The following is a 545,841-nucleotide window of genomic DNA, read 5'->3' on the forward strand; positions in this document are numbered from 1 at the left end:
GATACATTCTCGAAACAATTCTAGTACAATTTTAGTATTGCATCCTCAAAGGAATTTAAAATAGGATTTGTGCCTGGAAATGATCGGAAATTAATTGTTCAATTAATTGAATTTCCATGTATTCACTTTGATACAGCAATCGTAACTTCAAAGTGTCGCTTCATTGAATATGTAAGTGTTGGTTAATTAGGTGTCGGCGCCAGTTCGCGAACTACGGCGCGGTGTGTTCTCGTGAAAATACCAAATAATTCGTTTTCTTTGATGCCAAGCACTAACACACGTACCTAATTAGAATAGTGTTTGCCTTGCGTTTGAACGTGTTCCCCAGTTTGTAATTAGCACCTCACAAAGGCAAATTTAGTTATTTTAAAATTGATACGTACAGTTTATATTAGCCACAGCGAGAACGTCTATAAGTATAGAAAATATGTCGAAAATGCTAACTGATTTTATTTGTTTTTTTTTTATTTTGTTTTTTTTTTACTAGTTCTACTGAAGTTCGATCTATTACAACTTAACCAGCTGTCACACAGTCCTGTTTTTTTTTAAACTAGGTAACCCAATTTACTTTTGATCACTCCAAGAAGACGTGTACAAAGTTTCACGATGATCGGTTAAGTATTTTTCGCGTGGAAGCAACACAAGCAAACTTACATTCACATGGACATTAGTAGGGATTATCGTAATTGAAATATCATTCCTATCTTTGATGTTTCTGCCATGTCTTATTTACTACTATCACTGAATCTATTCCAGCGATTTAACTCTAAAATAACGATAATGTAACCATAGTTTAGTGAAGCTCATCAAATATTATGGTTCAAGAGTACATCAAGACTTGGTATGCGTACATATTATCTAGTTAATGGAAAACTAAATAACAGAATATAGTATATTTTCTGTCAATACTAATTTCGGGCACAGTTCTTCAATTAGAATTGTTTTTGTGACTTGTTTTATGTCTTTGGATAGAATCGGTTTGTTTTCAGTACGCAGTACTTATTTCGTTCAAAAACACAGCGTAGAATATTTCAGTAGATCAAAAATTTTAAAAGGCAATATAAAATGCAAAAATTTACAACCAATATAGAAAAGTAAGCTTTGAATTCTACTGCATTAGGCATATTTTAAATGGAATAAGTTTGAATACGTGTTATAAAATACATTACAAATATTTACATAAAATTGTTCAAAATAGAAGCTTTTAACTCTACAGCTCTCGGCTTGAATTGCCGGTAGGATGCAAAATGTTTGATTAAGCGCGATCGTTTAGTGAGACATGTTACGTAGCGTATCATGTTGCGGCATGAGGCAGACACGATACAACGCAACGTGCGGTATGGGTCATGGGGCGATGTGCGACAATGTGCCGAACTGATGTGCTCTTTGTACAGGCCAAATCAACAACCTATTTTGTACTTTGCCTCTTTCGTTTTACAATATTTTTTCCTTATTTTGATAGCGATCTTTTACTAAATATGATTTTTAACAAGAAATTGAGAACGATGCTCTATTGTTCCACTAAACTCTTCTCCGTCTATCTTCGTCTACAATAAATGTATTTTGCGACGAATATACTTATTTGATTCTAAAAAATGTTGTTCTAACTAAATTGACTTTCTATTGGCAAGTAGCTAAATAGCAAATTGGAGTGACAGGAGCGAGTGGATAAAAGGTTTGACATGGGATAATTGTATTAACTCTTTACCAAGCAATAATGTTTAATACATTGTTTGCGCACCCTCCTAAGGCATGAATTTTTATAACGTATGATTATTTATGAAATGCTTATTTTTTTTTTGTAAATACTAAGTGTCCTTACGAGGGTAGCCCAGTAAAGCGTTAAATATGTGTGAAGGATGACGGATGATGACCTGGCTGTGGGTGTTGTCGGCTAGTCTAACCTGATAGTCAGACGTCAGTCTCAATAGCCTCTGCGGCGTGCAGGTTGTTGACGCGCACGGTGCAGGTGGCGCGGCGGCGCGCGGTGGTCTCGCGGCGACCGTGCGCCGGCCCGCCCGCCTGCGCCAGCGACTCGCCTGCCGCGCTCGCCTGCGCGCGCAACAGCCGCTGCGCCAGCGCCGCCTGCTGCTTCTGCAGCTCAGCCTGCTGCAGCTGGAGCCGTACGCAATACACGTCATATCTTGGACTACTCAGTTTATTTATTAGTTTTATTTTGCAAAATTAATTCAGTGTTTGTTTTGTGTCTTCACAAATATAATTGTAAGTCAGATGCTGCTTCAATCATCATGATATATGTGAATAAACGAATGTATGTAGCACTGTTTACTTTTTAACAATGTTGTAAGTCTAAACTATTCTTTTACCAACATAAATGGAGTACCTACATTTATCGCGGATTTAACAGGACAAGGGAAATTTGAATACTTGTAAAGAAAAGCTGACGACGCTACTCTTTAAGCTTCTTGAGATCCACTTATATAGGAGAGCTCTTTCAGAGTACTTTGAAGTGAACAGTACTCCAACCTTCTTTGACATGGATGGGCTAAAGGGTGAAATTAAACGTACCTGTATTATATAATAAGGAAATTGTAACTTTTCGAAAACGAGGCAGCTTTAAACGATAACTTCTTCGGAACTCGAAACAATGACGTGTCATTGTTTGAATAAATGATGAACATGAAACGCATGTTGTATACTTGACTGAATAATGAAATTTGTTTTGACAGTTGTCAATACAACCTTTGATCTCGTCAAAGTTGAAACAAAAAAATCTTGAAACTTATCTGATTGTTGCAATAAAGAAGAGAAACAGATTGACGTGTTATTTCATTTAGGAGAGTAGTGTGTGTCACCAGAAATTACAAATTTCGTGTATAAATGGTTACACCTTTTTATGAAAATAATTACATTTTCAATTTCCAAATCGAAATTAACCGAGGAATATTTGACGTGTAAATAGTTAGTTGATACGTACGTGATTCAGACGGAGCGCGTCTTGGTGCTCGAGCGCGGCGATGTCGTCCACCGCGCCGGCCTCCATGACGGCTTGCTGCTCCAGCAGCAGGCGCTCCTCCTCCTGCAGGCGCCGCAGGTTCTGCTCCAGGTGAGGGTCTGCCACCAGCGCGCCCTCGTCCAGCTCCATCATCTCTGATGACGAGTCGTCGCTCACCGACGATTTCTTTTGAATAGGCCCTGAAACTGTCCTCGCGATTCGTATATGCTTTCAATGATACAAACAACCTCAGAGAGACTTCTCTTTTTCTGATGATTTGATCTATTTGAGCTCTAGATTAAAGCTTGGTTATGTGTGGTCACAGCAGAAGGGCGGACAAACCGATGAAACTATAGAAGTCTGTAATCTAATCTTATGATACCTACAGCAGTTGATGAATCCAGTGTTGTTACTAAGAAGGGGTTCATTAGCTCGTTCTATTTAGCTACGTTGAATCGAAAGTTAATATCTCTCTACTACAGAAAACAAGGCATACCTATATTCTGAATCCATATTATGTTAGCAGACAGATTTAAAAGTTTTATGCACTATTCAATCGCTTTCATTTAATTGTGGTAAGAAAACATTGGTTCTAGCCAATACTATAAACACAAACAAAATATCGAAGTACATTGAGCGTAGAGTCTGGCGACCTGCCATAGCACGCGACTTCGGCCGGCAATGATTTACAACTTAATTGTAACCAACGTTACGCTTTTTACATACGCCCGTCCAACGCAGCGTTCCAATAACGAGACGTATTCGTAATTCGAATTTTAGTGCCCGCCATGATTTTATTGCACGGTTTTTTATGTTAAAACCTTTTTATTTATTTGTATCATTGTAACTGCCAGTTGCGTCAGTATTGAATTGGTCTTTGGAACAATTTGAAAGTAGGTAAACGACTAGTTTATTGTGTTACTAGTAGTTTACTTATGGTTTCGTTACTTCAAATGTGTTGTAAAAATTAGGTGGTTTAAATTTACATTACCCCTAAATTTACAATTTGTTTCACTCACGTTAACGAATATTTGAGTAGCAGTCAAATCTTTTTAATATTTCTTTAAAAATGTTTGAAATGTTAAAGTATCGACATTCGTGGCAACAGAACTGGCTAACAACTCTGAACCTACCATTTGCCACGGAATTTACATTCGTAATATGTGATTTCAGTATTTTTATGTAACTATGTAAATTGTGGTCAAAGCATAACTCAGATGTATTCGACTATAAGTTATTAGCTTCCATTACAATGTAAACAGGGGTGTAATGTTTTAGATGACAAATGATAATTGCGCTAGAAAAAGTAAACCAAACTGATGTACACAAATAAATATCCTGAAATACAAAACAGGGCTTGAAAACGACGTCACTTATGCACTGGTACAAAATAAACAAACGAAAATAAAAAAGAAAACAATACTTACATTTAAAAAGCGAACGTAGTCTCATGTAGATAGAGAAAGAAAAAAAAGTCTGCCAGTTATTTCGGTGCGTGTGTTTAGATAATGACAAGGCCCAATCACATACCACGCCGGCCGATTGAATGGACGATTTTGAATGTGATGGCCAAGTAACTAAAATAGGGAGTTCATGTGATACCTATTCTAGACATCGATGTGACGGGCTAACACTATTTGCTTATCACACTCGAATGTTTTGTATCTAAGAATATAAGGATCAGCTGATTGTTTGAGTCACTGAGAGAATTAAGCGTGGCACTTAGTGATTCACGCAGATAAGAATTAAAAAAATGAAGAGTTGTGCAGATAAGTAGGAACCGCGTGAATTTTACTTTTTAGTTTTATTATATTCTTTGTTTTCAATATTTGAAATATAAAGCTCCACTGGTTTGGTTAACTCTTCGCTGTAAAAGTAATCGTAAATTACACGGCTATCATTGGATCAACCGAGATCCTGAGTGATTTATGTGACAGCTACTGATGCCACGTATTCTATAATAACTCATCTCACGAAAACATATGGATCTACTCAGCTCGAGACAAAGTACAAATAATATAAACCGAACAAACTCAAACATAACTATAAAGAAAATAAATAACATTTTTTTATTTCATTATTTTAACATCTCTTACTAACTAAAAATATTTACACCAAAACAAAAAAAAAAAACAGTGCACTCGCTCGTCCCTTATGCGGTAATATCACGAATATCGTCTCTGGCGATTATTTTAGTCCTCAATAAAAATAATATAAACAACAACACTGTCATACAGTCATTGATCACTGCAAACTTCGTCCTTTTCATCGTCCTTCCCACCTGAAATTTTCGAAAATCAACATAAAAGAAACTAATAAAAATAATAAAATAAAGTAAAACTCAAATCATGCAGTTTGAAATCCAAATTGAAAAGCTACACATGCCGTGAATAAAAAAAAAGTAAAAGGACGAATCACAATAAATTGAACACGATTCATTGTTACATCTAAAAGTTAGAAATTAAATATTACATTTGTCAACATTCGCTTGAGAAGCCAACAATGCCAGCGCACAAGAATGTTGAAAAGTGTAACGGCCTACATCTAATGGCGGTGTTGATGAACATGGACTTACTTAGATAGGGCTCGCCCATAGTGCCGGGCAGGTAAGGGCAGCTGGTGACGTGGTTGAAGTTCTGCGACTGCATCTCTTCTTGATCAGTCTCGCGATGGTAGAAGTAGTTGAAGTTTGACACGATGACGGGAACCGGCAATGCGATGGTGAGCACACCGGCGATAGCGCAGAGCGAGCCAACGATCTTGCCCCACACTCCCACCGGCCTATACCATAAAAACAGATCATCAAAATACTGCACCACGCGCCGCCTCCGTTAAAAACCAAACAAACAGATGATCCAACTAAATAATATTTGGTTAATAAACATAAACGCGACTGATGATGTTCATGCGTTAATATGTTCAATACGTACCGTCGGAGATATACTTAATATGAATATTGAATTATCTATATTCTACTAAAATAATAAGAATTAAGTGAAGAAACAAAATCAACAAGGAATATCTGGCAGTATGGTTAAACATGTTTATTTTGTCGAGACCATTCGCTGAGCATAATTAAGGGCGCAAGCAATACAATTTCATCCTTCACCGTCCACGCTCGCCAGCGTGTTACATCATCTGTGTAACCTTGATATGTTTATTGCAATGCAGTTTGTTTAACGCTAGCGTTGACGTCCAAATAGAAAACCAAAACGTCGATTTCAAAAAAGCACTTAGAATTCAATTTATTTCTAGGTAATTGTTTTTTTTAGAAATAAATCAATTCCCAGGTCATTTCTAATCTACGGCTTGGTTTTCAAAGAACTTTTTGTGTAAATTAAAATAAATTGGTGAAAACATAAAAATAATAGAATAGAACCTAGGAGGACACACACTATAACATATAACTACGAGCACGGACATGGTATCAAACCTACATTAACGACTTCACAGTCATGCAAACGATATTATCACGGCTAAACTTAAACATATATGTATCTATATCGAAAATGGTGTATAAAAAGCTAATGATTTGAAGCCAACGACATTAACAAGCAATGAATCAATCTGAACATCAATTTTACATAGTAGCATTCAAGTGTAGATTTTACCACTGGGAGAGCTTTGCAGAACATTCCAACACTTAGAGAGAGATAGTTGCGATGATGTTTGAACACTGGGTGCACAAGCAATACAGATCTAATGTACACTATGAAGAAGAAAATCCACTCGGTCACATCACGTGTGCATCTGACATGGATCACCATTTTCGATAAGCTAACGTCTGTAACATAGTTTGTAATAGCCACAACACCGAAACAGGTAACATCGGACAGGATACATAAGAACGTTCAGCGGAAGCGATACAGAGGAGCAACATTCGACAGTGGACAAGTGGTCGGGATACAACGAGACACTTCAAGTGGAGGTCGTGCAGCCGAGCCTGCGCCGCGGCGCCGCGCGGCCGCACGCCGCCTCACTTCAAGTGCACACATAAAGCAGTTCTCTCTCTTATTATAGAATACGCTTTGGGAGGGGCGATAGTCACACCGACGACAGGACTTGTGGTACTTGTGTACGTGTCTTGGCAATGGAAAATATTACAACTAAGCTTCTATGTAAAATTGTAAAAGTTCAGAAAAATTAACATGACACGAAGACTGTTTAAAATAATAACAAGACAAAAAGGAACGTTTCCGAACGTGCAAAAGTCTCAGTAAAAAGGTGAATAAAACGTGTGATCGGTTTAGTTCTAAGCGAACCGACGATAAAATCAAACTGAAGCATATGTAGTTACATGATGTGACAAAAGGAATCACAATTGTGTTAAATATGCCAATGTAAGGTTGTAGGAAAAATGAAATGACGAGATGGCAAAGATGAAACTTGGGTGAAGTCGCTGTATCATACGTCATGTCTCCGTATCCTACGGTCGTCATTGTCACGACCGCCCACCAAAACGCATCTGGTATGGATTTGAAGAAACTGTTCTCACTTCCCGCCTCAGCGAAGTACACCGCGGATGAAAACAGCACCACACCTTGAAGAACAAGCACACACCAACGGAGAATACAGTGCGACATACATTGGCGGGGAGCGCTTGCGAGCGGCGAGGGCGGGGTGGACAGGGCGGGGTAGCGGCGCGACACGGGTTACCTCATGTCTCCATATCCGACCGTAGTCATCGTAATAACTGCCCACCAGAAGGCGTCTGGGATCGAATCAAAATTCGTGTCGTGCCTGTCTTTATCGGCAAAAAAAACAGCGCTCGAAAACACGACGACGCCTGCGAACACAAAGTGTATTGTGCACCAGCGACCGTAATGTCTCGGGCGCTGTCTGCGCCATGGTACACGCCGCCCGGCCAGGCTCGCTCTGCTGCTTAACAACGCGCATCCTAACATCTTTCTTGCCGTCAGTGAGATACTTAACCATTTACAAATTTATTAATTCGAGTTAATAAATTAATTCCGATGGAATTCTTTACCTTCTCCATGGGAATGGATTGGGGGAAGTTAGTAGACTGCTTGTTAAAGGATTCCAATAAATCGAATTTCTTGACTTTGAACAAGATTGATAAGGTTAGTGGGATTGATAACTAGACTACTTATGTTAAAATAATTGTTTTTAATTAAGGTGTTGGTTTTTGTCGTTTGCTTGTTAATTATTGGTTTTAAAATATTCGTGATGTAGTTAAAGTCGGTTAGAGTAACAAATGCAACGTGGAACTTACCGATAAACAAGAAAAATATTAATAAGCCGAGTTCCCTCATCGAAGCCTTCAGTGTGCGCCCCAGGATCTGCAAGCCCTTTGAGTGCCGAGATAACTTGAATATACGGAACACACGCACGAGACGTATAACACGTAGTATTGCAAGACTCATGGCTTGGTTAGTGGACTTGTCTTGTGGAGATACTGGCGCGCGGGGCAAGTTCAGAGTGTCCTCCTCCTCGGCAACCACGGTCGCCAAGGTGATGAAGTAGGGGATGATGGCTATTATGTCTATAATATTCATCACGTCTCTAAAGAAATTGAACTTGTTCGGACACGCCAGAAACCGCACTATCAATTCGAATGTAAACCAGATGATACACAGCGTTTCGATCAAGAAGAACGGGTCGGTGATGTCGGGGACTTCGTCTTCCTCGATCTTAGTGCCGTTGGTGGTGGTGTTGAAGACTTTGTAGTGTTTGAACTCCGGAAGGGTCTCCAGGCAGAAGATGACGATGGACAGCAGGATTACGAACACGGAGATGATAGCCACGACGCGGGCGGCCTGGGAGCTCTCGGGGTATTCGAAGAGCAGCCAGATCTTGCGCTGGCGCTCGTTGGAGGGGAGGGGTTTCTCCTCCTCCTTGATGAAGCCCTCATCCTCACTGTAAAGGGTTTTAATAGGTTACTACTAGGTAGTGCATTATATGAAGCAGACGTGGTGCAGGGAGCAGTACTCACCGGAATTTGTTGGTGGCCTGTTCTCCGAGTTCGTAGAACTTAATCTCCTCGGAGAAGACATCTAAAGGTACATTTACTGGGCGCCGCAGGCGGCCGCCGCTTTGGTAGTAATACAGGATTGCGTCGAATGAAGGGCGGTTCCGGTCGAAAAAGTATTCGTTCCTGTTAACAGACATAAAGAGATTCTTAATATATTAAACTGAAACTGCCCAAGTAAAGGCCATAAATTAATTCAGGCATTTTATCAAAATTCTATTCTAGTTTCCCAAAAATGATTTACAATTCAATTAATTCACAAAGTATGTAGTATAACAATATTAGTCTAACTTGCTTAATTTATAACTATATTCAGAACAATGAAATAAGGTGATACTGACCTCAAGGGATCGAAGTAGCGTATTCTCCGAGATGGGTCCCCCAGAAGGGTTTCCGGGAATTGGTTGAGAGTTCGCAGCTGAGTCTCGAACTTCAGCCCGCTCACCTACGAAGAAATAGACATTATTAGACATGTTTACTTGGTATCTATATTTTGAGTCATCCTAGCGAAACTACGTCGGAGACTTTTTTATAGTGAACATCAATTATACTAGTATGTGTAAATCTAACCCCTCTTTACGAATATCAACGTTGTTTGAATAGCCCTTAATTAAAAAATATAATCTCAAACCCGAGACACATGTGTATAGAATCCGTCGACTAACCATAAACAAAGTGCCGCCGGCGGCCAACATGTCAAAACTCATTACATTCCCGAAGCGCGTTCAAACATCGAAACTTACGCAACATTAGGAGCGTTCATGCTAAAATTGTAACACCCTTGAACTTTTTATTTGTGTCTACCACGTGTGAAGAGAAGCCGGCAGCCCTGGAAGTGTCGCCCTCCCGAGAAGCGGACTTGGCAGCCCACATGTGCTAGCAAGGCAGACAACCTAACGTAATAAACTAGATACGTATCGCCCGCGGTTGTGTTCGTGCTACATTAACTGCACACTTACTTATTTCTAATGCAGTGAGCGAATTTCAGTGAACCTAAAATATTATTCGCATTGATATTGAAAATATAGAATTTTACTAAATGTCGGACTAGGTTCGAAGTACCAATAGAACGTACTGCATATTTCCGAACTTTCTTTCTATCTTTCTAGCTTGTTGACTGTTTCTATACTGTAACAGCTAGGCAAAGATTCTTTAACAAAATTACATTTAAAATTCTAATTTAGTATCAAATTTTCTTCAACTGAAGCCAATAAATAGTCCATTTACAATCGAGATCAACAAACGCCGATCGCAAATTAGATGAGCCATCGAATATTCAATTTCGCGACATTCAACGTGAATACATTTGACCTAGAAGTGCCACTACTTTAGTGCATTCTCTTGTAACGTCTGATATAGTCGCACTCCATTAGTTCGTATAAATTCGTTTTAGTTTCACGGTCAAGTTCCTTCGGTGTAAAGGTCAGAATGTCACCTAATTTGGAAATAGTCTTTCATATCTGCAATATTTTCCTTTCTTTTCTATCTTTATTTTTGTAGTGCAGCTTCTGAGTGACTGTTTATAATTGAAGAAAATCATAAAAAAGTTTTTAGTTAAAAGGTCTTCTACTTTTCATTCTGACTGTAACTGAACCTTAACACACATATATTTTGATCGGAGACAGATTGAGGGCGGTATCTGAAGTGCATTAAGCAGTCATCTGTTTTTAGAAATTCATTTGTCTATGAAATTCGAACACATAAATATTGTTACATGACGGGCTGTCAGTGCCGTCTTAAGTGCGTTACAAGACATTTGTAGTGTCATTTTGATGTGTACGTACGGCCGTAGATTGCAAAGAAAACCTTGATCGTGAAATCGATAGTGTACTTAAATAGGTTTTAAGTAGGTGCGGCTGTTTCGTAGACTGATTTGTAAAAGAAAGTAAAGCGTTAATTTTGTAGTTGATCGTAGTTGTAGATTTTTTTTAATGTAAATTCTTCATTAGACGCTTTCGAGCGTTAAACAAAGCAAGCTTGTATAAGCAAAGATCATGCTCATCGCACAAACATTTGTCCCGGGGTTGAACGGGAATCCACGACCACCGCCACCGCCACTGGCGGTCAAGACCCCCAACCATTAGACCAGCAGGCCGAATGTGGCCAAATGGTTCAAATGTTTTATGTATTTTGCCTTATTAAATGATAGTTATTAATAGTAAACGCTTTATTATTCTGGAATTCTTTTTTTCTCAAGTAAATCATTGTTTTTCATTTTAATTTAAATCATTGTTAAGACCACAATTAATTAGCCTATTTACAATATTGATAAGCACATTTGAAGTATATAATCTAATATATGAGATCAACAACTCACTTTAAGGATCTATTTTACAATACTAAAGTAGCATACATCTGCTGATGTTGGAAGCAATTCGGAGAACAAGCTTTTCAGTACGATTATGTGTCTACAAATACTCTGCAGTCAATCCTTTAATTGAAATATACGCCCACAGTGAGATGAACTGGCTCAATTGTAGTCGAAGACGGAGAAACCTTTTTTTTTAATACGTCTCAAAGGGTTATGTATGTAATCCTCGTGCCGCGAGGAGTTTTACAAATATTCAAGCCACCTGCTTAAAGATATCCAGACTCAGAAAAAGCATTCGTAGATTACATAAATGTTTGTCCTACGTGGAGATCAAAGCCGTGATACCATACGCATTGTGGATCTGGCATGGTAGACTTAAAAGACCGCGACCCTTAAGTTTGTTTCGAACTTTCTTCTTAGGGAAGATAGGAAATGTCTCACAACCTACACTAATTGTACAACAAATTATTTCATTACACCACTCGGCTATCAGTGCAGTCAACCTTTAATAAACAGTCTAACGTTTAATCTTCTCTACATACATGTGTTTATATTCAAGTTCAAGAAGTTTATCACAGTCCCGTTTTCTCCCCATTCATATTCGCCTTCATATTAATAAAGTATCGATCGCTTGATTGACAGTGTACTAGTGCATACGCGATGAACTCAACGTACAAGGTGAGGGCATTTTTCAAGGTGTATGACCGGGTAACGGAAGCCTATTGACGGCAACAGGTGGCAGTGATCGGGGAGGCTCGAAAACCACATTATTCACACATATTTCAGTCTACATATCGAGTACGGGGTAAACGTCTGTAAATGGTGCGCGAATTTGAGACGTGATCAATGACGGTATGATAGTCTCTTAATGGATATTGAGAGGGACAGAAATGAAGGTAATATTCGATACGCAACTGTTTAATATGTTTTATTTCCTTTTGTTGTCTGACGCGGTTGGTGATATTAGACCTCTTTGCCAAACGTGAAGAAAATACCATATGATTACTAAAAGAAAGAGTTATAGGAGAGAATAAATTTACAGTGACGTCACGTTGATATGAATAGTTATCAATTTGCAAAACAGAATAGAAGTAAACACAAAAGAGACGTTGGGAATTACGAAAATGTTTCCTCGCTCTGACAATGCGAATTATGTCTGTAGCGCACAAGATTGATGAACGAGCGTTTAATTTGGAATATACGTGCGTGTGGGTGTGAAGTGCGACAACCCTATTCCGGTTGGAAGCGGTTCGTACAGAGGCGTTGCGTGGCGACGCTCATTAAGAATAGCAGGACGCACCGGTGAGCGCCGATGGGAGTCGGCGATATTCATCAAATCAATATTTACAAGCTAACTAGCGTACATTCACTTTCTGTGGATCCAAAGTTTCACACAGTATTTCTTTCGGCAGCGCGGATGTAACTCCGCGGCTGGCAATGGGCGTATCCAAAAATACATTTTATTGTGTGTTCCCCAAGGGCGGAGCGAGTTGTACGTCGTACTGCAGCGAGCTTTTATGAAGAGATTTTAATTAATTTTCCGTTGTAAACGCAAACCGCGAATGGTTCCAGGTTTTAAGGTCGGATTTCTTTTTATATGCTGCGGGTGACGCGCGGTGATGTTGTTGCGCGCGCGCCCTGCCAGCGGCGCGTGCGCCTCACACGCATACCGTGCGTTCACATTATATTACACACTGCGGACTTGTGTTGTACTTTGAAATAGTTTGAACGTCTTTAACTCCTACGTTTGACACATAAATAACGAATTAACGTTTATTACATTATCAGAGTTACAATTACGAAATCCGATCAACATTCCTCCGACGACGCCGACATAGATTGCACAATCACATCACTATTCATAACAACATTTCAGATTCGCAAATGCCTCGAATCTGGATCACATTTTTTCAAATAAAAGTCATTATAGTATCGTCATCTCACTCCAAGCCTCTACAATTTAGCAACAGAGTGCACTAAACGGAAATCGGAATGTAAACGTTAAGGCAATAAGTCACGGACTGAAAATTTTCTATAAACGTTAGTGCGGCAGTAACTCCCACACGCGCAGTAATGTACAGCACTTACAGGCAATTTGTCAAAACCGTGTAATGTGACTGCCCCGCGTTTACTGTTTTAGCTCACCTCGCACGCTAATTCAAAGGACAAGGCATTTGTTAGCCTAAAATAGCAGACACCACTACCCGACATGGACCTATGTCACTAAGACCAAGACGCGGGTCTCGCGTAGAAAGAGAAAGATGGTTCGTCGGAAAGAAAACGAAAGTCAAATTATAATTGCCGATTGCATAACGGTAGCTTCAACTTTGACGTATTTCGGGAATAGTAAAATGTTAACTGCCTATTTGACGTCTACGAAACTGCGGACGTTGAGTAGTTTTCCGTTTTGAAAGAGTTACTGGAACTTCAAAGCATTATTTACTAACAAGGTAGCAAAATGGTTATATATCAACAGGTAGGCACCATAATTACGAGTCGTTGACCAACGACGAGAGACCAAATGAGTGTGGATAGACACGCGACACAACTTTGCGTAATGGAGAAAATCGATGGCAGGTGGGGTTCGAAACATAATCTTTGTGGCCACAAAAGCTTACGCCGACTCGTGACGGGGTGGACGAAAACGTGACGCTTTGTTTGGAATTCAAAACACTTCATTTGGAAAAACTCTTAAAGTTACGAAAAGTAAAAGGAATTTGTACGTTTTCAGCCAACTTGAGAACAATGTAACATTGACCCGAAATGTCACAATATGCCTACTTTTTGACTTCGTTTTTGAGGTAACGGGGTGAAATTTCGGAAAGGAGTTTCTTTTGTCAAGAAATCAACAACTTCCCGTTTCGCAACTCTGAGTAAGAACTGAACATGTGACCGTGTCGTTTGTACGAAACCGGAAAGTTCCGTTAATACAAACCGGCAGAAAAAAATATCTCGACAAAATCATTAGTTTCGAAATGGTTATTCAATTAAATATCGGTCGCATCCCTGACACACTGTAAACCATTCAATAGAGGTCCGCTTAGAAGATTAATGGATCGAACATTATTGAAGAATCCAATTAACTGCAACGTACAGTGGGGTTTAATCCTGTTTTCTTAACAAAATAGGGTTAGCTCAATCTCACCAGAACCTATTAGGGTTTATTGGAGGATGGCGGCTGAAATACGCTTATTTTGCTGGAGATGTTGGAAACGTCCCGCGACTGGGATAAAAAAATGGAGCTTTCCAGTTTAAAATTGAAAGCAATTCGACAATTAGAAGAATTGTATTATATTAACAAAAGTATTACTCGTCTGTATAGAATTACGTTAAGTGAGTTTGATAGACATATTAATGATGGCCTATTAATTTCAGCCAGTTACGAAGACAGTCCATTAATAATGCCTCCTCCATACGCGTACAGCTCCACGCACAACTCGTTAAACGTGTGTTTGGTGCTTTCCGCGGCCAGTAAACACCTCGGCTTTGATGGCCACCTGAGTGCCGGTGAACTTAACGTTTCATCGTTCTTAATTATTTATTTATTTAAACTACGTTAGTGATTATTTCCATCACCGCTTTGTTAAAACCATTGTTTAATTCGAATTTAAATGCCTGGAAGGAGTCTTGTCAAATGCTATATTATTATGCTGTTAATTATATTATTATCAACATTAACAATGCGTTGCAATCTAGTCTAATGCGTTGATGAAACACCTACATTAACACGCTGTGATAGTCTGACCTTGACACAAAAACTGCTTTCAAAGTATTTAAGTTTTCTTTTTATAAAGTAGCTTGAACTTCCGACATCCTCAACAAGCTTCTGTTAAAACGACAAACCAGTCACAAGTTAATTAACGAGTCTCGTTAAAAACTATCCCTGTGAGCCAACACGAACACGAGAAGAACAAAGCGTCAAGGAAGAGAGGACGCGAGCACCGGGGCTCGAATACCGGGGCGCAGATCCCGCCGGATAAACGTCCCGGAATCTCACAAGTACACCTGTACTGCGGAACACATAAAAGGATGTCTGCGAAACTCAAAGAAACAGCTCCGATCCAGAACTCAGCTTTAATAATGCACAAACAGAAAATACTAATGCATTTTCACCGAAGGAGATGGTCTTGGCCTTGGTATTGTAAGAAAAATGTCAAGGGTAAATCCTGGCACGAGCGGACACGGGGAAATATTTTAAAAGAAAATCCAACCAGCGCCGCTCATACCGGAGAAAGCTTTTGCAGCTGGAAGCGAGAGCCTTTTGTGAACGCCACTCGGTATGTGTATTAAATTGAAATACCCCCCCCCCCCGGCCTCTCCCTGTAGTGGAGTGCGGGGATCTACCTTTAACGTCTATGTATTCATATTCAATGTCAGGTGCAATATGTAATGACGGATCTTGCAATTCCATCGCTAATCCCTACTAAACACAAAATGATGTATAATATTTGCTAAGGAAAGTTAACAATGATTTTGGATTTCACACAGATAAGGGTTAATTAAATAAATGGGGCTTAGCGAATTACATTAGTTGAACAATAAAATGACTACACATCAAACAAGTCATGATTTTTCGGTTCAGTCAGAAAACACCACCGAGAATAATCCTGAAACTGATCTATGAGCAATATTTGCGGTTTAATAAATAATAATCTCAATGTTGTTTCCCAGTCTGAGACAAGATTTTAGAACGAATTATTGACGATGTTCTTCAGTACAAAGTTGATGGTGTTGTTCTTAGTATCTTATTTTGTTTAAAATGTATAGTATATTCTCTAAGCATGTTCCAAGAATCTCAGCAAGGGCAGGATAGTCTTAAAACGCGTTCCAGTTATTATTCCTCATATATAAACAAATGTAAGCCGTATTATGTTATGATTTAGGCAGATATAGAATCCATGTCGACAAGGCCTATCGTTCAGCGAGATAAAAATACTCAAAAGTGAAAATAAGGAAACTTGTACAATGTCACGTTAACCACGTTTGGGCGAAACCTTATACTTTTTTGTCCATAAACTGAGTCAAACTTTTTATCCATGAAAGTTACCAAAACCCAGTTTTCAAAAAATAAATGGTTCTTTCATCATAATAACAAAAGAAAACGATTGTTTGAAGTCTTTTTTTAAACATATCAACCCCCTTTTACGGCTTTCTCAAAGAGACAGTATGGAGGGAAATAACAATGTTTGCCTTGCAAGTGTGTCGGATTTTATTCCGCACTAGTGCATACATAATGTTACAAGCACACAAAGGAAACATAAATACGTAGATGTGTTCAATATTTGTTGTGCACTGTCAATAGAATAGACTGTGTCGAGCTTAGAACGCGCCGATTGAGGGATTCCGTTAAGCGGGATCCTTTTATGCTGCCGCAAAATAATACACATAATATATTGACACATGCAAAGGCTAGTTAAAAATAGAACTGAAATGGATAGACAAAAAAAGACTGTCGATAACGGTCAACGGTTAATAAAATTTCGATAAAATTGGGCATAAATCTAAAACTTCGTTTAAAAATTTACCGATCCGACACTCGGGTCATCTGTATAGATAAAAGCAAGTTAAAAATAACCTAAACAGAATGAAAAAGTCGATCGCGACGAAAAAGCCGCTAAACCAGAACAAACATCGTTTTAAGTGGTGGGAACGATATTACAAGGTTGTTTTTATTTTCATTCATGTACACGGAGACATTATAATTAGTGTTTTGACCTCGCATATAATATTCGTAGCTTCACGCTCGCATAGCTTTAAGTGTACGATGACATTGTACTAAGAAATTTTGACGGCTGAAATGTGTCTCTATTTTAGTGGTTTCGAATATATTATTATGGGTACTGGAAATATAACATTCAAATATCCGTAAATGTAACGTAAAGTAAGAACGTAAGTGGTGTGTAGTTTGCGTAATGATTCTATTTTATCCTCATCCGTAAATCAACATCTATTCGTTTACCATTATCAGTGCATATGCACTCATAAGATCGTTTACCTATTTCGTGGCACCCGAGTGCGAATAATTCGTTACAAACGAGAGCTATGCCATCCATATCATTATGCAGGACTGACAAACCGATAGCGCATTCTCATTTGAGATCTGACAGAATTATCTCACTTCTGTTCATTGCACAATTTTATTCGATAATTTTCTGCCGTAGATTCGCTTCGTTTATTTTTATCGTTACAAAATTTATGTTGTTAATATTAAAACCTTATTACTTTGGATCTCATATTAAACACGTATCTTCAGAAACAATTGAGGATGCATCAGTTCAATCTATATTTGTATGTGACTTGGTGTAGTTTGATAAATTTTGTGAAACTAAATGAAACGTGCAATACTGTCGGGCGAGTCGAAAGTGAGTTTGTGCGGAATATTCAGCTCATTTAATATTGAAGCCTAGAAATGCAAACAGGATAGTTTTGTTCAAGGGCAGGGTCTAGTGAAATGTAAATACGGCTGTTTCGGAACGAGGAATATTGGAAATGGAGCACGCGTCAACCAGTACTTGTGGCGTTTAATTTTTAATTTGCGCCGGTATGTGGAGCATGTAAAGAGTTTCCGAATATTTCTGTTGGTTTACGAGACAGGAACAGTTCAAGTGCAGCATCAAGTTCAAGTTCAAACATGTTTTATGTAAACCTACATCCATTTCAGTTCTAGGAGGAGAGCGCCCGCTCGCTGTACTACTCGTATTTTATTTTATTCGAGTTTGGATATTCGATCTGAACTTGAACCATTTTCATAAAATAGAGCATTTCTGCATAGGTCTACGGTGGTCGATACGTTTGTATGGCTTACATTTCGTTTTTACTTGATATCTGAATGAAATTCAGTGAACACTTCTTTCGTAAGTGTGCGGCGATGAATTATTTTAATTAGCTTTTTTGAAATGTAAAAATAATTTCTTTTTTATTTCTCTAAATATGATGGAGGTTTTTTCAGTTCACCTAATTTCTCCATAGCACGATATTTATATATTATGTCTTGTACTTACGTTTATCACGACGCGTTCGCAGAAGTCGTGGTCGTGTTGAATGGGCTCGAATGTGACGACACCGCCTTGGGGCGGGCGTCCAGGCTCTTCTTCTTGACTGCACAGTTTTGGCAGCGACCTGAGGAAAAAAATACTTCGTTAGAACAAATTCAAATATAGATGGGCATAAGTGGGCATGTTGAACTAAATGCAAGTCAATACATCTAGTAGAGAAAATAAATGATATGATCATTTAGAGCTTGTTTTAAAAATACGTAGAAGTATAGTTCAGAATAAATAACAATTCATACTCTCAACCAAACCATACCTGTAAGTAATATCAGGAAACAATTACTAAAATATATTTTTCAATTTCAAAATTACAGCAGAATATCGAAGAAGCTGAAAAAAACTGTTGTGTATAAGAGGTATCAGTTAGTTAGAACGGCAGGCGTGCCTTTGAAGACTCTCCTTATTGCCTACACTATGCATGATCGCCCGGCGTCGCTCGTCAAACGTGCTCAAATGTCGCTCTTGTGTGCTCTCGATACTTCAGAGCTTGGCCGTGTCGCTGGCAGCCCTAGACAATCGTAGGGCTGCCCGTTATCTCATCAATAGTATGATTGATATCAATTTTACGTTACAAGTGTAATTAAAAAAAATCGAGTTCGTCTATGTTGCGTATATGTCAATGTTAGAGCAGATTTCAGTAATGTAAACCGAGCGTATAATTAAGTTGTGTTTATAATCTAAATATATTATAAAAAAATCAGAATCCTCATCAATACATATTGTTTCAAGAAACGTATTTATATAGCGCGCATAATGACATGATACTTGACACACAGTGTTGTGTAATTATATACGCAAGTTGAACACACTAACATGCTATTAAAAACCTATTATAAAAACTTTCAAGCTTCGGTGTATAAAGTGCGGGTATAACACCCGCTCTTTACAAATTGGTTTGATTGTGTTGTTGTAATTCGGAAATTTAGTGACACAGCGATGACCCTAAATTAGAGAGGTGCTGTATAATAGTTACGTAGAGGCATCGTCAGCACTCGAGCGAGGCGGAGGCGAGACGAGGCGAGGCGGAAGAAATCCGCGTTGTTTTTCTAAAACGCTCTCCTTATCCGTCGGCCGCTCTCCACCCGCCTCGGATGCTCGACGCGATCGTCCGAGATGACTTGATGACGCTACAAATGTGCCGATTACGGCCTGCACTAACGCTGCGCCTTTTCGCTAGTCGCACCTACTTTATAACTACTCCACTTTACCCACGATTTTTCGAACCATTATACCGTCTATGATACACACACTGTCTCTGTCAGTAATTGCGGAGCTGTCACACAAAATAGCCGGTAGTTAAATCGTCTTGACTGCGATCAATTGTTTAACCCACTTATCTATTTTCTCGAACTAGTTAAGTACTCAGCCAAAAACGTCATTTTGTTCGAATGGGAATTGAATATGCAAGGAAATAGTCGTTAGTAGCATTTAGTATGCAGTAACGTATTAAGCTGTCGAACACAATTTGCAACGAGTTGATTGCCAATAAAACATTGTGGCTGCAGTTGAATAAATTAGGGGATAGAAAAGTATAATGTAAGTATCTGGGACGGGCGGAGCTCTCCGCTGCACCTGGAGACGATTAATCTATGTGGCCGAGGTGTATTACTTTAAGAAAAGGAACGAAATTAATCAAATAAAGCGGTTTTCTGTCCAAGCGCTCTCGAGATAGATTATAACGGCCATTGTTTTTAAATATTTAGAAAACTGGTTTTAAGGTAATCATTAAGACTGCGTGGAACTCGTTAATCGCGATACTTGTAAAATTCAGTAATGTTTACCGTTAGCTGTATTTAATCGACTTTGTTATAAAACAGAAGAAAATTTAAAAAAATCTTGTGATTAATTCTAAATTGTATAAGCTATAATTCTAAAAAATGGTTCATACTCGATAGCTTTACCTATTTCCTTATCTATCGGATTTCGGAAATCCCGTAGTTCCCGACAGAATTCAACTTGCACCAAACAATATGCGGAGCACCGAAATATCAATACGCCCTTAGTCCCGGCGCCAATCGACTTGTCAATTGGTGTTCGATACTGTTAATCTGGGAATATTGGCATTTATGGTCTGGTTTCCGACACAAACCTCAGTACGATACCGACGTACCTCCATTGTATCGATCACTAAATCGTATTGATCAAGAATTATTAATAACTTACTATTCTATGCATTGTATCGTTTGATTAATTAATACGAAAGCTTTACCGTTTTGAATAAACGACATCTTAACCACTGTTGTTTTTACACAAAAATCACCATCAATAAAAAAAGGAACTCTTTTATTTTTTCGCTGAGTGTTATCAATCTAATTTATTAATTAAACATCTACTTACATGTACACTGAATCGATATTATGCTTTTATTTTTAGTTGATCGATATTTGCGTTTCAAATCAGTTGTGCTATCCGACATTTAATAATCTGGTTTATAGTTATTATTATGACCTCATATCTGACAGCAGCGTAAAAACAAATGCATTTATCTGCCTCTTGTCCTTATGCACTACGAACTTAGCTGATTATTATTTCAAAACAAGCGAATGATAACACTTTTGCACTACCTTGATAGCAGTAAGTAGAAATTTCAATAACACTTTTTTGTCTTTGACAATTTATAATGATCCACAATAGATGCATCTATTAAGCAGTATTCTCAAAATACTTTATTTCTCATCCACTTTATCCTTGTTCCACAAATTATTCACAAAATATTTAATCGCTGAGGCCCAGTAAAAGTTGTATTAATAAGATATAGAATCAGTCGACATTAAATACTGGCAGGCTTCTAGAGTTTCAGCCACATTCTAATTGATTTAACACTCATATCTCAGAAAATATTTTTTAAACTCAAGATGTCCTTTAAAATATTTAGGCAAATCGCATATAAATTATTTATCGTCAAGGAAAATTTACGATAAAAGATGAATAATTGACATATTTTCACACTCAAACCGATTTGAGAACACTAAACGCAAGCCTTTCTTTTGGATCCGGACACCGAAAACTCATTAAAATGCATATCATTAACATAACAATATAATAAAATATCACCGCAATTGATAAATAGCAATAAATATTTTTTTTAATCTAAAATACGAAATTAAGTTAAAGTAAAATCTCACTTTGAACTAACTTAAAATTAAGATAACCCTTCTAAAAATTAAAATACATAAACGAAACTGAACTAGTAAATTAAAAATAAGCCCATAATTTAAAACAGCCGAATTATTAGACTCACTCTTGTTCCTCAACCCTATCGTTAGGGTCTGTACTCGGTCCTTCGACGCCGGCAACATGCGAGTAGGTTGTCATTTCCATAGTGCAGTAGGTGTTACCCTGCCGGCTGATCGCGAGGAACTAACAGCCCTACAGGCGAGAGCGATGCAACCCCGACCCCCGGCGCCGCTGACCACTCAAACTGGCTCTAGCTTGCATCCACCCTTCCCTTCCGCCGTAGCTCTACCAATACTTGCCTAACAATCACTTCCTATTTAATAATTCTAGATATCTAGAATATAGATTTTCCTTTACACAAAATAAAGCCTATTTTGTACTTTGACATTTTGATTTAAAACCTTGCACTTTGTACTTATAAGGCTATTTTAGGACTGGAAACAGACCCGTGTCCGTACTATTTTGGAACATAATTTTGTATTGATTTCCTACCCTTGCATTTTTAACTCGGTGTGGGTTTGGCATTTACGTGATCCATGACCTTTATTAGTTGTTAGTGTATATCTAGACGTGTATTTGTGACCTGAAAATATACTGCGAGATGAAATGATGCCTGTGTGCGATGCAGTGCGTATTATTCAGATTTCTGTGGCATTTTGAATGTAGACTTGATGAGGTCTACAAATTAGGTTTATTGGAGTAAACCCATTAAGGTTGCTTGTTTGTCGAAGACCTTCTCGAATTAGGATATAATTACGGGAAGGGTATCAGGTAAAGCTAATTGTAACCGTGTCGTTAATATTTATGTCTCTTTCAGTACATCCGTGCGGGATGAAGTCGTATGCGAAATTTCAGGATACACGTAATTAATTTCATGCGATTACCGTTAAAGGACGAAAGCAACTTTGAAACAGTATTTTTTCATTGTATCTTGTATTACGCTTTTGTGTAAGTCTGTTGTTAGAGTAATTAAAAAGGAAAATTAACAAGAGAACATAATTGTGCGGAGAAAAGACAGACAAAGGAAGTATAATTATGTTTTATTCAATTCTATTATAAACAACTTGACAGCCTTGATGCAGCGCGCCCCGAGGGTTAGCATAACTATTGCATTTGAAAGAAAACAATAAAATCTTTCAGACTTATTATTTTTATAATAGAAATTCATTGTGGTACCCACTGCTATAAAATTGTTTCTTATTTTCCTTTGAGAAAGACATTATTGTGTGTAATGAGGGGAAAATTATTATCAGCGTCTGTGCGAGATATTTCTTATTTATATTTAAATTAAAATGCGCTTCGTGCTTTAGCGGATGTATTCTGCAGTATAAGAGATAAATTACTTAGTAATCCTTCGTTAAAATGTACTATGGAATGAATCGATAAATAATTACTTCAGCTATTTTAAGTTCTTACGTCTTGGGCGTGATAACATTGAAAAATGTAATGAAAAATCGATGAATACACAAGGACTTGCGATTCCACCGGTAAGTCATTCGTAAGGCGTTCTATCGGTAGTTAGTACATTCGCAATTAGTCACATTTAATGTACGGTGCGTTCATTAAAATGTAAACGTTTCGGGGGCAATGAAATAGAGCATTAAATTCGCTAGCGATGTACTCGGTGTACTACACTTGTTTCATGTGCACTTCGGGACTAACGTCGATCGTGTATTGTTTCTAGTTTCGCATTTCTGAAATTTGGCGCATCACTCATTTGTTTATAGCTTGATATAAATTTCGAGAGAAATTAGGTCATCGTCAGTTTTTATTGGTTCTCTTTTGTTCTAAACTTTTAATATATTATTTTGCCAGACGTAATAAGTAAATATAATATAGAGCTTTATTTTGTTAAATACCTAATGATAGATGATCATTCGTAATTGTACTAACTACTGCAGTTATAAGCATGATGTTGTTACCGAGTAATTTGTTATTTACCTCGATTCCATAATAATATTGCCATTTCTTTATGATAAGGTTTAATTTGTTGACATGGAGCTTTGAAGGTCAGATTCGTTTCATTCGTAATATTAAGTATTTTTATTAAGCTTGCAATATGAAAACCACCTAAATTATTATAGTAGTTTTTCTCAAGGTTTTATTGGTAGTTAAAGCTTGATAATCAAATTACAAAAACTGAGATCAAGTAAACACAATATTAACGTAACCACGCGAGCTTTGTGCACTCAAGAGTATCGTATCAAAACACACGTTTAAATATACATTCCCGTTTCTAAATATAAGTATTGGAAATGCCCGCGACATTCTCTTGTATGAAGACGGGTATTGCCGCCAACAAACAGCTGACAGTCGAACAGAAATGTTAAAAGCTCCAACAATTCTACATATTCCGAAAATGTATCGTTAAATATTGTCCTATATTTTTCTTATTGTTTTGTAGAGTAATTTTAGTTTGTCACTTAGCACTTTAGAGAGCAAAATGCAGAGTATTTAACTCTTAACGACTATGTTTGTACGTTTGCGCATTAACAGTGTTTCCAGCCAGCCTCTAAAATAAAGTTGGGCTAATAATAGCCGAGTGTGGAGCGTAGCGTCGGTTTGGTAAATCATAATAAATAGAAACATGCAGTGCGTAGGCGCCGCCGCAGTGACAATATCTTCGCTGAGGTTATGACTCTATTGTGAAGAAAGTATAACAAAAAATGTTTTCATATTCCAAAGGCTCTAAAAAACTTGACCGTCGACGTGACATAATTGCTATGGTAATATTTAAAGAAACATTATTATACATTGATAAATGTAGAGTTTAACTCTAGTAAAGAGGCCACATTATATCTTCATGATTTTTTTATAAATCGGTAGTGTTTTGTTTCTTACGAGTGAAGAGCAATCGACTGCCATTGAAAAAGTCTCGAGCACCGACACAGGTCTAGAGTATGCCTCTTAAAAATCTTTGACACAGAGACCTTGTCACCATACAGTCACCCACTCAAGTGCACGTCTAATACGTAAACATCGGAACGAAATAGAATCGAAACATTAATGGAGTATAGTACGGTATTCAGTAGATGTGATGAGATAGATAAACAATATGTTGGATACAATTATACTCCCACGCGAACGAAGTAGAATAATAAACATTTATATATCAGAGGTATGATTTTTTTGAGATTTCGCCGATTGAAATACTCGGTTGAAATTGATTTTCATTTAGTGAAGCACGACAAGACGTGGTTCTGTGGTAGTTTTAAGATGGTGATTAAATGTAAGTAGGTTTGTAATTTTAAGCCACGCCTTTTGCGGTCATAATTTGTGGTTTTAATTAGCTTGTTTTTGACCATTTATTATAACACCGCATTTACCATTTTTTGTAAAGACAAATAATAATACGTATATTTGATTTGCGTTACGGCAGGACCATCTGCCATAACTCTGTAACTACAGCCAAATCATCAGATTTAGCTGTAGTTAATATCACCACTTTAACACTTTACTAAACGCTTTTTTCAATGTTACCGTAAATCAGTTTAAGTGTCTAATTATGAGACCATTTAATTAATGTAATTAGTTAAGGACTTTGTCCAATAGTGGGTCTGGGGAAAATTTTATAAAACATTGTATATAAACATTTGCCTGCCTAGTTTCTATTTTCAAATAGCCGTAGTGCAGCGACTACTTATAATTCGTGACATAGTAAAATTACACACGCTTGCATGCTTTTGTTCAATGTTGGTCGGCAACCCGGTGCGTTTTCAAGGTTTTATCAAAATCGGTCCAGTTGTCTCGGAGATTAGTGCCTAAATATAAACACACGTGTTAATTACGCCACTCGGTTCGTTGAAGGACTCTTACTGATGAATTTAGTGTTGATTTTATTGTTTTAGTCTAATGTTTTGACTGTAAGCATGTGTTTTAATGATAACTGTTTCGTAATGTTTCTTTAAAGATTGAACTATTAATATGTTGATTGTATGTGGGCGTCTTCTAAGCGATAATTTCGAATTGGTGTCATTCATTTTATGAAATCAAAATACTCATAAATACTTCTTTGTTTTTTATAATTACTGAAAACGATTGTCAAACTCTGGATCTGCCTTATGTACTTTACAAAAAATATGAATGAACAACACTGAATTTTTCTTTATAGTCGCGTCAGACTTACACATGATTTCTTTGACCTCTTGACACCACCCTGTAGACTAAATAAACTTCGATACCAACAGAAATCAGGAATGAGAACTACCAACAAATATTTTGTACCGTCGTGCATCGTCGAGGAAATAACTCAAACATATCTACAATGAATCCCATTTTCATGGAGGACGAGGAATGCTCGCAGTTCGAGATATTGAGGATTTCCTACATCAAAGCGCCGCGTTCGATCGGAAACGTATCTCCTTGTATAATGTTAGTCATAATCATGTTGTGTACATGCAACATCCATCCTCATGTTTCTGTTGCAAGTTTTACGGTGACAAAAATATATTCAGTGTGTTTTGAAAATCAATTTAAAAACTGGAGTAGACCGTTTTCAGGCAGTTTTAAAATGTAACGAAGCGTAACGTACTTGACATGAATCCAAAAAGTGTGATTAAGCATAAAGAAGAAAATAGTCTTGGAATTCATTTTGCAAACATAAAAGAGAATGCATCGATTTTTCATAATTATGTATAACCATTCCATTTTTCAAGAAAAAAACACCTATTTTATTATAAAGCAATTGGCATTTTAACAATTTAAAACGAAATTATTTCCTTTTAAATGTAAATTCAGCAAAACGGTGTATTTACGACGGAGACGGTACCCGTTGTGTAGGCTGATCGTGACAGATCGTGAGCAAGAGGTCTTAGCACTGCTAAATACTCAGTAATCCGTCAACAGGCTTAAGACGGAAATATGGTAATATACAGAGTACCGTGTGAACTGGTAATACCAGGAAACAACGATCTACTGCTAATGAGATAGAAAGCCATATACATATTTGCTCCACAAGATGTTTGTTGCTAAGCTGACAATCGAACCCTTAGCACACCTATTCATTCATAGTTAATACTAACATCGAAGTAAGACTATATTATTATAAAGTAAAAGATAATTAGCTGATTCATAGTAGAATACGTGTAAATATATTTTCTTATAATTTAAATGAGTTTCATTATTACGTAAAAGGAAAATAGGTAAAAAGATTTCAATTGGAATTCAGTTTTCGTTTAAAATTCGTAACGATTGACAAAAACTTTTTCCCCAAATATGTAAATTAGAATATATAAAAATACAACATTGAAGAATCGAGTTCATAATAACTAAAAAAATGCTTTTTTTTAAGTTCCAATATAGTGAAAAACTAAATCTTTGCCAAGGTGTATCCGAATGTCCATATGATACGGCACATACATACATACTACCTAAATCACTAATCCCCTTAATCTATTGCGACTGTATTTAAGCTTATTGTTTAAACCATCACTGCCTGTAAGGATTCTTTTTCAAATGCCGATTCATTAGAGCCATTGATTTGGCAGGACTATCATCTGTTTTATCACACTCATTTATATTATAAATAGTTCTGATTTCAGGAACTATTTTCTAATTACTTTACCTATGTGTTCAGTTCTATCTTTTGTTGTTTTATAGATTTCAGTTAATATTTTGTAAAAAAAAAAAAACAATTGTGGACTCCCATCTCAGAAGTGACGTGTGACTGTTTTTATTTGATTTAATTATTCTGCCCAAACTATCTTATTTTATCAGCCAGTATCCAGACTCAGCCGTATACAAAATTTTGCATAGAGACTACCTATCTGACCTCCAAAACCATTTTTCCAATCCATTTAGCTATCTAACACAGTATTTCATCGAACGGATGGCTGAAACTACTCGGAACTGTGTGCAAATAGAAAACAAAAAGCGATCAACGTTCGCTAGTTATTTTCCCTGGCATTGAAAAATGTGAACCGTGCTATGCGGCCGTGTTATCCCTTTTGTAAAAACATGTTGGCGTGTAGGATGACGCAAGGACAAGGGTGATCCCGACCTAATTAAACTTGACATGAATATCCCTCGCCGACGTATCAATGTCGCAACCTTATATCGTGAGTTTTTAATCTATTTATTGAGAAACTGGATGTATTGACGTTATTTGATTTCTATAATATATTTTTTATTTGCTCATTTATGTTGGAGTTATTCTCTACTAAGGCATAACTTATTATTCAACCATATGATGCGGATATAACATAAATATAAAATGTAAACGTACCATATATAAAATTATGATACCCATAGAATCTCAAAAAAAACAAAGATAAAGATAATATTATAATTAAGTTCAAAATACTGAAAGCCATCATTACTTAAACACCCAAAATAATATTCTGTCCACATTATGAAAGTTAACTGTGAGTTAACTTCACGTGACGTTTACATATTCGGGGCTCTCATGTTGTACTATAGGATTAATTGGAGGACCACGACGGGTGAGTAATCGAAAAGTCAAGCTCCCACTAGCCTCTGTGTCGCATAGACAAGTGATATATCCACTACTACTAGCGTGACGCTTTGATCGAATCTCTCAAATGTATTCAAGCCACATATCTGACCCATGTTTTCAAAACTGTTTCTAAATTTTTCGTAAAATCACGTCTTTCACAATAATTAATTTAATCTTCGCGTTGCTCGTTTCACAAACATTCAAGTCAACAAATAAACTTATATTCAGAACCAGCATGCGTATATTCACCAATGCTTTTTATGTATGGGTTTTAACCTACACCATTCGATCATTGTTTAATTGTCATGTAGACTGTGTATATTTTAAAGAACGTCACTTTGAAGAATAATTGTGAGTATAGACTATTAGACACATAACTTTCCTAAAAGTAATGTCATCATTTACTCAACCCACGGAGGTCTAAAGGTAAACGCAGCAAAAGAATTGGCTCATGAAGGCAACATGGATGTACGTTTGTATTAACCGTCCATGTTTAAGAAGTACATCTAATACACACGTCATTCATAATCCAGTCCTCGTATTGCCGTCAACGAATTCAATTTAAATCCCACTACATACTCATAATGTTCATATCAAAGCTGAGAATTTTTCAATCAGTCCGCGTTCCTGTATGATACTCGGATCGGTATTCATCGTTGCGCATTTAATCAAAACTCATTTGAAAGTTTTCGTTTGCATTCGCAGATCAGGATTTAATAACAGCACGTTGTTCATTCCACATTTAAATCATTGTCTGAACTGAAAAACTATTTTGTTTTATTTAATAATAAGAAAACTTATTTACAGCTGAATAGTACTGACAGACAACCTCAATCTCTAGTTGAATCCAAAACTCTCGTACGTAACATCGTATTGAATAAACAGACAAACTTAGTTGCGAAATCAAGTATTGAACTGGGATCCAAACCACTGCGCCTTACAGAAATGGTCGCCAAAGTAATACCATTACAAGTCCAAGTCCAAGTTATTAGCCTCTGGCTGTTCCATGAAAATGTATTTAGTCGTCCGAGCATAAATGCGGTCGTTCCAATATTCCAATTTGATATATTCCGTACTGCAATAAGGCCGTTAGTTACCATCGACTTGGTTCCCATAGCTTAGATAGAATGTTATCGCGACATTTTGCGAATATTAATTATACTTGTTAGAGTTATGGCTCGGTTGGACAGAGACTGCGCTCTAGCGGAGCATTTAATAGCCCCGCAGCGCTAAAATGTTTATTCGATACGAAGGTAGTCAAAGTTTCACCTTAGCACCATCGATTTTGGTTCTCGTGTCCCGGCCGTATATTATAAATAGACTTTATAATTCTGGTCTGATTGCAGGAGGTGAAATTGAATGCAAAGGTTATCTCTAACTTCAGGGAATAGCAAGGTGACACTGTCTTTTGTTCCTATTAGTGTCATTACACAGTAGTAATAAAACAGAATACACCAGTACCAGGTAGAAATTCACGGCCACGACACTAGTCGGTCTTATGTCCTTGGTCGTTAGGCATCTATTTCTATAATAGCAAACATTCGTCTAATTTAGCTAGCGCACTCAAATGCCTCACTTGTTGTTTTGTTAAACAAAACTCAATTGCAATCGACGGATCACTAGGACCACAAGTTTCTAGCGTTTCTACGTAGTTAGTAAACCATCCCAAGTTGTGCGCGACGCGGAGTCATAATGAACTTGTCGCTTAATTAATCGAGTTTGACTCGGCTGTATCTGCAATGCTGATCGGATGTCAAACCAGATACTAAATCAATAAAAAATTCTCTCCGACCAGGCTTTTCTCAGAAAATGCAATGACGTCACGCCTTCTTTTAATTACGAGGAAAACTGAAAATAATACAACAAAGTTTAGAGAAAAACAAACTGTGACCGCTGCCTTGATTTTAAAATTAACATTTCATAGCAAATCAGGTTAAAACCCTGTTTCCGCATTACTGCGAAATCAAACGTAAACGCGGCGCAGTGCGGAAAACGCCCAAATTGAATCAAAATCGTTGGTGGCGGTCCTTATTTATCTTGCCTCGCGCCAACGAACTACATTATTATAATTTACTCTGGCACCCACTTCCGCAGGGCGATCGCACTTTATATTAAGATCTTAATTATAATAATACCACTTTTAAACTAGGTAACATTGAATAAACTGTCCGAAGACTCATTATTTTAAAAGGTTGAAACTATGACAAATGCCAGCTTAGGTAGAGAAAACAAACTTAACGGACATCCCTTAAAAGAAAAGTTGGACAAGAAGAGCTAAGAGCAATCGCGAAGTTGGGATGAAAGTGCGATGATAAAGGATGGGCGATAAACAACGGGCTGGAACATAAAAAGTGATACATAAAGCTAAGGCGAGGTCCAGGCGTAAACCGACCTACTTTGTACCGGGTTTGCGCAGCTCAAATGCACGGCGAAATCTGAGTCGCAAACAAGTTCAGTGAAGGAGTGTTTTGTCAAATTTGCCTAAAGTGCCGTAGAGCCCACTGCGAGATACTTGCGGCTTGTTCCGCGGTGAGAGTCGCAAATCTTCAAACACTAGAAACCTTGTTCAATCTCTTTATTGAATGCTGAGCGTCGCGGAGCATCACACCGTGCTCCAGTTCAATGACAATGGTTTTGTCGCTGGCTGTTTTCAGTATTAGCTAAAATCTTATTCAACCAGAGGGACTCTTATTTTGAATAGAATCTAACAGTATAAGCTGAATTTGCAAGTGTGTTTTGTTTTTTTTATCTATGGTCACATGCAGAACTTACTTTTTTTTATTAAAAGATTTTAGTTAAAGGGATTGACTGTATGTTATTTGAAATTGCACTTATGAATCTTCTACAGTTATTTCCAGTATGTTCCGGATAGCGACGTCTAAAGTACTCTTAATGATAACAAAAGTGTAATTTTGGCTTTGTGTATTTTAGACGTCCAAATATTGGTCGGGATTTGCAACGAGGGTTATTTCGGATTTTAATAGGTCTTACATTAGGTTATTTCGAAGTATTCTGCACTAATCTTTATTGTTTTTTTTCAATTGTCTGTGCACATATTACAAAGAGTTGAAACGTAACAACGTAATGAGAAACAAAGCTGCTGTTAAAGAGCTGTGCAAGTTGTATAGTTAGCTACTAATATTTTTGGTAGTTGCCAACATACTGTAGTATTATTTGGTATGTAGGGTGCAATGGAAAGCAACGACAATTAAGTGAGGCAACAAATATTGAGTATTTTAGGGCTGTTGAGATTTTAATTTTCAAATAGGGGTCTCTACAAACCAGTTCCGATGTTACACATTATTTTTATCCCCATGAGATAGCGGGGAGATCTTGTCGTTCCAAGGACGAACTTCTTGCAAAACTCGCTCAGGATAAAAGGAAGGAAGGGAGACATTTGTCCTACAGTTGCTATGGGGCATCAATGGCTCATAATAACAGTAACAGTTCCCATGGGAGCGATGGGCAGTCTTTATACGAACATCTGCGTCTTCAAACGAGTTATGAAAAAGAAATCTGGATGGGGATAAAGATGATGGTATCTTTGTGTGACAAAACAAGTTTTCTATGGCTTGAGAAAGTGACCCCAGAACCGATCCGAGGCCAAAAGATTTCTTTGCCTATTTAGGGTATTTTCGTTACGACGTCAAAAATATATATGTGGTATCAACATCACGTTATCAACTGTTAGCATAATATGTGTTAACTCACATTATGGTTTCGTATTTGCGATATCAGATTAAATTGAAAATTACCAGTTCGTTAAAGTAATGGCTACTGATAAAATATGTTGGAATTTGTTCCATGCTCTCTTTTCTCGTAATTTTATTTGATGTCAGCGGTATATAAGTAATTTGTACTGCTGCAAAAATGTCTTCCCTAATAAGTTTTATAATGACCTAGAATTGACCGATTATCTCTAGTGTAAAACCCTGGCTCATCAGTTCGTCATGCTCATTCTTGGTAGGGATTTTTAGTTAAGTAGTTTCAAGTATTTTCTATAAGACATTGTAACTATTAGCGAGTGTACTTCATAAGCAAGTGGTAACGGATGATCAAAGAGAATAAAAACGTGCTCATATTGTGTATCTATCAACGACCTCCGAAAACATTTACATTACTCTAGATATAGCTATCGGCATCTCGTCCTTAATAGCGCAACATTATTTAAGCATCATAATAACTTCCATCAAAAACACAAAGTAACCAATATTCTTCCGAGCGTTTTAGTGTTGTGATTGAACGTCGGGAAATCGTCTCGCGTTTGCGTCGATGGAACATCAATCTTTTTCCAAAACACATGTTATCGAGGCCGTATACAACCAATATTGAAGCTGTTTGTGAAAATGTTATAATAATAAATGCAAGGACAGACGCATCGGGATGTTTAGCCACATTAGTAAGACCCATGGCGGTGAAGTCAGGTTTAAAATGGAACCGACTCAAATAGTGCACGAGGCTAGAGGAGGATCAGCGCGAAGCCGCGAGCCGCGCGCGAGCCGGTAATCCCCGGTGGCTGCAGGCGGCGCGCCGAGCCTGCCAACCGCCTGAGTTATTGCCGCTGCCGGAGATCCGACAGGTAACAAGCTTCCCTATTCGATTCCTATCCACGAACCTTTACATGTTTTACATTTACGACTATTTCAGAAACTGTATCAAATGAAGCGCTCGTAAAAAGAATATCGACATAGGATCGACATCTAAAGATTAATTGGTAAAGATTTCTTCGTGTTCACTATAAAGCAATCTACATACATACATATATCAATTTGATTGAAAAATTTATTGTCTACTAAACCTATTTTATGACCTATATTTCAACGTCTGCGTTTAGCCGTCTGTTGGAGCTTTGAGATGATTTGATCCGCAGCGAATGTAGTGGTTGCGAGTAGCCGGAGCGAGAGCGTGGCGAACCCGCGCGTGACGTCGCAGCGACATCAACAAATAATATCAGAGTAATGCATTGCGCACTAACACCATCATTTCCGATGACTGGCTCCTCGGCGCATGATACACGGCGTAGTGTTCATGACTCACCTACGTTATTATAATATCTTTATTGATCCAGATTGAGAGCTGTAATTCGAACGTAATCGCGCAGAGTGTGGCCGCCTTACAGCATCCAGAGCGTTACGTTTACGACGTCAATCATCGATATTTTTACAGCTTCAAGAGATCGTATAGTCCAGTAATTTCTGTCGTCGTTCCGTTAGACGGCCAGCGAGCAAAAAGAACAATACGATCAGCGCCTGGAATTCAATTAGGACTTGCTCGGAAACAAGAGGATGGCGAACAAAGGCTTTCTAATGCATTGCGAAGACCTATATACCGTATTTACGACAATACCGCTTTTACGAGTGTAATGAACCAGGAAAATGACTGCAATTTGATAAAGCTATAAATGAATGTTAGTGTTCAAAAATCTACAAGAATAACTATCTAATGACTCGTCTTGGAAGATTTCCTGAGATGACCTTCACCAACCTCAGCATCGTAGGAGTTAGATGTTAGTAGCAGCTTGGCAGTCCTGTCCGGCGCGCCAGGACACACTCACCAGCACATATCGAAGTAAGCCATGACACCGGAGCGGTATGCGTGCGACATGCGGCGGGCGCGTGCAGCGACGCACCGCGCGAGGACTGTGCCTGCCGCATACCGCTGGCGCAAACCACCGCACATGTATTGTGACGTCAATGGGACATGTCCTCACCGCAAACCGCTTTACGACCGCTGCATGGCTCGCTGCCGCCCCCGTTGATTCTGCCATACTCTACAGCGATGCTGCGACATTACGTCTAATGAGATACATACCTTTGGTCTCCGCCTTCCTCTGGAGCCCGGGGGCATTCCTGCCTCGGCCTGAGGACAGGCGTCAGCCCCCATTTCTCGACCAACTCTATGCGAGCAATGGTGGCTGCTCAACGTCAATGTGTCATCGGGTCGGAGCTGGTGCGGTGCAGCGGGGACGCGGCGGAGAGGCCGGCTGGCCCGCGGCGCCCCCCGGCCGGCTCGTGGCGCGCGCCGCGGCCGCCACCTTACTCGCGAGCCATGCCCGCACCGTGGTCTCGCGCTCGCGCCTCGCCGCGCTACGCCTGATCCTCGGCCGCACCGCTCCTCATACTGAGCTAGACCGGTGCGCGGGCCCGCGGACGCATCGCGCCGCCCGCCGACACTGCGGCACGCCCGTACGGCCGCGGCCGGGCCGCCTCACGCACCGCGCACTACCCGCGACCTGCGCAACTTTACCGCCGAATTTCAGCCCGCCCCGAGCGCGCGTTCGGCCGCGCGAATTTTTATCGCCGCCGATGAACGACTCGCGTTTACTAATATTACGATGATTATGTTAGAACGTTCGTTATGTAGGTATGTATATTTTAGATATGTGTAGTTAGGCGACCGCCGGTTGCGGAGCGTCGTCGGCGACGGTTCCTTACGTAATGCGTATTCCGGGCGCGTGCGGCGGCGCCTCACCGGGTGCGACGAGTCATGGTCTCGACGAAGAGCCGCGTGGCGGTCACAAGACACGAGCCAACGAGTGTGTCGCCTTGGCGCGGCGGCGGAGTACTGGAACAGGCGCGCGTGCGTGCTCCCGGCGCGCCCCGCGCTCCCGGCCCCGCGCCCGCGCCCGCGCCCCCGCGCCCCCCGCACGCGTATCGACACCGGCAGCCCAGCGCCGCAGCGGCCGGCGCGGCCCGCGCCTGCCACGCGCGCGTCACGCCGCGCCGCTGCACGCCCGCACCGCCGCACCGCCGCACCACCGCACCGCCTCACGCAACCCCCGACACACCACTTCCTAGGAAAACATTCGCTTTCCTTACCCTTATTAGTACTTCCTGGAATTTAATTCACTTTCCGATGTTTGATGAACGACGGTGTTCCGCTTTTCGTAGCATGGAAATATAGGTCGTCAACTGTATGAACGATGAATTTGATGTGGCAAGCATTAAGCGTACTAGATCTAATTGGTTACATAAGAAACATTTACATGAGCTGCGGATATTGTGGAGGAGAGCCGTATCGGGTCGGCGGCAAATGTTGGAGAGCGCGGACACAGCGCGGGCCGGCGCGGATGTGTTCGCTGCACGTATCCGCTGGTACAAGTGCCGGGGTGCATCGGAGCAGCAGAGCAGACTGCCCGACGCCGGTTCACTCACTAATCTAGATCAAAGGTTGTTGCGGCCCGTGAGTGCAACTTGAGCCAAGTAACTCGACCTTCATATACAGTGAACAAAGTTTAATCAGATCGTTATATTATAGGTACTTTTTGAATCGGCTCGTAACTTTAGTTTGTACGACCGTAGACTGCATTTCTTGTAAACAAAGTTAATAACCAGTCGGAGCCGGGTGTTTTATGATAATACAAGGTATAAATATTAACGACTCTTCGCGTTTTCACCAGCTGCATAAATGGCTCGTTAAGTCCCATCTCATGTTTTCAAGGAGGAACAAACACGTAGCTTCGTCGTCTGCTCGTTCAGATTGTCATATTAAGGTTTACATAATGTAGTTAGATAGGTCAGAAGATTCAACGTTACGTAACACGACCTCGTGAGGTCCAACCTCACTGCGCTGCATGCAATTTGGGAAATTAATCAAGCAGCTCGGCCCTCGCTAAGCGTTTGATGCATGTGCCAATATTTCATTGTAAATTGACGCAAGTTGATACAACCAGTTTTGCTCCATATGACTACAGCTAGTGCTAGATAGAAATTTTAGTTGTGACATTTTGCTGTGGACTGTCTTCCTTTTTGCTTTAATGCGCAAATAATACAAGCAACAATATTATTATTTTTACACACAATTCGAACTGAGATTTAAAAATTATAACCTCATTTGATATTGTTTTCGAGTAAGATCCTGTATTCAGTTTCCTAGCCAAAATAGTTATTTGGGTTTGTAGGTTAGAATTTTTCAGCAGCAGTACCGGGTTTGGAAATTTGCCCGATAGTATAGTACTTATATTGTCTCAAGATAAATCTCTAGCGAAGAAAATACGTACAAAAATTTTGCGTCAACATTACATAACGCATCGAGATAACGCCCAACTTACACCGCATTATACTAAACTTGATCAAAACTGAAATGAACAACTTCCTTTTTATGACACTAAATGTTTTACGTTATAAAAATGTCCGTTCTTAATTATGCACGCTGACAAAACCAATATCTTCGTTGCCTGTCATATTATTTCCGCGCTGCCAGGAACACTGGCTGACCTTGTGGGGCGGACGCAGGCCGACTCATTTAATACGGAGCCTCACTGCAAGCGAAAACCGATTGGTATTCTAGATAACGTGAGCACAGGTGTCTGCCCTCCCCCCTGCCCTATAAACATAGGACAAAATGTAAAGGTTATCCGCAAGGTTTATTATACGACTATAAGGAACCTATATTGACTGTTGCGGAATTCAAAATATTGCGCTCATACCTGCGAGTGTTCGCCATGCACAATACTGAGGTAGAACGAACGAGGAATGTAATTTCACCTCATCCTTGAACGCTTCATACAGTGCGACCAAATGTGCGTCACAGCTGTCAGGAAAAGGGATTTTCAATCTTGTCGTCTAATCGTTTAGGCTTGTTTTCCAATAACGTTCCAATGTCACTTTCTCCGATGAAAGTAAATATTGGTTATATTTTCCTGGTTTACGGGATAAGTAGGGCACTAGGTTGGGCTCGGGGTGTTAGTGTCAAGCGGGATTACGCAGGATCGTATCAATGGTTTAGGAAGGTGAAAATATTGCATTGGCTATCGTGAAAAGGGACTTTGGTTACTCATATCGTTTCATTGAGCGTTTTGGTTTATGGATAAAGAATTCGTCTTGTTTTACTCAGAAAAAGTTGGAATAATATGTTTTAAGTGGTTTTTGAGCAAAAGCGGTACCAGTGGCGTACCTAACTATCTTTAAAAAGGTTGAGAATGTCTTAAAATACTTGATAAAATATATTATTTTGTTACAAGACTGGTATAAGTTTTACAGTTCACGTCGCATAAAATATTATCAAAAAATTAAAATAAGCAAAACGAACAGAAATAGAAACATTTATATCCGACCCTACTTTTAACCCAAACATGAGTTGAGTATCTCTTCAATCAAATATAGTTCTTTACTCATATGTAGGTTCACGAACATGACAGGGCACTACAAAATATTTTTAGAACTCGTCTAGAATCCCACTCATACAGCCAACCATTCACTAATCCGAGGACAGTAATAGTACTTCATCTGTTATTTACAAAGTTATTTTTGGATCTGTTGCAGTTAGTGACTGCTTCCCGACTAAGTTAGCGAAAAAGGCAAAGAGCGTTCAGCCAGAATAAAGTAAAAATATGAGCCTCTGTACCAAAATAAAAAAAGTTCGCAAAAAGTTGGTCACTACAGGGCAATAGTATGTCTAAAAGGCATCATCAGTGAAAATTCAACGTCTCACGTTTCGTGAGACACAGCCTGATGACAGACGGCCAAAGGGGTAGACGGATAGATAGATTAAAAAGAATCGGCATCAAATGCAGCACGAAGGAATCTTTATAAAGTAAGTACTTAGTTAAAATTACATCATCGCATACATTCCCGTAATAGAAAAAAAATGAAAGACTTTTAGGGGTTGCTCTTATAGATTTCAACTAATTAAATCTGACTGAAACGTAGAAAAAATGTTGAATCCAACCTAGGGCAAAGGCTCTTTCAAGGAGCAAGCTCTCTTAATAAACACAACAACAAGCATACAATGAGAGATCTGGATCAAACAAGTTCGCATAAAGATATTAAGGTTCTATCGGTGACAAAGATACTGGGTAAGGGGTTAAGCCAGAGGTGCGATTCCAAAGAGCCTATTGCGGTTTGACCCAATCCCAACGTTTTCAAATACGTATTGATTGCAATTCAGTTTCCTTTGTTTCAAAGTGGCCAAGAATTATACAGTTTTTTTAACGTTATTTTCATTTACCTTCAAATTACAACATTTTTTATAAATAAACTCAACACGTAAGATAGTCTTTATTTAAAAATTGTAATAAAGTGATACGTGTCAAAAGATTAAATGCAACAAAGAAACAAACTAGTGCACTGTGCATTGAGAGCTCTATCGGACCCATCTGCGTCTCGTATCGGATCGTCACCCGACAGTTGAATACCCTTAGAGTCATTCAACGACAGTAGCGATGCAACATCTACCTTCTTCGAGTACAAAAACATTAAAAAATTGTCTCTACATCAAAAACCTCTAGAAACCACACTCGTTAAAGAAATATGTTTCGTAACGAGAATTCCATTGTGTGAATTGACATCAATTACTTTAATAGGGACGCCCTTTGTATGAACAGATGACGTCCGGACACAAAGCTGCTCGACGCTGAAAGCTGAAGTAGACTTGACAATGCTCGGCGGAGATTTCGACCAAAGCATGTGGATTGTGTACAGCCACGTTGTTAGACTACACAATTTCCAATTCATTGCTCTTGCGATTATGCAACTCCTTGAAATGCGAAGATTCCAAGGCTTTAGAATTTATTGAGCGCAGGTGGAAGCGCATACGTTGAACCCGGCCGCGTGTCCTACGTACGTAGGAGAAGCTTATAAGGTATGTAGATTCATCGTTTCTGCATTCTGGAGCAGTAAGAAAACGGATTCCACTTGAATAAGGAACGAAGGATATTTGATTTTATGTACTGAGATTCCGGCTACTAAGGTGATATTTGTTTGTTTGTCGATATGAAGATTTTATTTTAAAACAAGTTGTGATTTGTTTTGCATAATCAACCAATAATCTTGAGCAAAAAGCTTGCTAAAAATATCATGCTTAAACTGGTAACACGAACAAAAATAAAAAATAATTGTAGTACTCTCCAGCTACCCTACACATGCCCTACAACTTGGATTTAATCGAAGTGAAGTCTCTATTGTACGGCAACATCCAATCAACGGTCCAATTATAGAAGCATAAGCCACGCACGATGCAACAACACAGCATACAATCTGGGCGCTCAGGCCGCTCTTTGAGGCCTTTTATCGAACGAGGGAAGAGCAAACACGGGCTTTATGTCGACCGGGGTCGGGCTTCCCTCGCTTGCTATAACGTCACCGACACTATCTCAGCTATCAAAGCCATGAGAGATGCTCATTGTTGTGCGATTCGAGTGGGATCTCGAACGATGTGGGATTATCACTACCTTTTGCTCATTGATTTTATTCAGGTGTACAGCCGTAAAATAACAATGGCATTAAGGAATAGCTCGATAGGTATTGTGTATCTCGAATAGTCGTAATAAGTGGTACCTCGTCATTACGTATTATGACGGTATATCATCTTGACATAGCCTCTAAGTCACTCATGACGACACCCGTGGGAAGTGAGGGGTGACCTATTTTTTGCCGGCAACAGCATAGCTGCGCGTGTCATATTTTTTTTTCATAAAAGATTCCAATTTACAGACGCAGCGTCGCAACTTTATAAATTTAAATATACATCTTCATTTTCCGTCGCCAGAGCGAAAAAATTGGATGCTAAGCTGCCCAAGGACCAACGGCTGATAGTCTTTATTACTTTCCGCTAGAAGGCTGAGCGCGTTAAGTGCGCCTTGTACTATTTTCTCACTGCGTCACTACTATCTGATTTATGATATGATTTGTATCCCTACTCCAAGTAAATAATAACTTAAACCTATGTCATTTGGGCACCAGATAGCTACCCAAAAATAATAAGTCAAATTTTATAGAATAAAACTTGTTCCGCATTAGGATATAAATCTTATGTCGTGATGAGCATACACCAAAACGTCAAACTTTTGCGTCCACCATTATTTGTTGTGGACACAAAGCTAGTTCCACGCGAAGAATGGAGCTGAGTTTTCACGAATTATTCGATACCCCGCCTTCTATGCAGTCGAATTTTTATAGTGATTAGACTATGAAAAATGAATGTAACCCTCACAAAACGATACGATCGCCGGTTTTCCGTCCCGCCCTAGACGGCTCCCTGACTGGACAGTTTTCGCAACGACACGGGCCAATAACTTATGTCGACACGACCAAAAATGACGATGGACTTTATGTCACAAATGTTTTTTATTAGAAATTTAAATCATCGTATACGTACGTAATGCATTCCGAATGAGCCTGAACATTAACAACGGTCTGGTGTAACTGGCACATAATATCAATTACCAAAACATTAGCAATACAAAACAAATATTTGTCCATAATTTGTGTCGAATCATTAATTCAGGGGGTCCAATTGTCGCGTCGTTGGCCGTTCTGCGCTGTATTGCAGGCCGAATGACGTCATAGCGAGGGATGCCCTATTTTCGGCGGAAAAAATGGGACTTTGTCCCCGTTGTTACGGTCACCCTAGTAATGAAGGGCCAGTACGGGTCGTACTTAGCGGCTTAGTTTTTTAATGTCATTTAGAAAATGATATTTAAGGCTTGCTAACAACGACTGAGGAATATCTTTCATTGTCACAATGTAGCAGCCATATGATTAAATGCAAAATGAGACTTCATGGTTAAAAATATATGGACTAAAGGCCATTAATTTATTTTAAAAGTAGCCCAGAGGATTTATCGAGTAACTGTGGAAAATCACGTCCATTTTCCCGGGCAAAAATCATATCAAAATGGGCAGCAACAATATAGACTATTTTTAATGCTTGAAAGCGGTTTACATAAATCAAGCATTTTTATTGGATTACTTCCTCTGCCCGTAGCTTTACCCCACCTACATCCCACATTTAATGGGCAAAAATACCAGAAGATTTTTCTCCCATACTGAATTTCATGCCAATCTTTTAAATTGATCTAACTTGATAAAGTATCTTTAATTTTTTTCGTAATAAAACCCATTCAATTTTACACTGGACAGGTAGTAGTTTTTAATGAGCGTTAAAGCAGCTTCGTCTACCAGATCAAGTATACTCAAAGCGGGAAATTCTTTTTTCTCTCAATCGCATCGTTGGAGCGGTTAATGAAATTGCACTCTGGAAACTGGGAAGAAAAGTAACCTTGCCTCATCTCTGTTGAACAAGTTGTTATCTGCGCTTCCCCCGCCCTCGCGGATGCAAGCTGTGAACATAACAGCTTCCCGCCTTCCTACGCAAGTTATCGCAGGAAAAATACTTGAGAAAACAATATAACAATATTGTTCTATTTCAAAACTGCATTGTCGTATCGATAATTTTATTGTTGTACTATTTAGTTCCGAAGAAGTTATTAGGTACAATATTATAAAACTAGTTATAGAAAATGCGAAGGCTGCCAGTATCAAATGTTTTTGTTTTTCGTTGGGCGTGGATTAGATTGAAGAATAAAATAATGTGATATTTTACTATGCGGATCAAAATTGAGTAAAATATATTTTTTGTCGATTGTCAGTTTATCAGTAAATACATCTAAGTAGCTTATAAATCCTACTTGAAACTAAGATTTTTATAAAGAAAATAATGTTGCTAAAATTGTATATAATGAGAATCACAAAGTGCTTTGTTTGATCCTAAAAGCAATCTAAGCTTTATTTTTAAAAAACTATCTTACTTGTTTAACTATCAAATATAAATAATAATATTTTCTCTAGTGATAGCATTTTTTTAAACATTTCTATCAACTGTTATGTACTAACGAGTACATTAATAAGGTGTTACTAGATGGGCTCAAGTATCTCTATCCCTACATTCCGTTTTTCGTAATTCTAATGTAAATGAATACAGCCTATTATAATACCCCTAACCCAATTCCATATTCAAAGAAAACAAAATTCATCTGCATAAGTTTCTCATCATCAACAAAAGATCGTCCATTTAAATCTGAGTTGGCATTATCATCCTGCCTATAAGGACGTCCCTAGTTGCCGGAGCGAGGCTGGCGTCGACGCGTCTACCCTCTCCCCATGACCGCGTCGCACTGCTGTATCATTCCCGAAAGCGCAGGGTGGGGGCACCCCCTCCCTCCCACTTGCACCCACCACCCAACCTTGGCAAGAGGCGCCACGCCGCCTACTATTTGAGTTGAGCTCGAATTATTCTGCGCTCCGTGACGCAATTTTTTTTTGATCCTGTGCGGGATTCAATCGCTTTATGTGGTTTTAACATACCAATAATGAGCAATTCTGATAAACGTTATCGTAATTAGCCTCTATTGAGAGGTTAATATTTTTGGTAAAAAATAACAATGTTTTGTCTCTTTCGTTCTTCAAGAAAATTGTTAAGATATGAACGATGGTGTGATATTAACGGGTGTTACTTTGATTACTATAACTTTTGACGATAAATTTATTGCAGTCTTTCAAGAACAACGTCTTTTATATTTAATTGTAGAGAGTTGGCGCCCCCTAGATAAACAGATTGGTGTGGCTGCACCAATTTCTATTGATTTTTCCGAGTGTTAACGGTCCGTCTGTTTGGTTCACGAAAGTCATGTTTTCTTTAGTTTAAGGTTGGTCGAGCGAAGTTTTGCATTGATACTAAATAATGTAAGGTAACCTAACGGACCAGGGATTTTTTAAAAACGTTTCTTAATATCTCCTCTGAAGATGATAATTAATTTATGGAGCAAATTACATAAGAGTTATGTAGCAGATTCTGTACTCAAATAATATATTTGCTCTGAAAACTTATAAGGCGTGTTTTCTTTTGTGTAAATTGACAGCAAAGTGAACACTCACTGCGGTTCAACGATTTCAGAAAGTTTGACTCTTTTTTTCATCTCGGAGCATTCATAGGGCTTTCGGAAGTCGAAAACTCGAATATCTTTGGGGATGAGCATAACCGTAGTATCGTAGAATTAGCCTTTATTCTCAAAGGGTAAAACAAAAATTATGCCTTTATTATGGAATCATGTATTTTATGAAAAACTACCAAGCCTTGATTGATTTTTATGTGACCTAATGACAGCCATTTCACGATCGTCATCGTTTGCGGTTCAGCCAGTCCGAAGTCATGAGGTAACTGAATTGAAAACCTCCTCCCATTTTGAAATAAGTTGAAAAAAGTATGAGAGGTTACTTGCTTAAGCTTAAAAACATAAGGAATAGATCGAGAAGAAACATTGTCTTAAGATAATACCTAGTAGTAGGATAGAGCAAATAGTAATTATTTATTTGTACACTGGAGATAAGTCTGCTCTGCAAAAATTAAACTTGTTATTATAGTAATCCATGATCAGGATGGGATAATCGCTAATTGACGAAAAATAATTACAGTTATTACCGTTAAGTAATAATATATGAGACTCTCTCTCGTAGACTCCAACATATAAAAATAAAAATCGACTAATAAGACAAAGTATCCTCTTACCTAACGTTGCAGTAGAAATAGAACAAGAAAAAGTGTAAACTTTTTAACGGCAAAATGTTCAACTACGAAAAGTGTCAACTCTCCTTCCATTCCCGCCCGCGAGGGAAAGCGCTACGCCAACAGTATAAAACTAATGCCAATATGGAAATAGTGAGTCGGTCAACATGATTTGCGGCTTTTTGCAAGCCTACCATTTATTATGAAGATAGATTAGTTGCCTACTTTCGCAGAAGGTATATGTCAAGGTTCAATCTAGTGTGATTATTAACTGTACCGGATTGATATTAAGAGTTTTCGAACTATATGCTACGCCTATTTAAGTTTTAAAATATTTGTTAATAGATGAAGACACTGAAGAAATGCATCAACGTACTGAAAATTTTGCAGGAAAATGGCGCCTATTAGAATGATTAAATCCCTTAAAGGAGTTTACTGACTGCGTCAAAACGGTTACGTAATTTCAATGTTTTTGTGACCACTCCTGCTGAACTTCCTACAAAATTTTCTTATCATACCCGTTTAACTTACATTACAAAAACATAAACTGGTTTACAGTAACTATTCTAGTTAATTTAATTTTGATTATAGATGGACGCCTTTCGTAGGGACAGTCCATTCGTAACTCTATTACCAGCTACGAGGCTACGGCGTAGCACAACCGTAGAGCTACAATTTCCTACCCAGATGAAAGCGTAATTGTAGCAGGTGGACGACATTTCCCACGTTTGAGAACAAGTGTAATCAATTTGTCTACTTTATTGCGCCTATTAATTTATTAACGGTAGCGGCTACATGTTTCACAAGTTTTAATAGCTTTCCCTGTGGCCACGCTCGCGGAACAACTTTTTATGTAACTGGTCGGGAACTATTTGATTTATAGGGAGGTAGGGACCGTTCACTCGTTATGGGCATAAACAAAGTATTAAAGTTCGAACTTGTATCATTTTATAATGGGTTATTTAGAGCGTAACTTTGTTTTTATTCTATTTTCTGGTAAACTTCCAAGTCATTTGTTACTTGTCATGGTGAAGATAGAGATTGTGTAAAGATAGTTTTAAAATAATGATTCGCAGTCTAATGGAATAAGGCTTGCATGAGCGTGTTGCAATGTAACCTAGATTAGCATGAAGTTGCACATGTTTAGTTTGACCGCGACCTTACAGTAAGGGCATCTTAATGGAATATATGTTTCTGAAATAGGTTGTAAACCAACGTGGGACTACCACTGGCTCTTACGGTTCCTGTTGTTCTTGTGGGAACGAGACGCCACTTGCGCCTTGTATGTAAGCTATCTCGCTCCCACTACAGCAAAAGTCTTACCGTAAAAGGTGACAACTACGTCATATAGTAGAGTGGTTTCCTATATTTTAAAGTAAGTGGCATTCTCTGGAGGTCTCCTGGCCTTCCTACTCAGTTTTAATATATCGAGAAACGTTTTAAATGTCAATTGTACCGTTGATATACTTGAAAGCATTTATTCTAGTTAGAAATGAAACTTTAAGGCATTTGTTTTTTTAGTGCTTTTGTAACGTGGTGTTCATTTTAAACTCACTTCGCGCAAATTGGGAACTTTGTCATTATAAATACCTTCTTTGTGGACCTAAGGACCATATTATCGGTGCTTTTATTTTATATAGTAAAGTGCCAAAATCACATCATTTTGCCCTAAAATGTTTTCTATTTTTGTTTCTTCATAAATTTCCATAATATAATTCTGGGAAAATTCCGAGTCCTTACAAGTCTTTGTACTCTTGATAGGTGCGTACTAATTTTATCTATAGCGTGGGATCTGAACAACCACTTTGACTCTTCGATTAGATTTAAAATCTCATGGAAAGCCTTTGGCTGAATGTTTTAACGTTAGAGGTGCTTACGACGATTGCGTGGGAAGACCAAAATGAGGAATCACGGCCTACGTATCTCTTGACACAACCGTCTTCTAAAATAAGATTTTCCTCGCGATAAATTGATGGAGAGGCGCAGTGGCCACGTGTTGGGGCCTCTGCGCAAAGAGCCGCGGGTCGATTTTCGCGAGGGCCAAGTTGTATGACCTCTCGGTTGCTTCCAGTTTTCATGATTGCGCGTTTTTCTGGGTAGGTTAATTCTTGAAAGAAATATGTGAAATATACTTTCGATAAAGGAGATTCTGTGCCATAAACAGCAGTAGATACTTATTTTGCTTTACCCATTTTTATGTATCTTACCTAAGCTTTATTTTTAAACATCGTATAAGACGACGAAAACAGATCCTAGACCATTGCAATTAAAAATACAAGAAAGATTAAAAGACTTAATCATGCATCTCGTTTATGTCAGTTATCATCTGATGATGTTCCAAGGCGCATGTTTCTCAGTACTCAGGTTTAAAAGAAGCTGACATTATTCAACATTGTTCCCCGTAATAATGTTCCAGCAATTCCGAAAGAAGTGTGAAAAACACGGACCTTGACCCCTTTGTTTGTTTCAGTCAAGAAAACGGAGAACATATCTAAGCTAAAAATACGAACGAAACCAATTAGGTATCTGAAAACAGTAGCACTATTATTATTATAGATTTTTATTTTAGTTTTCATAACTTAAACCAGAACAAAAACTTTCAAAATTGTTGCGAATAGTAGTGATTCACAACTTTAACGATATTCACGTATTTGAATATCTCTCGTTACCAGGCCAATATTCGGCTTTGCCCATCTATTACTTTAATATCCAATAACACCGATCGTTTTATATAAACTAATGAAATAATTACTTAATTCCCGCGCCACTGTAGCGAAATGTGGCTCCGCCTACTGTTAGATCAATAGAATGATTGCTTAGGTAACCTAGATATTTTATTTGTTAATTTCTTTATTGCCTAAGCTAAAGTATTCTTGGGGTAACAAGACTAGGGATAGATTTTATAAAAGTAAAATTTTAAATTGGTAGAGTCTTGTTTTTCATTCGAACTTTCTAATTATCGAATATAATTGCTTAATGAGTATATCGTAAATCTGTCCCAATCTTGTTATTGAATGCAACGTTATTATTATAAATGATGAATTCGATGCATATAAAAAGAGAGTAATCCTAAAAACTACGAAGAAATCATAACATAACAACACCGAACTATTATTCTCTATAGTTTATTTAAGAAAAAAGTATGAATATAGAATTCCAAAATTCTAAGGTAACTTAGTTGTCTTTACCCAGAGCATACAGACTCTTTGAATAACACTAAGGAGGCTAATGTATAATGTACGGAAGAATACAGATACAAATGCTGTTCCTCATACGATATCATTTGAAAAGAGTTATTTTTTGTGAATCAAAGGCAAAATAAAATCAACACTGCAATCTCTAAATTATACTACTGAATTATGAACTATAAAATGTTCGTCGCAAAGAATTAACAAATTGGAATTTTGGACATACATCAACTTAACGTAACTTAACTTGCGACCTTAGTATGTCAGGAACAAGGGGTCTGAAACATCATAATACGCCTTCCGTACTGCGACGTCATAAATTCAAGTAGATCCGAGAATGCAGATACCACGCCCTCGTTTCGTTAATAATAAATGGAAAAAGTATTCCAAAGAAAGTTGGTGTACTTATTTTCTTTATTTACATAGGCATTTCATATACAGTTAAAGTCAAAAAAATATTTTTACCAGTCAGCTCGGATATCTGAGCGCCAAGATGACTATGATTTAAACTTCATGTTAGTTCGACACACCTAACGCCATCTAGTTAGGCTAGTAGAACTATTTAAAAAAAGTGCGCCATCTGTCGATAGTTAAAAGCGCTATTTCGCTCTAGTCCTCTTCCAAGAAGTTCCTAACAAAATATGTTTGGTGCTAGAGTAAAATAATATAAATAAGTAGGTTTAATATTTTATAAAACTAAAAATGTATTAGACGAGGTGGCATGAGTTAAACCAAAGACATTAATTTTTATGTCGTGTCTTGTAACTCAGCCCTCTGTCGGTGAAAAGGATGTACTACGCTAGCACTCTGGCGGTGAAACAGAAAACTATATGAGGCAGTTAGTTCTGCTATCCGCCGCTAGGTGGCGTACTTTGAAACGGTACGAACTTCAAGGACACATTTTGGTATTATTGAATAATTCAAGATTATTTGACGTGAACGTTAGTTCAACAGGGAAGTTATATGTGGCTGAAATAAGTTGTTTCGCATTGGACCTTTAAATGCTAAAATATTGGCATTTTTGTAAAAATATGAAGCCCAACGCATTATGTAACTACATATATTATTTAAAAACGAAATCTGAGTTTTTTACACATTTAGCTTAAAATAACGGTGTGATATGAATATTTCTCTGCTACTCGATACTGTTTGAAATCTCTAACGAGTTGCAAAGAACTATTTTTAAATAGACTCTATCTCAGTTTATTATTAATTTAATTTTTACCAGAAACTTTAGAAATGATTGTACAAAGAAATGCGTAGGCACAACCGAAGTACAAACTATCAATTTTCCAAAAGGCTTAGCTGATTTTTTTTTAAAACCATGTTTATATTGCACTTGTGACATTGCTGAAATCTCTTTTCGTACATCGCGTGAGTCTGGACTTCAGTAAAACGAGTGAATATTTGAGAGGTGCCGCAAATAGTGTGCAACCTCTTCGGAGGAGCATCGGCATTCAATTACCGTGCATCGAAGCATTGCTTCAATTGCGTTGCTCCGGAGCACTCTGCCTCGATTGAAATGCATTTCAATAGTGGTTTCTTAGGTTTACGCGAATGTTAGACATTGAAATGAAACTACTTTTACGGATTTTATCGCGGTTTAATTTTAGATTTTAGTTCCCGACGTTTCGAAACCTTTGCAGGTATCATGGTCACGGGCAGACTGAGATGGCGTTCGTCTTGACAGAAGATGTTGCTCGTTCTACCTTCATATTTTAATTAATTATTTGTGGTCCGACCTACGCAGTATGAGCTCACTGTGTCTTGATGTCTTGCAGCGCTGCTCTTGGGTTTGGCCTTGAGTTTATTTATTATTGGATCCCAAGTAGGTGATATCTTCCAGCCATCTTCTCTATTGAAATTAGGGTGTTTTTTAATCTCAATAGCCTCGCGAAACATCCTAGGTAGGAATTTGGATTCTTTAGCGAGGATCTGTGGTTGGTCAAATCTAATATAATGGCTGGAACCTTCAGCATGTTCGGCGACTGCAGACTTCGTTGAGCGGCGGTGTTTGACGTCAGCTATGTGTTCTTTAAAGAACACATAGCTGCAAAGGTTTCGAAACGTCGGGAACTAAAATCTAAAATTAAACCGCGATAAAATCCGTAAAAGTAGTTTCATTTCAATGCATTTCAATGTTCGTCTGTTTAGAATGTGGAACAACGTATAACGGAACGAAGTTGAAAACTATTTTTTTCCTGAATGTTGTTTTTTTAATGTAAAAATCTTCTTATCATAATGATCTTACTTACATAATATGTAACATTTTTGAAGACAACAAATTCAATTTCGATGTTTTATAAACCGATGCTGTATAATTAGACTGCTGGCACATTTCAGGAACGCGTTGCGGCTGTAACCACACGCGGTGCAATTCCACATATCTGTTACGCCTCCAACCCGCAAATTGCATGCAAGGTTTAGGTTACTATCGACGAAGGGATAATTAACCAACTACTAATGGACAGACAAAAATAGGCGACACAAAATGTCGACTCCACTTTAGACTTTAGTTCGAAAAACAAAACGCTAAAATGTGTCAGAATGAAAAATATATGTGAAAACCCTGTTAAAAATATTCATATTGACTACCTACAAGGATAGTATCTGATGTACATGGATAAGTCTCAACGTTTTAATGGTCAGAAGTCTACGGCGACACATTGTCTACGCAGCCTCGTGCGTAGGCGGTCGTAGCAATAATATGTCCACGTAGCATGGTTACGAATGTTTGCTACGAAAGTGGAACTTGGAGTATAAGTTTATTGGTTTGATATTTTTCCAAATTCAGTTAGCAGCAAGAGTTCTATTAGTTTCTAGGATGTTTCAATTTCTTTGTGTTATTATTATTCAGTAGTTTTTTTTTTAAATTGTCTTAATATTTTATAAAACTGAATTATTTTAGTAATTAACTTACAATCACGTGACAAAGAAAATAAAAAAATACATTCGCAGTAGCTCTTAAAAATAGCAATTGATATTAGATAAAAACATTCATTACATATACAAGCAAGACTCATTACAAAAAAAAATCAGAATCGAACGGAACCTTCAAGAAAATAGATTATTACTTCAAGAAATTAGAATACAGATTACTTATAATTGTAGGTACAATACACATAAGCGAGAATGAGTACAAAAGAAACTTATCCCTTAAAACACTGTGATTGGATGACACTCATTTAAAAAAACCTCTTTCCTTTAGGTGTCAGCGCTTGACTCGTTCAAACGTTTCTTGACTATCAAGAGGCCAATTCGAGGCTCTTACTTTTGTCCCGATGAACTTACAAAGACGGGATTTTTGTAGGAACAAAAATACCAATCTGATCAGCAAGTGTTACTTAATTAGTCAAGTATAATTAGATTGAACGTAGTAGAGGCTTTTAAACTTCAATTGGAGAGCCAAGTAGAGTTTAAGCAGAAGCTAGAGCACGGCAATGTTTGGAATTGTGTTTAATAAGTAAGGTAGCCAAGAACTTTGTGCTTAACAGAAGTTAAAAGTACAGCACGGAATAAATAAAATAAGTAATTCAATTTCTGTCTCTTGGTTCGCAGTAGATGAGGACAAAGGCGAGCACAATCCTGTTAGTGTTGATGCTAATTATTATTACTTAACCTTTAACTCTAAAACACGAGGAACTTTACAGGACAGAACTAGTTTATTTGACTCCACTAAGTCCTGTCCACGTTAGTTACACAAATTAAACTCGACACGACTGTCGCCGCTCTGAATAGCATCATACTAAAAGTTTTCGTAACAAGATCGAGGGTGTTAATACCCCCGTGTAATCTCGACATCTTTCGTCCGTCCTTCTCGCACTTGTTTTTATGTAACGCCCTAGAGAGAGATACGTTTTTATTGAGAATCAATTTGGTAGAAGCAGAGACGGTTACCTCTGTGACCTTGACAATTATGATCAGATGTTCCAAAGAGGTTTTAGTTGAATCGACTTTTAGAGAAGTTAGGTAATGAAATTGGGATTATGTAAGTCAGTGGTACTTCAAATAAATTAATGTAGACGTTTTTTTAATGGTGTTTTCTGAGCAGGAATTGAAACGGTATATGTACAAAAGTATGTATTTAAAGTACTTATCATATATGTAAATAAGTTTTTTTTTTCTTGATACAAGATTACAAAACTACATTATAATGGTGTTTTATTGCGCAATGCAGGTTCGATTCCAGTATTAACACGAAAATCTGTTTTCAGCTGAAAATATGATTTCAAGTCCCGATAAAATAATTTTCCAAGGGGTATTGAAAAGAAAATTTTGAAAAAGGTACATGAACACAAAAGCCTTAGGCTAAACTTGAAGATGAAAGTCACTAAACAAGCCGTCAAAACATTAAAGCGATCTGAAAGTGGCCACAAACGGCGCACTGTGTGAAGACAGGCGCGGGCCTCGCGGGGCCTGGTGGGGCCTCGTAATTGTCGGCCATCGCATTCATTACCAGCGGGGCCTTGACCTTGAGGGCTTACGTAACGCCTGCAAGCTGAGGGAAAATCTTTGTCGAGTGTGTTATTCTACTGTTCATTAAGACATCTTAGTAATAAGGTATGGAGATATGAGTTTTCCAAATTAAGTTTCTTACGACATTTTTGCTTGCTTGATTTAACCAAACTTTAGATAACAGTTAAGTGTTACATCCGAAAATAAACTTAATCTTTTATTCACGTAGCTTTCTCAGTGTTATTACGTCCTAGACGTTCGGTTGTGGTTGGTTGTCGGTGTCGAAACAAGTAACTTGGAGTGGCTATTTTTAACCACTCTCCAACTTATTGACCCGACTAAACATATCTATGGATCAGGACCACTGTTGTCTATTTATATTAAACAGAAACAAATGCTCATCTAGGTTGTAGAATAAGTGAACTGTAAAATAGCAGACCGAGATAAAAACAAGCATTTTAACCGTCTTCGAAAAAAAGGAGGTTCTCAATTCGACGGTATTTTTTTACTCCAGAACTTCGGCCTGGATGAAACAATTTTGATAATTTTTCATTTAACATGGAATAGCTGTCATTTGGTCCTACTAAAATTTCGTTATGTTAGCTTCATTAGTTTTTAGAAATATAATTAAAATTAGATAACCAACGGTCTTCGATTAAGGATAACTATCGTATCGGATATAAACTATTTAATATTAGGCGAATAGTTACGAATGCCGGATAACTTTAAGTTAAAATTAGTCTCAGTCCGCAGTAGTTAGGACGTGGAGGTCCGGCGTGTCTAGACTCACACGAATAGTTCTAATTGAAACTATTTTAGTGATTAATAACAGGAATTCCCGAACAAATGTTGTAAGAAGATATTTATTCTTAACTTGCATAATATTCCATTTTTTTTTTGTAAAAATCTCTTTAATATACAAAAAAAAAAAAATTAAATGTCATTAAAATTTAAGCGCTATAAGAATAAATCCAGTTGTTTTATTATCGCGGATATTTTAAGGAAACATACATTACATTTTTTAATAAATAATTATTATCAAAGAATAAACACCGACTTCCAGGCGAGGCGGTGCATGGCGCAGCTCTTTACGAGCGCTTTCACACGCAACGCTTCGTTTTCTTTTGTTTAGCCACATTCGCCCGGTACCGGCTAGTCGGTAACCAGAAAGTGTGAGAGCGGATTAAGACAGATATGAAATGTAACACGGTTCAATTTTTCATTTTGTATTTTTCGCTGTCTGTATTTAGTATCTTTTATATTTTTTATATCTTTTTAAGTATAGGACACTATTGATGACTGCGAATGAAATGAAAACAGGTCGTGTATTTTATCCGTCAATGTATGCTTGTTTGTTAATTTTTGTTCCTATGAGATCGGTATAAAATGACTCTGGACAGAACAATCTGGGGTCAACTGGGAGAGAACTTTGTCCAGCCTTGCGTCATAACATGGTTAGGTAAATAAAAGTAAGTTCTTAAGTGGCCAAACAACAGTCAATCTATCTACAATTACTTTCCACATCTAGTCTGGGCTCGAAACCTAAAAAGCGAAATCCAAAAAAAGTGATGAAGAAATTTATGATGAGTGATCAACGACAACCTATCAGATATAACGCATCACGTCCAAGCGTTGGTGCAAGCGATCATTTCAATTCAGTTCGTAGTTGTTAAAACTTTTCCCAATTCTGATCAACAGATGACTGCATGGAAAACAAACATGGTACCTGATGGACCGAGTAAGACTTTTTACTAAAACGAGTAAAAACTTTGTAATCTTAAACCATCAAAAACCTAAGAAACAGCATTTCGGTCCTGCCTTTTTACAAAACACCAATTTTACTTATTTATTATCAATTAGCATAAACAATTTCGTGGTACAGCTGCTCGACATGCATAACCATAGACTAGAGCGGCGCCGACAAAAACTTTCTGCTCGACTTTGTACTGAAGTCGTTTTATATTCACAAAATGCTAATCGCTTTTGTTAAGTGCTTTTTTATCTATATTCTCTTATATTTTATTTATCATAATATTAAACTATTAATGCTTGATAATTGTAAAATGTAAGCGTTCAATTACAAAATTAATACAACATTCAGCAATTTTAGATGCAACGTATTTCTTGTATTATTGTTTCTAAGCAAAATTTAGAAACAAATGTTTTTTATTCAAAATACATGATGTCTCAAGATTCCTTGAAGAATTTCTCTAAAATGTAATTTGTAGGATGGTTCTAGGCAGATAATTCGAGTAACACAATCCCGTTGAAATATTATATTATCTTAATAAGTTAAATAATTAAAACGAACAAGTAAAATGAAAAGTTGTTTGTAGCAGCCGCGGGCATTCGGAAATATTTTTCTCTATTACTTGTAGTTTCGTAATTATTTGGCCAGATAAATTTATTTATTAAGATTGTTTATTTCAATAGGTAACAAGCTAGAATTTGCTATGTACTTAGCAATTAATTATTATATGCCGTTTAAGAAAAATGATATAAAATGACTTTTAAAAAGCTAACTAATTAATAAAAGTATCAAAACTATTTTGTTTCATAAAATCTATGGCGCTTATTCTTTATTTACTCAAAACACGAAATACAAATACACTTGGTCTTTACTACGTTTTACAATAAAACGCTGCATGTGTTTCACTGTTTCACGAGAATTAAAGCCTCAGCTATCTTGTTAACCTACTAAACTAATCATATTAATTAAATTGGGTTGTTTGGACCAAGATGTTTGGATATCGTGTGTTACGGATGGCGGGATTACAATCAAATTTAGTGTATAAGCTTGTATTGTGTAACTAACAAGATAGTTACGATGAACGATATTATACTCTCATTACATCATAATATGCCGCGAGCAGTGCGGGAAGATAAAATGGTTTCTTTAACATTTTTAACAGAAATTTTGCCTTCATTTTTAGTAAAAAGGAACAGTCAGTTTTTTATTTGAAGAATAGTTGACAGTCAATTGTTTCAATATGATTTTAATTGCTGTCAAAAATAGCTTTACCACGAGGTTTTTGATAATATTATATTTATTTGGTGGTGGCCGCTATTTTCCGCAAACTGTCCGTACTTTTGCCGACACTATTATGTTAAAGGCTTACGTAATTTATGCATGATTTACATTGTATGGACATATCGATTGACCTTCGTCTGGTGTCGCCTGTCTAAATGAACGAATTTGCCGAATAAAAAGGGTTAAATATATTTGTATAAGTTATGTTATTCAGATTGTGGTTTATTTATGCTTTGATCGAAACTTGTCCTGAAAAGTTTTTATTTCATATAGACTATTTTCAAGGCAAAAAACATTTCAGAAATCGATGGCTCTACGTGCACATTTCCAAAATATCATTCCTATGTTGAAGAACCGGCGCGAAATCATAAGACACTCTTTTAAAAACAAATAATTTCAGTATAATTGAATACTTGTTAGTTAGTCAGTGGTGATGTGTGTGTACTCACGCCTCAGTGTTGTCGTCCCTGGACTCGGAGCGCTCCGCGTTGCACTGTCCGCGGCGGTGGCGCGCGCGCTGCTCGTCGCCCAGCCCGTACAGGCCGGCGACTGCCGCCATGCTGCCCACACGCTCGCTCCCGCCACACTCACATACTCAGACGCCAACACAAGGAAGTCAAACTCATCGTGAAACGTCAAAGTGTCATCACAACCGCAGTCCACTCAGCTCAGCTGGCACACACTATAACTAATTATTCTATACGAAATATTTGGACGCATAATTTGGTACAGTACATAAGTTTTTCTTCTTCTAATTTAATTTTTAATCACAATTTTAATTATTGTATCTCGTCATAAGTTGGATTTATAGCTAGGCTACATTTGATTTTGTTTTATTGTTATCGTTTCGGGCCGGCGGCGGCGTGGACACTCGGCTTTATGTGCGCGACTCTCTGCATCTGTGCACGAGGATCGGTTAGGACAAGCTCTGCTGGCGTCGCCTTGTCACCGCGAAGAGCGAGTTTGTCTCGGTCGAGGTTGTTCATTCTTATCGGATCATTGTTAATTTAAGTCACTGAAGGAATTACGAGAAGCAGGGTAGTTGCGCTAAATTCCTGTACACTCTTTACAGAGTAACGTTACAAAACGCTCTCGAGTGGTGCATTTAACGCAGCACGGCAGGTTTGTGCTTCAGTTCAGTAAAAACTAGAGGCTCGGTCAAGTGGCAATTGATAGCGGGGTTGAGAGCCATCGTCATACATATTTATGTAGGCAGTATGGACGCTGAGGGCCCTATTTAAGCCCTGAGGGCGACGGGTGATGAATTGTTTCAAAGCCGATGCGGGATGGGGAGAAATACTATTTACTTTTATGTCAGGGATATAGATACTGTCTATTGTTTCATAAAATACTAATTTAGAGCTGTAGGTGGCTTTTTATGTTAACAAAGGCTGCTGTGGGAAGCCACGTCACGATGGACCTTTATAAAAATACCCACTGATAATATTAACTTATATCAAGTCTACATGTTTTTTATAGTAGGTATATTATTTGTAAAATATTATAAGTGAGAAAAAGAAATCTCAAAGGATATTGGCGTAACGTAATTTTGGTGTAAACATACAAGTAATTTTATATTGTGTGCGACTGTTCATTAATATTTGATGATGCGACGACGTCCCTACAATATAAATGAACATTATTTAAACATTCAGTCGACATTATGTTCGAAACGTTCTTACCGGAAGAGGAAAAAATGATCACGATTATTTTGGAAAAAATATATAAATAATTCTTAAAGCCTAATACCTCTTTTTAAGAGGCAACTGTTTTTTTCTTCTTTCATATCTTGAGTGTTGGTTAAGCAATGGTTGTTAAGGTCGTAATTAAAGGGTGAGTGTGAAAAAAACTAGGAACGTTACCCAAATTTATTTGTACTCAAGTACCATCGGCAAGCTAAAACTCAGTGTCGCAGATCGACTCGCACTTGACCGGTTGTATATTTTTGTTGGAACCTTAGAGGCCGGTTGAGTAAGTTCGCCTAAGCATGCAATAAAATGTATTGATTACGATAACAAGAAAAACTTTAAAACTTTCTGGCCTAAATCACGCTTATACAAAATCTCGTCAACGGTTATGGGAAAGCAACGATGAATAACAAATAAAGGAGTTTGTGATAGTAACTGTCGTGAGAATGATTAATTATTAAATGATGTAACGGTTTACTCTCGCGTATTTATCGGGGTAGCCCGACTAGTTTCGGACCCAACCGATCGCGAGTCGAACTCATGTACATGATTAAGGACTCCGGTTGGGTCCGAAATTAGTCGGGCTACCCCGATAAATACGCGAGAGTAAACCGTTACATAATTTAATAATAAAGGAGTTTGTGTAAGCTTCATATCGAGACGCTGAAATTGATAGTAAATATGTGGAACAAGTAAAACCTCCGTGTATGTAAGAGCAGCGATTGCCGGTATTCACACGGAATATTGTACACCCGAAATAGTACAGTCGGTAGCAAAAGTCGATTATTAAAAAAGGATGCCAGCTTATAAATTTGCCGTAGCTGAGCATGGGCCCCTTTTCATATAGAAGGTTTGATGATCAGCATTGATGATCATTTTGAATATGCTTTCGTCAGTGGTATCTTAGAATAAAAGTGCATATATCTTTGAAAAAGGCACATTGGTATTCGATTACAAGGCTTTGAGCCTGCTTCCTCGTGCATACAAACAAATCCGTATATAAAATATAAAGAGACAACAACTCCAAAAGTCAATAAAAACAATAGTATAAGGTGTTTAAAAAAAGCACAATTTAAAATTAAGGGTTGCTATTTAATTTAGTCATTTAGTAACGAGGCTATGACAGAAAAATCAATTTTTTGAAATACATTTCGTATATTGTAAAATCTGTCTGTTAAATGACTTTTCTTGCCGATGGTACTTGAGTAGAGGTAATACCAAAAGGTATTTGTGTAACTGAGTAGCCTGTGACCTGGCATCTCCATGGAATGCCAAATGCCTGTCCATTCGCTCACCTAACGGCTCCGGCCGGCGTCTAATCTTAATGGCATTCCGTAAGTCAGACTGTAGAGCGATGCCGATGATAGGTGCCAAGCCAAGTCAATAGGTAACGTGGAGAAGGAAACTTTTATGAGCCGGTGTTCGATAAAATGCTTACAAGGTTATTTTTTTGAGAAATTTAAAAATAAAAAGTTGTCGACTCAGAGTTTTAGAGGTTATCAGTAAATACCAATATTAATCTAACGTTCATTTTGTTGGCAACGCCATAAAAGTTAAGGAAACAAATTTTTGTTTATTTGCTAAGCTTATTTGTTTGCAAACAAAATCACTGTTTTGAACCAAAATGAACTATTTTGGTAGATGCTGAAATTTTTGTGATAAACGATAAATATATTTTAATTCAATCAATATTCATAATACGAACGCGAATAGCAATTTAAACTCACTCGATTCACTCGTCTCAAACTCTCCGATTGCAATTCCTAATTTAAATCATTGAACTGCATTTACTGGCATGTGACGTAATAAATTTGTGCAGGTTTAAGCAATAGCCCGCGGGTTAAGATTCTACAGTTTCTATCCTTTATAAATAATTGTTCCGGTTTCATTTGTTTTACTGCTGCATCGCTTTTGCACGTTTCCTCATATTATAACTGCAAGTGTGTTTCGTAGGGATTAACAACTAGGCTTATGTCATTGTTGATGGTGTTTTGCTTTTATTCGTCTTTATGCCTAAAATATTTATTGTTCTAGAAGATATCGATAAGAATAGCTAAATATAGCATTGTAATAGATTTCTTGTTATAATACTTAGTTTTAGAGCTTTGATTCTTAAAGTTTAGTTTAGTTTTATATCTACTGTTTATACTTGTTAAAGACAAAGAAAAATGGGTTGAGTTACTTTGAGAATTTATAACGTCGAAGTAAAAAAAGAAATTTCGAAACTTAATAGCAAAAAGAATCAATTAAATCGTTCATTCTCGAATATAAAGCCATTGTTAATCAAAGACCGCGAGTTGAATTAATTTACCGTGATTGATCCCAGCTCGGTGGGATCAAATAATCGTAAACAAAATTCACGTAGCTCTAGTGAAACTAACGCCGAGCTAGCTTTAGGCAGGTTATATACGATGCAAGTTAGATTACACTTAAAAATAGCTTTTATTTTGATAATATTTAGGTATATGATTTTTGGTAATTTTTGTATTCGTAAATCGAGTTTGTGTCGAAGAAAACATCTATTTAGTCCGTTAGATAGAGTTCCAAAATATATCGAACTCGTATTTTTCTTTTATAAGCAAAACAATGAATATGATACAGTAAGCTAATATCATGCGACGTCGTCGACAAGTTATTAGGGCCCGCTTCCATATCTATTATTCCATTATTATGATCATTTATTGACGTTTTAGAAATAAATAAATACAATTCAAAATTGAAGTTAAGCAACGTTTCAAATCGTCGATAAAAAAGCTTTTCTTTAGACTAATTTTACGGAACCACGGCTGCAGTGATTCCGAGTAGCACCACCGATTTATTTCAGTATTGTGTAGCGAGCCTTAAAACCCTGCCAAACATTATCACAGCTACAAATTTATCGTCACCGTTTATGTGAACTAATGCTTTTGGAATCAGACAGATATTTCACTGAATGTCACGCGTGCTCTCATCGTAAAACGTATATCCTATCGTTACGAACATTCAAAGTCAATCGATTTCATATTAATATTCAGGGAGGAGAAAATATTTCAGTTTTTAATCAGAAAATGTAAATTTGAAATCGGAGAAATATATTACCATTTTATATTAAAATAGTTCCTAAATACACAGTTTAAATCGGTCTTGATTGACTTGATAAATTCGAGTAGTCACGATATAATTTATATTATATTAAATTTTCTCTCTGAATTGCCTAACGTAATCAAAGGTAAAATTGTTATATTTTTTTGCCAAAAAAAAAACAAAAGATGAAAGGTAGTTGCCGGCTAAAATCAACTGAATAATGTAGAAAAAATATTTTAAGGAACGTCAGAAACATACATTTTCTTGAACATTTTCCTCGGCGCGTGACTACAGCGGTTTAAGGAATTCTTGTATTTTGAAACCGCGACTCAACTAAAGAATCGTGCGCGTCAACAGACAGAATTTATAGTGTGAAGGAACTAGTCTTCATATGTGAATGTTAGAGGTAAGTTAAGTTTAATTCAGAAGAAACTTTTACTTGTATAGACACCAATATTTTATTGGAAAGACAAGGGAGTTTTATTGAAACCCACTCCCTCGGGTGAGGAAATGGATAGTGTGAGACTCTTACTGATTAAACCTGAAACGCCGTGCTACGTCATTACAGAGATTATATGGCAATGCGTTGCAATCCTGCGTACAACAAATTAGTGGACGCCTTGCTTGTAATTTGATAAATAATGAGTAAAAGGCTGTGTTTTGTGTCAACAGATACCTGCCAAAAAAAAAGATTTATATGATTTAACATACATCGCGTCCGACTCGCCAACATGCGTACTTGCATCCGATAGCATCGCAGCGTTATTCTCCCGCGGGACGATAGGTTTGTCGGCTCAGTGTGAAACATGAAAATTAATTAAAACTTACGTCGTGCTTGTGGTGGGCATTGACAAGTTGCACCGTGCTATTAGTTTGTGTACTTCACACTTTGCCCACAGTATCAGCACAGATTCAAGTTTTAAGTATCTCCGAGCTCCAAAGTTTAGTGTATAACGCGCATCGACATTTTAAGCCTCAGGTAAGTAGGAAAGTAGTGAGAGCAGTTTGTGCTGTTAATATTTTGAAAAATGATTTTTATATTAAGTGAGGCACTTGAGTTGTAAAACTGTAGCTCAAAGGTTCTGCCTTTCATCAATGATGATAAAATTTGTGTTGAATGTTAAGCTATCGTATTGGTGAACATAGACAGTCTAAGCAAAGAAATATTGAACAGAGCCCAGTATTAAATTTCGCCATTCTGATCGATTATTTCTATCGTTTTTGGTCCCGAGCAGTCGGATCGAATCGATCGTTCGAAGGCTTTGCAGGCGATTTGATTGCGGAAGCCTCGCCATGGCCGTCACTTCTGTAGGAAATGATTAGACGGAGCTCGCTCCTTTGTTGGCGATTTTTGATCGATCTACACTTGTGGTGGCTACTGCATATTTTATGTATGGATGTTTGACCGCATTTGAGAACATTATATTTGTTTATTGTAGATGGCCGTGTAGGTAGTAGTATTCGTTGATTTTTAAATTTTCATATTTTTTGTTTCAAAAAAGATCGTTAAAATAAAGTTTCAAAATGAAAGAATTGAATTCGAAACAGTTTTCTCCAATTTTGAACCAGTTTTATCCAATCGATATCCGCAGTAGTCTCGCAGGCTCGCTGCGGTTGCAAACTAAAAACACCCGGATTTCGCGTTCACTCTAATCCAAACGCATGGCTGGACTGTCCGATAGATAATAATTTATTCACTAAATTAAATGTTTACGTCCCACCAATATAGTAACAGCTGCTGTCGATGCATATTCATATTTCGAGTCGACAAACTTTATTTTTCGTCGAGATTTAACGATATTAATCTTTCAGTGGTATTAATATTTCACGTAATCGATTCCCTGTCATATGACTTACGCGAGTCAAAGCACAATGTGTTGCTATATTATTTAATGGCAATTCAATTGTTGAATAGTCGCTTAATTGATCGAATATGTAACTAGTCGCCGGGCTGGCATGTAAATTATTGATGCGTGCGCCCGAACATTAGCCGACACATCGACACTATTCCGTATTCGTCACAAATTGCTTCGTGTTCGCATCACTTGCTATATTTGGGCCTATTTGTATGCAACATGAATTGTCTAGTTTCCAGCAATTTATGTCACGATATCGATGTTATACACGGACGTTTGAGGGAAGCTACGTCAATATCTTAAGATATTTTTTTAATTTAACTCTTGCATTGCATTAAAGCTGGATACTGACAAAACGAATAATTTTAACCCGTTTAGTAGGTTATGCTATAATCCAATGGTTTAAAGACGATACCAGTCTAAGCGTCTTATATTTGACATTAACGTAGGTGAGGTGAACCTTACGAATAAATTATTTTGTACAACAGTGAGATTCTATAGTTTTACCAAGATTATATTTAGTTCTTGAAAAACGGCAAATAATACAAAACTATTCAGGCTCTACGTATGTTTGTCTTTGTTTATTATACCTTTTCTTCTGATTAGCTTTAACAATTTTTTTTCATCTTCTGTTTCAACAACCATTTAAGTCATCATGAGTCATAAGTCACAAAGACACCAGATTAGTCACACTATCTACAATAATATGCACACAGCCTCTGCAGTATCAAGCAATTATTTTATTCCTTATCCAATGTTTAAAAAGGACTGTTAGTGATGGTCTACTCGCTCATTTGATCGACGAACAAATTCATTTGTTTAATTGTTATTTTATTGTCATTTGTGCAGAACTCTCAGTGTAGGTATACTAACTCAAAAATAACGTGTTTTCAAGTACTTTATTAATAGGAATAAGAGTAGCTCGAATTCAATCGGAAGCCGTTCTTTCTATAAGTAGTACCAAGGTATGTTTACGTGCGCTTTTCTTTTCACTACTATTTTAAAAAGTACTGCATTACCTGAACTAATTCTACCGCTAATCCGTTTGTAAGGTTCCATTCAGTAACTCTAAGTTTGCGAGAAGGATTAACCTTTAGCGGGTTCAACCGAAACCTTTGAATAAATAACAAAACGAATGCGCTTTCAGAGTGTAGTTTTTTTCGTTTAACTCGCTTTTAATTTAGTTAGTAATCTGGGTAGTCGAAATGAATGGAATGGTTTCGTTTTTTTTGCTGTGTTAAGGGATGGTTACTGAATGGTTTAGGAAACTAGTTCAAATGGTGGTTGTAAGATATCTGAATTTATTTAATGAAGAGGTATTAGAGAGGGAGGGTTGTGGATGTAGAATATATTTAGAGTAGTGTCTAGAAAAGTTAATATTGTAAAGCAATATAACTACGACTCTACAACTATGTGAGATAGTTTTAAAATTTGATTTGTTACTAACTTCTATTTCCTCTTATTTTTTGTGTCTTAATAATAATAATAAAATTCCACAACTCCTTAAATTAAGTAAACATACTTAAATATTTGTAGACGCAGAACAAACGATGGTGCTCCGCACACAAAAAAGGCTTGGGTGGTGATCCAACCCACGATCATCAGTCTAGCAGTCAGAATCACTATCCACTAGACCAACATTGCAGTCAACGTCACTTCCGCAGATAAATTAAAAGGTAACTTGTAAACTTATTTAAATAAGTTAAGTCAAAAGTTCATGAGCTTTAAAGCGGTATATTGTGGACCAGTGACAAGTGAGCTATATAAAAGTAAAGTATTGAACGTTAAGACGCCAATAATGCTGCAGTACTGATAAATGGCTCCTATATATATACTGTGAAATTATATTAGTGCGGTCTAGGCGTGATTTAGGTCCTAAAGACGGGGTTTAAATAACAGACAAATAGAAGCTTTTCATTTACACTATCTTTGCTTTTTACTGGGTAGGTTGTTTTTAATTTTGAGCGTCGGTTTGTGTTGTATCGAAATCTTAATTAAAATATTTTTAGTTTCATTAGGCATTCTTGGGCACTTTCGAAATGTGTATATTAATGAATTTAGTTAAGTGGTGCCAAATGTTATTTTTATTGAAGAACCGGCAAGACATACGATATTCTGAAAAAATAAAAAAGTAGTGTTTTTTAAAAAATATATAATTGATTATGCCTAAATAGTTGCCATCGTGGAAGAAAGAAATAACATTTAAGTAAGGGCCGATTATTTTCAATCGCCAGATAACTTTTATTCGACGAATATGTTTGACGTTTTGACAGCTTTTGTATAGAAAATATGTCAAACGGCCATATTTATTCCTCAGATAAAAGTTATCAGACGATTGAAAAATCGAGCCTTAGATGTACGCTATTGACGCGTTACAAAAAATATAGCGCAAAATGGCATTTTTGAAACAAAAAAGTTTAACATACAAAAAGTATATAATTCCATCAAAACTCTAACAACTTAAAGTATTATTAAGTCTAAAATATTAATCTTACATCAAGACACGTTGAAGACTATTATAAAACTTGCAACAACTGTGCCGGTGATATTGCTGTCAACAATGCAACGTGGAAATGTAATTTTGTGACAGCAATTTTGTTGTCGGACAGCGTAAACGTTTCTGGAAATGTCACTTGTCTAAGGGAAAGACATTTTACTCTGCGGAATAAAGGCCTTGTATGTTTTGCATTATTCTGTACTAAAAGGTTAAACATGGAACTTTATAACTGTGGGCGAAATTATTTACTAAAAATAAAGATTTCTTGTTAATATCATCCATTTTTTGATCCTGAAACTAACCGATGTCTTTATGTTTAGCCTATACGCACAAAATTCATTTTTATAAAAACGTCCTAGAAAATTTCTTAGACGGTACTTTTTTTTTTAATCTACATCCAGCATCGCGTTATCCTAAGGTATTTTAATTTATTAGACTCCGTGCACTCGTGCGTAATCTGTAAGACTTTTGATAGAACTCAAGAGCAATTCTTGTCAACACCATTAAGGATATCACACGGATTATTGAGTGTGTTTTCTGTTTATATACCCGAACGGTCAAGTTCCCCGCAGTCGTCTTGCCCCAGACCTTTACGCAGAAAACATTAGATAATTGTAAATTATTTTCCTTGGTTGTTGGTTCTTGTTCAACTATTTACAGTAATTGAATAACAATTTTAATTGATCACCCTCAGACGGTTAGGTTCATGATAATGTAAATATAATTTTTGTATTCATCTCATTAAAAAAAAAACGTGCTTGTTGTTTTAAAACATTGTTTCCAGTTTATGGGACTTAAAAATTCTAAATCACGAAAATCTTTATTGGATAACTATTTAAAAAAAAAACCTGCACTATTCACGTCGCACTTGGATACATACAATATTAAAAAATGTATTTCCAGTTTATTTAATTTTAAAATTCTGAACCTGATTTTTATGTTTTCAAACATTTATTTCCAGTTTATGTGGATAAAAAATTCAGAATAGTAATAATAATTGTCGGAAGGATTAACTCAATGTTGCTTACCAACTTTAAAGCCAAACAAAAACAAAAGCACTTAATAAAAAACTGTACATTTCCCTGCGAACACTTTACGCGGTATTTCATTTATGAGTTTCGCTTTGTAACTATAAAAACAAGTTCAGCGAAACGTTACGAATTATCGTATCGATTTTAAACTTTCCGATGAAGTAAATAAGTACTGTTAAGTGAACAATTTATAAAGAAAGATACATAATAACATCTTTAAATGGTGTTGAACGTGGTTTTTTTAAAGTCTAACTACTTTTCACACTTGCATATATGTACTTAAAATTCTGCAAAACACGTTTTTGTCTAAGGATTATTTTGAATTTCAAGTTTGAATAACGTTCCCAATTACCTCACTCCGAAGTTTTCTCTTTTGAGTTCCTAATAAGACTTAAAATATGACAATCAATTTCACTTTGCCTCTTAGCCTATCACTTGCCCCGGCTCCATGCGCTCAAAATACTGCGTAATATGTTGAAAGATGTGGAGTAACTACGTGAGGGGTATAATGCAGTGTACATGCAGTTCTTGGCCTCTTAGCCCGATGGGACGGCGCTCCGACACGACCGGGGCAAGGCGAAACATTCACCGGACTTGCGTTACGTGCTCCGCAAGGCTTGGGGGAATAACATCAGCAACTTGCTACATCAGGTGCTTATTGAGTTCCTTACGGAGAAACAATGTGAGATCTATTTTGTTCTATTAGGGTATGTTTGTATTGAATTTCTGTAGTGCACATTTTTGCGTCTGCTTTCGAATTTTGTGTAACGTTAAATTGTAAGGATGTATGCGTAACTAAGACAAATCATTTTGAAAAGAATTGCTTGTTTGGATACTACCAAATACGTCTAAAACTTTTATAAATTAATAATTTATAAAATTATACGCAAGACGGTAAAACGCGCATGGCTAAACAAAGTTTCGCGGGCGAAAATCTTTAAGTAACTTTTGAAGAAAATCTCGGACTTGTGAATCGTTCTTCTGGCAACAATTTGGGGAATACTCAAACCACATTATAGCCAGTCTAGTTAACAGTTTCGGTCCCCATAACTCTGTTAGCACCGCATTGCAGGCGATGCCGCGGTGATAATCTTGTTATAGTAACTTGCTTCGCAGCTTAATAGTGGACCACTGGACACATCTGTGTGGGTGCAATACGATCTAATGCCCGCAAAGGACTTTGTGTACAATACTGTTACAAGGTTAGTCTGATCCGGAGATGTTTCTGTCTGAGATTGAAACTACCACTTGACTGAGAAGCCAGGCGTCTGATACGTGTGCCTTGCTGTAAATACTAACGCGGAGCGGGTTTAAAGTGAAGGCTAAGATTAAAATAGATGTTGCTTAGATAGGTAAATGTGTTATAGCAAATAGCATGGAGTAAGTAATAGCTAGTAATGACGCAGTAGGCACTTAAATGACGTAGTAGCATATTTTAAAAAATCTTTTCTGTGCATAACGTTCAGGAATAAAAAAATTGTCGGAAAAAGAAATCATAATAATATTATAATCTGACAGAAGTCGAAGCGTCGCCCATGGTTGGTTTTAATTTAATGCTATGATATGTAATTATGACTAGACGGTACACCAAGTTTCATAACACGTGAAGAGACTAAGAATCTATTTATAAAAGAGGGTTCTATGGGGTAGTTTAAGGTAAAATGCCAAATTTAATTAGTCCACATATATTCTTGCCGGTCACGGACTTAACCATTTGTCATTCTGTATTCAAGTTTCTTGGTATCTAAAACTAGTTGATGGTAATGCCTATTCAATTATCTTGATAATGGTTCTTGACGCAATGGTACCGAGACAATTCAGCGAATTCTAAAATTGGAATTTCCCACAAACTCGTTCACTCAGACGCGGACGAAGCAAAATAATCGAAGACAGGCACTCAATAATTCAAAAACAATTGAGAAACGATACTTTCGTTCTATTTCGAATTGCACGCAATTGTAAGACTAGAAATCTAAGTATAGATATAGACCAAGGAGGTGCCTTATAAATAACAAGCAAGTACATAAGCTGATCGCGTTAAAAGCCAATCGGAACAAAATGAATTACTTAAAGGATTACCCGTTCGCAACCGCTTCGCCGCTAGTTACGGCTGGAGCACAATAGCAGGTACAGTGGGTACACCGATACAAGCACGACTGGGAAAGGAAATATTTAATCTCAGTGATGTAAATGTTCAGCTTCCCTGCAGTTGTAATAAAATATTCTATTCGGACGGTATCGTCAATTGTCATAATGAATTAGAGTAATCGAGAATGACTTTCATATGATTGTTTTATTGTGTAAATGAATTTGTCTCTGACTCATTTAGCGATAGATTTATTTTGTGGATTAAGTACAGACCTTTATGTGTATTACAGACATTCTACCTCCCGAACGGATTGAAAGACTTAATGAGGATTGTTCTGTATTTGAATTATGTGCGAGTGTTTTTTGATATGTTTGATGAAAATCAAGATTAAAAAAAAAACTTTTTTATTATTTAACTTTGAATTTAATTCTGAAGCCACATTAAGTTTCACACAGCACTTCTATGACTTGCGGCAAATCCCCATAAATTACTTCAGCAAACAGCAAGCCTTGGAACAAACTTAGTCAGTACCAACAAATATGTATTTTGCGATTCACTACCCGCGATAATTACTGCGAAACTAGGCGCTAATCTTGACGCCAAATCTACCCAACTAAAATACAACAACAAAAAACAATGAATAATAAACGTTTTGGTAAAACAACCTTCTATTTTGGTTACCGTTGGTTTCCTTAAGACAGTTACAAAGTCCCTTTGAAATCTAATATGGGTACCGCTGTATAATTAATTTATTGCGTCGACTATTCTCAGTAACAATCAGTAGGTTGTCATGGTAACCGAGTAAGCGAGACTATAATTCATTAATGACATCCGATACTGGCTTATAAGCCGCTGAAATAATAATTATATATGTGACGATATTCAGTGTTATTGGACGGATTATGAATGGGCTTAGTGGGGAATCTATTGATGTTGGTCCGTTTTACTAAACCATTTTTTATCGAAAAATGCCTGTGTTTTAATACGACACTATTTGAACTTCCAACGGTTGTATTTATGACTGGTCTAGTGGTGAGTGGCCCTGACTGCTAGACCAGAGGGTTCGATTCACACCCAGGACAAAATGTTTGTGTGAGGAGCACGATCATTTGTTCTGCGTCTGGGTTTAATACATCTATATTATGTATGTATTTAGAAATATTGAAGTACTTTTATCAGTTATCTAGTACTCATAATACAAGCTTTGCTTAGTTTGAGACTAGACTTCGTTGTGAGAAAAATAAGTGTAGTACGTTTTTTTTTTCAAACCATCATAATCACTTATCAAAAAGTTAACCATCAATTAATTCTCACCCTTTTCACATCACCTCTGACGTCACTCATTTCACGTCGCTGACTACCTGTTCAGGACGTCACTGCAGGACTCAAATCCTCGGCTAAGCCGTCGTATCATCGTTTTCACTTTCACGAATCGCTGGAGCAGTCACGACACACTTCGGCGAACATTCGTATTTCACACTTCCACCTGCGATTCGTTTTTAGGGCTATTACTGAAGATTGGCGGGAGTTTACAGATTGTGGTATTTATGTGATATTGTTGTTGTTGTTTTTTAATCAGATATTTGTCTTAAGTTAGCGTTCCTTTAAGCGTAGTCCGTATTAGTAGATCGACGATCGACCTTCTCCAACGGCAACTTGATAGTTCATAATATTTTATTTGTAAAAATAGGTAATTCTGAGATATAATTCGGGAGTTATTTGTAAATGTTTTGTTTCAGTTTGATCAGGCATATAATTTAGGGTGATTATTTAATCATTTTGAAATTGAAAATCAAATATATTTACAGATTTGCATTTGAAGTTTAGATGGCTTACGTTTTATCTTCTTTAGCTCATCTGGTCAGCTGAATAAACTAAAAAATAAATTAAAAATAGTGTTATCGACCGTATAAATGCTAGAGCTTATAACAAATTACATCCATTACCAACTTCAATTTTACTTAATCAGAAAGGAATAACGTTCCCTCTTTTTAACTTTCAATAATTGTAAGTACCTTTAACTACTTAACTAGTGGGTGTAAATATTAAAAAAAAGTGTTCAGGGTGGTTGCTACCATCGATCAAAGTAAGCCTGGAACGCTTTATCAACTGCGATAGAGCGAGAGCGCGCACTGAATACTGTATAGCGGTGTCTCGGTCAGACACACGACTGATACGCTTGCAAAGGTGGTGGCATTACCCACGGTGTATGCTCGTGTGACGTGTCGCGGTTACTAGTGCAACGCATGTTGGGACATTCATTTCATATTCTACCCTAATGTGGTAAAAGTTTTATAAATTTAATAGCTTCACGTTAGTTCCTGAAGTTGTTTATGATGGTAGTACGGTGTTACACGTGGTTTATTTGTTTTTCTAATAAATGGTGACTCGATTGTGGCTGTAGTGTGTTAATTGTTTCGAATACTTTATTTTGTTTTTTTTAAGTGTATATAATTATTAGGAGGAATGCAAATCAATTAAATATGCTTTCGAGTAAACTCATCTGGTTTCGAAAAGATCTGTATGTTTATGTGCATTAAGATAAAAGATAAGAAAAAAAAACTAAAATACTGACAAGTGCACCTACGTATAGTTTGTTGGAGGGCAAAAGTAAACCATAATAATATTCGACAATTTCCACATGATGGAAATGATGGAATGGAAACTAAACAAAACTTGTATTATGACTAGAAGACTGATAAACATACTGAATTACACCCAGACAGAGAAAAACTGATAGCGCTTATCACAAAAACATTTGTCCTGGTTAAGTAGGAATTGAACCCTCGACATCCGATATAGCAGTCAGGGCTACTAACCATTAAACCAACAGGCCAGTCAAATTATGTAGGTATCATAATAAAACTGGTAAAATATAGTTGCTCTAGATTCTGTGTGCTGCAGTCATCCGCATTATCGAGCTGCTGTAATCGTCGTCTTGATCTATAAGCACACGCTTGGAGCACCATTTGCTCTGAACATCTCAGCTAAGAAATATGCTTGCAAGAAATTTGCCTCCGAGGAAGACTTACTTGACTATCTCCGGCTATATTGTATATGTTTGCAAATAACAATAACTCATTGACAAGTCCTCGGAAAATATGCAAGTCACTAGAGATATGCAATTCAATAAAGGTTTGTAGTCAATTCATAAGCAGGCGCGAATCAAACTATTTTTAAGATGTTTTTTCTTAATTATCCTAACAAAAATTCTTTACTTTTCTAAACTACAAAAGTTTATGTTATCTCAAGAAAAATTCTATCTCAAGTATATATTCAGTCAAGTGGTAGAGGAAGAGTAGAGTGCATATTCCAATATGGTTATCTTCAAAAATATCATTCTATGAGCTTGTAATATTCAGCTTTTGTCCAATATGGGACTGCACAGACCGTGAAATTGGGCCATAATATTTGCTGCTCAATTTTCTATAAAGATTGAAACGGCAAACGAGTTCTATCTTTTTAAAATTGCTATGGAGTTCAAGGAAACCACTTTAATGTAATTCCCGAATGCGTTTTCAAATATACCATTGGTTACCTATTGTCATTTGTCGATTACACCGTAAGCTCCTTACTGTAACTGAGGACATGGAATTTCTAGAAAATGAAATTGGACTGTTAAGAATGGAGTAGCAATTTTTCTGAATCAAGTCAGATCTATCGTTATTGGTTTTCTATATTTGTCTTTTATATCGTCTATTGTTATTTAGCTTTCTATATTTGAGCGGACTATAGATTTATTAGTATTGATTTTATTTTCCTGAAAAAGTACTTTGGATTCTTGTTTTTTAAAGTTTGTTAAAACTATTAACATCTCTGCGCGTGCCTATTAGTCTAATCACTCCTATTCTGGTAATTAATGTACCACTAGGTACTTTACCTTTCTTGGTTATTTAAGGGAATCCTCATAGTCACTCACCTCATATGGTGACGAAGTGGGTAGCCTCAGACTCTTATTGACAAACCTAAACCGGGCATCATCGTCTTCCTCATTAAGTCGCAACGCATAGCAAATCATCGCACGTAATCCCAACGGTATCCTAACAAAAAATCCTGAAGGTATTTAAAAACCCAAATCAGAAGCAACATCAATAACCGAAGCACCACATGCCCACGATCAGATCTTCGGTTAACACGCTCCGCTGAATGGTACACACGACGAACACGGTTTTATAATGCACAATTTGCGGCCCGTACAGTGAACACGCCGCCTGATGAATTTCGTATGACAGTGTTAAACGCCTCCACGTTGCATTTGAATTTAGGTGACGATACTTTTATAGGTTATCGTACTTTTTAGCTGGTTTAAAGATTTTTGTGTTGGATACTTTTAGTAATAATGTTGTAGGGATTTTGTAACTTTACGTCAACTTGTGATGTCAGTTTAAAATTACAAATTTTAGTTTCGAATTTGGTTTAGATTTGTAATTATATTTTTCGTTGACATTAATGACATTTTGATTTAGATATTCTAAGAATTATTTTGGGAAATCAAAAGGTCTACATATCTTGTAATTTTTTTTACGATCCCTGAACAATGAGCCTATTTGAAAATGTTGTATAAACTTAGTTTCTGTTAATATTGACAGTATACATTAGCTATTGTCATTACATAATACACGAATAAGTTAGTGTGAACTGCAGGAAGCAGACGTCAATGATGGATGCACACCACATGTCTCCATGATAGATACGGTATTAATCTGTTTGACGTCTTATAGCAAGACTGATGCCCGAACTTTGAATACGTATCGATATCAGCGCAAACTGTAACGATCTCTAGTTCCCAGAAGCACTTCAGTCCACATTGTGACCCAATGCTCTGTGCATTTATTTCCTTTGTTTGAAAAGTATTGGAGCGGAAAATCACAATGCGGAGTTACACATTTGATATTCAAAGCAAGACAGCTTGCTCCCGTCGCATGCAAGTACCATTACTGCCTTCCGACAGTTGACATACAATGGGTCTGGTGCCGCGTCACCCTGCATATGATATAACTTGATTGGTTTTATAAGCGAGGCGGAGCTTACGGAATGCTCACTGAATATTCAACTTGAATTGTAGGTTGGAATTTAATGTACAGACTGTCACATATTTTTTTTTAGGAAAATTTTTTTTAAGTGTTTCTACATTTTAATAATTATATATATTTCACACGTATGTATGTCTAACAAAGCGATTATAGCTATTTTACCCTGAATTATAGGCGACGAGAACACAGAACAGCAATTGAGAAAATACTTTGTCAATAAATCTAAGAAAAAATATATGAGAAAAGCCAAAAATGTTATCCATTCAAATCACTCTTATAATATTTAAATAAATCCTACGTACTTCGCCCAAAACTCTATTCCACGCTGCAAACTAAATTGACATATGTGAGAATTAACATAAAGTTTCATTTCCAGCGACACAACGCGCGCTTAGTGTGGGCTGAATTATTTTAGGTGGCATGAAAAAAAAAATGTTAAAGTAATTATTAAAAGATCTAAAAGGGAAGATCAAAAGATTAACATTTTTGTGGTGCTCAAAGTTATTACATGCGATTTATTTAAGAGTTACGGTAACAGTCAACTTTTTTTTGCACGTATATTATCTACGTAGAAGAGGTTTCCTAACATGTGTTCTTCATTGTTTTTCCCTTCCATGGCTTCTACTATATATAAATATACACCGTAAATAATTCAAAAATATTTAAACTATTTTAAACAATTCCCATTCAAAACAATATTTGAATTCGTCAAAAGTTACATCACAGCTAAAAATTCGAATTAAACTTTTTCTAACTGTTGTCACTCATAAATTGAGCGATTGTTCGTTTATTTGTGATATGTCACGAAACCCGGGTGTTTTGTGGAATATTTTTCTGCAATATTTGTGACATAAATTGGCTTAACACTAGCATACATGAATATATTCTGCTCGTATATTTTACATACTGTAGTGTCTAAAATGTAACTCATATTGATATTAGCAACTTTGCGAACTATCCAACTATATGCAGCATATTACAGCCCCTGCCACTTAAGTGAAAACATCGCGAGGATGGGGCGGCAAAATTAATTACAGCAAGGTGTGCCAATGCCGCGTCATTCTATGGCTATAAATAATTTGACCATATAAATAAGTTCAGGCTAAACTGTAATGTGTGTTAAATTAATCATGTAAAGAAAAGTCTTTGTTTTATCTTTGAGATATATAGTTTTATACTTAAACAATAACCTCATAAAATAAATAATAAATATCAAAATTACCAAATGGAAGTTCAACATTAAAAACTTACGGCGGTATTTGAATATTTTAGCCGATTTAGGTAAATGACATAATTAGCATAAGATGAATCCACATTTAAGTATCACAACTAATAAATGAGCAACCCAGTATTCCATTAAATAAACAGCAACTCTATGTATCGTATCTCATAACAAACCTGTTAACAGAACGTCAACAAAGTCCCCAACTAGTTACATTAATTCCCAAGCCATTGAAAAGTCCAAGCACGCAATACAGAATACAATTGCACTTGTGTACAGTCGGTAACTAAAGTCCAACTCAATAGTATTTTTACAAGGAAATATTTAAGCTTAAATATCAATCTTATAAAAGCTTCTTAAAGTCTAATATTTGATTTTTTTATATTTTTGTCAGTGTGACGTAATGACTTTTGTTGCTGACCATACTGGGAGACAATTACTGAGAGTTGCACGCCACTGTAGCGAAGCGCTGGTTTTTTAAATATTTTATAATGAAGTATCGTGGTGACCTGGGGATCTACCACCAAACTCGTAGTAACTGCAGCGTTATATACGGGTTATAGATTTTTTTTTGTGACAGAAAGTGTAATGACCAACTTTCAACGATCTGGTGACGTAAATGGTTAAATAAAAAAAGGATTCATTTTTAACTAAGATAACGTGATTCATGATAGGCTGAATTAATATTTATATCTCATGATAGATCCCAAACTCTTCTCAGATGAAATTGAGTAACTGTAGGATGTAACTTCTAGAGCTTTTTCTGATGTGAGAGTTTTCTCTACACAGCTCCACAAAAGTCAAGGGCTGAAATTATGATTCCATTTGACATCAAAGCAAAAGTTTGACAACTAAGTAAATAAAACCCAAACATTAAGCATTTGCAAATTTAAATGTATTTAATTTTACAAATTCGGACTTAGGTGTTTTAAAAAAGACCCCACAAAAAGGCCCGGTCACATTTATCAGCGTGAATTAACATTTTAACAAACTTACTTTGTTTTTATATAAATATTAATGCGTTAGTCAGGTCAAGAGGTATTTTGTTTATGAATTTTAATTGCAAATTTAAAAACTACAAGGCAATTAATATTGGTGTGGAATAGCGTTATGTTTAACGGTGAGAAATGTCAGAAGTTTTGCAATGTACTGCAAATTACAGTGGCGTGAGAAGCTTGAACGTTTTCTGATGTCAATCAACAGTTCTAAGTTTGACAAGTCGACTGACACCTTGTTATAGGGCGCCGAAAGTAACTTTCTTGTAGTCTCTACCAGTTTTAAAACTGTCTTTTTGCACAATTATTAAACTATGATAAGATACACGGAATTTTTAACCTAAACCTATATTATGACCTTCGTGATGATACTTACCTAAACCTAAATTATTACATCAATACCAAAACAATAATTTAATCTCTTTTTACTTATTACTCAATTATTGGAATAAAACACTCCAGCCGCCACCTGAAGTAGCATTCGCGGAATAAATGAGCTAATGAAAGCAAATACCCAATTTGGGGGTAGTTACCAAAAATTAATTCCTGTTCTTGTTTAAGACAATTGACACAAAGAGGAAATGTAATTAATGTTGAATTTGGAAGTTAAACAATAGGAAATGAAAGGAGTAATTACGACTCTTCTATTCAGAATTTGCGTACAGTAAAATGTACCTAAACTTTAACACATACATGAACACATGAGCGTCAAATTTACGTCATAATTCAGACTACACACAAAGAAAGAAGAAGTAATGTAATTTAATCCCATATAAATTCACTTACATAAATAAATCCCGGTGAATCTCAAAAGGAGAGCAGCGGATCTGCAACATGCTATCTCATTGTCAGAACAAATAACAATGTATGGAAGATGGCTACTATTTCAAAAACCTTTTAAACTGTTACGAGACACGATACTTGTTGCAGGTATTTGAAACGGAGTGGCAGTTTTGAGTGGCTGCTTCAACTCAGCTCTCATGACGTCACAACTCACAATGGATGAAACTTTTAAGATATCTCAGTCGTACAGAGAACCCTGTCGAATTATACCGAGGGAACTTGGCACGCATTTAAAGTAACTCTTGGAATATACGCTCTTGTGGATCTAGTTGAAACTAGTGCCGTACTAAACAGTTAAGTCAAAGAAGGAAAGTATGACCGCTCTTCAACTTTTGTACTTTCAAGAAAATATCTCTCTGCAGGAGGGAAGTACACGGGACTTGAAACAATAATATCTTTGGGTTTCTTGACGTAATTGACAAAAACACTTATTTAGAAAATGATGATTACTTTTATTGAACTAATTCATAATTATCAATGCTTAGCCCAGTTTTACACATGTCTAAAATCGTTGAAATCTTAAATCTAACATTCTGTACTACAACAAATATAAAATGCCCGTTGAAACGAATAGCATTTAATTTAAATCCCTCCTATATTTTATGTACAGCCTTTTGTGCACGTTACTTTGACAGCGATGTAGCTGTCAGCTGACTGTCAGGCGACGTTGTCACGTGGAATGGGAATGTTGGGCGGGAATTTTAAAATATAATATGTTTCACTACATAACCTGGTTTATCGAAAACTAGCCTTTATATTTGTTTTGCGAATAGTTGATGTACAACAAGATGTCATGCTTTAACTTTTATAGATATGTAAACTTTTTTGAAAAAACGTTTATTTTCTTTAATCACGTTGATCAGTGCAAATCACATTTGTGCGTTTTGCGTTTGCCGGAATTCAAACGTACGAGCTTTGATTTGGCAGTCGAACTTTCATGCTAGTGACCTATTAGGCACTTTTACTAAATAATCGAGTTTTACGTTTTTCACGAAACAAATGTTTTGGTAACAGGCTTACTTTAAGAGGCCTCATACAAAAATTATACGTAAATTCATGTCAACTTCTTCATAAACAGGAAAGATTACAAATTTTGGAAACCTCCAATCATGTTTTATTGTACCGAATACATATTTAAGCCGGTTTCCCTCACGTTTATCAAATTCGTCCTAAATGTGTCTCAGTTTATGACACTCGCCACTCTTAAAACCACGGAACACATAATTTATTACTGCTTCTCGTCTCAATGTATCCTTAGTTTGATCACAGTTATGTTCCCGGCGGTCTGCTACGCTATCCCACGTACGCAAGCTCATAACTTCCCGAAAGTAATAAAATAAAACTTAAACGGCAGCAAATTTACAGCAATAAATAAAAAAATATTAAGTGCTACAAGTCATACTTTTAAAGAAAATGAAACGTACCGCGTTGTGTACCCCCTGACAGGACAGCTAGTTGGCTGGCTACCAGAATATAATTGAATCTAAGACTAATGTACTGTGTGTGAAGTTAATATTAGTGGCCGGCTACACAGGGCCGGCAGTAAAAACGGTAATGGCGTCACTTGACCGCCACTCTTGTCCAATTAGCCTTTTATTGTTTTTGAATGACTGCGGTTCTGTCGGCGGTGCCGCGGTGAAGGGTATTTATGTTCCAGGAATATTTCTAGAGTTACTGGAAAGATTTCTTTGTCAGTCAAAATGTTCATTCTGTTCAAATTATACAAAACAGAAATTCCTCTGTTTGTATATTGAAACAAAACTCCGCGTTCTTCAGATAATGAAATAAATTGGACGATTTTTATAAAAACTACTAAATCAAAAACTGATGGTAGTTTGGAGTCTACTATTTCTTGTCATATCTGTAAAGTCAATATGCAAGTTGACAAATGAAATACAGCGACGTATGAAGCCGGCACGTCGCCAATTAGGTCGTCAAGTTGTGTTATGAATTAATTTAAAACTACACATCAGTAAGTTACCAAGCGATTGTTTACCACAAGGTATACAAACACGGCAGCCAGAAACTTCTAATATTGTTAACCAAGTAGACCTACATATGTTGTCAATCGGTCTGTGAAGGCAAGACCGGAAAGAAACTTGGCTGCAGAGAAAAGTAGAAAGTGATTTTGCCACAAAAAAAATTGTCAAACAAAATGATATTAAATTGACAAGAGGCTTTGTTCAGGAGAGTTATCTAGAGGTCGATAACATAGACGTATCTGCTAGACAAGGCTTTGCTTTGTGCATAATCTGGTTGAATATATCTGCATTGTTTATGTGAGCCACAGTCAGTGGAGCCGGCCTTTGCAGAGCACCTCACGATGGCTCAGGTGCTTACTCCTGGTTCCAATTCTCCGCTCTATCGAAAGATCTTAATCAAAGTCGAAACTGGCAGGGATCGATTGTACTGCGCATGTCACGAACTATATAACTTACAGTAAACAGATTTATAAAGCTACAAATATTGGTTTTAATTGAATTTCTTTTTAAACTTGCCAAGGAACTAAGCGTGTACCTCCCACGAGCATTATTCAAATTACAGCTAAAGGCAACAATAGACTATGCAACCAAACCATTCGCTGACCAAATAGAGATAGTCGCTTAAAAAGAATTTTAATTTCAACTTTAACAATATAACAATGTAAACTCAAGCAATCTGAACATAAAGCGATAAAGTAACTAAAAATAAAGGACTCGAGTCTACAGTGAGTGTGAAACAAAAAAAAAACGCAGAATGTTTGCCGAGTGTCGCCAATTCCCCAGTTTTCGCTGTTTTCGGTAATCGAGTTTCCTTTAATGTAGAAAATTTTGCTCCACGCCATCTTTATATTACGCTTAGCGTAACCTAATATTTTTTTTATCGAAGGAAATACATTGAACGATTTTATCGTGCTAGTTAATCGTAGATACAGTTGAGTTTAAAGGCGACGCGATGTCTGCGGCTCATGCATGTTTTCTTAAGTAATCAACGAACGAGTCGAGCGCCGTCGTTTCGCCGAATGACCGTTTTCATGAATGAATCATTGTCCGTGGAATGCGTTCGACTTTTAAAGTAGGTACTATATTACTCTGGTACCAGTACCGATTCTCTAGAACCGTGTTCGAATAATTAGGTACCGGAAAAAGAACCTAAACTCACCTACATTCATTTCTTCGAAAGTTAATTAATTATTGGCAATAAAAGCATCTGTCGAATATTCAAATTTATAAAGCAATAAGAAACTCGCAATAAAACTAGTAAAATGCATAAAATCGCAATTAACACACCGTAGGAATGCAATATCGCGTGATATGGTATTTGCACGATATTTAAGTTGCACCAGTTCTAATGTAATGGCCAATCATATTTACATCATACACAATCATATTTGAATTTTAACTGACATTATTTAATTTAGACAAACATAACAACATATTTTTTGTAAATCACGGTCGTGTCTGGTCAAGCAGCAGTATTTACGGGTATTATTTACCGGATTTACGTAACTTACTTATAAACTAAATAGCAAAAAAATTGTCATCGATCGATTTCAGGACCGTACTAACTATTGCTTAATCCTGATTGAAATATGGATTTGTTGTTATAGCAGTAAGAGAAATACACCAACTGGTGACTAACAAACGGACAGCGGAGCCTCAGTGAAGGGGTTCAATTTTTGCCTCTCTGCCTGCACATACTGCCATTTTAAAGGCGTCCACCACTATAAACAAGGTGGCTAGGGAGGTGCGCGACGCACTACAACTAGTCTGTGCACAACGTTATATACGTCCTTTGTTAGACTTGGTGGTTTGAAAATATGTCCTATGCCTGAAAATTTTCATGGTCGGCAAAAGTCATAGTCTGGACAGACTGGAAGAATCAAAGGGAAATGTTTGCACCTAGTAGAAGGGTAATAGCTAAAAACAACAGGTTTATAACTAACAGACACTAGACTTTTGAATTGTTTTAATAATTTTAAGATTTGTTTTACATTCTTATACAATTAGGTATAAGAATGAAGAGAAATAGGATTGAAAACTGAATGTCAATAATTTAATGAAAAAGTATATTACATTCTTTCGTTAAACAACATAAAGGGAAATATTAATTTTAATACAATTTAGTAGTACATAAAAGGGTTTTTTTAAATAACTTAAATCAAATAAGTACCTTAAATCTATATAAAATATTATAGAGAATTCATACTTTTCATTTACCTTCTTCAAATTGAAAAAAATATGAGCAAAAATTTCCCAGGCAGCTTAATGCAGTCGATTTCACTACGAAGAAATCCAGATACATTTTAGTATTCCGCACTGTATTCACAAAAATAGAACAGTAAAAGTTCGCAGTCGCCTGATGGTAGTCCACATTAATCACGCAACTTCGACTTGCTCTACCGACTTTTTATTACCGAAAACCGTACTGAAACTAACCCTTTCCGCAACAAATAAATATTCATACGTTCGTACGGTTAAACCCGTGAATATTTCAGAATCGCTGCACTGCAAATACCTATAAACATCAGTCAATCATGTTCGGGTCACAGCAAACCACGGCCGGGGAGAAAAAATCGATTTGAATAACGAAGGGGAGTGATCGGTTAGCGGTAATGTGTAGTGCCAGAACTTGGTTTAGACTGAGCGATGACGATCGAGGCCTCTAAGGTCTTTTCTTAATACACCTATTTAGAGTATGCGTAAAGTTCCAGACATTAATTTGCAGACATGACTGTTTAGAAACTGTGAACTACTTGTATTTGAGAAAAAAAAAACTTTTTTAGTCCATCAGAGAAATATCCAAATATTTTGGACACGTATTCCTACGCCGTAACGTCTATCTCGTAACCAAAAAGTAATGGTTTAGTGTGAAATACAGTATTGTGTGAAGTCACTTACTACACCTTTTACAAGCAAGCTCGCTAGGGATGTTACTTGCCCCCACTACCATACATTTCATCATCTCAAGTGCTTTAATCTTCCTAACTTATAATGATGTGATAAAACAAAGAAAAACGTGTTCATACGTATTTTCTTAGTCAAATACCCGATTATGTGTATTAGGATTATTGCTCCCCAGAGCCTAATTTAAATAAAGATTCCCATTTCATCATTCGTTTTAGAAAGTCGTTCCGAGTTCCACTTATATCAATGGAAATTGTGGGACGTCGGTTACTCAACCCCGTCGTATCGGATTAGAATGAATTATCCTGCAGAGACAGAATGTATCCTATCCTGATTGATATATTCACTTCAGGAACTTGATTAATGCTCATGTCTTCTAGACATGAGGTGATTTTGTCATAAAATATACTTTATTGCTATGAATATAAAATACATTTTGTGACAGGTACCTACTAGTATGACAAGGGAGGTTGTTGTGTAAAATGAGCTCAATTAGGATTATGGAATGATGGAGGAAGAATTTTAGAACATACCACGGTCTGTTTCAAGAATTTGAACTTAAACAACCCAAGTTCAAAGAATTTGTTATCCCAAGTGCGACCTCAGTTTCGAGGTATTTTTCTTGGACAATTAGCCGCCAAAAATACATAGTATACAATAGTCATTAACGACTGGATATTACTTCACATAATTAATTGGAAATGTAATCGCTTTCCATACGATTTGCGTCTTTATCGGTTTCGTTAAGGTATTTCGTTCGGCATTTTCCTTCGTGTATTCGTTTAGTAGAATTGGACTCAAGGGTACTGTTTACAGTTATGTATAAACGAATTTGTACGAATCGATACAGTATTTAGTTGCTATTCACCGCACTAGTTTACCTCGCTAAGTAACGTAATGGATAACTCAATACTTCGTAGCAAATTTAATGTTGCCAAGTATAGGAATAATGAAAACGGTAACTGTTACAAATCAGGGATCGTGTAAAACAGCAGTTTAGTTAAAGTTTTACACTTATTGGATCTATTGTTGAATCGTTAGCATAATTTAAGACTCTAGATTGCAATATCCATTGAAGTTAATTTGCGTTTCGCTGGGAGCGCGCACAACTGCAGGTGGGCTGAGGGCGTCCAATCCGAACTTCGCCAATACTTTATTCTTGAAACTTTGCCTTCCTGCATGCATCGATATTGAAAGCAAATAATGTAGAATGCACGATAACATAGGTCCAATCTCAAGTCGTGAAGGTTCTCTTCAAAAAGTTTCAATGTTTGCCCCCATTCAATAATGAACTTTCCAAAAAACGGGAACACGTAAACAATATTTTTCTAATGTCTATTTGTGAAGCTCAAATAATTACGTGAACATTTTCCCTGTATTGGTTATGACATAAATCTCGTCACACACGACGAAACTGAAATAATTGGCACTTGACTTTCATCCCTAAGGATTGCGGGTTAAATTTCTGTACGAGACGAATATCTTGTTTAGTCGGGGGAATTGAATGGGCATCTTCAATGTGTGTTATATTTTCAGCTTCGTAATAAATTACTGTTATATATGACTTGGAGGATCGTCTGCTCGCGCTATTCAGTTTAAGAACTGAGGCCAGTGAATAATGTATTTATAACGTCAGGTATTCCCCGAACAGGCCGTTAATGTGCTGTGTCCATCCGTAGCCGGCTCGAGCCGGCATACAGCTTCCTCTTATCCCGAGGGTGCGGTAAAGGATGACTAAGGGATTATGTTAGCCGGTAGAGCAGCTGCATCATACAGTCCTTTTATGGTCGCGCTGGCCATGCGATATACGACCTCTTATGGCGAGGGTTGGAGCTGGTTAATTAATTAAATTATTAAACTACCGAGAGGATATAAGGAGATAATATAACAATGATGAAGATTTTCATAAAGAATTTACCTGTATAGAAATACGTAAATAAGTCATAAGACGAGTCATACCGCAATGTTTTAGCAAGAATACTAAAGATCTAATATCTGATTTAAAGACATAGACATTAAAACTTATTTAGTATGAAAGTAAGTAAAACTACTCAAAACTGGTAAACGCTACTTACACTCACGTACAAAAACAAAATCGCAGATCTATACCAAACTCTTTAAATCTTAAGTAGCGCAATAAACCTTCAACCGTTCCATATTAATTACTAAAACTACTCTCGAAACGTGTTAGTTCAAAGAAAGCACGTCGGACGTGTGATAAACAAACATTCGCCTTTACAAGACTACTTCTAGTTTCCATCCGTTTAAGACATTCAATTTCCTAAAGAGCCGTGACATGCCGTTTGATTGAACAGTAAACGCTTAGCTCCCTCTGTTTAATTAAAACCGTGTAAAATAATATTAATTGGAGCTTCTCATGTCAAATTTCAGGCGGGGTGATTAAAAATAATGGCGAGCTTAGATAGCGTTCGATCGGAAAATCTTCGGGCTAAATTCATTAAGGATTTATTACCAAAACACATTTTGGTTGAATAATTAAACTGACAATTCCATTGATATCGTTTGCTGTATTGTTTCTACAGAAAAACAATAGACAGCTAAATGTAAAAGGTCGTGCAGAAGAAGTAGTTAACCGTTTAAAAGTGTTAAAAATGTATGCTTTCGTTTCCCGCTAGCGCTTTCACATTTATTCAACAAATGTGGACACCGACACCGGGACACAAGAGCGCCGAGTGATCAGTTTTGATTGCGCTGTCACCGCTCTTTGATCAAACAACTCCGGTAAAAAGTTTTAGTATCACCTTTTTAAGTTTCTTTTTACCTTGATTGGAGGGAACCTAGACGCTTTAGCTTTTATTTTCACCGGCGGGGTAGTTTGATTTTATTTTATGTTACCGATATTTTAACATCGTTATAATAGTTTGGAAACAGTTTGTGATTAATAGTAGCAAAGGGTGTACAATCTTTTTAATTTATGGGTTTCTTAATTAAAGTACCCAGCTATCAACAACGAAATATGTTTTCATTTTTTTAATTGAAAAAGAAATCGTCAATTCATTGAAATATTACAAAAGGTAAGAATAAACAAGTTCATATTCGTAGTAAACAAAAATCGATCGCCCGTAGTCGCACTCACAAAATCATCCACAGCCACATCAATGAGAGTAATAAAAGAGGATCATAATATAAATACCAATAATAAATCAATACAAACAAACAATGCTCGCGAACAATGGCTGGCATTATGTAAGTTGTAACAAAAGCCGTACATGTCACAGCATGATCTCCGGCGAGGCGGGCAGCAGGCGCCGCCGACCTTAACCCACTGCCGATAATAGATCGTTACCATACGAGCCTTTGTACAAGTTTGCATGTGAAAGTAAAGCAAGGCATCGATCTTTCAGCTAATCCCCAACTTTAAAGGCTTCCCCACCCTACAATGAAGAAATTAAATTAACCGATATAAACTCAAAGCTGTTTTGTTTTAAACATACGATTATACCTTTGAAACTTGAAAACTTGCTCAGTTGTTAAGTTTTGTGACAAATCTTTGAGATAATTGCTCGGAATTAAAAGGATTTGACGTCTACGGTTTACAGAACAATACGAATTTATAAATAGAATTCTGTAAATAGTGAAATTGTTAAATGAAGCCGTTGCTTTTTGATGCTCCAAATTATAATTCGAATTAATATTGGAGCTCTCAAAATAATTATTATTTCAATATGTTAATAAATCTCACACACCATTTATGAGATTATCGAAACTTTAATCATCCAGTATCCGAACATCGAATGCTCAGGGACTACGATAAATTGAAAATGGAACAACGAGGCTGGCTTTTTGTATTTATCACATTATTGCGATGAGTCGCAAAGCCGCGTAATTGACGATGTGGGCGCGGGTTCAGGTGAACGCGGTCAGCATACTTATTTAATTAAAAGACTGACTTAAGACTCTACTTTAATTAATAATTTAAACCAAAATAAAATATTTAAAAATCTTCAAATTAAATATAAAATTAAATACAAAAATAAATTCTAACATTTATTTTTGTAGCTAGATATCCATTCTACAAGTGCTTTGGGGAATTGTATCAAAATAAAAATGTCGCAAAGACAGAGGTGGTTCTAAGTAAGTAGTCGTAACGGCTTATAATTGATAGACTGAACCGAAGTACACTGTCCGTCTGACGTTTAAGTACCAATGATATCAGCTCTTAGAACAATAAAATTGTGTAGTTCTTGTCTTCAGCAATAACAGCAGCCTCATTTGAATAGTGTAAGGAATTTACTTTCCTGAAGAAGGTGACATTAATTTTTGGGAATTTGGTCATATTGTCATACAATCCTGTTGTAAATCTGTACAATATTACTGTCAACTTTATTCCAATAATATGACGTAATTGTCAAATAAAAAGTATCCTATAAAGCCATTCAGGATGGCATCAATTTAATCATGGATGACATATTAATACCAGTTCTACTAGACGAAGAAGTAGCGAGTGTGAAATAGACGCAAATATTCACAGTGATGTAATCAAACAACATACATCATTATCGATTAACAATTTTAAACAAACACCTGACATGTCAAAACACCGTTTCCTAACTCAGCTGTCCCATATTTTCATAAAAAGATACCTACGAGTTAAAATTGGAACGAACGCGACACTTGAATGACTAATGTTGTTTACTGACCATTAAAAATACACGATTGTGTCTTAAATAAGTAATGGCGGTTCGGCATTAATTTAAGGGGATTCTGTCGAACAATTGATATTTGTGTAGGAGTCAAGTTACAAGACATTTTCAGCTGCACTTTTGACTACGGAAATATTCTCAAAAAGGGATGCGACTGTTACATTTAAAATCATTTAAACTTGTTCCTTAGTCATTATATCAGCATCAGACTATAGCTTGCTACATATAAACATCTGTGGCACAACGCTGATTGGATTATCACATGGTTTTTTCCAAGCCACTACCCGTCATCCTAGCAAATTTAATAGCACCTGAACGTACGGCGCCCTATGATCCGTCAAACCCACGCACTTAGTCATGTTGGCTAACAGGTAGCACTAGTAAAAGAACAAAATAATAAAATGCTACCAGTGTTTTAATCCTTTAAATTTATAATATTGATTTAACTCGCCTTTTATAATACGATTTTGATTGACCTTGATTCACAAATAAATGTGATTACACAACATAAAACAAAACTATTGTTATTCAAAGTGAAAGTTTAACTAGTAGCAATGTGACCGTTATTACATTACATTTGTATTGATAATAATGAACCGAACCAAAGTGTTACTGACATCAGTATCGAATTGAATTAACAATACAAATCGATTACAATCAGAAACATTAACTCTCGATTGTAAATCGAAAACAATATTAACTCGACATTCGAATATTTCTGACAAGGGAGCAAGAATAGAAATGTTGATAGAATTTAATTTACATTGTGATATTCCTTGGTACGGTTCGAGGCGTTGCGTTCTGAAAAGTGTGGTGGAGTGTCGAGTTGGTTGCGAAGCTCGTCACCCGATCAATATTTGTTGATGCATTGCCCTACAAAGAGCAGCTGGCTTAACTAATGCTTAGCGCTTTATGACTACAAGACTTCCCACGCGTCGCTGTCGGTCGCAAACGTATTGTGCGATATTATAAAGAAATTGAGCGACTATTGCGTTGTTTTATAAAAAGTTTTTAACTAAGAATAGAACAAAGTTACAAGTTTGGTTTAATCAAAAACATGTTTATGACGCCTTTTCCACCTACACGATTTGTAATATGTAAGCGACTATATAAATTCTATGTTAAAGCGTTTTAGAAATAAATAACAAATAACACGTTTTACAATGACTCATTATCAATTCTCTTGTTTTCGTCTTCCATAAATTAATCAGTATAAATAGGGCACAACGAGAATCGATATTTATTTATTATGTTAATTAATTCGCAACATCCTCAATAAAGAATGCCGTTATGTCTTTCGTGGGACATTTAGCGTTCGCTGATGTCAATGTGACGGCAAAATGCTATTTCTATATCGTTTCATGCTAGATGAAACATTCAGCATTCATCACTATTATAACCTTTTATTTATTTTTTCCCGTTTTATTATTCACGAAGTCATCGCTGGACGCCTATGACTAACATGGTCTCATGGCCAACTTGGTTAAAGTTGTGTTATAATTTTCATCGCGTTTTATTATTGCGTAAATTGTATGCACCTAAATTGAGCATTCCTATTCAATGTTAATGTACCAATCTAATGTCAGTGCAAAAAACGACAAAAATGAAACAAAATGTGTACCACATTGTTATTCAAATATGCGTCAAATTGATATAATTTAAAATTATTTTAAATTGAGTAACGGGCCAAAAATATCTTCCCTGTGGCATTCCAAACCAAAACCAAACCTCTGCTGACTCAATATTAGTCAGAACTTTATTAGAATTACTCTGTGGACTTCTCTTTTCAGACGGCTTTACGTCGAATCGCAATGTTATACTAAAATTAGCACGTTCCTTAATTATTCAGTGCTTTACATTGTCGAAGGCTTCACAATCAGGTCGTACTATTTGAGTCCGTTTATTTTTAGGCTTTATAAGTTACAATGGGCACCAAACTAAGTTAGTATTTGCTCGTTTGTCTTGAGGGTCGTAAAGTAAACACCAAGTAGTTAAGTGTAAACGGTTGATTGAATTAATGATTAGGTTTAGTTGGACACCAACGTGTATTTTTTAACACTGTTTAATTACAGATTGGAGGCTTTGTTGTTTATAAACGAAAATAAAGGTGTGAAGCATGGTGGCATCGTATTGTATTTGACAAAACAACTACTCGTATACCCCAACCGTATTTTATATATCCGTAACCGTAGTGTTTGCAAAAAAAAAAACGTTAATGTGTGATCACGGTATGTTATTAGCAGCCTGCAGGATAATTCCAACGATCTACTTGACATAATCCCAGTGTAGCTCACCCGCGGGAGAAGAGGTGGCTATTCATACTGCAGTCACGTCAAAGCATGCACCGATGGTAATACCGAAGCTACTTTATCGCTGGAATACCGTAGCCGTGCAATAATCCGCCAACTGACAAGACTGGAACGCGTCGATGCTCCAAGATGTTTTCGCGAAATATGCTCCCAATATATCAGATTCTTTAAATTTATGAACAAATATTTCGCTTGCGTCAAATTTATTTACAAGATTATTTATCGATCAATATGTATGCGTATTATTTAAAACAAATTTATGTATAGAAATTATGTAACAATTAAGTACCTATAACATCACTTATGAATACAGACTATTAACTATTTAAAAGTAAATAAACTGAAAATAAAAGCAAGTTTAAAATGGGCAGTTTAGTATATTAATTTACCGTGTTCCTAACCAACGCAAATACGTTTAACATTCCCCCATATTTGAGTTGTAACAGTTTGCAATGTAAATCGAAACTGTACCGCAACGGAAGGCACACGTGTTAATGGTTTTACGTATTTTAAATCGTTTTCATACAATAATATTGATATATTGATGACATCGAATTGAAAAATATTGCAGGGTAACTTTAAAACGATGTGTGAAAAACTATTGTTTATCATTTATACGTTTTGCTTTGTCCTTTCCAGTAATAAACAAGTAAACAAGCACCGTATAAGAGAAAATAAATTATTTCATATGAAATCAATCAACTCGTCGACAAATAATTGGAAGCGCAGTCAACGTAAAATGCGATTGCCCTGGCAATCTGTTCTCGTACGTATAATACAATTTTATCTACTTAATTTCCATGCTCAGAATTAATAAGAAATTTCTCTCTATGCTTAGAGCTCTATGTGTAAGTGAAATATATAGATATAGGAAAAAAATACATACTTTACTCTATTTGTTGCTGATAATAATCCTACGCATACGATTCTAAAGTTTAAAACAAAGAACAGGCTTAAATAAAACATTCCAAACCATTATCAACTCTAAATGAATTTATTGTAGAGAAATGTACGCCCCGAACCAAATTAATACTAATAGTACAATCATTAACTCGATATCAAGGCCTCAAACTAAACAGTATTAAGAGATTAAGTAAAACGTGTATAAGTCTGATCGTATTAGATCAGGGCAATTCATTATCCACATGTTTACGCTCCGGTTCAATTGTAACCAGATAAAATAAAAGAAATCCCCTCAAAGCTGCCTGTTGAGAATGTTTGCGATTTTCGTTGGGCGATTTAATTTTGATGGCTCTTACGTTGAAAATACATTATCTTAAAACTCTATTATTTTAGGGATACGAACCCAAAGGGTAAAAACTGAACTTTGTGACTGAGGCTTTGCTATCTGACCGTCTCTCGTCCTTAAATAGGGTGTATCTCGTGATCCGAGAGAGCTCGACAATTGACATTTTCACAGATGCTTACTGTTGCCGCTATGTATCCAGATAAAAAATAAAGATTGTAAAGACACCTCACAGTCACGAGTCCAGCTTGCGTTTGACTGGTTTTTGTATTAATGTTAAAATCACTGTATTTGATTCTTATTCTTGTATCTTTGAGAGAAAAATGTTTTCCTCAAGTCAGTCCACCTTCGTGTTTAGAGTTGTTTCGCATTAGTATTCTCGGGCTATGGACCACGGCCGGCCAATCTGTCAAACACGGCGCGCCCAGGTTACAACGTGCCAGAAATTTCAGGACAACACGTAAGACACTCAAGTGATGTTCCAATTGAGGTAGATCTTCTTTATTATATTTTATGGCAGAAGGATTTATCAGCAAATATATCGTTGGTCAAGATAATAATCGACATCTGTATGAAATTTTCAGGTCCTGAATTTTCGGATTCGTCAGATTATGTGTAGTATGAATCTCCTTGCCTTCCAAAATTGACTAGCACCTGCACACGCGAGGAGCTTTTGCTACTGATAATTATGTCTGAACCGTTGCACACGCTCGGTTTATTGTTGTCATGGCGGGAAAAAATACATGGACAGAAATTTCAACTTTCTTGCTAATATGGTTTGACAATATAGCCTGGTGACAAGCTAACGGTGAGATAGCGGAGCTTGGAGGAATTTTAATATTTACTAGCTGCCATTAAGTAACAGTATCAACATTTGAAGTAGTATCTAATTGGATACATATTAGCTTTAGCACTCAGTCAAACGCCTTCTTCAGTTCTAAAACACAAATAGTCAAGGTGCCACCGAACACCGACGAGGTACAACTTGTTCTGGGACAAGTGAAAGCACACTTTTCCTTCTTTATTTTAGTTTGTGTTCACTGAGTGTTTGCATAGTCTAGGCGATGCTTCTTGAAACAGGACTATCGAAACATTCAAGAGTTGCTCCAATCGAAATGAAGAACATATTTCTCATATAAGAATTTCAATTAAAAAATCGCAGTGATTGAGTGGAAATGAAAGCAAAAGAGACACAGAAAACTCCATAAAACGACGTCATCATGCACAATCACTTCTGTAATTTAACATTTAATTAAAAAAGGTCAACACAATAATATTCAGCCAGCGCAAAAAAATACACGGTTTAATTTTCAACGGAAAAATTAATGAACGCATGTCTTTTGCGATAGCTTTGATATAATTACTCTTCAGAATTAACCTTTTTGTAGGTAAACATTCAGTCTGTAATGTTTTATCATTCATCCAAACAGCTGTGAATTGGTCGCGAGCTCATAATGACCGTATTACAGGTGAATGTAACAATACCTCGGCAGCAGGCAGAAATTTTGTAAAATTACTTCCACGGCTATTAAAAGCTTGAGAGCAAAACTTTCTGTATTAGGTAAGGTTTTGCTGTAAAGTAAGAAGCAAACAATATACAGAGTATTAAGTTACATCAATAGAGATTACAGCTTTGTGCTCTTCAACTTTTTTAATTGGTGTTGTTATATTTTTCTTGAAAGTTTGGGGTTAGTCTTTAAGTTTGGTAGTGACCTTTGAATGGCAAGGTTACTATTTTATCTAAAGTCTTAACAGCATGCGCAACAAACCACGGCTCTACGCTAGCATGAAGCTAGTTCTTCTGTACGTGTATAATGTGTATGTCAACTGATTTGAATGATTTTTTGTATGCCCTTTCGATGTCGCCCTAGATGGTTAAGATTCGCAAAAAAATGACAGAACGAATTTTCCCAGATCAGCTGGTTTACTAAATCACATCGATGCAAATTCTATAATATAATTAAGAACAAAAGCTTCTCAAAATATGGACGAATATATCGTCCTGCAATTGGCATGTCTATTAATAGGGCCTGTTAACAACTTGTCACATACAATAGTATGTATTATAGATAACTGCTGTATACACATACATGATGTACATTATTTGCGGTGGCCTTATCTGTCAAGTTCACTGTATCTGACAGGATAGATAGCCTATGGGCTGTAATGTGGTATTGTTAGACCGCTCTCCGAGAAGTGACGTTTATTTGTCACTGACGTTCCATATCTTGTACTGTAACTGCGTTGTTCGTACATGTACATATTAGGCTTGTTTGCACTATTGAGAGTCTTATTTGTACTATTAGTAAAGTTGCTTTTTAATTAATATTTTCATTTTTGGATATCATTGACAGGTGATATGTTAATAATATATTAATAATTATGAATTCATTTTTTAGTACTAACGTACGAAATTGAAATTGATCTGTTGCAAGTTGTAAAGCCTGCTTATATACAACCAAAACCATAAATTCACTACATCAATATTTATATCGTATCATTTCACACTTTCAAGTTTCTTACTACCGATCCTCTACTTTATGGTTCAAAGGAAAAACGAATACACTTCCTTCGCCGTATCTCTTAAACTTTACCCCAACAAAGTTTACTTTGACACCTTTTTTTAAGAATGGAAAAAGTACTTAAAGCATCGCCTGGAGATCCCAACAATAGATTCCGATAGAAAAAGATCATTAAAATTTTGTCTTGTATATTTTAGAACTATAAATATGTTAAATAAAAGTAGTTTGAAAAACCAACATTAGGCATGTGCGGTAAAAAATTAACATTTTTAACATTAAACAGAAATAATTTTAATTACGACGGGTATTTCTCAAATCGTTATCGCGCCGCGAATAACGAGAAACAAGTTCGAAAAAAAGCCTTGGGAAATGCTAACCGCGCGCCACTATAAACTTAAAATATTCGCTGAACACTTCAACGAATATCTCGAGTTTTAAAGTGTTATCCAGTTTATCCGGCTTCGGAGCCCGAGCTTTGACTGAAGCTCGATTCGCCTCTTTTACACTAACAGATATGTTTTCTTTGATACCCGTCCCACTATACACTTGCTGAGCCATCTTTTTCACGACGTGAACCACGTATTAACCTTCTTAGGGTTGAGTATAGACTTGAACATGTATTTACAACTAGCCACTCTGAAATGTTCCAGTCAATCAACCTTGTATGAACGTGCATGGACCAAACGTCGAGCGAGACCGCCGTTTTGTTACGACCAAAATGAGCGTGGTGTAACATTCCACCAGCGTCAATGCGCTGCGACAGCTAATGTTTTAACGAAAACTGACTGACTCGCTGTGAACATTACGAAAAATAGAGCTACGAGCACTGGCACAAACGTGTCATTCCTCGAAAATGCTGTAACGTATTCATCCTAAAGAAAGCGACCACAAACAGCAGCTTATCCCCAAAAGCTACAGAAAAATATCGATTTAAATATCAACAAACAGAACCGCGACTTCCCCGCAGGCTACTTTATTTTTTCTTGCGCAAATCTGTTACTGGCGATGCTAAGGTCGACTTAACTATCAAATCTTTGAAAGAGCTTAAGCGGAAAATATCACAGCGGTTTCCTATGAAAAGGAATTTGCTTTGACTGAGATGAAAATAAGACTGCGCGCAAACATTGCTTTGGTTAACGCAGATTTATGCGGAGAATATTTTATAATAAGTTATCGAGATTCTTCTCTTATTTGTTCAGTTTAGCATTATTAAATGTTAATAAATATGATTAACGGTAAATATTTTTAAACTGTGGACGTCACGATTCCATATATCAAGTAGGCATTATATATCAAATGTATCTCAAGGCGCTGGACTGGTGCCCTAAGGTCCCGCTACTGTTGGCTCGTCGCCAACGCTTAGGGTTCCACGAGAAAAATACGCCACCATCGGAAAGGAAGTACATTAAATATACGTGTTTTAATGGAGGTCACTGAATTATTATTTTATTCTGCCCGTTTTGCGGGTTCCGTAATGCCAATACGGTTCTGATATACTTAAATATTGCTACGTTGAGATGAGGAGTAAGTCCACGTTGTTCGCTTGTTTAATCATACTACTGACAGTTGAATAGTTCAAGTTTTGATAAGAGAAAAGACATTGCTTATTTCTGCAAGACTTTTTGTTAATTAATTTTCCAAATAATACACAGGTACGTACAAAGTTTGTTATTGGGAGGAGGAAAATTATGTACTAAATGTGGTTTGAGAAAAACTGTGAACTATTTTACGATGTGTGTGCGTTTTTTGAAACAACCTGTTTATTGAGTCGTCCACCATTATTAGTGTTGACTACTACTCAATGGTCGGTCAACGTTCTTACTTTTACATCTTAGTATCTAGTAGTACTTGGAAATGTGCCAGATGAATACCAAAACAGACAACATGTATTGTGATATTGGTTTTTTTCAATTCGTATGCAACAATTATTTTTCCCTCTCTGGTATGCTTCTTTTCTACCGCTACTCTAGGTTGATGATGTTCCACGATGTGATGATAAAAGTCAAAAGCCATTTGTAACCGGAGACAGTAAGAACAGTTCTGTTTTTTATGTAGTCAGAAATATCTAGTCGATTGTTTTCAGGACACTAAAATGACAACTTAAACACACCCACCGGGAAAGAAAAAAAAATATTTTAAAATTATTGTCAAATAAAACAAATGGTTGACAAAACTATAGTAGTAACATTACGCCAAACTTTCATGTACAACATACATATCGCAGTGTTCGCAGCAGCGCTGCTCTTTAGCTTGATGTGTTTGTTCAAACTGCAGCGCCCCGAGAGCATTCACACTCGTATGCATAAATAACTCACGCTGAGCGATAATGCTTCACCTGACCTTTACTTGGAGACATGGATTAAATGATACTGCAAACTTGCGAATGTGGTAATTTATTTTACAAGGAAATGTTCTATTCCCTCGGGACTGTACGAGTTGCTAAAGTCTTAAATACAATACTGAAAGCTATCGGTTTTTAAATTTAGTACTACTTGTTTCTAATTTTAATCATGCCCGTTATAATTGATAGGCATTCGATTATTAAATAAAGATTATTTATAGCTAAAAGCACGATATCCGAAGCCGTTAACCGCTGACGAAGGATTAACAAATTCAATTTACAGTTCTTGTCTTATAACAAACGATAAATAAAATATAAGGAGCCCCGTTCACGGCGGTGCGACGAGCTCCGTAATTGGAAAGTCAAGTAAAACGCGCTCCCGACCGCTTGTCATCGGGACAAAGATTCCCTCTGTGTTTTAATTCTGGAACCTTTACAAACGATTTTGCGTTGTCTTTTATTTTTTTTCGCGATTAAGATCTTTGCGGGGCTCAAGCCGCCCTTGTTTGCACACCTCGTGTTATTGGCTCCTGTTTTCATTAAGTATTTATAGAGTCTCGTTAATCGATACAAAAGTTTGTTTTGATCTTAACTTTTTCTACTTCTACAAATTTAAAATAATATGTGTTTATATTTATGAAATCTTTACAGAGGATATTGTAACTGAGATTATTTTTATCAAAAAGCTTAGTCAAGGACTTTCATTATCGGCCTAGCCTTTTCCCAACTATGTTGGGGTCGGCTACCAGTCCAACCGGATTCAGCTAAGTACCAGTGTTTTACAAGGAGCGACTGCCTATCTGACCTCCTTAACCCAGTTACCTGGGCAACACGATACCCCTTGGTTAGACTGGCTGTCAGACTTTTTCAAGCTTCTGACTACCTGTGACGACTGTCAAAGATGTAGGAATAACAGCCGGGACCCACAATTTAACGTGCCTTCCGAAACACGGAGGAACTCGTTATGAAAAAGATGGTCACCCATCTACGGACCAACCGCTTTAAGCAAAGCTTAACCTGTGATCGAATCACTTATGCGGTTATAGCTTAGCCACGAGCTCCTCTAAGTCAAGGACTTTATAAATGTATATTTTAAACAGAAGAAAATATCTTGATAGATCAAAATAAATAACGATAAAACCTATGGAGATATGACCGAGGGCAACACAATAACGGGAACAAAAATGGAAGAATAAGACATAAAGCACCAACCTCAAGCAAAATAGGATAAAAAAGTACAATACGTTTTATTAAACCAGTTGAAATATAAATAGATAAGTAAAATAAAAGACTGTGAAGCAAAACGGATTATTGCGGTGCTTGTAGGGTTAAAACTCTGCATTATTGCTTTTTTAAAGCCAACCTGTTGTTTGCGCTTAGTGGTATTAAGAATATTCCTTGGATATTCCAATTTTCTTTTATTTCATTAGGTGAAAGTTAAAACATCTTTATTGGATATCGTTGCAAACAAATTGCTGGTTTTCGGTAATGCAGCCAATAATTTAGATGCCAACTCTCGAGATTGTGTTGAGAATGAAGTTATTTCCTGCCCGGGTAGCAAGCATGTATGAATGTTACGGGAGATAACAGAACAGTTCCGAGAATCTACTATGTTATCTATATGTTGTTAAGAACTTTATTTTCTTTAATATAATTGCTTTTGTATCTTTTTCTGTTTTCCATTTTATCAAAATGAATCTGCACGTGTACTTATCGTTAAGATATATAACCCGGTTCATTTGCTATTCATCCGCGTTCGTTATTCTTGCCCCGGACACCATTCAGTTCGCTGGAACTTTTAAAACTGCGACAAAATGCTCGCTAACTACCTCAGCGATGTCGTCCTCTATTCAAAAGATTATTTCAAAACAGTTTGGGTTAATGATTTATATGTTGCGGATTTTAATTGGGCTATTCGCTGCATTTTCAATAATGAGCACACTTTCATCGCTGGCTTTGATGTTGACAGTTCTGTTTCCATATTTATGAATGTTTGAACAATTTCATAACTAACATGTTGCTAGTTTTACAATATTCACACACGATTCTGAAATGTTAGCTTTGTTGTGACAGGTAAATTAGCAAGTTTTGATAATAAATATTTACTATCTGAAAATACGTGAACATTTTCGAACAGCTCAACCTATCAAAATGTAGGTAATGCCCGACTTTCTATTACAATGGTAATAACATCAATGAGCGACACAACATATGTCCCCTCTGCTCCCGCAACTTCACACGTATGACCATAAATATGACAGATGGTGCCCAGAATAACATATCTCTCAAGTGTTCCAAAGAATTCTGCCATCGGCGTTATTACACTAAGAACTGGCCGCACAGCTGATGCACAAATCGCTTAAGTTTTCTACAGTGGAATATTATTGAAAATTCCTTGAAACGTGACTGAAGAGTAAACCTCCGTAGCAAATATGACTTAATTTCCATATACAGTATTCACACAAAAGTTATTTTTCAAGTTAAATTCATAGTAAAAATGACTCACCTTTTCCGGTTATTTCGAAAGCACACACAATTCGCAAAGCCTCAAATAAATATAATTTAGCAAAAAGTGTACAGTTGTTGGCACTCTTGGCCTTTTATAGCGGGAAGACTAGGTTAATTTGTTTTTTATTTACATTTAGTGCAGTGGGAGCCAGCATCCACATTCCCAAGCCAAGAGTACATAAGGGTAGCAAAATATTTGATCGACGACAGCTGTTGGCTTGAAATATTTTCAAATAGTTCTTTTTCTGTATTAAATTTTTTTACTGTTACCATTGTTGTTATGTAGCATAAAACTTTATTCTCAATTTTCAGTTCGCCTGTTTTTGTCACAATGACTAATTGGTATATTATTATGTTTGTAAACCTATTTGCAAAACATGACTATTATGACTAGAAAAGCCTAAAATTTTAAGTCTACAAATCATTTTGTAACACACTGTTGCAATGTTAATCCGTAAAACACACATCTGTTACAGGCTGCTGTATCAATAATTCATTAGCAAGCTAATTTTCCCTAACAATGCGTTGCACCAGAAAACCATCGCGCATTTGGCTATTCGTGACGTCACGCTCCACGCGGCTGCAACCAGGCCACTGGGTGCTGCACAATTTATAACTCAAAAGTGTCACCGTCGTCTGGCCAACTCGACTCAAATCTGTGTATTTGGCCACCTACAGGGTGTTATTGATTCGGCACCCAATGATTTAATCGGCTTAGTGATGTCGGCTGCCAGGATTACTGTGTTGGCGATGTTTCTGTTCAGAACGCTTTTTTGGCCATCGAAAACGGAGTCTAGCAATCAAAAAGTTTAATAGGTCATCGACGCAATTTTCAAAGGATTAAGATGAGCTGTCAATATGTCTGTCAAATATTTTTAAATCGATTGAGATTTTGGATAATTTATAAGGAAATTACTCAAGGCTCTTTTACTTTATAAGTTCTCTAAACCTTTTAGTCGTTGTAAAGTTTATGTAATATTTTCATCCACATCTACGCGTATATGCGATAAACATCATATATTAAGATTGTAATATCTTAACAGCAATATGTAGTGAGAGTAATACAATACATTTCTCGGCTGTCGGGACAACATGAGCTAACAAATTGTGTAGCGTAACAATCGGGCAGGAGGCTCGCGCTCTATACTATTCGTTCGCACACTGCTGAAATATTCCTAACGTATGCCTTCCTGCAGCGCGTCCGGTGTGAAATGACCGGCTCTGCGGTCAAAACCGTGGTCACTGCTGTTATTTCCCTTTTAGGGAGGTAGGCTTTCGTTCATTATACTGTTTTCTCAATAATTATTTACGGACGAATTCAGCATACTGCAAGTTTGACTAGGTGTCGCACGAAGCAAAAAATACAAACAAAAAAAGCAAATGCGTGTTGCAGAAAATTTTATACACAACATGAACTTTACTTCTAGAGCTGAACAACACAATAATAGAAACGTAAAACAAATACAAGCGTTTCTATCTCTATGAACCATAAACATTATCCAAATGTCTACATAGACCACGCTGTGACCACAAAACTGCCGTTAAAGCGACCGTAAAAATTTTGTTCCGTCAACCACACGCGACCTCATATTGACACTGTAAGTTTGTTACTGATGGCGTTATTTCACGTGCTCTGTGGCGAAAGAAATAAAAACACCCTGTATTAAACAAATACTGTCGACGATTGAAGTAACTCATTCAAGGTTCATGAAAAAAGGAATCTAGCTGTAGTTAATTAAGTTCGTTGGGATTGTCGTGGTAATGATAGTACTTTTCATCCATTTGAACTAAATATACAATTTGATAATAATATATATTTAACGAAATGGAACCGAAAATGACTTGTCAAGTAAAGAAAAAAGGTAGTTCAGGTTATTCTACGAAAATACGGTAAACTGCGAAGGAAGCATAAACTGTTGAATCAGTTAGCAATAATGACAAAAACAATGTTAAAAGTTAAAAACAATAATGTAAAATGCTGTTCAGTGTGAAATATATACAAAAAGTAAACAGTTATAAAAATGAGAAAGAAGAAGGCTTAATAAATGTGATTTTATTTCAAAAATTATTCCATTAAAACTTGCGGACATAAGGGCTTACATGCATAGCACGCGTACGTGGTAGTCGAGATTTTTGTTCAGAATGAGACTCGCGCGACAAAAGTTGCATGTCGGCTCTCCCCATTATGAAGAACTCGCTAAGACTGTAAAGTCCTCTCTCGAAAGTATTGTTACCTCTTAACGCCGTGTGACTAACAGTTTGGTTCTTTAAGCCTGTCGTAACATTTTCTCTACAATTGCCGGCAGAATGACTCGAGGTGTTTTGTTCTGCCATTTCGAATGACTGGGGTTATTAATTTAATAAGTGTTAATAAACTAGCTGGCTATCAACTGCATCTGGTAATTCTAAAAACTGTCCTTCACATTATATGTAACAAACTAGATAGACACGAAGAAACAAATAGGAGAAGAATTGAAAATATTGGCTTAAAATTTAGCCGAATAATTCGAAAAAAAAAAAAAAATGTTTAAATATCTCGAGTGTATCGTCATTTAAATACTACAAACTATGTAATTAAATTAATTGTAAATATAGGTACAGCTATAACAAGAAGAAAAACCACAGTTAAACGGCAATTGAAACATGATAATACACCGTTCCCCATCCCCACTTGTTATGTAAAATAATAAAGTCACATTGCAGCCGAGTTTTTATTTTCGGTAATTGGATATATCGATTTGGTGGATATCTCATCTAAATAAACAGATTTCATCGCGAAACAAATATAAATCGTATTTCCATTCTGATTGAAAGCAAACAAATCAGGATTTAATTTGTATGATAACTGCGTTGATTGTATTTTATGACTGTTAATAAAAATATTTGTTCATTATTTTATTTAACCTTTTGAGCTACAATTGGCTGGATAGATTGTTCAATTTGTTCGATTTTGGACTGTAGTAGTACACTTTGATGGCTGTGTTAATTTCGGATAAAATGCTACTTTAATTCAGAGGAACTTATTTATAATTATAATTAGTACACGCATTTTGAATCAAGATTAAAAACATCGTGGTATTCAGAATGGAGCCAAGAATGCAGCCTGGTAAATACCCATAGTCCACACAAGTATTTCCTTCCTACGAGAGAGCATTTAGCGTCGGGCGAAGAAAGCTGTGTTCAACCATTGTGTCCGCATGCTTGTAGACTTTTTATTGTGACGCGATAGAGTGAGTTCTTGTTCGTTATACATTTTTTTTTATTTATAACGTTACACTTAATTCTAATAGTTGGAAATTCGTTATTAATATTTTTGGTATTTCATCAGTGTTCCATTCTACCCTCTCTTGACTACACCCAAAGCTTGTATCAGCAGAGAACTGTAGCATGAATTAATATTGGCGACATCCTCTGTATTGTCATCTAAAATAATTGTTACATTCATTGCAAATTGAACTCTAAATTTAATGGCAAAAGCTCGGTTTTAGTGTTTGACAAGACTAACTGCTCATTGTTAGATTATTTGGAAGTTTCGTTGAAATTGTTCAAGCAGTTGAAAGTTCCCTGGATCCGTTGGGTATTATTGCGAACGATTCAGACGTAAATTTTTATACTACATTTAATAATGTGAAACCCTCTTAACCGATTCGGTCTATTTTTGGACTCGATTTTGGTACGGTGAATGGTTTGAGTGATTATTAATGCAAAGTCTATTTTAAGGGAGGCCAACATTGAAAAGGATCTCATTTGCGTTGACTTGACCCGTTGACGTGGTTAAGCCCGCTAATGAGTCATTTTAACTAGTTGCAGGTATATGTACTAAGCACACGCGACTTACTCGTAGTGTTTTTAAGAACTTTAGCGCTGGAGAATATTTGTAGTGAGACCGGTCGTTACGACCCCTGAATGCCAACAACTTGTGAAGGGCTTGGATAACTGAAAACGCTCTCCTTATATTAATGAACTCCCTTTTACTAAGTTTTGAAGACGACATTAAATGTTTTAATTTGTCTATAAACTTTTATTTCAGCACTTTTATCCATTTCAACTTATTTATAATTATAATTAGTACACGCATTTTGAATCAAGATTAAAAACATCGTGGTATTCAGAATGGAGCCAAGAATGCAGCCTGGTAAATACCCATAGTCCACACAAGTATTTCCTTCCTACGAGAGAGCATTTAGCGTCGGGCGAAGAAAGCTGTGTTCAACCATTGTGTCCGCATGCTTGTAGACTTTTTATTGTGACGCGATAGAGTGAGTTCTTGTTCGTTATACATTTTTTTTTATTTATAACGTTACACTTAATTCGAATAGTTGGAAATTCGTTATTTATATTTTTGGTATTTCATCAGTGTTCCATTCTACCCTTTCTTGACTACACCCAAAGCTTGTATCAGCAGAGAACTGTAGCATGAATTAATATTGGCGACATCCTCTGTATTGTCATCTAAAATAATTGTTACATTCATTGCAAATTGAACTCTAAATTTAATGGCAAAAGCTCGGTTTTAGTGTTTGACAAGACTAACTGCTCATTGTTAGATTATTTGGAAGTTTCGTTGAAATTGTTCAAGCAGTTGAAAGTTCCCTGGATCCGTTGGGTATTATTGCGAACGATTCAGACGTACATTTTTATACTACATTTAATAATGTGAAACCCTCTTAACCGATTCGGTCTATTTTTGGACTCGATTTTGGTACGGTGAATGGTTTGAGTGATTATTAATGCAAAGTCTATTTTAAGGGAGGCCAACATTGAAAAGGATCTCATTTGCGTTGACTTGACCCGTTGACGTGGTTAAGCCCGCTAATGAGTCATTTTAACTAGTTGCAGGTATGTGTACTAAGCACACGCGACTTACTCGTAGTGTTTTTAAGAACTTTAGCGCTGGAGAATATTTGTAGTGAGACCGGTCGTTACGACACCTGAATGCCAACAACTTGTGAAGGGCTTGGATAACTGAAAACGCTCTCCTTATATTAATGAACTCCCTTTTACTAAGTTTTGAAGACGACATTAAATGTTTTAATTTGTCTATAAACTTTTATTTCAGCACTTTTATCCATTTCAAAATGCAAGACAGACTACAGTTATACATTTTAAAGTTATAAACGGTTACAGCATTGTTGAACCGTATTTTACGACAAATCGCTCAAGTTGAACACGAGAACCATAACGTTAGCAATATAACACTAATTCAGCTAGTTAGTCGCTAAATAGCTTCGCATTAACTACCCCTATTATCATATCTAGATCAAGCAGCATGAACGTTGGTAGTACGTTTACATTGCCAGTGCCAATTTAAAATACAATAGCCTCTTTAAACGAGTGACATTCCTACAATTGTTGACGCTGATCAAATGGTACAATTATCTTATTTATAAATTTCTAGTGTCACAATGATAGTTACCGTAAGTACTAACGCCTCTTAACCGACTTTTATGAAATTTCTTAATTATATTTAGTAAATCTGAATTGGCTACCACCTGTTTCGCATATAATATGAGTTGTACACACTTAACATTTTTTTATTTGTGTGTAATTTTTCTACATGCAATAAGCTAGTTTTTTCGGAATTTATTTCCCTTGTTATGGTCAAATAAATTAGCTATAAGGAATGGCATGAGGCCTTCGCTTCACTGACGATGAATCGGTGCCCGGGAAATGGAACAGCCACAGATAGTGAAATCACTACATGTATGGACATGGATGCAAGAGATCAACAACAGAATATCCGCCAAGTGTAGCAACGGCCTGAAAAACTTCAAACGATTGATGTTTTCTCAGTCACCGGTGACCGTTCAGCAATATTATTGGTCGAAATGTCGGATTTGACTTCACCAACTGTCTGACAGTATCAGGATAGCTTGTAATAGAATTTGGTTCACCTATTACACTCGACACGTCGAGATTGTGAACGGGATCCAATGTGTGATCAATTACTTCACACTTTGTAGTTACCAATAGCAGCGGTGAAGTCCAGTCGATAGCACTAACTGACGCCGTCAAATATTTGTCAGAGGAAAACGGAAAATGAATATTGGCTACAAAGTTTTCAAATGTTTCATTTAAATACCAATACCAGTGCTATAGGAATGCCCATACCGTACCGAGATTCCTTCATAAGCGTACAGTATTTTATCGTTCACTTTTTTTTTGTACCTTTTAATATTCCGTGAGCGATTTGTATTCAACGATGTATTGCCTAATTGCCTGATTTAATTGTAATTAAAACAGGCAAATCTTTAAGATGTGTTTCCTTGGACTTCTTTGAATGTATTATAGTCTTACTCCGTATTTTATTGTATAAATAAAACAATAGAGATGAGACACAAATAAACAACACGCCGATATTTATTCTACTTGTTGTATATTTTGGTAAAGGTAACACGCTGACTGACCTTTCAAGACGTATTCTAGTGGACCAAACTTCGAGCAGGAGAGTACTTGAAGTAGCGATATTTGAGCTGTTGCAGCACACATGACCTCTGAGACATATACGGGGCACATCTAGGTCAAAAACACAGCGCGGGCAACTGGAAAATTTTCCTTAACATCAGAAATAAAGTCGGCTAAAATATTGTTGGGAATTTCGCTTCGATTCGCGTGTTGTCTGAACCGTAAGCAAGAATCCACTGAGATTTACCGTGGAATTATGCAGGAATATCTTTGTGAGAGCCACGTCAACTCACTTGTGAAAAATCTTATTTCGATAAACTGTAGTCACATTGTTTGTTGTACAGTCAGCGTAAAACTTGAAACACTATCAGATTTAGAAAACAACTTAGGTTTGTTTATGTGTTGGTTTTTGTTGGTGACATTAACGGTTGGCGAAAAAAATATTTTATATCACGACTGAATCTCTCAATAGTCATTGGGTTTTGATATATTTTGAATCGTATTTTATTATCTTTTATGTTGTTGACCCTTCCAACGCGTCTAAATTATGCTGTAACTTTTTTACTACAATGAGCGATTACTAAAAATTAAATAAAAACCCTGATTGATAAAATAACTTCTCTAATGATTTAATTATATTAAAATCCTCAAACATAAAATTTTTGTAAACCTTTTAATATCCGTGGCATTCATACCTTTATGAAACATAACAATGTTAGAATGTTGTTGTTACGATCGGATTTCGTTGTAAGTATGGGTCTGCGTGCGTTTTATTAAGCGACCTTAAACTGACCTTCAGTAACCTTAATATTGACCACACCGTCACCCCTTTCTTGAAACAGTGCATATTGAAAAACAAAAAGTTTGTATTCGAAATATAACTCTTTCAATGCTTAATCATACTCTCCATAAGAAGATATTTTTGATCACCAATAGGGCTCGTATTTGCTGGTGTTATCTTGTAACCCTATCAATTTTTTTGCAATGTAAAATATCCCTATTAATACCGTCTTAGTATAAATCGACCGTTCTAGACCAAAGTTTAAATTGCTGATTTGCGAGAAAACCATGTTGGAAATAAGTTTCAAATTGTTCAAATATGTAAACTTAGATGAATAGTCCGTACGAAACTGCTTGCTAGCAGGTAAATTCTGAAGAGCAAGTACTCCTGAGAAGATTAGCTACAAACGCAAGCATTAAATTCGAATTATTACACCGCAAACAGTGAATGTGTGTACCTCCCACGTTCGTTTCCTTAGACCAATGACCACTCTTCTTTATTGCTACAACATTGAAACTTATTCTGGCTTTTTAAGGAGTTTTAAGTTTACTTTGTGTGATTTTTTACGTTATTTTTCTTTCTGTTAATGGAGTGATTGAATAGATGTCCATACAGGCACAATCTACCACTGTATCAATAAACTGGTCAACTGCAAGACGGCTTCGGACACTGAGTGAATTGACAGCATTGCTTTACAATGAATAAGCAAATGAAAAAAAGGTAAATGACAAATTTGTTTTTTAGCCACTCAACAATTTTATGACCGTAATGATCGTAACGTAACGTCCATCTTTTATGTTTGGTATTTGCTATTGCAGAGGCAAATACTTCATTTGTGCAAAATGTACCTTGTCTAGCCACCGCTTTTTCTATGATACCGTCTGTGAAAAAAGGTCATACGAATAGACAGCGGTGCCTTAGAAATACGGTTCCATCATATCAAATGGGTAACCCAAAAAAAATATGTTTTTTTTTTGTAGGTTTCGTTAAACACCCTGTAATTATTCAGGCTGTACAATTTGACATACGCAGTTTCCCCTAATTCGCTTCATAAATATTTGCAACAAATAGGCTTTACATATTTTCATTATTTATATTTAAATTATAAATGTTTACCGAAAACCGGAGAGCAGGTAAACATTTCCCTAAATTTCTTTTTTGTTTTATAGGAAATGTTTACCGTTACCGTTTGTTTCAACGTTTTCAAAATGGAAACATTTTAGTGTTGAGAATATTTTATAGAATATACAAATAGGATTTACTGCTTGGTGAAGGTTCTTGGCTTACGTACTTTATAGCTATCGGAGCGACAACGGCTTTCATTGTTGTTTATCGAACCTTCAAACAAAACTCGCTAAAAGAAAAGAACATAAAAATTGAATTCGGGTAAATAGGACTTACTTTGAATTTAGAAGTCTTCTCCAGATAGTCATTTTATCACCACAAAAAGGGAATGATTAATGTTATCTACTCATGTTTTAATTAATTTTAGCGTATTTTTCATTTTGTCGTATAGAAGACCTTGTCTCAATACATTTCTGTCACGTAATAAATTTCTAACAACCGTAATCACTTGCAGTCGCTGCATACAAGCGCTGCGAGGCGACTCACGTTCCGCGCCCATTTTTCATTCGATTCATTTTATATTGCTTTAGTTTATCCTGGATCAAAGAGGTCTCGCGAAATCTATTGTAACATCAGAAGGACCGTATGAAATACTCTTGGAAAAATATAAGTAGCTGTTATCGAAATTTTTAAACATACCTATTGTATACAAGTAAATCGAACACGGCGCTAAGAATTATAAAGCAAAGAGATTTTATTCTCAGTTTAAAAAAAAAACGTACCTCTCTAGGATAACCAGCAATATTAAGTAACTCGCGGTGTTACCTAGACAAATTTCATTTTATGCTGTCAGTGCCACGTGTTAAAAATGTCTTTCTCTTGTCACTTAAAATCTTCGCTTGAGCAGAAACTGCAGCTGCATAAATTTTAAATAAAAGTTGTGGAGCTTCGTTCTTATTTTAAAACCAGTATCACAAGGATTTCAGTAAAGTTTTATTATAAAAACAAAGGAGGACTTAAGACATTCGAAATTCGAGCTAACATTGGGGAGAACAAACGTCGGATTGATTGGGGATCTGCGGTGGCGCTATAGTGCGAATGTTGCTAATCACTCACGGCCGGGTTAGCAAGCATTTACTGCGTCAAGCCCCGTGAGGGTTCGACCCCGTCCACTTCTGTGGACAACTCGAAATCCATTAATACCTTTACATTAATAATCATTCGAGTCTCCCTTGTAATCTATAGTTATACTTGCTGTTACTAATTTTGAATGATCAGAATAACTGATTTATATTTTACAACTGGCGCCGTGGTTAGATTTGGTAGCGTGCGTTTATAGCTCGATAAATTTGTGATACAAATTCAATTCAACAATCTGGTTTGACCATTTCCGTGTCGTGGCTTCCAGGTGTACGTTTAGGGCATGTTTACATGCTGACCAATTACCCGCGGCCGCAGCCGAACGCATAATAGCCCATACGTCACACACACATGGGTACTTAAGTGTAAATGCAATTAAGCACGCGCCATCTTGGGTACGGGCCATTTCCGACCCACAATGTTACCATGCCAACAAATTCAAATTTTGATTCCATTTTATTTCTATATTTTTTTTTAGTTTTGGATGGTTTTTTAATTCCATTCTAATATGTGACTACGTTTTGCGGCCAGCGAAACAAAATTTTTTACAATTCCGCAACTATAGGTTTTGGTACAATACTACGTCAAAAGCCTCTTTGGACCGAAATCTGTATAATGTAACCTGTAAAACTGTTAGTACTATCAACACTCCATTTTTTTCTACAAAAAAGAATAATACAACAAAATATCTGAATTTAGGAGATCGGCTAACTTTAACATTACAAAGCTTAAACCAAACATAAAGATTTGACTCACTCGCTTAATAGATGCTGTTAAACAAACCCGATTTTATTCGAAATGAACAATGTTTCAGTTAAAATTATCACGCTTGATTCCATATAACGCGCACGTGATTAACCTAAACTGTTTGACGTTCGTGTTTTGGTCCAGAGCTCCCTCTAATATTGTTGTGAAGAATCGTTGGTATTTGTACACAATTATTATTGAAAAATTGCATATTACTGTTAAGTGTGATTCTGACGCACTTCACTGAGGATCCCAATCAAATAGGAAAAAGAAAAACTTACCTACATAGCCTATGTATGTCTTTTTGGCCGTAGCAACTGTTGATTTTGTTAACTGCGATATAACATGTGCTTAGCTATCGCAGTTCCTCAGATCGACTGACAGACAGCACAGGCTTAGTAATAGAATGCCCATTTTAAGCCGTGGGTACGGGATCCTAAAAACCTTTCTCGGAAATTGAGTGAATATTGCCCAATAATTTCGGTTCTTAGGTGCTATAAACAGAGTTTAATTTAAATTATTACCAAAACGTAGAATATGATTAAAATGCTTTTTCAAATCAAAAAATGTACAGTAACTCTAACATTCCATGTCAATTCTTCGTAATACCTCGAAGTCTCTATTTAGATACCGACCACGGACCTGATCAGTAATTTGTTTTCCATCGCAGCAAAAACTCAGCTATCGAGATCTATTCCCAAGTGACCCCTGGTCCGGAATACAGTCTCCGCGACTTCTCAAAGACGTTTCGTATAATCCCGGACATCTGTCTGAAGCCGGATCTCATCCAAATGGAAACAAAAATTAAACGAACTGAAGCCACTTAAGGCGGATGCTTTGCGGAAAACTATACTTGATTCGACCTATTTAACCCAATTCTTTTTAGTACACAATAAAAGGTAGCGAAATTGCATATTTATTTAAAATCAGGCCGTATTTTAGTGTTGAATGTGACTGGCGATAAATTTGAATGCCTTGTAAATGTAAATTTACATTGTTAATGTTCTTTTTGACGTATGAGACTGCACTAAATGACTTTTTTATTGGTCCGTTAATTAATTACGTCTTTAACAAAACAGTAGTACTAGTAATGTCCTGATTTTAATTAGAAACCTTTTCACCTCTTTCAGTTTCAAGTTCTGTTTTATATTTACATAAACTATTACACAAATAAAAAACTCCTCAATTAAACCTACTGATGTTTTAATAAAAGTAGTCTCTCTATCTGAATAGGTGCATGTTCTGTAAGCGACCCCAGAGAGGGTTAAATAATGATGCTAATTTTTCAAAAGGAAATAAACTTGTAATTATATTACGAGATTTTCTGAGGCCACCCTCAGCGGGCGGCCTAGGGATTAAGAGGAAAATAGTTTTGATATGCAAAAGACGGAAAATCTTTTAGGTGAGCAGTTTCCAAGCGCTGTCGTATTTTTACGCGATACGAAAATTATAAGCAAAAATGTTTTGCTTTAAAATTGCGAATGTCGTTTGTAAGCGTAATATGATTTTGTGTTAGCATAGTAAATGTGACTCAACTGTAGGCAATACAGCCGTTTAGTGATTGACAATACTATACATATTGCAGCATGTACATACATAACTACGTAGTTCTTAAAGTCGGAACTGTTAAAAGATAAAAATATGGATTTCTTTTACACCAGTCAGTAATGCTCTCTGCTAGTTTACAAAGTATTGGCAAACTTTATTCGGTACTAACCAAGATATACCAGACTTTCAAGCGGTTTTATTAAGACAAAGGCTTTTAATTGAAGTGAATGATTAAACTCTTGTGAATTTCTACCCGATGAGAGGTTCTATTTACCAGCTGCTGCTCTGAAAACCAGTTCTAGATTTGGGTCATGAACGTAGCCCATCGAAACGATTACTCGATATCCAGAATGACTTCAAGAAGCAACGAGATAATGAAATTTTTGACCTAATTGTTATAATTTTTCGTATGTTGATGAATGAAAAGATATCGATTTTTTTAGGTTTCAATGGCTTTCAGATCTCAATTAGCCCCGGGTCAAAGCCTAGAGTTTCATCGAATAGTAATAACAGCGGAACCATAGATTGATGTGAGTTCGACACGCGGTTGGCCAGTTTTAAATATCTATCGCTTTCTGGCCTAATAGGTATAAGCACGCGAAAGAATATAGATATTGCTAGTGTAAGTTCGGTTGTCAATTAGAAAAATTAAAAAGAAAATGCCATTTGATAAAGTGCATGAGTGCGTGAGATTTATAAGAAAAAAAGTTTTCTTAAAATCACGTGTATTATGCAGATATATATACATACTATCCATAAAATGTATTATTCCACTCGTTTATAGGGCACATACAGGTTTCAAGTCGAAATCGTTGCGTAATGGGTAGGTATGGCGGAAGAATCATTGGCGGAGTGTTAAGAAAGACCAAAAACGTTCGCAATAAGTATGAAAAGGCCTACTATGAAGATCTAGATTTTTCCTTACAACAAAATAACCGTTGGCTTTCCAAGAGATAAACTGTAACAGGCAGGATAATTGTTAGAACCAAAAAACACAAATGGTTTTAAAATGATTTAAGTCTAGAATATTTTATGTTTGAAATTCAGAGTTGAGAAACTTCGTAAAATAGGATCCGAGGGAAGCGTGAATGAGAGTGGCAAATTTATTGTTACTGCGAGCTGAGCGGTGGGGCGGCCCCGGCGCCAGCCAAACCCAGCTGGTAACGAATATGCCGCGTCATCCGCAGCCTTCGAATGCACCCCTCCGTTAAATAGACATTGGCTTTTGAGAACAGCAATTACATTTACAAGAGAAATCCTGTCGCGTCCTTCCACTTTGTGAAGGTAAATCAAATGTCTTGGCTCCCATCGGGAATGGCCGCCAGAAGTTGAACGGCTTCTGCGGTATAGCTACATTTACAGTTCTATTTTAATCATGTTTTGGGTTTCGAGCCAGTGCCTAAACATTTTCGTAGTAGATAATTAAATAATTGTGAACTTTATAAACCCCAATGAGCAGAATATGTTAAGATAACTATGAAAATACGGCGTCGCACGGCTGTAATGAATGCTCGTATTTCTCAATTCAGCGGTGAAGGTGAGTGAGAACAATGCAACGGAAGAAAAAAAATCTTTTGCATAGAGACTCGATACTCATCAAGCCATTAGAAAAGTTGAAAACGGTTGGATGCGCTGGAAAAGGCGATTGTTTCTGGAAAAAAGGGCGCAGAGTCCGACTGAACGAGAAATGCAATCAGTGTCCAGTATTCCGATTCTTTTGTAATCTGGTTCGAAGTGGCTTGCTGTTTTAATTTGTGATCTTCGACGATTCTTCACGGACTGAGTTGTAAAATATTTTTAACTCTTTTAAAGCCGGATTTTCTATTGACTTTGCTGTCGTTTTGTTGTTTGTGGTATTTCAAGTGGGACTCAATTACTTTCTTTTCTTAAAACGTTAAAGGAAGATAAAAGTTAAATTTTTATGAAAAATAACACAAGTATAATGTAAAAAATAATATCATATGAGAAACAAAAGTAAAACATGAAACAAACTAAGTTTTAAATTCTACATTAAGCCATGAATTCGTTCCAAAAAACTTAAAGCAAATTCAGATATCTGAAGGAAGACATCCGGGCAAGCGCTTGACCTTGACCTCTACCCACTAAAATCGAGCGGTAAAAAGAGTACAAAACCACGAGCGAATCCACGAGTGACAAATAACTTAATCTGCACATTTGTCATAACGAAACGTGTCCGACCGTAATTTTTAGCTTCGTTTTAATATCGCGAGACAACTCTCTGACACAATATTTCGTCCATATATCAACTTGATCCCAGTAATTAAATAACATTTAGTCTGTTGACGCGGCAACGTAGACGGCAGCAGGAAGTCTGTAATGAATGTCATTGGTGTGAACGTATAGCAATACTCCGAGATGTGTACACCGGATCTATAATTAAGGTACAAGGTAAATATAGGAACCATTCATTTTCCCCTGAATGTCTCACTCCTCAGTCTGAACATCGTTTATTTTTCTCAAATTGTTCTATTTATATTAATTTGCGTTTCTATTTCTACGAGTCTTATGTTGACGCAGATTATCAGGTCGACCGATATATTTTGAATTATGATTTTTATTAAGACATTGAATTTTAATGCACATGTAAGCGACATCGTTACTCGCAGCGCTCGAAATATCAGTTAAATAGTTTTGGCAACGGCCAAACGCTGAATATTATAAAATGAGTTTTCGCAAGCACACCGAGCACAACAATTATAATACTAATGATTTATATGTGAAAAGTGTTCCAACAGTGTAAATTAATGACATATCCAAAATGCCGGATGGCTAATAAGTTATTTAAACGACCGTTAAAAGTTTGCCTATAAAACTCGGTTCGGTTCCATTCACGATTCCACGCAAAATCCAACGAAATCCAAATTATCGAATGAATTAAACGAATTCGTTTCTGCATTTTATATACGTTTTAAAGTTAATTGATTTCATGCGTTAAGAAATTATTAATGTGACGCTAACATTGGTAGTTAGTCAACAGATTTACGTGGATTTCGAGAAAAAAATAAATGTGGTTAGGGCATAAAATATTCAGATGGAAGCTTGCTTAAAACCGCTAGACAATGTATGTTTCTTGCAATAATTTTATAAATTAAATAGTCCTTGTTAATGCTTATGTATGATTTCATATCAGCATAATGGAGGATTGGATAGGATTCCATAACTATTACTCAAAAATAATGTTTTTTTTTTTCATTTAAAATTTTGAAATGAAAGAAGCCACAAATGCATTTTTTATATTACATAGACCAGCTTTTAAGTAAGCCATGCAAAGAGGCCTCGAAATATTTTAAAACAGTAAACTCATTTATTTTTAATGCTTACCGTCATTCGCAGTGCAGTTCCAATAAATTTTATATTTATTGCAAAAAAATCTTATTTAAAATTCTCGGTGCAAAATCTTAATGAAACGCAGACCAAAAATGTTTCTACGTCAATGCGTTATCGTAGCGCAGAAAGTATTTACTATTTATTATCTTAGAATTCCTCCTTTGTGTATTGCAATCTTTAAGTTCTACTAGTTTCATAACTGCAGAAGAAATGCTGTAGTGTTTGTTCATAGTTTGTTTCGTTGGAAAATATTTTTCTCTCACATTTTTCATTTGAGATAAAGTGAGAATTGTAAGCGACGTGGCCTGTGTTTGATTGCACACGTTTCAAAGTTGTTTTTATTAGATAAAGGTTTTGTGTATTTGGAGCTTCAGACTCATTCAGGTTTACTTCTTAGTGGGACATTATTTTTTGTGTCTCATATTCAGTTAAAACGTAAATAAATACTGGATATTATTCATATCTGGGATATACTATTTCTGATTAATAAAAAATATTAAAATTAAAATTAAAATAATATTGTAACACAACTTTAACAAAACATTATTTCAAAGTTACCTTTTTTTCGTAACACTGAATATTCCGAATAACTTTAGGAATCAATTTGAATTATAATAACATTTGGTTATGAAAACAAACGTTTATACTAAATGTTCTTGGTTTATTCTAGCTTATGAATTACGATGTCGGTTATATCGCGTTTCCAAGAGAACTCTTTAAAAGTCCGGGATAAAAACTATCCTATGTTCTTTCTCATTGTCAACTCTATCTCTCTACCAAATTGCATTAAAATCAGTGGTTTAGACGTGAAAGCGTAACAGACAGACAGACAGTTACTTTCGCATTTATAATATTAGTAGAGATGTACTACATATAGGTATCTATGTTAAAAGAGTGCTGTGTTTACTTAACCCTTGGCTTGGAACTTTCAATTGTTTTTGTGTACTGGAGCTGCGTAAATTTCCGACTTACAGTGAGTTCATATATCTGAGGAGACGTTCATTTGGAAAGGAGGTTTTATCTTTTAAAGGTAATAAGCTCTATAAGCGTATATTAGCCCAAGTTATTAGTGTACACTTGACCTTTGAAGTCGTGTGGTAACTTTTCAGTGTATCACAAACATGTTGCCAAATATCTTTATAACTAGAAATAGAGTTAAGTGTCTTTTTAATTTAATCGTATAAACTGTAGCAACAAATCGACAAGACGGATAATTAAAACAAATATTACCGTTGTTGAAACATAAAAAAATAAATAGGTTTATTTGGGTAAGGTAATATAAAGATGTATAGTTTAATGACCTCTAATTTTCTGTTATGTCAAACAAAATAATTTTTGAGTGCTTTTCGTTCATAGGCTGTGAATATGTATTTACGCTTATGTAAAATGTCTAGTGTTTGAATTTGAAAATTTTTCATTTTAAATCAGACTTGAGAACCTCATTCCCAGGTAACTCGTCATTGTTTTAAATATGTATTTAATATCTTGCCAATAACAGTAATATACAGTCACACACAAAATAAATTTAACGATTATAATATTTTACATTTAAGCGGAAACCAACAGAGTTTATTTTAAAATGTTATAGTTTAAATTATAACGTTGGGGCCTATCTTTTCTTTAATGGCACATTTAGTGACGTTAATATTTGTAGATGGTGCTTTCTACCAAAATCTTGGCGGCATTTCAAATACCCATCGCAAACTGAATTAAATATAACAAATCGGTCATATCACTTAAATTAAAGGTGTGAGTTATAGTGTCCGCTGCAGCAGCCACGACTCCAGCCCCAGGCCTAGTCGAGCATTAAGTTTTTACGCTTTAATACAAACTTTAAAACTGTCTTCGCCACAATAATCCATACCTACCTATTTCCCGTCTGCAAACAATAATATAATGTTCATGGAACATGATATTTGGAGACCATTACCATTTATATAACATCGAGGTTGAGTATTTGGCATAATAACTTTAGCGGTAACGCCAGTGGGACACAATGTTACCGATATTTTGAATTAACCGTAAGTCTTGCAGAGCTGAGACAACTCGTAAGTAAAGCTTACAGAAGGAAGGCTAGAGAGCGCAACAATGACGGCCGACTTCTTCAGTGCTTAGTCCAACGACATTTGGATTCTCCAAGAATGACTTCACTCAACCTGACCGAATTCGTACTCGCTCTTCGCGGCAACGAGAGCGATACTTTGTACGCGCTCAACTATAGTCCACATGTCAGATGTTGGCGTTCGATACGCGGGAACCACCGCCGGGAAGTTGGAACTAGCCTTCTCGGGCTCGCGGCGTTACGGGGCCGGTTCGGCGCGGCGACGGGTCCGCGCTCGCATCGGGCGGCGGCTGGACGCCGTGGTGTGGCGAGTGTGCCGAGCGGCCGCGGCGGCGCCTCCACGCTACTGCGGCACGCGCCCGCCCGCGCTGCCCCGCGCCACCGCGACGCATCCCCCGGCCGCGCCGCGCGCCCCGCGCCCCTGCCGCGCCACCGCCCGCACGCACGCCGCATTCTTGCGTTCAGCCCGCCCTCAAGCGCGGATCCGACCCGCACAAAGAGCCTAGACCGCTCTCGGGGCGTCTACGTCACATCGACTATATCCACGCTTTCTGCAGTAGGTCGCCGTCGCTCACGGGCTTCAACGCACTGCCACATGTTACATTGCAGATATCATTAACAATTAAAAAGAAAACATCGTACTTACTCGATACAGGATTCGAGAAGAATAACTTTTTTTGAAATGAGTCAATTAAAACAGCTGGATTTCACTGCAGTGCAATTAATTTGACATCGCGCGTCTCAAAGTGAATTTGTGTCGAATGGGATGCGAAGTGGCAACGATTGGAGAACCAGAACTGATTGAAAACGCAAACGTTCTGTGGCTCTTGAGGACTGAAGGCCAAGAATTAAAAAAAGGCACGATATAAACTTTCGGACATCCATGAACTTTTAGCAAAAGATCTGTTAGGGTCACAAAATTAAGTTGCCAAGCTGCGTACACCCAAAGTTAACTGTCGCAATCACAAGACATTGCAGTCTCCAATACACTGCGACGTCCAGTGCCTCTAAAGTTCGAGCACGTAGTTGTGTGGAGTTCAAACGACCTCCTTATGGAAGTATGCCGCCAATATTGAATACACTATCACAATATTGGCCTTGGGAATTTCTTAAATATTGCTTAACAGCATGTACATAATGTGCTAGCTACTGCTATTTGACTACTCGACTAGGCCTATACAGACGATTCACAACATGTAAGGAAGTAGTTCTCTGTGTAAATTGTCTTATGCGGGTTTAACGGATTGTACCAAGTCTCAATGTACACATTACTCGTCTTGATAATAAGATTTTGATGATTACAAACTAGGAAACACTTTGAAACAATTTGAAGTAGACTATTTGGATTGCTAAAGCAATCGGTAAAGCTTTGAGCAAGCAAACTCTGTAGCTCATTTACTTAGGAATTGTACTAATTGATTTGTCAATTTCTCTGACGGTATTTTTTTTAACGTGGCCAGAATTCGCTAGAGATAAATATATCCATAACGATCTCTTTGCCTGATTTTCTCAAGAGATGCTTAAAAATATTTCTTCCTTTATAATTAATTGAAACCAAACCCTAATATTACAAGTCTGCAAATCTTACGATAATTAAAAACATGGATCATCATTATTTCGGGCAAGGGCTTTATTTACTTTGCTCCTAAAGTTTAATTTTCAAAGGTAAATTCTGAGATAAACTGATACCTTTTTTTCGCCGCTAGCAATAAAATAGCAACAGGCCTTTAAGATTTGACGGCAGTTAAAACTACTAAGAAGTTTGAATTACAAAAAAGGTACTCCCCTGCGTCTGATATTTTTCCGACTTATTGTTTATATTTCTAGGAAAGAAGGTTCTGATATAGAGTTATCAAAATCTGTCTGTGGATAAATACGACTAATATTCAGTATTTCATACCAGCAATTGTATAATTAGCATTTCCAATCTACTAAACATAAGTCACAGCAATTGGCTTTTAAAAAACGGATCACAATTAAAGAAAACTGGTCAAAGTCTTGAAATGTATTTCGCAATCAAATAAGGCTGCCTGGAGTAACATTGTTCTCAGAGTGGCGCGAATAAAAGAAGTGGCCGTCAGGTCAAGCCGGCAACAGCGACGTTGTCAAGATCGCTAAACAAAAGTGGATGAGACTAGCTTAAGAACGGATAAAGTTTTGTAAAAAACGGATACTTAAATTCAACACTGGATAAACGCGGGATAAACGGATTTAACACTAGACACTTTGAACTGAATCTTTTCTGAATACTCACACAAGATTCAAATGTATGAAGAAAATTTGAGAGATCCATGACGTCTCAGCTATCAATTTAATAGATGTGTGCTGTAACAGTTGACGTTGCGTCTGCGGCGTGGGACTACACAGTGTCGACACCACTCTTTATAACAGTCCCGCTCATAAAATCGTTGTATTTCATATCATAAGGTCGCGGGCACAATGATGTTCTTGTTAAATTTACCTGAGTTTTATCATCGTTTATATTGGATGTGACTGAAAAATGGACTCGATGACGGGCTAATAGGACAGCTTGTAACCTTCAAATCTCGGACGCATAATTAGGACACGAAAAAGAAATAAAACAGAAGCTCTCCATTGAAACCAGAGTTTAAAAAAATGTACCTTGTTACAACTACGTCTATCATCTTTTATTTTGATAATTTCCCCATTTAAAGTAGTTGTTAAGTGGTCAATTAATCACAATCAATTGTCAAATGGACACGTGTGACTAATTACCGATTCAAAATTAGTGTGAATTATGCAAACGCCAGGCAATCAATAAACATCGTAAAGTGTTAATATTGCGAGTTATTTTGCACTTGTATTGAAATCTAGCCAAAATAGACACATCGCTGAAAGTATAGGACATTTTAGACTTGTGTGATTCAATTAATCTTTATTAATTCTAGTATAGTGACACCTTTCTCTTTATTAGTATGTTTTCATAGTAAAATTACTAACAGTAAGAGTGTGTTACGATGTTGATGCAAATTATTATGTAATGCTTAAAATATTTTCATTTGCAAAATAAAAAATATAAATTAAATATTGTTTAAAGTGAAAAGTCCACACATATTCAAAAATGCAAAATGGCGCATGCAAACGGCGACTGTACAATGGAGATACCCAGATAGATTGTGAAATACACTAAAGAGGCAAACAATAGTAAACTCGGAGTAAAATGACGCGATCCATTCGGTATCATTCAAAACTCCATGAATGGTGGCAGGTGTGGAGGGGGGGGGGTTACTGACCCGTTTTCTGAATTTTTGCCAAATGCTCCACTCAGCTGTAAGGGCACTAGGACATCGTTGCGTAATCACTACTATCATGTATTTTGGCTTCACATTCCAAGATTTTCCCAAAGTTTGGGAAAATGCGTGACTTGCAGTTGTGAAAACTGAAACTTTGTTGTTTGAAAATAATATCACCATGACCTTCTGAAGTAGATTAAAATACTTTTCGAGCTTCAGTAAATAACGCAACCATCTATTCCATACAACTACTTTTTTACCATCTGGTAATTGACAAAATGCACTGAAACATCCGCAAAATCTCCAAATTGTATATAGACTCTTGTAAACAGAGGATTCGAGTAACAATCGTACAGCAAACCAAACATTCAATCATCCAAACATTAGCGTCGATAATTTAATAGAAACGGAAGCTTGCCACAATAATTCGGCGTTCGATACAAAATGTCAGTCGGATTTTTGCGTTGCCCTTTGGCGATCGTGTAATCCCTCTGTATTGCGCGGCATTCACCTGTATGTTATTCTGACGTTTGGTTCTACCATTCGTGGTTAAAAAATGTATTTATTTTTAACCAACTCAATACGGAGAGGCTTTTGTTAAAATAACAATACGTTTACAATTTTATTAACTGTCATTTTACCAAAGTAATCTATACATATAATAAAATTGTAGAAAAGTGAAAACTGTACATTGAATTTTTAAAAAAAAGAATAATTGAAGGGTGGTCTACGAACGATTCCGATGCCGAAAATATGATTTTTAGAATTTTTGTCTGTTTGTCTGTTTGTCTGTTTGTCTGTATGTATGTCCGGAAAGATCTCGGAAAGTACTGGATAGATTTGATTCATATTTTCAGAGAATATCAAGAAGAGGTCCGGTCAACATACTTTTTACTTATTATCTCGCTTTTCATTACAGGGGGTGAGCAGGAGCCTTTTATATCTATACACAAATATCAAATTATCTCATAAACTTCTGAATATATTTCGTTCAAATTTTGCATGAACCTTATCGTACACATAATACAACAAATATACAAAAACCATAACGCTACAATGCAGGGGGCATGAGCAGTAAAGTTTTAAATTTTTGGACTCACCCGTAACATCGTGTAATACAATTATGAGGTGTATTTTCACCTCATTGAGTAGTAGGCAGCACGGTCATCAATTTACATAAAAAAACATCACGCTATTTATCTTAAGACTTTTGGCAGAGCAATAATATATTTTTTCGAAAGTTAATCATTTTCACAAAATCAGTCATTTTATTCTCTTTCAAGTCTAATGTAGACCTAGCGCGACAATAATTAAAATAAAAGAAAAATAATTTTGTGTTTATTTACGATAGGTGTATCTACCTACGTTTTTAGCTCGGTAATGTTGGCGATGCTACTTCAAGATAAAAGAATTCGTAGTGACACTCAACTCAAAGTTGCATGTAGTTCACATTGATCTCATCTGTAATTATGCATAACAATAAATTACTAAACGACACAGTTAATTATATTACCTTGGTTCATCTGTAACAACTAGCAACAAAAATATAAACTTTCAAACAAAAAAAAAGCCTTTCAAACAATGAAATAATGTTTTCTTAAATTTGCGTTTTACATTACATAGGCCAAAAGTATTTCGGATAGAAAAGCCCAGAAAACTTCATAATAGGTATGCAATGTGAAAGATCTATACGATCAAAGCTATCATTGAATAAGAGCGTACGCTAGAAGGTTTTTGACATTATGTATCTATTGATAGAATAATGTCTACTGATAACTGGGATTTTTCAATATTTTAACGATTTGATTGGTCTACATCCGCCATTACAGAGACCGCACACGTGGCTGTTCTAAAGATTCCTTTAACAATTTATTGTAATCTCTACTTATTTAAAATTTTCTTCTTTCGTAGCCTGGTAAAAACAGGGGAAGGAACGAGACTGAATGAGTTTCTGAGATCCCAAAGCTAAGCCGACGAGGATTAGGAACATATTTTTGGAAATTTCTCCAGTAAGGTTGATAATAGCGTGTAGCTATCAGCACTTACATCCGTCACACAATGTCTGGAAAATTCATTTTGGCTGTCGGTATCGACAGCATAACCTCATAACCAACCCCACGTAGTCTTTATTTAAGTTCCTCGGTATTTTACTTCAATGATCGTCAGGTAGGTTAACGAATAAAATACGTATTTTTCTTTGTAAATTGGTACAGTAAATAGAACTCATGCGCATGAAGTCACTTTTATGTTCATATTTTGCTTTGTCGTAACATCACAAATTACACATATCCTATACCTACTTTAGATTTTTGTCATTGTCAATTTAAAAAAAGGGGTGTCTGATATTTATTTTTTCACGCTATTTATTTATCAGCAATTTAAAGGCAAATCATGATGAAAACACCAGGGGGCCAAGATAACAGGTTTACCAACTTTTTTATTTTGGAAATATTCCAAATGTTTGTGAGGAAGATCAGTTTTAATATTAAGAGGACAATCAAACATAACGTGTTTCAGGAAAGCGTTTATCTGGGCGCAATTTTGCGAAATCTTATAACACTATGTAACATCCACAGTTACCGAGCCCGACTCTCACTTCACCAGCTCCGTCCACAAAAATAATTTGACATCTTATTTATATCGTCAGAAAACATCGTGTGTGAAAATAACAACTGTCTGGCTATCACTGTTCCTGAGAAACAGCCAGGTGACAGACAGACGAACGGATACCGGGGCCTCAGTAATATGGTTCTGGTTTACCTCTTTGTTTACAGTACAATAATAATTTTATGATACCTCATAATCACTATCATAATCCGTCTAACATTTTCAGGTGTAGGCTGGCCAAAAACAGACGTGCTCGAAAATCATAACCCACCCAATTAGAAAATGGAAACCCTCGAAAGTAAAACATTTTTAGCAGAAGTGCTAAGACTGAGTTATACCTTCTGTTATTTTTTCATACTTGCATCCCCCTCCCCATTTTTAAACGGCTCGATTTGTCAAACATGTCTTAACGAACACTCGCACATAATTCACGTTTAAATTAAAATTGTACAATTCGTTCGGAAGCTATGATGTCACAGACAGACGGGCAGGCAGGCAGATATGTCAAAGTTATAAGCCCCTCTTTTTGGGATTAAATAAGAAAAAGTCATTAAAACAGCTGTGAAATATTTGACACCAGGATAGTATCGTAAAATGAAATGTGTGATGTGATGTGATGAAATGTGTTTGATTCAAACATTTGATAGTCTTTGGGCCGCTCAAGATTCATTATAATTTAGAAAAAAAAGCAAGCTTAAAATGTAAAAAAAAGTGTTTCATTTTCAATATTGCATTACATTTTTGCGATGATCGTTATTATTAAACTTCATAGTTGTTCACATCTTGAAAATCACGCAGACAAAGTCGCGGGCAACAGCTAGTTAATAAATAATAAAGAAAATAATGTTGGTTGATTTTATGGGATCTGAACTACATAATATATGCCATGGAATGTAAGGTAAAATACAAATGCCTAATAGTTCCGTTTTAAATAAAAAATACAGAAGAAATGCACCTATAGGTTCAAGGTCCAAACCGACCTTATTGTAGAAAAAATCCAAGCATCGATCCATCTAAAAATAGGAGTCATTTTGAATAGGTAAGAACGAAGGTTTGGCTTCAATACGGCGGGGTCTCAAGAGAATACCAGAAAAGTCAAGACTTCCACACGAAGACATCCAATACTACCTACTATAATACATTGAAAGTCTTCTTAAAAAATGTATGTACATATAATCTGTAATGCGACTAATTGCAATGACCAATTAGTAGGGGCCAAATAAACCGGCACAAATGGCTGAACCAAGTTAATTCAATAATCCCCGATTGATAATATTTCAGTTCCATTGATTGACAACACATCGGAGCTGGCCGGTGCATTTGTAATAAATTTTCAACGTTATTATCTGTGTCGTGTTTGCTAATTACGGTTTACAATTTATGATTTATTTTAATGAGCATTTGTTTTAGCGGCCCAAATATCATTATTGGGATGTAGATAATTAGTATCTTTTAAATACTGTTATTAAGACAACGACACATTTTATTACGAAAATATTTTTTTCTTATATTGTAAATATAATGCATTTCTGAAGTACATTCTGACAATACATTATTAATTCATAATATTCATAATATTAGGTTTGATTTAAGCTGCTCATGTGAATCCGACTTAACCACTCGTCCCCGACCATTTTATTGACATTGACAGCGAAAATAATCCTAAAGACAATAATAAAAATAATCTAATGGCGCATATAGACGGCAGTGGGACACTCGCGCGGTGTACGCATGACAATATATTATAACAGAAATACGTAATATGTACGTTTATAATAATCTCGTTTAAGAGAATTGTCCAGAACATGCGCAGATACGACGGTCCTCACAATTTTAATGAGGAATAACGTTATCTAACGACGACGTCAATTAAAGAAATCATTCGAAAGCAAATCCTAAATCATTTTAAATTTTAACATCTCTAGATTGACAGCGTTATTTAGAAACACATAAACGATTTTCATGTATTTTATAATGTAACAGCCACTGCGGTAACATCAAAATGAATCGTACAACCTTTAAAGTTTTACGCGGTTACGATGTCATAAATGTTCAAAGATACGATCCACAAATCCATTGACGTACTCACATCTACTCAATCGCGCTATATTTAAAGTTTTTGACACATCTATTGGCACAGAAGCTTCCTCAAACGCGTAGGCATGTTTATTTATAACGTTAATATTACAAATCATGTCTTTGACAATTTTATTAATCTATGGTTCATGCGTAGTCTGGGACGCGGTCGTTTTAATGTGTAACCAGGTTTCCGTGTCTAAAGTGGACTAGACGTATTCAATTAATTTCAAAAATACATTTAATAATCTTTAGACTTTCACGTGGATTGAGATCGCGAGACGGATGTATTTATATGATGCGAGTGACAAACTAGCTGAGGGCAAGGTTCGGTTCTCACTAAAATAATGATTCATGATTTTAAATTAACTGTTTTGTTAAAAATAAAGTCATTCATATTATCTGAATAACACGCCTCTCAAGGCAAGACTCTTTAAGTCACATTTTTTTAATTGCCTTGGTAAGTAATTATAAATTCATGCACTAGTCAACTTATTTAAATGTAAAACCGCAGAACTCAGCTAGGCATCAACGGGCTCAGCTCAAAGCATTCCTCGCAATATAAATGCACTCCCTAAATCTAAAGCTGTAAGTAATAGTTCTTAAAGAAACTTCAACTAGTCTTCGGAGCAAAATAGAAAGTTTAAACGCCCATGCCTCCACGGAAGCCGCGATGAAAGTTGACTATCCCATTTTTTATGATTCAGTGAGAAATTTGAAAAAGCCGTCGCCGTTTTAAAAGCTTCGTCTATGTAAAATGAACGTGTGATTCACGTTTCAAGGTGAACGTTGGCCGTTGATATATTTGTTATCTTTCGCACGTCATCTGAAACTGCTTAAGCTGGTACAACTATGGTTGGTTTATAGTTGAGACCTTGACAACTATTGTTGAGATTCGGAGCTTTGGTTAAAACTTTTTCAAACCAAAAAGTAAGAGCCGACCCACTAAGTTATATTGAAACAATTTCTGGGTCAAAAATCTAGTATGTTTTTCCTGCCCTTTCTTACATTTAAGGAGTTAAACGTAAAACTATTTTAATCCAAAAAAACATTCAGCCATTTTTGAATAATTCTTTCCAGCGGAACTCAATCGACGAACATCTTTCATCCCTATTTCCCCTCAAATACAACCAAGGCTACCAAGGTCACGACCAAATCTCTGTCAATAAAGTAGGCGTCAAGGCTATGATCTTTCATTTTCCCATCAAGCAGCTTAGTGTGAACACATGCGTATTTACTCTCCTTATCAGCCGGTCGCACTATAAGCCTCGGAACCCCCGAAACATCACGCTTTGTAATACCACCACCAATAAGTACAGATATTTGCTTGTCTGTGTAAACGCTCGAATCAATTTTCCTATAAGGATTTGCTTGTAATGATTTTGATTTACTGATGTTTATTGAACGGATTGTTTCTTTTATTGGAATTTTGATGCTTATTATTTTACATTTTGATATCTAAGAAATTCATCATTCCCATATTTACACATATTTATCATACAAATTTACATTTACGTTACCTACTGCAAAATGGGATATGAAAGGTAAAAAACATCTCAATGAACTCATAAAGCTCTCAAATATATTGACAGCGGTTTGTTAACAAATTACTGTAGAGGCGTAGACTCAAATAGGCTGAGAAATAGGCCGTTTACTGATGTTGAAAATTCATTACGTTGCTACTGCAAATGACTTAATTAAGCGGTATCGCAACCGCTAAGTGTGCGTCACACAAAAGGCGGGCTTACTTCCTGCCTCGGGGAAAACCTCTTAGAGCTCTGATAGAAAATTAACAGCGAGGTATTTAGACCTGAGAAATGCACTCGAGAAAAAGGTTTTTTGAAATTTCTTCAACATTTTTCTGAACAGCAAGAACAGCTCACCTAACCGTAATTTCTAAGAAGACGTTGCGGGGAAAAGCTGTTGCATTATTTAGCTTGCTTGTTCAGTTGCCGAGTGGCGAGTTCTGATTTTGGTTTTGGATAAAATTATTCAAGGATTCATGAAAAAAAAATATTAGCCGGTGGTCACTTTTGTGTTTAAGATAGCCTCTCCTTTTATCTCTAAACAATGACGGTCAAAATAAATTGGCCATTCACATACCATAGTTTCTAAAACTGTAAAAGCATAAAGTCACCCAAGACCTCTGAAATTTGATCAAACGACTTTTGAAAAATATTCCCAACACACATACATATCTAACATTTTATTTAAAATTACCTCTATCAATTAAAATTTAAAAACAAATTAATTAGTCAGTTTCACAACACGGACAATATTTGCAGCCGCTAGTTCGGGTCATATTTTTAGCTTAAACAATGCAGGTTAATCTGTAGGACGGAACATTTTAAAGCGCACTCGTAAATATTACTGCCTTATCTTGTACATCTATGCAAGCAAGGCTACGGAGCTCAGTACTAATAGCTAAAAACACGAATTATGAAGCTAATGGAGTGTTTAAGCTTAATAAATACCTTGAATCAATTGGTAGGAAATTGCTATTTACCCGCAGAAAAAAATACCTAGCCTGTTTATAAAAATAATCCATTTTTTTTAAACTATACGAATTATCTACGTTTTTAGTATTACAACTAGTGAATATATTTTATTACAAAACAATACACTAGGATTCGAGGTATCACTCCATTGTTTTCATCTTCTGTGATTCGAAATTATAAACATTTCCTTAAAAATATATTTGTAATACAAGGTTTTGGATTGATAATTTACATGCAAAATTAATGTTTAAAATTGTCAAGAAGTTTTGAAGAATAATACAAAAGTATAGGTACATACATACATACGTTACATACGTGTAACATTATGTTAGTTTTATTTTCTTATTCATACTTCGACGTTTCTTTGCAACTCAGTAATAAAAAACAACGTGACAATGTAAAAGCGAGATAGCGCAGTCCCTTCCACCATCTCGCTTTAACACCAGCAACAGTGTGTAGAGCTCAAAAGCGCTGATAGCCGGTAAGCAGTTGATTGACTTTAAGTAAATCGATTTACGGAATATTCGCGCTATAAAATATTTTATGTTCGAACACTAAAGTCGGTCTTAACGTCTAACATGACGTTATGAACTTTGAATGCAGTATGGAAGAGATATTGTTTTTGAGTTGCTTTGGAAGGTGGACCTTTGTTCAAGTTTATTGTGTTAGAGGCGTGTTTTTTTTTAATAACTGTAGGATTGTCGAACGATTCGAAGATTATTATGGAATTGTCTTAGTGAATTATAGAAAGGAAGAAATGAAAGCATTTTTAGGCTTTCTAAAAAAATGTGTTTTTGATTGTTATAGGTATATTGTAGTTGGTAGGACATGCAAGAACATTCATGGATACATGATACAATAAAAAAATATGTATAAATACTTATATTTATACTTTTCTGAGGTTTACTTTTCGAAGTCCATAGTCGTGGGTTGGTGTTGGCCAAAACTTCGGGAAAACGTTTAAAAAATGTTTATAGTTTGTTAGACTAACCGTTGGTCTAGTGATCACTGGCCCTGACTGTTATTCTGAATATCGTGATTTCGATTCACACCCAGGATAAATGTTTATGCAAAAAGCACGATCCCGTCTGGATGTAATTTATCTCAGAAATACATAAGTATGTCTGTCTTATCGGTCATCTAGTACTCATAATATGCAATGCAAAATGAGGTTCGATGGTGTTTTGAGGAAAACTGTAGAATATTGTGTAGTTACCTTACTAACCCAGAAATGTATTGTACATAATCGAATAGTCGGCGCCAACAACCGAGATGCGTTTGCCAAGCAGCCGCAATTCAAACGGAGACTGCCATTTTAAATTACTAAAACCTACATAATGTTTTCATGAGATAAGTTGAAGCTGATTCAAGTCAATGGTTGTAGTTGCTGATATTCTAAATCGTGACAGTTTAAAGTAACTTTAGCAGTGACTCATTTATTTTGTAAGTGCAACGGCTTTTTATACGGAATTTCATCACCATCATCATCTCAGCCTATCGCCGTCCACTGCTGAACGTAGGCCTCCCCCAAAGACCGCCAACCATCCCGGTCTTGAGCAGCCCGCATCGCATTACGGAATTTAGTTGGTGTCAAAATAGAGGAGGTTTCTTTTAGCTTTACCTTTTGCCTTATAAGCTTCACAGGATACACTTCTTTAAATTTTGTTTTAATTTTAATATTACATTAGTAGTACTAAAGTTAACGCCTTTTACTTAATTAACTACTAAGTTTTACTAAATAAAAACTGCGGAGTCTGTTTATTTTGAAGTTTTCTGTCACACCATTCATAATTTTGAAAAAAAGAGATGATTAAAAATTATTCAACTTATATTGGCCCGTTATTGGCCATTCAATATGTGGTACGGTTTATCCGTATTATAATGGCTCACAATACGCCATTCAAGATACATTTACTTTTCCGATGGCTGAAAATTCCTTCACCAATTCAGACCTCATCCATAGAAATACAAAATATTAAAAAAAATGTTCTTTTTAGTAATAAAAAACTACAAAATGGATGCGCGATGTAAAAATAATTGGTCAATATTTTATGTAAAATTTTATAAAGTTAAAACATTTTATATTAAAAGTAGAGATTTTAATTGGGTAACATAATACAGCAAAAGAATCGTTTATTTTTTTCACAAATTTAAAGTTTCTCATCCAAACTTTTCAAGGGCATGATGATGAGGTTCATATTATAATTATTTATTTAATAACGATCTACTCGCGCGTACTTATCGGGATAGCCCAACTAGTATCAGACCCAACGGGAGTCCTTAATCATAAGCTGATACGACGATGACGTCACGAGTCAAACTGATTCGTTAAAAACAGTTCTTTTCACGTGAACCTACATATTCAATACGTTTCCTTTACCTCTATTTAAATTGAATTAAATACCTTAACAATTCAGAATATTCCCTCAAGATAAAATAAAACCTGTTTTACATTCGGAGAAGTCGGAATCAATAATTCCTTTGGGATATGAAAGAACCTCGAAATTGTACAAGCGGTACATGAGTCGAACCCAGGCCTATGGGAATAAATGTCCCAGCTCTTAACCGTTACACCGAGTATTTCATCGACTCTATTTTCACTTTGTCAGCAAGAATCTGGATCACTTTTCAAGTTACAAGAGAATATTACCATATAATACAGAGCAGCCAATAGCAGATTAGCAAGTATCATTTTTCTAATTGATTAAATAATAATTCGGAAGTAGGTATCTCTTAAGTGCCAAACTAGATTAGTTTAGGATTTTTTTTCTATTTTAATTTGAAGTATTTTTCTATGTGTAGGCACAGAAAATAAGATATTTAACTGAAGAAAATGTGGAATAGGATAAGGCTGATCATCATCTAGAAATTTTATTTGTCTGTCAGTCTATAACGCCGTCATGATCACAGGTTTGAATTGATTAAAATTTGAAAGTGGATGAACTTTTATCGTATAAAAAATCAAGATCCAGTGTAAAGATTCAAGATCAAAATATGTAAAAAAAATGTAGTTACAATCCTTCTTGCAAAAATCCTACCCAAAAGTATCAATAGATAGCGACTCGCAAGTATTCCCCTCACAGTAAAACAGTCTGATATTCATAGTAATGTCGTTACAGACGGCTGAACTTGATGCCAGTTAAAAGTTGGTCTACTTTAGCAGACCGCGCGGCGTCGCCCCGCTCTTAGTGGGGCGACGATCTGGCTATTACCACAGATATTGCAAAAATTTGGCTAAAAATGTAACGGGAAAGTATTTTATAGTCTTGATCAATATATTTTAAACATAGTGAAGGAAGTGGATTGCCTATGCGTAGGATAAGATTGTAGAACGAGTTTATATTATCTTTGGTCATCATTTTTTCGGTTTTTGTGCGTGGAAATGAATTCAAACGTCTCCCAATTATTGTTGATACAAATGTAAAAACAGTTGACGGTATCGAGTATTTTCTTGTTTTTAATCTTTACTTTATTATTAGCGGTAATAAGGATGATGACAATTTCTTTTGCAGGGTCCGTCTTGTAGTTTTTTTTATATAACAATGGATACGTATTTTTTAATTTGTCGCGCTAACATAAATTGACCAAATTACAGTGAATGAAACTTACGCGTGACGTCACGATTGAGTGTAAATTTTACCATATCGTTACGTCACAAGCCCCCTCTTCTAAACTTTAAAGCAGTTAATCTTTGTCAATTCAACAAAAAGAGTCAAGAGTCAATAAAGTCAGGAGTCAATAAAGTCAAGGAACAAATACGTGTCTCATACTTTTCAATTATCTAACTGAGGGACTAATGAGATTTTTTCCTTTTTTAATACCAAGTCATCATCCCTATTTTACCCATGTGTCAAAACGAAATATTATTACTAAGGCACAGCTATCTGCCCGTTCGATACCAGGCTATATCTGACATAAATACAAAAAAATAAAAAGAATAAAATACTCGCAAGTTTTTTTTTTATTAATGTAATTTCAATTTTGTACGGAACTGCAGAAACAGCATTAATCAAGAAACACGTCAGAGCAATATGCTGTTTGAATAAAAGGACCACAAAAATAATGAAACGAAAAGTAATTATGTAAAGTTTACTACGTATTGGTGGAACGCTATATAAAAATAAACAAGTTTATACAATCCGAAAAAGATGATACTACTATGTAATAATCACTAGCTGAAAACCGTAAAGAAACATCGTGAAAAACCAGCACGGTTAAAGTTTTGTCCAAGCTGAGTTTAAAACCACGTCAGAGGCATAAGGACTGCTTGAAAACTCCGATACCCGGTAAGTACATTTTACCAACCAACAGGCATTTCAACTGTTGCCTATCACAGTTCCCAAGATACAGCCTGGTGATAGACGCCGAAACAGGTTCCCTTGACTTAATTAAAATATTGATACTATTTAGATGTCTTGAATTTTTATCAAATAATATTAAGTTTATTTTCCGCATGTTAGTTTGGCAAAACTATAACTAATCGTTCCTACAAGAAGTTGAGCTATCAAACTTCTATAAGAACACATTATAAAGAGTTCAAAAGTTATAGTAGAGCATACTAAAGCCCTGTTACCATAAACTCGAAAAGAAGTTATTAAATTTCCATTGGAGCGGGCTGCACTACATACAGTTTTGTCCAGTTGTAAAGCACACTAAAGCGCCATTTCAATTTACCGTGTAGGTACGTCACTGTTCCATGTTTTTCAGTTTCGCTGCGGTTTCGCTCAGTTCACGAGGCTTTCCACACTCAGAACACATTTCAAGCCGAAATGCATTTCGCAGAATATTTAATTTAATTAATGAACGATACGGCACTCAGTTAATTGCTTGTAATATATGAGAAAGTGAAACGCGCGATAATGATATACTTGGCAAACAACGTAATTGGAATCCTTTTCCGAGGTGAAAATGTTTTGCAAATATTGACTGGCTGCGGTACTTATTACGTGTCTTGGGAAAGCAAGCGATAGCAAAACACTGTAAATATTGCACATTTATTGCAATCATTTTTTAGGTCTCAATACACGTTGACTAAAAGCGGGAACCTTTTACCAAGGTTCTACTGAAAATCCTAGAGAGCCTATAGAACCGCGATAAATAGTGGTATATTTTTTCGCAACATCAACACTTGTCCAAATAATCGAGGTTAAGTAATGGATGGTATGGTTCTGGACCTATTTTTCAAATTTCGTTTTGACTAGCCTATTTATACGGAACTCTCAGTGTCACGACTCCCACTTGCACCTCACCGGTTTTGATTTTGTCAACAGTTATTTTAATATAGGTAATGAATATGCTTATCTTGTACCAGATACGTAATAATGTTGCCAGTAAAACGGCCTGATAATAAATTTTAACCTTATTAAAATTGTTATTCAGTTATTTAATTCTGCGTTAAGTTCAATTTATTAATCCCGTATTTTATGTTTTTATCATCAGAGGCAAAATTTTGGTTGAAAAAGAGAAAATTTCGTTCATGTAAATTACAGATAGGCACTTTTAAAAATACGGAAAAGATTGGATTAATTCATTACCAAAATGTAATAAATCGAATGCTTCGAAGTCTTTGAAATTTACAGAATAAATAAACCTTATTAAGCTAAACTCGATCGAAGTAAGTAAACATAAAGTTTCGCTCGTCGCAACCGTCTCTTATATAGTTCCGTTAATTAGGAACTGCAAATCGAACGTGACACTGTTTGTATTGCAGTCAGGCACTCGACACTCGTGACACCCGCGACACTGCTCAGGGCCGCTAAAATTGAACTTTTGCAGAATTACCTCTTACATATAGATACATGTAATTGTTCATTTACACTGGACGGATAAATGTCTGTCACTCTTTACAACATCGATGAATATGGTGGAATATTTTGAATCAAAAAGGTTATGCCTAGAGGCATACAACTATGGCTGCACGCGATTATGACTAGAGGAGAAAAAGTAAAACTTGGAGATTATATAAAATGGTATGATTCTTCAACACCACCATTTTAAGACCCCTAAAATATCCCGTTCCTGTGTACACCAACTTTGTGAATGCACCTAGCAGTAGATAAACGCCTGATTTGAAAGCTGCTTGCATTGTGTACACGTATTAATTGGTTCCTGAGTCCCGAGTCTGCCTGATTAATGTTTGTAAATGTATCTGGCAATAGATGCGAGCGTTTGTAACCATTGAGATGTTATATATGTATTTGATGTGCTATTAGTTAAACATTCAGAGTTTGAACAGCGTTCTAAGGAAGCCAGTTTACTTATGATACAATTTGCCTGCAGAGGTTATGTTAAAGTTTAATTAAGTACCTAGATGAATTGAAATAGTTAAAACATCAAAAAAAGTTGACATTTGTTTCAAACTTTCGTAAAAATATATTCAGCTATCCCTAAACGTAGCCCACAAAACTACAATTGATAACACAAACGCATACATCTCCTCAAATACTATGTAACAATATAGTCATATGTACTCAATCAGTCAACTTTCCTACCTGACATTCTACAGAAAGTATTAGTTAGGTATTATATAGGTCAGCTTTTTTCGATACTTCATTACAGCGAAAGGTCACAACAGCCCTTCGGAACCCTCCTTCCTACACAGTCCACGACTCTACGTCAGCATTGATACATAAAAATGCAATGTCGCGCTGTCTTTCCGTTTCAAAGGTACATAAAAACTAAAATTTAGGATCCAGTTCGTAGATTCATGGAAGACAGGGGAGTAGAAAGTTTGCCCGAACTGGATCTACTCCCAGAGGACGATATAAAATCCGAGGTTTCGACAAACCCTCCGTATAAAGGTAATGCCGCCCATTTATCATTGGATACCTTCGCCTCTTAACAACCAAAATCGAATTAAAATTAATTATTTACCGAAATTCTATTATTATTTTCGAACGAAAGTTTGGATTACCAAAAGCTAAAAGTGCAGGCAGCAGTTCCAACAAATTGAACCAAAATTGGAATTTTGTGAGTTTGTTACAAAAACGGGAATGACGCAATCGGAAGCAATGGAATTTTATTCTCTCTCTATTTTTTATTCTAATACCAATTCAATTTTCCGTTCTTGTTTACCGACTTTCCAAATTAAATCATAGAGTTTACGTATTATAAATAGTATTTCTGACTGAATTCAATAACGGTTTGAGTCAAAATCCAAATCCAAGTGGTTCTCGGTAAATAGAAGTGTTTGGTAAAATCTCGTCAATATTCCCGGCACTGCTTGCCGGACTCAAGGACCCGCTTTGGCGAGACCGGCGAGTCTTTTGAATGTAATGTACGAGTCGATGTATGATCTGATATCCGAGATATTACATTTATCGGATGGAAGTAACTCTTGGAGGTACAAGAACTTCTTTGAGTAGCTGAATTTAAAAGTCCTAAAAGTAAAGTATTTCATGCATGTCTTCTACAAAAATACCATTTTTTCGGAATTACATTACAAAATTCCATAGACTGCTATAGAAATTGACCAGTTTTAATTATAGAACGTATATCGTATTCTATAAAGAGCTCAGATAAATCGCTAAAACCGCTTGAAGAAAAACACATTCTAAAATATTTCAAAAATTAACGAGCGGTAAAATTTCGCTCCATGCAATAACACAACTTGAGCCGAGTTACCGGCTTCTACCGCGACTGACCAGCAAAACTTTTACCTCCGAATGTTTACACTTGCCCAAACAACAAACATCCTATGTATAATCAACTTTTCATTTTTCTTTTGTCAATATTTTTTCATAAAGTATTTTGAGGACTTCTTCGTCGATTTCCCCTTTTCTACTAAATACCACATTTTACCCGAAGTGATTGTCTATCTGATCTCCACACCTTGAAATGGAAACATAGTAAGTATTCAAAATTAAATCTAATTGAAAAAATCTAAGGATCATGGAAATCTAAGGATATTTTGTAGGCTCAAATCTCAAAAAACGTTATAAAATTCATTCAATATTCTCGGAAATTATGCAATCCTTCCATGATGAGCCCAGTTATTCAGCAGATGCTGAGACTTGTAAGAGTAGGAAAGTAGGAAAGGCGCGAGTGAAACTGCGTGACTTGACTAGTAGCCTATCTGAAACACCTAATAATCTTCAGTCTTCGATGAAGTGCAGCAAAGCTGTTTAAAGTTTTATGAGGATTATTAGTCTGTAGCAAGCTTTGCGGGTTCAGTATATTGTTTCCGACGCTTCGATGGTTCTATTGGAAGTTCAACTGGTATTAAAAGGAATAGTTTATCGTTACTGTTATGATAAAGCTCAATTTTATCTGCCTTTGACGGTTCATTTCAGGGTCTAACCAAGGTATCATGTCTGGAATCTTTTAAAATTCCAAAATTTTCTTTCCATCCATACGTAGAGGAAAATTTCAAACTGCTCATTTATAAGAAAGTAATAATATGATGATAGTATGTAGTTACTTAAAAAGGTATAGAGCAATTCGATCTTAACTCTCCATACTTTTTGACTAATTTAAAAATGTTTGCTAGCTTTTCTTCATTGATTGTTAAAAATATTTTTATTCACGTCTTATAATAAACATTTATCCACTAGTCACAATATAGAACAATAGATCGCAATCTTTTTCGTATGGCAAATCACCAAACTACACCTTCAGTTTTGGGTTGAGCGGAACGAAGTGACAGATTTCTCTTACTAAAACCTACTTTGTGTACCGAGGCCTTGGTAACCCTTTGGGCAATTCCACTGAAATAGTTAGCTCTTTTCCTGTAGTTTTATTTGTGTTGTTTGTGTCAACAGTGCTATCCATTTTCGTTGGCGAACATCAACCCGACGCCGGCGACGTGGAAGTCTCAAGCGCTGTACCGGGAGTCTATCTCATTAAATTTACCTGCTGTAACGGTTCCTATAAAAATATGAACAAACTTGATATTCATAAACTCGCGTAATTGGATATTTTTGGAGATGATTAAACATAAAAATAAGTTTTTAGTGGGTTGAATGTGAAAATAATTTTAGCTTAGCTTGAAGATGAGTTTAAAGTAATTTTAATTAGCATGAATAAATGCTAAAAGGATATCACATTATTACCGCTGCGCAAAGGAGTCTGCATGTACCTATTTACTAAAATCTATGTTGTTTCATAATTGTTAGCTTTAGTTTATGATTTTGCTTTTGAAATGGAAATAAACATAATTTGTCAATTTGTCTTTAAAGTTCCTTGGATTTTGTAATCTTACATTGTTCTGATTATAATTAACTAATTTTGATCTTAATAATCATTGTTGACAATAAATAAAAGTTTACCGTCCAAAACAAGTAAAAAAAGTACAATACATTTCATTTCTACTTTATTTCTTAAAATATATGGATAAAGTCAAGGTATCAAATAAACTGAGTTACAAGTCGTCAACATCTTTTTGTAGTTAGGATATATTTTTAGTCCCATTATATTCCCAGCCGGTCCCGGAAAACCACGCTAGCAAAAATATTTTTCTTCTTTCCAATATAATTACCTATCTCAAACATGGTTTACTAGTATTTTTATAAATACTGTAAACATGAAATTCTTGGATAAGGTATAGAAAACTAGTGAGTTGAACGATACTTTACATTTCATAAGTCCTTGAGCCTTTAGGACTGTTTGTTTGTGTGTTAGTTTGTCCATATGCGTTTTAAGTACTTCAGTTGTGGGAAAGGACAAAAGTCATAAATGCAAGGTCAATGAAATAACTTTTCAATTTACTAAAATTGTATGAATAATATTGAATGAGAATGACTCAATATTAAAACCCCTTTTAAATATTTCACAAAATTCCAAAGAGCAAGTAATAAAAATAAAGTGTGTCCGTTATATTGATCAGCATTGCATCCGGTTGCGATGGCTTGCGATGCGGCTTTGAACGTTGCACGTATCTGACATACCTCGGCGATTCAGAGATTCTCACGAATAGCCCATGGTATGTTACCAAGCGATTTTATTTCATGTTCTTATTTAAATTGATATTGGTGAAGATTCTTCTCAGCAGAAAATGTACAAGAAAAGTAAAATGCCTTGGTATTTCTTCCATATTACAGGAATGATGGAAGGATGGACATTAGGACAAAATTTGCACTTTAGCAAATTTGACACCAAAAAGGATATTTTCAGGCAACAAATATTATTTAAAAAAAACAGCTTTATACTGATATCTCACAAAATGTTAACAACCATCCTAACACTAAATTTCTGTATGCCCCTGAATAATGGATTGTGAAGGCAATTAAATTGACATTTTATTATGTAATTATTTGACACACTTATTTCTTACTCATCATCAAAAATTGTTATACCGTGTACTGTAGAGACTTGCAATGGTTTAATTTTGGTCCAATTATAATCATTACTCTCAGCACCTCTGAACTGAAAATTTTATTCATTTAAGGAAGTGGGCATTCCGGTACATTAAATCGATATTACCACAAATGTGCTGCGTAATGTTCTTAATAAAGGCATTGTTAAAGGGAACTGCATACTGGACTAGAATTTTATGTTATAACCAATTATGGATCGAAATATTATAATTATCTTCAGTCAGATTTTTCTTAAACAATAAAAAGTATGTAAAAATACATGACATAGGTACTGATTCAATGGTAGCACTAATTTATGGTCTTGCTCGGTTTATTCTGAATCAAATTCCACGAACTTTAACCAATTTCCACATTTACCAAATAGTGGACTTACAAACGCTGCTACAATAAGAAAAAGCAAGCACGCAGAGGATCCCAGGAAAAAATATAATCGACAATTTCTACACTGCTAACTAAATTTACAGAAATTACACTTCAGTTAGCTTTAGTTGGGGTACGACACTGCCGCTTCAGAATACAGTATCTTGAGGTACGACCCGATAACTAGAAACAACGTGCAAACAATGATTCAATTTATGTAGACAGGTTGCATGTTTCGAGTCTCTGCGCGATTGGTTGTAACTTGCCACTTAGCCTTGTTAGGACCCTGAGACCGCAATTTCTGATAGCTTGGCCTCTTGCTATTATAACAATTAAGAAACTACATAGCTTTATAATTATTGAAGCGATGTGTACTTAATTGCTGCCTTCGAACGCTATCGAGCTTTAAAGGGGAATTTGTTGCGAACATGACGTTTTAGATGGGCAAATGAAATTAACTGGCGAACAAAACTTTTTCGATAAATTAAACTAATAAAATTGAGTTGTCAGGTGAGATGGAAAGAGTCCCAAATAAATGGCAAAATTGAATTTTGGGCCTATGTGAATTTTGAGCGTTTAGTAGCTTTTGCATCTTTTGTTAATGTTCCAAATGAGGCGATATAACAAATACATTTGAAGTATAATCTACTTCCTGGAAAGACATTAATTTTAGAGTTACTGCGCATTTCGTATAAGGCTACTGGAGCCACGTCATAGGTCATCGAGTTGGGAATTTATAGAATTTATAAGTGAATTGGAATTGAAGAAACTCGTATCGACCGAACCAGGCAGGTTACATTTTTGAAAAGGGTTCCCCGTCATGAGGATGTGCAATTTTATGAGAAGATTTCTGTTAAGAATAATAATGAAAGAGGGAATTTTGCCTTAAGGGTGTGAACGGGACAATTGGTTCTGAAGGCTGAGACGTAATATTGATTGACTCTGTAAATGTATAATTACTGGGGAATAAGCATAATTAAATACGGCTGTGTTACGCTATAAGCCATACGCTACGGCGTAAGGCTTTATGCAGTTTGTGGGAGCAGTGAAAAAGTAGGTTGCCTATTTTCCTAAATTATTTGATTCCTGTTTTCTTCTAAGAACAAAATGACGGATTAGAAGATAATATAATAAGATTTGAAAATGAACGCGAAATGACGTAAAAGAAATGAAAGCACGTGCTCAATAACAAAAAACTACTTATGTAACATGAATGTAATTCCTATCCATGACTCTCATATTTACTTATACCGCTGCAACACAGCAAGCCTCCAGTGATCCGTTTAGAGTACGGCGCACGTCCTCGAGACAGCCACTGCCATTCTGTAGTCTCACAATATAAAGGCTTATTCTGCCTGCAATACGTACGTGTAGCGGAAAAAGAATTCGAATGTTATTCTATTTATGGACTTTTGAAACTTTGTTTTCCATCGGTAATTTATACTGGCCGGAATCCACGCGCTGTATATAGAGGTATAATGATGAGAATACGCAACGTGTAGTGGATGCGTGGGAACTCGAGTATCGTTCCCATGGACGGATATACCAAGTTGTATCAAAGAAGCTTTACGTCTATATTCACCAACGACACTTGACTTGGGGAAGTTATGGAATGTTTGTTTCTGATGCAGTCTGACTCTTAGACTACAAAACAGAAAAAAACAGATTTTTTTGGAATATCCCACTGCTTAGTGGAAGAAGAGAAATAAATAATTTTAGAAGTTTTTTTTGTTTGCTTTTTAAATTTTTCGACGGACTGGTTCTTTTTATCGTCCACAATTTATTCCTAACTATAAAATTTCTTCTTCATTATAAAAAAAAAACTAAATAAGCCAGGCTGGCGTTTTGCGTAATGCCAAAATTGCAGCAACTAATTTGTGCATGACCAGTTTTATAAAGCATTGATCTTGGCACCGAGCCGGTGAACCAAAGGAAAGAATAAAGAATACTATATGGGGCACTCTACTGACATTATTCATTTTAAATGTTTATACGTTTTAAAATAAAGCAGTTTTGAAATAAGCTGGTTTGAATATATTTTTAGAAGAATTGTTTGCTTCAAGACCGAAATGAAATGGACGAGTTCACTTTTAATCATGGGTACAAGAGACTGCCTCTACACGTTCCTCATGGTAAAAGTGATAGCCTAGTGGTATCACCGTTAGACTTGTAAGTCAAAGGTACTAGATTCAAATCCGGCCACGCAACAATATATTTCCTAATTCACGTTCGAAATTGCGAAAGGTAGTTGGTAAAGGTTTTTGCAAAACAGCGGGATTTACTCAGGCGAATAAAAAAAAACATTAATGAAATGCCTCTAGAACTATCACGTCCTATTATAAAATCGTTTACATACAAATCTAACGTACAAAAGCGTCTCGTCAAACATCAGTTCGATATAAAAATATTGGTCCGTGCGGAAATTGAATTCAGTGCAAAAAGGCTATCCAGCAGCTATGACTCCAGTGAACCAACGGCGTCACTGAATAACTCGTTTAAACACAAACACACTTAAACCGAACACTCAAACTCGACTTAAAATATTTACTTCAATGTCCTTTTAAATATATATTGCGCTTTTATGTTTCTCTCATAGTTTTGGTGTCATTTTATTTTATGAACGCATAACAGGAACAGTAGTTTGAGATGGGGAGGAATAAGGAATAATTCGGGGTTTAATGTACGCCTCTTAATACGTTCATATCAGACAAAGAAAAAATCTTTAAACTTTAGAACTTTGCAGTAATCCATGATTATGTAGAGATTCAATGAATCTTCGTTGAAAAAAAACTTTTAGTTTTAACATGTTTCAGAACTAAAACATATAGAGACTGCGTGAGACGTACAGCTTACCAATTTTTGTAAGAAGTTTTGTCATAATTACATTTATAATATTTTAAAGCAAATGGGTGTTGATCGTGGCCAAGACTTGTCTGACTCCCGGTCTCCCGAAAATAAGATGTTCAAACTACATTAGAAAGATAGCAGCAATAGAATTTATTCCAAAGTCCAGAGGCATGAGGTGACATGGACACCTGAAAAATATGGCATACATAGGCCTGAGTTTTCAGGCCTATGTATGCCATATTTTTATCGAATATAACTCAAAGACTTATTTACTCAATATTATTATGTGTATAATTATGATATCGAACGAACTAAACACATATTTTAATTTTACACTCATACATCTTTATCATTATAAAAGACAAAATCTACCTGGTTGCTCAATACGTATCCGACTTCGAAACGTTGCAGTATTGAGCTCAAATATATCTCTTCTTCTGAATATTGGTCGAGCAATCGTGTCCAATTTCATTTGAATATTGATGAACTGTTTGCGATATTGTAATATTTAACTCCAACTGAAATCTACGCTGATCTCTTTAACTGGCACCTGATAAAGCGTGTTTTGTTGGATTTGTGAGGAACTAATTATGTATTAAGATGGTCTTTATAGACAGAGTATGTAAATGGCCTTAGTGTTTTTAATAAGTCTTAGACTTTGACTTGTGATTTCTTAACGATCGATGACGTATTTTTAAGCGCTATTGGTAGTAATTAATAAGAAATGTTATCAAGAAAGAAAGACCTTCAAACATTGTTTATTTGAAGGCATGATTACACCGATAGACGAATGGCTGAGGTCACCAAGTCAAATCCACAGTGCGCGACATGTCACGGGTTCGAGCCCCGCCTAGAACAAGCATTTGTGTAGTCCACAAATGGTTGTCCTGAGTCTGATTGTCATTTTGCATATGATTTTAATGTTTATGAAAGTCCAAGACACAAGTATTAAATTCCTTTGAGAGAAATAAGAGAAACCGTTATTGTTGCATAAGTTCTAACTTTAAACACATGAAGTTTCTCATATCTCGTATGCCAAGTTAATATATCTGAAGCCGACTAAAACAGCTGTTTACGCTTGACCACACAAGACGTACTGCCTATTAGATACTACACATTGGCACTACATTAACAATCTTAAGGTAATTTGGTAGCAGGCCAAAATATATATCGAGGTTGCTAATATATGTCACCGATAATATAATGCTATGTTCTGTATGTAGAACGTATATGTCTGTAGTTTAAGGAAAATATCAGAAATTTGATTGAAAGAGTTTATTTATTGTATAAATATCTCTTGCGATTTATTGAATAAATAATTATATAATTAGATTATATAAATGCAGAATTTTTGTGTAAAATGTCCAGAAGTCCAAAAATGTCTTTTAAAAAAATGTAGTCAAATTAAAATAATTCCGTTTTTTCTCTGTGTAAAAACCATGGCCTTAGCAACAAAATAAAGCATAGCAAAAGCAAAAAATAAAATCACAAAAAAAATACGATAGAAATAGGATGAAAACCGACAAAACATCTGCCTAAAAATATGAAAACCGAAAAAGAAAACATAAACAACAGACGTTCGAAATTAAATTTACAGAACAACTGGCTGGACAGAAATAAAACGGCAATTTTGTTCCGTTTTCAAATTATGACAAGTTCTATTTACGTAACGGATCGTGAAGTCTTGTAATTGAATGAAGCAATTTCAGATAGAATCTAACTGGTTTGAATCGCCTGCATTTACTTGGATCGCAGTAATTGTGAGCTGAGGGAAGATGCTGCTACTATCTGCTAAAGGACCCTTGAGACGATCAAACTTGTTTGTTAAAAGCGTTTGAAGCCGTTTTCAGGTCCTGTAAACTGCGTAATCTTCTGCAATGTAGTCCTTAAACAAAAAGTCCAAAATTTCATCAAACGACTTTTGTTGTTGTGAATGTTCTACTAACCTTTGAAACCGGCTTCGAAAAGCGTAAACGTTCAGACATGTTGAAGTCAAATCATTCCATTTTGTTTGTTAATCAAACATGTTTGATCGTTTCGGGGTTTCTAAGCGTCGTCTGCTTTGTACAAAGGTAAAGTCGTCTGGTTTCCGAGACAAAGGGGTTGACTGCTTTCATAGTTCAAATGGCCATAGTCAAATAGGTATTGAATAGTTTTGAATGTTTCAACCTTACGAGACGTTATTATTGTTTTTGAATGTAGGGATAATACCGAAATATTATAAATGCTGGTTGTCATGTAATTGGTGACTGATTAATGCCATGTCATACGAGTTTTACTGGCCCTAAATAATAAATCATCGTTCAGATAATAAGATAAATAATAATATGGAAGTGACGATAAAAATAGACTTTAATAATTATAACTTTTTATTTCTATATAATTTTCAATGTTTTTTTGACGTTGCTTGTTTTTGTCAGTCAATCAATTAACACTGCATCTTCCCACTAGTCACAGTAATAAATATATTAAGGAACTTATATGAAAGTATATGAGCGAGTTTGTTTATTTTTATGTTGTTAATTGCCTGATTTAATATAAATTATCAATAGCCTATTATATTGTGTCTAGTACTATTTCCTGTGCAACCAAGACTGGAACAAACAAAGACAGTACCTTTTCTTTTAAAAATTCAAACGAAAAGAAAGAAAAAAATAGTTTTCCATCTAGAATTTCTTCATTTCCGGAAAATGTCGAAGTAGATAAGGAGATAGGTATTTAAATAGATTCTTGATATAAACTCAATGATGGTTCCGATACCGCCACGTTGCACCTATAATATCGTCAAAAGGAAATGCAATAAGTTAAAGCGAGACAGCAATATCTATGATAAAGACAGACATTGATTCTGAATGGAACGCGATAAATTCAAATTTTAAAATGCAAGTCAGAATAGGAAATTATTTGTGGGAGCTTTTAAAGGACTGTAGAAATGTATTGTATTGTTTCACTTTTTTTCTTTTTAGTATGGCATTGTTAAAGAACAATATTATGTCTGAATGTATACTGTACGTTTTGCTTTTGCCAGTTTTTAGTGTTAAAATCAAAACGGTACTTTGAAAATTAAGAAGTCCATGAGACATATTAATAATTATGGAAACATTGCATCATCAAAATCATCCAGCCTTGAATAATAAACTTCTAAGTGTTATAACTGTTACCTCTCTATCCAAATGACATATGGAAGGGAGAGAAGAAAAAAGATGTCACTCTACGTCTTGAATTACGCTGTCACCCTTCCTCTACCATAATATTACTATGTACTTTATTTAAAACGTGGAGGTAAACTCTCTGTTTAAGTTGAAGCCACGTCTACTAACCCTTGCTCGAATTATAGTTGGTATTCATACTCATTTCAACCTGGCCTATTTATAACAGGTATGTTTGAATTTCGGTACCATTTATCGGTATGGCCCCTTTCTAAATTCGTTTAATTGGTTAATTACTGCTAATGAGTCGTTAGCTCCAATAGTAATTTACCTTTTACAAATTTTTATGAGCGAGTATTATCCGTGTTTTTCACCTTGTTATTTTTTGACTTGGAATATTTTTTTAAACATATTTTGCTATGGTCAGTATTAAACAATTTAGTTGGTTTTTATATTAAATAACTAGTATGAAATACTAATGACTTTATACGCGTTTTTCTTTCCTTGCTTTTCCATGAAAAAATATAGTATAATTATAGTATATCTAAACTGTTAAAGTAATGAAATTATTAAAACATAATTGAAAGGTGGTTTTGTAAATAGAGAGATTGAAAACTAACAATTAAATTGCAAAAAGGAACAATGCTGGTTGAACCTTAAATTTCCGATCCGAAACTAGTCGGGCTCTCCCCACAACTACACGCGAGTGAAACCTCGTTTAATAAATAAATTAGTACTTTAACCTAACAAATGTTATTACAGTAATCATGATAAACAGATAAACATCCTTAACTTAAAACACTGTCTCTACATTTTCCAATTCTTGTGTGTAAGTTAACCGATATACAGTTTTATAAAATAATAAGCAATTACAGTTATGAATGGTTAGTAGGAACGCTACCGTGTACCGTTGTAAAATCTATTTGTACCAATACACTATTGTAACGCTAGGTCGGAAACATACGGCTGGGAGAATGAGGAGAGCCCGCGAACTCGTTATTGTAGAGTCATTGGAAAAGAAAAAAATGAAAATCAAATTTCTTTTGTTTTCAAATTCTTTGACGAAATGTTTGCTTACATGTAAAAAAGTAAATTTTTGTTTATAGTAATGCTTTTTAAGTGATTTGATTTAATCATGTTTTGCTTTAATTATTAGGTAAATTAAAGGTTATCTTGATTCTTACTACTAGGTATATCTCATTATTTCTTAACAAGAATGCGACTCCCGTAGTGAGGGATTAAATTCTAGTGTCGCGGGGGTTTACAAATATTCAAACCACATGCACATACCATTTAATGCCAACCTCTATATCTCAAGAATCTCCTCTGACCAACGAATAGATAAGGCAATTTACCTCGAAAATTTGTAGCATAGAAAACTGCTTAGTAAATACTTAATACGTAAAATTTATTTCAACTTGTAATATAATTTTAGCTCTTTGTACCTTCGTAGCGGCCCAACACCGTCTCCTATGTTTCCACACTGAGAATGTCATGTAAGTAATCGATTTTTTTTGTGAGCACGTGCTTCGGTCAGTAGCTAACTATCGATCGCTCGACCCCACACGACGCTAATTACTTCAACATTTTTGTTAATATTATGTTTCGGCGGCCGAAACAGCACGCTATTCTGATGTCTCAGAGTTATTGTTTGACAATATTTTTCATTTGTATTAATCACATTAATACTTGTATGTATTTCTTCTATATGAGAAGAGACCTACTCTACACTGTAATAATCTACACGATAACTTAATAGGAAGGAACCTGGTATTTTTTATATTCGTGCATGGGGACAAAATACCAACATACAGAAGCCTTAATGAAAACTTTAATCTGCACTATTATTATTAAAATGTTTGTTGTGGATACGCTTTAATGATCAATTATTAACAAAAAGTTAACTAATAGGTATTCAAGCAGTCATAAACGTTATTGGTAAAATAAAGAGTTATTGAGCAACCATTACATATTTACAAACGTCACTGAATTGAAATATGCCCTTAAAACATGCTGCCTAAGCTAGTATAAAGTGCAAAGTGAAGACCAAAAAGGTATTTAAAAACATCGCAATGGAAAGTTTTATAGACCTTATTGTCCTCGTTGAAAATTTCTTCCATTATTACATACTGATCGATTTTTTATTAAACTGTAATTTGGAGGCCTTTAAGAACGTTTACCCTTCCAAATATTCCAAATATTTAAATAATCATTTGATACTGCAGTAACTACCCTATTATTGGTTTCGTTTTGAATTAGACATTATTGATAATGAAGACCATTTTGTCGTTAAAATAAACAACAGTATTGATAATTTTAATAACGGTGTTTACTGCACGACTAATTGATATTTTCGATATTAATATTGTCATTATACATACATACAAACAAAAGGCTTTATGCATTGTTAAGGAATTTATATAATGTTTATAATAAATGATCGATATCAATTCACCTACCGACGTCCTCAGGCACGTTGAAGTGATGATATGCGCAAGATGACTGCTGAATGCGAGCAGCCAAAGATAGATCTTTATCAAGCGTGTGCTTGGCTAGGCCTATGTACAGCAGTGGGCGAATATGGGTTGATGATGATCAATTCAACAAATTCATAAGTCACTATACTCGATAAAAATATTTTACTATAATCTGGTATTTGGGAAAACGTCATCAATCGAACACAATCAAATGCAAAAACAACTCACCTCGTTGCTGAGGCCTACCAAAAGCGTAAAATGAACATCGATTTACGATCGAGACGAGCTCTTCTCGTTTTTCACATGTTTCGATTATACAGTTTACATACGCTGTGTTCTCGTACGCCGAAAACTCATGAAGCAACAGCTACCCGACTAAACGTCAGCTGGAATTAGCGGGGGAACTGAATATTCTGGAGCTCTGCATACACTCACTGGCTTGCGTAAATCACTCCCGAGACTTCTAAACAGGAGGTAGTATCACGTTATTTAGTAGTTCACATGAAATAATGCATTATTCCTGTTTTTGTTAAGGAAATTAGACATGCGTTTTTTAATGTATTTTTTACAAGTATAATTTACTTTAAAATTACCATTTTTTTCTTGACAATATTCTTATTTAACTATTAGGTGTTGCTCGATGCTTTGCCCGCCTACATGTCGAATATTAATCCGAAGTGTTCGGTACCTCCTAGCCAAATTTCATCGAAATAGTTTAAGCTGTTTTAGCGTGAAAGGGTAACCAATGTACAACCGCATACAAACCCATTTATATATTTCAGATGAAATTAATTTATAATAGCGCATAACCACTCTTGGTCGTTCATTATTCAATTATATAGCCCATTATTCACAGTAATATAAAAATCTAAATAAAACTACAGAAGCAATATATCATTAAAACCAATCCCCTTGTGTTACACAAATAAACTCGTTCAAAATCAAACGGGTGTAATTATAAGGCTCTGCCATTACGTTAGCGTGCCCCGAGCGGAAGGAGTGAGGAAGTGACGTTTAGATTTGTTGAGCTATTTCCCGCTGATAATAATGGTTGGCGACAACCCGCTAATGATGTTCGAACTAAGTCATTCATTTCAGCACCAACTATGAGCCCTTCATGAGTTTTTACTTAGTCGTTCAAGTGTGGCTATGCAATGCTCGTTTTCTCTTGATGTTAAATAGGAAATTATTTTCCTTTTTTAAATATTCTTTAAATGGAATAATGAAGCATTTAGATATTATTCCCATATTTTTTTTATTAGCTTACGATAAAACTTAGATAGGGAGTTGTTGCAATTTGTTACAATGTTATTGTTTATCAAAATTAACACTTTCGTCTATCCAGTTATTCGAATTAAATTTTAAATTTTAATTATTTCCTGACAACACTCATAATAAGAAATGGACTGTTTCATTTAGTGATATTGGAAACCTTTTCATAGCTTTGAAATACACGTTATTATTGTATGGCAGAAGTTATTAAGTTTGCGACTTGAGTCGGGACCCAGCCGACTGAGGCTTATACCCCTTCACTCTAAGCATAGACGATATTAGAAATATTGTAGAGTATTTACTTCAGATAATATTAGTTGATAACAATACAATATCGTAAGAAGGTAGAACGCAGGTAGCCTTGTTATTATTAAAAATAACGTTTACAATAACCCTCTTCTTTTTAGGTTTTTTATTATAATACTGGTCTATAATAATAGGCAGAGGCCTGTGTAATGAAGGTTTGATTATTGATCACTACGGTAGCCCTGATTTAATTTTTTTGGAATCCAGGTATTCTCATGATCTCAGAATAATTAAGAAAGTAAATTCCGACTTGAAAAAGTATCATGATGCTTTGGTATTGAACCTCATGCATATAAATCCATGCCCTAAACCGTAATACCAGTAAACCAGTACCAGTACCAGTACCAGTAAACCAGTAAACCAGTAAACCAGTAAAACGACATAACTACAGCGTTATAATTAACAAGTATGTTTATATTGTGGAAGAATAATATGTAAATCTTGTCGTCTACAATCTATTATTAAAAACTTATTCGTGAAAATCGTTAAAAAGTGGAACCAATACCAATTTTGCTGAAACCGGTCAACCAGTACTGCAGATTCAATAGTAGGATATTGAATCTGCAGTACATTGTATGAAATCCAAGAAAGTTTTTAAAAAAAATACACTCCTTTCAAACTTATATACTTTAACTAGTACAAAAACGTTCAAGAAATGCTCCGAGAACCAGAAAACCAGCCACGTGACCGTTAATTCAATGGAGTTAATAATTCAAATCATCTGTGCAGTGCATAAGCTAGATAAGCTCTGAGTTATGCGTGCAGTGTCAAGTGCGTCGGCGACTTATCGCTCCACGGTCCTGTCACTTGGTCCCGCAATGTAGCTTAATCAGAATATCAATTGTATGCAGTCCATGAACTATGTTAGGTTTACGAATCATATTTACTATTGTGTGCTATAGGTAATTTGTGCTCAGAGTAAGGAAAACTTACACTTAATGTGTACGAAATTACTTGCTGATAATGATTGATTTTACTTTGAAATTAAATGGATTGTCATGAAATCGTGTCACATATGAATATTTCCCCATAAATATGTAAATGTGTTTGGGGTAAAAGTAGAGCAACTAAAGATTTTGTTTCAGATTTTTTTCGGTCCAAACAATTTAGTAAACAGTTATGGGGAGAACAGCTGTCTGAAAAAAAGCTAACCTAACTTTAAGTTTACTATTTTGTGTGTATTTCACATTGTATTTTTATTACATAGTAACATGACAAAATCCTTCATATAGAATTACGAAAGTAATTACTTAAAATTTTGTAAAAAATACATTTAAAATATATTAATTTACTTTAATGTTTCCCCAAATAAAAATAGCAAAAAGAGGCTTAAGTTATTGCTACAAAGGTCGCAAGCCTTTGGCGAGTATTTCTTTATTAAAAAAGTTTGGTCAAATGCATCTCTTGTGCGAAGTAATTAAAAATACATTAACCGCTTGTTGCTCTTTTCGCTGAAGTTTTGTTTTCGATGGAAACTCCATCCAGTTACTGGAATTTTTATTATAAAATACGTAACAATTTTTTATTGTAAAAAAATGATTTTTCTTTTAATTAAAAATGAGTTATGAGAATAAGGGTCAAATTCTCATAAATACGCAATGTCAAAGAATAAAAAATTGTAAAATTTTGGGCATAACAAATTTTATTTTTTGTATTAACGATTCAGTAAAGTCCTTACTAACCTGATGTATGAAACATTTCATACCTACCTACCAATCCACATTTAATTGTTCCTTCAAGGCATACACACACGTACGTACAGCTAACTTCAATAGTACAAAAAATCAACCATTAATTTCACCCACTTAACATCTCATTTGTCGTCATATTATCCCTTATCTCATCTAAATACAAACCATTATATCACTGTTAAACATTAACAGCGTGTATCGGAAACTCAATTCACTTGCTTGCTTCCTAAATAAGGCAGTGACGTAGAGATTGCTTCATATTCCGGGGTCATTAACGCATCAGTGAACCTTCTGATGTTCATTACTCTATGACAGCGGACAAGTAAAATGCAGAAGTACTAGTAGGCGTTAGATTAAACATTGTTGGAGTTTATACCTTGATACAGTTGTGTTTTTTTTGACTGATAACTGTACATAACTCGGAGTTCATACGTAAAAGGAGACATTTTGTTACATTTTTTATTACATTAGATAAATCTTTAATTGTATTTGTTAAAAAAAAAAACTTATTTCAAATGTTTTTTGCAACTTAATTTTAGTGACACATTTTCTTTCAAAGCCAAATAGTATGTGAACCCTTACATACATTAAAATGTAGATAATAAAAAGAAACACAAATTGAACACCTACTTGAGTACACAGCTCGGTACTGGTGAATTGTCTATTCATTAAATCAAGCAAACATTTAATCAGAAGTAGAACAGTATTAATAATTTATGAGTTTGAATTCCTTAACATACGGCGCTTTAGACTTCTGCCTTACATTTGTGGTGTAAATGTATGGAGTATTCCGCGCTAGTGCTGGTTTCTCAGTTTAATTGAATTTTCAGTGTTAAATGTTTGCGTGGTTTTAGAAATACGTATGCGACGTTACAATGCTTCCAGCTCCTGAACCAGAACAGTCTGTATTACATTCTGAGTTGACTTTAGCGTAGAGTCGAAATGTGTTCAAATCGCTTTGGCTTTTGGAAGATTTTTTCTTTATTTTTTTTTCGAGATGTAAATACTCTTCCATTACTTAACTCTCCTATTTACATTTGTAGATACAGTGTTAATTTTTCATTTTTCTGGATTTAAAATCTGAATAAATGGCTATATAATTTGTATTTACTTTGTCAGTATATAACTTAATCAGATTACTGATATTGTGAAATAATAACGGTAAAATCAAAGAGAAAAATCTCAAATATAATATCGGTTTGGTTGAGAATGTGAATTGCTACATTACCTAGAATTCGTGCTCAAAAGAAAAATATTTATCTAGAGTCATTTTATAATTCATATTACCAAGCTTACTAAGTCCAAGAATACGTGACTCGACACGTAGCAGATAATTTATTGGCTACGACAGCGTAGCCAGCGTAGCTGCGTCAGCTACGTCGTAGCGAGCGTGCCGTACATTTTATTATCAACAGGGGAAAGAAAAGAGTTGTTCATTATTTTAATTATTAATAATGACCTCATTTAATAACTACTTACAATTACGCTTACCTTTATGCAGATTCGTGTGGGGGGTTGCTGAATTTTAAATGTTGACTTACCTGAAAAAAAGAATGAGGCATTAATTTTAATCTTTCAGTTAATCCTACGTCGAGATAAAATCATAGAACTTCTTTAATGAAAATCAAGAGTGAAAGAATCTTGAAAGTACAAACTAAGTAAAGGGAAAGGCAAAAGTTGAGACTTACAAACGATTGAAGAACTAGCATTTAAGAAATTGAACTTGCTACACCAACAAGTGCCAGCACTAAACTTAGACTTCAATAAAAGGTTCTTCTCATCGGTTCTGTTTAATAGTTAGTCTTTTGATTTTAACTAACAGCGATTTTAATGTTAAAGTTTTTTACTACAAGTAGGTTTTATATTGTATGTGGAGGTTGCAGAATTTAATATAATTATGTAAAAAGCAATGAATTTTCATTCAAAAGGTTGGTTTAAAACCGACTTTCTTTTTGTGTTTAACCAGTGTTTTGACGCATTTTTAAATATTTTTTAAACTATGTATCCTCTCTATAGTAACAGTCTGGTATTCTGAACAATATACCAAAAAAGCTCTACATACATAATTTGTTATCTTTACAAGTGAACAATTGTAAGCAATGTCAGCTCGTCAATAACATTATCGTTTTAACACTGTACAGTTGAATGCTATCAATTGCGTTCATTCAATTAATTATTGCTCGCTTTATTATGACACAAGGTATTCAAATGGAAACTGTTTATTAATTGATCGATATGATCGTGTAGTTCAGGTCACAATATATTTTATTGCTCAAATGACGAAACATGTTAAAACGTTTTTGTATAACTATTTTTTAGTGTTATTAGTATGGTATAAATTTATCTCAATATTTCCTTTCTTAGTAGTAAATATAATAAATATTATTATAGAGTAGAAATAATACAGGTAGTTAGGTACAATGGTTGATGGAAAAGAGTTGGTGTGAAACTCAATTGAGTTTTGAAATAATATTTTTTTTTAAAAGGAACCTTTTGTATAACCTATTATTGATTTACCCAGTCCAATATTCTAACAAATGTAAAAACCAACGAATAGAACTCTCTCTTTCTTGAAGTCGGTTAAAAACGTCAGTAACGGTAGTTAGGTCCTTCGTATATGACATCATAACAATAGTCTCCCAGTCATAGATAAATGTCAACTAAGAAATCGGGGACGAAGGACATGGGTATCCACGAGGGTTCCGCAGAATTACAAAGAAAAAATGAATTGTTTCATAGCCACTCGTCGCGATGATTTAAGCCTTTAAAGTTTGCTTTGTGTACAGAGGGCCTCAGTGACACTTTTATTGAAATAATAAACAAGGTTACAACCTATAATATTAGTGCAGTGAATAACATCAGCGACACTGGCTAGATGCGACGATACCTCTCAAATGCGTCTAACAAGATTATAAACCGGCCACGGTTACCTTCGAAACTAGCATAGGTATTATCACACAATGTCATATTGGCTGAAGATACTTTACTAGTGATATTCTTCTGCTTAAATTTCTTACTTCAGCTTAAATAATCAATCCTCAAACAAGACTCGATCCTGCGACTCCTGGCTATACGCGTCTGCCGTCATCGTTGCCTTTGACCAGTAACATTTCCTCAATAAGAGATCTTCTCTTTAGCGCTGTCCGAGTCAAAATTTTAACATATTATCAAATGTCCAATACAATGTTATTACAATATATTTGTGCGATTCTATTACCTTTTTATTACGTACAACAATTTTAACACCGATCATTTATTATAGAACACTTAAGTAATTGTCATACGTCAAGATTTACTTGTTTACATCTATAGATAAAAAATAGCAAAGCAAACACAACACATTCAGATAATTTGGAAATATTTTATGTACAAGATAAAATTAAGTTTTGATAACCCATCACAATATACTCACATGTCAAATCATCTTAATAGGAATCACAAAGGCTGGGATATGGTAATCGATAATTAATCGGACTTGACAACCGTATTTCCATATCTCATTTTCCCACCACAGATTTTATCATCAAACGAAGCTGAGAACTCTTGATTAAGTCATAAATATTCTATTTTAGAGCACTTTCATTGAGTCCCCACTCGAGTATATTTGCAGACATATAGTTATACTTCCCTATTATAACCACTTTTAATGAAAGACTCGATTGATTTTTATGAAACACGCTTCAGAATACTAACACATAGTACACCTTTTACACAAAACAGAGTAAATTGAAATCGCTCAATCCGCTCGGTAGCTCTATTCCTAGCTATTGGACAGACACGTCAAATTTGAAACACATCTTAAAAAAATACGTTATTTACCTACCGATTACCAATACTTTACGAAAAGTAGTAAATAAGTGTATGTTTAAATGTTAAACCGCCCTTTTTATTTAAAACCTATTCAATCTGGTCACAAATAATCTGCTGTAATATCCTTTACATTCTCTCTCAACAACTACTCAACATCCATAAAAAAACGGACTGCGAAAAATAATGCATAAAACACAATTAAAATTCTGTAAAGAATAAAATAAAGAATACGGTAAAAATATCGCTGAAAATATTTATTAAATTCAACGTTCTATTGTGATAAATTACCGCAGAATAGTACTGCAGTACAGCGGCCAATGCTAGTTAGGCGAGCGGTAGCACTAAAAAACTTCTAAACGATACGCCCCAAAATATCCTCATTGGGGAAGCTAGGGTTTAATGCAGTAAACTACTGACTCTACGGTGCTCTACAAATACATTGACTAAAAATGTAGAGTCAATTATTTCATCGCCTTTTCAAAATTAAAAAATACTCTCGAATTGTTACGAGTATTAATGTTTCAATGTATAGCTAAGCAATGAACACGAAAATCATATTATACTGAAGATTAGTACAAAAAAACGTTTTGTTTCTACTTTAGTTTTTCCCTTAAGTTTTGACAAAAGGGTTAATTAAGTTTATAGGTAATTTTTCATACGCGTATTTGCGATTCTACATGAATTAGTTACATAAAATGAATGTCTGAATTTAAAAGCGTCTATACGTCCCTACCATTTAATTATCTTGTCCTCCAGTGTTTTACGTAACAGTTGCAAAGGATAACCCAAAAACTGTCCAAAACTACCGAAAACTTTAATTAAACCCCTTTTAGCATTAATATTTAATATTTGATTTTAATATTTATGGGAAAAGTCGAAGGCATCAAATCCACATCCCTTTGGTAAGACTCTTTGTGCACCGTTGACGTCATAGAAATACTTATTGCCAAGATTCGTACGAACCCGTTGGTACTCGACCAGTCGATATAAATGCTGCATACTAGCAGCGACATCCAGTGCCAAGTAGCAGAACTATAGTTACTCGTAAATCTTGGGTTGCTTTAGCAGCGGTGGTGACGATACCGAAACTGTTTCAGTTTGAGCGCCATCTAGTAATAAAGCGTGGAAGTTATCAAGCTGAAAGCTTTTGCACATAGAGCGCGCGGGTGCGGCAAAGCTGGAGAAGTTGGATTGCTCACATAGGTGGCGTTCAGCGCTAGAGTAGTTCATTCTAACTAGCATAGGTGGCGTTCAGCGCAAGGGTAGTTCAACCGGACCAGCACAGGTGGCGCTTACTCAAATCTTAGACATTGTGTCTGCTAACAAGAAAAAACCGGTAAAATTCTGTAAAAAGTTTGTAGCGCTGATTTTTCTCTACAGAGACAAAGTGGCGAATTGAAATGGTGAAGAAGGGGTAAAGAAGAGCTTCCCTTACGCTCTGTTTTTCCCCTTCATCTTTTCCGAATGGTCACTTATTCAGTTTGATTAGCTCATTTAATAGTATATTTAGGAAATAAATTATACAAACGACTTTAAGTGAAAAATTACTGACCCAAACTTGATAAATGTCAGCTAGTTTTCGTTAAATAATTCAACACAATCGATTCCCTCAGACAAAAGTTCTGAGGTGCAAACATAAAAAAATACTGACGAAGTAAGATCGTCCTCCTTTATGAAGTCGGTAATATATATATAAAAAATAATCGGTCGCGTATTGTGAAAAAATTGATAGAGTTTGATAGAAACCGTTTACAATCACCTTTTCATGTTTTTTGGTGGTATAATGGCTTTTTGGTTATCGTTTCAAAAATCATTTCTTTTTATTTCGTTTCTTTTCATCATTGTTGGACAGGTATGTAGTAATTCAGTAAATTTACATCAGTAACGGAATTTACAAAATCAATAGCTGCAGGTTTGAATGGTTCCGATGCCAATTATCGCTTACAGACGTCGTCAGCAGTAGCCACAAGGCATACTGCATGCAATATGGAGTTGGCCGAATTGCACGGTCCAGTAACTATACTGAACAGACCGAAAATCAGGCAGGCGGTATATCTGATTACGGTCCAAGGTGCTTTGTTGTGAGTCAGGTGCAGATATGGTCAGGTATATAGGTATGAGTCAAGTATAAGTAGAAAAGGGTCGTTCTTCATTTTCTCTCATTAAGTTTTTCTGTTCAAAATTTAAACGTTGGAGTTTCAGGCTTTGTATTTAAATACAAATTGGAATTTTTACTTTCAGATTAACATTTGGCTCATGAAATTATTTCAGCGATGATTAAAGGATGACAAATAAGAAAAACGCTATGTATAAGGAGATGTAGCAGAAGATGATAAAATAAACTTGGCCTCATCTTGTTCATTCTTCTTCAAAGCTTCCAGGATAGCTTCTGGAGTAGGAGGGGGGACTGGGAGGTGTTCCCCTTGAGGTCTGAAGCCACCTTCTCCTGAGGTGTATGTCACGGTGTAAGTGTTGCTATCGTCACCGGTATAGGAGAAGCCACCTTGAGCTTGATCTGTGTTGCCAGCTTCCTCTGCTCGGATGCCGTTGGAAGTCTCGTAGCCGAAGTGGTAGACTCAGACTAATAGAAATTAGTTTGCAACTATATTTATAAGTAATGTATTGACGTGCATCATAATGAAATAGCTCGGATAAAGGTTTTCACTTCGATGAGCTGGGTTGAATATGTGTGTATCTATTAATAAATAAATTCTGCACCCTCTTTTCGACTCAACGGATGGCAACGCATAGCGTGCAAATATGGATAAAAGTTATGTATTTCTACTGTCTTCGTCAATTAAATGCAATCTGCTTTTATTTATAGTACTACCAAACCCGAAGTTTGAAAAAACATGTTGTCATGCACAATATGGAAGACCGGATAAGGTAAAACCGCCATTGGAGCGGGCGAAATATTATACCATACAAAGCATGTCTGTTAGCACATCCGACCGTATCGTGGACTCGGGTTGGCAGTTAACTGCGCGATAACGTACACACTCGTGTCCGAACATTGGTTACCGCTTGGTACATACATCTGAGTGCATAGCCTTAAACGTGTTGCGGGAAACGACACTCCGTTGCCAAACTTCTTGGCAACGAGAACCAGTCAAAAGCACAAAACAACACACGAACGCCATCTGCAGCTCGCCTGCCCCTCTAATGGTACAGATATGTTTTAAATACTGCCATAAAAGCTGTTAAGTTTGCGATTTGGATGCGAATGAGTTGTAGTTTAAGTTCCATCTGCGACGAAGATGCGGGGCTGCTGTTTGATTATACGAGGATGAATCGTAGCGGTTCAATGGTCTTTTATTGTTGGATAAATTTGTTGTTGTTTGTGAGCCAATTGGCAAATTGACTGTCTATAGTAAAACACTTTAGTATTATTAATGTATCTATATAGATTTATAGTTTTCAATGCCTTCTTACGCATGTACACTATCAGAAAGCGGATTTTCCCTTTTGACACGATTCAAAATTCAATTGAATTGAAAAAAGGGAACCAAGCTTTTTAAAATTTTATCCCGTCGATCAAACAATTGAAACGTATCTTGTCACGGATCCACTTACGATTCCCTTTTGTCTCCGCCGCCGATTACCAACCGACAAACATTATCCTGGACGCATCGTGAAATTTAATTAACGCGATTCCGAATGTATCCATTGAATTGGATCACTATTGTCATCGAGCCACTGCCTGCAGAATTACTCACATATCTGTAATGATACATGGTTTGTTTTGTCCTTTTGTTTCGCATTTTAACGTTCATCATCATCCTAGGCTTTTCCCAACTATGCTGGAGTCGGGTTAAAGTCTAATTGTATGCAGCTAAGTGCCAGGGTTTTACAACTAGCGACTGCCTATCTGATTTCCTTAACCCAGTATCCTGGGCAATACGATATGCTTTAGTGACACTGGTGCTCAGATTTTATAGCTTCTAACTACCCGTGACGACTATCAAAGATGTATTAATAACAGCCGAAACCCACGATTTAACGTATCATCTGAAAAACGGTGGAACTCACCACTGGATCGTATTAAGCGTCGTTTTACCTGAGATCCATCAATTTGTGCAGTTTTTGTAGCTTAGCGACCAGCTCCTGCATATCGTATTTTAACGTTGCTGTTGTTCATTATTTTTATTCAGTATTGTTAAGTTTTTAATATTGCCTGTAGTTCAGATGCAATAAGCAGGGTTTTAAACCACTAACGTCTCTGAGGTTCGAAATTTCGAATTGAAGTTCGGGCAAACTTGTTATTGGCTTCAAAAAAATGCTGTTAACCCCGGAATTGGATTTTCCCGATAACTGACTACCGGCAATATTGGGACTTAATACTGCGGAGAGAAACGGGTGTATTGTGTGCCTACATGTTACGACTTCCGTATGATTTGTTCGACTTATATTATAAAGGAATAGCTGGTGTTAGCCACGCGAATGACCGAAGAGTATATAATTCTAATTTAAATAGATTTGATATTTTGAAGGTATTCAACTGCAGGTATTTTATAGTTGTGACAAAATATCTGAAGAAGGGGAAAAGTTGCAGATCAACTGTAAAATACCAATGTTAAGCGCATTCGCATTCAAAATAATATAAACTATAACAACAAAATTTATTCAGTTACCTTGTTCGACTCTCACTTGACCGTTTTTTATTTGACCACGCATCACATCTGATACCAACCAGAAAAAGTGCTCAATCTTAAAAGCACTGTGCTATTTTTTTGCTAACATTGCGTTTTAACTCTCGACACTAGGAAAGCCTTTAAGCCAATGTAGGTCTTACACAGCCAGAAGTAAGCCACTTTGGCACCATTTAAAGCCGCAAACTGTGGTAAGTGCTAAGTTTTTAAGTTCACAGCGTAGCAATTAGTAAATCGATGGGAACAAAAGATTTGCATACTCGTCGAAAACCTTAGGGATAAAGTTGCTACTGGTGATATTTTCCTTTAGAGCGGACTTTAAAGTAGAGCACTTAATGTTTTTAGTTTCATAAACAAAGTGTTGAATTTTGAAGTTTAAAGGCATGTGATTGTTGAGTCGTATCAGTTCTTTTGCAGAATTATTAACTTTTTATCCTCTAATAATTTTTCAGTCTCGCTCTCCAGTTCTTTTCTTAACATGTGTTATTATTTCCTCATTTATTAAATAACGATAAAATATTACGAAGAACTACATTTTAAACTACCTTATTCGTAAGCACAAATTCAAATATCAATAATCAAAATATCGACACAAAACCTGACTGATATTTTTATTTAACCTCAATCTAAATTCACAAGGGGAACCCAACATAAGAATACCTAAACGTCAGCTTCGAACAACTAGCTATAGCAGACGTTCTCCGTCCGTAGAACTTGGTCACGAACTGTCACTTGTTTTGTTACAGCAATGTGCTCTGCAGCAGGCGAGGGTAGTGCAACTTCTGAGTCAAGGCTCCGATAACGGCTAACTTGGGGAGATGACATCCCGATCTGATACGAAGACGGAAATGTAATGACGTTTTCAAGTAGCTTCGAGCTTTCGGGAATCAAGTTTGTGAAACAAGATGTTCTGTTACATAGTTTTGTTTTTGTTAAAATCCAGATATTTTGAAATAAGTAATGTCATTTTATATACGGGAAAAAATGCACGGGAAAGAGGCGAAGGGTACCTAATGTAGAATCGTAAATTACCATATTGGTAGATGGCATAAATAGCTGAAACCGTACTGGAGAACGTAAGATGTAAAAAATTAAATGTAAATAAATGACCAAAAAAAGGTTTCTAAATAAATGTGACCAACTTGCTGTTATAATTACGAAGCAATAAGAGTTTTCATTAACCGTCTAGGTCACCAACTCTATCTCTCTCATTGACAATATTACGATAGAGATAAGAGAAAAAAACGAAGTAAAAATGCAAGTGGGAAAGGATTTAAGTTCTAAAAGTACTCCACTTATCTATATTGCCGCGTAGTTTTTTGTCTAACTATATTTCAGGCCGATTGTACCAACTTAGCAGTCGAAATCAGCTTCATGCGATTTATGTACGCGGCGACAAGGGTATTGTGAAATGAAGTTAAAATAATTCGTTTAACCATCTGCTATAGACGTAAAGGTCAATAAGAACAAAGAAAACCCAAATCAGTATTTATGAATTTCAAAGTAACGTAATTTCCTTTTCTGTTCATACATTTTACGTTGTGAACGATTCTTTATGACATTTCGCCGTCAGATAATTTGAAATCCTTTTGTTTTCGTCTTGGAAAGATTATATAGAGATAATAATATAAAAGTGGTCATGTGCGAGTCAGCTAGCGAGATTGAGGGTTCCGGACAAATTACTTATGAAAAATCAACAAATAAATTTTAATGACCGTAAGAACACAGAGTACGTAACATGGATTTTGAGACACAAGCTGGTGACAGACGGACATACAGACGTGCAAATAGCGGTACCTTAGTGAGATAGACAGGGTTCTGTCTTTTCTCTTTGGCTGGTACCCTAAATGTATGTCGATCGCCTTGTTTACATTTACTTAAACATTATCGTGCAAAATAGGTACACGTTCACAAGGGTTGCGTGAACATTATTTCTAATACATATAAATTCTCTTGACAGGGTGAACAAAATTGAACACCTCCGAAACGGCTCAACCGATTCTCATGAAATTCTTTGTGCGTATTCTGTAGATCTGAGAATCGGACATCTACTTTTGATAACCACATTTTTAGTCTTTAGAACCCATTTCTGATTTAAAACAACATTTTCAGCTATGGTGTAATGTTCCTAACATCCATCGTAGAGAAGCAAAATTCTACATAGTTCAAATGAATGGAATTGTTTTCGACAATTCACGTGAATTTGGCTAATCATTTGAATAGTTCCTTGAGTGATACGAGCAGGGTTAGGGATTGTAGAAAATAATTGTTGTTTGTCAAGTTTTGTTTAATCGTAATGCATGTTTGCATCCTACTAACATTGTAAATTTGAATGAAGTTTGATTGTTACGCTTTCGATCGTCAAGAAACCTTGCATATTGTTTATCTGTGTTTGCTCTTTGGGTACGAAACCCTAAAAATATGGGTCATTAGAGATCCTGTTTACTATTCAGAACTGCTTGATTAAACTTAAGCAGTGGCTTAAAAGTATATTAAGTGGTTTTCGTTATTCTGTTTCTTATATTACCTTCAGTTTTGTTTCTTGGTAAAAAATAGCTTTTGGGACGATATTTCATATTTATATAATGCGATAGTTTAGTCACGTGAATTCATTGGAATTTCCCGACTAGTCTCTAGTTTAGCTAACTTGGCAGCTAATGCTTAAGGACTCCTGTTGGGTCACAAACTAGTCAGGCAATCCCAATAAATAGGCGTGAGGGAACTGTTGCATCTTTAGGCGGTTGTTTTTGTTCAAATATATATTTCGAGGTTACCTCCAGCACATAATAGTAACTTGCCATTACCTTTGGTTACTCAAATGTGTCCCTTTTCGTGCTAATTGTAGCCTTATGTGGCTTCTACTTAATTTAACACACTCTCTTAATAGCGCTTCACCAACTTACTTAGTACTACGATATTACGGGATAAAACCGAGCTCTGTTATAAATGGTTGTTCATAGATTATGTATCGTTGTCCGTTGATATTTGAACCCCAAGCTGTAAGGCAGGACGGTAGTTTGTGAACTTTGACCGGTGGTGGGTTAGAAGCGTGAAAATGACATTTTGTAATTAGTTACACTGGGGTTAGGGAGGTTGCTTTTTGATTTGGTGTTAATCTTATTAAAGAAATACTACGACTGGGTCCTAGTTATATACTTGCGTTAATTTCTATTTCTGTATTGCCCTCATCAGATTTCTCAAAAAAATTAGAAGTGTATTGTTTCTGAAAAAAGACTAGTGATGAGTACGACTCCCACATGAGGATTTGCACCTGCCCTGCAGAGGAAAAGATGAAAAAAGAATTGAGATGCCTTTTCCAGCAGTGGGATATCAGGGACTTATAATATATGTTTTTGTTAATAATTGCATGTCTTTGTACAATAGTCGTAGCCTCAGACATTTGGAACTACCATCAATTAAGTGTATTTCTTTAAAGCTTGTAAACTTATCTACTTGTTTAAAAGACATATATTCAATTTATACATCAGTGGTTTGGAACGTACGCAGGCGAGTGCTTGGAGCACCGCCAGCGAAATTAATTATAATTAATTATTATTTTATAAATATGGAAAATATAATTCGGGAAAATTTAAATCACATTAGTGGTATGCCAAGCCTGAGTGCCCGACGGGACAAGTTTGAGTTCCTTGTAATATTATTTATATATGGATTAATTTTGTAATTTGTTTTTTTTTTGGCAAAATAGAGCCTGATTCTAGGATCAATCATTAGGTTTTGCCATCAAAGTTAGAACAGCTTGTGCAATATTACACATTATAAAAATAGGGATATCTTTCTGAAAAGAATACATTTGAAGAGCAGGCGTAGACAAAAACGCAATATACCTATAAACATGTACTTAAACAAGATATTAGAGCAGCCAGATACTTCTCTACGCCGTATATTGAGCCGATTCTAACAACTACACCAATCTCACCTAATAAGGTGATGATAAACCTCCAAAATAGGCAGCTATGTACTCGTATACCTACTCTGTCCGCGCTAAGTTGGCCTCTTTGACAGGTTGTCAAATTGTGCTTAGAGTGACGCTACTGATTCGATTTCGTATTCAAACATTTTGTAATTAGTTAGTCACATTTTTCCTTACTCAAAAAATGTCATTTGCATTATTTTTGAATTGTTAAATTTGTCTTTGTGTCGAATAGCAGGAAAACCATATTACAGACATAAAACTGTTTCAAATAAGTTCTACGTATAGGATCTAAAAGAAGGGGAACTGACTCAATCGCAATTCATAACTGCAATTTACCTTCATGCACTGTCAATCAATTCCCATCAATAATAACTGCTCAACTACAAAGTCTTTCGAACTAACTTGAACGTTCAGAGGCCAGGCCAAGACTTATGACTTTACTTTCAAAAGTCTTTGTAATCTGTAATGACAGGGCATTTAGTGACAACTTAATTCATCGCGTGCGACTCTACTATGTCTGACAGGACGTCTACTTTGCCAGTCTGAACTGCTCCTTTCCAACAAGAATAAATTTTCAATGGAATTAAGCTGTATTTCGAATTTCATTTTACATTGCCCTATTATTCTTCTAACTCAATTTTGTAAACGTTTTCAATTTTGCAATAAAGTTATCTGACAACTAATCTACATATCTCGCAACCCGTTCCGGTTTTTTAGGAGTAGAATAACATTATATGCCTATTTTTGTTTGGTAAAAGAAAGGTGTTTTCAATTATCATCAAGCATAATTTGTTTTTTTTTGACTGCATGGATGGCTTAGTGGTAAATGTCACCACGCCGAACCCAAAACGTGCGAGCAATCGTTTCATCTTATGATCGGAGTTGTCGAAGTAATATATCGAAAAACATTTGTTTTAAGTGATTCTAGTACTTAAAACACACAACTCGCCACTCATATCTAATGGAAATGTAACCTAAAGGTTATTAACTATCTGTTAAAGGACTTTTACCTGACAATGGGAAAGTAGCAGACTGGAGTAACAGTATAAAGGATACATGTCAGTATAAAACTACCCACAATGTATTCTACAGTAAGTACAGTACCGCAGAAGTTTATAAAATACATTGTATTGTTGAGAATAAGTTTTTATTGCGCTGTTGCTGCTACCAACAGAACAATTTGCTGGTTAGTTTGGTTAGTTCACATTTGAACATATTTTTTGAATGATCAAACTTTGAAGTAATGTCTTAAAACTTTAATTCAAGTCTGAGAAAAATATTGGATTTTGTTTTCGGTTGTAGCACGAATAATCATCAGTAACACGTACTCGTACGTTATTTGGCCAAGACCGTAGTGGCGCATCTAATAAAAGCTTTAACGAGAAAGTGCTGCACAAATAAAACTTTCCACGAGGAATTGTTCCTGAAAACCGCATTAAAGTAATTTCCACTATACCTGGACACCTTGAAAAACACGTTTCGGGTTTTACAACCGAGACCACTAACGTCTGACTCACGTAACTCAACGAAATAAAATAAAACTTCAATCAAAACCTCAAACACAAGTAAAGTGAGAGGACGTGATCAATTCCTGGTTGGTAGCAGGAGATCCAATTAAGTGGGTGTTGCATGCCGGCGCCGACGGCAAACGCCGCCGCGTCGGCAACCCGCTGCCGGATACAAGAACCTGAATCTAAAATGAGATTCCCGGCACTTGGAACAGCTCAGCATACTCGGAACTACTATATTTCCCCTGTTTTATGTAAAATGTTTGACGAACAAATCTAAATTTTAAAGTCATAAATTTGGCTAGTGAGGTAAAGTCCAATTTTATTTCTACCGCAAGAATTACTTGATTTTCTTGATTGTGATTCGAATTTCCGGAATGCTGAAGTCAACGGTAATTTGAAAAATATGGTCGTTAATTATTGAAATATTTACCAGAATTTTATTTTTTTGCCTTAGTTTTTCAGGTTAGTGTTCTCAATACAAGTATTACAAAAACAAGGTGCTAGAAGTACCTCTACCTAATGCTATTGAACAATATCATAGACTCCTGCAGTAGCCACCACAAAACACGTCCAGAAGACGTTGCTAGGGCCTAGACAATTTTACATAGCATTAGACAAGAAAACTCCAAATGAATAGTAGAGGAATTACATTCCATTTTGACCAGTGATGTGACTTGTCAAATTGCTGAGACATATAACATTACACACATTTCTATAACCCAAAAAATACTTCCGTAGAAGACAAATTTCCAGAAGTAATTCAAAGCTAAATTTCCAATATCAAGTACACCAAAAAAAATACAATTTCACACTTGCAACGTTAGTAGAGACGTAAACGGTAAGCTGCTCTACATTATGGCCGCATGGGACTCTTAAGTCCCTTTTATTTGTATGTCAGAAACAATCGGATGAGTTATTTAAACTTTAGTTGTTCGTAACTTTTTCCGAGTGAGTGTCGAGAGTGGTTTTCGCGCAATTTTGGCTGATACACCGTAAACAATACAACGTTTCCAAATGTATCTGCTTGTTCTGCTTCTAAAGGAGTGCGCGGGCACGGAAGCGTTAGCGGGCGCAGTAGACGTCGCTAAGTGTTTTCCCGTTGAGCGTCAACGGGTTCCCTTAAAGTGTTTCTAGCAATAAGTTCAAATTGTTTGGTTGAGCTGTGCTGGGCAGTGAATAGGGAGTAAAATCGGGTGTTTTGAATTTTTTTTAAAAGCAGCTCCTTCACTAAGAAATTTCAATCCCGTTGCTAAAAAACTCTACCGGACTCCAAATTGTGCTGAGCTGACCTTTACCACTTCTCCTCCTCCCTTGGTAGCACATGCGAACACTGTTTCCACCGCACACTCGTTTTATGACCAAGCCACCACCACGTCCGCCACCGCACCCGCTAGTCAATGTGAACAAGCACTAAACATTCGGTTAAAAAACTTTTCGTTAGTTAAAACTTTTGGCAGGTCGAAACATTCTCGTGAATATATTTTTCAGCGCTTTATACTAGAAAATATTACTCGGAGTGTCGGGTTTAACACTTACTTTAGTTAATTGGAAAATTATTGTTTTATTTGTTTTCCTTGTTTTTACTAGTACCTAACTGACAACAAACTACTTAGCTGCATAAAATACGATTGTTTGTGTTCTTGAAGACTTTCGGGTCTTCCTTTGTTCCCATTCATATGGGGTCGCCGGTCGTCGTAAAATGTTTTCTCCTTATTGCCAAAACTTGTGATGCTATTACATATTTGTGTTATGGTAGTCACAGTAGGAAAAATCTGTTACACAAAACTTATGATTAAGACTCACCCTCCAGCCACTAGTATCATCTGCATCCTGCCGGCTTCCCTTTCGGCGTCTCCGTGAAGATAATCTCATTTCACTCAAGTCATTTTGTATAAAACTATTAACTATTCACCCATTGTATTCATTTTCTTTTGTTTATACACATTTTTACACTTATTTTCACATTTTCACCACATATTTTCACTTTTCATTTTAATGTTTTTTTTTGTAATTTTCGGAAACTGCTAAACAATTTCACAGTTATTTTGGTGATAAATAGATAGATTTTCAAAATACAATGATCTGAATATGAGTCTTCTGAGGTTATATCATTATAACAATACTTTGGCTTCGTCAGCCTTGCAATTGCAGCCCAAAATGCCCATTGTCCTTTTTACTTGAGCTTTGGTTTTCCCCATCAAATTTTATGAAAATTAGTACAGCAGATTTAAATTAAACATACCCTTTTAGTAAGTAAGTATTGAAAGTTTAACAAAAAACCTATAACATTTCTACGTTTAATATTATTTCCAAAATTAAATTCATGTCTTAATGCTTCAAATTACAAAAAAGAAAAAGTATAATATCACTAAACATGTGCGTTACCACTTCCAATAACAAGCTTATGCTCCAGACGTATAAAATTTTTCTGCTGCATTGATGCGTAATATTTCGTGTAGTTTTTCAATATTTCTGTTTATGCAGAATATACTGGGAGATGTAATCGTAAAATATGCATGTTTTATAACCAGCATCCAACTCGGTTTGATGTTCAACTCATAAAACTACGAACTCAAGCTATATAAACAAATAACTAGCTAATTTACCGTTGAAAGCAGTATACGACACAGTGTCATTAGTTGAAATACGAGTTGCCATCAAAACTTGGCACTGTGCACTATAGTGAAAACTTTTTGGGCGAACATTTCTAAAGAATACGTAGCTACCTGCTCGAGTTGTATTTCGTCTTAGTTAAACTTTGAACATGGTTTAAGTTTATTTTAACCAAATACCAAGAAGAATTTTATTTATGTATGTCAAGGTACAACCAATTTAAAAAGGAGACGCAACAGCAATAATGCTTAAACAATGATACACAAATAAAAGAACATTCGCAATGGCCAGTCAATCTACTATTTTTTTGTATCTACCTACTTCAAAATGTTTGACATTTTTATTACAAAGGTATCGAAAACATTATAATAACAGCTGTTTTAAGTAGCGCCTATCTAACTAAAAAGCCAATTCTAATTCACCACTTACTCTAAATAATTTCACTTAATTCATTTGTTTGGCATCGCAACCATCACTGTATGTCCACACTACATATGTATTAAACCGTGGAACAAAGAGAAGTAGAAGAGGTAAGGAGTGTCTCTAGGTCTAAGCTTCACTATATTGGTACTTGATGATAATCCTTGGATTATTCACCGTATGATTCTCGTCACTGTATGTCGTCTGAAAATATGTTAACTATTGAAAAGGGTGCGAAGATTTTTGAATAAGAAGAGGAAAATGTATATAAGGGTTCTACTTTCTTGACATATGTCGATCAACATCCAAATTCGTGAAGTGCATTTTTTGTAAAATCGATTGCAAAAACTATGCTTTAGCATTTTTTGTATCTATCTACTACATTAATTTGATGTATTAACGTAGAATTGATTGAAAAAGCTTTCATGATGAAACCGATGTCCATTGCAAATCAAATAAGTAACGTTTTGCCCATCACTTTATGGTCCATTTGACAAATGACGCAAAAATCAACTTACGACACTTGAAAATAGTTTTAAGTGATTTTTGCAATTTGGTTCCAGTACAACGAGTACAGGGGCACTTCTCTCTATTTGTTAATATTCCATGTTTCAAACAATGTGACTATTATTTTGCGTGACCATAAATTAAGACTAAACATGGCTGGAATTGAAGTAAGCTCCATTTGTTTAATTAAAACTGCCTTCCATTACCGTCGCCTGTAATATCAACGACCCAATGAGGTCACTAGACATATTGTGATCAATCAGAATGTATAAGTTTCTCTATTATTTGTGACCTTGGACAAATGCATTCTGTCATGGTTTAGTTTGGTCTGTATTCTCACGAGTGGACCATTCTCATGCTCATCACTCAAATTTTATGTCTTACAAAAAATGATTCATACCAAACATTCTGGTGAGGTCTTAAGGTTCCCTTTTCTGCATAACCTTTCCTACACTATCGAATGGTGTTGACTAGTTTCACCAGAGTACTTGGAGAAAGTGCGTAACTGACCTCCTCAACCCACTTCATTGGGTGACACAGTGCCCCATACTGGTTGTCAGCATTAAGAGTAAATATTTAATTAAGGAAGAGATAAGATGTCACATTAATGAAAAATTGCACTAGTGCGTAAAGCTTTATGAAATTACTGTCTAGCAAGCATTCTGGCAAGTTGCCTGCAAGACCCCGTTCACTACAGATTTGTCATACACACTAGTATCATAAATACAGTTTGTGACTTTGTTTATGTGTTAGACATTCCGAGTTTATGCGTTTATTTGCCTATTGAACACATTTCGCTATCATTTACGACCGTTTTGAAATCCGCTTCGGAAACTTTAGCTTGCATTAATAAAGGGATTCGATTATTTCAATATGGAATAGACTTGTTTGAGAAATCTTGTGAAATGAATAACTTGAGCCAATCTAGCCAGATCAATATGCATTCTCGAAGAAATCACTGTTTGCTGCCAAATGTCAAGACCATAACAAAAGTTATTTCAAATTTTGATTTGACAGAAACGGCTGACAATTCGTGATTGCTTTGAAAATGGCTTAACAAATGACGTTCACTTGGCCTGCAATGACGTAGATTCAAAGGCCAGTTCGAGTTTAGCCTGAAGCTCAACAATGGATCGTAAAATACCACAAACGTCTACCAGAAGAACTAGTGAAATAATTTGACCGCATTATACCAAGACTATAACACATCTTCTTGACGCATAGTCACTTAAGATAAGAAAATCGTCGTCCTCATTTCCCAAGATGTCGGATTACATCTGACACAATCCAAACAAAATGGCAACACACATGCTTCCAGATATGGCTATGACAGTTTCTCAACTAAACATTGGTCGTACCACCATTTTATGTGTATAGAAAGTTTGTAAACTACGCGTACCATCGATGCGGAGAATATTTTTCTGACTCATCAGATACTAAATGTATTCGGAACGTTGGGCTCCCCCTAATGTTACGAGTATCTTACATTACATATTTATGCCGTTTTTGGTATTAGTCATTCCATGAAATGGCTGCTCGAATATAATAGAATGTTCTTTTCCATATAGTAACAAAGAAATCTTATGACTCCGCCTGCGAGCCTATCGTTCGTATGGTCATAATGATAAATTGAACTTAATTATTTTGAGAACTATATTTACTTCACTTAAGGGTGTTTGAAATAATACTCAAGATCTCCAAAAAAGGACGTTCTTAACTGATTTGCAATCCTTCGCTCATTATTGTGGCATAACTCTATCTGAGTTGAGGTACCCGAACCATCAGTAGTGGTGTGTGTATATCTATAATGCTAACGATGCCCAATTCTGTGTGCTATTTGCATTTAGCTGTAAATTGCAAGGTAAGGTCTAATATCAGCCACTGGCTCGGATAGACCTTCCTTGAATCTTTCTTAAAACAGATCATTTGTTTTCTTTTTCAAACTTCATGTATACCTTTCTTGGTGACGTAATGAAAACTCTACTCCCAGACTGTGTACTACGATCCTGAGGGTGATGGAGGGGTATGATATGGATTACAACCAGCATGGTGAATCCTAGGACCAGATGGGAATACTAACTAAACTTTGGGTTAAGCTCACCTTTGTACATGAATTTTCCAAGAACATATTGTCCAAGTGTGTGTATTAATGTGCAATAAAGTATGAATAAATAAATAAAATACCGTTATATTGAGACACTTCATTCTGCGAAACCTATCCAGATGAGAGAATAAGATTACAGGCCGAAAACTGGCTGCGCTCAAATTTTGGTGTTGAACCAAAAATCATGGAGATATCTTCTGTTCTTGACGGGCTTGATCCTAAATCAAGTCTATGTCAGATTTTGGACCCACCAAATATTTTTTTCTAGCTAAACGTGTCAATCCCTAAAAATGATGGCTCGTTGGCTTTCACATCAACTACAAGCAGCATATTGACTTTGCAAAAGTTCTAACGCATCGATCTGTTATTGTATTATACAACAGCGAGCAAGGTTAAGGCGCTGCGTCAGAACTGCGTCGACGCACACCAAAACAACGGGTTTCAAAATAATACAATAGTTGCTTATGTAAATTATTAGGGTTCCGAACCCAAATTATGGTAAAACAAAACCTAATTTCTGAGGCAGGTCTATCTTATCTGTTCATTCGTCACCGGATTGCATTTCAAGAACCATGATAGCTAGATAGTTGCCATTTTCATAGATTTTGTATTTTTGTTGTTGCTTTAACGTCAATTACTAAAAATAAAGATCGGTGGTACGTAACGTTTTTTACGATCATGAATTAGTTAGGTGACAAATTTGTTGTTACCCACCCTCAAAATCATGTTACCTAATCGTTTTTTTTTCAACTGTACAGAACCCTTTTTCCTCTTTTAACCAGGTATTTTCATGTTTTCGGGTTGAATCTTTTATAGTTAAATGCAAGCGTGTACTAAGGCAATAATGCCATAAAGTTATCATTTTTTTGCCCTGAATTTTGCGTGTACAAGGTATTACACAGAATTAAAATGATTGAATGGGATGTGTTTTCAAAAACTACCTCACAAATCAATACTTTTTAATTTGTTTACATGAATACTTTTAGGTTACACTAAAACGACTTATGTTGAAACTTGGTGAGAGATAGTTACCAGCCGGTTCTAAAAGCTTCCAGGCGCCCTTATAGTCTTACTTGAAACCATGAAAACTTTCCCACGACAGTAATATATTGTACATATAATAAGTGGAGGACAAAACAGAGGCGATACAAAGAATATGTACATCCCCAGACAATTAATGGGGTCAATTGTATGTCAGTGACCCCATGCGTGACAGCTAAAGGATAATAACTACGATTGTTACCAGCACGTAGCGATAATACGCGAAATTGAATTAATATTTATCAAGATCTTACATTTCATTACTTTCTTTTAATTTATTATTGTGTTCTCTGCCAAATCGTGCCAAATATTGTCACCGGGTTTCATAGATTACGTTTTATTGTCGAGATATATACATGATTCATAATTCATAGTAGGTATATTTTTTATTGTTGTAAATAGTATTAGTATAAGTTATTATTTTCTGTAACTTGTACACAGTGTTTTGTTTTCCAAATTTGTTTCCCATTTCGTGGACCTGCAGAAACAGTTTTCCAAAAAAAAAATTAAATTATATTTTTACTTGACAATAACTTCACCCCATAGATATACTACCAATGTTTAATAACACGATTCCTCCACAATAAATAACGACGACAGTAAAAATAACAACTACAAAACACATAAACCCGTCAAACTCTGGAATAAATAGAAAAAAAAATAAACAGCGACTGCAAAGTCCACAAACGACCTTCTGTAAGGAGGAAGCTGTGTTCTGCGTGGTACGTGTTATGAGCGAGACTCAGCGGCGCCTCGGCTCGCAGACTGGGCGACGCCAGCCCTGGTTTCACGAGCATCGAGAAATAATCAATCAGTATATTTAAATTTCCCGATGATTTATTAGGGTTTTGTTATTCATTTTGTTTGTTGTGTACTATAGTCTGACCAATGGTTCCGTGTTGGTTGATGTGTATTGCACGACTTGGATCACTGGTTGTGACTGTGTTATGCTTTCATGTTTTGTTAGAAGTTAAAATTTTATTTTATATAACCATGTGTCATGAGCTCTTTTGTCAGTTGCCTAGGATGCTGTTGAAGCCGGCTTCTTAAGATTTCCAAGGCTTAGAGCAATATTTAACATCAAAATAATAAAAACTTATTGTATTTCAGAAAGGTTACCCAGAATTTTTTGTATTTTCATTGCTCAAGGGCAATATTTGGAAAAATACTTTTACCGTAATTAAGTAAGTAAGACTACAAATAAAACATTTTAAAAGCCGATGTAACTGTTTAACTATTACTCATTTAAATTTACTTGTAAATAAACAAACACTATTTGTAAGCACGAATTAAAAGATAAGCCACGTCTTGAATTCGGGACAACTAAAACTAATCACTATGTTCATCGCATTAAATTTCACTTTCGTTACACATCCCTTTTCTTTTGGCCCTCTTTTGGCACTTACATTTCCATATTTAAATTACATCCTTACAGAGGTCTGTAGTAATTGGTGTTGTAGTATTTTTTGGCGAGACCGGGCTCCTATTCGGCGAAAACATTCTTGGCATAACACTAATAGAATGACTGGCATGAATACATACATATGTCTGCTTGTTATGTTATATATTAGGGGAGTATTTTATGGATAAAAGTCATAAATAGACGACTTATGTTAGTGAAAGAAGGCATAGCTTCAACCAGAACATGAAGAGATAGTTTCATACAATTCAGCTTAATAATACAGAGATAGTGTTTTGTCAAAATGCTGTCAACGTATTTAATAACTAGCTGTTGCCCGCGACTTCGTCCGCGCGGTTAGAAGATATAAGTTAGGAATTTTTGAACGGAAGCCCTCCAAGATGAATAATTGTCCCTATTTTTCCCACATTTTCCATTGTATCTTCACTCCTATTAGTCGCAGCGTATATAGCCTAAAATCTTTCTCGGAGAATGGTCTATTTAACACAAAAATATTTTTTCAATTTGAACCAGTTCCTGAGATTAGCGCGTTTAAACAAACAAACTCTTCAGCTCTATATATTTGTAAAGATTCTACAATAACAGCTTATAATATAAGTACATAATGTTCAATTCATTTTACAACGTAGACAGTAATTTGAGCCAGTAAATCACTGGGTTATCACGCCATTCAAACTGCTGACAATTAATTCGGATTTATACTATTACGATTAAGCCTTGCACTTATGGCAAACCTACAGTTATTACGACCAATGAGTTTTTGTTTTGTTTTGCGTTGTTTTATCAAAATATTATATAGAAGTTGATACTATTTATTTCACACGTTTCTTTTGTTAATATTTGTTGTATGTATTGTCTTAGTCTATTTACTTTTTGTTTCATATCTTTCTGATGTTCTACCTCGCAATAGCTCAGTTTTATGTATACCTCACGTCAAGCAAAACAAACACGAAATGAAACAAACAACAAACTGTTTTCTCATTGAAAATAATAAAAAAAAATTGAGGGATGTTTAGAATTAAGGTTTTTCAGAAATACATACACAGTACCGTTCTATTAGAAACTTACTTCAGTTAAATTTTGCCGCCAATAAGTTGACTAAGAATAGTGTTTTTTTTTAATAAGTTCAGGCCGTACTGATTTCTGTCGTGGACAGAGATTTAAGGTCAAACCTACATATCAATGAATTCTAAAGCTGATCCGGAAAGTTAAACTCTCCGGTCTGCTTTTCCAAAAATTGGTATTTCACTGAGGCCGTATAAGCCTAAATGATGCCAAAATATTCAGCAAACCTCATTAGTGATCTGATGAATCGAGCTCGGGGTAGTCTATGTTCCGCGGAAAATCTTAACACCGCCATTCAGACGACCGGAACAACGCCATCTATCGAGCGCGCCGGAGTTAATCGACGGCCGTTAGTGTGTATACAAGACTCACACGGACGCACACAGTTGCAAAATTGTCCGGAGTGAAGTGAGATGCATACTGTACGCATCTTACATCGGGAAGTTTTGTTATTAACTTCACTACAGCATGTTATTTATTTTGTTTAATCGTATCAGCCATTTCATGGAAAGGATTGAGAACTGATACTGTTGATGATACTGTATCAAAGAAGTCAATTTGATAATTACAACTTTAATTTAACATTGTGAATGTTAAATTCATGAGCTTAATTCTGACTTTCCATAAATATTGACAAAGGTTTAATCCATACTATTACTTTATATACGAAAGTACATATCTCTGTCTGGTATTTGGTAAACTGATAGTCTAGAGCCTCGGAAGCATAATCATACGCGTTTTTGGAATGGACTATAGCTTTGAAATTTGGCTAAAATATAATTTCCAATTCCATGGCGTAGGTACAGCAAAGGTTATTCTAATCTAATCTAAACTAATTTATTCACAATAATGAAATATATTAAGAGCGGTTTTAAGATTTTTTATTGGTGGTAAAGGGGGATGCAATATTATAAACGCGGATGTTTTGTAGATATTTGAATGTTTGTTGTTTACGCAAAAACTACTGGATGGTTTTTGAGAAAACTTAGCAGCTTTTTTGGCCCCACCGTGCTGTAAACTAAAGTCGCAAACTGAGTCGCGGGCAACAGCTAGTATATATATAAGGATAAAAAGATCTTTATGTCAGTATTTTAAACTGAAGCATCATCATAATTATTGAACACATACAGAAGTTGAAAGTATGAATTAATTAATAAAACAAAATGACAACAAATTAATAACATTCAGTAATTTGCCTCAACTTTATTCAACAAATGTGTAATATTAAAACTATACTTGGAATGATAGATTAATTCGCGAAGCTCCATCCAGTTACTTTTTGTGCGGTTTCTATTTGTGTCTGACCGCGGTACGTACGAGAAAAACTTGGTGAAACACTTGCTTATCTTCCCACGCAACTTGTAAGAATTAAAGGGAATAAGAGCAATATCCGCTACAGAGCTAAGGCTTGATTGGGATTCGCATTATTTGAAGAGCTGTAGCTTATTAGAGCTGTGGTTAAACAATACGCAAACCATGTAAAAGTGACGAGTTCTGTCAGTGACAGATTACTATTATGGGGTCGATTGATTTAAATTGAGATTTGCATGTATCATGTAACCATGAGAGGTCGGCAATGTTAGAATCTGGAAAGTGGCAGTGAAAAAGAGTAACCATGAAGTTTCTTGCTCGTTCTTCTCCATGAGAATCTACCTTCCGAACGAGCGTTAGCTTCAATAGGAGACTGACTTACAGACTGACACTAGTTTTTAATATTGTTCAGATGTAAATTGTTTTGACGTTGCTGTGTTTCATACTACTTTACGTGGAAATAATAGAAACTAATGAAGCATAATCTTTTCAATACAACGTGTAAAATACAGCCCCGCAAAAATGGTTTAAAATTAGCCTTACATTCCCTTATAAACAATAGATACTATATTTCATATACTGCCGTGCTATAATTGAGGTCAACAGTCACTCTGCCATCTGTAATACATGTAAAATCGATATTTCTTCTATGCAACTTTCTATCATGAATACGAAGAAGTAATAAAATTATATGAAAATGTTGCGTGACATTTACAATGGCACTTGGGGACAAATCGATTTTATGTCTAAAGAACAGTCTGTATGTAAAATGAAGACGAAACGCCACTGATTGATAAACTTCTGTAGGATGACGTCAATAGCTGACATTCAGAGCATGGTTTAAAATATCTGGAACTCTCAAATATGGGTAAAAAGATTTTCGCTTTGCTGTTAAGCACTTTCAATCCCAGTTTGACTGCATTAAGCCAACTACCATAAAACATACATAGATATATCATATTTTACTTTTATGGTAACAGATTTTACAACAAATTGGAGACTAGGAGAGGTTTATCTCTATGTTGTTCAAGTTTTTAGAGGTAATATTCATAACCCAGGTGTATTACAATATATGTATATTTAAAGATAATAAGTAAATACTGTTAAGTTTGAAGATAGTAACTATTTACATTTAAGGATAATATGAAAGACTGTTAAGTTAATCTATGAATAGAGATGTATCTACACTATTGTATTGGGATATAATTTCTGTAATGATATTTGTAAGTATTTAAATAAATAAATAAAAATAAATACACCTAATCAGACGGTATTACAGATAAAATGCTACAAATATTTCCAAATTCAATTACACTAATCAAGAACCACATGACTAAAAAAATCTTGTCTTAAAGTAAATTAGAATCAAGATAAAATAATCTGAAAGTCCATGAAGCATGAAAACATAAAACAACACAGCCCTTCGCCATCATGTATCTAGTCTACTTTAATCTTTATACGTAGCCATTTCTAGAAGTTTCAGCCGAAACAAAGATAAGTTTAAGAGAGCAATCGTGCTTCAAAAATGCACCGATCATAGGTATCATCCAAAACTAAGACCTCTGAATGAATCGACTTTGTTTCGATTTTCGAACTCACTCCAAATCTTACCAATCAAAGGGATTTGAGCCTTCACTAACAATTAGGTATAAATGACCATAACAGTCATGGATAAAGATTTGTCTCAATATCTACTCGTTGATATAACAATATTTGAAGGCTGCATAAAGCCTGTCGACTAGACAGTGTCCTTATTAGAATCATTAAGGAGGATCAAGAATTTGATTTGACCTTTCACAATACATTTGTGCGATTCAATTAGCGTCAGCACAACGGTTTTCTAACCGATTTACGACCACATCAGGTTTCACAATGCACGGGACAAATTTAAGGTAGCTCAGAAGCGCGTGCGCAAACACAGGTGCACGCACTGTACGTTTACTCTCCCCATACAATGGGATGGCAACCCGACATAATCGGGGAGAGATCACGAGCAAAGTCACATTTTGACGAGCACCATTTGTTATTAATAGCCCTCCTCCAAATCCAAATTCTTATTTTTGTTATGCCCGACAGGGCCCACAATGCTCTAAAACTAATGTATCTTGTGTACCTACCACCTAAGTTCACATTGTGGAATACAATAAACGTATTGAGTATTGAGTATTGAAAAGACGGTCGGTCGGTCGGAATCAAACTCGGGGCCTTTGACTTAGCAGTCCTGCGGACTTAATACTGGGCTACCTCAGCTTTATAACTCAAGGCACATCACACCTCTACATCGTCATAACACGGGTAAATGGTCAAATGGTTGTCAAATTAGTGCTAAAGAGCGACGTCGTCGGCTTCGGCTCTTTAGTTCGAACTAAGTACACGTTTTATTCGACTAAGCCCTTATGTGTAAATACGACATAAAGCCAAGTTCCCCCATCATTTTAGTTGGTGGTCAGTTCGAAACTCCGAAATTCAATTAATACGCAAAATGTGAAGTAACTGCTGTTCTGTACACAAATTAATTACAAAATCGTTTAAAACTGAAAATTGTAACGAAGTTTGCATTTAATTAACTTTCGCGTCGCGATTCAGTTTTCAGTGTTTAATTGTTACCTATTTTTTACTGAAGTATCAATTGTTCTTACTATTTAAAACAATACTTGCTAAGAATATGCTATGAATGATGTTTCGATGTTTTGGATATTTTGCCACACCCATATTTTTTCTGTAAACTTTCGATTACTACTCATATGGTAGGCATCAAATAATTAAACCTGCCCTTGTTTGGTATTGAATGTACTCATGAATAACCGGTCTTGAATTGACCGTCTCCGGTCAGCAGCCTCGGAGACCGCGGTCTCTCATGCAGCCGAAGCGCAGGTAGCATGGCTGGTCATGCGAACATTTATGACATTATCCGTCAAGTTCTTGTTACAGTCGGCATACCAGTTGTATAAGAAGGTTTGGGACGCGGCTAAGGCAAAAGACCGAAAGTTGTGTCTTTGTACCTTTCTAATATTATGAGTAGGTCATAACGACCAGGCCGATCTTCTTGCAGTTTCTCATCTTTCATGCTTTCGAGCTGTGCTAGCCCTAGGTATATACTTATTTGAGCCATTCGGGGTTGAAACTTTTAATCCATGGGGCCGAGTGCTAAAACGCTTTATACAGATATGGCCAAGCGTCTTGCTGACACCTCCCCTGAAAACAAAGGCTGGCTTACCTCAAACAGAGTATTAGCATTGCCATTCAACGTGGCGGTGCCCTCAGCCTTGTATGCACGCTCCAAGCCGGCAGTGATGCGAATGAATCTTTTGATGCCTTATTTTCCGTATAGTTTTTATCTTAAGTGTACATGATAATTAAATTACTTTGTAAGTTTCTTAGCTATTTACTTAAAACATAAATGCGGACAACATCACATACATAGTTCTGAACCCAAAGTAATTTGCTAAAGCACTTGTGTTATGGAATCCAGATACAACGAAGGTGCCACAAACACCCAGACCCGAGACAATGTAAAAATGTGAATTTTTACATTGACCTGATGGGGGATCGAACCCGGGACCTCAGAGCTAGCGACACCTTGAAACCGGTGCGTACGCCACTCGACCACGGAGGTCGTTAAATCGTAAAAAGCAAAGTCTGTTTTATATTATACGTAAATCTATGAGTTGTCATCATAGTAATACTGGGAGTTTACAAATCTTGAAATGACAATTGTGTATAAAGGAGCATGCAACACCCCAAGTCATTCGCACTAGTCCTGCATACTTGCTGCCTATTGTGTAGTATTTAAGGGGGGCTAGTTAACAGCGAGACACCACCTGACATTTCTATACTGCTTTATGTAAAAAAGCAGCTGCCATAATGTTTAGCCAGTTTTGATGAATAGGCCCACTTATCCCATTGTCAATCAGTAATCTAATTATAAATAAAAGTTCTGTATCCACTTCATATTGATCTTGGCTGTTCTCCTACAAAGGAATACCGTCTTATCATATCCGTTTATCATATATTGGATTATAATAATATACAGTAAGTAAAATCTGCTCGTCATCGAAAAGAAAAAAGTTTTGTTAAAAACATTACATTTTTGAACAATAATAAAAGCTTTATTTTGAATATACAGGTTATGAATGTTCAAATGGAGTTCATTCGTCATTTGTATCATAATATATTATATGTAGATCCTATCAACCAACCACATTATTAACGAGACACTTGCATGAACAATACCAGAATCCAATAAGCTATTATTAAATACCATATCAATCTGTTGATAAACGTTGGCATTTCAGCCCGCATTGTTGGTGACCATTAATTAGAATAACTTTAACCTATTAATGAAGATTATTATTTCACACAACAATCTACCTAGTCAATCATCCGTCGATCGCAAGATATTTGTTGAAAGTCATGCAACTTTCAATAAGAAATTTGCCTCTAAAAGATGAAATATACGACTTGAAAATTATAGAAAATATTTAAATTTTTATTAGGATTTCATGGGATAGCTGTCTTTAATTAAAAGAGAAACAAACGAAAACAGACGTTCTTTTTCTTTTCACTCTTATTGACTGTTTCAATCACGCGAGTAAACAACATAATTTTATTGAAGTTAATGATGACACGGTACAATGTGTGATCCCTACTGTTACAGACCTATTTTCCAAAAATAACTTTGTGTGCGTCACTAAAAGACAGAAATACACACATACGTATGGTGATTAACTCCGGCGCGCTCGATAGATGGCGTTGTACCGGTCGTCTGAATGGCGGTGTTAAGATTTTCCGCGGAACATAGACTACCCGGAGCTCAGTTCGTCAGATCACTGCGGAACTCAGACTGAGGCAACCTAAGCTCCTGTGAGCAAACAATTTTTGAATAAAGCAGACCGGAGAGTTTACTTTCCGGATCGGCTTTAGAATTCACTTATGAGTAGGTTTGATCTTAGATCTCTGACCACGTCAGATATCAGTACGATCTGAACTTGACAAAAACAAAACATTGTTCTACAGTCAACGCATTGGCGGCAGAGTGATATTATGAAGTTATTGTGTTGATACCAAACTGTACTTTAAACAGTTTGTAGAAAAAATTCTAGAAGTAAACATCGATTATTAGAAGTTTTAAAATATTTTCTACGATATTGGCTTCATGCTATCAAAATGTGACATAAAACGTACTATAGGCTGTCCATAAAGTCGGTTCACTGACGATAGTTGAATGTGACAACGTCATGAGAAAATACTGATGGAATGGTTGTATTTTGTAAATAGGAAAAAAATTACAATGAGCAGAGAGTTCAGAGCGAGGTAACGCCGCATTTTTCATAAGAAGTTGACGCGTTAAGAATACTCTTGCTATATACAGTTTTTTCAAACTATTTATTAAGTAAATAAAAAATTTAAAAAAAAAATCGTATTCGACTCAATATTAAATATTAAAGTATTCAAAAGCAATTTTTCCTCAATTCTTGCCATCAGATAGCTGCTACGACCAAACATAATAAACAGCATGTTGTTGTGAAGTTATTAACACATCGGGTCCGGAGTAACGCACGTACAGTTTCCTTCTCACTTCACTTCGGACTATTTCGTTACTAAGATTGTGTGCGTCCGTGTGCGTCGATTAACTCCGGCACGCTCGATAGATGGCGGTGTTCGGGTCGTCTGAATGGCGGTGTTAAGATTTTCCGCGGAACATAGACTAACCCGAGCACGATTCGTCAGCTCACTAATGAGGTTTGCGGATTCTTAAGGCATCATTTAGGCTTATACGGCCTAAGTGATATACCAATTTTTGGAAAAAGCAGACCGGAGAGTTAAACTTTCCGGATCGGCTTTAGAATTCATTGATATGTAGGTTTGACCTCAGATCTCTGTCTAAGACATCAGTAAGGTCTGAACTTATCAAAAAGGAACTGTTCTTGATCAACGTATCGGTGATAACGTGTCTGAATTCAGTTATTTTGAGATCAGATAGTACCGGAAAGAACAAGAACTTAATGTAATAAAATAATAATTTTACGTACTTGGTTTCATGGTATCTAATACCTATAGAGCATTATACGTTTGGCTATCTATGTGTATGTAAGAAACTATGAGGTATCAGAATTAAATGCATGATGTTTTTTTCACAACATTAAATTATTATTAAATAGGGGTTTTTAAGATTAAATTATTTGAAAAAGTATTTACTCAATTCTTTTCACGACATAACAGCTACGACTGTATAAAAGTAAATAAAATATTGTAGTGAAGTTACTAACAAAACAGTCAAGTGTGACGCGCACAGTTTACACCTCACTTCACTCCGGATAATTTTGCAACAACTTTGTGTGCGTCCATGTGAGTCGTGATACACACTAACGGCCGTCGATTAACTCCGGCGCGCTCGATAGATGGCGTTATACCGGTCGTCTGAATGGCGGTGTTAAGATTTTCCGCGGAACATAGACTACTCCGAGCTTAGTTCGTCAGATCGATGTGGCTCAGACACACCGAGGCTGTAGCAGCCTTTGTGAGCAAGCAATTTTTGAATAAAGCAGACCGGAGAGTTTACTTTCCGGATCGGCTTTAGAATTCTTTGATATCTAGGTTCGACCATAGATATCTGTCCACGACAGACATCTGTACGGTCTGAACTTAACAAATAATAAATGTTCCAGGTCTAAGGAGTTTGTGGTCTATCATGGTCTATGAACTAATTGTGACAATATCAAATGGTACAAGAAATAGTATTTAGATTAGTTACTAAAAGTAAACATCGATAATTAGAGGTTTCAAAATATTACGATATTGGCTTCACGCTGCCCAATTGTGTAATAATAATACCCTCGTTCTCATAAACTTTCAAACAATAAGTTGAACAATTAAAATTTCGGATTTCGGCTTTATTTTCAGCAGTCAAGTATTGTTTAGGTTAGGTTATCGGTTTCAAATCCTATGGAAACTGTTTTCTCAATTCTTTCCATGTGATGGCTAATACGAAAGAACTAAATAAACAAGCTATGGTAGTGAAGTTCATTAGGAAATGGTTCATATACAGAATTGACCTGTCTACAGATTTATTATAAGTATAGATATTCACACACATTCATAGAATTGAAAAGTCAGTCATTTGAAGAATCGGTCATTTATAAAATCGGTCTTTAAAAGAATCAGTCTTTTATAGAATCACTCATTTGTAGAATCAGTCATTTAAAGAATTGTACATTTCAAGAATTGGTCAATTATAGACCATGTAGTCATTTCGCGAATCAGTCATTCTTAGACTAAACCAATGGTTCGGTGTAGGACACGAAGTACAGTGTTCATCTTACTTCATACTGGACAATTTTGCAAATAGCTTTGTGTGTCCAAGTGTAAGTCAAAAATACACACATGCAGCCGGCAATTAACTTCGGTGCGCTCGATAGATGGCGTTGTACCAGAGTTCTGAATGGCGGTGTTAAGATTTTCCACGACACATAGACTACCGCGAGCGCGGTTGCAGTTATTCACCGAAATGTGAAATCTACCCGAGGAGGGCAGTTGGCACTAATCACGACCATTTAATAATTTTTGAAAAGCAGACCGGAGAGTTTACTTTCCGGATCAGCTTTAGAATTCATTAATGAGTAGGTTGACTTAGAGCTCCGTCTAAGACTTATATCAGCGCATTATAAAGTTACAGACATAGGTTTTCTTCAGTTAATGCAGTCACTTAGTGCACAAGATATCAAGGAATATCGTTTAGATTGGTAAAAAGTAAGTTCTGATTAAAAACAGTTTATACATTTAAAGTACATCGTGGTTGGCTACAAAATATCGAAATAAAGTAAATTCAATATTATTATAAAATAATATAATGTTTTGTTACGTCTGCAAATATGGTTATGTTTCGGCTATCAACTTTTTTTCAGTATTAAAGCATTCATAAAATTATTGTCCTTAAATAATTTGAAAACAGTATCTTTGCAATTCTTTCCATGGGCGGAATACTACGACCAAATCAAACGAAACAAACAAGTTGTAGTGAAGTTATTAACAAAACATCCCGGTGTAAGATGCGTACAAAATTCCAAATAGCTTTGTGTGCGTCCATGTGAGTCGTGATACACACTAACGGCCGTCGATTAACTCCGGCGCGCTCGATAGATGGCGTTGTACCGGTCGTCTGAATGGCGGTGTTAAGATTTTCCGCGGAACATAGACTACCCGGAGCTCAGTTCGTCAGATCACTGCGGAACTCAGACTGAGGCAACCTAAGCTCCTGTGAGCAAACAATTTTTGAATAAAGCAGACCGGAGAGTTTACTTTCCGGATCGGCTTTAGAATTCACTTATGAGTAGGTTTGATCTTAGATCTCTGACCACGTCAGATATCAGTACGATCTGAACTTGACAAAAACAAAACATTGTTCTACAGTCAATGCATTGGCGGCAAAGTGATATTATGCAGTTATTGTGTTGATACCAAACTGTACTTAAAACAGTTTGTAGATAAGTTTCTAGAAGTAAACATCGGTTATTAGAAGTTTTAAAGTATTTTCTACGATATTGGCTTCATGCTATCAAAATGTGACATATAACATGCTATAGGTTGTCCATAAAGCCGGTTCACTGACGATAGTTGAATGTGACAACGTCATGAGAAAATACTGATGGAATGGTTGCATTTTGTAAATAGGAAAAAAATTACAATGAGCAGAGAGTTCAGAGCGAGGTAACGCCGCATTTTTCATAAGAAGTTGACGCGTCAAGAATACTCTTGCTATATACAGTTTTTTCAAACTATTTATCAAGTATATAAAAAAATGAAAATAAAAAATCGGATTCGAATTTCTTTTCAATATTAAAGTATTCAACAGCAACTTTTCCTCAATTTTTTCCATCAGATACTGCTTCGACCAAACATAAAATTAATTTTGGAAAAAAATAAAAACCGACTTCCAGACTACACTAACAATATATACAATTGAACTAAAAAGTATAAAATAATATTTTAATTACAAGCCAAAGAACACTAAAGGAAAATCAACGGAATTATTGATACTTATGCATACTATTTACATTTTTAAATCAGTTATTTTTGAGGTCGGTGCCAAATGCGGGCAGACGCGTGAGGGCAGAAGACGCTGATGGTTGTGTTTTACGTTTGTATGTATTAGTTTATGTTTCTTTTTTGTGTTATTAATAGATAAATTATTTTAGTGTCTTCTTTTCAATTATCGGTTGTTTTTCAATTATTTATGTAATTTCTTTTTGTGTCATAAATATATTGTTTTTGTTTTGGCTGGCACCGACTGTATATTGTTATAAATATTGTTAGTGTAGTCTTGAAGTCGGTTTTTATTATTTCCAAAATTAATTTTATTTTTCACTTTTTAGTGGAAAGTTAGTGATTTTAAGTATAGGTACGCCTACTAAACGCGCTGCCCAAATGAGTTCTTTGCCCCCATGAAACTGCCCAGAATTCCCAGTGATATTTGTTCGAAAGCCTCCACCCAGTCTGTTACCATTTGAGAGTGATGTTAATTATGGAGGCCATTTTGAATAACCGAATATCTCATCAGAACAAACATCTAATTATGTTTATTTTAGTTTCAGTATTGCGTTTTTTGTAAAACTTTGTAAGTGACCTTGAACATTATTTTTTTTCGATTTAGTTTTTATTACCTTTGTAGTGAGTACAGGCGTGATAATATGTTGTGTGATGGCGTAAACAATGCTTAGATATGCTATAGCAACAATTGCGGTTAATCTGCTGTTATTTATTGAAGAGTTCCCCCGATTTCTACAAGATACCATCATCAGATATTGAAATAGTGATAATGGGACCACACGGGAAGCACAAGCTTTCAAATAAAAAAAGAATCATGAAAATCGGTTCACCCAATCGCAAGTTACGAGGTAACAAATATAAAAAAAAATACAGTCGAATTGAGAACCTCCTCCTTTTTTTGAAGTCGGTTAAAAATAAACAGCATGTTGTTGTGAAGTTATTAACACATCGGGTTCGGAGTAATGCACGTACAGTTTCCTTCTCACTTCACTCCGGACTATTTCGTAAATAGCTTTCTGTGCGTCCGTGTGAGTCGTGATATACATTAACGGCAATCGATTAACTCCGGCGCGCTCGATAGATGGCGTTGTTCGGGTCGTCTGAATGGCGGTGTTAAGATTTTCCGCGGAACATAGACTACCCCGAGCTCGATTCGTCAGATCACTAATGAGGTTTGCTGAATATTTTGGCATCATTTAGGCTTATACGGCCTCAGTGAAATACCATTTTTTGGAAGAAGCAGACCGGAGAGTAAAACTTTCCGGATCGGCTTTAGAATTCATTGATATCTAGGTTCGACCATAGATATCTGTCCACGACAGACATCTGTACGGTCTGAACTTAACAAATAATAAATGTTCCAGGTCTAAGGAGTTTTTTTCTATCATGGTCTATGAACTAATTGTGACAATATCAAATGGTACAAGAAATAGAATTTAGATTAGTTACTAAAAGTAAACATCGATAATAAGAGGTGTCAAAATATTACGATATTGGCTTCACGCTGCCCAATTCTGTAATAATAATACCCTCGTTCTCATAAACTTTCAAACAATAAGTTGAACAATTAAAATCTCGGATTTTGGCTTTATTTTCAGCAGTCAAGTATTGTTTAGGTTAGGTTATCGGTTTCAAATCCTATGGAAACTGTTTTCTCAATTCTTTCCATGTGATGGCTAATACGAAAGAACTAAATAAACAAGCTATGGTAGTGAAGTTCATTAGGAAATGGTTCATATACAGAATTGACCTGTCTACAGATTTATTATAAGTATAGATATTCACACACATTCATAGAATTGAAAAGTCAGTCATTTGAAGAATCGGTCATTTATAAAATCGGTCTTTAAAAGAATCAGTCTTTTATAGAATCACTCATTTGTAGAATCAGTCATTTAAAGAATTGTACATTTCAAGAATTGGTCAATTATAGACCATGTAGTCATTTCGCGAATCAGTCATTTTTAGACTAAACCAATGGTTCGGTGTAGGACACGAAGTACAGTGTTCATCTTACTTCATACTGGACAATTTTGCAAATAGCTTTGTGTGTCCAAGTGTAAGTCAAAAATACACACATGCAGCCGGCAATTAACTTCGGTGCGCTCGATAGATGGCGTTGTACCAGAGTTCTGAATGGCGGTGTTAAGATTTTCCACGACACATAGACTACCGCGAGCGCGGTTGCAGTTATTCACCGAAATGTGAAATCTTCCCGAGGAGGGCAGTTGGCACTAATCACGACCATTTAATAATTTTTGAAAAGCAGACCGGAGAGTTTACTTTCCGGATCAGCTTTAGAATTCATTAATGAGTAGGTTGACTTAGAGCTCCGTCTAAGACTTATATCAGCGCATTATAAAGTTACAGACATAGGTTTTCTTCAGTTAATGCAGTCACTTAGTGCACAAGATATCAAGGAATATCGTTTAGATTGGTAAAAAGTAAGTTCTGATTAAAAACAGTTTATACATTTAAAGTACATCGTGGTTGGCTACAAGTTATGGAAATAAAGTAAATTCAATATTATTGTAAAATAATATAATGTTTTGTTACGTCTGCAAATATGGTTATGTTTCGGCTATCAACTTTTTTTCAGTATTAAAGCATTCATAAGATTATTGTCCTTAAATAATTTGGAAACAGTATCTTTGCAATTCTTTCCATGGGCGGAATACTACGACCAAATCAAACGAAACAAACAAGTAGTAGTGAAGTTATTAACAAAACATCCCGGTGTAAGATGCGTACAGTTTGCATCTCACTTCACTCCGGTCAAAATTCCAAATAGCTTTGTGTGCGTCCGTAAAAGACAGAAATTCACACATACGTCTGGTGATGAACTCCGGCGCGCTCGATAGATGGCGTTGTACCGGTCCTCTGAATGGCGGTGTTAAGATTTTCCGCGGAACATAGACTACCCCGAGCTCAGTTCGTCAGATCACTGCGGAACTCAGACTGAGGCAACCTAAGCTCCTGTGAGCAAACAATTTTTGAATAAAGCAGACCGGAGAGTTTACTTTCCGGATCGGCTTTAGAATTCACTTATGAGTAGGCTTGATCTTAGATCTCTGACCACGTCAGATATCAGTACGATCTGAACTTGACAAATACAAAACATTGTTCTACAGTCAATGCATTGGCGGCAAAGTGATATTATGAAGTTATTGTGTTGATACCAAACTGTACTTTAAACAGTTTGTAGATAAGTTTCTAGAAGTAAACATCGATTATTAGAAGTTTTAAAATATTTTCTACGATATTGGCTTCATGCTAGCAAAATGTGACATAAAACATGCTATAGGTTGTCCATAAAGCCGGTTCACTGACGATAGTTGAATGTGACAACGTCATGAGAAAATCCTGATGGAATGGTTGCATTTTGTAAATAGGAAAAAAATTACAATGAGCAGAGAGTTCAGAGCGAGGTAACGTCGCATTCTTTCATAAGAAGTTGACGCGTCAAGAATACTCTTGCTACATACAGTTTTTTCAAACTATTTATCAAGTATATAAAAAAATGAAAATAAAAAATCGGATTCGAATTTATTTTCAATATTAAAGTATTCAACAGCAATTTTTCCTCAATTTTTGCCATCAGATAGCTGCTTCGTCAAAACAAAATAAACAGCATGTTGTTGTGAAGTTATTAACACATCGGGTCCGGAGTAACGCACGTACAGTTTCCTTCTCACTTCACTTCGGACTATTTCGTAAATAGCTTTGTGTGCGTCCGTGTGAGTCGTGATATACACTAACGACCGTCGATTAACTCCGGCACGCTCGATAGATGGCGTTGTTCGGGTCGTCTGAATGGCGATGTTAAGATTTTCCGCGGAACATAGACTACCCCGAGCTCGGTTCGTCAGCTCACTAATGAGGTTTGCTGATTCTTTAGGCATCATTTAGGCTTATACGGCCTAAGTGAAATACCAATTTTTGAAAAAGCAGACCGGAGAGTTTAACTTTCCGGATCGGCTTTAGAATTCATTGATATGTAGGTTTGACCTCAGATCTCTGTCTAAGACATCACTAAGGTCTGAACTTATCAAAAAGGAACTGTTCTTGATCAACGTATCGGTGATAAAGTGTCTGAATTCAGTTATTTTGGCATAAGATAGTACCGGAAAGAACCAAGAACTTAAATTAATAAAATAATAATTTTACGTACTTGGTTTCATGGTATCTAATACCTATGGAGCATTATACGTTTGGCTATCTATGTGTATGTAAGAAACTATGAGGTATCAGAATTAAATGCATGATGTTTTTTTCACAACATTAAATTATTATTAACTAGGGGTTTTTAAGATAAAATTATTTGAAAAGTATTTACTCAATTCTTTTGACGACATAACAGCTACGACTGTATAAAAGTAAATAAAATATTGTAGTGAAGTTAATGACAAAACAGTCCAGTGTGTGACGCGCACAGTTTACACCTCACTTCACTCCGGATAATTTTGCAACAACTTTGTGTGCGTCCGTGTGAGTCGTGATACACACTAACGGCCATCGATTAACTCCGGCGCGCTCGATAGATGGCGTTGTTCCGGTCGTCTGAATGGCGGTGTTAAGATTTTCCGCGGAACATAGACTACTCCGAGCTTAGTTCGTCAGATCGATGTGGCCCAGACATACCGAAGCTGAGGCAGCCTTTGTGAGCAATCAATTTTTGAATAAAGCAGACCGGAGAGTTTACTTTCCGGATCGGCTTTAGAATTCTTTGATATCTAGGTTCGACCATAGATATCTGTCCACGACAGACATCTGTACGGTCTGAACTTGACAAAAACAAAACATTGTTCTACAGTCAATGCATTGGCGGCAAAGTGATATTATGAAGTTATTGTGTTGCTACCAAACTGTACTTTAAACAGTTTGTAGATGAGTTTCTAGAAGTAAACATCGGTTATTAGAAGTTTTAAAATATTTTCTACGATATTGGCTTCATGCTATCAAAATGTGACATAAAACATGCTATAGGTTGTCCATAAAGCCGGTTCACTGACGATAGTTGAATGTATGTGACAACGTCATGAGAAAATCCTGATGGAATGGTTGCATTTTGTAAATAGGAAAAAAATTACAATGAGCAGAGAGTTCAGAGCGAGGTAACGCCGCATTCTTTCATAAGAAGTTGACGCGTCAAGAATACTCTTGCTACATACAGTTTTTTCAAACTATTTATCAAGTATATAAAAAAATGAAAATAAAAAATCAGATTCGAATTTATTTTCAATATTAAAGTATTCAACAGCAATTTTTCCTCAATTTTTTCCATCAGATAGCTGCTTCGACCAAACATAAAATTAATTTTGGAAAAAAATAAAAACCGACTTCCAGACTACACTAACAATACTTATGCATACTATTTACATTTTAAAAGCAGTTATTTTTGAGGTCGGTGCCAAATGCGGGCTTGTATGTTTTATGTTTGTATGTATTAGTTTATGTTTTTTTTTTTGTGTTATTAATAGATAAATTATTTTATTGCCTTCTTTTCAATTATCGGTTGTTTTTCAATCATTTATGTAATTTCTTTTTGTGTCATTAATATATTGTTTTTGTTTTGGCTGGCACCGACTCCAAAAATAACTGATTTTAAAATGTAAATAGTATGCATAAGTATCAATAATTTCGTTGATTTCCCTTTAGTGTTCTTTGGCTTGTAATTAAAATATTATTTTATACTTTTTAGTTCAATTGTATATATTGTTAGTGTAGTCTTGAAGCGGTTTTTATGTTTTTCCAAAATTAATTTTATTTTTCACTTTTTAGTGGAAAGTTAGTGATTTTTAGTATAGGTACGCCTACTAAACGCGCTGCCCAAATGAGTTCTTTGCCCACGTGAAACTGCCCAGAATTCCCAGTGATATTTGCTCGAAAGCCTCCACCCAGTCTGTTAGCATTTGAGAGTGATTTTAATTATGGAGGCCATTTTGAATAACCGAATATATCATCAGAAGAAACATCTAATTATGTTTATTTTAGTTTCAGTATTGCGTTTTTTGTAAAACTTTGAAAGTGACCTTGAACATTTTTTTTTTTCGATTTAGTTTTTATTACCTTTGTAGTGAGTACAGGCGTGATAATATGTTGTGTGATGGCGTAAACAATGCTTAGATATGCTATAGCAACAATTGCGGTTAATCTGTTGTTATTTATTGAAGAGTTCCCCCGATTTCTACAAGATACCATCATCAGATATTGAAATAGTGATAATGGGACCACACGGGAAGCACAAGCTTTCAAATAAAAAAAGGATCATGAAAATCGGTTCACCCAATCGCAAGTTACGAGGTAACAAATATAAAAAAGAAAAATACAGTCGAATTGAGAACCTCCTCCTTTTTTTGAAGTCGGTTAAAAATAAACAGCATGTTGTTGTGAAGTTATTAACACATCGGGTCCGGAGTAACGCACGTACAGTTTCCTTCTCACTTCACTTCGGACTATTTCGTAAATAGCTTTGTGTGCGTCCGTGTGAGTCGTGATACACACTAACGGCCATCGATTAACTCCGGCGCGCTCGATAGATGGCGTTGTTCCGGTCGTCTGAATGGCGGTGTTAAGATTTTCCGCGGAACATAGACTACCCCGAGCTCGATTCGTCAGATCACTAATGAGGTTTGCTGAATATTTTGGCATCATTTAGGCTTATACGGCCTCAGTGAAATACCATTTTTTGGAAGAAGCAGACCGGAGAGTTAAACTTTCCGGATCGGCTTTAGAATTCATTGATATGTAGGTTTGACCTCAGATTTCTGTCTAAGACATCAGTAAGGTCTGAACTTATCAAAAAGGAACTGTTCTTGATCAACGTATCGGTGATAACGTGTCTGAATTCAGTTATTTTGAGATCAGATAGTACCGGAAAGAACCAAGTACTTAAATTAATAAAATAATAATTTTACGTACTTGGTTTCATGGTATCTAATACCTATGGAGCATTATACGTTTGGCTATCTTTGTGTATGTAAGAAACTATGAATTATCAGAATTAAATGCATGATGTTTTTCTCACAACATTAAATTATTATTAAATAGGGGTTTTTAAGATAAAATTATTCGAAAACAGTATTTTCTCAATTCTTTTAACGACATTACAAGTACGACTGTACAAAAGTAAATAAAATATTGTAGTGAAGTTAATGACAAAACAGTCCAGTGTGTGACGCGCACAGTTTACACCTCACTTCACTCCGGATAATTTTGCAACAACTTTGTGTGCGTCCGTGTGAGTCGTGATACACACTAACGGCCATCGATTAACTCCGGCGCGCTCGATAGATGGCGTTGTTCCGGTCGTCTGAATGGCGGTGTTAAGATTTTCCGCGGAACATAGACTACTCCAAGCTTAGTTCGTCAGATCGATGTAGCCCAGACACACCGAGGCTGAGGCAGCCTTTGTGAGCAATCAATTTTTGAATAAAGCAGACCGGAGAGTTTACTTTCCGGATCGGCTTTAGAATTCTTTGATATCTAGGTTCGACCATAGATATCTGTCCACGACAGACATCTGTACGGTCTGAACTTAACAAATAATAAATGTTCCAGGTCTAAGGATTTTGTGGTCTATCATGGTCTATGAAGTTATTGTGACAATATCAAATGGTACAAGAAATAGTATTTAGATTAGTTACTAAAAGTAAACATCGATAATTAGAGGTTTCAAAATATTACGATATTGGTTTCACGCTGCCCAAATGTGTAATAATAATACCCTCGTTCTCATAAACTTTCAAACAATAAGTTGAACAATTAAAATTTCGGATTTTGACTTTATTTTCAGTAGTCAAGTATTGGTTAGGTTATCGGTTTCAAATCCTATGGAAACTGTTTTCTCAATTCATTCCATGTGATGGCTAATACGAAAGAACTAAATAAACAAGCTATTGTAGTGAAGTTCATTAGGAAATGGTTCGGTGTAGGACACGAAGTACAGTGTAATTGTTACTTCATCCTGGACAATTTTGCAAATAGCTTCGTGAGTGTCCGTGTCAGTCAAAAATATACACATGCAGGGGGCGATTAACTCCGGCGCGCTCGATAGATGGCGTTGTACCAGAGTTCTGAATGGCGGTGTTAAGATTTTCCACGACACATAGACTACCGCGAGCGCGGTTGCAGTTATCCACCGAAATGTGAAATCTACCCGAGGAGGGCAGTTGGCACTAATCACGACCATTTAATAATTTTTGAAAAGCAGACCGGAGAGTTTACTTTCCGGATCAGCTTTAGAATTCATTAATGAGAAGGTTGACTTAGAGCTCCGTCTAAGACTTATATCAGCGCATTATAAAGTTACAGACATAGGTTTTCTTCAGTTAATGCAGTCACTTAGTGCACAAGATATCAAGGAATATCGTTTAGATTGGTAAAAAGTAAGTTCTGATTAAAAACAGTTTATACATTTAAAGTATATCGTGGTTGGCTACAAGTTATCGAAATAAAGTAAATTCAATATTATTGTAAAATAATATAATGTTTTGTTACGTCTGCAAATATGGTTATGTTTCGGCTATCAACTTTTTTTCAGTATTAAAGCATTCATAAGATTATTGTCCTTAAATAATTTGAAAACAGTATCTTTGCAATTCTTTCCATGGGCGGAATACTACGACCAAATCATACGAAACAAACAAGTTGTAGTGAAGTTATTAATAAAACGTCCCGGTGTAAGATGCGTACAGTTTGCATCTCACTTCACTCCGGACAAAATTCCAAATAGTTTTGTGTGCGTCCGTAAAAGACATAAATACACACATTCGTCTGGTGATTAACTCCGGCACGCTCGATAGATGGCGTGGTACCGGTCGTCTGAATGGCGGTGTTAAGATTTTCCGCGGAACATAGACTATCCCGAGCTCAGTTCGTCAGATCACTGCGGAACTCAGACTGAGGCAACCTAAGCTCCTGTGAGCAAACAATTTTTGAATAAAGCAGACCGGAGAGTTTACTTTCCGGATCGGCTTTAGAATTCACTTATGAGTAGGTTTGATCTTAGATCTCTGACCTCGTCAGATATCAGTACGATCTGAACTTGACCAAAAACAAAACATTGTTCTACAGTCAATGCATTGGCGGCAAAGTGATATTATGAAGTTATTGTGTTGCTACCAAACTGTACTTTAAACAGTTTGTAGATAAGTTTCTAGAAGTAAACATCGATTATTAGAAGTTTCAAAATATTGTCTACGATATTGGCTTCATGCTATCAAAATGTGACATAAAACGTACTATAGGTTGTCCATAAAGTCGGTTCACTGACGATAGTTGAATGTGACAACGTCATGAGAAAATACTGATGGAATGGTTGTATTTTGTGAATAGAAAAAAAAATACGATGAGCAGGGAGTTTAGAGCGAGGTAACGCCGCATTTTTCATAAGAAGTTGACGCGTTAAGAATACTCTTGCTATATACAGTTTTTTCAAACTATTTATGAAGTAAATAAACAAATTTAAAAAAAAATCGTATTCGACTCAATATTAAATTATTATCTCAATATTAAAGTATTCAAAAGCAATTTTTCCTCAATTTTTTCCATCAGATAGCTGCTTCGACCAAACATAATAAACAGCATGTTGTTGTGAAGTTATTAACACATCGGGTTCGGAGTAACGCACGTACAGTTTCCTTCTCACTTCACTTCGGACTATTTTGTTAATAAGATTGTGTGCGTCCGTGTGAGTCGTGATACACACTAACGGCCGTCGATTAACTTCGGTGCGCTCGAGAGATGGCGTTGTTCCGCCCAAATAGTATTTAGATTGGTTTCTAAAAGTAAACATCAATAGTTAGAGGTTTTAGAATATTACGATATTGGCCTGCATGATGCTAAATTGTGTAATAAAAATACTCTCGTTCCCATTAACTTTCAAACAATTAAAATTTCGGATTTTGGCTTTATTGTATTCAAGTATTGGTTAGGTTATCGGTTTCAAATTCTATGGAAACAGTGTTTTCTCAATTCTTTCCCTGTGATGGCTACCAAGAAAGAACTAAATAAATAAGCTAATGAAGTTCATAAGGAAATGGTTCGGTGTAGGACACGAAGTACAGTGTTCATCTTACTTCATCCTGGACAACTTTGCAAATAGCTGTGTGTATCCCCGTGTAAGTCAAAAATACAAACATGCAGCTGGCGATTAACTCCGGCGCGCTCGATAGATGGCGTTGTACCAGAGTTCTGAATGGCGGTGTTAAGATTTTCCGTGGAACATAGACTACCCCGAGCTCGGTTCGTGAGATCACTAATGAGGTTTGCTGATTCTTTAGGCATCATTTGGGCTTATACGGCCTAAGTGAAATACCATTTTTTGGAAAAAGCAGACCGGAGAGTTTAACTTTCCGGATCGGCTTTAGAATTCATTGATATATAGGTTCGACCTTAAATCTCGGTCACTGACAGACATGAGTATGGTCTAAGTATAACAAAAAAAAGCAATCTTGCTTAATGTTTTGGCAGCGAAGTGTTTGCATATTATTTACATTGATATCCCATTATACAATTTTTGTGAATATTTCCGTCAAAAAATTTGCTATATAAAATTAAGGTACTGATTTGGTTATTAACTTAAAATCGCTTTAAAAGCAGTTCTTTCTCCATTCTATTCACTCTTAAGTTATATCTAAAGGTCGGCTTGAATAATCAAACATAATAAACTCCTTTTTGAAGTAAAGTTTTTTAAAAGAACGGTACAGTGTGTATATTTCGCAAATAACTTTGTATAAATTGCGAACAAACACAGAAGGCCAGTGCTTAATTCCAGCGCGCTCGATAGATGGCGTTTTACCGGTCGTCTGAATGGCGGTGTTAAGATTTTCCGCGTAACATAGACTACCGCGAGCTCAGTTCGTCAGATCACTGCGGTCTAGCGATATCGTACTAGCGACCAAAAATTTTTGAATAAAGCAGACCGGAGAGTTTAACTTTCCGGCTCGGCTTTAGAATTCATCTATGGGTAGGGTTGATCTTAGATCTCTGTCTATGACAATTACAAATATGATCTCGTAATAGATAAGTACTGTTTTCTGTCATTGTTGTGGCGGCAACATAGGTATATCCTTTTCGTACGTCAAAAAATTAATCGCAGATCATTGGAATCATGAAATAAAAGAAAACCTTTGAAGTACAACTGTTTTAAAATCACACTTTATGTAATGTAACCATGACGACATACAACTTGAAGATACATAATAAAAATTGATATTCGGAGTATTCCGTGCGCCGAGCTTGTGTTCCGGCGCGGTGCCTTGTACCAAATCGTTTTGTGGACGGGAGACAATAAAATTCTTTTTTGTGCAGCCCTAAGTATGTGGCTGGGTAGGCTTGGGTACTATGATTTAATTCATGCTGACAGCCCTTCTGCAAAACATTGAAGTCCGTTCAAAGTTTATAAGAAAGGCGATGCTCTGGTAAATCTTATATTACTATATTGTTTTTTTTTACAGTGAGGGTGTTAAACAGATGAAAGTGGCGAGAGAGAACTTCCTTGGTTCAAAAAACGTGGCTATATTGCCAAAAGAAGGTGGAGTTTATACCGGACAGTGCGTCACTTTGGTGGCGAAACTTTGAAGGAAGCTGGTGATATTTAAAAAATGAACTAAACGCAAATGAAAAAAATGATTTTTATGTGTGGGTTACACAATATGATCATTATCCTTTGCCTTTAAGTGGCTTTGGCATAGCTAATTTTGTTTTAGTTTAAGCGAAATGAAAACTGTAGCCGAAGGTTTTCATGTTCGTCAAGTGTTAATGTCCATATTTTAAAGCAAGGGTGAAAAAAATCGTAAAATTGCCTATACTCGAAACGCATTTTGCGATAATCATCAATTATGAGAAATAACTAATCCAATAAAAATTAGTAGTTATAATCACATTTTTGTGATTACACTCGTGCAACTCAACGCTTATAAAACTTTTCTCATATTCCATGCTTATAATATGAAGTAGCTTTGTAACTGTTGTACATACAGAAAGTTTTTTCTAAACGAGGAAATGAGTTGACCATGTGAATACTCAACGCTACTGTAAATTACACTAGGTTTGAAACTCTGAGGATACCACAGCGATATAACTATAGCAAATGAATTTCCATAATCTACAAAATCTTCTAAAAAATAAATAGTAAGTGGAACAAGGATCGCAGTTAGAAAAGGAGTTTCATTTTTCTCAAGTGCATTCCACTATGAAATTGTCAAGGAAACATTTCAATTAAAAATAAAAATCCAACAAATCTTCTTATTCGTAAACTTATTACTAACGATCTCGAAAGATGAAATAAGTTAAAGGAACCATTTCCCGTAGAAAAGTTTCTTCATGACGCGAACTTTGTGCATTCAAAGAAAACTATGATAGGGGAAATAAGAACATCTTAGTTTTCTAGAACTCAGGATTTTATAGAATTTAATGTTAATTTTAATGCAGATCTATAAAACATGTACAGTGGTTTTGGAATTAATATGTTAGACCTGTTAATATTGAATCACAATACATTTATTAGTACTAGTTTTCGAAGAAGTAATACCTTCAATGAATTCAAAAATACAAAGCCCTAAATTCAAACCATATTTATGATATAAAGCAAAAACTCTCGGCATCTTATCCTAATAATTAAAATGTGTCGTGAAGATTTTAAAGCAAGGAGGCCGGCGCTTAACTAATCCTAAGATATTAAAATGTCTTTTTGTTTTTTGCGGAATTCTTTTGTTTTCTTATCCTGTTTTGTTTACGAGTATTAACACAATGCCTTTGTTCGATAAATATCCTCTTTAGTTTAAAATCTTTCATTCGCTTTAGTATGCTTAAACTAACTACTGGATGCAGAGCATGAACAGTTAAAACCAAAACATACATTTTCTTAATAATAATTATTATTTCAATCGCAAGACCAGCAAAGTACCTTTTCCTTGTGATTCCACGCGTCTTGTGTGCATCGGCATACATAACATCAGCATTACGAAACACTTCACAGAAACACTAATATCATTTGGAAGTACCAAATGAATTCCCATCCACGCAAGTCGGTACAATGTTATAGATTAATGTTACAGTCTGTTGAAATGCTACCAACGGATTCCGAATTGGAATTGGCGCAATACATTTGATATACGATTGCATCAAACCACAATTTCGCATTTCTGATGTAACATGCATTCATTGATGGCAAGCTTTGCTGCGTCCCACGCAATTAGGAAGTACTGGGCGCCTTCTCGACATGTCGCAAAATTATGCACGAAATGTGGTGTGGCTGAGACAGTAACAGCTTTAAGTAAAAAGCGTTTTGTTTCGAGCAAGAGCTGTGCATCTGAGAGCGTGATCTTGAAGCAAAAGGAAAAGGGGAAATGCGCTGCGTTGCGGCACTAAAAGTTTTCTGAAACGGTACTTTCGCTGCTCGGGTATGCGTTTGAATAGTGATACTAGAGAATGGTGTACTGGAACTGAAATGATACCTCAACCTAGACGATTATACTTGCGTAGAAAACATTTCGAGGTAAGAATTCTTATTTGAAGTTTTTAATTACAGTAGAAATAGCTCGTAAAGATATGCAGTCTTCAATATAAGAAATATAAAACAGGAATATGATAAAATAAAGAAAAAGAAGAAGAAATAGGTAATAAAATTCTTTGTTAAATGCTTGCATATGCATAAAAGTTGCTTGTTTAGAGGAGTTTTTAATGGTGGTTGAGGAATAGAAATTTGATTGAGAAACCTTTTTAAAATTTCAAATTTTACGATACAAGCTGTATTTTTACCACTTGTAAACAAAACACGTTTTCAAGTGAACAATTATAAAAGAATAACTGATTATTAGTAACCAACTAATAAATTACAATATTATCGACAGTTCAGCCAAAAAATCACTTGATTGGAGAAATTCGATAAAAATGCTTTCAAATTAATTTTAAACATATCACTAAAAACTGATTAATATTTACGTCAAAGAATTCTCCTTTAAGCTCCAACTAACAATATGTTGTTGGAACGATGTCTAAACTCCATAATAATTAAAAAATCCGCTTCACGTTCGGAAAGTTTCCCGCTGAACCAAAAAAGATTAAAATTTCAAAGCGGTGTGTGACGGTTCCCTTCCTATCGCTCATCGACACAATACATTTTTAACGACGGAAACGCTTCACTATCGTCGGCCGTGAGCCTATTATGACATGGCTGTTCAAAGTAAGTAGTAGAACACAATAACTTCTACCAGCTTTCGATATAACACTTTCATATTTTTAAACAATGCCTTAGTCTACTACATGAGATGCTTGTGGCTAGAACTGCAAAAGTTCATCGATCAATCATAAGCTACGCTTGACACGGTTGGTCTGGAGATGGGTTTACCACGGATGGGTGTACCACCTTTGTCAAAAAGAGTTCTTCCGTGCTTGGGAAGGCACTTCAAATTTGTAGGTCCAGGCTGTTATTCACAAGTCTTTGCCAGAATATAGAAAGTCTGACAACCAGTCTAACTAAGGGGTGGGTATCGTGTTGGCCAGGTTTCTGGATTGAGTAGGTCAGATACGTAGTCGCTTGTAAAACGCTGGTACTTAGCTAAATTTAGTTAAACTGGAAGCCGAACCCAAAGTGATTGGAAAAAGGCTAGGACGATGGCCTGTGCCTTCCACGATTGTTAGTCCATCTAAAGGTACAAAAGAACTGTGAGGTTTGCAAATATAAAGTCGAACACAACTCCGTTTGTATCTCATAATCAAAGTAAAATTAAGCAATAGCTTCGCAAAGTATTTCGCGAAAATAGAAACACATTTCTTCATCCGTTCCATAAAATTTCAGTCGGGAAATATAATTTACTGCAGAATTGATCGGATACAGCTTATTGGTTTGAAGTCAAAAGTTTATTTTAGAAAATAAGTTAGAAATGAACATTTCTCGGATTAGTTTTTTAACGGTTTGCGCTTTCTCAGCCATTTCTTTCTTAACCTTTCCTTTGAATCAAGGTGAAATATAAAATTATTGGAGGAAATTGAAAAAAACATTCCCTCAAAAAGGCCGCAAGTTAGACCTGTTCGCCCGTGTACGCGAAAAGTTAGTAAAGCAGCACCTCCTATGTAAGTTGAGCGAATAAAATAATGCTGAGCAATTTTCGGAAGCAACAAGATTGCATGCGATTAGATTTGACAACATTGGATCACATTCTATGTTGGCTAGCTGCTGTATTTTGGCTTCAAGGAGACTCCCATGACCCTGATCGAAAATGCCAATTCTGTCATAAAATTTTACGTGGTTGTACTGCTTGTACACTCAGTTCTCGTTTTAAACTTTCGCTCATAAAACACAAGGATTTACTTCCACTTTGAGTAGTATGACGCTGCAAATTCTAATCCAGTTTCGGATAACTTGTGTCAAAGCCAAATTTCGTCGACTGGACGGTAGAGTGACAAGTGTACTTACTCGATGTTTGTCTTTGTAACTTTACATTTTCCATTTATGTTACATTCTATTTTGGAAATTGTTTTGTCTATTAGAGCGAGCTCATTGTAGATAAGTGTTTTGTCAGACAATTTTGTCGAAGAGACGTTTTGTTTAGTCAAATAGTCTCACAGAGATGAGAAATTTCTTCTGAATCGTGGTTCAGGGGAATGAAGATTTAAGGATACGATGTTTCCAAAATTTGGTCCTCATACATGATTCTCTACGCCAAAATTGTATATTATTTTAGCATGACATCAAAACTGTAAAATATTGCTCATAAATGCGATTTCGTTAATTAGTTCTCTGGAGAACTGACCCAAAAATGATATTTAGAATTTAAATTATTGTCAAAGGAAAGTGAAAAGCGTCCAATGAACAGATGCAAGTGGAATCAGACTGCACTTGAGATATATTGTGTCTCCCGCATTGTGCTCATTACGTTTGATGCTGGCTGGCCAGATTGATCACAACAGAAGAACTTACGAGTCAAGTACACCCGGAGAGGCCCTTTGAGAACTGTTTACTCCATTCGTACTATTTTTACGACCACTAAAGATTCGTCCTTCATATCAACTACAGCGTATGCTAGATACTGTTGGTGGCTGAATCCTTTTATGGAGTAATAAGGAAGACTTATACCTAAGGTTTATACCGAAATACTTCCAATATTATTATTCGGGATTGGTGGGTCTAATAATTTATCAGTGTCCACGACATATTTTCATGTTGTTTCACTAATGACTACGAGCCAATTCCTTACTACTACTCTGTTTATCAAGTGTCTGAATATTCACATTTTATACTGAACTCCATACTTTGAAATTTGTACTTCGTTTGAAATTACACGAATTTACTACGATGTTCTCTCAAACAATCTCCAAAACGATCGAAAAAAATTGCAATATTTAAAACTAATTTAACCAGTCCGGAAACCTCAAAGCCACCGCAACATACACAACAACTAAAAGAAAACTAATTTATTGCGGACATAATAAAAATTATACGATATAACAAAATAAACATGAGGCAGTGTGGCGAAAGGGAACGACCGTGCCAATGCTATCGTAATACGGGATCAGCCGCGCACCATACATCGCTGGTTTTCATTCCGCTCGTCGCAAATTACTGTTACATCCGCGTCATACTATGCTCAAAGTTGATTAACATTTGTATTTGTTTATTCATCGCTGGAGTCATAATTTTCATTGTTTACTAATTCTTCAACGTCATATTTATTTATAGTTACAATTTCTTCTAATCTGACGAAGAAAACTTTATTTTCACGATTGTAGAATCCGGATATATATTGTTTCCTGACGTTATTGATAAGATATACTACAATGGCTAATGAACCATTTCGCTTATTAATAACTTTCTCTGGTAGTCTCATCACATTTCAATTATAAATAGACGTTCATAAATAATAGTGGCAGCGTGTACGAACTACGAAGTTTAAAATAACCGCTATTAAGTGGTAGATGTAACGTTGCATGGCGAACTCATAATACAGGATAAATATACCCGATAACGATAAAGTGCTGAGTGAGGTTACTTTACGGTGAAACACTAACAACGGCTACGGCGAGTCTAGGTTTCATAGAAACCATGTATAAAATGAAACTCCAGTAACTACTGTAAATCAGTAAACTAGAAATATCATTGAATAAAGATATCTTTTTGATATGATTCGAAGACTTTATTTTTTTGACAGGATTTTAGTTTGCGTCACAGCGTTCATAATAAAATTCTTTATAATTTATAACTATCGTTTGAGGTCATGGTGATCTTGCAGTTTTTAATAATATAATATATCCTGGGACAACTCACACACGGTTATCTGATACCAAGCTAAGCAGAGCTTGTGTTATGATAACCAGACAACTAATAAACTTACTTATATATTTCTAAATACATACATATTATAGATAAATTTCACCAAGACACCAGAACAAATTATCATGCTCATCACACAACATTTGTCCTGGGCGGGAATCGAACCCACGACCTCCGGTATAGCAGTCAGGGTCACTAACCACAAGACCAACAGGCCCGTCATATGAAAAAATAGCTAGCTAGAATCAATCAGAAAACCATCGAGAGGATCGGAAACAAAACAAGTGTCAAGGATGTCTATCATCAATGTGAAAGCCAAGAAAAAATGAGGATGGGCAGGACGTATTCCGTGCATGACACCCAGTCGCTGGACTGGGTGTGGGAAATGTCTAATAAAAAAGAAGACTATGAACAAATACCAGACCACGCGGACGTTCACAAATACGTTAGGTGGACAACATCAGAAGACATGCAGGCTAGGACTGGGTGTAGAGGGCACAAGTCATCACGCTTATTTACCGACCCCGCTGCGTCAGCTTATGATTAAGAACTCCAGTTGGGTTCGAAACTAGTCGGGCACACAAAATAAATATGCGTGAGTAAACAATTGCATAATTTAATTATAATATGATGATGATGATAATGACCATGGCTGCAGTTTTGTTTTCATCGAAAGTTCATTGAATAAATATATATGACGGCGCGCGGATTAATTGAGAATACTTTGTTTATTTAGACGATTTTAATTGATTGTGGAAATGTGTATTAAGATAGTCCATAATTATTATTATAATGAGTAAGTGGTAAATTATAAAAGGGAGCGGGTTACCCCGAATAGAGTAGTAGGTGGCGCTAGGTGCGACGACGTTCGTTTTGCTTGTCAAGACAGTTGTCATAAAAATAGCGAGCACGTACTAACCTATTGGCTCCAAATAATATTCCATCTCAACCGTCCTATTGTATTCTACTCCATAATGTTATAAGTTCACATTATACAATCTACAAGATAACATTGACGCTTTTATTTCGAACATCCCGTCGCTCATACGCCCAAGATGGAGGCCAACCTAGACTGTTCGGAAAATGTTCCTGACGCTCCCACATATATTTTTAACTACAACCCATGTTTTAAACATGTTACAATAAAATAAAAGTCAAGACAGCAAGCACTGAAGATGCTTGTAGCAGAAATGTAAATGGAGACCAATTTGCAAATTGCTGTTGTTTTTCTTTACTACATCTCTTAGACTCAAAAGAAGAAATCAAGTAACACCAATTAAAAGTGACTATTCCAGATTCTCTAATTGATAAGATTAGAGCGGCGCGCGTGAAGTATAACACAATTACATGACTTCTCACAGTGAGTGCAATAAGTAGGTAATTTACAGTAGCAATGTTGCAATTCAGGAGGTATATATTTTTCTAACTAAAAAAATAATTGCTGGTTATAAATTTAATAGTCCTTGTTAAAATACTGTGGAATGAAGTTGAAATCTTCAGAATGCAGATATGGAACGTGATTAGCCACATATTGGGTGATAATCTTGGTCTTGATTTGAGATTAAAATAAATTGAAAATCTTTAATCCTGAAATGGGTGTTTTACTAAGATTTAATTTACATTTTCCAAGTCATGTTGTTTGTTTAAACATTAAAGCTGCAATTATTATAATAAAAAATATGTTGAAAAGGACTAAAGGATGAGGTAACTTTTTTACGCTAGCTGGTTTTAAATCAGCTTTCGTCAGAGTACCTCTGCAAAACCAGGTTTCAATTAGCAATTTTTTATTTAAACTTTAAGATTTGTATGTGTTATTAAAATAAATATTAAATTCATGTTTACTTCGTTGCTTTTATGCTTATAACTCTTTTTCGATACAAAGAGCTAAATCCTCACGTTCGAACGAATTTTACATAAAATACAATGTATCTTTTCTACGTTCATTTTCATTGCCCCTACTACCGATAATTATTAAAATTGATCGCACGGAGTGTCATATCTACCGCCAACTGTAATTTAATGGATTGTTAGGTTGCACTAGTAATTATAATGTCAAGTCTGAAGAAAATAACACACCGTGTTTGGAATATTTGTTGTAACTATTACTTTGTTTTTCAAAGAAACAGAAAATATTTCAATCAACATTTTGCTTTTATTCTTTTACATGTGGATTTTATTGTTTATATATTAAATACCGTTTATTTAACGTGGAAATGAATAATATTGTCCCGCTATTATCGACCATCATAGGTATTTGGACTACACACGGTCACGTTGCCAAATTCTCTTTGTCAGACAAGTCAAGACGCATCTATAGGTAAGTGAAACTCCACTATTGTCAGTATGACTACATCATCACAACAATATCTAAATAATTAACACACCAATTACTATAATGCGAAGAGTTCCCCATAGATCGGTAATATACGCGTTACCTAATGTTTGACTTCGGAAGACAGTAAGTTTTTAATAATAGATGCTTGTTGAGGGTGCAGCCTACATGGAAATTATGCCATGTGAAACTACATGTCGACATTACCTGAATATTTAACTTTGTAATTGGATTCTATGGACGAATGATACGATGTTAGAACTTTTTATCGATTCTTTGTACAGTGTTTATATCGTGTTATCAATGCAAATTGCGGGTTCTTCTAAGTATTCTTTTTTTAACCTAACGTTAATAAGAAAGTTGACATGGCCTTTTGTTTTTATTTCAATGGTGGCTGTTGGTCTAGCGGTTAATGAGTCTGACTGCTCTACCGGAGGTCGTAGGTACGATTCAAACCAGGACAAATGTTCGTGTGATGAGCACGATTATTTGTTATGTATCTGGGCGTCACTTATCTATGTTATGTAATTAAATATTATATAAGTGTTTATCGGCTTTCTTGTACTCACAACATAAGTTTTTGCTTAGTTTAGACTAGATGTGTTGTGTGAATGTAGTGAATTTTGTCAGTTTGGTTTTAAAATTACTTTTTTCATTACACAATATCGAGACCTAAATAATCTCACATTGTGACTGTGTAGAAAAACAAAAGAAAATAACCTAGCGTTTGGACCTCATATCAAAGTTACACTGATACCCGACCGTGTCCTAAATTGTCCTACAATCCTGAACCAAATCGAATTTCCACAATACGCCGGTCATAATCCCGTAGACACCTTTTTACGGCCACAGGGCTGTTTCTACCCTTGACGTTATTACCTAACTTTCGATAGCAATACATTAGCGATAATCTTGCGATTTCATTAGGAAATAAAAAAAATCCCACTTAGCAAAAACGGAATTAACTATATGCTTTTAACATTAAACACCATTATGTAAGTGGTGATTAAATGGGTTAATTAAAAATTTCAAGAATTTATTATCATGTTTTAATCAATTTGTCCCTAGGAACGGTGGAGTGATGATCTGCGCAAGATGGCTGGGAGGAGCTGGATGCGAGCAGCGGAAGATAGGTCTCGATGGAATGCAATTGGGGAGGCCTCGGTCCAGTCGGCAGTGGACGAATATGGGATGACGATGAAATATTAAAAATAAAAACCGATTGATCCTTGTTTACGTTGGGGTCGAACCTGCACGTCGTGCATGCAAATCAACACACAGAACCGTGAAGCCACCAAGAACGAAATTATAGCTTTCGTATCACCTCACAAGTCAAGCAGGTACCTGATACCGGTGCCGGGTTCAACGTGCATAAGATATTATTACACGATACGAGAGACTCTCTAACGAAACAACTGAAGTCCGGCTGTCAATCTTCAAGTTGTAAGCAAGTCACAAATAGAATATTCAATCAATATCACGTGCCGTAAGTAATCAGTAAGTGACATAAAGTTTTGTAAAGACGCTTTCGAGTCTTGTAAGTCTCGCATTAGCATTTAATATTTTATGTACTGAAGAGTTTAGGTACTAGGAACATTGAACAGACCTAAAGTTTATACCAAAAAGTTTTGTTATAGTTAGTATTGCAAAACGTTGTTTAAGTTTTGTTCTTCACTTATTTTAGAAGGTGGTTAAGTGGGTATTTGTGAGCCGGTCATTTACAAAACCAGATCAGAATTGTAAAGAAAAAAAATAAGAAGACCTTTTAAATAGTTGTATGAGGTAAAGTACTCGAAAAGACTATACGAATATTAACTAGATTATATATTTATCGGCGCTTCTGTAATATTATAACCTTCCAGCTCTAGCATCAGATAAATTATATGTCGTGCAATACATAATGATTGTAATATACGTATGATTTCAAAGTATCAGCTCAATTGGAAACCTGGAAGTGGATAAACAACAAGTTGCAAGATGACAGTTGACTCATTAAGAATTTGTAACAAATATATTTATATGGCAATACATTTTTAATGAAAATGTTAAAATTGGTTCGAGTTTATTAAATTAATGATAGGATAAAGAAACACAAATGAACTCAACTTATTTTTTTTTTCTCTAGCCCACTGTGTCCCACTGCTGGGCAAAGGCCTCCCCCAAATCCTTCCACGACTCTCTATTCTGGGCCGCATGGAACCAGAATGCGCGGTAAGCGTTAAGGTCGTCTCGCCACCGCTTCCTAGGTCGCCCACGAACTCAACTTATACCCAAAATAATACCCTTTTCTGATAAAAAAATATCAAACCTAGTTAAAAGTATTGTATTGTTGTCTGCTTCACAAAAAAGGCTTGTCATATTCAATTAATTCAGTTGATACATAATAATAAGCACTATCGTCGCGGTTTTCCATATCAAAAATGAACTTCATTATTGAATGTACGTACACCGCCGGGCAGTTTGCAAAGGCATGGTTCATCAGCTATTATAAATTAATTACAATGTGGTCTGCAATAAATGGAAAATGTCATTTACCGTGGGCTATGGTCACGATGTATTATCAACATGTTACCGTCATAACATTTCGTTTTACTTTAGCCCTAAATTAATATTCTAGTATTTTGTGCTTTTTGGAGTTAGTAATGCAAACGGTGAAATGAAATGTTCTATTACAAAGACTCCTTTGTCTGCCCATCCGTCAACCACCAAGTTGTATCTCAAGATTTTTTTTTTATTTAGTAGGTTTATTATATTATTAGTAGGTATGGATTCGATGGGTGACCATTTTATTTATAAATCTTCAACGGATCCTTTAGTAGTCCAAGTTTTTTTTACAAACACGCACATTGTTTCACGTGTTTTTCATTACGTAGTAGAATAAATAATCTCTGGCTGTCTAAGAAAATAGTCACGTGATCCCGATAGAGAAGCGTGATTAAGTAAACATAAGTACATTGGCTATAGACGCGTAAGTCCCACTTTATTACTTCTTAACACACGAAAATGTTGCAATGCACAAAACTGAATAATGGAACCAATTAACAAGCTTCCAGTCCTAAAGGATTTGAAGTGGCGTATTCAAAGTTCACAAGTCGGCCACTGTCTTAACTTCAGCCAGTTCGGCCATATCATTGGCGAACAGTGTCGGCATACTTTGAAATAATTCCCCCTGTCGAAAGTATGAAACTAATTTTCAAACTTCAAAGCTTTTTTGATAGAACCGAATTGGAAATGGAAATTGGGCGATGAGTAATACTATTAATGTGTCACGATCGTGTTCATAACTCAACCCGAAATATGGAAGTAAAGAATTTGCAGAAACAGCATAATATACATACTTAGGTATATTTAATCAATTACGTATTCGAAGTACCATTAACGAAAAGCGAACATAATTATCACTCCTACCATATACTTTAAACTAAAATATCCTTAATTGATAAAGTATTGAAATAACTTTAGCTCTTAGATAACATTGAATACATGAATGCTAAAAGCGCAGTTCGCTATTTTAAAAATGTCCATTCTCATTACAAAGCCGCTGGGAAAGCGTCGCCTTATTAAAAAAGTATTTTAGGAACTATTTTAAAAGCCTGCTGCAATAAAAAAAACTGTCAAGAATTTTCTATAAAGTTATAATTGGACATGTCAGATGAAGCTTGCAAGCTATCGACAAAGTGACAGTTCATGATATTGCAAGACATTTTTGTGAAAACTTGACAGAGGCCTGCAAAATCGGTTTTTAGAAATAAGAGTACATTTTTGTGACATACAAACATCATTTGATCAGTGATAGCCATAGACATACTGACACTGAAGCACATGACATGTCAGCAAATCGCTGAAATGTATTTAAAAGAGAAATCAGAGTCAGGTTCAGTATTGAATGTAATTGTCATCAAACCATTAAGTGACTCTTATTCTGAAAGGCTTTATTATTTCTGATCCAAGTTTACCTAAACAAAAATTGTTTAAAATATAATGAGATTTTTATTCAAACTATTATTACTTTCCAAGAAAACATCGAATCAAAAGTCTATGCACCATAAATAATCAGACGCACCCACAAAAAAGTCGCAAAATGCAAAAAAAATACACATGCGTTTGTACCCGAAGATGATTAAGCATATAGAGTAAAAATTGGCAGACGTCGGGATCTAAACAGCTATGCTAATTCTCAGTAATAAGACTCTTAGATTAATATGACGGGATATCACTGCGTCCGCTCCATACGAGTCTATGGCAAATGTCCAAAACATTATGTTGACTTTATGGTGTACTCTCAAGTGTCTGTGATTGCTTCTTATTTGGACCAATGACAGATTTACGACCGAAGAAATGTGGTGAATGAACTTCTTAAAAAAAATGTAGCCAATTGTTTTTATGGAGTGCCTTTGTGAGTGGATGCTATTAATAAGGCAAGTAATCCAGCAGACATTTGTAATATTCCTATTGAAGATAGGATCTTCATGAATATTTTACTATAGTATCATTTATTAGATCGTTCATGTCTTGTATTCAAATTCTTCTCAACAATCAACGGTACTTTATGCATTAATATTTTAGTCATCGTCTATTATTTCCGCGTCTGCATTTCAGTTGCCAAACAATTATATTTTGACGTGAAATTCATGTTTAGCGATAGCAATATATTTCTTAACAGCCATGTACTTCCCACATTAAACAAATTGACGTCATCCTTTAATGGAACATAGTATTCCTAGGATTAAAGTTACATTATAAACCTTAATGCACTGAATACATCCTAAAAGCCTTTTAAGAGCTAAAAGACAAGCAATTTAAAATTTCCTGTAAATACTTAAATGAAAATATTTATCGAGAAACTTTAACGAAAACTTGGAACTTAAGCTCAGGTAGAAATAATGGACTAAATGCAACAAGTAGAGATAATGGAGACAGCTGTGAGGCTGTGAGGCAGGGAGGTGCAGCGCAGGCATTACCGCGGTGACACTTAGTCCCGGCTGGCAGGGGCTTAGTGCATGTTTCGGAATTATGCGGCCCCGACAGTTTATGTCATCAAAGTTTAGTTGGGTCCGGGAAATAATAAATGGGTTGCTATACCTTTTTTCTATCTTTATTTTAATAAGATACAAATATATTCTCTTTAATATTCTGATTGAACGGCTGAAACTACTTAGCAAGCTGAGTTTCCTGCAGCATTTTATACTTTTCTTTACAAGGTCAGTTACGCTGCTTACAAAAGATTTCAGTCATGTATCTTATGTTTAGAATCCTTGCAAAGTTGCCTTGTAATTGTAACAGGTGACGCTGAATTATTAGCATCTACCGGTTTACAAGGATAAAATCCTTATTTTTCAAGTTTACACAATTACGGTAACATATGAATACAAAAATATTCAATGCTTGTAACTACATGTAAGGCCAAGAAAATTTGCAAAGAGCTTTTTACACAAGTCAAGAAAAGCCGACTTATAAGAGATTGAGGCAATGCTGCTGTTGACACACAACTTTAATGATCGCTGACCTGTGTGTATACGACGTAACGTCAGCGTCCCTGAGTTTTAATTAAGAGAAACATCTACGCAATTCGTATGGCCTTATCTGGCACCAACTTATATCGTGAACATAAAAGCAAATGCAATTACTCCACCGACTCACAATCATTCACACCGCTGCAGCCGTCAGCGTACCTCAATAACGAAGTGAGCTTAATTCGGCCTCTAGAGACGTGGCAAAAACCGCAACGGAAATTTATAGTTTTTTTATTCATTTTAATGTAATTAATTTTCTTAACTTTTTAAATATATTTTACATTTTTGTGAATGCATGAATATGGATAGTAGAGCGGTTTAGGTTCTAATGTGAATTGTCAATTCGAGATGTGCTGGTTCCAGCCCCTCTAGCCAAGTGATATTTCTGCTATCGTCACCATAAATAGTAAACGCTCAGTTTTGAAGATAAAGTAAACAAAATGTCATCTCAATACATTCCAGATTTTTTAACGACTATTTAAAAATGAACAGAAAAAGATGGATTGGGGGTCAAGGTTTCAAAAAATTAAGAAACAAGATTTTCGTAAGAGAGCCCAAAATGGGCATTTTTATTTAAAAGGAAATTTGGATTTCTGATGAAGGCAAACAAAATCTGCCATAAATGTATGAACAACATAGCCGTTACCAACATCTGTTTCTCGGCCGACTGTTTACGTCTGCATTATTTTTGAGATCCCAATCCGTGTGTAGGTATTAAGTTAAACGGATCTCGTAATTTTTCCTGTATTTTATAGCATAAAACTGTATGAGTTTTGAGTACTGAATGTGTGTTAAATTAAATTGTGTGTACTTAGAATTATTAAACCAAGATTTGGTCTAGTTATTTCTGGAGTTTTACTGAATGTCATATTTTTAGTGCTACCAGCTTTATTTATTTTGAGTTATTTATTTTTCGATTATTTTTTATTTAATTATGGACCTAAGTTAATCTATGTTTAAACTTTATTTAAAAATCTTATTTTTTTTGTATTTTTTGTAGTTATATCATACCTATCTATACAACTGACTATATTGCAGTTAATAAAGGCTATTTAAAATACAAAGTTATAATTCTGACTCAACGTAACGAGTATTTTTTCAGATCCATAATTAAGCTTGCAATATTATGGTATTTGAAATTCTGATATCAAAGTAAACGAAATTCAGTTTTTTCCTCTGGTTCAGACAAAGATCAATTCACGAAGACCAAAAGGCAATAAACTTGTTTCAATATTTTTGCTTTTCCACTAGACCATGTTATTCAGATATTTAAAAAAACATTATTTTGCTCAGTCACTCCTTATTGCTACTTCACATTTATCAAAGTCTTTTAATGTCAAAAACAAAAAAGCGTAGAGTTACGAAAGAGTGCAAATTAGCGGCGCTTGCAAAAATAACAAAAAACAGAGGAAAATAATGATCTGCTGAAATTAATTAAAGTCTCATTGGATTAAACTAGCTATCAGAATGTTATGGAATAGTTAAATTCTTAGTTTATGTTTCTTCCATTACGGTCTTATAGATTATGACCGCCAAGTGGTTGAAGTAACCGCGCCAAACCCATTGAGCGCGTCGTGTCACGGGTTTGAAACCCGCGTAGGACTTTGTGTGGTCCACAAATGCTTGCACTGAGTCTGGATAAATTTATACATTGTATTTAAAAACCCCGCAATACAAGGAATACATCCCTTAGTAAAGATGTAGTTAAAAAAGAAAAAGAAAAGTTATTTTTTCAAAAAAAGTCGTATCAGAAAAACCAAAGAGGTGTTACGATTGACTCTTTTTTTCAATCGGATCAGGATTGGCTGAAAACATGAACGTACGTAAATTAAAGTACATATTATAAGCAACGCTTAACTACTTTTCAACCAATATTTTTGTGTCTAAATATGTCTTTTTGAAATCTTGAATACCATTTTCCAAAATTGAAAATTATTCTTTAAGCAAGGGCATAATATTGAGTCTAAAATCTCCTTAGTAAATAGGTCGCAAATCGTATCGTAATTGCCAATCTCGTTAATTCAACGTCGATAACCGTAATCGATACTCAAGAGTCAAGACCGATACTAAATGCATGTATTAGTTAATAAAGCACTTTATCAGATTGAAAGCCTGATTAAAATATGAAAAAGATTATGAACAGGATTGGAGTAATCAGTACCGCCGCCGACGGTCACAAAGCGGGGATTATGACAAAGAACCCATAAAATTATCTCTGTCATCCCTATTGAGTTGAAAGTAATATGGTGACCAAGGAACATGAGCAAGTAGATAGAAGTACTCTAAAGCTGATGTGGTGTGTTAAGAATTGTCTTTTCTATAACCAGTAGAAAACGAACGGATTTATGGAAATGACGTTTGAGGACGAACCACACATTTGATATAGTATCTTCATGCCTCTGAGCGTCTCACTTAACTGAAGGGGTGGAAATCTTAAATTGGCAAGGACCAGAGAGGGAATAAGAAAAGTTGATCAACGTCTCTTAATAGTGGCTAACGCTTGGATCGGAGCTCCACTTCCTTCTACTTTTTAGACTAAGTAGTTGTAACAGTATATTGGAAAGTTAAAGCAACCTTATATATTCTTACTACAAAAAATATATAATATGCCGAAGAGATATTTTATTCGAATATTTTTTTACATGAAAAGATATGATTTCAGATACTGCTTTTACGAATTTTGTAAATAATAAACCAGAAACTAAATAATGAAAACTTAAATACCTTATGAAAATTTTAAACAAATTTATATACTTGTAAAATTTTCTTATTTACGAAATGAACACAACCACTGTATATGTATGTGTCACTTGCAAGTGAGGTGGGTCTTACAATACGCCATACCTTTAAATAAGGGAAGACATGGGAACTGTATGGAGAAGTAACACTATCATGTAAGTCGTTTCTCTTTTATTATTTAAGTGAAAATACTATTTTAAAAACATTCTATATTCTCAAAGCCACGTTATATTGTGGGGCCCGGCTGCTACAAATCTTTGACAGTCCTTACAGGTAGTTAGAAGCTAGAAAGTCTGACAACCAGTGTTACTAAGGAGTATCATGTTGCCCAGGTAACTGGATTGAGAAGATCAGATAGGCAGTCGCCCCTTGTAAAACACTGGTACTTTGCTTAAACCTGCTAGACTGAAGACCGACCCTAACATAGTCGGGAAACAGCTAGGATAAACAATAATTTTTCTTACTTAATATTTTTAACCACAAAATTGCTTAATAAAAGTTTTATGTTATTATCATTTTGCCCACGACAACACGATATCGTAAACAATTAATTTAAAACCAACCTTGTTATTACATTAATTGTAACTCAAATAAATCTTGATTCGTTATACAAGAACACTTCATTTAATTATGATTGTGGCCGGAATTTGTAATTGGGTATCAGTTTCGGTTTATATTTGGGGATAATAACTTGAGAAATAAGTTTCTTCCTCAACGAGATTTAATGATGGATGTGGATGAAGTAGAAGACTATGGTATTCATAAGAGTGGTCTTAAAGAGGTTGAAATTCACCCATAATTCATTTAAGGCATGTATTTCATTTTTCATGATTATGTTTTCCATTCAGTACAGACTGACAATTTTATTCATGGTCTATTCCGAATTTGACCACTGATTTTAAAATAAGCTCAATTATACTAGGTTTATATCATGCGTGCTTATTGAACTTTTTTCTGAATAATATATAGTCATTTTTATATATATACTTTCAATCATATGACAACTCCTCCTTTAGCGCAATTTCCGTGAAATGCACGGTTTCAGCTCTACGCATTAAAATACATATATAAAACTCCTTTAAAAGGAGTTTCCTAAACATCGCAAGTATGACCCTCTAGATACTCGGTTTTTTAGAACTAGCGCAACATTTTTCATATCCCTTTTACAGTAAACAATAGGTAAGATTATAATTGTTTTTTGTTACATGATATATTTTGAATACCTCAATAAAATAATTTTTATGTATTTTTTAATTAGATAAATGATCTTTAATTTAATTAGATAAATTAGAAACTCCTTTGTGTCTTTTGTAGTAAGAATATACATTTTTGATAAATCACAGGAATTAAATAATTATTACAGAAACTTCATCTTTCTGAGAGAGTTTTAATAGCAGCCTTTGCTTAAGGCTTCTTAAATCCTTTTTAATCCCTACTGCCATCGAGTCTCGTCGTAAATAGTAGCTGATTGAGAGATTTTAAGAAAATAAATCTTATATAAAACAGTATAGGACATAAAAAAATCCAACATCAAAAGACTCCACCTATTAAAACTTACCTTACCTTATCCTATGACCACGTACTTTTCCTTTTTGTAACGTTATTTATTTACAAAAATCTAACTATTAATCACCAAAATCAAAAATAACGAACAGGCAACGGACACCTGTTTCCGAAAATTAAACTCACACGTAAAAAACAACGTACGATTTACCCGAAAAACTTAGGTAAAAAAATTAAAACACAACTTTAAAATTTACGAATAAAATATAACTTGTCACGTATGACTTGTACGTTTCGTAATTTTTTTTTTGTTATCGACAAACAGATTTTTACACGCCGATTTTCGCGCGAAAATGTTGCTAGGACAAAACGACGTGCGGTCCAGGCAATCTTCGTTTGTTTACTGGCTTCCATTCGTCTGTTGGGCAGCGAGTCATCTCGCGCATGCGTACTGCAGGCACCATAAAATATTCTATGACAGGATACCCATAACAACTTAAAACTTAACCTAATTAATTTAAATTAAAGCCTTCTTGTACTTATCGATGTAATGAAAAATAATTGTAAAATAAATTTTAATGTTTTAAAGTAATAAAATTGAGAAGCCGATAATTTTTCTTAGGAAATTAAATGATTTCAAACAACTTTGAAAGTTTGGAGATCATTGTAAATTGAGTTTTGCATATGAATCTGTTTTGTCATTGAATTTAATTTTATTCTAGATCTTGCTCGACCACAAAGATGTCGTTAATCACAGCCAAAAAAATATTATTTCTTGGAGTTAAATAATTTTAGTTCAAATTGTGTTTTTGCTTTATGCGTCAAGTTTTAAAAATACCGATCAAGTTCGAGCTAGACTCCTGACACTCAGGGTTCCATAGGTCAGATATAAAATCAGCCACCACTCAATTATTTGAAAGTACCAGCTATTGCTTGAATTCATTATTTTATTATTGTGATTTTAGGTACAACCATAAAGTTTCAACCATCACGGTTCATGAGATTTAGCCTGCTGGCTGGATACAGGACAGGAACGGATGAGCAGATAGACAGAGCGGAGCCGTGCCTAATGATTGGGATTTGTTTACCCTTTCTTACGGAATCCTAAATTACCTAACACTGCGTCTGTCTAAAATGGTATCTCCAATAGATATCATGTTGTATCTATTGGAGATACAAGTAAGTAAGTCTGACAGCCAGTCTAACCAAGGGGTATCGTGTTGCCCAGGTAACTGGGTTAAGGAGGTCAGATAGGCAGTCGCTCCTTGTAAAACACTGGTTCTTAGCTGAAACCGGTTGGACTGGTAGACCGACCCCAACATAGTTGGGAAAAGGCTAGGCCAATGATGAATGATGATCTATTGGAGATACTCAGCCACATTGTTTTTTGCAAATGTTAGAATTTTGATTGCAATATATTATATTTTTCGTTAGAAAAGTGAAAAGTTTTCAGTTTTTCAGCATATATAAATCACATAAAAATATGCAAACAAAGTAAAATAACAGAATTATACAATTCTCTGTAGTTTTCTTCATTCTTAATTTCCTTTTGCAAGCCAGTGCAGCTAATTACGAGGTGCTTATCTTAATTGGACGCTAAGTATGATACAGATCTCTCGCTCTAAAAGTAATAATAATGCCGTTGTGGGAACGAGATAGAAAACTACACAGTATAGCATTGCATCTTTTTTTTCCCTACAGCTAGAATATAACTTTAAGAGGGGGTAATAGGGAAACCGTTGCCACTCCATCGTTACTCTTTTATTTCATGCTGGAGATACTAAATTTTAATGATGTTTATTTATTTAGAAGTGTTTCGAGTGTTCGACTGGCAGTCCTTAAGTCTAAAGTATGCTTTATTATTTCTGTTGATGCAGGTACTTATGTTCATGTTCTTTTTTGGTTTCCCGATAGTGCTGCCAAGTTATATTTAAGGATTTTTGTCATGCCATTTCAGGAAACAAAAAAGAGATTTTAATCACAACGTGTTTATTTCGTCATCAATTTAAATATTTTTTGTGAATTCGTAAAATACAGTCAGTAGTTTATTTTTCATAAAAAAATCGTTTTTATATTATTTTTCAATGACTTACTTACTCGCTTTATAAAATCCGGCTATTTTCAGCAACAACCATAAATTTTTGTATAATTAATTTATTATTCTTTCCTACTTCCGACATAGATTTAACCACCTTACATTACATGTCTAAATAATATCTCCTTTATACAAACCTGGTTAGAGGAACAAGGATTGTTTATAGTTTTATATTACACCTGGTAATACGTTTCTAGCGCAATATTGCACTTGTTAAGCCCAGCATTTTATAATGTGGATATTGTGTTCATGAACAAACTGTATATATACGTATTTGCGCTTTAAAATAGATATTTAACTCAGTTAGGTCTAGAAACTTATGTATACTTCTATACTAATATATAAAGCTGAAGAGTTTGTTTGTTTGTACGCGCTAATTTCAGGAACTACTGGTTCAAATCGAAAAAAATATTTTTGTGTTGAATAGACCTTTCATCGAGGAAGGTTTTAGGCCATATACTATCTCGCTGCGACTAATAGGAGTGAAGATACAACAGAAAGTGTGGAAAAAAACAGGAAAAATTATTCATCTTCGTGGGCTTCCGTTCAAAAATTCGTAACTTATATCTTACAACCAAGCGGACGAAGCCAAGGGCAACAGCTAGTGTTTTAATAAGATAGAAGACATTCGATTACACAAATAGTTATATTAATTTTTTTATTATGCATATATATTAACAAAAAAGTGATGATCAAATTATGGGCGAATTAACCCGTTAACGATTCACAATGCTCCTCAAAAGGTAAAATTAACAATATCAGTACAAAATAACCATGAGCGGTAACAGGCTGAGCCCTTAATAACCACAAGGGATTAGATCGTTTACAGAGCAATATACGAGTAAATAATTAACACGCACCCATGCAATTACTTCAGCTGATATTATTATGTTATACACTAAAAGTACCTTATTATTAATAATGGAAGTTGTTATTATGCCAGTAGTGTTTTCCAATATTTATGTGACTATGCCTTACTAAGGGTTAATAAGTAAATTAGTCACTTAAAATCTTTGCAGTCATTGAATTTGAGTCATGAAATTATAATTAGACTAGCTGTTTTTCGCGGTTTTGACCGCCTGTATGGTTATTGCAGCAGAAAAGCCATACCAAATTTCATCGTAATTCGGTTTAACCGTTTGGACGTGACGATAAGGTAATAAACAGACATAACATAATACACGTTGTTTTTTTTTTGTTTTCGTTAACGATTGCGGTTAAGATTATAGCTTAAATAAATAAAAAAAAACAAAAAGAATAATACTGCTTTTGGTCTTAAAAACTTTTTTACCAAGCTTTCAGTTTTACAAAACCTGAACTGCTTCAAACTTTCTGCAGGTCCAAAGTATGTACCTGCATAAGAAATTTAAACAAATACTATTAAAATTGTGGATTGTTCCAAGTTGTCTGTAACTTAGCACTTTGCTCTGTTTGCAAGTTTATTTCTTCCTCATAAAACTTGCGGTGCTTCTGCGTCGTCGAAGATTTTCGAGACTGTTTCATATATTTATTATAACAAATGCAATATCCTCGCTAGCGATTAATCCGATCAAATTATTGGCCAATTAATTTAATTTTATAATGTTCTGCAAAGAAATATTGAAGATGTTTTACAATCGAATTTTGAGTTGGTTTTAAAAGTAGGAGGTTTTCATTACGTCTGTATATAATAGGCGCTTGTCACCAGGCTGTATCTCATGAACCGTGATGGCTGGACAGTTTAAACTCTCACATAATTAAGATGAATAGCGGTGCTTAATAACTCTGTCCTTTTTCTGCCTGCTAGTGCGTTTTCCACTTGACTGTATTTTTTTGTAACAACTAAGATTTTCTAGACCACAAATAAAAATACCTATTCGAGATTATTTTCTAGATTTTACATTACAGCGTGACCTCACATCTCACAGATCCAGTCTTAGTAATAAGGGCAATAGGTGTGGTATCCCTAAGGAGATGCGACCGCTAGCCAAGAAGGCAACATTATATTATGATAGGTATAGGAAGGAAAGGCTGGAGACTACCTTTACTTCTTTAAGTTTGCACCTGTAGCTGAGAGACGCCATCCTACAACGTACATTGAATGGTTGTGTGCGCGTGAAAGTGTAGATAAAATAAATAAATAAAATAAATGCGGACAACATCACATACATTGTTCTGAACCCAAAGTAAGTTGCTAAAGCACTTGTGTTATGGAATTCAGATACAACGAAGGTACCACTAACACCCAGACCCGAGACAATGTAGAAATTTGAATTTTTACATTGGCCCGACCGGGGATCGAACCCGGGACCTCAGAGATAGCGACACCTTGAAACCGGTGCGTACGCCACTCGACCACGGAGGTCGTCAAATAATATGCCTTTTTTTGGTACAGCGGCAAATCCTCATGGACACCTTGAGGGGAGGGAACGGATAGTGTCAGACTCTTACTGAATAAATCTAACTGCCGTGCTGCGTCATCCGCGTGTTTGTGTCGGTGTATGGCAATGCGTTGCAATCCTTCCCCATAATTTTAATGCATGGGTATGCCTGTATAATAATATTACTTTCTACAGCAACGCAACAGGAAACAGCTAGTAAATGTACAGATTTAGACAAATTATCCATTTATCCCATAACTGATCTATTTGCGTGTTACTCTAACATATAGAAAGGGGTTTTCAATTTTAGGCTGACATGCATTTGGTTATTGCTACGGCAAAAGGCCCGCCTAGTCTTGTGCATAATATCGATTTGTCTATTTCGTAACATACCATTTTGCTATTGATTAGGTTAGAACCAAACTTGTATGGTCTAACGTTAAAGTTACCCTTTGGAGTGTTTAGTGCTTTCACCTTAAAACCTTTTTTAGATGACTGTCTGGTAGTTTCATTTTCTTTTTCTGCTCTACCATTTCTTTCAAGCATTTTTTATCGCAGGTATTGTATATAAATGACAGTGACTATACTGGAGTTAAAAGAGTTATAAAACGAGACGAAAAAAGAACAATAAATATTTGGTTTTTAATCATAATGCCTCAGTTACAATTACCATTCTCAATGTGCCTAACCTTTTGCTTTTAATACAAAATAAACCAGAAGTATCACATAATAAGTCAGGTTTTACAATGCCCCCACTATTTTGTTCGTATTGTATAAAATTTAAGCCCCAAACATCGGCTTAGGAAAGCAGCTTTCAGTGTTGCGGAGCTTGCAAAGCCTGCAACAAGTTCCTGTTAGTGCATTGTTATATTTAATAGCAATATGCTTTGTGACTCAAGCCAGTAAGGCACATTGTAAGCGTGTTTCTAAACTAACATTTGGATCCTTAGTGCAGAGGTTATACTTATCATTAATTCAAGCAAACTGTTAATAAAATATTTTTTTGTTTTTTGTGGTATTTAACCTTTATTTATTTCTGTTATATTACAAAATTTGCGATTAAACTTTACCTACTTCATATTTTGAGGGCCAGACAATGCCTTGTCAACAAGCTATTTTTCTACAATTGCAAGTCAAGTCTCTTGTCAATATGGAATGTTTTTCCAATAGTTTTTAAGTTTACTACTCATTTTCTATTTGAATATGATATGGTATCCCTATAATTGTGACTATAATGTTTTTCTATTTGTAAAAACGTGCAACTGCTTCACCTGGACAAACTAATTATCAACTTTCTTATGGGACCTGTTTTGTGGATTTTCACTGTTGAGTATTTTTTTTTAATTTTCTAATAAAATTGTTATCATAATTCTCTCGTTTCTCAGATAGCCTGTTTCAATACACGTCTCTACAAGTGAATGGATTTTAGATTCTGTAAAGTTTTTTAGCAGGTAAGCCCATCACGTTACCTCCATGGGTAGACTAAACCAGTTTGTGGCTGCTCTTGACAGCCGAGATTGGAAATTTGAAATTCACCTCATTTTGATAGCTTTCCGAGGTGTTGGAATTTTGATGCACAGATAGACGATTCAGCTTACAACGAGGAAGCGCCTCAAACCATGCTATTGTAATCGATTTCGAAATTTAAAACTAGAAATGTCAGTAACAAAATATCACGATGTTTTTTGAAGTGGGTTATTTTTGTTATACAGGGTGTTCAGAAATCAACGTTGAGTTAAAAACAGTTGGTAGGATTGGTCGTAAATGTAGCCAGTCAAATGTATAAACAAAAAACGGTCAAGTACTTTTCGAGATTGAAGCATCGAAAAAAATAACATAAAATTTTAAATTTTGCAAAATTTCGATAACTCACAGTGTTAGTTGTCCATATAGGTTTTAATTTATGAAATAATTTGGTTTGTTGAAAAGTTATTCTAATTTTTACCCAACATAAGCGAAATAAAAGACGAAACTAAAAAATGAAAATATACAAAATTTACCCTAAAGCAGCTACACAATAAGGATGTCAGTACAAAACATTCTGTTTACAGTCAAAATTAGCACCGGCCGACACGTTAACACACCTCTGTATTCACACCGTACGTCGTGTATCCCTTTTGTGTGTTACGAAGACGAGCATCAAGGCTTCCTTGCTTAACCATGAGGAAAAAGGTAGACAAAGCTGGTTATGCGAAGTTATCCGAACAAAATCATTCAAACAGTTGACGGCTTGTATCGGAATTGAAGCTGATAATGACCATAAAATGCGTTGGATGCAATTTGGTGATGTCAGTTCGTACTGCAGTTCGTACTGATGCAGATTAGGTGATTGAATTTTAAATCTTATATAATGATATATAAAGTTGAATTTTAAATCTGGGACTTTCACATTCTCTCCACAATTGTAAGAATAAGTCGACCATAAAATGTCATAGAGCGACGTTACACATACACTACAACAAGTTTGTTTTCAAGGGTGTAAGGGTATCTGATATGAAACTTATATAATTTTTTTCTTCTAATCATGACTGTTTGCCAAAATGATAATCACTTGTGGTGCTTACGGTGTGGTAGAAAAGTAAAAAATATCGTTTTATAGATCCCCTATAGTATAGTTATTATTCCAATAAATTATAGGCAAGACAAGGTCAGACGAGGTATTTCCATGAATACAGCTTTAAAATTAGGCTTCTAATTAGGTCTACATGTTTAAAAAATACTATATTTTTATACACTAACTAGCTGACCCAGCAAACGTTGTTTTGCCGATGTTTTTTTTCTAGTTGTATGTATTTTTAATGCAAGATTATAAAAAAAATAAAAACAAACAATTTCGTCCAAAAAAAAAAAAAAAATTTTAGTGTGGGCAACCCTTATCACTTAGGGGTATGGAAAATAGATGTTGTTCTATTCTCAGTCCTACCCAATATGTATACAAAATTTCGTAAGAATCGGTCGAACCGTTTCGGAGGAGTACGGTAACTAACATCGTGACACGGGAATTTTATATATTAGATTAGTAAAATACATTTTTCTGCGTTACTCAAGCAGGCCAAAACCAATATTCATCCTAATTTTCTGCAATGAGGTTTTGATCAAAAGACTCGTAGGATTTTTATCGTTTTGTCGCATATATTTTGCAAAAAAATTAAAATGTCGGAAATTTTAGTAGTAATGAATACTCTACTCTATCGTAGTCTAGAAATTCTCAAAGGAGGTAAAAAGCGTCTGAGAGGGTATTAAATAAGGTGCACTTTCAAATACGTCTTTTGGCGGCGTGTTTCAAATATTAAAATGAATTTATAATTAATGAAAAGTCGTCTTAAGGGTTTTTTTCGTTCAGCAAATCACAACAATTTATCTCAGAAGATTTATTACTTTCTTAATACTATCTAATCAAAAACTTAAACGATTCTTTGGTTTCGAAACAAAGCAAGTTTCCTCATGACGTTTTATCAATTGATAATTACGTTCGTTGATTATACGCGCACGAATTCGAAATAACAATCTGTATGCCTATGACCGTCGTTGACTTAAGACGGACAGAAATAGTTCGTTATTAGGAGCTTTTCTTTTCAATATAACTTACTAACAGTTTATATTTTTCCCTAGCCAGATATTATTTATGTCAACTACCAAAACAAGTAACACTAATTACTATGTTTATACCAGTTCTCCTGCTCTGCAGTTTGTTTTTAGGGACACACGTGGTGTTAAAATTAACGACTTAAAGATATGCATTAGCACCACTCTATTAGATCCAAATTCAAACTCAACCACCAGGATCGACTATACAAGTTTCAGAACATGAATATGCATTAAAATACTAGTGTCCTAGTCGAAAGCAAACATTTGCCCGTTTCATGGGAACGTGCTCCAACATCGATAGCATATGTTTGTTTTATCGAAGACACATCGAATCACAATGGAAAAGCACGAAAAATGTAGGAGCAAAAAGTGATGGATACAAATGGATCGAGTTTTACATCACATTTTTATATTGAAACATGCTGCGACACGTCTGCTCGATATGTAATCACGAAGATGGGTGCAGCGTTACTGTACCTCGGTGTGCATATGTGATGTGCCTGCAATGCTTTTTGTTAATGATAGAGAACGAGAAATGTATTGCAGATATAAGGTAACATTTACACGTTTCTTTGAAATCCATGTCATTTTTGTTGCATGTTTCAATTTCAGTGGTGAACGTAATACTTAACTGGAAGGTAGGTAATTTTCGAGCAAGTAATTGTACTTTTAAGTACATCAAATTTATTTTTAAAATTAGCAAAATAACTGAAGACTACAGTCATTATTGAAATATTTCTCATTAGCATTCAATAAAAGAACACCGAAAAAATTGAAGCCATGTTAAGAAAAGGAATAATTCTATCCCCTTAAATACAAATCAGTTGACATCATCTTGATATTGAAGACCAAAATTTGAATGATGTTTGAGAAGTGACCGTTTTGAAATAGATTGAAGATATAGCCTGGTGTAGTTTGTTTGAAGAAAATTTAATTTTCTTCGAGACTAAAATGGCTTCCTTGAAGAATATCTTTTGTTTCCATACACAAAAATAGTATTTGAAATAAGATCTCGGTCAACTTAAACTTCCATTGAAACGGAAAGAAAGATCGTGCAAACAAACTACACCAGGCTATAGCTTCAATCTATTTCAAAACGGTCACTTCTCAAACATCATTCGCTGGCTGCTGTGCAATACTACATACATTGCACATTGTCCAGGAACTAGAGACTTCAGGACCTACTACCGTCTCATATAAGACAGTTACCAGCGTGGAAGGGAGACAGCTCTATATCGTATATCATTCGATCTCACTTCCACAACAACATCAGTTTTTTCTTCAAGAAGTGACAGTAGCCTCTCTAGAACCAAGTGTGTTTGTCATTCGGTCACATCGGACGACAAATACAGTGCGGCCCTCTTGCGATTGATTAGAATTCTATTTGTAAAACATCAGGTTGCGGATTGCAGTCTTGAAATATAAGGTTCCCGGTTTCTTCGATTCTTGGTTTGAGTAAATAGAAAATAAACTGTTTTTCAATTGGAAATTGTTTAACGTGCCAGATTGTTTTACTAGTTTAATGATATTTACAAGGTACTCCGAACCACTGCCATTATAGTCTGAACTGGTATATTTTTGCACCGAACATTTCTTACACAGTGACAACCAATACGATTTTCAATTGCATAATTTATATTTAAGAAAATTTATAACGTATTAAAAATGCTGGTCATTGAGTCTCATGAACCCCACAGCTGATTTTTGCACTAGCACTGGGCGTTCATAAAACTCTGGCGAGTTGTAAATAGAATCAGATAAATGTTAAATGTCCTCTAAATGTACCATTTATCATACAGGTCAGAGTCATATAATAAAGAGGTCTTGAAATATAACCGGCTAAAACAATCAATTATATTTAAGAATAATGCAAACCATGGCAATTAAAGAACATCTGATGATAATAATGCGACGATTTTTATAAAAGTTAGATATGCCAGTCGCGTCCGATTTAACGGTAGCCAGAGTTTTGCAAACAAAGCGATTAAAGAATGCAGGTCTCACAAGGATACTTCCGGTTATCAGCTTTAAGGTGTCGGAGCGTAGCCTCGGAAATTAAAAATAATATTCAACTATTGTAGAAGGAAAAGTTCTTTTAGAAATTCAAGTATAGTGTTCCAGTCTTTTATTTAGTTTAGCTTTTTTAAATTTGAAATTGATAGCTTTTGAACTGATTCATCCAAGACATAAGCTCGTAATATGCATTATTTGGTTACAACTATCTCACTGACAGATTAAGGAACATACAACAAAGGGCACTAGTCCATTGGCACTTTAAAAGAAAAAAAACCAAAGACTTTATGTTAAACAGCCCTTTTCTATAATTTCCTATACCATTAATCAATTGAATTCTAAATAACCAGCTTTATTTGAACTTTAATTACTTTCAGTTTAATTGTACCGGGTATTGTAAGTTAAACTAATAACCGATAATGACAGAGAATTAAATGCAATTAGAACATTTTTTTTATAATAGAATGTTTTTACTTTTTTTTATGGACACTAAAGGCATGTAATTTTGAAAGTCAGATATAAATAACGTTATAACATAAAAAAGAAATTATAGTGCCACAAATAACAGTGTAGTCGAATAAATAAATACGTAAATATATTGTGCTCCGGAACTGTTTTTTCTTTAAATAAATATTGGGTAATTCGATTTTTTTGTACATTGATTCCCAACTATACCTATTTTTTTTTTTGGTGAGTATCACAAAACCGCTGTGCAACGTCTTCAAAATTTAGTCGATTAGCAAATATACACCAGATACAGTGTCAGCCAAAGCCTCTATGGGCAACACAGCTGACGAACCAAGCTTCACATGGAGCAAAAGGTACAAGTCAAAGTTCAAAGTCACCTAGTATCTACAACTTTGGTTTTGTATGGCATCGGGACCTCTATCAAGTATACCGTATGGTCCAAGGAGTTCGGTTACTGAAACTTCATGGATAGCAAGCTGTGGCTCTCGTCCAAACTCTTCCAGGTTTTTCTTGTTCAACCCGAGTTCACTTTAACTTAAGAGGATTTTGCTTTCAAAAATATACTTTGGCAGATGCATATATCTGCGAAAGTATAATAAAGGAAGTACGTTATGCAAAAGATAAATGCAAGTATGTAAGGAGGTTATTATCTAGTTACAATGCTGCTGTTTTTCTTTATGCCTGTTACAGATCCCAGTAGGGGCAAAAATCTTCCTGACTTCTCTATCTTTACGATTTCTGGCTGCGTGCGCGTATTTGACCAGATCATCACACCACCTTTGTAGCGGACGAACTTGGCGACGATGTTTGCTTAATAAAAACATAATATCCCTTGCAGAGTAAATTTATAATATTAAAATTTATTCGTCCTCGACTCACCACTGACTGTCATTACCAGAAACATGACTAATTGGAAAATCTGAACGTCCATGTGCTTGTACAAAATTGACTCTGTAATTTACCTTCAGAACGTGTGAAAATAAATTAATTAAGCAAACGACTTGTGTGCCAATTAATTTGAGACCAGTACAAATAATATTTATCTTGCCGGCACTGGAAATTCATTTGAGTCTCGCGAATTAAATTGATGATGAAGCGAGCAAGGTAAGTGAAACGGAAAGTGAAAAATAAAATTATGCTAGTTAACTGGCGACACTGCGAGCTACATTGGTTGCTGAACGAAACTTTTAACTGCGTATAAAGTTGGTTTAACGAGGGCTTATATAAATTCTGCTAATGTTTCGCTATGTATTAACTAATCACTGTATTTACTGTCAAGCTACATTCTATTGTAGCTATATTGTATCTCACACTCCAGAATCAGATCAAGTTTTAGGCAAATATACCTACCAATATTTGGTTTGCGACACTCTATTATAGGTAAATAGCATAGCAGTTAATTATATCAAGGATCTTTGTGCTCATAACAGGTAGCTCGAAGCGCTAAAAGTTGGCGAAACCAGCTAATAGCTTTTGAAAAGCGACTCGTTGAAGCTTTGTGCATTTAAAGCATCGGTATCTGTACGAGGCTCTAACTTCACAAACAAATACCAAACTTGTATCCATAATAGTGCTTTATAAATTAACTGATCTCCGAAATATGCTGTTTTAAATAATAGTGGGACTGCACAAGAACGTCCTTACATAACTTTATAGGATGCTTTGATGCTTTGTGTAATTGAAAACACTACAAACTCACAACTGTTTGCAAATTGTTAATGGAATGGAAATAAAGCACGGTGAAGTTGTTTTCGCTTAGAGCGCGATGCTTTGTTAGGAGACAATACCAAGCACAGCGTACAGCCCGCAAATAGGGCTCTGACTATTACAGATTCATTTGTGTTGTAACACTATTCCGTTTCAACACAAATGTTGCCATTAAAGAAAATATTATAAAATACTAGCTTTTCGCCCAGGGCTTCGCCCACGTCGAGGTCGGTTATATCGCATTTCCAAGAGAACTCTTCAAAAGTCCGGGATAAAAACTATCCTATGTTCTTTCTCAAGGTCAACTCTATGTCTGTACCAAATTTCATTAAAATCAGTTCAGTGGTTTAGATGTGCAAGCGTAACAGACAGACAGACAGAGTTACCTTCGCATTTATAACATTACTAGTAGGGATGAAGTAAATTTGTCTGTGTGTCCCAGTATATTCGCACGGGTTTAAATGGTGATATACATATTTGACTACTTTAAGGTAGAATATTATGTCACAATGGAAAGTTACACTTGTTCGAAGTTTTCGAAGTTGTATCTGCGTATTGAATAATATAACATCGAATTTCATATTTCATTGAGCGCGGTTTCAAGAAGTTTCAAGATTTCAATAGTGAATGAAAGATTAAGTATGTAGAGCGAATCTTAAGGGGAAATATATATTTAGGTATATATTATACTTATACTGAGAATGACATGTCTTACACAGGTAGGTAATAATCTGTATAAATATATAATATGAGAGTTTATATCCCGATTTAATGTACCCGCGTGATCATTTTTTATTTATAGGGGGTGCGGATGCTGGTCGTAGCTACTTCTACAATAATTCACTTTTATTTTTGAGCATCATTACTAATATTTTAAATGCGAAAGTAACTCTGTCTGTCTGTCTGTCTGTTACGCTTTCACGCCTTAACCACTGAACTGATTTTAATGAAATTTGGTAAAGTAATAGAGTTGACCTTGAGAAAGATCACAGGATAGTTTGTAGCCCTGAGTAACAACAACATTGTGTCCTCTGTTTTCCATAACGTCTTTCTAAAAAGAGATATTAAAGATTTATAGGATTTTTAATTTCATTTAGATTAAGTTTTATTTTAATATTGTTATTTTATTTTATTTTAAAGTTTTCTATTATTAGTTTCTAGTAGTCTAAGTCACAATGTTTTTGTTATGCATGTCATGGGTTTAATTGCCTGAAATAAAGAATATTTAATTTTAATTTAATTTAATTTAATTTTATCCCGGACTTTTGAAGAGTTCTCCTGGAAACGCGATATAACCGACCTCGACGCGGGCGAAAAGCTAGTATGCTATAAATTATTTCCAAACAAATTACTCACACTACAATTCAGATCATAACATTTCCGTTATAATTAGTTTCCTTGAGACCAATTTCCACTGCAACTTACACTGTTAATTAACAAGGATGCTAGAAGAGGCTTTAATTAGGTCTATGTATAGTTTCAGTACTCGTGGTTCTAATAAGAACTTTCATAAGTCTCAGGTGTAATCTCATAGGAGTGGGAGCTTGAGGCAATTCTGCACATCTACACCGCTCTACTTGTACTAACTTCATAATATGATAAAGACCTAGACATAATATCTAAAATAGGCAATTCATGGAACGATTTACGCGGATCGGCCACTTACCGTAATAGTTTCAATTACCCCTTGGCAATCAAATCCTGGAAAGATAGCGAACTCATAGCCATATGGCGATAGTTAGCCAGAAGGATTGGCATTGCCATCCAGCTTGTGTGCCAGATGAGCGGGCACGAGCCCAGCTGGCAGCGCGGCCGACTCCTCTATATATAAAAGAGCTTGTCCTCACTTATAAACGCCGAAACAACTGAAGCTAGACGCGACAATTTGTTTTCTTTTGTCTGAAGCGTTGATATCACGGTATTTGGCAAAACGATCTCACAAATTCAAAAGTATCTTTCAAGAGTGTTAGAGACCGTATGGTCGAATGATGTTGCTGGTTGATTAAACATGTATATTTTTGAATACATGTTTGAAATTTTGAGAAGACAAAAACAAAAATAGATCGAAAATTTTGTTTGGAAAGTGGGAGCTTACAATGTAATTACTTATAGCCGTACATTGACGCTGCAACATAGGTTGTTGAAACATTGTAGATGCTACAAACGACTTGTTTGTTTGGTGGTAAAATGTAACACTCAACACGTTAATAGGATAACTTAGATTTTCGACAAAAATAGAATATATTTCCTTGTTACGGTGTATATCATATATGAAATAATCATTTTTTAGCACATTAATAAGGTCTATGATGAGCAATCGAGCTGCATGGATATTGACACTGATTTGAAGGATTTTTAATTAAAATGTTTTATAAAAAATCTTAGTGGTAACATCATCATCACAAAATCCCTGCATCCTGGTCGGTTATCGTTCACTAAGTGTGTAAAAGAGACTTCATTATGTCGGTCATAAGGTGCTTTATTTAATAAATATTCCTCATGAATTTTTGCGATTAACCTCTTTATAAGTTCTGCAATTTTTTCTAAGCTCATTTTCCAGTCCACCACATAATAGAGTATTTCTCGTGTACGTTTGACTAACCTTTTAACATTTTCCTGTGAGTATTTACTTACTTAAAGTCTTACGGCGTATTTTCCTACCAGATAAAAAACAACTACACCCAACAGTTTTTCGCCAAGGAAACTGAACGAAAATGTACTTCCGTGAAAACGTGTTTTTGCCAAAACATTCTTTTCCTTCATTAAAATTTTGTAGAAACAGATTTCGAAACTATAATTTCCCTTTAAAATATATTTTAGTTGGAACATTTAATAATTAAATAAGTTTCAAGTTAATTAGTAATTTCAATTTCCGGAGTGCGACTCAGTTTTTTAAACGCGAAAGTTTTTGCGGTGTCTATTTAATTTTCTGGGGAATATTTTATGTAACCCTAGTTAGTAGGACGAGTAGGAGTTTTCTGAAACTGTTCCTAGATCTGCGTGCTAACTATGTTTAAACAAATTTAATAATTTTGCTTCATGTTTACAGTTCCTCGTTTTAATTGGTTGCTACTATTTTAAAACTATGCATATAGTATAGTGATGAGGTTGTATATCATATGCAATCTCTTTGACAACCGTCCTTAAAGTGTCAAATGATAACAATGCTTAAAATGACATTTCCTTTTGATATGTCATGTAAGTCACACTTGTGACGTCACACTTTATAAATTCAGAACGAAATGTGTGCTTGTAGAAATCGCAGTAAAGGGAAATAAAGTTTTCTTTTAATTATATTTTTGTACTATAGCGAAATTAATAATATATTATTATTCAAGTAACTACACAATGATTATTATGTGTTGGAGAGCTCCAGTGCATTTCAAACACTTTATTTCAATGCATTAATGCATGGAAGATTTTTTCTAAGCACTTCAGTTTGGTTATGACGTAGGTGTTTTATGTTTAGTGTACATATGTATAATTAAATTGGTTTTAAATATGGCAGCTGCATTTGCGATTTATTGAATAAAGTTGTAATATAATACTTTGCTTACCAGTTGTAACATTAGAACGAATATTTTGATCTCGTATGTTACGACCGCATACACTTGTTTTAGAAATATCATAATGTTCAAAAGGTTACCAACCCCGCCAGCTGACCATCGAAATAGCTCGTTGAATTTGTAGGTATAGTATGTAACACGGTGGGCACTGCAGATAGTTTCAATTTCAAAAACATATTTTCATCTCAATTTCATTAACCTCACATGATAATTGGTCACCACGCTAAAGTAAACTCCTTAAAATTATGGATTAGCAAAATAGCTTAAAAGGCTTTGCCGTTGTAAACCATCACGGCTAAAAATGTGACGTGAGTGTCAGATTTGAATTTTTAGTATATTTCCTTTTTTTCGTATCCATAATGGCCCGATTTGTGTTGGTTTTATATTGACCAACGCTGAATATGTCATGCTTAGAGACTCGACAATTAGTGCAACTCCCAAAAGTCCTGCACTTAGCTATTGTCAATTCCATATCCACCTTAAAACTCGAATCGCAAGGACTTACGTCACCGACCCGCTAACAAGAAATACTTAAGCAACAAAATCCAGGTAAGCCCTAGACCTATTTCGAGAGACAAACAGAATTGTTTACACCGGTTTCGGATGTGGATTCTTATTTTCTTGGAGTCAAGGTCGCACGTATTACTCCGCATTGCGGTCGTGATCTTCTGGAGACTAATAAAACAGAAGGATTCGACAGAGCATAGTTTTTCCTTAACACATTTCGGTTTGGTAATGTTGTTTGGACTAGCGCGTTGGTTCTATGTTGGTTTAGTATAGAGAGGCTAAGTGGCGGAGTCGATTTTTTTTTTTAATTTTATCAATCTTCTGCCAACTGTAGAGTCAATGATTTTAGTTGCTTTAATGTTTATTTTGAAGTCTGTGGTATCTACAATTCATTGAGTTTTAGGTATATGAACTATTATTTCTTATTACGAGGCATTATGTTTAATTTCAATTTAATTATTCTTAGCTTGTAAATTTTTGCTGATCTTCAGATCTCGTCGTGGTCTTACGAAATGACAAATTTATTGATGTTTTATCATTTTAACAGCGTTTTTCCTTCATATTTTTCATCGTGACAGTGCATTTTTTAAATTAAGATTTACAGTGATACACTTACAAAACTAAACTAAACTTGACATTGCCCAAAATTCCCAAATAAACCACTGGACTCTACCGATCTTTGGTAGAGGATAATTGTTATATACGTTTACTTTTCAATACAGATCACCCTTTTACATGACTCGCCTATTTCCGAAACAAGTTTCATATTGTAAGCTAAATAGGCACTTATTCTGTACATTCTAAGGGTGTGTATTGTGCATTGTATGTCAGTTCTAAGGGCGCATTCATAGCCTAACAAAGACATGGACTTCCTGACTGATAGTCAGTGGTTTGTGTCCAAACAGGGAATAGTGCTATTTAGTTGTGTACGAGGTTCTTTTTGAGAGTTTACGGTAGTAGTAGATATCTTCTAATACGGAGAAAAACCTTATGTAGGTATATTTTTACGAAATCTTTTTATTTAATTTGTTTATTACGACTCAAAGAATAGTCAAATGTATGACAGTTTGTTGACGATAATAGAACTCTTTTTTTACATGATATTGTTTTAATAAACTTTTATATGACTACATTTTACTAACGGTACATCTTTTGATGGAGTTTTAGAACGCACGATAAATGTGGGTCCTGTGACTGAACTCTGGTTAGGGTTAAGGGAGTAGAGAGAGTACTCGTGATCATATAGCGACGGTAGCCGAAAATCAGACATTATTATTACTCAATAAGGTTTTGTAGACAAAATAAGGTTTATTACATGTTTGACAACAAGGCTCAAGTGGATTTCGAATCGGAATCTAATATCTGATACTAAAATTGGTAGTCCTCATGTAGTGTTATTGTCAAAGCTTGCCTAAAAAAATACATTTCCAATTGCTGATCGCTATTTTTCCAATTTAATATTGAAGACTAAATTAGTAGCGTCCTTAATGTTGACACTTACCGAATTACACGTATGTGAAAAGGCGAGATGACTCGTAGCAGTTTGGACTTACCTGTAAAAGAAAAAAATTGTAATAAGTTAGAGAGTGTAATAAAATGTTGACAAAACATCTTAGAACTATGTTACAGTTACTTCAGTAAAAGTGTTGTATTTAATTTGATTGTATTGAAGGGGCTGCGATGAGAATACAACAATGAAAAAATTTATACTTCAGACAGGACTCGAACGTAACTGTACACGACTGTGCCATTAGTTATTGACAATAATGTTTTTATTTTCTTAGAAATAAAGACAATTGAGACATACATTAGACGTTATCTTGTAAAGTCATTTTCTTTTCTAATACTCCTTATAAGGATATACTAAAATATTAGACAGCATAAATAAAGTTTTGTTCTTAATTGATGAAGTAACGTTGTAAAGCTTATGCTCATTATTATCTTTTACAGTTAACTTATGTTCTTAGGACATATTATTTTGTGACAAATTCCAGATGAATTTTAACTAAAAGGCAGTCTTAAAAACTTGTGTTGTTGTTAAACCATGTAACAATGTAGGCTACAAGCGACTTTAGACCGTTTTAATAAAGTTGATTATGTTTCGAAGAGAACACCTAACGCCATCTATCCATTACATGCGGTAGTTAGAACGTCTAAGGTTGAGCCATCTTAGTTATGCTAGTATGCCAATAGATGGCGCAGTAAGTTATGTTTACATTAAGTAGAAGAAAAGTTTTAGACTAAAAATAATTCTTATTTTTATTTATTTACATGTTCAAGATAACATTGAAACGCTTTCATTGCAAACTAATAAATATTTATTTTATGGTATATACTTTTGGTATTTATTTTATAGTTTTACTAGCTGTTGCCCGCGACTTCATCCTCGTGGTTAGAAGAAATTGCGACTATAACTTGAGATTTAAACTATCCTATCTCTCAAGTTGGATCGAACTGCACATGGCGTGCTAATTTTATTATAATCGGTTAAGTGGTTTAGGAGTCCATTGAGGACAAACATTTTGACACGAGATTTATATATATTAAGAAGAATTTCATTTTATATTTTGGGATACCGAAACATATATTTTTTCAGTCGTGGCAAAACGTTTAATGAATTCAAATATTCTATTGAAATAAAAATATCAGACTAGATAGTAAAGAAAAATAAAAATGCTAACATAAACTTGGTGGAATAGTCTCTCTGATTTCACGAATCATTTAATATCATCTCAATTTTCGTTGCCATCGCAGCATCTTTTCGCCCGACTTCAAACCTCATTACTGTCATTTTGGCAAAGGCCCAAATCTACGACGATTTTCCCTTTTAACAGCCTAGGCTTGGCCTTGAGTGGCCTTGAGCTACTTGCATACATTTCGTTGACCCGACACCAGGTGACGTTGCGAATTCCTTTGCTTTGTACGTTTTACAGTCCTTGAATGTTACGTGTCCAATGTTTGTTTGTCTGCCTGTTGTTACGGCTAAATATTAACCCATTTTTATTAAAAAACTTTGTACTGAGACTTTCTGTCTTTGACCAGGCACCATTATTATCATCTTTTTGGAAGATTTCTCTCCGTCCTTCCAGCTGGTGTCGCGGCGAAATTTAAAGTACAGTTTAGTTTGTATAGCAGAAGTGGAGTAGAGATAGCACTTTCAAATGGTATGTTACTATAATTTTGGCAAGGTACCAAGTCTTTGCCTCAAACTGCCTGGCCTGCCATGGCCTTGGTGACCTTGAGCCACTTGCATTCATATCCCTGACCCCTAGCCAGGTGACGCTACTGGGCTATTCATTCGTGAGTTAAGCGAAAACTTTTCCAATCACAGTTGGGATTTACGCTTGTTACTTTATTGATGGGCGATTTCTCAAGCAAATGTGTCCCTATTGGGAATACGGAGCGTTCGAAATCGAATCTAAAAAACAAGTGACTTTCACTTTAAGTTGATCAAGCAATTTGAGAAGTATTCGCTTTTCTATTGTTTTGCAATTCCTTGCTGGAACTTGATAGTATAAAACTGGTGTTAGTAGGTATATTGGTATAGAAAACTGGGAAAACTGAACGTGGAAGACGAAAAACCAGAGCATTCTGTATGAGGATGCAGCTTAGGAGAATCTCACAATCTAAACTGCTTTAAACATTTATTGATTGCTTACGTGTGAAGTTTTAAATTCCCAAGCTATGACTGCAGGAATTATGTCTCCGTTCGATTGCATCACGCGCCTGATTTTCATGAGAAAAAGAGGGTTTCTTCCTCAAGGTATGATGATGCTGAAGAAGTGAATTCAATAATCTAAATCTAGCTACTTTTAGACTTTAATTATTACTTAACACTCTATCATACAAAGTGTTGTTTGACTGTTAACTAACCATTAAAACTAACTATAATACCTATTAAGTTTACCTTCTATTGTAGTTATTTTATTATATCCTTATGTGCAGTTTACCAAGCAATCAACTACCCCGAGCCAGTGCAATTAGGGTGTTTTACGAAAGTAAATTGATTAGTTACTTTTAGTTGGTTTACACACAGTCTAATCATAACTTTAAAAAGTTTGTAAGTTTCTGGTTATAAAAAAATCTTTTTTGTAGATTGTTAGTTATTTTAGTGGTGTCCAAGGTAAGTTATGTAGTCTCCTCAAAAATTGGGGCATAATGACTTAGTCTCTGTTGGGAGTTTCTGATTGGTACTTTCTACAAGTCATTGACATAAAAATAATGCAGAAATTATGTATGAATCAAGCATACTATCATACATAATTTCTGCAGTGGAAGCCTTTTATGCAATGATTCGTTTTTCGTTTTAATTATTGATTGGCAGAATGTGCTGGAGGTGTTCAAGTATCAGATAACAAAAATTTTAGATTTTGATTTACATCAGAATTTTAGGACAGTCTACTCTATGTACATAGCTTAATTCCTTTTATTGTATCTTTGGATATGGAACATCAACCTGATGGTCATAATAGTTTTATTAAAAACGGACCTGATCTTTACAAGTTTAAAATAGTCTCCAAATACAAATATAAGACAGACATGCATTCCAACACTTTATGGCATAATGATGCCCCACTACGTCTATTACATGTCTTGAAATGATTTCAAGAAAAACATTAAGTGTTTCTAGGCTTTTGTGATTTATTCAGTAGTCGTGGGTAATATCGGTATCAGGCAATACTGACCTACTAAGCTAAATCCATTGTGTTCCAAGAACGAACAACTATACTTCAATTAGATTTCGCTTTATTTTTAAATTAATAACAATTGAATTGCGATTTTGATTGCTTATAACTGCGGCATTTGTCTAATGACAAAACATTTACTGTTCGTTATATTCAGTTCTATGGATTGGAGTTGTGTTTTGTTTCTGGGATATACACATAGGTTTTTTATTAATTTGACACTTGACAACTGTTAGTATAGATTAAATTTTTGACATAATATATTATATTGTGATTTTATAATGTCATCATTTGTGCGATTTGATTCGATGTTAGCGGATGTAGAATATGACAAGACGAGTGACATGGAAAAGATGATGGAGATCAAACAATTATTGCGTAGCGATGCATAGAAATGTATTATATTTTACTTTTTTTTTACTAAAGGTAGGTTGATAAGAGATAAAGGTATACCGATTCCAAATAACCCAACAGATTTTGCTATCCGTGTCCTACTTTGAATGGAAGAAACGCTAAACTTAGATCGTTAAGTATTTATGCCTATTTGAGCTTAAAAGATTTCTCGCGTCTCTTGTGCATCGGCAGGCTAACCTAACTGTCCCTGGCCCGAGCTAACAAGATTACTTCAATACTGCAAATTGCATTAGCCGCTCCCTCGATGCAGCTCCAGTTACTTTTTCAAATATAATTTACGTTGTGTCCGTTTCTTTGCGATACATAGTGACATCTTGGAAACTGCTGTTTTTTTTCTGCGTACCAGTATACTTGCCAACTATTCTTAGTATAGGTAATGTTTTCTAGAAGAGAACTCTTAATAGAAATCTTCATATGAACTCTAAAATTATAACTGTTGCAGTAGTTGTGGAAGAAAGATATCACTTCTCTTATTTCCGTAATAAATAATTCTTCTTTTTTTGGTTTGGATATGTGGTTTGATTCCTCATGAATACAGAAGATTTCGGAGGAGGAAGTGGGTAGTTTGACACTCTCATTGACAACACCTGAACCACAGTACAAAATCTCCTGGCTTAAGTCAGTGCGTGGCGATGCTTAGAAATTTATTACGGAACATAACAAAAAATCTTGCTTCAAAAGTTCAAAGCATAAGCAATGTTTTAATTTTAAAATCCTAGTCATATTATAAATGTCAAAATTTGGATGTAGGGATGTAAGGATGTTTGTTCCTCTTCCACGCAAAATACACTGAACGAATTCAAACGAAACTTGGTACACAGATAGTTTTAAAATCATCATAAGCACATAGTATTTATCCCGATATTATGTTCCCGTAGGATCATTTTAGATTTTCAGCGGGCAGGCCGGCGGGGAACAGCTAGTTCCTTATAAAACTCAAACGTCGAAGCATTAAAACACATGATTGTGAACTGCGTGTTAGTCGTCATGTAAATATAGTTTTTAGAATCACCATCACGCAACGGTGTGCATATCGTGATGTTATATAGATTGAATGGCACCGGTAAGACTGGGTTACATTATAACAGTGTATAGTTAGCAACAGAAGTCGGTTTAAATACAATAAAAAATTATTACTATTTTTATAGAGTGTTTAATTAATGTACTTACGAGATTACAACGTAATAGCAAAAGAGGATTCCTTTATTCGTTTTGTACAGTTTTTAAATTTCTGCTTCTGTTGCTCACCGTACCTAGCTGAATGTTATTATTTTAACATATTATCATGTCTACAGCTTATTATATTGACATCGATTTCCAAAATAAGACATAAGAAACACTATCAAGCGTTGCTCAATCTCGACCACTATTAATAGTATTTATTGTTAGAGCAGCGATAGAAATGTATAAAAAAATAAATTCTGGTGAAAGCCAAATAGACTGTCCAAAATTGTGTATTGTCTTTTCATCACATTTAAACATTCAAACCACAAGGTAATTTACAGCCTGTAAGCTATCAAAAAAACAAAAGAACGAAAAAGCAGCGCGACAATAGCAAACGGTCTTCTCACGAAACCAGAAAATTGTATTAAAACACAAAGTCGTATGAAAAGCGTAAAGCCATATTAATAAAACAAATTGGAATTTCAAAACGACTTCCTATCTCGTTGACAATCCTTTTAAAAATTTAATTAAAAGTTTGAAACTCCTGCTCCTCTCTCTGGTACTGACAGGTGTAGTAAGAACTATAAACAACATTTGCCGGGTATTACGGCCTGATCACGACATTTCAAGATTATTACCATCCTCAGAAACAAGTTTCTGTGACCAATTGATTGTAAATTAGAAATCATTTTGAATGTGAAGATAATTTGATAGTTTTTCATTTTTTTTTGTATGCGTTAGAAACTAGAAGCCTGATCCTGGTCAAACTCTTTGCACTGCGAGAATATTATTTGCTAAAAAAAATACAATTTATTCATCTTTTCCAGGCTTTTATGATCGTTACGGATCGTTCAAAAACACGTTGACATTTCAAATCCGGAAAATTCCGTATTCATATCAACTAAAACTAAAAAAAAGAACTGTGTAGTATGACCGTTTTCAATACATTTACACATATTCTTTTTTTCTTAACTCTAGCTGTCAACGGTGTTAATATGATTGAAGCATATCGCGCTATCCCAGCGTTCGTCAATTGTTTCGGTTGTCGTGCAATTGTTCGCTACAATAACGAGAACTGGAAACTCAATTACGTAGTCTGAATATGACAGAATATTGTATTGTGCGAATGCGTCAGAGTCTGCCGTGGAACATAAATAAGTAGGAGGAGGTGTCCAACACTAGCGGGGGACCGCAACCAGTGATGTGACAGTTAGTTCAAAATCGATAGCAATGAAATCCTGCCAAGTGCGATTCGGACGATGAATTCCGTAGGTAAAGTTTTTACAAAAGAAGGTGATACAATATTTTATTCTATTTTTCTTTTATTATGTTCTTAGGCGACAAATAGTAGACACGAGTACGTCATGATCCCCCTGCTCATATAGGGGCACTTCCATCCCATTATTCTGTTCCATGGGGTAAACTGTATCGGTGAACATACGTGAAACGCAGGTTTTGGAATTCAATTCAAACTAAAACTAACTACTGTCCATACGCCTAGCTTTGTATTTCGGATTTCTTGTACAATTCACATGCTATCTCAGTTAAAAAATATACGTATATATAGAAATTAAATAGCGTTGTTAGTGAGACTCTCGACACTAAATGTCCCGCATGAATGAGTTAAAGATAGAGAAATATGCAAAAGCAATTATCACAAATCACGTTTATAGGTTAGCAATATTGTTAACTTGGATTCCTATTTTATTGTTCAGACACATATTGTGATATACAGCCTTCTGACGGACATAATTGCGGACAGATGGACAAGCAGAAGAACTTAAATTAATAGGGTCCCGCGCAATTCTAAGCCATCTGAAAACTGTACTTAAATAAATATCAGAACACTCAGCTTCAATTGTATGAACGAGGAATTGTCGCATATTGTATGTTCTAATCAAGTTGTCCGAATTCGGGCATATAAAAATTCTACCTCAATTTGAATGTTGAGGAACAAAAACGTGTAAATTACATCTTGCACGCTGGTGAACTTGTTACGTAAAAAATGCTCCCAGCATACAGTGAGCTCTTTTACCAAACTGAACTGTGGGATAAGGAGGACGCTATGCGCTTTGTTATATGCTATCTCGCTTTGACAATGACAGTACACGCTTGGAGGTTTTATAGGTACAGGCACAGTTCAATCAAGTGAAACTTGGCAGTGTTAGTGGAATGTTTCAGTTCTGTAACATCTTGTGAAGAAAGATTTGTTTTTAACATTAAGTAAGTGTAGTACCTACTTATATCCTATCGGTACAATGTCTATTATTTCGTTTCGAATCGTCTGGGTATTAATGTAAAGAATTACGCTCAGTGGGAAACAAAATTCTTTCAGGAGAACATCATTTGGGAGACAGCTGAAAATAATAATGAACCTCATGAAGCCAAAAATTTTTTGATTAGGCAACATTAAGCAAACTCTAAAAATATACATAAAAATTGAAAATATTCAGGTGAATTATTTAATACAAGTCCAAGAATACTAAATATTCAAATGGTGAAACGTTTTCCATATTTCAAGTTCGTTTAATTTGGAGCTGGCTTCGCGACGGGCACTCGCGAATACGTTTGAAAAAGGATTGACACACAGATCCCTGAACGACCTAGTTCTACGATTTACCTTTTAACGTTCAAGTTTTTTTTCTATAGATAAGAAACGATCTTGATTTTTTGGAAATTGGAAACGAAACAATTTGATGGTTTCGCTTTTTAAGAAAATTCACACATCGAATTATATTAAGCTTAAGCGGATTAACTACGTTATTAATACATTACATAAAGATGTAACTGAGATTAAAATTAATTGAAATAACAAGTAAAATAAAGTCAATGGTTACGAGTTTTAAAGCTTTGACCATACTAATTAAATGATGTTTGTTTTTAAATGAATTGAAATCAAAATTCTTATTTTTTGGGTAAGGTTTTTAAGCATAAATTATAGTGATTGTTATATCTTGCCACGTTAGGCGAAGAAATGTCTACTTATTCTAATTATAATTTTCGAATTACAACTTATTACCATGGAATTTTTATGTAATAGAATTAACCTAAATTAAAATAATAAATCAACTGAATTCATGTAAAAGTACTGACTCATTCAATGGAAATGGAAGGCTGCGTTTTTATTTTGTCAGACCTCAAAAAGTTGTATTCTTCGCTACCATTAACTTTTGCATGCAAAGATATCGGATATCACGCGTATTCCATTGTTTTACATTTTTATTGTTGTTGTTAGTTTACGTACCTTTTATTTGCTAAAGTTTCATTTTGTTAAAGTTTTTGAATGAAATGTGAGATTTTATTACATCTTCAGAAATTTCACAATTCTGTGAAATTTCTGAAGATAGTAAAGTGTAAGTGTAAATAGTAGAGTGCGTGTAAGTTTCTTCCGCTTTAAGGCTTTCATTTTCTTATTAGTTTATTAGTTGCTGAGATAACGACCATTATCAAATCAAAGTCACAGAATACAACCATAAAAAAAAAACATAAAACGTTTCCAACTAAATCCATGAAAATCTTTTATTTGAACTTCACACAATAAAATGAAAAAAGAAAGTATTCAGCATTTGAAATGACCCAACAAAAAAATGCACCTTAAATTAACTTCCACATCCGTCTTAAGTATTAAACTCAAGTTAAAAGTATTCCTCCATTTTGTTTTATAAATGCATTAATAATTAAGACAACACGTCTTAATTATAAATGCATTTTCAATTTGGATAGCCGTTTTTTTGAGGTCACGTCGGACCCACTGTGCATTTAAATTCCGTAAGTCGTTTAAAAAAAGCAACATCTCGATTACATCGTTTGGAATAAAAGCCCTATTTTCCACTAAAATTGTTTTTCATAACACGACAAAGTCAAACCACTTAGCTACGTTCCATAGTACTTTAATAACATATAATTTGCAGCCAATCGCCTACAGCCTGTTATTCTAAACTTATTATTTCAGAATGTGGGTTATAAAAGGTAGCGCTTTTATCGCTGTTACTCCAAAATGCAGGCAAATGAAAAGAAATTGCAATTTCTTGTGATAAACTTCTAATTTTATAAAGGCGAAAGGATATATTTGGACTTTTAGTTTACTTTCATGCAAATACCACTGAATGGATTCAGACGGAACTTGGTACACAGATAGTTTACAACGAGGATTAAAATAAAGGGTAGTTCTCATCCTGATTTTATGTTCCCGTGGGATGATTTTCGATTCGTAGCGGGCGATTCCGCAGGCAACGGCTAGTCAATAAGCCATTATAAAGCGTTTTTGTGTGTTAGTTATTTGTGGCAAAAATAAGTTACGTGCGATTCAATAAGTTGAGGTTTCATTTTATTATTAACGTAACTAAGATACTTGTAATCATATGACCTCATAAGGTTTTGCTGCTCGTACAGTCGTGTAAGGACGAAATTGCAGATAAAATTTTAAATGAAAAACTTATACTAGAGTTTCATATCACGCTAGTAAACGATTGTGTGTGTTTTTACAACAATAAAGACGATAAACGATACGGAACTTAGCAGTATTCTGACTAACTTCGCAAACATTTTTAGACACATAAGGTTGTTTTTGTATCAGTAAGTTTTGCTTAAATCACAGACAGATAGTAAAATCTAATATATAAAATTCCCGTGTCACGATGTTAGTTACCGTACTCCTCCGAAACGGCTTAACCGATTTTTACCAAATTTTATATGAGTATTCAGTAGGTCTGAGTATCATTTTTATACCCCTAAGTGATAAGGGTTGCTCACACTAAAAAAATATATTTTATTTTTTGGACGAAATTGTTTGTTTTTATTTTTTTATAATGTGGCTTTAAAATACATACAACTAGAAAAAAAAATATTCGGCAAAACACCGTTTAAAAAGTTTAAAAATATATACATTTAATATGTCCCAATGTGATCCCCACATGTTACTATATAAATAGTGGTTACTTGTCAAAATTGACTACCAAAGAGGTTACATCATTAAGCTTTGAAAACTATTAGGCGTGGGCAGAAGCTAAGGCAAGAGTTACAGTAACTTATTAAAACTTACTAGTATATAATATTACTGAAGTTTTAGAACTTTAAATGAGAGTTCATTTAAAGTTACTACGATAGGTGTATTAATTTAAACTTAATTTTAATGAGGGTTTATTTTTAACTACTATTTTTAGATAGAAGTACGCATACTTTTATATTTTAGTTTTGCACTTGGATGCAAGTGTGCTCGTTTGTTACTCACAAATTCACTAGTCACTCAATCGATTTGTTTGTGATCGGTTTATTTATTTTACAAACGCTCGTTGATTGCTTCATCAACCAAGACGCCGCAAAAGCAATAGGTACACGTCTAACAATACAAAGGCACTAGAATTGCGTCATCCTTCCAAACCCATTCAGTCAATATTCCCTTGATGCACGAGCCAATAAACACACGTAAGCCTCTCTTTAGCCTATTTGCTTTGCCTCAAACCACAGGCTTGACGATGCCCACACAGTCAACACCAGGCGTCGTCAACGTGACGGGTTTCAGTTTACCTAAACATAATGGAACTGGTTCAAGATAAATTTGTAAAGAAAATTGAATTAGAAAATATTACTTAATTTATGTAACAAGTTACACAACATGTATTATACCTTATACCGTATTTGCACAACTAATTGTGTAACATAAATTTTGATTCAACATTTCAATATAATTCCACTAATTTCAACATCATACCATTTGCAATGTTTTATCGCTAATGATAATTAATCGGCCATTCGTCAGTCCATCTAATATGCAACCAGCTCAGATCAAACGTATGTGAATGCCTGCTGCGGTCAGCTTTGCGATTGAATATGACCAGCGATAATTACCTCTGCGTTCGAGAGTCGCTACGCCCTCCACGTTTGAGCTTCATGAGCTGTAAATTCAAAGCGAAACCAGTGTACTATGCACAATATTACACACGTCCAACTAATGCTTCGGAAAGATTCCTTTGACAGTTCGCATTGCACCTACTTAGTTATATCTATATACATAGTTACGTACTACTGATATTGAATAACGTGGGAGCAGGGGCTTATGTGAACGTCTTCGGGTAGTAATTTGATTTTCACCAAGTGACGACGATGCATCTTGGACCCTGCGGTATACTTCTCCTTGGATAAAATTAAATTATCACTGTAATTACATTTTGACCTGACTTGATCGTTCTATGGCCATATCGAATCACAACATGGTATTTAGTTCGGAAACAATTTTGAACAAAATAAATATTTGGATTTATAAACTTTTGTCGCGATGTTTGTAGTTAAACTTCTCCGAAACGACTTGACCGATTCTCATGAAATTTTGTGTGCATATTGGGTAAGTATGAGAATTCGACAAAATTTATCTTTATCCTCCTGAATTTTCAGCAGGATCTTTTTATTTTTTAATGATTATAATGTAATGTACATCAAATCATAAATTTTTAAATCTTCTTCGACCAACTCCTATTTTTTATAATTTATGTGCCAAAACTCCCTTCCCATGGTCAGCTAGTAATCAACAATAATTGTGTTCTCACTGCTGCTCATTATTCTAAGTGAATACTGAACACTGTTGTTATCTCAAATCAATCAGTGAATTTGTCGACACACGTGACTCATTAAGACACAATTATGATAATAATTAACTGGTAAGAGGTTAGTTGTAACAATGCGTCTCCAGTCTCTCATTGTCTCGTAATGACCGGATTTAGCGCCTATAATCAGTTCTAGTAATTGAGTTACAATTCACAAACACATGTTAGCGAAATTGGAGTTGTGATTGTGATTGTATATACCTAATCGTGGCAGATGTTTAGCTTATATTGAAATTTCAGTTGAAGACTCTATCAAATCTTATGTTGTCTGAGTTCTATTCACGTGGCTTTTCTTGGCAGTTTAGTAGATATTTAAGTGATATCAATTTTGATATCTTGTCGGTTGTTTATTCACAAATTAACCTTATTAGCTACTGAGTATGTTAATCTAACAGCACATGTCATGACGTGTTCAATTTTTAACATATTATGTGTTTCCCCTGTTGCTGTGATAACAAATATTAAATTTAAGATCGAGGTTATGCAACTTTTGTTACGATTGTTTTATATTTTAACCTATATAAGGAACTCTCACTTTAGCAAATCCGTTTCGCACTTGACCGGTTTTTAAAGTGCTTAAAAATTAAGTTCTTTCAATATCCGTGTGAAAATATGAATTTGAAAAAATCTTGTTTTAACAAGTTCTTATTATTTTATTTCGTTTATTTCCCTGAAGTCGGCAGCCATGTAATCATAATTGTTGATGTTACGTTCGTAAAAGTTGTGTGTCCTTTTATTTTCAAACATTAAAAGTTTGGTACGAATTTGACAAATGACTTCGATAAAATATTGAAGAGAAAATAATGTGTTAGTGGGATGGTCGTATGCATTTTGTAATGATACATTTTTAATTACATACGCAGGCACAAATTGAGAGGGAGTTATGTGGTTAATTAGACTCCACTTCCCGGCCGCGGTCATTTCAGAGAGTGAAACACTTCATTAGAGACTGAGATGTATCTAAGTAATACTGATGACAGAATTCCTTTGAATATGTAAAGAGATATTTTTTAAGTGATTCGTAATAAGAATCATGTTAAGGTATATCTTAATTCTTTGAAATAATTAATTAAATGAAAGCAAGAAATCCTTGCTGGCCCGTTCGTCTAGTGGTTGGTCGTACTGACTGCTATACTAGAGGTCGAGGGTTCGATTCCCGGTCGGGGAAAATTTTGTGTGATTAAGATGATAATTTGCTCTATTGTTATTCAGACAATATTTATTACGAGTTATTAGTTTTATCAAGTACGCAAACAAATGAGGCGTTCAGTTTTGTAAAGTTATGAAGCAAAAGTTGGTCAACTTTTCCGAGAACGAAATTAATTTCTTTGTCTTTACAAGATACTATGCATTCCTTATAGAAATGTCATAATGACGTCGAATACTGCGATATTGAGTGTTAATCGTTTTATATACCTACCTTTTTTATTGCAGTTAGAAAAAACTACGGCTTCCACTTTCTTCTAAAGTAAGCAGTTGTGAACAGACTATTAGCTTTGTATTGGTCTGCCTAGCTTAAACAGGAGTATTTGAATTATGTTCAATCTCGTTTGGGAACTAACTACCAGCGAAGAATCTAGTTCCATGATTAATTAAAATATAATTGGAATCAATAGAACATAGAATACCAGGTATATTTTAAAACCCGACTGCAGCCGAAGTTTTACGAAGTTTCCCGAAGCTTATACTCGGTTCCTGATGTGTGTCTGCGGTCTTAGCGGTGGCATTTCCTTAGCAATCCGCTTACGTGGTACCTCTAAGTATTTATTGCTATTACACATCATACGACTCTGTAACCGCATCTTGTGGGAAAAACCGATTAAGAACGAATTTATATTACTACTTTGAAAACATGAGTTATAAACCGTGATTTTTTAGTAGTCTTACAAAAGCAGCCCAGTTCATGTATCCAATGGCTATAACACGTTCATGATGAAACAATAGGTATTTATGAGATTTGAATAACTTTAAAATGCAATTTTTATTCAATATTATGATGGAATTCGTAGTTTTTTAGAAACACAGCTCTGTTGCAAACGCGGTCCGAGCCTTGTAACAATGGTGAGGGGCGCGGGCGGCGGCGTTTTTATCATTTTTAAGAGTATATTTCAGATTTTTCTCGTTTAATTTAAAAAAAAAAATCCGCTTAGGAGTATTTTACGTCGGATACATGAACTGGGCTGCTTTCGTAAGACGACTAAAAAATCGCCGTGTATATGTATATTTTAACAAACTATTTTAAATAATCTATGAAAAAAGTAACGAAAAAAACATTACAAAATTAATTTTAATAAGATATCGCAATAGTTGTAGATGGTTATCGTAAGTATGCATGTTTGAAAATGCATAAAGACGATAAAAATCTTTAAATCAATTTGAAATATGTAGATTTTTTGAGCCAAACACCACATCCATCACATCCCTCAATTTATTCATATTACAAAGTAACGACAATTAAAAATATTCATTGTATTATCATCCGTTTATCCCATTTGTTTTCAAACTACGTATCAAAATTTCAAATGAGAATAGGCTTTATAAATTCTGAACACATAAAGTGGCCCTTATCTTCTATAAGGGCCGACATAAACCACATTAACACCACATGCTACAATCCCTCTATTATCCTTCTTTTTTCATACATTTTTCGCCCGATCATCGTGACAATACGGGCCAAGTTAGTGGTGACCCTTTGATGTTGGTACAGTTAAATAAAACTGAATTGAATAATTATTTGTTATGAGTGATTTATTGTAAAAGCAAATTAAATTAAAAATATGCTGCCATGTTTTTTTTTGATCGAACTTATACTTACAGTGAGTTATCCAAGTTAATACACCGTTTTAGCTGTGAATTACTGTCACACGAAAAAATACGATATTAATATTGGTTTGATTTTAGTTCTTTTTTGGGAGCCGAAAATTGAATTCAGCTAATTTTGATTTTGTAATTTTTAATACTTACGGCCAAAAAGGGGGGCATAAATTGAAGACAAAAACCTTGATATGACAAAGTATAAGGACAATACACTTAAAACTCTATCTATAACAACATAAAGCTCAATATATCAAAACGGATTACCCAACCACGAGGTTTAGGCAACCTGTTCCGATGCTATTTACTCGTATGACAAATGGGTTCGGGAGTCGAGACCCTATCTAAGCCTAGAGCGTCCGCAGGTCATTTACCCATCTGTAAACCGACTAATGCTAACATGATTTATGGGTAAATCAACTGTCCCTGGCAAGCTTGACCTAACGAGGTCCGATTTAGAGCCAATGTACCTACTCCTACTAAATTGTTTATGGTCCAGTGTAGGGTTTCCTTTCATATAGAGAAAAACAAAGCATGCTAAAAGTCCAGTTTATTTTAAATCGGCAGCCGCTACATAAAATATTGTCAATTTTTCCTGTCCCTAGCAGGGATTGCTAATGGTAGTTTCTCAATGACTAAAACCAAAAGCATTCGACAATACAGAATAAAATTATACGTACAATTACGACTAACACACACGCACTCACAAAGACGCCTTCTGGTCTAAACTGATCTCTGGGAAAGAAGGAGAATGATTGAACTCCTGGATTTTTTTTAAAGCAAGCGTCTAACAAAGTTATAAACGGTCAAGTGGAAGCCGAACAGACAGTAAGACAGCAGCGGAGCCTTATCAATAAAATTTGTTTTCACCTTTTGGTTACGGAATCCTAAAAATGATTCGTAAAAGCTAAACAAATCCATGTATAGGGATTTGTCCGTTACAACAGTCCGCCACAACTCTTCACTAATTAGCCCTCATTACTCATCCGCTCATAGGCTCGCGACTGATTATCATCAAACATCCCTACTGACAGTATGATTTGTATCGGCGATTGAAACAATTGGACCGATGTAATACTCGTCGGGCTTTGCATTTAAATGGTGTTTCACATGTGTGTGCAGCGATGAATATTAAAGCTTCAATTATTCTCATCCGTTGAGAGGATATTGTTAATTACTCGTCTCGTGCTCGTGATTTGTTTGATGCTGGTTTCAAGTAGTTTTGCTGTTACAATTTTTGAGCAAGTGCTCATTGTGGCTTAAATAAACTGTGTGACGAAAATTAATTTCGCGTTGTTTCAGTTAGTTTATTATTTTAACTAGATGCTGCTATTTCTTCCTGTTACTTCACACTATTGACGTCTCCATTCAAGTTCTATTTAAAGTCATCTGAATCTTGTTGAAAAAAATGAGCAAGATAAAAGATAGGCCTCGAAATCATTACCCAAAACCTGCAAAAGTATCTTCAGCGTCTAACGAACCCGCACCAGATCATCTATATCCCAGTCTGCTAGCATTTTTATGTTCTGGGTCGCACATAACGTCTGAGTTTAGGGGGCCTTCCAGACCCTAACTAGTAACGATAGACTTATAAAGTACATCCAAGGTTAAAGTTATTTCTCCAGCCAATCATGTTTATGCTATTCATCCGACTTGGTCACGCGAGTTGAGCCTTTCTCATTTTAGACTAAGGAGAGAGTAATATACTCTTGTTTGTTTTTTTCTATAATGCTAATGTCATTGTAATGTATTTTAATCGCGTCATTCAAGTACTTCAACCTTACTTCACCAACATTTTACTAAAAAGCATTCATATAATTAAACTTCCATACCGGCCTCACATAAATAAATAAACCTCCTTATATTAATAATACAATAAAACAAAAGAGCAAAGTCAAAGTATCCCGAACTTCGGTGAACTCGAAACACGCGACCGAATTCCTTTTTGACAGCTACTAAATAATAAAGGCAACGTTAACATCGCTTTATATTGAGACCGTCTAATGGAGTCGCGAGATAACAGCGCTTTCCGCTGAAGGGTGTCACTCTAATTAACGGCTAAATGAGGCGTTTGATAAATAACCGCTTTATGGTTTACGCTCAGAGAGTTATAGTTGATTAGTTGGTTGCAGTTTTTCTTTTAATGAGAATTAAAAGGGGAAAATGTGAACGGGTTTTCTTCTATGAAGGCTGTTTTTATGAGGTTGTTTCTTTAGCAAGATGACTTTTATTTCATGTTTATAAACGTAGCAAAGAACAACAATAAGAGTAGTGGTTAGATATTTTTCCGCATTTCGTATTCTTTGTTGCCTTTGGCCTTATAATAATAATACATTATGTAGTATATTAAAAAAAAATAACAAGGACGTTAGTAAAAGTAAAACTAGTCCTATCCTCATTTCGGTTCACACGTTTTTTCAAGCAACAGAAATGGTCTTGTAAGACAGATACGTATATTTACCAGTAAAGTGACTTCTACTAATTGACAAATATCAGGTGCTTATCATGCAACTTGAAATGAGGGCAACCCTCACGCTGACACCTCAACTACCACATAGTTTTCGAAATGATTTGAACGCGACGCGAGCAACATAGTTAATTAAGGTGTTACAAATAGCTTACAAGACCGTACTAACTATGAGGATACTTCATTATCACTTGATGTGAGGGCTTGGGGAAAGAATTTGCTGAGAATGTACAAGGTTATGTCTGGTATACTGAACGTATAGATGATAGTTAAACAACTCTGGTTTGATAGCGTTTAATGATTCATCGTCACATTATTTAAATTATCACATTTAAGAGATCGGTCATTAAGATTTATTTTTTGTCTTTTTTTCGCATGTCATAGCCGATTTTATTCATTGAATAAAAATATAAAATTATTTTTATATGTCTCTGTCCTAAAGCTCATTATAAAAATTACCTTTGGAACTTTAGACGGTATGAGATAAGATATACCTAGCTACAGTTCAGATACTATTTCTTGTACAAATTATTAGATTGAATTACAAAGATAATTTAGCCAACGCAGTATAAATCAAGAATTTAAAATAAAAGCAATTGTTCAATATGTTTACAATAGCGGCCTTGACAGGAAGGTTTACTGGGTACAAGGGTAGAACATTTATACCGTTGGCATGACGCCAAGTCAGATATTTTTGTTGGGTTCACTTAAAATAGATGAACATTAAAGATGAACCGGCCGTTTTCAGGGTTACGCTGTGCTTGCGAGATTGCGTGAAGATATTAACATACTCTCAAGGTCAGCAAGGCATATTGACACGGTTGACCCGTATCAGGCAAAAACGCCGGGATGACTCCAGACAAAGCAAATTATGGACAAAGTTTATTTTTGTTTCCACTTACATATGTTAACAACTTTAGTGTTTTCTGCAAGAAGCTTTATAAAGGACATCGTGTGAAGAGTAAACGAAACTTAGAGAGAACTTAATGATAGTAGAAGCCATTGAACATATTAGGGACACGATGTACGGAGTTTTTGTAGTAAGACTTAAATAGGGCGTAAATGGCAAAAGAGTGCGAAAAATTACATAAGGGAAGAGCGGCCATGCTTTTTTTTTTTGTTTATTACGGGAATCCTTGTGGACTCTCATTGCTCAGGGGAGGAAATATGAGTCGTAAGACTCTTTCTGACGTAACCTGAACCACGTTTGGTTAAATACGTCGCGACATTATACCTAGCTGAATTTTGAGTATTATAATGAGGTTTGATTCCATCAGAAGTAAACAAAAAAAAACTGTTGAATAAACATTTTAACGGTTTCCCAAACACTGTTATTCACAGTTGAATGCAACAAATGTATATCACAAAAAGGCTAGACTGATAACTATCTTATAGCCACCATCAAATTTTATACCGCGGGCGTTGGCAGCACTACCGTGCAGGCTCAGCCGGACCGCTCGTAACTCACTGACATAACCGCGAATAAAAATATCCCGATAGACCTCTACTCTCTTTATGGACTAAGAGTTAAATTAATACATATTTTAGTATAAAGATTTAACCTTTTTTGTTCGTGTATAAGTCCCATACCTAGTTCTTTTCCTTTCTCTTGCTTTTTTTAAAACAACTCCTGCGCTAAGAAATTTAATCCTTGTGACGCGAGGACCACCGAACTCAGAACAAGCATTCATGCAATGCATCGCATCAAGGCTTGGCTTAAGCGGGGTTCAAAACCGTGACACAACGCACATCGTGGGTATGGCGTGGCTACCACATGGTTATCCATGCAATGAGATTGAAGGTATACAGATACAAATCTGAATTTAACCAAATTCAATAAGGCGGATGATTGCCGATGAAAAAAGATTCTAAATAGTTTACGGATAAATATAAAAAGCTTGCTTCTTTTTATATAAGTGCCTGGGCTATTAATATAGGAAGACTATCAGTTATTGATATTTGACATTTTTACAATGAAAATTCTCTGAAAGACTGCAAACTAAGATATCAGCTAATTAGCCAAAGTCAAGGCTTCATGAAGTAATAAATTCATGCAATGTGCACAAAGTCAACATTTTGAATTTGGATCGTTGCATATTATATGACAATTCAAACATAAGTAGAGCATATCACCAACATTGTTTGATGTAGCTGGACGAAAAGAAAACAGTCATCAACTAATATGAATATCTTAATTGAATGCTCAAACAAAATGTACCATCATCGTCTGCTCCAAGGGGCTCTCAGAACTCTGGGCTAAATGCTTAAGAGGCAACATTACGAAGCCAATTCGTTAATGCTACCTGTAGATTCAATGTTGAATGTAACATCTATCATGCTGACAATGCGTGCATTATGTGTCAAAATAAATTGATAAATCTAAGTAGAGCTGTAGCTTTCGGTATTATTGTTTCCTATTTCACTCAATTTGGAATTATTGATGTCTGATTTTGGGCTGTCAATTATTTTTCCTTTTTTTGCTTGAATGAACTAAATTAATCTTTCTGCGCACTAGTGCGCTGTATTTACACCTTATTTAATGAGGACAGTCAGTCAGACAGAGTCACAGTCGACTCCTTAAATTTTGACGTTATACTTTTTTAAGTATCTATTTGCTTTTCATTTCATTTTCATGTTTTTGTTAAAGTAGTGATTACGAATTTACGCAAGGTACGTTCGTTTATACGTCAATTTGTCAAGCTTTATTACATGAGATTAGTAAATTACTAACATAAAAAATCGTTACAGTTTTACAGACGATGTGTGTCTTTGTGCATGTGACTTGAATGTTAGTCAACCCCCCGCCCCACACAGTAACGGTTTAATTCCTTAGTGCAGGAGTCGTTTCTTTAAAGATAAGATGTTCAAAGATTTGTTATGGATATGATGGTGGTCGCTAAAATCCAGTACCATAATAAAAAGTATAAAATCAGAACGCTTATTGTTTCAACAATATTTCATTTAAAGTATTACCTAGAATCCTGGGAAGAAAAACGGTGTCTGTCAAGAGTTTATTAAACTAATTTATAAACGCAGCGCAGGACAATATTGTGGGAGAAACGTAGACATCTCTGTCTGAAATTCCACACGTTGTCTTTATTGTCAGACAGAAGAAACTTAAAAAGGCTTTTTATGTACTTTATTGCTTTCCACATTAAAATTACAAATGTGAGGTTTTACGTTAAATCGGTTAAGCGGTTTTTCTGTGAGAAAATTAAGCTTTGCTGAAATACAATAAAAAGCCGAATAAGTATTGAACAAAAAGGATATTGAAGAAAACAGGAGGCAATCTAGTCGCAAAAAAAAAACATTTAGATCGCACAACATTTGATGTAAAACGCCTAACATTTTATAACGCTTTTCCCCGTCACTATGAACATTGCAATTCTGCATTTACGAAGACATTATTGCCCTATTCGTCTCGAATTTTAAAGGAGAGCAACTAGTAAAGCTGCGTTTTATTTCAACCTACAACCACAAAAATGCTGAGATATTTTATGGTTCTAGAATCCAGTTCGAATTCGCCACTTAATTTTATTTTATATGTCTATCTTAGTGGTGCAATGTTGTTGTGTTTACAAATGCTATTTATAATAAACTAGCTGTTGCCCGCGACTTCGTCCTCCTGGGTCAGAAGATATAAGTTATGATTTATATCTGCCCTGTTTTTTTCACATTTTCCATTGTATCTTCACTCTTATTAGTCGCAGCGTAGTGGTTTATAGCCTAAAGCCTTCCTCGATGAATAGTCTATACAACACAAAAAGAATTTTTCAATTTGAATCAGTAGTTCCAGAGATTAGCGCGTTCAAACAAACAAACAAACTCTTCAGCTTTATCTATTTGTATAGATTTGTCGTGTGATGCTCTTCATTTTACCGGTTTTCTTTGTTTTTTTTTTAAAGCGATCATTGGTTTTGTAAGTCGATTACGTATGATAAAAAATACTATAACCAACTAAACACTAATAGAAAATTGATTGAAAAATAGCAACATTGCAGCATTGCCTGGATTTTGAGCTAAAAAAATCGCTGACACTCAGTGAGCCATCAAAGTTTATGCTTTTTATTCGGGAAGACACCTCTTGCCAGAGTCTTTTACAAGCTGATTTATCCACTAAAAATGCTTAAATTGCCTTTTGCCATTGTTCCAACTTTAAAAGGTAGAAAATTATAGTCAAACAGACACCCGGACATTATTCGCGTCGCTCGCCAAGCCGACAATGCGGTGACGTGTAACAGTCGGCCGACAATTTAAACCGGCCTGTATGAATGCTTTTGGAGCCGAATTTTCACAAATGAACCGTATTTTAACAGCTCGTTGTCAAGCGGCTTAGTCCAAATTATGAGAGTAGTACGAATTGTTTGTTTAGAAGAATTTTTATGATTCTAAAAAAATGTGCTTGCTTATGCCGTTAGTACAGGCCGGCTTCGAACCTGTAGCCTTGTGCGTACCGCCCCGGTTACTGAACTTTGATTACATACCCAAAGTAGTTATATGCACTACCAATAGTCGGGTATAGACTTTAAAATTATTGATTATAAATAATTAGGGAACACCACAACAAACGGTGTCAAGTATCGTAAACGAAGTAATTAAGATGTAAAACTCAGTCAATTAAGCGCTGACCGTTAAAGATGTCGTAAAATCTTATTTATTGCGGTTATTAAACGTGTACTGGAGAGTGTAAGAACGAGAAGCACTTCATTTCTTCCTTAATTTCCTTTCTTCTTTCCTCTAAGGTAAAACTTGACAGAGGCTTGTGATGTTATTTGACTCTACCATGCATAATTCTGATATGATCATAATACAACAAAACAAAATTGCGTAAAATTATTGTGATATGAATGATTTCATGATGACGGCAAGGACACGAGTCAAAATTGTATCCAGTTCTAATCGCTAACCCCCAGCCTTTTCTGTACCGATTGGAACTCAAACTAGTCGGGCAATCAGGATAAAAACGTGCGAGTAAAATACTATGAAATCAAGCAAATTCTCGCCTCGCTTTATCGAGTTCGATAGTTTGAATTAACTAACTGAACTACTTAAGCATTTTGGTACGATAGTGAGCTCAGTAGCCCAACAAGGCTAGCGGAGAGCGATCACTAAGCTTTATGAGCTTCTTGCAACATGAAGTGTCTATCAGTATACTATCAGTTCCCTGATAATGATACTAAATACTAATGAATCCTTTCACACTATCGCTATCTAAGATAATAGAAATGGTAAATAGATATGGTAAACTATGCATAAAAAGCGTGAACGAAGGAAAATACTTTCCTCTACGTTCCTTACATTTTAAGTATGATAATAGAGACTACAATAAACAGCTGAGATGCAATTTTTTTGCCACCAACTAATGTTTCTGAAACTGCGGAAAAAATAATCGTACATGTCTAATATTGACGATAAAAATAATCCTAATATAATAAAGGTATTATTAACAATTACAATTTGATATCTTTATTAATCGCTAGCATAACTCACTGCTACGATTTAAGAAATTATATATACGTATCTTATGTATCAAAATCAGACCAGCCAAAAGGCTGAAAAAGAAATAGACTCAGAAAACCAAACCCTTCTTCTTACAAAGTTGGGTAAGATATATGACATTGAAATGTAACTACTTTTACTTATTTTATCGCGGTTTAATTTTAGATTTTAATGTATAACTTTCGCGTAAACCTAAGAACCCAGTAAGATATATGACGCTCATTCATACTGACATAAGCGCCACCTCAGCTCTCCTAACTCTATCTATATACTACTTTGACATTTAGTAACACAATTGAGCCCAGCTGACACGAAGACAGCTCAACCTAATGCAGTTAACTGGATCACGATTATTGGTTTATCACACTAAATCCTAAATGCACGAGGCGAGGAAGTGCGCTCTTGTAAAACAAGGAACAAAAATAGTGATGAATAAATTTTGTCTGTTTTACATTATTTTCTGGTGTACATATTGTAGTGGTGTCCAGTTAGTCTTTTTCGTACTAGTTAAGATTCCTCATAAAGAAAATACATTTTAAAGTAACTTTTTATTGCAATATTGGTCATTCTGCTTGTGATTGGTGTAAACGTAAGTAATCGTTAGTTTTTTATTAAATATCTTTTTCAAATTGTGTAAATACTGCACTCGTCAATAAGTATAGTATGTATGTATTAGAATAGAAAATGTTTTTTTTTTAAGACGGTATCGGTAAAATGTATAAATAATATCGAGCGTATGACACTCGTGGGTTGCAGCTGAAAACCAGTGTCGGGTGGCCAGTACTATTGTATAGTCTGATCACTTGACAATATGCTGAGAACATATATGTATAATAATAAAATAGTGCCAACAAGGTCACAGCTTGTTGGCACTATTTTATTATTATACATATATGTTTTTTTTGAGCCTATTTTATTTTGTTATCTGTTTTGTTTTATTTTTCTTTCTCTTTTAATTTGCTTTATTGTGCCAATAAAATATTTTTCTTTCTTTCTTTCGTCATTGGGTTAGAATTTTTATTTTCGTAAAACACCCCGGCACACAAGGGTTGAATTCCTTACTGCGGAATTAGTTTTTTTAATAATAGAAAGACCCCCCATTAAACCGCACTGGCACAACTTTTTAATTTCCTTATACATATATTTAAAGTAATTACAGATAGTATCTACACACCATCCTCAATAGCCCAGTGCGGGATAGATCTAAGTTATCAGCGATTGTAGAGCCCTGATCGCTCCCAGCTTGTCTACAGTAATATTTATGAACACTTTCCTCCCCCTCTCGGTAATTTATTACCTAAATTACTTTCGGTGATAATCCCTTAGGACGAGACAGTCCGAGGCTTTCTCGATGCCATTGTTGATTTAGCTCCTTGTATTAAAATCTTTTTGAACGTCGATGTGATTTCTTTGTTTTTTTTTTTAATTTTCAAATTTTATAAGAAATAATTAATGTAATAGTATTTATTTAAAATAATGAACTTATAGAATATTGCAGAAATCAATAAAAAAATACATGATATATCCATTTTTTGTTTCGGCTATATAATATTTTTCTTTTTTTTTAATTGTCATTATTAAACTCATACCACAGAACAAAGGAATCCAAACTCTATTTTATTACAATAGAGATCATTATCAAAGTAACATTGTTGATTAACAGGAATTCTTTTCACGTATTTCTCTTTGTGCTTTAAACAAACAAGTTAAACAAGCTGGCGTCGTGTTCTTTTCTTTGATTCTTTGTGTCTTTAGCTCTGCTAACTATGGTAAATACACTAAACACCCAAAAACACTTTTCTTCTAATGTACAAATTTTTTTTTAATAGGTTTTAAGCTATTTTATTATTCAATTTGATGAGGTATCTGGTATGGTTGAAGAGGGAGCCCAGGACAAAACAGTCAGCAATCCGTAGCCTATAAAAAAGTAGAGATAAATTAAGAGTTTCCTACATCACATACCTAAAGATATATAGCGAAGGAAAAGTTTGAAGCAAAGTGCTGTCCTTGAACAGTTATTAATTATACAAACAAGAGTAAAAAAATAGAGCATCGCATAACTCCACAGAATTTTTAATTTCTTTTAACAAATTTAATAATTATGTTTTTTTCCAAGTTCTTTCAAGGACGACGAATTAAAAATAAAAATTCTGACATTTATGACCTTGTGTTCATGTCAAGGAAACAGTTTTTACGGTAAATGGTCACAAAATAATATTTTCAGTTATCGCCACATTAAATTTCCATCAAGAGACCAGTAATAAATTATGGAGGAATTATTATTTTACTTGTGTCGGTGTTATATTTTAATAATCAAGGCTCTGAAGGCCTTTGGGGTCAGATGATTGCCTTTTCTCGTGCGAGTTAACTCGAGCGAATCGGGGTCAAAATGTTTATGTTTCTTGCCGACGAGTTCGCGATCAAACGCTTTTGTATGCAGGGCATTAAGTACCGGCTTCGTATTCGGACGTAATGTATTAAAAGGTTCAATATAAAGAGTTACTGATCGATTGGATATTTTTTTCAATATCGCCAATTATTGCGGTAGTCTCCAGAATAAAGAACATGTCATGTTTCTGAGCTGCCTGCAAATGACAAATGTCATAATTACTTGAAATTTTATAGTCAGCCCCTTACTAGCGCATGCAAGGTGGACTAAAGCAATATCCTTCGACTGCAAATATAAAACACAAAAAGAATTTAACATCAGTGAATCTAATCTAATACGGATTGTAAAAACATTAGAAATCTCCCAATCTTTTTTCAATTAAATTCTCTACCTAGTTCATAATATAGCAAATTTTAGAAACACATAAAATAATAACAGAAAAGTGAATACTAAGTCAAGTTAGTAAGTGATGAAGACTAATAAAGAACGACAATCGGTCTAAAACAATTCGCAATCTCTGCCAGCCCCACAGTTGCTAAGGCAATATACAATAACTATGCAAATGAATGTCAACACAGATGTAACTGACGTCATCAGTTTGCTTTGTAAGGAATAGATTGGATATCTCGGTTTCGCCTTCGTCTGTTTCGAGACCAGCTTTAGTGACGAGAGAAATTGATAAATGTCGTCTTAGAATCAATGGCTCACCATTGATAGCCTAGATATCTGACCGTTGGAATACCAAATCAAAAGCCGTAGGTATGTAAAATGCACCAAGGTCATTTCGAATTCATGTTTGTATTACGAAGAAATTATCACTTACTTAAGAAGAAAAAAGGAAGGCAAACATTTTAAAGGAACCAGCACTTTTGAGAGCTTTTCTGCGTGTTAGGCCACATCCGACGCCTAAGGGCGGATTAAACTCTTTCATCAAGTTTAACATCAATCACTCGAAAAAAAGAAGAATTAATTAAACACCCATAAGAAACATTCTTTTGGGAAGAGTTTACTCTATACCTGATAAATGCTCGGTCTTAGCTAAAATAACAAGAAGTGTTTTTCTAACATTTGGACAGTTAAATTCTTAGCTTTACTGCAGACTGGAATAGAACCGGTCATTAGCAGGTCAGTTTAATCTCAAGTAACCAGAAACTTTGACGCATAATTTCAACGTTATCATATACTTAATAAGATTTTACCCTTTGTAAATAATCTTACAAAGGTTTTAATATCTCGAACGGAAGCCAAGTAACGTTTTATAAGAGTTTTTCATTATTTAATGTCCCCACTAGTAATCTTCGTTGGGTTATGGTAGGAGAGGTAAGCGATTAACGGTACCCATCTCTTAGACCGACTGTCATTAACCAAACCAATTTCTTTAAAAAAAAACATCCACGACAGTAGCTGTCTCAACAAGAATGTAGAGAGAAATACACAGTTTAAAACCTTAAGCATCAAATTCATCAAACAACTTTCGATTCGCAATGTGTTGCACAACGCATTTTCCAATATGTTCAGAAACTTTGTATAACATCAATATTATCATAAAGTGTTGTCTGGTGGACATCAAAGCGGCATTCTTTATTATAGCTGTGAATACATTAAATTATTGGCACTATCTATAGCGGTCAAATGCTGGACATAGGCCTACTCCAAATTACAATATTATAACACCCACTCCCCCTTCCAAGCAAGCAAATTTTTGTAAGTCACCGCTTCATTCGGCTGGATGTCGTCCTACACTGCGTTCGCAGTGGTTTTAGCTTAAGGAGTCGTCTGCTCCAACGGTCATCGGTTCTTCGTTAACTCTTCAAACTATGTCGTTTATTCTAATTATTTTCCTAATCATTTTATTTCTGACTAGCTGTTGCCCCCGTCTTCATCCGCGTGGTTAGAAGGTATAAGTTAGGATTTTTTTAACGAAAGTCCTCGAAGATGAATATCCCTATTTTTTCCACATTTGTATCTTCGCTCCTATTAGTTGCAGCGTGATGTTATATATCCTAAAACCTTTCTCGATGAATGGTCTATTGAACACAAAAATATTTTATCAATTTAAAACAGTAGTTCCTGAGATTTGCGAGTTCAAACAAGCAAACAAACTCTTCAGCTTTATATATTAAGGATAGATTTTATCCCTCAAAATAATAAGACTAAGTTTATTATTATAGACCTACTGGTTATATCTAGAAAAAAAGGGTAAATATTCTTCTCAAATCTCATAAATATCGAAAGTTTTAACTAATTTGAAATTAGACCAGAAATATGTGTATGTTATTTACATGTTTAGAAACTGAGAGTTTTTGACTGTACTTAATTTATATTAGGGTAAAGCTTAAATTAACCGCAAAGGAATACATATTCTCGTATACTCGTTTATTATAATAACTGTATGTACAGGGAAATATAAGTGAACGTTGTCTATACTAATGGTTTAAATTGAAAAAATATTTTTGAATTAAATAGACCATTCATTGAGGAAGGTTTTAGGTTATATATCATCACGCTGCGACTTATAGGAGCGAAGATACAATGGAAAGTGTGGAAAAAAACAGGGAAAATTATTTATGTTCGAGGGTTTACGTTCAAAAATTCTTAACTTATATCTTCTAACCACACGGACGAAGTCGCGGGCAACAGCTAGTTTTTTATAAACAGTAAAACTTTTACTAAGATGTGCGCAATGTGCTGTTTTTTTTTTCTTACCCTTTAAAACCTCTTTTTCTCCAGCGATGTGGAGCTGGATCTTGTTTCTATCATTCCTATTTTATTAAAACTCTCACTTATATATAAAATGAAACTTCTTCCTCAGAATTAATACCCCCTTTTCGAAATATCGCTAAATTTTCTTCACTTAAACCACATCCCAAGATGTGTGGTCCGATATAAGGCAAGATAGTGGTATCTGAAGCTGAAGCATACGGGCGCAAAGAAGATTGCTTTTGTTCCTCAGAAGGACGTTATGACATGTATAGTCTAGAATATCCAACGCTTTGAAATTTACCATTACAAAAATGAACCAAAAGCTAATTGTCATGAAATACTTATTTTGATAAATACACCCAAAATGGCAAAAAATATATTTGTATCATCTTTTTTCTCATTACTAGTGAACTAAGTAATAAGACAATTGATAAAGTTGCTGGCATATATTTTGAACAATTATATCTCCTTTTCTCACAGATGTTGCCGCCACCCCAAGCCTTCGGTTCGACAGTCGGAGACTTCTACCAATAATTACTGTTGATGTTACTTAATCACAATTAACTTCTCAACACATATCAGTACATCAATACAGTATTGAATCGATGCCTACAATCAGATTGTATTCACACTGCAAGCTGAAGTGACAATATGATTACATCTGACACGGTGATTCACAATGGCCACACCAACACATAGCAACGATGAATGCAAATAACAAACGTTATCAGGTTACAGACACTTCGATACAAAGCCAGGGTTTCAAAGCTCAACGCTAGGAAGCTTAGAGGAATGTTTGTTTGTGAGATTATATGCTTGTCATCTCCTCACGTGGAAATCTAATGTGTAATATATATAATGTGTAAAACATTTACACTTAACTGTGAATCTTAAAGGTAAATTGTGTACACCATAATATTTATTTATTTGACTTTTTTGGTTACGCTAGTTCAAATTTTTGTTTTTTCAGTATGTTGCTGAACCACGTGAAGTTAAAATGATAACTACTTAAAATTTAATATTATATAACAATTACTAATAAAACCAGTTTGGGGTAGGGCGCATACGTATGTATTTATTTAAAACTAATTATGTGACATGAATAAATATTTCGAATGCTGATGGTAGGTAAATATTTTCCATTAAAACTTATTACTTCGCCCACGTATTTGTGTAAACTCCAAGGTCGAAGTCTATTTTGTTACGAGATTATGTGAGAACATTGTGACTACGTCTGGTCTGACCTCTTGAATAAAGAAAGATCGCAGATTTAGCTTGACTGGCTCCGACAATTGCATAAATAATACACTGTTATGTTGCGTCAAATATATATTTTTATAACAAGGTTCTTTATGATTTAAAAGACAAGGCATTTAATTTGTCTTATAGTTGTTAAATGTTGCAGTTTTATTATGTGTTAGAATAAATTATAAAATAAAAAAAGTTGTGATAATCTTGCGTTGCGGTTTTTTATATGTTTTTTTTTTGCAAAAATAAAATGTTTTTCCTAAAAAGAAATAAGTTCATTTTGTGTTCGTATAAATTGAGTTAATTACAATCAAGTTAATTTTATTTCACGCAAGTCAAGTATCAGTCATCTATTTATAAGGCTCTGTAAAAAATATGTCAACTGTATTCTAAATTAAGCCTAAAAAATTATAGCAACCAAAAATATTGTGAGAAGAAACACTAATAAAACCTCCTTAGGGAATTCTCGTCGATATTTCACGCCGAGTCCTTGAGCTAAGCCTTGTGACCGCGGACATTTTTCTTTTTACATGCAAGACACGTTTATTCTGTAAGACGAAAGTTTAATACCTATTTAAAACATTCGCACTTTTCTTTTGCTTTCCAGAAATGTTCAGAAGCCATTTTGACAAATTGACACATGTTTCTGGGAGTATTATGTTTATGATGAAATAATTGAATGGATGTTGGAAAGTCCATCTGGTAACATTCTCAAGCAGTGTCAGAATATAATGTTTTTAGTAAAGTTACAGTTAAAAAACAGGTTAAAACAGCAGGTTATATAAAACTGGTGACGTGAAATGTTTTACGAAGCTTAATGGATCAATAGAAGAAATAATAAGGAACACCAATATCATAAATTTGGACAAAAATCCAGTCAATACAAATAAACGAATATAAAAATCGACTCTCTACCCGATACCCTAGTTCTAATTACTTATGGAATGCGTAATATTGAAGCCTCACTGATGGGATCACTCCTTTATTTCTCATATCACCTTTCACACTTTCATATCAATCGTGCTCTACTTTTACAGAATAATTTAGAAGTATGCTCGAGAAGATGCTCTACTCAGGTACCTAGTTCTAGGTGATTGTGATAGGTAGTTAGTAGTTGTGTCAGACGTTGTCGAGACAAGCCTTAGAGATAAAATCTCCTTGACATAATCGCGCTTTATATCAGTCGTTAGCGACGGGTTGAATAAGTTACTTTATTGAGCCTAGAAAATGTGTGGTTCAGTCTGTGTAACTAAGAAAAGGAGTAAATTATAACCTGAAAAAAATCTTGTTTTAGATAAAGAATTTAAATTCAATGCAAGTGTCTGTGCTAAAAGACGCTTTTGTAATTAGTCAACTGTAGTTTATTTTTTGCAAGTTCTAAGTTTTGCCTCACTGAAATATTTTATCTATTCCTAATGAGACTTTAGGTAAATTCTATGATTTTTTTAACGTTTCAAAGCTTTCATATAGATTTTGTTCCACTGTTTATACCAAAAATTATGGACTCTCTTTCTTTTGTTAACGAATAGGCAGTAAAAATCTAAACGGAGAGGCATATTATCAATTCAATTTTAATCATACGAATAGGCTTTTTAGAAGTCTGACATTGAAACAAAGAGCTACAAAGTCAACGCAGGGCGGGGTTACGCAACGTAACAATCTTGCGTAACGCTACGATCGGGCTACGGTGCTACGTAGCTACGAAGTAGACATCTTAGTAGTTTCAAGTATATTTTTTATTACAACCAAGTTCGTGTAAGTACGAAAATGAAATCGTATTGTTGAATATTAAAATGTTTATTTTTTCTCCGTAGAAGATTTTATATACGATGTCAATTTTAAAGAGAAAAGTTTAATTTGACATTCTTGCGGTAATCCGGTTACCCTAAACGTAGTAGGTCAGGTGACATTTATTGGGTCAGCGTAAAATGGTTGCATGTAAAAAGATGCAGAAATATGCCACGAACGTTTTAATTACAAACACGAACATCAAAGAGATTTGAACATGCACTGGAATCCTGAAAAAATAAGTTATTTGACTTTAAGAGGAAAATGTAGAAAAATATTATACAACTTAAGGAATCACTTCAAATGTTCATAAATTAAACGTTCTATTGTCAGCCTTACTTACTAAGCTACTGAAAAAAAATGATTAATTAAGATAATTTATTGTATAAAAACTATGTCTATATTAACACAGCCTTGCAAATCTCTCTATTTAAAGCTAACCGTAATTTTCGTTGGATCCAGTTTTCGACGTCAACGTAAAATTTTATCGTTCTATATTCCGTTGAGACTTGACTGAATGACAAACAAAAGACGTTTCGGTTTTTGCACGCTCAAGCTTATGTAATAACTGAATCTTTGGTTTAGCGAATAAAGTAGAGAAAATTTGATAATCGATACTGTGTTAGTGGGATATAGGGATAAGGAAAATGGATTGTGTAGGTTGTATAGGCAGTTGTTTTGTGTGGGCAATCCGGTAGGATTGCCAACTGATATTCACGGCCACGATGGAATGTAAATAGAGTATTTAGTAAATGAATAAAAAAATAGATAATCATTAATACATTTTTAATGAAGTATTGAAGTTAATGTAATCTATTTTAATTTCGTTCAATAAATTTGATCATATATCTTTGATTGAAATAACTCAAATTTCTACCAATTTATAGAAACATTACAAAATGTTCATTTATCTAAACTTGTAATAATAAATTCGTTATTTAAGTTATAACATTGAGCAGTAATCAAATTTATATAAACTCCAACTGGGATTGTGTACTTGGAACCAAATATTTTTCTTAGCCGCAGGCTTTAACTTGATTAGAATTTTAGTTGTATTCTATTCGGGAATTAATTAAACACAAAAACAATCTTATCGCAAGCCTCCAATTATATACGTATAGTAGTTAGATGGTAGTGTTTATAAGAGGAGTCTGTTTGTACAGTGACTGTGCAAATAGCATTAACTGTAAGGGTCAGAGAATATTTACAAAGAATACAATGATATGTAAAAATTAAAGTACTGAACTCCAGATGGCCTGTCCGAACGTTACACAACTTTACCAGTAATACAATTTCAGTCATCATCATCATCATTAATCCACAGCCTTTATCCTCCCACTGCTGGGCATAGGCTTACCCTTTCTCGTGCCAATTTCTACGGTCCTGAGCTAGCCTCATCCAGACTCGATCCGGGCCTCTACTATGTCATCGTCCCATCTTGGTCCCGGACGACCGATGCTTCTTTTACCTTGTCTTGGCAGCCATTCTATTTCATTCATTTTTCCACATAATTGGTATAATAAGAGTGAAATAGAGCTCTACACGGTGTAGAATTGCGTCCATCTTCCATACCCGCAGTTATTTTCCTTTCAGCTATGGTGGCAGCCCTCCATGAAGTCACGTGTCAACAAAAGCAGTCGGCTGCATATGCGCTCTACTCCGATGTGCTTTTGTTTCGAAAACGCAGAACTCCAGAAACAAGAATGTTCAAAAATAATTCGTGAGTCTTATTGTTCTAAAGTTTAATATCATCAGATTTTTTGGGAAAGTTTAACTTTTAAAGTATTTGATTTAAAATCTTTACGAAAAATATGTGCTGTAAAATTTATGAAACTTCAAACGGCACATCGGCTTAAACTGTATCTTCCACAATATTAACACAAACTGCTTTTGAATGTATCCTACAATCCTCAATGAAGAAGAAGAGATTTTTCCATGCGATAAGTTTCCTTGTCGTCACCTTTTTTTTACCGTAACATAATTCTAATAACTGATCACTAATTTCATAATATTTCATAATAATTCAGCGTAGTCAAAAACTCACACATTTCTCTCAACCACCTGAAGTACCAGCATCGAAACCCATAAATCCTAACCAGCTTTCCACGGCCAACAATTTAACAGAAAACTAAAGCAATATCTGTACTCATAAATTGTAACTTCAAACTTGTGTCATAGTAGAGGAAATGCATTACAAACATGATCACCGAATCGTATCTAAAATTCACAAATTGTGCTTGGCGACCAGCCAGTGCTTGCCAGATGGGAGCTAGATATTGGCGTACTACCCGTGTAATGTGCAGTAGTAATACTATTAATGTTATAAAAATATGGTAATACGTTTTCTGGAATTAGGCTTTTGTAGCTTTGTAGTAAGCTAGCTTAAACGGAGCCCATTCATTAAGATTAAAACGAAACCAGGTAATGCATTTTGTTATGACTACATGGTCATGCTCAGTTGGAGTCCGAACCCCACTGGGGATGAGCTAAGCTGTCGTTGTTTAATGTATTTAGTGTGGTTGCTCTCGTTGAAGGCGTATTAATAGTCTCTGACACTTAGTCCGGTGACCCAGTAAGAGCATCCCTCGAGGATAACAGCAAACACCGCCACACCCGTTGATGATTTTTAGATTTCTAGAGACATTTTGAATTGAGAGCTTTTGTTTAAATTGCTTATCCTCATATGTGACTGACATCCTTTTATTTTGATACGTATACTTAACAATGTAAGCGAATAAAAGGGTTTTAGACTGTTTTCAATAAAAAATGTGGTTGTAAAGAGCGTTTGTCTCTTTTTATGCCATCATCACTAGAAAGCTTCAATAATTATTCGGTCCGAGAGAGACCTTTAAAATCGAGATATGTGAGCAGTGTCATACAGATTCGATGGTGAAAAAACTGTTGGTTTTCTGTCATTTTGCCGTGAAACTAATGGGAATCACCGCGAATGTTTGTAAGCAAGATACTCATTTTTTTTATTGAATATTCGTTAAATCATTTTGACAGCAGCAATGGTTTACATTGTAACCTTACTCAGGGGGCATTTAATCACTTATGTGTATCATCAAATGCCTCGTTACATCTAGATTGCATAGATAGCATCATCAATAAATAAGTCCCGTGGGGCTGCCAGCTTCAAATCAGTTTGGGATCGAACATAATAGTTAATGAAGATTATCATGTAAACGTTCCAGTAATATTTTTTGACAATGTTTGTCATGAAAATTCTCACTCTTTCGTGTTCACCTAAATGTGTTAAGGAAACGAGATAAAATGTTCGTTTTCATCATTTGTTGAGTTATGTTACTTTTGTTGTAATTGGCGCATGAAAACTTGTAGAAAAAATCCTGTAGTTCATATTGTCAATTTATATTAATTTCTATTATTTTAAATTCGTTCTTCCCAAAGTCATTAGCTGTAACATTATTTTTGCGAGAGAGCACATACTATGTCCTATTTTCAAAGTAAAGTTAACAGGTTTTAAAATTGAAAGATTTTACAAAAATGTTGGAGATATCTCAGGGGTGTCATGTCGGGACTGACTCATATTAATAGGGTTGTCGCGTCGCGGAATATTGCGAGAGTGGCCGTCCCATGTGTCGAGCGATAAGTATGTAATATAGCTGTTCTCAGAAAGCCTTTGTTAGATATATTTGTATGATAGTGACTTATCAAAATGGAGGTCATTTTAGGCCTGCGAGTGTTGGCAGCCAAAAACTATAGTATTTTTTGTATCGGAACCTTTTATACTGCAGATTGCGTTAAGTTACTTCTTATTTCGAATTTAAAAGTGAGATTTTCTTGAAAAAAAAACCTTTATTTTTAGAGCTATGAGTAGAAAGTACGATGAAATAAACCCACTCACACTTACAGTATTATATCGGGATACAACGACAGTTTACTTCAGCATACTGTATAATACTGTAGGAAAGCCTTTAATTTCCAAGACGAGAGAGAAGAGACCTTCATTGCTAATAATAACTTTGCTTAACTTGAGCCTATAACTATAAGAACTTGGTTGTGCACATTCTCTGATACGCAATAATGTAATGAGATTTTGAGAGTGATAGTAGTTGATAGTGGATGGTGTTGAATTGAGGAGCAGTAACTAACATTTGAAATTTTGGTCGAATCGCTACAAACGTCATCTCTGGGTACGAGGCCACAGTTTCGAAACTTGCGATAGGCAAATCGACAGATACGCTCAAATAATTGTGACGTTTTTATCTAGCTTACTCTGCCCAACAGCCAGGCAATCTTTTTTCGATTGACTGTTGCGAGCCTCATTGAACCAGACATATTTAATATTAATTTCCATTTAACTTGATCCTCAAAACTATTTGAATAACAGAAACTAGTAAGCGTGTAATACACTTAGCAGTATAGAGCTATGGAAATAAACTCTTACACACACAGCGTCCTTATCGAGAGACAGTCACGAGCAGAATACTAATATATCGTCGCTCGGTCAGAGGGTCGAATCTAAACTTTTCTTTTACTGTGAGCTTCAAGGCGGGCCATTGTTGTCGAGGGAACGAGACATTGCTACGCTAATTGTAGAGCGCTCTCTCCCTTCCACACTAACTACTGTTTTTTATCTCATAATGTAGGCATTGGATAAGGTACTCATCCTATTCGGTCTGATGGCTTTATAACGTTAGTTATAATGCGTTTTAGCACTCTGAGCGTTTTATATGTTGGACATCGAAAAGGCATTTCTCGTAGAAAAAAAGTTGTGGTTGATAATTAACTACATATTTAACATGTTTATTTCTATTTCAATAGGTTATTTTAAAAATACTTTCTTAAAAATCACGTTTCAAATGTATAAACTACAGACAGTTACTCGACGTGTACTAGAGTTTATAAACAGTTATTGCAGTTGTTTCAAATGGGTATACTTAGTCCACCACAGCGGTTCCCTGAAAGTGAAATAAAGCTGCTTGAAATAATACCCTCATTATTTAACGGTTGTATGTTTAGACTTTTGTTAGACAGCTTTAAATGTATCTAGGGTCAACTGGTTGAATTGAACATTTTCGAATATTAAAATTACATACAAGAACTGTCATAGCTGGAGAGTTAAAATTTTCACTAAAGATGTACCTCTATTATGATATGTAAGGTCAAAATGTAATAAACTTAATTGTAAAATGGTTTTTCTTTAGCCTATTAGTTTAGAATCCTTAGTGTTGCGAGACCGACTCAATCTAATGATAATGTATGTTGGATTTTCATTATTCATACATAAAAAAATAGTCAGTTGCAAGCCTTACCTACATCATCATCACCCAAAGGCCTCCCCTTTCTCGTGCCAATTTCTACGGTCCTGTGCTAGCCTCATCCAGACTCGACAACAGTACAAGAGACCTTATACCTATAATACCTACTTAGATCTTCTCAATCTAACAAGGCACAGTATAGTGCAGCAAATTAATAAAATTCCTACCATTGATACTCAAACCAAATTTACCCGTGTAAAACATTGCCTTTTTATACTAGTTAGGTAAAATCCATTTTACACAATGTTTCAGTCCCACCTCTAATTGCTGTAAACCGTTGGTTCCGCTGTTTGCTTAACCGTTTACCTTAGTTTGGTTACTACATTGTAGTTTTTAACTATCTTATTTACTGGACTAAACTGTAAAGCATGTTAGTCGTAAATAATATATTCAGCCGGTATAGATGCTTGTATTCGTTTTTTTTTTAATTGTTAGAAAATGTTCCTTTTCAAGTCTAGTCAATATTGAAATTGATTACAGACAATGTAGCTAAAAGAGATAAAGAGAGAAAAAGGAGTATGTGATTATTAATATTTGAAACATTTCGTTGTAGTATGCTCTTAGTTTTTTTAGTTATTTACAAAGAACAAACAAATAAATTCAAATACTAGAATCATTTTTAACTATATTTGCATCAATGCTCGAAAAATATCGAGCACAAAAACAAAACTGACATTTTATTTGATCATAACGCAATAACATAACAGTTTTGCGTTGTCTAGCTTTCACAATGGGTAGCGCGAAAATTACTCTCTCCAGTAATAAATGCCTCAATTCAATCGGTACGAAAATTAACATCCCAATAGCAACAATACGATTTATCTTTAGGTTAATGACCCGGCGATAACCAGATTATCATGTATTGATTTGAAAAAAGTTGTTTTAAAGGTCTTTATGTAACAGAAATTATAAAATATCATTAGAGTTGCTTGTGAAATGTGAAGCTGAAAAGACACTAATCTTAATATATAGGTATAAATCTCGTGTCACAATGTTTGTCCTCAATGGACTCCTAAACCACTTAACCGATTATAATAAAATTCGCACACCATGTGCAGTTCGATCCAACTTGTGAGATAGGATAGTTTAAATCTCAAGTTATAGTCGCAATTTCTTCTAACCACGCGGACGAAGTCGCGGGCATCAGCTAGTAAAAAATATATTTCTAAAGTCGTCGCAGCTTTGGAAATAGAATCCTGAATAATAATTTCATTTTTAAATCCTGTTTTATTTTAATGAAATCTATAGACTTTAAATACCTGCTACAATATTAAATTAATTGTTTCTTTGTATTACTGTTTAAAAAATCCTGAGCAGAAGTAAGCGTCCAACTCTTTTTTCTGCCCAAAACGTTTTACGAACTAAACCATAAAATTTACACCATGCGACAGTAAGTGCCGTCAAATGACATATTGAGACAAAATAAAACGATTAATAGATGTATTTCGTGTGTTTGTGTCCAATGTAGGGGCTTACAATTGATTCTAACCTAAATAATTTTCATCTGATTTTGCTGCCAGCCTTAAATCTATCTAAAAACTTATCTTCTATTTCATAACAATATACCTACTTCTCTTAAAGCAAATAAATAAACAACTGTATGTACATATATCGCAACGTAATTACAGTTTCACAAAATAAATGGGTATCGATGAAGTTAATTTGCATACAAAATTTACATGCTAATTATGCACACAATAATCTGATTAATTGCAAAAACAACTTTAAATCATATAAATAAAATAAACACCTTTGTCCAACTAGTAAGTACTTAGCATCATATAACCAGTGAGGTATTTTACATACGGTATGACCTGATTTCGTAATGAATTTAAAATGTGACACAGACGGCCTAGCTTTAAATTAAACTACCTTTTAATTACTTTAAAACACGAACGTTAGCATAATCAAAGCTACTGATTTCACGCTCTTGTTCATTTCAGGGTAAGTAGAAATTAATGCTCGATCGATATAGTAGAGAAATAAGTAACTACTTAACTGGCAGAGTCCCGCGGCGTTACCTGTATTTCCATATTAATATAAAATTAATATTCTCCATTTGGCTTAAGCCATCTGATGAAAACATTTTCGATAACGTGTTGAACATTTAATACTTTAGTGGCGAGAACATTTTCAGCCAATTTTAAAGGCAAAATGCGTTGTGATTTTAATGATTATTAAATTATTGATGCAGAATTATTGCTTAATGAAGAGCAACTATCGACTATCGATGTGTAATTATCAAATATCGTAGGTAAATTAGTGTTAAATAATGCATTATAAAACCAAAATGGAACTCTGTCCCCAATGTTTTATTAGTACCTAGGCAAACAACACAAACCAGTAATTATGCTTAATTCATATTTTTTTAAATATTACGAACGATACATTTCACCCAAGATATAAAGTAAACCGACCATATAATTATCATCGCTTATAACACATAAACAAACTACATGTACACTCACGAACATCGGTTTTGTAAGTTTAATAATGGGACTATTCTTTAAGCAACACGCCCCCTTTTACGGCCGGTTAATGCAAGATAAAAAGTAATGTTAACATTTTTGCATGCGACTGTATTGACCTTGTAGTGATGGGCTGGTGTCACGAGAGCCTTTGATCGATAAGTTTCAGTTTAAGGAATATGAGACAGGTTTGGGTCTACATTGATTTTTTGTATGTATATACCTACAAGTGTTTTTTGCATGATTATTTCCTGCTTAAGTACTCAAATTATAATAGTAATAGCTTTCCACCTTGTATTGTATTTTTGAGTAATAAAATGGGAGCTAGATGAAGACTTTAAACGACTCGAGTTGTTATTCGAATTTTCCCTCAGTTTCTTACTATAATAAGCTAAGAAATCTATATACAAATTTAGCGCATAGTAATGCTATCAAATATATGAAACCTTTTGTTTTTTTTAAGCAACATAAAAAAAAAAAAATATTGTCAAAAAAAATGCTTAAAATTTTACACTCTGTTTAACAAAAAAAATATTCGGAGTGACTGGCGAATATTCGGTTAAAATATATCCGTATGTACACGGAATTATTTAAACAATGTTGGTTTCAAAAATAGGTGTATTTATTTGTTGCGAACGAAAATGACGTGTAATGCAGGTCGAAGACAAATAAGCGGACTGCATGACGTCATGAACGCCGGAACAATCTGATTATTTTGTGGCCTCTTAATCGGAATGCTGGCGATGCTACACAAATACTATCGCGAAACATTTTCCGATTTAAATTCACTACGTGTTCATTTTGGTAGGAAAAACGAGTATCACAATGAATAAAAACCTTAATTAAAAATGTCTCTATAACGTTGATATTAAAAACAACTTTTCTTATTACAAAAACTTTAAAAGTTAAAACGGAAACGGTCATTAAATTTCCTAAAAAACTTCGAAAATAGTAAAAAAAGTTGTGAAATAGACGATTCCACGACATTAAATTTAATGCAATGTCACGCTTTCACGAATGCAATAATATTACCTTAGGAGGTAAATATTTGTTAGGCCTCCAACAAATATTTGAAAGAATATTATTCAAAAATGAAATATTTTTTACGCAACTATGACATCAAAATTGTAAAAAATTGCTATCAGGACTCAATACTCATATTAATAGTCTTTGCTTTCCGTTGAAAAGGCAATCAATCAAATTATTATCCCAATCACGTGGTTACGTGCGGAATACGTGTTTTACCGTAAATGCGTTTTCTGACAATGTTCTCTGGAATAAATTTGGTTTGACCATCGATGAGTCTTTATTTATTTTTAACATAGTTTTAGGTAATTTACTTGTTTAATTTCATGTTTTTTTGTTTTTATGTTTGAATAACTTTCTTCGCGTCTTCGCTATTACCGATATACTTTTCACGACAGTGATTTTTATCTGAAATCTAATTTATTCGTTAACATCGTAGGGGTAACATTTAGCTTATTGACTTTCTTGAATACTGTGCACCATACTCCAACAGACGCAGGAAAAGAAAAGAAAATTTACTTTTTTTGGAATAAAAAAATGCATCGAGAAAGCCTGTAAATGTAGCTCAGTAAATCAGGCGCGTCAGGATTATTTATCCATATCAGTATTCCGGGGGATTACAGGTGTTAAAATTGAGTGGAAGTGGCTATTGCAGGCCGTCAGATACGTTGGACATGACTGAGGACTGAGTGAGGTGGCCTTGAAATTGAATTGTTTGGCCGTTGAATTGTTTCGTAAGATCAAGACCTGTAGAAAAAATACAATGATGCCTACGAATTACTCGAAGGTACGGAGAAGTCTAGGTTTCACTTGTAGTATAAGAATTACGATTTACTTTTTCAGTGTTTGCCTTGTAATTTAATGCATTATAATGGATGCGTATTTTTTCTTTAATCCCGTAAACATAAATTGATAACATTAAAATCTTGGAAATGTATTTTTAAATAAATTGTTATGCAATTACTTAAAGGTCTAGTGTGTGTTTAATAAATGAAGCTATTAGTCAGCGGCGACCTTATGAATGTAGTAAAGCATGATTCTGCGAAAGTACTACTACGTCTACGTACTTGCGTTGGCTTAATATATTGTGATAATATTGCTGGAAATTTAATGGTTGGTTTTCAACTGCAAAATAGACTAATTGAATTAAATTATAGTTTTGAATTAAAAACAATCTCACTGTAGATATACACCAATCTGTTTTGCTCATTCAGATATCTCGATGGAAGTCTAATGCTTCATATTCAGTAGCTACAGTTTGTCCGTTAGTTGCACAAGACATTATCACTGAACTCGATAATGATAGCGTCTAACGAGTTCTTAGCTTAGCTGTAGTTAGCTCAGATAGGCGGAGAACTTGTTATACACGGTGATTTTTTAGTCGTCTTACAAAAGCAGCCCAGTTCATGTATCCGACGAAAAATACCCCTAGGCGCGATTTTTTTTTATCATCAACTAAGATAATAAGTACGAAGAAAATTAGACAAGAGAAATCTGAAATATACTCTTAAAAATTATAATTAATAATTATTTTTTAAATCTCATAAATACCTATTTTTTATCATGAACGTGTTCTAGTCATTGGATACATTAACTGGGCTGCTTTTGTAAGACGACTAAAAAATCACGGTGTCTAGGGTGACCCAATAGGAGTGCATGTTATCATTTAATACAAATAGTTTTTTTGGAAGTGGTACTACTCGATCAATAGCGTAAGCAAGAACCAATGTCATTTGTTAAACTTATATATGCATTTTCTTTTCATTCACGGGCTAACTTCCCCCGGTCCTTTTTAAAGGCGTCTACGGGGACACAGATCTAACATGCAGAGGTCTTCTTGAGAAATTTAATCTTACTTTGACAAATGGTAAAGGGAAAATTATTTAAAAAAATAATATAGTTCACTCTTCACTAATAAAAAAAAAAACTAGTTTATACATACTTGCTGCAACATTCAGTTGAACAACGATCCAAGAGTTTTCTTTGAAATCCTGATACTTTAGACCAGATGTTTGTCGGGAATGAAGTCAACAAAGAGAAATGGCGGTAGGCTTTGGAGCGAATCTTGTAGGAATTTATCCAAGAATAAATATTATGTTTAACTTGTTTTTGGCAATATTTCCTACTACGTTCCAGATTGGGAAACTCTTGCATGACTCATAACAGATATACGAGAATATCGGTTTCTGAGAACCATTGTTTTATGTATTTTGTTAAAGTAGTTTTAAAGAGAGATTTCAGACATTTTATTCTGTGAAATAACAAGCCGTGACATATTTTAAGGTTTGTTCAAGTATTTTTTGGTGAAAAAATCAGAAAATGTAGTAGAAAATATTGGGAGACAGTTTTTCTCAGAAACTAAATTATTAAATGAAAGCCATACGTACACGAATGTAAATGATTTATTTTTTTATCCTTATGTTCGTTTGTTCTGTAAACAAAATTGTTGCTTAATGTTTTCCTCAAACGACTAAATATGAGGATTGGTTTGCGAAGGCCAGCGTCAATACGAGTCGCTATACGTACTCAAGAAATGAAAAATAATGAGAAATTGCAATTCTAGACGTAAAATTTATAAAATGATGACCGTGATTTATTTTGTTTGACGAATAAACCAGAACCTCGACTAATAGAGAAAACTTCAATTTCTTCTCAATTTGAAAAAAATATTGTTAATTCAATTTTCATAAAACATTATTTTCTAAGTTTTAAACTTCAACTTACTTCAGTCCATGTAAACCGTTGGGGTTCAAACTCAAAACTTTGATCTAAACATTTGTATTGATGATGCATCTTAACAGGGGTTACTAAACACACGTTGTGGGCAGAAACACTCAAACTTTGTGTTTTGTAAGTGACCACAACTTCGCTTAGATCAACGATCAACATCTTAAGTTAGTATAATATAATGTGAAAGGCCCCAAATGGACAAACAGGTTTTACTCAAACAATTATTTTTGGCTGACGTATGACCGTATGACCGTTTGTATATATGACCACTAAATATGACAGTTTGATTTGAATGGACCTTAAACTGAGTAAAACCTCAAACAGTTCTACATGCTACACTTTTTATTTTCTTTGTTAGTACACTATCTAGGTACTCAGAACCTATACTAAAAACTCTTAAAGGTAGTGCTATATTGACGAAATGGGAGTAAAATAATACAGGACAGATATACAGTCGTCCCTTTTCCACAGGATCGAGATTTCTGGTAAAAGAGTTTACAGTAAGAAAGCAGCATTGTTTTGCAGAACCTAATGGCTGCTTGTTAAACTTTTCTTTATTTTTTCTTTTTTAAAGGGAAACTGTGCCTTAGGTCGGTTTCAGCCGGTGGAAATCCGGATAGCCGGCCGTCTTCTTCTAAACGTAAGTTAAGAACTATTATATAAAACATGGTTTTATATTTATACTTATTTGCGACCTCCGTGGTCGAGTAGCGTAGGCACCGGTTTCAAGGTGTCGCTAGCTCTGAGGTCCCGGGTTCGATCCCCGGTCGGTCCAATGTAAAAAAATCACATTTCTACATTGTCTCGGGTCTGGGTGTTTTTGGTACCTTCGTTGTATCTGAATTCCATAACACAAGTACTTTAGCAACTTACTTTGGATTCAGAACAATGTATGTGATGTTGTCCGCATTAATTATTATTATTATATTCTAGACTAGGAAAGAGCGAAACCGCGGAACGCCACTAGTATTCAATAAAAACTCAGTAAAAGTAATCATCAAAAACAGAATCCTTGAGGACGAGAACAACGTTAACGAATTATAACAACTCAAAAAATAAGCACCCATTTTATTTTGCCAACGTAATTTCTTTTAAGTAACCGAATCCGGCGTCGGCACGTTTTCATCTGTTCTTTTGTATGTTTATTTTATCTGTCTTGTTTTATTAAATACATGTGTGACAGTATTAACAAAAGTGAGAGAATTTCATCACGACTCTTATATATTATCCGTCACGACATTTCATTTAGACGTATGAAAACTAAATCACTCACTTTTTGTCCTCATAATATTTCATCCTTTGCCTACGAAGGCTGTACAGATCGATAGTATGACATAAAACTATCACATACAAAATTGTTTTAATCTTTCATATGGCCAGCCCATAACCATAAGTAAAAGAAAACAAAGATAAAAATTGACCATTCTTCCTAAAGCTGTGAATCGGATTGGCTGAACAGTGTCGAGGGAAAAGATTTATACTGAGTTCGTAGCACAAAATGCTACGAAACTCCGTAGTAGGCTACGAATGTATTTTTGTGTAGCAGGCATTAATCGCTGTAGACCTAAAATGATTAAACATGGGAGTACGAATTCAGTTGAATATAATAAAGGTCATGCAGGCGCGTGTTTTTGCTAAAAGTTTTAAGTTTCCTTTTCACAATTTTAAAGAAATTGTAAGTATTAAGCATAAATATTGTGTTTTGCAATATTTATTTTATTAAACTATTACGTATGATAAAAATCGAAAAAAAAAGACAAAATAAATAAAGTTACATAAAACGACATCACCATACTGAAGAAATTTAAAATACGAATATTTTTGATTTTCAAGTATTCAGCGTTAATTCCAGGGAATGCAAGTACACTTTTTTCAAAGCCACCGCTACTGACTAAATCTGCATGCAAAAGCCAGTCCCGCTTAATGGAGTCTTCAGACCAGTGTTAGAACCCTACGCGGTCACCACTCGAGACCCTTTCTGCTTCATTGATTCAGTTCACGAGCTATTTGATAGCTACTGCTGCTTTTACTTGCTAATATGTTGGCATATTTTTGGGATGATCTCTGTACAACAGAATATGTGAGATGGTTTAAGGTGGGGATTTAGTGATTCCACTTTATCATTAAATAATAATAGATTTATCCATTGAGAGGTTGCCTAGCGGTGAATTTGTCAGATGGATTGCTGTCTAGTTTTAAAAATCACTCTGATTTTTCGGCACTGGTTGTAAAAATTGTTGTTTTTTTTTAAGTATGAATTATTATTTCACTTTTTATCGATCCTATTGTGTTCCAAAACCGGGCAAATTAATCCCTTAAATCCTTATCTCTATCCAGGACTATTTTTACAAATTAAATGTTAAAAAATTAACTTGTAACAGCTATGCACGTGTTGTCGTTTCGACGTTTCCGTCATCGATACAATTGAGACATGTTATTAAATACGTGTTTTTCAGTTGATTCAATATGTGTCAACGGTTGTCAACTGAAATCACGTTCTCTACTTTTTATGGGGATTTGATCGCTGTACTGCAGTGAGTTGATTATAAACTGTTATTACAATTTCAACATTAATGGTAATTTATTTAATCTATAGATTGTTTGGGGAGGTCATCAAAAAAAAATAAGTGAAGTATATACTGTGAATTTAAGAAAATTTACTTCTATTCTGAGACTAGCCGGGCTTAAAAATTAAGTCTGTTGAGATTAAATTTGTTAAATAACGACTCTTATCACCACACGTCGAGACATTTTCTTCATCTCTCCCTTGTTCTACACCAAAGCGGTACCAAGGCATTACTTTTTCAAATTACCTCCAATGACTTATGAACTGTATAATAATATTAACATATTATTTCCAATGAACACAATCTCCACAAAACGTCTTTCTGGAAAAATCAACTCGATAGAAAATTCTAAATTTAGATACGAACCCACTCGTCACAGTATCGAGACAAATGACATGTCAAGTGGACAGCTCGCGACAATCTACGATCGGACATTGAGATCGATGACCGACAAAGATCGGGAAACTCTTCAAATGAAAACTAAATTTTGAAGAAGAAACTTGATTCCAAATGAATACAGTTAATAACTTATGAATAAACGCCCCAAGATAAGTCAAACGAGGTCAAAAGTACCTCCTCCTTAAATTTCTGCAAGAACATCAAAATATCAACAAACAAGCAACAAGAGCACAACAGAAAACAATGGTTCGCAATTATCTAGCGTTCGCAAAACGCCAGCGGCATTTCTGTGAAACTATGCATTCTCAGCCACTCACTCGTCTTAAAACTTCGCTTAAAATTCGCAACATTGGCAGCAAAATAAATGCAAATATGGTTTCCGCTCTCTTAAGCCAAAACAGTCCCTTGTACTTTAGGCACATGTAGCTCCAAGTTGGAGATAGTTAGGTGATGACGATAAACCTCAGCTTAATGGCTCGCCTCTTTGGTCTTTGCTGTTTGTCAAGTGCGTACTAAATAGTTTTACGTAAAAAACGAAATTCTTGGTGATAGCTATGAAATATTACTTGAATTGGACTACTGGTAGTATTTCGCCAGTTTAGGCACTGCTCTTTACTTTTCTGTTCTAGAGCAATCGTTAGCTAAATTTGGCAAACTTCGGTGAACTTCGGAAACAATAGAACGTTATTCAAATGTTTGTCACTATATTCAGCTTATCGCTGGCAAGCGCTGGCTCATCGTGTGAATGAAATCAAGCCATAATCTTTATAGTAATGGCAAACGTTACCGTCATCAGCATGGTTTGAGAAACTTTTGTATTAACGTGCTGGTTTTATGTGTCGAAACAAATATACTTATACTGTTTTTTTTAATTTTACGTGAAATCTTCTTAAGTGTAACTTACGTTTATAATATGTTGAAAAATATCTTCTCCTGCTTAGGCTTTGTAAAATGGACTTGCTCTGTTTTAAATTCACTCATTAAATTATATTTGGTGGTATGATACTCAGGTCACATATGTGAAACGCACGAGGCCGATAACCGCGAAAGATGGAAGCTTGGAAGGAAATGGGGGAGGGCATTGTTCAACTGTCAAATATCACACAGTCTCCATAAAGATAGTTTAGTTTCAAAAACTACTATAATTCCAATCTCAAATATTAACTTTCAAACAAGACTAAGATACTTCTTAGCTTTGACTCCTTTCAGAATTCAGCTTATCAGAAACAACATCTCATACCCAAAGCAAAAAGAAGTAGTAGCTACTCTATTAATACTAGTAGGTACATTTCGATAAAAAGCAAAATAATTCGACCAACCATATCTCGGCCTACCACACGAATAACACTCAAGGGAACCATTAACGTCACTTAAAATGTACTCTGAACGATAAAATATATTATTTTATTACAACAATGATTTGGGAAATAAATATTTGCGTCACAACTGTTTTGTATCAAGAACATTAATTAAAAAAGTTTGTTTATAATTCATCTATATTATATATTATATACTTAGCAATTAGGAAAAATCAAGATACCTACAATAGTGTACTAGATCAGACTATAATTTTGGTTAATCTTCAAAACTGTTTTTTTAGAGGTATTATCAATGTTAAGATGCTAGAAAAAGTTTTGCGTCAAACCACGGCATTAAGATGTTATAAAAAAACTTATTAATAGATAATTTAATTTCACCAATGTCGAGTTGCTCGAATAGTGATGTACACACCAATTGTTTTTCCTCTGATATAATTGAATTGTGGATAACATCACTGTTCACGTCACTCACGTACTACTCGTACACGGATCTGAATCAATTAACTTGTCAAGACCATCATGGGCCAGCGAATAACCGACTGTTGAAATATCGATCAATTTTCAAACCGAAATTGTTTTTTAATCGAGTATTACCGCTTTTTCATGGACTTCGAAAAGGGGGAGTTTGGTCTTTTCCAACACTAAATTTGTACATAATTATTTTTTCTATTTAGCTGGATAAACTTAAAAGGTAGCACAAAAGTAAAAAATAATGAGTGTGAATAATGGGCACTGCGCCCATGCAAAAAAATTATCACTGGGGTATGGTTATGGTAAATACAAAGAAACTTGTTTGCAAAAACCGACAATTTTTCATCAAATCAAACAAATTTGAAAAAAAAAACAGTACCTTCATGGTTTTGAAGTCCATCCCAGTTTGAGTCAACATTTATATAAACCCAAACACAAAACTATAAAAAACCAATAAATAAAACTCACCTCTACATGTTTAAGTCAAAACGAGCCAAGTTTTTCCCTTTTATTACGGCACAAAACATTTTAAAACATACCCATACATAGCGGTTACTTAATATAAAAGCAATACAAGCACTTAATTTCTAGTTGGTTTACCACAGTTTACCACTTGTGGGCACGGTCGAAATAAGAAAACGAAAGGGAAATTAGCATTTAAAATTTAAATTTTAAATTGCAGTAAGTAGCGGGGCGCAGTCGATTTATTCTGAACTAGTTGTTTCTCGCAGTTACATTATGGCGTAATGTATTTTATGTTCGAGCTCCAGCAACAAACATTGCACTTTAGTTTTACATTTTTTCCAACACTCAACTTCTGGTGTTAAGGCGATAATGTTTTGCGATTCAGGTGTTTAATTTAAATTTTTTGTGTAGTTGTGTTTGTATGTACATGTATTTTATTGGATTTGTTTTTTTTTTACTATAGATGTTTGAAGGGCTATTCCACGAGGTAAAGCCGATGTATAGCGGGATAAAAATATTTTTCTTTTTTTCATACTGTGTAGATAAAAATGCCGCACTACGTGATTTAATCTTAATGCCGCTGGCGATTCGTACGGGTCCCACGAGACGATCAAAACCGTAGCACGTCTCAGTCACTTGTAATTGGCATGGTGACCTTTACAAGCCTATCGTTGGCAAACATACACGGTTTGCCAACGTTCACTTATGAAACTATCGCTTTTCTTTTTGTATTTGCTTTTTTTTTTCTTTTTATAGATGGGCTGACTCAGTACCGGCCCTATTGTGTACGTTTTGGTCATATTTTTTCGATCATTTAATTTACTTTATATTTTTTATTTTGGTGTACAAATATGCATATTGTCACTAATTCCTTATTAGGACATGGATATAATAATAAATAATATTCTATTAATCAAACCCACTTCTCTTTATATATGTTTTTTCCATTTTCGTCTAGAACCAGCGACGAGAATGTTAACTTTAGCAAAATCGTAGTTACATAAACATTAATAAAAGAAATCATAAAAACATCAGTAGGCAGTATACACGAACGGTGTAATATTTGTTGACGAATTTCCATTAATTATTGCCGTCCAAGGTCGGCGTTTGTGAGCGAGGAAGGTCAAGACCTGATCGTAATCTCGAAGTAAAAACAGTATCCACGATTATAGCTATTTCTGTGTTACTAAGAGTTACGGCTTTCTTTCTTAGTAGGCTACAGGAACTGAGATAATTACTGTGCGATGGTTGCTGGGTAAACAAAAGGTAGAGTGTATTTATTAGCAGGCGTTTCGTTGGATATTTGTGGATATAAATTATCGTGCAGCTAACAATACTGCTCACTGTTTTATTGCAGTTACTGGGTATATATATTCTGAGGGATTGAGTACAGTTTGTCGTTTTTTTAAGAATAAGTCAATCCATTAAAACTTAAACACTGAAGTAAAACTTGTATGCTTAAACGTATATTTGAAAACTATAGTCCCAAATTTACGAAAGAACTATGATTTCTACCTGTAGCGCAGGGATGCCTAGTAAAATTTGTGTAACATCCAAATATTTGACAAGTATGCCTTTAAACTAAAGTCAATTTTAGGACAAACAAACTATAAGTAAGTGACAAGGGACGCCTAAACAAACTCCGAGTAAGACTTTTTATAGTAAAGACATAAAATATTACGAGAATAATGTAAATCGCTGAGTTGGCGTTTTAAAGGACGCAGATTGAATGACGCAATTGACGAAGAGTTGTTTGACACTTGACAGACTCGAACTACATAGTTTTAGCATTACGTGTTTATTAGATATACTTAATATAGTGTTGAACTTAAAGTTTTAATAAAAATAGCGAATCAAATGTTAGATATTGTCACACATTAAAAAATATACTCGTACGACTATGAACTAAGAGAAGTAAAATTGTCAAAAAATATTTTAAGCAAAACAGCAAAAAAAAATATTTTAACTCCGATATTTAACATAGTGTGTACGAATACCTTATTTACTGGCCTAAGAATCTTAGCGAGCCTTCAAATTGTTATCGGCATTTCGTGAACGCGATCGTGTAATAAGTTAACTGAGCTGAAATTTGGGCGAACCACACTTCATTTCCGTAGTTATTACATATATTCTGAATAATCAAAGTTTTCCCGACGTTTTTTGTTCGATCAAAATTATAGTTAACGTCAGCGTAAATTCTCATGGAGCCATTGTCCACACAGTTCTGATGAATTATGCTCGTGACCATTCGAATTATACCTGCTTTTTACAAAGGAAAAATAAAATGAATACTTTTTGCTGACCTCAAAATTTTAGGACTCAAAGATTAACAGAGTTGCGGTAAGAGGTAGGTACGAATACGCAAACATTTCAATAATTATAATAAAAAATTCTGTCTTTTTCTATCTTTTTTACTTAAAGTTCTATATTATTATCAATTAAACCAAACTGGATATGGACTTAAATTATTTTACCAGATATACTCATAGCTTAACGTAGTACCAAACTCAATATTTTTTAAATTTGTATTCGTTACGACTACATCGGCATTTAAAGTTACACAATTTAAAAGCAAAGTTATATTTTCAATTAAAAATGTGTCATCCTTCCAATAAAATACGTTGCACTGACCATTTATTCCCAGATGTGAACACTGAAATAAGTTTTAAAATGTAGGAAATATATGAACTAGTAGAATCCAATTACAATTACTGTCAGCAAAATATATTTATGGGTTCACTGTAGTGGTTTCTAGTTGCGGTCAAGAGTGATCCATATCTAATATACCCTTTGGAAAATTGGGGAATCGCTTCCAATGGTAGCTATTATATGAAGCTATTTTGGCATAGTATTTTTTTTACTAACTGACAGAGATGTTCGTTTTTAGTGATATTTCATTCAAGCGTCAAAATCGAAAAAAACAATGTTGTGGTCGTATGAAAACGCTGAAAACCCCAGAAAGAATGATTGTTCACAAGTAACCGTAAAACTAGCATTTTACAAAAAGTAATAATAAAAAATGCGGATCATTATTATTATTCCAAAAACATTTCAATAAAAGCAAATAAGAACCGTGTTTCAAATGAAATAAAATTCATATTAGATCGAAATAAAATTTCTAACAAGCTTGTGTTCCCCGTTTTCTCATCCGTGCGATTATCGTCCGGTTACCATAGTGACTTTTTTCCGCTTATTATAACGGCTTTACGGGTGACTTTTTCTCCCGTATTTTGGCCATTTTTTACCCAGATGGTAAAAGTTTTTTTTCTCTTTTTTAAATGAGACGCTCAGTCAGGTGGAATGTTTAATGGTTTGAGTAATTTATATCGGCTGATCCGTTGGTTATCAGCTCATCTCTGAAGATGGGTCGCTGATTACCCAATTCAGGTATTTTATTTTGATCTCGATAGCTTTCGAAAAAGTTAAAGTTGATTAAAAAATAAACACTTTTGTAAAAATTTAGAAATTACTTTATATGTTATTGTCACTTAGATTATTATTGTTTTTATTTGGTTGAAAAGAAAATCTTGTTTAAACCCTGCTGCCGCTCCAGTTCACGACTAAGGACTCCGGTTGCGTCCGAGATTAGTCAGGTAATCAAGAAAAATACACCTATGTGAACCGTTCATCAATTAAATAAAAATGTAAGAGCACACAAGAAGAAAAATTTAACGTTGACTTAAAACTGAGACGCACTATGTGTGCTTGTAAGTGTCTGTGTGTGCGAGTCATTGAGAGCAACTATTTATTATGGATTTTTTTAGTATGGTAGCACAAATCAAACCTGTATTAACGTACGTCTTTGAATCAAATACCCACACATGGCCCGGTGCTCAAAGATAAATTGAATAGTCTAACATTTTTCTTCATTTAACATCAACTAAGACATTTCTAGCTATTTCCTGTCGTCTAATTACTTTCCATGTTAACAGCGACGGGAAACCAATATCCTGGCTTAAGCTACAATGACAGTTGTGCCAAGTTTCCTCCACCAGATGCAAGTTTTAAATGGAATTTACTCTTCTGCGGTGTAATCTTAAAACTATTTTATGTCGCACACTTTGTTTTTAAACTTTAAAGTGAAGTTATGTTGGAGTAGCGTTTTAATTAGACGATGAATTGTTTAATTTAAAAAGTGATAGAGGTTGTATGTTTTAGTGATATTTATTTTATTTTATTTTTCACGAATTAATTATAGCGTATTTGAAATTAGGCATGGTAAAAAGATTACCTAGCATTATCCTCGAATCTTGTTACAAAAGCCTTATTTTAATAAATAACTCCATAATATCAGTCTTAGACTAGTAGACAGTAGCCTATCACTGTCTAAAATAAGCATTTGTAAAAAACCAAACCTAAATTATTTTTATAATAATTTTTGCCTTTATAAATTAATAATTAGAAGTAGGCTTTTTTCAGGTACTTTTGATTCATTAATATTATGGCTAGTTGCGTAGTACAACAGGATAGGCTCCATTTCTATTTTGAAAAACTCTTTAATATAGCATTTTGTTATTTCAATAACACTAAAATGAAAAATATTACCGGCAAAATCATCAAAAACGTCCACAGGTACCTAAGTAAAGGTTCTATCGTTTATACCATAAATGTCTAACTTAGAACTGAAGATTTCATTAGAACAAGATATTAAGCCAATTCCAATTAAAGTAATTGTTTTTAGAGGTTTTATCTAGTGCAACTAATTCCATTGTTGTTAGAGTTAGGTTTAAACGATTTTCTTCACTAACAGACCGTTTATACTTGTTTGTTATGGAAACGTGTATAAGTGTGAGTGTGTAAAGATGACTTAATTGGAAAAAATATGTTTCTGTCTAAAAGGAGTGTAACAGTTTTAGTAATATATGTAATAGTTGAGTGTCACCCTTTTTATAATTTTTGAGACATTTGATTTTTTTCGATTGCATTTTGATCTTAAAATAAATGACGTTTGTGAACTGCTCATCTGGAGTCAGTAAGAAGTTCTGAATACAGTTGTAATAGAAAATTTTCAGTTTTTACAGCTATAAAAAAAAGATATCCACAATCAATACCCTACTTTTTGGGAAGTATTTTCAAAAACCTATGTATACTATCATAGAATATTTATTATAATATAATCGAATATTACTATGTTAAAGACTACTATTAAATGCATTTTTCAGTCTATATTGCACAAAGATATTCCTAAAAGCAGACTAGCAGCGCAAAATGACAATGTTACTGAAACTTATACGAAAGCAAACGACGCTTTAAAAATCAATTTCCTTAGAAAAATAGCGCTCTAAAATGTTATCATGTACTACTTTATAAGGCCACGCGTATATTTTGATCGACAGTATACTACAAAAGTCCATTTGGTAGTAAATATGTTTAATGTTGGCTACGATAGAGTCATTTGTCAATAAGAATCTCTTGGTGAGGCCAATGTCACAACACTTGTTGGTCTATGTGTTTTTTATCTTGTGAGTTCGTGCTTTAGTAAGTTCTGAAGTTACAATGAATTAATTAATAATTGAGTTCTTCTCATTTTTTTTTATTTTGTTGACAAGGTCTACTAAACTATTGTAGAGTGATCAAAAAGGTATTGAGGATTTAACCGTTTTTAATATCAATTTTTATATTCGATCGATTATACGCCGTGATTTTTTAGTCGTCTTACAAAAGCAGCCCAGTTCATGTATCCAATGACTAGAACACGTTCATGATAAAAAAATAGGTATTTATGAGATTTGAAAAAAAAAATGCAATTTTTATTCAATTACTCAAATGTAGTTTTTTAGAAACACAGCTCTGTTGTGAGTGCGGTCCGAGCTTTGTAACAATGGTGAGGGGCGGGGGCGGCGGCAATTTTATCATTTTTAGGAGTATATTTCAGATTTCTCTTGTTTAATTTTCTTCGTACTTATTATCTAAGTTGATGATAAAAAAAAAATCGCGCCTAGAGGTATTTTACGTCGGATACATGAACTGGGCTGCTTTTGTAAGACGAATAAAAAATCACCGTGTATTTGTTTGTCAAAATGTAATCTATCTTCACGTCTGAGTCTTCTGTTTAAACATTAAAAAAATTACAAAGAGTTTAATGTCAACCATCTAAAACATCAAAATATACAAGTTTCGTTTTAGCTCACAATAAAAATAACTACAATATTTTCTCAGAGAATTGATGCATTTTAAACAAATACAATTAAAAATAAAGTAAGATGTAAAGAGACTTTATTCCAAGAAACTTTTCCCTGTTCATCTTTACTACAAAAGTGCTTCGTCGTAAATAAATAGCTTACAAGTTAAATTATTTAATGTTGTTGCAATAAATACTTAGAGTGGAGCTTCCTGTAATCGCACAAAGATTGTAGAGCGGAAAGTTTTGATCGTTTGTTGTAGATGCGCTTTAGAACCGAACCGTGTACTTTCCGTAAGCTGTAAGACGGATTTCTTTTAAGTTAGGGCCTAGCACGACCTCTTTAAATTGTATTATTGCAGTTGTTGACGAGTGACTGACTTTACCTTGGGAGGTGTAGATCCATCTCAAACATCAATCGACATTAAATCCTTTTTTGGAACGAATGCGGTTTATAACTTACTAGCTGTTGCCCGCGACTTCGTCCCCGTGGGTAGAAGATATACGTTATTTATACCTGCCCTGTTTTTGTTCTTCGCTCGTATTAGTCGCAGCGTGATGGTTTATAGCCTAAAGCCTTTCTCGATGAATGGTCTATTTAACACACAAAGAATTTTTCAATTTGGACCAGTAGTTACTGAGATTAGCGCGTTCAAACAAACAAACTCTTCAGCTTTATATATTAGTATAGATAAACAAATGCTAGGTGATTGCTTAGGTTCCAAACCTGGGTAGAAGTAAATTTACATTTATACCCATAAATTCGCGTGAGTAAACCATTGCATCATTTAATAATTTATACTCTGTCCTGTATTTTAATAAAGATGGTACCTATGGTTTCCTAAAAAAAATGCAGCATTCCTGTAATTATTTTATTTTATAAATTTATGTCTTTTTACTATATATTTTGTATACATAAATAATTCAATAAATAAAATAGAGAAAAAATGCTATTTTATATTATACGGATGTTATAATTAGTTATTTTCATTAAATTTCATGGCCCCTCTATACTTTTATGAGAAGTTACTTGCAATAGTTATGAAAACTGTATTCGGAATAGGCAGTTGACGGTCAATTGTCTCTATGGCGTTTTGAATATTTCATTAAAACGAGCTTCGTCTATGACAGTCAACATAACGCTTGCTAGTGCACACGTTGTTTGAATGTGCAAAGCATATTATTTTTGAAAAAAAAAGAGTTATGTCGGAGCCCGTTTCGTGGCCCTGAGGATACTTACAAAATTTAAAAAAATGTTCAATCATTATTTTAGGACTAAACTGTTGGTTGTTTAACCTCGATGGCTATTTTATTTCAACTCTCCTGTTTTTGCAGTTTTTGACATAAAAATGTTGGCAGAGGGATAGATAGACGGTCAGGTAGCAGGGCTTCAGTCATAGATCTTTGGGTATGAAACCCTAAAAAGGTCCCACTTTTGTAAAATAGGAAAAGTAACGATTCTATTTACTAACCTATAGTGACCCACTAATTAAACACCAGTGTAAAATCTTTTCCCAATTTTATAACCCCACATCGAACTACATATACCAATAGTATTTAGAAAAACACATTCCGTGTCGAATATTACAATGAAAGTTAAATCTAATATTCCATCTCGTGATTCGCCTCCCCCTTGCCCAATATATTACAACTGGCTTTGTCTCCAGGGCACCCACTCTCATATAAGTTTGAGTCGGCCGAGAGTGAATTATTGTAGTGATTCTAGCTGACAAGGTTAACTTGCCTTGAGGTAATCTCACACATGAAGTGATGTTGAACTCTGAGCTTGGGTTTGTATAACTTGAAGAAAACCGGAGAATTACGAGTTTGCACTCGCGACATTGGGGTTACTTAAATTTTAAATTCGTTACATTAAAATTATGACAATACCAATAGTTGCTTAACCTACATTTAAATACCTAATATTTTTTGCCGCGTATTACGTACGAGTATAGCGACAACAGACGGACGGAGAAATGGACAGAAGGACTGAAGGTCAGACCAGAGGGAGCGGAACCTTCGCAATGTAATTCGGTTTTAACCGTTACGGTATTGACCCAAAAATATAATATTCTTTAAAACTTTTATACGCCAATTTATAACTTTATGACATAACGGTCTGTTCGACTCGCCACACCGCGGCTGCTTTAGGTCGAGACTATGGATATTTTAAAATCAAATCATGTGGTCGATAACCACTTAAATGGTATGAATGACCTAAGATTTCAGAGGACGGAACAATTTGAATACAAGACTTTATAGAGTACTTCTAAATTTAGTTCGAATGTGGGGATGTTTTGATGTATGGAATCTGTTCTTTTTTTACGCAAAAACCACTGAAAGAATTTAGATGAAACTTATCACACTGATAGTTTATAACTAGAATTATCGAATGGTTTTATGTTTCCGTGGGATCATTTTTTATTTTTAGTAAATGCACTTAAAATAAAGACGCTAGATTCTAGTATAATTATTGTATGTTTCACTAAAACAGAAGAATAAACTTACAAAATTGTCACGAAATATCCCTTATTAATAAATGGATCGAATGTCAGTGTTCATAATACATTGCTCCCTTGTTGCACTGAAGTGACGAGAACTACCATAATAGCTTTTCAATAGATAACGATTCAAACTCCTTTATACCATGAAACGATATTTACACTGAATTGCACAAGTCAACAAAATTCTATTAGTCTTAATTGTAATATACGAAGGGAATTCATTACCGGGAGTCAATTAAAATAAAATAAAAAAATATTATTTTTAACTGCTTATTTTATCGCATTTTAATTTTAGATTTTAGTTCCCGACGTTTCGACACCTTTGCAGGTATCATGGTCACGGGCAGACTGAGATGGCTTTATTTTAGTTGCATTTCAAGACCAATAAATTTGTGTAATGGATACACAAAAACCCAAAACTGCTTTTTGTGTAAATAAGCAAGATAGCCAATGTGGTCATCAGTGCCCAATTCTTGTTTGCACTATAAATAAGATATTAACATCAATCAACTTGAAACTAACAAGCAGGACAGCATAATTTTAATGTTTTCCAGAAAGCCAATGCATCTTTTATTCATATTTCTAAGTTTCCAATCAAAGGAGGTCACATTATACAGGAATATGTAATTTGACGACCGGAGCAATTTTCTTAGTTCACATTTCCGTACCGTGAATGTCATTATTTAATATTTATTCGTCACCTATTTGCAGTATGATCGACCACTTTATACTGTTACATTTACGCTAACGATGCCCCTTTTGTCTGCAATTCAATTTGAAGTAAAATTCGGTTTTCTAAATATGAATGTAATGTTTTGTTTTTCGTGTCTTCCCTTTTCAAGTTGATTTTGATAATAGATTTGGTCATAAGAAGTAAATCTAAACTCAACACTTGACGATCGTCATTTAGAAATAAAAGTAACACATATTTGGAGAAGTAAGAAGTTATTGTCGTAACAATAGTGAACAAAAAAATATGTCGAAAGAGATTTTAATGTTACAACGATGTAAAATTGCACTACGTGTAACAGTTAAGTCACTTTGTTAAAAATAAAATTCTACACTTGTTCTGGTCATCAGTTTTTAGAAAAAATTGTATCGACTAGATTCAGTGGCATTAGGTGGAAAAAATTATGAGGTTCGACGTTTGCGGGTTATATTATTTGCCTAATGAAAATCACATTATTGGGCAACTCAAAGTGAGTACAGACAACAGCAAAAATAGAGAGTTCATATCAGAACTGTTTTTTGTTGTTGTGCTGGGCCTGCTAATACTTCGGGTTATATACTATTGAAACACTTCGACACACATATCACATATTACATAGTTCTGATAGGAACATTAATTTGTATTGAATTTTGATCATCTACGTTTGCTGTTGACTGTACATGTCAGTTACAATATTTTGTAACAATTTGGCCGTAAATTTTAAGCCCTTCTTTATTCATGTTCAGTTTGCAAATATATCTGTTGCAAGACATGTTCAATTCACAGATCAGCGCTGCGTTATTGGGTTATTCCGTTGGAAATTCTCCGGCGGAATCCGACGTTTGGTATTCGAGTCCGATAAATTGCAATAAGCTTGCATGCTTACTACAGACTCAGTGGTGTCCTCCAGGGAGACATGTGTTGTTTAAACACTAGGGATTTACTCTTATAAGTTATTTTCTTTTTATTTGTACGTATTACGTAACTTTGTCTTGAAATTTAAAATGTTGGCCATGGTTATCAAACATGGAGTAAAATTATAAATTATGTTTAACTTGTCGCTTAGATTGGCAAGAAAAAAAGAGGTAATTCTGCAAAAACGACCTATATATTGTGCTATTATATAAGCATTGATTGGAATAACTGATGAAATCCCAAGCTAATAAATAATAGTTTGTAACAATAAATGTCGAGACTCGCATAAAAATTGATAAGTCCATTTCAAGTCGAGTCCATGACAAACGCGAGTTGAAAAACAATAGACTTTTCTTTATTCAGAGTCATTTTTAAAGTTTAACAATGTCAAAACAAAACCCCTTTTGTCCTCGGGAACTTTGGACTGACAATGCATCTCATGCATATGAAAGTACTGTTCGCCACCAAAAGCGCTTGCGAACAACTCCGAACGCTGAATAACTGGCCCCGAGTGGTATTGGGAATTTTGATGAATATCATTTTTATGGCAACCCGATAAATGACAAAATTGGCTGGTTGTACAAAAGGATTTTTAAACTGTTCAGTTTTAATGGATTTCCTTTCGTTTTATGTTGGGTTTTGAAATCAACCAGAGAGATTTGCGTTAATATTTAAATATATTTTTTTTAATTTCCCCTTGCATTAGCTAAAAAACATGATTAAGTTTGTAGCCATAATCGAGATTCACATTAGCAAAGAGGCGGGCAATAGCTATTTTTCAAAAATCGTAAGGATGACTCGTGGTAATGAGGGTTTCTTTCAAAAACAAAAAAACTAGTAGATTTTTATTTTCAGTCTATTTGCACGGAACCCTCAGCTTTTCGAGTCCGACTCGCACTTGACCGGATATATTTCCCTTCTACATATAATGAACCTTTAAAATGGAAAACATTCACAAAAGTATAAACACCGTTTTCCCGTTAAGGTGTCATCTCGATATACTTTTGATAAACTAAACAAAAAAGACGCGTGTACAGTTCCGACGCGTTTTGTTTTGTTTTGCCCGAAACGCGCCATTTTTCATATCTGTGACACATGATTGATCGTTGTTTAGAGTACATTTGTTAGAATCTGAACTATTTTCGTTCATTGTAGACTTTAGTTCTATGATTGTTACAAGTACAAAGTTGGAACGAGATAATTTTGTCAATGGTAGTTTTTAATAAATTGTTGTCTTTTAATGTGTCATGGCAAAAAATACATTTTGTAAATTTCAAGTAACTATACGGGTATTTAGGATATCAAATTCACTGTTTTTTTCCTTTTTGATCTTTAAGTGCAGTGGTGACTAAAAAAGGCAAATATACGCAGCCTGAGTTGTGATGACTAAAGAAGTTCCAATAATGGAAATAGCAACAACATTGATACTTGATTGTTACTTGGGGTTCAAAAAGGCAAAAAACCTCATCATTGTGTCCAGGTATGTATGTTTATGAGATTCAACCTAGTGATCGATAGACATTCCATTTTTACTTATTAGTTACAGAACCGTAAAAGGTTTAGGTATTTACGTCCTAAATTATTAACGAGAAAAATCATAATCACCTCATTTTAACTTTTTAATGTCACAACCAAAGAATCCCCTCAAATTTCCTTGTAACGTACGGAGAACGTCCTCAAAATATGTTTTGTGAAAATTATATTCTATGCCTTTCATGATTTTAGTCGAAGCATTGCTTGTATCAAGTAGTATATAAAAATTTAATTTAGGACTATTCACTGACCTATCGTGAACAGATTGCTTTAGGTAAATTACATTTATTATTATTCCACTAGAACTACAAATTCGACATTTCAAAGTTTCCAGCGACCAGAGAAATTTAATATTTCAGGAGTGCAACAAATTTTACATCTCGCAGCGTTTCGTTAGTTCATTAAAGTCTGAAAAATAAGGTCACTTCATTAGGAGGCGCGGTGTGATCTGAATAACTTTGACGATACATTGTTTAATGTAATAACATGTTCCATGTTCCTGTAACAAGTTTCAAACTACGCCGCACCCGTCTGCTCTCGTCACAGAGAATGGAATTTTTTCGTCAGACATAAGAAAGTTGTGCCTTATTTGTATGTATGAAATAGTTCCATATCATTCCTTATTTTTGGTTCCAGTTGAGTAATAAACGAGGTTGAAGCTAAGTAACAGTTATACAGGTCAATTGATAAAAGGTTAAGCTGCTCTTGGTGAGATCGGTCCGTGGATGGGTGACCATCATCGTGACGGATTATGCCTGTGTCCGAGAGCACGTTGCAACGCATGTGCTAGTCCTACTAAGGGGTACTGAGTCGCATTGAGATCAGATAGACAGTTGCTCCTTGTAAAACACTAGTACAAAGCTGCAACTAGCATAACTAGAAACGCAGAATGATGATATTTTATAGTGCTACCGAAGGCTCGTTGTAAGTTGTAAAAGCCGTAAGCCTTGAAAGAAACCCTAGGCTACATTTAACTTGAATAAAATGTCTGAAAAAGAGCGGTATCAATGGGACAACACTTTTACTTTAAAGCAAGTCTTCATTCCTACTGACCTAGATATGATTGCTCTCAGCAACCTCAGGCTAAATCCGGCTATTTCAATCGACTGGGTCAATCTAGTATTAATGTTGTAATAAAAAACTGTCGTCGCAATTAAATTTAAAAACTACACTCATTACATATGGTGTGCAAAAGAAATAATAATAATTCAAGTAGTCTTTAAAACAAAACATAAATGAATAACGTTTATTTCCAAAACTTCAACGAAATCAAAATCGAATAAAATATTTATCGGAAGGAAAAAGAGAAGTCAGATCATAACACGTTACATCCGTTCTTATAAACAATTTCCTATCGTACGTTATGTACGACCTTTCGATGCCCGAAACGTATTCGTTCCTGTCGAGTTATACAATAGGTACCGGTGTTCTGATACGCCATTATTTTTTCCAACATTCCTTTTTTGGAACGTAAAGGGGTGACGTTTTTTACGAGTTTGGTTGCGTTTACGGAAAATTAGTTTTATGGCGTGCGAGAATATGGTGTGTAGATTTCCTTGAGATCACTTTATGGTGGAACTTTGTTATCAAGTTTGGCTGCTTCATCGCTTTATCGAGTGTTAGACGTTTATTTTACACTGAAGTGGTTTTAGGTAAATGACAATTTTTGGTAAAAACATGCCATTTTTTTCTAAAAGAGCTTCTTTCTTTAACATTTATACACAAACTTTAGCTACTTTGTGTAACTTAGGTATTTTTTAAAGCGGTTTGATAATTTTAGTGTACACATACGCATCTTCGGCCCGTTTTTGTAATTTCATGATGGTATAAATTCTATTGAATTGCCTCCTTCTATAAATTGGCTAACCAACACTTAAATAATAATTCAAATTGGCACATTAGTTTATGTGATTATCTTATTCGTATAGAAACAAATAAATTGAAATGTTATGACACCCCCTATCTATTACAACTGAACATAACTATCCCCTCTTTAGAGACTTTTATTTATAGATTTTCCTTCCTTAATCTCTTTAAACTTAGTACCAGTCAACTTATGGAACTATATTTAGAAGATACTTAATTTTGTTACTAAAGCAGAGGATAATTACGAAAGCCGATGCTTTCGAGCTCACACCTGCTTCTCACTTAGCACCAAGTTTGTGAAGTCGTTATAAAAGTTATAAAAAACGTCTCTAGCACTGACGAAGCTTTGTACTGTCTCTATGAGAGAGGAACTACTGGGTACAGCTGTTTTATTTGTCATCATGAAATGAGGTTTGCTAGCTTTTGTTGAGTGCAAATTATAATAATTTTTCGATGACAAAGATAATTCGAAGTACATAAAATCAATGTAATGCAGATAGCGGCTTATAATATGTAAAAAAAAAAATGTAAAATTACTTGCAATAAAAAATATAAATAAGTTTGTAATTCACATTGATACTGCACGGAATCAGCTGACCTACACAAAAAATAGAATAGTCCACGTTTGTTCAACAACTATTTTTACTGTAAAATTTTATATTTAATTCTACAACCACTTTCTCCCTTTGTAAAGGCGTTTCTACGTAATACTTTCAAGATCTAACTGACCCTGAAACAGTTTCCCACTTTAATTATTTAGAACCTTCAGCAAATGTGTTTTATAATTTTAAAGTGGAGGTTTACCGCAGTGTACACAAGTTTGTCGACTTGTAAGCTTCGTCTGTCTGAGGTGACTCGGTAAAGGTGTTTAGATTGTTCGAGCTTTGCTTGTTCGCTCACCTAAATTGTGATTTTAGACTTTGGATACTGAAAACTAGGAATTCATAGTTTGTGCTAGGGATGAGCGTTTAAGCGTGCTTGCTTTTGATAGCGACTGTTTAAAACGTGTCCTTTTTTCTTAATAGAAGTTTTATTAAACATCCATTTATCAAGGAAATATATACGTGTAGACAAAAAATAAGATTCTTCGATTGAAAACGTAATGTTTCCAATCGCAAGAAGTAAAAACGATTTTAAATAATATGAAATTCAAAACCCGATTATACACGATAAATATGAACTCGTATACAGCAAAAGGATATTTATCGTACAGAGGCCTAACAGAGTCCTTAGTGTCAACGGTCTAGACTCGACATAGGCAGGCTGAGACCAAAGGGAGGAAACTAGAGCAAGTTTGCACCAGCAACGTGTTTGCTCAGGTCTGAATAAGCTCCTCTGAAAAGGGAATCTTTTGCGCCGTGCCTTGTGCCTTTTAAATTTTTGAAAGGGTGACGTCATCGCGATGCGAAGGTCAATGTGCTGGCTGTAATGGAATTAAATGGAGTGGAGTATCGTGTCTCCGTGTAATGGAACGGGGAAGTGTGAATGATGTGCCTATGAGGTGCGATGTGTAACCTACTTCCGACTGGGGAAAATTCATCGAATTGATTCAAATGTCTTTTAGTTTTTTTAGGACACATTTATATAAGTATCGAGACGTTTTGATTGTTTATTTTATAGTGATATGTCAAATGCAGGTCAAACATTTTACTGGATTTATTTACACTGATGTGTAAAATTGTAACGTTTAAAAACAATTGTTTTGGAAATTGGACATTTTAATTTGTTTTTTTTCTCAACGCCATTTGTCTCAATATAACCAAAGCTTGTATGAGAACTAGACAACTGATAAACATACTAATATTTCTAAATGCACTTTATATAGATAATTGTTACGTAATTAATTTTAAGTACAGGCCAAACATCATTCCACCCCACACTTTAGAGATTCAATTCATAAATCGTTAGTATAATACCCGACAAAGTTCACAGAAAGGCGCATTGTTAATTGCACGGGCAAATGACATCGGTGTTTTGGGACATGACACGGTCGGGTATGTCCTCGCTCATAATGATCCACAGCCCGGTCACACTTACTTGAATCCTGTTTCATCTGAATTTTTGGGTTGTGTAGAGGACTTTTCATTTGTTATTTAATTATAGTAATAATATGAAGCAATTTAAATGTTACATTGCATGCTTGCGTATAGAATAAATGTATGGATACATTTTTTGATGACAAGTGACGTCACTTGTCAGTACAGAAAATATGAGCGATTCATTTGTTTTGATGCTTGGAAAAATGAAAGGTGTCTACTCGGAATGTAAATGTCTAGCTTTCCTAAGGTTTCACTGTTATCCACATGGAAAAAGTTACAATATTTAACTCAAGAATAAACAGGAAAGTCAATCGCTGATTAACTCAAATTAAAAAAGTAATTTGTAAATTATTTTTGTAGTCACGTCACAACGTCGCAAACTCATAAAATTTACCGAATTAACAGCGTTTATTTTAAAATATTAATATGAATATATAGTTTTTATTACATTTTAATCGGTATTTCAAGTGACAATTTCCCTTTTTTATTTAGTGGTAGGAATTAAATATGTGTCACAGAAGAAGAAGAAGAAAAAACATGCCTCGTCACTGAAACTTATATTATAAGTATATTGCGTAACCTCAACATGAAGGTATTCAGCCAAAAAATATTACATTATACCAGTATTAAAATGGCAATAAAAGTTAATCTACAACCTTACCTTCCACGCTTAACACGATACTCAAAAGATAATTTAGCGTTAATTAAATTGCATAGAAACAGAGTGCCAGCTTTCATGGTTTTATCTAGAGGAATTAAACACAACATGATAAATGCTTTAGTTAAGTTAAAATGAAATGAGCAACTGATGACCCAGATTAAACTTAGTGACAGTTTATTTAATTAATTCGTTTAGTTCATTCGACCCAATTAGCGAAGGGTCTTGGCAATTTGCTTACTGCGCTTCGATACCATCTCTGGTATGTGACAAGTTCGTTTAGTCAATCAATATAGCCTGACAGTAGAGGGTTTCAGTTCAAGTTTGTGTGTTTGACTAGCGACTGTGATTAAGACAAGTGTTAGAACATTTCGAGCATGGTGGATTGCGGTTATGTGTGTGGATTTGAATGCGAGGGTGCAGGTTCAATACCAACGCAAGCTAAAAAGATTGTGATTTTTCACAAGGTTGACGCTGGTTTTATTTTAGGCACCAAAACATGGCTAAATGCATTAGCCAAAGTAAATAAACTATAAGTATTAGTTGCGTCTGTTATCGAGAAGCCAAATCATTGTCGAACATTAGATTTGGCCCTCTCAATTTTAACTCATTTTGATACTATCATTAACGAAAGATTGTTAAAATTAATATAATAACACAATTTTAAGACTTGGAAACAACAACAATAGCAGTCTTATTTTTAAACATAATTCAAAAACAGGTGTATTTAAAAAGAAAACAAAAGAATTCTTACTTCATACCGGAGTTAATTATTTTAAATTGTTGTAGCGACTACCCTTCTTAAAGTTTCGCTGTTTATTTGGAGCTGTCTTTGGTCGGTGAAAGAATTCAAACAATGTGAAAAGGAATGTCGATCGGTGTTTCCACCTGTTCAAAATGTCACTAAATAAAATACTTTAGAAAAATCTTTTTAAGTTGCCCATCCACTAGTGTTGCTTTACAATGGATGCATTTATGCCAATACATCAATAGAAGTTTGTATCAGGCTAGGTTGTTATGACATGTAGGTATACATGGTGGAAACTCAGCCTCAAATTAATGGTAGATTTATTTGACGTGTTTCTGCGGCTGTATCAGATCAGAATCACTATTACTTGTAATTACTTCAGCTGACAAAACGAGTTTTTAACAAAACGCATACAAGAAAATCATTTTCTTTATGTATTATTACTATCTATAACCCATTATTTTTACGTAACAATTGGACACCATCAGAAATAAAATAAAACTAAAATCTTTTCAACGAGAAAAATATGGGAATCGAATCCAGGACTAGCGTTTGTTTGTATAGTATAGAACAATAGGGGTAATTATTTCTCATGAAATATTTTTCCATCATCTATCTAGCCTTTTCCTAATTTAACGAACAACCTTATTTTTCAGACTTATAGCTTTCTGACTTTCCAAAATGACCGTCAAAACTGTGTCAAACCGTGCATTCTGAAACTCGTAGCATGGTCTCATGCTACGAGTTTCAGAATGCACGGTGGCTGGATGGTCCCTCGGTCACCCTTCCACATACTGACCGCACCCAGCATTTCTTTACCCGTGGTCATGTACATTTTAGATAAAATATTCCGAACTTGGAATTTCATTAATACTTTTTACATTAAACAGCATGAAACTTAGTTGAAGGTTATTAAGTAAAATATAACTTCTGTTTGCTACTTACTTGTAAAAACACAGAAATTTATTCAAGTAATCTAATTAAACTTTAATTTAAGTTACCAAAAGTAACAATATTTTTACTTCTGCAAAAACTTCAGCATTTTGTAAGTAATCATGATTTCAAATTACATCAGAAAAGTTAAGATTAAAACACGAGTAAGTAACTCTTAAAATACTGAGAACCAATACCTTATTTCCTAATGTAATCAAAACTTCTGTGGTATATGAGCACATCAATTTAAAATTCGTGAAAAAGTATTGGCCGTCCATGGCCGTCACCTAACCCACAAAAACCAGCGGCGCCAAAAGCTATCTCCTGTTAAAGCACCGTTTATCAAAACACGCCAGGATAGCGTCCACAAATTAGTGGACAAAAGATTTGTAGCTTCCCCTAAGTAAAAAATATGAGCAATTAAGAAAATTGTGCCAAAATATACAAGTACACTTAGCTAGTTAAAGACTGCCAAATGTTCACATTTTATTTGCTATGCTGTCCCTACCCCGCGAGAATTCAACTCATTTGTCAAAGGATAAAAAGGTTTACGAGTTATTATGAACAGTCACTTGCTTCTGACTTTATTTATTCTTTCGTACAGCATTAAACCTCTTTGAGATAAAACGAGGAGAAAAGAACAGCGGACACTATTCAGGAAAAAATATCTGAGGTCTAATGAAAGCCTCACGCAAATTACAAAGTACAATAAGTTAAAACTCGCAAAAAGTGAGGTTCGCGTGTTCAATTTCAAAGGAGAGACTCTGAGATTGTTCAGTATGATAATTTAGTTGTAATAAAAAACTTGGGAACAGCTAAGGTGTGGGTATAATGAGGCCTCGGTGAAGATCGATCGTGGACGGAGGCCGATGCGGTAGAACCACCGATTTCGCAAACAACTCACTATTCCAAGGTGAACACTACATGAACGTTTTTACGTTGAAATTGTTCAATGTCAGAACGACCGCAGAACTAAATTGGTCACAATATTAAGCTCAGCTCGCACGCAGACGCCGTTATTTCATGTTTCAACACGCCACGGATTAACTTAAACATTAACTAACAGACGTTGGATTGCGAGCCTTGGAAAAAAATCCGTAAAGTTACGAAAGTTTTGTTGCGACTTTTGTAAAAGTTTGCAATTTACGTGTTGCGAGAAGTATGTTGCTCGTAACCGAGTCAGCTGCTTGTTGTCGAGGGTGGTGTGTCGGAAGGACTTACCTTTTCCTCGGCTTGCGCCTGGGTCTCCGGCGCTCGCCCTCCAGCTCGCTCTCGAGGCCGCGGCGCCGCGGGCCGGACGCTCCCCTGCGTCGCTCCAGCTTGCGATCTTGCTGGCCCTCCCGGACAGATTCCACTACGGCCACTCTTGGCACGCAGTCATCTTCCTCAATTGGTTTTGGTGTCTGCGGTGCGCCCATCCGAAGATGGCGTTGACGCCACCACAGCACCCACGAACTGATGTTGTCGCGAATCTTGATAATGAACGAACCGGCTACGATAAACTTCTTCGGCTTCACGTCCACTGGATCTATTATGATCGGAAGCTGTCAGTCCATATCTCTCTCTTAAAACTAACTTAGACATTAACGGCAGGCTCAGCTGGCAGTGAAAGCGAACGTGAAGCGATGATTGGTGAACTCAGCAATTGCGCTCCCATCACGAAAAACCTCGAACGGAATCATGTCCACGTACAGTCTGTTCCACAAGCAACAAGCGATTCGATTACATGTAAAATTAAATTTATATAAAATTGGCAGGAATGTGTTGGCAGTTTAAGTTGCGGTGTACTTTCTACATATTTTTTACGTATCGGCGCCGAGATGTTCTGGCGTAGCCATAGCGACGGCTTCGCTATCGGCAGTGGTCGCGGGTGTCAACATGACGGGTGCGCGCGGATGGTGAGCAGTGCAAGCGTGCCGCGCGTGGCTCGTGACTTCACTCAACAGATGTCGGCAGAGCGTTACGTAACGAGTGCGTACCGGGCGCGCAGCCGTGGTTGCGCGACGACGCCGAGCGCGCGAGTGCGGAGGCTTTGCTCGCAGCGCTCCAGCCGGCCGCCCGCCCGCGCGCCCCCCGCCTTAGCCCCACTACCTGTTACCGCGCTATTGTCCTTACTAAATCATTTTTTGGTCAAACTGTTCCGGCGATATTAGTTTTTAACTTATTTTATATGTTGTCATGTATTGCAGTGATCATAAATTAGGCCGCAATGGGTGGGTATAGACACCGGGGAGAGAAAGCAGTAATGTTTTATTGGGTCAGACGTGCGATCTCAAGGTCGCTTTGAGAACATTCACTTCGATTTAGTTTACGAGTACTCTTAACATCCAGACATGATAATATTGGACGCAATGCGTAACTGTTATAGCTATTAAATTTAACGAGACACTTTTGGTAAATGCAGCTTTATAGAGTACGCGATTAAAAATGAGTTATCTTTTAGCTTTCATAGACCGAGCGGAAAACTGTCCCACCGAGCAACAACATTTGATTTCATCCTTTGTGCTTTTAAAGTTATCACCAATGCCATTAACTGCTGTATTAAAAATCTTGGATTGGGTTCGATTGGACTTTTTATACGTTTCATAGCGATGAACGAACTTTCCGTGATTAAGCTTCCTGTAACTTTGTAGCTATGTCTACGACTTTATGAAATATAATATTTATATAGACAAATAATTATTATGACAATAATACATTTATTTTAAAATTAATTATAACTAAATGCAATAATAATGTAATATTATTCATAAATAAATATAGAACAACCTTTCAATAGAGAAATTCACAATTTATTCGTTCAATAATTTTGAATCGTCCATCAGTCCTGCAGTACTAATTAAGCTTGTATTTATCGTCTAACATTAATATTAATGACTTGTTCGTGACGATACAAACGCCTAAAACGCCAATAAATGTCACGAAAACCGCATATCTTTGTTAATAGATCATCTTCTCCGGAGAATAGTTATCATGTTACTTGGTATAATTACGTTAATAGACAGTTAATTGTGTTTTCTTCTTTTACTCGTCAAAATGAATGTTTTAAAAAGGAAGAGAAAAATGAAAATAAATCGAACGATTATTTTTGTTAAATTGAATTACTATTCACGGATCAGAATCTCATTCTCAACTGTGTGAGTGGTAATGAGAGTTCTCACCGATAGAGATAGAGGATTATAAAAAAAAAACTCATACGGGGAACCTGAAAAAAGAAAATCTGTTCCGAGTTCTGAAGAATGAGATTTTGAGAATTTCTTAGGGACGTATTTTTAGTGACAAAAAAATATTTGTGACATAAGCAACCGAAATAATATAGGTATTGAGCTCATTGAGATCTTGAGAATTACTCAGGAATGCATTTTTATAGGCATATAAAATATATGAACTCTTTATTTCATATCCGACTTAAATTAAGTCTAATAATATGAACACATAGAAGGCTTGAAGTAGTTTCAAAGTAACTCTACATTTGAAAAAAAAAGTTTTGACCGCGTAAGACATCCGTTTTAATTTTCTAACTTAACTTGTCACCGTACACTTTCTTTACAGTTCTTCTATGAGAAATTTTCTTTTAAGTGCAGGAATCAATATATTTTTTCAAACCGATAGACTGAGGCCAAAAATTCTTCTTTCAATTGGACATTCGTCCTCACCACTTCGCCAAAAATAAACTATCAATAGTGGCGTACAAGAAGCTCAAAAATGGTTTTGAGCTCAAGCAGTCAACGTATGAATGGCCTTAATTGTTTTTAAAAAAGATTCTATCTTTTCGAACCATCCATCGAACTAATTAGAGTTCTATTTCAAAATGTTTTAGTATTTATCTATTCTATCCGGCCAGATCTAATTACGTTTCACTGTCCTTCGTTCCCAATATGCTCATTTTATGTATGTATATATACTTATATGTGTGTAGAATTGGAAATGGATTCTTATTAATTAGCAATCCTAATGTCGGGTACAGCGGTTTAATTGAAGGATTTATCTGCACGACGTTGAGGGTTCAAACCAAAGCGACTTTTTTTTAATTTATGCAAGGACAATAGAACATACTTACAGTTTAGACACTTGGTACGGGGTACGTAATAGACCTCCTCTAAAGCGACTCGACCGATTCTCATGAAATTTTGTGTGCCGGATCTAGTAGATCTGAGAAACGGACTATTTCTATTTTTCACCCCCCTAAATGTCAAGGGTAGTCAACCCTATATTTCTTGGATAATTTGTTATTGTTTTTTTTTATGGTAAAGCGTACTTAAATACATAAAACCCTAAATTTTTGACACTACGATTAGCCCCTATTTTTCATATGGCAAAACAACATTTGGTCAGCTAGTATTAAAATAGAAAACAAATCGAAAACTTTTCACTCATAACGCTACTTGTCAGCTAAGTTCATTTAAGAGATTCGTCAGCGTCAGTGCTCGGAGAAATATAACTTATCTTCTGGCCTCCGATTTGGAATATGAAATCGCCAACCTACCAGAGAGTAAGCATTGATGATGATGAATAGGTGGCCCTCCGGTAGCAGACAAGTATAAGATAGATACATTATAATCAGTTATAATAACTACATATTAAGCTTATATAACAGTCTCTACATTATAATACAATTGTTTTTTTGACTGAGTTTATTATAGTCTGCTTTGTTCGCATAACCTAATTGTATCTATCACATCATCACTATTTTATGATAGCTAAAAAAAGCTCAGATAAAAAAATATCTATCTTTTATACGCCTCCTATTCAAGTTCAGATTTGTGTGAAAGGAGTGAAACTTTAGGAATACAATTATTGTCAATTTTATATGGAAAATATGTTTTCCAATTTTTATTCTTGTGTTTTTGAAAAATTATATATTTCTATAATATTCAACAATATAGAAATTTCTAGGAAGAACATGAATATATTTTCAGAAATTAATTCCTAATTAATTAGGCATCACATAAGTTTTCGAAGAAATTCGTGAAAGGACTGAACTGAATAGCTAATATACCATTAATTATAACAGAATCACGAAGACCTCTAAGTTTGTTTTTTTTTCTGTAAAAATATAAAAAAATACTTCTTTATCCCTACGTCTTTACCTGTGATATAATTGTTTTTAGGACAAACGGATGATGCAATGCAACTTAGGGAGGATTATATCTATATAGGATATAATGTTTATAAGTAGTAGACTTTGATAGACTGAGTCGATTTATTAATGACAAAAAAGTTTAATTAATTAATTCTTTTTTTATTGTTGTTACAAATGAGTATACGCAGGAAATTATAAAGGCCTTTTAAAGATCTAAAATTAACTTGACACGTGTAAAAAGCGTTTCTCAAGCCGAACTGGGTGAAGTGGAGAGGAACGACTCGTGAATCGACTAATCACGCGGCACAAAAATGAAAACTTCGAACACTGCTAAAATTCATAAACTGAGTTTATTTATAAACTTTGAATGTTTAGCCGTTTAATACCACAATAGGCATTTTAGATCTATATTTAGATGCTCTTGTTTCAAAAACACGAAATAATGATTTTATAAAAAGAGATTATTTGAAATGAAACTACTTTTACGGATTTTATCTAAAATTAAACCGCGATAAAATCCGTAAAAGTAGTTTCATTTCAATGTCTAACATTCGCGTAAACCTAAGAAACCACTAAGAGATTATTTATTTTTATTTTTATTAAAGAGCATTTTTTTTATATTACACTGAGAATACGGATTTAAGCCATAATCCATTTGTCTATCGCAGTTTTTTGGTAAATAGTAGTACAAAAACTATTCATCCGTACAAATATTAACAGACAGGTGAAATCCAATATACTATTGAAAAATGCTTCATAACGAGGACCAAAACGACCTACATGTCGTAGCCACGTCCGTAGCAGTATCCGTAGCAATATTCGTAGCCGAGAACTACACAAAAAAGGTAATGCATTACACCATGACAGTTTTATTTCTAAATCGTAAATCATTACAACGCCTAATTTCGTGTGGTTTTATTCATTGTATGTTCTTTATGGACTAATAATTTTATTCGACTACTTAAATTTTGTTTCAATTTGTAACTTACTGGGCACAAGTAAGCGGTGATAACTGTCGATCAAAAGTACCTGTATACTTACCTTATTTTTTTTTAAATTCGTGTAACATTTTGATCGAAATTATATAAAAATTAATAACGTAAAAATGTCAAAGGCTTTTCACACTCCGGAATGTTAGTATGATTCCAAACATTTAGGTATTTGTGCCATATTAAGATTAGGAGCTAGTTTTCACCAGCCTAAAATATGTCATTTTTAGATTGCGACGACTCTTCATTTATTCTTCTCTTTCACGAGCCACAACTGACCAGTTCAGCAAGAACATCCCGTTATCTCCATATAGGTCACCTGCTGACGCCGGTTTTGTGTTAGGGACCATTCGGTGGTAACTCGACCATTGATTACCATCACCATGAAACAATTTTATTCCTAAATGTACCTTTACTTATAACGACCATGGTTATTAACTACCGTTGCAGTTACAGGTAAAGGCCATTTGGAATATAAGTACATGTATAAACTAATAATAATATTTGTCCACACCTTGGACTGTTAGCCTCGACCAAACGTGCTAACGTTAATGTTCAGTTCGTGCTGGCACGACAAGGGAAACTGTAATGTCATATAATTGTCACATATACTGTATATCACGTTATTAACTATAAGTAATAACTAGCTTTATACTATAATTAAGAAAGTCTTTCTAATTGTACATACAAGCAATGATAAAGAACCTTTTGTCTTGCTCTATATTTTGTGATCAAAATATTCGTCAATTCGGATCAAACGAGCTCAAACTCGATGAAGTTGTATCATTTATTGTAAAACTACGACTACCTTCCTTCTTCATTATCAGAGCGAGTCCATGATATCATAATAGTGTGTTATCACGCAATATACATACGCAAGCAAAATTTCAGATCTCTTGAAAATCGAAAAGTGGGTCAAATTTGACTTGTATGAGTAAGTTTTGATTTCAGAATGCAACTGAACATAAAAAAATGCTGAAGCTTTTTACCGTTTCAGTTTTAGGGTTTCGTTCAAAACTCTGGTACTTACATGAATCTGGTTAGACTAGAAGAAGACCCCAATATAGTTGGAAAAAGGCTAGGACGATGACGATGAGGAATCATTTTAACTACTTTTCTGAATTGGTTACAGGCTGAGTCAAATTTATTTACATTTTTAGTAGGTCTGAAGTTTCATAGATAAATCATGTTATTCCCTAAGATAATCTTTATGAAAACATAATTTTCAATATTATGCTTTTTCTTTGTTTTAACAAATGATGAATGCTAGCGATTACGGTAAAAGGATTTTTATGTTCATTCGCTGCGGAGCCTTATGCCGTAAGTACATAATTATAATCTGAGCGGCTGGTGGTTCGAGGAAAACTAGATCGGTTGAAAAAAAATATCCGTATTTGCTTAACTTACTTATGGATTAGTAATGATTAAGATTTTTTATAGATCTCGGTTTCGTACAATTGGGGAGACCTGTCCAGCAGAGGACGAATATGGGCTGGTTATGATGATGATGATGATGAAGTTTATTTAGGGCAGCCTTATCTCTTAACAGGACAACTTACAGTTGCCGTTGTAAAAGTGTATTGTTTTAAGACTTGCTGGTAGGACTTGTTGCACGAGCCAATTAGTTGTTAGTTAATAGAACTTTATTTGATTGGAGTACCTAGCCAAAAAAAGCACGGTCCAAAAAAAAAACTTCTTTCTTTAAAAATACTCTCAACTAAGATATTCAATCGTTCGTCACATACACAAGACATCAAGGAAAGAAACCAGTTTTCTATACATACCTATCGTTGTCACGATAGTATATTGGCAAATAAACTCCACAACTGCTCACAATGGCTTTGCCAAGCATCCTCACTCGTCGATCGAAATGTGTACTGTAAAATGTAGGTACATTGGCTTCTCAAATATTGACTTTCCAAAGTCCTGTAGCTTTTAGCAATATTTAGCTTTTAAAGTATTACGACGACTTTGGTCGACGACGAAGGTTGGTTGAAAGACGTTCACGAATACTATTTGTGCCTTTGAAGGCTAATAGGGACGATTGTAGGATAAGGATGACATCTTATTTGAAGCACAAGTTGTAAAGATATTTGCATCATGCTTAGGTTTCTCGACAAAGTAGGGACGAGAAATTTGTTTCGATTTTTGCGATTCCATAAAAAGAAATAGTTTAATCTTAAAAGACTGATGTTCAAAATTGGCTTTCAGTACGATATTTATGTTGACTTTTTGTGTATGACTTGTTCTTAATTTCAAAATGTTTAGCTGCAAACTAGGCCCCACACTTCTGGCAATGCTCGCCGACTTCCTCGAACGTTTCCTTGAGTCCTGTGCAGAGTAAATACTGTGAACCGGAGATTGCGACGGTTATGACGAAACAGACCAGATCTAGGACCAAGCTTTAGTGATTCGAAATCGAAGTATTTAGAAAGAAATACAGAAACTAGCTTTATGTTTGAACTAAAACACTATCATCACAACATTTTATCCAAATAGTGGCTCCAATAATTCTATAATGGATAAAATAAGGTTACCTTACGAATTTTTATTCTACGTGTGATGCGAAACATACGCTGCTCTACTTTTTAAGCCCTAATGCAAAAAGGGGAATAATAAGTAAAACAGATAAACTGAAGTTTGTCTGTTTGTCTGTCTGTCTGGGGCATCATACACAGTTCTCGAACGAATTGAGTCATTTTAATTAAGTTTGTTTCGTGTTAAAGGTAAACTACGAGCAGTGTTCTTAGGCAGTTTCGATAAAGATCACTGAAGACATTTATCGTGAGACTATGAGGGTGAAAGCTTTTCACATATCGGGAATTTTTTGAATGTTTCATTTTATGCCATTGTAGTGTGATACCTTGCTTTCAGAACTGAAACAACTTAACTTTAAGAGATAGTTCTCCTGAACGTTGATTTCGTAGCATTCATATTTCAGTAATGCTTAGGTTTGAGGAAAATATCTCGGGTCTTGATTTGTGGCTAGGCTAGTCCGAATGCCAGTTACAGATAGGTGTCGCTGCGGTACGTTATCGACAAGCTTCCAAGTTACTGTGACCGCGCAGACTAGCGTTATATGATAGCTGCAAAGAAAGTTTTGCTATTTCTTTTGATAGAAGTAATCTGTGGTTTTTTCAAATATTCTCGATATCGAAGAGGAAAGGAGAGGACTTTTCGAGAATTTTAGGCTGCTACCTGTCAAATCGGATGCCTAATCTAACATGCAAGCACGGAAAAAAAAATTTAGTACAGAGAACATAAATAATATATATAATATTTTTGTGGGAGTAAGGAAAAGTGGAGTTTATATTTATGACAGTAATATTTTATAAACTGACAACTTGTATATAACTACATGCTGTTTCAACACACGGTTTCCAACTGCTCCAACTGCACACAACAACAGGTATTATCACTCTTACAGCTACGTTAATGTTATATAACAAGTCCGTAGCCCAGGTACGAAGAACTTTAGAAATTAAAAGTAAGTAGTGAACGCTTTCTCAGATAACATCGCGGCTGACCTTGGCACAGTGCTTGTATCGTGTTAGAGCGAGTCCTACTTCAGTAAAACGTTATTATAACAAGTTGTTAAATGGAAGGCTTTGGTTTTGAAAGTAGGTGAAATGTGAGTTATAGTAATGTGAAATGTATTAAAATGACTTATTTTACTGATTGTAACCGATTTCACAAAGGAGGAGGATCTCAAGTCGTCTATATATTATTTTATTTTCTGTATTTGTTTCTTCAGAACTTCAGACTCGATGAACCGACTTCGTTGATTCTTTTTTAATTTAACGTGAAATAATTGTAATTTTTTGTTGCTATCATAAAAAACAAAATTGGGCAAAGTGTAAAGTAACTAATGCCAAAAAATCCTTTTTGAAGGAAACCTCATGAGAAGCAACCATCAACTGACAAAAAACAATACAAGCAAAATGAGGAACCTTGTTCTTCTGAACCAGTTAGAGAAATATAAATTTTATATTTAGCATGAAGAGAATCACTTCAGTTCAAAATGTCTAGGCCAAACCGTTTATGTTGATTGAAAGGAATTGCTCGTTGCTTCATGGTCGCACTAAGTAAGACACTATTAGGGCTGATGTAGAGCCGTTTGAAACCTGCATTTTTCATTTTATATATTGCAAATTCGACGTTGCTTAACCTACTTTAATAGAGAAAGAGTCTCTTTTTTATTCTGTATGCATTTTTATATGCTTTATATGCTTATGTTGAAAGAGCACCATAAAGATTAACTCAACGCTCGACCAGACGGAAGTAAATAAAGAGATTTATGACACTTTTGCTCAATTTCCAAATCCTTACTAAATAAATTTTATCACAAGATTACAAAACAAAAATACCTTTGTTCATAATTGGTATTCTTCCTTAAAATAAAACGCGTTATTTTTAGACGATAATTCTTTAAATAAATTGAACGTAACAAGCGGAAGTTAGAGACGTATTTAACGAGGTGGTCTGTGCTTTATCTCACTTGAATCGTTCAAACGAGAGCACTTGTGTACCCAAAGTAAATGATCACTGAATGCCTCAATTAACTTTAAGTAAAGACAACTGAAAATCACTCACTTTGATCTTAAAAGTAGCCTTTTGGTTTACTTTGAGAAACAGTTGGAATGATGTTTTGTGACAAGTTATTTTCTCGTATTTTCATGCATGATGGTTTTTCGTTTAGAGCGTACAGTTTGGACACAGCCCTTAATATTCCCTTTATGCTCCCAGCAAAGCAGACAAATCCAGCGCTTTGACAAACATTGAACCAGTCAGTACCATCAAAATATTTAAGCATCAGTTAGCCAAAAAAAAGACTATTAAACAACAACATGACAATTGCAGAAAATAAAAACGACAACGGTTCTGCTGCCTGTACGTCTGAAACAGCCTTTAATACCTGAATTATGTCTAAAACTGGAGTTCAAACGATAACAAGCCCAATTTCTAAAAATTAATCTACACACGAAACCTGTTCTTAACCTTGGTCTTCAAATAGCTCACAAGTGGGGCAGAGACCTTCTGAGTACAAGGCGAAGTGGCGGCAAGTTAGATAAGCCGAGTAATTTCCTACCAGCGCCTGTTATCAAGATCTGCATACAATTGATTGCCTTCAACCGCCTCTTCTGTATAACCCTTATCAGTTGAATGACGTGTTATGAACTAAATACATGTCAGAAAATGAATGGCATCTGTTTCCTCCCAGACAATAAGTCAGCGAAAATTTGTCTCTCCAAAATCTTTGAGCCTGTATGGTGAGACAATTATAAGTTGCTCTTGAGATAGAGTTTCACTTCATAACTGTTTTAAAAAATAACAGGGATATTTTATACCTATAGATCCTGTTTATGTTCCCACTATTGTCCTACTATTAGGCCAAAGCCTCTTTCAGACTTTCCTATCTTCCAGCTACGTGCACCTCGCATCTGAGCAGATCATGACACTACTAGGAAGGTAACAATGGGTATTATATCAAGTTTTTAAGAAAGCTCATTTCTTATATTACGTTTTCCTGATGTTTTATTATTGCTCTACTATTTGGAGCGGGAGGAATTGACTATTTAGTAACACCTAACATTTTGAACGTAGGTAGAATTTACATTATAAGATGCTAAAACGTACATATTCTTTGCATTATCGTCATTACATCATTAACATCGTCGCTTAAGAAGTCTTTTACTTGGTCTGTTTGTCCTACAGAAATAAAACTATACATATACGGCACTCAGTCCGCCTTCTACTTCAGCTGAAGTTTTATCCAGTTCGAAAGCTGGACACAAATAAAAAAAGTGTAATCTCAGATACTTTTTTTCGCTGGTATAATTATGTAGGATCTCATTTAAATTATAACGGCAAAAATTACTGAAGTACTTAATATTATTCCCTAAAGGTTTTATTCTTACAGGAATATTCTCATAATGGTAGTAATAGTACTCTTACCATGGTAAACAATAGAAAATCAAACAGAAATCGACTCTATATTAAGCGAGTAAGATTGAATTCGATTTGGAGTAAACGCGCAAATACTTTTCCGATCTGGTAGGGAGTGCATTTAATGGGAAAAGATGAGCAATTTATATGATTGTTTACGTGACCGCTTCAATCCGGTAAGACTAACTCGCTGTCTGTTTTCAGCTATGAGAATGCATGTTTTTGACTTGATTCGATCAAGATACAGGGATATTGCCTGTTTTGCATACAAAACACCCAGAGTCCGCATGGTTTGTATGCATCAGATTGAATATCACTCGATGTTCTTTCGATAGAATAGTTGAAAATTACGATTTTTATCAAGACTTATTGTCACTATTATTATGACAATTCTAGTTTGTTTTTAATATTGCTCTACAAAATGCAATATTTTATTTTAGAGGTGACAGTTTTATTCATATCCTAACAATGTAAAAACATGTATACCTACAACGAATGTGTACAGATCAAAACTGTGAAAGCAGTGGGAGATTGTTATTATTTATTCAGTTTGTAAAAAACGCGATGCGCTTTTGTCTGACTCGGTATTCAAAGCCCAAATATACACACATAGTTCCAACAAAAACAAAACCAACTCGATTCTGTATTTAAATGCGAAAAATAGTTTCTATCAAATTAGACATTTATTTATTCGTTTACTTCTCATAAAAACACTTTAAGACATCAAAATAAACTCAAACAACCACTCTAGCCATCACAAGCTTTCAACAGCAAGTCTACGTTTACAACGGCAACTATTAAAAGAAACAAATGCCAACTGAGAAACTCCGTTTTATTTTCTTTTCAATACATCACTGATATGTCAGTTGATGTATGTTCAATTCACCGACCGTACCACGGCTTCTAAAAGAAAGAACGTTTCCGTTGTGGAAGCGAGACATCGATATACGTCGCGTAATGCGCTGTCCTTTTCCCACTTGGAAACTATCTCATTTGAAGATGCAGTGGTAGTCTCTTGTATCTTTCGCCGCCTTCGGACGGAGAGATAAAAAGATCGTTTGTTTTAATGCTATTTGCGGAGCAGTAGAAATTGATATTAAATTGAATTTTATAAATGCAGTCTTTCGTAAACGGCTATTTCGTTTTCTCATTGTTTTGTTGTTTGAACATGAGAAATATTATGGTTAAAATCAATTAGAGTCTTTGGGTAAATAGTTTTTTTTTTTCAGATTATCTATCTATACTTATAATAAATCTGTAGAGAGGTCAATTCTGTACATAAAATATATTTAAAAAATAACTATCAAGGGGTGGTTAGGGATCGCTACTGATGCCAAAAATGCAATCAGTAAAATTTTTGTCTGTCTGTCTGTCTGTCTGTCTGTCTGTCTGTCTGTCTGTCTGTCTGTATATTCGTTATAGAAACAAAAACTACTCGACGGATTTTAACTAAATTTGGCACAATTATTCTTCATACTCTTGGGCAGGTTATAGTATACTTTTCATTACGCTACGACCAATAGGAGCAGAGCAGTGAAGGGAAATATTGGGAAAACGGGGTAAGTTACTCCATTTTTTAAGCTTCCGTCACGTGTGCAGGCTTATAGGTTAAAGCTACATAGAAATCATGTATGACGGAAATATTCTCCCTAAAATTATATAAAAAATATTCCTCGACAGCATATGTCTAACTTTTATGGTTGACTCACAATAACACGTGAAACTCCCGATAGCTTAGCAATTCGGAGATTTCTGATTGTATTTGTCTACTCTAACGTTTACAACACTATCACTCATCCCCAATTAAAAAAGTTAACATTATTACCTATTCAATAAAAAAAGAATCATGTAAATCGGTGTAGAAACACCAAAGTTATACATGAAATAATAAGAAATCGCGCGTGAATACAGAGTCATGCTATAAGGATTATTTTTGTGTATCGGTTGCCGCGCTCGACGCGCGTCGTGGCGGGAGGTATAAAAAGGCGGGGGGTCCGCGCTCGAGCGTCATACAATATTTGGCTGTTGATGCGAATAGACGTTCAGACTGTTCGACCTTATTGACAATCAATAATTGTTATTTGCAAACCGTGCTTATCAGCACGACTTTTAGTCTTTGAATAGTTTATTTTTAGAATTGTTTTGTTGTTAGTTTATATAATAGGTATTAGATTAATAGTATTAGTAGTAGGTACACCTATTAGTTATTTTGGTAGTGTTTAATTGTATTAATAGTTTATTTTCGTAATTGGTAGTGTTTAATTATATTAATAGTTTATTTTCGTAATTTGGTAGTGTTTAATTAAATTAATAGTTTATTTTCGTAATTGGTAGTGTTTAATTAAATTAATAGTTTATTTTCGTAATTGGTAGTGTTTAATTATATTAATAGTTTATTTTCGTTATTATTATATTAGTTATTTTGGTAGTGTTTAATTGTATTAATAGTTTATTTTCGTAATTGGTAGTGTTTTATTATATTAATAGTTTATTTTCGTAATTATTACATAATAACTATATATAATTGTAAGTGTAAGGTAGCTTCAGTTACCGTCGATTAAAAATACACAATGCCACCTAAAAAACGACCATCTTTATCTCGAAATTCGAGAGATGCTAAAAGGATGAGAAATGCGCGTTCTCAAGAATCGGCAGAGGAAAGAGCACATCGGTTAAACTCTATGAGAGTTAGTGCCTCAACCTCTCGAGCCAATGAAAGCTCTCCAGAGAGAGAGATGCGATTAGCAGCTGACAGAGCGAGACGAGCTACATCACGGGCGTCTCAAAGCTCTTCTCAACGAGAGCTGAGGCTTACCATTGACCGAGAACAACATGTGTTATCCCGAGATGCTGAAACTGCGTCACAACGAGAATTGCGTCTCACTGCTGACCGCGAACGGCATACATTGTCTCGCGAGTCAGAAACCTACACTGAGAGGGAATTGCGTCTCACAGCTGACCGCGAACGTCATATATTGTCTCGCGAGTCAGAAACCTTCACTGACAGAGAATTGCGTCTCACAGCTGACCGCGAACGTCATATATTGTCTCGCGAGTCAGAAACCTACACTGAGAGGGAATTGCGTCTCACAGCTGACCGCGAACGTCATATATTGTCTCGCGAGTCAGAAACCTACACTGAGAGGGAATTGCGTCTCACAGCTGACCGCGAACGTCATATATTGTCTCGCGAGTCAGAAACCTACACTGAGAGGGAATTGCGTCTCACAGCTGACCGCGAACGTCATATATTGTCTCGCGAGTCAGAAACCTACACTGAGAGGGAATTGCGTCTCACAGCTGACCGCGAACGTCATATTTTATCTCGAGAATCTGAAACTTTAACTCAATATGAAGACCGTTTGACAAATGATAGGGTGCACCATAATGTTATTCGATCTCTCGAAGACGCACATGAGCATGAACAACGACTAGAGTCGGTACGCGAATATTATAATTCTTTGAGACAAGAACGATCAGTAAGTTTGTCTAATGAAAGATTAAGAATCGAAAATATTCGGTCTCTTGAAACGGACGAACAGCGAGAGGCCCGTCTTACTGCAGACAGATTTCGACATAGCCTTAATAACTTAGATGTACACATAGAAGATCAATCTAGAAATTCGGTGGCTTGGTCCGACAAATATAAAAGTGGGTTTGCTTATAACCTCACAATTGATTATGGATCATCTTCTGTAATAGGCGATATGAACGTGGTATGTCGTTTTTGTAATGCTTCAAAGTGGAGTAAGGAGTCAGCTGGTTTCTGTTGTTCTACAGGTAAAATAAATTTGCCTTCATTCGAAGACCCACCGGAACCTTTGAAATCACTACTTTTAGGGGAACATATACAATCTAAACAGTTTTTAGATAATATTCGCACTTATAATAGTGCATTTCAAATGACATCCTTTGGCGCTCAACAAATCTCAGAAGGTCATTTCATGCCTACTTTTAAGATACAAGGTCAGGTTTACCATTTGATAGGATCCCTTTTGCCTGAAAACCAACCTAAGTTTCTTCAAATATATTTTGTATCCGACTACAACGAACAGTCGAATATAAGAAATCAATATTTCCCGAATTTAAATACTGAACTCATATCACAACTTCAGAACATGTTGCATCAGGTTAATTCGTATGTATGCAGTTTTAAATCGGCATTAGAAGCTCTTCCTCGAGATGATGATAACAATTATAAAATTGTTATAAATGCCGATAGGCGTCCAACTCAGGAACACCCTGGGCGTTATAATGCTCCATCCACGAATGAAGTTGCTGTGGTATTGGTCGACCAGGAATGTGATAGGCGTGATATCGTTATCCGTTCCAGAGATAATCGTTTGCAACGTATTTATGAAACCCACAGGGCTTACGACAGTTTGCAATATCCTTTGATATACTGTCGAGGGGAAGATGGTTATAATTTTGCTTTATACCAAACTGATCCGCGTACAGGCGCACCTAATTATAATAAAAAGATTTCATGCCTTCAATTTTACTGTTACCACTTGCAAGTAAGACGGAATAGGTTTGTATACTTTCAACGTTTTCGTGGCTTATTCAATCAGTTTATTGTAGACATGTACGCAAAAATTGAAACCGAAAGATTAGTTTATATACGATCTAATCAAAGGCAGCTGCGCGTTGAAGAATACGTGCACCTTCGCGACGCCATGCAGCAAGATAACGATACGGTGAATATGGGTCGTTTAGTTATTTTGCCCTCTTCTTTTACTGGTGGTCCACGATACATGCACGAACGTACTCAAGATGCTTTTTGTTACGTAAGAAAATATGGACGTCCCGACTTATTTATTACTGTAACTACCAATCCTAAGTGGGATGAAATTACTCGGGAGCTTCTTGAGGGTCAAGCACCGCATGACCGCCATGATATCATAGCAAGAGTTTTTCATTTAAAATTAAAATCAATGATAGATCTACTTACCAAAGATAAAATTTTTGGAGAAGTATTGTGTTATATGTATAGTATTGAATGGCAAAAACGCGGCTTACCTCACGCACATATCCTGCTTTGGTTAAAAGATAAGGTTCGACCTAATGATGTAGACAGTTTAATCAGTGCTGAAATTCCAAGTCCGATTGCAGATCCCGTGTTATACGACATTGTTAAAACTCATATGATACATGGTCCATGTGGTTCGTTTAACGGGAATTCTCCTTGCATGCAAGACGGTCGTTGCACTAAAAGATATCCAAAAGCCTTAGTGGATGGCACTGTAACAGGACATGATGGATACCCATTATATCGTCGCCGTTCAAGAGATAATGATGGTTTTACTGTTGAAAAGCGAGTGTCTGGACAACAAGTTACTTTAGATAATAGGTGGGTCGTTCCGTATTCTCCTGTGTTGTCCAGAGCATTTCAAGCTCACATAAATGTTGAAATGTGTAATAGTGTAGAGTCAATAAAATATATTTGTAAGTATATTAATAAGGGCAGTGACCAAGCTACATTTGCTTTGAGAAATGAACATGATGAAGTTACAAGATTTCAGTCAGGCAGATATATAAGTTCTTCAGAAGCTGTGTGGCGGATCTTAAGTTTCAACATTCACGAAAGATATCCACCTGTGACTCATCTGGATGTTCATCTTGAAGGCGGCCAACGTATATATTTCAACGCCGAAAATGTCACAGAACGGTTAGAGAACCCTAGACAAACAAGTTTATTAGCATTCTTTCGACTTTGCCAAACTGATGATTTTGCAAAATCTCTTTTGTATGAGGAAGTTCCATCGTATTATACCTACGATAAGCAACGGGGTGTCTTTAATCGAAGACGCCGTGGCAGGCCTGTAGATGGCGAGTCAGGTATTTTTAAAGAACATGTTCTTGGTAGAGTGTACACCGTTCATCCTAACAACGCTGAGTGTTTCTATTTGCGATTATTATTACATACCGTGCGAGGACCAACCTCATTTATAGATTTGAGAAAAGTAGACGATGTTGTTTATCCCACTTATCAAGCAGCTTGCCAAGCGCGTCATTTGCTTGAAAATGATCAGCATTGGGATGACGCTTTAGCAGAATCCTGTGTTAGTGATAATCCACGACGGTTACGCCATTTATTTGTAACATTACTCACATTTTGTAATTTGTCAGATGCTGTAACATTATGGGAAAAATATAAAGAAAAATTTTCAGAAGACTTTCTTAGAAATATACCTAACAATGATGAAGGCACAACTAATGATAATTTCCGTGATCTTGCCATAAATCAGTGCTTATTAGCTCTTCAGGATGACTTAACAGCAGTAGGCGGTAAATCACTCTGTGAATATGGTTTGCCAACACCAACCTCAGTCGGAGAGGTAACTAATAGGGAATATTCCGCAGAGATTGGTTACAATTTAACGGAACTGCTGACAACATTAGAAAACGGTGTCCCAATGATGACTGCAGAACAACGTTCAGTTTATGACCGCGTGTGCAATAGTGTTCAAAATAATTTGGGAACAATATGGTTTTTAGATGCACCTGGAGGAACTGGAAAAACCTTTTTGACTAAATTCATATTGGCTTATGTTCGAAATCAGCGTAAAATTGCGCTTGCCGTAGCTTCATCAGGGATAGCTGCAACATTGCTACCAGGAGGTAAAACTGCTCACAGTATGTTTAAAATACCAATTGATTTAGATCGCACGGAAAATCCAACCTGTAGTATTTCAAGAAATAGCGACAAAGCTAAGGTATTACGCGAGTGTAGTTTAATCATATGGGATGAATGTACGATGGCCCATCGAAAAGGAGTAGAAGCGGTAGACAGAACTTTAAGGGATATAAGACAAAATGATCGACCAATGGGCGGTATCACGGTTTTATTTTGTGGTGATTTCCGACAAACCTTACCGGTAATACCACGGGGAACCCGAGCTGATGAGGTTAGGGCTTGCCTGAAAAGCTCTTATTTATGGCGAGATATACAATCGGTGCATTTGACTATAAATATGCGAGTGAGAACTGGAGATAACCCGGATGATAGTCAATTTTCTGACACATTATTAAAGATTGGTGAAGGTACCTATCCACAACTACACCAAGGAAAACTTATACTGACGCCTGAATTATGTTGTATGGTGCAATCTCAACCACATCTTATATCGTCGGTTTACGGTGACGTAACAAATATATTAAATAGGGACAATTCTTGGCTATGCGAAAGATCTATTTTAACTCCTCGCAATGACCAGGCATCTGAGATCAATAACAAAATACTGTCGAATATACAGGGGGAAAGCAAAGTTTATAGATCAATAAATAGAATGGTCGATGAACAAGAAGCCACTAATTACCCGATAGAATTCTTTAAATATGCCCGGACTTCCCTCTCATGAAATTTGTTTAAAAATTGGGATACCGATTATTATGCTCCGAAATTTAAAACCACCACAACTTTGCAATGGAACTCGACTAAAAGTAACCCAGTTGCAACAAAATATAATCGAGGCTCAAATTTTAACAGGTTGCGGTGCAGGAGAAACCGTCTTTATTCCCAGAATACCCTTAATACCAAATAATTTTCCATTCCAATTTAAAAGGACGCAATTCCCAGTATCGGTGTGTTATGCAATGACAATTAACAAGGCTCAAGGGCAGACTTTTCGTGTTGCTGGAGTAGATCTCAGTGTCAGTTGTTTCTCACATGGTCAGTTGTATGTTGCTCTTTCCCGTGTTAGCAGTTCTAAAAGTCTTTATGTTCACGTGCCGGACGGGTCAACTTTCAATATAGTTTACCCGGAAGCTTTGCACTAAAGTATTTTCGTTTTATAGGTACCTTTACCTTACCTTTATAAGGCAGTGGTACTTATATTGCCACCAGAATTTGAACCTTAACACATTATTATAAAGTTTAAAAGCTATAAATATTTTTAAGTTCTGTGTCTTATAAAGGGTTAAGCCTTATGTGAACGTGATCTAAACAATATTACCAATATAAATAATAATAATAAATATTACCAATACATTAACTTAATACACAAGGAGTTACACGCTGACGGAGTCGCGGACACAGCTATCTATACTTTTCTGCCGGAAGTCACTATTCCACGCGGACGAAGTCGCGGGCACAAGCTAGTTAAGAAATATTTACTGCACTATTTTTGATTTTACTTATTAGCTATAAAACAAGTTTGCTATACGTGTCTATACAAATTGTCTTTCGCTGTTTTTTCTCTTCAAATCTTCGCCTTTGAATAACTGTAATATTTAATTTTCTAAGTTCAGTTTTTGTAATAACAAAAGAAAAACGACTGAACTATCATTTATTTCTTACCGAATCAATAAAAACAAACGGTGAAATGTTAATGGTGCCTTTACTGTACAGAAGTAGTAACCGAATAAAGTAAAACTGGGCTATAAACTTTTTCGAAGGCCGAGTGAACAAGGTTGCGGGCAGAAATTAGTGCCACAACTCATATTAGGTTCTAGTTTCGTCATATACTTCAGTTTACGTTTTGTTATATTCTTATGAACATTTTTGCACCAATGAGATGATTTAAGAGAAAGTGAAATTTTCTCAAAAATGATAATCATATATTATGTTTAAATGGTAGAAACAAATTTGTTAACTGACTGTCAAGACTAAAAATTAACTTAATTTTGGGAACTAAAATTTACAAAAAAAATATTCTATGTTTTGTATTTTAGCTTTCGTGGTGACTCATAATTATTAGATTTAATTATTTACACCTATTTATTTTTACTGCCCGAATAGTTCCAGACCCAACCGGATTCTGTAATCATGAGCTAAGGCAGATTGTTTATCGAACTGTCCAAATTGGGCAGTCCCAACAAATACGCGCAGGTAAACCATTTCATCTTTAATACCTATGACTGTCGAAAATCTATATTTCCATATGCTTGTGGAGCATGAAAATAATATTTAAAATCACGTTTATATACTTCTTCTAATCATATGGTTGTTGCACGACCCAGTGTCGGGGTTAAGCAGCATAATTCTCACATAGGCAATTATTCTGTAACTATTTCCTGACAATATTTTCACGTTTGTACTAAATCGATTTTATGAATGAAAAACGAACGTTCTCATTTACTTAAGCTTTCTATAAGTTCAATAGCAAATGAAATTCGAGTAAAACTATTTTCGTAATAATTTTGAATGATTGCTCTTGCTATAAACTCAAACTAACAAATGTTATCATGCATTCACGTTTAATTTCATATGCACACTGAAAAGCGAGAGATGAACAATTTGAACGATGTTAAAACAATAATCTACTCGCTGTAGGAGAATTGACTTTTCATTAATTTATTTGTTGAGGCAAATATTGGTTTTATTATTACACTAGCTGCTGCGAGCGACTTTGTCTGCGTGTTTGTTTTGAACACTCCTATTTCTCTTTTCATTGCAAAACTAACGAATATGAAACTGCAAATTTTGATTGAAAGTGAGAAAGAATTATGAATTGATAAGTCTCGTGACTTTAACTATTTAGTTCAATACATTTGAGCGATATGTCAGCGTCAATGCTCGAAGAAACGTCAGTTGTCTACGTATAAAGGTATACTACCCATCATCTTTAATGCCAAGTGGAAATTAGGAACAGACTTTGAATTGTTTAAATTATTATTTTGCATAAGATTTCGTCCAAATTTCTTACACTAATAAATAAAAAGCCGAATATTAAAAAAAAAAACAGTTTTTGGCACAATATCATAATGAACGATTTCACTTAAAGATTAGCGAGAAAGTATTAGTACGGACCGATGTAAAGGGGGCTTTAATGAACGTAAATGTCGCGTGACCTACAGACACGCGCACATGGGTATTTAAATCACCACTGTGTGGCTTTGAAAATAGCGGAATCATGAAAACTTTCTTATACAAAAAGCTCACTCGGAGTCATCTTAATACTTTTTGGCAGAGGTTAGTATTAATAATGTAGAGAAATGAAGAAGTTCTAGTATGTTACGTATCTAAAATGAAAACTTTGTGAATCTCCCAGTTTTTTTAGCTTATATCAATCCCTGTAATTGGCTTTCTGGTAACAATTTTTCAAGGCTTTACTAGCACTAATATTGAAGAACATTATTTTAAGTGAAACTAACGATCTATTTCATACACGAAAAATATATAAGACGGGCCTGTTGGTCTAGTGATTAGTGACCCTGACTGCTATACCGGAGGTCGTGGGTTCGATTCCCGCCCAGGACAAATGTTGTGTGATGAGCATGATCATTTGTTCTGGTGTCTGGGTGTAATTTATCTATAATATGTATGTATTTAGAAATATATAAGTAAGTTTATAAGTAAGTTTATCAGTTGTCTGGTTACCATAACACAAACTCTGCTTAGCTTGGGATCAGATAACCGTGTGTGAGTTGCCTATATAATATATGTCTGTATATTATAAGAGGAAAATTTCAGTATGTAGCCCTGAAAATATTATTTTTACAAAAAGGATACATTTTCAATATGAAACAAGAAATTGCGGTGCTTTGCTAATCACCGGGTGATGCTTTTAATTTCATCTGAAAAGACAATGTTCACCTCTTGTAAGGAAGTAGGTAATTAATAACAAATCCCGCTTCCTTTATGGCTCCAATCGTAATAGCAAGCGACCGTGGCCCACTTATGGCAGCTGTTGCTTTAGTTCAGGCGTTTTTGTACCACTTTCAGCTGTTTTGGCAACGAACAGATGTAACAGAAGTCTTATTCAACTTTTGTACCAAAATTTATGGATTCTTCAATTTTCTTTATGATATTTCTGCTTTGATCGACGTCGCTTTAAGTCCAGATTGAAAGTATCAGTTTTAAAACATAAATTATCTTAGCGCGAAATTTTTTCAAGATGCTATTTTCATTTATTTCGTAAATATTTACATTCCCATGTTATCTTTTAAGGCTTTGTTTGTTTTCATATTTGGATGACTTTCACTAAATGAATTTTTTTTTTTTTACTATTAAGAAACAGGTGTAAGACGTCATTATAAGTATTACAATACCAAGCTGGTACACCCGCTGATGTTTATGCACTTGTTATCTTAATTCATATCATTTTTTTGTCATAAACACTTCTCGTCTATCTGTCTGTAGGTTTGAAGTTTTGTATTGTAGTAAGTCGAGTGCGAGACGTATTTGCGATGTTGAGGGTTCGAAACAATATTAGTGACAGAAATATACCCATCATCAGTAAACATTTCAATTACCTATCTGATTGATATATATCATCACGTAAAGCCTGGTGACAGACGGATGGACAGAGTAACTGACATCGGAGCCGAAAAATTAAAAAACAAACCTATAAAATCTAAGCAAAGATTCAAGCCAAACGTAATATTTTCCCACGGACGGAGTTACGAGCAAAATTCAGTCTCTATATATGTACTTATTCATAGTCACATACTATAAAAGAGAGCTATTTGACATAAAACAGTATTTTAATTACAAAAGGATGTGGCGTGTTGAGCACGGATTCAACGACACAAATCAGATATAAACAGGTTTTAATGTTACTACAATTACTATCTTTATGTTAAGGATTTTTTTTGTCTGTACTTAAATTCAGATAGAGGTGTTATTTGCGCAATTAGGAGTTTAATGTATGAGCTCTTGAGTAGATCGCATTACGATGTGTTAAAAGCTACATTTGAATTGTTATTTTAAAAACCTGTTCCTTTCCTTTATTTATATTTGTAAGACACTACTGTCAATCGCCGAAGAGAATTAAATCGTGAAAAGTAAATTTTAAACATTGCAAACGGTACAATAATATGCTTTGTTCCTAATCATAATATTATATTGTGTCAGGAAGCTTTTGTCCAGCAGAGGAACTATACCAAAACTGTTAAGATTCCCTTAATACCTAATTCCACAAAACGTACAATACATGAAATTTTCGAGCATCATCATAAAGCAGCAAACAATAATTCAAAGACAAACAAACATAACATAATAAACAAAGGAAACACTGAGAAAATCGAATACCGCTGCCACGTAATCATTCACAACGCAATCGAGTCGACAATTAATCTCAACCTGTCCATACAAACTTCGGAATAGCTAAAGAATAATAAACGTTAATACCGCGATGGCCGACAGATTGAGTGGCGTGACGAACCAAGTGGGATTTTATTACCGACAATATTTACGCCACACACACGGCAATTTAATGGTGATGTGTCCATCAAACGAAAATATACCAGAATACTTCGGGTTGTGTGTTATTAAGAATCGAAGTTCATATTTTTATGTGTTTAATATCTGGGTTTTTTTATTAACCCCGCATGTGTAGAAGACGTAATTTATTATTGCGCTTCGTTCTACCGTTTAGTCTTGAGTTAATAAAAAGCTTGATTGTTGTTTTAAATAATTATTGCATACTAAATTATAATGTTTCTAAATGATGAACAACTCGTAGTGAGTGAGTTTTTTACAAATGTCAACATTGACACACATTTTTTTATAAATACGTCTGCACTCATTTAATTTATTTTAAATAAGCCTGTCTATCATCTAATAATTGTCTGACTTTGCATTAATGCATGTATAATTTACACTGGACTGTGAGAGGGCATGAATTTGACAATAAGACTAGTCAAAATAGGTACTAAATTGGTGAGGTGGTGTTAGAAAAAGCTGAAATAGAACGAAGTAAACATTGGACTGTACACATAGCCGAGTGGTTGAGGACACCACGTTAAACACTACTAAGCGCAGCATGTCGCGGGCTTGAACCCTGCGTAGGACAAGCATTTATGTGCTTCAAGAATGCATTACTTGAGTCCAGGTGTCTTTGTGCATGTGAATTGATTTTTTGTAAAAATCTCGCGACACAAGGATTAAATTCCAAAATACGAGTGTTTTTTTTTATTAACATGAATTCGTTTAGTGGCAGAAATAATTCTGTTACTAACATTATAAATTACATACATGATACAAAAAGTATAAAGGTCTTTTCAAAACAATAGAGGAACATTATTTATAGGTACCATTAGGCACCTTATAAAACCGAAACGGTTCTGAATATAGACGGGTTGACCGTTACACAAAAATAAACTCGAAACTTCATTGTCCATTTCATGAATAGTAAATTGTATTGGCACGTTACTGAAAAAGGGCCAAGATACATTTAAAATGGAAAGAGAATAACTGAGTACAACACTTGATTAAAACCTTCGCAAGTCCAGATAATGATTGAAAAATAAAACATAGTAATGTCTAGTTAAGAATCGTACTATAATATTCTAAAGGTTGTACATTCGCCAAAAGACAAGCATTCTCAGTCAGATTTTCATGTTTGAACACTTACTAAGTGATTCATCAGATCCGTGAGAAAAAGAGCATTTGTATTTTTTTCAAAATCAAAAGGCATTAATTCAAATTAGGCTAGTATGTAGCACTTTTTGAAGATTTGATTACATTGGACATCACCCAGTTTCGCCCACGCTTCACCGTTTCCCAAGTATTCATTTAATAATTGGCAATTTTCACATACTGCAATATTTTCTTGATTTGAATACATTATTATTTTATCTACAAGCACTTCATGTCAACAACATCTTACCAAATTGTCATAAATAATTAATGTTTCATATTCACCAATTGTTTAAGCACTATTCAATAATTTTATCTTAAGTTTACAACTATAAACTTATTTTAATATAATCCTTGAACTTGGCGTCAGTCTACCGTGCTCCCGCGTTTCGACTTATATCGGTGTCTGGTATTTCCGCTGCGAATATATTTGGCTTACTCATATCTGACTAACGGTATAACGTTGATTTTGTGGCAGTAAATGAATTAATGTATAATGTTTACAGCGAGGTTTACATTTCTTGATACACGTGTCGAATTAAAACGAATTTAAATGTCCTTAAGTACTGCATATTATTAAATAATGCATGCTTAATCTGTGTTTGTTTCTTCTTCATGATGCTTAAGTCTCTACTTACTCTGAGAGAGTTACACACTCTTACATTTAAACTTTAGCTACGGTTTAGTTTGGATGAAACAGAAATAGCCCTAGTTAGCCTATGACAGTGGGCACTGATATATGAAGAACGATACATGTAAATCATAGATACACAAATAAATTATCATCTACCTTTAAAGTCTCGACTGGTCAACATGCTAATTATGGATTTAATTTAAACATACCAGACAGTTTTGGACGGCCCTTTTATAATTCAGGCGTTGTCTAGACCGGGTTATATTAGCAGTACATTAAAATTTTGTGGACACGTCCATTTTCATTAAATCATTTTAAATTGGTTTTCCCTCATGTTCTTATTATATTACTGCATCAAGTTTTTTTTGGCAAACCCATTTTTATTCTCACTTTACTCGTAGTATGGATCTAATATTATATTTTTTTGCAACAAAAATGTGAACTGAAATGGCAACTAAACAGCCCACCGCAATTACATTTTTATAAGACCGAAGAAGATGATAATTAATTCGCGCAAAAAAAACATTAATGCATCCAGTCCAAAGTTCTGTTAAACTTAAAAAATTAGACGAATTGAGGAACTGGTCCTTCATGGAGAAAGCTGGAAAAAGAGAAATTGTTATTAAAAATACTCCCATTATTGTCAAATCTATTTTCGCTAACACTAACCATCTTACACTAGCTAAGGAACAAAGCAATAGCTAATTAATTCTCACGTTTTCTTTGCCAAAATCAAATAGGTACATAAACGTTAAATAACGATACATAACCGTAAAATAAATAGCAGGAGCAGCTCCCCCCTTCCCTTTTATAAGAGAGATTTTATGAAAAGCTGCGTTAATACTAAAGAACTGACACTGGTTTATTGAAAACCATGATCAAAACCCCCTTTTAGATATAGAATCCTGGCTAAGCCCTTGAATATCCGAGTCCGTTATTTTTAAAAATGTCTTTCATAACCAATCACGATGATTAAGTAATTGGTGATGTTTAATATTTGATGATGTTGTAAGCATTGGAATCTTCTTCGAATTCAACTATTTGAAATATATTTGATGATGCTGTAAAAATTTGAATCTTCTTTAAATCCAACACAAAGGAATAGCTGCAGGTAACGAAGGTGCTAAGGGGAAGAGACATCTCCCTAGCTTCACAGACAAGCTATATTCAATTTACCTTTGGAACGTTCCGCTTCATTCATTGAAGTCCTAACGACTGACTTGACACTCGATAAAATATGGAAACATTTCTCAGAATGTTCCATGGAATATTTTACGCGAGAATTTTTCTGTGCTCGCTTCAGTGTGTACGAGATTCACAAATAAAAAATCGTTGGACACGAATATTAGGGATGTCGACTGAATATGGACAGTAAAAGAGTATTCAGTACATCAATAAGGTTTACAGCTGGTTTGATATTTTCTGAAAAGGTTTACCTTGTTTTTTTATAGTTCTAGCAGGTTTCCAAAAAGTATTAATCACCACGCTAGCTCACTGCGGTTGGCGATTGCCAATATTTGGAATCCAAGTCACGATTTGTCAGTCGTGTCTTCGATCAAAAACAAAAGTACATATTACTTGGAAAATCTCACATTGGTAAAAGTACCAAACCAAAAAGTAAAAAACACAGGCAAAGGCCTGTGTTGGGATCGAACTTGCACTTCTTGCATACTCACTCATGCATAGAACCACAAGGCCACAACGACACTTACCAGTATCACTGGTACTACGAAAGTTAAAATCTGGATTAATTGATTGTTTTAGATATAATCATATTACGTTGCATAACAGTCCATTAATTCTCAAGTATACTCGTTATTGTTAATACTGCACAAAAGAGACTTATGGAGATTCTTTGTTAAATTCTAAATAGTACCTTTCGTACTAAAAGGAAAATCTTAACACCACCATTAAGACTGTCTCTAATCCGTGACTGTGCCATCTATTGAGCGGTAGCGGAGTTGCACGCCTATTTGAACAAGTTTGCTACATTCCGAAAATTTAAATAATAAACATATTGGTGTATCTTTTGTTTTGAATTTTGTAAATAGTTTACTATTAATAAAAACATAGTCTTAAAAAAGTTTATTTTAAGTTAAGGAAAAAGACACTTATTTTAGTCAAGAAATACTTTCACGTGGGTTTCCCACGTGTTTTACTCGTAGTTAAAGTTTATCCGCGTGACCAATAGAATTACTTTTTCTTGTATCAGTTGAGCAATACTTAAGTTGCTTCAGCCAACTTTATTTTAGGGAGTTTACAAAAATAGAATCATTGTTACTTGTACAGTTATTTTTAAATGCAAAAAGGTAATTTGAAATTGGAATAATTCCAAAAAGACAGCATACCTTACTATTGATAACCTAACAAAAGTCATGCTGCCAGAATTATACGTAACAATTACAATAAAGGTGAGGTCAAAGATTCCTTTTGAAACTTCGATTTAATTTCTTATTTTACCCACTTTTACTCACAATATTATTTTATCATTTCGCAATTAATATTTACCTAACATGTCATTACCTATCAATTGCTCCTAGTAAGTTATATAAGTGTAAGCAGAAGTGCTCGATGCGGCTAATTGATGTCTACGACCATACAATCGATGCCTTCTCAGAAAGCAACGAGGCCGAGTGTGGAAGTGGGCTGTTGACCGCATACACATTGTTAAAGGCAATACTTCTATTTGCAGATATCACGATTTATGACACCTCTTTCATATACCAGTACATTTTAAAAGAAGCTTTTCAGTTGAGTTCTATATTTAGAGGAATGGAATTATTGACTACAGAGTCCCTTGGGAAAGCAAAACAGAAGAGAGTTAGAAAAAGAACTTTTTTTTTCAGCGGAAAACATCTGCGAAACAATGATGAGTTTTTAAAGAAAGGTGATATTTTTTTCAGTTGAAAAGGCAGAAATGGTTTATTGTCAGACAGACTTCAGCTCCGAGGCCGGGTGTCTGCTTTTTATGAGTAAGATTGGAGCCAGTTTAAACCGAAAGTTTAATTGATTTACATTACTCACAATTTTTATAGACAGTCATCGGAATTTGTATGCTGATACAGTTTATCAGCTCACGTCAAATTTCATCAAGAAGTTTTAAATAAACACTGTAACTGATGGAGGAAACAAGACTCATTTCAGGCAAGTTTTTTGGGATAAAATATCATTCGTACGATTCGTACTTTACTGCATTGAAGTATACACAACATTGTATTATTAAGTGAATCTATGTTCTAGCAACCATTACTGACATGTATCCAGTCTTCAGCTCAATTGGTTACAACTCCTGTTCCTCTAATGGATACCACTCAACAATCGCATTCCTTGTCTCCAATTACTACTTTCATTTCAGTATGTTAACATAAAATTGAAACAATGAAATGCAAATATGCATGTTATAAAGAAACATGAAATTCGTGTTAAAAACGATTAAAAGCCAACAGTCATTTGCGTCATACAAAGTCCTAGGTAAGGCAATGTGTGACGATGTCCTATGGTATCTGGTAACTGTGTCAGGGATAAAGTTGCGAGGTCACAATACCATGCAATCGGTAAATATGCAGATATTTTTTTCCGCAAGTACTAAAATAACTGTCGATCGATGGCGCCCTACTAACTTACTTGTAATAACCTACATGAATTGTTTCTTGAACGTTTATTAGCTGGTCATTGTTGACTTAAAGCTTTGGAATTAATAATATATTCTGAATGCTAGTTTCAAATTTGAATTTTCAATAGATGTAGTTTATTGCTTTAAAGATATTAATTTTGGGTAATCGTAACTTTGTTAACGTTTTTTACTTACACTATTTTTGCGGTCAAAGTTGACTAATTATGAAAAAAATGTGTTTTAAAGAAAGGTGTTAGTGAATGGTAAGGCGCTGTACATTGTATTTTCACGAAATTTAAAAATAATTATGTCAATCTAACTTGAATATTTGTTTTTTGTTCTTATTTTATTAGTTGCTATGAAACTTTATTTACTAACTGAAAGTTAACACATATTAAACGGAAAAACGCCGTTTGCAGCTCAACAGGGCTCCAGTGCGTCATAGCCCAAATATTCATTTTGAAGTGTTAATGAATTCAATATAAATCATAATTTATGTATCTAACGATATGATATTTGATTTATAAATTCTATAAAAAAATACAAGGATTTTTTTTTAAACCAAATGATTGCTTGATAACGATGAAAATAGGAAATCAAATGAAAGTCGGTAAGATGTAAGTACATTGAATCAGAAGTCAGATCTTCCATGAGATTGCATTATTAATCAAAAACAAGCGACGGTGGCCCGGATAAAACCAGAATCGTGACCTTGACCGAGTCTGAATGTAAGCGCGGTCACGGGGTTACTCGGGGTGATTCCCTCATGTTATTTATTCGACATCTGCGCTTAAAGACACCAGTCAGAATAGATTCTAAAATTCAAGCAGATCGGGACCTATCCATGGATATTGAAATTGTCTGTTCTTTTGTTCCGCTTTCTTAGAACATTTTTTAATGGATGTCTTTGGTTTATAAATAGATTTAAACGTAAATTAAAATTATATTAGTTAGAAATATTATGAGTCGTACATATGTGTACTGTATGTTTATGTGTGTATGTGTATGTACATATATTATGCATGTGCCTATATTTATGCATATATGTAAGTATATTGTATGTGTGTCTGTGTGTATGTGGTGCACATGTGTGTAACTCATTTATGTTTCTATTAAATTATAAGTACATTTAAATAAGATAGTAACGATGTCGAGAGACTCATCGACCCCACAGTCAAACCATTGCAACGGTTTTGTGGGGCTTAGTTAATAACTTACCGACCTTTTTGTTTAAAGATAAATAAATAATAATAATAAATAAGTCTCATCACTTCGAGTCTTATACACCTACTACATTGTTCCTATATACTTGTTGTAATATTGGCGAGGTCCTTTGAGCACCTAGTTGACATTTATTTTGTAAAAAGCGGTAGCTTGCTCTGCTGTGGAGTTTGATGGTGTTTCTTCTTCGCAAGTATAGCACTTCGGTAGTGGCGAAGGGATGGCGATACAGGATGCTGTCTCTAGATAGTGTATACATATTTCGACGTTCAAAAAGTGCTGCCTACTTGGTAGGTATAATGAAGAATGTTGATGTTAATTATGATTTCTACAACACACATCAAAGTTATGGTGTTAAACATTCTATGAATCGCGTTTTATAGATTGAAGAGAGTATTGAAAGTAGACCATTTAGGAGCTAGCTCCTGAATTCATATGAAGACGACTTTGTCCGAATATAGATCTAACATGGAGGGAACGAGGTAAGAATAAGAAAACATAATTACCATAGTTATTTTGCTAATGTTAAAGCATTAAAAAAAAACCTGAGTATCTTTTGATGCTGGACTATTTCGTCATACATAATGTTTAAGTAACTCTATTACTTATTGTTGCTCTGCTGTTATTAATGACAGCGTGAACTTACATAGTTTATAGCCTTCTTAAATTAATGGGTTATCTTACTATCAAATTATTTTCGATATCAGACCAGAAGTTCCTGAGCTTAGCGCGTTCAAAGAAACAAACTGCTGAGCTTCAATTTCATAACCATAGATAATAACATCAGAATCACATGTGTTACGCTTCAGTTTCATGCATCGATATGATAAAACATTATGGCGAAAATGTTTTTAAAATTATATAATATATCCTTAAATCAAAGGTTGTCAAATATCAAAAACCGCCATATGTCGCCCCTCTAAGACATTTAGAACGCTACCACGCCTTTAAAACTGCAATAATTTTACAATAAGATTGCGGTAAGCTCTTAAGCAAATAAATATATCAATCGATACAAATATTGTGTACGAAACAGCGCAATCTAAATAATTATTACGATTCACACGAAGTTTACCCGTGACCTTGAGTTTGGTGCCTGGCGGGGTCAACCACGGTCGAGACTGGGACCATTGTGTACAGCCGCCATGCTAACCTAGTGTCGTTACGGCATTCGCCTGAAGCCGTTAAGTTACTTAATAGAACGTTTAATTCAACCACCGAATTCGTTCTGTTATTTGAATAATAATATACCTTAATGTACTGTTTGTTTCAATATACACCACCTCTACACGAAAGGTCGAAGTGCTAATGTTGGATGTTAATGTAAAGAAAATGTTTAAAATGATTTTGTTTCGTAATTGGGCCTTTATTACCCCCTTTTTTGCTGACGTTTGTCGAAACTAATAATTACAAAGGATAATTAAGGACACCTTCACCACATATCACTCCAAGAAATGTCAGTTTTATACCAAACGTAAAAATGAGGGTGTTATGTGAAAGACCTTTATGTTTCCGTGTATCTATGGAATCAAAGGAGGAACAATCTCAAGGAGCTATCAATCCGATTTTTTTGATTTTTAGTTTTACATTACTAAGCTTTTGAGAAATAAAAATAAAAATTTAATTGTTTTAAGTCATATAAATTTAAGTTTTAGATGAAATTTAATACGTTTTGTTTAACGACATTTATTACATTCATATTCTAGTAACTAACAAGAGGTTGTTTTGTACTAAAAAAACTGAAACTAATATGCTACGTTTCTTTCATACATCATCTCATTAATTCAATTTATTAGAGACAGCCGGTTTTTTTTTTTGGCAAAATAGAGAAATAATTTATCCCATATTATTTTTAAGCCTATCAATAAATACAAATACAGTGCCTTCCCGTGCGTCTTTCAATATTAGATCAGTCCATTCAAGGCTCAGTTTCGGCTTTAAGAACTCTGGACAGTTTCTCATATTCGAGCACTACATTTTACTGTATCTACAAGTACTAAGAACGCGTATTTAGTGTCGCATTGTTCCCCACCGCCCGCTGCCCCCTGCGTCCTTCAGTCACGATCCTAATCCAGGTCTGACGTGCATTCGAAGGCTGTACCTGATTATGACAGTTATTACCCTAATTGCCTATTAACATCGATTGCCTGCATTTTAATGTAACTAGGTCAAATGCGTTAGAGAGGAGCTTTAGTATCAAGTATACCTCTGATGTCTTCAGCAGCATATGAAGGTTTCGGGATGTCGTTCACTACCAAATTAATTGCTTTAAATTGTTAGATAAGAAGTACAAGTCATCTTTGATGAAGAAAAAAAAACCTTACCCTTAAATTCTCAGAAATTTATTCATGTTCGATTTTTTCATTAACGAAGACTTTCATTGCATTATCTTGATGAATAGATCATTTTAGCCTGCAATGAGGTATTCACTAAAATTGTAAATTGCTGCCTGGTCATTTATATTCACAAATCTACAAATTCAACGATCTTAAAATTGAAGAACTTCTGAAGCGACCAGCAACGACGCAATCGAGTCTACATTAGTATTCGGACCACGAAGACATAGTATACCTAGTATACATATCGAACAAAAAGAATGTCAGAGAGATTTAGATTCACAAAAATAGCAATGTTCTCCTAAGTGATTAACACAGAATGAGCCATTTAAAGCAATAAAAAAATGGTATATAAAGGCAAAGTTACTGAATTAATTTATGCTTTTAAAGTAAAGGAGAGTAAACAACTATTCAGTTGCCAGCTTACTCCATCTAGCGAGGAATCTCGGTACTTATACACCCTGTATGAGAACCCCACAGCACTCTAAGCTTTAGCCGTTGTTAGTAAAGAGGGTGTTTCAAATTTTACTAGAACCCTACAATAGATAGCGCTGTTATCGGAAATGTTCGAAGAAGCCAAATTCGCGAAATGTTTTTGTTGTTAACTGGAATGCCGTTCAAGATGAATCATCTTGAACAAAGAGTTTTGGGAAAATTTAAGACATGTTATCTAAGACAGCTTAATATTTAATGGTTGTAATAGTAATATGTTTTACTAAATAAATGTCAGCAGAAGACGAAAGTGTCCTAACACTCTAAACTATTAACTATTATTATCATCAGTTTGTTGATAAGCGGGAATGTTTTATTCCTGTTTATGGTTTATTTTTCATCAAAATATATTTTTGATGTTGTTACTTTTTATTTCTTTGGCAATCCTTACCGGCTAAATGTTGAAACGGTTTTCGTCATAATTAAGCACTATTTAAAGGTATTTTCAGGAACGCCCGGAAGGGTATTCCTCACAAATGTCTTTTGACCTACATATCTGATAAAGCTGGATTAAGAAGTGCAAAATTACGCAGGCTATAGAGAGTGTACATGATAACGGTAGAAAGATATAAATACTTGTATACTTAACTAGTAAGTGATAATGTTTGTCGAGCAAGAACGGAATTATGTCCGACTAGTTCTAACAAGGGAAGCTCGTTGCTAAACAACAACTCCACAATTTTATCAATGACTAGCTGACCCGGCAAACGTTGTTTTGCCATGTACATGATATATTATGTTAAATCTAGCAGAAAAAGATTCAATCTAAACAACAAAACTTTACTATTATAGCAATTGAAAAAAAAAATAGCGCAAGAGAGTGTACAATATTCTTAGTCCGTCTTTAGCCAATAAAAACAAACTGGGTGGTTTTAAAAACATGGCTTAGGTTTGAAAGCACGGTGTTTCTAAATTTAAGCCAAGTACAGACAATGTTTTTCAAACCTGCTATTCAAGATGCTGGCTTCAATCACGTGTTTCATTAATTTTTTTCAGACTAATCGTGCGCCCCTACAAAGCCTTCGTGGGCCTATGTTACGAAGTAAAATAATCGGAGATCCAAACTTCAGTTCAAATGATCTGGTGGTATGGCTATGGCTGGCAAGTTCGATAAATTTAAAAACTCAATGGGATAATTCACAGGCTCGTTGTAGCGTAAACTGCATCGATAGATTTATTTTGTATGACACCAAGTGCCCAGGCAATATATTTTGTACCCTTAAATTTAACCCAGATATTTAGCTACCAAGATCGCTCTTTCTGCTTATGTTTAGCATATTGTGTACGTAGTCGGGAAAAATGTGTGTCATTGTGCAGAAGCCTACCTGTAATTTGTTGAATCCATTATTTTCATATACAGCAACTTTCCTATAGCCAATATCTCACAGTTCTTTAGAGGAAGTTTCAGCGGATGGATCCTGAAGTTCGCGCATGTTCACCGTCAGTTGTACACACTGCATATACCCAAACAACATCGTCTAATGAAGTGGGGACGTGTACGCAAGTCTTGTGATAAATGTTAGAATATCATAAACATCTTAACCTAAAACGCCATGCTATGTTATACGCGTTTTGGTATCCGTGTATGGTAGAGTGTTGCAATCCTAAGGTGGTAAGCTTGGGCTTTCACTTAAAATGTCGGCATAAAATAGCCTTCTGAAATCTGTTGCTCCGAAAGACGTCATTTGAAAGGCATTATTGTAAGAACAGATGTTGTTCAAGAAATATTTTGACTTTGACCGTTTAGCAGTGATCTTAATATTTCCGAACATTTTTTTAATATTTCAATATGCACTTTCCCATCTGAGCGTCCCCATCACAGCTTCACAATACGTAAAATTTTGAACCATATCTGATGGCGGAATATGTAGCACAGTCAATCATATCAGTATAAGTAAATGCACCCCGTTCCTTATCAACCTAAGAAACTCCACCATGGCTTACGGCGATATTTTGAGACACATCCGATACGTCAGATGATTTCAACAATGTTCAGAGAATGTCGAAGACGATCAGAATTCTAACTATCGTTGCCCTTTTCCCTCCCTCCAGGAATTCTTTCTTTCTCAGTTTCTAATTGATTATGAATATTTCATTGAAATGAAACTACTGAATGAAACTAAACAAATTCAATGTCTAACATTCGCGTAAACCTAAGAAACCACTATGAATATTTCGTATCGTCGTATCTCGGGCATTAGTTAGTCGTGTATGACGTTCATCACTTGTTTTAAAGGGCCTGTTAGTAGATTTGCGAATTCACTGAGAACTCAAGTATAATTCTCTATTAGTCAACATCTCCGACTCACGATAGAGTGCGTGACGTTCACGATCAGCGGATAGTCGCGCATCATGTTTTGCACTTGTCTCTAGAGATCTAGAAGTAGATGCATAGATACGCCGAGAAATCAAACGCGATTTCTAATTAGCGAGTTGCAGCCTGATGTTCTCAAACAGCATCAAGTCTCTAAAGACGCTTGTTGGTAGATTCTTGGGATCATAATAACATATGATCCTCAATCCTTTAGCTCCTTTGGAACGTTGAGAAAGATTGACCTCTTTCTAGGCATGGTTATAGTTTTATTGTGAAGATACTTGATCAATTAAAATCTTAGTGACTTGACGGGCTACTACGTAGGTTTTATTGTATGTGAAACTATAAATACTTCTTTTAATTTACATTTAAATTAAAGAACAAAACTAAATGACATGACAGGCATCAAAATATGTCAAACGTTTGACAGGAAAGTAGGTAGAGCAAGGTAAAGGCACCTAATTCCGCGGTGTTTTCATTATAACTTAAAAGAACATTAAAAACTCAGTTTTTATTTTTCCTATTTTTAGAATTGGTTATTTTATTAGAAGTATCAATTACCTTAATTTTGAAATATAATCACAGTTCGACTTTAAAAAAGATTAAATATGAGTCTGAGGCACCTTATTTCGATTTAAAAATTCTAATTTCGATGCATTGAGTTCCCTATTTCGAGTGTTTAATATATAAAGGAAAGGAGGTGGGGTGAAATAGACATAATATTAAAAAATAATTTGCTTTTTAAACATTATGTGTCTTTCTCCCAACCTGTTTTCCTTTCTATTTATTGTCTTTGGATTTTAAATCAGTCTTTTTCTCCTCAATTCGTGAAGAAAATACTCAAATTTAATGATTAAAAATATAATCTTTCCAATATTTCAACCAAAAAAACTCACACTCAAACATCATTTGCTCATATAAACATGAACAGCTAAATCACTAATTGAATAATGTAACGTGCAGACAAAATCAACTTGTTAATTGCTTTGATAACACCTTTCTTCTTAATACATCGGAACATGGTGCCTTTACCTTAATAAATAGAATTTGTTATTTTTTTCGTCTGTTCCCCATTTTTTTCGTATTTTCTCACCGTTTAAACCTTCCCTGGACTTCTACGAATATTTCAAGACTAAAAAAAGCCAAATCGGTTCATCCGTTCTCGAGTTTTAGTGAGACTACCGAACAGCATTTCATTTTTATATATATAGATATAGACAGGCGAGATACGGTCTGTTTACGGATGGGTGACAATGCTTGTCATAAAGAGTTCCTCTGTTTCGGAAACTTCCAAGGTTCCAGAAGACTCTTCGGAAGGTTCCAGCTATCATTGTACCAAGTACAACTTAACGTGTCAGCAAAACAAAATAAAATTAGTCCGGGATTAGACTACAAGTGTGTGAGCGAGAGAAATCATGCCTTTTCCTTTTCTTAGTGAATCGTATGACCGGACTGCGCGATAGAAATATTTCAACAAGCTTGTATTTTTCTCATAGTAAAATAAAATATTTATCTCCTAACTAATTATAACGCCTCTTACATGACAATGTATTCAAAAGAAAGTTATATTGTTAACTGTATGTCTAATGACCTTGTGTATGAATAACGGGAACGCAATTTGTATGACATCTGGTCGCACTAAGGAAAATCCCCCGCGGATTTCAACCGCGTGATTTTGTGAATAAACGACTCTAAGGAAAACGGCCGTTCTGGCAATTTTTGCCCGCAACTGATTTTAAAACCGCTTTTTTGTTAGGCTAGTGAAGTTATCCGAAATTTTCTGAATAACTGATATTAAAAAAAAAAGTAAAAAGTTGCTAAGACGTTTTATTGAAACTTCCGGGATGTACTTTCACAGCCTAAACAAAATGTAAAAAGTGTGGTGTTGCTCTATGTTTCAACAAGAGTAATAATTGTTTTAAGAAATTTCACATTTCCTAAAGCGTAGTGCAGCATTTTACTTAAGTTATTTAAAACTATATATCGTTCTGAAGCCAGTAACTTCGCATTTCAGAATCGTGATTTTGTGCAGCTGTAAGATATTTCGCGTTTGCGTAATTACTACGTACTCTAATATACCAAAAATCATGAAGCACATTATACCGCTACATCAAGCTACTATTTCTCTTCAGTTGAACATAAATGCAAAATTTTCTTTGACCAATAATAATAAATTATCTTAGCCCTATAGGTATATAAGGTCACAAATATTGCGCGATTGGTTAGTCTGCGCAAAGTAATTGATCAGCTTGGCGGCCCGGTTTTGCGTGCCCTATAACCCATTAACCCATTATTTCAAATCAAGAGACGCGCGCTGCATGCGCGCGTCGAGAGGTCAGCGCAGGGTTTGGGGGAGGGGAAACGCGATCAATACTCAGCTAATGGACACACCCCTGCGCCCCCTGGTGCCGCAATGCGGAACGAACTTTTGTTTGTTGAATGCTCCATAGATGTCGCTACAGCTTACACGAGGAACATATTTGCGCCCGTTTGTAGCGTTTTAAATTCCTGGAATTATAAAAAATGTTTTGAGTGAAATAAATGCAGAGGATTTAGTTATTACGATATGGTATTAAGTTTTTCGTAGCTTTGTATATTTTATTTTTTAGAGCTTAGGACTTTATTATTTACAAAATTCGTTTTTTAACAAGTTTGAAGTAAATACAGTTATTTATTAGTATCCGTAATAGTATATCTTTTCTTTCGCATGTGAGGTTAAAAGTTGCAAACCTACATTGCAATATACTAATTACAACTTCTCTAAACAGTCTCAATCTGCTACCGCATAATAATAGCTAATTGCCTTTGTAATATAGCCTTATATTTAACTATAATTAAACAATGGAAAATATTAAAAGGCAGTGACAATTGCAACCTGCAAAATTTGAGTTCTGTTTTTACGGAATCCTTTAACTAAGTTAGTGTCTGCCTGGCAGTTCGTCTATCCGTCAGATTGACATTCCCTGTGTCCGTCAGTCTTTTTCAAACTGTATTTCAAGAGTCATTTACACAATTATAATTTTCACATAATATGATGACGTATTCTGTTGCCGCTATACATTAGGTAACGGTTTCGGTTGACCATTTCCTTTTCAAAATTCCCTCCCTTACGTACGTCCCTATGCGTACGGTCCCAGATTACATTGATTTATTAGCTCTTGTATAGTGTCTTGTCCTTATATACTTGCTCTCGTGGTTAGTTTCTATTACAACAAAGTCAATTTTGCAACTGTCGAAATGTTGTAAATACGACTATATGGAAGATACATACCTCAAACGAGGACAGGTTGAGAATTTTTACGCAAGGTTGATGAAGCATAAATAATGTTCTATAAAAGACCGTAGTAGATATTGGACCGACAAAAAATGTCTCCATCAGTTATTCCATAAAAGTGTAAATAATCTTTAGCTTAACCCTTGGAAAGAAGTCTGTAAGATTGCGGTTTCGCTTTTTATGAATGTATTCAATGATTCGTTTGGTTTGATCGGCACGGGAAGGTCTTTAAATGTATAAAACTTCAGTCATCAGTTCAGGAAAGAGTGTGCAGTACACTGTATTATTAAATAATGTAGATTTCCAATCGAAGACTTCGTTAAGAGTCTCATCAAGTGTAGCATTTGAAAAATATACTTTGTAACCCAGCATTCCAGCATTTTGAACTATTTCATTTATTTATTTTTCTTTTTCTTGTCTTATTTTAAATAATAATAACATCACGAGAATCCTATCAGAAAACTCACGACAGTTCTGTTTAAGTTTGCGCTATTTGATACTGGGTGGCGCTTGTGGACTCATCAATGACGTTGAGAATCTGCCTTTTTTAGTTGGAGACAAAAATTCTGCCCTCATCATTCATTGGTGTGATGTGAAATGGTTCATAAAACATTGTGTTTTGTTTTTATTATCAAGTTGGAACAAATCTGCATTCTCCTTTGGAGCACCTTTTTGATAAAATCAATGAGCGTCTAGTCATCCTTTGGCTATGAACAAAAGTTAGTACACTCACATATTCACATATTATTCACATAATAATAGGTTAATTAATAAGAAAGTATGTCAATAGAATATAAGTAATTCTCGTCTATAATTTTCGTATGCCCACAGGCACAATGTAGCAAACTTACTGTAAATCTAACACCTCTTGTATTGTACACCTGCATTGACGAATAAAAAGATTTGTATTTGTATTTATTTGTATTCCTATCGTATGATCTGCGATTGGTAAGATCTTTCTACACTTTGCATAGCTATTAACGAAAATAGTGAAATTTAACTGAAACAAAGTGTGCAGACAGTTTTTCCGAGCTTTGAGCTTTGGTGTTGTCTACGAGACCTATTTTTTTATTATCCGTTGCTATTATTGTCAGAATTAGGTATTTTAAAGTCGTCTTTTGATTAGCTTTTCCAGATGTCTTGTGTGTTGGAAATGTAATAATAAAATATTTTAGTAAATATTTCAACAGCTGTCTTGCAGCCCGTTGTTTTTTACCTAACCTTAATGCCCTGAAAATCATTAAGCAGCTTTGAAAATTGTGAGCTGGTTTTCTCACGACGTTTTCCATCACCACTTTAACCTTTCATACGCCACTGTCTCTTTCACTCTAATAGTCATAATTAATTTGTCACAAACTGAATACAAAAAGACATTGGTGCTTGTCGAGATTCAAATCATTGATTTTGGTAATTAAATGAAAACATCAAATCCCCCACTAAGGAATTTACTCCTTGTTTCGCGAGGGTTTCAAAACCATTCGAGTCAAATCCACAAAACCACTAATAGTATTTAGTAGATATTATCTTCTTTGAAGTTTCTTTATGGTGATCATTATGGTAAGCGCTAAGGTGCTACATGTCGATTCGTTTAGTTATATGCGCTTACGTAAGCTTTTACTATACAAACCAAGAAGGTTAAAACTCAAAAAAGTCATTAAATAAACTTTGAAGTCCAAAAGTAAAAATTAACTGATCTTAAAATTTCTCCGAATAGCGCAATTAACTTTGGAAAAGAATGGCAGAAAGAGTCAAAGACAATAACATTTTGAAATCGGTTAGGCCTGACGATCTTTGCGTCAATATCGACATGGCTTGTCAGGATGAGACAAAATTAAGATACAACAAATCCTGAGCTGGCGCAGTGTCTGAGGCGCGAGGCGACGCATTTCAGTATTAGTAATCTTTACGAATGGTACTATGAAATGTGTGTTTTTACCACGTATTAAAATAATGGTGGCGAAACCTAGTCGTAAGTTAATAAAAGTTCTATGCTGTCCGAAGCTATTCGCTGTTGACGCTAATCCTGATGGGGGGCGTTGTTTTGAAAATATCTGCAATGTGAATTCCGCATCGAGTCTTTAATTGAATCACTAATCCTGACATCTGATGTCCAGCCCCCCTGTCTGCGACGCATTTTTCTAATTGCTAAACATGAACATGGAACGCCACTCCGCGAATGCCAGGAATGACTCTCATCTCCATAATCCGGTGCGTAAAAGGATAAGCAAATGAATGGGACTGAATAGCAACATAGTTAATAACATCGATAGCAATAATAATATTAAGCATCCATCAACGTGGAGTCATAATGATGAGTAAATTGAGTCCAGTTGAGTAAATTAGTTGGGGTAAACGGCACGGCTTTATCTTTTGGTAACTTAATTTACAGGTTAGAATTTTTCGCCGCGTTAGGACAATCGATACAGATGTTTGATACCAATTTTCCATTCCTTCTTCAGAAAGACAAAGCAAAGGACAACAAAGAAATCTTATAACGGTTCTGTTCGAATACGAAAAAGTCTGTAATGAGGGCTTTTTTAGCATCCAACTTCTATAAAGTCATCATCTTTGACGACCTCCGTGGTCGAGTGGCGTACGCACCGGTTTCAAGGTGTCGCTAGCTCTGAGGTCCCGGGTTCGATCCCCGGTCGGGTCAATGTAAAAATTCACATTTGTACATTGTCTCGGGTCTGGGTGTTTGTGGTACCTTCGTTGTATCTGAATTCCATAACACAAGTGCTTTAGCAACTTACTTTGGGTTCAGAACAATGTATGTGATGTTGTCCGCATTGTTAAAAAAAAAATTGTTAATCTTCAAAGGTTCGAAGTGCTAATAAGTTACACCTGTTACCTTCACTATTTTTGCGGAACAATTTTGTCGAACATGACAAAATTGACAAAGGTAAACAGGTTCAAAGTTTTGATCTTGTGACGTAACAGTTGCATATACAAAATCATGACAACCCGCGTAAGTTTCATTCACTATTTATGTTTTCGGCACAAATGAAACAATTCGTATCCATTATTATACATAAAAACTACAAAAAGGACACTGAAAAAAAATGGTCGTCATTCCTATTGTCGCGAACTGGCCGGGATCGTCGATTATCGACCGCGCAGCCGTTTGGTAGGACTCTGGCTTTTTCCAAAACTAATCAGGCCTTGTAGATAAATACGCTTGAGTTAACCGTTGTAAGAGTGAGAGAGTAAGTGCCATGCCAGTGGAAAATTATCAAGAATTTTGGTATTAACCGTGCCGATGCTTCTTAAGACAATTAACGAGCCCCAGGTTCTGGTCAATCATGTGCAAGTCCAGTTCTTCTTACTAAGAGTCATCACAGTTAAATAACTAACCCATTACAGAGTTTGGATTTGTTGAACCGATCTGGATATTTGTTTTAGCCGTGCCAATATTTGTTTTAATTTTTCAGTGTCTACAGCCGCCACTTACATACAGTAAATAATAAAATGTGTAGCATACAAACCTATGAATATTATAAAGAATTTGATCTACTTTTAAGTAATTATACTCAGTGTTATTTATGTTGTTATGGTAGACCAATGATAGGAACGAATAATTCGGTTTCAGTCTGCGCTATTTGACACTGGATGGCGCTTGTGAGCACATCCAAGTTGCTGAGTAACATAAAATGAAAGTTTAGGCCAAAATGTTAATAAAACCGTTATGTCTTTTTAAGTCGTCATCGAATATAACTTATTTTGGCACTATTAGTAGACAATTTGAGTATCTAAATACACAATCTAAACACATATTATAAAACGATGTCACCCCAGCTGTCGGTCTCATGTCTCCTTTGTGTATTTTTAAGTAGATGAAGCAATTCAAGAGGACGGTTTTAGAAAAACACTAACAATTTTACAGGTTTCTAATATAGTGTCATTTCGATTCTAGTGTGAACTCTGGGTTAACCAGCTAAACAAATAACTTTTCACCTTAAAATGGTCGACTAAAAATTTTAAGGCTGCTTCACCATAAATTCCATTTTTATTCTAAACCACACTTATTTCGGAAGACTTTTTTGCTAACAGTATAATAATGGTGCGCGGTTGCGAAGCCCTTTGTTGGCTCTGGGAAATCTTGGGTACGAAATAACTAATAGATTATTTATTAATTTAATGAAATAATTAGATAAAGTTCGATATATTGTCAGCTAAATTCCTAGTACAAAACTCCTTGCAGTAAAAGCGTAAATTACACTAGCGAAGCCATATTCAAACGAAAACTATCATAACTTGAGTATTACCGGGTGTTGAATGAGGGATTTACTGTATGGTATGTATGGAGCCTTTTCACATACATTGGATAATGACATTGATAACAGATAATGTGTTATCACTTTGAAAAGGAGATCGGAAATTTCAGTGACTTTAAACGGAATTTGTTTCCGAATAATAAAACAGATATTTTGTAGCCTGGTATGGTTCGGGATCACCACTTTGTGTGCTAGCGGCAGGAAGATGTCACCTGTCACGTATACCTGTAGCAATTGATTTATCGCAACTATTTTCAATCGAATAATCACACAAAATCGAAACTCCGCGTGATTTCTTACGTGGGTTCTCACGGGTCTTCGTGAATAAAGCAAAGATAATCAGCCGAAGATAGATCTCGATGGCGAGCAATTAGGGAGACCTATTTCTAGCAGTAGACGAATATAGTACATAATATGATTATGATGAAAGATGAACAAATGGGTCGGGTTTAACACCATCAAGTGGAAGCGGACAAGGGTTGTCACACCTAAACAGGAAGCAAGCCTAGAATGTGAGAGAAGTAAGGTTGAGGTGTGCAAGATGGAATTTTAACAATGACTGAAAGAGGAAGGGAGCTTGCAGGTGTATTAAAAAGGTGAAGAATAAACGAAGGGTGTAAACAAGAGACCAAATGGCGGTGTGAAAGGGCTCGAGAGATGGGAGAAGGATATAAGTGTTACTATTGTGGTAGTCAAGGAAAGAGAAATGAGGTTGGTGTAGTTTTAGATAACAGGTTGAAAGAAAGTGTGGTTGATATTAAAAGAGATGGATGAAGATGATAGACTGAAAGAGATTAAACAGATTGTGGAAGACATCATCTTTAACATAGTAAGTGGACAAGGTGGTGAAGAGAGTGTAAAGGAGAACTTTTGGGAGGACTTTGACTGCTTAATGATGTGCAGGATAATGTGGAAGTGTAATGGACACGTACGAAGAGAGAGTGATGGATATGAGAGAGTACATGGTAGTTGGGCATTCGGGAACCTGGCAGCGAGGTAAGGTTACAAGCTGCCTATGCTTTTGACCTGGCTATAACAAATACATACGTAGCTGAAGGGGAGCGTCTAATAACCTACAAGCTACCTATTAAATAAGTACGTATAGAGGAAAGCGGAAACTATTTTGTTTGTGCTTCATAATACAAAGCACTCTTGAATCGGAATTTTAAAGTATTATTTACCAAGAGGATGCCGCGACTCCACGATTAAGTGAGAAAGAAATGGTACGCAGAATTTTATAATTTGCAATGGGCTAAAGTAGACTTTTATTTTTCGAATTCCTGTTGGATTATAGAGAAAATGGTTTGCTGTGGTGTGTTGAAAAGATGTGTTTCTGAATTAAGGTTAAAGTTTTCACAATCACATTAAAACTGCTTTAGGGCGCGATCAATTCTTCTAACAGCGTGCTTACTTTAAGAAAACTGAAAAAAAGGTTGAAATCTCTTATCGATTTAAAGAATACTCTGTATTGAACAATACATGCGTTGAGGATTTAACAAAGATAATCCGTTACACGTTGCCACACTGGGAGATCTTATAGCTAAGAGTGATCTTTCAGAAACTTCCTTTGGATGTCTTGTAAAAGAATAACATTTGTACTGTTTGTAGAGCAAAGTTGAAAACAATACTTACAACAAGTATAAACAATAATAACTTACACGTGGAGCTTTATACTAATGTTGTTCAAATATTACATATGTACATTTGTTTTTGAAGTAAGGTTAGGTGTAGATTAAGGTTTCAATCGTTTCGTATGAAAACGAGAAAAGTCTTAGCACTTTTTTATTTTTTTTAACTAGTTACCTCTATCACTTCAATGATTGTTTTTCCAGTTTATAAAGTTTATGTAATAGTGTATTACAAAAACGAATATAAAAACTTATAGTGTAAACAATACTTGTCTGCGGTAAAAAGTGGTGAGATCCATGTAATACCAAGTCGATTATTAATTTATTCAGTCCACAATCACGGTCATATTCAATATCATGGTCGATAACAATTGAAAATCAATGTTATTGTGTCTGGAATCTCCGTACTCGAAGCAGTAAGTTGTTACGTAATAATTAACAGCATCCTATAGTGACGTATATCAATATTAAAATATTGAATGTTTTATATAAATATATCGAGACTTGGCCATCGCCACGTGTAAATTCAATTGCCTGAAAACACATGTAAATTCAATTATTTAGTACAAGTATTGTTTTTGATGGGATCTCATTTCTTTTTGTAGACAGTTCTACTTTTATCCTTTTCGGTACCTATACTTACTCGCCTATATTTATATGGTTCTAGCTTAAGCCCGCGGCTTTGCACGCAATAATAATAATAATAACACTGGACACAGTGGACACACTATTTTTTATATTTTTAAATATATGTTGTTTTTTTATATGTATCTTTAAAAATGTATTTAAATGGAATAAAGGGGATTGGTCTGGCGGTTAGTGCCCCTGACTGCTATACCGGAGGTCGTGAGTTCGATTCCCGCCCAGGACAAATGTTGTGTGATTAGCATGATCATTTCTTCTGGTGTCTGGGTATTTAGAAATATATAAGTAAGTTTATCAGTTGTCTGGTTACCATAACACAAGCTCTGCTAAGCAAGGGATCAGAAAACCGTGTGTGAGTTGTCAAAAAAAAAATTGCTGTCTTTTCTAGATTTTTTAGTTTTTCCTTGATTCATACATCAAACACTACTTATATTCCAAATTTGAAGCTTCTAGGTCTGCTAGAAGTGCCTTATACTTTGGATGATCGGTGAGTCAGTCAGTGGGTGACAAAATTAAGAAATTTGAATGAAATTTGAAATATACGTGTCTTTACAATGGCTGCATGGTTACTGAAAATTTCAGCCTCTTAGTTTTATCCACAACGAAGTTACAGGGGGTCGAAAATGGTCTGAATTGCTTCGAGAAAAGGATGTTACCGCCGTGACGCTTTTTTACTCGACTTGGTGGGGGCACGGCCGTGCCTCCAGATACCTACCTTTATTTCAGTGGTCATTTGTAATCGTGTTAGACGTAGTTGTATCTAGACAGTATGTATGTGTGAAAAGCATCTCATAAACCTATGTTGGCATTTCTCGTGCCGGGTCTTATGCAAACAGTAATTCACGTCTGGGATTTAGAACGGAACCTCTTAGCTGTTTCCTAGAATGCTCTCTAAAAGCCATTGGCACTAAAAGGGGTAGGTAATACCTGGAAGTTGCTATCAGGCTTATGGGGATTACAAAATCATGGATCGTTGTAATTTACCTTGCTTTGAACATGTGAATTTAGTACAAATAAAGCAGAAATATGAATATGGTGACAAACATGCTCTAAACATGTTTCAATAGGAGCCCTCATATAGCTGAATGATGTACAACATGTGAGGCATAGTTGGTATTTTTGTAAAATATTCGCATTGTTTGTCAAGCAAGTAGCAAGCGCAAGTGACATTATAATCACGTTTATTTAAATTAGAAAAATTGAATAGCCAAAAAAATGTACTGTGTGAAGGAACGAATGGAAAAAATAAGATTATGGAAATGATGAATACTTTTTCGACACGAGACGTGAAAAATACTTTTCTATAGCGGGTAATTCTTATTATTGAATTTTATTTAATTTGCAAAAAATTCCAAGTCATTCTCCTCCCATCCTATTCTCTCTGATATTGCAACTTATCAGGTTATCACAAATGCATATGAGATTTCAAGTGACTGCTATCTGCCTCAGACATTCAATGAAATGAAAGATTGCAGTTATAAGAAAATATTGCGTCTGGAACAATATTAGAAGCTTGAACTCAACCAAGCTTGAAACATAACCAAGTTATAGGCAAAACTGCACAGAGCATAATGATATTTTATGATAAAAAACAACGTTGTTTGATCAAATCAAATGAAAAATCATTTATTTAAATGAGGCTAGTAAGTCATCATTCATCATTCCCGTGCCTTATCCCAATTATTTTATTTGGGGTCGGCGCAACATGTCATCTTCTTCCATACCTTCCTATCGGCCGTCATCTCACAAGAAACACTCTTTACAGCCATATCGTCTTTCACACAATACATCCATCGTTTCTTTGGTCGTCCTCTTCCCCTATATCCATCCACATCCATGCTTAGCGCCTTTCTTACCACATGATTTTCATTCCTCCGCATAACATGCCCATACCATGACAGCCAGTTACCACGTAGTTTCTCTGTAACCGGTGCCACTTTCAAAATTGGTTCTAGACAGCCCCCTTGTTTGCCCACACTTGAAGAAGAAACGGCATATCCAACTTCTCAACCAAGCTGTGTTTTTATTAAGAATAAACAAGAAAAGACGCCTCTATATCAGACGAAATTTTCCGCCAAGTCGTATTTAATCGCCATACGGAATAATCTAGAAAACTGTATAAATCCGGCAGCAGAGACACGAACAATTTTGTGCGCTCTCTTTTTATTCTGCTTATCCGTCGACTAAATCCCCTTTGTGAGTTGAATTCCGATAATATTTTTTCAGACTCACCATCAATAAGACTGTAATGTGAACACTGGTTAGGTTAGTAATCTGAAGGAGGCACAACAGATATATAATCCCGTTCGAACACGTGTCAGCAATATACGTACCTATAGGTACGCTGAGACTAAAGTGGGCCGCAATGCTGATGTACAAGATAACGTTGAGTCTATACTGTTCAAGATATCATAAAAATATTGACCCTCTTTTAGCTTTAGCTTTTTTGTTAGTTTTTTCTCGTTTGTGACTATTTAGAATTATTATTACGCGTGTAAATAGCATTATTGTATTTGTCTCATAACGTGCATTAAGGTATTTAATAAGATTCCGAAAGATATACGGGAACTACCATTACTGCAAATGAAACGTAAAATAAAGTACTATTTATTAAACAATGTTTATTATGACCTTAAAGAGTTTTTCGACCATAGATTTTAGTACCTACAGCATTTATGATTATTAATTGCGTGATATTGCACCTAAGTATATTATTACACTTAGACTGAATTACCTCATTGTAATATAATTTACTTATCCGTCATTAATTTTATCTATATTTAAATAACACATTGTCTGGTGTTCATACTTTCGCATGCTGCATAAGGCATAATGTGTGGAACTAAATTGGACTTAAATACTAACATCTGTCTGTACCCATATTTAAAGCGAAATAAACGATTTGATTTGATTTAAGTATAGTCTCTACAACAACTCAATATTGTGGCACTTATTACTCTCATTTGTTTAGCTGCTTTGATAGTTATTGGTTATGCTTTGTGATCATTTCGTTTTTAAATTTAAAGTACAATAGCAAATACCTACTTTTTAGTTTACGATATTTTTAACAAATAATGTGACTATTTTTCATAATTCCCGAAAAAATACATTTAATCGAGAGCCGTCAAGTATTTCTTTGATCCACGCCTGGGCGTTTTTGTGCATGTAGTTTGTTATCCAGTGTGCTTGGAATACGAATATAAACAAAAAAAAACTCACAAAGAAATAAGTAACTGCGTATAAATAAACAAGAAAAAACGAACCCGATATCGTTTGCATGGAAAATATCAGATACCAGTATCATCGCGCTAGTTCTGTGAATACTTTTCTTTGTAAGAACACCTCTAGGGATTCAACACAATGCTGAGATTTTTAAGCCCCATACAAACTCTCCTTACAGCTTACAGAAACCTAAAGCAAGATGCAAAATAAATACAGGGTGTGTTCAAACTTTTACTGAAGAAAATATTTTTCTATGGATTCATATCAAAAATAGCATAGAAATAGAATAATAAGATCGTAATAATAATCTTCATACTAAGTTTGCAGATGTTTCTGCTTTCCTACTTAAAATTAGTTATTCTTCGAAAAATCAGCGCACAAAACAATCGCAACTTATACACGGTGATTTTTTAGTCGTCTTACAAAAGCAGCCCAGTTCATGTACCCGATGTAAAATACCCCTAGGCGCGATTTTTTTTTATCATCAACTAAGATAATAAGTACGAAGAAAATTAAACAAGAGAATTCTGAAATATACTCTCAAAAATGGTGAAACGCCCCCGCCCGCGCCCCTCACCATTGTTACAAGGCTCGGACCGCGCTCGCAACAGAGCTGTGTTTCTAAAAAACTACGAATTGTATCATAATATTGAATAAAATTGCAGTTTTTTTTTCAAATCTCATAAATACCTATTTTTTATCATGAACGTGTTCTAGTCATTGGATACATGAACTGGGCTGCTTTTGTAAGACGACTAAAAAATCACGGTGTATTTTGCATTAACAAAAAAAAAATCGTATTCTGAATTATCAACTCACTTTCGCCTGCGACTTTGTCTGTGTAATCTGAAAGATGTGACGAACTGTTCATTTTATAATCCCGAAAAATTAATTAACATATTTTGACAAAGGTCTCAACAGTAATCAAATCATTTTCTTAGTTTACTGTGCCCCTATTTTACACGAGTTTTAGTGTTACCATGACTGCAAACTATCCGCCGACAAACAAAATGAATAAATTTCTAGGAAGCTTTTGACCGATATATGCGTTGAAAGCTCAGCCCAGCCAATGGCTGCAGCTTACGAATAAATTTTCAATATTTTTTTCTTCCTTACACACCTAGTAGATTGGGCTGAACTTTTAAATCTTGAACGCGTACGCATGAAGACCAAGAAATAAGGACCTAAAGTTTGTACAAGTACATATGTAAGAAGTAAGGGTATGTAAGTACTGGCCTTATGTTACGCAACCATTCAATAAATCGATATCGGCATTCGAGGAGATAGATATGAAGAGATAGATAAAATTAAAATCAAAAATAAGTTTAAAAAATATTGGCTAACAACAGGTATAAAAAAATCTTGTAAAATTAAAAGACTACTTAAAATACTTACATTAAAAACGAAAAGCCCTGTCCTTTCCGATTATTACAAAAAATACGAAAAAATCTTAAAGAAGCTAGTCAATACGTCTAAAAAAATCCATTACATAAATAAAATGAAAAATTCAAATAATAAAGTAAAAACAATGTGGAGTATTATAAACGAACGCACAAATAAAAAAACTAAACGTGAAAAGCAAAATATAGAATTAAAAATAGATAATAATATAATATCCACCCCGAAGCAAGTTGCAAATGTTTTTAATAGCTTTTTTTCGTCTGTTGGACAGCAGCAGGCAAGTAGTGAGTCTAGCGAACACACAGGTACAAACGTACAAGTCCTATGTCCCATTGAAAACACCTTCTTTCTTCGACCTGTAGATCCTCAAGAAGTATACGATCTAATAAGAAACTTAAAGAGTAAAAAAAGCTGCGGCATTGACGAACTCCCACCCTTCCTTATAAAGCAATGTTCTAAAGAATTAACACTCCCATTTTACTTGCTGTTAAATCAGTCTTTCGAAGAAGGAGTATTTCCTGACAACTTAAAAAAAGCAATTATAAAACCCATTCATAAAAAAAACTCTAGAACTGACCCAAATAATTACAGACCCATAGCACTCTTGCCAACTGCCTCAAAAATTTTTGAAAAGGCGATGTGTAATAGGGTTTACTCATTTTGTGAAAAATATAAAACATTTCATGAATCACAAAATGGCTTTAGGAAAAACCGTTCCACTACGTTAGCAGTATATAAATATATTCAGGAAGTCTTAAACATTATAGATCACAAGGAATACGCAATAGGCATATTACTTGACATGTCAAAGGCATACGACAAAGTTCAATACAACATTTTATTAAATAAACTATATGGGATGGGCATACGCGGTAAAGCACATGAATGGTTTAAATCCTATCTACAAAACCGAGAACATCTAGTGGAAATTGAACATTTTGACCACAATAGTAATGAGATAAGGAACATCCGCTCTGACAGAGAAATCATCAACGCGTCAATACCACAGGGTAGTGTCCTCGGGTGTCTGTTGTTCCTCATCTACATTAACGACCTGCCCAAAAGTATACCAGTACCCTGTGTGTTGTTCGCCGATGATATTTCTCTATTAACTTCATGTCTTAACAATAGTAACTTAAATGAAAAGCTAGAACAATTGCTTACTGCCACAATAACTTGGATGAATAAACATAACTTGGAAATTAACTACTCTAAAACTAAGATAATGACCTTCTATCCACCTCAAAAAATACCACTTAATATAGATTTTACATATGAAAATAATAAAATTGAAGTTGTAAAGGAATTTAGTTTGCTCGGCCTCAACATAGATACTCACGTTAGTTGGAAATCCCATATTCAAAAACTTAAATCTAAATTATCTACATTTTCTTATGCTCTTTCTGAAACAAAAAAGACTACAGACCTTCAAACTGCACTTGCTACTTATTACGCTTTTGCATTTTCGTGGTTAAACTATGGTGTCACCTTGTGGGGAAACAGCACAGATGCACCATCATTATTCACCCTGCAAAAAAAGCTTATAAGGATATTAGTAAATATAAAAGATACAGACAGCTGCAAACCTCATTTTATAAATTTAAAAATTTTGACTCTCCCTTGCATATATATTTTAGAGACATGTAAGTTTGTTAAAAAACACCAAGAATTTTACACAACGAGAGAAAATAAACAAACCAAGTATGTGTTAAGGCACAAAAATAGACTAAACTTACCACAATCGAGATTAAAGATGCATTCAACTAGCCCATATGTCATGTCTATAAAAATATTTAATAAATTACCCGAACATATAAAGAAAGAAGATAAGCTTAATGTTTTTATTCATAAATTGAAACAATTATTACTACAAAAAAGCTACTATCACATAAATGAATATTTAAACGACAATTTTTAGCAACATTTTTAAATTAGAAGACGGCACAAAGACATTTACATAAAGACATTGACTAACATTGACTAGATTGATTTTTTTTTTTTTTATTGTTACGACATTTCAATTATTTTGACATTTATTTAATATTTGACAAGTATTTGACATGTTTTATTTTTTATTATAATTTAAATTACAATTGACATTGAATAATTTATATATTTTAGAATATTTATATGAATTTATAATTTTGCATGTAAGTATTTTGAAAATAATATATACACAACAATCATATATGTACCATTTATATATATTTAATATTTAATTAAAATACTGCAATAATAAGACAAACTTGTAATTTGTAATGCGTAAGTGATTCGAATTGTCTAATTACCTTTTAGTATTTAACATTGAAAGTTTTCATTCCTCCTCTCTCCTACGATTGCCGTGCCCGACAGGGTCCATGATTGTTACCACTATATTTAAGATCTATATTACATTGTGGAGTGCAATAAACGTATTGAGTATTGAGTATTGAGTATTGAGATAGAGAACTGATATGACGCGATATCTACAGATTTAAAAAAAGATAATATGTAACTGACACAATTAAATAAAACTCTAGAATATAGACATAAACGGCTGTGTCAAGAAAAAATTAAATACTTGTGTAGAAACATGCGTTCTAAAAACAGTACCTGTGTTTTTTGACAAAGTCGGATAAAAGCGATTATGTAAAAAGCATTACAAAGAGCCACTACTTAATGACAACGCAGACTTTATCCTTCATTCTTCTGATATTATTTATGAAAATATTTATTTATTTTGTAAGCCACCGCTTTCCCCTTGGTATTGGTATATTACATACAACTTTAAGATTCAATTTGATTGCCAGGTTAAAGACACTTTGAGTAGAAACTTAAATCATATTTTTATTTTCGAACTTAACCTTACCTAGATGTAGTTATAAAAGGATTAACTACCTCAACTTTCTTCAGTTCTCCAATATTTATAGACAGATAGAACAGATAAACGAATAGTTTGAATAATTTGTCTTTCACGATTCGAGAGCGCAAAGTTTTTGTCCAGAATTGAGCTTCTAAACGCGTAAAAACGTCGTAAATGTAGAGCTTATAATTGAAAATCCGTGTTTACTCTCACGATTGCCAATATAATTTTTAAGTCTGATCAAGGGTCCTAACATTTATTTCAACCTATTTGTACTAATATGCTAATTATGTTTTACCGCGTCATTATTACCGAGTGCATTTGCCACGGTGGGCAAAAATGTGAACCAAACCACTTTATTAAGAAAAATCAATAATTTTCAACTTAATTAACTACGCAGTTTGTACCATCAGTATATTTAGTATTTAAATATTCAGCTTTTGTGGTTACCCTAATTTAATTAAGCAATTCGATAATATTTACACAATATGTTTGGGAAAACAATAGGTTCGGAATTATTTGTTGGAGTTGTTGCATTTAATTTATTATTGCGGCTACCCAATATTCGGAATCACGTTTTAAAATAGGATTTATTTTGCTACCGGACTTACATACGCCGCGGTTTTTTGGAATGCGAAACGTTTATGCTAAACCTCGAGGGCGCGTAGCGAGCCACCAGAGTTTTTAGGTATGTCAATATTGAAGTCAATATATATAGTCCTACGTCAAGCACCTGATTTTAAGGCTTTGTTTTCGTTTTGTTAGATGTATTTAAACTGTTATTAAAAAGTAGAGGAGTAATTACGCTCATACAAACCATTTTGTTTCCCAGAACGCCGTAAAACTGACTTTGTGAAAACATTCCACAGAGTCAGCTTGCTCTATCTTTTGTTATTAAAAAGTAAAATGAGACATAAGTGTAAAACATTTTCTTTAAAAAACGTACATAGATTTTTCCAAAGAGATCGCCTTAAAGCATTAACGGAACAAGGTAAAAAGAGCGTAAAAAGGTAATGTGAATTCAAGTAAAAAATTTAATCATATCTCGTCTGTGTTCACAAAACAGTGGACCGGTTTTTGTTTTGCCGGGAATCCTCTTAGACGCCCACTTCGACGCGACTGGAAGCGGATGGTGTCAGACCCCCCTGACTAAACCTGAACCACTGTCCTACGTCCCCCACATTTAGTCGATGCATGGCTCTGACTGGATCACGTCAAAGTGATAGATTATATTACTCACGGGATGTGCCGCGCATTTTTAGGCCGAGAACCTACCTTAGCTTTTCAAAAATTTTCGAATTCGAATTTGCTTTATTTGTAGAGAGAGCGGTCTAATTATTTCGATACCTACCTATTATTTTCTCCACGTTTATTATTTTGCAAATTCAATTAACAAATCATGACAACAATGATTCTATGAAAAGCGGTCCTATCCTTTATGAAATGTCATGTTCATGTAAAAAATTGTTTGATGTTGCGAGTCAAAAGCTTTGAGCTAGGATTGCGAGATAATACGTTTTTGAAAACTTTTCTAACGGGACAAATATGAAACTATGTCTGCATACTATGAACATTTCCGTATTTTCCAGTTCCTGAAAACTAAATTTCGTTTTAACTTTACAAAATGAATATTTGTAGTTCAGAATAATATGCATAGTTTGTCTCACTGGACTAGAGCAGTAAATTTGGTTTAAGTTACCTTATAGGGATAGGGATTTTCATAAGAAGCATAAAGGAAATTTATCCCATCGTTGACCATTCTGACTTCTAAATATGTTTGTATAAAATAAAACTGTTAACAAAACTACTACGAACTCATGAACTCATATTTACAAAAGAGCTATGAATATCATTGCAAACGCAACCTTAAAAAATGTGGAATAGATTTCATATTGCATTGCTAACCGGTAGCAGATGGGATTTTTTAAATTGGAGCCGTTTGGAATTGAATGAGTTATGTATTGAACCAACTATGTAGGGTTTGTAAATGTCGATATTGAATCGATTTCGTCTATCTGATCTTGAGATGAAAATGGCAATTGGTTTCGATTAGACACTTGACTTTGACCTTGAACAAAACAAATAGATATGATACAACAATGAACATATTTAAAAAATAAACAAAACCCGTTAGAAAACTCGTAGACAAACGAGAGCGCCTTGAGTTCATGAAATTTTTAGGTTTGCTTGTTGCTAGGCACTTGAAAGTGGGACGCACAACACAGAAATATGGCAGTAAAGAAAACAGGTCTACGCCCATCCGTGCGTAATTCCGGGCAATAATGATAATGACAATCATTAACTAATTCCTGAAACTAGATAATTGTCAAAGCTTTATTGTTACTAAAACTAAAACTAAAAGCTTATGAGAATCCATTACTACTATACGTCGCAATTCCTGTCAGTGTGAATTATTCTGCAAAAAAGTACTGGAAAGCCTAGCTCCAGTAATGAAATCTCGTCAATTTTAATCTAATCTGCCTGGTACAGGCTATGGCTCTTACCAACAGTGTAGCTCTACAAAAATATTTGAAACGCAACGAAAAATATTCTCTACTTTTGTTCAATCGATAGTACCTAACTGTTAGAAACGAAATAGATGAATGATTGTTTTTATTATTAAATGTTTAAATGTTAACATATACATACTTATATACGTACGTATGTTATTGAAAATAACAAATAGCAATTGTTTAATCGAGTATGAGACGTACATTATCATTGCTTATATAAATGTTGGACTCAGCACGCCTTCCATCACGTCTTAAAGTAATTCACTTTTTATACTATGACCCCGGCATTAAGGAGTAAATTCTAGAGTCGCGGAGGGTTTCACAAACATTCAAATCACGAGTACGAATACACCCTGACTCGGAACAAGCATTCACCTGGCGCGCAAAGTATGTTTGGCGTAGTGACCTCAACCACTCGGCTATCAGTGTATTTGCTTTTGCTTGATAGATGAACAGGCTTTTGACAAAGTAACTTTATTTAATAAATAAGCGTAATTAGCTTGTCGTAATACCTTCAACGTTATTTCGTTAAGATCCACCCTTATTATGATATATTGTTGGCAGGCCATCCGAAATCAATAACTACTCTTTCAACAGCATATCCGATACGAAAAAATATCATAGCAGTTTTTGTATTTGAAATATAATCGGAATTGTATAACGATCTCTAATTAAATTTCAACAAATGGACTGTACGCCGAAACATCGTGGAATAGAAAAGCAAATATTTTTTGAAATTCTTTTTCCGCGTACAGGTTTAAAATTTTCTCCGAGGGCCCTCCAACTATTACTCAGAAAATAAATTTCCATTTTCCAGAAAACAGTAAAAGATAATTTGTTTATTTCGTAATGGATGCCGTGTCATTATATTTCAAACAAAAACATAACGCCGTAGGTATTTAAATTCAGTAATATCTTTTTGACACGGTTAAACAGTATCCTTCATACACGACATGGAATATGCTATTATTTATTTAAAGTTATTATTTTCTTCCAACATTCAAAATTTTAACGACACTGCAAAACGCAGCGATATGTATATTTTAAGATCAATAAAATCTCGGTATCGGTAATGTAATTATATAAATAAATCGTTTTCGCTAACCTCTTGCGAGTGTAGAATAATATATTACAAATATAAGGTATTTAGAGCACAGATGTACCGTTGAACTATTTGTAATCGTAAGAGCGAACGTGTCAGTAATTCGCGTTTGTACTCGTTTGTACTTCATCGCTAGCAATTTTAAGCTTTAAGTGAAATTAAGGTAGTTTTTTTTAATAAATCTTGGACTTGATCACCCAATAAAGTGTGTGAGTATTTTGAGTGCAAGTAATATAATGTTCAGAGAATAATAGGTATTATATTTGTTATTTACATAAATACAGGTTTTGTTATTTAATTAATTACGTAACGTTTTAATTTTTTCGTATTACTGAGTGAGTCCGTTTCAAAACAACTTAACGATAAAACATTTAGTAAAATAAATAAAATGAATTCGCCAGCAGTCTTTTCGGAGTTGTATTTGAATTCTCTTACAAGAGGATTCACAAAGCCGTTTGAAACGGCATTACACCGGGTATTAAGCTCACGCCAAAGTTAGATCTGAAGTGAACTTTATGTCCAAAAGCTTTCTAGATGCATTTTCCACATTCATTCAAGCGTGTACTTGGAAATTTGTAATGAGCTGACTTCTCCATAAGTTGAAAACATTAACATATTGAAATTTAATGTTTTTGTGCTTTGGATTTACATTATGAACACGTTGTTTTCGACGAAACGGCTTTAGGCGACCCTTTAGTTTCATTGCTTTTACTTTGGCAGCATTTTTAAGTTGTGTATTATGGCAGATATTTTGAGATTACTGGCAGATATGTAGATGTGACTAACGTAACTATTTAACAATTGATTGCTGTAGTATTTTAAATGTACATTGATTAACTATCTCTGAAGCCATCGATTGGTGAAAAATAGCTTCTAGTTTGTATTCCGCGGCGGCTTGCACTATTACAATGTTGCTTTGCAATGTATTTTTACAACATAATCTTCCTGATACATTACCTTTTGTAGATATTTCTGAAAGTCAGTAATAAAATAATAATAAAATTTGTGCAAAATGATTATTTTGAAAGGTACTTTTAAACGAGTATGAGAGTGGGTTTAGTCTAGCGCATTCACTTTCAAAGCTAGTTTTAGACCAAGCAAACAAAGGCATAGAGCTAGAACAAGAGCATTCTCTCGTGATCTTTCATTTTTGAAATTTAATTAAATGGACCGTGTGGAACTTTCCTTTCCCATTTTTTTTAAATATGCCCAGAGGAAATAAGGGACCATTAGCTCGTCGGGTGTCATTTGACTTTATGGAACTTCAAGCACACTCACTGATTTGTAACCTAATTGTAAAAGAGCAATCACTTCACTACTTTAAAACAAAGTCGTTTTTTCTGTCCCTATATCCCTTTGAATGCTTAAATCTTTTAAACTATTCAACAGAATTTGATACGAGATTTTTAATAGATGAAGTAATTCAAGAGATTGATTTTAAAGTACAACTTATACATAATATAGTAGAGAGACAATTGTTTTTACGCTTTCATTTAATACGAGATACATCTACGTAATGTTTTACAAGTTTTTACACCATAAGAAGATCTACAAAAAAGGCCTGAACAGCATATGAGTGTCTTGTAATATTGACTCCGTGTCACCTTTTTTTTCGCTAGCAATTCTTTCCTCAACAACGCTGATTAAGAACTTGTTTTATTACGATGCAGCGATGGTATGAAACCTTATCAAAATAGAGACCTTTGAAGAAATTCTGTAGTGTATATTAGCATTGCTCTCTTGCGTATATTAGTATAATATCTCACGTAAGCACGACCAATGCTCTATGAAATCCTAACTTTCAATAGGAACATTAGGAGGGGACCGTGATATGTTACGGGTGGACATGGATGCAATCTCTTTATAGTATTATAGTAATTAGTGTGAAATTGCACGGAATATTCATTACATGCAAATATTATAACGTCTACCTAAAGAAACTACATTAGTACGACGTATTATGGCAATAATTGAAATGCAGAATGAAATATTCTTTGTAATTGTTGTCAGTTGTTTTTTGAACTTATTGCGACGTCTATTTTTTTTTATTATTGAGCTACGCTTGCTGCTTATTTCATACCTGCAGTTTTTAAATCACTGTTCAAACATTCTTTATTCGGAGTTTATTCTGACAAGCAGTTTTGTCATGCGTTTGATAAAGTATAGGACTTTTAAATATTATTCGCATACTGTTTTGATAATTCTTGATGAATTGATAACTGTTATTTAAATTGATTGTTTTGGGTGTTTACATCGAATTACTTTGATTCTATTAACACTAATGCTTAGGATTTTCTTGTATGTACAATTCAATGAGCCAGTATTCCGGCTTTCTACTTTACATGTTAAAAAATAATTTTGTAATTAAAATTTATACGGGCATAATAAAATCAATTCAATTTAAGCTATAGCACTTTTGTAAAAACAACTCTATCTTACCGTAGGAAGACTTATTTTTAATTAACGCTTACTCTCCTCGTATTTTTAACTCGCTCCGTGTTTGCAACTCATAAAGGTCTGACACCTTTTGTTCTTAGGCTAGACTGGCAACTTATGAAGCACGTGTTTAATAAGTCTTAAACCAAAGCTTATGACCGTCTTTTTGATTCTCAAATGCTTTAGATGTCGATTTTGTGTAATTGACAATAAAGACGACAAAATCTGAATAAAAAATTAAGCTTGCAGAATAATTTTAGAAATATTGCTATTTACAGGTTTAATGCGAAATCATAAATTTCACTGTGTTGTGCAAGAGAGAGGTCGCTATATTATATAGCGCTGTCACGGTTTCACTGTTCAATAATTGTACTAAAAAGGGTTGCGATAGGGCTACGCTAGCAAAACAATATTGCACGAAGCGTATTGCATTTGATTCATTGATCGGCTCTTCCGTTGCCACCGGTAGGTATGAGTACGATCTGTTGGACGCAGACAACCGTAATTACATACCTAAACACACTAGTACTATACGTATAATAATACTACCCGTCTGATGTCCTACGCCGCATTAATAGTTAATTTACCTAAACGAGATATATGTAGATAAAAATCACAAGCTGTCATCATTGAAATCACTCACCTGCACGCTACATAAAAAGATGACATGTGTAAAAACGTGTATTAAATGCAGACAGAGATAATTTGAAATATATCAAAGCGAGCAAACATAAAAAAAATATTGTTCAAAGAAATCATTATAATAAAAATCATTTAAACGCGACGTTAACAACAAAATCCATTCAACGAAACAAATATATTTTCATTTTAAAACAACACAACTTTGAGACTGTTTAATATAACGGCCGCATGTGTATAATAAAATTAATAAGGTAAACATTTTTTCAGCCTACTTCTTACAAACGATAACACATAACAGTTCAAAGAACCTAGACCTTGAAAACGTCATATCGGTGACAGTAGGCATGGCGCCGTCAATGGAGAATCACTTATGGAATATTTTCATGTAAATAAATAAATAAACAGGAAAACATATCGCGGTATAATTGATAACAAGATTTAAAATCTTATTCTCATCTGATACACATTTTCTATGAATGTAAACTGAAAGCAAAATGTGTGTTTGAAATGTTTTCTTATAATCGATCACTCACCGTTTATGCGGGATGTCGGCACTCGAGTTGTTGTTCGTATTCTCCCATGGCGGCTTCGATTGTTTTTGGAAACCTGCACCTCCTCCAGCAAACATGAATAGGAATAACTCACTTCACTTATACCCTCACAAACATTCAAAATGTATCCAGAGAACTTACACAGACCGCAATAGACAACACACAGTCGTTTGTTTATACTCGAACCGCGTATTTTTTTCTTAGAGAAGCGATTTCTCGCGCTCCGAACGAGCGCTCTCTCTAAAACGTTATCTTAAAATATTTTCGGAGTACTAGAAGTATTCCTGGATTCTCGGAGCGCGTCCTACCGACGTGTCTGCGACTGCTGAGTTTTATTTTTACACTGGACATTTTTTCTCCACACATTTGCGTAATTACAAAACTCGCGGCTTTATCATTGGACAATTATCGATAGGTTTGTATCATTAACTCCCAAATCGTTTTGGAATACGTTAGTGTGGTTAAAAATAAACGTTTTATTACAGTTTTCGCGTCGTACGTCGCGCATTAGGTCAATGCCGGGACTCAATAACTAGGTATATAACATCATGAGTCTATTACGAAAATGGATAACTGTTTACGATGCGCAAAGTTTATGTCATGGCGGTTTATTACAATAGTAATTTGTTAAGTCGTTCAATTAAACTTTTATTGCTTAGTATAAGTAGGACACTAAGATTTTATTTGTGAATTAAAATTGTTTACAGTTCTGCTCAAGATTTTTGTTTACGTTTAGCCAAAATTGATTCATTCATTAATTTCACACGAAATATTTTGAAGTAATTAGCGCATTTTCAGCTGATAGCCGTCGTATACGTCGTGTGTCGTATATGCCTTGAAATTGTTTGTTTGCTTATTAAGTGACATTGTGGAACTATCTACATTTTGAAAGTTTTTGTTATATACATCGGATAAGGGGATTAAACAAAAATGAAATATTTGCATGACAAACAGTATATGCCATTCATAAATCTAAAGAAGTTTTGTCTTGAATTTTCATCAAAAATTTGATTTGAGCGATTGCTGGTGACATTTCAACTAAAGTGAGTCGTAAATTATAATTTATAGCGACCTACTTGCAATATGCTACTAACAATGTAGTATAGAATAAAATAGTCTATTTATAATAACAGTTAATTCTTGAACTCGCATATTTCTGTGACTAGTGATTTGACGGGCCTGTTGGTCTAGTGGTTAGTGACCCTGACTGCTATACCGGAGGTCGTGGGTTCGATTCCCGCCCAGGACAAATGATGTGTGATGAGCATGATCATTTGTTCTGGTGTCTGGGTGTAATTTATCTATAATATGTATGTATTTAGAAATATATAAGTAAGTTTATCAGTTGTCTGGTTACCATAACACAAGCTCTGCTTAGCTTGGGATCAGATAACCGTGTGTGAGTTGTCCCAGGATTTATTTATTTATTAACAATTTCTTTGCCACTTTTTTATGGCACAAGCTATTGTTGGCGCACCAGACATTTTAATGTATTATCGCGATATTTTTAACCGACTTCAAAATGAAGGTAGGAACTTCCTTTATTTTAATTGTGTCATCACCTATTATGCCGAGAAGTCCGGAAAATTGACGTTTTCCATATTTGTTCAAAGCAAAATAGTGCCACACAACTATTGTGTCTACCCAGTAGTTTTTATAATATAATATATAGACATATTATGATTTTAGTTACCGTTATTTCTATGTGTACCGACTTCTCCGTCAATTGTGTCTATTCCTACTTATATTATGAGGCCTAAGCCGTCGTACACCTATACTTATTACCTATACTATTCTACGGGTCAACTTTACTGCAGCGCTTGCCACCGAGTGTTTGGATCCAAACTCGGTCTAGCCGACTCGGCTCGCGCTAGGAGGTGAATTGCCAATGGTCGCCGTTATCGCAAACGATAAGGATGACTATATTTATATATTATGTATACTTTCGTGTTGAATTTATTGTCACCTCCTATTTGGTGACAATGAGATGTGATGATAAAATCCCAGAAAACATCGATCGATAACGACTCTACAAGTTAATTGAAAAATAATAAACCTTCAGATGAACTAAGTCCATATTCAACTTTTAAAGAAGTTTAGTTTAATTTTCTGTTAAAAGTCATTTTTTTCTTTATTTCTTAACTTCGGACGTTAAAAGAAAGATGTTACAAGCACGTCGTATTTGTGTGTCTGTAACTCCGAATGGATTGAGCGTTTTAATTTAGTTTAGGTGTTAATGTGGTAGAAGTAAGTGTCCGGTGCGAGTATTCCTCGTGGGTTCTCTGATAAAATCAGTCCAGCCATTCAAAAGTTTGGGTAAAGGCATAAAAGAATAATCAAATGTTTGTAAATATACCTGAGTGTTTACAAAATGTTATTAAATGTTCAATTTTTAGTACTAAATCAATGTTACTACGAATTGGTACCAACATATTTCATTTATCTAACGTCTTTGTTTTTTAAGGGTTGCCATTACCAAACCTTTCTGTTTTTATTCCATATTATGCAGTACTGAAGGTTGACGAGAGCTTTACGCTGGTGCGCCAGAGACTTTCGCTTTCCCTCGTAGCTGTCGGTTCTTGACGCTGTTTTCGTAAGTACACAAAATGTATTGCAGCTCCATCGCCTCCACTGCCGCTGCGCCGCTACCAAACATTGAAGACAAATACATATTTTAAAACACTTTGAGCCCTTTTTGTTAAGTTACCCGTTTATGAATTGCAGGTAGCGACTAGCGGGCTCATGAATGGGCCTCCCGTTGTGCCGCCACGGTACGCAGCGGGGGCAACGGCGGCTAGAGTGATAAGAGATTCGACAATGACTTTACCATCGGATATCACAGATTGAGAACGGGTTTCATTTCCATCCCCGAGAATACTGTTCTAGTGACCTCTCGATAGCCATCTAGTTAAGGAAGAGTTGGGAGTGCCTTTAAAAAGAGTAACACAAACAGCTTGCTAGAAACCGTAAGACCTAGACTCATTAAAGAAAAGATAAAAGGCACACTTATGTCTCCTCAGGTAATGCGGTATACCCATTATGAGTTAACGAGGTATTTTACCATTATGCATGATCGCTGCAGAAACCTTCACATAGAGAGGCCCGCTCCTTTAGCGTAGAGATGCCTTAAACTATATCTTTTATTTCACAAGCTCCTGTGTGCCTCATAAAATAAATAATTAAGCTACATTTTGAGGGATAAGTAACTACTCAACATGATACGATATTAGTACGTTTATTTCAAGATCAACAATAGAATATTATAATTATAATATAGTGATACAATAGATTATAAGTTGACATTTTTTTTTGTTGTAATTATTATATTCATTAACTTAAGTTAACATTTGGAATGTGCCGTCGCAATACATGAATAGTTTTAAAATTACTCCTACTAACTGTTTTTAAACAGGTTTTTTTTCTACAATACTAAAGTGTATAATTAACACTTCTACGCTACTATTTTTTTTTAATACATTTAATATATTTTTTTAAGTCAGAATGAAATACAATCTTAACTAGTTTCGGGTTACTTTGAAAGGCTATTGAGAAAGAGTATTTTTCAAAGTATTTGAAAATGTATTAAGGACTTGTTAAGTCTGCTCATTATTTCAGGGCTGCCTATATAATAGCCTATCAAAATAACCCATCTTGAAGTACCTACATTAAGAATGATTAAATGATGTAATGCGAGAGTAAACCAATCACGCGTATTTATCTGGGTAGCCCGACTAGTTTCGTCGCAGACGCGGCGGGATCGCGAGTCGAACTGACGTCAGCGGCCGCGCATCTCGCTGCGTAGCGCCGCGCTCGCGCCGTGAGCGGCCGAGGGGGCGGCGACGCCGGTGTCGCGGGTGGGGTTCCGCCGTCGTCATCGTCATCATCCGTGCTCCCGATAAATACGCGTGAGTAAACCGTTACATCATTTAATAATGAATCATTCTCATTACCTACTATCGAAATACATTTAGAATGATTAAATTATTTTCTAAGTTTTTTTTTTTGTATTCTCTAAACGAATAAAAGGAAACTGAGCGTCTAAAGCTCAAAGTTTCCATAAATCTAAACGCTGCAACTTTTCGCGTTGTTTTCTACTGCAGCTGAAACAAGCAACGTTTTCTTGATGTTGAAAATTGTTAGGGATACAATTGAAAACTTATTATTCGATTATAAACCGTTATACTATGAAATTAGACGTTAAAATATAATGCATATTAACAATTTATGGAATTATCATCAAACCCACTACTAACTTTTAATACTTACAAAACTGTTATTATCGTCGAATATGTTGAATAATATAATTATGTAGACCACAAATCCTAAACTATTGGAAATGGTGTAACAGCGACTGAGACAGAGATAGAGATACCTACATGTATCTTTATTCCTTAGTGGTCGACAAACCAAATCTGTGCCAATCATATAATGTGCTTACTAGTCCAAATGACCAAACTTTTAAACTTATTTTTACGTGAAATTTAGTCATTTAACATTTTAATATTTAAATGGTATTTTCCGTACCGGATAAGACAAAAAATAGTATAAAATATTTTAAGAGTCTTACAGGACTTTATGCTCGAGTAATATATCTGAATTAAAGAAATATTATTATTAATAACACAAGGGTCAGGAAACATTATTTAGATTACTGAGTGATAATTTAATGAGTTTTTGCGGTTTGTTAATAAGTGCCTTTACCTATATTTCCACCCCCTCTTTCACGTTCTTTATTTGTTGCTCCGCCGACTGTGATCAGCACAGGACTTGTTCAAGTTTGACACTAATCCCTACTTAAATATAGACTCAATAATATGTCAAAAGAGGTTGAGTATTTTATTTATTTACCTTTACTTGGCCTTCTGCGGGTATCTGTTTCGTGGAGCGTGCGGGCTCCTGAAAATTAATATGTATTAGGAAGAATACTATTGAAAATGTTAAAGTTTTTAAGTGTGTAGTAACGTTGAAAGAGGAATGATGTTTTTTATAGGGCTTAATACCAAAGTACGGATAAAAGAGATTTCAGTTGTGGAATTATAAAAAAAAAACTTTATTTGTGACATTACATTATAGTTATGGTTAAGACACAGTATAATTGAGTCCTGTATAATAAACAATATTCTGATAGAATTTGAAATCAAACAATCAAATCTTTCCTCTTTATAATATTATATTAGTTTAGAGACGAGGAGCTAGTGGCCATAGGTACTACAACTGCAAACGTGAATTGAGCACTTGTTAGGCTTCTCTTGATGCAGCCTTTCTGTGGATGGGTGACCATCTATGCCATAATAAGTTCCTCGGTCGTTACTGGTTGTAAGAAAGTTTGACAGCTATTCTAAGGGGTATCGTTTTGCCCAGGTGACTGGGTTGAGGAAGTCAGATAGACATTAGCTCCTTGTAAAACACGATTACTAAGTTGTATCTGGTTAGACTGGAAGCCGAACCCAATACAGTTTGGAAAAGGCTGCAACGATGTTATTCACTCTTACCTTACAACAGCTATTTTCGCAGCCGCGTCCTTTACACGGCTGGGTACTGTGTCGTGCCTGAAATGTAGACCATAAATGTAACATGTATTATACAAGTTATTGCGTGCGACTTCGTCCGCATGGTTATGGAGGCATGTATACAAATCGCCTTAATACTCGAAGTTTTATTGTTAAACAGACCCACTCTTCAGCTTTCTAATAGAAGAAATTAAAAATAAATCTATTATAAGCTCTAAGATTGTATTGTATTATTTCAATGAAATTCTAGGCGTCGGATTTTTTTTTTTATTTCATGCAATGGAATTTAGGCATGTGATTTAATAAACATGGAACTGTGATTTAATAAAATTCAGATTAGCTTTCGTTCACAATTTCGTATATTGTTGTATGGTAACGGTTAAGTCACATTTAAATTACATTCACATTAATAATATTAAAATAAGATTTTATCCTTAACAACGCTTTTTTAGAATTAGTTTTTGTTGCGATGGTATGAATCCTTATCCATGCGAAGCTGGAGTGGGTGTAATGGGTGGAAAAAAAAATTGTAGTTATCAAACAAAAAATATAATGATGAATGATTCACACGATACTAACAAGACATTGTAATTACTAATTTTATGGCATGATTCAAAGAAACTTAATTATATTAAAGAATTTAGACGAATAAAGATGTAACTGCATGGAGAGCCGAGTAGACATAGTCACCACGCCGAACTCACTGAGCGCGACGATTCGCATGTTCTATGCCCGCGTCGGACAAACAATTTGTGTGATACACTCATGCTTGTCTTGAGTCTGGGTGTCTTTGTCATGTAAATTGAATGTTTGTGGAACCCGTTTGACATTTTTTTCTTACTTATATAAATTTATTGCTCTCCACAAAAGTAACAATGCATTTACATACCTACATACAAAAAAATAAAATTGCCGAAATCTATTGGTAAGTTTGTGAAACACTGGTGCCTGATGTAGGTTCATGCAACAGCACAACCTGTACCACTGTACTTGATATAGGAGGAAAAAAAGCATAACAAGCAGGCAAAATGTTTTGGAACATATTATATTTATTTAATAATTTATGTACACTGAGTTTGGGAGTATTACGGGTGAGAGAATGATTTTTTTTTATGCAGAGTTTGCGTTTCAAGTTGTCGCTAGCTCTGAGGTCCTGGGTTCGATCCCCGGTCGGATCAATGAAAAAAATCACAAAATCTACATTGTCTCAGGTCTGGGTGTTTGTGGTACCTTCGTTGTACCTGAATTCCATAACACAAGTGCTTTAGCAACTCACTAAGGGTTCAGAACAATGTAAGTGATGTTGCCAGCATTAAAAATAATAATGATGACTCACACTCGAAGTGCTACCGGCTTATCAGTTACAACATTCGGCATTACAGTTGTTTCATTATCCGAAGTTTGTAGACACGGTTTGTGAACACTTTGCGGGCGTTCATTATTCGTAGCCCTTGCAGATGAGGTTACATTTACACCGCACTGTGGATATGAAGACATTTGTAATTATTTTTTTCCTACAATTTTGTACAACAAATGTATAGATAGCTATTAATTAATAAGCGAAGCCTTAATACGACATGTCGTTTCATACCTTAGTGTCCCTTGCTGAAAACCAGTTAGTTGTGAAGTACGCTACGTCGAGTGCTAGATGCACCACAAGCAAAGCCGCCATTATTTGAAAGAAGTAGATAAACCAAGGTTCTGAAAGTAAGAAATATTTGAGTGACACGTTATCATTATAAAAAAGTTAAATAAAATTATACTACTTAGTCTACCACAAATTATTCAGCATGCATAAAAATAATGATATACTACGCGCTCATAGCTTGTTAAGGTATTTTCAATGCATGCACAAAAACGTTAAAAATTACATTCACAAGTCTTCATTAAAAAAAATATATGTCTTAACAATTGCTCTTTGCAGTTTCATTGCTGGAGGACATACTTAAAATATGCATTTTATATATAATTGTATCATAAAAATCATACATGAATTATAACGACCTAACGTGTCACTATACTTCAACTTTTTAAAATACAAAAATAATTTCTTTAGCACGTAAAGTCCTCATAAGATCGGGCGCTGGATTAAAAACTAATACTATCCTAAACATTTATCATAATGATTTGTTTCGCACAGCAATACAATACATGTAATATAAAAAAAAAAATCTAGATCTCAAAGAAGATTGTTACGTGCTGGTTTTAAGGTGAGCGCACACTTATCTGATCTGAACGATAACCATCCAACGAATTGAAGCTTCTCAATGAAGATCTCGCATGTATGTACATTCTAACGCATCAACCACGGCCAAAATATCATTTCTATTTCCTTTTCTGTCCCATTGTTTTTACAAGGGCCTTGTGTTGAATCTTGACGAGATTTAAAAAAAAGAACCGTTATTTTGTTCTACATACACGATACGGTCGCGTCGCCCGCTTGATAAAGGCATCCAAATCTGTCAAGGATTTCTGGTTCTATTTAGAAATTAGTTACGTTCGAATCAAGTGTGCGTTCATCTTAAACCCGAAAAACGTTAAGTAAATTACTTAGCGTGGAGAAATACCACTTGACTATCAGTGCAGTCATGTTCAGTATCGCCAGAGCAGTGAACAGCAAAGCATGAAATAAAACGTTCGCAATGTTATCATTTTCCTTGTTTATTTGTTAATGGTTATCTTTGTATGTGAAAGTTAAAGGTATTACCAACTTGAAAAAGATGGAGGTTCACAATACGGTCGGTAGTATTAAACCTTAAACCATTGTGATGCAAAAATCTATATCTGTAACAGATTTTCATATTTTACTTATAGAGAAATACAAGAGAAGACGACGAAGTAAAATAAGAGTAGCGCTATTCCTGACATCCTAATCTGAGGTTGTTATAATACTTGAATTAAAGTAGTCGTCAGTAATCTGATATTTTCACAAACTTGACGCAACGCGTCAGCCTCAATACAGATGTTAGAGCAAACAATTGAATGTCTGATTTGGTAATGCTTGGCTTTCCTCGATTAGGATGAGTCACATGTGTGCATGTGTTATCTCACAAAAAAGAGACAAGCTTGTGTAAATTAAGTCTACGAAAAGAAAGACGACGGAGAAAAGGAAATATTTCGCATCCGCGGAATAATTCGCATCCGCAATTTCGGCACAAAATACAAATCGCTCGGCTTATAACCATAATCGCAAGAAAAAATTGTAAAATACACTATTTACGGACTTTAACACTACTTGAAAAGGTTCTATCGAATTATTTCCCAACGTTTCGACGCTTTTGTTGAAACGTTGGAAGACGACAAGTACAGAACAAAAGAAATTCAAAACCCAAAAGTAAAACATATTTTCAAACGAAATTCTTGCCTAAATTTGTCATTAAAAGCAAAAGTACTAAAGAAACTAGAAAAAATATTTCATTAATAATATTGAAAGAAAAAAGCTTAACTGTTACGCCCAATTTAAGTGAAATATCTGCCCATGGTAGTTCGATTCAATCGTGTAACAGGCTGCACCCAAAACTCTCCTCCACCATCCATCCGTTCGTCCATTTTAAAAAACAATCACAGGATCTAGTTGGGAAAAGTTACAACCTAAATAAATAAAAAAGAGCCTTCAAAACTAGACAAAACGCTGACGAATCGCTCTGTAGTTTTGGACTGACAAGTCAAAGTCACACAGATTATTTTGATGCTTTCTGTTTAAAGGCGAGGTAATATTACCTAGACCTTCTGATTTAGCAAAGTCGCTTCACTCATCTCAAACCAGAAGTTATTTAGCTGATTTCACTTCTAGTTATCCTAATGACTGTTGCAAACATCCATTGCATGGTTTGTCCATTGAAATTTGTTTTACCTTCCGTTATAGCGAATTTCGAAAAAGATTATTTAGTGCCAGATCTTAACTTAAAGCAATATTTATTTATTCTAGAATTTCGTTAATTTATTATTTGGTGACCGATCCTAACCATATACCACATGACTAAATTCAAAATTCACCCTAAGTTTGAAATATCATTGTTTGCGATGATAAAACTTTTTACCAAGTTACAAAGAATATCTCAGACTTCTCTTCATTTCAGATTCAGTTTTCAATAGAGTTCATATTTCTTGTAAAAAATATTTCACTTCTAAGTCATCCGACGCAAAACGATATAAACCTTTTTTTGAAAAATGAATAATCTCTTTTTCATTATGTTAATAGTATGCTCGAAGTGAAGTGTTACCTGAGTGTGGTGTCTTATTTTTATGCAGTAATTAATACCGCTGCTATCAATAGCTTTACGCCTATACAGAAAATGCATACAGGTGTACTATTGTAATACGATAACGCCTATAAAAATATACAGAATGCACTAATTATCAGATCCATGGGAAAAAAATAAACACTAAGTTTGTTTTTTAGGAACGAACAATTTGCAATGTTCATTAAAACTTTTGAGTAATTTTTTTTGTATCGTTTTACATTATATTATCTATATACTAATATATAAAGCTGAAGTTTGTTTGTTTGAACGCGTTAATTTTAGGAACTACTGGTCCAAATAGAAAAAATATTTTTGTATTGAATAGATCATTCATCGAGGAAGGCTTAGGCTTTAAACCACGCTGCGACTAATAGGAGCGAAGATACAATGGAAAGTGTGAAAAAATAGGGCAGGTATAAATCATAACTCAAATCTTCTAACCACGCGGACGAGGTCGCGGACAACATCTAATATTAAAAATAATATTCTATATCGAAAATAATATTATTATTTTTTACTTTAATTTTTTGGGCTAATCTTTATTATCTAAAAAACGAATGGCATATACATTGGAATACATCAATTTCATTTGAGTCGACAAAGTACCCATGCAATCAAAACATTGAGATAGTTACCGATGCAATATGCCCCGTATTGCAAAGACCAAATTAATTTAAGTGGGCAATATTGTTTGTTGACGATACATAGAGACTAATCTTCTATAATACTTGAATGAATATTGCGTCACGGCGCAATTACGTATGTTTTGATTAAACATGACAGAGATCGAGCGATATTGCACAAACATTATCATATACAGCCTCATATTGGCTGTAGAGTATTATTATAAGACTAATGCCTGAATAAACGGTGAAATCTGGATGATTAAAATTTATCCAGATTATTTATTTTTGTACCCTAATAAAAAGCAATCTTTGGTATTAACACAAATTTCACAGATCACCCAACAAATTGATTACTATTTTTTTTTATAGTTTCTCAACTGAATTTAGGAAATATACGCCTACTGTAATTATGATAAAAACTTTCCGATAACAGACACGACATACGACCCCACACTTTTTTTTCAACAATTCAAAGTAGAAAAGGTACAAGTATAATTATTAAATATTAAAAAAAACGTTAGAAGATAAAAATAATGAAATAAAAGACTAAAAAAGATTCGAATCCACATACCACGACTACATGAGTCGAGTACCTTAACCATTTGGCCACTCGGTCGAGATCTTTAAGTCAAATTAAGTCACGTTGTTAAGTTGAATTTAGCTCAATACAAGTCAGTATCAATGCGTTTGTTTACATTTTATTGGAATGTGAAATCGCTTTCTACGGTGTACAAGCATGGCAATCAATCCTTCCCTATAAATTAAGAAGACTGTGCCAATAACAGACGAGAATAATTCATGTGTTTGGTTCAAGTTTTATTTGTTATGAAGTGTAATATTATTTAATTGTTATTAAAAACATTTTTTTCCAAAACAAATCTCTTTTTCTTGAGATAGGTTAAAAACAATTGCAGTAACCGATTCGGAAATCTATGCAATGCACCAAGCTATTAAACTATAACACATAATTAAATTTGGATAATGTGAACCCAGCGTCACGTGACATTAAGGGGCAACTCGCTTAAGAGATTAGGAATAGTTTCTTCCTCCAATTGCCATTAATTCGTCGGCCTATTATACATTATTTTAAGACGAATTCTAAATTGAGAAAAACATTTACAAAAAAAATATATTTTGCCAGCAATCTAAACGATGTTCCGTTTTACGATTGTACGGTTCGATGTCTAAAGGAGAAGCGAGTGATGGATGGGGTAGGTCAGTAACAAGGTATGTTTTCCTTAGAACATTCTGACGCTTTGGTTGCTGCAGCTGTGTGTGTTGGCCCACGTGAGTACAACTTACTACAGCTACTAGTATTTTTATGCTTAATCGCTCCTGGTTTTTACACAATTATTCTGAATTAATTTTCATCACAAATCTTTGGAATGAATAAAGGTTTTTTTAACAACTTAGAAATTGCTTTTTTGCATACACAAATTGGAACGTTGCTATTTTTTTGGTGAAACACAATCGTAATTTGAAAGTCATAGTTTGACTTTAAAAATTCAAGTAGGTACTAGAAAAAAATATTATTTCCAACCAAAAGAATTCAAAAATAATGAATGATATTCTTAAAGCAGTGTGACCGACATAGGTATATAATTTAGGATGTTAGGGAAGTGAAGATTTCTACATATAAAGGGCCACTGGATGGATGACGTCACGAATCGATAATGTATCGGGTTTGCTTCTATTTGAAGATTCTCCGTAAGACGACTACAGATAGGTAATATTCTTTTTTAATTTTTATGCAACTAGTACAAAGACAGAAGAAAAATATTATATAAAATTTTCAAATTGTTTGTAAACACAAAATTTTCATTTTTCTAACCTTGTTTAATTTTCGTGAAAATTAAAAGTTTTATATCAAAAAGATGTCTACAATAAAATCAATTACCGAAAATTGTCATAATATTTTTGACACTAATCGATTAGGAAGTAAATATTTAGAGTAATCGCTTTTATTTTATGCAGTGTTATTACAGGGTGAGGTGGCTATCTAGCCCGGGAAGGCAATGTACGACCTGCTTCGCTGTGCAGCCCGGCCGGCGGGAGGTAGGAGGGAGGGGGGAACTCCAACTGTGGCTATATCTGGACGAATAGTGTAAAGTTATTTTAGCAAGGGTCATTCGTAACTTTATGTACAATTATTTGACGTTTTTTTAATGTTTGTAGATATGAAGGTAGAGAAGTATATAAACTTTTTTACCAATTATAAAGTATTTTTTTTAATTTTTGGCTAATGAAAATTTGTGTAGTGATGTTTATTTTATAGTCATCATCAACACTAGATTTTTAATTATTTTTTTAAACAAAATATTTTAATATTGATTCAGTCATTAATGGAATAAGAATATAATATACATAAAAATATGGATAATATATTTTTTTAGAAAAAATCGCTTTAAATAGTGGTCAAAATAAGGTTACTTAGTCATTTATCATTGCATAAGGACCAAAATTTCTCGATCCAATGTCCTATATTTATTTAGGTTAAATTTTAACCTGAACTATAGTGTGCGTGAAGTTTCAATGTGCGCGTGTGACTGAAGAATTTGAATATTTGATTGTATTTTCAACTGTACAAGGTCGCTTTTTGAATGTAGGTCAAAGTAAGGGATGTGGCCACCATGAGCTATACGATGAGATGAAAAGGGACAGGTATTCCGGCAGTGCTGTGACGTCACGGGAACGAGCTGCTGGCCCCCGTTAGTCGTACCTTTGCTGCACGTAGTTACGCACTCGCAGTGAAATTTCGGGAGTTCGCAAATAGTCTACGATTCCGAAAAGGAAATTGTGAACGCCGGAGATATAAACACCTTTTGGGGGTTCGACGGCCTGGTCGAGAGTTCTGCGACTTCGCGGAAGTAAGCAAGTAAGTTTGTAGTCAACTTTGCGACTTTTTGCTCTCTTTTCTTTGTTTCCTATTTTTTTTTCTTGAGACACTCGTGATGAAAAAAATATATACGAATCAATAAAAGAAAATCGTGATCTTTGAATAACTATAATTAGAATCTCGGCTTTTTTTAATATTTAAATATTTATTTTTTATTTTTTTCCGATAATACAGATAAATTTTTAAAAAATATTTTATTTTAGTTATTTAATTTTTTTTGCTCATATTAATAATAATTATTAGCTCTAGAGATACATTTAATTTTACCTAACAATTTCGCTGAGTAGAATAAAATTTATTACTTTCTAATTAATTACTTATTAACTACCAAGATAAAAAAATCGCTTCTCTATAATTGCCTGGCCTAATCACATCTTCAAGATAAACGTATCATATAAAAAATTGAACCTTTCCGTTTTTTTCCTTCTTATTTATTCTCTAGGGAAAAACATAATTGAATATAGGTTTTACAACGAAACCTTTATGATATCGCGGTTGTTTTTTGTTGAAAGAATTATCTGAGCCTTAAATTGAGGGTATTTCAAGAAGTTTAATAGCCGGACAATGAAAAGAGTCATACTCAGAGATGATTTATTTCTATTACACAAAATATTAAAAATAAAAATCTAAGCAATTATTGCTAAACCTATAAATTGCATGGCTGAACAATTTTTCTTTTCAACATTGTTTCCTTTACAAAACAAACGCGCGGGTAAATGTCTTCAGACGGCCTTCACAACGGTCAGTATGCTACGCGAATACGTTACAAGGATCTTACAGGGAAATATAAGCGTTAAAAAGCTGTGCGATGCCTGGTCGTGACGAAATAATGTACAAATTCACAGTAATGCAATGCTGTATTAAAAGAGGTTACATTAAAATCGTTGCAAGACTTTTTGGCAATGAGCCAACCTTTTTAATGTAATCCTTATACTGGTCGAACTGGCTTTCAACTTTAAAAGGCCTTTGTTCTTTTTGTGTGTGCTTTTAAACCATTTTTAATCCGTTAATTACTCATTCTATTTATGGGATAAATTTAATGCATTCCTATCTTTCCGATATTTATTAATATTTTTCGTACATTCAATATACGTTTTTTAATCTATAAATATGCGAATATCTAGTCATTTCCATTTTCTGCTCATGCGACCTTTACACAGAATTTGCTAATGCGCTAATAGACTTACTTTATTTAAACAAGAGACAGTAATCAATAGACAAAAAGTCAACCAACATCCGATAACGATACCCATTTAAGTCTCACATACACTACAGTTTTCATTTCATAAAATTTCTTGCATTTTAAATCAATCGCTAACACGGCGGTATTTCTAAATTATATTAGACTAAATCACGGCGACATTTTAAATAATTACAATAATAATATAATCTGTACTACCTATATAATTGCTTAGAATGCCTAAGCCGCTAAATATTCATCCTTTCAAGCGTTGTGAACGTATAAAAGCAACAAGTCTTGAAACGTGAGCCTTTTAAGGAAAATATTTCCATTGACACCAGTTCTCGCATAGTGTAGGGGGATAATGCAGGGAGATTAGGTCCATATAATCTCCTTGCAGTTTACTGCCTGGAAAGAGTGGAATACTCCAACAACACAGACGAAGCTTCATATCAGGTTGCTCAGGCATAATACAAGCAATAATTTTCAATCTATTTCCACATCGTTACTTTTTTTTGTTTCGAAAACTTAGAAAATTCTGCATTCATATTTCGACAATTGACGTGACTTTCCAGTTTCATACATCATTCTGGGTTGGCGTTCAGAGGAATGTAAGGAGTCTTTGAGAGTTACGTCCAGCGATTATAATTCGTTGAAGTTTGAACCTATAAATTGACCTGCGTTATCTCGCCTTCTTGATTTCTTCCACTACAAACTCATGTTAAAATAGGAACAAAGTATACTTAATACTGTAAACTGAATTCTATAATATTATTATACTAGCTATAAGACCTTTGTTTAGCCGTTCTGACGACAAAATCATTCTAATCGGGCCTGCCGTTTAGAACAAGTTCAGTGACATATACCCGTAGGATCATTATGATTCAAAAACACAAATGCAAATAAGAGTCCATTTCAATTTATGATATAAACCTAAATTGTTGACATCAACGACAAAAGGATTGATATAATAAATTGATGCCAAGTTCAATATTAAGTCTTGAAATTTCCTTGATAACAACTTGAGATACCATTTATTCTTATAAAGCAGGACAATAATATCGAGGGGTGAAAGGCTATTTGGTTTAAGCGACATTTTTGCAACTTTACAGGCAAGTTGTTTAAATTTAGTAATTTTGAAAAAAAAAAATCATATCTCAAAAACTTCTTTAGTTATTTGACCGGGGTAAAATTTATTGAAATTTATGTAAAAATGTCGAGTTGTTGATGCTAATACCAAGAAAAAGAAACCGTTAATTACAAAGATAAATGTAGCTTAATACAAACTGTCCTAAGCCCAAGACTGGAAAAAAGATTTAAGTGGCTTTATAACTGCAATTGGCTGCAGGGGAAAAAGATTAAGCGTTGACACGTGATATTTTCAGAGTAAGCCAAAAAGTATAAAGTGACGACGCCCAAAATTAATAGTAGCAAGCTATTTTTCTAAACTAAAAATTTAGACTAAAATAACTGGCAGGCTAATTAACTTAACATTTAAAATTCCTTCAATCCAATCCAAGACTTTCAAAGGCGATTTCTATATCGCAATCACCGAAAATCTCAGATCCTTTCAGAGACAGGGTACCGTATTTCGTTGACGGACAAATGATTTAAGTGACATCTCACCGTTTAATTGGTGGAAGACAAAATGATTTAAATGACTGAGTAAGGAAAAATAGAAACAGGAAAAACGTTTTAACTCTTATTGAGTTATTTATCTTGGAAAGGATAACTGGTTTATGTCTCGGTATTTATATTGGTTGTATAGTTCAAGTACATTATTTAAAAAAAAATGAAAAATTCATGTCGTTTAAACACTGCTACTTTGGAAATGGCCCAAAAACTGGATTGTTTCAAGCGCCAAAAAGTGATCTGATTTTAATCATTCCGGCATCATTCGACGGAGAAAAATTCGTTGATTCCTAATATATACATATTATTATCTCAATATCACCCTAGATGTCGCTTAAACCAAGTAGCCTTTCACCCCTCGATATATTGTAGCCCGAAGTCTGACTTGGATATTAGTCATAATGAATAATTTCTATTTTTTGTTCTATTTTTACAAAGACCCTTATAACTCGTGAATGGTACTCGCACAAAAAAGCTTATCAGAAGCAGAAATGCTCCTCTACATATAAACTAAATGTATCAGTGGAAATAAGCACCAGATTGGTAAAATGAAAAAATAAGCAAAAATATCCGTCAGATATCTCGGAAACGGTGCCTCCTAGAACCATACTTCCAGCGGCTAAAAGGCTCTTTTACATTTAACAAGGTCACTGGTGCAATGACAACTGATTTTTTTTTTCAAAAAACGATGACATTTATTCCAAGTCCGCTAAGGCTACCCTCCAATCGAAACATTGAAGTAAATGATAAAAATTGCCACCTTTTATTATTTTCCTTTGTAGTCATCTTATTTTCTATCTGAATTTTTCCACTTTACTAGGTAGTAGTAGGTCTGTAAGTCAATTTGTGTCAAAAATTTCGACTATTGGACGTCAATAAATAAGTAACCTTTTGAGATTGTGTTTCTGAAATTAGGAGCGCATATATTATGTATCGCTTAAGTTTCCATTGAGTTGTGAAGGGGCCAAATGGTTCATTTACGATTTTACACGTTCCTGCAAGCCCGTTCTCTTACTTGGCTTGACACGCTACCGCAATGTACAAATTTTAATTTGCACTGCAAAGAAGTACAACTTACAACACTTCAAATTACGGCATGAATTGAAGAGTAATTTAAAAAAAAATACGCAAACGAAATTAATTTACAATGTATATTCAAAAGTAGCTCGTTAATTAGCCCGTAAAATAAAATACTTCATATTTAAGGCAGCCGTGTAAAAAGTACTTCAAACGCCAAACATATTCAAAAGGCTTTCGTCGGAAGACAAAACAAAAGAGTTAGTTCGAAACATAACTGAAAAATAAAAGTACAATTTTCTAGGAGTTTAGGAAAAGTATGCTTAACTTTCGACGATAATTTAATACGTATTTTATTTAATGAAATATGATAAAATTATTTCTACTTATACACGCTAACGCTTCTGTTTGAAGGACTAACTGAAGGTTAATATTCATCATCATTAGAGGGACCAATTGTACATCATTGGCTTTTATAAAATGCTGCATCTTGTCACTCGAAAAGATCAAGATACAAGATCTTGAACAACTTTTCTAAGTCAAATATTTTCCAAATTTCGTATTTATTTTGTCTGACTCATTTAGTTCCTATCGATAATCGCATTTCCAATCACAATAAGCTTTACGTGCGAGCTACTATTATTGCTAAAGTCTAACTTTGAAAATGGAAATGGAGATGATAGACGTTAATTAGATAATACATATATGATCGCTGGAAATGATTTCGTGAAATTTACAGCATCAAGCACATTTATGAATTTCAAAAGTCTCAACATATGAATTTGCAACGTTTATGTGAAATAGTTTTTGAGTTATGAGTTTACATTATGAGTCAAAAGTGGCACTAAATAGTTCGAGTAATATTCAAACATGATGCTGCTCGCTAGTTGTATTCCTGGAACTTGGCCTAACATGTCACCGCGTGTCTGATATATTCAGTGAAGAATTCAATTAAATAAAACCTCTTTGATTGCAAAATTAAAATCCACGCCTTTGAAACACGAACATGTAATTTGAGCACAATTATGACATCATTCGTTATCAAAAATAATTAATTAACTGGGTTACGAAGATCTAAAATGCAGGTGTTTAAAAAAAGAAATAAGTTAAACCCAATGGTCGATTTTTGTTGTTCGCAAACGGCAGTTTTTAAGGAAGTATAATAATTATGAACCTCCGCGACAGATAAATGCTTATTTACGACATAGCACCTCTGTTCTGTTCAGATCGTGAAATGTGTTCCAGTAATTTAGATACGTGGCAGCGTGTCGAGCCAAGTTCAAGCGCCGAGTGTAATACTAAACGAACCACTTGGTGCCACTTTTGGTCCTTCTATAACGCAAAACCTCTTTAAAGCGACATTCGAATAGGTTTGTTTAATTATAAGTATAAGCAGATGCACAAGTCTAAATTAATGAAGCTAACTACTATATGAGACTCAACCGGAGTCCACAGTCAAACTGTTCAAAACAGTTTTGTGGACCAATGTACTAACATAAGTTTTATATTTCCTGTATTTAATAATTACAAATAAAAAAAATACTTAAACCCTTATAAAGGTATGAAGGTCAAAAAAATCTTAAGGTTTAGCATTGATTGACTGAATCACTTATAGTACCTAAATCTAAACTACTTTCAAATGACCTAGACGGATGAAATTTGAAGTCTAGCTCGGTAATTGTATGTTGGTAAGCGTATGAATAAATAAAATAAATAATAATTTGTAAAACCGCCTAACGGTGCATCGTCACCGTCGGCGGCGCGCTGCACCGCATAACTACCTACAGGGTGTCCAGTAAATAGCACGACATACTGCAGGGGGTGATAGCTAGGGTCACGACCTATCAATACAACACAATTTAATATATGTTATCATCCCAGCTGTCATCCCCTGCAGTACCTATATCGTGCTATTTACTGGACACCCTGTATACTTATATATACAGAATAGTAAGCCTACATAAAAGCACTCCCAAGCAATACCTAAACACAGGCACCACTTACGAATACCGATTTAGTTATTGTTTTACTACAACCATCTTCATCCTGTTTCTTACTCAAAGATGAATTAAATGATTGACACTATAAACGTAAAAAAAAATCCTTCCTAAACCGAAGCAGTATCAGTATCATAGTGAAGTACTTCTTCACTCTTCTATTATAACTTCCAAGTTGAACGAAATAAAAAGAGGAACTTATGGAGTTTCTTGCCGGTTCTTCTCCATAAGAGTGACACTTTGGAACCGCGCAACTAGAGTCATCACCTTAACGTTTTCAAAGTGCCTGGAAAACGGCCTACTTGTAATAAAAAATCTTTTGATTTTGATTTGAAATAACATCATGAAAAAAGTATTAAACACTTTTCTTAGATTTATATTGGGAACCTGTAACCTTTGCTGGTATTAAAAATACTAGATCTTTAGCAGATTAGATTTGACTTGGCTAGTTTTTATTTCATCAGTCATTATGTTAACTTATTCAACATTTTTATTCTTATTTTCTGAATTTTAAGTTTGCCAATACAAGTACCAGAGCAAGAGAGAGAGAACTTTTACATATCCCCTTTCCTTGGTTCAAACTACGCTTAATGATAGAAAATTGTTGGTTTGAATATGGATACTGGTTTCGATAACTCGTAATTGAATATCAATTCAAGAAAATGTTGTAGGTACTTATCGAATTATCGTTAGGGCTACTTGTTGTAAACTTTATTTCATCAATCATTGTAAATTATACACGGTGTTTTTTTGGTCGTCTTACAAAAGTAGCCCAGCTCATCCGACGTAAAATACCCCTACGCGCGATATTTTTTTTTTATCATCAACTAAGATAATAAGTACGAAGAAAAATTAAACAAGAGAAATCTGAAAGATACTCTTAAAAATGATAAAAACGCCGCCGCCCGCGCCCCTCACCATTGTTACAAGGCTCGGACCGCGCTCGCAACAGAGCTGTGTTTCTAAAAAACTACGAATTGCATCATAGTATTGAATATATTTTTAAAAATTTATTCAAATCTCATAAATACCTATTTTTTATCATGAACGCTAGTCATTGGATACATGAACTGGGCTGCTTTTGTAAGACGACTAAAAAAATCACGGTGTATAGTACTTTTATGAACATAATACCAATGAACCGGCATTCAGTGTTTAACCAACTCAAGGAGATTCTTAATTTGTCCGGTATGTTTGGTGCTTTTCATTACCACTTGTCGAGTGTAGGTAGATAGGTAAAGCCAACTTAACGTAGGGCTTGAATAGTCAAGCTATTTTTCACTACATTAATGTTGTCGTTTGTTGTAGTACACGACATAAGATATAGTATTCAATCAAGAACGAAAATTTGGGATCGCGAATTTCTGCATCAATTTAAATGATAATATTGACTGCTTTTTAATATAATTTGCAAAATTTTGATTGAATTCGCTTTTACGAACACAAACAGAAAATTCCCCCGCGCCCCGCGTCAGCTTATAATTAAGCACGTTGTGTCCATTACTAGTTTGGCATTCCTATTTATACGCGTGAGTGAATCGTTGCATCATTTTAGTAAATATTCAAATGCGATCGACAGTAGTAGTATAGATAATGGAATATTTGAAAAACAAATATTTGTCGATAATTATGTTGCTATAATTTTGCTAATGGGTACTAAGCTTTTCAGTGAGCATCGAAATGTGCCAAAATTGCTAGTACTTAATGGCAATGATAACGAATTGCGTATGCCAAACATGAAACGAAAGAAAATTTTAAAGTTACACCAATTTTAGGACTGCCTACAAAGAAGGCAAATCTAAGATCTTTTAAATATGATTCAAAATACTTGTAATATTGGTGACCAGCAGGACTTTGTTCAATCTGTGTATGCCAATCACAAAAATGACTTAGAATAATTTGATAGTGCCCGTGGGCTTAAGCTGCTGAATGCAACAGTTTCGAAAAAAGCCTGGGGATAACCGTTATCAATATCCATTACAATCCGCTTACGTGCACATGAATAAACCAGTTCATCCCACAAAGACAGAGTCCATTCCGAAAAAAAATTTGCTTTCACCACAGCTTACTTCGATTTTATTTTTTTAACTAAATAAATATTTTGGTAATACGCAAATATTTTACGTATACTATGCAATATCAGAGCCGAATGCACAGGTGGTAAATAGTGGGCGCATTGTAAAATTCAAAGGAATTCCATCCCGCCGCCTACGAATTCGGGGGTCAGTAATACCGTAACATTTTCAATTAATACGTGTTCATACAGGCATTGTATAATATTTGAAATATTTCAGCATTCACTTGTTTAAGTATTACGCAGGTGCGCTAAAATAAATTTAGATGCAATAGTGTTATAATCGCATTATTCCATTATTTTAAAAGGGCTTTGTTTGAAATGTGTGTACAAATAATTATATAGGTGTATTTAGATATTATTTTCGTTAATATTAAAAGGAAATAAAACAATCTGCTAGGTATACAACCGTCAGTATGATTAATTAATTAATCTGAGTAAAGAACAATCCCGTTCAGATATTTAGGAAGAAACATAATTAACAGTAAAGTGACTTAAAAAGAACTAGTATAATTTTTGACCTAACTGAAGGAAAATGCAAAAAACGTCAATTGTTTAGGCTCTGAATTTTCGTAAGTCCGTTTTCAAATGGTTTCGGTAAACCAATGTAATAATGTATGTATTAAGAGGTTATTCAAAGTAAAGTCCGAACCCTCACCCCAATACGAGTGTACGGTCAGCAATGGAATTTGGTTTTTAAAATGAAATTTACAAACTGCCAGTAACGTAAGCATCAATAATATTCGAAGGTAACACATTTCAGTCAAAAGCTTTCCAGTGTCACTGTGTTATAGTATTTGGTAAAACTGGGATACTTGCCCATAGCCTGCCTCGGTAGTAGTAATTTCACGAATGAATAGAATTCAATTTTAACTAAAATTCGAAATCTTTCAACCTACGTGTGAATATAAGAAAGGTGATTTTAATTAGTCTCATTTCAAGGAAGGAAAATATGTGTCTTAAATTGCATTGACAAAGACCAGGCAATCATTATGCCATATGATAGTTATGTGAATGTCACAAAACGGTCCATTTAAATCTACAATGCTTTGAAAATATTAAACAAAATATTTTTACTTTTTATAAATTGGACGACGTAATCTCAAAGTACCATTTACCAATATTAAAGCATTTTACTAAGAGACATGGTGAGTGATTGATCAGGGAGTGATATCAAACAGTCCAGCTTTATCGAGGTTTTACCGTAGTGTTCATGGAATTAAGTTGCTAACCGTACATCGGTACGACTCAATGAGTGTAAGAAGGGGACAGAATCACGTAGCGACATTGTTTTACATCATAAAACGAATATCATCACTTTTCTTTTTTTGTTTTTGCACTTTCAATACCATTGAATAGATTTATCGATTTAGCTGAAATGCGAATATCGTATGCCTTTTTCGAAGGGACTATTTCTTTGTTTTCAAGAGCAATTCAATTCGATGTCTTGATCTTGAGACACTGTTGAGACTAATTGCCTAATAAAATATAGACATAAAAATACTTTGAATGGGTTTTTTAACGAGCTTGGTGAAAAATAAAAAAAACTAACTAGTGATAGAGACGCAAGCGGCTCTACTCTAAATTTTCACTGTCCATTACGATGTTTGTTTTCAGAAAAAGTTTCGGTACTAGACGAGCGTTGCAGATTGTGTTTAAAGGATTGCAAAGCTTTGCCATACACCGACACAAAAACGCGAATGACGTAGCACGGCGGTTCAGGTTTAGTCTGTAAGAGTCTGACACTACTCGCACCCTAGCGGGTGTTCATGAAAATTCCACGACCTTACAAAAAAAAATGTATAGACTGTAATGAAAGAAAAACAATCAGTTCTATTAACTAGGAGCAGATAGCATTACAGGACTTTAATTGTTGGATAATTGAAAGGGTATTTCCCCCTGGTCTGCCTTTAATCCGCTCGTTTGGGGAACGAAGGCTAGTGTAGAGCTACCTCATTTGTTTTTTTGCAAAATTTTTTTAACTGTCCAGAGTATTCGCGTCATAATCGCTTGGATTTGATTGTGATACGCTATGTAATATTGATTGAGTATAGGTTTGAATTACGTAAAGCTGTTTTTTTGTTGTTAGTAGTCAAATTGAATTTCCTTTTAGATAAACGTCAGAAAAAAATATACTTGAAAGTTCTGGACAGTGAGGCAACTGAAACTTATTAGAGTGTGATAAATTAATTAAATACCTACTGTTATTTAAAATAACGAACTACAAATTGTATAATCCTCAACATTTTGGTACTATACGGATATATTAATAAGCATACTTGGAGTTAAATTGCTCTTAATAAATCTGGGGGCACCGCAGTGGCCCAGCCATCATTATTATCTTCAAAGAATTACAGTAGAAATTACATCAACGCTAGTATACATTCAAGAAACAACAATATTAACAACAAGAAAACAAAATACCCTATATATCACTTGAAACTCAACAGTTTTCAGGAACAGGGGAACGTGTACATCGAGATACCTAAAAATATTCAAGCTCAAGAGGCCTGTACAAGTGTCTGCTTGATGAGTTAGGTTTTTCCACGAATTTCGAATTTCCACGAACAACGTAGCGCAATGTTCAAGCTATGATTTGATATTCACAATTGAATAGGTTTTCGAGTACCTAAAAATTGTCTGACTCATATTTGAAGGAGGTTTCATATGAATGTTGTGTAATCTCTTTAAGAGATCATTTTTGCTTTTTATCATAATGAGATTCCTTTTTAGCAGTTAGTGTTTTATTTTTCAGTCTCTTATCTGCATAAAAGACAGGTATTTTCCATCTAGCGTGTACGTCACGCAGTGCACTCGTTACGTACCTACGAAAATCTTTATTCTAAACATTCAAACTACCGATTCATTTGAAAAAGTAAATATTGGAACATCAAAACGAATTTCAAATGGAAACGTTTCATATTTACACATGTGAAATTAAAATGAATTGCGACTAGTAGATAATGTTTACTTGCAAACAAATAAATATTAGTGAAAGCAAATAGTATTTATTATTTTGTATTAAATTATAATTGCTTTGTAATGTAATGATTTGAAATTATATAGTTTTAGGATTCCGTTCGCACAGGTTGAAATGGAATGATACTTATTTGTTAGACTATATACTATGTATACAGGGTGTCCTCACGATAATCTGAGACCGGATGAAAGGCCAAGTGATAACAGATCAGGAAAAAAAATAAAAAAAAACCAGATCACTCAGTTCAGCGATAAGAGATATTTAAAAAGTTGAAATTCCACATCCCTGGTCGCGTTTTTAAGTCCTGTGATCACCAATGTAACAATTCCGCTGTGATTTTTTTAATTTCGGGATCTTCATTAACGATGCTCTTAATCCCAACTATAATTTAATGCAATGAAAAAAAATTGTCTCTTATCGCTGAACTGAGTGATATGGTTTTATTTTTTCCCTGATCTGTTATCACTTGGCCTTTCATCAGGTCTCAGATTATCGTTGAGTTTTGGGACATCCTGTATATGAATAGGAAAGGATATCAAAAATACTACAAACAAAAATAACAATAATCAAATTATTCAATGCATTACAAGCATACAACATTGAGAGAGCACTTACCGTTTCTTAGTTTAACTTACCTTAAGTTAAACATGAAGACTCGAAACGGCAACTCGTACTCAGGTTCAATGCCTAACACGTACTTAGCAATATACTAACAACAATATCTTGGGGGAGTAAATGACTATATTTTTTATATTCAACATGTAATTTAATAAAAAAACACGTACAAAATACCCGTTTAGTATTCGCGAGGAGGAAACAAAATACTGTCGTATGTTATGCTGCGTTTTAGGCCAATGTTTGATTTCAAGCGCAATGTGACGTCACAAATTTTCTCTAAGTTCCAAAACAGTTTTTGAGTATTCAATTTTAGTACTCAGTTTCATTTCTAAGAAAAGTTTATTTGTCTATATTTTTTTAATATCATAAAAAATAGTGTTCTGAACTAGTCATATACTCAACAACACCGTCATCTTTTGAAATAAATATTTAATTTGATTAGGAAAGCGTTACAAATTATTTTCTGAAAATATAGTTGTAAAATATGGCGTAATTTTATAACCAACTTCATTTATTCACAATCTACAAAAATAATTAATTGATCTAGATTCACGTTCCCACTATGCATGTGATATTGTTTTGTTTTGCTTTGGTTCGTCATTTAAACAGAGGCGTAAAGCCCGTAGGTTGTTCGGAAAAGATTGAAACTCTGATGCCGTAAGCGATTTTAAACTGTAAAATTCGAGTACAACATTAAAATATACAAACATTTAATTATTTTTCTCTTTTTTTTTAGTTCTTAATCAACAATTAATCTTGTAGATACATATTTAAACGAGGAGTATCTCATATATGAAATTAATGTACGCTTTTGGTATTTGTGTGGTTGGCGGTATTCGACCATTATTTTTACACAGTGGCCGAATCACAAACCCGCTAACCGCTAACCCCGGTGTTGACATTGGATTCGAAGGTCCGAATATTAGTTGGACATTTATTGGATAATTTATAGATTATACTTATGCAAGTTATTATATACTTTATAATAATAGTGGGAATAAGCCTAATATTTACATAATAAAACAATTCCACACTTTATGTTAGGTACTGAATTCTGCATTCGGCTCTTTTTTAAAGAAAACGTTGAAGTTGTCATTCGAGGAAGACGAAATGTTATTCTTTTGTTCTGATCTTATTATATTCTGACTCAAAAAGAAAAGAAACTGGTTCTAACTAGAATTTCATTACAAAACTATATCATATGAACCTTTAAATTTAACATAAATTTATAATAATTTGAAGACTGTACATGTACGCCGATGACAAAGATATTGAGTTACCCTTATTTAGCTTAAATCTTAGTAGTCTTTCATTCCATACTTACAAAGTTGTTGTAGTACCAGCAGAACAACGAAGTCGAGCAACGTTGTCGAAGAACAAAGATATAACAACACACACATTCATTAAATATAAATATAAAACTGTAGGAAGGAGGTTCGTGCAGATAAACAAAAACATACAGGGAAACACAACATTTATTTAAAAGTACATCAAAACTACAAGTGAAACGACAGTGATCATACAACATCCAGAGACAGAAAATTATCAGATTTATTATTGTACAAACAAACATATCAAATAACAAATAAAAATCGAATTTTAAAGAGACTAAAAATGCATAAAAACCAAACGTTTAGAACGCCACCTGCCATGAGTGACCGTTATGTAATACGTTCATCAAATAAATTTATACGTAAATGTCAGTTAGGCTGCGTTTTCACCAGAAGTGTGCGAGGATGCGTAACGAGGGCTGTGCTTAAAGAACCAATAGAATCACTTCATTGACGGAGGCAAGGAAAATGAAGCGATTCTATTGGTCCGTGCTACGCAGCCCCGGAAATATTTTGGAGAAACATAGCCTTAGTATCACATTCGGCAGCAGATTAAACGTGTGATTTTTACACGATCTTAATGAGGGAAAATAAGTATGCTGAGTCCGTGATAAGCGGTATTTGTTTTCTTAGTGTTTGTATTTCTTGAATGTACTAGCATTTACCACAAGTCAAGTACCTACTTTCCAATGACAAATCCGAAACAACGGAACGTAGGGTACAGAAAGAGATAGAATTTAGATACTTGCTGCGACTCTCCTAGCACTAACTTACTAAATTCTAATAACTTTAATTATATGGGCTATTCATTAAGCATCATAAAATAATTAGTATACAATGTACTAACATTGAAATTTACTTTATACTTATTTAGAAGCAACGACATGAACATAATCTTTTAGGTGGAACCCCACTTGGTCTATGACGCGAATTATTTTTAGGGTAAATACAGTCATAAGGGCTTTTAATAAAGCTCTAAGCACAATGTGTTTCATCGAAATATTATAATATATCATATGATCAAACGTTGAAAATCCAATAACTTGTTATTGGAAAAACTATTTGGTATCATCTTTGCATTTGTTTATTTCATACTTTGTGGTTGCGATAATTACAGATAACACATCACTGGTAACAATGCATCGTTAATTGCTTTACATTTAAGAAATGGGAAGAGTAGGCAAGTGAAAAAAAAAATGACTGGCTAAATCGTTTTTACTAAAGAAAGTTCCACGAATAAATCCGCACTTTGAGGTACAGTCAGATAAAAAGTGCAAAAAACACAATCTCTTTTAAACATTTAGTTAATAGGTTTTAGGCTATGGTGGTTTTAGGTTGAAGGCTAGAGGCGCGAAGCCAATTTGTTTTGCGGATTAGCAACTTGATTCTATGTACATATATAGTTGTAATAAATGATGCACGATTTAAGACTCAGGTTTTAAAACTGATCTTTTAATTATAGTATAACTGATCTGATCTACATGAGGTAAATTAAAGGAGTAAAATGAACATTGTTAACAGTGATGTGAAATCAAATGTTTTTACTTAAATGAAGAGACTTAAAATTTGATATCATAATCTTGTATTCTTACAAAACATCGATTAACAAGATTAATTTATTAAGTTAAAAAACAAACATTATTTACCGTTTTTATAGGTGGAAAAGGCGTGATGCATTAAGTATCTAATTTTAGGTCTCCCATATACATATTCTAACCTAACCTAACCTAACCTCAGTGAATATTTACGCATAGTTAAAAAATACTTACTACGCTTGGTAGATTTTTTGTGGAATTGGCAGTTGTTACTGGGCAACTTGCAGGGTACAGGGCAAGGCCCCTTTATCAGTTTACCTGTAACAAAATACTTAATTAAGAAACTATTAACGCAACAACAATGGCGAGTCCTGCACATAACCTCAAATTACATTTCTCCGAGCGTTCCAATGCCAAAGTCACGTCATTTCTCGAACAAGAATTAATAGGTTATAATAATAAAGTAGGTTTTTATTTAAAAACATGTGCTAGGATTGATGGGTATATTTAGTGTATAGGATAAAGTAGGACAAATTTTTCTTTAAGATATGAAAAGTATTTTTTTGTAGTTTGTATTTATTTTGTCGACTCCATTTATTTATTTAATATGTCAAAAGTCATTTGTCATCAAGGTATTTCTTTAATTTTAATGACAGCTCATTATTTCGTTCAAGGTTTCCCTTACACACAGTGTCATTCCACAATGCTTTAAAAAATTAGACATTAATGTTCTTGAACTAACAGAACAATCAGCTACAAAAGTCATTGAACAAATACAAATCTACAATTGCTTTAAATGTTTGGCGACTTTAAATTTTTATTGACATTCAGCAACTTTCAGTAAATTCGTATTTTAGATCTTTTGTTTTAAAGCTTTATTAAAAAATGTGTTACTGAGTGGTTTACGGATTTTTGTTGGCGACTCTACATACTTTTCATTATTTTTTAATTTTATAATTATTCAAATCAAATCAAATTTATTTGCCAAGAATGCAAAGTATTCATAGTAAAATTAGATTTTAATTAAATAAGGCTTAATTATTAGAATATTTCGAAGATAATATATATTTAACAGATTTTTTTTATGTGGCTGTTATTCAGTATTGCTGCGTTTTAACTTGGTCTCAATTCCAACTATATTACTTACGCTGTGCGTTGAAAGGGGACAGAGGAGGAGTGGGTATGTCCAAACCGTCAACTGTAACAAACGAAATTACAAATTAATATATAACTTTTACGACTCGAAAACTTTTTAGACCCTTTAGACTTTTAATCGACTCCGTAACTCAGCAAGTTACAGATAGGCGGTTGCAAAATACGATAATCAGTTGGATATGATGTGACGAAGAGGCAGTTATAAAAAATATTATTTTTAATTTTGATTTATCTTATAAGTAAATCTGAATATTGTTTTTACGCCAACTATGGATTACTCAACGGCGATTGAAAACTGAATATGATGTACTACGGTATATGAATTCGTAAAAATATTTTTTTATTCTAGTATGAAATATTTTATGATATGTTAAATATTGAACTCACCGGATAACGGCTGCGGTGTGGCGGGTGCCATATTCGAGTTGCTTCGAGTTGCTGCAGAAAAAAAGAACCGAATAAATATTTTTTGTTCATCAATGTTGGATAGGCAGTCCCTAGGTACCTACAGAATTAGTAGTAGAATAATTGGATGCCTTTATCGTGTTGCCATACTTTGCTTGCTATCGTTTTGAAATAGAATAGAAGCGACTAAGCGAAACTCTTTACTGTCTTTTATAAAATAACGTGATGAGCTGAAATATCGACCAGCTGCGCAAATGCCTCGCTTTTTAATTTATTTGCGACGGACTCCATTTTAAAGGAATGTAAATAAAATAATTTGTACTAATAATCAACGAATATTTTTACGGTCCTACTCGCGCGCCAGTGCTAATGTGATTACAATGATCGCCCACGCGAATGCATTACTGTACATTTCAATATTTATTCAATTAATTAAACGGCCTGCGAAGGCTATGCTAAGCACCTCCAAGGACCAGGATCCCTAAATACTAGTTTCAATATAATTCGTAGTTTTTGGCTGTAAACTCCTGAAATTTTCGTTGATAGGTAGGAGGTTGAAATGCTGAAAATTATTTGGAAATTGTACTGGCTGGAAACCTTAAAAACTGATTTTGTGAATTTAAAATTTTAATTTTTCATTTCCAGTCTTATCTCACTTTTATAATATAATATTTCAATCATTATGTCCTAATTCTTAGCTTCATAGTTTAGAACCCTAGTAAGTCTAATTAGACTGGACTAGGACTTTGACTAGTCAGTTTAATAATGCTTTTGGACATGCCCAATAGGATGAGGCACATGCCAGCCTATGTAAGTTCTAGGTGCCTGGCTTGGTATTTTTTGTTTATTTTTAAAGCTGTCTTGAATTTGTGATTAAGAGCCTGTTTTAAAATGTACTTGTCCTAATCTCAGTTACGGAAAATTGTCAGGTAAAATTAAATTAATGACAAATGTAATATAAGAATCTTTATTATACGCTGTCCTTGTAGAGACATCGCGGCTGTCTGCTTGAACGGTTGAAAAGCGATGTCAGAACCAGTCAACAACGACGTTGTCATCGATATAGATGGAGAAGGCAAAGAAATACAAGAACAAATCGAGATCCAAGTCAGAAACTATTTTAAGTCGGTACTGAAGGAGGTAGAGCGCGTAATAGGCGAGATATTTAAAATCCTGGGAGCATACATCCTATTGTCAATCTCACAATTTTTGTTCCTAATAGTGTTTTACCTAATTCCTATGAACTAATTTAAGTTTGATATGTTAAATTAAAATTACTTTTAGTAAAGATGTTTTGACGGAGCTTCGTTATTTTCTATGAAAATAATTAGTTTCGTAATACTCTGTTAAATTCATTTAAAATTTTACGACGTTGTAATATACTGATGGTATTTTAACTTGTGATTTGTTATAAAATGTCATCGGTATAGTACTTCGCTATTTATCAAAAAAATCTCAGAGATGCTCCGTAGTTTGGAATGTTCTTCTTTAAAGTTTTGTTCCCTCGATAGTTCATGTTAGATTGGAAAGTTAGAATTTAAAAAGTAGCTGTCCCAGGAAAAGGAAATCTTTATGTTTAACTGTCCGTCGTAGTATGCATTATTAAAATTATGTTTACCCCATTTTGTAGTTTCATTACCATTACCATTTGAAACCAACTTTCATTTCCTTTTCTCATTAAAATCAAAAAAGATTATTATTTAAAATTTGAAGTTTTAAAGTCGGCATTTTATTACATAAGTGTGCTTTGAAACTAGTTTAAACCCAGAATAACTTTAAGACCAACATCCAAGGTACTAATTTCCACGATGAGTATGATGGTACTTCTATTCACTAATACATGTATTGAAATTAAGTGAAGAGATATTTCATGGTTAAAGAAGGAGGTTTTAACTTCAGTATCATGGATAGTCCAAGCCTAAATAAGAATCTTAACGTACATGATACATAGCTTGAACCTAGATTATAAATACAGGTTTTTTTAATAAGACAGCTGGAGTAGACGAGGACATGACACCTCCCTCAACCGCTGAAACTAGTCAGTCATATTAAAAACAGAAATGATTTGTATTGTGTGTGTGTATGTTTGCTATAATCATCTCCTGTTGTTACATCCCAAAAAAGGTTACAGATAACAAAAGCTTTTTTGAGGTATAGGTGAAAAAGATGCCCTAAAGATTGTAAGTGGCTCTACAATGGTGACCCTAACTTAGCACACATAATGTACTCTATTTTAACATTCAAGAAATGAGCATATATTTAAATCAGAATATAAATAAATAAAATCTTAGAAAAATGCACCTTGGAACACCGTGTAGGTATGACTTGCATTTGTGATATTATCATGTCGCTAAAGGACCGGACACGGGACACTGGCTCTTTACCTAGTTGCCAGCGCACGAAGTGACATGATGCCGCGAGTAAACGTAATGCCTGCTATTTGTAGGTAAGTAATAAGTTTTCTACTTGGAGAATAAATTGATTTCATTTCATTGTATAAAAAAAGAAAGTTAAAAAAAAAATGTGAAAGAAAAAAAAAGTAAGTAACTCGTTAAAACATAAAGTATGAGATAAATATATTCTACGACTATTTACTTACGATTTGGTAATCTGTAGTTGAAGGTCTGGTCTTCTTCGATGGGGAGCGGCGGCAGAGGAAGACCAGCTCTCTGGAACAATGGATTTTATATTAAGCATCGAAATTATATCACGGTGACATACAGTCATCAAGGAGGAAAGACGAGTTTATTTTACATTGAATTATTTCGTTATGGTAACTACAGTCTACTAAAGAGTCAAACATTACTTAATTATGGCTACAAATAAAAAAACAATTGATTTTCTTCAAATTAAACCTCTCATTGCGTTGTTTAGGTATAATTTGTTACTAAAGGGACTAAAAATGTAGTTATTTTATTTTTTATTAATAATACATTATTAATTATTCAAAATATGTTAAAAGTAAGTTTTGTTTAAAGGTTCACTAAAGATAAGCAACAACATATTGACTTAATTTAAATTGGCATTAAAATACTAGGAATAAATGTTTTTCATAACGACTCCTTTCAAAATTATAACCTAACCTAACCTAACCCAGTCAAGAATTATTTTCCTAAAAAATTTATGCGAAAATATAGTAGACCATAATATCTCTGGAAACTGGAACTACAAATGATGAAAGAAAGTCATTTGTACCGAGTTGCAATAAACTGACCGAATCTCATTGGTAAAGGAAAAAATACTACAGCAATATTTTGAAGCAATATTACATAGTATCAATCAAAATTTATTGATACTCAAAATTAAATCTAATCCTGTCTTTCAAGTTGTAAACCTTAAAATTAATTGTTATTTGGAATAAAACGGTAGGCATATGGTTTCTGGTTATACATAACGACTTTAAGGGTTAGCTTTGTTGACACAACTGGAATTAAAATAAAACGAAAGTTTCTGAGAGAGGTCTATGAAAGACCTATTATAGAAAACTGTACGAAAACATTGCAAAAACTGTACAAAGCCTACTAAAACTATAATCTGAAATCTTATTTGATATCTGCCTAGATAAGTTGTAACGCTGTAAAATTTTAGCCAAGACCTGAACGGTTTATTTTGGGTTAAAAAATCGTTAATTCAAATTTTACTAATAAGAAGCAGGTATAACCAACAAAGAAGTAGGGTATAAGAAATAAAATTTAGATAAAATGCGAAGCCAAAGTAAGCACATTTGTAGAAGATACAAAAAAGCCTTTGAAGTAAAGCAAATATATTATTATACCTAACTAATTTGTCAGTTTACCTAGCGTCTTAAAGATAATAATAATTAACATCTTAAGGACATAAATCAATTAAAAAATCAATAAAACTATTTGATTCATTTCTAATAAAAATAATTTAAAAATAAATGTGTTAATTATACCAAAAGTTGGCTATGAAAAAGTTTTATCATTTAGACAAGTAAAACATATTTTTTATTAAAAGAAAGGGGGGCAAATCGATAAAAATACGAAAGGTGCTCAAGCTTGCGTTTAAATCTTCCTAAGATTTTGCGCAGTAAAGTAAAAAGCTAGACACTTGTTGCTTTTAAGGCTCTACCCACCTTCTCGTCTCGTATGTAGGTATTGAACAAAATTTTCAAAGTCATAAGTTTTTCCCAAAATATATCCAAAAACTAAAATAACACATTTTTCATTAATTTTAATTTATTTCTTTCATTTTCTATTCAAAACAACCCTTAACTATTTATAGACGCTGAGGTCTTTTTTCCATTAAGAATATTATTATATTCGCGAAGATTTTGTTTGTCAGTATAATTGTATACTATATACCTATTTTTATTTTTTTGGTATACATATACAGAAACAGCAGTATTACTTATCCTCGAAAACATCTAAATTTCAGCTATACAGGAAAAAGTATGATTATCTATTAAACTGTGTACCTACTTTTCTTAATATAATTCAATAGTAAGGCAAGTGAGAATTTCAGTGAGATTTGTTCTGGTAAGTCTACATTCCCGACTCTGTCTTTCATTTTTAACCCCAGCTACCTTCTTTCTAAACCACTTTTTTATTTTACTAGCCTCTCCCTTTGATGGAGTATTATTGGCCAAGTTTCTCAGCCATGTTTAAGAATTAATAGAATACAGGGCTCGAATGTTTTCATTTTTATGTATTTGCTTAGGTTCATCCATCCATCTCCTTCAGTGACCAAATATTTTCTTTATCCTTGGGCTATTCCCCTTTTTATTTATTACCTTTCTAATTTCATCTGAAGGTGAGATTATCTGTCCCAAGGTAAATACATTCTTTGGGATATTCAATCTTGTTGCCGTCTACTATAATATCTATTTCAATTGAGTTTCTCATCAGTTTTGTTTCATTCTTCCAGACCAACTTCTCCACTTTTATTTGCTAGGCCCTGCATCATTTGCTCTCATACTTCTGGGTTCTCTTCGATCATCAGCATCATCGGCAAATCTGAGGTTTGTGTGAGCTCCATTAATTTTCTACCCTAAGAGGTCCCAGTTTATTTGGTAAAAGATACTCTATTCATCGATTCTAAAAATTCTTGCTTAAGATTTCACTAATATACGCAAGAAGTTGCATGCAACAGCTAGTACTTTTTATATATTTTTTAAAAATAAACAATTATAAACTATTATTAAAATGTTTTAAAAGTGCTTTGAAATAATGGTTTTATTTTTAAAGACGACCGATTGTTTACTAGCTCTCAAATTAATAGATACCAACAGAGTTTGTAGAAAGTTACGAAAAAAGCCATAAAGCAAGTTAGTCAAACGTGCTTTTTACGTAACTGTAACGGTTGACGAAAAAATGATAATTCCTATAGATATTCTATCGTATTATATTCAATAGCCTTTGTTAATAAATCAGCTATCTTACACAACAATATTTTTTCAAATAGGACTAGTAGTTAATGAGATAAACGCGTAAGCAAACAAACTCATTAGCTTAATAATAATAGTATAGACTGCCCGCGACTCCATCCGGCTTCACTTTTTAGCACGCCGTGGTTCCCATTTCCGTGGGAATACCTTCCCCCCCCCCCTCTCCCTTAAAACCAAAATACCCAAGAATCGCAGAAAACATATTTCATTATTTACACTCAATATATTTTAAGCGAAATCTCAAAGTCGGAGTCTTTTCTAAGCAAAAGTTTCTTCATAATCTTTGACCCCCTAATACCCCTCCTTACAAGCCTTACCCTTTTTTTTGAAATTTAAAAGTAGCCTATGTCCGTTTTCAGGCTTTAGACTAATAATTACAGTAATTTTCGCTTGAAATACAGATATACTTTATCTTATAATATTACTATGGAATATTCTTTGTACATACTGTAATGTAAAATCAGATGGTGCAGCAATTTAATAACCCACATGACAAATCATCTTTAGCAGAAAGTCAAAGACAAGGATGTAGTAATTGGCAATCTCACTTGACAATCGGATTTGGATGTCCCAATTTACCCATCATCAAATGCAACATAAGACAGAGCAAACACTCTCTTGATTAAGTTATCAATATACCTACCCTTAAATACCGCTTTCATTTGAGACCCCTCTCGAGTGTATTTGCAGACATTCGGTTATTCTTCCCCACTTTCAACCCCCACAACTTTTTAAACTTTTCTACCGATTTTCATCAAACATGCCTAAGAACATTTGCACATTGCACAATTTTTTTTTTTTTTTTGCTTTTATTTTATTTTATTGTAAGTATAAACTTTATGCAGGTATATGTTAATTGTAGTTTCTCAAACTGGCGATTTGAGTGAGATTATTTGTTTTTTTCCCTTGCTCAGATCGATCTGGTACTTTCTTCAAAAGGCCAGTCCAAAAAATACCGTGCATTGGTTTATACATATCTATTCGCATTGAAATTGTCTGGACTTTAAAAGAGACTGTGACCCCTTGAGTTTGTTTCGACATTTCTTCTCAGGGTAGTCAGATAGGAAATGTCGACTCCAGCGTTCTCTAAAAAAAATAAGAAGACATGTAAAAGTGATGATATATCCTACTTACAGAATAAATGATTTCATTTCATTTCATTTCACATAAGTCACGTTTAATACAAAAAATAACTAAATTGTTTCAACCGTTCGGGAGCTATGATGCCAGTGACAGACAGACAGACCCGTCAAACTTATAACACCCCTCTTTTTGCGTCGAGGGTTTAAAACAAAGCTGTTAATTTGCGTGTTAACAGCCGACTTAGCCATTCCCTTCAATTTGAACTACTACTACTTCAATCAAAACATTTTTTTGAATAAGCTGGTCTACACGTACTAAATTATTTGTTTAAATATGGTTGTTTGTGGATAAATAATTTTATTACTGGCTGTATCTAAACAAGGCAACCTTATTTGAGACATTATTGTCAAGTCTGTGTCCAGAGAGGTAATTCTTCAAGTAGGACATCTCATTACTTTGACATGATTTTTTTTAAGAACGCTGGAGTCGACATTTCCTATCTGACCCCCTAACCCGAGAATTAACGTTTAATAAATTCAGGAGTCGCTCCCTCTTTTAAAGTCTAGATAATTTTAAAATGCGAGTATCAATGCATAAACTAATGAAGACTATATCTTTGTACCGAACCTGACACACAACATAACACTAGTGGCACTAACAAAAGGATAGGCAAAAAATAACTGAAGTCGAAAATTTGGGACTACTACAAATCATTTAAATCGTCGCAAATGTTTATAGAACGACTAATCTAACATAACCCACAAAGGGCACATCTTCTAACATTTTGTCATGACCGTCTTAAATTGACTTTTCTCAAATGCGCGCCCGCCTTAAGACGACGTGAAAATACGGGAGCACTCCACGTTTGAGCCCGCGAAGGCTAAATCGGAGTTGCACTTCGCGACACGCTTAGCTTTTTTCATTGATGTTACTCTACCTACCCAATTTGGCAATGTTTTGTAGAGCCATCTGTTAAGCCAGATTGTCACCAGCTTCCATATTTATATCTCAAGTGCTAAAAGTACACCATAGTGTACTACATTTTTGAGTAGGGAACCCTGGATTCTCTTCTAGCATTAGGCCAAATTAGTATTATTGATGATGATGTCGTAAGTTACTCGTAAGAGCTTAGTTAGATAGTCCCCGCTGCCCATCACATTTTGTGTCCTGTTGTCCTAACAGATTTGTTCATATTAGAGAAAGTTTAGCGAAAGTAAACTTAGCTTTAACAAGAAAAAACAAGAATGGAAATAACAAGAGGAACATCCCTTTAAACAACTCTGAAGTTCTAAGTAGTACTAGTACCTCTCTTTAAATTGTGATGCTAAGTTCAAGACAAGAAACTCGATCGTTCATAAAGGGTCACGGTAACATGAATAAGGTGAAAGTTTTGTTGGGAATCTAAACCTTCAATAATCCCATTCATGCTCTATTCTTTGCTGATTTTACAAAATATATCCGTCAAATAATTAAAATAATGATGAAAATTAAATAAAAAAATTGTAAAGTTTTTAAATTAGGAATTATTACCTAGAACTATAGATACGGTATAACGTATAAACTATATGGTAGCTAAATTAGTCACAATAACCGCAGCTACGATTTATCAGCAATAGTATATAGACAACTGATGTAAAAAAAAAAACATTTTCATTGAAATGATTAGCTTTCAATTCGTTCAAGATTCTTTTTTTATGTTCTGTGATAGGGTTATAAGATATATCAAGATAATAATGACAAGAAGTGCACCACTAAAGTGGCCTTCGCGTATATTTAATTCTTATTCTACCATTAGGCACTTTCATAGCCTATCATTACATCAAATCTGCCAAATGCATCCTTATCCTTACATATTATAAAACAAAGTCCCCCGCCGCGTCTGTCTGTCTGTCTGTTCGCGATAAACTAGAAAAGTACTGAACGGATTTTTATGCGGTTTTCAACAATAGATAGAGCAATTCTTGAGGAAGGTTTTAATGTATAATAAGTTTAGGTTTTGTGTAAACTGACGATATTACAACGATATTTTATGACTTAACTGACGTTTGCAAGTATAGCACATAGACAACACAACAAAATCAATCAGTCTCTGTAACGTAATCGACGTGAGAGGTGTTACCATACAAACACGGAACAACAAAAGTAAGTACACAAATGTTTAGAAACTAAGTTTTTTTGTATTAAGATGCCGTTCGAGTTTGTTCTTTTGATATTTATAGCATTTTCTTATTATTAAACTCACTATTTAAATAGCTTATTTTATATTTGTAAGTATTTTTTTACCAAAAAATTTAAAAATAAAATACCGCCGTAATACGATACAAATTTTGAAGATTAATCCTAATACGGTGGTATGACTCCGAAATAGGAAAAGTACTGGTCATGTTTAATTGTTTATAACTTTCAATTGATTAACTTATTCAATTAGTTTCAAGTTTAGTTGAAATAATTATTCATCACATAACTTAGAAACCATATTCTGTGGTATGTGTTCTTAATTGGAAATCTAGTTAAATATGAAAACTGTCGAGTAAAAAATGTTAGTTTCTTAGAAGATCCAAAAATGGGAAGGTGTATTTTGATTTATCACAAAACATTTATTTTGTATAAATTTTGACTTGAGTTTTACAAATCTGAGCCAAAAAACTGTTAATGTTTGATTAGGCATTTTTACTCTTTTGTTTATCGAAATATTTATGGGTCAGAATTAGGATTATCGAAAACATGAGTAGTTTTCCTATTACGGCGGTAATTATTTTCAGGTAACTCCGTGTAGGGTTCTAAGATCTCCTATTACGGTTCTATTCATTTATCTATACATTTAATAAATCTGTAGAAGGGTCAATTCTGTACACTGAAAATATTGAAAAAATAAACAGCAGCGAGTGACCAAACCCAAATATGTGATTAAAATTTATTTTGTCTGTCTGTATGTTCAGGCATCACGAGAAAAATAACTGTTCGATTTCGATGAAACTTGGTATAATTATACCTTATTTTTCAGTTTTATCCATAGACGTTGTTTTGTAGAACGGAGGGTGCTCGGGAAAGAGATTTAATCCCTCGAATACCATTGATTCTCAACAATTTTCCATTTCAATTTAAGAGAATACAGTTTTGTGTAGCTTTATGTTACGCCATTACAATAAATAAGGCTCAAGGTAGGCCCTAGGATTTGCTGGCGTAGATCTTGCAACTTTACGTAGCTCTTTCCCGTGTGAGCAGTCCAAGATATCTTCATGTTCATATTCCGGACGAGCTCACTAACAATGTTGTGTATGCTGAAGCTCTCAATTAAATTTCTGTCGCATTGTCACGATCACTTTTTTTTATTTTTGCAAGCTTTTTGTTACTGTCAGTAATTTACTGCTACATGCTACTTATCAAGGTCAGAATTACTATGAAAAAAATACTTCCTACAGAACGCGAGCTCGACAACAGTAGCTCAATAGTGGGATCTCCTTAATTATTATAGGCCTGGCCGTATTTGGGTCCCATACATATTTATAAGATGTCATTGTCAGAGTTACTCAAAATGGAAAAATGGAAATAATTCATTCACCATTAATTTGATTACGCAATTTAATAAAATCAATTTTCAAATTAAATAAATATTATTTGTACGGAACTTTAATGAATATAAGTACTGACCCTCCGTATTAGGAGCCGTCTACCGCAGTAATAGGATCAGAGCAAAATTTTACCTCCGTATTAGGGAAAATCGACCAGACTATTTAAATATTTCTTTAAAATAAGAAATATCATCAACAGAATCATAGTCTCAACAGCAATGCAAAATATAAATTCCACTTTTAACGATATAATTTTTTTCCACCTTTAGAAATACCTACAAATTCTTATTTTTTATTCTTACTTTCAAATGTTGCGAAATACCTCCGTAATAGGTGCTTTTACCTTATTTGATATATTAATAACTTATAAAAAAACGGCCTGAAATTAAAGCAAAGGTATGCTAAACCCCCTTACTCTGCGTTTATAAGATTATTGGATTTGCCTTAAATTCGCATCCACAAAGTCAGTTTAAGTTAATCATTGGTCCCTGCTATATGATGCCGAAAAAGTGTCGTCTTCGAAAGAATCAAAAGTAATGTAAATTTTTGATTGACTATTTTATTCGTTTACTAGCTTTCGCCCGCGACTTCGTCCACATGAAATAGTCTTCCGGCAGAAAAGTATAGATAGCCGTGTCCGCGACTCTGATCGCTAATCTAATCTGTAACTCCTTGCTGATCACACCATTCTCTCTGGAGAGCTTTCACTGGCTCGAGAAATTCAGGCACTCACGCTCATAAAGTTGAATGGAACCTGAACCTGAACCTGCTCTCTCTGTAACTGTGACTGAACTTGACTGAAGCTACCGTACACTTACGAAATCTAAGTGTCTACTTAAAAAATAAAACTATCCAGAATAGCTCCAAAATTAAAATCTAAAAAATATATAGGTAGGTAAGTACCTAAACTACGTCTAATAGTTCAAACGGAATAAACTTATTGACACTTAACCCTTAACCACCTAACGTCGGTCACAGTGACTCCAGAGATTATGATTTTTTGAATTACAACGTTATAACGCGAGCGATTCGGCTGTGAGTACATGTACCTTCTCCCCACACTCTTCAGCACGCCTCGTGCGCTCGACCAATACATACGTGCCCTCGATTAAAAAATACAGGTAATTATATTTTGCTTGCGGTCGTGATGACCGACATTAGGTAGTTACGTGATTATTGCTGATTTTGGTTATGTCTGTTTTTTTTTTAGTTTTATATTGTCAAAACATACGGAAAATATTGAGAGATGGCTAGAAGATAGTGATTTAGATACCGACAACGAAATCAACGTGCCGAATGAAGACTGCAGCGATATTGAAGAGGTACCAGTTTAACATTACATTGAAGGTGATTCTGAATCTGATTCAGAATGTGAGCTGAATTGGTGAAGATATTCCGCTTGCAAGTTCCAGAATCTATTTCGGTAAAAATCATTTTCGTTGGTCTGCTTATCCGCGAGTATCGAGATCGAGAACTATGCAGCACAACATTATACAGGAGCCACCGGGTCTCGAGCAAAAAATATGTTTGACTTGTCGTCAAAAAAATTTAATTTGGACCATTTTCAATTTTATAAAAATCAAGAAGTAATTTAGATTTTTATAGATTTGTGATGTTTATAATAATTATAGGTAATAAAAAAAATTGATTATATTGTCGACTTTAATTATAGTTCCTACTCTGATCTCTATTTTTGATAACTCTGTTGATTTTTTTGAAAATTACTTTAGTGAGTAATAAGTGTTGATAGTTAACATGAAAAATGATTATTTTTAAATTGTGTTTGTATTTTTGTAATAAAAATATGTCACAAAATATGATCAGTATATTATTTTTCTCAAATCGATGTTGAATTCGTAAAGAAACACGAAATAGTGTAAGCGGTCACTATGACCGATGTTAGGTGCTTGCGTTACTCTAAAACACGTTAGGTGGCTAAGGGTTAAAATAATTGCTAAATAAATTTTAATTTATAATTAAACAAAAATAATTTTTATACTTATGTAAAAAAATATATCCAAAATTATGCTTATATTATTATCTACACAAAACTATAAGTTATAAAATAATATAGGTACTAAAATTAAATAATACTTCTAAAACAACTAACATCCGTGCCTACTGTTAAAGTTTAGAAATTAAAGAAAACTAACTAATAACTATTTCATACAATAGCACCAAAACAAATCCAAAAATAAACAATTAAATACTAAGAGTCGCGCTCATAAGTAAGGTTTGGTTATAACAATTATTGTCTGTCAATAAGGTCGAACACCAATGCATGAAGCACGCGCGCGGATTGTGCCGCGAAGTGCATCGAGCGCGACAACCGATACACAAAAATAATTCTTATAGCATGATTCAGTTTTCACGCGAGATAATTTATTAGCGTATTACATCTATAACTTTGGTTTTTCTGTACCGATTTAAATGATTCTTTATTTATTGAATAATGTTATATAATAATGTTAAGTTTTATTAATAAGGGATGACTGAAAGTTTTGTAAACGCGAAAGTAGATTAATCAGAAAGGTCATAACTGCTTAGCTATAGAGTAAGCAACTCGTTCATGGGTCAATGTATACGTTTCTACAACAAGCTTCCCATTCATGTTCGTAAGCTACCGAATAAGAAATTTAAAACTTTTATTAAATTAAAACTATCCGGAAAAGGATATTACAAAATATCTGACTATCTTACTGATAAAAACGCATGGGATTGAGCTGATCGCTAATAGAGCTGTCTATTGCTGCCCGGTTATCTTCTGCATGCTGACATGTGTTTTGCATTTTGCATATGATACGTTTTAATTAATTGATGACATGTTTTGTGCTTTTGCATATACATTTATACAATTTTTGACATATTTTGTGCTTTTGCATATAATGTTTACCGAATTATTAATTTTTTTTTTCAATCTTTTTTGCTTTTATTTTATTTTATTGTAAGTATAAACTTTATGCAGGTATATGTTAATTGTAGTTTCTCAAACTGGCGATTTGAGTGAGATTATTTGTTTTTTTCCCTTGCTCAGATCGATCTGGTACTTTCTTCAAAAGGCCAGTCCAAAAAAATACCGTGCATTGGTTTATACATATCTATTCGCATTGAAATTGTCTGGACTTTAAAAGAGACTGTGACCCCTTGAGTTTGTTTCGACATTTCTTCTCAGGGTAGTCAGATAGGAAATGTCGACTCCAGCGTTCTCAAAAAAATAAGAAGACATGTAAAAGTGATGATATATCCTACTTACAGAATAAATGATTTCATTTCATTTCATATCAGATTATTTAAATGATAAAAATGCTTGGGATTGAACTGCTCGCTTATACAGCTATCATTATTTATGTACATAATTATTGACATGTTTTGTGCTTTTGCATATAATCTTATACATATGTGACATTTTTTGTGCTTTTGCATGAAGTTATTTTTGTTAATATTAATTATTATTTGATTTAATAACATGCAACTCATTTGCGTTATTATTTTTTAAATCTTTTTTATACATTTTTTTTTGTAAGTATAAACCTTATGCAGGTATATTATCAATTTATTAAAATACTCTGCATTAGTTTATACACTCGAATTTGAAAATTGTCTAGACTTTAAAAGAGACTGCGACCCCTGAGTTTGTTTCGACATTTCTTCTTAGGGTAGTCAGCTAGGAAATGTCGGCTCCATCGTTCTCAAAAAAGACATGTAAAAGTGATAAAAAATATCCTATTTACAGAATAAATAATTTCATTTCATTTCTATATGGATTTACACGTATAATTGTGAGTCAACCATAAAAGACAGACATAATATATGTTGTCGAGGAATATTTTTAACATAATTTAAAGGAGGACATTTCTGTCATAAATGATTTCTGTGTAGCTTTAACCAATAAGGCTGCACGCGCGACGGAAGCTTAAAAAATTGAGTAACTTCTCCCGTTTTCCTACATTTCCCTTCACTGTTCTGCTCCTATTGACCATAGCGTGATGAAAAGTATACTATAACCTGCCCAGGAGTATGAAGAATATTCGTACCAAGTTTTGTTAAAATCCGTCGAGTAGTTTTTGTTTCTATAAATAACATACAGACAGACAGACAAAAATTTTACTGATTGCATTTTTGGCATCAGTATCGATCACTAATCACCCCCTAATAGTTATTTTTTAAATATATTTCATGTACAGAATTGGCCCCTCTACAATTTTATTATAAGTATAGATTTATAACACAAAGTCAAAGGAGACATCTTCATCCCCGCCAAAGTCGGGAAACGTGCCCAGAAAGGCTGGCTGCATTGCCACCTTGTACGGCAATGCTAATTATTATTATTTGAGCAAAATATAGACCAGCCTTCTGATCATGGGTAGAGTCGAGCAAATGCTTTGCGAGTTATTTTAAAAGAATTCATGCAATGCACCTGGTCCACATGTCCTGAATGTTTAAACCAAAAGCGGCTCAAAAATATCAATATCATCAAGGTTTAAAGCCATTATTTGACTGAAACGGTTTTAATAAAATAAATTAACTTCATTATGAAGTTATTGCAAAAATTCCAATGTATTTATTTATTTAGCTATATGAAATATATTATTATAAATAATTAAAACAGTTCAATTAGCGTTGCGGTTGAAATTTATTCAAAATTTGACTAAATGTGACTAAATATAAAAATATAAATCTGTTTAGTCCGTCAGAAAGATTTCAAGTAAATATTGCCATACTAAACTTTAATAAAAAGGCAAAAACAATTACAAAACAAGCTCGAAATTAGCATTTTCCCAAACATTCATGTAGGTATATAACATAGCTCGCGTCGGATAAAGCATTTATAATTGGGATTAAAGTTTTCATGATTTAAGTAAATTAATAACATAGTAATATTTCCTTTAACTCGAAAGTGTATAAAGTGCATTAGACAACGGATAAATATACTTATAAATTTCTAAATACATACATAATCGTATGCTGCAACATATGGAATGCAAAAAATGATTGAGTATTAATTATTGGGTATTGAGTAATCTGGGTGCATTTCACCCAGACGCAGAACGAATGATCGCGCTCATCACACATACGTTTACCCAGACACCTCCGATAAAGCAGTCAGGGCCACAAATCACTAGATCTACAGGCCAATTAAGGATCGTAGGTTATTTTAACTTCAATTACTATTACTTTGGCAAACGGTGTATAAATTTCATGCTAGTAAACTTCAAAGAAAGATAATTGAGTAGTGCAAGCCACATTCTCGGGTTTGATTCAATAGGACAAGAAATTTTGTGATCTGCAAGGCCAAGGGCTTGATCTACTACGCTCAATGAATGATTAGAATGAGTGTGAAAGCCCCATTCCCGAGGGGAATAAAATTCCTTGCCGTGGATAGAAAGTTAGCAAAAAAAAATATTGCGACTAAATTTAAGTCTCTAAAATTATGTTGTTGCCCGAGGTCCAATATTGGTAAAATTGATTTTCAAAACTTATTATCAAATAAATTTTAAATACAAAAAGCAGCATACAATAGTTTTTTAATTCCCTATTGTTTTTCAGGTCAATAGCTGGTACCGTTAATTTAATCCTAGACAAGGTTACCGCCTGGCGAGGTATGACCTTGACCTTATAACTTTATTCTAACAAATATAAGAAAAAAATCTTTAAAAAATCTATTCGCAACTTACTGGTAATGTGTTAGTAGCCATCTAAATCTTTTTCTTTAGATTCAATTGACTTATGAAAGTTCACCAAATGCTAGTGTCAAAGTGACGTCTAGTCACCGCGGACTCACAATACAAACTGCGCAGTGACATGGAAATCCTTTTAAAGATTATTTTGTTTACATTCAAAATCTTAAAAATTACATTTTAATCACAAAAAAATACGTAATTTTATTATTTGTCAACTTCAGGACTTACGAGTTTAAATCTACATGAGATAAAAAAACACTTCACAAAAAATTGTCTATTCGAAAGCAGGCAAAACTACGACTATAAATATGTATATACACCAAATCTATTACAGTAATATTAAACGTAAAAACTTACCCGGCGGTATTGACAATAATCACAAAGCATTTCGAAATCGAAATTCGACGCGAAAATGAGAAATGAGTTCGGAAAACGTGAACTTGCCTCGAGCACCCGATGACGACTGAGCATCGTGATCAGACATAGTACATGGCCAAGGTTACCCAGCCCCCGTCCCACGCTCCTCAGGCATTTTAGTACCGTCCCACACAGCGTATCGATCCAAAGCTCTAACAACATTTTTAGACAATTTAAAACATATTATGCAATTATTAATTATTACATTTTTTATTTTTTTAAAGATTTTAAAAGACCCGGTACAATCACTAAACTGGCTACTAATGATATCCAATTTAGTTGGTTGGAATTTCATTGGCTAAGAGCGAGAAAGTCTCCGCCCCTCAATGGAAACGTAGGCTTATTGTATAAATATATGATGAGTCGAAAGCTAAGAAAAAAGCCTATTTAACCGATTTAGTACAGTACATGATAAGGATAACATTAATTTACTCGACAACTCGACTCGACTCGGCAACTCGACTTCAAAAAGTAATTGTTTTTTGGCAGAACCTTATTTCTTTTGTGAGTTATCACTTAGTTTCTATAACTATATTTTTAATCAACAACAACGTATAGTGACCTCTACCGAAAGTTCTTGTGGAAGTTACGTTTCCTCAATTGCGATTGTATTTTAGTTTTGACTGCACGGATAGCCGAGTGGTTGAGGTCACCACGCCAAACTCACTATACGCGACGTGTCGCGGGTTCGATCCCCGCGAAGGACAAGCATTTGTGTGACCGCCGAATGCTTGTTCTGATCTGGGTGTCTTGTGCATGTGATTTGTATGTTTGTAGAACCTCCCGCGACACAAGGATTAAATTCCTTACTGCGGGAGTCGTTTTTTTTTAATAAAATTCAAGAATGAGTTAAAAACTGTATTGTTTTAATTTGTCAAACAATTTACATAACATACATCTTTCAAAAGGATTTTTTTTACTCAGAAGTTCGTTCGATTTTACACTGTCGAACAGGCAGTGTAATTCATACAATTCACACAATTTTAATCGATAAATTGTACAATTAAAACCACATCAATCGAAATTGTGTCATGGTCGGTTCTTTGTATTCTTAAATGTATAATGTTTCGTATTTTTTTATTTGATCGTCACTCAATTCCGGTAAAAGGTTAGTTGATGTTTGCGAAACATAAGACGCGCCTGCCAAATGCATGCGTTGACACACTAATTCTGTGATAATATATTTTCATTCAGTCACTTTTGTAGGAAAAAATCGACAGCGTATTAAACAATGTGTTTTGTAAGCTACGTCTACAAAAGCTGCCTACGTAAGTTTCGTAGCCTTCGTAGCTCGTAGCAAGAAACTTGGTTCATATTATGTTATTATTTTTCAACTAGTAAATAAAATCGTATCAAGGTTGCAGTACAAGCCTGTTCATTTTTCCTGTAATCAAGCTTCGCGCCTAGAGTAATATGACTCTGAGTTGAGATCCCCGTGATGGTCGTAGCCAATAGGAAATTGCGGTTCTTTTTACGATGGCCGTTTAAACTCAGTGCAGGGTTAAGATATTTATGATGTGTACTTATATATGTTTTGTATGTGTGATTGAAGGTTTGTTTACGGTCTTGTTTATTGCGCCTGTGCGAGCTCCCAGGGCCGCAAGGCGAAGGTCGAATAACGTAATTGATTACCTTTCAACTGAATATTGAACCATTTTTATACTATTTCTTTCAATGACTTGAATATATTGCAATGCCAATTTGCTCTTCGATGGGGTTTAGCGATTACGATAAAATTTTATTTGTAAGAATTTACGGGTAATAAGCGTTGCTTCTTTTTCTCGGATTTTTGTTTTATTTATTTATGAATTGACTTATACCCAGCATTGGCTCATTTATAAGATTGTTATAGGCTATATTTACCTGTAGATTTCGATACACCCTTAGCGTGTACGTATCTTAGTAGGTAGTATTATTTTCTACATTGTGAGTAATTGCGTTATTGAGGAGCTCGTGGCTAAGCTATAACCGCATAAGTGAATCGATCAATCGATCACAGGTTAAGCTATGCTTCCGTAGATGGGTGACCATCTTTGTCATTACGAGTTCCTCCGTGTTTTGGAAGGCACGTTAAATTGTGGGCCCCTGCTGTTATTCCTACACCTTTGACAGTTGTTACAGGTAGTCAGAAGCTTGAAAAGTCTGACAACCAGTCTAACCAAGGGGTATCGTGTTGCCCAGGTAACTGGGTTGAGGAGGTCAGAAAGGCAGTCGCTCCTTGTGAAACACTGGTACTTAGCTGAAACCGGTAGACTGGAAGCCAGCCTCAACATATGTAGTTGGAAAAAGGCTAGGCCAATGATGATGATGAGTAATTGCGTATTTGCGCTAATATCGATTTATATGTTAAGTCTGAATAAAAGTGGTCTTTCTAATATTATAAACACGAAAGTACGTATGTGTGGATGTTTGTTCCTCAAACACACAACAACACAGATAGTTTAGAACCGGGATTAATATAGGATAGTTTTTATCCCGATGTTTTGTTTCCGTTTGAAAAATATTTTTTTTTTGCGGGCTGGCCCGCGGGCTACCAATACAGATTTCGATGTGTGATGTTGACTCCAGAATATTGCCCGGTACAATTTCCTGATGCAGTGCAGTAACTGGGAAGTGCATAGATACTTGAACGTATGAATAAATAGAATAAACAGCTTCCATAGTTAAAAAAAACAACCCACAGGCATATATCATTATTACAGTATCAAAAATGGTATGCCAGTATAGTAAGATTTTCACGTTATAGGCGCGATACAAAAAGTCTTTCTTGGTCTGTGCTACAGTTTGGACTGACTTCATATCCAAAGCCCGCGTTGTGACACTCTTGACCGTCGGAAAGAGGATGGATGAGTATGAACCAGCTTTACTCCTATCTGGATTCTCTATAATCACATCATTATCTATAATAATTTCTAATACCCGCCTAATATACGTCCCACTGCTTGGCACAGGCCTCTTACCATATAGAGAAGATTTAATCATTTGATCACCAAACTAGCTGACTGGAGGAGGGTGATTTCAGATTCCAACATTTTGATCCTAGGTTTATAATTACGTATAATTATTGATAGTTTAGATACATAATTAATTATTCTATCAAATCAGCAAATCAGCAAATCATATTTTAATTGTTTCCACTTAAAACTAGTTATACCTACGCTTGCTACCAAAGCTACAACAGACATTTATCAATAACAAATAGTTCTCGGATTCGATATTTCAAAAATATATATTCCAGGATTTTCTATTGCAATCAGTGTATATTGGATCTAACAAATTGAAGTTTTATTGAAAATCTGCAGGCGAAAGAGAAACAGTTATTTTTCTATTGCCAGTGTTCGATTTCTATGTATTGGTATACATTAGTAATGGATGTTAATTTTTGTATAAGTATAATCATGAATGAACATCACTGCAACTACAGGGAAGCGACATTGAAACAAAAAAAATATAAGACTGCTGTAAGGCTACATGCTATTATCCAATAGCATAAAGACAGTTTGCGTTTTCAAGTTATCTATATGCCGACTAAGTGACGTCATCAGTTATAAAGCAGTTTCCAAATTGTGTAAAAAAATCGGGTGTCGTACTAAGAGGCGCGAAAGAAAACCAAATTAAAAACTTAAAATCGTTCGAAGCGATTAAGATTAAGCTTACGGTTGAAAAAGCCAAAGACTCGACAGCCGTGGATTTTAACAAAAGATGTCCTTGCCTCTATAGGGAAAAACTTTTCCAGCAGCTTTGTATCATCAAAATATTAAGGACAAATTAAAATTACAGTTAGTAGATTTTTGGTCAACTACGTGACTGGCGTTAAAGGACAGGCAAAGAAACTGAATCCGCGATACGTCTGAATCTCACCAAGTAAAGTTATCGGCGAAGTCGTTAATGCGTCGTCATCATTGTGGTATGGCAAAGTTAGAGCTCCTGATATCGATCGACGTTGTCGAGGATTTCATCACCGAAATGAACTTGTCAATACATAGCACTCCCAATGCACCACCTATTTATTGCAGCCCAATGGGCGAATCTTTTAAAGACGTCACACTTTAAGGTGCAGACGTCCGCTTAAACAGGTGGCGCGTCCTTCCAGACGCGTCTTGTAGCAGTCACCGCCTGATTGTGTACGAATTTGCGTCTGAAATACTAAATAAGGTTCTCATAGTAATTTCCTTAAGGTTGACTGTAGATATAAATAAAGATTGCTGATTGGGACTTCTTTCGCACATTTTTTGCATGTCATGCTAGAAACTTTAGCCGTCACGGCCTGTCAGCGGAAGAGAATGCTAAGATTCTGTCAGCAAACATTGAATGAGCTGAAGTAGCCATTGGCCGCGGAAATATTGCGAATGTGCACAGCTGTCACTGAAGAGAGATACTTCACTGAACAACTCGATGCCTATCGTAAGTGACACAAAAATGTTCTTAAGAAATGTCAAACAACTGAAGGTGTTGCTTTCTGCTTTGACTTAGTCACCTTATACAACGAGTTTAAGGCCAACAGGTCATTAAACCTGGCTTTTAATAAAGGTGTAGTTGAAGGCATTTGCCCTAGTCTGTAGCATCAGGTCTTTATTATAATTATTAAGAAAAATGGCGATAAGGTGGCAGACGACTCCATTATCTTGTCGAACTTGTCGCGCCTTATTGTCTCACGATTACTGGCTTCATAAAATCAATTCGAATTCATGAAAAGAAAATCAACCATAGACGCTACAGAGTCTCGGTTCAAAAACTGATGCATGTGTATAAAATATCTTTTTCATCATTATTGTAAGTCTCCGTGCCTTCTGAAACCAATGATTGTCAGGTGTGAGGTCTGTAGCAGGACACCCGGTGTTGTTTACTATGAGGACCTTGTGGCAAGCAGAGCAAATTTCCGTGCATTCAGACGCATTTGCCATACCCCCACATTACTATTGGAATCTAAATAACAGCTCTAAAAATTATAGGACCCATGAATTTATAAGCTTACATCCGTGGTGCCTGGCAACTGAGCCTATCTCAGTTGTCAATCCCTTTTCTTTGCTAGGTACACCTGGCTATTTCTTTTTTGTCTCCGGCTTGCAATGGAGGAAAGTGGAATATATTCTTTCTTACTCCTTCCATTTTAATATTTCTGATAAATTTTGTTGCCGGCTCCAAGACAGTTAATTGTTTCCCCTGGGACACACCGAGCTTAAGTGTTTCGGTGGTTTTCGTTGGTTTCATTGTAGATCCTGGTTTACAGGAGTTACAATGAAGGGCATGTGTGGTGGGATAGTCCCGAAAAAAATATAATAAATTATATTGCTAGCTTATCCAGCAAACGCTGTTTTGCCAAAGTGCAGAAAAAAACAACGTTTCATTTTGTCAAAAATTTCATTCGTAAAAATAATTTACGAATGAAATAAAATGCTGTTCTCGGATGTTGTCCGATTCTAAGACCTGCTGAATATGTACAAAAAATAATAAAAATATCTCCAAGGGATTTTAACGCCACAAAGAGTAAACATAGACACCATCCCATATTGATTTGCTCACCTTACATCGCTTACTAGGCTGTCAAGAAAAAAAAAACAGCGCAATAAACTCCACAGCACAAATATCCAACGAAAGCTTCGCACAATATTGTGACGTACCACCGTATTGTTTACTCGAATACGCTATGTTGTCAAAGGTTGGGATGTAATTAACGTGTACAAACCATCCGACCGGTTTGGGTATGTTTGTTCGAAAACAGTTGGCTCGTATAGGTAAAATAATAATTTAAAATCAAAAATTATTTATTTAAATAAATACATGAAGCACTGAACCGATGCGTTTGTGTATTATATCGGCAAAAGAGCCTTTGAAACAGCATGCAGTTTTTAAATATATCTGATTATCGAAATTTGGCTTGATTAATACCTTTACACTATGCAATATTAAAAAAAACAACACCTAAAACCTACAATCTGCATCTGGTGATCTGTGAAGAAATACTGCGGTATCGTCGCCGCGTCTGCAAAGTATTGAGGTATGTATGAGTGTCTAATGGTCAACATTCAGCAGATATTATTACTGTGACGCAGCTGAAATAATTTTAATCTCAAAGAGTACCCTACTATTAAAAAAAAATAGTAGTTTCAAATATAAGATATAAACGCATAAATGGATTCAACTCTGCATCAGCATCAATTTTATTAGTTATGAGTATTATTTTGATAGAAAAGGATATTGCTTGTTAGTTTTCTTAAGTCTTTTCCACGCTACTCATCTTCGGACTGAATGAACTCATTTAGTAGATGCCTTTTTTTATAAGCTCTCATTGTGTCTCAAAGTGCTGTCAAGTTTGGCTCAGTAATTTTTATTTGAAGTAGGTTCTGTTCTGTGTCCTATTCTTTATCTAGGTACACCAGTAACCGCAATATTATGCCGGCCCCTTATTACACTGAGTTAATCGGTTTAGTTCAAATCGAATTGTTATTAATCACCTCTAGTCCGTCTGTTAGTGATTAATTACTGTATTGAATACCAGCAATTGATTTAGTCAATACATATCATTAGATTTACCATTGAATTTGTATGCCGTAATTTTGTATATTCATAGAATTTAGTAATTTAGAATTACGGTTAGGGAGAATGTAATTTGGAATTTAGGATTAAATTAGTATAGCACAGGGTCTGCAATTTTTATGGAATATGTAATGATAAGTTTTTCCCTTAGTGAGTACGGTTGTTAAAGCGAACAAGATGGGTTTATAGTATTGGTAAAAGTTTTCAATATTTGAAGATTATTCTTTTTCTTAGTACGTTCTGTTACCGCCTGCCACTAACTTGGTATTACAGAAACCTAAGAAACCCATATAGCTCAAGAGACAAGCCAGGGCGGTTTATCCTGGTGCAGAAGAGAGAAGAGACTCGGCGATAAACAAAGAGATTTTTAAGGCCTCCCCCAAATCCTTCCACGATTCTTTGTTCTGGCCGTCATGGAACCAGCCCACGCGGTAAGCTTTAAGATCGTCTCGCCACCGCTTCCTAGGCCTCAGACTGCGACGCCATCCATCCGCTGGCTCCCATAGTGTAGTGACTTTGGCCCAACGATCGCTGTCCATGCAGCTAACGTGACCCGGCCAATCCCATTTTAGCCTGGCAGCCTTTTGCCGACGTCTATGATCTCAGTTTTGGAACGCAGCGCGGTGTTCGGTATTCTGTCTCGTAACTTAACACCAAGGATGCTGCGTTCCATAGCTCTTAAAGAGATAAGGACTGGCAAAAACAAGAAGTACCCTCTGTTATAAACTACTTTAAAACGTTATTTTATCAATCTATGAACTCATAACTTTGAGACAAAAAGGCAAAGATGTGCGATTTAAAATTCTTGGGAATGTTCTCGTAAGTATGTTTGTTTATGCTATTTCAGGGATACCGGAGCATCTCCTGAGGGGTAAATTTGGCCAAAATTTGGAAGCCCACACTGTTTTAAGTCAATGCTATATACAGAAAGACATAGATAGCAATATTTTATAAAATCTACATGTTCCACATTTCACGTTCCAATTTGATCTGTATATTGCAACCGCATATTAATGTGTATTCATTTCTACAATTGTTTCTAATATAAGCTTCGGGTAAAAGTATTGAACACCCATGACATGACACCTTTTAGTTTTTTGAACAGGGTTAACCGAAATAAAAGGAAATAGTTTATTTATGTTGCCAACGTGTTTTACTTCACACTATAGTTTAAATATTTCACCAACCCGGCGATGCACAAAGGCCACAACAGTAGTCCGAAAGAGATTCGGAAAATTTAAATAATTTTATCGTGGCAATTTTTTTCCAAATTGATCACACGAAATCTAACCAATTATCTGCAATCAAACCTCATTGTTTTAAAGTCCGTTCATATCAAGCTTCCTTGTCGTCATCCGAGAGTCATGGCTTTATTCTGACTTAAAACCACCTCAATTAATCAATTTCTTGAAATTACCTGCGAGTTGTACGAACATAAATTGACATCCTAATATCTACTGAAAAATCAGCAGCAAGCTCGAAAGATTTTTTTCTCCTTTTTTAACGTTTCTCTTATTAACTGACGATCTTGAGGCGTTATTGCATGGTTCTAGGCATATTCCGATGATATCCGATGGCAAAGGATCGTCCAATGGCATATTTGACCGTTTTGGAAATCTCTACTTGTGATTGCTCATGCAACCTGTATCAACATCAAAATCAAAATCAAAAGTCATTTAGCACCCAGTTTTGCCCACTCGTCACCGCTTCCTAAGTGCTTTTGCTGTGAGAGAAGAAACGGCGCAAAAACAATATCACTTCAATTTTTTGAAACAATCGCCAAAAACACACTAAGCCAGTGGATGTCTCCACAACGATGGGCAGAAGCAAACTGATACATAAAGACAAAAATTGCATAATTAAATACCACATTGTATTGCCATACAATGTGGTATTTATTTATGCAATTTTTGTCTTTCTTCTTCTTGTGGGTCACCTCGGTGCCCGCAGGTACTTTACTGTTTGTTGCAGCACAAGTGATTATTGTTCATGACTTTTAGGTGTCGAAAAAATAATCCTTAAACATTAGTTTTGTTTTAATCATACTCTTTGTGCTACTGAGAAATTTTGAGAGAGCTCAACATTTTGGCCATTATATATTAGTTAAATACATATCATGCAGCTGAACCCGTCCATGATATGCTGTTAACAAAGTTTCAACGTAACTAGTTTTTCTATTCCATTGCACATTCACAGTAGCACTTTTTCGTCAAAAAATATCCGATTCAAATCCGAGTGCCTCCACGTCCATTCATATTAGTATTTGTATCTCAATTTGAAATTTATTGTTTTTCTCTCTAACACCGGGTGCAACCCGTACAAAAACTACCCTCCCAAAAAGGAAAAAAGGAGACAGGGATTATCTCCCCCATCCACTACTATCCATGCTTTTATTCCGACAGATTTCATTTTTCAAAAGGGCTTTCATTCGAATGTTTTAGTTTGGAGGTATTTCCAAACATTTAATTTCAGCGCTCTCCATGTTAGTAAAACGAGTACGAGATATGTTTAGGTAATAAGTTAACATATTTCGTAGTTCAAATTATCTGTAACTGTAGATGTATACGCCGTGATTTTTTAGTCGTCTTACAAAAGCAACCCATTTCATGTATCCAATGTCTAGAAGACGTTCATGATAAAAGAATAGGTATTTATGAGATTTGAATAAATTTAAAATGCAATTTTTATTCAATATCATGATGCAATTCGTAGTTTTTTAGAAACACAGCTCTGCTGTGAGCGCGGTCCGAGCCTTGTAACAATGGTGAGGGGTGCGGGCGGCGGCGTTTCTATCATTTTTAAGAGTATATTTCAGATTTCTCTCGTTTAATTTTTCTTTGTACTTATTATCTTAGTTGATCAAAAAAAAAACCATCTGCAAAAGCATGACGTCAAGTAGTGAAAAAGTCGTCATTGGGCAAATGATAAGCTGCGTCACCCTACATACATTCATGTAGTACAGCCAACACAAGAAGTCGCATGCCGCGAGGCTACCTCGGTCTGCAAGTTTTCTAATCCGAGGCTGCCTCGTGCGGCAAGGCTTAGCCACCGTGGGTATCAACGACGCTAAGTTTAATTTAAAGTCGAATAGACAACGCGCATGAGGCCGTACATTCGAAAAGCCGTCGCTACCACTGATTGTTTAATAATTTTAAGGCTGTCAAAAAAAATGAACTTGGATTAAACTTTTGTACAAAAATGGATTACAGGCTGAGATATTTGAAGAACTTAACAAACTTATGTATGAAGCATAACTAACACGCAACGAATAAGTGAGGCAAAACGTTACCGTCCATGTGATGACCGACCGAGGTTTTGCCTCGCGAGGTAGCCTCGAGAGAGTGCTCGCTCGGCGTAAGGCGTACAGGTAAGCCACCAAGCCGTAGTAAATACTTAATATTATGTGTGATCCACCAATGCTTGTCCTGAATCTGGGTGTCTCTGTGCATGTGATTTGGATGTTTGTGAAAACCCCCCGCGACACAAGGATTAAATCCCTTAGTATGGGAATGGTTTTCATAATAAAATAAAGATTAAAATTTTCTCCTTGTGGCTTAAAAACGTAAAACATAATAATCAAAAGTTACAATGTCGAGACAATTAAACATAATGCTATTCGTTAAAAAAGTTACGAGAATTTATATTAAGTGAAACGTTGTCATTTGCAGTGGTATTATGATATAATTTCTAGATACGCAAACCCTGAATAACGGCTATCGACTAGGCGGCCCGTGGCGCCATCTAGGTGGCGGCGGAAACTACAAAATTCTAGCGGAAACTATTAATTCTCTGGACTCGGTAAGAACGAAAAACGTACTTTTAACCATTTTAGTCGACTTTGTGGTATCTTTGAAGAGTAAAAACCCTGATTTAAATTTAAAATGAATTATGATTAGTAAAACTTGACGAAACAGCTTTATATTGGATGTTAAGCATTAAATGTAATATTGTTGTAGCGACTAACTTCAATTCAATCATTGATTCGTCATTACGACTTACATACTGTAGAGTTTTTAGCAAAAATCTGGCGTTTCGAAAGCAGGTGAGATTTTATTTAAACCAGGACATATTTTTTAAGACAATTGGTGATAATTTTTCAGGAGCAGTAGAGGAGTTAAGCACACATTCGTGAGTGGCCTTCACCTCAAGGAAACTTGTCCAGTCAATCAAGCAACAGTACAGCGGACGACGAAAACTGGTGTGATGACGCAGGTACATGTATTTTACATTTTGTAAATAATTTGGTTAAATCCAAAATTGAAAGGTAGCTATTTCGTTTTTATAGTTAGGGAGAGAAAGTGCGAGGTAAAGAATTAGGTCAGCTATGCAGAGAGCATTGTTGGTGACAATGTGCAGGTCCTTCAGAGTGCAGATGAGAGCCACTGACCAGCTTAATAATTAGGTCATTGATTAAACAGATTCTCTATTAGCGCAGTAGTACTAATTTGAGTAGTGGTGTTAGGGTGAGATGTCATTACATTGTCATCGTCTTAGCTGTGAGTTAAGAGTGTAGATGAGACTTACCAGCTCATTAATAAGGTTATTAAAGTAATAGATTCTATATCAGCTAGGCGTTCTATTTGGAAACATATAAAAGTATTTGTATCTGTATCTAATTTCAGGAAACGGGTCACGTCAAGGAGCTACATTTCCAGTTTGGAGATTGAGAGGAGATTAGCTGATGGCGAGGGAAGCTGTCTGTGAAGAACTTGATAGAGAGGTAGTTGGAAACAGCGAATAAAGGTAATTACACAAGTCATTAGACTAGTAAGATTTTTACGAACTTTAGCAGTGAATCTCGCCTCTTCTCTTCGAAAAATAGTGCTATTTTTTAGAGTTTTCATAAGTTTTGAATTCATCTAGGATTAATGTCGAATAAGAGAACAGTTGACTATGTCTTGGACCAAGTAGAGTTGTTATTTATCCACAACATTATGTTTTTAGAAATATATAAGGACATTCAATAGTTGTCTATTACTTATAGTATATAATATATGATTGTTTTGAGATGATCAAGTTTTAAAGTAATAGGGTTTTTTAAAAGCTTATTAGGAAGGATAAAAATAAATTAGTTAATTGGTAATTTCAATAATTCTAAATGCAATTTCAGAAAACCACTGAATGTGATTGAAGTTTTGAGCAGTGTAGGGATATCCTTAAAACCTTTGTTTTTACTTTTTTTATTTCGAACTTGAAGTTTTTAATAAAGGTAAAGAAATCGTAGCTTTTCACTATTTGCAGGACTCGCCCTTTTTGTACTTGATCCAAATGAATGTTTAATGTTTATGTTTCTATGATTAATTACAATAATCTCTAAGGATAAATCCTCCTTTTCTCATAATCACAGCAACTTTTAACTGCATGTCTAAGAGTTTCCTTTAAATGAAAGACAAAACTAACAATTCATGATGATGGTTTCAGATCGAATGCTGAGACTTCTACATTCGTCTTAGCAAGCTCCACTCATCAATGTACCAACTTCGTGGTTCAAGACGAAGCAACTACAAGCCAATTTGAGACAGTAACCATCCACGTCCATCGGTTACTTTCGTTGGCCTTCCAACTTTGGCCAGTCTTCTGTTGCTTTGTTACAAAGGTAAATGAAACTTTAATAATATGGACAATTCAAATTCAAAAGTTTCTGTTTCTCTCATATAACATTAAATTACTAAATTACATGCCCCGCATAACCGTTTAAACGGTTTGACTGCGGATTAACATAGCTTATCATCGTAGAAGCATGATATCAAAAGAAAATGGATTTCTATTATTGGTCTAGACTCTTCATCAGCCAAGCCTTTTATCAAATATGTTGGGGTCGGTTTTCCAGCCTAATCAAATGCAGCTAAGTACCAGTATTTTACAAGGAGCGTTTGCCTATCGATGCTCCTATATGTAAATATATAAATAGTCTTGTAGCAACAAGACTATTTATATATTTACATATATACTACGACTATTTATATTTTTTATTTCTCCAGATCGATCTGGTACTTTCTTCAAATGGCCTATCCAAAGAAACACCTTGCATTGGCTCATGCATATCTATTCGCATTGAAATTGTCTGGACTTCAAAAGAGAATGTGACCCCTTGAGCTTGTTTCGACATTTCTTCTCAGGGTAGTCAGATAAGAAATGTCGACTCCAGAGTTCTCAAAAAAATAAGGAGACATGTAAAAGTGATGATACATCCTACTTACAGAATAAATGATTTCATTTCATTTAATTTCATTATTATTTGATTAAAATTAATTACTTATTAGTCGAGTATCGGTAACCGGACTGACAAAGTTATTACCATCGCGTGTACTGCAAATGCCAACCATAATAAACAAATATATGATAAAGAACCTGTTCTTAGTCTCTGAGATTTTATGCTTTTAATTGGATCCTTGGAAAACGCTCTTCGATAGGGCAATGACAAAGAAAATCTCAAAAACGTAGTTTTCACAACTGAGTAGGGTTGTACCGTTCAACCTGGCAAAGGATATATGACCTCCAACAGCAAGAAACCGAACCTAATTCATTGGAGTGGCTCTAAAGAAGAAGTCACATCTTTAGAAAGTTACCTGCCATTATGCTTCAAGGTGCAATAGAAGTTGCCAGAGTTTTAAAAATATATTTTTACATAGAAATAGCGGTTGTTTCTGGAGCAGCACGCTCCTTTTGTTTCTTGAAAGAATAAATAAAGGATTATGAGTCAGACTAACTTGTATCTTAGTGCAATTTATTAGTGCAATAACAACATTTTTAAAATATTTCCTTTTATTATTCGAAGAATTCCTGTAATGCATTAAAAAGCGGATTAAATTAAAAATAAATCATTGGAGACAAAAACATTTTTTAATTGCAAACCCTTTTCTCTCTTTTTCCATTCATATTTTAACGGGGTCCTTTGCACAGCATAGGGCTATAAATATCAGGGCTGGGACTGTTGATAAGTTTTATTTGTCCGAGTGCTAAAGCTAACAAAACGAGTTGCTCAAGTATGCTTCTCTGACATTTGAAAGTGAATGATATTCTTATTTTTAAAGCGGATCCCGCACTTCTCACCTCGCGTCTTCTCCGCCGTGTCAGGTCATGACTCCGGGTGGATCCGAAACTAGTCGAGCTATTCCGATAAATACGCGTAAGTATACCGTTATTTATCATTTATATTTTATTGATTGCAGTATTTTGTTGTTCTTTTTCGTACAATATATCTATATTAAACAAGTGCTTAGGTTTCCTACATCTGGGCAAACGTGTCTTTTGTAAAAATTGCAATCCTTACACTTAGAACTGCAAACCAAACATAATTTTAACGCCATACCGTATAAGCAGTACCTATCCGATTGTATTCTATGACAAATATGTCGCCATGATGAAACGTCTGTCTATAAATTAATGCATCTCAATTTAATTTTTAATCTTCAGATATTGGCATTCGTAATCAAGAGGCAGCGACTTGTAAAAAAGAAATGATTCTTCGAAAATGTAGACTTGAAACAGGTAAGTTGTACTAACGTAAAATGATAGATTTCATTAAAACAAAACGTCCCGTAACGACTGTCAAAGATGTATGAATAACAGCCAAGGCCCACAATTTAACGCGCTTTCCGAAATATGGACGAACTTGTTACGACCAAAATGGTCACCCATCTATAGACCGACCGTGTCAAGCGTAGCTGTACTGCTGTGATCGATCTTTTTCAGATATACTAGCTGCAATATTAGGTATAAAATATAACCTTGGTAACCGTTATGTAATACATAATATTTCCTTGTTACGTAACAAAATAAATGCAATGTTGCGCGGCAAGTAATAAAAAAGGAATCTGTCCAAAGTAGTTACCACCAAATAGTTTAGTAACACTATAATTTATAATAATGATGAAATTCGTAAATACATACAGAAATGTTTAACGCGTACTACACTAACCTTTCCAATAAACCTAATCACTATCGCAAGACATCTATATGCCAAAGTAAGTTCATAAAGCCTTTTGATAACAATGAGATACAAAAAATTATGCTATCTTTGAACAATGCGAATTCAGAAGGTTACAATAAAATGTGCAATAAAGTACTTAAGAGCTGTACTACAGAACTCACACCAGCATTGACTTATTAAAATTTGGTGAACCTATCCTTTTCTCCAGGTACGACTACGTTTCCAAATCTCTTAAAATAATCCATCGTGAAACCCTGACATGAGGTGACATAAATATACTTGTTAATTCCATACCAATAATATTGATACCTGTTACATAAATAAGCACGTAAGCCATTTACAATAAACAACAAATTATGAAAGAAGAACAATAATATGGTTTCCAAAAAGGGAAATCTACAACCTTAGCGTGCTTCAATCTAATAGCAACATCAAATATAAAAAATGATCAAGGTAAATTAACTATAGTACTGTACTATTAATAATTCGAATTAGTAAAATGACAAGTGCAACTGTCAATACAAAAAAAGGTGACCCGCTACAATAGTGATGTTCGGAAATCTTGCTAAGTCATGCTTTATTTTATTAGGTACCAAAGCGTATTGTAAATATTTAAACGTATACCGTACTAACTAATACGATTTTAGAAGTATAGAAGTAACCAGCATTTGAAAATTTCTAACTACAACATTATAACAAACCCTGGGAAATAATATAAAGAGGTTCGGAGAAATTAACAATTGTAAGAAAAAGCAAATAATTTTATACCTTTTTATTCATTACGATTGCTATTGATTCCAACTCCGATTTCAGTATCGGTATCCGTACATTCAGAGTCGGAGTCAGTATCAGATACATTTATGACAAATTAATCCACACATTCATCTATGATGTTGCACATTTCATCTTCGTACTTTTATAGCATGGTTGATGCACTGTCTCCAATTTTTAGGCGTCATTTCCCACATACACATACTCCTACGTTCACATATTGGGTTGAGCTATGGTTGGTTATACGGGTATTTTCTTTGGCATGTCAAAGGCGTTTGATTTTGTAGCCCACTCACTACTACTCGATAAACTAGAAACGTGTGGTGTCAGAGGACCAGCTTTGCTGTGGATAAGGCAATGTGTTGAAGTTGGAATAATAGTTTGTAACAGAGAACGTAGTAGTAATCTAGAATTAAAAACATACAGATCAAAGTTTAGACAAGTGCCCTGGGGCACACACTAAGTGTGCCCCAGGGCAATGTGATGGGGCTTCTCTTATTCTTAAATATAAACATAAATGACCTTCCCGAAGTACTAATAATCCCTGTATTTATTTGTACATCTTTAATAATGACATCCAATCCCACTAAAATTTTACTATTGACATATATAATACAATAGAATCTATCATATCTACAATTGCTTAACTAAAACTTATTACATTCAGTTTAGTACATAAAAATCAATAAAAAATGGGACATAATATATTATGTCCCATTTTTATATATAAAAACGGACATAAATTATAGATCTGACAAATAAAACGAATATTATATAGATAATTGGCATAAAGGATAAAGTTTGTAATAAATTAAATTCTCTTTCGTATTATATAAACTTAGAAAAATATCTGCGCCAACGACAGTGATAACTGCATAATACGGATATATGAGTAACATCGGTCTTGTGGTAAGGTCTCATCATCTGGGGAAACTCGGCTCATTTCCAGCGAGCAGTTTTGGCCCAAAAAATATGGAATCAAGCTATTGCGGGAATCTTATAAACCTTTGTAAAGCAAAGGCCAAAAAGGCACGGCAATGTGGCCTGGGAACAAGCTCGATCGTCCAAAGTCACATTGAGAATGGACGTTAAGATGGACCGTATAATTTGGTCAACTTTTTCCAAAACATTTACCATGTTTCCACAATTGTGAAGAGTGGAGGAAGTATATAAATTTTGGAACAAAACAACAACACCAAATCAAGGTTATGGGCGAACGCAAAGAGATTTTGAAAAGTCTATCCTAAACATAATTTGGAATTTTATCATCTTTAGATTTGCTAAAGGTTTATTAAATGGTTTTCACGCGTATTTATCGGAAGTGCACGACTAGTTTCGGACCCAACTAAAGAGTTCCTCTCAAATTGGGAACCCTAGAAGGTAAAATGAAGGATGGCCCACCACTTTTATTCCTGGGGCTAAAGAATATTTCTTTTGTTATATTGACCGTCTATACATACGTTAATGACTGATTGTAGGGAATGAAAATGTCGCATTGATCAGTATTTAATTCAAGGCCAATGAAATGAAATTCATTTCTTAATGTATTAAGATCTTCTGCGGTAGTGTTAATATCACGTCCTAGGCTGACGTGAACGATGAAGATGTCGTGGGTTGCATAACAACACCCGTCCCACACAAACACGTCACAGCCTGCAGTCGGGGACATATATTATATACTTAAAATTAAATATAAACACTGAAATAATAATAAAACTGAAACACAAATTGTTCGGAAAAGTTCGCATACGACACTACACAATAGCACCGGGCAGCCTCCGTCGACACGATGCCCCGTCAGCCCCGTGGTTTGGTCCACAATACTTATATTTTCCAGATTTTTTTAAAATATTTCGAGTAGATATGTATTATATTATAATGAAGAATGTATTGACAGATGCACACATAAAAATAACTTTCTGTTCTGCAACTCGTTTAAAGCTTTTCTTTAAATATTACAAATGGTATTTTTTTTTCACAGTCCAGTCGAATTTGACATTGTCAATCAGACGGAGGCCATTTGGTTTTTTTTCACAATATTGAATTGATTTTTAAATAATAATTATTATTGTTTGCACGTCGCTATTCTGACTAAGCTTAAGGATCCTTTAATTAGATATAAGAACGAAATTGCACACTACAGTTACTGCAAATAAATTAATTTCATTTCATTACAAACAATAAAGTGATATTCTGCTGTGAACATCTTGCATAGAATCTACGTCTTACAATAATTATTGAAGTGAAACTTCAAAAAAAATCTGTCAGACGTTTCTTTTAATCTTAATTTTTAAGTCTAATAAAGAGTATGAATGTGAGCAGAGCCCGTTTCTTGATTGAGGTCGGTTAGACCTGATAACAATAATGTATCTTTATTTAAATACGTTTAAGGGTTTTTACACAAGTTACAAGAGTCTAATATTAGTGTTTGCAATTATTACTGTCAGTGTGTTGTTTTCCTTTCATTTATTTATTGATTACATAACACAAAACTACTAGACGCATTTTGTTAAAACCTCTAAAAGAAGGTTTTACAGCATTTATCCTCGATACTGCGGGTAAATGTTGATTTCGTTTATATTTTTTTTGGGCCTTTTAGTTGACGTCAACTAAAAAAAACTTAGAAATACGGTAGAGAAGGAAAACTGGGTGGTTTCTAACGCACTTAATGATTTTCATCTCGCGGCGATGAGCCGATGATGGTAGACGTGAGAACATTTCTTCTTTGTTAAAATAAATAGTTATAACACTAGCGTTATAACACTATTAAACTTTTAAGTACATAATTATTTATCCCTACTATATAATATTATAAATGCGAAAGTAACTCTGTCTGTCTGTCTGTTACGGTGTCACGTCTAAACAGCTGAACTGATTTTAATGAAATTTGGTACAGAGATAGAGTTGAAGGAATATAGGATAGTTTTTATGAGTTTTCTTGGAAACGCGATATAACCGACCTCGACGCGGGTGAAGCCGCGGGCGAAAAGCTAGTAAGTTTATATTTCTTTGGAATTCTGAACAAAACTTTAAGTGAAATAATTATCAAAACTTAGTGATACTAATTATTCCCTCAACACTGATACGATTGAACGGTAAGATATCTTAAGATGTTCACCGAATAAATAATGTGGAGTGCTACTTTGTTTAAATTGAAGCGCTCACTCAATTTTATCTAAATTGGACTTAGATCGTTTAAAAATCCTCTCAGAAAGCTATCGTTGTTATAGAACAAAATTTATTCCAATAGAATTTATTTTAATAAAAGATAGACATGATATTATTGCGTCATACGTGATTATTTCGTAACTTTAACCGTCCACATAGCGCTCTCACAAAAGATTTAATTCTTATTGCGGTACTAGTGATGATTGGACACGTTATATAGTAAATTATCCTTCTCAAAAAATCTAGCTTTATATTAATTTAAATGTTTCAAGTATCAATAGTTTTAAAGCTTATTTGTTACAAGAAAAAAATCAAAAATCGCTGTCTCTAATGTGTGTTAAAATCATTGTTTTGCTAGAGTACAGAAAATATTACAAACAATGAAAAAAACATTTAACAAATACAACATCGATCACCAATGCACACAAAATTTCATAGGAATCAGTCAAGCCATTGCGGAGAAGTTTTACATCACTGCGAAGCGACTTTTATATAAGATGACAATAATATGGGCTAACATGATCACTTAGTCGTTTTACCAAGAAAACGTGTCATCAACAAACACTATATATCTTTACTCTTTCAGATTACGCCACTTTTCAAGAAAACTCGTCGGTAGCGAATTAAACGAAGAATTAACTTCAAAATTGAGAATTCGAAACAGGTACGTATTAGTCAAGATAATAAAATAAATAACGAGTACTCTTTATACTTGCAATGCACAATATCTTTCTACGCAAAAGGTTAACTTAAAGGTGCATCCATAAAATATTCTAATATAATCTTTCATGTACAACGGATTCATTTTACTTTGGTAAATTAAAATCGGCGACATCGCTCTTAATTGTGAGCTCATTTAATAAGGCTGTAGTTAGCGCCATCTAGACAGACTGCACTGTACTGCATAGTTCAGTTGCAGTGAGGACTGTGACGCCATTTTACTTCTGGCTGTTTTGAGTGTGCTGCTAGCGACGCCAAAGGGAAAATTGATAATCAGTACTCAAATACTTTTATTCCTTTACTTATTGGTTAATATTTACTGGAAAAAATATTTTCGGAAGTTAGAAATAGTGTTGATGAATGTTGATGAATCAGTTCTTCCAATAATGTCTTGTCATTTATGTAAAAATTATAAGGGCACTTTTTTTGATACTGTATCTAACCTTTTTTTATCTCAATGAAAGTAAGGCACAGCTGTATCTTGTATAGAATAAAGTAGCCACATAAACTATCTGTCGCGCGACTTAGTTCGCGTGATTTTGAAGATATGAGGCAGGATTTTCACAAATCGTTTAAATACTTTGAAGTTTTCGTGAAATAATGGTTACAGCCTAATATGAGGTACAATATTGCAAAAGAAACTAACCGGCCTCGCTCCTCAACAACTATAATTATTTTGAGGAGTTACCTATGTTAAAACAGTGGTACCTTCAAGATGTGATAGGATCATCTCTGAAATCAAATTATGTAGATAGGAAAAAGGCCATTTTTTGTCAAATTGCGTACTTGTAACGGTAAACATATTTATTTTGATAAGGATTAGCACCATATTTAGAAAAAAAAGCCTATGAAAATACGTAGGTGTTGTTACAGAACAATATAAAGTGAGCTAACCTTAAAAGATAGAAATATACCATAGCGCACTTGTTTTTATAAAATTTCTCATTGCTGCTCTGTTCCTATGGCGGAATAGAAACAGCGTAATACCCCTCTGTTTCTATTAATATTAGCGTTATAGTATACACTAGCTGTTGCCCGCGACTTCGTCCCCGTGGGTAGAAGATATAAGTTATGATTTAGATATACCTGCCCGGTTTTTTTTTCACATTTTCCATTATATCTTAGCTCCTATTAGTCACAGCGTGATGGTTTATAGCCTTCCTCGATGAATGGTCTATTCAACACAAAAATAATTTTTCGATTTGGACCAGTAGTTCCTGAGATTAGCGCACGTTAAAACAAACAAACAAACAAACAAACAAACAAACTCTTCAGCTTTATATATTGAACAATGAAATATTTTTTCAAATCGGACCAGGAGTTTCTGAGCTTAGTACTCTCAGTTTGGCTAAACCATAGACTTTAGTATTATTAAAGTGCTATGCGGTGTAGGCAGTCCCAGGGCAAAAACTACTTGATAGTAAGTTTTTCTTTATGAATTTCAGATCGACTTATACAAGTGATCCAGCTTCACTTCGTGGTATCAACTGCGACACTGCAGGAGTTCAAGGGCGACTCTTCCTTTCGAGAGTAAACATTCGCAGGAAGGTAAGTTTATTTATATATTATATAAGATTAATATTGTAAAATGTAACAAAACCATTATACTACACTGTGTAAACTCTGCCCACTCTGGATTTTTCGACAGGTTTTCAAATTGTCTATGAAGTGACGTGAACACTTACGTTTATACGGTGATACGTTTTAGCTGAATAGGATAAACATATCGATCGATCCTAGAGCTTATTGAAGAGTTTATGTACTTTGTCAGGTGTTATTTGCTTTGGCATCAAAAACAAACTGGAAAACGACTTTTTAACACTATTGCGTATCATTTTCTAAATCGTTGTTCTTTAATCCATTTTCATCTTGTTAAACTGTATAATTCCAAATTATTTATTTAGAATTCCAAGAGAAAAATCAGGGTATGATTTTGTATTATTTTATATACATAACTCGATTGTTGAAATGTATGTAAAATGTTGTATGTAAAAATTACTGTAGTATGTTTTTCGGTTTCTTTCTTCCGGGATCGTCAACGAAATCTTAGAAGGTTGAAAAAAGAAGGAAATGCTGTGATGCTGCGGACTGGCTCACGAGAATCCAATCTAGTATTCAGTTAGATTCGATCTCTGTGAGACACGTCTGTTCGCACGCATGTTACTACGTGGGTTAAACGAAACACATTCAACAAGATATAAAAACAAATTGTCGTCGTAACATTTTCTTTTAAGTATAAGTCAAAAATTGTAATTATGTTAAATAATGTATTTTTATGATTTTGAGAACGAATCGCGTAAATGTTAAATTGTATCCCTTTTATGTTTAACTTTTATTTAATACTTCTTATGCCTACCTCTTAGTGACTTCGTTTGAGTGAAAATATGGAAGATTATGTACAAGATTCTCTGAATTGACGCAATTTTTTATTGACATGAAACAAATATGTATGTTAGATGTTTAAGAATCTTACCAATATGCAGCAGAGAATACAATTTAACCTTATGAGTTGTTGTTGTACATGAGACATAATAATATATTTTTGTATGATTGTAAATGCAGCAAGCATTTTTTGAACCATTCTATGTACCGATATTCATTTCTAAGATAAGCAAAATACATTCATTTGTACCTGAAATAAACATCACCAAGCTGTAAAAGTTTTAATACCTAATGTATAAAACAGCAAATGCAGGAGTTGATCGATCACGGCATAGTCTGAAAGCCGATCCCGACATAATTGAATAAAGCTGGGCTGATAATGATTCGAATCCGAGATAAATTGCGAAAACTGTTGTAATCTTTCAAATGATTTTTCAATCATCAAGTATGGCATAAATATCGGGGCATCTATAATACTTATTTAAACAGTTAACACGCAAACAGATACCCGAACAGAGAAAACAATGCTGGCATTTATAAATAAGCACACCTAAAATAACTCTAAAATGTACAGATACACGGTGATTTTTTAGTCATCTTACAAAAGCAGCCCAGTTCATAAATCCGACGTAAAATACCCCTAGGCGCGATTATTATTTTTTATCATCAACTAAGATAATAAGTACGAAGAAAAATTAAACAAGAGAAATCTGAAATAAAATATACTCTTAAAAATGATAAAAACTCCGCCGCCCGCGCCCCTCACCATTGTCACAAGGCTCGGACCGCGCTCGCATCAGGGCTGTGTTTCTAAAAACTACGAATTGCAACATAATATTGAATAAAAATTGCATTTTAAATTTATTCAAATCTCATAAATACCTATTTTTTAAATCATGAACGTGTTTTAGTCATTGGATACATAAACTGGGCTGTGTTTGTAAGACGACTAATAATCACGGTGTATAATTTTGCTGGGTAGTCGAAAGAAAGCATATGCTGATTCATGTGTAAGATTGAGTAATATGTCTATTTAGGATACTGGAAGATTTTGTTTCAGGCCCCTCAACTAAAAATCACCGTCTCGACCAATTGAAGAGATGCTGCGATCTTTCAGATTTCATCATGTGAACTGTTTTAAGTATTTATATTTATCTTAATGCAGTCTATATGGTGATATCTGTGGATAAGCAGATGCCGTGTGATATGGCAAAAAATTAAAAAGAAGCTGATCTGTGGAGTTTTCAAGGACTATCACATCTTTTCTCAGTCTTTTACAAATTTAATGTAATTTCTTTAATGTAATGTTGTATTTTCTTATAATATCCATTACCTAAAGTTTTATGCATAGTGTTATTGTGATGTAGTGTTAATTTTAATTTGTGTATTATTCGTTATCACTGGTTTGATTTGAGCTTTAGTAATGAGTTTTATTTCTTAGTAGCATTGTTAGGATTAATCTGATTATCTTCAGATACATCAATCGAACTACCTTGTTAACCTGAGATAAACTAACGAAGACCTTTAAGCTCTGCTGTGTGTACTTGTGGTACCTTCGTTGTATCTGAATTCCATAACACAAATGCTTTAGCAACTTACTTTGGGTTCAGAACAATGTATGTGATGTTGTCCGCATTTATTATTTATTGTATTATTATTAATAATCACCATTCTAGTGAATTATTAAAACGAGCGTATTTTGTTTTTTTTTTTATATGGTTTGCGTCTCAAGTTGACTTGGGACTCTGGATGGCTCTCCGAATCTAAAAAAAAAGTAAAATTGTGTCTGTCCTTGCGACTTAGTGTCCATGGGAGCAAATATGTTTTAGTTTCAAGAAAACAAACTATATCACGAATAGACTTAAAAATTACCTATCCAATTTAAATGATATTAATTTACTTTCCGCACGAACATATACTGTATAGCTTAACGCTTATATCAATGCGAGGAGAAATGTCGAAATAAGAATGAGAAATCTAACACAAATCGGGAATGAATAAAAACTTTTGTACACTAAGATGAAAATAATTTGCCATCAATTTTGTTTTCAGTTTTGGCATCTAACATTGTTTTAAAGTAAAAATGTGTCTTTTTTGAACCATGGATTTAATTTATCAATATATGTAATTTATCAACAGGAGGATTCCGGTTAGATCTGAAACTAGTCGAGTGCACCCGATAAATACGCAATACGCAGACCTTACGGCTTACGAAAGTCTGTATGTGATTACACATACAGAATTTTGTAAAATATATCTTAAATTCTTTGACCGGACGATTCAGCTGGGGTTAAGATCAGACTAAGAATAACTTATTACTTACTTTCCGACCTAAAAATAACTTCGAAGAAACACTGTACCGAGGTATGGTGCTTTAATTTGTATCTTATTACAATATTCTTTACTAAATGATGCCATGGTATCCGGAATTGACTTAATCATGAACTGACGCGGCGGGGTCGCAAGTCCTTGCATCATTTACAAATGAATCAGTCTCACTATAATTACCTACTCTACCAATGGTTTCACTAATAAAATGATAATGAGTAATCACCGTCGACTATCAAGACACCAAGACCTCAATCAGCCGAAGACATGTTGTAATCGCGCGGATGGATCGTCCATAGTCCATTTTTGGTAGACATTATACATCTAAAACCGGCTCTGGGCGACTTTCTGCCGATAGGCATTGAGCTACAAGGATGGAAGAAAACCGGAGACTAACTGAAATGGCACATATTAGATGGAAAACTAAAGAAAAGTCATATTTTACCAATGATGTTGATCATCTTGTTTCTCGTCAACAATCTATTAAAACTTTGGTTTATTTAGAAAATAACAAGAATGTCAGAAGAAATGTTGCAATGCTGCGGACTGGTTCTCATAAGCTCAAGTCTAGGTTGTACGTAGATTGACCTTATGAAGTCCAATCTGCTTGCACACATAGAACTACGTGGAGTAGAAGACGGCAGGTCTCAGTAAAACTTTCGGTGCGATACATTAAAAAGTGTTTTATTTTAGTTAATTATTAAATGCGTTTCTTATCAATTTCGTGTTGTCACAAGTGTTATTTTAGAGGTATTTGTCGTGTTCATTTAGATTTGTTTGACAATAATGCATTATAACCAGTATTATTTGTGTTTTAACGTCGATCCCAACATAAATGAATAAAGCTGGGCTGATAATGATTCGAATCCGAGATAAATTGCGAAAACTGTTGTGATATTTCAAATGATTTTTCAATCAACAAGTATGGCATAAATATCGGGGCATTTATAATACTTATTTAAACTGTTAACACGCATACAGATATCCGAACAGAGAAAGCAATGCTGGCATTTATAAATAAGCACACCTAAAATAACTCTTAAATATACACGGTGATTTTTTAGTCATCTTACAAAAACAGCCCAGTTCACGAATCCGACGTAAAATACCCCTAGGCGCGATTATTATTTTTTATCATCAACTAAGATAATAAGTACGAAGAAAAATTAAACAAGAGAAATCTGAAATAAAATATACTCATTACAAATGATAAAAACGCCGCCGCCCGCGCCCCTCACCATTGTCACAAGGCTCGGATCGCGCTCGCATCAGAGCTGTATTTCTAAAAACTACGAATTGCATCATAATATTGAATAAAAATTGCATTTTAAATGTATTCAAATCTCATAAATACCTATTTTTTTAATCATGAACGTGTTTTAGTCATTGGATACATTAACTGGGCTGCTTTTGTAAGACGACTAATAATCACGGTGTATAATTTTGCTAGTCGTAGTAAGTAGGTAGTCGAAAGAAAGCATATGCTGATTCATGTGTAAGATTGAGTAATATGTCTATATAGGATACTGGAAGATTTTGTTTCAGGCCCCTCAACTAAAAATCACCGTCTCGACCAATTGAAGAGATGCTGCGATCTTTCAGATTTTACCATGTGAACTGTTTTAAGTGTTTATTTTCATCTTAATACAGTCTATATGGTGATATCTGTGGATAAGCAGATGCCGTGTGATATGGCAAAAAATTAAAAAGAAGCTGATCTGTGGAGTTTTCAAGGACTATCACCTCTTTTCTCAGTCTTTTACAAATTTAATGTAATTTCTTTAATGTAATGTTGTATTAACTTATAATATCCATTACCTTAAGTTTTATGCATAGTGTTATTGTGATGTATTGTTAATTTTAATTTGTGTATTATTCGTTATCACTGGTATGATTTGAGCCTTAGTAATGAGATTTATTTCTTAGTAGCATTGTTAGGATTAATCTGATTATCTTCAGATACATCAATCAAACTACCTTGTTAACCTGAGATAAACTAAAGAAGACCTTTAAGATAGCCTCTGCTTGCATGTTACGAAAAAAATAAACAATGCATTTTCTGTCAGTCTGTGTCCAACCATCCAACTTCACTACTTCTGGGTAGATCAGATTTCGTCAGTATCTTGGGATGACTCGAAAACTTCACTTACTGCTGTTTGAACTAAAATTGTAGTGATATTTTAGGAATTTTGAAATGTACGACATTTGAGATTACCAGCAAAATCTTTGAAGAAACGCAAATGACAGAAGAAATGTTGCAATGTAACAGACTGGCTAGCATAAGCTCAAGTCTAGTTTGTACGTAGATTGAGCTTATGGGGGCCAATCTGCTTGCACACATAGAACTTCGTGGAGTAGAAGACGGCAGGCATCAGTAACATATGAAACTTCCAGCCCGACACATTGAAGAAAGTCGAATAAGCACTATTCTAGTGAATTGTTAAAACGAGCTGGTATTTTTTTATGGTTTGGAAATGTCAAAATAAGAATGAGAAATCTAACACAAAACGGGATGAATAATCACTTTTGTACACTAAGATGAAAATAATTTGCCATCAATTTTGTTTTCTGGTTTTGGCATCTAACATTGTTTTAAAGTAAAAATGTGTCTTTTTTGTATTGTGGATTTAATTTATCAATGTATGTAATTTATCAACAGGAGGATTCCGGTTGGGTCTGAAACTAGTCGAGTGCACCCGATAAATACGCAATACGCAGACCTTACGGTTTACCAAAGTCTGTATGTGATTACACATACAGAATTTTGTAAAATATATCTTAATTTCTTTGACCAGACGATTCAGCTGGGGTTAAGATCAGACTAAGAATAACTTATTACTTATTCTCCGACCTAAAAATAACTTCGAAGAAACACTGTACCGAGGTATGGTGCTTTCCTTTGTATCTTATTACAATATTCTTTACTAAATGATGCCATGATGTCCGGAATCCTTAATCATGAACTGACGTATCACGAAGTCATATTTTGCCTATTATGTTGATCATCTTGTTTATCGTCAACAATCTATTAAAACTTTGAATTATTTAGAAAATAACAAGAATGTCAGAAGAAATGTTGCAATGCTGCGGACTGGTTCTCATAAGCTCAAGTCTAGGTTGTACGTAGATTGACCTTATGAAGTCCAATCTGCTTGCACACATAGAACTACGTAGGGTAGAAGATGTCAGGTCTCAGTAGAACTTTCGGTGCTATACATTAAAAAAGTGTTTTATTTTAGTTAATTATTAAATGCGTTTCTTATCAATTTCGTGTTGTCACAAGTGTTATTTTAGAAGTATTTGTCGTGTTCATTTAGATTTGTTTGACAATAATGCATTTTCACCAGTATGATTTGTGTATTAACGTTGAATATCGTTTACCGTTCAATGTTGCTGTTCTTTGAAACTCTCAACAGAAACTGTCTCCCATATATCGACTCTTGAGAAAGCTAATGAGGACTCTTAGATAACCCTCTGAACACATGTGTAAACTATATTCTAGAAGAGGTATATTATCATCTAAGACTCTTCGACTCATCCAAATTAAAGTGCTGGCCACTTGTCGATGTCACTTAGCTGTCTTAAATATTTTTGTTTAATCATGTAACTTATTGTACTGCATTATATTTTCTTGTCAGTTATTTGTGATAATTCTGAAACATTATGGTATGAAGATTTTCTTCTTCAATTATGCATGATTCTGTAATTATCATGATCGTTTAATGTATACATTAATATTATTCTGAGTTTTTTGAAAACAAAGGAATAATACTTATACATACTACAAGACATATATTCATCACCAACGGTTTCACTGGAATAAGAATATTCAGATATCTCAACTGACAATCAAGACCTCATTCAGTTGAAGACATGCTGTAATCTTGCAGATGGATCGTCCATACTTCATTTTTAGTAGACATTGTACATCTAAAAGTGGGCTCTGGGCGACTTTCTGCCGATAGGCATTGAGCTACAAGGATGGAACAAAACCGGCGGAGGCTAACCTAAATGGCACATTTTTGATGGCAGACTTTACTACCCTTGTGGAGATATCTTAAATACCTATTTTAAATCTAGTACCTATCGTATAACTAAAATAAGATTTCGTCAGTGTCTTGTGATGACTCGAAAACTTCACTTACTGCTGTTTGAATTAAAATCGTAGTGATATTTTAAAATTATAAAATGTACGACATTTGAGATTACCAGCAAAACCTTTGAAGAAAAGCAAATGACAGAAGAAATGTTGCAATGTAGCGGATTAGCTAGCATAAACTCAATTCTAGTTTGTACGTAGATTGAGCTTATGGGGGCCAATCTGCTTGTTCACATAGAACTTCGTGGAGTAGAAGACGGCAGGCATCAGTAATATATGAAACTTCCAGCCCGACACATTGAAGAAAGTCGAATAACCAGTATTTTAGTGAATTGTTAAAACGAGCTCGTATTTTGTTTTTTGTTTATATGGTTTGGTAAGTATGGTTTGCTATTAAATCATATAACGGTTTACTCACGCGTATTGATCGGGGGTGCCCGACTAGTTTCGGATCCAACCGGAGTCCTTAATCATGAACTGGCGCTGTTGCATCATTTAATAAAGAATCAGTCTCACGATAATTACTGTACCAACGGTTTCGCTAATATAATGATAATGAGTAATCTCCACCGACCATCAAGACACCAAGACTTCAATCAGTCGAAGACATGCTTATCTTGCGGAAAGTGGTCAATAGCTCGCCTTTAGTAGACATCAGATCTAATGGCATGCTTTTGATTAACTTTCTGCCGACAGGCATTGAGCTACAAGGATGGAACAAAACCGGCGGAGGCTAACCTAAATGGCACATTTTAGATGGGAATCTAAAGAAAAGTCTAATTTTATGTATTATGTGATCATCTGGTTTGTCGTCAACAATGACTATTAAAAAAAAAACAGAGTCTAACTTGAATGGCACATTTTTGATGGAAGATTTTTACAATACAATTTTGTATTATCGCAAGTGTTATTTTAAATTGATAAATTTATTGAGTTGATTTTGATTACTTTGTTAATAATGCATTATTACCAGTATGCTTCGTATGATTTGCGTATTAAATATAATTTTACCCTTCTATGATGTTGCTTTTTGAAGCTCTCAAGGGACCCGTTGGACGGAAATGTTGAGACCTTGGTAAGTGTCCCATAATTTACCCTTAGTGGAAGCAAAAGCAGGCTCATAGATAACTGTTGGCCTTTATCTACCTCTTTGAACTAATGTTAATTGTAAAATATTCATCATTAATGTTTCATGGCCTATCATGTTCTGGCTTCGTCACTCCCTTTCAATCGCCTCTCATTAGCAACTTGTGCAGTTTACCATATTGTTGTTCATGCAGCACCAGCAATAAATCTCAAGCCTCAAGTCTTGCCTGGTCTTCTTTAAGATTAGAGTTTAAGTTTAACATATTGTTAAATGTTGCTTCGATGCGACTGTTTTACTGAGTTGTCAAGAAAACATGGGCAGCCTTAGTTTTTTTCAGTAATTTGTGACAATTCTAAAACATTGTAATGCTAATCATGTTTTCTAACCAAAATTTGTATTGTTTTTTCATATAGGATAGGAGAAATATTCAAAAGAGAAGAATATAAAGTGATGTGGTTAAGTATTGTATTTTGCTTTTATTATGACCATCACTATATTTATCAGCAACGGTTTCACTAATTTATTGAGTGATCTCAACTGACAATCAAGACCTCATTCAGTTGAAGACATGCTGTAATCTTGCAGATGGATCGCCCATACTTCAGTTTTAGTAGACATTGTACATCTAAAAGTGGGCTCTGGGCGACTTTCTGCCGATAGGCATTGAGCTACAAGGATGGAAGAAAACCGGCGGAGGCTAACCTAAATGGCACATTTTTGATGGCAGACTTTACTACCCTTGTGGATATATCTTAAATACCTATTTTAAATCTAGTTCCTATCGTATAACTAAAATAAGATTTCGTCAGTGTCTTGTGATGACTCGAAAACTTCACTTACTGCTGTTTGAATTAAAATCGTAGTGATATTTTAAAATTATAAAATGTACGACATTTGAGATTACCAGCAAAACCTTTGAAGAAAAGCAAATGACAGAAGAAATGTTGCAATGTAGCGGATTAGCTAGCATAAACTCAATTCTAGTTTGTACGTAGATTGAGCTTATGGGGGCCAATCTGCTTGTTCACATAGAACTTCGTGGAGTAGAAGACGGCAGGCATCAGTAATATATGAAACTTCCAGCCCGACACATTGAAGAAAGTCGAATAACCACTATTTTAGTGAATTGTAAAAACGAGCTCGTATTTTGTTTTTTGTTTATATGGTTTGGTAAGTATGGTTTGCTATTAAATGATATAACGGTTTACTCACGCGTATTGATCGGGGGTGCCCGACTAGTTTCGGATCCAACCGGAGTCCTTTATCATGAACTGGCGCTGTTGCATCATTTAATAAAGAATCAGTCTCACGATAATTACTGTACCAACGGTTTCACTAATATAATGAGTAATCTCCACCGACCATCAAGACACCAAGACCTCAATCAGTCGAGGACATGCTTAACTTGCAGATACTTGGTCCATAATTGACTTTTAGTAGACATTATATCTAAAAGTGAGCTCTGGACCACTTTCTGCCGACAGGCATTGAGCTACAAGGATGTAAGAAAACCGGAGACTAACTGAAATTGCACATTTTAGCTGGGAAACTAAAGAAAAGTCTAATTTTACCTATGATGTTGTTTGTCTTGTTTCTCGTCAACAATCTATTAAAACTTTGGATTATTTAGAAAATAACAAGAATGTCAGAAGAAATGTTGCAATGCTGCGGTCTGGTTCTCATAAGCTCAAGTCTAGTTTGTACGTAGATTGAGCTTATGAAGTCCAATCTGCTTGCACATATATAACTACGTAGAGTAGAAGACGGCAGGTCTCAGTAGAACTTTCGGTGCTATACATTAAAAAAGTGTTTTATTTTAGTTAATTATTAAATGCGTTTCTTATCAATTTTGTGTTGTCACAAGTGTTATTTTACAAGTATTTGTCGTGTTCATTTAGAATTGTTTGACAATAATGCATTATCACCAGTATGATTTGTGTATTAACGTCGAATATCGTTTACCATTCAATGTTGCTGTTCTTTGAAACTCTCAACACAAACTGTCTCCCATATATCGACTCTTGAGAAAGCTAATGAGGACTCTTAGATAACCCTCTGAACACATGTGTAAACTATATTCTAGAAGAGGTATATTATCATCTAAGACTCTTCGACTCATCCAAATTAAAGTGCTGGCCACTTGTCGATGTCGATTAGGTCATTTAAATATTTTTGTTTAAGGATGTAACTTATTGTACTGCATTATATTTTCTTGTCAGTTATTTGTGATAATTCTGAAACATTATGGTGTGAAGATTTTCTTGTTCAATTATGCATGATTCTGTAATCATCATGATCGTTTAATGTATACATTAATTATTCTGAGTTTTTTGAAAACAAAGGAAAAATACTTATACATACTACAAGACATATATTCATCACCAACGGTTTCACTGGAATAAGAATATTCAGATATCTCAACTGACAATCAAGACCTCATTCAGTTGAAGACATGCTGTAATCTTGCACTTCACTTTTAGAAGACATTGTACATCTAAAAGTGGGCTCTGGGCGACTTTCTGCCGATGGGCATTGAGCTACAAGGATGGAAGAAAACCGGCGGAGGCTAACCTAAATGGCACATTTTTGATGGCAGACTTTACTACCCTTGTGGAGATATCTTAAATACCTATTTTAAATCTAGTACCTATCGTATAACTAAAATAAGATTTCGTCAGTGTCTTGTGATGACTCGAAAACTTCACTTATATTTTAAAATTATAAAATGTACGACATTTGAGATTACCAGCAAAACCTTTGAAGAAAAGCAAATGACAGAAGAAATGTTGCAATGTAGCGGATTAGCTAGCATAAACTCAATTCTAGTTTGTACGTAGATTGAGCTTATGGGGGCCAATCTGCTTGTTCACATAGAACTTCGTGGAGTAGAAGACGGCAGGCATCAGTAATATATGAAACTTCCAGCCCGACACATTGAAGAAAGTCGAATAACCAGTATTTTAGTGAATTGTAAAAACGAGCTCGTATTTTGTTTTTTGTTTATATGGTTTTGTAAGTATGGTTTGCTATTAAATGATATAACGGTTTACTCACGCGTATTGATCGGGGGTGCCCGACTAGTTTCGGATCCAACCGGAGTCCTTTATCATGAACTGGCGCTGTTGCATCATTTAATAAAGAATCAGTCTCACGATAATTACTGTACCAACGGCTTCACTAATATAATGAGTAATCTCCACCGACCATCAAGACACCAAGACCTCAATCAGTCGAAGACATGCTTATCTTGCGGAAAGTGGTCAATAGCTCGCCTTTAGTAGACATCAGATCTAATGGCATGCTTTTGATTAACTTTCTGCCGACAGGCATTGAGCTACAAGGATGGAACAAAACCGGCGGAGGCTAACCTAAATGGCACATTTTAGATGGGAATCTAAAGAAAAGTCTAATTTTATGTATTATGTGATCATCTGGTTTGTCGTCAACAATGACTATTAAAAAAAAACAGAGTCTAACTTGAATGGCATAGTTTTGATGGAAGACTTTTACAATACAATTTTGTGTTGTCGCAAGTGTTATTTGAAATTGATAAATTAAAAAATTAAATTTTATCTAAGATGTTGTTTGTCTCGTTTCTCGTCAACAATCTATTAAAACTTTGATTTATTTAGAAAAAAAAAAAACAAGAATGTCAAATGAAGTGTTGCAATGCTGCGGACTGGTTCCCATAAGCTCAAGTCTAGTTTGAACGTAGATTGAGCTTATGAAGTCCAATCTGCTTGCACACATAATAACTACGTAGAGTAGAAGACGGCAGGTCTCAGTAGAACTTTCGGTGCGATATAATAAAAAAGTGTTTTATTTTGTTCATTATCGTATTCTTATCACTTTGAACTCAATTTTGTATTGTCACAAGTGTTATTTATGATATTATTAGTCGTGTTGATTTTGATTTGTTTGATAATATTCATTGTCACCGGTATGATTCATAAGATTTGTGTATTAACGTTAAGTATAATTTACCCTACTAAGATGTTGTTTTTGAAGCTCTCATGAGACCCGTGGAACAGAAATGCTGAGATCTTGGTAAGTGTCCCATAAATCAAAAGAGGGCTTATAGATAATTCTTTGCCTTCCTCTGCCTCGCTGAACTTCTTTCTGTATTTCTTATGTTTATTATATCATTCATAAATGTTTCATTACGTATAAGGTGACTTATCAAGATCTGGCTTCGTAACCCCTTTTCAATAGTCTCTTATTAGCAACTTCTGCAGTTTACCATATTGTTTTCTATAATTGCTAATATTTGATTGTTGATTAATGTACATACAGATCAACGTTTTTTGTGTGTTTGATATTAATTTTCACTAATTTATTGAGTGATCTCAACCAAGCATCAAGACCTCAATCAGTCGAAGACATGCTTATCTTGCAGAAAGTGGTCAATAGCTTGCCTTTAGTAGACATTATATATCTAAAGTAGGCTCTAGTCTAGTCTAGAAGAAAACCGGCGGAGGCTAACCTAAATGGCACATTTTTGATGGAAGACTTCACTACCCTTGTGGAGCCGGATCCAACCGGAGTCCTTAATCATGAACTGGCACTGTTGCATCATTTAATAAAGAATCAGTCTCACGATAATTACTGTACCAACGGTTTCACTAATATAATGATAATGAGTAATCTCCACCGACCATCAAGACACCAAGACCTCAATCAGTCGAGGACATGCTTAACTTGCAGATAGCTGGTCCATAATTGACTTTTAGTAGACATTATATCTAAAAGTGAGCTCTGGACCACTTTCTGCCGACAGGCATTGAGCTACAAGGATGTAAGAAAACCGGAGACTAACTGAAATTGCACATTTTAGCTGGGAAACTAAAGAAAAGTCTAATTTTACCTATGATGTTGTTTGTCTTGTTTCTCGTCAACAATCTATTAAAACTTTGGATTATTTAGAAAATAACAAGAATGTCAGAAGAAATGTTGCAATGCTGCGGTCTGGTTCTCATAAGCTCAAGTCTAGCTTGTACGTAGATTGTATGCTAATCATGTTTTCTAACCAAAATTTGTATTGTTTTTTCATATAGGATTGTTGATTAATGTACATACACATTAATGTTTTTGTGTGTTTTTTTAAGTTTGAAGAAGAAATATTCAAAAAAAGAATAAGCGATGTGGCTATTGTATTTTGCTTTTATTATGACCATCAATATATTTATCAGCAAGGGTTTCACTAATTTATTGAGTAATCTCAACCGACCATCAAGATCTCAACCGGTCGAAGACATGCTGTAATCGTGCAGATAGTAGGCCCATTTTTCATTTTTAGTAGACATTATACATCTAAAAGTGAGATCTGGACCACTATCTGCCGACAGGCATTGAGCTACAAGGATGGAAGAATACCTGAGGCTAACTAACATGGCAATGGGAAACGTTTTATGTCAACAATCTATTAAATCTAAGAACTCTTTGAAAAATAAACAAGAATGAAAGAAGAAATCTTCTTATCCTGCGGACTGTTCCTCAAAAATACAAGTCTGGTAAGGATAAGGACGTAAATTTGGTTTATAAGACACAGTTTGCTCGCACTCATAGAACTACATGGGCAATATTATTGAAATAGAAGTAATATGACTATTCTGGTGACGTAAAAAAAATGATTTTTGTCTGTTCTCGGAAATTCAGTTCAATATCTTGCATAAATCTGTTATTGTATATTTTTCTCTATAACCCCTTATGTGTCGTTTATAATTGTAAAGTATTAGAGTAAGAGCCCGTGGACGCCAGACCTACGTTATTTTATAAAAGCTGAAAGCCTGTCCGCGGATGCTCCCAACATAGGTAAGAACAATGGTCGATTATGGAGTTTGGATCATGGCGGCTGCGGCAGATAAACAGTACTAATGGTGCCAAACATGTCGATCTACCTACTTCAAATTATAAAACGCCATTTTTCGTAATTACCGATATTATTAAAAATAACGTTATTGGTTGCCAGACAAATGGTGGCAAGACCTTGCCAGACACCTTTAACGTTCATGAAATTGTAATTTAACTTAGGTGACAGTATTCGATTTCAGGGTAGCTACAAACCCGATGTCAAAGCAATTTTAAGGAATTAAAACGGCTGGACCGAATTAGATAAAATATTAAAGGAGTTACCTCTTATTCTACATCGAGTTCATATTTTTAGGACATTTAAAATCGTGGGATAATAATATTAATATTATTTTTTCATTAAATCACAACAGATTGTTTAGTGTGATTGCCAAATCAACGACCTTAGCGACGGATTGTGAAGCGCGCCACCGACCCAGGCTGACGACCACAACCGTTCTGTCACGAGTGTACTGACGAAGAAGAAGAAAGCGCTTAGTTATGGCCTAAGTGATTGACCCAAATTACACAAAATACCTATGGGTATTTATAACTGCTCAAAACCATGATGTTCTCTATATTCAACTACGATTGAAAATAGACAACTTTAAAAAGTAAAATGAAAAATTGCAAAGTTAATAAAACTAATGACGACTGAGAGTAATCATAAGAACATTGGTTTCAGAAAAAGCTTAGTACCATTAATCTTCAAAGAGGTTAATGTTCTTTAATATTATAACATCGGGCTATAAGATTCATTATTATTGATTTTCAAGTGTTTTTATACGTTTATTTCTTCTTACAGACATTTTTTCTTATTTAAAAAACTGATTTTTTGCTAAACTTAGGCCAGCCTTCAAGCAAAGAAAGCTTTCGAAAGATTTTCATATTTTCTACGTTAGCTTCATATTCATGATATTATGTGAAAAATGTACATAGTGCGTACTGCATTGAGCATCGAATAGCATTTTAAGTACTACGAATGGCTCGTTTTCGGGCCCTTCCCACATTTATGTATTTGATATAAAATGAACGCAAACCCCAACCCATTGGCTCCCACTACGGGAATCGATCTAAAAACGTACTATCATGCTTATGTACGTTTATCGTGCGGTGTGGAGAGCGCAGGGTGGGTATTGACCTTGCCAGCTACCAGTCTCGACGCGGGCGTCACGCAGACACCTCGTATTTTCTCGACGCACAGCATTGATTTTGGTGGAGTTATTGTGTTGTGAATTTTATGTGTGGTGCATTTTGGATTGCAGTGTAAAGGATGGAAATTTTATATGTAAGTACATTAAATTTTGTGTATTTTCGTTTCCATAGAATGCGAATGCGGTTTACTGTTTTACTGGTATAGATTTTGAATAAGAATTTGACCTGGTTCAGGACATACAGGATTAATGGTTAATATAATATTTCTTTTTGTTTTATTTGAAGAGATTTTTTTCATGTAGCTTACATATCTTAATTGTAGTTTTTTATGAGCTTTTAGCACAGAGTTCCGTTTTGGAGATGGTAAAATAAAGAGTGTAGTGCTACAATTTTATTTTCGATTAAACTGACGTCATACTGAAAAAATCTAGAGGGATTTTTTCATTATTTCATTTAAGACCCTCCTCACTATTTTTATGGCAGTTACAATAATGATGTGCTATTTCAGATCACATATCTACGGTTAAAATTGATCAGTTTCATCCATAGATTCAGTTTGCTACTATTGTTTGGTACTTTTTTCGTAGCGTCGTAGCACCGTTGCAATTTTGGCTGAGATTTATCTTATCTCAATAATATTATACAAATATGATTAGAATTCATTTTATTAGGCAATTATTACTTATTCCAAGATTTTGAGACATGATAAACAGTTTTCTTGATACTGTCACGAAATCGATTTTAGTAAGTTTTTTCGAAGAAAAATTAGCCATAAGGCTATTTTTTTTTCTTATTCTTGAAAAAGGCTGCGCGCGTCGCCCTATACAAAAGCGTGAACCGGGCGCTAGGAATCACTGAGCGGCATGAAACGGAAAGTTTCAGTACAGAGTGCAAAACAAACTTCTTTTTTTCAATTTTATCACTTTGTTGTCTTTGTTCTAAGTGATAAAATTGTAACAAAATATTATTATTTATTTATAAGAAGTTTTTTGACTAATTTCGATAATTTTAATTTTATTTTGGCAGGTGTGCTTCATTGGCAGGCAAAAACCTCCCTTCATGTACCTCCGTCTATGTTTGTAAGTAATGTATTATTAAAAAAAAATCGCACAATTTAAAAATAATTCTGAAAAACGAAGAAATTTTTCAGTATTTAAAGTTTTAAAAATGTTTATCAAATAATGACCTATATCAGCACAGCCATGCCTGAGAATTCACAATGAAAACTAACAAAGAATCTATTTGCACGTCAATCACAAAAAGTTAAGGTGCGAAAAATATCAGGAAAGTTGTAAAAGAATACCGTTTTTTATAATGCATTTTGTTGAATAAATGTGAAATTTTATAAACAGCAGTTACACGTAAAAAGAAAGAAGGCTTCAAAAATTATTTCTGAAAACAGTAGAAATAGTAAGAAAATTTTCGAAAAATCCTATAAAATAACACTCGTGAGTAAATACCACGCTATCTTCATTTTAAGACAATTTTGTTTAGTCGCCGTATCACTACTAAGCAATTTAATGTCACTGTAAATTTAAGTCTGAAAAAAAAGCATCGCCTTAGAATTCATTTCCAAAACTTTAACTTAGTTACTTTGGTTCAAGTCCGTCACACTGAATAGATAATTTACTTTTGCATATAATAATACACAATTACTTACTGCTCATAATTTATACACTTTTTATTTTAAATGCACACTAAGACACTATTTTCCACTAAATAAAATATTTATTATGTGCTACGACATGTTTATCAATCACTACGTATGTGGATTGGCTGCAGAATGAACCACTATAATTATTATTTCGAATGGTTGAAGCCTTCACTTTCATACTAAACCGAGAATTTAATTAAATTATTTAAATATTTTACAAAATCCGATCAAAAATATTAAATTTTAATAATTTAACACTCTTCGATCTTGTTCTACTAAAGTTTAGAACTATTAAAACTCCCGCCTGACAACAAATCGGACTAACACTCAAACTTTATGGTGATTCTTTAAATAATTAAAACTCACAGTTTTCGCCTCGTTTTAACGAATTCAAATTTTCAAAATTATTTAAAAATATGTGCAAGTTTATTCGACACACTTCGATTTAATTTTTTTTAAAAAATCGGAAAAATCACAAAATTCACTGCAAAAATTGGAGGCACTTTTAAGGATACTTAAAAATTCTTAATTTTTTTTTATGATAACTGACCTCTGAATTCAGGAGCGAGCACCGGAGCGACTGCACTGAAGCCCGGCCGGAACGCGACTGATATGTGAAGGGAGAGCTCGCTTACAAAGGTCCGCTCTCGGCGGTCCACGCGCGCTGCCCTACGACGCTCAACCCACTCTGACTGCAACTGTCAGTTTACAACTATCAAGTATCGATTACCGTAAATATATTTTTATTTTTTTTTATATTATTTTTTTTTATCGTTTTATGATCATTTAGCTATATCCCAAGATTTTATTGGGTTTTTACATAAATATTTCGGTAGTATTTTGTAATTTAGGTTATATGTCAAACTGGGCGTATCTACCAAAAGTAGGTCATCCAGGGTTTGGATCTAGGGTATTGATTTCAGTATCATATAATGCCGTTTAAAGGAAATAAAGGCGTATGTGAGGCTTTTAAAGGGGGGGTGCATTTTTGAGATACATTTTTCTTTATACTTATCAGAATTACCTCTCTAATTTTTATACACAGGGAACCATAAAACATTTACTGCAAAAGTACATGAGTATCAATTTACTGATAGGGTTTTCTTTGTTTGAAATACATAAAGTATTTTTTTATCTACAATCAACATATCTGCAACGCATTTTCTTGATTTAAACACGGATTTTTAAGTGTTCCAAAAACTAGTAGATCGCATTTTACTACTTATAAAATTGAATAAGAGCGCTTTGCTTTGAATAAGACCGAAACGTAAAGCAACATAGCATTTGACGTCATCGAACTATCAGTGTGAGGCCTATCGTAACTTTCTCAAGGCTTCAATAGCAAGGCGACGGCAAGTCCTGCAAATCTTGTACAATAGGTGTCTCGCCTGGCTCCTGACTTTGACTTGAGTCTATTACCTTCTCAGGTCAAAGTCAGGAGTTTTAATTTCATATTAGTTTATATCGACCTCAAATATTTGCTTTGTTTGGCACAGTTTCTAATTAAATTATTATGAAAATTTTCATGAAAGTATAAGACTATACATTTATGTTAACCGCACGGATGGCAGAATAATTGAGGTAACCGCCAGAAACCCGAAACGTTTTGCGGGTTCAATCCAAGCGAAGAACAAATATTTGTGTGATCCCCGAATGCTTTTCCTCCGCGTGAATTGAGTCTGGGTGTCTTTGTACATATGACCATGCCTTGCTATCATATCTTTAAAGCGCGCGTGTTCCTGATCGGATGGAAAGCTACCGATCACTCTCAAAGCGAAGGCCTACGAAGGCCTTGCATTACATGAGTCCCGTACAAAGGTCCCTATTGACAACCGAGCGTATCCCGCTGAGTGATGTAACTTTATGGTCCTATCTCACTAATATTCAACACATTCTTAGAAAGGCTAGTCATGAAAGGATACTGCATCATTTCCCTTAAAATAAAGACAACCATGTCTAGACTTGAAAAGGGACTGTGACTCCTAAATTTATTTCGACATTTCTTCTAAAGGTCGCCAGTTAGAAAATCGACTCCAACTGGCTTAAAAAAATAATTTGTCTCGTAAAACGCTCATGTGTAGTATTTGCAGAAAAAAATCTCGACCATCAGCTAGTAAAATATAAAAGAACTACACACCCAATCACCCGATTCCGGACAAACAGCAATTTACCCTTTAAGCAGTACTTTAAGTAATCTGAGAGATGGGCAGAGATCGACATCAATCTCGTCCGTGGCCTAGATGCTGTGATGATTCAGACATCTACTCTCTCGGATTCTTAGCCAAGTGTTTTCGGCCACACTTGGCTAAGAATCGAGAAAGTAGCTTGGAAGAATAAGGGAAGATATTTGCCTAACAGAAGAATTTCGCGCAGGCTTTGTATAAAAATATTAAAAATATTTACGGCATAACAGCGTGCTGTAAGGGATTTTGTTACGGCGTTTTTTCTTCTTGCTTGATGGTGGTAATTTTGGTATGTAACTAATCTTTAACTTACCTAACCTACTCAATGCCTGCGACCTTATCCGCGTGATTATAAGGTTATACGTTGATGTTAAAAAAGTTCCAAAACAAATGAGCCTCTTTAGAATCTTAAAATAACTGTAACTCTAGGTAACATTCGTTTGTTATCCCGTTACTAACTCTCTATAAATAAAAAGGGCGTGGTTACACTGAAAGCGATTTAACCTTTTGAGTAACCCACTTCTCGACGCGTGTGATAACAAAGTCATTCTGTAAATGTTTTCACTAATGTTTATTCTCAGTTTAATCAACAGCTTGGATTTTATTTTGTGTGCTACTAATTTACTTAATTTTTCTATGCCTATGCCGCGAATAATAGACTTACGCTTTTTTCGGATTTTTTGACGCTCGGTATCATTATTTTTGGTCATTTTAAAATATTTGTACTAATCTGTATTTTTTCTTTCCACCAACCAATAAATATATTTAAGAACGAGGCTTGCAGTGAGGCCTCGCCTTAACTTGCGTACCTGGACCTAGCACACTGAAGCGTAGTTCAGCGTGACGCGCCCCCAGTAGTGGCAGGGGGAGTTTGGGGTGAATTTACTCGGCACTCTATCCCTCTTTTACTCATATCACCGTCACTGTCATGCTTACAGGCACACACGCCCTCCACACATGTTTGTTTTACGTCATCCAAGTATGCAAGTGTGCGTAAACGTTTTGAGAACTCGTAGAGTGAATTCAAATGTTCGGTTTTAAGGTCTATTTTCGTGTGTCGTGGAAAGATAGAGGGATATCGGGGTGATCAGACGTAATCGATATGCAACATTTAGATAAGTGTCGAATGAATAAATGCAATGATTGACGCTTCGGTAAAGTTAAATGAATAAACTGAATTCTTTGTAAAAACCTCTTCAGCTGGCATTTAGCAACTCCTTTGTTCGAGGTATTGAACAGTTTATAGGTGCCCTAGTTTCATGGATTACAAAAGTTTCCGATATTATTTTACCGTCCCAGTTTCAGTATTTTTTCAAGTATTTGTAATGGGGTCAATATAATAAAAAAGACTTCGCCGTAGCAAAGGATTTAATTAATTATAGATAGTGGTGAATATTAATTAAAATATACTTCGGTAAAATCAAATATAGAGTACAAAATATTTAAGACATTTTTTACAGTGGATATACAACTGTAAAACGAGCCTCTTTTCGATTAATTAAATTCGTTTCTGACAAATTTTATACTCATTGAACCAAAAATGACTAACAAAACAATATTTTGGTTATTGATAAAAATGTTTGCCTAAACGAAAGAAAAAATGATACAGGCTAAAGAACACTTTTTTCATAGAGGGCTATTGTTTTTATCACCCAAACCACATCCGACTCTATCGAGGTGGGGGGCATACATTCACGCATCTATACATTCAACCCCGAAAATGACAAATAAATCCAAATCAACGCATGTTCCGCCATTAAAGTGCGAACCACCCTAACCTGGCCAGTCCGGCCATCATGAATACGGGTGAAAGCGAAAAAGATTACAAGTGGAAACAGTTTGACATGTTGTCGTCTCTTTTTTTTACATTATTTTGTTTCACTCATTCTCATTGACTTCGGAAAGTGGTTATATGCAAACTTTTTGTTACGAATGTTTTGAAGTAATAGTCGTTTATCGTCCACTTCACAATAATCCTTTGAAGCGTTTTTATTAAGCTTTTAACTGAAGGATTAACTCCATGTTGCCTCTACATTTACTTCATGTCTCCTCTATTCTATTGTTTTTAGATACTGTTATATTTTAGTATTTTTATGAGTTAATACAAGACTTTAACGCTACAGTTTTTTAATGATTGGTCACGGAGTTCTCACAACGTAACCTGGCATACACAAGTAAGATCAACATATCCATTTCAACTATAATATTTAGAACATTAACACTCATTTATAAGACCTGAAAGTGCAAATGTGTTAATTTAAAATGACCATTTCAGATCATGCTTGATTTTATATAGACTTACTTTAACATCGTCTTAAATGGATGATAAGGTTCAGTCAGAGTGATTTCAATAAAGACCCTTTTTGAGTAAATGTGCTTTACAAAATTACGACGAAAATTAAGACGCTCATATCACTTCTATGGCTAAGCGGTGTGACAAGACTTTCAAATTCAAATTTAAATTCTCAATACATTTCCACGGAACCGCAAAGTCTAGATCGTAGGGTGAAAAATTATTAAAAAGTAATAACAAGCGTTATTGTGTGTGAGCTCACGAAAGTGAAACTTCGATGCCTCGAAGCTTCGTCGGCCATTACTAATTACCATACCGTACCAAATTTCATCTCAGTTATTGTCTGATTTATTTCAATTGATTGAAATCCTACAAAAAAAATGTTTCTAGTTTTAAATATAAAATGTTAATTAGGTAGATTGCGATTTATTAATAATTATATAAGAAAATATTTAAAAAGTATTTTTTCAAAACAGGAAAAATTTTCAAAAAAAAACTTAACAAAACATACACGTCTGTTTCATTATCGCTCGAATGTGCATCAACCTGTCTCTGCAATTGTATCTAGATGGTTACAACTTACCATAATTACGCAAGAGTGATATTTAATGCGATGCATTTAAGGTATAAATTCCGTTATCGCTGGATGAATCGATTACCCTCAATTAGTTGATGATCTGACCGCAACCGGGAACGAATGGGATTCATCCAGTTTATTAGAAAGAAAAGTTGTAAAGTGCGAGTCGGATTCGCCATCTGAGGGCTTCGTACATTAAGAGAATCAAATTTTGAATTGAAAATTGGGCGTTGATCAAGTTAATCAACTTACCAATGCAACCGTTACCTACTGTTAATTTTTAGTTTTTACTTGTGGTTAAAGTGGCAGCTGAAACTAATTATCACATCTGGCTATTAAAATGATTTGGTCTAGTGACAGAAAAACAGCGGAATCTCTGAAATAAGGTTGAATTCTAACCCTTTTTTTACGGAACGCTAAACGATCTGATAAACGATTTAAATTTTCTTTATTTACGAGTAAATTAATTGCAAAGTTACTTGACCGGATTATTTTATTCTCATTTACTTCATGTACTTTATAAGTATTAATATGGAAATGGGAACGAAATAAGCAAGGAGGTTTGTTATTATTACTAATGTATCTCAAGAAAATTTCCTCTTTTAGCTGTATCAAACATAATATCTAATATATAAAATTCCCGTGTCACGATGTTAGTTACCGTACTCCTACGAAACGGTTCGGCCGATTTTTATGAAATTTTGTATACATATTGGGTAGGTCTGAGAATAGAACAACATCTATTTTTCATACCCCTAAGTGATAAGGGTTGCTCACACTAAAAAAATATATTTTATTTTTTGGACGAAATTGTTTGATTTTATTTTTATTATAATGTGGCACTAAAAATACATACAACTAGAAAAAAAAATCGGTAAAACAACGTTTGCTGGGTCAGCTAGTTATTAAATAAAAACGAATCATTTTCTTTTGAGAGTACGTTGTAAAAGGGAGTAGTTCAACCCTTTAAAACACAAGGCTATTAGTACAGGGTACAATTTACATTTGGTGGAAGTAATAATCTTGATGTCGTTGCCAGTATAAGTGAATGTAGGGAGATATGGGGTAACACGGCGTAGCAGGGGGTAGCATCAAACGGCTACGACCCTCCTAACCGCCCCTTAATACACCCCTTACAGATTTGTAACCTTGACCATCATATTGAAAGGGAAAATGTACGAGTCATGATCTGTTTTGACGTGAATTTATAAACTTGTACCTTGGTTTGTGATGAATGGAAGACATTGTTTAAGAAAGCTTGATTTATAATCTTCCAAGGCACCGCTTGAGGCAGTCATATAATTATTTGCAACAATGTTATTTTCAGAGTTATTTTAAAGACCATATTTTTATTCAAACATTGACGAGCTTGTGGATAAACTAAATATAAGTGAATCGATCACAGGTTAAGCTTCGCTTGACGCGGTTGGTTCGTAGATGGGTGACCATCTTGGTCATAACGAGTTCCTCCGTATTTCGGAAGGCACGTCAAATTGTGGGTCCCGGCTGTTATTCATATTTCTTTGGCAGTCGTTACAAGTCAGAAGCTAGAAAGTCTGACTTCCAGTCTAACCAAGGGGTATCGTGTGGCCCAGGTAACTGGGTTGAGGAGGACAGATAGGTCGTCGCTCTTTGTAAAATACTGGTACTTGGCTGAATTCGGCTAGAATGGTAACCGACCCCAAAATAGTTGGGAAAAGGCTAGGCCGATGATTGATCATATTATTATTTTAAAGTCCTAAATTAATTATAAGTATAGGACTTTAAACAATAGTATTGGATTTTATTAATCAGTCAATGTAAAAGTCAATAAGTTTAAATTATAATATACAAAAAAAAACCTATTGTGAATCGACAAAAAATTGGAAACCCTAATAAAACAAAAATATTTCGGTCTCCCAAATACCGCTACGCGTGCCCAGATGCAGCTACGAGGCGGGGCTGCTACGCGCCCCGGGCGTAGCGGCGCTGTAGCTACCACCTCACCCCCCGATTTAATGCCCACCACCCCGTACGTCACAGCGTTACTGAACATTGTTGTTTTTTAACTTGCGTATGCGTGTTACATCAAAGCTTCCCTTTCGTAACGCTATTTAATTTATTAAAAAAGGACTTCAAATCCTGGCTAATGAAGATTATCTATATACATATAATAAAATTGTAGAAAACTGAAAACTGTACATTGAATAGTGGTTTCTTAGGTTTACGCGAATGTTAGACATTGAAATGAAACTACTTTTACGGATTTTATCGGGACGTCGGGAACTAAAATCTAAAATTAAACCGCGATAAAATCCGTAAAAGTAGTTTCATTTCAATGTACATTGAATATTTAAAAAAAAGAATAGTTGGAGGGTGGTCTACGAACGATTCCGATGCCGAAAATATGATTTTTAGAATTTTTGTCTGTTTGTCTGTTTGTCTGTATGTATGTCCGGAAAGATCTCGGAAAGTACTCGATAGATTTGATTCATATTTTCAGAGAATATCAACAAGAGGTCCGGTCAACATACTTTTTACTTATTATCTCGCTTTTCGTTACAGGGGGTGAGCAGGAGCCTTTTATATCTATACACAAATATCAAATTATCTCATAAACTACTGAATATATTTCGTTCAAATTTTGCATGAACCTTATCGTACACATGATACAACAAATATACAAAAAACATAACGCTGCTATGCAGGGGGCACGAGCAGTAAAGTTTTAAATTTTTGGACTCACCCGTAACATCATGTAATACAATTATGAAGTGTATTTTCATCCCATTGAGTAGTAGGCAGCACGGTCATCAATTTACTCAAAAAACATCACGCTATTTATCTTAAGACTTTTGGCAGAGCAATAATATATTTTTTCGGAAGTAAATCATTTTCACAAAATCAGTCATTTTATTCTCTTTCAAGTCTAACGTAGACCTAGCGCGACAATAATTAAAATAAAAGAAACATAAACTATTAATACTTTTATTATTATTCTTTTGATGCAAATGTTACTTCGTAATCGGTACATTCTTGAAACAAAGAAACATAAATTATTTTTATTTTTATTGGTGTACTAAAATTACTCAAGTTCAAATGTGGAATGCCGTAATATGATTTTGTGTTTATTTACGATAGGTGTATATACCTATGTTTTTAGCTCGGTAATGTTGGCGATGCTACTTCAAGATAAAAGAATTCGTAGTGACACTCAACCCAAAGTTGCATGTAGTTCACATTGATCTCATCTATAATTATGCATAACAATAAATTACTGAACGACACAGTTAATTATATTACCTTGGTTCATCTGTAACAACTAGCAACAAAAATATAAACTTTCAAACAAAAAAGCCTTTCAAACAATGAAATAATGTTTTCTTAATTTTGCAACATTACATAGGCCAAAAGTATTTCGGATAGAAAAGCCCAGAAAACTTGCATAAAAACTCCATAATAGGTATGCAATGTAAAAGATCTATAAGACCAAAGCTATCAATTAATAAGAGCGTACGCTAGACGGTTTTTGACATTACGTATCTATTGATAGAACAATGTCTACTGATACCTGGGATTTTTCAAAATTTTAACGATTAGATTGGTCTACATCCGCCATTACAGAGACCGCACACGTGGCCCTTCCAAAAATTCCTGTAACAATTTATTGTAATCTCTACTATTATCCTATTACTATTACTCTATTTAAAATTTTCTTCTTTCGTACCCTTTTAAAAACAGGGGAAGGAACAAGACTGAATGAATTTCTGAGATCCCAAAGCTAAGCCGACGAGGATTAGGAACATATTTTTGGAAATTTCCCCAATAAGGCTGATAATAGCGTGTAGCTATCAGCACTTACATCCGTCACACTATGTCTGGAAAATTCATTTTGGCTGTCGGTATCGACAGCGTAATCTCATAACCAACCTCATATAGTCTTTATTTAAGTTCCATTTATGCAGTAGGGATGACGGTATTTTACTTCAATGATCGTCAGGTAGGTTAACGAATAAAATACGTATTTTTTCTTTGTAAATTGGTACAGTAAATAGAACTCATGCGCATGAAGTCACTTTTATGTTCATATTTTGCTTTGTCGTAACATCACAAATTAGACATATCCTATACTTTAGATTTTTGTCATTGTCAATTTAAAAAAAGGAGTGTCTGATATTTTTTCACGCTATTTATTTATCAGCAATTTAAAGGCAAATCATGATCAAAACACCACGGGAGCAAGATAACACGTTTACCAACTTTTTTATTTTGGACATATTCCAAATGTTTGTGAGGAAGATCAGTTTTAATATTAAGAGGACAATCAAACATAACGTGTTTCAGGAAACCGTTTATCTGGGCGCAATTTTGCAAAATCTTATATCTTATGACACTATGTAACATCCACAGTTACCGAGCCCGACTCTCACTTCACCAGCTCCGTCCACAAAAATAATTTGACATCTTATTTATATCGTCAGAAAACATCGTGTGTGAAAATAATAACTGTCTGGCTATCACTGTTTCTCAGAAACAGCCAGGTGACAGACAGACGAACGGACACCGGGGCCTCAGTAATATGATTCTGGTTTACCTCTTTCGTTACAGTACAATAATACAATAATTTTATGTTACTTCATAATCACTATCATAATCCGTCTAACAATTTCAGGTGTAGGCCGGCCAAAAAACAGACGTGCTCGAAAATCATAACCCACCCAATTAGAAAATGGAAACCCTCGAAAGTAAAACATTTTTAGCAGAAATGCTAAGACTGAGTTATACCTTCTGTTATTTTTTCATACTTGCATCCCCCCATTTTTAAACGGCTCGATTTGTCAAACATGTCGATTCGTCAACACAAATTCACGTTTAAATTAAAATTGTACAATTCGTTCGGAAGCTATGATGTAGTGTAGGCAGATATGTCAAAGTTACAAGCCCCTCTTTTTGGGATTAAATAAGAAAAAGTCATTAAAACAGCTGTGAAATATTTGACACCAGGATAGTATCGTAAACGATGAAATGTGTTTGATTCAAACATTTGATAGTCTTTGGGCCGCTCAAGATTCATTATAATTTAGAAAAAAAAAGCAAGCTTAAAATGTAAAAAAAGTGTTTCATTTTCAATATTGCATTACATTTTTGCGATGATCGTTATTATTAAACTTCATAGTTTTTCACATCTTGAAAATCACGCAGACGAAGTCGAGGGCAACAGCTAGTTTAAAATATAATGATTATTTCATAAATACTCATTTTTGCTGAAATATCGGCTAAATAAACTATTATTTGTAAATTAATTTCTTTTTTTTAACTTACTCCCGCTCTAAAGAATTTAATCCTTGTGTCGCGGAGGCTTTTACCAACATACAAATCACGTGCACAAAAACACCCAGACTCAGAACAAGCATTAGTGCATCACACAAAGGCTTGTCCTTCGCGGGTAACCAACCCGCGATACGTCGCACTCAGTAAGTTTGGCGAGGAGCTCTCAACCAGTCGGCTATCCATGCAGTCAAAGCCTTTGTTTATTTCGTACACAAAATAAATTGAATAAAAAAAATTCCTTATAAACTCTCCATTAAGATATAAGTGTTCTATGTCGTAACTCCCCACATGTTTATATTTTTAAAGTTAATAATACTATCGAGGGGGTAAATTGTAAATATTTTTCCCCACTGAGAGTGCTATAGATAAATGTGAATTAGATTAAAAGGAAATCACTACCAATACTACAAAGTATTTTGTACATTATGCATTTCAATAACATATCATTCTCAACTATCTGGGGCATTCAAACCGTATGTACATTTTGACGCTGCACTGCACTCACTAAGCTCTTTCAACGCATCGTTATGTCTTACTCGACGTCGGAGCTTATGAAAGTCACGTGGTGAAACTGGTTCCGCCGTTGCGTACCACATTACAGCATCACGTTGCCTATTCGCACTCAAGTATGAAAGGAAGTCTTATGAGGTACCGTATATAATTATGTAGCACTAGCTTTTCGCCCGCGGCTTTGCCCGCGTTGAGGTCGGTTATATCGCGTTTCCAATAGAAATCTTCAAAAGTCTGGGAAAAAAGCTATCCTATATTCTTTTTTAAGGTCAACTCTATCTCTGTACCAAATTTCATTAAAATCAGTTCAGTGGTTTAGACGTGAAAGCGTAACAGACAGACAGACAGACAGAGTTACTTTCGCATTTATAATATTCGTAGGGATTTGTTTTTTAATCTGATTTTAATTAGGCAGATATTTCAAACGTTTTTATGAGTTCCAATAAATGTAGAACCAATTACTATTTCATAATTTTAAACATTTATAATTATTGGAAAACATATTTCCAATGATAACTAATTGTAAAATAAAATGTAGATTAATCTTGCTTATCGTATTTCGATTAATTTACCTTAAAATATAAATATATATATAATATAAATAAACATATTATGAACCCTGTTAAATATTAATAGGCTAGTTGCCTCATGTCACCATTTATAAAAATAACTTTTAATTCAAATATTACTCCGTGCAAGGATCCGAAATATATAAACTTCAATAAATATTAATAAAGGATTGCTGTAAAAATTCAACTGAAACCCTTACTTTTTTTCTCTTGCTTGAAAACACCGTCCACCATGTTTCTACGTCACCAATATTCTAAACAACATAATGTCAAATGCTAGTTTCAGGCTATTCGTGGTCTTTCATTTAAACGCCTTGATATTTATTTATTTCACGTAAAAATACACAGAAATTCACTGCAGTTCCACTGGACACAGTTACGGAATCTCTTTTAACCAGGTGTTTCGCATATTCTCATCAGTGGGTACTTTAATCCACAACTTTTCTGGGTTCTGTATTGATGTATTATATTTATGTACTATATTTATCATGTAATCCTTTCGAAGATGTGGTTTTGAATTCCGATAAAAAGGTTTTGACAGTCACTTCACGGCACAGATAATTAATAGACGATCATGGCGGACGGCGTTTTTGACAGCATAGCAAAAATAAATTTTAAAATTCAAAATATATTAGGATAGGTGCTTCAGAAAAATTTAATATTATTTTTATTGTGTTATATAATCGTAATGAAGCGTTCTATCAAATAATAAAAATAGTGGCAACTAGCCTATTGAAGTTTTTATACTTAATGTAGATCACAATCGATGAAAATATACTAAGTATCGCGCTCTATCAAGGATTCAGTTTTTTACCCAATTATGTCTTATCCAAGACTCCGCGTTTTGCCTGTAAGCGACGACGCACTTGTTCTTGGTAATAAATTAAATTTTGACGGTTCTCAGCAGTTTTACTTGTAACAGAAGTACGAGCCACTTGATAATGTAATGTTTTATCTAAGTGTAACAATACTTTCAAAATACAACGTCGAGCGCGCTTGTAAACTACGTACTTAAAATCTGTTTTGCAAAATAACGACAGTTTCGGGGTTATATTCCGTTGAGTTTTTGCACGAACGGGGGCGATGTGGCGTGAGGTTCCAACAACACCGGTATCAAAATAAAAAAAACAATGATATATTTGAATAAAAGGTTCCAGGTAAGGCGATTATTGCACAGCCCCGCGCATTTCCGCGTTCAGCTGTTTCGGTATCGGTGAAAAAACCGCTCTACCGCGAAGTGGGGTGGTGTATGTGTAAATACAACGATTCGCTTGCGGCCCAATGCAACATAATATCTACTTCTACGATAATCGAGGCGGTGCGCGGGTTCGTGTATTAATCGCCTAAATGTTCTAGCTTCGGCAAAGAGCACGTCTCGTTTACAAGAGCTCGTGACCACCAAGACAACCCACGAAATGACGGAAATAAAGCTTTAAGGCTTTAATATTCTGAACGCCCAAGAGGACTGCTACAAGTCCGTGTACCGTAAGTGTAGTATGCTGTGCGTTCTTTGATACTTTGCGAATATTGCATTTTATGCTAAACATTTGAAGTAATTAGGACTTATGTACATCAAATGTGAGCGAGCTTTTAGCATTTTACTTTGTTTTCATAAAAACAAGTTTTCCAACGTCAGTTTGATACGTAGTAGACGGCAAAAATAAAGTTTTACGTTTTCACTTGGGCTTACATAGAGTCAGCTCACTTTCGGTGGCTGGCTATACCATGCGTCTGGTGCAAACACCGCCTAGTCGCCAATCACTGGTTTTGATTGTCTAAAACACCCTCCATCTGCGTTACTGCTTACGAATAATAAAGAAAAGTTAATAAAAAGAGCAGCAAACTGAACGCCATCATACCAATTCATTAACACCAAGGTAAATTTTCCATTAACTTTTCCGAATACATGGACCAGTATAATAATTTTACTAGACTACCAATCAAACTGATTCAAAATCAATTTCAATTGCATTTTCACTTTGTAGTTATAGTCAATTCAAATTGCACAAAGCTTAATTCCCTGTCAGCTTGTATAACTATTAATCTGCCTGACGAACGAAATGAAAACAGCATTACAACTGCCCTGCCGGAAAAGCTTACGAATGAATATGTTTACATCGAAACTAATACACCCATTTCATTTTGCACCCTTTTAATAACGACCCTCTGTCTCGTAGCCCATAGCAACACCCCTGCAGACGAGAGGATTCCATGGCGTTGGATATTTCATTGCGTATGTCGGTGCAACAAAGTATTTGGGTACGGTCAGCAACAAAGTTATTGCTGCTGTAATTTTTGTTTCAGTAACTTCGAGGATTTGTTAAGGTTTATTACGAAATGGGAGTAGGGATTCCATTAATGTGTCGTGTTGGCTTAACTCTCAGGAAACTCACATGTTTTAATAACGATCCTAGTAGCGATTGAAGAATTCATTGCGTTCTCCTTGAGTAAAAACAGAATAATAAATAAATCACAAAAATTTCCGGTGATCCCAAAAGTTAATCTACTGTATTTAAAATAGGTCGGGTTTTCCTTCCTGACGCTATAACTCCAGAACGCACAAACTGATTTCCACGGTTTTGCATTCGTTGGAAAGGTCTCCAGCTCCGTGAGGTTTATAGCAAAGAACATTTGGGAAAAATTTCAACGGAAAAGCGGGAATACCATTTGGTGACGAAACGGAGTTTGCTAGAATTCAACATTTTTAACAGAAAAGTAAAAAAAGCAAAACTTAACAAAATAGTTATGTAACGCTGTAGTTCCCACTTAAATATTCACTCTGTAGTATAAAATGAAATCAAAACTTTAATATGAAACATGTTTTTGCCGTCTCTACCTTTCCGCACCTGCCAATACCATGCTACATCCCTAATTGTCCTACACACAAGCTACATTGGTACGCGGGGCTCATCGATCCGTCTGAGGGACCAGACCCCTCTCTTCAATTAATATTGTTTTGATGGTTTATTTTGATACGATGTAATGATGTCTGAATGGTTTGTGAACGAAATTCTGCGCAAATTTCTTCACGCAAGATTCTAATTTTTTTATATGTAAGACCCGAGCTACGAGAAGCCATATTCTGTGGAAATAAAGAACTTCTACCTTCTACATAAATCAATCAAAGAAATACATTATCCAATATTAGATAATCCGGTATACTTCGTATGTATCACATACTTGTATTATGTCAGTCATGCCATGTATTATGGCAACAAGAACACAAATAACTGGTAATCTTTCAGTCAGAATCGTGACGTGAAGGATTTCCTACTAGGTGAAAGTAAAACAAAATGGACACGCAGCTTGACCTAGATTTTTAATATTTGCTGTTATAGCGGAAAACTGAATAAAGCTGAAGAGTTTGTTTGTTTGTGCAAAATTCTTTTTGTGTTGAATAGACCATTCATCGAGGAAGGTTATACGCTATATACCATCACGCTGCGACTAATAGGAGCGAAGATACAATGGAAAATGTGAAAAAAATAGGGCATTAAATCATAACTCATATCTTTTAACCACGCGGACGATCAATCAATCAATCAATCAATAACTTTATTGCATTCCATAATGTGTACAAAGCTGGTGCGTAAAATTAAAAGAAACAATTATGGACCCTGTCGGGCACAGCAAAATTAGTTTTTTAGAGGAGAGGATGAAGAGCGCTTTTTAACATTTTAATATTAAAATCAAGGAAGAGAATCTTTTAACTTTTACATATTTAAGTAGATATTATTATGTGTAGATTTATTTCCTACGATGTCGCGGGCAATAGCTAGTCTTATATAAAAATTCAACTGTCAAGCTATTAGGGTTGATATCTGGACGGAACACTGACTTGCAGACAGACAACGAAGTATAGTAGTTCATACCGTTTGAGTAAGGAACCCTACAAAGAGCTTTTCGTAGCCGAATGTAGCCAAATGAATGAACACTGAAAACGTAATTGTTAACAGAAATCATTATTTCGTAAAAACGTTTCGAAGTAGAAAGGTTCCGAACTGCGTACAAAAAAGGAGTATCAACATTTTCAGAGTTAATTAATTTTATTTCAGTTTTCGAAATAAAAGGAAAATTAATCAAAGGTAAGCCGAGCTGACAAAAATAATTGGGAAAGCTGTTCATACATTTGCTAGTGCAAATTAGCTGTGAAAATAACCTTGTGTTTCAAAACAATTAATTCAATAGAATTAGTGCTGTTTCCGCACGATTTTACTTTTCCATATGATTTGGCATTTGGCATTGTCGTATTTTAGTGACCGAGTTTGGATCTAAACACTCGGTCGCAAGCGCTGCAGTAAAGTTGACCCGCAGAATTGAGAGTATATGTGTAAGACGGCTTAGGCCTCTCTTTTTGAGCTTCGCGCTTTTCGTCTAGCTTCTGGAGTCGTTTTACATCGAACAACTTGACGTTTTCCAAAACAGTTTTGCGCCAAGAGGACTTATATAATGCAAGCCAAGTCCTTAGCCAGTCACATCAGGGCTCACGCTAGGAAGTGAATTGCCAATGGTCGCCGTTATCGAAAACGATATATATTATAGTGACAATCAATTTCTTGTATTGAAGATTTTTCAGAAATTCCCGTTCAAAGATATGCTTAGCAAACATTTGACTTAATGTTCTACATAGACTAGCCGCGAATTACGGCTGCCACGAAACTTAAAAACAGTGGGCTCTTGTTGCCGTCAGCGTACCATCTGTACTAACGAAGATTTGTTTGTATCATTACACCTGATCGATCTCATGCTGTGGTAACTGAGAATCTTGAATGGCGCGGTTATCTTATATGTAGTACTCGTTGAAACCTCTGGGCTGTGGGGCCGAGTGCAAAATGCTATATGAAAATCTGGCCAAGCGTCTTGATGAAACCTCTAGTTATGTGGTACGTCAGTTTCGCGATGAAACTACTGTATTCTTTTTTTCCCCTCGCATTTACCTCACACAAAGGATTAACACTTCCATTAAACGTGACAATGGCGTCCTTCAGGCTCTCTTAGCCGACATTGATGCTGGCGAATTTTTGATGCAATATTATAATTTATTTTTTTCATTATATTAATTACAGTTCTTTTATTAAATAAACAACTTTTTTGTAACACAATTCGACAGCCTTGAAAGCCTTGTGAATATATGTCCTATATTCAATATTTGGAGCAACGAACTAGGGTCACGGGGTGAAGCAGCCCCCGACTGCAAGCCCACCCTGTTGCCACCCTTCAACCTTCAACGGGATTTCTGGAAAATTCATCAATTTATTCAATTCCATTTTATTAACAATACGCTTCGATGGTATATACGTCAATAAAATGGTTTGTTTATGTATTGTGATGGATAAAGGATTTTTGATAGACCAAATAAATTAGTAGGTACATTTCTAACATCAGCAAAGATCTTACAAATTGTCAAGAAAAACCACAACTTATTGCATAACCTAACTAATAAAAAATCAATATCTGCTCCAACTTCTAATAGCTATCTACCCCCGATAAAGCTGAAGTCTATCTCCTTCTCAGCTTAGCCTTATCCCAACTTAGCTTCGGCTTCTAGACTAAAGGGATGCAGCTTAGTACCCGTGTTTTCCAAAGAGCGACTGCCTGTCCGACCTCTTCAATCCAGTTACCTAGGCCACACAACACCCGGTAAGACTGGTTGTTAGACATTTTCGCTTGGATTAATTTTCGACCGTAAAGACTGAAAAGATATACTGATGTCAGCGGAAACCTACAATTTAACGTGCCGTCCAAAATACGAAGGAACTCCATATGACACAGATAGTCCTTCACCAGACACTCACCCATCCACAGACCGATCCTAGCAAATGACAGTTGTGCAGTTTTAGCTTAGTCAAAAGCTTCTCCTGAAAAGATTACAAAGTCAAAATGCAAAGTCAAAGTCAAATTCTTTCTTTCTAGACAAAATACTTCCTCGATCTTTCAAAACATGACGTTGTGAAAATATTACCTTCCTCAAGATATTTCATAGATCGAATTGTTACTATTGATTGCGACTAATAAACTATTTTATTTTGTTAATACTCATAGTCGATAAACTAAAATCCACCGGATGATCGTAATAACTTTAATAACCGGATTATGCAAACGGGTTATTTATAAAGCTTTATTTGATGTCGGACATCGATGGAGGCTTAAAATATTGAAAACCACTTATGTAGTATCCAGAGAAGGTATCATGCCATAACAAAAAATAACTTTTTAGCAAATGAACATAATATGAGGTGGGCTCTGAAAACAATTACATATAATACTCTTGCGTCATCTCACCTACCCGGCTCTTTGAGCTGCGCTGGCTCTGCTGCCGCGGCTGCTGAAAACCTCAAACGGCGCAAATATGTTAATCTAATTGGTAGTTACTTCTTTGAGCCGTTTGGGGTTGAAACTTTTGGGCCGTGGGGGCCGAGTGCCAAAACGCTTTTTAAAGACCTATCAAAGCGTCTCGTTGACACTTCTCGTGACCTAAAGGCTGGCTTTTACCTCGCTCAGAGGATTAGCATTGCCATTCAACGTGGCAATGCTGCCAGCCTTTTGGGCACACTCCCAGCCGGCAGCGATGCCGGTGATTTTTTGATGCATTGATTTAATTATTTTTTATGTTTTTTTTTTAAATATTTAACTCAATTGGTTATTAAAAAAGACTGGATATCTTAGATTAAATAAATAAATTGAGAAAGCGTCAGTGAGGGTTTTTCTATAGAATAAAAAGCACAATAAGCATCGTAGCTCTATTACCTAGGCAACACGATACCCCTTGGTTAGACTGGTTGTCAGACTTTCTACTACCAGTAACGACTATCATAGATGTATGATGAACCAGTTGAAAGTTTACTTTTTTAATATCTGTGGTACCTATATTTGAATTTGGTGTTATTGTATGAATGTGTAACATCTTTCGTATATTAAGACTTATGTTTTCTTAACTAACATTGCCTTTTAATAAGATATCTTTTTTAGGCAACCGAAACTAAGTTTTCATATGTGATGATTTCATTAAAACTATGGTACCTATGGACCAAAGTAACGTAGCAAAGCAATTTAAAAAACTGTCAGAGGGTTTAAATCTGAATTTAATAGTATGCCTACGTTTTGTACAGTACTATCCGTATTTACAATTTGGAAAACATAAAAGAATCCATTATCTCTATGCGGGAAATCTCGTTGCCGAATAATATAGCACAATTTTTGCAATATCACGAAAACTTACAGACCACGTAATGGTTTCAACAGAAATTCAGAGATGATTGAAGAGAAAATTTTAATTAATTTACTGCTTTACAAATTAAATTTCGTTGAATGATTAAATCGAATTTCGATGCGGACGATCCGAATATACTGGTAAATTATTCCCAGTACCTGTTTAAAACATTTTTTCAATCTCATTTGCGGGAAATATAATTTACGTATTAATAATGCAACCCATAGCTCCACAATTTAAAATAGTAATGTCTGTTCTCCCATACAGCGGAACTGGATGGCCTCTGGATGGATCATAAGGTAGACGGCTTCTCATGTAAAATTATAGATCTCAATAATGCCTCGGCATTTTCAAACTTTGTCTGTTGTACGCCTTTGAAAAGGACTGGATTTCAGCGATACAAATTGTAAATATTTGTTTATAAAAGGGTAAGCCCAATATATAGATTTGTTATTGAGATTTGAGATTTGTTTTTAAAAGAAAAATAATATTGTTACTAAATACAGGCTCTAAGATCCTCGAAAATAAAACACAATTTAGAAAATATACATGACGTTTAAGTATAACTAGGAGTATTAAAATGAGTTTGCTAGCTGTCGGATTCTCAAAATAAAAATAGAGTTCTCCATATCACAACCAAGATCCGAACTGCGGTCATCGACCCGCTTCTCCAGCGTAGCTTCTAAGGCAAATCTCCCCTCATAATGGTGCACAACAAAATTGGGCCCCAGATCCCGTTAGTCCCATTATTCCCGGCAAAGGTAGCAGTCGCGGTTACGGTGGGACCCCCGTCCCGGTGCTATGAATCTTCGGCACCGCAACGTGGACACTAACAGTGGAGTCAGTCCTCAAACTTAGTCTTTCAGTGAAATGTGCTCGGAGTTTCTTTGAAAAATAAAATCAGCAACGAGATAATCCGATGTCCAATACAGCTTGTAGAATGAAAGTGGCTTGGCTTTGTTTGTCGAAGGAATGAAAATGAGAATTCACTTGAAAAACCTCTTGAAGAAATGTTCAGTTTCCGTTTCCGCTAATGGTAATGATGGAGCGAAAAGAGATATAATGAGCATAAAACAGACTTTGAATGCCTTAAAAAATAAATACGATAAACATAAATACACATTTTATCAACTAAGTTTATGATTCATGCGTAAATGTTACTTTTTATTGTGACGGGAGACGGGCCTATTGGTCTAGTGGTTAGTGACCCTGACTGCTATACCGGAGGTCGTGGGTTCGATTCCCGCCCAGGACAAATGTTGTGTGATGCGCATGATTATTTGTTCTGGTGTCTGGGTGTAATATATCTATAATATGTATGTATTTAGAAATATATAAGTAAGTTTATCAGTTGTCTGGTTACCATAACACAAGCTCTGCTTAGCTTGGGATCAGATAACCGTGTGTGAGTTGTCCCAGGATATAATATAATTGTAACTTTTATGAGGATGATACATTTCACAACATAGTTGGGAAAAGGCTAGGCCAATGATGATACATTTCACAACTTTCACGTAAACCTCATTTTGTCATGAAAAACATTATCACCTAAGCCTCGTTTAGTGAGACAAGGTTGGTTAGCAATCAAAAACATGTGGTATCGTTAAAGTTCTTTGTGACTATAATCTCGCGCCGGTCCACCCGATACCCCACAGAGTGGTGACAATAACAATGCTTGCTGCGTGTTTTAAGCTACAACAAAGAAATCGGAACAATAAATGTTTGGAAACATGATAGTTCCAAAAAGTGATTTTTTTTAGAGTAAGAAAAAAAGTTTAAAAATTTGGGGAAACTAAAATCCATCTCATATTTTCGTCGTAGTTAATCCTCTTTAGACCTTTTTTAGAAAAACATACGCCGTCCCTCCTCTAGTTCAAGTAGAAGATCTCACATTGGATCATCGTAAGATTTCAATATTAAGCACATCAACTGTTACCAAGCCGTCCGGGGGTGAACTAAAAAGAATAAATCACAAGTATACATGATCTCTAAGGTTAGTGCATTTGAGACTTTGGTACGGGCCTTAAATCTAGCCAAGTTGAATAAATTGCAATCTAATTGAGAGGAAATGCTAATTCCTTCGAAAACTGTTTGTAAGACTTCTCCAACGACTTACAGGTAAAAAATATGGAAAAAATCGCAAAATCTTCGATTCGCTCGATTTTCGTCCAAAGCCTGCCATAAAACAGTATGTAAGCAAAACGCTGTTTGATACGGAGAACGTTACGCTGTGCCACTTAGTAATTGCACTTTTGATTCGCGCTCTTCTTAAGCCATAAATATATAAACATGTTATTGATACGTGGGAATTCTGAGAAGTATACGTTCGAAATCCCTGCCGGTGCTTGTAACGTTTCTTCGAAACTATATTCAAAATAACTTTGGTTTTCAAACCTGAACGAAGTAATCGTCTTTAGATCTTTGACAGGCTTACAGATTATTATTACGAAATGGTTGCATCACGAATCAAATAGTTTATGAGTTTCTCGCAAAATAGACTCGTCTTTGTATTTAGCTAATTACCACTAGCAGTATTGGGTTGGAATGTAAACTCAAAATCTTCTTACACTAATGAATAGCAACGTGATGTGGGGAATGTTTTGCTAATAGCAGGTGTGATTTTCCTGGTAAATTTTGTCCTGATTTCGTCTACTCCATATGATAAATTTTGGTTTTATCGAATATTGTTTTATAAGAAGCTCTAAAAATTGTAACCCAATAATATCTGATAAAACTGATCAAATAAGAAACTAAATGTTCAATAGTGAATTGGCTATTTTTTTTTGTAACTTGATTGTATTTTTGCAGCCGCAGAAATACATCATCTGTGAAAATTTTGATTGTTTAGACTGTTAGCTATCAAGTTTTAACGAGTTTCAGCCTGGTGACGGATGGAAGACAGTGGACCCTCAGTAATAGAGTTCCCTTTCAAGTCAATAGGTACGGGACCCTAATGAATTTGCTTGTTAATACTGTTCAACAATTCCGAGTTGAATACTTTGTCAAATGTGTGATTAGTTCTAAATAGCTTTTACAAATCTATTACAGTACAAAATTAGTTATTTCCTATGGTATTAATGAGATCGCTAGAAATGAACTATCCGATATTTGTAATCCATTTGCTAATAATACAGAAATTAGCTGTCAATCCGGTTGCGGTATGCGCGTTACCTAGATACGCGAATAGTATACAGTAAGGCCGATCAATACCTATAATCTGTGACCTAATTTAATGTCATACAGAGAAAAGTAATATATTATATTCATGTTTCTCCTAAACGATTGTAAGTTGTTAAATTGAGCAAAAAGCGACCTTATTTCAAAGATATAGTGCTCATATTTCCATGCGTATTACACACAAGATTAATCCTCTCTCATTTAGAAGCATTTGATTGTAACGGTCTGGATCTTTTCTGCGCTTTGTCTCGGCTTTAGTAAATGTCTTTAAACTATAATATATAAAATTCTTTACAAAACCATATAGTATACTGTTTTTCTAGCTAACCTACTTTATTTTGGACTAGCAGTTGCCCGCGACTTCGTCCGCGTGGTAAGAAGATGTTAGTTAGGATTAAAGAAACACGGACTCATTATTTCATCTCTAAGCTTATACTCGTGATAACTTGTTAACCGAATGGCGTATTTAGATGAAATAAAAAGTATTTTAATCCTAAATGAATACTCTGGAAAACAAAAATACTATTTTGATCAGGGTTTATAGTAAAATGCCAATATACCTACGTCTTGTTTGTTACGGCGATATTATTAAATTTTGTATCATAAAATAGGTTATTATAGGTTATTGGTTAATACATAATAGTTTTAACAGCGTACGCAAAAACAGGTTTCTGATCTTACACCTTTAGTTACAATATCGCATTTATTTTATGGAACCCATATATTTTTCAAAATAAATTATAGCCTATGTTCAGCGGGGATAATGTAGCTTCTCAACAATGAAAGAATTTTTCAAATCGGTCCAGTGGTTTCGAAGCCTATTTGTGTCAAACAAACAAACAAACGATAAAATCTTTCCTTTTTATAATATTAGTATAGATATAGATTAGGTTTTCGGCATAGTGGTTTTTGATCGTGCTTGCAAAGCCTCTTTTATCGTTTGTTTGTTTGACACAAATAGGCTTCGAAACCACTGGACCGATTTGAAAAATTCTTTCTCTGTTGAGAAGCTACATTATCCCCGCTGAACATAGGCTATAATTTATTTTGAAAAATATTAGGGTTCCATAAAAAAATGCGATATTGTAACTAAAGGTGAGTGATTGGTTTTTTTGATTGAAAGGTGATTGTATGTAAGATCAGAAACCTGTTTTTGCGTACGCTGCTAAAACTATTATCTATTAACCAATAAATCGTTTAACGGGTTCTGTACTAGCGTAGAACAAGTATTTGTGTGATCTACGAATATACATTCTGAGCTTGGTTGTATTTACTTAATTTGAGTTTCTACGACTTATGAGCTGAAGTCGGGACTCGATCCTACAAACAAACGTATTATGAGCTACGACCGGTTTGGGCACAGCACACATTCCAAAGTAGTTATAACGAGCTCTCAATCCATTACCTATTAAGTAAGCTACAGGATTACGGCCCTAATAAATTGGGGTCGACAGTTAAATGCATTCTCCATTAAGGTAATCCGTAAGGCCTGGGTACATTGAGCCTGATGCTAACCATGACAGTTGGCAGCTTCAACACGGTGCCATTTTGTTTGCATATTCGTGACGTCTTTTGTTGAGATTAGCTTTTAATAAGCCTTGATGCCAAAATTCTTAAAGATGGAAAACGCCAAGGTTTGTTAATACGTCTTTTTTATAAAAGGCATCAAAGAGCCCATCGGTACACAGTTACTAGAATGCGCATTTGCCTTGTATTTAAGCTGTTATCATGGAGGTACTATTTTCAGCTGAGCGTAGATCGAGAGAATCGCGCAAAAGAGTAGATTAATAATAGATACCAGATTTAATTCCTTAAACAATTGGTATAGAGTTCATAAATAATTGTACATAAACTATTTCAATTTTTTCGTATGTGCAAAGACCCTAAGACCGCTGATGAACTGCCACGAATTTCACGATAAGCCGTTGATGTTAAACCAACGCATGCAAGACTAACGCATGTTGACGTACGACTGGCAATTGCACTTCTCTGGTAATAGCTAAATCCTACAGCAAGGGGTTAGTCGGGGCCAACGACTTGCGTTCACCTCAGCGGACACTGCCTCGTGACGCGTAACTCTATACATATATTTGGGATGGGGAAAAGATATTTCGTATTTGACATACAGGTATGGGATTTTTTAGTTTAGCAATATTTAATATAACTTGTGACGAAATCTCGTTTTTGTAGAAATGTTCTTCAATGAATAGTTTAATTTAACCGCCTCTTTTGAGGTGAATCTATATCTTTGTTTAGGAATCACTGTCCCACTGCCTTCGGTTCTCGTTCCCTTCATTATCTTTATTGGGTCTATTGCTGCTTTTATCTAATTGTTGCATGCCAACAATGTAGTTTTTGATCATCATTATTATTCGTAGTCTTCCTATGACCGCCTTATGTTCGGGCACATGACCAGCCTATTGTTATTTTATACAAGTAGTGATTTGAGTCGGTTTGATGTCGACCTTATTTGTTCATGCATTATTTTATGAGAAAGAACTGTATTTTAAGGCGTTTTAGTTGATAGATTTTTTCCAGGTATAATATAGGCCATCTGTGGGAGAAGATACACTAGTATCTTCTCCAGACGAAATTGGAGTTGGTCGGTCCTCGACGCATTTCTGATGTACTAAAAATTTGAGAATGTCTCAGACCTAGGGATTTTTATTTTTAGGATTTGGCCCAAGCAAGTCCTAATATTTTCAGGTTAGAAAATTAATAAAAGTAAGGATCTCGAGAACATGAACATTGATATTAGTATAACACTTTAATACGCTAAATTATTACAAACACAAAAAAGAAAATGAATAAGGTTCAGACATTAGCTCAAATTAAATATCGATCAAAACATAAGGAAGTTCCCTTAAACTTAACAGAATCCAAAAATAAATCTGTTCCACTGAACTTTAAACATTGGCCTTGATTCGGGAAATCGATAGACAGTAAGACTCGGCGCGTACTACGAGATTAATTCGTTGCGTAAAAATATGGCAGAGTTTTAATTTGAAATGTACTAGCATCTGCGCCCTTCGAAGAAAAATTGTTTGTGATTAGAAACCGCAGTTATACACTTGAAATATCTACAATATTTTTACGAGCACACGAAGATCAAGTTATACTGAATAAAAAACTAAATTCTTTAAGCGCGTCAAGGGAAGGACTGAGTCTTGTTCAACTGTCAGTTTTTTATCTGAGAAATTTCATTATCAAACTTAAGTTGTAAAGAATGTTTTTTTTTCCATATTCATTATGTCAATTGCTACCATTTTTACACTTCTACTAAAACTACTTTGCCCACTCGGCATCGTACAAGCGAGATTATTATTCCAATGAAATACAATCGCTTTTGCAAATTAAGACCGCACTTTCTAAATGGCAAAAAATAATATACTCAGTGCGCGCTTACACGAAAATCGCTTTGATCTTAAGAAGTTGTTGTATATTCTCTTGGAATCTTTTACCTGTACCGCGTTGTTATGGAGTCGTGTTATTGACCCCGAAAGCGTTGTCTAGACATCTCCCTTCGCCCCCTCACTCGGTAAACAGCCACTTAAGTGATAAGCCTCGCGTCTCTTTTGACTGATGGTGAATGTTCAAAGATTATTCATTACGTAACTTTTTTTTTATAATTCGTTTTATTGCATGGATATCTTTCTTTAACTGTTTGTTAAAATAATTGGCTGCTTTAAAATTCGGTTCAATTATCAAAAGTTGTATTTATTGGACCATACCTTACGGTGAACTCAGGCAACATTCAATATTATCCGTAGTTCCAATAAAACGTATTGTAGTTTAATTACATTCACGTTATGTTTACTCTTTTCCTTTGACAACGGCCACAATATAGTGACTAGTCCAACGAGGGACTTGCCCTGGTTTACGAATCATTGTAGTCGCCCTGAAAGCTGTACTAGAGGGTTGATTCCCCCAAAATTGTTTGTATGATATGTGTACTACCAAGGTCTTGCGATGAGTTGGACGAGTTGCAATGTTGGTGGCATTAAGGTCTATGTAATGCTTTGGTTTGATGAGGAGTGGAGAAGCTTATCTTCTACTCTGTACTAGCAGGGCAAACCTAAGCATGGCGAACAACTTTTCCGGTAAAAGGTCCAAAAGAGACGCAGTGGCTCTAACTCGCCTAACTTGGTACCTAAAACTGAAAATGGAATTGTTACAAAAGAAATAATTTTGTGTATAAAATTATGTGGTGCACCTTAGTAATTTATTTGTTTATCCCGAATATGGTGCGGTAGAATAATATTTGATGGATAATAATTACTTCCGCACATTGTTTCCGAAAAGATCGGGGAAAAGTCAAGCTGCATGCATTTACAACATATTTTGCTGACAATTCTAAAACACTAAAAAGAACAAAGACATTCCTTCCCTTTTCTAATGTTTGCCTAATTCTTAGAAAAAATAACTAATATTAATGTGCTACTTATATACAACGCTTATTATTGATTTCTATTTATTTTTCTAATTGGCAGCATAGTTTCCGAATCTAATATTGTACAATATGATTTTTTTTTGCTCATTTAGTTTTATGACACACACACATAACATTTATGTAGCTAATTTGATTAAACAAGAACGAACAAGCATGGGACTGTGGATGCCAGTTCCAATAACAGCAATTTTATATTTTTCGGAAAAAAGAGAGTCACGCATATTGAACAAAGGAAAGTTAATTGTTGTAAATTTGTAGAAATATTTTTTTTGAAATCAAATAACACTGGCTGTTTTTTGTTTGAGTTTCATCGGTTCTGACTGTAGTGTAACAAGATACAATAGTTTTTAATTTAATGTGATGCTTTGTAGCAGCCAAGAGAACTTGATGATGTCCTTAAATAAACAGTAAGATTCTTAAGAATCTGAATCGGAATAAAATAAAATAGTTCTATTAATTAGACACAGTCATATGCCATATTCTAGAAAGGCGGAGATATGGCATGTGGTAAACGGGGATAGGTTGAATCGAAATCTGGCCGAATTCTTTTAGAGCACAAGTTATAGTATGTACGCAGAACTGTTGGCTCGTAGCCAATCCTCAACCCACTACGACTATTAAGCTACGAGGGCGTAGCAGCCATAGGTGCTACGTCGAATGAGATCAGTATAAAGAACGGGTATCATATACCAGCTGTGCCTCTGTGGTGTTACCCGTGTTTAAACGGGTAACTTCTTATAATGAATTATTAGTATTCTTCTTCACAAACTATGAAAATACCTTATGTTCATATTGACGTCAAAATACAATCCTCATGACAACGGCATGCTCTACAGTTGAATCATAGTCGGGTCCGCCCACCACAAATAAATGAACCTAGTGCACCGCAGCCACAGCCCGATGTACATGGGTCATGTATCGAGACCAAGCGATGCGACGTGATTACTTGACAGATTCGATCACTTGAGATAAACTAATGTCTTTGTACCAATTTATGGTGAAAATTTTCTGTTCAACAAGGCTCTTTAATAACATTCCCAAGAAAACAGGCGTTATCTTTTCGCGGGTCAAGACCAAGACTTTAAGGTAGTCGACTGTTGATGATTAAAATGTAACAAAGAACTTAGTTTAGTACCACGAACGCTAGAATGTACATATACCCTAGAGTAAAATCCCCTTCAGCCCGTATTAGGTTTTTCGGGCATTTTCATTAAACTGACAAATAATCTATAAATGACTTGACAGTTTGTGGGAATATCGGTTGCGACCTGATTTTGTGAGGTCAGGTCATTGACATGAAATACGAAGGATTTAGGCCATTTAAGGCACCATTTACAATGAGCCACACTCCGTATGGTCTTATATCGTTCAGCTATGGTTCTGATCCCTTGTTCTGGTTAAGGTTGAACCAGATGCTCGGTTGAAAAGGAGTGAAAGAAAATGTAAATATTACGTAGTTCTTCTCAAAAAATGAAATCCATGTAACTGTTGGAATTGGAGATGATGAAAACTTTTTCAGCATACGGGAAGAGAACTACTACAAATGATAAATCTATTTACTAGTATAACCAAAGAAGACAATTGCATAACGAAAAGTATATTATTATCACCTTAAGAAAAACTGAATCCTTAAGGTCAGACGTTCATCTTTGATCACGATCACGATTATTGGACAGGGAACTTCCACGATGCATCAATCCGTCAAAACGTAAACGTAAATTCGATTGAGGAAGCGTGTACTAAGCGCCTTAGAAAACGGATTTACATCGAAACAATAACAAAGGATTAATGATCAATTCAATTTTACCTAAATTAATATGACATGTCACCTGCGCTACAAGTTTCACGTTTAAATCGAAAACAAAGCAACCTGAATATAGCAAGTTATATAATGCAAAACAACTAACCACTTATGTCAATCGGAATTCATATTGTCAGGGAAAGGGCGGTTAATACACGACGAGAGCCGCGGCTTTATTCGCTCGCTGATATTAATAATTGTGAATGGATAGAACCATGGATAAGCTTCTAGCCCGTTAAATAGTGCACTTCTCTCTCTGTGCCTCTGCTGGATGCGTTTAAATGTTCCTAAGCTGGGTAAAAAGAATTTTTATAAACAAAAAAAACATCAATATTAAAATTATATGATGAATATAACCAACATGCCAAAATACAGAATCTGATAAACCCTTAAATAAAAGGAGAATCGTTTAAATAAACAAACATACCTACCATTCAGTTTATTTTACAAGTACAGATTACAAAATACGCGGAACATTCGAACATGCAGTAAATATTAATCCCCTCCTGAGTGGGGTTGGGTGGACGCACCGCTTCTCTACCCCGACCATTCAACCCCCTTTCACGGTATGTATGTTACCGGCTAATCGACATTTCGGGACGAACTAAATTTTCCTAGGCTCAAATAGTTCTTCATATACGTGAATAAAAACAAATTTGTGTCAAAGGACGAATTCGTTTTGTAAATATGAATACGCAAAGTTAAGGATAAATCGAAAGGGTCTAAAGTTTAGCTTAGGCACAACTAGTTTCTCCTGAAATCAGGTTTGGCCGGTAACATATAACAATTAAAATATTGCAACTACAATATCCTATAATCTAAATTTCTGACGACAAAATATTGACCATTTTAGTCTTTTTTTTTTAAATCAAGATTAAGGATAGAGGAACGCCTATTTAGTGGACGACGACAAACTGATATGACCTTGATGCATAGTGGTCTTTCAAGATATTTCCGAACTCTCCACAGTAAGATATCATGAGTTTAAATGGTCTCAATTGAAAATTGAAAATGTTAAAGGATTACCGAAAGAAAAATCGGATTAGCTGCTTCCTTGAAAATGTTATAGCAAAACAATAAAAAGTAAATGATTTCTTAGAAGCTTATTTGAACTATCTTTTAATGTTTTACTGAGAAAAACTGACTAAATTAAAGAAAATTTATTTTAAAAGTCCATTTAAATTATCATGCACTATTAACCAAATACAACGTTACCATTTATTCGAAACTCAGCCCTCATGCATTACAAAGTCGTACAGGTATCACGATATGCTGGTTTTGAGCATTTAACAAACACAGGTCCGGATTCAACGGTCCTGGATACTGATTTACATTATATTTTTATTAATATTATACTAATATACTATCGACAGCTTGTATGGAACCATTAAACATATTTATGCGAAACTTGGTACACGGATAGTTCAATTAGGATTAACCTTTAACACTTTTGACAGATTTTATGTTCTCGTAGGATCATTTTCCATTTTTAGCAAGCGGCCCGGTGAGCACCAGCTAGTTGTAACATAGAAAGTACATAAATATTTTAAGACCGGCACTGCTTGAAAAATGAGAAGTTCTAGATTATTATTATTTCGAAGGAAAATTGAATAGTTTTAGTGCAAGCGATACCAAAGTACCAATTTAATCACTAATTATTAAGCTAACATTGCATAACCACAAGTTTACGTCTCTACAACTGACAGTAAAATTAATGAACTCGGATCAGTAACTAGAATTATCGCTCTCTATCAGAATACTCACTTAAACAGAAAGCATCCAAAAAGCCCGAACAGAATACCTGGAAAGGGGGAAAATTGCAAAGGGACTGGGGCGATGTGTAAACTGCGAGAGGGGGCTATCTCCCTAGGGGGGCAGACAGGGTGCACGCAGGTAATGACTGAACACGTAATACCGCGGCCATTGTTGCATTCTAGTTGGACTCTAATGCCTTCACCTTTTGGTGCTAAATAGCATAATACTTCGAAACTGCCGGACGTCTGGTCGCGTTTATTGATAGAGATTTAACATATTGAACAGAAGGGTGGCCTGCGTTTATATTTATTTTTCAACCAAAAGCTTGATTTAAAATGTTTGTTTAAGTAAAATATTTAGTCTCGTTTGCATCGAGATTGTGTTTACATTATGTTAATGTTTGGCGGTTGTATAAAGTGAAGGCCATTACGATTTGTAACTGCATGGTGCAGGATAATTATGTCAATACTAATTGACTCGACTTTTTTTGTGCACCCTTTATGACTCATACAGAAAGATACCCGCTTTTATTCAGGAGCGAAATCCCTTCCATGTTTTCATTAACAAAAACTGGATTCGAGAAAATATTTCTGACTAACCTAAATATACATACATTTTCGATAATTCGAATTCCGTAATCCAAGTACGTACCTCAATAAGTAAACAAATAAATAAAATATATCAAGTTATTCCAGTTTGTGGTTTCATGATTCCCGGTATACAAACTCATTAAATAAATCTAAAAAAGCATCTATTTATTTATTCGACCAATTTTTCAAAATAAACCTTCAGCTGAAGCTTTTAAAGTTATTTTTTCTTTGGCACGATAGATATTCATACTATAAAAATAGAAATCCAGGAATGGTTCAACTGGTTATGAGTTGACCTGGTTTTGTAATGCAAAAGGATCAATATAATTTATAGCTTAATCTGTCAGGCTTATCAGATACCATATTGGCTAGTAGCTAATTGATTTTTGCGGTTTTCGCTGTTGTATTTTAGCATAATTGTGTAGCAAACTCGCTACGCTGCGTTGTGGTTCAACCCAATGTCATATCCCAAATTAACTGTCTACTTGTCTGTTTAAAATAAAACCATATTCCATAAAAAAATATTTATAAAATAATAGTTACATAAATATACATTATTCACATTTTAAAATAATACTTGACTAAACTTACAAAGACCTATTTAAAAAAAAAGCGATAAAAATGCATCGTCATCCCCGTCAAAATCGAGAATTGTTCCCAGAACTAGGTCTGATCACGGGTAGAGTCGTTCAAACGCTTAGCTTTACAAAGAACGAATTTCAGTGTATCGTGTATTTGGCCCCTAAATTCTGATAGTTTCAATCCCAAACGGCTCAAAAATATAATTACCAGTAAGATTATTATTTTTCAACTGTTTTAGCGCTTCCGTGGTTCCAGCATTTGCGATCGTCGATAACGCTGAACTTCTAGCATGGGGAGGCGTGAGGGTTATCACGAATGTTGCAACAACAACATTTAGGTAATATAGGTTGTCGTTTCACTGTAAATTAGGTCTTGGAAGCACAAGTATTTTTTTTTGAATATGTGTGCTACGCTGTAGCCATCGCAGCAGCTACGCTGTAGCCATCGCAGCAGCTACGCTTGTATCTACACGATCAATAATACTGTCATCTACCGTTACTGTTCTCTACTGTCATACACGATCAGTAAGTCTTTGTCTCTGTGTTAAGGTCGTTTTGGAACTGCAACAGATTATAGCACGACGCTTAATTAATATCACAGAAAAATGTTATGAGCTGTACTTTACCATGTAGAACTTTCTAGAATCGAGAGCCCTCTAATATACGTGAGCGGATGATCTGGATTATAAATTACAGGAACCAAGTAATTCATCGCTCCTTCAGTAAAGCTTTAATATCGACCTAACATACCCGCGGCTCTTCAAAGCAAACTAGAAAGAAGTATTTATTTTTTCTGTATGTGGACTTACAAAGAAGCACTCATCTGTATTTTAATTAGTCGCGAAATTGATCCGGCTCAACTATAGACTTACTTATATGAGTTCATCAAACACGTGTCCACTTCAAAAGAGTTCCCCGTAGGGATTCGTTTTCAAAGTACTTCACAGCGCCCTCTCTGCATAATCCGGAAAATATTAAATGCATTTTTGTGACGTCATAATCAGACACAGCCCCAATTCTGATTTATTTTTTTATCCGCTTTGGAATAAACTGTATGGCTTTAAGCCAGATGGATTTTTAAATCAATAACTGATTTGTGGGTCTGTTACTTGTTATGTCAAAGCCATTTCCATATAGCCAGTATGTAACGAAATGAAAGAATCTTCCGAGGTGTTTTCATTTCACACATTAATCGGAAGTCAAGTTTTTGTAACCACCGTTAATCTCATAACAAAAATAAAAATACACAGATATTGAAAATGTAATTTAAATTTTAAGGATTAAAGTACTTGCCAAAATAAATGAGCTTCAACTAGACGGGGTGGTGTTGCTTTATAACATAATGAAACGGGTGTGTGTAGTGTACCCTTTAATCTTTAGCATCGGATCACGTCTATGCTATACTGGATTGTCACGTAATATGGGTTAAATTCAACTATTTATATATAACAATAATATCTCATAGCGCCCATTGATAACGCTCTGCTGAGTGGGGTAGTATCGGGGCTGAATGGTAAGAGATTTAATTCCAAATTTCCTAAAGAGATGGATCGCGAGGTCCCTGATGGAAGAAATGTCATCGCATTTGCTTAAGGGTATTAAGCGAATGCTGCGAATTAGACACACCAGTCGTGTTGTGCTACGTCAATTACAGTAAGACGTTCAATTGCGCCTACTGAAGCATGTATATCAAAACAGTTAAGGAGTTGCGAGGATTGATGGCATAACATTCGAACCTTTAACTTACAAGAGAAAAATAATTAGAGAAAGCTGCATTTTTCACCAACCTCATTGTATTGATATCCTACACGATTCTTACTGGGGAGGACAGACAAGTAGAATTACTTATAATCTGATACCACTGGGCTCAAGCATCACTTGAAGTGCTTGATGTAGAAATAAAATACGAAGAAGGATTGGAATGGCAAAAGGTCAACCCTCAGTACTGAGGATAACGACGCGAAGAGAAGGAGGATATAAAGGAAGGGAAGGGAAATGGGAAAGGAAGTATAAAAGCCGTGTTAATTGTCACCGTTCCGTAAAATAGCGTACTTTTTAGAAGATTCTATAGTTTTTTGAATTTTGAACATGCATTATCCATTTATATCCTTGTATATTCGTGTGTTTTCATAGTAGCAGTATACATAGTAAGTAATTATCACTCGCAGGGAACGAGGAGTTTTACAGGGTGTGCTGAGATACGTCAGCAACCAACGGATGGTTTAAGCTCTGACTCCAGGCTGTACTTAAACCATATGAAAAAAGAAGACCCTGCAAAAAACTCCGTGAAACTGAATACCACTAATCCGTGATCCGTATATTTAAAAAAATAATGCGTAACGACGGCACCCTGAAAAAATAGGCCACGCCTCCGCCAAACTTGAATTGCGTAAAGGGTAACCTTACACAGATGGATGTATAGACACTGCTGAATGTTAATAACATCTAATCGTCCAATCCCAGGCTAGAGCGGGACAAAGGCGTCACCGGAACAAAAATTTATGTTAATTCAGTTGACAGCGTTGGTGGGAACACTAATGGTTCATACGCTGTATAATTTACACGTTATAGGGTGAGATCCATCGTACGTGCGTATTTTTATGGCCATTTTCTTGGATCTATTGAGCAATGACCCAAAATATCAGCCACCTATTTTTCAATCTTACATATCAAATTTGCATCCGACTTTATGTATGTAGAATCCATAGAAAAACTCAAAGAAGCAGCCATGTTGAAATTTACATCGTACCATCATTGTAAAAATGTAATATGAGACTTAATTAAAGTCAAAGTCAATCTGTACACGTGCAGCCCCAGGAGAAATGGATGAACAAGCCCAATAAAGTGAGTCCTTTGAGTCTGCAGCAAATAAAGGGTTGTTTAAATCCTGTGACGTCATCTGTGCCATGCACCCTTCCCCTAATGGTTTTGTAAAACGGCAAACAAAATTCAACGACGCGAATGTTCTATTGATGATGCTAGATTGTTGAAAGAAACTCATTTTGATTTCAGTCTATAAAGTATACTGTTGGAGTCGAATCAAAAACTCAAACTTTTTGGATTGGCAGATGTTAAAATATTGTTAATGAAAAAATTTATCTAGTTTGGCCAGAAACCATAAATCCTAAGTAGTAATACCTATAAAATTACAAAAAAACGACTTCATTGGATTTGGTACAGGAACGATTCCAATGCAGGCAATGTAATACCTAATGTAGCTTTTTAAAGCATAACTTTTCTCTAAATTATTCTAAGACACTGCTGACAAACGGCAAAGAAGGAAGAAACCTTAATTCCAAATATTGCCCAACCCGAAGAGTTTGCGTCGTGATAAATGCTCAAACCGTCCTTATACGGGAGGAGGGACATGCCCAGCTGTGGGATATTGATTGGCTTTACAACAATATATTATTATATTGAAACTATTACTTTTTATATATTGCAGAAAATCTGCATGGAATTTAAGTTGAATAAATTTGTCCCGCTTTGTTTAAAAAATAGGTCAACACGTCATATTAATTTGAGATTGGCTTGTCGCGATTTCCGCCGAGAGAGCCGCCAGGTATTACTAGGACTGTAACGCCATCTATTAAATGATAGAGGAACAAATTTTATGTATTTTCTGATTTTTTATTAAAATAATGCAACATTCTCAAAAGTAAGATCAATGTGAAAATTATTAAAAAAATAATAATATTAAAAGATTTCTTTACTTCATACGTCAAAAGTTATAATGTCATAAATAAATACTAAAATATAATTTAAGTAAAAAAGCAAATTGCAAAATGTATTAAATCCTTATCAAATGTAATTTTATAACAATATACTGTACTTAAATAACCAAAAAATGGAACGCTACATAGTAGTCTATAACAAACAAAACAACTAACGCCATCTATGTGGCAAACGCTGAACTATTACAAGCTCTAGTGACGCCCTGTAACCTATGTAAAGCGCCGACGTGACGTTTGATTTATTGTTAATGTCCGGAACTTCCGCTAGTCGACGTGTTTGATCACAATGTACAGCGCACTTGAATAGCGGCCATCTTGTTTTTACATTGAGTTTCCTTTCATAACAAAGAGATGGCGCTTTGCCATTACATTGTTAAAAAGCTTTGTGTGAGTATGTATATGGGTTTTTATGTTTGTGTTAAGTATTTTAAAGGCGTATAAGGATTGTGGTAGACAGATAAGGCTGATTAGAATACTATAATTAAGAGAATACGGTCAGTATAAAGGGTTTTACAAGGGTCATTTATCAACGTACTCGTGGTTTGAGGAAATGCTACACAAAGTAGTAGATCGAACCTATTTTACTTATATGATGGTTCTAATTCGTCAATTGAACGATGAAAAAATATTCAACCTAATTTTTTTTTGTCTTGTCGATGACACAAAACTTTTTGTAAAAAGAGCTAAGTCAAAAAGCTTATAATGCCACTTTCTGATGTGTTATAAAAAAATCGTTAGCAAATTTTTGGTTAGTACTAAGTTTATTACAATGTAGAAGCACACTATGCCAAAAAAATCATTTACATCATCAATAAAAATATTTAATAAAATACCTAAGCACATAAGAAATTCAATAAATTTAAGATCACTTTAAAAGGACTTCTTATTAACAGTTGCTTCTACACCTTAGATAATCCTGACTATGAAGTGCAATTCCTAAGTAATTGAAATAAGATAAGGTTGATTTAAATGTAAATCATATTAGTTGTATGTTAATGTTATGTAACGTACTCATATAAGTGTAACGTTCCTACCTACTTATAATTTTGCTCGCCGAAAATGGTAGGCAATGTACATATGTGAAACTATATTTTTATATTATACCTGTATTTTGTACCATACTTCATGCAAATAAAATATTCTATTCTATTACGGACACAAATTCGTGTTACTGTGTTACACAAAGTCTACTTATCTACAAGATGTACAGATCTCTATACGTGAGGTGCCTTGTGATAGCGAGGCTGTTATTGGCTTTAGCCTCCGAAGTTTTAGCGGTTGTATTTAAAAGTTTGCTTCTAAAGGATCAAAAATTGACATGCGTAACTTAATTGTTTTGCCCACATACTGTTTCGGGTATGTAAGTTGCGAGTGAAATATAAATAAGAGCTATGTATTCAAAATAAAAATATGTAATATATCACAATAGGACCCTTGATAAGGCATTTGGCGTTTGCAAGAAAGAATGCAAAGTGTGTTTCCATGGTAGAGTTTTTTTGGATTTTAGATATCAAATGCGTTGCGTACAGTTTAGGAAATCGTATAAAGATGAGAGATTAGATTAGAGATGAGATTATTATTAATGGAAGTGCCTTTTTCTAAGATTTGGAAAAATACAATTAAAAATTCTAAAACCTCTTCTACGGACGAATTTACTGTAGCGTTCCCAAAGATCTGATAAAGTCGCGTTACAGTTGCTCCGTAACGCTGATTCGTCAGTTTTTCAGTGGGTTTGTGGGCGTATACAAACTCTTAGAGGGTATACTTATGTATGTCCTCGGCAGCGGGTTAGTAGGGCTCAGAGTACAACCTGTTGGCGCGCCTCGAAGCGGTCTCGAGTTTCATGGGAATACTCTTTTTTCCTACGAGAAGTTGATTCTGTTAAGTGGTATTTAAACGTGTAACTTAACCCGAGATTGAGTCGCTGTGAAGTTAGGGCAGTATAAATATAAAAATGGTTTGCTTTTAGGCTCATACGCATACTTGAATTCACGTTCAAATGTTATAGTTCAAGCGGTGCAGGTTCGAATCTGGTAAACAAATAACATATTATGAATTCACTTAAAAGTGGTAGGTGTTAAGGTGTTATAAAATATCGTTTCTTGATAAATTTTTGTGCAAATTCGTTGTGCATAGATATTATTATGTTTTCAACTTTTAAATTAATCTTTTCCGGTATTATTAACATCTCATACATTGTTCTGAACACAAAGTAAGTTGCTAAAGTGTTGTGGAATTCAGATACAACGAAGGTACCACAAAAACCCAGACCCGAGAAAAGGTAGAAATGTGAATTTTTACATTGACCCGACCGGGGATCGAACCCGGAACTTCAGAGTTAGCGACACCTTGAAACCGGTGCTTACGCCACTCGATCACGGAGGTCGTGAAAGATGCACCAGTCTTGATTAACTCAAAATTGTAACTCGAACACCTTTTTAAATCATATTTTGACATGTTGTCGATTATCTTTCTGTCTCCTTTTTCCCAATTGCTCTACAGTGAGACAGCAAAAGATCGGCTTCCAAATCCCACCCCAATTTATAAAAAGCCATTATCTGTCCGAATTCTGGCGACCGTTGTCAACCTCATAAATATTAACTGTCGTGTTGGGGAACGCCTGTTGGACGGTATGTTCGGATTGGACGGTTAATGTTATTAATATTCAGGACCAGGACACGAGGATTACCCTCGTGCAACGAAGCTTAGCGAGGGCGGGGCCAATTCTTTCAGGTCGCACCAGCTTGGAAGACAAGGATCGTGGGGCGATGATTTATTACGTCAAGCCGGCGCGGCGTACAAGTGCATCGCGGAAGGGAAGCTTACGTTACAGTTATAGGTTATGGGGTATGGGTTTCACATGCTTAGTGATATTTTAGTTTGGGGTTTTAAAAGGTGTAGGGTGCTTCATCAAAAAAAATGCGGAAGAAGAGATTAAGAAGTAAAAAATCTTTCTTCAATTTAACTGTTTTCGATTAACGCATAATTATGGGCTTTAAGATTTAGCGTCTTGGAAAAAAAGATGACAACATTTGTATGAGAATTTCCGCCGCCCTTCCATTCCCACTTGCCCTTCTTCCCTCCAAAATGTCGTTTGTGAGTTTACGCAGCTTCTAAAGGATTTTTTAAAAGACAATATCAGTTATTTCTTTAAAGGTGTTTGGGGTATCCATGAGGTTTTCTTCAATTTCGTATTTGGTCGTATACTGCAGGTTATCTGAACGACTATGTTTAATTAAGATTTTGTTTCCAAAATAGAGTGAATTTAATGCTCGGTAACTGCTGAAACATAACGCTCGCTTTAGCCTATCCCAAATAATTTCCCTATAAAAGACCAGTATGTTTATTTTATACATGAGTATTGACAACATTTATCAACTGGCAATGGTAAAATCAAGTATGCACCTAATACTAATATTAATATCCCGATAAAACTATCTCTTTTTAATCGATCTGAGGATCCTCCATACTTAAAACCGATCCACTTCGAGTTGGTCTTGTGATCCTAGGGTACCCTTAAGCAAAGTACGGTTCTTTTATTTTATTTTATTTTTTTGATATTACCTAATGATTGTGTCTTTTTATATTTTTAGCTTAGGAATAAAATGGATCCGGTACGGAAAAAATATTATAGAGTCGCCACTGGTTTTTTTATTTCAATAAAATTTTTGACTTACTCAAAATTACGTTCATACTCGCGAATAATTCTTCCTTTTTTTATAAATGCTAGCTGTAAGGCGTCGACTATTTGTTTAAGATTCTATTCGTTGACTACTCTAGAACCAATGTTGATTTTGAGTGGAAATGGGACACAATCTGTACTATTGCTTGCTTGACGTCAACAAGTTGGCAAAGGATTATAACATACTAGCTGTTGCCCGCGACTTCGTCCGCGTGGTTAGAAGAAATTGCGACTATAACTTGAGATTTAAACTATCCTATCTCTCAAGATGGATCGAACTTCACATGGTGTGTGAATTTTATTATAATCGGTTAAGTGGTTTAGGAGTCCATTGATAACAAACATTGTGACACGAGATTTATATACATATATATATAACATATAAGCTTAGGATTTGTTTTTTAGAGATTATACTGTTGCAAAATTTTGCCATGGTGGATCGAGTTTCTTTTCCTTTTTTTAAATATACACCGGTACAGTTCATTACATTAAAAATAAATTGATTTACAGTTCAGAATTTATTAAAGCATTCGATTGACTGCCCTTATTAAATCTCGAAATCGTCCTTTTCATTACTGCTCGCACTTCATGCGTATGTGCAATATAATCTGGTCATCGATCAAGCGTCTATCATATATCATTCCCCATTATCTGACTCCGGTACAAGATCATCAATCGGATGTCAAAATGATCACTTGCATTTGTCTCTTCAGGTAAACGCATAGCAACGAGCGTTGACCCACTATCGTAGTAGTCTATATTTAGAATTCCGAGGCCATAGGCAAACTACAGCTGATGAGGAACTTTTAAGTGTAAAATGAAATGGATCCGTATATTGGAATGAAGAAAATACGTACTTCAGACGTCCTTATTAAGCAGAAGTCTTAAGATATTCTAAGAAGTTTTTTTTTTTATAAAACGTTATCAAATTAATACAATATAAGACTTAAGCCTGAGGACACTTGAGAAATGTATTTTTTTATTGTTATTAAGATGGAAAACGGAAGATACAGGATGTTTTCTTTGAGCACCTAATTTCCAAGTCCTTCCAGAGACTTGTATAAGAGGCACTTTTTCGTGATTTAAATAGAGGCAGGTAAGATTAACTGTCCCGTCACAGACTAGGTCAAGGGCGAGCTTTTGGAAGACCGACTTAAGCAGACAATGCAGAAACAATTCAGTTGGGTGACAAATAAATTTGAACGTTTATGAAAGCAACAGCTGTTGTTTAATTCCCGAGTTTGAGTACTTTATGTTAGAGAGGTCATGGAAATGCATATCATGTAGGGTTTTATTTTAACCTTTAGGTGCGGAAGTTTACTTTATTTGCCCTATTTTTTTTTTCATTTTTATGAATATTTTTACTTTTTGGGAGTCGTCTGTACAGAGTTACGTTTTTTTTAAGTTAACTTAAACTTAGGGTCTAGTCAAATTATCAATCACTGTCAATCAATCAATCTTAAATTAATTAATTTTTACGTGTCTTTTTCAGTTTTTAATCCCTTATGTCGTTAATTTAAAGTGTACAAGCAAGATAAATATCCAAATAAAATCTTCAAAAAAAAAAAATTACTTTGAGAACCACTTCCAAATAAGTTGTTTTTCAGAACTGAACCAAAAGCCCTAAAAGCAGCTTAACTACCGTAGACTTAAAGTTTTATATTTCGCGTTAAAGCCCTCATTCATAAAGTTTACATTGCCAGCTTTGTTGATCATTCGTTGATAAATACGCGTTGGAACGGCAAGGTGTGGATTACGAAGCGTGCCTGTCCACCACAACAGATGGCGAGTACACTTTACTTTGACTAAATCACTGTTAACTCTGCATAGCAACACCGTTTGTGGAATGCTCCAGTAATCTGGATCAAAATACTCTGCCCTAGTTTTAACTGTTGGCTATTTTTAGATTGATAGTGAATCTTAAAGAGTTTTGTTTTGTTGAGTTTATGGCAAAATTGATGTATGCTATTCTCTACATGGAAAAAGGCTTATAACCAGCAGTGGAACGTTTATAGGCTGTTATTAATGCTATATTTCAAAAAAATGAGCAAGCCTCTAGGTTATATCTCTTGAACCGTGATTGCTAGACAGTTGAAATTTGTCACAGATTATTTATTTTTGTTGCAGTTTCATAAATAAAAGGAAGATATACCTAGATGAAAGCAAAGTTTTAGGTTAGGCAATAATTATAGATTAGCTGATGCGTAACAAATAAACTTGAGAGCGGATACCAAAAAATTAGTTTCTCACCCTATCTCGATTTAGGTCATTCGAGCACGGAATCTTCGGTGTCGCGAATTCGAATCCCACTTGATCGGTGTTTGATGCTCTAAAGTTGGGTGTTTGATATCTTTTGTTAGACATTTCATTCATTATCATTTCTCCTTGTATACAATGCACTTGCAGAGAAGACAAGGGGGAAGTTCACTTTTTTGACTATCCTCGCTATAGCAATATGGGACATCAAATGAAAGCTAGTGAAAATTCCATTGTATAAGTATTATGTATCATAGCTTAAAACATATTTATTTTTATTCGAAGTGTTATTAGTGTAATCGGTTTTTTATTTTTCAATAATTAGGTTGTTAGCCATTGGAATTCATAATAACTAATTTGTCGTCATCGTCGATTTTAAATACAGACCCAGGTTTTACGATAAATACTCGAAAATTGTATACGTGGAAATGAAACATTTTTACATGAAAGTAAATGACTAATCGAGGGAAAAAATGTTGATTCGCTTGTTTAAATATTGATTTAGCAGCAACTATTTTTGTACGTTTGACTAAATATTGAAACTATATTTTCAGCTGGCTGCTCAGTCACTTTAATAAAAAATATTGGGGTTTGGCAATAAACAAACCCAGCAAACGTTGTTTTGCCGAATATTTTTTTCTAGTTGTATGTATTTTTAATGCCACATAATAAAAAAATAAAATCAAACAATTTCGTCCAAAAAATAAAATATTTTTTTTAGTTTGAGCAACCCTTATCACTTAGGGGTATGAAAAATAGATGTTGTTCTATTCTCAGCCCTACCCAATATGTATACAAAATTTCATAAAAATCGGTTGAACCGTTTCGGAGGAGTACGGTAACTAACATCGTGACACGGGAATTTTATAAACCGTGATTTTTTTGTCGTCTTACAAAAGCAGCCCAGTTCATGTATCCAATGACTAGAACACGTTCACGATACAAAAATAGGTATTTATGAGATTTGAACAAATTTAAAATGCATTTTTTTTTCAAAATTATGCTGCAATTCGTAGTTTTTTAGAAACACAGCTCTGTTGCGAGCATGGTGCGAGCCTTGTAACAATGGTGAGGGGTGCGGGCAGCGCCGTTTTTATAATTTTTAAGAGTATTTTCAGATTTCTCTTGTTTAATTTTTCTTCGTACTTAATGTCTTAGTTGATGATAAAAAAATAATAATCGCGCCTAGGGGTATTTTACGTCGGATACATGAACTGGGCTCCTTTTGTAAGACGACTAAAAATCACCGTGTGTATTAGAAGAAGATTATAGTATAATAACCAAGTATTATTAAATATTAAAATAAGTTTTTAAGTACTTTTTAAAGTGTATATTATATAAGTTGTAAATTTATTAGTAACTAGCGGTCGCCCGCGGCTCCTCCCGCGTGGATGTCGGTTACCGCTGCAAAAAGCCTACCCAGGAAAGACACGGTCAGCAAACAAAATGATTCCCTGGTCAATTCACAGACACCGACACTAACATCGACGAAGCTGTCTACACTATCCGCAGGCTGAACAAATTTTCTTTCAGTGGATGTCAGTTGTTAAGTCCCGGAGTGCAACCCGTTGTTTTAGGATAGAAAACTTACGCTATTATTGTAGAGCTTCTCTATACACAACATTTGACGTTGTATTATTTTCTGGTAACTGTAACAGTAACTGATGGTCGGGAGCCCCGACCCGTGATAGGGCAACGTAAAGTTAATTTCGCTATAACTTCAGAACAATTTCGTCCAATTTTAATCATTACTTAGTGATGAAATAATAATAATTTATTTTGATAAGGATTAATACCATGAGTAAAATAAACGCGTTTAAATGTAGTCCAAAAAAAAATCAAGATTGTTCAATAAAAAAATGGTTATTGTGCCTCACTCGACATAGATAGGTATAGTGTGCCGCGGACTTTTTTGAAGATATTTTTAAGATCTACAATTACTTAAAACATTTTATGGTTCTATCTTTAATAGTTTAGGCAGGGTACGCAAAATAAGTAACTTTTTTGGTTGATTTTTAACACCTTGTGTCTGAAAACCCCTAATATCTTACGGAACCCTATTTTTGTTCAAAATTAAATATAGCCTATATTTCTCGTGGACAATGTAGCTTTCGAATGGTGAAAAAATTTTTAAAATCGGTAAACTATTTTATGAGCCTATTCATTACAATCAAACAAACAAAGTTTTCCTCTTTATAATATTAGTGTAGATAATTGTATAAAAGATTGCTTTGATTGATTAGTCATTTAATTTGTAATTGGTTAACTTAAAATAAAAACGAAGACTAAAAATGAATATATTGTGTTATTATAAAACAAATTTCATCTTAATTAAAATCCCAATTTTCTGTAGGGAATACGGCCAAGCAATATTAATATTAATGAATATATAATATAATTAAATACATTAATAATAAATTAGCAAATTATAATAATATTAGTATTTACGAGATTGTAGATGCTGAATGCGGTTACAAAGGATTGAAGAAGAAAACAGAGAACGGACGCGGTTATTACCAATCGACGCGGCGCGGCTTCTGGCAAGCAACAATAACTTTGACAATTTTTCGTGTAAAAAAAAATCAGACAAAAAAAACTTACCTTTAAACCTCGAAGAAGGCCTTTGATGAGGTCGCGAAATATTTAAAATAGCACTTTAAAGCACTGCTTATATTTTTATTGGTGCTTATGAGAGATGTTGTGCCTCCGCCGAGTAGTGCTGGACTAATGTCGGACCGGCAGAGATCCTAAATCAGAGCTCTTGCCGCGTCGGTGTCCCAACCTGAACTGGGTCATTCCTGAACACGCAGGTTGTTGCTCTACATCACTTTATTTAAATAAGATCATAACGTACGTGAAAAAAATTAAAACACATTTTTTTTCTGAAAATTGAATACTACTGAAATGTGGTCCGATCCGATCGGTTGAAAAGCCCGCTGTGAACTGATCTTTATCTAAAAGTATTGCTCACAGATTTTTATTTTTCGATTTACACGTAAGCTTCAAGTGAAAGGCGAGGTGCGTTTGAATTATTGTGTGACCTGCTTTTCAGGCAGTTTTAAAGGCATTCATATAGTTCATAGGTAATTCTTTGTCATACGATTTTCATGGAAAAGCAAAGTCTGCTTTTAGTCAGTGCGGAAGCAAATTCTTATAATAAATATAAGGTTGACGTAAACTTATATGAAGCTTTTAACGTTGAACGAACGTTTACTCTTTTAATTTCAGTTTTCATAATTTATTATATTCACTTTGAACAAAATTAGAGTAACAAAATTTTGTCAAACTAAGTTTTAAGTGACTATTTAACTTACTTTTAAGGCAAAGTTCTTATTTTACCGTTTATAGAACCCAAAAATGAACTTCAGTTAATAGTACAATTTATTCAGATTTTAACATTAACGTTTTCCTTACCTACTCCTTCGTAAGTGATACCAGTAGAGTTTGTTCTACTGGTCTGCAAAGATTTTCTTTTTAAAATACTCCGTAAATAATGGAGTGGAAACTAAATTAAAAGAAAGGCAGCCTCAGAATCACCAACTCTATTTTAAAAGCAAATATGTACGCCTAACAACAAGAAGCTGTTATTTACAATGCAGTGTGCCGTCTTCGTTGCTGACCTGCGGCAAAGTTGGCAGAAGACCCACTGAACGACATTAACTATAGAAAATCAACAAACCAAATAGTTCGAAATGGCTTATACCTTATTCTCCTGAAAATATGTCGAAAAGTTCATAATCGTTTTGATTCAATATAAATAATTTGCAACTTTTTTTTTTCATTACTATTTTTTAAATTAAAAACTCGCATTGATAAAAAAAATGTTGATGTTGATTATTACTTAATAAATTACCCTTTTGTCCCAAAAGCACCTTATTCGAAAATACAATCTCAATTCATTACACAATCGCGGAATATAAAATAAATGTACGATAAAAAAAAGATGGACTAATTTATAACTGTGCAAATAGCCAAATGTAATGTGATTATATCAAAAAAAATCCTAGGCTTATGAATGTAACTCAATTTGCGATAGGCATTTTTTTTTAATTAAAGTACCTAATTCTTATTAATATCATAATTAAATAATGCAACTGTTTACTCACGCGTATCCACGGGATAGCCTGACTAGTTTCGGAGCAAACCGGAGCGCTCAAGCATGAGCTGACGCGGCGGGATCCCGAGTCGAACTGACCCGCCTGGCCGATGTTGTATCATTTAATAACGAATAATTCTCACGATCTTTACTATAAAAATATTATATTATACTATAATAATATCTCCGGGAAGATACCTTTTAACAGCGTACGCAAGTAGAGCCTTTGTTGAGAACTTTAATATTATTATGTGACAGGACATCACCGCGGGCCATCTACCCTTATGCTACTTTATAGAAGAAGTGACGTCAGGTTCAGGAAAGCTGCAAAGTTATAGAGAAAAACTAAAGTAGGCTATTGGTATAATTATGTTGAGTGTTTGAAGGGCTTCTGCTTTCCAACAATTGTTTTTCACAGATAAAGAAAAAAAAACAAATTGTGTTGTAAAATGTGGACTCTGGCTATAGTTCACGAGATGGCTCCTATTTATGTCTGCTGTACATAATTACATTTCTGAATAATAGACTTGAAAATCTAAACCCAACTCCATAAAAAAATTACCAAAATCGGCTCAATGGTTTTTATAGTTGTAAATTGCATTGTCATCCGGTTTGAAGCTACCCTGAAAATTTCAGCCTGCTAGCTTATCGGGAAGTAGTTTTTTTTTGTAGGTCCTGGAAATGATCGGCGCTCTGAGTGACTCACATGAGTCATAAGTATTTTTTTTATTATTCTTCAGATCTGCATTTCATTGGCAAAGCTTGTTTTGTCAAAATCGTATTTTTTTTAGTAAGATTGTAACAAAACTTCAGGATCACTCGAATTTTGGTAAGTGAAAATGTGATACACAATAGTGGGGAGCACTTCGTTGTATTGTTTCAAGTAAATTCTCTTATGTGTCATCATAAGAATGGCTCATAGTAAGTGATTAGTTTAACGAAAGCATTATTAATCTGTCCATACTAACCCGTATTAGCATCGACACTGCACCCCTACGCTGCACCCGTACGATGGCGGGGTGTGCCATTAGTAGTTGATAAAGAAAGAAGTTTTTGTTCAGATATTCAAGTGACATCTTGTAATATTTCATTCACATATCTAGTAAGTTGATCCAAAAATAACAGGGGCGGGCGCCCAATTGAGTCAGTTTTAAAATACAGAATGGACTAAGCCATAAAAAATCGTAAAGCTAGGACTAAGCCTTCCTTCATCCTTTTTTGGTGTTGAGAATACAGCAGCTTTAAACTGAGATATAAGGATAGCTAGTTTTGGGGAAATAGACATTGAAATATTTCAAAACGAGTAAATATATTGTAGCTCACTTATCCTTGATTCCTTTGAACACTTGAAGATTCCTAGAAAGAGTTACCATGACGTGGAGACCTCACTTTTTCCTAGGGAAAGAAAACAGATGTATACTTGTCATAAAAGTAGTCAAAGACCGCGCTGATGAGTTATATCCGGTGAATAATTGAGGATATAGTTTCAGGTTGTCCTCACTTTGCAAACGCGAAAGCTTGCAAACGTAACCTAGTGGTCAGAATTGTCTACTGGTTACTGGTGATTATACATACATGGGCTCACTTTTCCGCACGTAGGCTCCAAGTTGGCCCATTGTGCGTCGGGTGGTTTTGGGAGGCTGACAGTCCAGCCATCGCCACCTAGAACCGTACAGTACAGTACAATACTCGATACGCTCGAGAGCCAGGTGGCCGTCGTGTCTCAGCAACGAGGTGATAATATAGTTGTCCAGACCTTGTCCAGGCCTTGCTATCGGCGCGAATACTGATAGCTTGGTCCTGGACACCTCTTCTTTCTATAGGTCTGGCCGCCTGGTTGACAACACTCGCATTGAAAGATCGTACTCGAGTTATCTGCAGCCAAAGGTATTGACATATTGATTTTCAGATCCATTGAGACCGTTTTTTCTGTATTTTCCTGCGCCTTTACTTTTACAGCCATCAGTGTAGACGCGTACTTCATTTGTATGATGCAAATATAGACCCTTGGAATACGGTCACTGTATTGGGGCAACAGGAAAGGAAGTCCTGTCCATTAGTCTTCTACATTGCCAATTTTGCTAGAATTGTCTACCAGTAACTTTTTTTTTACGGTTGATGTATGTGCTTTCTACTGAGTTATTAAGCCTAGGTGATTTTAGGCTGGCCTCTGGAGTGGCTACACGTACCTTTGAAATAATCTCAGGTGAGCTGGTTTTCTTTCACCAACTTAAGCAAGCGAGAAATTGTACTGATTTGTTTTTGCCTATAAATTAAAAAAAAAAAGACCGGTGTACGCCGGGCATCGCGCCTACGACCTTAGACCAATCTAACGGTCGTACCATTAGGATATAATTAAGCTTATAGAAATTGAAGTTCGCTACAAAAAGTGACCAACTCAGTAATCACTTTTTAAAAACTGATCGTGCGCATGTTGTTGTAGCTCTGCAACAGATATAATTATGTAATCGTATAATTTTGTATAATTGTATAATTTTGGGAAAACGCTAGGACGATAAGTATGAGTATCGTCCTAGCCTTTTCCCAACTATGTTGGGGTCGGCTTTCAGTCTAACCGTACAAGTAACGCGGGGCTCAAACCCGCGACTCGGCGCAGTTAGTGGGTTTGGTTTGATATTACCAGTTGTTTTCAGTAAGTTAAAATTAATATTGAATTTCAGTAAACAAAGAAAATATTTTTTGAAACAAAATAATTCATTTCTTAATCCTCTTATGATTGTTACTGGCTTCTCGTGTTAATCCTGTGACCGTAATTTTGATAATTTTTAAATTGTTTTCGAATTCATATAATAAAATACTAGATTTTATTGATTGTCATTATCAGTTTCGCCGGGTATCTAAGTGAGGAGCTTGACAGAGAAAGCGGTATTCTCAGATACGGCGCCGTCAGGAGGCTATTAGCGTTTTTTTTTTGATAAAAATATTTTTATATGCCTGCACGGATAGATGAGTGCACCACGCCGAACTCACTAAATTACCCAATAGATTGTGATGAAATTTGATACATGGATAACCTTAATCTGAGAAAGGCTTCTGGGTATTCTTATTTTAAGGGTGGTTAGGGGGGAGGCGGAAGGGTAAAAGTACCATTGCTGTAGATCTTATATATCTCTAAATCCTTCAAATATTTTACTTATACGCGAATGTTTGATTAACATTGGAGTATTCCGACGGAATCGAAAACAACCGCGCGCTGTAAACTGAACTCCACGCGGTCGGAGTCGCGGGCAACAGCTAGTATATTTATTATCATAATAAATTTAACTTAATATTAATTCTGTAAGTGTATAAGTGTTTACACCCTACAGTATTGGTACGTTGGGGAGCTCGTTTTTAAGTTATAACCGCATAAGTGAATCGATTACAGGTTAAGCTACGTTGACGCGGTTGGTCCGTAGATTGGCGTATGAATCTTTGTCATAACGAATTCCTCCGTGTTTCGGAAGGCACATTAAATTTTGGGTACCGGCTATTATTCATACATCTTTGACAGTCGTTACAGGTAATAAACTTGAAAGATTGACAACCAGTCTAACTAAGGGGTATCGAGTGGCCCAGATGACTGGGTTGAGGAGGTCAGATAGCCAGCCGCTCCTGTAAAAAACTGTCGTGGGGTATTAACAAACATTCACCCAGACTCAGAATAAGCATTTATGGATCACACAAATATTTATCCTACGCGGGAATCGAACTTGCGGCCCGAAACGCGCAGTGGGTTTGGCGTGAAGAATTCTTCCACTCGGCTCTCCATGCAGTCATAAAAATGCGGGATTTTTATTTATTTATCAGATCTACATAAAAATCCTGCATTCAGAACTAAAGCTATATTATACAAAAAAGGTCATTTATTGGCATCACTATTTCCATCATTTACCTATAAAGCCATTACCGTAAAAAGGTACGCTATTTTTCCATTCATCCCTTGAATAGAGTTTTGCTTACATAAAAATTCCTAAATACAATTATTTTATAAACAGCTTGAGAATTTTCATACAACGTCCAAAACGTTTAACAAGTCAATAAAGTCTATAAAGATGAATAAAAACTCTGTTTCCAACCACCCCAAAAATACCTCTATTTTACCCCGTTTTACCGTTACCCAAAATGTGCCAAAAACATTTTGGACACGTCTCCGATGTCGTTGTTTATCTTGCACATCCTGTATCTATGTTCAAACGACTTACAAACGCTCTAGTATCATATCTCAGAGCACCTGCCCATAGCGTACACACAGGAAGTTTAAATAAAATAATAGGCACTGATTTCAAAGACTAGCATTATAGTATACTGATTTCGCTAACCAGTTGCATATAATGTCTCCGTGAACAACTTACAAGGGACTTGACGCAAAATAGAGACTAAGAGAGCACTGTATTTATTTTATTATTTTTATGACAGACAGGCAGAGATATCGTCAATATCACGGTGCATAACAGACCTTGGTGACGGATTAACGAACGGACCGTCAGCAGTGCTTCAGTAATATATCATGGTTGCTTTTATCCCGTTGGGTACGGATCCTCGAAAACCATTTAAATAATTAAAATAAGGTAAAAACAAACCCAGTCTCTTGGTCATCTCTCGGTATTCGGCTACTGTCGGATTATTCCGGCTATGCTCGTGCGGTGTCGATGCAGCCCGGTCGTATCGACCTTTGTTTGTGTTGCGCGCAAAACGTCTCGTTGATTCGTGCATGGCTCACACAAACGATGACAACAAATAATTATTAAATTACTATAGTATGACGTCTATTTAACAAAAAAGTACTGTAGGTGTACTAAAGAAATTATGATTTATGGAAGATAAGAGTAGGACTGACATTTATTTGAGACAAAACATTTCTCAATACACCTTAGACATACATAAACAAGTTACCATATCTTCGTCAGACTCGTCTCAAATAAGCACGCTCAAATGTGCACTAGCCCTTACTATTAAGAACGAGCACACAATTGTGAATAATTATTTGCAGCGATGATTATAATTCGAATTGAAACTATTTGAAGTCTACTTCATTATAAAATTAATTCTGAAATTATTTTCTACTTTGTTTGGTAAATAAATTCGCATTCGTTTCATAAAGCTTAATAAATATCGTTCGTTTATTTAATTAAAATGATGGAAATATTGAAATACATCGGGTTTTAATCTTCAATAACGTATTAAGTAATATGCGTTGAGAATTTTCAATCAAATTATCCGGATACCCGGTAAAGGCGCTTCAGTACTGCTGCCAATATGGAAGTAGGACCTTATTGTGGGTAACAACAATTCACTTCCTGAGAATTTCAGCTTTAGGAGTTCTTAGTAAAGTCTTGAGGGCCTACCATCACGTTTTAAAGTATTATTACTGCGGGTGTGAAAGAGATGCTGCTCTACAAATACGCTCTACGTGTATTGCGCCGTCACTTTTCCACAACCATATTAATAATACTTTAAGACGTGGTAGATGGTAGCAGACTCCTTCAGCTCACAACATGCCTCCATAAATCCGATTAGGAAGATGTACTAATTAAAAGTAAAAAATAACTTTCTCTTACGTTATCAATTTTTTACAAAAAATGACTTGGGAGGAGATGGTTAATGGAAAGTGATCCCACTGGAACATAAAACCAGGATAAATACTATTCTTTGTGTTAGTTCATGTTTTCATCTATCTTTGTACAAGTATCGTCTAAATCCGTTTAGTGGTTTATGCATGATAGAGTAACAAACATCCATAAATACCAAATATGTATGGCTTTCATAGTGGGAGCATTTTTTTAGCGTTTATACCGTGAATGCAGTGTACCCGACGTTTCCAATTCAAAGGAAAACGTCTCATTATTTTAAAACATATTTATTAAGTACCCACCTTTGATGACGTAAATTTGTCTTGGAACACATATAGCATACAAGTGTATAATTTTTACAGATTCGTACAGGTACTCTACACTTGTTGACCAAAGAATCTGGATATGCTTATGACCTTTATTCATGTTCCAGTTTAATATACTTTACGAATTAGAAAATTATGACCCACATTACAATGACGTATGATGTTAGTATGAAAAAAATACCTACTATATTCGGGACATAAATGCGAACCAAAGAAAGACAAATTTTATTTAAACATAATAGGGATGATGACTATTTTTTTTTGCAGTGTTCTTCTTGTAGTTTTTAATACGTATACGTAATGGATACGTATTTTTTATTTGTCCCGTAAACATAAATTGTCCAAATTACAGTGAATGAAACTTACGTGTGAGTTCACGATTGAGTATAAATTTTACTCTATCGTTACGTCACAAGCCCCCTCTCCTAAACTTTAAAGCAGTTAATCTTTGTCAATTTCTTCTGAAAAAGGAAAAAAAAAGTGTCTCTTACTTTTCAATTATCTAACTGAGGGACTAATGAGATTTTTTCTTTTTATACCCAATCATCATCCCTGTTACAAAATGAATTTAGTACTACATATACTTGTATGTATTACTGTAAAAGTCCGAATGTTGATAAATTTTAGGTTTTACCAGTAAACCTTAGGGACCAATACGAGTCGGTAAATGTATGAACAAGCAAAATAGAAAGGCTTATATCCATCTTTTACTATTAGGTTTTAGTTAAACATCACTTGGTTAAGTGAATTATGGTAAAAGCCCAAAATAAACGATTATCATAGAATTTTTTACGTTAACCGTTATCTAACAGTTGTTCAATATGAAATTTATTGTAGTTTGGGCTTTAGCAGTAACAGTAAAAAATATAAAAATCTGTTATTGCGGTTTATCTTACGCTGTAAGCAAAAACTGATCTCTTAATAAAGTTATTGTAAAATAGTCACTAAAAATATCTAATGCAATACTTTACAACTCAAAGGAAAATTTGTGGTGAATTTCGCAATTGGAAAATTAGGACAATACTACCACAGCATTGCGACTAAACTATGAGCTCCCCGAAATTTAGTTAGAATTAATGAACTGACCTGTAGGTACCGGGCCTCAATCAAATTCCTGCAGTGCTGCGTATTGAATGCTGTGTCGCATCATCTCTTTGATTAATCCTCAAAGTACAATAGACTATCGAACAATCGAATGTTCGTTGAATTGGGATACATTTTGATTGACCTGTAACCACCAAATTATCATGATATGATGAATAGAACGCAGAGCCATATCTGCCTATGCCAATCAGTTACGTCACTCACTCCTCCACATTCCTAAAATTTACCGTTGTAACATGGCGAGTGAACATTTTGAGGACTGTTTGTGAAGAAAGGACTGAGGCGCTAAAAAGATTCAGGTCACATGCATAAAGACACCTAGACTCCGGACAAGTGTTCGTTTATCACACAAACGCTTTTCGAATCTTGTGAGAAAAAACATGAAGAACAAATCAATCTTAATTGATAGCCAGTTAACATGGAAGCCGCAATCAGAAGATATATGTAAACGTTTAAGCACAGCCGCGTTTATGTTATACAATCTATCCAAAAAAGTAAATCTGTCAACAGTATTACTGGCCTACCACGGACTTGTCGTTTCTATCCTAAGATTTGGTGTAATATTTTGGGGTTTCTGTAGTGAACGTGAAAGCATTTTCAAAGCTCAAAAGCGCTGTCTGAGAGCTATATTCGGCCTCAAAGTTACTGACAGTTGTGTTACTATATTCAAGTCTCAAAAATTGTTAACTTTCCCTTGCCTATATATTCTCGAATTAGCAATGTTTGTTATAACAAACCGTAATTTATTTGCAACATTAATGGAAACCAGAAAACGAAGTACATCATTAAGATCACAATATCAAAACTTACTATGCACAGGTAAATTTAAAACTAGCTTATTAACAAAAAGTGTGATCTGTATGGCTCCTGTTATTTTTAATAAAATTCCTGATCATATCAAAACTTTGCCATTAATAAAATTTAAAAAATGTTTAACAGAATTACTCGTAGACAAATGTTATTATTCTGTTCAGGATTTCCTTAATGATAAATTTTAATCTTCTATTTAACTAAATTGTATAATGTACACGGTTCTGTATTATGTTATTTTCCATCCTATTTGTATGTACCTGCATTCTTAGCAAATAAAGTTCTATTCTATTCTATTCTAACACTTTAGTACAAAGCCAATTTTTCAAGGATGCTATGATAGGCATCTATGGGGCTTAAAAAGAAGAAAACTACTTATTTTGTTACTTGGAGTGGTTGTGTCATAAAACGGGACGTATAAATGTTCAAAACTCTCTTTGAAGATATTTTTATAATAACTATCGTGAGACTGATTCATTATTAAATGATGTAATGGTTTACTCACGCGTATTTATCGGGGCTGCCCGACTAGTTTTGGACCCAACCGGAGTCCTTAATCATGAGCAGACGCGGCGGGATCGCGAGTCGAACTGTCTCTTTGAAGATTTTAAAATCAAATTGTGAACAAAAAGAAAACGAGAGAAGTGTGTCAAGCAGCAGTAACCAAACTTGATTCAGTCAAACCAAAATCTACGTTTAACGTTTGAATACCTAAATTATGCAAGTTCGTTAAAAGGTTCATCACATAAAAACACTGTTTTGTAAGTCTAAGCTGCATAAATGTCAACACGCCAAACCAAAAGTGCGCTTCGTATCGCAGGTTCGATCTCCGCGTAGGATTAACATTTGTGTGATTCACGATTGGCTGTTTTGAGTCTGGGTATCTTTATGCACGTGATTATAGGTTTGTGAAACCCCTCACGGCACAAGGAATTAATTATTCACTGAGGAAGTCGTACCATTGAAAATAAAAGAAGAAAATGTAGTTAGGAAATCATTTTGGTAAAGAGCTGGACGTAGAATTTTACTTTAAACTTTATACTAGCTTCTATACATCTTTAAAATCACGCAGACAAATTAGCGGGCAACAGAAATGAAAGTAGTGAAACGAAATGCTTCACAGAGCTTTGAGAGAATTAATAATATGCGTCGTCCAACGTAAATGAAATCGTAAGCAAATTATTCATTTGACAGAGTTACATCAAAACCTAATATATAGGTTATATTTACGGTCCCTCCAGTATTTCTGCAAATTGTGTCCTTATTAGAATTGAAACTGTAATAGCCACAAAAAACGGCTCATTTTCGAACGCAATTGTTAAAAAGGGGGATTATGACAAAAGCCCAGCTAGGGTCACGTTTCGCTGAAATCTTAAACTTTCGTCTTTTTATTTTCAGTGAAAACAAAACTAAATTAAAACAAAGCTTATATTATAAATGTTTTTCAGAGTTTTTTAACTTATTAATTGTTTTACGCCTAATTACATTTCTTCCCCATCGATTAATTGTTGTTTTATTTAATTACCGCCAGCAGAACGATCGCTTATAAAATCAGGTGAAAGATATTGCATGCCAAATGCCTTGTAGAAACATCTGTGGCATACGAAGCTGTGATAATAATCGAACATTACAAGGTAATTATTTTTTTCTAGATATTATTATATCATTTTTGTTTTGAATATTCCTCTATACTCGAAAGTCTACTTATAATTATATCACGCTAATAGCGTTCGGTTGTGGGTTCGATTCCCGCCCAGGACAAATGTTTGTGTGATGAGCATGAATATTTATTCTGTCTCGAAATATATAAGTATGTTTATCAGTTGTCTAGTAGGTACTCATAATACAAGCTTTGCTAGTTTGAGACTAGATGGCGTAGATTTGTTCTTGTAGGTATTTGAAACTTGAATCATGTTATCCATATTAGCCTACTTAAGGTTGGAAGGAAGAACCTTAAAAAATGTTTTACTAGAATCACAACTAATAAAACCTTTCTCAGGCTAATAAATACATTTAATAAACAGAAAATTGGTAAATAGTTTCAGAAAATAACGTACCTAACTTTATCTTGCCTCTCTTTGTTTTCCGGATGGTCTTTAAGTCAGTGGTCTTGGAGACAAACAGACAAAAATCCTAAAAACTATGTTTAAGGATGACCGAAAAAAATATATATTCTACACAATCTGTGACGTTTCCATTTTATACGTGTAAGCTTTGATAAGGATACTGTGGTATGGAACCTCGGGCAGCTTGGACAGCCAAATTGAATAATTAAGTTTATCAAGCTGTCCTGTGTCATCACGCATGCGTTTATATAAATATTTTAAAACGTGCTTTTAAATTAAAATCTTTTGTGAGATTGACATAATCCAACCCGCAAAACAGGATTGTGTAACGATATCTAGGCTCCCATTATTCAAACCATTCATCCGTATTATTCACTGTCATCAATGATTATGGTAAAGGACACTATTTTAAAATAAACAACATTTTGTACAATGGTTTTATTGTTGCACTTTATTCATAAATAACTTTTTACGAATAAGTAAAGTGTTGGAATCACTCAAGTTGAGAACCCCTGGTAGCATCTAGCAGTAATGTGCTCCTTCAGAATATAAAAAAAAACTGACTTTGACAGTAAAGAAATCCGCAATCAAATATGATTGCTAATGATCCACATAATATTCTTGCACTACCAACTTAAAATGTAATATTTTAGAGGCTTTTAGCTGGTAGGCGAAATAAGTGGAGAAACCTCACTTTTTCGAGGCTATAGACCGGCAAAGCCGAGTGCAACAAACAGCTAAGTAAACAAAAATTCATTTATTGAATGTGAATGTTTGATTGTCTCAAATATATTGAACTGGAAACTAAAGTAGAGGTTTTAAAAAGTGTATTATTCCTTTTTTCACGTTCAAACAAATACCTCAAAAGTTCCAATATCAGTCCACTTCTTAAAGTCAATGAAGCATCGTTGCTTTTGAATACGAATTTCATTGTCGTCTTTATTCGACCTCAACTATTTGATATTTTCTTCGCCTGTTAAGTCAGGTTGTTTTATTTTATTTCTGTCTTCAAGGTTTAGGGAAATAGATTCTTCAGTTGCCAGGTATTTTCGAAAGTTCAAAAATATAATCCCTGCAGCATGTTTGGCAAAAGACAGTGTTTAGCGTTGATAGAGCATGCAACGTTTTTCACGGGATGGTCGTGTAATCGTTTCTTTGTGGGTATAAGAAAGAACATTTTTTAGAGATTTGTTTGAAAATTATTTTAGAGTAACTTGTCAATAGTAACGTGTATTTAAATACACGCTTATGATTCAAAGTTTCCCGTTTTGATTATGGTTATTTCATTAGTTTGTGATCTGACTGTAAAATCTCTACATATTTTAAAATGAAGTCTTTCCCGTTTTTTATCTGTTTCTGTGTATGCTTTAATCTTTACAAATGGGCAACAAATTCTGTTGCGATTTTTTAATAAATGGAGTGTTTCAGGGGAACTTTATTATGTAGAGATTATAAAAAATATAGTTGAGAAACACGTTTAATGTGTAATAGCTTTAATACTTTTCTTATAACTACGAACCTGTTTTCACTATTCAATCTCAGTATTGTTACTGATTTAAATTACATTGTTTAGAAATCTCCGCGAGACAATAATAGAACAGAAAATGAAACTTTTTAATGCCACATCGACTTGAGCAAATCCTAGAACTTTATTTAAATCTTTATCATCTTGTTGGTTGTCAGTATTATTAATTTTCCGCAGAGGCTACAAAAGCGAGAACTATTATTTCAAAGTTGTTTGTAATATCAAATTAAATTTATTACAAGAGATAGTCATTTTCGATATTGAATTAGTATTTATGGTGAATTTACATTCGCGCACTAGCGGCGAGAAGAGTCGCGAAGTGAGTAAAGTGCATAAGGGCCCATTTAGATGATGCGAGAATATCATGCAAGTTTTAATACATTGTTGGCGATCATTTATCATGTTAGATATTAGAGCTACACGGCTACGCAATTAATTGCAACTTGCATGGGATTTCTCGCATTGCCTTAATTGGCCCTAACGATGACATAAGCTTCTCGTGACTTGCCTCATAGCTTGCCACGAAGCTGGCAATGCTTGTGAGGGCTTTGGCAGTCGTCTTTGAGATCCTGTCGAAGAACTAGCCAGATATTGAGGTTGAGATGATACCTAATAAAAGTAATGACCAATTTACTTTAATAAACTTGATTTTTATATTAAGTGTCACATAGTTTTCAAAATGTAAATTGTCACTTACCAACAAATTTTATACCGTCATAAACGTTCCTACTTAAGCCTAAAAAAAAAAAGCAATTGGAGATCAGTTTTCTTAACTTTTATTAAACACCCTGCAAACCCACTTTCAGGCAATGGGTTACAAAAATGAATAAAATATTTTCAAAAAATATAAAATTAACTTAAATAAAAAAATACATACATACATTAAGTACGCATAAACTTAACAGATTTGATATATAAAATTTGTACTAAGTACAACAGAGTTAAAATTGTGTGATGACAAGAGACAGAAAAATAGTATCCAAAAATCGATGATATACCGAGCACTGGATAATTGATAATGATAATTAAATTGTGTTTCCTAATCATGATTGCTCAATAATTGAATTAATATGTAAGCCCACAAACAGACCCCTAACTAATGCAAGGGCATAAAGCCATTTGGCTTACGCTAGTAGAGGGATTATACTGATAGGTGCCCTAAACGGTTCACAATTAGCGACGGGCAGAGCGTCTACAATACTACCTCACATTAGGATAGAGGTATTAATCTGATTGTGGAAGAGTGACAGTGAGATATGCGGCATCTCTCTTTCACAAACACAATCAAAATCTAAAATCGAAATAAAAAGTTATATTGCATTGTCCACAATATACATCATAAATACGCATTAAACATTTCAGGTCAATCTAAATTCGAGAACTGGGACAATTTTAACACGTAAAACAAAGAGGAAAGTATAGAAAAGCTTATAAAAAGGGCGCTGCATTTATGAAGCAACGCTATCTGAAATATTACTAAAACACGTTTTACAACAACGCAAACAGCTTTGACCCAACCAACGTTAATACCTCAGCTCACCCATTTACGAATAAAATAATAAGTACAATTTCAAACCTTTAACCATTTACACCAAAACTAGCATTTCTAAGAATAGAATTGTAATTGTCGATCAATTAACTCGGTACCGACGTACTAGACAAATATGTGAAACACCCCCGATCGGGTTACTATGCCGTGTCATCAGAAGGTTTACAATATTGTGGAAAATCAAATAAACCTAAGCATTATTTATAGAGTCACAAAAAACTTCCTTGATACTTGTTTAATATATTATTTTGTGCTTCATGTTTGGATGGCTATAATGCAAGATAAATACATATATTATTTAGAAAGGGTATTGTACAATACCTTTTCCATCACGGGATAGCTTTATGAGAAGAGACCCGGTCCTTTTGTTAAGGCTTACACGAGGACACAGGTCCAACATGCAGAGGCTTTGCTGAGATCTTTAATCTAAAATGTGATGAGGCTACTAAGGGCCATCCACCCCTATTATATCGAAGAAGATACATGTTCCAGGGTAGTTACAAAACTATTGTTGATCTAGTACAATATTATGACTATTATCATGTATTGAGATCAATAGTTATCTATAAATAAAATTCAGAAATCACAAAGTTTAATCACCGTTTTCTAAACCATAAAAAAGCCTAAACTTTATTTCATCAGTATCCAATCCGGATCCGTTTGTTTTGCATGCAATGTTGCCCTCATTTATGCTCTCTATTACTTGTACCTCTCCTATGCAGATCAAACAAAAATGATTGGAATTCATACACTCTACTTTTTTTTAATGGTACCGCAGTAATTGAAAACCGACGCAAATAGATATTTTTTTATTTATTTTTAAAACGTGCAGAAAATGGAAACATGGATACTCTATTTATTCAAATATATTCACATAGTAAAATATATATATTTAGGGATGGTGAATCATTTTTTTTTATCTATAACATATTATGAAGACGAATTCAATTTCACTATCCTCAAGTTTGACACTACTGTCATGCAACGTTGCGTAATAAGTCCTTGCATATTTTACTTTTTGACGTGAGAATCGACAGAACGCGCGGAGCCCCAGGCAAGCGGTGAGTATTAAATAAATGTAGTAACATTTCGAACAATAGCAAGCGACATTCTGTAAGAACAAAGGTTGGTATGCCGCCCCGTCTCCGAGCTTAGGCGACAGACGCGCACCCCTATAAAAAGAAACCAAGTCTATCCCGTATCGATAAATATTATAAAAACATATTTTTCTATCTAGCTTTTTCATAAGGTATAAAGATGATAAAAGGTATTTCGGAGTCTTCCAGTGTTTACAAATTCGGTTGAATACTGGAAGTTTCGCAAGTGGTGGTTATATTATCATATAACGGAATAAGATTTTACGACAAACATACTGTACAATATTTAAATATCAATTAATATACTTGACTGAAACTTCAAAGTTTGTTTTTATTTGATTATGTCTTGTACATGCTTCAGCAAAAGAGATTTGATATAACTTTATTTAGTAATTTACAAAATAACCTGCACATAAAAAAATCCGAACAATTCTATCAAAACACCACTTTAAAAATAAATCTAATTCGTGCCGAAATCAAAACAAAATACTTCAACTCAATATTCTTTTTCAATTCGATAAGTGAACATATTATTAAGAATACAAAATAAAATAGAAATACAGAAATAGAACCCAACAATAATACAAATCACTCAATCAGATTTTCTTAACACATCATTTTCGCAATTAATTCTTAAGTGGGCGTTCAAGGCAAAAGATATATTATGAAGGCTTAATTTTTTTTGGAAAGCCTGCTTATACATCGCGTTGGCTAGCAACATTTTTTTTCGTCATTAGAGATCAATTCTCGGAAATGCCTAATTGTTCGCCTTTGAAACATGGTGTCTGTGGGTGGAATAGCTAAGTTACGAAAAGTCGCGTTTTATTATTAGTGCGTATGAAGTAGGATCTTAACTTGATAATAAATGTTTGACAGTTGAATGTGATCTGTGAGCGTTCATAATTCAAATTCCTATTTTTATTGTTTTCTTTTTGGTAGTTGTCTTTTAAAAGTACTTAATATATATTTGTGTGTAATAGTTTCTTCATAGACATTCAAAGACCAGCGAATATTCTTTCAAATTTTAAAAGAATTAATATATTTTAAAAATATGAAAGTCGATTTGTGTATTATGAAAGGAGGTTCTGTCTTGAGTCGTATAACATCTACCTGAACCGATGATTAAATGAAGATCACGACCACTCTGTCATGAGCGTATCGGATACGTAGAAGAAAAAACTTCTGAACCACCACTGACAGATTTGACAGACTTCAAAATCATCCTCAAACTACCCTCTCTGCAATAACCTTGTATGATATAAAATATTTCTTCTTTAACCAAAAGTATACTATCGGGGAACATTTTCCTGAGATTAGTTTAAAGTAATTCTCAAATACAACAAATAATTACACTTAATACTCTAAAATCCTGGTATTGTTATTGATTCCAGAAATATTCATATTACACAAATAGCATTATACAATAATAGTTTCCGCAATACCCCGAACATTTGAATCACTCTCGCGAAATCCGATTTTCCACTCAAATATTTTATTGTAACAAAACACATAATATTATATTTTTCATGAAGCTTATTAAGTAAACAAAGGAAAAATAAGGTCAAATGCGAGTCGATTTAAGAAAAAATAATATTGATTGGTGACCATTAAACACACTAATTTAATTGTCACCCAACAAAGTTTATGACTGCTATAACTGTTGCTTAGCCACGATTGTGTATTGTAGTATAGTATTTATTGTTTTATTTTAACTAGTATTCAGTTATGGTTCATGGTGACAAATAGACGGACAAACAGCAGACGGGCAGGCAACGGTGCTTCTGAATTAGGATTTAGCCTTTGGTTGCGAACCCTAAAAAAACAAGATCGATTTTAATTCAACTGAAATTACATTTTACTAAATGTATTTAGTTGAAAATATTTCGTGAAATTTTCAATTTAAAATTAAAACAGTAAAAATAAAAGTACATAATAATATGCTGTACTACGAAATGTAGTGACATTAATTAATTTGTGGAAAACCCTTCACGTAGTCTTAAGAGTCAGTTCAAAGAGTAATTTGAGACTGCGTTGGTGTGGAGAAAACCGTGAACGCTTACCGTCAAGGCTAAGGCGGCTAGCTGAAGCTGTGGTGATGAGCGGTGAGCGTTAAAACTATCTGCCCCGATAAGTATTGCATGGAGCCGCACAAACCCTCAGAACCAAGACCTAAGCAGGAACAAAGCTTGTTTTATGTTTAATACTTCCATCTCGTGTTATTCCTATATTCTGATACTGATAGTTTGTCCGTCATGACCTTTAGTCTAATTTTTTTTTAATAAACGTACCTTAAATCTAACAAACAGTTGAATTCGGTCAGTCAGGTCAAATCAATACAAATTACTCAGTTTAAAACTACTACCATTATTTTAAAGTATAGGTATAGATATATTTTTGATATGTAAATACTGTAGAACTAAGATCAATACTTGTACACTACAGATTAAATATACAATTGAAGTGAAAATACTTTTCTCGAAGTAGAATATTATGAAATCCAAAATTGTATCAAAAAGATATTACAAAATCACATCAGAAATCAAGAAAAGCGCAGGCTAATCTTACTAAAACCAATCACTTAAATATGTAAAATATTACATTCGCACGCGAAATGCAAGTGTGTGCAATGAGTAAAAGTCGGGAGTGAAATGCCCGGAAAGCACGGTCGAGACGCCGATATAAAGTGTTGTGCATCCCTGTTGTCGAACAGAATTCGGTGCGCGCGGCAGGAGAGCGGCCGTCACTTGCAACGCGCTCCACCGGGAATTTCAAAACACGTACTTCGACTTAATTTTAACCAAGTATCGCGTTTTCGTGCTACAAAAAATCACATTAATTCCCATCGATATGTCATCGTATTCCTATTGCTATTTCTGTGAGTGTATGTCTTATATGAGATGCTGTGGGCCCTACTGCAGGAACTATCCAATAAAAAACCCAGTAAATGGGTTTGTTTTGAAAAATCCGATAAGTGGGTTAACATATACACATGATTTGAGACACCACGGTAAGTTTTTTAATTTTTTACACAATGTAGAAAGCTATTTTTCAGTTGTTTGAAATTTAATTTGTTTGTATGCATTATTTGTCGAAGCAAACTATTATAATGATTTGTTTTAATTCTTTCGGGATTCTGATCTGGTTTTTAAGTAATTTTCTTTGTATGTTTTATTGGCTGAAGCTTATTTATTACTTGTCCTGTGATTTGTTGATTTTTGAATAAAAAAATTTTTTTTAGTTATCGGTTTAATTATTTGTAGTCGTGCTATTTTTTAACATTTTTTGTATATAGCTTGGTGTTTCCAATAGCAAAATTAGAACAGAAAACACGATTGCGTAGTAATTACTATTATTTTATTTTCATTTTTTTAGCTTCTTTTAATATCGTTATGAAATGCATAATAGTAGTTATAATTCCATTAACCTGAAAAAACAAAAGTTCAGTCTAATTCTTATCGTTATAAAAATAGAATGAATTATTTTTATTTAAGTAACAACAGACTATAATTTCATTCACTGATTTATCGACGTATATTTTTATTCAGATATAAATGGCGGATAATATATACTTTATTGTTGGCTATAGATTCAGAGCAGTGATATTAATTACATACATTGTAGGGTTTTAATAAGGGAGTTTTGTCGTTAATAGCGGTATGTAGAGCATTATATAGCATGTAAGCTAAATAATAACAAAAGCAATCTTTTAAAATAAAAAGGATTTCTCGTTTTTTGTTTTGTTTAATCCCGCGCTTGAAAGCTGCAACTCAAAACAGGATTAGTCTAAAAAAACTATTACGCAATACGGTAACATTGTTTTTTTAGTAACAAACGCATCAATGCTGAGTGCTATCAGATCTAACATCATAATAGAATTATAAATAATGAAATCATGTCCTAGAGGGGACTAAAAATATCACCTACTTCTATATTCTTTTTTTGCTTTTTAAATCCCATAACCTTTGACTTCTAAATTATGAGTGGATTATTTAAATATTAGAATTATAAAATTGCCCGCGTATTATAAATAGTATGTATTAGACAGTAACGTTTTTGTAGAAATACAATGTAAAGGATAGAAAGTAAACCTAGAAAATATTATTGAGAGAAAATTGATATTTTAAGGTTTTCAAAAACTATTGTCTACTTACCTTTTATGAAACTATTTGTTGCGTGCTCAACGCATAGTCCAAGGTTCAAATCATGCATGATTAGATAGTTCAACGAGTTGTTGTTAGACAAATTTTGGGTATTTGTATGTTGTAAAAGCAGAAAACAATATTACATTTCGAAATTAAATTCTCAAGCAACCCTTAATTAGAACTACGGTTTTTTGAGTCAAAACAGCCTCACATGTCCGTCATTGCTTCTGTAAATTTCTCTTTACCGGGATCTATAAAGAAACAAAATACTACCCCTGGAAAAATGAAGCTCAGTCTGCACAGGGAAACGATTAACGGACCTAGCAACTTAATTAATCAGAAATAGTAAAACGGACAAGTAGGAAAAAGTATATTCCAATGTTTTACTGGTCTTTGGTAAGGCCTATCCTATTACTTTTTGCTTGCAATCTCAACACGTGCTCATCGCGGTACGTTAACAAATTATTCAATAAACCAAGATCTACTCGACCTAATACCTCACACCGCTCCTCTATTACTTATAACTAGCCATAGCTACACATCGTAACAGAAACACAAAAACAAATGGTGGTTAAAATAACATTTAACAAAAACAAAAACTGTTCAAATTTCGTCTCGGAAAGACCGCTAATTGTCTGAGAACTTTTTATTTTTGTTTTATTCTCTTATCAATAGCACTGGGAAACCTTACAAAATCAGTTCATAGAATTAAATTGTTGAATAGCGAAAGCACAAAGTACGGGTGCAAAGTCATGAGTGCTTGTTGTATTATTCAACGCACTAAACAGTTTCGAGAACGAATTTAAGTTATCTCAAAGCCCTAGAAGCAAGTTGATAATGTTGTAGCTGGCCCGATTGTGTAAAGGGCCTTGTTTACAAGTCGCAGAACGATCGAGATCGATCGGAGCGATTGGATGTGATTCAACAACTTTCTTAACTTACCACTTTTCTCGAAGAATATTTAATTTTGCTTCATGACTTACTTTCGTTTTATATAGAACGCCAGTTTGGGCTTACAGACAGTCACGTGTTTATTTTAAGTCGTTGGTATCGAAATACACGAGATATCTTTATGGCTTGGTATAGGTAAATTCTTGAAGACAAAAAGCCATGGGTAACCCAATGGTACCCAATGGGTATGAGGTTTCCTAAATAAGGACCGTAAATTTCTCGAGCACATTTTCAAAAGACTGTGCTCCGTAAATATTACCTCAATTCTCTGTTTTCAACTGTAACCGTGAAGTATTTGTCCACTGAGAAATTAAAACAACTCGCTATTATTGAAAACTGTTTATATATTACGAAGACTGAAGAAAATGTTTGCTAAGTAATATCGCGTGGCCTTGACATTGTATCGATCTATTCCTTATTGCTTTCTTCTGTTTAGATGATTGTGAATATGAGAAAATGATGACATGTGTATTAAGGTTACAAACATGATAGTAATAATATTTTCCAGTGCAGAGATGAGTAGGGAAATATTGAGATTACTGTAGCCTCTATGTTCTCCCTTTGCATAAAGTGTTTTGAACATCACATGAAAGGGTTTGTTAAAACAGATTCGTGCGAGAAATGGAAAATTTTCGACATTAAAAATGAGAGTAAAATTTTGAAATAGTTTAGAGACAGTTATAATTCAAGCAGTTGTAATACTAGGAACTTTCTAGGTAATAATTAGATTTTAAACGTAGTTGCATAAATGAATTTCGCTCATTCGAAACATGAGAAATTCCTTTGATGTTTGAGCGCATAGTTTTTGAAAATTGTCTTGTCATTGTTTACTTGAAGCACAGACATTTATTGCACACGTTTTTAAATGTTTTAGTTATATCCAGGGAGTTGCACCTGAGGTACCACAATTTATATTGATAAAGGCTAGCCAACATTCTGGGTTATTCTACGCGTCTTGCCTATCAATACAGCACAAATTATCCAGGAAATTGTTTTAGATGTCGCCTTTAATACTACGCCTTTGAACGAACGTCGTTTGGTAAATACAGGTTGTGTGGATAGAAATTAACAGTTTTTTTTAAAGATATTGAGCAGTGTATTGAGTATTGTTTATACCGTTTGAATATTGCTATGTATGTATGTATTATAGTAGATAAAGGCTTTGTCGGGACTATTTCGATTCGGAAATATATTTTTAAGACGCAATTGAGTTTCGACGAATTTCAGGACATTTTTTTTTAATTTTTTCTAGAAATATATTTCTCAGTTTTAAAATTGAACTTGTGGCTATACACTCGAATGTGCTACCTGAAAAAAGAATTATTAGAAGAATTGGTTTTCATTTCGTTCTTAATCAAATCTCAATTTTTCAGTCGAAACAGAATTATAGAGCTCCAAGCCGCCCTGAATTCTGTTCTGATCTGTAAATATCGAGCATCAAAGGTGCCATCCAAACACAGCAACGTCATTGAAATCAGTCCAGCCGTTTATGAGGACTTCAGAGACAAAAAACACACGTACTGTGGAACTATATACCAATAAAGGTTATATTTTTATGTATGCTGTTGCCCGCTACTTCGTCCCCGTGGGTAGAAGATATAAGTTATGATTTATAAATGCATTATTTTTTTCACATTTTCCTTTGTACCTTCGCTCCTATTAGTCGCAGCGTGATGGTTTATAGCCCAAAGCCTTCCTCGATTAATAGTCTATTCAACACAAAAAGAATTTTTCAATTTGGACCAGTAGTTCCTGAGATTAGCGCGTTCAAACGAACAAACAAACTCTTCAGCTTTATATATTAGTATATAGATTTAATCAAATAATCCGATGATCTTTAAATAAGTTAATTAGAAATTTCTTCTAAAATCGAAATTCAAAGAATAGATTACGGTGTGAAGTTGTTCGTTGTCACACTTGTAAGTACTAGGTGAAATTATGAATATGTTTATTGATCTATATGATTGATGCAAGTGACCTAGTTGCTAAGTGAGTGCATGCATCTTTAACAAGTCCCAATGGTGTTGTTGGTTTGTTAATTGTCGACCTAACTATAAGAGGAAGATGATTGTAATGTGTTAAAATGTCTGCGCTGTTATTTATACACCGTGATTTTTTAGTCGTATTACAAAAGCAGCCCAGTTCATGTATCCAATGACTAGAACACGTTCATGATAAAAAGAAAAGGTATTTATGAGATTTGAATAAATTTAAAATGCAATTTTTATTCAATATTATGATGCAATTCGTAGTTTTTTTAGAAACACAGCTCTGTTGTGAGCGCGGTCCGAGCCTTGTAACAATGGTGAGGGGCGCGGGCGGCGGCGTTTTTATCATTTTTAAGAGTATTTTCAGATTTCTCTTGTTTAATTTTCTTCGTACTTATTGTCTTAGTTGATGATAAAAAAAAATCGCGCCTAGGGGTATTTTACGTCGGATACATGAACTGGGCTCCTTTTGTAAGACGACTAAAAAATCACCGTGTATAATAGATACATTTACTTGTTCATCAATAGCTCGTCTTACTCTTTGTTATTCCGTTGTAAGTGATTTTCTCTTTCTCTTTTGTAATGGGGTATTTGACAAAAAATATTGGATGGGTATTTTTTATTTTATCTCATAAATAAAACGTGAAATGTATACAGTAATTTAAAATCTCGTGTGACGTCACTTACCAGTATGCTTCTTACATGCAAACATTTCGTCATCTTAAGTGCATTACCTAATCATTTTTACTTTTTAATGACGGACTAAACACATTTATTATATTAGACTTGGTCAATACCCTATTTTGCAATGATTTTTATCTCGAGTTAAATATATACCTTTTTCCATTGTTGTTCACGCATTACGGATCTGATGATACGGATCTTAATAATAAATACAAATAGTGTACAAAAACTCATGCAGCGAATACTCACTTAAGACCAAAGTAATTGTCAAACTTAACGAAATACAAAATACAAGATTATAAGATCAAGAGTTGGGAAGATGTCAGATAATATTCTTGTCTAATTTTAGTCTGCCCTCCTTAACCCTACCAATTGTTATCGGCTATTGACACCTTCATCGGTTCCTCTCCGGTCTGTTCTTTTGACAGTTTTAAGATCTTAGAAAGCCGGTCAATACCCCCATCTAGGTTATTAGGTCGTCGAATATATTAATAGACTTATTATGATTTTGTTGCAAGACAATTTCTGTTGTCTTAACGAAATTGAAGTTGTCTAAGAAAATTATCTCTTCAATGAATGTCTTCAAATTGCTTGATTTAACCTAAAGGTATGCTTTTGCATTTTTTATTTGTATACAATACAACGTTACCTTAGTAGACAAAAAAATAGTACTTGTCTCACCGGTTATAATTAGAATTTTGAAGAGGAGAATAATAAACAAAAATCAAAGGTTAATTTAACAAAGTTAAAAAAATGTAAAAAGAAAATTAATTATAAATACCTCATAAAGTCTCACTGCAGTCCGTTATGGAAAAACGAAGGCAAAGGGACATTTTCAGTCGGCAAAAACCCACCATGCCTCCCACGCTTTACCCACAGCGGGGGCAAGCATTTATGAAGTCTAGCATTTGAACTCGAAAATAATGAAAATGCACGTAGAGTTACTTTATTAAATAATAGCATTTTAGGGTATTCTTTGTCATGAAGAGAAAGAGATTAATAGAAGTAACATGAACAAACAGGGTACAGGATCCCTTTGTGACTAATCGACAGTCGTTACCGTCCTTTGGCGTAATGAACAGGTAATTACGAGTTGTTGACCGTAGTGCTTGCACTGGACATCGAAAGAGGTCTTATTGGTTTTTTGAAGCAAGAAACAAAATTCAGGATAAAGGTGGCTTTGAAAATTTAAATGAAGGATAGTTCATTTTTTTATTTTTTTTTTGTTTATGCGAGGCTGTGTTGTGTGTGGCAATGTGACGCAATATACGGTGGAGAGCGACATCCCTCTCAATAATATTATTTTAACACAATATGGCCGCAGGCATCGTGAATAAACCTACCTGTTACGTTCACAAACTGAATTGATGTCTAACCAAAAGCTTCGTAGGGGCTTGCTTCATTTTATACATAGTAAAACCTCTTTGGTCAGGGGTGTCGCAAATTGGTTTTTATTCATTGTTCCTTGCCTGTAGTGCAAACTTACGGAACACAATGACTGGCAGGCAGTATAGTACTATCTGAGATTGTAACTATTATGTGAAAACTGGCGAGTATATATTGTTACATGAAAGGTAGAGGGAAAATCTTATCGTAGACATAAAAAATAAAATATAAAAACATAATTACCTTAAGTTACAGTTGAACTTCTCACATGTCCCGGCGTCTAGAATAGAGTCCGTAGAATACATACGTAATCGTGTTTTTTTTTTAATGACAACATAAATAATTTTGTTCTCAAGAACTATGTATTTATAGATATCAATGAATTATAAATCAACAAATTAAAAGGTTACACGTTGGCTTTTTGAACCTTTCGAACTGAAGATGTAGGTGTTTATTTATCAATAATCATATTTTAATTCAGAAATTTACCGTTCATAATAAAGGAATTCATAATACAGAATGCAGCAAAGTTAATTAAATACGTATATATGGTTTCGCAAGCTCTTGGGTATTATTTCATGAATGCAATGCGTTCAATGAATATGAATGTACCGAAAATAGCAAAATGAAGCCCATAGAATGCAAAATATTCAAATATAAAAATATTAAAAAGTATCTAATAAGCTCCTATTATCAACATCGAACCGATGTGAACCAAACGGAAAGGTATTAGTTGTTATTATTGAAAACATAAATTATTTTAGTAATAAATTTACAGGTATTTGTTGAGGCGATTTCATATAATAATGTTTTATTCTAGCCGTCCAAAACTAGTCCATGCCTATACGAGTATATACGCGTAAGTAATCTGCTATGAATAGAATAATAATAATTTACGCAATGCTTTATAATTGCATACAAAATATTAGTTATTTTTAAATCGTTTCCATTCGTGGTCAATTATCGAGTAAGGGATTGCTCTGAGTGTTTTTGAATATACCGACTATAACGACGTAAAACCAAACATAATCCAATAAGCGGAGTATTATGTCCAAAGATTAAAAAACTCATTCACATAGGCAAATCAAAAAACGTATCGAGCAACAAAGCAAGGCGATTACCAATATCTTATATCTTTCGACGACCTCCGTGGTCGAGTGGCGTACGCACCGGTTTCAAGGTGTCGCTAACTCTGAGGTCCCGGGTTCGATCCCCGGTCGGGTCAATGTAAAAAATCACATTTCTACATTGTCTCGGGTCTGGGTGTTTGTGGTACCTTCGTTGTATCTGAATTCCATAACACAAGTGCTTCAGCAACTTACTTTGGGTTCAGAACAATGTATGTGATGTTGTCCGCATTTATTTATTTATTATTTAATATCTATTAATATTTAACAAACTCTACAGCACGCAATACAATATTATTCTATACATACGTACATTATTATTTTTGTTGCCCTGCAAGCGTTCGGAATGCCTCTTGAGAATCATAGACGACGTCCTAGCTATCGAGGCAAATCAAGTCCCAGTTAGTTGGGTATCAGAGACTTGTTATGTCTCGTGTACTTAGGCCTTTTGCAGTGCACGCTTTAACAGATTCTTATGAAAATAAGTCTCATTTTGTAGAGGCAATTGCATCGGGAATTCTCGTTTTCATTTCAACGATTATTTCCTTTACTCTTTCGTTTCACCGAAGAGCAACACAAGTTCAAAGCTTAACTAGAATGCTGAAGTTTGAAATAAAAGATTGCGAATAAATAATTTAGATTTTTTTTTAAAGTATGTCTTAGTATTTTCTTCCTGCTCAGCGTTTTCTCAAACGGCTATCGGCTTTCAGTCTCGTCGTGTACAGCTGAATACCCAAATGGAGCGAGCGCCTGTGACCTCCACAACCCTGGTCGGGTTATACGGTATCCACTGGAAAGACTGGCCGTAAGACACAAGTCACTGAACAGAAAAAAATAGAAAGAAGTTGCTCTACTCTGACGCGTAGTATTAGATGTCACCCTCTCCCCAGAGGCCGTAGTACCAATTATTTCTTTTTGCAAATTAGACGGCAAAAACAAAAAATATAGTATGTGTATGTTTTTTAGTTTATTTTAGGTGACTCAACCCTCCACTTGTCCACTACCCTTAGTACACCTCTACAACTTCTTCCTATTTTTTTGCCGATCAGCGCTTATAACTTATCAGGTGTTCATACAAAGAAAGCACTAAGCAAGATACCTTACTAACGCTTAAATAAATACTTGAAGTAGAAATTACAAGTGCTACACTTATCGATTAATTGTCGATCAACGGCGTCATTGACACGTCGAAGTTTTACTTTACTTTCGGAAAACGCTTGTATCGATATCGATTACAACGCTACATAGTCTATAACAATCGATCGACTATTGAACGATAAGCGTAGTAATTATATCCAATCATATCCATTTTTAAATAAGTTATTTCAGAGATACCCACAATATCAGGTGCAGTTATTGCAACCTATATAGCCTATGTCGATTTAATACTTGTGTTTGCGTTGCTGTGTGTATAGATATAAAAGCTAATGTGTCTATAAAATATATAATGTCCAAAAAGGGTTTCTTTCAAAGCTTAATATAATTATTGAAGCGAACGTTGAAATAAATGCGATTATAAAATAAGAGTGGGGTATATATGTATAGACATTAGTCCTAGTAAATAATTAATGAAACAATCAGGCAAATAAACAAATATGTCGACTACAATGATTGGTGACTTAAACTTGTACAGACAGAAAGACTAATTAAACTAAAATAGTTCACGAACTATCTCACCACGAAATTCCTGGAAACCTAAAATCTTTTGTTCTGTGGAACGTTGTAATTGTGTTATAACAAACGTATGCACTTATACAATACTATTTCGACTCTACACAGAAAGTTACTACAACAGTACTTTGCGACACACAATTTCTGAGAAAGTTTTCAATTTCCTACGCTTACAATATCACGACGAGCTCGTAAGGAAACAACTTAGTCATTCATTTAGATAAAATATTTAGACTTGAGAGTATTATGGAAACAAAGTATCTGGGACTCTTTTTTGTATACCTAAAGATATCATAAAATATGAAAAGATTGAGTTTCACTTGCGATTGAAATCTCGTACAAATAAGCTCGAGAATAACAAATGGATAAAAAAATAGCCACTCACGATAGTTGACGATAGCACGAATAGCTAAGTGGTTGTGGTCACCAAGCCAAACACACAGCGCGACGTGTTGCGGGTTCGATCCCCGTGTATGGCAAGCATTTGTGTGATCCACGAATGCTTGTCCTGAGTTTGGGTGTCTTTGTACATGTGATTTAAATGAGTGTAAAGCCCCCCGCGACACAAGGATTAAATTTCTTAATGCGAGAGTCATTTTTTTTTTTAAGAAAACCCATTAAATTTAAGACAACGGTCTTAAATTTAATATAGCTATAACCATTGCTAACCCTCGACTCGTATTTATAGTATTAATTATTATAGCAGCAAGAGAAATACATTATCTGTGTAAATTTCAGCTGTCTAGCCGTCCGATCCGATCCGATCGGCTGTGGGAACGGAGCCCTTAAAATGCCATTGGATTCGTTCATTAAAATTCTGAAAATACAACAATTCTACTAATAGATTATAATAAACGTTATCGATAAAGCCTCCCCGTCGGTTTGAATTGTTCGTGGTTTTCCTGTTACAATCAACCTACTCACACGAATTAATTATAAATTACTAATGAACACACGGAGCTTTAAAATCAGTGTATTAATTAAAAATGTGCGAGTCCATTCGGTTGTACCTATTTGAGAGACAGGCAAGCAAACGCTTCTGACAACTCTGTTTTACAAAATGTAGAGCTAAATACATGAACACTTTTATTTTTACTCAATCTTAAATTGATAGGAACCACGATATGTGACAGTTTTCCAGGTAACTTGTAATTCGAATCTAAGCACTACGCTTATATAAATATCAACAATATTCTTTCCAATGCTGTGTCATAGATTATGTACTTGTATACAAGGTTTGTTTGCACTTTGGTTTCCTTGAAGTGCGTTTACTGTGCTCTCTTCAAGATGGACTATTGTTGCGAAAGCGAGAGAGTGTATGTTGCAAGTTGAGGCCATCTCGCTTTTACAATACTGATTTTTTTTTAAAGGAATCATGGTACCTGCTCTGCGAATAGTATTTGCGCTTTCAGCGAAAGTTTAAAAATAAAACAAATGATAATAGAAGATATTTTTTTGTGTTATTCTTATGCAATTACATTGCTGTTCTAGAGATATAAAATAAAATGAGAAATAAAAATAGATGTTTCTACTGTTGAGGTTTCGTCTGAAGGTAACAAAGTAAGTTATATTTTTTATCGTTAAATCAATTTGCAGTGCACTGGCGTGGGTGTCACAAAGAGTCAAGTCATGAATAAGACAAAAAGACAAAACAAGCTAGGATGAGCAATTTGGGTGAAGTACACTTGTGAGCATTACGCCGAACAGAGCGCTGAGCGTTCGCGCGAACTTTACATGATATGAAAATTCTTTGGAAACTGCTTTTACTGGTATTGCATGAACGATATATTCCGTGGAAATGCTCTAGTGACATAATTTCCACCCCTAGAAACTTTCTAGCAGCTTTGTACAGATTACTGGAACAAAATGTTACTAATACTTGAAATATTCAAATATAAATTATTTGATACTAGCTGTTGCCCGCGACTTCGTCCGCGTGGTTAGAGATATAAGTTATGATTTTCTACCCGCCCTGTTTTTCCACATTTACCATTGTGTCTTTGCTCCCATAAGTCGCAGCGTGATGGTATACAGCCTAAAACCTTCCTCGATGAATGAACACAAAAATATTTTTTCAATTCAAACCAGTAGGTCCTGAGATTAGCGCGTTCAAACAATCAAACAAACAAACTCTTCAGCTTTATATATTAGTATAGAGTATAGATTTAGCATCCTGTTCTGTTTGTTTGAAATTCGTACCGCTGTACGACTAGAAGCTACATCGAAACACAAGTAAAAAATATGCTGAGAAAACTTTCTTCTAAATGGTTTATTTTAAAAGTTCTATCTTTGTCTTTCTTCAAGCTGTTAGTTAAGTCTTAATTTAACATCTGACCTGATATTTGCCTGAAATCTAGAACAAACCATTTCGTATTCGAATCTAGATTATTCTGTGTTTATTCTTAGTGCGCTGAGCGAGCGAAGTGAAGCCTCTATCTTGCGTTAACTATGGTCACCCCAATTTAATTGAATGCAGCAATATTCGTATTTGCAGTCAGACACTCCATACGGAAGCAAGCAAAACTATTTAATTACCTTAGACTTTGACTTGGCTACTGACTGAAGTACTACCAAGTAGTCGCTTTATCACAAAACCAATTTTAGTGCCGCTGAGCGAAGTATTTCTTTTGGATATATTTATTAATACAATTATAAACTCATATTTTTTGGATTAAATTTATCTTATAATTTAATTTTTAACATTTTTCTTAAATTATTTTTCTTTATTTTCCTACTCCACTAGCCGAGCTTAATATCCTTACTTAAGCGTTATTGATTTTAACGATAGTTGAGATGTCATTTTGTATGTGTAAAAGGCTGTTCCGTTGCTACCAAACTTTGCTTTATGCTTTTACCAACCGAAGTATGCTCCAAACTTATTATAAGCAGCCTCTTTAAATAATCCGCTTATCTTCCATCGAAAATGCACTCATAATTAGTAGCTAATAAATTTGGGTATAGGTAGTTGGTTTCGGTAAGCTAAAAGGGCTATGCAGGTATCTGTCTTATAACTAAGGAAACCAATAAATACCTGTTCAAGTGCGAATTGAATACGTGACAATGAAGGTTCATTACGAATAGCTTAGAAAAATAATGAAAAAACGAGTTGTTTCCATTTCAATATGTGCCTGTAATTTTTATTGAGTCAATCGCGGTTCGCAATCAGTCTGGTGACAAACGAGCAGAAAAAGGTCTTGTCTTCTCTCGATTCTTTTAAATCCAAGAGGATTTGACTAATTTTTGTTGAGTTTAGGAAAGAGCATAACTACATAAGATAGCCGCATTATATGGAAATGTAAATCTAAATACCATAGCGCTTCACACACGAAGAACACAGAACATCTTGACGAAAAATCAGAAGCTGAGACGAAAATCCCTAAAACCATTTATTTCGTTCCCTTTATGATACGGTCTCTTAATCCGTGAAGTGAATATACAAACAAATATAAAACTGTTAATTACAATTACATATACAGCTCAACAAAATCCTTTCTCTGTGTAAATCCAAATAGAAATTCAATATTCACGAAAGCTCTAAAAATACACATCCATTGATTAAGACATCCAGCGTCGAAGGCTAGAATTACAGCTCAGATCGATAGGAAAATAGAAGGCATCGCACTGATCATAGATTGTGTAGTGTCTGCAAATAGTGCACCTGTAATAAGTTAGGACTGGCCCCTTGTACAAGAAATAGGCGGAGCGGCATACATTGCTTAATTGACACCCTGAGTCAAAGTGCTTGTAATAATGAGCAATTTGCGTCGGTTTGGCGGTTAACGAGTAAATGAGTAATATGTTTGAATACATGAAAAACTTACAGCATGTAGTCAGAGGGAATGTTATTGGGGTGATGCTTGTATAGCTTGCATTGTTAGTAACTCCCTACCTATGTTGTTCTTTTAGTATTATATTTTTACATTTTGTTTTTAACACATCATTGGTAGCAATACTCTTTTGGATTGAAGGCCTTGTTTTATTTAAGTGTCAAGCTTTTTCACAAAAGTAGAGCCTAAAAAGTATTATTTCTTTACACACTTTTGTAAGTTGCATAACATTTTTCATTTTAAGCAAAATCTTGCGAGTGATTTTTCTAGTAAAAAACAAACTACCTACATATTTATTTTATTAACAAAAATCTTTTATAAATAGTAATTCAACTAATACAGAGGATATTTCATTTTGAAATGGTTATTTAGAATATAAAACTTTATCCATTTAAAATATTATTTGTTAACAGTGACAGAAAGTAATAAGGAATGATAAACGGTTACTACAATCAGTACAAAATCTGTTTTTAAAAAACCACCCTGTGTAAATTTATTACAAATGATTTAATTATCATTTTTAATAGTACTGCGAGTGATCCTTGATTCCATTAGTAAGTAATAATGAATTTAAAATATCTGTATTTATTTTTAAATACTTTAGCAGTATACAGCAAGTACGAATTTGCTATTAAAATGTTTTGTAATTACGGAGTTGGGACGGTGAAACTGACGGCTGGCAAACAAACATCTGAATATGTTTCTTCCATTTGTTTGAACATAAAAATGCCTTGCAATATGTTTTGATTGGTCTAGTAAAACCTGTATTTAAATATTACATCGCAAAATACCCATTATTTCAACAAAACGGCTATCAAAGTATCAAGTATAATTAATTTGATGGATCGTTTGTAATGTAAACTAGATTTTCGTTTTTAACTTTTTTATTTATAATCTCATCGATGATTATCATTACTTGGAAAATCAGTGAACCGGCCTCTGCTGTTTGCAATATGAAATCATTGATATTAAAATGTGTTCGATTCTAGAAACTAAAAAATAAAATCAGCAAACTGCGACTGACATATCTACCGTACTTGGAACCCTTGCGTTTTAATTTGGAAAATTGTTTTAAAGCTTAAATTTTCATTTGTATTTGTTGACAGAATGCTTGTACCCGGAGGGGTACTGCGGTTGCCCCCAGTACTACACCAGGTCTGGCAATAGTACCATCATGATCCCTCGCCCGCTGCAAGGCGTGGCACGAGGTAATTATCATAAATCAACAATATTACCGCCCTTTACTGTCCTTCCTCATGCATGTAATTGTCAAATAGTCACGTCAAACTATCCAATTATGATAACATTAAGAACTTTTTAGACGACAACGAAAAATCATAATTTATGTTTCTATTTATTGAATAGTTACACACATACTCGTCCGCAACGTCTAGAAATTTCCTCGTCCAATACAAATATACTGTTACTAAATAGCATCAATTCCACAGCTTTCCCTGAGCCACAAATGCAGCCGGCCGCTCAGCCGGTGGCTATGCTACCGACCCCGCCGCCGACCCCGCCTGCAACAGTGCAGCCATATGTGCAGCCATATGTGCAGCCATATGTGCAGCCATATGTGCAGCCTTATGTGCAGCCTATGAGGCAGTCGATGATGCACCCTATGATGCAGCCTATGTTGCACCCGACTGTACAGCCGACTGTGCAGCCAATAATGCAGCCGTCTGTGCAGCCAATGATGCAGACGACGATGCAACCAACCCTGCCGCAATCCCCGATGCACCTGCCAGAAGGCAGCGAGTTCATTTTCCCAGAAACCGGTCGCGCCTTCGAGACCAGACCGTGCTACATACATCTGCAGTCTCGCCCGTTGGCCTCGTAAGTCCTGTTCCTTTTTGATTTGGTGTTTAGTATGTCGTTAGCAGGAGATAGTGCACCTCGTCGTGTAGTATATACATGTATTACATTAAGTTCGGAGCCGGAAGCTGCTATCAGAGATGAGGCGGCGGTGAAAGCGCGGGGGCATCAAGGTCAATTTAGAATGTCAAATTAAATTATAATTTTAAACATAGCAAGGCTACTTTACTTGCTTTTATTACTTAAAAAAGGGGTTTGGGTAGGTGCCGAAGGCTTGAGTGACGGTTGGGGATAGTAGGTGTCAGTCACTACCCATGAGGCTCATGAAAAGCGCTGGCATATGACTCGGCTGCAACCTTCCCGTTTAAAAATCGTTTGAGTAATCAATCAGTATTCATTGTCCCTGCATTGCCCTGTTCCTACATTACAAATCACTCAGGTGCATCTGTCAAGTCAGTAATCATATTATTCACACTAGTCAAATCATGGTCGTAAATTACGTCCCAATAATTACTTTTATTATTATTATTATGAAAAAAATAATCAGAATCTTGATCTGAAAATTAAAAAAATAAAGATTATTTAGAATTTAGCAATATATTCTCATGACCATCTCCGACATAATTCATACTTCCATATCGTTTTTTTTACTCATCTGTTATCCTCATATCATTGTTACATATTTGGACAGTGCTGACGCCGGGTTTAGGCAAGTTTTGCCCAAGCGTGCGAGCGGTCAGCGCTCGCCGTTTGTAGCCCGCCAGCGCTCTGCCACCGCGCCCCTGGTCACGAGACCGGCTCCATATAAATACCCGCTAAACGACTCGTCGGCCCCGCGCCGCCGCCGCTGCCGCGCTGCTTCTGCAGAATTTGGGGCAGCGGCCTAAAAGGTAAAAGTAGGCACTCTGATATCCAATTAGCACTTCTAGAAAACAATTCTACTGCAACTTAATGGGAAGGTAGTAAATCTGTTAAACATTCTGATGTCTCTGCACTAAATCACCTTTTTTATTGCTTTCAATTTACGCAAAATGCTTCACATGATCCCCCCAAAATAATCCTTTCAGACATTTGCCGCAACGCTTAAGAATCGCAGACTACCGTCCCTTAAATCTTTTCAAACTAGATTTTCAGGCGTTAGAAATGCCGAAAATATGAAATAAATTTCTCGTGATAAAATCCCCATACAGGTCCCATACAAGTAGGTACTTATTACATTTTGCGAAATGTTTCGAAAGCTGTACAGAAACCGTACTATCAAGAGCTTAACCTGTTTCTGGTTAAACAGCAAATGAACTCAAAGCCTTTTGATACTTGCTTGTTCAGAGCTCAATCTAGTTTTCGTTTCTATGAACCTAATGCAAATAAATTAGTCAGAAATATCATTTATAACAAAAATACTCGCACATAGAATCAGAGCTGCAAAACTACCAGATACATTTTTTTTATTTCGTCATTTTTTTTTCGAATTGTTGCATTTACCTTGATCAGCACAGACTGACCTAATGGAAAGGAACTCAGATTTGTCTCACATATAATACACGCATGGAATTAACTGCGATGGATGTCTTGAGAAGGAGGTTTTGCGACGTTTGCTACATACTGTATCAGCCACAGCACGATAATGCACATTTTGGTAGCTCTGCTACACAGTCATCTTCCTACACATTTTCCTCGCACAGCTTTGGTGGAAATCTCTTCTTATTTTCGTACGTAGCACAGCTATCTCGCCTTGCACGTAAATTTTTATCGCACATTTGCATGCAATAAAATAATTAAAATTTAAAATTTATTTGACCAAAACCACGAACAGTACCTAAGGTTACAACTATAATTTCTGGGAACCCGAGACTCATATATGTGAACATACAGAAATTGCGTTGGGTTAAAAAAAACTGATCAAGATTGAGTAAGCATGCAACTATATTTACAGAACCCTTCCTATAATAAAATATCTACCTCTATTTTAGGTAAGTCAATTTTGAGGAACTATAACACATCAGAATAGCGTTACTTTTAATAGTATTTTACGGTACTACTTACAAATAAAAAGAACATAAAATACGTTTTCCATTTCAAGGAAACTAAAATATTTCTTAATTAAAAAGACTTATTACTCGATACCGGAATTCCTAGAAAAAAAACATTACCTTAATTAGAAACACAAAGAATAGCATACATGAACATAATGAATGCTGTATTAATTGCACTAATGTAATGAGCTTCGAGTAAAAAAACAGGATTTGTAATAGCTTTTCTTTTGACACGAACTTATGGCACTCTTGTAATATAAAATTTTCGAAAAGAACTGTATTAGTACATTCGTCACACTAAACTTTTGTAAAAAAAACAGATAAAAGACTAGTTTTTATTTAACTATAATAAATAATAATATATTCTCAGCCCCTTAAAAAAAATATGAATGAGGCAAATCGGAAAATAAAAAATCAGGAGGTAGAAGATTATCGAATAAAAAAAAAGGAGAAATCTTCTTCGATTTAAAAACGAGAAAATATGATAACGCTTCATAAAATGTTCTTAATATTTCCTTCTGAGATAAAAATAGATTTTTATGGGATTTACCGCTTACTCGAACGGTCGTCCAAGTCTTTACAGCACGACAAGTATTTTAGTTATTTTTCTCCATTCAGGGTGCCCAGGGTTCAGATTCATTAAAACTATGTATTATAGAAGTAGTATAATTGTATTAATTGCAGAAAAAAATAAGAAATACGTCTTCGTTAATGCTCACGTAAGATTTTCATCTGAGGCTTTCTCCTTCCTATAATTTCGGAAGAGGCATTCGGAATCAAGTTTATTCAGAATATTTCAATATTTTTTATCCAAGCAAAACAATTATTTAACGAGAACTATACGAATCTTCTAGGTTTTACGCCTTGGCTTAAATTTCATCCTGAACTGATGTGTTTGTATGGTTTCCATCCTCTCAATGTTGTTGAAAAAGTCTGAAAAAAGGTTTTTCCAGTTTGTTTTTGTGGAGTTGCATTTTCATTGCTTCTCATGTCAATGCACTTGTATTCTTGATTCGCCATTTGAATTGTACATTATATTAATAGATAAGATATATTTGCAAACAATTGTTGAGTTAAATTCTATTTGTAACAGAATATTCGTTCGGATTCTCTTTTAACTGGTCTTTATGTCGGTCACTAATTAAGGCTCAAGTCCATCTTGGACATCCTATTGCTAATATGATGATGACGGTTCGTTCGGTAAAACATTTATAAAGTATATTATAAAGCGAAACTTTAATGCAAAACATTTTTTTCTGTGCTACCTCTTCCTTCCTTACAGAGTTGCAAAACAAGACGCTTTTGTTATTTGAGCATGCCATATTGGCATCTTTGAGCAAAAATACCATAAATAGTTTTACTCCTGTCTAGGAGACCTAGCGCACACCATTTTAAAGTAAAACTGTATCAGCTGTGGAAAAGAGAGGCCACATTTCTATTTGTAGAGCGGTGTCTCTCTTCGACAGTTTTGATGTAAGCCGAGAGGTAGACTCTCAGATTGGGTGTGTACTAGTTACCCCCTTTTAAAGAAAATTATAATAAATTTATATAATATCATAATCTTATGAGAGGGACGGAGCCGCCGTGGTCGTAAAAGGGTAGTGGGATAATCTAAATGCTGACCGCGTGGGCCATGTTGCACCGGATTGAGAATCGTCGAAGAATTCGGAGGCCTTTGTCTAGGAGTGAAACACAGCAGGCATTAAAGTTCTATTTAGTTTCGTTGAAAATCCATCTGAAAGTATTTTTTTCACTATATTTTAGCCTGACGTAACGAAGATATGACTCGGATATCCAATTTAACGCGAATCCCAAAAATAGAATATCCGTGAATTTCGAAACGAAGGTTATATTTTCGGAACTAAAACCAATCATCGCCACCTACATGGTTTCAAGCTTTCAGGTCACACGTGTGCAGAACTTCGAATGAACGAAGAAAAATTTTAATTTTCTCCCTTTGACCTACCACTGACGGTTGACGTCATTAATATCTTTTAAGACAAAACCTCATCGGACGCCATAAATATGCATTAAATCACGTGAAATCACACTTCCATACGTCGTGAGCGATATCCAATCGCTTGCGTAATTACGTGTTTCAAAGTATTTTATACCCAAAATTTTCTTCTTTTAAGACACAACCGTTAACAATACAATTGGATATTTGGTCAAGAGTTCATTTTAACAAGGTTTAACGCATACAGTTTACAAAAGTACGTGAATTTGCAATACCTCTATAAAGGTCATCCAAAACTTAGATTTTTAGCTCCCAATTCTATTTGATTTCATCAAGAAAAAAAAACATCTATTTAAAATGCGTATTATAAAAACATCTTTTTGTTAAAACATTGCATCATTCTTGGCTCGGAGTGAGCCAAAAAGGTTGGCGGCACTGGCATCTTAAAAGGCAGTGCTAATCCTTTGTGCAAGATAAAAGCTAGACATTTTATTATTATTTTAAAATTTAATTAAGTTATCACTTCTTCTCGGCTTCGACGCCCCTGGGACGGAATCACTCCTTTTAATTTCAGTTAAGAGAATGGAACGTAATCTTTGACAGGGGTCTTAAGGAATCTAGGCCATTTGCAGTGTGGCGCGGAATCGATATTGATACTTATCTAATATTGCGCAATTTTTTTCTAGACAACTTTTCCAAAGAAAAACCCTAGGAATGTTCACTTTATGACAATTTGACGATTTTCGATCTATAAATATCATACACGTTAGGTCTTCCCTTTGAGTTAAAATTTTTCAAATAAATTATTTTACTGAGTCGGTTTGAACTTTGAACTTTTAACCCATTCTGAAATAGAATATCGGATATCGAAATTCTTTGAATTGTAATGAAAAGGATGACGTTATAAAACTGGAGAGTTTATTAGTTTGATTCTTCGAAAATTTGGTTAGTTGGATCATTTATTGAGGAAGGTTATAAGATATATATCATGTGTTTTTAATAAAAGGAGACCAGTAAAGAAAAATATGTTAAAACAGGGAGCAAAGGGGAGAAGTTGTGTGCACCATAAAACTATTAATCCGATTAAATCCGATTATTAATTTAAATAGAAACAACTTTTATTTTCATCGTTACTCGGAACAAGTCGCTATAACGGCTACTTAAATTACGAAATTAATTGGTACTTTTTTCCAAATTAAACTCTATAAAGGTATATTTTTAGACACGGTGCATTTGAAAGATCTAAGCTCTTAGGACGCGTTTACACTAAATGTTTAGTCAGTTTCTCCTACTCCGACAATACGCTACACAATAAGATCACTCGATTCTTCCACGCAGCGAGGCTCTCATAAAGAGGAGAATAATAAATATTTTAGAACAATATAGTAAATGAAACAACACTAAAATGTGATGACCGAGATTGGTATTACATGACACCAATTAAAAATCAGCCTTATTTTAAAGTCGGTTCGATTTCTTCTGATCGCTACCTACCTTAAAGGTTATCGGCATTGCTTCATTGGATGCTTATTATGGCTTGATAAAAACAAGAATTTGGATGAAGCAAATAATCAAGAAAATTCATCAAGCCAAAGTGGAAATATAATAGTTATTAAAAATGCCCGACCCAAACTGCCACTACGATTTTATTTATTGAAAATTTCCAACCCTGTTTCAATTTCATTCCTTTTAATCCGTTGTTTGTTTGGTTACGAATAATTTAAAATACATTATAAAAATATGCGCGTGCAATGATTACATTTATGTATGCATTTCGATTCAGAAAGGTGGACTTAATTTAACGTGGTTTTTTTTTTGGTTAATAATTTAGGTGTACTTAATTACGTTTGTACGGCAAAACCAGGTTAATTACGATTAACGCAGAACGCTGATTCACCATAAGGATTATTCTTAATCGGAATTTATTTTATCCGTTCGTTTGTAATGATTAACACCGTTGTTTTATTTACAACCATTAAGTTTCTCAAACGTATTTATACAATTATCTACATTAATTATGTTATTATTGGAGCTCACTGCCAACTAAATGGTTTGGTCGTCGTCGGCTGTTGCGCTAATTGTATGGCTATGCGCACATTGACAACTAAACACGTTTTGTACATTTTGTGGAAAGTAACGAAAGTCTTTTGCTTCCTACAACGTTGGGATGATTCACATTATGATTTATCAATAACATCAGTTTTATAGAAATTAAATATGTGTTCTTCAGGCTCTTTTGTGAGTTTCTCTAGTAAACATTCATGATAAATCATTGATAAACATAATTATTTAAAGACATAGTTATTAAAATATTCTATGAAAGATGAGAATGGACAGAACACTATCTAAATATCAACTCATAGACTAAGGAAAACAGTTCAAGTCATTTTTCTTACAAAGCGTCGTCAAAATGTAAAAATAACAAGACGTGTCACGTGTCAGTGCCGGGAATGTACATTTTTTCTAGTATAATCGTTACGTAAAACATCATTTTTTCTTCAGGATTTTCACGTTCTTCACGTTCATCCCACACAATTAAGTCGGCGACTGACAAAACTGTCCTACGATAGTACTGGTGGCAGTGAGCGGAGGCAATTAGCTATCAAATGTGAAGCACTATCAACGATATTAATATGAGAGCTAGAATTGAGGGTAATACCTGCTAGATTCAATATAATCTGTGAGATAATAAGCTTATGTCTTCCGTGCGAGTATATTTATTTTCTCAAATTAATTTGCATCTTTCCAAGGACGGAAAAATATTGAAAAGCCTCTTTCGAATTTGTAGAGTGTAATCTGTTTCAAGTATTTTTTTTTTCGTACAAACACGTGTTCCTTATTATTGCTTTCAAGTTTTATGCGATACGTAAATATATATTTTTTTATTTATTTAATGAAAATATATTTATCGAAATAAAGGCATAATTAAGAAGATTAAAACATACATACTTATTTGACTTGAATTGTTTAGTTTTCCGTATGTAAAGTTAAAAACGAATCCCTATTATTGTGACACCGATGCCGGTTGGTCTCATGCTATCTCATGACTGAAATTGTCGCAGTTGATGTACTTCTGTTTCTTTGTTAAAATAAAAATCGATTCCTACCATCGTAGTTAAGATCATAAATTAGCTGGGTGGTTAGGTGGGTAGCAGTAAAACCTATAATATTTTTTGTCATCTAAGTGATTTTTTAATCTTCTGCCTACTGGTACGGAAAAAATATTACAAGGACGAAAGAGATTTCTTGAAGTACTCCCGATATCACAGTTCAATAATCGTGCATTCGTGTTACCGGTAAACTCGTGATTTATTATTTAACTAGCTTTCGCCTGAACATCGCCCGCGTGAAGACTATTTATCGCAAAAAAAACTAGCATCTTTATTGCAGTTAAAAACTTTCACATTACTATTTAATTTATTTAATAAACTTATATATTTTTAGTAACGGTTTATTTAGCACTTTACATACTTTTATAATAACTATCGTGAGACTGATTCATTATTAAATGATGTAACGGTTTACTCACGTGTATTTATCCGGGGTAGCCCGACTAGTTTCGGACCCAACCGGAGTCCTTAATCATGAGCAGACGCGGCGGGATCGCGATACATACTCTTTGAATACCAAAAAAAAAATGTCGCAGTACATTATAATATACTAGCCAGCGACTCCGCTAGCTACAAATCGACACTTAGCCCACGGGAGCACTAAATCGAGATAAAAACTATCTATCCAAACTATCCTATGTGATAATCCAGGTTATGAACTAACTATGTAGGTATCAAATTTCACCCAAAGCCGAGGGCTTTTCGTGAAAGGGTAACAAATAACTATCAACCCAAACAAACTTTTACGTTTAAAATATAATTAGTAAGATTTTTTAAACGATTCCTGCTCTGAAGAACTTAATCATCGGGCAGCGGAGGCTTTCACAAACATTCAATTCACATGAACAAGACACCTAGACTGGGAGCAAGTATTCATGTATCACACAAATGCTTTACGTGGTGAAAAACACCAGTAAACTATAAATAGCTATTGTGTACTAGTATAAATAATTTTATGAACTTTCACGTAACTAGCGACCTGAGAAATCCGATTAAAATGTACCAGTAGTTCTAAATAACGAATGCGACGGTGCATAAAGTTTCTACGTAGGATGTCCTTGAGGAATATAACAAGGCTTCGCAGGAATGGATAAACGCTATACACAATATTACTGCACTTAACCTTGTACTTTCGCTCGCGTTCCCTCTTTATCAAGAATACATGCAATCCTGTATTTGTAATCCAAGTTGTAAGTATGGATGGATGTTTGTTACGTGTTCATGTCAAAACTATTGTCTGGATTTTAATGGAACTTTACTTTAGTATAGTTTATACATCAGAATTACACATAGGCTAACATTTATTAACATTGTGAGAATTGTAAAAAAATATCAATTGATTACGAAAAACTACAATTTTTGAGTGTCCCTATATCGTTTCAATATTTTGAGGGTGTTAAATTTATTAAATGCGATCCAAAAAATATTCTGTGCTAATTTTAATGTCATAATATTACTTCATTTCTATGAAGATTTTCTTGAAATATGAGTACTAAATGTGGAGACAAAGTCGCGAGAACCACCTAGTTATAAAATAATCACAAAATAGTTAAATAACAAATCGGTTAGCATCCTTGCAGTCGTATTGCAATGTAATACAATAAAGTATCTCTGCTCTCTCTTGTCCTTGTGTGGTTATAGTTTGCGGGAATGCTTCGTTCAGTGTTCAGCGAATTGTTCACAGCGCGTGACCTCTAACGTATCACGGTAACACGTTGAACGTTTCGTTCCTGAAAGAGCGATACACTAGAAAATTATGTAGAGTGGCTCGTAGTTTTGTTGTAATAATATTCTTTTTTAACCGACTTCAAATAGGACGAGAGTTTTGTTTGTTTCCTCAGAACATCGGAATAGATGAACCAATTTTGTAATTTTTTTACGTGAAATACCTACCTGTCAATTAGTCGTTTACAAATTTCATTTTCAAGTCGGTCACATTTAGTTTTTGTGGTTCATTATTCGAATAATATAATGAAAACTTAACGTTACAAACAACGCAATCTGTGTCATCTTAAACATATTGCAGAAAATTCTTTGTCATGCTATCATTAAAATAAAATCGAGAGCTCTTTAAACGCTCGTGCAATCTTTACACGTGGGTTCAACTTCAAGTAGAGCAACAGGTTGAGTTTACACCCGTCAGATCTAAGAACTCTTTGAAGGCAAAACGCTTGTGAAACTCCAGTGTGGAGGCGGCCTTACATTTTCTGATAAAATAAAATATGTTCATATTTTCTTCATTCGAAGAATTTTACTATTGCATTTTTATGACTTCGCCTACGCCCATACAAGGTCATGTCTGATTGAAACGAACGCATTCAAATTTTACTTTTTCTGTTTTAATATTGTTTGTGTATATGAAATGCGAAAAGTACACGTGCACTCTGACACGTGGTGCACGAATAAAATATGTATATAATATTACTGCAAAATTTATTATAATCTCTAAAAATAGAATAAAAATCAATGATGATGAATGATAATGGAAAATGGTCACCACAAAGGTGAAGGTCTTTGGTTAGACTGGTCATCAGACTTCCAAGCTTCTGACTACCTGTAACGACTGTCAAAGATGTATGAATAACTTTAACGTGCCTCCCGAAACATGGAGGAACTCGTTATGACAAAGATAGCCACCCATCTACGGACTTACCGCGTCAAGCGTAGGTTAACCTGTGATCGATTCACTTATGCAGTTATAGCTTAACGTTCTCCTCATCATCCATGTCATAATTTTTAGTTAAAGCGGTAAACTGTATTACTTGTTGAATAGGGTTTCCTTGTACCATTTTGATACGGAATCCTAAAAAGTCCGACTGTAGTATCAGAAAAAAAAAGCAACGCTATGATGCTAGAAATAAACTGTTGAGGCCTGTTTGACATACCTGCTGGCGTCAGCGCTCATTTTTAAAGTATGTGTCGTGAACAGTTTACGGCTTGACGCTTTAAGCGACCATTGATGTTTGTAGAGCACAAAAGCCGTAATGAAATTAAGTTTGATACGAAAAAAGCGGTAATTTTCAGTAGGTATCGTGATCGTAAGCATATCGAGTGTGCAAGGAATACAAAAACAAAAAAACATCAAGTAATTTATGAAATAACGCCATTGCTTAAACAGATTTTTAATTTAATTTTAAATTATAATTTGATATCGCAACATGAATACATCGTTGTAATAAATCTCTCGTTCTCTCGCTATAATGGTTCAAGTGATACAGCTTGATGATAAATGGACAGTTAGGCAGACATCTTTAGTAATCGGGTCCCCAGGTTAAACTTTTACTTCAAAAAGCTTGCTATTATTTTAGTAACTTAACGTAAATATTTTGAAGGTCTCATAACTTGTATTTCTTTTCTCAGTTTGTTATACAATAAAATCATATGTAAAAATAAAAATAGTTACAAAAAAGGCCAAACCGTTCATCATATTATGCCAAAGTGACAACTCCTCCATCCTTTTGGAAAGAATGAACTGAAAGACACATACGCTCACCACAAACAGACACAAAAAAGTTTGAGCGGTCTCAGGCATAAGGATCCCAAAAAGACTTGTATTCGAAATATACAGATTTGCATAAACAAATACTAAACACGTGGAGTCTTTACTCACAGTATCTTGAGTGACACCTACTATAAAAGAGAAGTTAATTAAAAAAGCTCTCAGCGTGTAACATTACTAAACGCATCTTGGATAAAGGTACGCACGTAATGACGTAATATTCCCTCAGACAAAGGTATCTAGATGATCCTCTTTCATTCCCGTCAAACGCGTCATTGCGATGCTAGCTATCGGATTACAAAAACCTTTCATTGTTCTATTTTCGTAACCTTTATACACCCCTAATGAAAGAGTATGCATCGGAACTTTTATTTCAGTAAATTAGTTTTTTGTTTCCAACATGATTCCGCGAAAGTTATAGTTTGCAAAAAATATGTATAAAAAGATCTAAAAGTTCTGGGAAGCGAGTAGGTCATTGTTTAAAAAAAACAAAAACGGCAGTGAATATTGTAGGAGTGCTGTTCCAGTATTCTACAATATTAATTTTGGGATAAAAATACTAGCTATTCTCTGCAGCTTTTTGTACATGTGAACGAAATAAAAACTAACAGAAAACCTTTAAACGACACCAAAATCGAAGTTTAATTAAAATCGGTACGGCCGTTGCGGATATTAGTCCGGTTAAACAAACAAGAATAGTGTGGATACATTCTCAGTGATGCACCAATAAATCCAGGTGAATTCGCGATAGTTTACCGATTTGAGGCGAGAGATCGAAACCGATACAAGTATTGGGTTGTTTTACATTTTGTTTTTTGTTCTGTTGAAAATATATATACATTTGTCAGCGATAGGTTCAGGATTTCCGTCATCAGGGTTAATTAAACATTTGATGACCTGACCTCATTACCGTTTATCCCTCGGCGAATCATCATTTTGAATTTCACTATGACGAAGATGCATACAAGCTTGCTAAACGTCGAGACTGAAGGGAACACACCGTAAAACAAACTCTCCAGCATAACACTATCCATTCATATTTTATTTCTACAGTTAGTTGATTCAATACAGTAATCCTTGTGTTCGTGCTTATAACACTACCGTCGCTGGTCACGAACAAAACTCAACTCCGTTTACATTCTGAATCATCAAACTCTCTATTTATTTAAACAATAGCCAGTAGTGATACGGATATCTAAAGAGGTAACAACCAATAATTACGTCGGAGGTTTAAGTTTTGGCCACTGATATGTAAGGTATTTTAGTAAAAGGCTTTTTCTCCCTTCAACCTCCTTAGATTTTCTTTTTTTTTTAAGTGACTTCTGCAGCAAGGTCTTTACTCCTTGGGTCGCGGGGGTTACAAACATTGAAGTAACATACACAATGATGTCTCAGGTCAAGGATTCGTGGATCGCAGGGATCGAACCGGCGACACGACGCGATCAGTGGGGCAGGAAAGGCTGAAATCCCAAAACCTCTAACTGAGATAGGTAGAAGCCATAATAGGGTTTCAACGTATAGCAGTATTAATTGTAAATCGTTTTTATTTGTTTTAATCCTTTTTGCATGTGTTCTAAATGCATTCTTTCTAGTTTTTTCGTTTTCTTGTCGTTTCCACTTTTCCTTTTGTTATGTTTTCTATGAAAGTATCAAGAAAACAAATGCAGTTGTCCATTTAAGTTGTAGGACTTATCCATATTACTAGCTCCTCTATCATTACCACAAGAGGTTTTCATGGAAACTCATTTACTTTCCTTGACTTCTTTATACCTTATTTTCTATAAAAGGCTTTTATTTAAATTTATAAATTAGTTCGCCCACATTTTAATAAGAAACTCATTTTATTAATGACGTTGAATGGCTTTGATCGCATCTGTGTTAAACTGAGCTTGTTTTAAAACCCTTTGAATGCGAATCGTTTCGAAATTAATATCTCTACGCCAAGGTATTGTATTAAACATACCGATCATAAATTGTTCTTGATATTTTTTTCATTAATATCGAATAAGCTGTCTGTTGGTTTGGGTTCAAATGAAACCATACATTCTACTGTTGACTGTGAGCCTAATATTTCGGTTTTACTATTTAGGAAAGAAACCCTAAAAATCATTTTTGCAAAGAATCGGTCGAAACACGAAAATTAAATGACGTCACAAATGTTTACTGAAATCTCGAAACCTGAAACAGAGATTGGTGATAGCCACAATAGTGGCCTCAGGGTTTTAACCGATCGTATTATAATTAATTGAAAAACGTATTGAATTAGTCAAATTATACTTTTTCCTATTACACATATCTTATTACCCTGCTAACAACAGACACTGCCTTATTATTAAACGCCATCATATAATTTGAAACACCTAGTACTTCAAGAGATACTGTCTGGGCTCACTGGAGCCAACCTCAACTTTTTAGCTTTTCGCACTTGTGGAAGTTTGCCTATTAAACAGCGGTGTGCGTGTGTAAGCCTGCGTATGGTTATTACGGTCAATTTACCTTAAATTTATGTTGACCATATTAACTTGATCTCATTTTGTTACAGGACTATACCGGAGTTCAGGCGATTCGGAAGGCGTTCGTAAGATGGCTGGTTAACTGGCATTTTGGCATATCTTGGAAGTTTTTCTCCTTTACAAATAAATTTTTCGCGCCATTGATAAGCCAGAAAGTAGTATCGAAATTGTAACCTTTTTAAACATAGTTTGAAGATCTGATTGTGAACAAATACTTCTATTTGAATTGATTATTTATGATATTTTGATTTGACTAATTTTAGAGCAATGATTTCTAATGTTAGCTGCATTTATGACATATGTTACCTTAAATTTAAGTTTGATTGTTCCTTGAATTTTCAGTATTATATTAATTGATTGCTGTGAATAATTTACGTTAGGCTGTGATAAGAGTAAGCTATTTTTTCTTGATTAAATCAAAATTAGTATTTTAGTTGCTTGGGAATAAAGCATTAAATGTTTTCTAGTTTGCTTTAGTTGCGTAGCAATAAAATAGGAAAAGGTACAAAAAAGTTAATTTAGATTCGGTCATTCACATTTAATGAATGTAATAGTAGAAGTAGTCAGTAGAAGCTAATGGCGATGAAAAAGGTATTTCAGTATCTTATGACACATCATAAGGACATATTACTTTGCTATGTCTGACGATTCACGATGGCACTCAATCGCAGTGACGCTCTTTAACCACAAACATAAAAGCAACAGAGAAAATTACAACTTATGCTTTACAACATACAACACAAATTTAACTGCTTTACACGCGCCCTTGGAATCCGTGTCTATTTAGTCCTGTCTCCTGGATCAGTCTGAGTAAACGGAATTTTCGAAAGCCTATCGTACACGACGCAACATGAGTCTTATACCCCCATCAACAATAGTCCCCGACGACGTGTACTTTCGTAGGAATCTCATAGCTTGTTTGATAATACAAGCGAGCGATGCCACCTGTACAGACACCTTTATGAACTTAAAGGGCAGACGTGTGAAATAGTTCTGAAGTTTTGTCCGAAAATTCTTGTCCTGCGTTAAACTTCCGTATTAGAGGAATTGTTCACGTCAATGTTAAGTAGTTAATCGATGTCTTAGACTAGTATAACGGGACTATTAAAATACATGTACCTATTCAATATAATACGATAAAATAATATTTATAATTCATCAATGATTTAAGTTTTCTTTGTTAATTTCAATTATATTTTATATATGTATAATATTTAATAATAATAATACTGTTTGGATATATACAGGTATAGTTTAAGTGACTTCTAGTTTATCGTTTGATTGTTTTCAAAAATGCATTATTTTCGTTATACATTTTGTTAAGTTTATTATGGTTTAAATTATTCATAGAATTGTTAATCAGTGGAACTTAGAATTAAGAATATATTAACCAAATTGATCTATAAGTAAGGTTAGCACTGAACTATTTTGAGTTAAAACGAGTCACAAACATCCAAAATAAAATTTGTCCAAACTGAATAAGAAATTCTTAGTCATCATCATTCCCCTGCCCTTATCCCAATTATTTTATTTGGGGTCGGCGCAACTTTTCGTCTTCTTCCATACCTTTCTATCGGCCGTCATCTCACAAGAAACACTCTTTACAGCCATAGCGTCTTTCACACAATCCATCCATCGTTTCTTTGGTCGTCTTCTTCCCCTATATCCATCCAGATCCATGCTTAACGCCTTCCTCACCACATGATTTTCATTCCTCCGCATAACATGTTCATACCATGACAGCCGGTTACCACGTAGTTTCTCTGTAAGCGGTGCCACTTTCAAACTTCCCCTTATTTACTCATTTCTTACTCTATCCGCTCTCGTAACACCACACATTCCTCTTAAATTAAGAAATTCTTAGTAATGTTAAAAATTAATAACGTAGAGAAAACGCTTTAGAAGCACAAAAAATGCGCAAAAAAACACATTTGTTTGTTAAAACAAACAGACGGACTTTCATTAACTTTGCCCTTTAGTGAATATTATCACGTAGGAGACCGTTCGGATTTTCTTTTTCCAACATACGTGAAGTATTCTAGACTTCCCATATTTAATAACTGTAGACCGTAGCGTAATAATTATAAACTTCGTACTAGATATGTAAGTTCTCCAATGTTATTAATATTTTAAAATGCATTTTGTTTTCATATGGAGTGTAATTAAATCTGTCGTTGTGTTATGGACAGGTGTCGATCTCGTTACCTAGAAATGGATGGTTTGTTTGAACATTATTTGCCCTTTTGTTTTCATGTTAAAATATAGAATTCCAGTAATTTTGTTATTATAGGACAATTATTGGAATCACGTTTAGTTCAAAATGTAGTTTGAAGTTTTTGTGTTATGTAATATTTAAGTTTTGAATCTCACAAAGAATAAATGTTATAGTGTTAATCAGTATTATAATGCTTTGGAAAGCCTCAAGTTGTCTTCATAAATGTAATCAATAGATATAATGATTGTAGTTTTATTTTATTCCCGAACTCCTACGTCGAAACAGAATATTATTAAAGAAAATTTTCTATGTATTAAGACTTAAAGATTTTTTTATCAAAGTGTGATAAATAATTTTGAAATATTATTGTATTGTTGGTATGGTCCGTTGTGGTTTTAAGGTTAGGGAAAATATACTTCATATTAAAAATGAGCACAAGCATTAGTCTAATACACACAAACACGGGACTATCAAATCGAACTAACGATCGCTATCGATAATCGACAACGGATGGATGTTGCGTGCCCTGTGTCGCAGGTACGTGAAAGTCATGTATAACAGAATTTGTGCCCTCAAAAAGTCCGCCAAAAGTTGGTTCACTATAACGAAATTTTGACGAAACAACTTTTGTCCTTAAACCATTATTTTACAAAATAGTTTTTTGTATAATAATCTTGTCAAAATAAAAAAAGGTTCATTTTGAACAGTATTAAAATTGGAACATAAGTAGTTCCTCTTTGCATAATTTGATTTCGAGGAATATCTTAGGATACATTACTGTTTGATTAAACTCTGAAGCATAATAATTAGTGACGTAGCGTGGTCGCGACAAGGTTGCTAACTTCACAGTATATTGAAATTGTTTGTTTTCAACTTCCATTTTACGTTAACTCTAAAACTAATAAACCGATTTTTATGAAACCTAGCTTATATTTTCATATAATAATTAATAACTACATAAGAAATGTATTTATCAGTAAAACAAAGGTCTATTCATACTCGTATTTATACGATTATTTTAAGGTAGACATTTAAACGACTTCTGTGATTGTTTTGAATTTAAGATTTGATTAAGATTTGATAATATTTGATTAAGATTAAAGAATTCATTTCACTTAGGTCTGGATTTATTCAAGACGGTGACTAAAATAGCACCGCAATCAGATAGTTTTGAAATGTCATAGGTTATAATGCAGGCTATGACACCCAATCTGCAAAGTCTTGTGAACACAACGTAAACAAATCTCAAGATATTAAGCAAACAGCATTTAAACATTCTGGGGGCGTTTAGCAAAGAAAACATGAAGTGAAATAACAAACTCTAGTATTGTCTGGGAGCCTAGTATATTTGGAAAATGTAAAACTACGTTCCTTAGCAATAATTCCATTCCTCCAATTTAGTTTTCTATGAGCCTGCTATTCTAGCCCGGTAATGATAAACCGCTGAGAGGTTGTAACAAGGATTTGGTAAGCTCAGGTTTTGCAACTGCCTGTTGATATGTCTTGGCCACCAAGTCTGGAAGCCTGGTATATTCGCAGCCGAAACTGCATGCAACGGAACCAATTTTCTTAAATATTACAATACAAGGCTGGTGGATTTTTTTGGTTTAGAAAAAATATTATACTAGGTGTTCACTTTTGATACATAATTTCAATATTAGAGTGTAAACTGTATGCCGAATAAAATACAAATTCGGAAATGAGTCCTAAACATTTCTGAAACCGACTACAACGACCAACGGTAAACAGTGATCAATAGTGTTAAAACTTTGAACGAATTAAATTTTGCTACAATAATTAAATTGGGAACTAATTTCAAAGATTCTGTTATAATGTGATTTCATGTCTGTGAGTTTACGGCAATCGTCAGAATACCCGACAGCAGGATGGCTAATATAATTAAAGCGGTATCGTCACTTTTTTCACGTCACCAAAGAACGTAACATAAGAGAAAAAGCGGCGAGACAAACGCTAATACATCGGACTGTCCTCTCATTACACACAACCAACTTATAATTAACTTTGCAATCACACATAATAATATCCAAAATGACATCTTAAATCAAACTTACTTTTTCTCATAAGCATTACATTTGATTCTTACCAACATGCCAGTAACCACATAAATATGAAGGATAGAGGTTCTATGAAAGAGGATGCATCTTATTTATCTCAAATGAGGTTTTACGTGAGATTAAGTAACCGATTATTTTAGCTGTCCCTCAAATATGTTTAATTAGAATTAATTTTGATTTAATTCAAAGGAGCGTCTTCGTTTTTCATTTTTCATCTTGTTTTCTGCCATCGTCAGTATCAAGAGGACCAAAAATACTCAAGACTTGTAGTGTAAATTTAAATAGCTCTATTATAACGATACTGAATATTTTCGCCGACAATACCAAGATGACCCAAATAAAAGAAAGAAAGACTTTAGAAAGTCTTTGAAAGCTTCTGCTTAGTGTAATTTTAAAACAGCTTAATTGCAGGAACGTCCACACGAGTGGAAAAACTCCATTAGTAATTTTAGAACTATTCAATAGTAGTCGGTTCGAAACACAGCCTGGACGGAACTATGCAAAATCGCATTAATTGATTCTGATGAACCGGAATGGAGAATTAATATGAAACAATTATTATTTAAGCCGGTCTCATTGGTATTTTGTTGTTAATTAAAAATACTTACTGAGATATGATTACATTGTTTTCTATTGAGTACAAAAACTATTTCAGATATCATCGCTGTATGTCGTAGGTGACCAGATTTCTCATTTATATAACAATATTGATGATGTGTTTTGTTGTTCTGACTTTTAAGTATGCTTTGGAGCTTTCTCTCGAGAATATCTTATAATTCGAAGCTCTTATTATTCTTTTATAGGTCAGAGTGCATAAAAATTAATAATTAGGTTACAGAGACGGGCAGGTTGCTACAGATATTACCGATCTGCATGTAGGTGAAATACCTCTATGCAGGCAACTGTCCTCGTTAATCAAGAATCAGGCTAAAACCTGTCAGTACCGATTATCTGCTCGGATCTGTACGGGATTGAGCATCTGTCAGTGTAGGGTGGCCCCTTTCCAGCTCTGAAAATGGAAATGGAAATAGATGCACGGGTTGTAAATGCGTAGGGTATAGGGTATAGATTTTTGATAGTAATATTTGGATTTGATAGAAGACTGAATTTTCATTATTTAAAATTCTCGTGTCACAATGTTGGTTACTGCGAAACGACGTGGCAGACTTTTTGGGAAATTTAATGTACAAATTTAATAGGTCTGAGAATCGGCTACTATCTATTTTTATACCCCTCTATGTTAAGATATGTTGACCCAAACATATATTTTTTTCGCCTTCAGTTCCAACCTTTGCGGGGTCAGCTAGTATTAAATAAATTCTTAGTTCCAATCAATTGTATCAGACCCTTTATGAAACAAGCTTGAAGAAACAATTATTGATAAAATAATCCAAATGGAATTTTCACATTTCTTCTAAGAGAGTCCCATGTATCCGAACACTGTTAAAGAAAAACATCTTATTGTTCAACAACCTCAAAGACATGATAGTCACTAAGAACAGATTTACCTGTTTCTATTATGTAGCTTGGCTAGTACTTATCAGAGGCGACCTGTAGTGGCATCTCGAAGGAATACTCGGCTTGCATCCATATTACACAAGTTGTGTAAATTCTGTGATACAGTAGTAGTCATAATTTTAAAAATTGCGAGCTAAATAACAATGTAAGGAGATATTTAGATTGTCATTAACAAAGTTCTTTAAATATTTTTTCAGATTTGCACAAATCGCACAATTTGCAGATTTTTCAAAATTCAGCTTTTCAGCATACCTGTAACAATGTAGAAGTGACGGGTTTATTTGTATATAAGTTAATGATCTTCAAATCTAAATGTAGGTCCATAGGTTTTGTTAAAAAATGAAAAATGATTTGAATAACATTACCTGAAATTTTATAAGCTGTACAAACTATTACCAAGAAAACATTTTCTAAGAAATGATTCTGAAGTGTCCTTCACCGTATGTGTAATGGATCAAGTTGGTTTCCTGGTTTTCACATTGTACGAACGACCATTAATTAGAGAGCGATATCGGGATCCCTTTGCAGAGATCTAGCCCTGATCAAGTACCTTGTTTGCTATTTCGCTATTATTAGACTTAATAGAGAATTCAACCTGAGTCAGTACAGTCGGCAATGAAAGTTGAGAAACAAAGGCCGGTTGATAAACTTGAAGGATGGTCAGCGACCTGTACAATATATTTACGAGACTTTAGTTACGCAGTGTAAAAGTGATTTAAACCCAATGGAAACTTAGTTTATTTATTTCTGATCGATATGAAAAGAAGTCATAACCATGTTAACTTTCTAAGGCCAGTCATTTATTAAAATATATTTTAATTACGTTTTATCATGAATAGTGTTCGTGGACTGTTTATGCTAACTGTACAACGAGCCCGGCTTTAAGGCTTATTGGATTCGAGTGAAACTATGTAAGTTGGTTCTGTCAATTGATATAATTAATTTCATTAGATTTATGAGAAGTGAAACAGAATCGATGACGAATGGGTATAAAAAAATAAAGGTCATTTAGACCCAGCAATAAATCAAACTAATTTTTTTTATGAAACGCACTGCAGCCTAGTTTCGGGATGTTTATTATTGTGCAGCTGGAGGCAGGCGCGAAACCACTAATAAACAGCGGTTGTTACAGTAATTATTGAAATTACATTTTAATTATAGTTCTAAAAGCAATTAGGATATTTATATTTTTTTGGAATATTGTGTTGCCTTTTCCGAAAATACGGACTGAAACCGAATATTACGTTACTAATAGGTACTTACTTATACCACACAATACCACATGTCCTTTATTAAAAACGGCAACTGCCAATGTTTTGTTTTTTAAACAGGATAAAGATGCCTGTTAGGAGACTAAAAAGGTTTATTTGGGATCGAAAGCAGATTATGTTAAGACTTAGAAGAATGTTTTTTACCTTTGAAAACATAAGCCAAGCTAATGTCTTTGTTCATACCGCAAGGATGTTATTCAAAATACTTAGCCGTCTGCTGTGGGATTTGCGAGCACTGAACATATTCTAGATCTGTGTGAATATATGTATATGTGAAACTGCTGAAATTTTTATTTTTCTGGGAAAGTCTTTTGAAGATTGAAAGATTCATTACTTGATGCAATGCCTGACTAAGCAAAGTTGCAGAGGAGTCTGTTGCGTTGTCTTTTGCACAGGGTCAAATACAGGGTGCTGTCTAAATACTTTGATTACATGACGTTCAAAAAATACCACTTTCTGGTATGATTTGAAAAAAAGGATTTTAGACTTTTCGGGAGGGTTTATATTTCTGGACTCATCATTAGAAGATTCTTCAATAGTTTTAGTAACAAATAATCAAATCTTGATTTAAACAATTAAAAGGAACAAATGCTAGCAGAAAAGAGAATGCTCGCAACTATGACTGGACATTTTCGAAACACGAACAAAACAACGTGACAGGATATAAATGAAGACAATAATCATAACACCAAGATATAAGTTTACAAGCACAAACAATGTTTACAAATTCCACAGGACTCTACATAAAAATGAAAATAAAATAAAACCGATTAGAGCTAAGATATCTTTTACCTATGCCACTAATCTCCGAGTTCAACGACCGGGGGTTCTTGACCTTGACCGAAAAGGTGGCTCGGAGGAGGGTTTGTTTTGGCGCGCGGCAACAAGTGAAATAGGTTAATAAAAAGACCTTCAGGACGTCGCCGACCTATTTCGCGGGAGAGTTCAAGGATAAATGGTTCTTTGTATAATTTGACCCTGATTTGAGATCAAGTTTGACCTTTCTTTTGGGAAAATGCAACTGTGGAAGTAGTTGGTGCAGTTTTCCAATTAAAATGGTTAAAAAATCGTTGACTTGCACAATTGAAATTGAAACGGACTATTTAAAGAGAGTCGTGGGTATTTTAATAATTGTGATTTAATATAATTATGCATACCGTTTCATTGTCCTGATAGAGTCTGTTCTTCATTAAACGTTGTTCTATTTATATAAAACATGTATTATTGAAATATCACAAACCACTGCACCGGTATATTCGCGCGTTCTTTGACTTTATTTTGTAGAGCCGGCGATAGATACAAAGTCATTGGCCTAGCCTTTTCCCAACTATATTGGGGTCGGCTACCAGTCCAACCGGTTTCAGCTAAGTACCAGTGTTTTACAAGGAGCGACTGCTTATCTGACCTCCTTAACCCAGTTACCTGGGCAACACGATACCCCTTGGTTAGACTGGCTGTCAGACTTTTTCAAGCTTTTGACTACCTGTAACGACTGTCAAAAATGTAGGAATAACAGCCGGACCCACAATTAAACGTGCCTTCCGAAACACGGAGGAACTCGTTATGACAAAGATGGTCACCCATCTACGGACCAACTGCGTCAAGCATAGCTTAACCTGTGATCGAATCACTCATGTGGTTATAGCTTAGCCACGAGCTCTTCCGGCGATAGATACGAAGTAACGGGACTAAATAATAAAGCACTACCTGCAAAATACTAGGCCGGGAGGTTATTAAATTACACACAATTCAACTTCCGTCATAATTCAAAGGATTCAATACAGAACTCGTGATTTTTCCATTTCATTTTTGTAGCTAGAAGTTTTAGAATTGTAAAATATAACCAGGCGCCTATGAGGCGGCGTAACAATACTTAGGGTTTCGTGCGAGCAAGACAGCAAAAAGGTTTTAAAAAATGGTAGCCGATCAAATGTATATCCGTATTGTCGCTTAACTTCAATTGTGAATTACGTCGTTTACAGCGGCAATACAAATAAAACCAAAGTTATCACGAGATAAAGCCAGGTCACTGACAAACAGACTGTTAGCGTAACCTCAGTAATATTGCTAGCATTTTTCTCTTTGATACGGAACTCTAATAGAAGCTGTATATAAAATACTGAACTGATGATATTAATAGCACGGCTATTGGTAAACCCGGTATAGAGTAGGGCCAAAGCTGAATAGGAGAAGAAAGGTTCAAGAATAATTAAATCTTAACTCGATAAGATTTATAAACTAGGTCTTCAGTCCGGGCTTGACATGTATTGGAAATTTTCCCGACTAGCCCACTACGTAAGGCTATAAACTAGTTATGCAAAGTTAAAACTGTCTGCTCTTGCTACGAAACACGGATGTCGTAGATCAAACCGGTCAGTCTACGAAATTCGTAGCACTTTACGTAGACATTTTGTAAAATTGCCACGTATTATAATATGTATCTGCCTCGGTTTCAAGCCTTTATTATTAAGTTACGTTAGAGCTGTAGGTAATTATTATTTATTTACTGTGCTATGCTAATCAATACCTATAATTTACAGGAGTCTGACACTGCTTTAAAAACGTTCTGCTATTTTTGGCACTCCGCATAACAGTGACAAAGTCAACATGGGATTAACAGTGTATTATGTCACAGTTACAGTTATTTACTTATAAACAATCAAAGAGTTATTCCTTTCAATGCTCAATAAAACACCTCAAGAATTGAGTGCGCTCAGTATTATACCAAAACTGCTCTTCAGAATTTTGATCTTAAGCTAGATTTAGAGCATTATTCTTGATAATTTTCATTGCAAGAGCATCAAACGTACGCTGTAGATTCGTTACTAAGACTAATAACATTTGACAGAGTGGAGATCGGTCGGAGATCGGTCGGAGAATCGGTCTTAACATTTCGTCGAAATGAGCACGAGCCCGGGCGATGCGCTGCGGGGTCCGATATTTCATCGAAAACATCACAAAGTTACACGTTAATCCTCTCCTGCTGTAAGTATTTTACCGAACAAAGCTCTGTGCATATGCCCTAACGTTCCCAGGTAAATCTTAAGTGTAACAGCACCAGAACAGAACATTTTCTTGGTAAAATAAAGACTTAGTGCTCGTCTTTTAGTCTAAAAGATAGCAAATTTACCCTTTAAGTACGGTTTTAACGTTAATTAAATAGCCTAGGTTTCTACATATCGATTATAATCTAACAATTGAAACCCACCCTTCTTGCCTTCACCCGGGCAGCAAGGCATGTTCCCCTTACGCTATATTTTATTCAGTGTCGTAGTTGTATTACGTACACAACGGTTTTCCATAAAGTTTACCTTCGCGTGTTTTAATTTGTCGTCTTAATAAACTTGACTAAAGCGAGATATTCATGTATGTATAATTTTCGAAAGCAACTTTTTAAAACTATTCAATTGAGTCTTTTAATATAATCTGTAAGTACCTGTTAAAACATGTTAAACAAGATAATAATTTAACCTAATTTACTAATAACTCGCCAGCGATAATCCTAATATTTGTTGATCTAAATACTAATTTGTTATACAGCAACTCTCCTACAAAACTGGGTTTGTGGAAAATTTTAAGCGTAGAGTCGTGTTAGCATATCCGAAATCTGGATAACAGCTGAGAGAGAGCTGAGAGCAGATAAACTGTCCACCATCAAGCTGTCTTATACCCATTATCTCAGTACATGTATTTATTTAATAATAATAATAATGTTTTTTCTCGCGGTATTCAAAACAAGATCGCTAATTAAATAGTCTGTTTGTTTTTTACTTCTTCTTGTTTTATTTTGATGACACTCCAGCATAACAAAATTGACTCAGATCGTAACTAAAAAGGTTTCATGAATGAGGATGCAAGATAATAATCACAAATGAGGTTTCAGTTAAATTTCTGCAACCGTTTCATTACCATGTACGACAAATAAAAAAATTATAACGTACGTATTATGATATCCTTGACAGGCTTTACGGATAGTCAGACGCTAGACAACCATTGGCACAAAGAGGTATCGTGTTGCCCAAATAACAGGGTTTAGCAGTTCAGATAGACAGTCGCTCCTTGTAAAACACTGATACGTAGCTTCGACCAGTTAGACTGGAAACCAGCCCTAACATAGTTTGAAAAGGCTATGATGATGATGATGATGATGAAATTAATATGAAATAATAGCTAGTACGGTCAACTATTTTACATCAGTATTTTTTTTTTAATTTCAAAAAAGTGATTGGAGTCTGTGCGGAACAGACTTTTGTGGAACTATTTATTGTATTCTCAATATTCCCTATACGCAGTATTCTTGCTCAAAGCTCCGGCTGGCACAATAGGCCTGTTGACAAAATTTGGAAATATGTTTAAAACTATAGTTTAGTATCTATTTTACCCCAAAAATATAATATTTTTATAAAAATATGCGTTTTACGTATTTATTTTGCGTTTATAAAAATTAATTTCAAATTGACATTTGAAAAGGCCAAGACTGTCATGGCCTCTTGAATGACGTCACACCTCGCGAAACATTGGAGTTTGTACATGTTAGTCAAGGAGATTTTTTAACAAATAATGCATTCCTCTTATTATAAATACTGTGTAGTGCCCCAGTGTAAAAGTACAACTATAAAAACGCCAAACAAATTATTCATATACGTTCCAAACAATAAACAAATACGAAGAAAGTGGTTAGAAATGGCAAGGAGGCAAGATGCTCATAGTTTATCAACTAATTCAACAATTTATTTCTGTGAAGATCATTTTGATGTAAGTATAAAACAACTCGATGTGTCTAACCGTAAATATAAAATAAATGTTATGAATTTTGCAAAATATACCATGAAGGTAAACATAACCAATAAAACGTTATGACATGAGTGAGTAATTTTGTTTTTTTTAGGAGTAAAAACATTATTTTTGTTTTATGCCTATATGATGTAATATTATATATATATAATATTATATATATAATATTATATTATGATGTAATATTATAACATAATAAATTGCTAAGAAAACAAACGAAAAGCACATAAAATAAACTGATCACTTCGGACGAAAATGACAATTGATTGACACTCTATTGAAAGTGACAGCTACAACATTGTTTTGCGAGGCGTGACGTCACTCATCTCTGATTGGTGTTTGAAGTCACGTGGTTGAATGCCTAATTTTACTGATTTTATTTTCCAAAAATATTATTAATCGTATATTATTTTAATAAAAATAATATTTTTTCATTTACTGCATATCATGATTAATCATTAGGAAGTCTAAGCCACCCGATTTATTCTTAGTGGAAACAGGCCTATTCTATGGATAAGCTTTTACCGACACATCTATATTTCACAATCACAACTCAAACTAACGAACGGCTTAACAAAAGATATCTACGTACCTTCTAACAGCCAAAATAATTATTTTCAAATGTTTAAATCTTCCTAATATAACTACTAACAAACGATATTGAAAATAATAATAATATGTGCATTTGAAAGTCTACATCAAAATGGTTTACGAAGTAATCAGGGCCAATAATTAATGCTCATCCAAATTCATCAAAACCCACGTTAAAAACTCGTAACATTTTATGTTCTAGCGAGGAGAAGTCTGTCAAGCTATGATCCAATAAATAGTTCAGACTGCGAATCCTGGTAACTAAATTTAGAACAATTTACCTTTGTACCCATCATAGAGAATCATAATACTCAAGAAACGTTACCAAGTATAACGCAATCGGGTACTAAAAAAGTGAAAGCTAGATATTTAAGTTTGTTGAAGTAGAATAACATTCAACAAGTGATTTTCTTTTGTATTCATAACTGAAAGTTTAAAGCAGCTACTTAGGGACCCCACACCCCTTCAAATAGGATAAGGACGACAATAGTTTCTCTCTCGCTCCGTGATATCGATTTTCCTATGACGTCATAGACGGTCTGTGTCAAAAGCGTATGTCCCCTGTATTTAGGTCAGACTTTGAGGGATAGTTTTGCCATATTGTCCACTCTAGAACTTTAATAAATCAAATTATGTGAAATCGTTTTATTTCAAAATTTCAAATAAATGTAAAATTTATCCCATTCACGGTTTTTATTTTTGAAAAACCGCATTATCTTTTAACTTAAATCGTATCCTACCATAATCAGCGATGGCCGCCTGACATTTTATTCAATGCTGCCAACATGAAGCTAGAATGTCAATTCAACACATTTCATATCATTTGAAAATAAAAACGCTGATGATCAAAGTTAATTTTTAATTTAAATATTTACTAACATTAAAATAGAAGACAGTAAATGTTCATTTCTATTTCGTTTTAACAGTAGTAAACTAAGTTTGAATAGCCCGCGTTATTAATATTTCAATGTTGGCAGCTTGATTGATATCTCTGTCAAACACATTAAATATTGTATTAGTTTATCTCGCTTGCACACAAACCGTGTGAAGTTAGCGAGAATAGACTCAGATTACTATTTGCAAGATAAAATACTAAAAGAAACTAAAGTCTGTTTGTCGTCTCATAAAATAAGCAGATTATTGTAGTCTCAAAATTATCACAGGATTGAAAAATCTCAAATTAGTAATTAATCGATTTATTTTCAATGACACTTACGTGTTTGACAATGCCGCCTACTTAGGTTGACAACTGTAATTTTTAGTACACAGAACTAATACCAGATGGCGGGGTTACCGGCATTTGCACACAAGCCGTGTGAAGTTAGCTAGTATAGACTCAGATTACTATTTGCATGATAAAATACCAAAGAAAAAACTGTTAGTCGTCTTACAAAAGGCAGATTATTTTATTCTCAAATTTTTTCTAAGGATTGAAAAAACTGCAATTAGTAATTTATCGATTTATTGCCAGTGCCACGTATTTGACAATGCCGCCTAATGACGTTGACAACTGTAATCTTTAGTACACACAGCTAATACCAGATGGCAGGGTTAACGGCATTTGCTCTTTATGGCAATGTTGTCAGTAATGAATATTATAATTACTACAGTTTGATTTTCATTACAACACTGACTGAGGTCAAATACGTTAAATATTGTATTAGTTTATCTCGCTTGCACACAAGCCATGTGAAGTTAGCGAGAATAGACTCAGAATACTATTTTCAAAATAAAATACAATGCGAAAAAAAAACTGTAAGTCGTCTTATAAAAAAAAAACAGATTATTTTCGTCTCATTTATCAAAGGATTAAAAATCTGAAATTAGTAATTTATCGATTTATTTTTAAAGACACGTATTTGACAATGACGGCTATTAAGTTGACAGCTGTAGTTTTTAGTACACAGAACTGATACCAGATGGCAGGGTTAATGGCTTTTGCACACAAGTCGTGTGAAGTTAGCTAGTATAGACTCAGATTACTATTTGCATAAAATACTAAAGGAAAATAAAATCCGTTAGTCGTCTTATAAAAAAAGCAGAATATTTTAGTTTCGAAATTTATCAAAAGATTGAAAAGTCTGAAATTAGTAATTTATCGATTTATTTTCAATGACACATGTTTGACAATGCCGCCCGCAGACAAAGATGCCGCCTACTTACGTTGACAACTGTAATTTTTAGAACACAGAACTTACACCAGATGGCAGGGTTTACGGCATTTGCACACAAGCCGTGTGAAGTTAGCTAGTATAGACACAGATTACTATTTCCAAGATTAAATACTAAATGAAAATAAAATCTGTTAGTCATCTTACAAAAAGGCAGAGTATTTATTCTCAAAATTTATCACAGGATTGATAAATCTGCAATTAGTAATTTATCGATTTATTTTCAATGACACGTGTTTGACAATGCCGCCAGTATAATGACGTTGACAACTGTAATTTTTAGTACACAGAACTAATACCAGATGGCAGGGTTAATGGCATTTGCCCTTTACGGCAATGCTATCAGTGATGAATATTATAATTACTACAGTTTGATTTTCAGCAGTCACGCTTTTCACATGATTGAAATTATAATAATATACATAATCTTGTTAACTTTACTGCTGTCTTAACATTTTTTCAGATAGTATGATTAGTTAATGGTTTTTAACTAAATGATTATAAATTTCGAAACGAAGACGATTCTAATCAGACACTCTTATAAACAACTTCGATACATTAAAGTTTTATAAAAAGAAAAAACAAAGTTCTGAATCTTTTTGCATATGTTAAGACCTCAAGTTAGACTATAAACTAAATCAATTTTGCGTTGAGATATTTTTAGTAACAAACTTTTTTATTTCCCCTTAAAAAAACCACTGAGTGGAAATTTTAAAGTTGCAGTGGCAACACCACCCCTTCTACGGGTTCATGATGGCGTCAACATATAGGCACAGATTAAGTGTATGTACAGAGGTAAAGCTTCACACACTATTACAAGCATGGCACGTGTGTGGGTAAGCACGACCGGTTGGTCGCGTAGAGATAGACTGGGGGTCTGGCACCACCTTTCATACCGGATTACCTTGAGCTCTTGTGAAAGGGTGGCAGATGTGGGGGTGATGTAATGTTATTATTCTTATAAGCTACCGTTGTAAACGATACTTACTTTCTCTTTTTTACATTTAGACTGTTATTAAATGGTTGCTGTGGTAAAATAGAGAATCAATAGCTGGTTGCAATATGCTTTTTACGGATAAGGAAAAGTCTGAGTCACACTCTTTTAGACGTTTTGACATATTAGTGGGCAAAGTTATAAGTTGAGATCCTACATAAAATATGTATGTACATGTTATGCGGAGGAATGAAAATCATATGGTGAGGAAGGCGTTAAGCATGGATGTGGATGGATATAGGGGAAGAGGACTACCAAAGAAACGATGGATGGATTGTGTGAAAGACGATATGGCTGTAAAGAGTGTTTCTTGTGAGATGACGGCCGATAGAAAGGTATGGAAGAAGATGACATGTTGCGCCGACCCCAAATAAAATAATTGGGATAAGGGCAGGGGAATGATGATCCTACATAAAATATGTGCATGAAAAACAGTAAGGTAATTACTAGGTTATAGAAAACACTTGATACTCGGTTACTGAATTTATGGTGCACTATCTTAAAGAAGTGTAAGTACTAACTGCTGCGGTTTTCATCCAATTTAACAAAAAAGTAATACGTTGTTAGATATTTTGGTTCTTGCATATTTATTTGTAAGCATAGTATTCGGACTAAAATTAAAACAATGATGGCATTCTGTCATTTTGGCGTATCATTATGGTCAAGTTACTTCAACACTACATTTTATCCATTTTATCTTCAGATAACGAAATAGCGTACTTAGGTTTTTGTACTCATTTTCGTTTTTGAATTCAAGTTTAAGTTTATTAGTTTAACACTTTACAGTTGTTTTTATTTTTTACTAACATGTATCATTTGCCTATTGAAAGGCACACTATGCCAATACCATTTATTATTCAAACGTCTTTATCTTTTAACTGGCTATCTGACAGACCGCTGGTCAACTTCGCATCGATGTAACTTACCGGTTTGGGTCTGGACACAGCAATATCCCAAACGAGGTGCAACTTAAGACGAAGCTAAATAGTTATTAAAACGGAGAAAGGGTGGGCTAGCGTTTAAAACATCTTATTGCTGACATCACTCGGCTGTAAATATTAATAAGCTTGAAAGTCATAACTCTCTTGACACAGCCGGTAATAAGAGAAACAAAATCTTTTGGTTTGATTTATAATACATTTCATTCTGACCCTGGTCAGATAGGCATAAACATTAGCACTTTAGCCTCTGTTCGTTTACTTACTCGTTAGATTAAGGTTTACATCCAGCTCCTTTTTAGTTCCGAGGCGCTTACTAGATGGCGTTGTCACGATTTGAAGAATATAAGTTAAAATAAGTTAAATAACTTATTAATAACATATGTCTGATGATAATCATATGATGAAATTTGTTTGTAGACGAATGCACACGAATAATTAATATATTAATAAAGGTGAAACATATTCTTACACGAGAATGTATGTTTCAATTTCTCCGAATATTTTCGAACAATATACTGGTGCGTCTTTATAAACTTATAAAGTACTTGCACATTCTATATTATGCGTTTTCATTCATAAAAATTGGGTATAAATTACAATTAAATAATCAAGTTATCAAGCGTAACTTGTAGTTAATAAAGTTGTCGTAACTACATATTTATAGCATAAAATTCTACACTCATAATCCTAATTTCTCATCTTACTAGATACTCATGACATGCTTGATATGCATTGGTATGTATTGGTATGTATTCAATAAAAGAATATCAAAGGAAGGCTGTTAATCATTATTACAGCGTCTACGTCGTAGGCTTTTGCTACGAGACTCGTAGGTGATATCTACGGTCTACAAATATCCGTAGCAACAGTAAATTACTGCTACGATCTTTTCTGCATTATAATGGATTAGCGATGCAGCTATTAAATACTTCTAAAAAATACGGATATTTGACTAATGTTACATGAGAACATTTTTGATACACCCAGATTGCAATTGTTTAGCGTTTGAGTCAGTATTAGTCTACTACGCCTTCTCTTGATTTAGGGGGTTTAAATCATTTGTTTTATTTAATTAACCAATAATATTAGAACCTATTATGGTCCAAAAATGTGACAGATGAAGGAGAAAATATACTTACCATAATAAATCCTCAAGTCTCAAGACATACTTACACAATGGACTGAAAATACAGCTCAGCCAGTATGTAACACTGAAAACACTTTAGTTTCTGAAGAACCTTTTTATACTTCAGATATATTTAGTGACATGCATGTAGTGTATAGTGTAGTGTACTGTATATTTTATTGTAAGTAAAGTTTATTTAAACCTCATTTACAGAATACTCAAAAACATATCGAAATCAATTTGTAAAACCAAACTTAACTTTAAAGTAGGTGGTAAACATTACAGATTTTCCTTGGTTACCTGGAAGTTACCTGAAACCAGCTCTCAACGGCCTTACCTAAGTACAGTGTAGTAACACAGTTATCAACAACAGCATCACTTATACATCACTGTTCACAACTGGATTGAACTAAGTCCGCTTGTAAGGACAGAGACTCTAATAAAATAAATGTGTATTGGGCACTACAAGCTAAAGTTAACAGGTATGACTGTGTGTTGTGTAATGAATGTTTTGACGTGTTTTCTCTTTCAATGATTTATAGTTATTCTGATATTGGAAGTGTAGAAAAATCTTACAAAAGGTTCTAAACATTGTGAATAATAAAACCATATTTTACAATTTGTAAAACGTCACCTCATCATCACATTTAAATGCTGAGCACGAGTTAGTTTAGCTTGTCACCTCTTTTACCTTCTTACATTTTTTCTGCTGCCTTTTCTGCTTTCTTGCTTGTAAATCTCCATCTTCTTCTCCGAGCCCCAACTCTCCGTCTATTAAGCTATAAATGAATTATAAAAGATATGTGACGAATGAGGAGGACTTATATAATGTGTATGTCTCAATTGATTAGTATTTCCCTTCTTTCTCAATAGACACAGTCCTCAATAAACTACGAGAACAATAGGAAGAAAAGTAAGTACCTACTGGTTATATCGGGACACCTCCGTAATTTAGCCTATAAGCCTATACAATAACCTTTTCGAGCAAGCTACAGAGTCTATAATAGGTAGCTGTAACAAGTTATGTTACACAATCAACAATACATGTTAAAACAAGAATAACCATAGTTAATAATATAAAACAAATGTTTCTAAAGAAAATACTTCTCTTAATATTTAGTGTAAATTAATGAAGAGGCCATGGACTATACACCGTGTTTTTAGTCGTCGTCTCACAAAAGAAGCCCAGTTCATGTATCCAATGACTAGAACACGTTCATGATAAAAAAATAGGTATTTATGAGATTTGAAAAAAATTAAATGCAATTTTTATTCAATATTATGATGCAATTCGTAGTTTTTTAGAAACACAGCTCTGTTGCGACAGCAGTCCGAGCCTTGTTACAATGGTGAGGGGCGCGGGCGGGGGCGTTTTCATAATTTTTAAGAGTATATTTCAGATTTCTCTTGTTTAATTTTGTTCGTACTTATTATCTAAGTTGATGATAAAAAAAAATCGCGCCTAGGGGTATTTTACGTCGGATACATGAACTGGGCTGCTTTTGTAAGACGACTAAAAAATCACCGTGTATCTGTTGTTAAACAATCCCCATATACTCTGGACTGGCTCTTAGTTGACTTTGTACAATGAGGAAAATCATGAATGATGTCTATAAAATAATAAGTATGTCTTTAATCGTATCATGCACAATGCTTAGATATGATTTAGTTTTATTATATGTTGTTGGAGACTGAATATTTTTTTCGAAATCCAACTTGAAATCAGTAGTAACGTATTTCCCGTCATTTCATGGATTATTTGACAACCTGTCAAAAAGGTCAAATAAGAGCGTGCAGACTATAAATACATTCACCTCAACAGAAGTAGGTAGTTTTATTTTTTTTAGTATAAATTGAAATCATCAAAATTTAAACTACGCTTTTGTAAGAACTACATTCATAATATGAGAATTTAAAATAGTGTTTATGATAATATGCAACGTTTATCAAACACTGCAAAGTTTAGAATTTTCACCGTTTAAGAATAATTTTTAAAGTTTCATCAAATAAACAAATCATACTAAAATACTTCCCAGCTCTCGCTAAGAGGCGGGTTATGTTATTGTGGTGCGTAGTTGTCGCACAAAGTTTAGTTTAAATATTATAAAAAATACAGATACGCTTGCCATTTAAAAAACATATGTAATCCAAGAAGTAGACCTCCTATGACAGATTCTACTAAGAAGAAAAGAAAGAATGATTTAAGTAATTAAGTGTATAAGTCGACCTATATCTGTTTGTATTAACCTAGAATAAAATATGTAATATATTATTGTAGAGGCTCAAGAATCACATCTTAATATTGAATTGTGCTTATTTTTTGTAGCTGGCAGCAATATTACTAAAAACCAGTCTATGTCAAACAGAAAAAAAGTGAATTATATTGACAAACCGATTATGTTTCGACTTTGAGTGTAATTTAGTTTGAGTTTCCTTTCAAAATGTACCCACAATCATTAAAACAGAGCTGATCCGTAAAAGTGTATTATTCTCTTTTTAACGACATATTCTTGAAAACAGTTCCAAGGTCAAAACCTCCTATAATATTTAATTTAAACAGAATCTGTTTGAGTGAGTCGTCGTATTGATCGTTGAGATCTACCCCATTACAAACCAGATGTAACCCCTTCATAAACACACCCTCTTTTCAAATTTGATTCAAGGACAACCCTTTAGCAGTGATTTCAATTGAGTCGTAATCCCTACACATAGCAATAAGTATAAGCTGTCATCAACATGGGTATAATTTGATGCTTGAATTTATTATTCTGTTATGACTCTACTCGCTGTGTTCTCTACATCCGATCTTTGTTAAGATAAGTCGTATGTTATTTTTACATTATTAGCTGAAGAAACTCTTTCATCACCGAATCTTAAAAGAGATACTTACCTTCTGAAACAAAATATTCTAGTTATGAGTATGACTCTATAGTGCAGGAATCTGCCAAGTCGCTCTACACGACACCCTGTCTTTCGCCTTCCGAATATCGTTGAAGCAAGACTTTAATAGGCAATCGGTTCATGGTACTTTGTTCTAAATTTACTAATATAAGTTGATGGGACCAATATAACTACTGTTACTAACTTGGCAGCACTAAATAAATCATCTGTCTATAAAGGACGGATTGATCATTAATTACGGATTTCAGTATTTGTAATCCAGGTTCCCTTCTCTGTTTTTCAGTAATGTCGTATTATGACAAAGAAATATGCATTAATTTGATAGAGTCACATTATAACATTACTGTGTTGGAATCGAACCAGTACCTCGTGTATCGAATTCATAAATACAGCCATAGTATCATTTTAGGAATGTCGTACGGTTCTAAGATTAAATGGCTCACTTTAATAAAGATATAAAGATAGTCCTGAAAATCTGCTTTGTTATAGTATACGAAAACTTAATCAAATTTCCTCATTAAGTACTCGAAAGTAAAATATGTTGATCATAGAGAGACTTGTTCACACAACAAAGCCTATTAGAACGTAGATTCGAAGGCAACGCATTTTTGTGCTACAGTAATAAATTTCTGACCCACTACTGGCTGGCGGATTTGTTGTAGAAGTCAGTTTACGAAAAAAAAAATAGTAAGCCGGCCTTTCCAGGAACTTATCAATGTTAGACCAAACTGCTACTTAATTCTGAACTACAACGTAGTACGTAATTTACAAAGCATATATTACTGTAAACGCCTGAACTGTATACTACTGGATTATTCAGTAACACCTAATAATTACTATTACCTATATAAGCCTCGTTCGTTTCATAATCTTTGAGTACTTTTCGTTTTACCAACATAGACTTGGTAAATCTCTGTTTTGATATTACGTTAAAATTTGTAAGTATAAATTATAGTCTACTGCGTTTTAACGAAATGAGTACTATTTAATTGTTATTTTGATCATATAATCGTGTGTATTTGACATTCGACGCTGCCGCGGCACGCTGCCTTCGTTCTATTTTCGCCACGTGTTCATGGCCTCACTTTAAATCTAACCTAACCACAACTATCACCAAAGATAGACCACTATACATTAATTTATTATTTTGAGTTCGAGTATAACCAGCAGCAGTGTTCAGGAGTAGTATTCTGTCAAAGTTGATCATTTTTATGTCTTTACGTTAACTGACTATGCGTCCTACGATATATTATCGATAAAACCATAGGCCTAATTTTCCGGTTTTATAGTAACATATCCTTCCCTTTCACCTAACGTAGGTAATTCTTGATTACCCGTTGGCCCAGATTTTACCATTATTCGAGCACCCTAAAAAATAAGACTTCTTAAAGCGTATTGTACGTCACTCTACGTTGGGCATTTTAAAGGGCTTATCTACGGCTTACTACCTTAAAATAGAGTGAATAGACTTTGCGTGGTAAGTAAAGACGAATTTTTCAATGTCTTTTAGAATAATTTATTAGATTATGATGACTCTCTACTTTACATTACATTACAAGAAAGCTGTGTTCCTTTTTAAACAAAAACAAATGACATGACCTGAGAATAGTCATTCCTCATTATAATCCGACTTTTCTTACCTCGCCAATTCCATTCAAAAAGATTTACTTATAGAATAGAACATTCAGGGCGCTGTAGCATCTTCCGTGATTCTGTAGTGTATCATTGATGTTTGCTGATGCTCTCTATGACATTTTACTTATTACTGCGTAAACAGTCTGCATCTTTGCACAACAGAATAAACAGAAGCAGATACAGCATTCTGATAATTGTACAACCTAAATGTAATCTTAACCCGGAGGAGAAATCCTCTCTGAGTAATAAAATGTTCGTTATTTCTGTGTGTGCCTAATGCCTATACGAAATCCTTACTGTCCTATCCTTTTCTCTATCGCAGGAAAA

The 545,841-nt window shown here is 34.8% G+C and overlaps 4 protein-coding genes across 10 annotated transcripts; all 4 read right to left on the reverse strand.

Annotated features, from left to right (window-relative positions):
• Positions 1 to 1,795: 1,795 nt before the first annotated feature.
• LOC113504247 (potassium voltage-gated channel protein Shaker) lies at positions 1,796 to 291,943 on the reverse strand. 7 transcript variants are annotated; one of them, XM_026886448.1, is made up of 9 exons: positions 54,345 to 54,873; positions 18,258 to 18,375; positions 9,287 to 9,390; positions 8,910 to 9,071; positions 8,190 to 8,833; positions 7,367 to 7,496; positions 5,532 to 5,737; positions 2,939 to 3,162; positions 1,796 to 2,115 (listed from the first exon to the last, which is right to left on the reverse strand). In XM_026886448.1, the coding sequence occupies exons 1-9, from the start codon at positions 54,452 to 54,454 to the stop codon at positions 1,912 to 1,914; spliced, it is 1,902 nt and encodes a 633-aa protein (XP_026742249.1). In that variant the 5' UTR covers positions 54,455 to 54,873; the 3' UTR covers positions 1,796 to 1,911. The 7 variants fall into 7 exon arrangements, with proteins under 7 accessions (XP_026742249.1, XP_026742244.1, XP_026742246.1 ...); XM_026886443.1 differs by lacking the exons at positions 1,796 to 2,115; positions 2,939 to 3,162; positions 54,345 to 54,873 and adding exons at positions 5,040 to 5,237; positions 291,475 to 291,936; XM_026886445.1 differs by lacking the exons at positions 1,796 to 2,115; positions 2,939 to 3,162 and adding an exon at positions 5,040 to 5,237 and having other exon boundaries at positions 54,345 to 54,872.
• Positions 150,160 to 152,554, reverse strand: LOC113504149 (pupal cuticle protein 27-like). The gene is made up of 3 exons (XM_026886311.1): positions 152,502 to 152,554; positions 152,157 to 152,164; positions 150,160 to 151,019 (listed from the first exon to the last, which is right to left on the reverse strand). Exons 1-3 carry the CDS (start codon positions 152,552 to 152,554, stop codon positions 150,748 to 150,750), a joined length of 333 nt encoding a protein of 110 aa, XP_026742112.1. The 3' UTR covers positions 150,160 to 150,747.
• A 62,690-nt stretch (positions 291,944 to 354,633) lies between the features above and the next one.
• LOC113504225 lies at positions 354,634 to 357,991 on the reverse strand. The gene is made up of 5 exons (XM_026886400.1): positions 357,816 to 357,991; positions 357,561 to 357,703; positions 356,207 to 356,263; positions 355,563 to 355,610; positions 354,634 to 354,814 (listed from the first exon to the last, which is right to left on the reverse strand). Exons 1-4 carry the CDS (start codon positions 357,894 to 357,896, stop codon positions 355,565 to 355,567), a joined length of 327 nt encoding a protein of 108 aa, XP_026742201.1. The 5' UTR covers positions 357,897 to 357,991; the 3' UTR covers positions 354,634 to 354,814; positions 355,563 to 355,564.
• A 5,102-nt stretch (positions 357,992 to 363,093) lies between these two features.
• LOC113504307 lies at positions 363,094 to 396,671 on the reverse strand. Its single transcript, XM_026886564.1, has 6 exons — positions 396,015 to 396,671; positions 382,514 to 382,583; positions 379,897 to 379,947; positions 379,502 to 379,552; positions 378,589 to 378,672; positions 363,094 to 363,185 (listed from the first exon to the last, which is right to left on the reverse strand). Exons 1-6 carry the CDS (start codon positions 396,234 to 396,236, stop codon positions 363,094 to 363,096), a joined length of 570 nt encoding a protein of 189 aa, XP_026742365.1. The 5' UTR covers positions 396,237 to 396,671.
• Positions 396,672 to 545,841: the final 149,170 nt, after the last annotated feature.

This window comes from Trichoplusia ni, chromosome 21 (assembly GCF_003590095.1).
Source record: "Trichoplusia ni isolate ovarian cell line Hi5 chromosome 21, tn1, whole genome shotgun sequence".
In the NCBI taxonomy this organism is placed as follows: Eukaryota; Metazoa; Arthropoda; class Insecta; order Lepidoptera; family Noctuidae; genus Trichoplusia; species Trichoplusia ni.

Bases quoted from the DNA above. Each gene is read 5' to 3' on its own strand.
- LOC113504247 (XM_026886448.1), bottom strand. From the start codon at position 54,454: ATGGCGGCAGTCGCCGGCCTGTACGGGCTGGGCGACGAGCAGCGCGCG. The intron at 18,376-54,344 runs GTGAGTACACAC...TTTTTTCCTCAG, and splicing joins AGGGACGACAACACTGAGGC to GTCGCTGCCAAAACTGTGCA. The intron at 5,738-7,366 runs GTATGATACAGC...TTTATGGTATAG, and splicing joins GTAGGATACGGAGACATGAC to GCCGGTGGGAGTGTGGGGCA.
- LOC113504149 (XM_026886311.1), bottom strand. From the start codon at position 152,554: ATGCAGGAGCTGGTCGCTAAGCTACAAAAACTGCACAAATTGATGGAT.
- LOC113504225 (XM_026886400.1), bottom strand. From the start codon at position 357,896: ATGGCGGCTTTGCTTGTGGTGCATCTAGCACTCGACGTAGCGTACTTC. The intron at 356,264-357,560 runs GTGAGTCATCAT...TCTACATTTCAG, and splicing joins AAGCCGGTAGCACTTCGAGT to GCACGACACAGTACCCAGCC. The intron at 355,611-356,206 runs GTAAGAGTGAAT...ATTAATTTTCAG, and splicing joins GCGAAAATAGCTGTTGTAAG to GAGCCCGCACGCTCCACGAA.
- LOC113504307 (XM_026886564.1), bottom strand. From the start codon at position 396,236: ATGTTGTTAGAGCTTTGGATCGATACGCTGTGTGGGACGGTACTAAAA. The intron at 382,584-396,014 runs GTAAGTTTTTAC...CCATTGTTCCAG, and splicing joins ATTATTGTCAATACCGCCGG to AGAGCTGGTCTTCCTCTGCC. The intron at 379,948-382,513 runs GTAAGTAAATAG...TTTTTTCTGCAG, and splicing joins CAACTACAGATTACCAAATC to CAACTCGAAGCAACTCGAAT.